The sequence below is a fragment of the Sarcophilus harrisii genome, chromosome 2, assembly GCF_902635505.1.
Source record: "Sarcophilus harrisii chromosome 2, mSarHar1.11, whole genome shotgun sequence".
Taxonomy (NCBI): Eukaryota; Metazoa; Chordata; class Mammalia; order Dasyuromorphia; family Dasyuridae; genus Sarcophilus; species Sarcophilus harrisii.
Window position 1 is genome coordinate 422,553,209 of NC_045427.1, and position 576,716 is coordinate 423,129,924.

The 576,716-nt window shown below is 37.8% G+C and overlaps 9 protein-coding genes, 1 long non-coding RNA gene and 2 pseudogenes across 47 annotated transcripts; 6 read left to right on the top strand and 6 right to left on the bottom strand.

The window, feature by feature from the left end:
* Window positions 1–3,028: 3,028 nt before the first annotated feature.
* LOC100930829 (RNA-binding protein 12) lies at window positions 3,029–35,163 on the bottom strand. 5 transcript variants are annotated; one of them, XM_031953918.1, is made up of 17 exons: window positions 35,011–35,098; window positions 29,135–29,187; window positions 7,419–7,547; window positions 6,714–6,893; window positions 6,288–6,362; window positions 6,092–6,163; window positions 5,831–5,911; window positions 5,582–5,671; window positions 5,212–5,298; window positions 4,906–4,992; window positions 4,770–4,829; window positions 4,548–4,681; window positions 4,340–4,394; window positions 4,101–4,152; window positions 3,889–4,022; window positions 3,548–3,784; window positions 3,029–3,446 (listed from the first exon to the last, which is right to left on the bottom strand). In XM_031953918.1, the coding sequence occupies exons 3-17, from the start codon at window positions 7,545–7,547 to the stop codon at window positions 3,300–3,302; spliced, it is 1,620 nt and encodes a 539-aa protein (XP_031809778.1). In that variant the 5' UTR covers window positions 29,135–29,187; window positions 35,011–35,098; the 3' UTR covers window positions 3,029–3,299. The 5 variants fall into 5 exon arrangements, with proteins under 5 accessions (XP_031809778.1, XP_031809776.1, XP_031809777.1 ...); XM_031953916.1 differs by having other exon boundaries at window positions 29,135–29,219; window positions 35,011–35,085; XM_031953917.1 differs by lacking the exon at window positions 29,135–29,187 and having other exon boundaries at window positions 35,011–35,163.
* Window positions 35,164–69,981: 34,818 nt separating this feature from the next.
* Window positions 69,982–86,132, bottom strand: NFS1 (NFS1 cysteine desulfurase). The gene is made up of 13 exons (XM_031953926.1): window positions 86,054–86,132; window positions 85,357–85,463; window positions 84,620–84,736; window positions 84,162–84,245; window positions 82,544–82,696; window positions 81,347–81,440; window positions 76,911–77,045; window positions 76,100–76,257; window positions 75,243–75,348; window positions 74,339–74,420; window positions 73,102–73,185; window positions 72,808–72,897; window positions 69,982–71,119 (listed from the first exon to the last, which is right to left on the bottom strand). The coding sequence occupies exons 1-13, from the start codon at window positions 86,130–86,132 to the stop codon at window positions 71,056–71,058; spliced, it is 1,353 nt and encodes a 450-aa protein (XP_031809786.1). The 3' UTR covers window positions 69,982–71,055.
* Window positions 86,133–86,181: 49 nt separating this feature from the next.
* ROMO1 (reactive oxygen species modulator 1) lies at window positions 86,182–87,680 on the top strand. The gene is made up of 3 exons (XM_031953928.1): window positions 86,182–86,274; window positions 86,482–86,612; window positions 86,903–87,680. The coding sequence occupies exons 2-3, from the start codon at window positions 86,482–86,484 to the stop codon at window positions 87,009–87,011; spliced, it is 240 nt and encodes a 79-aa protein (XP_031809788.1). The 5' UTR covers window positions 86,182–86,274; the 3' UTR covers window positions 87,012–87,680.
* Window positions 87,681–89,242: 1,562 nt separating this feature from the next.
* Window positions 89,243–114,694, bottom strand: RBM39 (RNA binding motif protein 39). 8 transcript variants are annotated; one of them, XM_023507084.2, is made up of 19 exons: window positions 114,607–114,643; window positions 113,709–113,772; window positions 113,411–113,483; window positions 111,837–111,886; window positions 108,403–108,474; window positions 106,944–107,138; window positions 104,336–104,401; window positions 104,174–104,227; window positions 102,016–102,133; window positions 100,994–101,146; window positions 99,937–100,074; window positions 99,408–99,473; window positions 96,313–96,517; window positions 95,792–95,869; window positions 93,676–93,708; window positions 91,797–91,878; window positions 91,279–91,384; window positions 90,351–90,429; window positions 89,243–90,264 (listed from the first exon to the last, which is right to left on the bottom strand). In XM_023507084.2, the coding sequence occupies exons 9-19, from the start codon at window positions 102,076–102,078 to the stop codon at window positions 90,164–90,166; spliced, it is 1,104 nt and encodes a 367-aa protein (XP_023362852.1). In that variant the 5' UTR covers window positions 102,079–102,133; window positions 104,174–104,227; window positions 104,336–104,401; window positions 106,944–107,138; window positions 108,403–108,474; window positions 111,837–111,886; window positions 113,411–113,483; window positions 113,709–113,772; window positions 114,607–114,643; the 3' UTR covers window positions 89,243–90,163. The 8 variants fall into 8 exon arrangements, 7 of the variants coding, with proteins under 7 accessions (XP_023362852.1, XP_023362848.1, XP_023362844.1 ...); XM_023507080.2 differs by having other exon boundaries at window positions 111,837–112,427; XM_023507076.2 differs by lacking the exon at window positions 108,403–108,474.
* Window positions 114,695–115,380: 686 nt separating this feature from the next.
* On the top strand, window positions 115,381–248,024 carry PHF20 (PHD finger protein 20). Of its 4 annotated transcripts, XM_031953920.1 has the most exons (19): window positions 115,381–115,466; window positions 116,083–117,096; window positions 143,175–143,289; window positions 153,330–153,501; window positions 154,913–154,997; window positions 169,013–169,092; window positions 172,378–172,762; window positions 175,120–175,227; window positions 175,894–176,073; window positions 176,703–176,882; window positions 194,363–194,638; window positions 212,304–212,402; window positions 213,064–213,228; window positions 220,790–220,965; window positions 226,046–226,145; window positions 238,068–238,263; window positions 239,296–239,692; window positions 241,145–241,328; window positions 245,558–248,024. In XM_031953920.1, the coding sequence occupies exons 3-19, from the start codon at window positions 143,207–143,209 to the stop codon at window positions 245,698–245,700; spliced, it is 3,009 nt and encodes a 1,002-aa protein (XP_031809780.1). In that variant the 5' UTR covers window positions 115,381–115,466; window positions 116,083–117,096; window positions 143,175–143,206; the 3' UTR covers window positions 245,701–248,024. The 4 variants fall into 4 exon arrangements, with proteins under 4 accessions (XP_031809780.1, XP_031809779.1, XP_031809782.1 ...); XM_031953919.1 differs by lacking the exons at window positions 115,381–115,466; window positions 116,083–117,096 and adding an exon at window positions 124,760–124,837; XM_031953921.1 differs by lacking the exons at window positions 115,381–115,466; window positions 116,083–117,096 and adding an exon at window positions 137,625–137,766.
* Window positions 248,025–248,477: 453 nt separating this feature from the next.
* SCAND1 (SCAN domain containing 1) lies at window positions 248,478–250,331 on the bottom strand. The gene has a single exon (XM_031953927.1). It carries the CDS (start codon window positions 250,309–250,311, stop codon window positions 249,850–249,852), a length of 462 nt encoding a protein of 153 aa, XP_031809787.1. The 5' UTR covers window positions 250,312–250,331; the 3' UTR covers window positions 248,478–249,849.
* A 5,199-nt stretch (window positions 250,332–255,530) lies between these two features.
* LOC100932052 lies at window positions 255,531–256,623 on the top strand (annotated as a pseudogene).
* Window positions 256,624–264,254: 7,631 nt separating this feature from the next.
* CNBD2 (cyclic nucleotide binding domain containing 2) lies at window positions 264,255–350,030 on the top strand. Of its 4 annotated transcripts, none has more exons than XM_031953930.1 (12): window positions 264,255–264,457; window positions 266,269–266,406; window positions 287,126–287,179; window positions 288,500–288,663; window positions 292,120–292,276; window positions 295,010–295,161; window positions 296,205–296,343; window positions 313,663–313,777; window positions 316,777–316,945; window positions 329,232–329,364; window positions 334,884–335,011; window positions 349,521–350,030. In XM_031953930.1, exons 1-12 carry the CDS (start codon window positions 264,392–264,394, stop codon window positions 349,858–349,860), a joined length of 1,755 nt encoding a protein of 584 aa, XP_031809790.1. In that variant the 5' UTR covers window positions 264,255–264,391; the 3' UTR covers window positions 349,861–350,030. The 4 variants fall into 4 exon arrangements, with proteins under 4 accessions (XP_031809790.1, XP_031809791.1, XP_031809792.1 ...); XM_031953931.1 differs by having other exon boundaries at window positions 329,232–329,316; window positions 334,848–335,011; XM_031953932.1 differs by having other exon boundaries at window positions 329,232–329,316.
* Window positions 276,824–287,840, bottom strand: LOC116421706. Its single transcript, XR_004232195.1, has 3 exons — window positions 287,769–287,840; window positions 281,869–281,950; window positions 276,824–279,306 (listed from the first exon to the last, which is right to left on the bottom strand). It is a non-coding gene; the product is annotated as an uncharacterized LOC116421706 (long non-coding RNA).
* LOC111718895 lies at window positions 323,141–324,324 on the bottom strand (annotated as a pseudogene).
* A 45,703-nt stretch (window positions 350,031–395,733) lies between the features above and the next one.
* EPB41L1 (erythrocyte membrane protein band 4.1 like 1) lies at window positions 395,734–501,312 on the top strand. 21 transcript variants are annotated; one of them, XM_031953936.1, is made up of 25 exons: window positions 395,734–395,965; window positions 443,187–443,395; window positions 445,476–445,640; window positions 446,395–446,499; window positions 448,565–448,607; window positions 452,962–453,037; window positions 455,518–455,736; window positions 459,747–459,834; window positions 461,144–461,296; window positions 461,875–461,972; window positions 462,824–462,999; window positions 464,991–465,142; window positions 466,491–466,526; window positions 468,499–468,702; window positions 471,964–472,056; window positions 476,519–478,564; window positions 479,096–479,200; window positions 480,301–480,711; window positions 483,586–483,690; window positions 483,905–483,982; window positions 485,342–485,425; window positions 486,204–486,287; window positions 489,445–489,525; window positions 490,845–490,961; window positions 498,053–501,312. In XM_031953936.1, exons 2-25 carry the CDS (start codon window positions 443,201–443,203, stop codon window positions 498,059–498,061), a joined length of 4,923 nt encoding a protein of 1,640 aa, XP_031809796.1. In that variant the 5' UTR covers window positions 395,734–395,965; window positions 443,187–443,200; the 3' UTR covers window positions 498,062–501,312. The 21 variants fall into 21 exon arrangements, with proteins under 21 accessions (XP_031809796.1, XP_031809794.1, XP_031809797.1 ...); XM_031953934.1 differs by lacking the exon at window positions 395,734–395,965 and adding an exon at window positions 396,209–396,357; XM_031953937.1 differs by lacking the exon at window positions 395,734–395,965 and adding an exon at window positions 396,209–396,357 and having other exon boundaries at window positions 464,994–465,142.
* Window positions 501,313–523,915: 22,603 nt separating this feature from the next.
* On the top strand, window positions 523,916–538,327 carry AAR2 (AAR2 splicing factor). Its single transcript, XM_023507125.2, has 3 exons — window positions 523,916–524,838; window positions 526,620–526,849; window positions 536,808–538,327. The coding sequence occupies exons 1-3, from the start codon at window positions 524,091–524,093 to the stop codon at window positions 536,982–536,984; spliced, it is 1,155 nt and encodes a 384-aa protein (XP_023362893.2). The 5' UTR covers window positions 523,916–524,090; the 3' UTR covers window positions 536,985–538,327.
* The last annotated feature ends 38,389 nt before the right edge of the window (window positions 538,328–576,716 follow it).

The following is a 576,716-nucleotide window of genomic DNA, read 5'->3' on the forward strand; positions in this document are numbered from 1 at the left end:
TAAGAGATTTCCCCACATTTTTTGCCTTGCGAATGCACTAACTACAGAATGTCTCAGGTTTGAGTCCTTTTGCTTCTCAGATCCAATTCAGTAGGTTTCCTATAGTCCCATTCCCCACAATACTAATGTGTTCCTATTACTATTTTCCCTAGTAATCCTCCCAGCTTTGATCTTTGTGGGGATGAGGAAAGTAATGTCTTAGCAGAAGCCAGGCATCTATTAAAGCAGTCACAACCCTCCTTTCTCTGCCCCCCCCCCCCCCCCCCCCCCCCCCCCCCCCCCCCCGGGGCTGAAAGCGGGTATGGAGCTGTGCTATGTAGTATTGGGAATGAATTATCCGGTCTGTGCTCCAAAGGAACTTGAAGGCAACTTGAGTTCACAGGATATAAGGCTGCAAAAGACTTAAGAGATTATATATGGATAATAGTAATGCAGCTGTATGAGGGACATACCAATTATAGTTCATGGCAGGGGGGTACAAATGGACAGTCATGGGACCAGTAGATAGTCTTTTTGTAAGAGCAAGGTTCATAAAACAGGATAATAGATTCAGAGCTAGGTTTTCTAATTCCTTGTCCCAGTTGACACAGCATGAGAAAATAAGCCTGAGATTTAACAATCAAAGGGCCTGGATGCAAATCCCGGGTTTGCTATTTTCTGTGCGAGTCTGAACTTTATTTTAATACCCTATATACAATCCTCTGTTTAATTTAGCACATTTTGACCTTAGCCAGGAATTCCCTAGGACTCACTTCATTGGCTGAGGCCCCATCACCAATTCACTCAGCTGAGGCTAATCCAATAGAATCTTCGAAATTTGTCAAGACCAATTGGAAAAGACCAAATGTTGCCAGAACTTCCAAGGTCTCACATCTTGGCTCTGCAGTGAAGCTTGAGTGATGTTTGGCCTTGGAAACTGACCAAAACTACTTCTAGACTTGGCATTTTGGGCTCCTAGGACTGAAAGGCTGGCTAGTTCACTCCTTTAGAACATCTTTCTATTTCTAGTCATGAAAAAATGCTCTAAATCATTGTTGATCAGAGAAATGCAAATTAAGACAACTCGGAGATACCACTAACATAGCTCTCGGATTAGCTAAAATGACAGGAAAAGATAATGTTGGAGGGGATGTGGGAAAACTTGGACACTGATACATAGTTGGTGGAGTTGTGAACGAATCCAACCATTCTGGAGAGCAATTAAACTATGCTCAAAAAAGTTATCAAACGGTGCATACTCTTTGATCCAGCAGTGTTACTACTGGGCTTATATCCCAAAGAGATACTAAAGAAGGGAAAGGGACCACCAGTATGTGCCAAAATGTTTGTGGCAGCCCTGTTTGTAGTGGCTAGAAACTGGAAATTGATTGGATTCCTATCAGTTGGAGAATGGATGGGTAAATTGTGGTATATGAATGTTATGGAATATTATTGTTCTGTAAGAAATGACCAGCAGGATGATTTCAGAGAGACTTGAACTGATGCTAAATGAAATGAGCAGAACCAGGAGATCATTGTACACTTCAACAATACTATATGAGGATATAGTCTGATGGACATGACTCTCTTCAACAATGAGATTGATGAGGTTTAGATTTGGAGTACCCAAATGAAATTAGGGTTTCTGGTGGTCAGGAAGTTAAATGAGGTCTAATGGCAGTGCAAGAGTCCCCTGTAAAGGAACTCACAGACCAGAAAACCTAGATTGATAAAAGAGCTTTATTATGGAGATTGGAAGTAAGGTTCAAGTCTAGTTAAGGAAATAGGTGAGGATAAAAAGAGGAGCACACTAGAAACATTCCAGTGGGCAGAGAGTCCTTGGGATGCCAGGCATGGTGCTGGCATGTTTAGAGCCTCTGCAAAGAGAATTTAGTCTGGCTCTTTTATAATAGGGGGTTTTGGCTACAAGTTGAAGGGGGCTCATGGGTGGAGTCCCAGTTTGGCTCCTCACTGGGTTTCAGCTAGGATTAGAATTTGAATTGAATTCAATGGGTTTCGGGTGACCCCACCCAGATAATAAAGATGAAACTGTGCTTGGGGTGAAGTCCCCTCACTGAGGCAGTCAAAGGAGGTTTTCTCCTTTACGGATTTTCAGTTTTGGGGTTCACTCTTCAAGATGAACCAAATCAATTTCAATTATTCAGTAATGAAGAAAATCAGCTACACCCAAGTGAAAGAACTATGGGAAAAGAGTGTGGACCACAAATACAGCATTTTCACTCCTGTTATTGTATGTTTGCATTTTTTGTTTTCCTTCTCAGGTTATTTTTACCTTATTTCTAAATCCGATTTCTCTTGTGCAGCAAGATAACTGTATAAATATGTATACATACATTATATTTAACATGTATTGGTCTATCTGCCATCTAAAGGAGGGGGTGGGGAAGAGGAGAAATGTTGGAACAGAAGGTTTTGCAAGGTTCAATGCTGAATAATTACCCATGCACATGTCTTATAAATAAGAAGCTAAAATAAAATTAAAAAAAAAAAAAAAAAAAAGCTTGTTTCTGCCTCTTGTAGTTATCTACCATTGCCTGAGAGCCCCAGTAAAACACAAAAATTTCTAGGCCTTGAATAAAAGATTAGGTTGCATTGCCCTGGCTTGCATTCTCAAGCAAGTCATTTGCTTTAATGAGACATGTTCTCCTAGTGTAAATTTGCATAAACACTTGCACTCTCTTACAGGATTGTCATAGGAAAAGTACTCTGTAAACTTCAAGTAACCAAAAAGTGTTAGTTTATCTTATGCCCCAACTAGACTCAGCTTCCACTGAACCTCCCAGTTCAAAGTATCCTTGAAGCCATCTAGTTCAACACCCAAAGAACCCTTTAACATACCCAGCATGATGGTCATTCATCACCCTATTTCCCTTCTGAAAAGAGCACACAAAGCTTTTGCATATACATACAAAGAGCTCTGCTATGCACAACAAATGAGCCCAAACAGCAGCATTCAACAAGCTCTCACATGGTCTTGACCAAGAATAATTCATTCCCCTGGGCCTTCACCAAAATAGGTAAACAGAAATTCAGTTTTCATTGATCTTTATTAAAAGCTTAGGGAATGTGTGTACATAAGAGGAATGCAAAATCAGCATAATGTATACAAATATAAAAGATAAAAAATGTGCTAGGGTCAGGCTAGCTTGAGAATGACTGGCATATGGTATACATATACATATAACCAAAAGCAGTAAGCACAAATGTCCACCACCTTGGACAGATGCTCTGTCCCTCCTCCCACAGAAACAAGAGGCAGAGACATACTTGTGTGCAGAAAGAGTCAGTGTTGTGGTCAATTAGTTCTTTGGGACTGGAGCTGGGGCTGGGTCCTTGGCAGGTTGCACTGGGGACTTGTGGGGGACCAAGCCCTTTGCCTTATAGTAAGACACGAGCTGCTGGGGTATCTCTGCAAGGACTGCTTGGGCCAGTGCCTCCCGAGGGGCCTGTGGGAGGGAGAGATGGCATGTAAGAGATTAGCTAATCCTTTTCTCAACCCAAGGTTGAAGTCTTCCCTCAAACTACAAAGCTCATCCCCTTGGCTCACATTCTGAAACTGGCGGAAAGGCACAAACTGGACAACGTCTCGGGCAACAGCCTCTCCACTTCGGGAACGCAAGGGACCCCCATCCCCATCCAGCTCCTCCATGGCCGTGAAGTCAGCACCCCCGACACCCACGATGATGACCGACATGGGCAGGCGTGAGGCCTGGACCACGGCCTCTTTCGTAGCTTCAACATCTGAGACGGCCCCATCAGTCAGCAAGAGCAGCACAAAGTATTGCTGAAGAGTCCAAACATGAGTGTCAAGATGAGGAGTCTTATCCTCAAAAGTCATCCCATCCTGCTCATTTACCACATACCCCACGAGCCAGGGGCCTTTCTCACCGAAGCAGTTCCCTGCTGTGCAGCCTGAGCGGCAAATCGGGCGACATGGTTGATAATTGGGGCAAAATTTGTGGGGCCATAGAGTCGGACTTGGGGCAGGGCCTGGCGATAGGCATCTACAATGCCCTGGATGCCTAGAGAATGGCAAGAGGTGAAGGAGGAACATGGATTTGGGAGGCAGAGAGAAGCTAAGAGTAAGGATAAAATGTTACCTGAGCAATAAGGGTTACTGGAATTGAAGTTCAAGGCAAATTCATGAGAAACCTGAGAGTGAAAATGAGAAAAGCTCTGTATCCCAGTAGTAATCTTCCCTATGACCAAAGGCAAGGTTGCTCCTTGTCCTCATGTTTTGTTTCCTAGACCATCTCCAACTTTGCCCAACCCCTCCTTCACCAGGACAGTGACCACTCCCCAACCCTGAGGTTAAAGGTGAGACTAGGGAAGGGCGCACCTGCCAATCAGGGGGCACCTGGGCCCCAAATCCAAAAGCCGGGAACAGTCTGTCCCTGTGGGAGGAAGATAAAGGAGTGGAGGGGAAGTAGTGGAGTTCTTATCCGCACTACCCCTTGCCCCAACCCCATGGGTTGAGATATGAAAGGGGACACCCAAGCAAGGAATCCAGGATGGGAATGAGATACAATCTCTGAGACTGGACTCACGTGTCATAGTCCTGTACCACACAGCCCACACTCCACAGAGCTGTCAAGTACTCATTGACACCAGAGGGGCTCAGGTAATGCAGGGAATCTGGAGAGGAAGGGTCTCCGTTGGACCCAGTGAAATCCATACCCACCTAGAAGGCAGAGTAAGAAGTGACTGCATTTGGGGCCAGTTCTTCCCTTCCCCCTACAAGCAGTTTGTCACTGTCCCAGGGTACTCACAGTGAAGTTGATCTGGCAGCCACCCATCACATAGTCCAAGAAGGAGAACTCTGCCTCAATCTGGGGATGGAGGAAGAAGTGGGGTCAAGCCTGGGAGCATAGCTCAGAGATTGTGGGAGGAGAGAAAGAGCCCTACCTGGCAGACCTTGACCCGGATGGTCCCTGAGTTCTTATAACTCTTTTTTTTCTGCTGCTTCTCAGGATGAATACATTCAAACTCCACCTGGCAGGGAGAAGGGAGACAGAAGGATGTGTTGTTGGGGGGGTGGGAGGGCAGAGAAGGTGAACAAATCTGAAAGATTAGAGTACTGTCTATTAGATAGAGAATTCCAGTCCCAGAACTCTAGACTAGAAAGAAACCTCTACCCCCAACACCTAACCACCACCTCCCCCAGCATACCATTCTAGGAATGCATAGAGTGGGCAGAGCCAGGCTACTTACTGGGGTGCCCTGTAATTGGGTCAGATTAGTCTGGAAGGAGCCAATGAGGTCATGAGAGCCATCACTGTCATAATCTGAGCAGCGCACCTGGATGGGAAGTAGAAAGTACATTGGATTGGGAACCATGAAAGAATTGAGTTTGTATTCCAAGTCTAACAAATAACAGCTATAACCTTGGGTGACTCACAAGGTCACTGAGCCATATCCATCCATAAAAAATGAACAATGTTTTATACACCTTAAGTGCAACACTAAGAGTAATCATAAAGGCTGGTTAGTCAGCCTGATCAAAGCCCCCATCCCAAAGCCAGGTACTTTGTCGTAGGGCTCAGTCCTAGTTTAGGCTACCCAAGATCCCTTTTCCCCTCACCTGGATGGGCAGGTTGAGGTCTCCCCCACAAAAGCGCTGCAAAGGAACACTGAAGCGGCTCCATGTAGGATTCAGATTGTTCTTAATCACCTGGGGAAAAGGTAGGCAAAACTATGGCTCTTTGAATCTCAGTTTTATCCACTCAGAGGACAGGACATCCTTCCCCAAAATGCCAGCTCTCCACCTATAATAGCAGTCAGCACATGGGACTAAAGCACTCGCTCTTCCCTTAATCTGTTCCTCACACACCTCAGATCTGTAGATCAGATGCCACTTTCCATCACCCTGTCGGTAAAACTCTAGGAAGGGATCAGATTTGCCCAGGAAGTCCTAATGGCATCAAGAAAACACTAATTAGGTCACTGATTAGGCACAACTGGGAAAAAAAAAAAAATTAGATTCACTGTCTAGAGTTAAATCTTTTGCCCAGAAATGGACATCAATTCCCTTTTCTGAGGCAAGCTAGGTTACCTACCCCCTCCCCATTTCTGCAAATTTTTCCCACCAAACCTTTTTGTCCAGGTTCCTGGCCTCTACTTCCATGGTCACCACTCGAGTATCCTTCACCTCTTGAGCTGAGATCTGAGTGTGAGGGAAAGCTAAGAATCACCCTGAAGCATTATCTCTTGCAGCCTCAGTTCAGTGACGTGGATACCACAAGCCAGACTGAGAAATTCCTCTACTCCCCAGCACCATAATTCCTCACCGTGATGGTTCCTTGCCCTGCTGGCTTCCCAGGCTTCAACATTAGTGGAAGGGTCACCGTCTGGCTGGACACAATCTGAGGGTAGTGATGGAGTCAAAGTCAATTCTGGGGTCCAGATAATACTACACACCATGCACTTGGGGACCTAGTGCTCTTAGGAATTAGAGGTAGCTCAAAGGGCCCTCAGATCCCATCTCCCTGGATAACATGTACAGATTGGAAGCTAAGACTTCCTACCCAGACTTTGCCAGAATACAACCTTTCTAGGTCCATTTTCATACCTAGCTAATTATTCCTCAAGAGCTGAACTCCCTTTCATCTTCAACAACCTTTTTATCCTGGTATTTGCCCTAGAGGAGCACCTCCCTCTTACCAATTCCTAAACCCCCTTCCTCCCTTCCCCGACCCTCAGCAATTTTACTGTACCTGTCCTAGAGTACACTCTGCTCCCCCTAGGAAGTCATCATCTCCCAAATCAGGAGTCTTGTTGTCAATGTCATAGACACCAAAACGCAACTTCTGGACTGTTTCAAAGTGATAGTTGATTGGCAGTGGTCTAGAAAACTCAGGGCTGGAGCAATTCCGGACACGCTCTGTCCGACAGAGCTAAAAGGTATAGAAGGTATAGCCAAGGGAAGGAGAAGTTCACGAAGTCCACGAGTGATCTCCTAAGAAGGAGCTTGTTGGTGATGTAGTTAGGCCCCACTTTAGTTAAGAACAAGGACCCCCTCACTTCTTCCCTGCCTTTGCTCCTTAAGGGATCCCAGATCTGACACAATCTTCCCAAGGGACCACAAAGCCCTGCTCTAATATGGATAATACTTCTTGCTTCTTCCCTCACTTTTCTAGAAATTCCCTACATGTAATGACAACTGCTTCTTCTCTGCTTGACTTCTCAGGCACTTTGGGCCCCATTTATGTAGATCAATGAAGTTACTCAAAAGCAGGGCTGATTAGCCTCTCTAGTTCTCAACAGAGAACCATATATAGGGTATAACTCTCCTGCCTGTTCCAGGGTAGCTGGTCCAAAACTATTGGGTACAGATATTTGACCCCTCAGCCCTTTCCACCCCCACTTACTCCACCATCCAGTCCCCTTTTCCCTCCTTCTATGTACCTCAGATTCCTCACCTCAGCCCAGCTGCCCCCACCCACATCCTGTAGCAGGACACAGAGTGGGTCGGACTTGGAGCCAACGTCCTTATCGATGAGGTGGTCACAGGAGATGGAGAGCTGTACCGAGGTCACACAGTGGGCCATCTGGGGATATGGGGCCAGGGATCAAGGGTCAGATAACCAGAACCAGTATTACTATAATGATCTCTTTCCCTCCCCCCATTGGATGACTCAATATATCCTTCTTCCCCCTTACCCCAAGGGTAAGACAATTTGAGGACAAGGAAATTTATCCCTTTCCCAGACAAGAGTAAAGAAAAAGGGTAAAAAGATCATGGAGGAATTGTTCTCTATGACCCCAAAACTATCTAGAAATAGGAACAATGATTCCCAAATCCAGCCCCCCACAATACTCTATTATACAAAGCCATAGACCCAACCTGGGCCCAGACCAATGAACTATTGCCCCAATCTGGACTCCAATAATTGAACCACTGCCCCAATCTTGGGGCCCAACAAACATAGAACTACTGCTCCCAACCTGGACCCCAAACAAAAATCAATTCTCCAACTTGGGCTCCGGCCACTGAACCAATGCCCCAATCTGCTTCCTGATCACTGAGCAAGTGCCCCAACTACTGAACCACTACCCAAACTGGTTTCCTAACCAACAGGCCATAGTTGCAGGAAGTAATACTGTGCAATTGCTCCTGTACCTATAATAAGCCTGCCACCCAATTAATTGAAGGTCTGTCCCTAGAGAAGGAAAGGAATTAGGAAATTAATCCCCTATCTCATCTGAGACAAGCTATGCAGGTACAAATTTTTAAAAAGAAATATTTCCTTGAACTAAAAGTTTCCTTGGGCAACCCTCCTTCAACTGTCTTCATTACTTACAGAGGAGATTTTACCAAGTCCTTATCTTAGGCCATGATTTCCCCCAAAAATTCTTATTTCCATTTCAATACTCAAACTAAATATGGTTAAGCCAAGAGTTTCTCACACAGTGTTCCAAAGTCCAAACTCCCAAATACGGGGGTATTTCAGATCTCCAAATTACTTGGTATTTTATTTTAACAATTCCATCCCAACATGCTACTCATTTTCAATGTACTACGCAGTCCCAGAATCATTGGAAATTGCTGAAATCTTCTTTCATAAAAACAAAACAAAAACAAAGAAATTCAGGCAAAATCAACCCTATCAATTAAGTGGTATCATGTACAAATTACTTTGCTGGACACTAAGGGAGATAGAAGACAAGATAAAATATTTACTTGTATTGTACTCAAAAGACGAAATACAGATAACTATAATATACACTGTTATGTAAAAGCAAGAGAGTTATCCAATGTTGTCAGATCCAAAGACGTAGGTCATCGTCAATAGAGAACAAAATCAGGGAAGGTTTCCTGAAAGACACTGGCATATAAGCTGGGGTTTAGGTATGAATTCAATAGAGGGGAAGAAAAAAAAGGAATTCCACAGAATTTGTTCCAGACAAAGACAGCAAGGCACAGAAAGAGGTTGAGTTGGGGGTTTTAATAAATACAGGATAATCCAATTGCCTCAGGCTTACTATGCACTAAGCGTAGGGAGCAAAAGAGCTTCACTTTTATTGAGAAAGTAAAAAGGGAGGTTAACTTCTTGACAAGATTCAGATACCCAGCTCTGCAACAGTTACTCTCAGAAAATCTTCAATTTTGAACCAGGCTGAATAATTATCAAGACATACAAAGGGAATCTAAATAAGTGACATCTTTCAACCCAGAATTGCATGTAAAAACAGCCAATAGCCCCTTAGACAATAAGAGATCACTCCTCAAGTAAAGGAAATGCCATTTAATGACTGAGATATATATGTAGCTGTTTGCAAAAGACTGTTTGCAGAGTCAACAAGAGTGGAGGACCCTTGAAAAAAGGTTAAGAATATGTCAGAGAAAAATTTGGAATTATGCCCAAAGAACTATAAAATTGTACAAGCCTTTTAATCTAGTGTTATCATTACTAGTAATATACTCCAAGGAGATTAAAAAAAAGAGAAAGAAAAAAAATGTGTGACCCTGGGCAAGTCACTTAACCCCCAATTGCCTCAGCAAAAAAAAAAAAGAAAGAAAAAGAAAAAGAAAAAAACATTACATACAAAAATCAAAGTGGTAACTCTTTGCCCAAGAAATGGAATCCCTGAAAACTAAAGAGATCAAACACAAAGACTCCATGAAACAGCAGGATATTAGGCCAAAATCAAAAACAAGTAAAGTAAATGATGTGAAAAGTCACTTAGAAAACAGGTCAAGAAATTTAATAATCCCTGAAAACTATGACTTAAAAAAAAAAAAAAAGCTTGGAACCCAGGAACCCAAATGAAAAATGAGAAAAAAAAATTAGAAACAAGAGATTAATGTAAAAATAAATTCACTAGATTTCCTGAAAGAAGCTCCAAAGGAAAAGTCCCTAGGAATGTCATAGCTCTAATACAGAGTTTCCAGGTCAAAGAAAAAAATATTGCCAACAGCCAAAAAGCATTGGAGTACTAAGAAACCATCTTGGAATACAGTATCACAAAATACAAAATAGATGGCTTTTAACCAAGAATAATACTCTGGCACAACAATATAATCCTACAGAGGAAAGCAAAAAAAGTCAACAGATTTTGAGTAACAAAAGATTTGATTAGATGTGTGCAAGGGTTTATTTTAGCAGTTGTTTGAAAAGTGAATAGAAAAGAAGACAGAAATGGGGGGAAAAAACTATCAAGAAATTATTGCAACAGTCTACAGCAGATGGTAATTAAGGTCTATCCTAAATAAAAGCATATGGAAATAGAAAGTTCATAGGAAAGATACATACATAATACACACACACACACACACACACACCTTCCCCAAACCAACAGGATGGGAAGGATCAAAAGATAAAAGCAAGAAAAGACAGGTGGTCCAAGTATAGGTAGGAAAAGTTTAAAAATTCTATAGTCATGTTGAATTTAAATTTCTGGTGGGACTTGCACAAAGAAATGTATTGGAAAGAGGGAGAGAAGAAGGGAAGGGGAGAGAGAGGAGAGAGAATGTGTGTAAAATTAACCTTACAGGAGAAAATATACATGTGAGAAAATGAAAATGAGATTAGCAAGGAAGATTAAAGGCCTAAAGATAGGGGCAATGAGAATATTCAATGATATGGGAATAGAATGAAAACCAGGAGACTAAAAGTCTAAAAGACAAAAGAGTGGGGTTGAGTCTTAAAGGCCATGGAGAATAGTACTGAAAACTACAACGTTGTGTTAAGGGAAAATGAGAATTGAAAAGAAACCATTCTGCACATTGTCAGAATGACATTTTCTAAACACAGTTCATATCATTGCTTGACTCAGAAGCCACAGTACTACTGTACTATCCCCCAACGTGATCAAGTGTGTCTTTTTCTCCTATGATTTTTTTTCCCCTTGAAAATTTCTCTTAGTAGTCAAGGACCTTTTAAATCCTTTTAAGTTGAACTTCCCTCCCGATATAGACTTTTGTACTCTGAACAAACCTCTTCCACATGAATATCTTGAGCTTTTATTCTAACAAATTACCCAGTACAACTACTGAATATTCTTTACAAAGTTCTTTGAACAATTTCTTTAAAAAAATTTCTTGTAAAACATATTTTGTCATTTCGTCATGAAGCCTTTGGATGACCCCTGGTTTCTCAGTGGAATTCTTAAAATGATACCAGGATCTGAACTTAATACTATACATGTAGCCTGACCAGGAGAGTGTGGTCTTCTTTCTTTCTCTCTGAAAATCTTAAGGCTAATTTGATCTGAGTGAATTTGTTATTTTGGTTTTTTAAGCTGCCAAGTCACACTACTGATTAATGCAGAACTCCCAAGGGTAGTTTTCAAATTAGATATATGTTAAGCCATGTCCCCCTCATCTTAATTGTTATGTAGATGAATTTTTAAAATAATTAAACATAGCATTTTATCATCCCTGTAAATTTGATCTTGTTGGTTTAGGACCATCTGAAATTTTTCTTAACATAAGGCCTTTTCATCCTTATCTTTTGTGTTTCATAAACCTAAATATATCCTATTCTCTGACTTTAGCCAACTAATACAAATATGCAACAGGACAGAAACATGGACAATATATTAGACCTCTCAGATTTACAACTCACTGATTATCAGTCATTAAGTGTTATCAGCTACTCATCCAACAATCTTTATCATCTAATTATATTACTTTGTCAACAATAAAGTTTCACCCTGTAGTTTTCTGAAATTCACCCTTCCCATCATTTTTGAGACTTTTCAAGATCACGGAAATCTGGAATTGTAATTTCTTTCTCTCCTGAAGAATAACTAAATTAATTTAAATGGCTAAGATATCCCAAACCATCTTCCTAAGATGGGCTTCAATCATACTTTTTCATGCGCAGAACAGAAACTAAATAGCATATAGCACATAGTGTGTTGTCACTAATCACTCCATCTGTAGAATGAGCTAGACTTGACAACTCTAAACTCTACGTCTTTGATCCTGAAATTGAGTAATTCCACTTGTCATCTATTATCATCTTCCCCATTACACTGGCTCTTTTCCTCTTCCTTTGTTAATCTTCTTGTATCAAATAGCTAAAAGAAAAGGATTTTAGTATTTGCCTGATAGCTCCTGTCCAAAGATCAGTCTAGCTAAATCCTAGATAGCTAATATTAGCAGGCTGGCTTCAGGATGAATTGTTTTCACCATACCAACTTTTCAAGACAATTTACCCCTACATTGATATGGATTAGTAAAAATTCATAAGAAAGGAAATCATAGATTCATTACATATCTAAGTATTTGATTTTTTAAAAAATATTTTCCCCATAATTTTTAGGTCTCCCTTAGCATTCCTGACAGTTCTTACATGTTTGAACCAGCAAGAATTCTCTTTCCTTGGTTATGTCTCGCTTTCATCTCTTTACATCTGTCTTAAAAGTCTTGGGATCTCTTTTCATCCTCATTGGAATTATCATCAGATAGTAAGAATTTTATTAAAGAGATTACCATCCTTCTTGATCTTCATTGCTTTTCTAGAGCCTTATGGACCCCTTCTCTACTAAGGTGCTTACACTCTTTTCAAAATGCAACACAAAACTCACATTGTCCAATAAATCCTACTTCATTCTGGTCCCTTCTCCACTCTGTAGCCTCTGACACTGCTAGAATACATTATATTTACTTTATTATCAAATTCCCATTACAAGAAATCAAATGGTTCTTTACAGATTCTGCTAAATTGGTATGCTGATTGAAATGTTCTACTGAAACTTGGGACAGAAAAAAGTGAGTCATTTAATGGCCTGAAAAATGTATCATTAAATAGTTTTACAATGTATTCCAGGATTTTTATTATTTTTGCCATGGCATATGGCATTTTGTTTGATTCTTCAGTTTCTGTATTGTCTTCCTCAGAGAAGCGATTACCAAAGGTGCTCTTCTCCAATATACTGCTCTTCCCACTCCTAGCCCAGCACACATATTGAAGTTCAATCACGATTTCTGATGAAAGTAAAATAAATAACTGGGAGTTCTGAAAAAATTACGGCTGATCTTCAGAAAAGTAGATCTAACCTAGGCAGCTAAAGCCATTGAGAAAGGGATTATCTTATTTAAATCTTTGCAACTCTCACCAATTTTCTTTAAAACTCCTGTAATCTACACCTGCAGTTCTTCACCAGGAGTTCATAAACATATACACATGCTACCACATTTTGATCACTATATTTAAATATAATTGATTTCCTTTGCAATTCTATGTATTTTCTTTCATGCATTTAAAAATATTCTGAGATTGGGTCCAGACTATCAAAGAAGTTCATGACATTAGCCAGTATATTGCTTACAGAGATTCCAACTAGTCATTGACCCAGAGTTCCCTAAAGTTTGGGCAGTTATTGATAATCTGCCATTGGATAGGCAGTTGCTATAGGTCAGAGACTTTCTTCATCATCAGAAGTGTCCCAGGGCCATGTGGGCTGGATGTTTCCTCTTTCTAGGAACATTCCTTAAAGTCCAGCACTGAGAAAGAGGATGACCCCACTCTTTTTCTTCTCAGGGTCCCAATTAGATTCGATTCAATAGACTCAATTCAATAAAAAGCTTTTTAAGGAAAGGTCATCATTGTATCTGTCCTTTGTACCAGTGGCCTTAAACAGTCCCCAAATGAAAAGTTAGGGCTTCCTTTTCTTCCCCTGGTCTCCAACCATATCCTATCCCTGTACCCTTACCACCATAATAGTATATAACCTACACAATAGCAAAGGATGACGTAGCAGCAGGGGAAGGCAACCCTCTGAAATGGGAAATAAAGCTTGAAGGATTTGACCACAGATACTAGGCCGTGCAGGGAGTTAGTATGGGAGTGGCAGCATCATTTTTCCGATTAAGTCAATAGGACATTTCTGGCACTTCTGAAGCCAACTCTCTCCAACAAGGAAATACAGTCAGTCCCTCCCTCCTTGTATGATGTCCCACCAACCCCCAGCTCACCACTTCCCAACAGCTCCAAATAGTGCCTTCCCCAATGGCAGATGGTGACAGCTCCATGATGGCAGGGGGCATGGTTTCTTCTGTGCATGTACCCTGATGCCCATTAGTACTAGGGACTTAACTGGTGTTTGAAACTGAAGGTGACTATAAAAATATTCAATTTAGGACCTTTTCCCTGACCTGCTCCTAAAATAACTACCAAGACTTTTATGGACTAAAAATGGTCAAACTCAGAGAAAAAGTCAGGGCCCATACTTCCATGCATAAAACCTTTCTGACGATGGACTGTCATAGGAGTACTTCGCATTGGGTCAGATCTGGGTGGATCAGAAATTATAATCACAGGCTCTTCTCTATTAACATACAGATTTTCTCTCTCTCCCTCAAATGTTTTCAGGTAAAGGTCTGGGCCAGGTTCTCCAAGATCGCTTCAGGACTATCCCTCCCCTCCAAAAGCCCATCACAGATTGTTTCCACAATTGGAGGAACAAAATGACCTAAATCTTATACGTGGAATTAGATTTCCAAGGGATATAATTTAGGGATGCAAATATTCTAAATATTTGGGAATTTATATTCTAATATATAATTTAAAAAGAAAATTGGCAAGCATACTTTATCTTTCCTGGACAGGTCTTCAAACTGAAATATAAGAAACCATTTCATAATACATATTGTGTAAATAGGAATGGCTAAGGCAAAAAGTCATATGCCAGGCATCTCATCTATCCATACCAATTAGTTTAGAATGGGTTAAAAATGGTCCAGGATTAAATATCTGGCCAGCACAGTCTATCTTAAGACTTCTGAGAACTAGATGATAACTTGAAAATGATTATTTTCAATAATCTAGTTTGAAAATGTTCATTTTATAGATGGAAAAATTAGGGAGTAATTTTTCACTTCATTAAAGGACTCCTTATAGGATTCCTCTAAAAGGAAAATTACTTTAAAAAAGGAATCCAATTTATATAAATTATTCCCTATTTCAGCAAATCTCCTGTAAGCTCCACCCACATATGTTGGATCACTCATGTTTTTTTCCTTTTAAATCCTTTTACATTCTCTCTGTACTGCCTTTCTGCCTCCCATCTCTATACCAATAGCACAGCCTGCTCTTGCCCTAGTTTACTAAACTGTACTAGTAAAGTAGCAGAGGGACATACAAAATTTTGGGCAATTAAAATGAAACTTCTGCTCAATGACTTTTAATGTAGGTATTAATTTTAATTTCAATCTTTTTAGAAATAAGGAGATTGGGCCAATTATTTACCTTTTGGGGCCTCAAATAACAGAGTTGGGGCATAAATCTGCATCTTTTGCCTAAAAATTCTGTGCTTTTTGACTATAACATGCTGCTTTCTAGTCACTTTAAGCATTCTCATGCATCAAATGAAGAAATCTTGAGTAGTTCTTAAAATTCATATATAAAACATGTGTAATTTCTTCAGAGAGAAACATGGAGTGAGGTGGGAGGATTGCTTTAGGAAAGTGCGGATTGTTATGAGAAACAGAACAAACTGCGCTCTGATCAGCCCAGAAGAGAATCAGTAAATGAGTGCTCATGATTAAAACATTTCTCAGGAGTGGCAGATACTACTGAGGACCAGCCAATAATCAGAGTAAGAAAAGAGGAAAAAGAAAAGTGAAGAAACCAACATCAAAAAGCAAGGAAGTTCTGTAAGCAGAGCACCTGAATTTTGTCTACAGCATATTAACAAACTACATGTAGATAAGTCTTTGTTAAAGACTGGTAGTAACTCCAGAAAGTAATTGGGGTACAACTTCCTTAACTATGGATAGTATTTTATAATTAGCAGATTATCTCAAGAGGCTGAAAGTTCAAAATTTCTTGTCTCTATCTTTAAAACTGCCTAAAATGTTAGGGCCCCCATATCTCTAACACTCAACCAAAAACTTGTTGAAATCAAACAGCAGACTTCATTTCTCTGTGAATATAACTAGGAAATTAGTCTCCAAAACCTTGTAATGTGGTTATGTTTCCAATCTCTTCAACTATACTTCAAGATTATAGTATGTATATTATACATTATTCTTAATCTCTCAGTGCCTAAGTCTGTTTTTCCAATGGGACATAGAAAAATTAGGTCCACCTAGGCACTCTGATCTTTTCCATATCTTGTTTCAGTGATTTAAGGAAGTTATTTTTCAACTCACAGCCAACTGTCACACAATAGAAAGACCAGCCTTTCCTTTTCGTATCTTTTTAACCTACAAATCTCATTAGCTTACATAGACTAAATGGACCTTCCAACTAGCAGAGATTTCTTCTACCATCTCCCCCCCCCTTCAGTATTCCTGAAAGGACCAGATGAACAAGTAGTCCCAGTCATTGCGTGCTGGAGACTGGTAATAATGGCTGGAGCCTGAAGAGCTTTAAAGCCATTTGGAAGGATCAAAAATGGAAAACTGGAAGGCTAAAACAAAATCTGTTTATAGTTCTTTCAAGTGTCTTGGAACACAAGGTGTTCACCCTGTTCATTCAATTAGATGTGGATTGAGCAAAACCCCCTTGATGTTAATCTTTAAATCACTTATGGAGACATACGTGAAGACCAATAAACTCATTTTAAACCTTTGTTTGGTTATGCAGCATCATCACAGACAAAATGGGTTAGTTCTTCATTATCACTGTAACACACAACTATTATGGATAATGGAGAAGAGGTTAGTAAGGGCATTAATTTAATTCCAAGAGTGGTGGTGGTGATTAAGAGGACAAGGAATGTGCTATTCTTTTCTTTTAAGAGAGTACTACTGCCCTTATATAATATACTGTCTGTTTCAGCATTCTAGAGTATTGTCACTTTCTGCAACTTGGGTTTCTCCTTCCATCCTCATTTGTATTAAGGCTTCACCAACTTGACTAAAATAATGATTCACTGGTGTAGAACATGAAAAAGTCACAGAAGCACCAACCAGTTGAGAGGTATGTCCTATATATTCCTCCTTAAGGATTTCAGGAACTGCCAAGAAGATACTTAACACCTTTTATTGTATATGATTCAAGCCCATCCCTTCCCCACCCTTAACACCTTTTATTGTATATGATTCAAGCCCACCCCCCTTCCCCACCCCTTGGACAAAGTGTATATGCTAAAAAAAAATTTACTTTTAAAAGTCCTCCCCCACCCTAAAATTTTTGTCAAAAATTAAGATGCAAAAGCACCAAAATGTGATGCTCTCATATTGCAACCAACAACCAAATGGGGCAATAGTGAAAGTTCTGAATCAGGTCTCAATCTTTTTCCAAGAGTCATAGAAGAATAACCTATTTTTTCCTTTAATTGTGAAGCAGGTTTGGCCCATGGATAATAACACTGTTCAAGTATAGGTTGACTAGTTCCCTTTCAACTTTGGTACTCCATTTTGTGACCTTACAGACTCCTAAAGAATGTGATGGAGAATTTGGGAGGAAAGGGCAATGGACAATAGGGGAAAAAATAAAATAACTTAGGCATGTGATAGAATAGCACCAAGGAATCATGACATGACATCGGAGCAGCAGAATGTCATGAATTGTGCTCACTTCTTACCATCACTTTAGATTCCTCCTCTCCTCCCTCCCAAAGGTCATTTCCTATCCTATATTATCCTCTCATTTTTTTCTCACCCTAGCCTAAAACTTCAACAATAATTAAGATGGGATAAAGATTTTGCCATCTACATCCAGAAAAAGAACTAAGAGACTGAATGTAAATCAACACATGCTATATTTACTTTTTTTTTTTTTAATCTCTCTGGTGGTTTTTCTCTTTTGCTGATTTTTCTCTCAAAATAATTCATAAAGCCGTGTTAAAAAAAAAAAACCTATTTTGCATATTTCTAACAATAAAAAGGTTGTTTTTCTTGTCTAACATGGAATGGTACCAGTTGTCCCACTCATGATCAGATTTAGAGCTGGAAAAGAATTCAGATATCAATCCAATCCCATCATCATTTTATGGCCAAGGAGACAAAAGTGACTTGCAAAATAATTAAGTTAATGGTGAAATCAGGACTAGATCCCACTCCCAGGCCCAGGGTCTTCCCATTATGCAAATTCTCCTTGGATATTTTCCCTTCATTGCCTTGAGTCTTGAGCCGAAGTTTTGTTTTCCTGGAGTAGTTGTTGCTCTAGCCCCCCCCTCAAAAAGAGGACTGTAGTTTCTTCATTTGCAAAAGTTTCAAAAAATTTCTAATGTAAGGATTCTACTTTCCTGAGTAATATTTGTTTCCTGTTCCCTGAGACTAAAATGCCTATATGGAGATCTCTTGATCCTTTCCAGATTCCACAGAATAGACCCAAACCCAGGAAGATATCTTGTGTTAAATGTTGTTTCTGGGCTTTTGGAGAAAAGCTACATTCCAAGCCATTTTATGAGGCTCCCTTGTAAAGCAATATCCAAGGGCCTGGTATAAACACAATAAGCACATGTTAAATAATTAAAATTTACCTGAGCAGTCACCAATCACCAGAAGATCAACTTATTCATATTGTAGTACAGGAGACTGGTCCATAACAGCATCAGAATAAGAAGTGTAAATTTACTAACCAGTGTACTTCAATTAGATCTTTACACTAAACTGTTCTCTCCCACACTTCATTCTTTCATGTCATCTTTTATTGATGAAAATAAAGATAGCCAAAAGTACAAGTTCTACTACATACTACAAGTTTTTTTTTTTAAAGGAAAAGGAAGAGAGAATCCTAACATTAGCTGATCATTTGTTGGGAATGAGGGACTGATAAGGAAGAATATTGCATCAACAGCTATATAAATAAGTTGACAAAAGCTCACTAAGGGACTGACATGCACAAGTGAAGTTCAGTTGCCTTCTGAATAATCTTCGGTTATATAGTTAGTTTGCTTCCTAAAAAGAAATGTTTTTAGGATGGTGATTCTATTTTAATGAAGATCTATGGAAGCTGTATTTATTGGTAATTTCATATTCTCAATCATACTTCAAGAATTTAAAATCAACCACTCAGCTGGACACTCTCTATACATTATATGTATGTATAAATACACATACACATATGTAGATCCATTACTTGAAACATACCATTTCACATAGGTTCAAAAAGAACCAAGTATTTGGAAAATGGAAAAAGGGTTAAACTACTCTGCAATTAAAGAAAAATTCACTAGGACAATTGTACTCCTACATAATTGTGTTTTGGATCTGATTGCAAGAAATAACCCAATACAAATATTTGCTGTATACTGTTGAAAAAATGCAATTGTGTGCTGTTTAAAAGAGCTTTTCACTTGCTAATACATCAAGTTATAGGAAGCTGAGAATAGTAAAGAAAAGAAAGCCCAACTTTTCCCAGAACTTTTGCCTTGCTTCCAAGTTTGAGAAAAGACATTACCCTTTTTAACTTTCTTCAAAAAACAAAAACAAAAACAAAAAAAGCTTACTGCCAGGAAATATTCCCAAAACCACCCACCAAGGCAACACACATGCTGAAATATTCAGCTTCAGAGATATGTAAGTGAAGGTGTGTTCATGAGTTTGCCTTTGAGTTTTCTTTTACTTTCCTCTACAATGGTCAAAACACTTTTGCATTTTATCAGCGCATTTATCAGCCAATTCCTTCACCTTCCAGGACTCCTTCCATGGAAAAAGAAGCTAGCTTAGCCTCTTACTTCTTTCTTCCCTAACCCTCCCAATCTTGACATTTAGAGTAGAAATACTACCAGATTCTACATTGAAAAGTGCAAAAGCCATGATGTTCTTTGTAATGGTATTTAACATGTAATCCTGTTTCTTCCCTGCAGTCCAGACATCCTCTTCTTTCCTTACTTCATCATAAGCAGAAACAGATAAACAACAAATGTCTGCCCCAGAGATCATTCTGCCTTCAACTCTCCAACCTCCATCCGTGGCATTGTCAGGACACTTCAAAAAAAATACCTGGTAGTAATGTTTAAGAACAAATGTGTCATATTTCCCCATAACAATGTTAATTTTTGAAGCTCAATAAAGAACTCTTGTCCAGTTGAAGCATTAAAAGCATCAGCCTGTTTTTATTTTATGACAATTTTATTGAACAGTATTTTAAGACTTCATCTTTATAAACAAAGCTCTGCTGAGCACTACTGAGGCAGCACCTGCAAATAATGCTGTGGCCATATCAAGAAGAAGCCATTTATTTTATCAAGCATTTGGTTTCTTACCAGTTTAAATTCTTGTAGACCAACCAACATGACAGCTTAAATATAGGAGAATTTTTCAAGGATTGGAAATAGCTTAGAGCAGAAAGCGGCTACTGTTGGAATGTTTTTCAAAAGAATCTCATAACCAATTTTATTTAGGAAAGCTACCCCTTTTAAGGATAACATCCTACTCCACTGGAGTCAATTTTAGGGTGTTTTTTTTCACTCCTTAATCAAGCACTTCTCTAATATAAATTAGTAGTGCTGGGATCCAATTAAAGAATGGAAGAAATCAGCAAGGGATTAGATGCATCCCTAGTTTGAAGTATAAAACTCCACAGGATAGGCTGGTATTTCTCAACACATGAATTTGAAGTCTTTTGTTTTAAATACAGACCTATATTTTCATGCAATGGGCTAAGTAAAGAATGGCACTACTACCTTGAATTTTCTCTGAATCTTGAAGAAAAAGTCTGCAAGTGGAATTTTTATTATAGATGTCCTGACAACTGGGAAAAAAAAAAAAAAGCTATCAACTATGTTTTACTTAATACTGTGTTATACTGAAAAAGAAAGGAAAAGGTCACCTAATGATTGTATGTACAACTACAATGTGTATACAAAACAAAAATCCAAGTTTTGCATGTGAGCAAAATGTTTCCCTAAGAGTTCTGTAAAATTTGTAGATTGGCGTATTCAGAAATACATTTTAAACAAATGTCACTAATCCCTTGAAAGCAAAAGAAAATAAACGCACCAACTAATTGACCAGATGCAGAAAAAAGTCAAACCTAATTAATATTCTCTTCAATTCACTAAATACAACACTAAAATAAAAGTTACACAGAAATTTGAAAATTATCATGATAGTGTTTACAAATGCACACAGCTTTGAGAAAAGCTTTACAAAGCCTTCATACTATACAAAACTTATGACAAAAATCAAAGGAAATAATGTAAATCCATTTCCAACACAAACCTACTTCATTAGAAAATCCAAAGGAAAAGGTGTATGAACAGTTTCACAGAACACATATTAGAGACGTTTTACTGAAACTCCAATGCCCAAAACAAGATAAAAATACTTAGCAGTTAGCACTATTATTAATTAAAAAAAAAAAAAAATCTCAGATACACAAAAATCAAATTCCAGAGTGCAGGCATTTAATTACATTTCACAACAAGAAAAGTAATGTTGTGATTCAACCAAAATTTATAGATTTCTCCAGTTTCCACTATTTATTTAATTTCATGAATAATGAAACCAAGTTTTCCTTTTTAGTATTTTTAATCTGAAGTGTAGAAACAAGTCAAAATAACCAAGTAGCTACAATAAGGTGAAAAACATTTAATCAAATAAATGTTAAGAACACAGAACCAAAATAAATTTGAAAAAATAAGCATAAAGACTCATTTTTCATCTCCTATTCAAATAACCTATATTTCTGGTATTGAAAATAGTCAACGTTCCGTTAGAAGGGGATTTGCTGTTGAAATAAGATTCCAAAAAAAAGTTTGTTGACGTTTTATACTTTGTCTTCAGAATGAAATACAATCACTTAACAGAGGTTTAAATTGAACAGTATATACAACCATCATATTGCTTTTTTAAGTTGAGGAGGCAACACCTAATGATCAGTCAAAGCAAATTTGTACTTGTGTGAATTACCAGAAGATCCACAAAGCAGTCACCTCTTGATTGGAATACAAGTCTGTACAACCCCCTTCCCTGAACAAAAATCCTGTGCTGTCAAATCTGCTAAGAATGTAGTGTTGAACAGGCTTTCAAAACTCTTAATGGTCACATGAATAAAACTGTTGCCACTTGTATCTAAATCACACCACACTTTATTTCAGTGCTACCACTGACATGCAACACCAAAAAGGCACTATTTTGTGTGGAAAACAATTCTTTTCAAGGCTGCTGTTTAAGCACACTGATTTGCAAGGAATGTTGGGGACTTTTCAAATCAAGACATAAGTGCCCTGTAAGAGACAAAAAAAATTTTGTTTCTCATGATCTCTCCAACCTCCCATTTTCCATTAAGGCTATCATTCTATATAGTAATACAACACCTCTGCCAGGGTTCTTAAATAAGTTGTGAAAGAAGGCAGGCAGGGGCAATGGTGACCAAGATGCTCCCAAACATTTCAGTGGCTACGACTCTTGTTAGCTGAGCTCCATTTAGTTTTTGGTTTTCTTGTTTGTTTTTGCCTCTGAGTGCCCTAGCTCCCAAAGAAAGACAAGGAATCCTAAAAGATCCTGTCCCCCTCTGGCAGCTGTAGTTTGTCTGTTTGAAGACACACTAATTGTTAGATTCCTGATCAAACAACTGCAAAAATAAAAGCTTCTAAAATAGAATTCAAGCAAAAACTACTACTTGTCAATCTACGGGACCAGCTTATCAAGTAATTCTTCTAATGAATTACTGCTGACATTGATTGACTTAATTTTGACTCTCTATATAATGCTTATTCTTTTTAAAAGGACCCCTCTATCTAGTCCCTTAAGTTCTCTTATGGGTCAAAATTTCTCATAAGTGAGTCAGAAGGAACATATCAGCACCATTAGTCCATCTCAGCAAGAACTTCAAAACAAATCAAGCATCTTAAACATTGATTATATGTTTTTGTTTTGGGTTTTTTTTTTTTCTTTTTCTGGTTGCTGATGATATAAAGAAAATGGACAATTTTAAACTGACTACTGAGATTTGGTGGTCAAACCAAAATTGCTCTAGGGGGCCGGAACACTTATTTCTGTGGCAAAAGTCTTATTCCACACAATTATAATTGTGACAATGGGAATCTGTGTTCAAGGTTATAAACATAAAACTCAGTTTGGATTTTTATAAAACAGTTCTGCTCATTACATAGGAGTCAATTAGGCAAATAAAGCAGCAACTTCTAAAACACACAACTGTCTATACATCAAGAACCTTTGAGAAGCAATAAAGGTACATACAATGAATCTGTATACACAGAGATTTTATTCAATTGCAAAAGAAAATTAGGACTTTAGACAAAGCTTTGACCCTATAACAAAGCAAATCTGTCCAGCTTTGAACCAAAAAAAATCTAAATAGCCAACTTCTATTTTACAATGGCTTGCAATAGCACCCATCAAGAGCTTTGCTGACTTAATCTTAATACATTTCTATTTTCTTCATCCCAAATGGTATAAAACCAATCTAGACTCCTTGATAAGCATTATATGGTCATTTGAGTTTTAATAAATGGTTTCTCTAAAAGTGAGCCAAAATTAATTTTCTGTTCTCCCATTACAGCTCTACTGGAACATACAGCAACATTTATCCTTGCAGCAATTCTGTAAACAGTCAACCAGTGCTCTCAGTCTTACTGAAACCAATCTATTTGCAATTTAAACAAATCCACAGGTTCTAACCTGGAAATACTAGGAAAACAATCTTGATGCATTAATCACAGCACTATGAAGATCTAGCCTACAAACAGTTTACATGAACAGCTACCCTAATACAAGTTTGACTTTTCTTGAACCTATAGGTCTGTCATTTAGATCAACAACAGCTGCCATGGCTTCATCACGAGACTCGAATGCAACCATTGCTTCACCTGTGGGCATGCCTTTTTCATTATATTTTAAACACACCGAGCCTGGGATCACTTGATAGCCATAAAAGAAATCTAAAATTTCATCAACAGAAACAGTGAAGGGCATATTTTGAACTTTAATAACTGTTGGGCCTGGTTTTCCAGAAGTTGTTCCAAATCCAGGGGGTCCCCCAATATGAAGTGCTCCAGGCCCAGGACCAAAGTTTGGTGGCCCACTCAAATGTCCAGCAGCACTACCAAGACCCGGTGGACCACCTCCAAAACTTGGAGGGCCACTCAAGGTACCAGGTCCATTTCCAAAATTCTGAGGGGCCCCTCCAAAAGCTGAAGGTCCACTTAAATTATTGGGACCACTTCCAAAACCCTGAACATCAATACCTAAACCAGGCAAACCACTATTTCCAACAGAAGGTATTCCAGGTCGGGCATCTCCAAAGGCCCCTCCTAATCCTGGTGGTGGAAGTGGTGGGCCAAAGGCATTTGACCCACTAAAGTTACTGGGAAAATTAAATGGAGGCCCATTGTTTGCTTCTTTTGAGCCTACAGTCAGGAAAGCATGCTCATCACCTCCAGCATTTGGCATTCCTGGCACTGTGGCATTACCTGGCAATGGAATTTTTAATCCTTTTTTCACTTGAGATGGAGGATTTTTTTCAATTTCCCTCATGTCCTCTAAGGTAATTACATGCAATAAAGCTTCTCTCCCATTAAGTTTTTTACGGTGTAAGCGTTCAGCTTTATGTGCATCATCTTCAGTTTTAAACTGAACCAATGCTTGTCCTAACCCTTGCCCAGTGTTATCAACAAGAATATGTACAGCATTTTCATCCACTGGAATTTCCTCTAAGAACTGTAGAATATCCATCTTGGTAATGTTGAATGGAATATTTGATATATGTGCACATAATTTTGGTGAACTATCTCCCTCAGTATTTAAAATAATCTCTCTCTGATCATAACTGAAGTTCTGTAACCTCTTCCGAATCATGTCTATCTTTTCTAACATTCCCTTTTTAGTTATTGGGTGAACCTGAATAAAGCGATTCCCCATGTATTGCTTATGACGACACAAAGCTGCCTTGTAATCAGACTCGCTCCTGAATTCTACAAAACCTTCACCTGTTGCTTTCCCATTGGGTCCATAAGCAATATAAATACTATCTTCCACAATATCTAGCTTTTTAAAGAAATCAATAACATGTTTGTTTTCTGCTTCAAAGGGTAGACCTTTCAAATACACACAAAAACCAGGCTCATGTGGAGATCTCGATCTTGACCTTTTCTGCCCACTAGGCGACTTTGACCTGACGAGTGTCTGAGGAGGGGGGTGTGTCTGTCCAGAAGGTCCCATGCTTTGCTTGAAAGTGATATGGCCTCCAGCAGCTACCCACTGTCTTTCTGTGGCCGGGCTGACTTCAACATAGCGTTGAATCATCAGCATTCTGTTTCTTTTCAGTGCTTCAAATGTATCTTGAGGGGAGAAAAACTTAACTAATCCATTCCCATTATTTCGGCCTACATGATCTTTCAACAAATGCACTGCATCTACACGAAGCCCATGGAAAAAGTCTTTGACATCAGTTTCCATTGCAGAAAAGGGCATCCCATGGACACTGACATACAGATCATCAGGGTTGATGGGAAGTGGCTTCAGACTACTTTGAGAGTTCATTTGAATAGGATTAACAGGATTCAAAGGACCCAAAAACATTGGGTTCAGGTTACTGTTCAGATTCAGTGCTGCTCCAGATCCATTCATCCCAGTAGGTATGGGTGCCACTGGTGGTGGATTCAAAGGAGGCATTCCTGACAGAGGTGGCATAGGGCTCATGGGTGGCACTGGAGGAACAGGAGGTATCGGGGGTACGGGAGGCACAGGAGGCAGTGTAGGTACAGGAGGAGGAACAGGTATCGGAGGAATAGATGGCATTGGAGGCAAGGAGGGCATTGCTGGTATTGGAGGAATTGGGGGAGGTGGGACTGTGCTCATGGAGGACGCTGTGCTAGGTAAAGTTGAACTAAATGTTGGGCTCCCAAAGGAAGCCCCGATATTTGGAGGAGCTGTTCCTATGTTGGCTGTGGAAAATGTAGGGATGTTTTTGTTACTTTCATGCACAGACGTGGCTGCAGTAACCACACTGGGAGAAGGATTATTAAAATTGGGAACTGTGGTGGGTAAATTTACCCTGCCACTCATGCCTGAACTAGGAGGCGGGCCTGACCGGCTAGCATTTGCTGGTGGCATATCTAAGTTGGCAGTTTCAAAACGTCTACGACTGAGTTCAATCATATTTTGCATTTCAGTTTTACTACTCAACAATAGTGTTACTTTTGACCCTTTAATAGTACCACCTGTGCGCATCATACCAAGCCTTGCATCTTCATCAGTGGCAAAAACGATGAAAGCCTCACCCAGTTCACCCCCTACAATATGCACGCCCCCATCAGGAATGGTCAATCCAGAGAAGAAGTGGCGAATGTCCATGGTCCCCGCCACAATTGGGAGACCTTGCAAACGGATGACCACAGCCATGCTGCGCTGAAATAACACACACCTGCAGATGAAAAAAGGCAACGGCTATGTCAGACTACTGTTTGTCATACCATTTATTTAGCTAGTAGAATCACCATCTACCATAATAGGCACTCAAGCATCTCCTCAAACTAACACAATTAAGTGTTAATATAGATTTTGTTTTAAGCTTTCTAGAAAGGGAAAGCTAAGTAATTAACAATTAAAACCACCACAATATCAACTTCCAAAATACATTGTAGAAACAGATTAAAAGTTCAGTCCAAAGACCCAAAACTATCAGAACAAAAACAATAAGAGACAGCAATTTTATCATACAGACTACCAGTTATTTAATGACATTTAAGGAAACATATAATTCACTTTGGGAATGACTCTTTAACAACCATGGGAGTCACCTTTAAATAATACACCACAGAAAATACAGCTTACTGCCGCCCTCCCTACAAACCTGGCAACTTCTTGGGACTATTAAAACATTTTACATAGCTGCAATTCCTGAACTCTAAATGTAACAGAACCGAGGAACTATATAGTACTGATTACAAATGGTTCTTAACAATATGAATTATTCAAACAAATTTTAAGTGAGAACTAGTTTTAAGTTAGTTCTCTGCTCAATCTATTCAGAACTATAGTCGATAAAACTATTATCTTACTCAATGTTGAAATAAATTAGAGAACCCCAAAGAGATGACAAGAAATGTGTTTACTCCCAGCACTCCTGATTTCTTCAGGTATTCAACAACTAAAACATTTTCCAGGAGAACCCTGCTACAATGCTAGTCACTGTAAAACGATTTTGATTAAACCACGGGTCCAATCACCCATCCCAATATCCCCTCCACAAAAAAATAATTCTCAATATTCTGGGTTCTTTGGGGAAGGGGGGGGGTTAATATTTTACTTGACAGGGATATGTTTCTACTATGTCCTCTCAGTATGACTCTTGAAGGAAAGAAAAAAAGAGGATCTGAATAAGCTATTATTGGGACAGCATGATTATAGAGAGCCTATAGAGCTCCCAGGTTGCTTTACATGGTAGCAGGGCTCTACTGTACTTTTTCTTTTTTTAAACTAAAGGTTAACAAGGCCAGAAAGGGGAAAGTTACATCTCCCTATATAAGAATTTTATATTCCAATTTCCAAACTTTGAAAACACTGGTTTTATAACACTAATTCTGGGGATAGCAATTTGCCAAAGTGATTAATAAATATTTTGTCCATGTGACAGGATATTATAATTTGCAATTAACTTTCATAGAGTCAATACCATCTTTATTCTAAAGACTAGAAATATAAAATGTTTGAAGCTTAGTAATGTAGTTCACTTTAGTACAGAAGGATAATTCAAATATAATTATGCCTCTTAAATGAGCTGTGACCCCAGGCCAAGTCACTTAACCTCTCTGGGTTCTTTCCCTTACTGGGCTAGATGCTTCTCCTCCCCCCCCCCCCCAAGATCCCTTCAGATTTAAAATTCCATAATTCTATCAACAGTACTCTTTATAATCAAATTTCCTGAATACTGACTAGATCTAACAAGATAACATACAAGCTTCTTTCATTATTATGATTACTACAGTATAAAAGGGAAACAGTACTGTTTTGGTTTTATATTTTGTAGACCCTGCACAAAAAAATAAATAAAAATAAAACAACCTAAATTTATTTGAAGAATAATGATGGGAAGGGCTTTTTGTATGTGCTCCAAAATGTTAACTTTAACTTCAGAGGATAGTTATTATTAAAAAACTTATTTTAGATATGAAGTCTACATATTTTAGCCTGAATGAGTCATAATGGAACCTTTAAAAAAGTCGATGTGCTTAATTGGCCTAAAGGTGCATGCTGAATCCCTATATAATACTGGACTTTATTTAAAGACGAATAACCAATATAGGACATAGTATGAATAATCCAAGTATCAAAAAACACAAGTGAAATAAGTTAGCTTATATGGGGTACATAAAAGTATCCTATTGTGGTCCCAAAACACGACACACAAACCAAACAAGGCCTTAGTGCCATACAAAGTAAATACTATACAAGTCTTTTCCTGCTAAAGGTGGGAACCTAGCCAAATTTATACAAGGCAAAAATATGCTGATGAACATATGCCATTGGAGATTTCTCTGCAAAAATCTTTGCGCTGAAATAGATTGTTTCTGAAAGACTGGGATTTCAACCAGAATAATTCTGGAAGTTAAGAGAACACAATTTCCCCACTAAGTCTTCAAAACAAGAAAAAACAATCATCTTTTAGGTTTGGAATGGGGGAGGAGAGAGCCAGAGCCCTGCCACTTAGTGTAAACTTCAATCAACTCTAACTTCTCCCAAAGTGTAGTTCCCTCATATACAAAAAGGATTTGGGCTTAAAAATACAGGAGGCAAGGGATTCTTTAAAAAAAAAAAAAAAAAAAAAAAAAAACTCGTTATCATGAACCTTTAGCCATCTAGTGAAGCCAAAAGATTCTTTCTTGGAATAAATGTTTTTATATGCATAAAAGAAAATACATAAAATTACAAAGGAAACCAATTATATTGCAAAGTACTCATCAAAACATTGAAAAGTAGGCTCACAGCTCTTCATCTAAAGAATCTGCAATTATACCAATTTCAAAAGCAACTACATTTCAATGGATCTAGAATACTACTGGGAGGGGTTGGGGGCGAGAAACCTATTTATTCTACAACATTTGGGAATGTAACATTTAGCCACATAGGACCGAAGGAGTGCAAAACTGATCCCAAAGTAATCTACACCAGCAGTACAAAGCACCTAGACATCCCTCCCCCACCCCCAAGAAAGAAAGAAGCTTAAGACACACCAATTTGTATTTTGCACAAAATCTTATGGTTATTTAAACTACCTTGTTTTAACTTAAAGATAAACAAACCTTCAATTCAAAAATCTCTTACCTGAAAAAACAACAGATGTATTTTCTTAACAAGTAGCAGAGGCCAAGTCAATCCTGTGGGCAACCAATTAAAACCAACTTTTAGACTGCAATAAAGAATAAATGGAGGCAAAAATCAATGTAGGAAACACACAAAATAGTATTTGCAGTTCACAATGAACTGTCTATTAAGAAGGCTCAAGTTTGAAACCACCACTGGGCACTTGAACTAGAAAGCATCCAAAAGATGAACTGTGCCAAAACCCACACACACTTACTACTTAATAGTGCTTTCAAGTTTTGGTGTCTGTATCCAATAAGAATGATATTTTTATATAGATTTGCCCTAAAAAAAGTGAATCAGAACTACAACATTTATTTTGCTTAGTTTCACACTTGACATTTGCTTTTCTAATTGAAGGATTTGGGGGTGAGGTAGTGTAAAGAAGAATATGATTCTTTTGTCCATAAACAATCCAGTACATCCTAACCATGAAATAGTTCAATTACTTAGACCAGTCCAGCTTCTGCAGTTTTTACCACTAAACTCTAGATAAAAGTCTGATACTAAAACTGTGAATAACATCACTTTAAGTAAGCAAATTATGTCAACTCCATGGAATTTTAGGAAATTAGTATAACCACTCTTCCAACAGTTGCCTTCATACATACAAAACCTCAACCAACACCATAAGCACTAAAGTCAATAGTCAAAATAAACAGTCAAAAAAGGTTTCAGTTCTGAGAATTTATAACCAAAAAAAAAAAAAAAAAGTAAAAAAAAAAATTTAAAGTTCTAAGGAAACTGAGTTTTCCCTAAAACATCTGAATCAAAGTATCTACAAGAAACTTCAGAACACTCCCCAAAACATTCATAAGTGAAGCATCTTTCACATTTCCTTAAAAATCAGTATTAAGACGATATTCAAGTAACCTACAGTAAGTGATTAAGACAAAGTCAATAGTCCTATGGGAAGAACGGTAAGCCATGTGATAACGCGCCTTACTAGAATCATGCTCATTTTTAAACCTAAAATCATTCAAAACCAAAAGCCAATAAAACTAACAATTGTTAATATTGATGTACAATAAGTTATTTAGAATATTTCAAAAGCTAATTACACTCTAATCCGAAAATAAATATTCTACCATCATCATTCCAAACAATCCCAAGATACAAACTAAAATAACTCACCACTTATACAAATAAATTATCAATTAATGAAAGTATTATGAAATAGTACAAAAAATTACTTAACTCAGAAAATACACAAAATGATTGGGAAAGATACATAAGTATGTTATTTAAAATGCAATTATAATATGTATTAATTCTATAGTGTGCTAATTGACTTTTTCTGATAGTCATTACACAGCAAATTAAACCCTTAAAAAGCTTAATAAATTGTAAAACCACATTTAACTAAGCTGTCCCAGCAAATACAGAGAGTAAAGGAAGGAACTTAGAATAGCACTTCTTAAATGTAGGCAATGTTTAATGAGAATGGGTCTACATTATATAAAATTTTCTTCTAATAATTTCTAATTTGGCTTCACTGTCCCACAGATAAGAATTATTAGCAACTGTGATCATTAAAAATTATTTCTTAAAAATATGAAAGATTGGGTCTATAATTGTCATTTTTCATTGCAGCAAAAATTGTGTTTTCTCTAGTATATAAAATTGGTTGAAATGACAAGTAGATACCATGCAGATGAGTATAACTTCAACACCATTTTATTAATACCATGTGGCAATTTTGCAAGTTGCTAAATCCACCAACATATTTATTGACATTTTTGTCAAAAATTCTGTTAGAGGAAAAGGGTTAGTTCTTGGCCCAAAATATTAAATAACAGCTAAAATCAAATCAAATGTGCCATGGCTGATGGAGTAGCAAGTGATAAGGTCAAAGGCAGATCAACTTTGGGGGAAGATTTTCTAGAGAACAGACCTTTTTTTCCAGGTCTTAAAAAGGCCTCTGATTATAAGATCCTCCACCCTTAGAAACTAATAAGCAACTTCAGCCAGGCAAGCAGGGATTGTCCCTTCAGACAACTCCATCCTCCCCAAAGAGATAAATCAGGTTTACCCTTAGGTTAAAACAAACTCCCCTCTCCACCCTGATCCCATTCCTCTTTTCCCACCAGGCCAATAATGATGCCTGTTTAGAAAACAGAAGATATGAGTTTGGGTGTCATCACTTGCAAATAATTCAAAGTTTGACTTTGGACAAGTCACTTAACATCTCTGGGTCTAAGTCTGGTTATGGGGTTTGACTCTTAGGATCTCTTTCAGAGATAGAATTCTAAATCTAATAAAACTTTTCATTAAAAAGATAAACTTAAAATACAAATGTAATTCAAGTAAAATGTTATACTTTGAAATATACTCAGATTAATCAGTCAAACCATAACCTAGCAAAAGTGATAGTGACATAAGACCCTTTCTGGTTCTTACAAGTGTTACATGTTTAGAAAAGAGAACTTGGAAGGGACACTAGAAGACACACGAACAAGATTACAAACAGCAGAGACTACAACTTTGTCTAGGTTGTCCTTGGTGATCTACTAGAGGTGCCAGACAAAAAGCTATTGACTTTGCATATTACAGCATTTCTGCTTCTGCTTTTAATTATGGACCACCTTCAGTCATAGAGATCCTCATCATCAGTCGGCTAAAGTATGTGGGTAGGTATAAAGAATTCCCACACCAAGGAAATCACAATTAAAAAAAGAAGTATCTTTGCAGCAGAAAATTTTTATCATTCTCAAAGGACAAGGAAAGCCAACTCATTTGCTTGGTGTCCTTTATAAATCTCAATAGCCAGATACATTCAGGCCTCTAAAAATGAGAAACTCAAGACTGGTGAAATTCTAAAGTATTATTTCATTTTTTTAGAGGAAGCAGTGTATAAAACTGGGTAAAAAAAATTATTAACTTCCAAATATAAATTACCTTAAAGAATGAAAGTAAAAGGACAAACAAATCTGACAATGGGTTTCAAATAATATTAAAACAAAAATTAATTAAAAATGCTTATGACTTGCTAATTCATAAACTTGAATTATATAGGTTATAATTTGTTCTACCCAAGTACCCTTTTGCTTCAACTACAATTTAATCAACATCTATTTCAGTTTTAAGACACCACTGTACTTTAATAAAACTTTAAAAAATAAATTGTATATTCTTGTAGAATTTTAAAAGCACAAAAAAAGACTTATCTTCACAATCACAAGCAGACTATATTGAGGTATATGGTTTGCAAGTCCATTACTTAACCTGACAATTCCATCCCCTCTCTAATACAAAAAGGCACAAAAGCAAAATTGAATTACTTTTAACACTACCATTTCCATCCACCAAAACCAATAGGCATCACAACTAAACAAAACCACTTCATTAGATCTTAAAAAAAAACCAAAATAAAACCAAACAGTAAAACAAACTCCAATAAGTGAGCCATAGAGAGAGACAAGGAGAATGAGCCAAGTGCTATAACCAGCAAACAGTAATGAACTTTTTTTATAATTACACAAAGATTTCAAAACAATTATAATTTAGTTAACTGCTCTTATTTTGTCCCCCTTAATGGATCACATTTTATGCTGGGATTTTAATAATTTCCAACATTAACAGGAACTTTTCACTTCTTCCATTAGCAACAGGTCAGTTGTCAAAAGCAGCATTTCTAAATGATCATACCAACTACACAAAAAAGCACTACATACTATCTTTTGTTTTTAATACTCAAAGACTAAAAAAAATAGTAAAAAAAAAGTCCAACTCATATTTATTTCTAAAACACTTTAATTCTCTGGTAAACCCACTCACTGTCACTGTAGGCTTTAAACTTGATGAACTCATACGTTGTGAATTGAATAAAAGTATATAAAGATTTGATAAGACCACGGAAAACTGAAGTGATTATTGTTTTCCTCCATAAAACTTAACGTTCTTTAACCACTGATACTTACCTTCTCCCTACATAAATATCCCTTAAAAAATTCAACTAAATTGGATCATACAGCAACATCCTGTCAAAAGCAAAGTGAACAGACTGGCATACTAGCTCTTATTCAGAAGCCTGAAACTCAACCCATTCCCCAATGCATAAAACTCAAAAAGCTTCAAACTCTTGCCTGTGCAAAGGTACTCTAAATTCTCTACATACTGGAATAAAAACATCAGGCTTAATTTAATATGCCAGAGAAAACTGGTTCCCTGCTCTCAGTATATTCCAATTAAAGCTTTGGAAAATTTTCTGCAGTTTCACTTTTACCGATTAAAAAAAAGGTGTTAGCAAAACCTAACCATCACAACAAATGTTGCATTTAAAGCACATTGACATTAGAGCATTCTTTGAAATTAATCTGCATCACATAGGTTAAAAAAAAAACCCTACATTCTTACCAAACACAAAAGTATTTCATTTTCTGAAAATGTTAAGTTATAATTACAATCCAAATATGTAAATCACCTAAAATACAACTTTTACACTCACTATTTAGCATTCTCAGAAAGTATTTCGCCAAGAAAAAAACACCTAGTCATGATTGCTTTCTGAGTCCGAAATTCCCCTTTCTTTCAGAGCTACCGTAAGGAAGAGCCAGCACAAACCAGAGCATACTATGTTTCCACAAAGATTTCTTTAAATTGTTAACAAGAAAAAATTGAGAAAGCATTTTGAAATATATTAAGATCCTTAACTACTCAATAAATTCAAACTATTTATTCGTTATGAATTTTTTTTTAACAAAGTTAACTTTTCAAACCATTTACTAAGAGCAAGGCAGAACTCTGAAACCAAAGCAAAAGCAGAAAAGGGAAATGCTCCATCTGATAATTTCCCATCAGGTATCAGTGCAACCAGACAAGACTTTGAATAGACATATTGTGAATAAGAAAAAATGGACACTGAACTATTCCTGAAAGCACAGGCCAAATCTATGATCAAGTGCTTGCAATCACGCACAGAGGGGACTCCCTATGCTATCTCCTGCCCTTCATCGCAAACCCCGATTTGTTTGGTGTTGCACAGTCTAAGAGTCCTCTTACTGCACACACCACCACCCAACGGATAAGTCGGTATCACCAACACACGACAACCTAGAATCTAATACTCGGTGCACAGGTGTTCGTACCTCGATACAGACACAACTCCACTGAGTATCATCATTCTCCCACTAAGCAATTCTTAATCTTGGTTTCCCCCCACAAGTCAAGGCAAGCTCACAGACACAAAAAACTCTAGGCCCTCATAGGTTAAGACTAGGAACTGGACCCTCCCTGGCTCCAGGGCATTTCCCACCCATTCCCGGGACTTCCAGGCGGCAGCACATCCCTTGTGAGCGGCTGCTCAGACCCCTCTCGTGCCCCGCGCCCCGCCCCCCCACCCCCCTCCCGCCCGCCTCAATGCATCAAGGCGCCTGAACAAGTCCTCCCTCTAAACTCCCGCAGCGGCTCCGGCCAGAGGGGGCGTCCTGCTACAACCCCCGCCCCGAGGGGGGGAAGTCCTCGTGGCCACCCCAGCGCAGCTTCTGCGGCCGGGCGCGGCCTCGCTAAAGCTGTTTCTTTCCCTCCCCGGATCCGGCCCAAAGGGGCGGCCTTCCTCCCGACTCCCTCCCCCGAGGCTCCGGCCGCGGCGGGCGTCGTCCCTGCGGGGCCCTCTCCTCAGCTCCGCGGCAGTATCCCGGCCCGGGCCCCGGCTCCAAAGCGGGGGCGCGGGCAGGGGCGGGGGCGGGCCGACTACTGGGCCCTTTGTGTGGGGGGCTGAGGCGGACTCCGCGGCCTCCGAAGGCCCCGCCCCGAGCCCCGCCGAGCCCCGGCCGCGGTGGGGCGGCCCGAGCCCCGCACAGCCCCGCCCGCCCGCGCCGGGGCTGCGGGAGTCTTACCGGGGAGAGCTGCGCGGTGCCCGAGCCCAGACCCGAGCTACCCCCCGCGCCAGTGTCTCCGCCCCGCGGCCGACAGCCCCAGCCCGAGCGGGGTCCCCGGATCCCGCAGCAGCCGCCGCCGCTGCCGCCGCCGCCGCCGCCGCTTCAATCGCCGTCGCCCCCGCCGCCGCTACCGCTGCTGCACAAAATGGCCGCCGCCGCGCTGCGCTGCTCCGCGCTCCAGTCAGGGGGCGGGGCGACGTCCTGAGGGGTGGGGCCGCAGGCTAGCTGGAGCAGGCGCACTGGAGGCCTGGCTGGGATGCTCTCCATCCTCTAGGCGCCTGTAGCAGAAGGGGAGAAGAGCTGAAAGATCTTGGAAGGGTCCAAGCTCCACTGAGAACTGATAGAAACATCCATCCATTCATTCAGTAAATATTAAGTACCTACTATGTGCCAAGCACCGTGCTAAGAATTGGAAGGAAAACCTAGGAGCATCATGGGATCATCACCTGTATCTGTCCATCTCCCGTGTCTATGCCTTTGCACTAACTGCTCCTCAGTGGCCGGAATACTAGTCACCTCGGCTTTCTAGTGTTTCCTTCAAATTGCTGCTCAAGCAACGCCTGCATGAAACCTCGCTGCATGAAACCCTTACTTCTCATGGTCTTCCACCCCAAAATTTTATTTTGTATGTATAAACCATGCATTTAATTTTGCACATGCTTATTTATGTACTTGTTCTCTCCCTTCCCCGGCCCCACTGTGGTTCTTGAAGGCAATTTTGGTTTTTTTTCTTTGTTATCACCGGGGCCCAGAATGGCATGTGGTAACCTGCTGGTATTTGTTGTTTTTGATTGATTGCTGAATGTAAAATTAGAGGGAAAGTGGTTTAGAACCAGAAAGTGGATAGCCTTGAATGCTAGGCACAAGACTCTATTTATTAGACAACGGGGAATCAAATGAAAATTTTGAATAAAGGCTCAAAATACTTTATTCGGAGTATTATTTGATGATTCCTGTGAAAGTTGGGTTGGAAAGGGTATATAGTCCAGAAGCAGAAAGAACAAAGAAGAGGTAGTGAACTACAGTACCTGATGACAGCAGGTATAGATAGGGAGGTTGTGAATTTAATAGAGATTTTGGAGGCAAAAGCAACAGGACTTATAGAGAAGAACATACACCATATCTTGATGTCTACTCTCAGTGTATTTCTAAAATTGTTCTTGGATACAGTTCATTGACCCAAGCCTTAAATAATTGGTATATCAGACTGTAGCTTTACAACTAAACTTCAGACTGAGATCCAAAGCCACTTTGCTATTTTAAGTTGAAATCTCTTAAATTTCATACCCACAATGCATGCTAACTGAGTTGATATTGGTGATAAATGGCAAGAACAAAAAGGTTTTTTTTTTTAACGGATGTTGGGAGCAAGAAGAAAATTTAAAAATAAGGATGATTGACATGTATATGGCTACTAACCATATGACATGCATTGTGCTAAGTGTTTTATAAGTATTATCATATTTTATCCACACAACCACCCTAGAAGGTTAATTGACTTGCCCAAAGTCAACAAGTTAGTATCTTATTAAGGAGATTTGAATTCAGGTCCTCCTAACTCCAGACCTGGCAGTGCTTCCCCAACCAAAAAAAAAAAAAAAAAAAAAAAAAAGGAGGAGGGAGAGGATTATTGATTAGGATGAATCTGACAGTAATAAGTTGGAAGAAAGGCAGAACTGCTCAACTCTTGTTTGCTTTTCTTATTTGCACTAAGAAGAATGGCTTCAGATTGAGAAGCTTAAAATAAAACTGGTCAACAGAAAGTTTAAACTGAAGATATATTAGGAAATGGTGAGGTAACAATAGTGCCCAATTGTTTAGTTAGTAGATTCAAGTGGCTAAATGTGGATGAATTGCATCCCCAGTACCAAAAGCATATATGGTTGGACAGTGCTTGTTGAACTGCTATCTGCTATTTTACAAACTGTGGTAAGTGACAGACATAGCCCAAGTGTCCTATTTAAAAAAGAAAAAGATGAAGGGAGTCTTCTAACTACAAACCCATGAAAAAAATTAGTGGTTGGGGTGGGGGGGGGGAGATAACATGTCATTTGAAGGATGGTTTGTGAGTATTTGGAAAGATATGTAATAATCATGGGACCATCAAAACTTCATGAAGAAAGGTCATAAAAGATTAATCTCATGGTAGGTAGATGAGATGAATGACAGATAAGTCTGGGATTTGGGGTTAAGAATTTAACAAAGACTATCATGTTCCTTCTGTTAATAAAAACTAGAAATTTGAAGTAGATGGAAGTTTTAGGTGGATTTTCAGTTACTCAAATGACTAGACCCAAAAGAACAGTCACTTTTAGAAATTAAACTCTATTGAAATATTTTTATATAACCTCCCTGTCCAAATATATTTTTGCTTTTCTCTATCCACAGTCATCTTTTCTAACAAGGAAAAAAAGAGGGGGGAAAATCAATTCAATAAAATTAATCCATGTATCAGAGAGCATATACAACATTCTACCAATAGACCCCTCCTAATAAAAAGAGAGAAGTCCATTTCTTTGCTTTTTTAAATTAAATTTTCTTCTTTATCAATGAAAATCTTTCCTCTCCTTTTGTATCATACAAGCAGGAAAAACAAAACCTTAGCATAAACGTGTAGAGTAAAATAAAATAAATTCTCTCATTGTTCATATCCAAAATTTATATCTCAGACTGAACCTTGAATTTATCACTGCTCAAGAGATAGATAGAATTTTTCATCACTCTTTTTGTACAGCAAAATAACGTTTTGGTCATGTATACTTATTGTGTATCTAATTTATATTTTAATATATTTAACATCTACTGGTCATCCTGCCATCTAGGGGAGGGGGTGGGGGGGTAAGAGGTGAAAAATTGGAACAAGAGGTTTGGCAATTGTTTTTTTTTTTTTTTTTTTTTTTTTTTTTTTTTTTTTATTTAATAGCCTTTTATTTACAGGATATATACATGGGTAACTTTACAGCATTAACAATTGCCAAACCTCTTGTTCCAATTTTTCACCTCTTACCCCCCCCCCCCCCCTAGATGGCAGGATGACCAGTAGATGTTAAATATATTAAAATATAACTTAGATACACAATAAGTATAAATGACCAAAACATTATTTTGCTGTAGAAAAGAATCAGACTCTGAATTATTGTACAATTAGCTTGTGAAGGAAATCAAAAATGCATGTGTGCATAAATATAGGGATTGGGAATTTAATGTAATGGTTTTTAGTCATCTCCCAGAGTTATTTTTCTGGGCATAGCTAGTTCAGTTCATTACTGCTCCATTAGAAATGATTTGGTTGATCTCGTTGCTGAGGATGGCCTGATCCATCAGAACTGGTCATCATCTAGTATTGTTGTTGAAGTATATAATGATCTCCTGGTCCTGCTCATTTCACTCAGCATCAGTTCGTGTAAGTCTCTCCAGGCCTTTCTGAAATCATCCTGTTGGTCATTTCTTACAGAACAGTAATATTCCATAATATTCATATACCACAATTTATTCAGCCATTCTCCAACTGATGGACATCCATTCAGTTTCCAGTTTCTAGCCACTACAAAAAGGGCTGCCACAAACATTCGTGCACATACAGGTCCCTTTCCCTTCTTTATAATCTCTTTGGGATATAAGCCCAGTAGTAACACTGCTGGATCAAAGGGTATGCACAGTTTGATAACTTTTTGAGCATAGTTCCAAACTACTCTCCAAAATGGTTGGATTCGTTCACAACTCCACCAACAATGCATCAATGTCCCAGTTTTCCCGCATCCCCTCCAACGGTTTGGCAATTGTTAATGCTGTAAAGTTACCCATGCATATATCCTGTAAATAAAAGGCTATTAAAAAAAAAAAAGAATTTTTCATCATGAGTCTTTTGGAATCATGATACTTTAACCATGTTGACCAGATTTCTAAGCATTTCAGAGTTGATTATCCTTGAAATATTGTTATTTGCATGTTCTTCTCCTAGTTCTCATTTCACTTTTCATCAGTTTATACACATTCAAACAAAATTTCTCTGAAGCTATCCCTTCATCATTTCTTATAATACAATAGTATTCTATAACATTTATGTACCATTACCTGGTTCAGCCATTTCCAAATTGATGGGCTGATATCATCCTAGTTCCCAATTGTTTGCTAGCCAAAAGAGCTGCTATACATATTTGCATACGTATTTGTATGTTGTGTACATTTCATTTTTCTTAAATTTCTTTGGGATATAGATAATATAATTGGATCAAAGGATATGCACTGATTAGTAGTTTTTGGGGGACATAGTACCAAATTGCTTTCAGAATGGTCTAGGGAAGTACATTTTCTTCTATCTTCTTTTGAGACCAAGTTTGATTATTATAATAACCCAGTTGTCAGGTTTTTTTCCCCCCAAAGAGTAATCGTGAATGGTTCAGTGTTAGACTGAAGAAAGTCTTGAACTAAGTGCCCCAGAGATCTAACTTTAGCTTTATCATTCAATATTTTTATCCATAACTTGGCTAAAAAAATGAAAAAGCAGTATAGTGTAGCAGGTAGTGTTAGTTTTGGACTTGAGAAGAACCTCAATTCAAATTCTGCTTCAGATATTCCCTACCTGTGTGATTCTCAAGCAAGTAAATTAATCTCTCTAAGCTTCAGTTTTGCCATCTGTATTATGGGGATGATAATAACAAGTGGACTTAACTCAAAGGTTTATTGTGAAAGTTTACAGAGAATAATATAAAAAATGTTTTTTTAAATTTTAAATTATATTAATTAATAAATTAAATTATATACCAAGAAAAGGTCAAAATGAATACATAATTTAAATATAGAAGATAATACCATAAACAAATTAGTAGCGCAAGGAATAGTTTACCTGTCAGTTCTGTGGAGAAGAGAATAATTTATGAGCAGAAAGGAAATAGAGAATATTAAGAGATGTAAAATGGACAATTTTGATTATATTAAAAAACTTTTTTCACAAACAAAACCAATTCAGCCAAGATTAAAAAGAAAGCAGGAAGCTGGAAATATAAGTCATTCCCCAACTGATAAATGATCAAAGGATATAAACAGGCAATTTTCAGATGAGAAAATCAAAGCTATCTATAGTCATATGAAAAAATACACTCAGTCACTATTGATTAGAAAAATGCAAATTAAAACAACTCTAATGTATCATCACCTCACAGCTATCAGATTGGTTCATATAACAGGAAAGGGGAATGTTGGAGGAGATGTGGAAAAAGTGGGAAAACACTAATGCACTATTGGTGGAATTATGAAATATTACATGTATACAATATTAGCAATATTGTATGATGTTCAACTATGAATGATTTGGCTATTCTCCCCAATATAATGATCCAAGATAATTAATTACAAAGGGATCATGATGAAAAATGCTAATCACATCCAGAGAAAGAACAGATAGGGTCTGAATATAGGTGAAAATACACTAATTTTCACTTTATTTTTTCATAACGGTTTTTCTGGTCTGTGTTGTTTTCTTTCACAGCATGAATAAAATGAAAATATGTTTTGCATGATTGCACACATATAATCTCTAAAAAATTGTTTACTGTCTCAGAGAGAGAGGATGGAGAAGAAGGAAGAAAGGAGAAAACCTTGGAACTCAAAATTTTAAAAAATAAACAAAATTTTAAAAAAAGAAATGTAAAAAAATTTACATGTAATTGGGAAAAAATAAAATATTATAAAAACTTTAAAGTATATGTGTATATATATATATGTATATATGTCAATTACTATGATTGTGACTCATGCTTTTCAAATCTGTAGATGGGTTAGGGGAGTATGAAAGACTAAGTAAGTAGACGCAACTATGCAGCACTGTAGATAAAGATAAGCTTGGAGTTCAAATCCTGCCTTAGATACTGTGTGACCCTGGAAAAATCACTTAGCCTGTATCTGCCTCAGTTTCTTCATCTATAAAACAAGAATGATAAGAGCACCTATTTCCCATTGTTGTTGGGAGGATAAAATGAAGTAACATTTGTAAAGTGCTTTGCAAACCACAGAACTACATAAATATTAGTTATGTTTACTATTAAGATGATTCTTGAGCTGGGGGAAATAATTTATTATCATTTTATTTGGCTTAAATCATATATGTCTTATTAAATTTTCCATAGAAAAACAAGATTATATATATGACCATGAATTCCTATTATATGCAATCTATTTTTTAAAAATATGTATGTTACATTTAACGTGGTAATACCCATATTGCCCTGCTTGTTTGTGTTCCCTTTTCTGAAATTCCTTTTGCTTGCTTCTGTGTATTTTTACTTTTTAAAAATATATTGCTGATATTACTTTTTAAAAATATTAAATTTAACCATTGTAAAGAACCTACAACATCCTCTTTCTCCTCCTAGAGAACATCCTCTATACTTTTGAAAGCATATTTTAAAAAAATCCTTTTTAGTTTCACTACCAATATGGCAAAAAAAAAAAAAAAAAAAAATTCCAGCCTAAAATTCTTTCCAAACATTTCTCTGTAAGAAAATGGAAAGGACAAAAGCTAAGGCCTCCCTCTGAAATGGAATCAGAATGATAGCCAATTTAACTTTTGTTTAGATGGAATCTTTGCCTTCTCTCCTGCTTTGAAGTGATTGGTGTTATGGATCCACCAAAGGATAGTGTCTTTATTTTTGAAATTCAAGATTGAGATGCTGCTCGAAGGAAGGAACTCTTAAAGATTAACTGATTCAGGAAGGAATTGAGTGGTGACTATTCTAGAATGTTAACCTAAACTGTATTTTAGCATATTAAGATCTTTTCCTTGTTCCAGTTTCCTATAAATATAACCTCAAAATGTATTGGGACAAAGTTATGTGAGAAGACTTGAGAGATTATAACAGTTTAGACATCTTCATATAAGCTAAAAATGACAGAATATAGGTTAGGTTAATGTTAGACTTAATAAAAATTTTCTGATAATAATAAATCGAAGAGTATATTATTAATACTAATAGGTTTTTTCCCCTTGAACATAATAAAGAACAAAAAAGAATTTTTAAAAAGTTTCCATAAAACAAACATATCAAATAAGTCTTACATTCTATACAATGTTCAACACTCACAGTATTCCACATCTTTTAAAAAAGCTTTATGAAGTTTTCTTTCTTATCTCTTCTTTGGGACCAAGTTTGGTCATTATAATATAAGAGAATTCAGTTTTAATTGTCTTTTATTGTTTGTGGTGGCCATTGTGTATATTGCTTTCCTGGTTCTGCCTTCTTTATTTGCAATGTAAATTATTGCATCTTTCTCTGTATTCATCATATCATTTCTTTATTTCATATACTTTTGTTATTTGCCTGCATAGCTTGGATATTAGACACATGTTAGAGATATTTGATAGAAAGACTTTTTATCAAGTCAACTGCTTGCTTTTTCATACTAATTGCATTAGTCTTTGTGCAAAAGCTTTTCAAGTTAATATAATTGAATTATCTAGTTTATCCTTTGTAATATTTGAATAAGAATTCACCCCCAAGCCATAGCTGTGTCTTGTATTATTTTTATAGTATTATCTTTAATAATCTGGTCAATCAGTTACAAAACATATATAAATAATAATAAATAAGTAATAATAAAAGTACTATATGCCAGACACTGCACTAAGTGCTGAGTATACAAAAAAAGGCAAAAGACAACCCCTTTGCTTAAGGATCTCACAATCTGGGAAATAAGAAAGAGAGAGAAGTTTCCAGAACTAAGGGATATTGGGAAAGGCTTCCCACCACAGATGTAATTAGACTCTAAGCCTGAATTTTGTTAGATTTCTGTGCATCTAAAATAGTTCATAAATATTTTTCCCATTGCTATCCCTATCTCCTAGTACTCCCATATACTTTTCCAAATTCGTTGGCATTTTGAGTGAAGAACTTTATTTTTTTATTGTTGTGGTAGTTTTTTTATTATAGTTTTATTATATATGAAAACCATCTTGAATACTTGGTCCAAAGATCAATACTTCCACCATCAATATCACTTCCTAGTGGTATAAAATCAAATTCAATTCTCAAATTAATTCACAAGGAACAAAAGACTCTTTCCTCAGACTAGAAATATACTTCATATGGATGTGTCAACAATGCAGCCATGGAGGCATAGGGAAGTTATGTCCAATTTAATCTTTTTTTTAAATTCTTTTTGATTAAAGCTTTTTATTTTCAAAACACATGCACAGATAATTTTCAACACTATCCTTTGGTAAAATCTTCGTATTCCAATTTTTTTCTTCCTCTTTTCTCCCCATCCCCTCCCCTAGATAGCAAGTAATCTAATATATGTTCAATATGCAATTCTTCTATACATATTTCCACAATTATCATGTGAGTGCAGCACTTTAACAGCATCAACTTTTAGGATTTTAAATAACTCAGCTGGAATTCCATTACCTCCACTTGTCTTATTGTTAGCAATGCTTCCCAAGACCCACTTTGACTTTATTCTCTAGGATGTCTGTCTTTAAAGCAATAACTACATAGTTGTGGTTATCAGTGATATTAAAATTTTTCTTGCTTAGTTTTTCTGTATATTCTTTCCATCTCTTCATAATTTCTTTTACTTTTGGTAAGTCTCTACCAGGTTTGTCTTTTATCATGCTCATTTTTGCATGAAACATTCCCTTGATATATAATTTTCTTGAAGAGATCTGTATTTCCCATTCTTTTATTTTTTTCAAATTTCACATCATAGCAGATATAGGAAATAAGAGATATACACACACAATAATAAGGTTCAGGAGTAGAACTTATTAGAAAAAATAAAGGTAGGGCCAGGAGTCATTAATCACAAAGTCAAACTTAACAATTCAATAAGAGATAAATCTACATTATATTGCAGCCATATTAAAATTGTTTTAGATACTTATTTTTGTATGTACAAATATATATATGTATATGAATGTATGTAGGTATGGGTGCAGGCATGTATGTGTGTGTGTGTATGTAAATATATTCACAATCTAATTATAGCCTGCTTGGGGGAAATGGTGGGGAAGAAAGGGGAGAAAAAAGAATAAAGTAAAAAGTGCACATCAGAGAACAAAAGAATAACTTACAAGAAAGCAAAGATGGACAGTCATGAATATAATGTCTTCTATTATTATATAGACTTTCTTGAAATTGAATTTATTATTACATATTTTGAATCCTCCCTGATGATCTTCTGGGTATATGACAATGTTTGGTTTTGTCTGTTTTTTTTTTTTCTTTTTCTTTTTCTGTCATTCTTTTTCTATTTGTTTTTTTTCCCTTATTTTTATTTAGTTTTAAATAATTTTTTAAAAAGCAATATCAACAATCTAAGATATGCAAAAGATACCACTCTGAGTGCAGAAAGTAAAGAATTAATAAGCCTTTGATGAGAGTGAAAGAGAAAAGTGAAAAAGCTGGCTTGAAGCTTTATAGCAAAAAAAAAAAAAAAAAACTATGACCTTAGCCATCACTACCCCAGAAGGCAAATAGATGGAGAAGAAATGGAAGTAGTGTCAGATTTTATATTCTTGGACTCAAAGTTCACTGCAGATGGCGACCATACCCATGAAATTAAAAGATTTGCTTTTTGGAAGGAAAACTATGGCAAATCTGAACAGCATACCAAAAAGCAGAGACATCACCTTGCCAACATAGATCCTTATGGTCAAAGGTATGTTTTTTGAAGTAGCAATGTATAGTTGTGAGAGTTGTACTCTAAGAAAAGCTGAGTGCAGAATTGAGAGTGTTGGAGAATTGTGGTTGGAGAAGATTTTTGAGAGAGTTCCTTGGACAGCAAGATCAAATAAATCAATACTTAGATAAATTAATTGAAATATTCACTGAAAAGTCAAATACTGAAACTGAAGCTTAAATACTTTGGCCATATAATAAGACATAATTCATTGGTTAAAAATCCTGGGATTGCAAAAGATTGAAGGCAAAAGGAAAAAGGGATGGCAGAAAATGAGTTGGATAGACAGGGTCATGGAAACAATGAATTTGAACTTGGACAGATTTTGGAGGAAAGGAGAGCATGATCCGTGGGTTCACAAACAATTGGACACAAGTGAATGAATGAACAACAATTGTAGGAATCTCTACAAGTGACTTGGAACCAAATGAGTAAATCAAGGAGAAGGCCTCCTCAGAGCTGCCCTGAGAACTAGATTTATATTCCAGAATGCCCAAAGGAAAATATTTCTAGGGACTAGATAACTGCTTGGAACAAATGAAATGTACAGATTAAATGAATAACAATGGGGTGGCCAGGTCCAGAGGAGACTTGATGTTATTTAATATTGATTATTATTGTTTTCTTCTATTTTTTGTTGTTGGAGCTAATAATAGTCATATTAATTCACTAGTTTGGTTTAACTATAAATTAATATGGCTATTCTGGAAAGGAATTTGGAATTTTGACCCCAAAGTCATTAAACTTTATACTATTTGACTTTGTGATAATCTTATCCCTTACCCCAGCTTTTTTTTTTAAAAACTTGAGTTTGGGTCTCCCTCTCACTTGTGCTAGAAGTACAGGGGTATTCAGGGGCCAGATCTCACTATGATTTGTACAGGAATATTGACTTACCCTTTTTCTGATCTGGGTTGACAAGATCTCTGCAAAGCAATCCTTGGCATCCAGAAAGCTAACCTTTTTTTTCTCTATTTTATTTTATTTTTAAATGTATTAATTTTTTTCTTCAATAGCATTTTATTTTTCCAAACACAGTTAATGATAGTTTCCAACATTTATTTCTGTAAGATGTTGTTACAAATTTTTCTCTCTCCTTTATTTCCCCGTTCCGCAAGTCAGCAAGCAATCTAATATAGATTAAACATGTACAATCCTTTTAAATATATTTCCATTTTGTCATGTTTTATAAGAAAAATCAGACAAAAGAGGAAAAAATGTGGAAAAGAAAAAACAAACTAATAAAAAAGGTGAAAATACTATACTTTGATTCACATTCAGTCTCCATAGTTTTCTCTCTGGATGCAAATGACATTTTCCATCCCAACTCTATTGGTAATGTGGTACAACTCTTAGGAAGATGCAGCAATAACCCTAAGGCTACTTGGAAATAATATAGTTAGAAATGATCTATTTTTTCCCTTAGGCCATTTACTCTATATGACCAGGATATTGAGCTTACAAGTATTGCTGATTGTTAGATAACAGCCTGTTAATCAGTGATAATGGATTTCTGATAATAACAAAGTACTTAAGTTTTTTTCCCCCACTGAGGAAATTGGGGTTAATAGACTTGCCCAGGGTCATATAGCTAGGAAGTCTTAAGTGTCTGATGTCAAATTTGAACTCAGGTCCTCCTGACTTCAGGGTCACCTAGCTGTCATGAAATACTTAAAATTAATACAGGCACAGAACAAAATTGAATGTCTGCCACCTGACCTAGTGATGTTTTAGGCCTAAAAACATACCTCTAGCAGGTTCCCTCTATGAGCTCTGCCCAGAGAATTATGGATACTATACTTGTCTACAAAGTCAGAATCAGACCATTCCTCTACTCCAACCTTTAAGCCACAAAATTAGCATATCAATAACATGAAGCACCCAGTTTCTCTAACTTTTCCCTATAAATTTACCTTTACAGGCAGTTTGTTAACTTCTTTCGGAATTTAGCCTGCTTTAATTGGCACAATTCTAATAAACTTTGCCCCTTGACTTGGAGATGGGTCTTTGCTTTTGAGACATCTCTGACATTTTTGGGGTTCCCATTAAACCCCAACATTAGAATTATTTTGAATCACTGCATTACTGAGAAGTAGTTTTAACAAATTAATGCTGAAACTTAATGTGGAGAACAAATTGGCTTAGCCTATTGCAGCTCCAGAATTCAGCCTCCCGAATTCCTAAGATTATAAACATGTTTCATCATCACCATGCTCTATTGTGATACCACTTCTGAGCCAATACCCTAAAGAAAGAGAGAAAAAAGGATTCATATGAACAAAAATATTCATAGCAGCATTTTTGTAGTGACAAAGAACTGGAACATAAGGGAGTATCCATCAGTTGGAGAATGAACAAACTTTGGTATTGTGAATGTAATGGAATATTGTTATGGTATAAGAAATAATGAAAGGGATAACTTCAGAGAACCTGAGAAGAATTGATATTGACTGAAATAAGAAATATAGAATCAATTTATATAAAATCAAAAATGTAATGACTAACATTACATTTTTCATTTTTGATGTATGTAATGTATGTCATTACATTGTACATTACATTGTATGTATGTATGTATGTATGCAAATTGAGAGCTTAAGTCTTTCAAAGACTTGTAATGACTAACTTTGAAAGACTTAAGCTCTCAATTTGCATTGCAATTGACTAACATGATTCCAGAAGAAATGATGAATTATGCTACTCAGGCAGTGATTCCTACAAAGAGGTGATACAGTCAAGTTGCAGAATCAAGCATACATTTTTGGTCATGGAGGATGTGAGAATTTATTTTGTTTGATTATGCATATTATAAGGATTTTCTTTTTCCTTTTTAATGAGAAGTAGAGGGAAAGAAGAAATGTATATTAGAAAAAATTTTAAATATATAAATTAAATGAAAGGTTGTTTATTTCCTCCTAATATCCTCCTTCCTTGTTCCTTATTTTCTGTATAGATGAATCTCAAAAAGGTTTTGCAGAGATAAGAAAATAGATATATATCCTATGCAACCATGGATAATTTTTGACTCTTCTTTGAAAAGACTTATGCCTTTAGTTTATTTCTCTTGTCTTATTGCTATTACTAGCAATACTATAACTATGTCAGATAGTAGTAGGAATCAATTTTTAAAAAGCATTTCATTTTATATGTGCATTGTGTGACACTTGGAGCAAATGTAAATGCCCTAACAATTCATGGGTTGCTTTCTGTAAGCCTAGAGAAAAGCAATGTGTTATTATATCAATTACTCAGCAAAGGAGTATAATATTCTAATGATTCTTTAGGTGATGGTTTATTCAAACCATCATCCCAGTAACCTTATCAGAGTTTCTCTGGCATGTTTGCAAGGGAGTCTTCCATATTCCATAGTGCTATCTGGCTCTAAATTCAACTTAAAACCCACATTGGCTGGCTTCTGAATTTATCTAGGGGATGATAACAAATATTGTTCAATAATATAAAAAATTTGATATCTACAATTCCACCTGCACTCTGTACCTGGAATATTCTCTCAAATGACCCATATTCACAGTTCTTAGATTAAAAAAAGTAACTGCACAAGTTTATTTAATGTAACAAACATTTTTTAAAATGCTAAATTCCTATGTTCTACTTGTTCCATGAAGCTCTTCCCAATTACCCTTCCTCATCCTTTCAGGAAAACCAGGAGATTCCTGAACCCCAGACACCTACAACTATGGACAGGGAATAAGTATGAAGAGGTAGATATCTGACATATCTGGGATGTCTTGGCCAGATTTTAAATAAGTATTTTGAGTTGGGAAGGAAATGTTTCCCCATTGTAGCTCACCAATTCACCATTATTTGTGATGGACAACAATTTCTAGTACTCAAGACCTCCTTGTTCTGGTCTGTGCTTTTCCTCTTGGATCTAGGTCACCTCCATGGAATTGGATTTAGCTTTTTCAACGTGGGTCCAGATCTTGGGCTGGAGCTGTGTGTTACCCTCAAACACCCAGCAGTCCTCAAATCCAAAATAGCAGCAGTGTTCTGATATTTAACAAGTAGCTCTCAGTGGGGGAAAGGGTTGAAATAAAAACAAATGTATACACATAGTAATGATGAGGTTAGTGGCAGTTAGAGAATTGTTAAAAATCCCCTTTTGGTTGGTGCAGAGGTTCAGTGTGAAAGAATTCTCAAACCTGAAGAGCTTTAGGTGGCAAAAAATGGAAGTTTATTGTTGCATAGGAAGCCAGTTTTGCTAAGAGAATGACTTCTTTAGTGGCAAAGTCCTATTAGGGAAATAAAGGCTGGCATTGAGAAGAGAATGCCTTCACAGTGGGCAGGGGCCTGGCAGCTATACCAAAGAGGCAGAGCAAGCTGCTTTGGACCTTCTGCAAAGAATAAGTTCAGAAACTGCCCTTTAAGAGGAATCTTGAGGCTTCAGGTTTCAGGTTGAGAAGAAAGCCAAAGTTCTCAGGCCTAGATGCTTATCAGCATCCCGCCCAGATTTCCAGGAATGCAGGGCTGGTTCAATATTAGGAAAACTATTGGCATAATTGACTATATCAATAACCAAATTAACAAAAACCATACGATCATCTCAATAGATGGAGGAAAAAGCATTTGATAAAATCCAACATCCATTCTTATTAAAAACACTTAAGATTATAGGAATAAAGGACTTTTCCTTAAAATAGTCAGTAGTATCTATTTAAAACCATTAGTAAGCATCATATGTAATGGGGATAAACTGGAACCATTCCAAATAAGATCAGGAATGAAACAAGGTTGCCCACTATCACCATTACTATTTAATATTGTATTAGAAATGCTAGCTTTGGCAATAAGAGTTGAGAGAGGAATTAGAGTAGGTAATGAGGAAACCAAATTATCATTCTTTGCAGATGATATGATAGTATAAGTATACCAAGTATAGAGAACCCCAGAGATTCTACTAAAAAGGTATTAGAAATAATTCATAACTTTAGCAAAGTTGCAGGATGCAAAATAAATTCACATAAATCCTCAGCATTTTTACACATCACTAACAAAATCCAACAGTAAGAGATACAAAGAGAAATTCCATTCAAAATAATTGGCGACAGCATAAAATATTTGGGAATCTATCTACCAAAGGAAATTCAGGAACTATATGAGCAAAATTACAAAAAACTTTCCACACAAATAAAGTCAGATTTAAATAATCAGAAAATATTAAGTACTCTTGGACAGGTTGAGTGAATATAATAAAGATGACGAACTTCCTAAACTAATCTATTTATTTAGTGCTATACCAATCAGACTCCCCCCAAAATATTTTAATGATCTAGAAAAAATAACAAAATTCATATGGAGGAACAAAAGGTCAAGAATCTCAAGGGAATTAATGAAAAAAAAAAATCAAATGAAGGTGGCCTAGCTGTACCTGATCTAAAACTATATTATAAAGCAGCAGTCACCAAAACTATTTGGTATTGGCTAAGAAATAGATTAGTTGATCAGTGGAATAGGTTAGATTCACAAGACAAAATAGTCAACTATAGCAATCTAGTATTTGACAATTTGATAAAAGATCTTAACTTTTGGGATAAGAATTCATTATTTGACAAAAACTGCTGAGAAAACTGGAAACTAATATGGCAGAAATTAGGCATGGACCCACACTTAACATCATATACCAAGATAAGATCAAAATGAGTCCATGATTTAGGCATAAAGAACGAGATTATAAATAAATTAGAGGAACATAGGATAGTTTACCTCTCAGACTTGTGGAGGAGGAAGAAATTTGTGACCGAAGATGAACTGGAGACCATAATTGATCACAAAATAGAAAATTTTTATTATATCAAATTAAAAAGTCTTTGTACAAACAAAACTAATGCAAACAAGATTAGAAGGGAAGCAACAAATTGGGAAAACATTTTCACAGTTAAAGGTTCTGATAAAGGCTTCATTTCCAAAATATATAGAGAATTGACTCTAATTTATAAGAAATCAAGCCATTTTCCAAATGATAAATGGTCAAAGGATATGAACAATTTTCAGATGATGAAATTGAAACTATTTCCACTCATATGAAAGAGTGTTCCAAATCACTATTGATCAGAGAAATGCAAATTAACACTACTCTGAGATACCACACACACCTTGATTGGCTAAGATTAAAGGAAAAAATAATGATAAATGCTGGAGGGGATGTGGGAAAACAGGAACACTGATGCATTGTTGGTGGAGTTGTGAATGAATCCAACCATTCTGGAGAGCAATCTGGAATTATGCCCCAAAAGTTATCAAACTGTGCATACCCTTTGACCCAGCAGTGTTTCTACTGAGCTTATATCCCAAAGAGATCTTAAAGAAGGGAAAGGGACCTCTATGTGCCAAAATGTTTATGGCAGCCCTGTTTGTAGTGGCTAGAAACTGGAAAATGAATGGATGTCATCAATTGGAGAATGGTTGGGTAAATTGTGGTATATGAAGGTTATGGAATATTATTGTTCTGTAAGAAATGACCAGGAGGGTCATCCTGCCATCTAGGGGAGGGAGTGGGGGGGTAAGAGGTGAAAAATTGGAACAAGAGGTTTGGCAATTGTTAATGCTGTAAAGTTACCCATGTATATATCCTGTAAATAAAAGGCTATTAAAAAAAAAAAAAAGAAATGACCAACAGGATGAATACAGAGAGGCTTTGGAGAGACTTAATGAACTGATGCTGAGTGAAATGAGCAGAACCAGGAGATCATTATATACTTCCAACAATGATACTTGTATGAGGATGTATTCTGATGGAAGTGGATTTCTTCAACAAAGAGAAGGATCTAACTCAGTTTCAATTGATCAATGATGGAAGAAGAGCTACACCAAAGAAAGAAAATAGGTGTAAACTGGTTGCATTTTGTTTTTTCTTTCTGGGTACCTTCTAACCCAATTCCTCCTATACAAAAGAGAACTGTTGTTCTGCACATATATTGTATCTAGGATATACTGTGACATATTTAACATATATAGGACTGCTTGCCATCTGGGGGAGGGGGTGGAGGGAGGGAGGGAAAAAGTCAGAACAGAAATGAGTGAAAAGGGTAAAGTTGTAAAGAAATATTTTTTCAAAATAAAAAAATTTAAAAAAAAAAGAAATAATCCACATCTTTAGCAGTTTCAAAATAAAACCACATAAATCATCAGCATTCTTATATATCACTAACAAAATCCAACAGAGATACAAAGAGAAATTCCATTTAAAGTAATTGCCAATAGTATAAAATATTTGGGAATCTATCTGCCAAGGAAAAGTCAGAAACTATATGAGCAAAACTACAAAACACTTCCCACATAAATAAAATCAGATCTAACTAGTTGGAAAAATATTAAGTGCTCTTGGATAGTTTGAGCAAATATAATAAAGATGACAATAGCAGCTAATCTATTTATTTAGTGTTATACCAATCAGACTCCTAAAAAACTATTTTAATGACCTAGAAAAAATAACAACAAAATTCATCTGTAAGAACAAAAGTTCAAGACTTTCAAGGGAACTAATGGGAAAAAAAATCAAATGAAAGTGGCTTAGCTGTACCAGATCTAAAACTATATTATAAAGCAGCGGTTACCAAAACCATTTAGTACTAGCTAAGAAATAGACTAGTGGATCAGTGGAATATGTTAGGTTCAAAGGATAAAACAGTCAATAACTTTAATAATCTAGTGTTTGGCAAACCCAGAGACCCCAGCTTTTGGGATGAGAACTCACTGTTTGACAAAAACTTCTGGGAAAATTGGAAACTAGAATGGCAGAAATTAGGCATTGACCCACACTTAACACCGTACACCAAGATAAATTCAAAATGGATTCCTGATTTAGGCATAAAGAATGAGATTATAAATAAATTAGAGGAACACAGGATAGTTTACCTCTTAGATCTGTGGAAGAGGAAGGAATTTATGACCAAAGAAAAACTAGAGATCATTATTGATCAAAGGATATGAACAGACAATTCTCAGACAAAGAAATTGAAACTATTTGTAGCCATATGAAAAGATGTTCCAAGTCATTATTAATCAGAGAAATGCAAATTAAGCTAACTCTGGGATACCACTACACACCTGTCAGATTGGCTAGAATGACAGGGAAAGATAATGCGGAATGCTGGAGGGAATATGGGAAAACTGGGATACTGACACATTGTTGGTGGAATTGTGACTACATCCAGCCATTCTGGAGAGCAATTTGGAACTATGCTCAAAAAGTTATCAAACTGTGCATACCCTTTGATGCAGCAGGGTTATATCCCAAAGAGACTTTAAAGAAGGGAAAGGGAACTGTACATGCAAGAATGTTTGTGGCAACCCTCTTTGTAGTACCCAGAATAAATTGTTGTGGGGAGCCGACACTAATCTACAGCCACATAAGGCCACATTCCAAAAGACTGATCTAACCTTGAATAGGAATCTCCTAATCACATCATGGAAAAATCTCCTAATCACATCCTACATGACCAAGGATTGCCCTAACCTTGAATAGGCAGATATCTAGGCATCCCCTAATCACATCATAGAGCTTCCTAAGACCAGAGACACCTGAGCAGCTGGCAGGAAACTAACCCTTTGTCTAGGACCCCCATCCTGTACTGTGTTTGCACAACCCTGCTTCCTTTCCTACTGCTATATATATCTGTACTATTCCACCCATTAAAATGAGGCTTGATCAGATTGTTTTGTCTTGCCTCCATTCTTCTGTGCATCCCCTCTCTCTTGCCCTTATATCTCTTTTCTTCCAGGGTCCACACACTCTGCCTCATGGGCTGAGGCAAATGGCGCTCAAATGTGGGGCCCCGGAAGATTTTGGAGAAAGGAGTAGCCATTGCTAGATCGATCCTCTCAATAAGAAGACTGTGCAGTCCCGGAGAATTTAGAGATAAGGTCGCCACAGGTCCACCTGCCCTGAGGAGCAGAGACCTGGGTGTGGTAAGAGGTTTCCATACCAAGAGAGAGTAGTAATTAGTGTATATGATAGATTTATTGAGGGTTTCAGAGATTTATTAAGAACGCGTAGAGTAAAGGTTAAGAAAAAAGAACTTGTAAAATTTTTAAGTTTTTAGAAGATGTCTGCCCATGGTTCCCACAGGAAGGAACCATTGATGAAAAAAGGTGAAAAAGAGTTGGAGATTGCCTTAATGATTTTTATATTAACAAGGTAATTCAGGACAATTCCTCTTTCTTAAAAGGTGGCCTTAAGCACACCAATTCTAGGCTCCAATTAGGCTCCCATAACAATGAAAAGGATTCTGTATGACCCTCCTCCCAAAGTTTCAATGGCTTTTCTTTAACTTCCCCAAATGAGAGCTTTTAGCTTCGCTGACTTGAAAAAAGAAGCGGTTCTTCAGCTTCAGTCAGGTCTACAGTGGACAATGATATTGATTAGGCATTTGGGAAAGTAAGTCTGTCTGGGTATCTTTTGGGGTACCATCTGTTTCTGGTTCTGGTTATTCTGGTTCTGGTCTGGTCTGTTGCTAGCAACCTGTGGTCTCAGAATAAACACCGACAGGTTTAAAAGTTCTGAGATGGGTATTTTCTGGGATGCTGGAAAATATCCTCTGGGTATGTGTTATATGTTTGTTTAATGTTGTAACTATGTGTTCTATGATCTGTGTGATTTGTCTGTTTTGTTGGTTGAAAAATTTTTTTAAGTACACTGTTGCAACTGTGCTTAGTAAATGGAGCTCCATGTGTGTCTGTTAAAAGTTAGCAAGTTTGTAAAAGATAAAAATTCAGCCTCTGTGTTACAGGTTTAGAAAATATCAAGAAGTTTGAGAAATCTCTCTCTCCCTGTGTGTCTCTGACTGACTGCAGCAGCCTGTGAGAAAAAGGGAGAGAAGGAAAGAAATAAAAACAAAAAATAGATTGAAAGGGATTGGAAAGTTTGGAAAGTTAAAAATATATCTAGAAGAGCAGTGTGCTAACATTTAAAGAAAAGAAGTTTAAATGGAATATGTAGGCATTCTCTGTGAAGGCAGAGAAAAGCACTAAATGGGCTTGAAAGTTCATAGAAGACCTTTTGGATTCTGGAAGGGAGAAAGGGAATTCAAGGTGAAACAAACTTCTCCCTTGAGGTGGAGGTCTTGGAAACAGCCCCTAGTCTGTTTGCCAATATAAAAGCTTTGTTAAGTTTTAAGAACAATGATTAAGGAATTTGGGAACTGGTTATTTGAAAATCTGCTTGTGATTTTAAAACTTTTAACCTGATGTACTAATTGTGTAAGTAAATGGAATTTAGATATTTTAAACGGACAGGAAAGTTTTTTTCCCTTGAAACAGAGCCTATTAAATATTACTGTTCTGTAAGAAATGACCAACAGGATGATTTCAGAAAGGCCTGGAGAGACTTACACAAACTGATGCTGAGTGAAATGAGCAGGACCAGGAGATCATTATATACTTCAACAACAATACTATATGATGATCAGTTCTGATGGACCAGGCCATCCTCAGCAACGAGATCAACCAAATCATTTCCAATGGAACAGTAATGAACTGAACCAGCTATGCCCAGAAAAAGAACTCTGGGAGATGACTAAAAACCATTACATTGAATTCCCAATCCCTATATTTATGCACACATACATTTTTGATTTCCTTCACAAGCTAATTGTACAATATTTCAGAGTCTGATTCTTTTTGTACAGCAAAATAACGTTTTGGTCATGTATACTTATTGTGTATCTAATTTATAAATTAGATTTATAAATTTTATATATAAATATATATTTTATATATATTATTATTTATATATTTATATATATTATTATATATTATATATTTATATATAAATTTTATATAAATTATAATTTATAAATTTTAATGTATTTAACATCTACTGGTCATCCTGTCATCTGGGGGAGGGGGTGGGGGAGTAAGAGGTAAAAAATTGGAACAAGAGGTTTGGCAATTGTTAATGCTGTAAAGTTACCCATGCATATATCCTGTAAATAAAAGGCTATTAAATAAAAAAAAAAGAAAAGAAAAGAAAAAAAAAAGAAACAGAGCCTATTAGAGTAAAAAGCAATAAAATTCAAAAGCTCTGGAGATAAGATGCTGTTAGAAGCTGTTAGAAGAAATGTGGTGGAAAAGGAAAAGGAAAGAATATTTCTAAAAGTTTAATTGCTATTTTTAACAAAACTTCTTGAATTCTTTTATGTGGAACTGGGTATTCTGTATAAGTTTAAATTGATTGTATTGGGTGATCCTGAGGTTATTTAAAAGGTCTCTGAAAATAATAGTTTTCTTTGTCCTTTTGGGAAATGTTTCTGTGGACAATATGCAATTTGGGATATTTTTCTATGTATTGGGTATTTTAAAAGCAAAATAACTTGTATGTATAATGTTCACTTATGTAACATCTACCTAGATATGATAATTGTTCTAAGTTGTGAACTTAACTGAGACAAAATTTCTTCCTGTTATTATCATAAGGTTATGATAAATCTTTGTTTAAGATTTATCAGAAATTTGATTAATGGAATTTGTTATTGGAGGCAAAATTTCTTGGGCTTATAGTTAATTAATGCTATTTGGGAGTTTTAAAGTGTCACTTTCTGACAGTTACTGGGACAATTGATTGGAATAAAACTGGGTTAAGGCAATTTTATCCTGTATGTGATGAAAGTTGAGTTTTAATTGCTTATGTTATGTTATACTTTTTCCTTCTGTAACTGATCTCCATGATCAGAGCAATGGTCAATAGAAACTGTTAATGCAATTCAATTATGTCATACTTTGCTATTTTCAGTCTGGTTATATGTAATCATTGTATCTTAAATGCTTGGGCAACTAAGTATTTGGCCTGGTCATCTCTCTGTTACTGGATATTTGTGTTTTGTTTCTTTAAGGTTTCTACATGATAAGAGGACAATTAACAGGGGTCTGTAAGACTGCAGCTGTTTGCCTGGCTTGTAAAGCAAACTCATCTCTTCACATAGGAAGCAATTTATTTTGGCCTCCTCATGTTTTGCATCAGTCTGGTGAACTGAGTCTTTCTATCTGAGACTGATCTAATTTGGCCAAATTACAGATATTGGCTTGCTTCTGGAACCTGGATCAGCTTTGATCAGCTTTGATTGTCAGCATGGCATATCTACCTCCTGCATGGAATGAGAGCCTCCTATCACTTCACAGCCTGAAGCAGCAGTTTTTAAATGAGACCATGGACTGGACCCTGCATCTACTGTACTTTGGACTGATATGAGGGACTTTGGGAATGGTTGATGACTGACTGTTGAACCTTGCTTGGATCATCTATTACTGTGTGTTTAAGATTTGGGATGGGATTTGTTAAAACTGTGTAATTATTGCTGTTAAGTTTGAGGGCTTTTTAGGAAATGCTATTGTACTAGTCTGTTATGTATAGGGATTTTGATTCACTCTTGGGATTTATGTGGGGAATGAGCATTTGATAATTCCTTTCTGTGAGAAAAAAAGGGGAGGAAGAGATAGAACATTTGGGGAAACTGAAAGAATGGGAACCCCTACCTCCTATTCACTTTGCCTTAGGCACTTTTGCCCCACCCCCTATCTCACTAGTTCAGATTCAAGTTGGATGCTTTAGCTTTGGAATCCCTTATTCTGTTGGAATTGCCCTGGCAGACTCAGTTTTGGGGATTATTTTTTAAGAAAAGCTTTAGAAGTCAGACACCTATCTTGGTACTGGGAGTCTCAATGATCCATGTTTCTCCATTCTTGTAACCCCAGTTCATTAAGTATTTGAGCATTTCAAAGGACCTTGTTTGATATCAGGCACCTAAAAAGTTTGGAGTTTGCCTGCATTGTTAGGGACAAGATTAGGAGACTCCAGGATGATTTGATTAAACAGTGCAAAGAACTGTTTGATAACCCTCTTTGGAGTGGGTTGCATGGGATCCTCCCTTACTTGGGCCCTTAATTGGTTTTCTCTTACTTTGGGTCTTTTGGACCCTGGGCCTTCCGGAAAATAACTTCCTTTGTAAAATCCCAAGTAGATAGTGCACTGCCCAAACCCATTCACATACACTATCACTGCCTTGAGACTGGTGATGACCCCCTTGATGCTCATATGAGCAACATAAATTTTCCACAAACATTGAGACCTGGTTAGCCAATGACAGGTAAGATTCCTCAAGCACTAGCCAACCTAAGCCAGGAAGAGACGTTTCTGTACATCCTTCCTATGACAGGTAAGGCTTCTCCCCATAGGAACAACCTAAGCCAGGCACAAGTCGGGAAATAAAAAATTCTATATTTAATTCTTTTTATATAAATACAAAAAGGGGGACCTGTGGGGAGCTGACACTAATCTACGGCCACATGAGGCCACATTCCAAAAGACTGCCCTAACCTTGAATGGGAATCTCCTAATCACATCCTACATGACCAAGGACTGCCCTAACTTTGAATAGGCAGATATCTAGGCATCCCCTAATCACATCATAGAGCTTCCTAAGACCAGACACACTTGAGCAGCTCATCCTTGGGCAGGAAACTAACCCTTTGTCTAGGACCCCCACCCTGTACTGTGTTTGCACAACCCTACTTCCTTTCCTACTGCTATATATATCTGCATTATTGCACCCATTAAAATGAGGCTTGATCAGATGGTTTTGTCTTGCTTCCATTCTTCTGCATCCCCTCTCTCTTGCCCTTATATCTCTTTTCTTCCAGGGTCCACACACTTTGCCTCGCGGGCTGAGGCAAATTGTTGTATATGAATAGTATGGAATATTATTGTTCTGTAAGAAATGACCAGCAGGACTTTTCCTTAAAATAATCAGCAGCATCTATTTAAAACCATCAGTAAGCATCATATGTAATGGAGACAAACTGCAACCATTCCCAATAAGATCTGGAGTGAAACAAGGTTGCCCACTATCACCGTTACTATTTAATATTGTATTAGAAACGCTAGCTATAGCAATAAGAGCTGAGAAAGAGATTAAAGGAATAAGAATAGGCAATGAGAAGCCAAATTATCACTCTTTGCCATGACATGATGGTATCTTGGAGAACCCCAGAGATTCTGCTAAAAGTTATTAGAAATAATCCACAACTTTAGCAAAATTGCTGGTTATAAAATAAACCCATAAGTCATCAGCATTCTTATATATCACTAACAAAATCCAACAGTCAGAGTTACAAGAGAAATTCCATTTAAAGTAACTACTGATAATATAAAATATTAGGAATCTATCTGCAAGGGAAAATCAGAAACTTTATGAGCAAAATTACAGACCACTTTTCACACAATTAAGTCTGATCTAACCAATTGGAAAAATATTAAATGCTCTTGGATAGGGCGAGCAAATATAATAAAGATGACAATATTACCTAAACTAATCTATTTATTTAGCGCTATACCAATCAGAGTCCCAAAAACTATTTTAATGACCTAGAAAAATAAGTTCATATGGAAAAAAAAGGTCAAAATTTCAAGGAATTAATGAAAAAATCAAATGATGGTGCTTAGCTGTACCAGATCTAAAATTATATTATAGAGCAGTTACAAAACTATTTAGTATTGGCTAAGGAATAGATTAGTTGATCAGTGGAATAGATTAGGTTCAAGGACAAAACAGTCAACAAATATAGCAACCTAGTCTTTGACAAACCCAAAGATCAGCTTTTGGGATAAGAACTACTTTTGATAAAAATTGCTGGAAAATTGGAAACTATATATGGCAGAAACTAGGCATTGATCCATACTTAACGGATACCAAGATAAGGTCAAAATGGGTTCATGACCTAGGCATAAAGAATAAATTATTAATAAATTAGAGGAACATAGGATAGTTTACCTCTCAGACCTGTGGAAGGGAAGGTCTTTATGACCAAAGCAGAACTAGAGATCATTACTGATCACAAAATAGAAAATTTCGATTATACCAAACTGAAAAGTTTTTGTACAAACAAAACTAATGCAGACAAGATTAGAAGGAACAATAAACTGGGAAAATATTTTTACAGTCAAAGGTTCTGATAAAGGCCTCATTTCCAAAATATATAGAAATTAACTCTAATTTATAAAAATCAAGCCATTCTCCAATTGAAAAATGGTCAAAGGATATGAACAGACAATTCTCAGATGAAGAAATTGAAACTATTTCTAGTCATATGAAAAGATGCTCCAAGTCATTATTAATCAGAGAAATGCAAATTAAGACAACTCTAAGATACCACTACACACCTGTCAGATTGGCTAAGATGACAGGAAAAATAATGATGATTGTTGGAGGATGCGGAAAACTGGGACATTGATGCATTGTTGGTGGAGTTGTGAACGATCCAACCATTTTGGAGAGTAGTTTGGAACTATGCTCAAAAAGTTATCAAACTGTGCATACCCTTTGATCCAGCAGTGTTACTACTGGGATTATATCCCAAGAGATTATAAAGAAGGGAAAGGGACCTGTATGTGCACGAATGTTTGTGGCAGCCCTTTTTGTAGTGGCTAGAAACTGGAAACTGAATGGATGTCCATCAGTTGGAGAATGGCTGAATAAATTGTGGTATATGAATATTATGGAATATTACTGTTCTGTAAGAAATGACCAACAGGATGATTTCAGAAAGGCCTGGAGAGACTTACACGAACTGATGCTAAGTGAAATGAGCAGGACCAGGAGATCATTATATACTTCAACAACAATACTAGATGATGACTAGTCCTGATGGATCAGGCCATCCTCAGCAATGAGATCAACCAAATCATTTCTAATGGAGCAGTAATGAACAGAACTAACTATACCCAGAAAAAGAACTCTGGGAGATGACTAAAAACCATTACATTGAATTCCCAGTCCCTATATTTATGCACACCTGCATCTTTGATTTCCTTCACAAGCTAATTGTACAATAATTCAGAGTCTGATTCTTTTTGTACAGCAAAATAATGTTTTGGTCATGTATACTTATTGTGTATCTAAGTTATATTTTAATATATTTAACATCTACTGTCATCCTGCCATTTAGGGAGGGGTGGGTAAGAGGTGAAAAATTGGAACAAGAGGTTTGGCAATTGTTAATGTAAAGTTACCCATGTATATATCCTGTAAATAAAAGGCTATTAAATAAAAAAAAAAAAAAAAAAGAAAGAAAAGATGCTCCAAGTCATTATTAATCAGAGAAATGCAAATTAAGACAACTCTAAGATACCACTACACACCTGTCAGATTGGCTAAGATGACAGGAAAAAATAATGATGATTGTTGGAGGGGATGCGGGAAAACTGGGACATTGATGCATTGTTGGTGGAGTTGTGAGCGAATCCAACCATTTTGGAGAAGTAGTTTGGAACTATGCTCAAAAAGTTATCAAACTGTGCATACCCTTTGATCCACAGTGTTACTACTGGATTATATCCCAAAGAGATTATAAAGAAGGAAAGGGACCTGTATGTGCACGAATGTTTGTGGCAGCCCTTTTGTAGTGGCTAAAAACTGAAACTGAATGGATGTCCATCAGTTGGAGAAATAGCTGAATAAATTGTGGTATATGAAAATTATGGAATATTACTGTTCTGTAAGAAATGACCAACAGGATAATTTCAGAAAGGCCTGGAGAGACTTACATGAACTGATGCTGAGTGAAATGAGCAGGACCAGGAGATCATTATATACTTCAACAACAATACTAGATGATGACCAGTTCTGATGAGATCATTATATACTTCAACAACAATACTAGATGATGACCAGTTCTGATGGATCAGGCCATCCTCAGCAACGAGATCAACCAAATCATTTCTAATGGAGCAGTAATGAACTGAACTAGCTATGCCCAGAAAAAGAACTCTGGGAGATGACTAAAAACCATTACATTGAACTCCCAATCCCTATATTTATGCACACATGCATTTTTGATTTCCTTCACAAGCTAATTGTACAATATTTCAGAGTCTGATTCTTTTTGTACAGCAAAATAACTTTGTCATGTATACTTATTGTGTATCTAAGTTATATTTAATATATTTAACATCTACTGGTCATCCTGCCATCTAGGGAGGGATGGGGGTAAGAGGTGAAAAATTGGAAGAAGAGGTTTGGCAATTGTTAATGCTGTAAAGTTACCCATGTATATATCCTGTAAATAAAAGGCTATTAAATAAAAATTTAAAAAATAAATAAATAAAAATTAAATTAAATTAAAAAAAAAAAAAAAAGAAAGAAATGACCAGCAGGATGATTTCAGAAAGGCCTGGAGAGACTTACATGAACTGATGCTGAGTGAAATGAGCAGGACCAGGAGATCATTATATATGTCAACAACAATACTATATGATGATCAATTCTGATGGACCCAGCTCTCTTCAACAACGAGATGAACCAAATTGGTTCCATTTGTTCAATAATAAATAGAACCATCTACACCCAGCAAAAGAACCACAACATAGCATTTCCACTCCCTCTGTTTTTGTCCACTTGCATTTTTTATTTCATTCTCAGGTTAATTTTACCTTACTTCTACGTCATATTTTTCTTGTGCAGCAAAATAACTGCATGGATATGTATACATATATTGTATTCAACATATATTTTAACATATTTAACATATATTGTTCTATCTCTGCCATTTGGGGGAGGGAGTGAGGGTAAGGAGGGGAAAAGTTGGAATAGAAGGTTTTGCAAATGTCAATGCTGAAAAATTACCCATGCATATATCTTGTAAATAAAAAGCTATAATAAAAAAAAATTAAAAAGATTAAGATTCTACAGAACAATTAAGTGATCAATAGAAGCCTTGAGCAAACAAGGTTTTGAAATAAACTATCTTTTGGAGGGCCAGAAACTGTACCTCCTAGGGGAATTCCCAGACCCTGGGAAAAGCCTGCAAACAAACCCCCCAGTTAAGTGATTTTATTCAATTGGAGGTCTTAGCCTGAGGGACAGTCAATAGTTCTCTACTGAGTGGCTCAAACGGTTCCCCAGCTCCAGATTTACCCAGATAATCAGGGTCTGTTAACCCACCTTTACCAAATTCCTAATCAGGAGTTTTGCCTGCTAAGAAAGCTTCCTTCTTAGTGAACAATAAAAATCCATTTTTACCACACAGATTTCAGTTTGCAAATTTTAAAATTCTTTTGCATAGGACCTGTGCTTTGACCAGAGGGGATCTCTCCCCCTATTCCCACACTTCATTAGTTTTGAAAAATCACAAACTTAAGATAATAGCTCAGCCAGCCCAAACTAGTTGGGGTTAATGACCTGACTTCATCAAATCACTCCTTAAGAAGAATTTCCCCCATTTTTGAATGTGGGATTTATGATCAGGAAGGGGAACATGTTTATACATACAGGGGAAGATGGATCTGAATCAGAAAGATTGTAACCTGGAAGGGAGTGGATCAATCTGGTCTCTGAAGGGAGGATCTGTGCCAAGTTAACATTTATAAAGCTTCTGCCCACTTCTGTGCTGGGGGGCTCCCTCTTCCCATGGTGTCCACTTCTGGCCAGAAATGTTAAGATGATTCCTTATGTTTCTTCTTTAATAAAATTTCCTCAATATCTGATTTTCAGTGTCAAGTATATTTCTAACAGTACAATAAGAGAAGGGCCTAATTAGGTCAAGGACTCCCTGTTAGTGAATAGCAACTATTGTGCCAGTTAGAAAATGAACAATGTATCAAAAATGTAGTAACAAAGGTTTAGCAAAGCTTGCCTTTGAAAAAAAGATAGTTGGCCAATAAGTGATCCCAGGTTTTTTTCTATAACCTTTTATGGAAGGTAATTAATCTAAAGTATAAGTGAGAAGTCTCTCTTGATGGTGTATGTATATTCTACCTGAGATAATGTTAGTAGGATTGGAACCCTGAGTAGTAGATGTATCTAAGAAGGATTCAACTGAATCCAGTAGTTCTCAGTTTTTGCTTGTTTCCCAATGCTTGTGAAGTGGGTTGAGGTCCCTTTAAGAAACTGATTTGTGATCCTTTCAGATTGGTGATTCATATTACTCCCACAGCCCCTCCTGGCTGATGCATTATCAATTCAGGAAGGTAGGACCTTTGATTCACAAATCCTCTACAAAAGCACCCCTTTGAATTCCAATAGGAGATCCGGGCTTGTCCCAGCTCCCATTGGGAACAGTCAAGTTGGGACTCTATTCATAGGCTTCCTTTAGCTAAATCTCTCATTATAAAAAGAGCCAAACTAAAATCCTCTCTTTGCAGAGGTTCCAAAAATGCCAGCCCTATGCGTGGCATGCCAAGTGTCTCTGCCCACTAGAATACTGTTTCCAGTGCCATCTTCTCTTTACCCTCATCTATTTCCTTAACCAGACTTTAACCTTACTTCCAATCCCCATAATAAACCTTTTTCTCAATCTAGGTTTTTGGGTCTGTAAATTCCTTTACAGAGGATCTCTGTGCTGCCAGAAAGGGAATCCTCAGAATTCCCTACCCTTGCACCATCACTAGACCTTATTTAACTCCCTGACCACCAGAAACCCTAATTTCATTTGGGTACCCCAAATCTAAACCTCATCACTTGAATGCTGATAAGGATAATGTGTCTGTTAGATAGTACAGAGCCTTTATTTGAAATGAAGAATTTTGAGCTCCTGACAGATAGCGATAGGAGAATGTTGGACTAGAGGATGCTGGGTGCAAAGGGAAGTTGTAAAGAGGCAGACTTGAGCTTTATGTGAGGAATATCTTCCTTTGAAGAAGTACTGTCTCCAATGGGAATGACTTAAATTATAAGTAGGGAGTACTTCATCATTAGAAACTTTTAAGTGAACATCTAATAGCTTCTTGTTGAGATTTTATATAGGAAATTTTTGTTCAGCACTGGGTCGGATTAAATTATTACTAAGGCCACTCTGAAATTCCATAAGTGGTTAATCAGCAAAGTTAAGGAAGAAGTTATTTTGATGTGGAAAAAGACTTTTTGTCCATAAAGAGGGGAAAATTAGGTACAAAATAGAAAATAAGTGGCAAAGACTCTAGAAACATTGTGCAAAGGACTCCAAGGCTACTAACAAGAAGAGGTTCACCAAAAAAAAAAAAAAAAAAAAAAAAAAAAATGCCAGCTAGTTAAATAACAGAAACTCTCAGATTATTGTCTTAGAAATAAAAGGAAATTGTAAGGAAACATGAATTTTTTGCCCTGATTTACTTGAGATAAATCAGGTTTCCTGCCCAAGTTTTTTCCTTTCTTTCCTCCATGCAATGAGGGATCATCTTACAAGATATCTCAGAGAAAGATACAAAATAATACAAAAAATATGGTCCCCAAAATGACCCTTTTCCAAAGGCAGTCTAGAAGACACTTATAAGAGTCAAATATACAAGACATATGTAGGCTATGAACCCAAATCTATAAGAATCAAAAGCCATTCCCCACTGGATAAGTAATCAAAGTACTTGAAGAGACAATTCTGAAAATAATTGCAAACTATTAATAATCATAGGAAAGATTTCTTTAAACTATTTATAATACGAGAAATGAGAAATGCAAATCACAATGATAGAAGTTTCACCTCAGTATTACAATTGGCAAACACTGTATGTATTAAAAATGTGACAAAGTTTATATTCCAAAGGTTTTTTAAGTACATTTGATGGACTTCTAACTGATTCAGTCATTCTGGAAAGCAATTTGGAATTACTATTTTCTAAAATAAAACTGCTTTAGCCAGAAATGCCACTGCTAGGCAAATACTATAAAGAGGTTAAAGAAAGAATGCTCCTTTGTATACCAAAACAGTAATGTAATTCCAGCATTTGTGTGTGTGTGTGTGATAATAAAGAACAGGAAACAAAAGTAGCTGGAGGAATGGTTAAACAAATTGTACATGAAAGTAATGGAATATTACTGGGCTAAACGAGTGAAAAATTTAAGAGATTTATAGGAAGACTTCTATGAACTGATATAAAATAACAGAACCAGGAAAACAATATATAAAACAATAATATAGGTGGACAAAAAACAGGAATTTTTTAAAAGAGGAACTAAATATTGTATACTTATAATGATAAAGCTTAGCAAAAGCAATAAGAAAAAAGAGGTTAAAGAAAGAATGCTCCTTTGTACACCAAAACAGTAATGTAATTCCAGCACTTGTATGTGTGTGTGATAATAAGGAAGAGGAAACAAAAGTAACTGGAGGAATGGTTAAACAAATTGTACATGAAAGTAATGGAATATTACTGGGCTAAACAAGTGAAAAATTTAAGAGATTTATAGGAAGACTTCTATGAACTGATATAAAATAACAGAACCAGGAAAACAATATATAAAACAATAATATAGGTGGACAAAAAACAGGAATTTTTTAAAAAAAGGAACTAAATATTGTATACTTATAATGATAAAGCTTAGCAAAAGCAATAAGAAAACATACTTCCTTTTCTTTTTTTGCAGATGTGATCTATGGGATACCATATATAGTCAGAGTTGGTTGATGAATTTTGATTAGTTTTGCTGAACTGCTTTTTTCCTTTTAAAATTTTGTTACAAAGGATGGCTCTTAGGGTTCATTTGGAAATGAAGGTTATATGATAACTAAAAATATCAATGGAAAGTTTTTTTTCTGCTTATAAATGTAAATTTTTTTACACATTTTCTTATGAATCATGTTGGGAGAGAAAAATCAAAACAGAAGGGAAAAACCACAAGAGAAAAAAAAAAAGAAGAAAAAAAGTGAATGTGTTGATTTATATTCAGTCTCCATATTTCTTTCTCTGAATGCAGATGGTGTTTTTCATCCAAAGTATGTTGGGATTGCCTTGGATCACTGAACTGCTGAGAAGAACCAAGTCTTTTTTTTACAGTTGATCATCATACAATCTTGTTACTGTGTACACTGTATTCCTGGTTCTGATTTTTTTACTCAGCATTAGTTCATGTAAATCTTGCCAGGTCTTTTTGCTATCAGCCTGCTCATCCTTTTTATAGAACAATAATATTCCATTACTTTCATATACCATTCAGTCATTCCCCAACTGATGAGCATCTATTCATTTTCCAATTCTCTGCCACCACACTGGACACTACTGGGTCAAAGGGTATGCATAGTTTTATAGATCTTTGTGCATAGTTCCAAATCACTTCCCAGAATGGTTGGATCATTTCACAACTTCATCAATAAATGCCTTAATGTCTCAGTTTTCTCCTCCCCAATATTTATCATCTTTTCCTGTCATTTTAGCTAATTTGAGAAGGATGAGGTGGTACCTCAAAGTTGTTTTAATTTTCATTTCTCTAATCAACAGTGATTTACAACATTTTTTCCTATGACTATAGATGACTTTAATTTCTTCATCTGAAAACTGTCTGTTCATATCCTTTGACCATTTATCAATAGGGGAATGACTTGTATTCTTATAAATTTGACCCAGTTCTTTATATGGTTTAGAAATGAGGCCTTTATCAGAAACACTGGCTGTCAAAATTTTTTCCCAGCTTTGTGCTTCCTTATATTTTATTTATTAATTTTAATAATAGCTTTTTATTTTCAAAATACAAGCAAGGTTAGCTTTCAACATTCATCCTTGCAATACCTTGTATTCCAAATTTGTTCTCCCTCCCTTCCCTTCACATATTCCCTCCCCTAGATAGAAAGTAATCCAATACACGTTATTAAACACATGCTATTCTTCTATACATTTTCCCATAATTATCATGCGGCATGAGAAAAATCAGATCTAAAAGGGAAAAAATGAGAAAGGAAAAAAAAAGCAAGCAAACAACAAAAAAGGTAAAAATACTGTGTTGTGATCCATATTCAGTCCCTATAGTTCTCTTTTTGAATGGAGATAACTCTCTTTATCAGAAGTTGGAATTGGCCTGAATCATCTCATTACTGAAAAGAGCCAAGACCATCAGAATTGATCATCATATATTCTTTGCTGTTGCTGTGTACAATGACCTCCTGATTATACTCATTTCACTTAGCATCACTTTATGTAAGTCTCTCCAGACCTTTCTGAAATCATCCTGCTGATCATTTCTTATAGAACAATAATAATCATGTCATAACTTAGTCTGCCATTTTCCAACTGATCCTATCATTTTCCAGTTCCTTGCCACTACAAAAAGGGCTGCTACAAATATTTTTGCACATGTAGGTCCTTTGCCCTGTTTTATGATCTCTTTGGATATAGACCAGGTAGAGACACTGCTAGATATACATAGTTTGATATGTGCTTCCCTTCTAATCTTGGCTATGTTGGTTTTGTTGGTGTAAAAACTTTTTAATTTAATGTAATCAAAGTTGTACATATTGCATTTCATAATGTTCTTTAGTCCTTCTTTGGCCATAGTCCTACTCCAAAGACTTGATAATTAGATTGTTCCCTTGTTCTCCTAATTTGCTTATAGTATCACCCTTTACACTCAAATTATGTATCCTCCATGGAAAGTTTTAAATCATCAAATGATGTGCTTACTTTCTCATTTCCAAAATCAAGAGAATGAACAATATTGTTTTTTGATTAAAATATAAAAACAAAAGAGAAGATTTTGTAGAGGTTTTTCTGTAGCAGACCACACTTTACAATCACACATCACTAAAAGGTGCTGATAATACAAGATGTTTCATTTGTTGATTAAAAACAAGCATTAAACTTGGTAGAGAAAAATGCATGTTTCATTCTCTTCCAATAAGGTGTGTAATGCATATATTTTGATCACAAAAGACTCCTTGATAAATGTAGCTATGATGGTAACTTTGTATCACAATCCTCTGATTACTAAGTGGAAAACAAAATGGGGAAATTGATATTTCTCCAAGATTGACCATTGTCTTCAAGCCTTTCACTGTGTCCACATGGAAAAGGTATTGATCGCCTATACACGGTACTCTAAATATTCATGTTTTTAGATGATGTTATTCCAATTTCATTAAACCCCAGAACATCATGAAGCCTTAAAATTAAATCCACAATTATTTTAAAAGATTGAGCTTTTAATAATTCAAACATGAATTGCCCATTCATGTATGAAAATATTCGAAATGTTATATATGTATGAATGGTGAATGTATGTATAAAATGTATGAAAATGCCCATTGTCAGGACTACTGCATGAATTTGGATACCTAGTCCACTGAATTAGAATACCAGTACATATATAAAAGCACTAAAGATGGATTATGAGCATAGTCTAAAATTGAGTAAGAAGAGAACTGGCTGGATTATATATGGAAAATTGTAGATTTCTGACAAGATGGTTAAGAAATTGGATCTTAGCCCAGCTGATATCTATCTTCTCAAAATACTATGAACAATGCCACATAAATCATACAGCAAACAACAAAAGAAAGAAATGCAACACTTTTTAGTGATCCCAAGTCGCCCCATAGTCTAAAACTCATTTTTCATATGTGCTCTTCTGGTGGTACTGAATAGTTGCGACTCCTGAAACACCAGTCTTCAAGAAATAAAAGTTGTAGATGACTCAACAGGCAGTATTGTCTATTGCATAACATATTGCATAGCTTGCAATATACTGAGAATGACAGTACACTTAAGAATTGATATAAAAAAGTGTAGATTATGGGATATTTCTCCAGTGAGAATGGGGAATAGCAAACAACCTATATATTATGAAGACCTAAGATAGCAAACCCAGAGCCAGCCTGCAATATCCCCCAGTATACTGGAACCAAATTAAAATGTAACTGGGAAATACTTAAAAATAGAGTAGAATATAGATATTTACAAATGGTTTCCTAGGTCAATATGCAGCCTACAGGGATTCTTATGTAGAGCTTTGTGGTCTCCATTTCTATGGTTGATATCACTGATATAGACTCTTTATGAAAGCCTTATGTGGGAGGGGGGAATGGACAAGAGTTATACAAGATGAGGGGAAATGTGAATGTGTTGTGATCTGTCCCAGTACAGGAATAGTCATATGCAGGTCATAGGTCTACTGAAGCACTTCAGAAACTATTTATCTTCCAGAATCACTGATTCTCTGGGATTAACAGAATCTCAGAGATTAATCCAACCCATATCTAAACAAGACTTCTAGGAATTCTACTCTTTTGCAAACCAGTCCATTCTACTTTGGGACAATCCTAATTATGAAGTTTTTCTATCAAGTTGAAATCTCTCTTTTTGCATCATTAAGCTACTGTCATTGCTCTGTCCTCTGGAGTCAAGCACAAGAATAATCTCATTTGCATGCGAGGGCCCTTTATATAATCGACCATCATCTCTTTCTTCAAGTCTAAAGATTTCTCATTGGCTTCAAACAATTCATGTGTAGTATGGTAATTAGCCCCATCACCACCCTCTTCATTGTTCTTCCCAAGAAGAGACTTACAGAAAATATCTTGGATGTAATCTGACCAAGGTACAAGACAGTAGGATTGTCATGGACTCAACATTAACAGTGCCTAGGTCAAGAAACAACGACCGAGCTTACATTCTGGCAAACTCATTTGAATCGTTTTTATGATGCAGAGTTTGGCTAGCTTTAAGATAACCTGGAGTATACATATATGTATAAATGAATGAAAAAAGCATTTAAGGGTTTGTATAAGCAAAACACATAAAGCAGAAGCATTTTTCCATAAAAGGGCATTTAAAGAAGCAGGCCTGATACAAACATATACAGGCACATATTTGTCTTTGGAATGATGGATAGCTGCTATGAATTACCCCATAGTTCACACTTGAAACCATTGCTTTATACTCTCATTTTTTCCTAAACTCTAACATTGAGAAATCAAATAGGAAGATTTATTTCTTTAATTTATAAATGAACAAGTTTCATATAAGGAAACACAAATTAAAATAATATTAAGAAATAAGATATATGTACAGCTATGTGATGAACAAAGGAAAAAAGGTAGAAAAAGGTATAAGAGTACTTCTAAGAAACTAGGTCCACAACTAGTATAGGGGGATTGCCTTTGGTTGCCACACACAGAAATCTAAATTGACCATATTAGCTTGTGAAGAAGTCAGAGCAACTGAACTAGCAGAATTGACATATGATGTAGCCAGTGCAGATCACAAGAGTCATGGAGATGGGAGCTATTCCTTCCTTTCTCCAGGGCTACCCCAACACAGATTATAAGCAGCATTATTACTCTTATTCAAATATTCTTGTTAATTTAAAATGTGGAAATCCACATTCTGAAGTCATGAGGAGAAAGATTTTCCAGACAGCACAAAGGAACTGAATCCAGGAGCAGAGAGTTCTGTTTTGTCTATATCCTAGAAATAGTGTGATACTAAGGTTCACTGGATTGTAGTGGACGTAGAAGAAAAGGTATCTCCTATCTCCACCTAGGCTGTGGTGATTTTGTAACAGAAGTGACCCAGCTGATTGATGGTTCTTGGGCCAGTGGGGTGGGAAGCAACAGGGAAAAGCCAGCAGTCAGATGCTCAGTCTAGTGCTGTGTCCACTTGATGGTTTTCAGGTCAATTCCATCTTGTACCATTTCCCACAGTGGGCTGCCAATGAGAGAGAGAAAAAAAGAGAGAGAGAAGAGAGAAGAGAGAGACAGAGACGGGGGGGGGGGGGGGGGGGGGGGGGGGGGGGGGGAGAGAGGGGGTAGAAAGAGGGAGAGAGAGAGCGCACTTTGATGAGTGAGGGTAATACTAGAGAATTTAACATATCTACCATGTATAATTGCAAAGCTACCCTAATCTCAACTCATTCATTTCCTGGCCTTATTCCCAACTTCCCATACTTTAAAACCAAGTCTTTACTGATGTACTTCTCATTCTGGAACTTCCCTCAATGCCATTAGTCTCCTTACCCTGGAACAACCAACCACTCTGGTGCCTGCTTGTCCTCAAGTCCTGGCCCCCTTATCCCACTGGAGAGACTTCAAAAAACTAGTGTTGACAGTTATGCTAGAGAGGACCAGAAAGGCAGTCCCAATACAGAAATATGCTTTGCATGACTGCACATATACAGCCTATATCATATTGCTTGCCTTCTCTTTGGGGATACATGCCTAGTGGTGGTGGTGTTGGGTATCAAAGGGTATGCTTGGTTTTTTGGGCATAATTCCAAATTGCTCTATAAAAGGGTTGAATTAATTCACAATTCCACCAACAATGAATGCATTAGTGTCTCATTTTTCCCATGTTCACTCCACCATTTGTCATTTTCCTTTTTTTGGTCTATTAGCCAATCTAATAGGTATGAAGCAGTACTGTCAGAATTGTTTTAATTTGCATTTTTGCTTGCCTTCTCAATGTCAGGGAGGAAGAGAGGTAAAGAATTTGGAAGTCAAAATATTTAAAAAATGTTAAAAATGTTTATATGTAATTGGAAAAATTTTAAATATTAAAAAGCAACAGCATCCAAAAAAAAAAAAAGAAAAAGAAAAAGAAAAAAAGGCAGCCCCAGAATACAAGTCTTTGAGACAGAACAGAGGCAGTTCTCAATTACTAGCTTTAATGCTAAATCCATGAAGCTTTGCAGCTTAGCTCTATGTCTTTACTCATCAGAAAGCTACAGCTGGAATCTTGGTCATCCCAAACACAAAAAAAGAAGAAAACTGCCTGCATGGCCCCAGAGGAATAGAAACTAGACATCTAGTGAGAGGATTCAAACTGCACTGTTTTTCCTACAGTGTCTACTTTTTCTGAAGCTCTAAGGGAAGCTATGATGTTACTAAGGGAAGCTCTATGGTTAGCAGTCAGTGGCCAGGGACTTTGAGCCTTTAATAACAGATACCAGAAGGCTCAAGTCAGGCCTGTGTACCCATGAGAAAGCCTACACTGAGTCATCAATGTTCTGCATGGTATTCTCACTCAAGGGTATCTATGTTTTCCCATCTCAAATCACAAGGATGGCTAAATAAAGGAACTCAGGAGTACTCAGAACATCAGTGTGACCATGTATCCAGGAGTGAGGACTTTAGGTATCCAGAGATGAGCTACCACTTTAATTTAGAGCATAGGACAAAATCATAAGATTTAGGATTGTAAATTTTAGAGATTTTCATCTAGTATCATTTCTTAATTTTACAAATGAAGAACCCTTCTGGAGGCCCAGGGAGACTAAGCTATTTGTCCAAAGTCACAGAGAGAGGAAGTAGCAGAGATGGAGTTCAGGCAGAGGTTATCTGAGTCTAAATTCAATGCTTTTTTTAACTATATCCCAGTATTTTAGAGAGGTTTCATACCTCATTTCCCGTAGCCTTTTAACATGAAAGATGCATTTTTCAGCTGTGTAGTCTACTTCTTCCTCTGTGGTGAAACGACCAATGCCAAACCTGAAATGCATTGTTTTAGGTCATAATGCTAAAGTAGACACTAAAAAGGAGAAGAAGAAAAGGTAGAAGAGGGGACAAAGAACAACAGAAAGAAAAGGAGAAAGAGACAGGGAGAAGAAAAAGGAAAAGAAAGAGAGGAAGGGAGGGAAGGGAGAGGAAGGAGAGAGAGGAAGGAAAGAAGAGTCACAGCTCCATTTCATTGACCTGATAGAGGAGTGGGCCAGGTCTTCATCTGTACCAATGGCTCTAAGCACATAGGAGGGTTCCAGGGATGCAGAGGTGCAGGCACTAGGAAGACAAAACATAAATACAAATCAAACTCCTTAGATTTCACTTCTTCACCACGTTCCCAGTAAACTCATTGTAAAATTTCATACTCTCATAAGATGCGGTCTACATTGGTCCTCATCCCTCCTTAGTATTCTCTGTAGTTTGGGGAGGGTAAAGCCATGAACTTCTTTATCTTCATTTCAGGAGGGGAGACCAAAGTAACATCTTCTCAAGCATTTCCTCATTTCTCACTGGCTGGACATCTTCTTAATTTCTTTTGACTTTTTCACCATACCACACCTTAGCACTTACCACAGTATCTAGCATTTTTTAGGGGCTTAATAAACATTTGCTGACTCCTGATGATAAAGCCCTTGACCCAGGGGCTTCACTACCCTGACCTCTGTGACCAGTGTTCTGCTTCTCAGCAGCTCTACAGCTTCACTGGAGCCAAGGAATTGTAATTTGTGGTCTGTAGATGCCAAAAGCTCAGAGCTAACTTCAAGTTATTTAGTGAGATCTTTAACCTCTTAGTTGTCTAAACAAGACCTCAAATAATGAAAATTGTTCAATTATGATGGGCTTAAATCAAGAAGACAGTGTCTAACAGGAAAGGCAGGTTTGAGGCAACTGGTGGTACAGAGGATAGAGCACTGGCCTTGGAGTCAGGAGGATCTGAGTTCAAATCTGAATATAGACATTTTGTACTCAAACTGTGTGACTTTGGGCAAGTTACTTAATCCTAATTGTCTGGCGCCTTCCCCTCCCAAAAAAAAAAAAAAATTAAGGAAAGGCAGGTTAGTAGATAAACTACTACTGAAGATCATATTTCTTCAATTCCAGATGTGCCTCTCCTAGAATTAATATCTCAGGGAACCTGGAATTATTTCCTTAAATTTGAAAGCTTCTAATTGTCTAAAAATCTTTAGCATTGTCTGTGGTCAATTATTAAGTCACATGATACCTGGTAAATGTTTCATGCAGCCCTCTTCAGTTCATGTCTCTTCAGTGTATTGAAATCAAACAGTTCCTATATATTATCTTTGTACTTTCATCATAGCACTTCTCATGTGTGCTTCATGTGTTAGAGTTTCATGAGCCCTAACAATACTTAGGTACCCATCTGATTAGAACTTGACTACATCCCTTAACCCCACTGTGGCCTACTCACCTGCCTGAAGACAAAGCCACATCTTTGAGTGCCATCAGCAGACTCTCTCCTTCTACATAGGCAAAGGACAAGTTGATGCAACCTGAGGGAAAGAGTTTCCTGTGAGGTTGATTTCAGAAAATCCTGGAAAGACTTACATGATTGCTGACTGAAATGAGCAGTCAAGAGATCATTGTGTGCAATAACAGTAATATTATGTAATAACAGACTTGGCTCTTCTCAGAAATGAAATGACTTGGGATTCCAATCTAATCTCAGGCAATGCATCATTTCTGCCCAGGAGCACTTATTTTGGATTTTACTTCTTCACCACGTCCCCAGTAAATTCATCATTGTGAAATCTTATCCTCCCATAAGATCCAGTCTACCTTGGTGCTCACCCCTCCTTAGTACTCTCTGCAGTCTAAGGAGGGTGGAGCCATGAACTCCTCAACCTCCATTTTAAGGAGGGGAGATCATAGAAATATCATCTCAGGCATTTCCTCATTTCCCATTAGCTAGACTGCAGCTAGAAAATGCCATCCACATCCAGAAAGAGAATTATGGAGACTGAATGAATATCAAAGCATAGTACTTTCACCTTTTTTTCTTTTACTTTCTTGTATTTTTTTTCCATTTTGGTATGATTTTTCTTGCACAACATGACAAATATAGAAATATGTTAAAAGATATTGGATATGTTTAACCTTTATCAGATTTCTTGCTGTTTTGGGAAAGGAGAGAGAAAAAATTTGGACCTCAAAACCTTACAAAAATGAATGCTGAAAATTATTTTTACATGCAATTGGAAAAATAAAATTTACTACTAATGAGGAAAAAAGAGCCTCCTGTGAGTATTCTCCTACTCTTCTTTCCTAGTCTAGAGAAGGAAGAGGATGTAGACAGCAAAGGGAAAGGGCCAGACCTGGATAGTGTTGCTGAGGGTCCCCATTCATCACCACATCAGGAAGATTGTTCATTATCTTTTCTATCAATCTTTCTGCTAGTAGGGAGATCCTCTTATGGTCATTCTGAAAAAAACATGAGAAGGTATGACAGGTTTAGAAAGGTATCAGGAATTCACATGACATGCAAAGGAAGTTAGTGGATTTACACTATTATCCTGCATTAAATAGGAATTATCAGACTCCTGCCCAGTCATTTGAAAAACAGTTCAAAAAGAAAACTGTTCAGAATTACAAAACACCAAAGCTGGGACCAACCTCAGAGATCAGACAATCCCAGATCCTTGCTCTGAAGGTCAGGAATCAGTGAGCTGTCCAAGGTCACATTTTAGTGACAAATACAGAACAGCACTTCACTTCTCCAGGAGCCCAAAGAAATTCCTTATTCAGAACAAGAATCCAGCACACACATTGAAGAGTCCTGGTGGGAAGCAGAGAAGTACAAAGGAGGGGCTGGCTGAGAGCCTGCCACATGCTCTAAAGGTGGGTGACTTAGGGAAAGCAACTTTCAGGGTGAAAGCATCAGGGGGTGGTGGTGCATGAGATAAGAGCGCTACACTTGTGGTCAGGCCTACTGAGTTCAAATCCAGTCTCTGACACTTCCTAGCTGTATCACCCCAGGCAAGGCACCTAACCCTGTTGGCCTCTGTTTCCTCATCTATAAAATTAATTGGAGAGGGACATGGCAAACCTCTACAGCATTTTTGCCAAGAAATCCCTAGATGGGCTCAGAAAGAGTTAGACATAACTCAAAAACGACCAAACCACAATCAAACATGAGAGTGAAAATGAGAGGAGAGAGTTTCTTTCATTATACCTCCATCTCTTCTTGTGCCACTTCGCAGGCAGTCCCCAACCCAACCACTAAAGGAGTGGGTACTGTTCCAGAGCGCATGCCCCGCTCCTGGCCTCCACCACTCTGCAAGGCCTCCACACGCACTCGGGGTCGACGGCGGATGTAGATTGCACCAACTCCTGAAGGACAAAAGGAAAAAGGGGAAATTGAGTGAGAAAAATGCTGCCTTAAAAAATAGCAAAAAGTATGCTACCCTGATTCTGCCCATAAAATTCTACTTTATGCTCGCTGTTTCAACATATAATCTATGCTGCTAATTAGACTGTGGGCATCCTAAGGTAGTGACCATTTATAATTTTACCCTTAGCTAGCTAACCTAGCACACAGTAGAGAGTGCTTTTTGTATATAGTCAATGTTCTTCCTATTTGGCTGGGGTATAAGACCAAACCAAAAGGCAAACCATTCCAGAATGCAAAATCTGTCAGGAATTTTTTATCTGTCTCATGCAGGTAGATCTATAAGATATCCATGCAGTACAATAGAACAGAAAGTCCTATCATAGGCATCAATCCCAGAGACATAGTGGTTTTGAAATGCTTTTGAAATAGAAACTAGGGGTATCCCGGAAAAGCTGAACCCCAACTGGGATCAAGAAAGGAAAGGCAGATTATCAAAAGTTCCAAGTCCCAGCTGGCAGATGACATAAAATATCACTTATTGTCACAGAAAGAGAATTTCTTCTAGAGACAAAAGTCAATAAAATGCCATGCTTGAAGTAGAACCCCACTGTGAGGATTTATATAAGGAGATACTTCACAGGATTTTCTGTACCTTTTGGACCATAAAGCTTATGGCCACTGATACTCATGAGATCAATTTTCATATCATTCACATTTAGTGGGATTTTTCCAACTGCTTGGGCTGCATCCGTATGGAAATACACTTTTCGAGAACTGCAAATCCTTCCTAAGGAAACAGCAATAGGATACAGAGTGGGTTATTTGCATGCTCTATTCAGTATCACTCTGGTGCTTTGGATCCCACAGAAAAGCAGGAAGCACAACACCAGTCTCTACACTTGTCTGTTTGCTGCTGCATGACAGACCACCAACATTCTTAGAATACTATATATTGAAGAGAGCAAAAGAATTAGGATTGCATCTGAAAATATCATAGCCTTAGCTTAGCTTTCTAGGCTTTAATTGTCTTGAACAGAAATGAGAAAGAATAAGGAAAAAATAAAAACCACAACCATTTAGCCAATAATTATCTCATTTTCTTATGGAAAACAGCCCTTGAAGAATATAGCATTTTTCTTTGCATTTTAAGATTCCTAGAAAATATAGGAAGCAATGATCAATGACGCCATATTGCAATTGTGCTTAAAGTCAAATGGTGTCTACAAGAGTGTTTCACAAAGACCTGGTCTGCCAGCCAATAAGTCTGCCTAATGGGGGGTAGGCAACCCAGTTCCCACATACCCACTTCACGAAAAATGATCAATAAATTCAACGAGAAAAAAAGAGTGACTTCTTTCACCCCAGAATTATACAAAACGTCAGTCATAAGCCTACAGAAAATAGCAAAATCAGTACTAGTCCAGCCTAGGCAAACAAGGCAGTAGGCAGGTAGCATAAAAAAGAGACATGTTTAGCTTGCAAGGTTCTGTATCCTGAAGCAGTAAGACTGAAGGCTCCCATGGGAAAGCCCCAAGGTGGTCTAAACCTTTGAAGTAATGAAGTACTTGGAAATAATGACCAGTATGGTCCTGGAAGTTCTGAGATCTGAAGCTCAGTGGTTCTGCAGTTTCTACTGCTGTCCTGAAACATTATAAAGAGATCTAAAAATTCAATGTTTTAAACTTCAAAAATCTAGAGGATTCATCTTCGGAGGTACAAGTTAGTGCAAGAATCCAGAGCAAGAACAAAGACCCAATTCAAAAACTTAGACTAAAGACATATGTAAACTAAAGAGGATTCTAACAATGATAAAGAATTATTATAGATCCAAGATACTCAAAAATAAGACCTCTAAGAACAAAATAACTCTAAAATAACTGCAAGCAGAAACTCAAAAGGAAAAAAATTGAATCTCTAGAAGAAATGAAACAAGTGATTTTACAAAATCAACTTATCAAATGATCAAATGTATGCACACATATATTAAGTGCCTACAATGCACACTAGTAAAAGCTGGTGATACAAAATGTGACAAAAAGTTCTTGTCCTCAAGGAACTCACAATATAGAAGAGATAACCGTTAAGCAATTATATACAGAATAAATAGGAAAACATTAACAGAGTGAAAACACTTAAATTAAGAGGGGTTAGGAAAGGCTTCTTGTAGAAGATGGGATTTAGTTGGGTCTTAAAGAAAAGCCAGGGAAGGCTGTAAGTAGGGATAAAGAAGGAGAACATTTCAGGCATGGGGAATAACTTGAAAAATATCTGGAGCTGAAAAACAGAGCATCTTATTTTTGGAATAGCCAGAAGTCCAGTGACAATGGACTGAAGAGTATGTGGCAAAAAGTAAGGCATAAAACCAGAATGACAAGTGAGGGTTATATCATGAAGGCCTTTGAACCCAAATAAAGAATTTTATATTTAATCTTAAGAGGTGATAGGAACCAATAGAAAAAGAAATAAAAGCTAAAAGAAGATTTGAAAAGAAGATTTAACAGCTTGGAACAAGACATACAAAACCTTAACCAAGGGGGAAAAAAACTTGGGGAAAAAAATAGAAGAAAATGTAATGTATCTCAGCAAAAAACAATTTACTATGAAAATAGATCTAGGACACATTTAGAATCATATAAGACCTAGTAGCATCTACATTAAGAGACCATTAGTCTTAGAATACTATATATTGAAGAGAGCAAAAGAATTAGGATTGCATCTGAAAATATCATACCCAGCAAAAGCAAGCATAATCTTGAATGAAAAAAATGTACATTCAATGAATTGTCAAACTTTCAAGATTTACTCTAAAATGACTTGAACTTAATAGAAAATTTGACATATAATATCCAAGAGAAATATCAGGTAAACAGCAAAGATCAATTTCAAGGGACTCAATACAAACTGTTCATGTTTTATACATGGAAATGTAAACCATATGTCTAAGATAATCTTTTAGTAAATGAGCAGTTTGAAAGAAAAATTGGGGTAGGGCTGAGCATGATGTAATTCAAAAAAGCAAAACTAGTTTAAGAAAAGGTAAAAAAGGAATAATTAGATTATACAAATGTGATGCAAGAGCAAGAACTGATAGAGGAATCAGATAGGTAAGAAGGCTAATAGTTATGGAATCTATCCTTAGGTTAAAGAGGGAACAATGCATATAGATATAAATATATAAATCTGCACACATATATACATATATATGGATATAAAAGTCTTCTAAATTTATAAAGAAACAAGATGGAGAGAGATTAGAATTAGGAGGGCTATAGGAAGCAGTGTAGAATAATGGGAGTAGGATAACAAGAGAGGGAAAGGTTAAGGAGAGAGAACAAGGGAGAAGACCCTTGGAGGGAAGGTAGATTAAGTAATAGTGCGGCAAGTGTAGCAGTGTAGAAGTAAAGTAGAATTCAGCAATTAAGAGATACATACAAACAATTATAATGATCAGGAGTAGAATTTATTAGGAAAAACTGAGTAGTAAACACTGATTTCAGACAAAGTTAAAGTTAAGAGATTCAATCAAAAGAGAAAAATAGAAAATAACACTGTATGTCAGCCATATTAATATTGTTTTCGACTATTTAAAACAACAGAGAGTAAAAGACTGGAATATTGCTGTGATGTTGGAAATGAGTTGAATATGGAAAGACTCAGACCTAAGAAGGATGATGTTATTTACCTTCAGAGAAACAGAGGTCAAATAAGCACAGTACAATTATAAATAGATGTATACGAATGTATATGTACATATATGTGTATGATTATAGATATTATGTATATGCATCTATATGCACATATATAAATATATCCACGCTTAGCAGTAGCCTACTTGGGAAAGATGGGGATGAGGAAAGAGGAAAAAAAAGAATAAAATATAAAAAATATACGGCAGAGAACAAAAAAAAACCTATAAGGAAAGCAAAGAGTTTTGTATACAATGTGCAATATTTATTGTATACTCTTTCTTGAAATGGAAATTTATTATTTCATATTTTGAATCCTCTCTTATCTTCTGCTATGCATGACAATTCTTTTCTGTTTTGTAACTGTTTTAAATAAATATTTAAAAAACCCAGATAATTTTATTATTATTGTACTACCTGAAAGCCATAACCACAAAGAGCCCATACATTGTCTTTCAAGAAATCTTAAAACAAGTTACCTGATCCAAAAAATAAATAAAAAGCATAGTAAAACACTGGAAAATAAAGAGGTGCTCATTAATCAAGGAAGAGTTGAATAAATTGTAGCATATGAATCTAATGGAATATAATTACATTGTAAGAAATGATGAAAAATGGTTTTAATGAATCCTAGTGACTGATCCAGAGTGAAGTGAGCAAAACTCAGAATAATTTGTATAAAGATAAAATTATGATGAAAAACAACTTTGAAAGACTTAACAACTGTGGATATCAAAGCAATCCTGGTAGAGCATGTTACCCAGATTCTAACAAAGATGTGATGGACCCATAGTAGATCAACAATACATATTTTTAGACTTAGCCATGGAGTGACAATGGAGACATTTAAAGATTACCTAGAAGTGAAGAGAAGGAAGCACAGGCAAGCAAGATAGTTTTGAAAGTACCAGGTTCAGTTTATTTTATCTTCTTTAACAAAGAAAACAGTATGAAATGGAAACTCATGGTTTTATATATAATCCTCTTCTTTTATTCTGCTATTTATGAGGGAAATGTTCATTTTGGGGGATATACTTAAGGTCAGAATAAAAAAGTTTTTAAAAAGAACTGACTTAAAGGTAAAAGGATTTGCAAATGCAGGGGAACAATGGGTATTTTTTTGAGCCAAATACAAAAGATGCCTGGTATCTTTCCACAGCTACTATCTAATCAATGCTAATCTACTCCTCAGTTCAATGGAATAGCTAAATTTCCCCAGGGTCCTGGGGAAAATAATTTTACTCCTCCTCTAGAAATTCATGCCAGTCCATATTAAGAAGTATCTGCACTCCATGACAGGACACTAAGTAGCTTAATTCATACTTTTTCCCTTTGTGCCAGAGCGTTGCCTACCACTCCAGAGCTGCTGGCTTTGGCAGGAAATAAAACCCGAAATACTCACCAATGTCTTCAATAGGTTGCTTCACTCCAATTTCATTGTTTATAGTCATGATAGAGACAAGGCTTGTGTCTGGCTGGATTGCTGCCTCCAGTTCCTAAGAGGATAAAAATGGGGTAGAGTGAAGAGGAGGAGGAAAGGGAACTTTGTATCTTTCTTTTCCTTTTTAGCACATGAGCATTCCCAGTCTTAAAAAATATAATCTCTCCTTTGATTCTGATGGGACACAGGCTGGCTAGTGAGCATTGATAGATGTTAGAACTATAAAATCCAGAGCTGAGCACTACAATTAAACCAAATGATATGAGTGATAGCATCTATCAATCCATCAGCAAAAAGTTAATTATCTGACATGTAAAAGGCACAAGGCTAGGTGTTAGAGGAGGTAAACCAAGCAGTCTTAAGATGTATTCTTTGCCTCCAAGAATCTGATAGAACAGTTGGATAAAGGGTCTACAGAAAATCTCAAAGATGGCTGTCTTGTCCAATCCATCTTTAGGTGGTTAGGAGCTAAGATTTACTACTATAATTTCAATGATATAGGTACCTCCTGGTGGGAAAGCTCCTTCTACAAAGTTGGATTAGCAACTGTTTTGCATTATTTTCTTGGAGTTGCTTGAGCCACTAAGAGGTTAAGTAATTTGCTTACACAGTCAGTATGACTATTTGTGGAATTCTGTGTAGATATCTGGCCATGTGCAAGAGGCAGAATGGAATAATGGCTAAATAGCAAGCAACATCATAAAGATCTATATTCAAATTCCACCTCAAATATATACTGACTGTGTAAGCAAATTACTTAACCTCCCTTTAAGAGTGATACTGAAAAGGAACCAACTGTCTGAGGAGGTGTTATATTTCAGTATTTAACATGTTCTTTATATGTAAAGGGAAAACAACGAAAATAGGCAAATAATTGCCATGTGAGCAGTTAGAAGTATATCATTACACAAATAGGTCACATTGGGCAGAGGTGTAAAGAGAAGGCTTCATAGGAAGAGCAGGACCTATACTGAACTCAAGTGAGTGAAAGAGGGGAAACTACAAACTCAGCTTCAAAGCATGAAGCAAGATTTGAATGGAATGTTGGCAAGACAGATGGCAAAAAGTCAAGTCTCAATGAATGGGTCCTGTTGTAGAGGAATATTGGGAGATTGTATTTCCTCTTTGATTCTGTTCCCTATTGAGATGTCTTCTTACCTTTAAATCAATGATTCCATTCTTCTGCACTGGGAGATAAGTGACCCGAAAGCCTTCAGCTTCCAGAGAACGACATGAGTCCAGCACACATTTGTGCTCTGTTTGTGTGGTGATCACATGCTTTTTCCGTAACTTATAGAACCTGGCTACCCCCTGCAAGTTAGTGGGGAAGGAAGAAGATACTTAGATAGAAAAAAAAGTCTTATTCCTTTCAGGACTGAGGAAGAGGACAAGAGGACAATAAGAATTTTCAAAGAAATTTCTTATAAATTGTGTGACATCACATAGGTCAGTTTTGTTTTTTTTTAACTTACCTCAACTAAGACAGTAGCATTTTGGATTGTTATTTTCACACTTCCCAGAATAAATCTTTCCTAAGTGCCAAAGGAATTTTTGTATTCCTTGCCCAAGTGAGAGGAAGAAATAGTTTTCATTTAGAGGAGAGGATAAGTTATTTTCAAATTCACACTTTGTCATTTTAAGGTATTAAGGAGAGAAGGATAAAGAGAGGATCCTAGCTACTTTAAAACCTATTCCAAACTTCCTGTCATGACCAAGGTCAAAGAAGACTGGCATTGGCAGCAAAGCAACAGTGTGTATGAGATAGGAGGATCTGATAGGAATCTGTAATTTACTTTTATTCCTTTGAAATGACAGAAGTCATTCAATCTATTATTTTGTGGAGCCAAAGGGAATTTACACAGCTGACTAGCAAAAGGAGAATTCTACTTGGATTAGAATGGCAGTCACAGATCCTTGCTCCTACATTAAAGAAGCCATAGAAAAGATTATACTAAAAATAATAAAGCTTGATTATTATTGAAAAGGAGAGGGGTAAACGGAATTGAAGAGAAAGTCTCAGAATTGTGCAACCAGCACCATAAGATAAAACCACTGAACCACTACCTGCACCTCAAAGGGAGACAGACACTTGAGAGAGGTGTAAAAATACTTGTAGGATTTCACCCTGGTTCAGAAGCATGGCAATGGGGAGAGGTAGTTAAGGAAGGAGCTCGGCATTCACATATACCAGAATGGAGTTGCAGGAACAAGTGGTAGACAAATGAACATTGAACTGGAAAAAGAAAACATACACACTTCCCTATTGTAGCATGCTGCACGCACAAACAAACCATTATAATGTAGTCCAGATGAGATTGGGGAGGGTTATAATCTAGGACCACATAGGAAGAGAGATGGCTCACTGAAGCCACTATAACAAAAAGGTGGTAACCTTTTTCAAATATCCATTGTATACTTCACTTCCTGTACTAAAAGTCAAAGGCCAGAGAGATTATCTTCTCTCTTCAGAGTGAAAAGTCTTCTATCTATACTAGTAATTTTCCCAAACACCTCATTGAACATGATGTTCCATCAGTGTGAAGTTCTAAAATGTTAAGTGGTTTAGGGAACTGTTACAGAAAGTTACAAAATGGAGGGGAAGGCCATATTTGGATATCAGCAGATGAAATTGTTGGGAAGGGAACTTTTAAAGGTTGAACTGTTATAGAGAAATCATCTCAGGTCAGAAAAATATTAGCGTGTTTTAATCCCTCACTCATTGGTCCAAGACTCACTTTTTTATTATTTTTTTCTTTCCTCCATTTCTCCATCTTACCTTAATTGCTAAATTGTTGGATTCAGTGGCTCCACTGGTGAAGATAATCTCACGGGGATCAGCCCCAATCAATGATGCTACTTGCTGTAATGGAAGGAGTAGTCACTTAATACCTGACCATCAATGAAAAAAGTGACTACATCAAACAGAATTGACAAAATTAAGCTCCTGGAAAGGAAAAGAATAGTACAGCAGAAAAGATCCCTCATTGTATTGTGACTGCTATTTCTACACTTCCTGGCATGGATGTAAATTTTGTCCTAAATAGAGTCAGGAAGAAGTATAGGATATGTTTTAGAATCTTTCTGGGCCCATAACCATTTTCAAAAAAACAGAAATACTCTTCCTCTAATCATTAAAAAAGCCCAAATTTACTTCCACTCCCTGGATCCAAATTGCTATAATCTAATCTACCCAGGTTCTCAGGCCTATCCCCCTTGAATTCTCTTTATGCTTGCCTGGCGTGCATGCTCCATGGCGGCCTCACTCTCCCAGCCATATGAATGAGTCCTTGAGTGCGGGTTCCCATAGTAGTTGACCAGATAGGGGAGCATGGCATCCAACACTCGAGGATCCTAGATACAACACAGTCCAAAATAAGAGTCACTTCCAGGGAACTTCTTTCTACTATCAACTTATTCTGGTAGTGTACCAAGGGGATTTAGCAGAGATCTGACTTAAGCATAAATCATGGGAAGTAGGAGCTGAGAAACATTCCTTCCCCTACCAGAACATCTTTTAACCAGATCTTGCTTTAAATCGTATCAACAATTAGATTTACATAACACATCTGGTCATTTTGTTCTTAAAACAATCCTCAGAAGTAGACACGACAAGTATTTCCCCTATTTTACAAATGACAAAAGATCTGGGTAGAGAAATGAGTCATCCAATTAGGGTACTGGCAGATGTTTCTACTATATCAATTATCTTTCATCTGTCCCTTACAGTTTGGGCATTACTTTTAGTCCTATTCCGTTTCACAAAAATTAGTATTTATTAAGATCTTACCAAGCACCTGACAATTTTAGGAGTTGAGCACTTAAAAACAACCCATCTTCCCTGAAAGAGCTTACACTCTAGGATGATCTCTTCCCACCCACTCCCAAGGCTAGGGGCTCCAAAGGAGCACTGCCCAGCACTTCTTCAAAAGCTACAACACTTCAAAAGTTGCTGTGCCCAAGCTGCTGCCCACCAGGGGAGTAGTGGCTTGCACATCCATGTAGAGAGGCCGAAGCACTGTTTCCTCCATGGGAGGGGCTACATCAGAGAAGCCAGATGGGGAAGGTGACTGGTCTAGACCTGAAAAAAATAGAGGGAGAAGAATGCCTTGTCTGAAAGCTGTTGGAAAGGGAAGTCATGTCTGTTGGATGGAAGAAGTCACAGGATATCTTCGGCATGGGGAACGGATAGGGGAAAATGAAGCTTCTGCCCCAGAAGCCTGCACGGGTTAGGAGGGCGGCTTGAGACCGAGTCCAAGGATTGATTGGCTTTAGAGTTAGAGGGCCATAGGTCAAAGGTGGGAGACTAGGATGGTTTTAGCAGTGGTTGGTCTGAGGCTGGAGGTGGGAAGGCCTACAGCTGGTCTCCGGGGATCTGACAGTGGGATGCCTAGTGAGAAGGGTGTGTGTGACGAGGGCGGGAGTGACGGTGCTGCGGAGAGAGGGGAGTCTGGAATCGGCCAGGGCGTGCGGGCTCGGGCCTATGTCGAAAGCTGGGGCAGGAGGGTCTGGCTGAGTAGGTCTTAGTCGAGGTTGGTTATTTAAAAACCGGAGAGGAACAATGTGCCAACCCCAGACTCGAATAGGGAATTGGGAAATGGATGGGAAGGTAAGGGAGGGAATGGGAAAAAATAGGGTGGGGGGTGGGGGGAGAAACCTAACAGCCAATACCGCGCAAGCGCAGTCCCCGCCGCGGAGGGGAGGGGCTCGGGACCCTGGTCGCAGCTCTCCACACAGCCCGCCACAGCATCTTGTCCTCTGCCTCTGGGGGCCGGATGTGGCCTCTTACTTCCGTTTCGTGACACCCGGAAATTATTCCTCACTACCCCGGAAACGACACTAACCTCCCGCCTCCTGAGACGTAAAGCGGAACGACTGAGGCCGAAAGCGAGGTGAGCAGCTGTTCGTGTTTGTTCGTGCTGGGTTGGGGGTGTCGTCAAGGGCTGGGTAGGGGGACCATGATACAAGACTCGGCGTCCGCGTTCGGGGACTAAGTTCTGTCTTCCTTGGATATGTGTGGACGGCGGACGTAATCCTGGCCTTGCCGAAGGCCCCGGCGCCTCCTCACGTCCAGTTGTTGCCCATCTCTCCCCGTACAGATGCCAGTAGCCGTGGGTCCCTACGGACAGTCCCAGCCCACCTGCTTCGACCGCGTGAAGATGGGCTTCGTGATGGGCTGCGCCGTGGGCATGGCGGCCGGGGCGCTGTTCGGCACCTTCTCGTGCCTCAGGTGAGGGCGGCCTTCGGGACCGGCCCAGGCGCCGTAGTCTCTGACCCTCGTCTTGCACTGGGCCGGCGGGCCGCATGTAGGGGTCTCCAGGCGCAGGAGGCGACAAGAGCTAGAGGAGGAAGCGAGAAGCCGGCCGGGGCGGGGAGGGTAATGTACTAGGCGTGGCGCGGCGGCAGCTTCGGGTCAAGGGGCAGGCTGAACTCCCTGGGGAGGAGACATTTGGGGACAGCGATAGGCCTTGCGCCCTTGAGCCTCTCCCCACTTAGCTCCATTAAGGCTTCTTCCTCCAGGATCGGGATGCGGGGCCGGGAGCTGATGGGCGGAATTGGCAAAACCATGATGCAGAGTGGGGGTACCTTCGGAACGTTTATGGCCATCGGAATGGGCATTCGCTGCTGACCGCGGCGTCTCCATCTCTCCCAACACCCCCGCACACCTCCTTGTGTATTATAATAAAAGGCTTTGAGTACGTGCGAGTCTTTACTTTGGGGCCAGACTAATATTTCAGGAACGGACTTTTATTGGTCTTAACTTTGGCTGATATGCCTATAATATGGAGCAATTCAAGATAATGCATTTTTGTCTCCATGTCCATTTCGTGATTCAAAGTGGAAGGTTAGACAAGAGGAGGAAAAATTTGTGATGCAGTAAAGCAGTGACTTTGTTATTAGAGGGACCTCCTGCTTGCTTAGCTATTATCTTAGAAGTCATTTCATTTACCTGGGCCTCAGTCAATTAATTCTAAGTATAGCCCAGAAGTGACACAATCTTAACCTTAAATTCATGCATTTGAAAGCACCTTTTTTCTGAAAAGTCTACTAGGTTATGGAGAGGGCATATCACCAAGTTCCCAACTTTTAATCACTGCACAAAACAGGGGAAAATTTGCTAGCATCTAAATAGCAAACAGTATGGACTTTTTTTTCCCCTTTTGGCATATGATAGCTTTAATATTTTATGTGCAAAATAAAAATCATACAAATTTACTCAGTGGTGTATGTCATACTAAGTATTGTTTTGACAACAATGAGCATGTTGATCAGCAGAATAGGTGAACCATGTAAAAAAGCAAAGGAAAAAATAAGCAGTATTGATACAATTTGACTTAATCATATTTGTTAAAAATGTATCACTTTGGTAAAGTTTCTGAATTTGTAAATGGAATAGGTATATGCTAATAACGTTTTTCTTGAGACTAAAATTTCAGAATTTGCTTGATTGCTTAACCAAGTTTTGTTTCTGATTATTTCATCATTAAGAATTCTTGTTACAAAGTTAGTCCATTTTTTGGTGAATGTATGAGAGCAGAGGGAGAGGGACAAGCTATAGATGATTCAAAGACTCAAGTTTTAGAATGTCAAGTGTAAGTTCCAAAGGAAAAACTAACTTTACAGAACTTGAGTTCAGGAGGAGAAATGGCAAGTGGTGTCAGGATAGGATATGTGGGGATAAAGATAATTGCTTAGGCACTTTGTATAGGTGTATATCAAGTGTCTTTTGCTTTGAAGGGATTTATTTGTGTGTGCATTTAAATTTTCCCGAGAATGTAATCAGAATTGATACCACAAGTCTTTAATTTTAATCTGCTTGTCTAGGAACCTTTTTAATTTTGAAACCAGCCTACTAGTTTACTCCGCCTAGACCAAACTTAGCTGGATAGATCATTTAATTAAGTGCTGGGAGAGAAACTACTATAGTTGATCTATGCTAGTTAAGGTTACCCCTTTTTTAAGGGCAAAAGGTGCCAAGTTCCCTTTCGTTTTTAACAAATGTGCCATAAAAAACATTGATTTCTTTTTTTAAAAAAATCTTTCAAACTTAAGAGGTTCAAAATTGTCGTCCCCCCCCCCCCCGCCTTGCTATAATAGTTTACATCTAAACTACTTACGAGAATGGCATTCATGAACATTTTGCTAAGGGGTAGGTTGTAGAATTCTTGGGTATAACATGAATCCCTTTCTGATCTACAATAGAGGAGGGGACTAAAAGGAAAGATTGCTGTGGTATTGTCCAATAAATAACAAAGAAGCGGGTGTCAACTCATATCAGAATGTTGATTATAAAAAGGACCCTGGAGAAGACAGACTGTAATGGTAGGGTGTAAGAACTCTTAAGAATTCTACTTTCAGTTGCCTAATCAAATAAAGTAAAAAAATCTATCACGTTTCTTCAGAAAAAATGGAACTATCTTCAGTACTTCATAAATCATGATATACCAAATGAGAATGATTGTTAGAATTTTTAGAACAGAAAATGAAATTCTCAGTCTTAATATATTACAAGCATGTTAGGTTTTATCCTACCAGAGTCAAATCTGTATAGCGGAAAATCCAATCCTGGGTTGGAAGAACTACCTTTAAAAGTGGACCATATAATTAAAAAAATACCCAATTGCTTTGTAAAACATTTCCAGAACTGAAATTTAAAGCACCATTTAACCTCTTACTCTACAAATCGGGAAACTGAAGCTCCTTAACTGTGATTTTTTTAAGGCAGGTCACTCCTCTGTCTCTTAAATCTTCTGATTTACCCCACTGTACGTACTATACACTCATTTGGTAAAAAGAAACTTGCTATTTACCATACCTGTTTGCATTTTTGATCATTTGGAAAAATTTAAATTGCTCATGGCCTTTTAAAGAGAATTTTATTTTGAGTGGTTCTTACAAAGATTGTTGCAATATGAAAGTCATTTGTTTGATAGAAATATCAAGCTGTCTTGTCAAACACACTGAAGTAACCCAAAAATATATTTCAGAGCTCACAGAGCTTAAAAAGAGCAAAGATTATATGCAACCAGACAAAACCTATTTCTGCATTTCCTGTTTCCTGCTCAGACTGTGTTGCTTATCACACTATATCTGTACATTTGAGGAAATGCAGGGATCATTTTGTTTGGAACCTTAGACACACCAGAACACACAGTATTTACAAAGAAACTTTTACAGATACATTAATTGAAAAGTTACCATCAAGAAATTGAATTTTTGAATCTCCCTTTCTTGCCAATTGTTTATCATAATGCAAGGTGAATTACTGACTTAAGTCAGAAATCATTTAGTTGTCTTTGAATTTCCCATATACAGAACACTAAATATGTATTTCAGAAACCATATTACTGTTAAACCATTAGCCAAGTGTCAAAATTCATTTAGTGAAATGTAAAATGTAACTGCTGCATAAAAAGTTAGGCTTCTGAAACATTAAAAACGTCATTACATCCTCGTCTGCCTTTTACAGAAAGTACATTTGTCTAAGCTATTTCTCAATTCCTACAGATCACCTTAGTCAATGTTCTAAATGTACATTTACAAGGCAGAACAAGAAAACAGCTTTGTATACAGTGGAAATTGCTAGTTAGGGAGAATGAACACACTGCATTCCTGCTATAACAGCTTTCTCTCCTTCTGGCAAGGTAACAGGAATCGCATACAAATGACAGTAGACCCTTTCCTTTGTTTTACCTAAATAAAAGATAACTCAGGTTTGAATCCTCTTTAAAAAAAAAAAAAAAAAAAAAAAGCTATGTACATAAGAGACTAAATCCTCCTTCATCGTCGAACAGGAACCAGTAGTTGTGTTGCTGTCATGGAATCAGGGAAGAGGTTGTGATAAGTTGGAAGAGGTACATATGCAGCTGTAATCATTTTACCTGTCAAAGAAAACAATTTTTAATGTTTCCATTTCCCTTAAACATTTTAATGTAACAAATGAAGAGAATTTTTGTATAGGACTTACCAGCAAACCATCTTCCATGCAATGCATTTACTGCAGCAATGGCTGCAGCAATCGAGGGGCACTTCACATAAACGTTGCCCTGAAATCCAAGAGAGCCAATTATTGAGTGAAGGCCCTCTACAGGCATACTTTTTTTGAAGCCAATTGTGTTTTATAAAAGCACATTTGCTCTTTACTGATTTCTTTAGGAATATAAGCTTGAGGAAAAGCAACTTTCTTTTCATTTAAATTCTTTTACTTTGTGATAGTAAAGTGGTGCTTGTCACTCTATTTAAGGGAAGGCACAACTTACCTATCTCCTAGAGGCATGGAAGTAAAGCACATTCTATTTATTTTTAAAGCCATTAAGCACTTTATTATGTACAAGATGGGATTCTATCCCACCATAGATAACTTGCTTTTCTACCACTCCCTTTCTCATTTGAGCATAATTTTCAAAAACTGCTTTCTCAATATTAATCAATTTTTTTGTTAGTTCTGTCAATGCTTTTACATTGCAAATGTAATTGAGTTTAAGAAAGCATTTTGCAAACTCCCTTTCTATTAAAGATGACATCATTGGAGACTTAAAGCATTCAGGATAAGCCAGAGATCTGATCACCAACAAGTGTGTTGTCAGTAAATAAATAAATAATCAGGCACCTAGTATGCTCTAGAAACTCTTAGAGTTTCAGGAAATTAAAAATGCAAAAAGAATCATTCTTGTTCTCTTGAGCTGACAGACCAAAGAGGGAAACAATACTCAAACATTATATGTCCTGGGGAGGATAAATTGGAATAATCTTAAAGGGAAGATACTAGAATGCAGGGGCAAAGATAAGAGAATAAAGGAGTAGGGGCCAGCCTTTGAAAATATCTCTTGGAATACTCTGATTAGAATGCAAACAAAGTTATTGCTATTGTTTACACTATTCAGAGAAGAACATACCTGAGCTGAATTTTTGTCAACATAAATATGGATTACTCCTCCATGTTTGTTACATTCTTCAATTACATCATCTTTAATCTCTGTATCCCAGCCAAGTTCATCTTCCCTGTAAAAGATAAAGGTCAAAATTATAAAGATAAGGATTCTGAAGATAAACCATTTTCTTCGAACAAATCCCTTTTCTTGACCCCCCCCATACATGAAAATATTTAAACAAGTATAATGTCCAAAATTCAGACTTTTCCTAACTTTCCCCCTAACAATTACAATAGTCAAAAGTTCTAACAAAAATTACATAATATATAAAGAAATCCCAGAAAAGGTTAAGTTAAAAATTCAGATTATTGGTTAAGTGCTAAAGATCTGTGACAAATTTCATGGAATACACACTATTTCATGCTTTGAAATTGGTAAAGCAAAACAAAACCCTAAACATTGAAACAAAAGGACTAACACAGAATATACAAAAGCAAGAATTTTTATATTTACATATATTTTTACAAAAATTCATTGCTTACGTTTGAGGATTAAACATATTGGAAAGCTGGAAACACTGTGTTGCAAGAGGCTGCACAGAAGCGGCTGCAGCTAGAGCTGTAACTATGGAGAAAAAAGAATATAAAAGATTGTTAAACAATTCAGTAAGCTACTCCCAATTATCCACCAATTTAAAAACCTACTTTGTGACTCATTTTAACCAGTTATATATATTTATTTTTGTGGGACTTGAGAAGGGTAAGTGTTCAATTTCTGAAAGACATTTGTAGTCTATATTACTTTTAATGAAACTCAGAAATATTTGAAAACAAAATTGTGGATAAACAACCTAGAAAAATTGACTGAAAATATGGAGACGAAATGGGGAAGCAATTCCTAAATATAAGATTCACTACTAAATGGCAAAGTTGTGTGGGATTCATTTAGATGAACTGTGTAACAAAGATATCAAATGTGATGGGTTAAGTAGGGAACTATACTGAAATGCTCCTAACCTAAGTCATATTATTTTTTAAAAAAAGTTTTCTACGAAGGATAACACATAGACATAGACAATCTTTATTTGTAGTTTATATGTGCCCTTTATAACCACTTGGCTGAAACAATTGATACAAGTCTGAATGTTTCTGATTTTGACTTAATTCATATCCCACACCACCACACCTCTATGCATGGCTTCATACTTCCAGCAAATAAAAAATAATGCCCTTTCAATATTTCTCATACTGCTGAACTTCCAACTCTGTTTTGACCTTTAACACCAGACTTAAGTTCTAGTACCACAGAACCTCTAGTTCTTTTTGTGTCAGGGACTCCTTGGTCAACCTTTTGAAATTTAGAATGTTGTTTTCAAATATATACAATTGAAAACACATAGAAAATACAATGGAAATTAATTATAATGAAAGCTAACAAAACACTGAATAAACAAAAAACAAGTTCACAGATAGTATGTTAAGAATCCCTGTTCTAGATGTTATCATACAGGACCCTTTATTCCAACTATTTCAAATTTCACCTTGAACTATCTTTATTATAAATTGGCTTTCCAGGTCCCATTCCTTAGCTCACTTTCCCTTATGCCTGGAACATAAAATGCCTCTAGCTTCTGAAATTCTTTCTTAACATCCCGGTATAAGACCCTATTTTACCCAATCCATATCCTGTTTTTCTCTTATGTCATTATATATTACAGAGCTTTATGTCAGTCAACCCAGCTAGTATAAATTGTTAATTAAGATCATGGATTGGATCTTAAGCTAACTGGCCTACTAAATATCATCATAGTGCCTATGATTTATATTTAGGCACTAAGAAACCTGATCAAAGAATTATTTCTAACTTAAGAGGATGAAGAGGTAATCAACAATTTTTTTTTTTTTACATGTCTTGAAAACACAGAATCATGAAAATTATGGCTTCTGTCAAAGAAACAAGTGAAACCCAGTCTATTTTGCTGATATCACAAATGAATATTCAGGAGCACAACTGAACTTCACAGTATTGGCAAAAAGCAGACTGAAGAAAAAGCTGACTGGGGTGCATCTTCTGTTAGACCCAGGAATTCCTATGCAATTCACTATGTTTAGCCTCAAAGATGAGGTATACCTCATCTCAGTTGTACACTACTTGGAGGCTCACTGGAGTCAGAGCAGAGCCTATCCTGAAGTCAAAGGGCCTTTCACCCACCAGGCCTTTAGACACTTGGAAAAAGGTTCCTGTAGGAGAGAGGGTAGAAGGACCACCATCAAAAAAAGGACCATTTATTCACCCAAAGCCATGGTACCCAGGTTGCCAGTAAAGATGATATTTAAAAATCCAAATTATTTAATTACAGTAAACATTTTGTGCCAAACTATTTTATATGGCAAATGGAAATCTAAAAAGTTGAAAACTTACCCTCACTCTGTTGGGAAAGTCTGGTTTGTAAATCTAAAAAGGAAAAAACATAGTATGGGTTCAATGCAAGAATAGTGAGAACCACATAAAATTATAGGCTGAATTGAAGAAAATATTAACAGATATCCAAAAGCAAAGTATTTAAAAATCCTTTAAGTGGAGCTAGTAGTTTTATCTATTCCAAATTAAACATTGATAACATTTTATAGTTAAGGTATATAAGACCATTTGCAATTAATGGTTTAGAATTACTACAATTTTGAATCTTTTACCTCATCTTTCTCCTTATTCTCAAGTTCTCAAACACCCATATACTAACCCACAAACACAACACACCTCAACAAGGAAAATCCCAGTTTTGGGGGGATAGATGGGGAGGGTTACAGGAGATATGGGGAAGAGTATCAATAGAATAAAAATAAAAGCTAGATGAGCAGAGAAAAATAATTTAACAGTGACTACTCCATCTTTAAACAAAATCCCCCCAACACACTCCCCCCCAAAACTTCCACACATAGATACTAGTATTTTTTGAATATTGGTGCCTTTTAAATACAATGTCTTTAAAGTAGCATTGGTGACGCTCAGAGGGACCTTTCTTTCTTTCTTTTACCTTTACCCAGCCTATCCCTAATTATGCTTGCCATGGCACTTACAGGTATTCTTAGCCCAGGTGGTGACAGTCACTAAAGAGATGGTTGCTGTATCCTGAGTAATCATAAATTAGTAGAAAGCAGAGATTATGACTAGGTACTTTGATCAGCATCTAGAAAGTGCCACAAAAAGTAGATATCTGAATGTTGTCGAATGAGAATAAGAATTTTCTCAATCTACTTTGTAGTTTTCTACTGGATAGAGTAAACGGTTGTCCCCAAACTACTCATTCTAGGGAGGGCAGAGGGATTCAGAGGCAGGAATATGTGTGTTGCTCTATGAAAAAGGTATGGATTTAGTTTAAAAAAAAAGAGAGACCCTAAAAACCAGTCACCAAAAAAAAAAAAAAAAAAAAAAGTTAAAACATTTTGAAAAATTCACCTAACCTAACCTAACAATAATTTGTCCTTTTCCATACAAAAGAAAATAGCCTTCAACTATCTTGGAGAGGTGTATTTTATCTTCACCCTCCCAAAGTTAAAAACATGTTTTTAAACAGAATGAAAAAACACTACAAGGTGCACATCCTCAAGGGAACTATTAGCAAGTTCTCCCCCAGTACAGCTTACAGCCCATTCATATTATGTGACTGGTGAATGATTCTTAATTCATGCCTTTACACAAATCCTCAAAACGTAAGCTGTTATTTCTTACTATACATAGTAAATGCATTCGATAAATTCTTGAATTAAAAAAACCTACATGAATTCTAGCTAAAGATGAGCAAGGAACAACTTTAAATGTATTCAGAGGAAGAAAGACAATGATTTTTAAAAATAAGGTGGTATATTCTACAAATGTTTCCAGTGCAGGGGAACTTATATGGTATAGCAGAAAAGAACATTAATGATATCTGGAATTAAAAGACCTGGTTGTTCAAATTGGGGGAAATTACTTAATGGCTAGGCCTCAGTTTCCTCAACTATAAAAAGAGGAAGAAAAGGATAAAAGCATGGCAGATATTTCTTCCAAGTTCCCTTTCTAGCTTTTACTATTCAACAGCTTGGCGAAATATGGGCTGATAGAAGCACTCAGTGTATTTGTAAGCTAGTAGAACTGAACTGGTTAAGAGAGGTCATCTATAATAACTTCTGTCTCTTTGGTACTAGGCTCTATCCTTTAGCTAATTCCTACATTCAAACTTTAATCAGTGAAAGATAAAGACAAAGATGGATTTAGTTAATTATCAAAAAGATCTTGCATTAATTACTACTGAATGCAAAAACTTTTTTATTTAAAGTTTGTGGCAACTAAGTGGGACAATGGGTAGAGCACTAGTCCTGGAGTCAGAAGAGACCAAAATTCAAATCTAGCCTGAGACACACTTACTAGCTGTGAGACCCCAGGCAAATCTTAATCCCAATTGCTTCAACCTCCCCCCCCCCCCCAAAAAAAAAATAATGCTACAATTGAATTAGAGGAAACTCAAGAATTGAAAAACTATAAGAGATTTAATTCCTACCTGCTACAGCTCCAAATGCTAAAGATCCACTCATTTGCAAAGCCTGTTGTGCTGCTGGAGGAATCTGTAAACCAGTACCTATAAAAGCAACAGAAGTAATGTTTACTTTCACATGGTCTTAAAAAATGCAGTGTAGCTGCTAATCTCTTATGAAGATACAAGTTTTTAAGTGACTTAAATAAGACCTCTACTACAATTGTAAAAATCTTTTAAATATTAAGGAACCATTTCTCAGCCAAAAGTCCAAAGATGTGTAACAAGGGCAGGTATAACAATAGAATTTATTGTGATATTCCATTAAAATACAGCTATAGTTATTTAATTACTGATTCATGGACTAGCTCCTTTATGAAATACGATAATTATCTGAAACAATTCCCTTTTCCCCTTACCATAGGAAAGAATCAATAATCTCTGCTAATCTTTAAAAGCCAGGTGTCCAGAACACAGCAAATGCCAGTAAATGCTTGCTCACTGATAAGTAAGGTCCCTATTACATTTGATTCTTGCAAGAAACTTACCTTCTGCAAGTCTTGCCATTAATTGAAGACGACCAGTTGTTCCCAAGTCAATTCCAGTTCGTTCCAGCTCATCACTATCCAAAAATGAACTGGCACTGGAAGCATCAGTACGTTCAGTAACATGACCAACTTTCATAGGCCTGCCTGCTAATTCAAATCCATTCAGTTGTTCCAATGCCTTTTTGGCACATTCTGAATCTGAAAACTACAGAATTAATTTTTTTTGGTAAATTAGTCTGTATTTAAGTACATAGGATGTTCAAAGCATATACAAGTAATACTAGAAATTACTAATTTTTTTTTTTGGAAAGCATTTAAATTTATGACGTATTTGTCTTGAGGGAATATCTTTTAAAAGATCTCTGATGCAAATTTTTACACTCTTTGAACTCCAAGAAGACTATGAGCACCATATCCTTTTGGAAAAGAGAAAGAAAACTCTGCAAAGGGATATAGCCCAATCCAGAATTCTCCACCACAGATGACAGCCTCTTCAGGATCAGGCCTCATATAAATAAACCAACTGAGCCCACTTTATCTCATAGGCATGCTTGGGGAAAAAAGAAGTATGCCAATCAACATTTCACAATTATCTTAACATTGTATTAAGCCAAGTTATTAAATGAAATCCTAACAATCTTTTGGTAAATTTCCCTCTTAATCTTGATTTTTTTTTTCAAAGGTAGTTTTCCACGCACTCAAATTCAATCTAACAAATATATATAAATGCTTACTATTTGCGAGGTACTGTACTGAGGCTGGAACATACAGATCATGAAGCAGAGTAATATGAAATCAGGCTTAAAAGGCTGGTTGGAAAAATTAGGAGGCTATTATGATAGTTCCAAGAGAGGTGATGAGGACCTGACTAGAGTGGCGGCGGCTATGGGAGTGGAAAGAAAGGGAAAGCTGTGAAATGCTACAGAAATAGAATCAATCGAACTTGGCAACTTATTAGATACTGTGTTAAGGGTCTGGGGGAGAAGAATGCGTTAAGGATGACACTGAGGTTAGGAATCCAAATGACTGGGAGTAGAATAAAACCATAAGGTGCTTGGGGGTAAGGGAGTGTACATGATGGTTAAGTGCTATTTTGGAGCATGTTGAATTTGAGATACTAATCACATGCCAGTAGAAATGTCTACCAGGCAGTTGGCAACATGAAACTAGGATTTTGATGAAATATTAGAACTGGATATATAGATTTGGGAGTCATCTACAGAAAAATAACTGAACCCATGGGACAGATGAGACCACCAAGGGAAACCGTGTAGAGATCACCATGAGAGTATACAAGTAAAATCTCCTTATATTCAACTCCACAAAACATCCAAATTCTTTTGTCGTATTGGAATTTTGTTAGAACTGAATCACATTTCTAGCCTGCAGGACCTAGAGAAAAAAAAAATGAGTTGACACCCAGCCTCAGTATATCTCAATGGTTTAAAGAAAAAAAAAAAAAAAAAAAAAAAAAAAAAAAAAAAAAAAAAAGCAAACTGCAATTGTAAAAATGGATTTAAGTAGGAAAGAGGAGTGTTGTCACATACACAAAACCACTCTTTCTGTCTACCAGATCTTTTCTCATCAGTGGATGAGTTAGGTTGATCTCTGTTTCCTATGTTTTAGGAACTTGAGATGATTTAGTTGTCACAAATAGAATCCCTATGAAACATATATGCTAATAATTACAATTAGCTTCAAGAATATTTCCTTTTCTAAAATAACCAGTACCCAAAACGTTATGAATAGACTAAACTTGTGGAATGATGCAGTATATATAAAATGCATTAAAAATTCAGAGAATATTGAGCATTGAAATCTAATTAAACAAAAATATTTATCTTATGTATTTAAAGCACACTTCTATATGAATATTCAAACACATTTAGGCAACAGACAAAAAGGCTTTAAGGCAAGCCAAATTATCTTTTTGAGCATAATTTTTTTTCACTTTTAAATCATATGCTATTATAGAATAGGTCTCTAAGCTAATTCTCAATGAAAACTGTGTAAGCCCCAAAATTACAAAAGGATAATCAAGTCCAAATTCACACATTTTATCTGAGGGACAGAAGAATGAAACAGATTAAATAAGTTTGAAAAATTCTCATCATCCCAGCTATTATTGAATTTCATGCATAATGTATGTACAACACCAAGATTTTCACTTGGGGCTCTTATGTATGACACTTCCTGTTTTGTACAATGATACTTTTTCATTTAGAGCTCTACATTCAGTTAATGGAGTAAATGTCTTCCCTGGTCATGGGACACATCTCCAAAAAAGAAAATGAGAATGAATAAAGCAAATAAAATGTTTATTCAAAATCAGATTTCAATCCAGGAAAACTGGATTGAACTTCATGATAGGGTTGATGAATATACAATTCCTAAGTAAATGAAAAAAATCAAAATTGTATGAATATTTAAAACCAGGAATCATGGATTTAGAGTAGGAAAGGGACGAGAGACAATTTGTATAACAAACCCATTTTACAGATGAAGAAAATGAAGACCAAGTAAGGTCACATTACTTGTTTAAGGCCACCCACTTAGTAAGTGGAAAAGCCATGATTCAAGTCCAGATCCTGTTTCCAAATCCACCATTTTTTTCACTGCACTAAAGATCTAAGAGCTTCTGAAAACCATCATACACTAAAAACTGGAATCCAAGAATTAAAATTTGTATCTATAAAAAGCCAAAATGAATTCTGCCCATATTAAAATTTGTAATTCTTTACAACCATTTCTATTCAATATAATGCACTCACATACTCCCAACTAGTAATTCAATTCAACAATTATAAGTTTACTATCAATAAATTTACAAGAATTTAAAAATGCTTATTATGTACACACAATGGGATAAATGCCAATAATAACAGAAAAAAAAGTTTATGGTCCTTTACATGTTCTTAGGAAGAAACAAAATTATTTTTCTAAAATTTAAACTTAAAACATTAGAAAGTATTAAAAAGTAGCAAATATTTAGATGGGATTTCCTCCTATTGCAAATCAATCAGTAATTTGCTTTTCTACAAAATAAGATATCTTAGATCTTGACATTAGCAAATACTAGAATAGTCCTAACTTACCGTAATAAATCCATATCCCTTAGATCGACCAGTTTCACTATCCATCATCAGCTGAATGCTTTCAATCTGAAATTGGATTAGACAATTAACTATAACCCACGTGATGAAAACGAGTGTTGAGAGCAATAGAAATTTGTATAATACAGAAAATGAAACATCCTTGTTTACACCAAATTTCAGAAATTCTAATACATAGCCAAGTCTTTTTTATCACACCTTATCAGATTTATCTTTTCCCTCCCCACTCTCACCTCCTAGCAATATAGCTACTAACATGGAAATATGCATGACTTTGCATGAATAATTTCTATTGTTTACCCTCTCCTTAAAAGGAAAGAATTTGGATGCAACTCAGAATAAAACAATGAAAGTTCATCCATGGCTAGTCAATTTTTTTTTCCTGTGATGTTCCTTTCAACCAAAATTATTAATCTTAAAAGTCAGGGAATACACATATCACATTCTTGAATAAGGACTCAAATGAAGTTACTCATTTTACTGAGGACTGAGAATTTGGAAAAGGACTTACCCTGCCAAAAGGCTCAAAGATTCCACGAAGCATATCTTCAGTTATGTTAAAATGTAATGATCCTACATAAAGCCTCATAGGTCCAGCACTTCCTTTCTGTAGGTTATTTGCCATTGCTGCTGCTCTATTCTTTTCTGCCTATACACAAAGAAAAGTAAACCATTAATGCTTATTACAAGGCAAACAGCAAAACTGAACATTTTCTGATGTATTTCTAATTAAGATTCCAAAGTGGAAAGTGTTTTCTCAAATCATATTCATGCCCATTTCTTTACATTTTATTTGGCTAAGAACCCACTATATAGGAAAGAATCAAAATTAATTATGTTAAATATTTAATATCTGACTTACTCATTGATAATTGATAATTAAACTTCTACTAACCCCCATTCTTATAATTCAGTAATCCAAAACTACAAAGTTACTAAGCAGAAAATGTTGGAAATACATCACATACCCACAACCTTAACAATAACTTAAAATATAAATCAAATTGCATTATTTGGAAAGCACTTAGTGCAGTGCTTTGCCCATAGAAGATACCATATAAATGTTTATTTTCCTTGCCTTTTGCTTAAATCATCAATCCAAAAAGGAACTTCTACGATAAAACCTTCAATTATTTTGTTATAGATTATCTCAAATAGAAGATAGTCAATAAATAATAAAGTACTTTAAAAAAAAACCAGGCTGTTCACTCAAAACAGAATTTTGGGCAAAATAGAATTTAGCAACTTGACCCAATTTTATTGACATTATTCTTCTTAAATAAAAAATGGAAAAAAACAAAACAAAACACAATTGTGTTATTATCTGTTAAGTAAACTGTATACAAAAGGGTACTCTACAAATTGGTAATACCCATAAGTATGATGTGATGATTTTAAAAACATAGTATATAATTTATTTCTGTGATGGTTGACTCTCTAATTAATTAAGCCAACATTAATCTTATAATGATGTTAACCTGAGGTAGTAGCCAAAACCCCCTGAATAAACGACATCAAGATAAAAGTATAATTAACTCTCTAGATAAAAATCCTCTAAAATAAGTTACCTGTGAGGCCTGTACAATGATAGGCACTCCTAAGACCCGCTGGCCAGTTAATCCTATTGCTAGAGGCACTGAGCTAACATCAACAAACTCTACATAAGCAATTCCTTTAGATCTTCTGGAATTTCTATCAGAAATCATTCTTACATCACGGACCTGCGACAAAAAACAAAGGTAGAAAAATTTTATGAAACCAGAATAGTGGAGTTAGTATTAGCAACCCATTTTCTATCTTAGAAAAATATTATATTTAACATGAAAATATTCCCAGAGTTTTATTTTAGCTGGAATGAAAAGAGAGTATTTAACTGGTGAGAATAAAGGGTGACAGAACAAGGGGGCTTAGGGGAGAAATAGTTCTGTATTCAGTGAATTTAAGATTGTCAGCCAAATACTTGCTGAATTATCACAAAGGGCTATTTTCATGTCCTATCAATGAGTTCCTATGAACAATGCCTTGAAAATTTGGTTCCAAAAATAAGTCTATAACAGTTCTTTTAAGTGGGGGTTTCCTTAGTCTATTTTTTGTCATGACAATCTGAGGAATTAAGAACCTAGTTTTAAAGAACTGTTTATATGAAAAAGTTAAGAAATCCAAAAGACCAAGTATATACCCCAATCTTGTTTACAACCTCAATTTTCTCAATCACCAACACACAATTCATTTATAATTTCAAAAATCTCCAATAAAAGCTTATTTCCAACCTTTTCCACATTTTTCAATTATTGAACATTTTGTGTGTTATATTGAGGACAAACTTCTCATTTACACAAGAAAACTAAAGCTCAGCAAGTGCCGAAAGTCACAAATAACAAATGGCAGTTAGGATGTGAACCTAAGCTCTGACTCCAAATCATGTGTTCCTCCTAGTATAGATTATATAGAAAAACAATCTTCAATTACAAAAATTATATGACTTAAAAGTTTACCTGAATTTTACAAAAATATACATTTTCCCCCTTATTTCACCACCACCAATTTCTTTTAGACGTATCCTTGCTACCTATTTGTAATAAATAATTACCTTTCCTACAGTAGAAAAAAACTCCTCCAAATCTCTTGGTCTAATTCTTGCTGCCAGTTGCATACAGAACACCGTCCTAGCATCTCTTTCCTCTGGAGTAAGGTTGTCGATAGGTTCCCTGAAGGGAGAAACCAAGTTAATACTTGCTTAAGTTCTAATAACAAGGTTAAAATTTTAGAATGTGAAGGAAAGGACCAAAAAGATAACTCTTAATACTCTAATTCACTCAATTTACAAGAGGCCAAAATGGTAAAAGAATTTGTTCAAATTAGGAGCAAAAAACAAGACTATGATTCAAATTCCAAATCCAGTGCTCTTTCCACTATACCACATTGCCTATTTTTAGAACTGGAAATTTTAAAATGTTTTATGCCTGCAAGTAACTTCACAAAGATATCAGCTGCATAAATCAAATTCCATAACAATAAAAAAATATATATTTTTCAGTTATCATTACTTTTACTCCTTTACCATTATCTAAGTTAGTCTTATTCCCAATATAACTTCAATTCAAATATCATCACTATGGGCTGCAAGCTTGTCAAAGCAGTTCAAATGTATTGGAGTTAGGTTTTACCTAACATGTACCTAACAAATTAATTACCACAAGTAATTAGGACTTCAAGGTTTCTTCTATACTTAATCAAATGAAATTACAACCACCCTTTGAAAATGGAAAAGCTCTTCAATTCTCATAACTTAAGTTCTTTCAAGAATAATAAACACAGGGTGGAGTAGGAGAACATTTAGGCTTTAAAGAACTATGTCAAGATCCTATTCCAAAACCTGCTTCCTATCCCTAAATAAACATTCAAAACAAATAATCTATCAAGATTAAGGGGAATATTCTTGTCATGGATTCACAAACTGCCATTTATATAAGGGAAGTGACATTTAGGAATAAATGGGCATTTCTCTATGCTAGCAAATGAGTCCTCTTCAAGGATAATGTATACAAGGATAATGTATAGCATTTAAGAGATATCAACCAAGTTTGGAAATTACACTAAACTCTAATTTTATACAACTATATATACTAAGAAAGACTTTGAGATATCAACAAATCAAAAAGCTCAAGTGTCATTGTAGGTATGTTTCTTTAAAGTTAGTAACCAATTATTTTCCAGGTATCATGAAATCATCCTAGAAACAAAGCAGAGAATGCCCGACCTTTAGTTAGTGTCCAACATCTACCTCAGAAATACTATTTTAAGTGCATAAATGTAATTCTGATAACTGCATCTTAAAACAAAGAACTGTCAGATGAGGAGAAGATTCAGAGAACAGGATACAAAGATTAGGGAAATTTAATGTAAAAATTTAGCTACAAAATATCTAGGACTATGAAAGGGCATAATAGGATAAAAGATTTTCTGGCAAATTCCAGAATTATATTATATACATTTAAATTTGAATCAAATTATATAAAATGGTTCAAAATAAAACACTACACAATGGGCAAAAACTTCTATAAGTTATAGTGTAAATATAAATCCCAATAAGGGTACAAATAAATTCATAAATGATAAATTCCTAATAGATTTTTCAATAAAGCAAAGAAAATGGTTTTTTTTCCCCCAGGGTGGTAGGGTATGGGGAAAGGGAATATAACCTTAACTTTCTGAGGATGTCATGGACGGACAGAATACTAGGTTGAATGGACAGTTGGTCTGATGAAGTCTGATACTTCTTATTTTACAGCAGCAAAGAGTCATTTAGGAAAATATCAAGTCTAGAAAAACAAATGAATGGTCTGACTCTTATCTCCTGTGTCACATTATGCTAGATGCAATAAAAAATTTGAACTTAAATCATTTTCATATTACTGAATTAACACACACCAATAGCAGTGCTTTTGTTACAGGGACTTAAAAATTCATTAAAAGAAACAGTTCTTTTTAAGATACACCATTAGCACAGTACAGTTTTGGCCCTTTTTAGTTGCATAATTATATTTATAAAGGGAAAATAAAAATTATCAACAGCTTGCTAGGATTTTGGATATCTTAGAAAATATGGGCTATAAACTTGCAAAAACAGCAAGATATTATATATACCAAATTACTAAACACAGTTAAGTTTTTCAGTAGCATTAAGTGACTAAGTTTTAGTAAAGCTGAAAGCTTGTGAGAAGATAAGAAATAGGGACAACAGCTACCTCACAGGGCTCTTGTCTTTTCTGAATGGACTTTTGCTTCTTGAGCGGCGTCTGCTGTAAAGTTAAAAGTTTCAGAAGTTACCCAAACAAGAACACCACACCAGTTACTTGAAAAACATTTTTTTTTTTTTTAAAAAACAATTCATAAGTATGTTTAAAAACCTTAATTTGATGCTATGAGGCAACCCAATCTTTCCACGGATGGCACTGTTAAATTTTGGTCCGGAGCTATAAAGAAAAACACAAAGTTACACTAGTTGCAGGTTGATGGTCTTTCTTTCCTTCCATTTACTACTGAACAGATTTAATAATGTGCAACATTTAATCCCAAATTTATACATCTTCACCCTCTTCATTCTAAAGAGGGGAAATGAGTATGGAATAGTTTTGGCAAAAACTGAAATTTCCTTCCAGGAAGGACACAGTCCAGTCATAGTTATAGGCAAGGAACAACTTGAAGTTAGCCTAGAAATTTTGGCATATTTATTTAGTATATATTTTGTTCCCTTTGGTAGTCATGAGACCTGTGGACCTCTGCTTAGAATGTTTTTAAATACATAAAACAGATTAAAAAGGAAATAATTTATCTTTAAACAGTTATGATCATCAATTTTTATTAAGAAAATGTTTAGTTAAGTTAGGTAGCACAATGGATAGAGCACCAGCCCTGAAGTCAGGAGGACCTGAGTTCAAATCTGGTCTCAGACACTTAACACTTCCTAGCTGTGTGACTCTGGGCAAGTTGCTTAAATCCAATTTCCTAAGCAAAAAAAAGTTCTGTATTGCTTCCCCAAATCCAAGTTTATTTGAGAAAATTTTCATTAATACCTGGTGAAGATGCTTTAATAGAATCTGCTTTGCACTTTCATTTTCAGTTGGGATTCATTGAATCAAAAAAAAAATTAGCTTTTATTTTGAGAGAACATTGAAATAGTGTTTCTGAAATGCTGCTAGCTTAAAAGTTACTTTTAAAATAAATGAATCTGGTCACTGTCAGAAGTAACTATGGTTTGGTTAAAAGACCCTTTAAATAAATCTTAGCATCTAATTCAGAGATGTTTAAGGTATAAATGTTATATATTTAAAAGACTAAAAATATCCTTTAAATTAATAAGGGATAATCTTTTGAGGGATAGGAGAGCCAATGGTAGGGAAACCAAATTCATAGTTTCATTATTTGTCATTTACAACTTCTTATGAAAAATAAATTATATAATCAAAATGACTAAACCTCAGATGGAATATTTGTTTTGTTGATTTTCAATTCCTCCAAAAAGTCCAATCATTAAAATATAAAACAAGATGAAGCAAATTAGCAGTATTTTTCATTTTAATAACTCTGTTCTATTACTTTAATGTGAATTTCTCCTAAGTAAATCCTATTTTATATGGATTTCTTATATTAGGAAGTAGAAAGATTTTTTGGAACATAATTAGTGCTCAATGTAAAAATATCTCTATACAAAAAATAAAAAGCATATAATGAGCATTATTTTAAACACAGCAGCAACACTATCTTTTCCTGAGACATTTTACGTACTAAAAATCATTACTTTTTAGTTTATATTATTTTTGTACAATTTATTGTAATTCTATAAATGAAAGAAAAGCCCAGAGAAGTTCTACATCTTGCAAAAAGATTTACAAAACTAATCAATATAAAGCCAGACCTAGATGTTACAGACTCTTATACTTTGGAGTCTTATATTAAGATCTAAATATATTGTTAAGTGGTGGGAATTCCTCAAGATCCAGCCATTTGGTTCGTACCTACTTTAAATTGCCTTAATACATCTTTTATCTTCTCACTGTGACCAGAACATTTCTGTTTTAGTAAACACTGAAAATTAATCAGCAAATCAGTTTTTATGTTGACCATTCTGTACTCACACAAATGCTTTAGGGCTTTAAAACTTTTGGTTCATATCCTCATTGTAACATCAAATGTGGCATTACATTCAAATTACCCTATCATTATCTGGTAACCTATACAATAAGAAACAGATTATTCCAGCCATGTGTAGAAAAAATGAGGGGGGAAGGAGAAGAAAACTCTAAAATTCTCAGATAAAGCAAAACAACTTTAGTAAAAGTAAATTTCGTTGTGTATTTTTCTTGTGTGACTTTTAAGATATCTGAAAATAAGAAAAATCAAACGCTGCTTGGAAAAAAATATTTTCATTTCCTACATTATTCCTGAAATTTTTCTTTACTTGGTTTGGCTGACAATGATGTCCATTCATTAAGTACTTTACTAAGTTTTTGAGTTCTTTTTGAAGGGGACAAGAAAGACTGGATTTATTTGATCAGGCTCAGGCTTTTAAAAAACATGGTGACTACTCATAGTCACTTTCCCAAATGGTACAGGAGCTTTGATCTGTTTGCTTTATATTTGATTCCAGCTGGTCTGGCCATTTTTAAGCAGGCTAGTTAGCAGGCTCTCCTACCTCCTGGACTTGAAGACACACAATTAGTTTAATTATACTACAAACCAGAACACCAAAGTTCAAGTATTATAATCACTAACCTCACTCAGCCTTCCTCAACTTTTAGGAATGAATCATCACAACTGGCTAAAGTTTCTGATTTTTCATTTCACTACTTATAGCTTTTGAATGTTATTAACCCTATTTTGCCTTTAAGAATTTATTAGGATCCCTTCTAACTCAAAGATGTATTTTTTATTTATCAACTTATTTTATTAACACAATTATCAAAGAATTATTTGCAAACATGATACTAAACTATAAAATTAATACGGATTACATACTAGGGACTTCGATAGCGGCCTCTGAATCGGCGTTCTCTACTTCTAGAACGACTTCGTCTTCGTTCTTTACTTCGGCTACGTTTCCGTTCACGGCTTTTGCTCTTTTTCCTCTCCCGGTCTCTGCTTCGTTTCCTTTCCTTACTTTTGCTCCTCTTCCGGTCATGACTTCGACTTCTACTCTTGCTTTTTTTTCTCCTGCAAAGAAAAAATTACATTTATTTTGCAAATTTAAAATAAGTTTTTATATCCCTTTCTTTGGTGTTATTTTAATCTTTTTCTTTGCTATCAATCACTACTAATACCAAGACATTTAAGAATAATAAACCTTAAAAAAAAAAAAAAATTCCCAAATGGCTTTAACATTTTCTCAAAACCTACTTTACAAAATAGTGGCATTAATAGTTGTTGGAAAGAGACCTTTTATATTCCTTCTACTTAAAGTAGCTGCTGATAGAAGAATTTCCTAGACCAACAGCAGAAGAATAGAGATAATTATGAGGTCCTCCACTGGCTGATACTTTAAGTAGCAGGGGAAATGCTTCAATGCTTGCTTCAAGTCTCTATTTGAACCCAACACAGATTCAAGAGAATTTATTTAATCAAATTTAGAGCAACTTATAAACAAGTGAAACTAGTGAACTTGACCTACTGTAAGAAATACATTATCAAAATTGGTAATTAAAATTAAGAATGCAGTTTAACATTGAATATGATATACAAAAATACTTCCACTAGATATTACCTATATTTACTCTCACTCAACCATAAGACTTAATTGTTTCTTTTTTAAGATATGAGGGGTCAGAAGAGTCCATAATTAAAAGGGTTTTCGTTTTGCTTTAAGAATAAGCAACTTACAAAGCATTCTGCCAATATCCTAATGCATAATAAAATTATTTTAACTATCTCCAAATTTCTGGACTTAGTTGTTACATATCAGAATACATATTGAAATTATATTTTCTCTTGTGTTCAGATCTTGGATGGTCAAGACAGGAAATGGTTAAATTCAGTTAATTGGCCTGATAGGCAATCAAATACTAGGCCCCAATCAAAGTAAATCTTCAGTGAAATACAGTAATACAAATCAACCATACATTGCCTTTCTATAAAGTCTTCTATAAAGTCCCCATATAACACAACTCAATTAATTTACAGAATGAAGCATTTGTATTCCTCCCTAACCCACCCAAGTTGAGTGCCTAAAGATTTTAAACATTTTTTTAAGGGAAAAAAAAAATCCCTCTAAAGAAAGTCAATTTGCAGTGGCTGAAAGTTCAGGCATTTACTATCAGTGATATGTTCTAGGTCCTTGTTATTTTGAAATGTAAACAATTTTTAGTCCAGATGAAGAATTTTAAATGCAATAGGTAGCACAGGAGCAATTACGATCTGCCTCAGAGATCCTGGAAGCAGGTCATCTGGGAATGCATTGAAAATAGAAAACGAAGACACCCACCTTCTGGAATCTTGAAACCCACACTCCAATCACAAGGAGATGTAGAGCTTTCCAAGGAGGCAGAAACTTTGTCTAAAATTTCAAGATAATCCACCTGACTGTCAGAAATTTATATGCCAGTAGCACATGTCAGAAAATTAGGCTACACTCATTATTTATATAGACGTCATCATAGTAATGCCCAATGGCAACAGATAACATTTCCAACTTTGTTGTCTGGAAAACCTGACACTGTATGTACCATATAGGTTTGCTGAAGGATTTTTATTTAGAATCAAAAACTTTTATTTTTATCCAACAGGTAGGGCAGTCAACTAAAAATAAGTAAAAAAGGAATGCCCTCAAAATACTATTTAGGTTTAGTTGAAGGCATCTGTTCACTGATGACCATTAAATAGCAAAATGGACTTCCTCATTTATCATTTGCCTGAAGACCAATTCAAACAAACGGTTGCTACACTTTCATCAGTTGTTTCAAAAGGTTGTCTTCAAATGCAGTTCCAGTCAGGTAAAAAGAGTGCATGATTACAATAGTAACATGCTATACCCAATTAGTCAATTATCTGAATAAATGCTTAAATATTTCTTTAGAAATTTAAAACAGATTGCAATTAAAACCTATATAACCAGGACAGATCTTATTTTGCTTAATTCCAAAACAATGCTCAATTCTTGTTTTAATTCTGTACAATTTTTAAAAGTGGGTCACTTAATTAGGTTTTTGTTGAATAATATCTATTCTAACATAATGTACTTTAGTTTGCCTTCCTCTCTATATAGAGAAATCTCAAATTTTAAATGTAATGAATGCATATAGGTATTTGAAGTGATTCTCTAATGAAGGAGGAGAATCATTTGTTCAAATTTTATGGAAAATACACAAAGTAGCCAAAATAAACCATTTTCATTATCTTCCTCTTTGCATCCAACCTTTAATATCTTATTAAATGTCTGTATAAGAACACGGTATCAAATTGGCTTCATTGGCTATCAATACACATGTAATTCCTTCTGATCAACTAAATATATTGAGGTATTTCTGGCTGTACACTTTACATGACCCTAAATATGAAGGATTATAAACCTTTTCTTAATAGTTTTACAAGTTGTACATATTTGAATGTAAGCTCCTTGAGAGTAGAGACTTTGTTGGTTTTTGCATAGCACAAATTAGGTACTTTATTTTTATTAGAAACTACTTCTGCTAAATTTAGAGCAGTTTTTCAGAGTTAACTAAAATGATACTCAAACCCCCAGACTTGCACACATTTTTGTCCCCATTGATATTACTGGCATCAACCTTGGTCAAAAAGGTCAAATTTAATTGTCTTGTAATCAATAATTCAATGTCTTAGATTATTCTAAATATATACTATGTGGTTCAAATGCTTTCCCAAAGAGAAGTAATGGTCAAAAAAGACCTAGTGTTAAGTTATCTGAACAAGACTGGAATATACCCAGAATATCTAGGAAGACAGGCAAGTTACTTTTATACAAACTACAACCTTAGGAAACAAATAACAGTAATATTTTTCTTCCTTTTTAAGTTAGAATTTAAGTGAGTTTCCATGGTTTCTTATTTACAAGATTTTATAGCAGGGGTAGCAATGTCAGAACAATGCATCTCTGAGATTAGTCATCTATAATAATAATCTGAATCAGAAACCTGCTACCACATAATTTTAGTAGAGAAACATTTTATACATCTTTAAAGAAACAATCCCACCCCCTCACCTCATTTCTCATAAAAATCACCTCTATTTAAAGGAAATTTTCGACTTGTCTTTTATATAAGCTTCCATGGCTCTTCTCTGGGATATATGAAGCCACTGCCACTTTAATACTAATAGTCTTATCACTTCTATTTATTCACCCAAGTCAGAATGCAAAATAGTTTATCCCAATGCTTGACTAAGTTTGGGATCAAGATGAAAACAAGTTTTGCATCTAAATCCAAAGAGATGCCAGTAATAAAGAATACTTGGTGTATGAAAACATTCACTCCTATAAAGAATTACTGCCTACAACTAGAGAAAGTGATTTATTCATATCCATTTAGGACATAGACCACTTTCCTCTAACCGAAACATGATATTCAAACACGAATTATTCCGAAATTTCCCATCCAATTACCTTTTTTTTTTTTTTTTTTGGGGGGGGGGGGGGGGGGGGGGGGGGGAGTTATAGAAATGCCACTATCAGAAGGCCCTGCTTTATAAAAACTCTTCAAGGCACATTGCAACCCTTTCAAATACCTGTTTGCTTCTGAGTAAATAAATTCAATAGTAAGTAAAGGTGGTAAAACTCCACAAATGGGAAATTTTCTATTCCTATTTCTTGTGACAATTGCTTCCTAATAGTCCCAACAGAAATTACCTAAATAAAGGCAGGATATTCTCTGTAAGTTACTCTCATCTCTCCAATTCAAAAGGGAACTAGAAGAGATTTGGAGCATTATTAAAAAAACAAAAAACAAAATTTTCTGGTGTAGCATATCCAGATAATAATCTATTTCATTAATCAATTAAAACATCTTATCTATTTTATGGAAATTATATCTACCTACCTAACAGAGTTGTTGTAAGGATGCATGAGGTAGTGTATAGTGAAGAACTTTGAGCTCTTAGGAGGAAAAGAGCCAAAAAAAGAGAACCAAATAAGTATTTATAATCATTTTCGCATTATGTACTATATGCGTCATGAATACAACAAAAATGTTTCAATATGACACATTTAAAATACTACTTGAAACATACATTTAATGATGACATAAAACTTCTGAATAAAATCACAGGCATTCGAACTGGAGGGAACGTTAAGAAATTATATTTGCTACAACCTCCTTTAAACAGGTCAGGCTACCTAGTTTCTAAATGGAATGGTCTGTATCCGAAACACATTATTTTGGACTCTTCACACACCCATAGTAAACAAGATGTTTCAGGTGAAGAGAGATAACTTGAAGAAAGGAGAATATACATTAAAATCTTATGCTGTGATTACAAAAGGGAGTTGAGCAGCTTTAAACTATTTTTGGCTTTGACACTAATATTATATGTATGATTTGGGGAAAGTTCTTTGAGTGCCCTAGTTTCTCCCTTAAGTTTCTAACACACATTTTGCTGTTTCATTAAGGCTCAGAAAGATGATATTATGAAGATATATAACAAGAGCAATAAAATATTTTTCCTGAGAGTAACTAGAAAGACCACCAAGGTAGTGAAATCTCAAAAAAGCTGCCTATTAAAACTTTGGTTAATACAAATTAAGTCAAGTTCTAAAATAGGCAGAAATAAAAAGCTCCAGAAGGAAAAATTTCCTTTCTAAGACTCCAAGCAGATTAAAACACACTATCAGTAAGTTCTTGACTGTATCTTTAGGTTCCATGCTTTAAATAACAAAATTTATCCCCCCGAATCCCTTCCAAAACTTACTTCTTGCTACGCTCTTCATGGCCGTTAGCACTGCTCAACTTGTTCTCATCCTAAGCAGGGTTGATAGAAGAACATCATGAGGACGAAGTGGAAACATTTCAAGTTGTCAAAGGGTAAAGGGAACAGGAATAAAAAAATACAGAACAATTTAAAAACTAATTATTTATTTATATTTAGTTTAATTTGGAAAGCTATAAAAAAAATTTAGATGGGTATGTTTAACCACTTTGCTGTTTACATTTTAGGCATACAATAAAATGCAAGAATTATGCTGTCCATATAAAACAATTTAAGCTTTAGGTATTTTTTTTTATAAACATAGTTTAGATAAGTTATCCTAGAGATTTATAGTGAAGTGGTTAAATGTAATTTCTATAAAACATAATAGACTCAAGTTTAAAGTTTATTCCATGTACTATGTCCCTTTCATCAGTACCACGGCTCTATTTCTGCCTAAGCCCCAAGTGGCCATGCTAGCAGCCAGCCACTATCGATTTCCTGTGACCGATGCCATTCCTGAGATCTTCGCCCATTTTCGTTGGAGGGTTGGGACTGTAAGAGCTTGATGCCACCTCTGTCACACATCTCGCCCTGAAGCAAACAGGGATTCACACTGCTTTAGTAATGTTGACTCCCAAGAACCCAAGAAAGTCATTAATAATCCACCAGTCCAGCCTAAATATTCCCTATTTCCATACCTGTTTTACATGGAAAAATATCCATGTCAAACTACCAGTAGCACAAAAATCTTAACATTACACATTAAGAAAGTAGCTCTTTCAAGATTCTATGTTATTACTTAAAACTAAGTAAACAAGTGTTTACAGCTAATAAGTACTCATCCACAATTGGTACCACATGGTCGAGCTACACACTCCAAAACAAATAGAAGGCTTAAAAAAAAAAAATCACACCAGTTTAATTTTAATTTTATTTACACCAGTTGTACTAAAAATATAACTGCTAACTTAGTCTAGTTTGTGAAACCAGTGATAATGCATGCATATAAGTTAACACTTTCACCACCATCTGGTGAAAGAATGAAAAGACAGTATACTTTTGCTGCCAGAGAAATGGGTCAAAAACTAACTACTCTACAATATCCAAAACATTTTTTTCCAAAAAAGATTTTGTGTGAAATATTATAGCAGGTCCTAATTAAAAGTTATTACAAAAGTGAGGACAGTACAAACTTTAAAATAACACTGCACTGTGATACTGCCTCTTTAATTTGCTAAAAAGATTTCTATTCAGGGATCCAAGAATTTATCATGTGCTTTTAACTTAGTAACTGATTGTAACCTGACCTGTTTTTAAGATTTTACTATCACCAGTCATCTACACCAAAAAATAAGATAAAAATACTAATCTCACTCATTACTTGAGTTGAGAAAACTTTCCTCATTAAAAGATTTACTTGCCACAGACTGGTGGTAAGATTATTCTTGGACCCCTGCTATTTTCCCAAACCACTGCATTCACCTTCTTGCTATACCAAACTGGAGCTGGTAATTCTTAGTCGAGTCATTTTACCTAGGGGACCACGGTACAGCGATAAGTCACTCAATTACTACCTTATGATTGACAGTTCACACTGGAATCAAAGGTGAATTCATGGGAGTAGAGGTGAGATATCGTTAGGCAAGTCTACAAAGAGAGATAGATGGGCATTTATTCATCACGCTGAAGTGAAACTACTGCACAATATTATTACATCAATAGCATATATTTACTTTGTAAGTTACATGTAATGCATCTCTGATAAGATAAATCATGAGGGCTCCGGGGATGTTAGTTTACATTTCAGCAGTAGTTTCATGAATAATGCTAAATTAAGGAATATGTAAAACCTCACCGATATGTTTTTCTCACCTTCTTGTAAGGAGCCTCAAGCATTGCTTCTATATCAATATCGTCTGCCATTCTTTCAGAACACCTATAAAAAAAGCAAGGGCGATTTCATTAAGCCTGCATTTCACTTGATTGAATTCGTTTCGTTATTAAACTCTGGAAACTCTTTCCCAACATCAGAAGTATCCTTAAGTTGTTTAGTAACCTAGTTACTTAATAACGCACTTTAAATGCCGGGCAACTGGGATGCCTCGGTCAAGCAAACTGCCTGGGACAAGAACACAGAGAGGACTGACTGCCTCGCATGTCATAGATGATTGGGGGTAGGGGTGGGGGTGGGGGTGGGGTGGGTGGCCTACCTCACACTAGCCGACCTACCTCACACAGGCCGCGAGCATTAGAGGGAACCATGGGCACCCACAAGTGGTTCACCAGCTTTAAGTGGGGCACCCGGGGTCAGCCCTTGTCGCCTGCCGTATTAGGGGCTGAGGAAAACTCCCGTAATAAGGGCGGGGGGCTCTGCCAGGGGAGCGCTCGCCCCGCGCCATGTTGAGAGGTCACGGCCACCCTAGGCGCCCGAGCCTAGGCCTAAGGTTCTCGGAAGCGACTGGTTGACGTCCGCGCCGGGGCTTTCCTGCCTCAAGGCTACCGTGCAGACCCCGAAACTCCTCGCCAACCTGCCCGAAGGCGGCAGAAAGCACGGCAACTTCCCCTTCGGCTCCCAGGCCTTCCCTTCAGCTCGACTGGCCCTTCAGAGCCACCCCTCCCCCCCTTCCCCTTCGGGGCCACCCAGACGGCTCGGCGCAGCCGGAGGGAATCCGAGTCCCCTTGGCCCCCGGGCGGGGTCGGATCCGTGCATGGAAAAAGAAAAGGAAAGAAACGGAGAGTTAAAGAAAGCTATCGCCGAGACACCTCTTACCTTTGCGGGCTCTCGAGCAAGTGTGGTGCTCGCGTCTCGGGCAGGCGCTGCCGCCGGGGCTACTGTTAAGCCGCTGCGGCCTGAGCCCAGGCCGCGGTCCGTCCCGCCCGCCCAGCCCGAGTTTCGGGCGCTGAGGGCGGCAGGGCCGGAGCGGATCTAAAAGAGAATAATGGGATTAGAAGAGCCCGCGCGGGTGAAGCAGGGCGGTGGCTGCGGCAAATCGGTAGCCAACCGTGCGACAGTGACTGCAACTCCCTGAAATGGCGGCCGCTGCTTTCCCAGTCACACACACTCACGAACACACATATACACACACGCAAACACACACACACAGACGGGGCCACACAGCGCTCCCAGCACGGGCTCTCGCGAGAAACTTCTCCGGCCACAGCGCTGACCCATTGAAATATCGCGAGAATCCACAGCGGCTAAGGAGCTCCAGCACAATCTCGCGCAAGAATTGCGCCAGAGACGTGCCCACCCTTCCCCCTCCGCGTTCCCCTGGAAAGACAGCCTCTAAATCTTCCCTCCCACCTACCCCCATCCTAGAGAGAGTGAAGATCTCGCGAGAATGGAAAGGCGCGACTAGTAGAAAGTCTGTTAGCTAGTCTACCTTTTTTTCGAGACTCCCACAGCGAAACGTGTATCACTGCTGCTGGGATCCTCCCAACTTGAGTCGGGGACGGGGTTTGAGGAGCGAGTCGTGGCTTTCCAGATCAGCTGTCCGAGTTACCATAGGGGCAGAGCTCCATGTATTCATAAGCTAAAATGTCCACTTTCCGGCATATAACTAAACAGGAAGACTACTGGCAAAGAAGAGTAACTGACCAGGGCGGCAATGGGGGAGTTGGGGAGAAGAGGTGGGCAGGAAGGTGGGAGAGGGAGAGAAGGGCACGCGGAAACTAGGACGGAAGAAGGGGGCGCGCGAGAGTCGAGAGTGGCACGAACAGCCTCTGCCCTGTTTAGCTTTGTCACTAATTTGTGGTGCCTGGCATCGGCCCAAGTTGGATCCCTGGGGCTGGCGAAGACTGTGGTTGCTATTGTTCCTTTAGAGGGGCCCCCTAGGGCTGGGCGGCGGCGCACCGTGGAGCCTCAGTCTTTCTGTTGCTCGTAAAGGAAGCTTTGCTAAGCTCTTTAAACATTAGAAGAAAGGCCTTGGCTGGTTGTGTTACACCTGTACTCCTCTTCCCGCCCCTCCCTGCCAAATCCAAAGATATTTCCACTGGTATTAAGTTAAATGCTAAGTTTTAGCGAAAACTTTAAAAAAAACAACTCACTTATATATTTTAGTTGCAAAGGAAATTTGGCTTCTCTCTTCAAAATAGAACACCTCCTCTCAACGGGTAGGGCTAAATGGTAGTTAATATTTTGTGTAAGTTAAGTGTTGGGAGAAGACTGATCAGTTTTTTTTAACGTAATGCGTTTTGTACTCATTTTTATTGCAAATCACTACCTTCCCTTATTTCTTTCCCTCAGGAATCCAGCTCATTATTGGAAATCTTTTACTAAGCATTCTGGAGGAAAAGATTGTTAAAGGAAAACAGCTTTTGCTAATTAGGTATTTCAAGGTGCATATCAGGGAGACATCATCTCAAACTCTACAATTCCAAAACAATCTTTCCATTAAACCCAGATCTTTCTTCCAAATGGACCTAATTCTATCCAAGGTAACCATTATCCTTCCAGTGCCCTTTAAGGTCAGCATTATCCTCACTCTTCATTCTTTACTCCAAATATCTAATTATTGTCAAATCTTGTACTTTCTATCCTAGCAACAGCTCTGTTCCCTACCTAACATAGCCACAATCAGTTTAAGCCCTCATCAATCACCTGTTTGATCATATCAGTGGCCTGTTAATATTGCCTCAAGTTTCACAATCCAATCCACACTGCTTAACAAAATGATTTTTCTTAAGGGCAAATCTACACATTGTGTCACTTCACCACGTCACTGACCTTAGGCTCCTGATTTGTTGTGTTGTTTTCAACCTCTGTAATATCTTGGGGTTTTAATACAACATTTCTATGAAAAAGCCAAATTGGCCTCCCTATCCCTCCCGTTCTTGGCAGTGGCTGTCTCAAGTCTGTATTGAACCTTGTAGAATCAACTCAAGCACTATAAAGCCTTTTCAGTCAATCTAATCAACAAACACTGAGTGCTAAGCACAGACATCAGAGATGCTAAATAAGACAAAAACAAAAGTCCCAGCTCTCAATTTTACACAAATTGCTGAGAGACAACATATAAATAGCTATATTCACGATACATACTTTGTATGAAGGATAAGAGGGAAGGTTGAAGTTAAAGAGAAGGGGATGAGGGATATGTGTCAAGAAGGCCTCCTGCAGAAGGTGGTTTTTAAATTGAATTTTGAAAAAAGCCAGTATATCAAGAGACAGAGATTTATTTCCAACTGGAGAGTCATTCAGTTCCAAGGCAAGAAATGAAATAACGGCAAGTTGATTGCATACTCCCATCTATTAGTGCAGGTAATTGCCCCTTCTACACTATCTTAATTTGTATTTATTTTTACTTGTGTATATTATACATCTGTAATATATATGTGTGTGTGTGTGTACACACATAGTGTTTTCTCCTTGATAGTTTCTTGAGAATTGGTATTGTTTCTTTGTACTTCCAATACCTATTTCAATATTATTATTTAATAAGCGCTATTTGCCAACTTTCTCGTTTTTATCCTCAAAATAGATGCATAAATACATTCTAAGCAAAGGCATCTATTAACGCCATTTATTTTACATATAATAAAGTTCCTTGCCCAAAGTCATACAATTAGTAGAAAGTAGTAGGACTTAGTTTTGAATCCATTTTTGTTGAGGTCTAGACCAAATGTTGAGGTCTAGATTTGGGGTACCTAAATGAAATTAGGGTTTAGTTAAGGTCTAGTGGCAGGTCTGGGGTACAGGGAGCCACACAGAACTCCTCTGCAACCCCCTTGGATTTGGCACAAGGATATGGCGGTAAATGAGGTCTAGTAGCAGCGCAAGTCCCCAATAAAAGCATTTATTAGCCCTAGAGCTAGATTGGTAAAAGAGGTTTATTACTGAGTTTAGAAGTAGGAGATAGGTGAAGATAGAGATAAGCAGGGCACTGGACAGAGGGTCCACTGGACAGAGGGTACTCACATGGCTGGCATGTTTGGAATCTCTGCAATGAGGGTTCCCGGTGTGGCCCTTTTATAGTAGGAGACTTAGCTCGAGGGCTTTTGGGTGTAGCCCCAAAGCTGGCTCAGATCCGGGTGGGGCTGGGACAGGTCCGAATCTTCTATTGGAATTCAAAGGGACCAGGATTTATGAGTCAAAGGGTAATTTACATTAACTAGGGGGAGTTGGGAATCAAAGATTGGAATCTTTCCCACATCATTTTCTCTTGCCATATCCTGTATTCTTAAAACCTTTTCTGAAATTGAGAACCAAGGTATCTCAGAATTGAGCCTTCTGATATTGGGTTAATGTTTTCTGGGGAAGGAAAGAAGTTTTCTGATTATAAAAGACCTTGGCAATTTGGCCTACTGTGGAAAAATACTAAATTGATGAATGAGCCCCAAATAGACACCCTCCCCCCCAAATCTTAGATACTTCTTGCTTAGTCTTTTAATCCTAAATTTCAAAGAAAGTAACATTCAAACTTTCACTTTGTAAATCATTACCTTTCATATTGCCTAGTGTCTTTGTCTTTAGTCTATGTTCCCTTAAAGAGGTATTTGATCATAGAGTTGGAAGGCTTTTGGGGTAAAGGGGAAGAATGTGAATGTCTGAATTATGTTTTCTGACTAACAAGTGATTCCTTAATGTACAAGAAAGGGAATATCCTACATTTTTAGAAATCTACACATGAGAGATTTTACAGAGTGAGCTGGGTGAAACAGTCAAGAAAAAAAAAATGACCTTTTGGGGAAAGCTGTTAAGACTGAATTGGTTCCCGGGTTATTTTTACCTTCTGAATCCAATTCTTCCTGTGCAACAAGAGAACTGTTCGGTTCTGCACACATATATTGTATCTAGGATATACTGTGGCATTTTTAACATGTATAGGACTGCTTGGCATCTGGGGGAGGGGATGGAGGGAGGGAGGGGAAAAATCAGAACAGAAGTGAGTGTAAGGGATAATGTTGTAAAAAATTACCCTGGCATGGGTTCTGTCAATAAAAAGTTATAATTATTAAAAAAAAAAAAAAAAAAAAAAAAGACTGAATTGGTTGCATTTTACCCCAGAGCATATTATAGGTAGGACCTTTGTCTACTGTTTACACTAATCAGAATAAGATCCTTCTGGTTTCTTCACCCTGGAAGTGGCATAACCCAGCTCTATATTTTCTATTACCCTGTCTCACCTGGAGCAGTGTCTTTGGCTCTCCGTGGGATGCTCCTTCTAAAACACAAACATTGATGTTTCTTAATGAATTTTCTTAATGCTTGCCCTGGTTGTTGAAATTGCTACCTAACCGTTCTGAAGGGAATAACAGGTGCTAGTATAGGGGAAAGTGATAGAAGAAAAGGACATTTTTATCCTGATTTTATTAGGATAAAATGGCTCATATTACAAGCCTTAATAAAAAGAAATATAATAACCATTATAGGAATTATTTTCGTCCACACAACATATGGTCAAAAAATTAGTTTTTTACAACTCTGAAGTATCACCTCACACCTCTCAGATTGGTTAAGATGACAGGAAAAGATAAAGGTTGGAGGGGGTGTGGGAAAACTGGAACATTAATGCATCACTGGTGAAGTTGTATAATGATCCAAACATTGTGAAGAGTAATTTGGAACTAAGCCAAAAGGGTTATCAAACTGTGCATACCCTTTGATCTAGCAGTGTTACTACTGGGTCTGTATCTAGAGAGATCATAAAAGAGGGAAAAGGACCCATGTGCAAAAATGCTGCTTTTTGTGTTGTCAAGTAATGGGAAATTGAAGGGGGATACTCATCAACTGGGGAATTGATAAATAAGCTATGAATGTAATGGATATACTATTATTCTATAAGAAATGATGAGCAGCCTGATATCAGAAAAGCCTGGAAAGATGAACTGATGCTGAGTGAAGAACCAGGAGAACATTGTACATAGTAACAGTAGGAATGTCTGATGATCAATTATGATGCATTTAGCTCTTCACCGCAATACAGTGATCCAATTCACTTGGGATGTAAAATGTCATACATCAAAGAGAAAACTATCGAGACTAAATTTGGATGGAAGCATTCTAATTTCACGCATTTGCTTTTTTTTTTTTTCTCATTTTTTCCCTTTATTTTTCTTTCACAATATGACTAATATGGAAATATGTTTAAAATTACATGTATAATCAGACTGCTTATTATTTTGGGGAAGAAAGAAGGAAGGGAAGAAAATTAGAACTCAAAATCTTAGATCAATGTTGAAAACTATCTTTACATGTAATTGGAAAAATTAAATACTATTGATATTTTTTAAATTAATTCCAAATTCAATTGGAAATTAATATATTCTTGTGACCCTCCAAAATTTTTTAAAATTTAATCTTAAGATCCTATTGATAATCTTGTCTTAGGGCAGAATTAGAATTTAGATTTTCCTTATTTTAAGTCCTTTATCCACTGTACTATCATGATGCCTATATAATTACTAAGCGTAGACAGACTTAGGTTCTCCTAATTCTTAGGTCCAGCACTTTTTTTTATAACACCATACATGAAATACTATAACATATTTCAGAGTGTAATCTCTCTAAAATATAATATTCTCTTGTTGGAGTTTTCTTGGGATCTCTGGAGGCAGCCTTCTTTTCAGTTCAATAATCACAAGTGCAGCTAGGGGTTAAAGTCCAAATCCTTTATTATCTCCTTCAAAATTTTATCTCCTTCAAAATCTTGTCTCCTTCACTTGGGGCTAGGCTACTTTTTCTGGAGGCCTATCTCTATCTTTGGTTCCAAGAGCTTGAGCTCCCACCTGCCTTCTCTGGCTTCTGAATCTCCCTGACTGAATCCTGGCTGAGGCTCCTAGCTTATATATCTTCTCTTAAAGGTGTGAATCTTATAGAACTATAGTAAGTACTAAGTACATGTATTGAATTAGAGAACTACTAAGCACTATGCTAAATTAGATAACTATTGTCTCTATCAATTCCACTGACTTAGCACTTTGTTTCAAGTTCTGGCCAATAACAGAAGAATCCTCTCAGAGCAAGAGGTATGAACTTCTCTGGTTGTGATTAAGATTACTCGTTTAACACAGTCTTATTTAGTAGGGTACAAGATCAATGTTAATGGAAGATTCAAGTACTTTATAGAATATCAATTGTAAATTACTAAGGGGAAAATATTACCAGGATGCTGCTCATACTGGGCCCTTTGAAACAAAATTTGATAACTTTAAAGAAGCAAAAGCAAATTAGAAAATAACTTTACATACCTTCTCACCTCTTGCTGTAGTAATTCCACTTTTAGATAGCTCTGAAGATTGAGATTTTTTTTCTTATATCTAGCACTTAACAGAGAAAATTATAGGAAAGAAATTCCTAACAAGAAACCAGAACTATCTAAGGATAGGTTGCTGGGAGAAGTAATGATTTCACTCAAGGTCTTTGAGCAATGACTGCTTGATCACTTATTGGATATATATGACATGGAGGGGATATTGTTTGGTTTGGGTTAGATAGTCTCTGGGGTTTCAACTTTTGAAATTCTGTAATTGAAAGATATCTATCTCTAAAAAGATGAGTCTCATTGATGCATAGTGAAGAGAGCTAAATTAGGAAAACAATGTACACAATGACTACAATCTAAACAAGAACAGGAAATACAAAAGTTCATGCTTTAATGCTTAAAAACTTAAAACATTTCCATATTTGTCATTTTGCACAAGGCTCAAAAGAAAAAAGAAACTGAAAGATGGCATGTTTCACTTTATTCAATATCAGTTCTTTCTCCAGAAGCAGACAGTATACTTCATCGTTAGGCTTTTGGGATTGTTTTGAACTGTGATTGCCTCAGCTATTGTTGAGAATACTTCAGTGGTTCTCAAACTTTTGTTCTCAGTATCTTCATGTTGTTAAAAAAAATCTATCAAGGATCTGTTCAGAGTTTTTGTTCACATGGGTTAGGTTTATAGCTATTTACTATATTAGAAATAAAAAATAATTATGAATTTGTAGACCCTCTGAAAGGGTTTCAGAGACCCCAACAATTCTTTGGACTACACTTTGAGGACCACTGACTTAAATCATTCACAATTCATCAAACAATATTGTTGTTGCTGTGTTCTCCATGTTCTACTCATTTTACCATGCATCAATTCATGCAAATCTTTCTAGGCTTTTCTGAAGTCATCCTGCTTGTTATTTCTTTTAGCACAATAATATTCCATTATGATCATATACCACAGTTTATTTAACTATTCCCCAATTGATGGGCATTCCTTTGATTTCCAGTTCTTAAACACCACAAAAAGAGCTGCTAAATATTTTTTTCCAAGTAGGTCATTTCTCCCCCCCCCCTTTTTTTTTTTGGTATGTCTAAGATACAGCTATATCAAAGATACATGGAGAGTTTTATAGCCCTTTGGGCATAGATATAAATTGGTCTTCCAGAATGGTTAGATCAATTCACACCACCACCAACTTGCTTTAGTATGCCAGTTTTCTAATATCCCCTCTAACATCCAAGATTTTCCTTTTTTTGTCATATTAATAAATCTGATGGTTGTGAAGCAGTACTTCAGAATTGTCTTAATTTGTATTTTTCTAATCAGTAATGATTTAGAGCGTTTTCCAATATGATTTTGGATAGCTTTGATTTCTTTGTAAACTATATCTTTTGACCATTTATCAAATGGGGAATGACATTTTTATAAATTTGACTCAGTTCTCTATATACTTGAGAAATGAGGCCTTTTATCAGAGATACTTATTGCAAACATTTCCTCCCAGTTTTGTTTTCCTCATAATTTTGGTTGCATTAGTTTTAGTTGTGCAAAAACTTTTAAATTTTATATAAGCAAAACAATATATTTTATGATGCCCTCTATATATTCTCTGATCCCAAATTCTTTACCTATCCATACATCTGATAAGGTATGCCATACTCTCATAATTTGCTTATCACCCTTTGTGGAACACTGTAATTATAATGATCAAGCTTGTCACTACAAGGAGATGAGAAAATGTACTTCCTTCCCTTTGCAGAGGTGGAGGATATGGAATTGCATATAGTGTCAGACCTGGTTAATGTATTGGTTAGTTTTGATGAAATGCTCCCTGCCCTCCTTTCTTTTCTAATTGTTATTTCAAGGAATGGCCATTTGGATAGGCATTATGATAGTAACATATTAAAAAAGATGGTGATACAAAAACAGATATAATTTTTAAAAATATGATCATATAGTATCAATAACATTTAAGGACTTGAAGAAAACTCAGAGAATATGTACTTCTTTTATTCTTTTATTGGGAACCCAAAATTCAGAGAGTTGAAAGAGTTGTCCAAGGGCATATTAGCTAATAGGTTCTACTTAAATATCTGGATAAAATATCACTTCAATTATAACATTTTACTATGCAGTAATTATAAGAACATTGTAAAATTAGGTTCTCTGAGCTAGATATTTCTGAAATTTTGTACATTTCATATTAAATTTTCTATATTCGTGTTCCTTCCCCAATAATCTGCAAATTCCCTCAGGGAAGAGACTACTTTGTCTTTTTATTCCTGGCCTTTAGTATATAGTTCCTGAAATATAGTCGTGCTAGCAAATGCTGGAGTTGAATTGGAAACAAGATAAAATGCTCTCAACCTAGGTCTAGGTTTAGTTCCAGTTTTGGAACTAAACTAAGGTTTAGCCTGTCCACTAGCTGGATGGATATGTATATATCAGATAATTTCTCTTAGCCTCAGTTTCCTCATACATAGAGTGGGCATGATAAAATATGAAACCATTCCATAGGGTGTGAGGAAAGTTTTGCTTTGTAAAATGTAAAGGACTATGGATTTTAAATTATTTTTTGAGCACTATTGGTTCTTTGTCTACTAATCCACATTCTCAGGCACTGAGAATCTTGGGGAAATCTAATTGACACATCCTAGCCTCTTTGTTGCCTTTGGGTGACATCTCAATTATTGAATCAGTGACACAGTCAAGCCAGAATAAACTGAAAACTTGGCAGTATCTTAACACTACCCCCTAACCATCTTCAGTTACACTTTCAGATACAAATTGGATCTTGTATATCCAGGCGGTCCTAGACCCTCATTTTACATCAGGAAGAAACCAGTTGGAGTACAAAATGTGTTGGTTTTACAGTCAGCAAGTAACGGCTTAAAACTTAATAGCTTGGTCAATCATAAGCGATCATAAACTGAAGATGAATTTTCTGATTTGTGATACGGATAGAATAATGCCAGAAATGCCTTCGTAACAGGGTTGTTGTGAGGTTCAAACGAAACAAAGTATGTAAATAGCATTTTGCAAAGCTTAAAGCATATAATTTGTAGTTTCAATTACCTTGAAGATTTGTTGTGGGGGTAGAACGAGATATTGGTGCACACACTTTAGAACTTGAAGAGCTGTGACTTAGTTGACCAAAACAGGAATAATAGTAATTTCATTTATCCACGATAGTGTTTTGAGGAAAGTACAATTTTATAAAGCGTTATTACATAAATGTTGATTTTAGTGTCATTTGGATTTCAGAGAGTCTGATCTTTCCGGTTCCACTTGTCCAAATTGTGTGGTCTCTGAATCACAGATACTTTTGCCAAACAAACTTCAGAGCGCTATACTAGTGCCAATTATTCGTTTTTGTTTCAGGGCTTGACTTTTTTTTTAAGGACATTCACTTTACAAATTCTGTGGCATCAAGTAGGATTTCGAAGTGAGCTGGAAAGGAGGGTCTGGAAACCGTGCCGTCTCCATGGTAACTCCGGGAGTCACAGATGCGGTTTTGGGAAAGGTGAAGGATCTTGAAGAGAAAAGTGAGGTGGGGAGAGGGGGCGGGGCTCCTCCAGGGGATCAGGCGCGTGGGCCGAAGGAGCTGCGTCACACTGTGGTGGCAGTACTGGGGGGGGGGGGGGGGGGGGGGGGGGGGGGGGGGGCGGGAAAGGGGGGGGGGGGGGGGGGGGGGGGGGGTGTAATGCTGGGCGCGCCCCTAGCAGATCACGTGGTGCATAGCACGCAGTCGCCTTCTGTCCGTTGGTCTTGGAGAGGCGCAGCCGGAGCGGGGCCGTGAGGTGAGCTCGCGGCGAGGCTGGGAGGCCCGGGCCGCTGGCGGGGTGGAGGCGTGAGGCGGGGGAGGGGATGAGCTCTGGAACTCTGGTCTCTAGGCTACTCTGGCTTCCCCCTTCATCTGATCCTGCTGCCCACCCACACCCCGGAGGCCAGGGTACTTCTGCCGAGAGCGTGGCGGGCGTGAGAGCTGCGCCCAATCTCCGGGGCGCCGGGGGGGGACTGACGGCGGGTTTGGCCAATCGGCGCCGCCCCAATGGGGGCTGGTACGCGGCGCCGCGGGGAGCGGAGCGCCTTGTGGGCCGCGCGGGGAGGGGGAAGAGACGACAGGCTGAGCGGGGCGGCTTCATTCCGCATCTGTTGTCTGCAGCCTTGCCCCTGAAAGACTCCCCCCTTTGCTGCGCTTTGCCCCTAGGCGGACAGTGCCCCCCTCTTTGCTACGCGAGGGAATGCACACCCCTTTACTCTTCTTACCCATGGGCGAATGCACTCCCTTTACTTCTTTACTTGTCTCGTGGGAGTAGTGTGCTCACCCCTTTTCCCGGCGGGGAAGTGCTTCCCCCTTTTTGCTTGACTTGTCTCGTGGGAAGAGTGTGCCCTCCCTTTTGCTCACCCCTTTTCCCGGCGGGGAAGTGCTTCCCCCCTTTTGCTTGCCCCTTTTCCTGTAGGAGTGCGGCTCTCCACCCTTCCCCCGCCCCTTCTCTCTCCTTCTCCCCCTCCCCCCCACTCTTATAGAGGAAGTGCTTCCCCTTCTTTCTAAGCTCTTTTCCGCACGGCGAAGTGCGCCTTCCCTTTTCCTTACCCTCTTTTCCCTAAAAAACTGCCCTCTCTTTACCCAACTCTTAACTTCAGGGGAAAAATGCACCTCTTAACATTTCTCATCTCTTTCTCACGAGGGGGAAGTGTGCCTTTTTCCCCTTCCCTTTTGGGAGTAAGACCCCCCTTTGTGATGGACTCTTCTCATTGAGGAAGCACACCCCTATTCCTTGTCTCCCGCTCCAAAAGATTATGGGGAAAAACAAACTCACTCTCTCCCCATGATTACCAAAGCTTTTTGTAGAGAAGGAATAGGGCTTTCAGGCACCCAGGGCCTTTTTTCTGGCTTCCCCGCCCTTGTGTTTTGCTTCGCAAATAGGCAGCTCAGATTGGACTCAGCTTTGCTGAGCACGGTGTTGCCTCCCCCATCTCTGCGGCTCTAGACCAGGGCCACCCACAGGATTTAGGTAACTGCCACTATATTGCCTGAGGCGGTCTGGAGTCAAGGACAGGCTGTTCTCTGGAGCTCGGAATCCTTCAGAATTCCAGCGATTGGAGTGGGAAGTAACCACTCGAAGTAATTTCTTTTAGTCCCTTCTCTTGGCTACTCACCCACGGCAGAAAATCACGTCTGCTTTCTTCGCGTGAAATCGTTTTTGTTTCGGGAATTCTTTTGGAACCACTGGTGGCAAGGAATCTCATTTTATAGTCCGGCTTTTTGCATATCAGTCTTCTCCACGTGTTCTCTGCCCCTTCGCACTAGAAAGAAATCCCAGAAGTGCCATTTGGCGTCTGTTTTTACACTTTCCCTCCTGGACAACTTCGGATTAACATTCCATATTCTACATTAGAGGAATATGAAGTATTGGCTATAAGGGGATTCTTTTGTCCTTTGGTGTAGTCCCTTTGCCTGCACCTCCCTTTCCTCAGATGGGCAGAGCTTCCTTTATTTTGTGTATTCCTCAAACTTTCTTAATTTGAAATTCTCCCTTTCCCTCTCCTGTTCCCCAGTTGCTGGAGTTATAACTGCCTTTAGATTTTAGGGAATAGAAGTAACTACGGAAAGGGAGATGTTGCCTTACTGCTGGTTGAAACTAGGCAAAATAACATTTTCATTCGGAGAATTCATGATAAAATTTTCCCTCAGTTTAGAGAGGGAAGAAACTCAGTATTAAAAACTTTTAAATTAAACCAATATTTTCAGAATTACAGAAATGACAATAAATATGGTTTGCATTCATGTATATTGGCCATATGACAGTAAATTAAAATAAACTTGGAATTTTAAATCAGATCATTTACATCATTAGGGAAGAGTGGTATGACAGTTATGTATGAGATAGTCCCTTAGGACAGAGGTCTGTTTGACATTAAAATATGGTTTGAGTCACTATTTTCTCTCTACTATGGGATTCTCTGGCCTTAAAGTACTTTATAGCTAAATGTCAATTTTTTTTGGGGGGGGGGAAGAGTGTAAGATACTCGGTTGTAGAGGGTAGGGTATGATGGGAGTTAACTGACATCCACTTTTACTTTTAAAAAAAATCAAGCAGAAATTCTACCTAGTTTACCATGAATCTTGTCAAAATTTAAAAAAAACTAAATATTTCTTTTTGAGTAATGAAGGCAATTCAACACAAAATGCAATACATTGACATGTATTTTAATACATTATGTTAATTCAATGTTAATAAAAAACTGTCATAAGTTACAAAAATTTTGTGTATTTTTATTTTTCTAATAATGGATTTTGTGGAGACTAACATCTTGGGAATAATGAGCTATTCGGTACTGTACTTGATTTCTCAGCATTCTTCTGTGGGTCATAGGACCATCATTCTTCCATGTTTGGCAGAGGCACAGGAAACATTTCCCAAGAGGGTCTTTGAATTTGTGAGAGATTGCCACAGAAACAAGGCCAATTGAAAAGAAAGGTAACTGGCAATATTGAAGGGCATTTGATATGTTAACTTTCTAATACAGGAAAGTGACATTTCTTAAAAGATATGGTGGTATCCTCCTTTGTTCATGAGAACATAAAGTTCAGAATGAGAAAGAAAAATTATAGGATCAGGGTCCAAAAGGGACCTTAAAGATTTTCTAATTTCTTAATTTTACTGTTGAAGGAACTGTGACACAGAGAAGGTAAAGGATAGTGTGGCAAATTATCCGTAAATCTGTTAGTTTTTTTCTATTGAAGAAATCTTAGTTCTTTTCCTATTTTCTGCTGCTTCCCACTGTCATGGTCCTTTGTTGAAGACAATCTTATTCTGTGGTCTAATCACTATAAGATTGAAGCCTGGAGCAGCCTCTCTTCTCTGGACTAGCAGTCTCATATGAAGCTGAGGTTAAAACTGTAAGAGTCATGGGAATGAACTTTGAGGATATGTTACAGTCTTTCTTCAAATAGTTAATGTGATCATAGGCTTTTTACTCATTTAGTAGTCTTACTACTCTTAGTGACTTCCATTTCTTTTTGGTCAACCTTTTCTTGGTCAATCCACATCCAATATACTTTTTCCTTTTTCCACGTTCACTCTTTCTTTTCTGAGCCAAAGCTCTGTTGTGGCCTACCCCCACCCCCATCAGTTCATCTACTCTATTAATTCAAAATTGCTTAAAATTTTTCAAGAAAACTTTTTTGACACTTAAATCAGTACTTATATTTGCTTAACTTTGCTATATCAGCTTCATATGATATAAATGGAGTCTTAGACACCATGACATTTTAAATTATTAATACTGTTAAAGCTTAAAACTTCATTATGATTTTTGGAATCCCTTGTATAACAGCATTACCTATCTTCATTTGAACATGGAACATATAAATATATTGATGAAATCTGAAATATATATATATTATTATTATAGCTTTTTATTTACAAGTTATATGCATGGGTAATTTTACAGCATTTTCAATTGCCAAATATTTTGTTCCAATTTTTTCTCCTCCTTCCCCCCATCCCCTTCCCCAGATGGCAGGTTGACCAATACATGTTAAATATGTTGAAGTATAAATTAAATACAATATAAGTATACATATCCAAACAGTTATTTTGCTGTACAAAAAGAATCAGACTTTGAAATAGTGTACTATTAGCCTATGAAGGAAATAAAAAATGCATGTAATGGTTTATAGTCATCTCCCAGAGTTCTTTCTCTGGGTGTAGCTGGTTCAATTCATTACTGCTCTATTGGAACTGATTTGGTTCATCTCATTGTTGAAGAGGGCCATGTCTATCAGAATTGATCATCATATAGTATTGTTGTTTAAGTATATATAATGATCTCCTGGTCCTGCTCATTTCACTCAGCATCAGTTCATGTAAGTCTCTCCAGGCCTTTCTGAAATCATTCTGCTGGTCATTTCTTACCGAACAATAATATTCCATAATATTCATATGCCACAATTTATTCAGCCATTCTCCAATTTATGGGCATCCAATCAAGTTTCCAGAAATCTGAAATATATTTTTGGAAAACAAAGACGCTAATCTGAAGGCCTTGGCTAATAAATACAAGGAGGATGGTGAAATTCTACAATAAAATAAAGACTATTAAGCTTATTTTAATGTTTATAACATTAAAAATTTTGGTTCTTTGAACAATTTAATATTTAGTATTTTGGAGAGAAAAAATATTGTTAATTTTAACTTAACTATGAAGCGTCATGGTTTTTTACATTATTTAGGGTACTCTAATAAACATTTTCAATACCTCTTTGAATATTTTAAAAAGTATTTTCTCTGAATTATTCTCCTTCCCTTCCACTTAATTTTTCAGTGTATGTTGGAGAAGCTTCCCTCAGGAAAATCTGTTTTGTCCTTGCCAGAGCAGATTAGTTATGGAGTTGCTTTTCTGTGGGAGACAGAGAAGGTGTTTAGATTGTCATAATGTCTTTCCAAACCTGTATAGGAAGTTGGAGCATAGAACAAGTTGATTGATGTTTAGATTGTCATAATGTCTTTCCAAACCTGTATAGGAAGTTGGAGCATAGAACAAGTTGATTGATTTTCCTTGTAATCAAAAAGGCTTTAACCCTTTTTTTCCGGAAATTAAAAAAGAAAACCCTAAATGTGAACAGCACTTTAAGAAAAACAATTAATCTGCTTTGCAAACAACTTTCCTGCCCTTTTGGCTAGAATGAACCCTCCAGCCTGCAAAAATTCTAGCAAAAGGGGGAACTAAAGGGAACAGGCTGTGCTGGGCATGATGTAGGTGGATCCTTGAGAGGTCTTTAACTGCTTGGCTACTAACTCAGAAATTTTGACTTGTCAATTTTCATTCATATTGGCTCAAATAATTGCATATTGGGCAGGTTCAATTATGTTTCCTTTCCTTTTACATGAATTATGGGAGTGATGTGTTTATGAAACTTCATAAAATCTTAGGAGCCAGCTATGACTCATACTGAGTATAAACAGGGTGCTTGTGTGAAAGTAGGTGGAGACTGGAAGCCTGGAAGCCCTGAAAGATGCAGCTTTGCATGATGATAAAATGCCCCATTTGAAGTCAGGAATATCTGGGTTGGAATCCTGATCCTGACACTTGTTATCTATGAACAAATCTTTAATTTCCCTAATGTTCAATTTCTTCATCTGTAAGTGGGATCGATAATGTTTGCATTACCTCCTCACAGAACTGTGAGAATCATAGGAGATAATGTATATAAAGTACTTGGGAAACCTTTGATTATATGGATATCAGCTTTATTATTAATAAAAAAGGAAAAGAGTTAGAACCAAGAGAGACAGAAGGATGATTTTACTTTTAAACTGAATTTATCAGAAATTCTACCCTGGGTCTTGAAGTCTCACTCCAACAATAAAGGTGAACATGTTCCTCCTCCACTTCATCCTCTTTGCATTTATCACTTTCTGTGACTTCCTCTAAGAATTGGTGGATTTGGTCTGTTTTTGGTAAATGAATGAATATTTCCCACCAATTATGGAATAGCTTACTTGTCTCTAAAGGATAAAATAAGTGGCTTCAGGGACCCAGAAATAAGTCATTGACATAGAGTAGGACTGGTTTTGCATCATTTATCCTCTATTTTTTCCCCTGCTTCTATGTGCTTCCCCTTAATGTTAGAAAAGAAATAAATTTCTGCCTTTGGTGAAACATGTTATTTGGGTAGGTTGCGGTAGTTAGGTATACTTTTCTAGATGCTGCTGGTGCCTGAGCCCCCAGATTTAACATTCCTCTGTACTAGGCTAGTGCATTTTTTGCAGAATTTTTTTTTTATTATAACTTTTTATTTACAAGATACATGGGTAATTTTTCAGCATTGATCCTTGCAAAACCATCTGTTCCAACTTTTCCCCTCCTTCCCCCCACCTCCTTCTCTTGATGGCAGGTAGACTTAACACATGTTAAAGTATATGCTAAATACAATACATGTATACATAGGATTTTTAAAAAAATATTTTTTGGCAAGTTACATTGATTCCTGTTTGTACTTTGGTGCATCATAATTGTAAATTTTTTTTTCCTATTTCTAAAATATTTTCTCATGGATATCATTTAATGCTGCTATCAGTTTTGTTACCTGCATAAGAATAATACAGAACTAAGGAAAGATTAAGCCCTGTTTTTTATGATTACATAGGTAAAAGGATATGATGAATGACTATCAATTAGTTAAATATCTTGTTTTTAAAAGGCACATGTTAAGAGTTGGTTCAAGAACAAATTTAATAGGAAAATAGACCAACTGTTTATTAAATATAGTTTTTGTATATCTTTAAAATTAGCTGAGTTTTTCTTTGGGGAGGCATTATAATTCAGTTAAAAATATGGTGGCCATAAGCATAATGGAAAGAAAACAACTAGAAGTAAAGAGACTAGGTTTCTAGATCCATCTCTCATTAACATGTGACCTTAGATATGCCATTTTTTCTTTCCTCATCTTTAAAATGTGGAAGCCGAATTAGATGATTCTGTTCAATTCAGGATGTATTTATTGAATGCTTACTACGGTGTCATTGGGAATAAAGACACAAAAATGAAACTGTCCTTACCCTTATACAGCATGAATTCTATTAAGAGGAAAGAATGGGGAAAACAACATATAATTTGTTATTTAATATTTCATATATAAAATATATACAGAATAAATACAAAGTAATTTTGGAGCAGAGAGTAAACATTAATCACTGGAAGTTCTGTTAAAAGATCTTCTGAGCTATAGGAACTGGCACTGGAGCCATGCTGTTTAGAAACCTAGGGATTCTGGGAGATACAGATGAAAAACAAAGGCCTTTGAGGCATGTGGGACACATAATGCAGGTGTAAGACAGGGGACCTCTGTCTGAAGAACTGCAAGAATGCCTGTTTGATAGGTAGGATATATGAAAGTGAATAAATATGAGATTATAGTCTTTAAAGATAGACTGAGGGGCTTTAAATGCCAAGCAAAAAAGTTTGTATTTTACCCCAGAGGCAATTGAGAGACAGTAAAGTTTCTCGAGCAAGGGAGTTATAGTATATAGCTAGATCTATGAATTAGGACTATCAATTTGGTGAATTGGAGATGAGGAGACCAATTAGTCAGCTACTCTTTACTGCCCACTCTCTGGCATATAGGACTGGGAGGACTAGCCCACTAGAAATTTCACCTTAAAAGATTTACTTTTTTCTGAAAATACTGTTCTAGGAGTCCTTTTGTTCTGATGCTTGCTTCAATTGCCTATCTCATCTAGGTCTGGTTCTAGCCAAGCTTCCCTTCATGTCTACTATTTCTTCTGAATGACTTCTTTACTCCCATGAACTCAAGTTCATTATACTACTTCCCTTCCATATCTTGGATTTCTAGAACCACAAAATCAAATTTGTCATTGTTTCTGAAAGGATGTGTCAAATTGCTCCACTTAGTATCACACTAGCTTTCTGAACCAAGATAACTCTCCCAGACATCTTTTCCTTATATAGCATGTGACATCATCATTAGAATGTTAGCTTCTTTTATTATATATTATTATTATAGCTTTATATTTACAAGACATATGCATGGCTAATTTTTCAGCATTGACCCTTGCAAAACTTGTTCCAATTTTTCCCCTCCTTCTCCCCACCCCTCTCCCAGATGTCAGGTAGACCAATACATGTTAAATATGTTAAAGTATATGTTGAATACAATATATGTATACATGTCCATACAGTTATTTTGCTGCACAAGAAAAATCGGACTTAGAAATAAGGTAAAATTAACCTGAGAAGGAAATCAAAAATGCAAGTGGACAAAAACAGAGGGAGTGGAAATGCTATGTTGTTGTTTACACTCATTTCCCAGAGTTCTTTTGCTGGGTATAGCTGGTTCTCTTCATTATTGAACAAATGGAACTGATTTGGTTCATCTCATTGTTGAAGAGAGCTACGACCATCAGAATTGATCATCATACAGTTGAAGAAGTTGTTGAAGTATATAATGATCTCTTGGTCCTGCCTATTTCACTCAGAATCGGTTCATTCATGTAAGTCTCTCCAGGCCTTTGATTTCTACAGGGGTCCTCAAACTTTTTAAATAGGGGGCCAGTTCACTGTCCCTTAGACTGTTGGAGGGCCAGACTATAGTAAAAACAAAAACTTTGTTTTGTGGGCCTTTAAATAAAGAAACTTCATAGCCCTGGGTGAGGGGGATAATCATCCTCAGTTGCCGCATCTGGCCCGCGGGCGGTAGTTTGAGGACCCCTGCTTAAAATGTTAGTTTCTTGAGGTCAGAGCTCACTTGTGCTTTTGTATTTGTATCTTCAGCGCTTGGCATATAGTTAATATTTAAGAATCCTTGGCTAAGATGACAGGAAAAAATAATAATAATTGTTGGAGGGGATGCGGGAAAACTGGGACATTGATGCATTGTTGGTGGAGTTGTGAACGAATCCAACCATTTTGGAGAGTAGTTTGGAACTATGCTCAAAAAGTTATCAAAACTGTGCATACCCTTTGATCCAGCAGTGTTACTACTGGGATTATATCCCAAAGAGATTATAAAGAAGGGAAAGGGACCTGTATGTGCACGAATGTTTGTGGCAGCCCTTTTTGTAGTGGCTAGAAACTGGAAACTGAATGGATGTCCATCAGTTGGAGAATGGCTGAATAAATTGTGGTATATGAATATTATGGAATATTACTGTTCTGTAAGAAATGACCAACAGGATAATTTCAGAAAGGCCTGGAGAGACTTACACGAACTGATGCTGAGTGAAATGAGCAGGACCAGGAGATCATTATATACTTCAACAACAATACTATATGATGACCAGTTCTGATGGACCAGGCCATCCTCAGCAACGAGATCAACCAAATCATTTCCAATGGAGCAGTAATGAACTGAACCAGCTACACCCAGAGAAAGAACTCTGGGAGATGACTAAAAACCATTACATTGAATTCCCAATCCCTATATTTATGCACACCTGCATTTTTGATTTCCTTCACAAGCTAATTGTACAATACTGGGGAGCTTAATTGGTATAGCAAAATAACGTTTTGGTCATGTATGTTTATTGTGTATCTAATTTATATTTTAATATTTAACATCTACTGGTCATCCTGCCATCTAGGGGAGGGGATGGGGGGGTAAGAGGTGAAAAATTGGAACAAGAGGTTTGGCAATTGTTAATGCTGTAAAGTTACACATGCATATATCCTGTAAATAAAAGGCTATTAAATAAAATAAAATTCTCAGGATTTCCCACATCCATACTTTGTGTCAAAACTTCAATTAAAACAATCACAAAAAGAAAAAAAAATATTTAAGAATCTTTATTCATTCTTTGTTATGCTAGATAATTTAGCAAAGGTAAAAGGCTTGAATAAAGATAGTTGCTGTTCATGGAGAATAGACATGGGGGGTGTTTGTGAGGTAGAATTGTTTGGACTTTGCAAATGATTTGGTGTGATGATGATGTTAACCTTTATAGAGATTACTATGAGCTAGGGATCATGACAAATTCTTTGAAATTATATCTTTTGTGATCTTCACAACAACACTGGAAGATTGATGCTATTATTAGTCCCATTTTAAAAATGAAGAAATTGAGGCAAACAGGTTAAATATATTGTTCAGGATCACAAAACTTGAAAGTGTTTTGAGGCTTGATTTGAACTCAGATCTTCATGTTTCTGGGCTTGGACTCTATTCATTGGCCCACCTAAGCGACTCTCGAAGGATAGTGCTGCCCTCAAAAGAAATAGAATATTATAATAAGGGGGTGGGTTTTAGGAAGAAGGTGATGACTTGTTTTTGGTCAAGGCAGTTTGATATTCATCTATGTAATCTGTGAGCAGAGAGGTCTTTAAGAAAGAGGGTGATGTGGAATTGCTCCTTAGATGACTGGGGGCTAATTTGGGAGATTTTGGTATGGAGACAACAATTGAATTTATTATAAGAGCTAGAAAAATGGGCCTAGGATAGTGTCCTGGGATCCACTCCTGTTGAGGAGATGGGACAAAGATGATAGTGCAGCAAAGCATGGAAAAAGCACAATTAAGCAGTAGTAACAACTAGCATTGATATTGCACTTTAAGGTTTGCAAAGCTTTATATATATTAATTATTTGATTCTTATGACAACTCTGGGACATAGGTGTTAGGATTCTTACAAGGTACTAAGTCAGTGGAATTGATAGAGACAACAATTATCTAATTTAGCATGGTTCAGTATGATTAATCTGATCCTACAAGGAGATGTTATGGGCCAGAACTTGAATCAAGGTACTAAGTGGAATTGAGGAGAATAGTTAAATCAGTTTAGCATTGATTTAATTCTCCAACAAATAATGGTTTCCTAGTGATATAATGATTGGTATATACTCAGTGTGGGGCATATAAGTAGAAGCTCTCAGGGCCAAAAGGACAAGCTCACTAGAAGCTCTCAGCCTCAGCCAGGATTCAGTGGAGGAAATTCAGAAGCCAGAGAAGATGGCTTAAGCTATTGAAACCAAGACTACAGAAGGACTCTTAAGAAAACTAGCTGAGCCCCAAGTGAAAGAGACAATAAAGGATTTGGACTTTTAACTCCTGGCTGCATTGGGGGTGATTATTGAACTGAAATGAAGGCTGCTTCCAGAAGCCCCCAAGAAACGTGCTCCCAGAAGCCCTCAAGAAACGTGCTCCCAGAGAACATTACATTTTAGAGAAAATATTACACTTAGGTACTACTGAAGGCACACAAGGTTAAGTGACTTGCCAGAGATCACCAGCTAGTAAATATCTAAAAGGTCTTCCTGACCCCAGACCTACCTTCTGGCCACTGTGATAGCAACTGCCTAGCTCTTTTCCAGCTCTTAACTATTTGATCCCAGACATTTGTGATACCTTTGTATTGTTTACTTAGTCTTCTTAAATAACCTGTTAAGGAAAAAAAAACAACTCTAAATTAAGTTCGATGTAAACTGCAAATATTACAAGCACTGGTAACATATGGGAATGACTTGAGGACATAGCTGCTTTTTGTTCCCACCCAAAATAGGATTGGGGGAGGGGGAGGGAAATTAACCAAGTCCTATGCAATATTGTCATTGCTGCTTCTTATCCTTCTTTCCTTTCTAGCCATCTTTACTCCTTCAAGTGCCTTTTCCTTTTAAAATTGGAAGAGGTTTTGAAGTCAAGCATTTAAAAAATTAATTTTCTTTTTGGGTAAATGAATTCACTTGTTCTTAACTGTGCCAACACTTGTGTTTTAAACCCCTGATTGTAAAATGACACATTTTAGCACTCTACCTCCCTCTACTCTCTGAAAAACCAAAAGGTTGTTGGGGGAAGTGAGGCTCTAAGACTTCACTAGACTAAAGTCAATTAGCTTTTTAGAGTGACTTGGCATGGTGAGTGACATTTATGGTAATAATAATAGCTAATATTTGTCCAGACATTGCACTAAGTGCTTTACAATTATCATCTTATTTGATCCTCACAACAACTCTGGAAGGTATTTTACAGATGATAAAATTTACAGATGATAAAACTTACTTGCCCAGAATTATACAACTAGTATGTATCTTGGGCTAGTCATCTTGACTCCTGGCCCAGTACACTATTGCGCCCCCTAGTGGTTTTTACCACAATCTTCTATTTCCTGAGGTGATTAAGACCCCCAAGTGCAGTTGTTGGGAATCTGTAAGTGGGAGATGATAGATGGAGGAACCCCTGTTTTATACTAGCTTTCTGTGCCCTACCGTGGATCTGCTAAACAAGACCCCATCCCTTCAGAACTTCCCTAGTCATCTCAGTTTTGCCTCAACAGACCTCCCCTAATCTTAGCTTAATCCTTTCTAAAACTCAGGTATATATGTATATTGCAGAAATAAATGATGTGTCCATAAAAAGAATGCTTGTCAAGAAATAAAGTATTGTTTGAATCTTGCTTTCAGATAGTAGTAATAATGGGAAAAAGCCATTAGTCTGGGTTAGAACAACTCCATGGTAGAAGTCTAAGAGTAGGAAAATTATTGGAGGTAACTATGGCTATTACACATCCAAGCTTGAGCCTTTCATTTTCAGGTGATAGAATAAGTTGGCATTAATATTTGCTTTTATTACTCATTGTCGCTTAACCAAAAAATGTTATTGATATTTTATATGACCTACCAGTCCCATTCTACTCTTTTCCTCATTCTCTCCTAAAAATGATATTAATTTCCTCCAATATAATAAGTAACCAATATATTGAGAATAAAATGCTGACAAAATCTGATGTTATATAAAGTGTTTCACAGCCATGTTCCCCCACTTCTGTACAAAAAGATAGACTCTGTAAGAGTCTCTCTATGATAGGTACCTTCTTGTTTTTCTTCTCTGAGGTCAAGCTTGATCATTATAATTTTATGATTGTTTTGTTGTTTCATTCATTTACATATTTATTTAAATTGTTTTGCTGGTTTTGTTTTACTGTATTACTTTTTATTAGACACTTTTCTTTGAATTTTTGTTTAGTGTTTCCACACCATCAAAAAAACTTGGGGCAGCTAGGTGGTGCAGTGGATAGAGCACCAGTCCTGAAGTCAGGAAGACCTGAATTCAAAGACACTTAACAACTGCCTAACTGTGTGATTCTGGGCAAACCACTTAACCCCAATTGCTTAACCCCCAAAAAAGAACTTGTTCTCACACTGCTCCACAAACCGAGGAAACCTTATGCTGGACAATGGCCTTACAGATTCATTTATTTATTTTTTTAGGGGTGAGTATGTAGTATTAATTTATTAATCCTGCTTTATTGAAGCCTGAAATTTCTTATTCTCTTTTTTTAATCCTTCTTTTTTATTTTTTATTTTTTTAATAATAGTTTTATAATTTTCAAAATACATGCAAAGATAGTTTTCGACAGTCATTCTTGTGAAACCTTATGTTCCAAATTTTTCTCCTCCTCTTCTCTCCACTCTCCTCCCCTAGAGAGCAAGTAATCTAATATATGTTAAATATGTAGTTTTCCTATACATATTTCCACATTTATCATGCTGCACAATAGTCCATAAAGACATTACTTTGAAACTTTGTTGTTCTCAAATACAGTGGGACCTTGTCTGTACCGCTGTCAGCCTTGGACCTAGTAACCCTCTATTCCTGGTTTTTCCTTCTACCTCCTTTGTTCTAAGCACTTATGGGTGAAATGGAGTGATTTTTAGAATTGGGTATTATCTATATTCGAGGAGTACTCCTTAAAAAGTATTATATACAGAATGCTACTTAAAGTAGTCTTTTTTATCTTGCTGCCAAAATAAATTTTTCTTTGCATGGACTTGATTCTTCCTCTGCCTCCAAATCTTGAATGCCTATTGTGTCCCAAAAAAATTTCAAATTCTTTTACTTGCAACCAAAGTCTTGGTATTCTACCATTCTTTCCAGTCTTATTTCATATTAATTTTCTGTGTATTCTTATTCAAACAAACAACTGCTCTCTTACTTTCCTCTAAAAACCACCCAAAACCCCTTAAACCTACATATCTATTCTCTAAGCCTCCAAATCAGTGCTTAGGCTATTTTCTATTTCCTTCTCTTCATCTATGAAACTTATAATTTATTTTATTTTCTATTTATTATAAACAACTGTCAACAAAGACAAAGAATTAAGTAAACCTACAAAAAATAGGAAAACATATTTCATATAAACCTTCCACTCAAATGGTTCCGTGATCTCATAAATTTAGGAAATTATCTCCAACAAAGTAGATCATAAACTATGTATACTTGCCCTTCCTGTGCTACTTCTGCTCATGTTTTCACAAAAGTTCAACTCAAGAATCCACTTAATCTTCTTAAGGCCCTCTTACTCTACTCCTGAAATAGGGAGGGTGACAGTAGAATAGCCTGGCTGTCCATTTGCCATTCCTCATTCTTACCATGCTATTAGTCCATTTCCTCTTCCTATCATAAAGTACCCTCAGTGATGTTTTTTATTACTTTTCTTTAGCTTTCTTTAATTATTTTTTATTCCAGACTTCATTTGTCTTTTTGTCACCCACTGGACTCATTTTTAATTCCTTGTAAACTGTTATATTCCATGTTTTGCATGTAGATTGATTTAGTTTTTGCTTTCATGAGAAGTTTGGGGATTAAATAAGTTGTATCTTGAAGGTAATCAGTCTCTCTTCCTTTTTCATTCTGGACTTGTCTATATAATAAAGGAATTCTTAACCTCTTTAGTCCTTGGCAATCTGGAAAGACTGCGGAAGCCTCAGAATAATGTTTTTAAATGTGTAAAATACATAGAATTACAAAGGGAACCAGTTATATTGAAATACAATTGTAAAAATATTAAAGAAGTTTATGTCTCATAGGTGAAGAACTTCTTGGTCTTTCCCATATGTATTATACTATAGGACAAATTCAGTAGTACTTCTGTATTATACCACTGTTAAATTGTGGGGGTTTGTGTGTGTGTGTGTATAGGCATATTTATACATACATACATAAATATACAAATACCTGTACTTTATTTTTTTTGTGTGTGTGTCTTCTGTCATATATATTTTTTTAATTTTATTTAATAGCCTTTTATTTACAGGTTATATGTATGGGTAACTTTACAGCATTAACAATTGCCAAACCTCTTGTTCCAATTTTTCACCTCTTATCCCCTCACCCCCTCCCCCAGATGGCAGGATGACCAGTAAACACCTGTACTTTAATTCAGATAGTTCATCTGAATGCTTGTTGAAATTGAGGTAGTAGATATTTTTCATCCATTTGATCTTTTCTGAATGAATGCAGAGGCCAAACATCTTTGGTTATAGTTTATATCTAGGAAGATCTGCAATATTTTGGGGTTTAATGAATCAGCACAATTTCATCTTCAAACAGCACCTGGAGAACTTTTACATATTTTACCATTGTAAAAGAATTCATTTTTGACCAAAAATGTGTGCTGTGTTGTAATGTTTGGGATTGCTCTCTGGTGGGTCTCGGGATTAGTGGGGGAGTGAAGTGAAGGAGACAGGAGAGCAGCCTGGCTGGTCAAAGATGGAGTCTGGAGTCTGGAGTCTGAAGTCTTCTCTGTGGCTGAGGTCTCTGTAGCTGTGAGATTCCTCTGTCTCTAGGACTCCCTTAAATACCCCACCACAACTACATTACGACACCACACTGGGCATGCGCAGCTGTAGAACATCACATTACCACATTACCCTAAATATAAGCCAACTAGATTGACCATATCATTACATTAAAATAAGTATGTGCTTAGAGAACCACCATCTCACATTCAGTAGGTACTTAATTACAAGCACCCTGCTTAGATTCAAGTATACCCTTTCAGAGTTCCCACCGCTACACTGTGTCTTCTATATTGCATTGACAAATACATTTGGAGAGCATGTCTTCCTGTTTTATACCTCATCTGATGTTTAATATAAAAGTGTCATTGCTTAGGGTTGTTTCTGTTATATCTTCCAAGAAATTTTGAATGAGTAATTTTGATGTATGGATAGTAGATGCCTTATTTTAAAAACCTATAAGACAGCTTTAAAAAATCAAGTGCTTTTTCATAACTAACTCAAAAATTACTCATAAAGATTTTGTATAAGTAGGCAAATAAACATAATATCAGCAGTTATTGTTTTCTTGGTTGCTTTAAGAAATTTTTTTTTTTACTGATATCTTTTGTTTTTATGTCACATTTCCCAGTCTTTTGTCTAGTTCTAAAATACCCCTTTCAAAGAGCTTTCCCTTTTAATACAGAGTAAAAAGGAAGGAAAAAAAGTTAAGTAAATTTAGTTCACATATTTAAAAAGTCTGACATATATGCAGTGTCTAACAGCCATAATCTGCGTATAAAAAAGATAGGTGATGTGCCTTCGCTTGGAGCTAATCTTGGTCATTATAATTTAATAGTGTCTAGATTTAATTTTTTGATATGGGGCTGCTAAGCTGAGGTCAAATCTGACCTCAGACACTCAATACTTCCTAGCTGTGTGCCCCTGGGCAAATCAGTTAACCCCAACTGCCTCAGCAAAAAGAAAAAAAAATTTTTTTTGATATTATTCTTCTCATTTACATTGTTGTAATTACTGTGTATATTGTTTTCCCAGTTATAATTAATTAACTTTCCTATCTTGGGAGTTCAGGCCCTCATTACTATCTACCTGGATTATTGCCATAGTCCTCTAACTTTCTTACATAACTTTAGAAATGCATCTTTCACATAGCTGTGTGAATATTTTTTCTTTTGCATAAATCTGGTCATATCCTTTCTCAAAATTCTTTAGTAAATGTCAAACAAATTTGAAATTGTCTGACATTAAAAGTCACTCACAATTTAATTACACCTTATTTTCCCATCTTCAATTTATATTTCTTCCTTCTATTCTCCATCCAAATCCTTTCTTTCTCCCCAAACTCAAAACAAATGAAAAACAACCAACTCTCTCACTGCTTTCTTGAATCTCTCAGCCTAAGTCTGCTTTTTAGAGTAAACACAATAGCTTAATAAGAACCTTCTTTTCTTGTCATGTTGAGGGTCTACTTTTTCTTCAGTTGACAGAAATTTTTAATCATACACTTAATAATCACTCGGGTCAAATGATCAAATATATGCAACAAGGAATAACATCTTTTAATATTTAATTGTATTGATATTTTTTGTTTCCAAGTTACCTTCTTTTTCCAGGATAATCCCACCTTTTTTCCTACACATTAATCTATCCTTTCTAATGTACATTTTTTAAAGAGGGGGAAAAAGATTCATTTTAATCCATATTAATCATCTTTTATAGCAATGCAATATGTAATAGATTTTAAAGGCATAGAGTTAAGGCATGCAGTTTTAGGATTTACCAAAATAGAAGCAAATAGTAACAGATGACCAAAAAAATATATTTTTTTTGTTGTGATTCTTTCCAAGTTCTCTTGAATTTATTCCATTTTATATTCTCTCATATATGTATGAGAACATATGGACTCAAACATATCTAGATGTCCAGCATTTTTTTCAGTCATGTTTGACTCTTTGTGACCTATTTGGGGTACTGGAGTAGTTTTTCATTTCCTTTTCCAGTTCATTTTAGAAATGAGGAAACTGAGGTAAACAGGGTAAAGTGACTTACCTAGGGTCACAGAGCCTGTAAGTATCTGAGACCAGATTTAAACTCAAGCCTGCACTTTATATACTGTGCCAGATAGTTGTCCCATTTATCTAGAGATATGTATCTATATTTAGGACCCTTCCCCAACTTTCCTTTGAAGCCCAAATTGAATATTATTTTCTCTAGAAAGTTTCACTGATTCCATGGGTTGGTAATGAATGAACTAGACTTTGTCTGGTATTTTGTTTTGTAACTCCTGACTGTGAGAAAGTAGTTGATTCTGATGTCCCACTTGAGAATTCTATTAAAGAGAACAGAAGTTGATATTTAATCGGGAGATGGTCATTAGTGATGACAACAGAGTGATGAAAAGTGATTTGGTAGTCTTAAAGAAGTAAAGAAGAGGTAAAGGAAGAGGAGCAGCTGATGAGCATTGAAAATAGAAGTTTGGGAGAACCACTTGGTTTGATAAGAGTAGGATTAGAGAAAGCTGAGCATTCAAAAATAAGATTGCTCATCTTTTGTTTCTCTGTTATTTTTATTTCTAAATGTCTCTTCCTCCCTTTCTCAATGAGAGAACTCTCTCTTGTAAAAAAGAACAAAAAAAGTTTGAGCAAAACTAACCAAAACATGAATGGAACATGACAGTCTGGCAGTGTAATAGAAATTATAGTGCCAGAATAGTGGGAAAAGTACTGCATTTGAATGCTGACTCTTGCCACTTACACCTGTTTGACATGTAAACAAGTAATCTTATTTTGTAAAATAAGGGAGTTGGACTAAATGATCTCTTCCTAAAGTCCTTTCCCACTCTAAAGCTAGGGGTGTATGTATTCTTCTATACCCATTTCTGCAAAGAAAGGAGAGGGAGATACATTTTGAGCTGAGCATTTTTGAAGGTAGAAGGGAAGAAAGTGATGGAAAAAGGAATAGTAACAAGTGAAGTTCCATATACTTTCTATATGTATTGTTTTCCTGAAGCTTGTGTTTTGAATGTTGCCAGTTTATGTTGCTATTGATATACTTTAAGTAGATTTTAAGATGTTTTCATAAATATTTAATTGGCTTTCAGGAGAAGAAAAGCAACCTTGTTGATGACTCAAAATGACAAAGCATCCACCAAACAGAAGAGGGATCAGCTTTGAGGTGGGAGCCCAGTTGGAGGCCCGGGACAGATTAAAAAACTGGTATTTTATCCTTTCCTCTTTTCTTTTTTTTTCCTCTAAAATAAAAGGGGATTTGTATGGAGTTTTTGGTCCTCAGAACCTTGAACCTTTTGGTTCAAGATCATTTCAGTAGGGCAAGGAAGGACCCACTAAATCATTATCATATCCATATCACTCCTATTTGTCAAGGCTAAGAATATCAACTTGTTGGTTTTATTTCAATATCCTATTGTTGACTTTACCTCATCTGTCTTAAATTGAGTTCATTATCTTTTTCTGTCACACTTTCCCAATTTGGTGTTCTTCATTTTTCTTCTTTCTTCAAATTGGGCAGAGGGCTGGAGTTGGATACATCATATATTTTTTAAAGCATTTAAGTAAGGTAGAGCACTATAATAGGTATTTGTCAGAGGGGAGGACAGAAATGAGTGATAATAATAAAGATAATAATAACAAACTCACATTTACATGCTACTTTAAGGCTTGCAAAATGCGTGTCCATGATGTAGAACAAGCATTATTCCTATTGTCTAAATATAAAGAATGCGGCTCTAATAAGCTTGATGACTCTGTATCCTGGATGACATAGCTTAGTTTAGAAATGTCTGACTCTAGTTAACTTGATGTCATATTTAGCATTCTGTCTATTGCAAAGTCAAAGCTTCATAATTGTTTGTTGTTTGATTGATTATCCATTATCCCACAACTCTTGCCCTTGTGGAGTTTATATACTTATCAGGAAATTTTTTTCAGGGAATATATAACATACACACAAATAACTGCCAATAATACAAACTAGAACATTATATGTGTAAGAGAGGATACAAACTAAATATTGAAAAGTATCATAATAAGTACTCAAGATAGTCACAACAAAATAAAGTTGTAGGACTTCAGAAGCAATGGAAGATCCTATCTCCCTTACTGTCCTGTCAGATTTCCCTAACATTGGTTTTTTCAAGCTTTAGTCATCAATACTTCTTTATTGTTGTTCCTTGATCTTCCTTTATCTTTATCCTAAGATCCAGAACTAGTTCAGAACATCTTATAGAAAGTTTTCCCTTATTTTAACCTTAATCTTCATTGATGATATATTTTCTTTTGCTTTTTCTTGCCTCTGTTCCTATAGGAAACCTTGATAGTAACTAACTAGTATCTAGAATTCTAGCATAGTAAGATATTCATAGGAGAATGTAGATAAGTAGAAATGATACTGGAATTTAAATCAGAGGGCCCAGACTTAATTTTAGCTTTTCTGTTAATTACTTAGGTGATGCTGAACATTTTTCCCCTCTGGGACTCAGTTATTTCCTCTCTAAAATCATGGACTTAGATTAGGTGACCTTTTCTATACCTTCCATAGAGTGGTAGCTCTATAATCCTAATAAGTAAATTAGCCCTTGGTAGACCTGATGTCACTGTCACCTTACTGTTCAGTGGTAATAATCTCTAGACCACCAGATGGCAGTGTTTCCATTAGAAAATTAGAAATTAGATTAAGCTAATGATCAGGAAAAGAAAATTTGAGTTGGGAGTAGGAATTTGAAGTGATTATGAATACCAAAATAATAAGCATATTTTAAGTTCCGATAAAAGTCAAAGAACACTGATTATTTTGTTGTTTAAAAAAATTTAGAAGACTGATTTAGCTTCTTAGTAATTAGTTTTTGCAATAAGGTAGCTTTGTTACACTGTACATTTTGTAGTGAACAATCTTTTGTTGAAAAAGATGGAATTAATTGAAAATCAACATAACACCAAGAATATATTCAGCTGAGCAGATTCTAGGGTAAGTCCTATAAATACAAATTTATATTTTTAAATGAAGAGTACAGAATTTTACTTCAGAAAGAAAAACAGGCACACAGTTCACCTTTGAAAGTACCATGCTGAATTTTTATGTAAATACACTATATGTAAATACACCAGTATATAAGAGCACAATTCAAAAGAAGAAAAAAAAAGAGAGAAAAGGACTCACATGTGCAGAAATATTTGTAGCACCTCTTTTTGTGGTGACTAAGAATTGGAAAATGAGTAGATACACATCAGTTGCGGGGAATGGGTGAATAAATTATGGGATATGAAAGTACTGGATTTATTGTTCGGTAAAAAAATAATGAACAAGCTGATTTTAGAAAAGCCTGGAAAGATTTAGCAAATTGAAACAAGCAGAACCAGGAATACATTGTACACAATAACAGCAAGATTATAGGATGATTCACTATGAAAGACTTGATTCTTCTCAGTGGTTCATTAATCCAAAGCAGTCCCAATAAACTTTGAATAAAAAATGCCATTTGTCTCCAGAAAGAGAATTATAGAAATTGAATGTTCTGTTTTGATTTTTCTCTCCCAACATGACTCATAAAGAAATGTAAATTTACAAAGTTAATGTACATGTAGAACTAGGAAAAAAGAAAACAAAAGTTAAAAAGAGAGGGAGAGAGAGAGAGATCGAGATCATTGGTAACTGGGGTGGGGTGGGGTGGAGGGGGAAAGACAAGAAAAAACAACTTCTGAGCAATTGGAAATGTCCAAAAATGGAATGGGCTGCTTTCATGAAAATTCCTTTGTAGTAGAAGTCTTACAAAAGTTTAATATGATCAGTTACTCTTGGTATAGTAGTTAGGATTTGTGATTGGAATAGGAGTTAGAATGGTGAGTTTATAGGTCCCTTCTAGTTCTTAGATTGTGATACCATTAACTGCGTAGTATAATAATTGATCATAGTGATGACTCTGAATCATCAAAAATTTAATTGATCACCAATATGTTATTTCCTTTGGTAGAAAAGTGACTTTATTTTACTTTACTTTTTAAAAGTTTTATTGATGCCTTATTTTTTATAGCATTTCTTAATAATAAACTTTCTAGGGGGAGCTAGTTGGTGCAGTGGATTGAGCATTGTCTCTGAAGTCAGGAGGATCTGAATTCAAATCTAGTGTTAGACACATAACACTTACTAGTTATATGACCCCGGGCAAGTCACCTAACCCTAATTTTCTCATGTACAAAAAAGAAGAAAACAATATATCTCCTATAAAGGAGACAGGAAATAAGCATTTATATGATGCCTGTTATCTGCTGGGTACTCTGCTAAGTGTTTTTATAAGTATTATCTCATTTAAATCTTACAACCCTGGCAAGTAGGTGCTATTATTATCCCCATTTTACACTTGAGGAAACTGAGGCAAATAGATTAAATGACTTCACTGATTACACAACTAGTACATGTCAGAAGCTGAATTTGAACTTCAATCTTCTTGACTTCAGACTCAGCACTCTTATCCACTGTATGGATGCTTCAAGAACTCTTATAACTAAGAAGAAATTTTGATAAAATTATGTCTCAGCAACCACATCTGATGTTATAAGCAACATTTTATATTTCTGGTCCGCCAGCTGTACTAAGAGGAAAGCATATTTCATTAATAGTGAAAGGGATGGTTTTAGAGAAATTTAGGAAGAGTTAGAATTGATTTAATGTGTAGTGAAAATGAGAACAATTTATATGCTATCAGCCATAATGTAAAGACAACTTTGGAAGACTTCAGAATTCTGATTGATGGACTGACTGACCGATCACCTTTCCTAAGTCTTTATTTATTTATTTTTTATTTAATAGCCTTTTATTTACAGGTTATATGCATGGGTAACTTTACAGCATTAACAATTGCCAAACCTCTTGTTCCAATTTTTCACCTCTTACCCTCCCCCCCCTCCCCCAGATGGCAGAATGACCAGTAGATGTTAAATATATTAAAATATAAATTAGATACACAATAAGTATACATGACCAAACCATTATTTTGCTGTACAAAAAGAATCAGACTCTGAAATATTGTACAATTAGCTTGTGAAGGAAATAAAAAATGCAGGTGTGCATAAATATAGGGATTGGGAATTCAATGTAATGGTTTTTAGTCATGTCCCAGAGTTCTTTCTCTGGGTGTAGCTGGTTCAGTTCATTACTGCTCCATTGGAAATGATTTGGTTGATCTTGTTGCTGAGGATGGCCAGGTCCATCAGAACTGGTCATCATATAGTATTGTTGTTGAAGTATATAATGATCTCCTGGTCCTGCTCATTTCACTCAGCATCAGTTCGTGTAAGTCTCTCCAGGCCTTCTCGGAAATCATCCTGTTGGTCATTTCTTACAGAATAATAATATTCCATAATATTCATATACCATAATTTATTCAGCCATTCTCCAACTGATGGACATCCACTCAGTTTCCAGTTTCTAGCCACTACAAAAAGGGCTGCCACAAACATTCGTGCACATACAGGTCCCTTTCCCTTCTTTATAATCTCTTTGGGATATAAGCCCAGTAGTAACACTGCTGGATCAAAGGTTTCCTAAGTCTTGGTAACAAAGTGTGCCGCTGTCTCTTGACTTTGCACATTGAGACATAAAATTTGTGGACATGGCCAGTGCTGGAATTTCTTTTGCTTTGCTGTTATCTATATCCATATGTATATATGAATTGATAGGTATATTTGTACAAGGATTTTTTGCTTTCTAGTACCTCTTTCCCTTAATGAGACTCATTCCATATAATTTTTTTTTTCCTGAGGCAATTGGGATTTTAAGAGACTTGCCCAAGCTCACACAGCTAGGAAGTGTTGTGTCTGAGATCATATTTGAACTCAGGTCTTCCAGACTTCAGGGTTAGTGCTCTAACCACTGTGCCATCTAGCTGCCCCAAGAATATTTTTTAAAGGGGAAAAAAATGAATGAAGAGGAAAAAAAAAACCTCTTTAGCAAAACTGATAAAACAACAAATTTTGGGGTTTTGTTTTCTTATTCAATTTGTAACTTACATTTTATTAAATTATTTGATCCATTCACATGTAAAGTTATAAAAGTTAGGTTTGCATTTTTGTACTTGTTTCTAATATAGCTTTCTTCTGAATTGTGATTTTAAAATAATCCATCCTCTATAAAGATATTATTGTTTCTTAAGTTATTATTATTTTTGCTTAAGCAATTGAGGTTAAGTGAGTTGCCCAGCATCACACAGCAAGGAAGTGTTAAGTGTCTGAGGCCAGATTTAAATTCAGGTCCTCCTGACTTCAGAAGTGGTGCTCAATCCACTGCACCATCTAGCTGCCCCTCTTAAGTATTTTTGCTTAATCTGTTTTAAGGAACTCTTATTTCCATAGGTTCTTTACTAAATGGTCAAAAGATAATGAGCAGGAAATTCTCAGAAGAAATGTTATCAAAAGTTAGGTGAAAAAAATGCTCTAAGTTGGTACTGATTAGAGAAATGCAAATTAAAACACTTCTGAGATATCATTTTTTTAATTATAGCTTTTTATTTACAAAACATATGCCTGGGTAATTTTTCAACATTGACTCTTGCAAAACCTTCTGTTCCTTCTGTTCCAACTTTTCTTCTCCTTGCCCCCACCTTCTCCCCTAGATGGCAGGTAGTCCAATATATGTTAAATATGTTAAAGTATATGTTAAATGCAATATATGTATACATATTTATGCAGTTATCTTGCAGCACAAGAAAAATCAGATCTAGAAAGAAAGAAAAAAAACCTGAGAAGGAAAACAAAAATACAAGCAAACAATAACAGAAAGAGTGGAAATGCTATGTTGTGGTCTACACTCATTTCCCATAATTCTGAGATATTTTATACTCATCAGATTGCCTAATATGACAGAAAAGAAAATGATAAATGCAGGAAGGGATGTGGAACTTACAGGGCACTAGCAAGGAAGCTGGGGTTAAATAACTTGTCCTGGGTCACATAGCTAGGAAGTGTAAAGTGTCTGAGGTCAAATTTAAAGTCAGGTCCTCCTAATTTGGGCCAGTGCTCTATCCACTGTGCCATCTAGCTGCTGCCCACTAATACATTTTTGATTGAGTCTTGAACTCAATTAGCCCTTCTGGGATAACTTAGAGCAGTGCCCATAGGGCAATCAAATTATGCATGCCGTTTGATCTAGCAATATCACTACTAACTCTATATTCCAAAGAGATCATTAAAAAAAAACAAAACAGGAAAAGGACCTAAATGTATAAAAATATTTTATTTATAGCTGCTCTTCTTGTAGTGGTAAAAAACTGGAAATTTAAGGGATGCCTATTAATTGTGGAATGGTTGAACAAGTTGTGTCACGTGATTGTGATGGAATATTATCGTTCTGTAAGAAATGATGAGCAGGATGATTTCAGAGAAACCCAAGAAAACCTGCAAACTAATAAAAAATGAAGTGAGCAGAACCAGTACAGTACAGCACTATACAAAGATACAGCAATACTGTAAACTAAATAGAGTCAATTATGAAAGAATTAACTACTCTGATCAGTACAATGATGCTGCATAATTTCAAAGGACTCATGATGAAAAATGTTACTTATTTCCAGAGAAAGAATTGAGTGCAGATTGATGAATACTCATTATTTTGTGCCTCCCTCTCCCCAACATGGCTAATACAGAAATGTTTTAAGTGACTTCACAATTTTAATGGACATTATATTGGTTGCCTTCTCAATGGATGGGGAGGGGAGAGAATCTGGAACTTAAAAAAAAAAATGCTATAAATGAATGAACATTTTTCCATTTTCCCTACTCCACATTCCCCTAGTTTTTGGAGTTTATTAATTTCTTTTTTCATTCTTCCTTTTACATAATTTAAGTCTTCTCCTTTTTCTTATTCCATTAGTTGATCGAAATCCTCCTTTTCTCTTTTCTCCTTAAACATATTTTGTTAGTTTTGAAATATTCTGTCTCTTTAAACAATTTTGTTACTTTATCTTCACTATTTTTCCTTTCTATCTACTCTAAACTTTTATTCTTTCATTCATGGTCTTTATCCATCTTTATTTATTCTTTAGCCTTTTCTTATTTCCTCATGGAATTAAAACCTTTTCTCTTTTGCTTCTTTGGAGAGATTTGCTAAGGCAGATTCAAGTTTTTCAATTCTGTCAATTATTTCTCCTGCATATGCTATATACATTTTGCTTTGAAGATTCTTATTTCTCTCTTGTGCCTTTCGGAAACATCTTACTATGATTCCATATTCTCTTGGGACTACAAAGTTTTTTCTGCCTCATCCTGTATTGCTTCATTTTTTTTTTTTTTTTTTGTCTTAATAGTTACTTAGAGATTTCTGGGCCATCTTCCCTTTTGTTATTAATAGCTAACCTGTTAATTTATCTGTGTGCACTCAAATTTTCTTCTGAGATCTTTGGTAACTTCAATCTTTTTTTTTTTTTTTTTTTTTTTAATTCCCCTATATCATCCAGTTTCCGATTCCTTTTCTTTTGATAGCCAGATCCTTTGAAGGTTGGAACTCAAAAGGTCTCTGCCTCTTCCCACACTCACTTGGGAATTCCCTTTTCACTAGCCTCAGTACTTAAACCAAATAACTTCAGTGAGTACAGAACTCACTGCTAGATTTTAGTCTCCTTTCCTTCTGGCCAGGTGAAGCACTCCACACAATGGCAGCCTCTCCAGTTCTCTCTGTTCTTTAGTCCAATGGCTGAGATGTCCCAGTTTGACCAAACTTCTGATTTTTTATATCTCCAGCTGCCTTTCTGGTCATTAATCACCAGTATCCCACAATGCTATATTGCCACAGGATATCTATTATGAAAGCAGTGCCACTTTGGAAGAGTCAATTTCATCCCTCCTGGAAGGTGGCATCAGTGGGGCCTGGCATTCTTTTCAGGGGGATGAGATGCCAGTAAATTCCCCTGAGGCGTGGACCTCCAAGAGAAGCTACTAGCTCTTACTTCTGGCTACCTAGACCTCTCTCTTTCTCTCTCTCTCTTTTTTTTTTTTGGTGAACTGAAATTCTGTTTATTTAAAAAATGCTTGTGTGACCAATCTTTTTAATATCAACTCCATTACTAGTGCTGAAATCCTTTCCTTTCAAAAAAAGAAAAACATAATCTTTGTAACAAGTATAGTGAAATAAGACAAATCTGTGTCATATCTAAAAGTAGGTCTAATTCTTCACCTGGACTTTTGATGACTGATCTGTCAGGAAATGGGTGGGTAGTCTCCTTTTTTTATTCTTTGGAATAGTGGTTATCATTGTAGAGATCAAACTTACAGTCTTTCAAAGTTGTTTTTCTCTGTAACATTATTGTTACTGTATAAAATTTTATTCTGAATTATTTCATGTAAGTCTTCCTAGGTTTTTCTGAAACTTGTCATTTCTTATAGTGCAATAATATTCCATTAATTCATATATAATGGCTGCTTTCCTGAAGCTCCTTATATATTTATCATTTTCCTGTTTTGATGTGAGAGAGAATGTCACATCTGTTTTAATTTGTATATCTCATTATTTAGGATTTGGAATTTTTTTATATGATTTAGGATTTTGAATTTTATTTTTATATGATTGTTGATAATTTAGATTTCTTGCTTTGAGAACTGCCTATTCATGGTTTTTGATTAATTTACTTATTGGGGAATTACATAATCAAATCAGGTCCTTTATTAGAATTTTATCAGAGAAACTTGTTTACAAATGTTTTCCCCCAGTTAATTTTTTTCTTCTAATTTTAAGCATATTGATTTTGGTTTTGTACACTATTTCAGCTTTATCAAAATTATCCATTTTATCATCTGTGATTCCTACTTTTTCTTCTTCACTCTCCTAATTTGTTTATGATGTGAGCTTTTACATTTAGATCTTTCTATTTGAAGTTCGACATGTTTCCAGTGTATTTTATTTTTCTAAATACATGCAAAGATAGTTTTCAACATTCATCTTTACAAAATCTTGTGTTCCAAAATTTTCTCCTTGCTTTCCTCCCTTCTTCCTTTCCTAGACAGAAAGCAATTCTTATATTTGTCATGCCACACCAAAAAAAAAAAAAAAATTAGATCAAAAGGGAAAAAAACGACCAAAAAATACAAACAAACAAACAATAACAAAGATGAAAATACTGTGCTTTGATGGACATTCACTCACCATGGTTATCTTTCTGGATACAGATAGTATTTTCTATCACAAGTCTATTAGAATTTCAGCTTTATCAAAATTATCCATTTTATCATCTATGATTCCTTATGTTTTTTCTTTACTTTAGTTTTTTTTTTTTTTTTTTTTTTTCCCTTCTCCATTCCTTGTTTTCCATCTCTTGCCTAAGGGAAGATGACATTGAGCATGGAGCCGCTGAGTGACTCTGGTTGCCAGCCTGTGGCCTGCCCATGTACTGGTCCCTGTAGATATTTTTATATTCTCTGAGCAACTCAACCCCATAGATTTGCTCTGACTTTGGTGGGATCTCCTGCAAAAGTCAAGTTAGCTCAGTAGCCCATTTCTCAACCAATGGGATTCTATATTTTGTATGGACCCTCATGCAGAGTTATGGGTAAATCTACCAATCACATTTTGTATTTTTGGCCTACTCCACCTATATTGTTAAAGCACTATAGAACCAAGACTCTGGAGGAAGGAAGCATTTTAAATTTTGAGAAAGTTTTGAAGTTTATTTCATTTAGGGGCCCAGAATCTTTTAATGAAGTGCCATTGGCTCAGTGGTTTTTCTTGTAGATTGGACAATTTTGAAAATTTTCACACATCTTACAATATTACTGTTATTATGTACAGCAGTTTTTTCTTATTCTTCTCATTTCACTTTGCATCAATTCATATATATATCTTGTATATATTTCATATATCTTTCCAGGTTTCTCTGAAAGCATCTTACTAATTTTTTCTTATAGCATAATAGTATTTCATCACAGCCCTCTACTACAATTTGTTCAAGTCATTTCCTGCTTGGTAGGTCTCCCCTCAGTTTTCAAAGCTTTGTATTTCAAAAAGAGCTGTTATAAATATTTTCATATATATAGATCCTTTTCCTTTTTCTTTGAATTCTTTGGGGGTATAGACTTAGTGGTGGTATTGCTGGGTTAAGGATATGCCTGATTTTATAGCTCTTCGGCAATAGTTCCAAGTCTCCAGAATGGTTGGATTAATTCAATAGTATATGTTTTGAATATTCTAACATTAAATGGTGTTCTGTAATTTTAATTTTAAAAGTAAAGGTTTTTTTTTTGTTTTTTTTTTTGATTAGGTATCCAGCTCATATACAGGAAATTGACTATGAAGAAGGGAAAGTACTCATCCATTTCAAACGTTGGAACCATCGTTATGATGAATGGTTCTGTTGGGACAGTCCTTATTTACGTCCATTAGAGAAAATACAGTTAAGGAAAGAAGGGTTACATGAGGAAGAAGGATCTTCTGTGAGTAGAAAATTACATATTTTGTGAACTTTCATTCTTGGAACTAGCTGATTACTAGGAATTTGGCAATATATGTTGACTCTTGGACAATAACTCACAAAAAATGGGTTCCTCTTGTTAAAACACAAGATGTTTGATCCTGAGGCTATTGAGATAGTTGATAAAGTATATCAGATGGCCATTTGAGGTTCATGATGTGGAATGTAGCTGAAAAAAAATTTTTTTTTAACAAACTCATCATTGGCTATATTGGTAGGGAGCCATTAGTAGGAAGTGTTTTACTTCTAAAGACAATTCAAAAAACTCATTTTAGTCAAAAGCTTCAGTCAAATTCCTGAACTTTTGTCAAGACTCCTACCTAGGAGTCACTTATCAATACTTATTGATGTTCACTTCTATTTGTTTACAGTTTTATATTATTTTTCATTTCCTAAAGAAATGACAGTGAGAAATGAAATGATCATAAGGGGAAAGATAGATATTTTGTTCTTAGCATGTATTTTTAAATCTCTAACATTTTTATAATATTTTGAATCTTCAAAGGTCTTTATTATTTCATTTGATAACACAATTTTGGGACGCATATATTATCTCCATATTACAGGTGGAGAAACAAGCACAGAAAAGTTATAATTTGCCTAACGATAATATAGTTAAAAACAGAGTAAGGACAAAAGTTTAAGTTTCTAAGTACTTGGACTAATGTTCTTTTGCTTCAAATACTATTTATACTATCATTTACTAATTTATTACTCATTTACTTGTACCTTTTATGTAAAAAGTTCCTTTTTCTAGATTCTTATTTAGGAACATCACTAGACCTTGAGTTATATTCATATTTCAAAATGCTAACTTAATGCATGAAGCTGTTTGGAATTATTATTGTGTAATTGGCAATAATATTGTAAAAATCCAGTGATGACAATTTTGGAGGTAGTAAATTGTTCATGGGAGTAGTGAAATTTAGGGAGTCAGTTTTGGGTTCTATTTCTTGTTTTATTTCTGACTATGGGCAAGGAATTCTTTTCCTTTTCTTCTATATTATCGCTTAATGCATTTGGAATTTCTGACCTTTGTCTAATTTATAAGGAGATTTTTAAGAATTGATAAGGCATGCATAGTTTTCATGTTGAATGGGATTGTCATCATTTTACAAATGAAGATGCTGGGACTATAGAGGTTAGGTGAGTTAGTCAGTCACATAGCTCCTTTGGAGAAAAAGTATTTAATAAATGGGGAATTCTTATATTAATGCTATTTCTCTCAAGATTTTTCGTCTTGAAGGTTTTAGCCATATTTTTACAAATTAAAAATTAGAAATGTATAGTGATTATTTAAAAACACTTAAACTATATTGTTAAAATATTACCTACTAATCAGTTGTGTTGGTAACAAACTTTTATTTTTATAGGAATTTCATATAAATGAGCAGGTACTTGCTTGCTGGTCTGATTGTCGGTTTTATCCAGCCAAAGTCACTGCTGTTAACAAGGATGGTAAGGCATTGTTATTTCATTTGTTGGTATGCTTGATTTGAAATTTCACTTTTTTGTTTGTTTGGTATAAGGGCGTTAGAAAGAATAGAAACGAATTATGAATTCTCAAAAGACATTTGCCTCCAAGGTATCTCCTTTCCTTTTCCCCATCTCTAGAATAGAGATGGGTAAAAGAACAAATTGTGAGGAATCTAAAGTCCTTTATGCCTAGGTTAAACTTAGGTATGATAGGTGGATGAAAAGATTTAGAATATTGCTGTATAAATGAGAAATTCATACATCTCCCTATGTAGCCAAAATAATTATAGAGCGCTGAAAACAGTTTGAATATAGGAGTCAGGAAACCTGGATTTTAGACCTTGATGTCTCATAAACTCATTTGTGCTCTTGGGCAAATGATTTTTTTGTTAAGTTTTCTTCATTTGCTGTTTTTTCCTTTAAAATGAGGGAATTGAATTAGATAATTTCCTCTATTATTTCAGTCAAACAGATATTTATTAATCCTATACTATGTGTTAGGCCCAACAGGCCCAAAATAAAGAGGTTTTCAACTCTTACGTTTCTTACATTGTTGAGACTAATAACATGTTCATAAATAGTATTTTGGGAGGAAAGACATGACTGGAGGGAATCAGAAAAGTTTTCATGTAAAATATGGTCCCTAACAATCTGAATAATCAGTGTTCTATTTGCTCCCTGGGCCAGGTCCTCCTTTGCTCAGAGGAGTGGGACTGCAACAGACAGCTTTTAGGGATAGCAATGAAGCATGTGAACCAACTCTTGCTTGAAGTAAACCATAGGATCACAGATTGAGAGTGGCAAGGGCCTTATAGGGCATTTAATCTAATTCCCTCATTTTTGTAGATGAGGAGAGTAAGGCACATAGAAGTTAAATGACTTATTAAGGCCACTGCCAATCACATCTTCCTGTTTCCAAGTTTAGTACCCCATGTCACATGTTTCTTCAGGTTTTGATGGGTAAATGCTTCAGAGCCATTTTTTGCTTTCTAATTTTACCTTAAAAAATTCCAAACTTGTTTTATAACTTTCTGTATGGGTTGCATTAATCTAAATCCTGCCTTCATTAACCTCAAAACCCCCCCACTTATCTAAGTTAGATATATTACACTTTCTTTAATCTAATCTCCATTATCAAACATCTTTTCCTTTTTCTTTTAATTATTGTGTCTAGAAACAATTTCACACTTTTCAGAGTGATGTTTTTATAGATAAAATTTGGATTCCAGTTTCATGTTGTATTAATTTTACATTAGATGACTTTTAATTCTAGTCCTCACCCAGTGATTCTCAGAGTGTGGTATGGGGACCTCTGGAGGACTCCTGAGGTCAAAACTATTTATATAATACTTTAAACATGTTTTAACTTCTAATCTGGTAAATATTGATAGATATAACCCATAGCAACAACAGCTCTTTAGGAGGTCATAAAGGAATCCTGAAACCATTTTGAGGACTATTGCTGTAACCGCATAGAGAAAATATTTCATCATGGTGATAATTCTCATTGTCCATAATGATTCATTTGAACCTATTGCAATATGTGATACTATAAAATGGGTTGTTTTGCTTTATTTTGTAAGTTCTGCTTTCTGCCAAATAGATTTCTTTAGATAACTGGTAAGATCCTATTAGTAATCTTTATTGGGAAGAGAAGACTTTGTAGTTGGGAAAATACTAGTGGGGGGTGTTTAGGTGGCTCATTGTATACATCACTAGCCCTGAAATCTGGAGGACTTGAGTTTAAAATCACTTACTAGCTGTGTGATCCTGAGCAAGTCACTTAGCCTCAATTGCCTCAAAATAAAATAGTAGCTGGGAAATAAGCAGAAATGTAATTTGAGAGAACACATCTGGAGATATTAGTGATAGTTTTTGGTTTTGATTGAAATAATATATATTTAGGCATTGTATTGAAAGTATTCTGTTAATGCCATTAATGAAATTGTATTTTATTAATTCAAAGCTGTGGTTCACTTAATACCATACCAAATTTTAACGTAGTTCAGTGACTAATTGGGGGTTGTATGTACTTCTCTCTTTTAGTAATTTAGTTATTGTGCCATTGTAACCTAGTTTCATTTGTTGTTTGGATATTACTTAACACTAGCCATGAAAATGGGATGAAAAAAATGGCCTTTAAGAGAAAATCATTATTTAAATAATAATCAGAAGTGATGAGTTCTCATAGTAGTATCTGGAAGGAAAAGGTAAGGTGTGATGCAGAGAATATCAGCATCACTCATTTGTCCTTGGAATGAATTATTTGCCCGCCTGAGTTTATGTGGGAAACATACAAATCCAATCTTAAGAGAAATGGATATTTCCTGAGATGTATCGCTCATTAGTTTGTGGGAGGAGCCTTCTTGAAAGGCCATCAGAAAACTAGACTTTGAAAGGATCATGTCAACCAAATCATTTCTAATGGAGCAGTAATGAACTGAACTAGCTATACCCAGAAAAAGAACTCTGGGAGATGACTAAAAACCATTACATTGAATTCCCAATCCCTATATTTATGCACACCTGCATTTTTGATTTCCTTCACAAGCTAATTGTACAATAATTCAGAGTCTGATTCTTTTTGTACAGCAAAATAATGTTTTGGTCATGTATACTTATTGTGTATCTAAGTTATATTTTAATATATTTAACATCTACTGGTCATCCTGCCATTTAGGGGAGGGGGTGGGGGGGGGTAAGAGGTGAAAAATTGGAACAAGAGGTTTGGCAATTGTTAATGCTGTAAAGTTACCCATGTATATATCCTGTAAATAAAAGGCTATTAAATTAAAAAAAAAAAAAAAAAAAGAAAGGATCATGCACTGAAAAGGATGTCCCACTTGGAAAATCTAAGGCTTCTCTATTTACACAAATATACACAAAATATGCAAAATATAGGGAAATAAACATTTCTGTTTTCTATGTAGCTATATAATTGCGTTTAAACCCCTTTCTTCCTTAGCAGTAGTGGGTTGATTTCATGGAGAGATGGGAGTATTACTGATCCAGGGATAAGAAAACAGAGGTTTCATTTCCATTACTGTAGTTACTAGTTAAAGGCTATAGCAGAGTTATTTATTTTCTCTGGATCTTTGTTTCCCTTTTTATAAAATAGGGGTAATAATATTAGACTTTAAAATTAAAACAATCTGAATCAGAGTAATAGATCCAGTGGTTCACTTTCCTACCCTCTAAAATTGGATAATAACATTTATACAAGTCCTTATAAGCTTGTTTGGAGAAAACCATCACATAAATGTGAGCTGCTATTATTGTTTCCCTTACAAGTAGGTTGTTGCAGAAATATGAATTGTGATTATTTTTAAAATTTCCATTCCCCTTGTTAATGTAGATGGGTAGTATATTTTGGATAACTAGACAGGTACTCTCTAGGGCCCTTAGATCAGGAAACCCTGACCCCTTCACTTCTATTGCTAGCCCCCCCTCCACAGGTGAAGGAAAGAAGTATGGTCGTCAGTTGCTGTGCCATCTGCACAGTTCAGGACTCTTCCATTCCCAGTTAAATAAGTATTAATAGGTGCCTGTTATGAGCAGTCCTAATGCTGGCACAGTGCCAGTTAGAAGTCTGGGAAATCTTAAATAGCTTCTTATCTTTTGTGATAGATCATCATTTGTGGCATTAGAGACAAACTGGGGACTCTTATAGTAGTTTGATAGTTCTGGTTTTTTACTAAGCAGTTTTTCCACTTTGTACTCATTGCATTTGATTGTATATTTAGATATGGAGTAGTTAGAACTGTGAATGCCATCTTGCAAATGAACAAAAGATTAACTCAAAATATTAAGGTGGGATGCTTCACTTTTAAATGGTTATTTTGTTGTTAGAACTAGTTCCTTATTTTATCTGAGAGCAAGAGGCATTACAAGGAGAAGAATAACTCACAAAGAAGGAAAAGCAAAGGCATCCTGTTTGAAAGGTACGATAAAGTATGCATTTGGAAAATCTGTAGTTACTTAGACTCAGTGAATAAAAGACGATGTGATTAGAGGATTTAATTTCTTTTTTTTCTCAGTGGCATTTTATTTTTCCAAATATATGTAAAGATAGTTTTTCAACATTAATTTTTCAAAACATATGCATGGACAATTCTTCAACATTAGCCCTTGCAAAATCTTGAGTTTCACTTCCTCCCCTCTTCCCCCATATTCTCCCCTAAATGGCAAGTAGTCTAATACATGTTAAACATGTACAAATATATGTTAAATCCAATATATGCATATTTATTTATACAATTATCATGACATACAGGAGAAATCAGTTTAAAAAAAAGAGAAGCAAAATAAAATGCAAGCAAACAACAACAAAAAAGAGTGAAAATGCCATGTTGTGAACCATACTCAGTTCCCACAGTTCTCTCTGTTGGTATAGATTGCTTTCTTAATCACTGAACAATTAGAACTTCAACATTCATTTTTGTAAGATTTTGTGTTCCAGATTTTTTCTCTTTCCTTCCCTTCCCCTCCCCAAGACAGCAAGCAATCTGATGTAGGTTATACATGCACATTAGGATTTAATTTCTTTGAAACGTGGATTCTTCTTTGCTATTGAACTGACTGTGACTTAGGCCTAATCTCTCTTGTTTCTAGTTGTCCTAGTTTCTTCCTTTCTAAAATGAAAGATTTGATCTGAGTTTCTTAACCTGGGGATCGTTGGATAAATTTCAAGGGGGTCTGAACTTGGAGGGGGAAAATTAATCCTATATATTTTATTTTGTATGTTTAAAGACTTTGTTCTGAAAAGAGATCCATACATTTTACAAGACTGACAAAGGGTTTTATAACAAAAAAAAATCTTAAGAACCCTTGGCTAGATGAGTTCCAAGGTCCTTTTCAGTTTTGTCATTCTATGATGGATGGGCCAGTCTGCTTTAGTGGAGAATACTGGCTGAGTCAGGAAGACTTGATGCAGAATCTTTTCCTTAGATACTTGTTACCTGTATAGTTTCTTAACTTCTTAGAGCCTCAGTTTCTTTGTCAGTAAAATAGAGAAAAAAGTAACATGTGTCACAGAATTATTGTATTACTATATATAAAATATGTTGCAGAGCTTAATGCATTACATAAATGTGAGCTATTTTTATGGTTCTATGAGTTTTGATGAAAATTGCTGCTCTAGTCAGTCTGATAGAATATTTGTTTCCATGTTGCTTATTTGTCCGTAGATTAGTTTGTAATTGTCCCTTCTGCCTATTCACTTTCTTGAATTTCTGCGTGCATTAAAATTGGGTCCATCCTTTGTCATTTTGGTCACTGGAAGTGTTTTAAGTCCTGGCTTCAGGTGTGTGCAAAAAGATTTGAATTAAAAAAGAATTCTGAGCACTTTAACCAGGAGTGCCAAGAGATTTGTTTTTTTTTTTTTTATGTGTTGGTGGTAATCTTTTTTATTTTGTCCTGTTACTCTAATTCCATGTACCCAATACCATGTATCCTTCCAAGTATGGAAGGATAAGTGAATTTTTTTTTTTTACCAATGTTTGAAATTTCAGTCCGTCTTGTTTCTTAATTCTTGAAAATCAGAGGGGGTGAACATTCAGTACCTTCGTCTTCATACTACATAGATGTTCAGTTGTTTGAATTATGTCAGATTTTTTGTGACTCTATTTGAGATTTTCATGATGAAGATTCTGGTGTGGTTTACTGTGTCTTTCTTCAGCTCATTTTACAGCTGAGGAAATTTTCTCCAGGGTTGTGACTTGCCTGGCTGGAAAGACGTACATGAACTGAAGCTAAGTGAAATGAACAGAACCAGGAGATCATTGTACACAGCAACAACAAGATTATACAATGATCAATTCTGATGGATGTGGTTCTTTTCAACAATGAGATGATTCAGGCCAGTTCCATTGATTTTGTGATAAAAAGAGCCATCTACATCCAGAGAGAGGACTTGGGGAACTGAGTGTGGATCACAATACAACATTCTCTTTTTGTTGTTGCTTGCTTGCATTTTATTTTCTTTCTCATTTTTTTTCTTGTTTGATTTGATTTTTCTTGTGCAGCAAGATAATTGTATAACTATGTATGCATATATTGGATTTGATATATATTTCTACCATGTTTAACATATATTGGACTACTTGCCATCTAGAGGAGGGAGTGGAGTGAGGGAAGGTGGGGGAGAATTGGAACACAAGGTTTTGTGAGGGTTAATGTCAAAGAATTATCCATGCATATGTTTTGAAAAATAAAAAGCTTTAATATAAAGATAACAAAAAGAAAAAAAAAAGTGACTTGCCCAGGATCACACAGCTAGTGAGTGTCTGAGGACAGCTTTGAACTCAGAATGATGAGACTTCCTGATTCCAGAGCTGGCCACCCTGACACCTAGCTGCCCATTACATAGATAGTGAGGAGCATTTTTCTTATTTTCCTTTCAGACTCAGACACTATCTCCTTAAAAAACAAACTCACAAATCCAAACTGCAAACCAGATTTCTGCAGAGCCAAAAGGTTCAGGCATAATAAAATTTTTTATGGCAAAATGATGGTGCTTGGGATTTAGGAAGCTTCCCCCCAGTGAGTGAGTTAAGTAATTTATTAAATTCAGTATGCTTAAGCAGAAGTTGAATTTTTCAAGTACAAATTTATTCTCTGATCTTGAGCAAGTTATTTTTCTGTTGGTTGCTTTTTGCCTTCTAGATAATGAGAGGATTGATCTTCTGTGAATGAGTTAAATAGCATATGATTTAATTACCTTTTGTAGGAGCAGTAAAAATAAAAGGCCGTTTTTATTCTTTAGGGAGTTTATCATCTTTTTAATTAAGAAATAGCTCAGTGCATGATAGAGTGCTTGCCCTGGAGTCAGGGACACTTGAGTTTACATTTGACCTCAAACACATACCAGCTTTGTGACCTTGTTTTACTTGTTTTAAAATGATAATAAACACCTGCCCTCCAGAATGACTGCAAAGATAAAATTAGATAGTATTTGTAAAATGCTTCACAAACCTTATAACTCTGTATAAATATGAAGATGATAATATAAAGGATTTTTTGGGAAAACCCTTCTATGAATATTGAAGGGAAATGAATATTAGCAGTATTAAGCTATGAAGTTTTCATGTATGTTTACATTAGGTCTGATTTCTCTGTGTCTTTTTATCTCCCCCACCTCACTTTGTCCCTTTTCTCCCTTTGACCTCTTGTAGTACTCTTTTTTCAAAGCTTTTTATTTTCAAAACATAATCGGATAATTTTTTCAACATTGACCCTTGCATAACCTTGTGTTTTAGATTTTCCCTTCCTTCCCCCTACCCCTCCCCAGATGGCAAGCTATCCAATATATGCTGTACTTGTTAAAATATATGTTAAATCCAATATGTGTAAACATATTTCTACAATTCTCTTGTTGTACAAGAAAAATCAGATCAAAAAGGAAAGAAAATGAGTAAGAAAACAAAATGCAAGTGAAAAACATCAAATATAGTGACAATGTTATGTTGTGATCCACACTCAGTTCCCACAGTCCTCTCTCTGGGTGTAGATCTTGTAGTACTTAAATGGGCTTAGGTCTGAGGTATATGGAGTTGTCTATTTGACATGGAAGAGATGATGGAAATTTATATGTAAAGGATCTGTCAGTGGGTGCCTTACCTAAGGAAGAGTGGGCAGGATTGTGATCAGGTTCTAATATTAGAAACTTCAAAAATTATAAAAATTTAGCTGCATATGTATTATTTTTCTATAAAGACATGTTTAGGTGAATTCCTCTTTAGACCACCTCACAAGTGATATTTTAATCTTGAAAGCCACTTTCAACTTTTCTTATATGGAGACTTGTTTGTTAAAGCAGGTAGGGGAATAGAAATCAATAGAGATTATTAATTTAACTATTTTTTCTCTGTAAAATTTTACCTTCTTATTCTTCAGTGATTTGTATTATGTGGTGATTGGGGATAAGGGGCTATTTGTTAAATATAGGTTAAAGTTAGGTTCCATGAAGCCCCATCCCATGAACAGCAGAGAAGGGAATGGCGTCTAGGATCATATAATTTTTAAGCTTATTGATAAACATTCATTTCACTATTGGTATGCTCATTGTGTGATGTATGTTCAGTGATCCAAGCAGATTCTTTACCTATGTTGATATTCTATTAAATATTGAAAGAATCAGGGGAAAGTTTTCATTATATTGGGTGGATCATCTGTAGAAGATTTACTCAAAGATATGGAAAGAATACTTCAGGATGGAAAAACATGGTGAACTTGTAATCTGTGTCTATAAAGGACACAAATAGATGAAATCATGGAACTTTTGAACAAGTATTTGCTAATCACAAGAGGTTTATTTTTTCCATAGTTGCTGGATGGTAAGTATGTATTAATTGTCTACCATATGCCAGGTAATATGCTAAGTCTGGAGATGTAAAAAATGATCAAAGACAGTCCCTGATTTCAAAGAGCTCACAATCTCAACATGCAAAGAACTATGTCTAAGAAAACTCAGATCATGAAATGAAATGGCAGAGAGGAAAAAGAATAGAGTCTAGCACAGAGCCCTATGCATGTGCCAGGTTAACAGTCATGACCTAGACAAAGATTATAGTAAAGAAGGCTGAGAAAGAGCAATCAGATAGGTAAGAGGAGAATTAGGATAGTGTCATAGAAAACTCAGGACGAGATCATCTAGGAGAAGAAGGTGATCAACAGTGTTAAAAGCTACAGAGAGGCAATGAGGATTGAGAGAAGATCCATTAGATACCATTAGAGGTAGCCATTAAGAGATCATATGTAATTTTAAAAAGTACAATTTTGGATGAATGATGATATCAGAAACTACATTGTAATGAATGAAGAGAGTGAATGGAAAGAAGTTATTGACTATAAACAGCCTTTTCAAGTGGTTTGATCCCAAAAGGGAGGAGAGATAAAACTGATAAGTGATGTATTTATCGAGTGAGAATTTTCTGAAGATAGAGAAGATATGGGCATGTTGTAGGCAGTAGATAGGGAGAAATTGAAGAAAAATAAGAGTGAGAGAAGGCAATCTGCTTGAGGAAACCAGATGGGATAGTATTTCTTGTGCATGTTAGAAGTGAAAGGAAAAGTGCCTCCTTTTCATGTGTTACAAGACTAGTGGCAGAAGCCATCAGAATGAAGGCAAAAGAAGGTGCCAATGAAATGGCCTGAATATATATATTTTTTGGTGAACTTTGAAACACAAGAAAGCAGGGGAGCCATGGCAGGTCTGAGGAGGATTGAAAAGGTTGTAAAAGCTGGTGAGTTAAGTGGGGATAGTGAGTTAATTAGGGAAGTATAAAAAGATTTCCATGCTGTAGTGATCCATTTGAGATTCTGTAACAAATTTATAGTAGATTTAGTGAGCATGGTTTTATGATTTCTTCAGCTTTTTTCAGTAGCACATAAATAGGATTAAGGACAACAGATGTTGGGAATAAATCCAAAGCCAAGTCAGGACAAGATCAACAGTAGCATAAGGAATCAAGCGATTTGAGAAAATCTCATTATTCAAGAGTTCAAGATGGGGAGCATGGGCAGTGCAGGGGGATGATGGTTTGGGGACAAAGTGAGGGTGCAAGAGATTGGAAGTGGTGTTAAATTCAAGAACAGGGTTCAAGATGACAAGGTAGAGGGAGAGGTGGAATGACAACAAATTGTGATTAGATAAGGGAATCTCAGAATTTATGAACACAGAAATAGTGTATTTGAGGATTCAAGATTAAGGAAATGATCACTTTTTTGTGTAGTGAAGATGGGGTGGAAGAGTAGGTCGTGAAATTTCACATGAAATGAGTAAGTTGATGAACCATAAAGTTAGGGTGTTTGGCAGTATCATTATGTATGTTGAAGGCTGCTAGTATGAGAGTGCAGGCAGCTAAGTGACTTGGGATAGAGAACTCTGGGCTTAGGGTCACCAAGAGCTGAGTTCAAATTTGGTCTCAGAAACTTAACTAGCTCTGTGTTCCTAGACAGGTCACTTAAACTCTTTTTGCTTTAATCCACTGGAGGAAGAAACGGAAAAACTATGCTATTATTATTCTTTTCCAAGCAAATCCCATAAGTAGTATTGGAGTGCTGTGGTCCATAAGTCAAAGAGTCAGACATAACCGAACAACAATAACAGCAACAATAACAACATTGTGAGAACAGGAATTGGAATGTAAAGAATTACCATGAGCACCACACTGAACTCATTGAGGATAGAAGGAGGAGTACCGTGGAGTTCCATAGATAAAAACTACCACAGTTTTGATGGATTGAACCTTAGAGGTGGAAATATTACTAAGGGCTGGTGGTTGAGGAAGAGTCTGTTGTGATAGTGGGGTCAAGGAGGATTCCAACCCCCTCTATCTTAATCATTGAATTAAGGGGAATGAGTGAAAGTTCAAGCAGTGCTGGAGAGAGTGGCCCCGGAGTCTGTTTTGGGGAGAGCCAAAAATGGAGGAAGTAGAAAAGGAAAAGAATTTAGTTGAAAGCAAGTTTGTTATTCATGTTAGCCCGGTATTTCAGAGAGCAGAAGATGTCATTCTATAGTGGGACATTGAGGGAAAGGGTAGGGTTGGGTTGAGGAAAATAGAAATAAGGGATTGGATACCAGGGAATAGAGATTATTCTTGTTCCACAAATTCTGAGGGAAATAACAGAAAAAGCTGTAACCCATTATTCAGTCTTGTTCTTTGCCTTGTTCCTTGCTCTGTTGACCTGAAGAAACTGAGAATTCCTCTTTGTCCTCTTATGGTTTAGCTCCTGTCTTCTCTTGCCTATTAACAGGTTTTCATTGTCTATTACTTTCTTATTCTATTTTATATTTTAAGGATGGTTTGCTAGTTGACATGTCATTATTTTTCCAGGCACCCACGGTGTACTGTCAGAAGCAGCAGATTTGAATCAGGGAGCTGAGTTCTAATTCTGACCCTAGTAGTGCCTATAGGATCTTGGACCACCAAGATCTTTACTTGGGTGAGCAGATCTATAGTTTGCTCACTTATAAATTGAGGATTCTAATCTAATCACAACTTGGATGGCCCTTACCTCTGTTAACTTTCCCATGCTTTCCTATGTCACTATGTGTCCAGAAGCTGCTGTCTGAGAACAGAAAAAAGAGAAGGGAAAGTTCAACAAAACTAGTCAATGTGTTAAAAAAAAAAGTTTTATGTGGAATATAAGTATTCTGTATTTCATTTTTTCAGAGAGGAAATATCTTCTCCTATGCCTATGGAGATTGTTCCTTTAAAAAAAGTTTCTAAAATTAATTTTGGCAAAGGGAATATAATGTTGTTGACAGACATTAAAATTTTAGAGATATATCCCCAAGGGTTAAATTTTTAGTTTGTCAGATAAACAAACTGTACATTATATGCTATATATATATATATATATATATATATATATATATGCAAAAGTTTAGGGCTGGGCATGCTATCTTCATTCTCAGATGTCATCCTAGTCAAGTGCTAACATGATGCCATTTTTTGATACATTATCACATCTATTTCATTCTACATGTTGCTAGGGAAACATTTTTTTCCCAGGTAAAAATGAGTTTCTTAGTGTCAGGAATTTTTTAATTGGAAAACAACCAACAGTAAGCAAAAATCACTCTATTCTGTTTGGTAAATTTGGATCAGCATAGAAAAGGTTGTTCTTACCTCCCAGGTAATGAGTTGGACAAAGCAACTGTGTGATCTTGAATGAGTCATTTAATGGTTTTTCTCTCGAAAAATGAGGAGATTCAACTACACATCATAGGTTTCTTCTACTTTTGACATTCTGTAATTTTTATGTAGGGGTAACAATGCACAAGACTTATTTCAGAGATGAATCTGTCTAGAAAGGAATGTTTTTATGCATAGAAGAAGGGGATAATGGATAGATCCTTGAGTGTTAGGTTGAGGTATTTGGACTTAGTCTTTAGATAAAAGGGAGACACTGAATGTATGAAAAGCATTTATAAAGCAGTCACTATGAACCAATCGCTGTGCATTCATTACTGGAGGTACAAATACAAAAATGAGGTAAATAATCTACTCTAAAGGAGTTTATATTCTAATGGAGAGTGTGTGTGTAGGGAATGGGACCACACATGTAGGGCAGTAGAAGCCACAGAAGGAAATTTTAGTCTGTAAAGTTATAAACATCATGAGTTAAGCCATGATAAAAGAGTTTCCTTTGCATACCATTTGTATAGCAGTGGCAGTACAATTTTTTTTTTTCTTAGAGCTAGAGGTGGAGAGTTGAGTGGCATCGGTGTGGCTGGTTTAGGGTTAGTTCAAAGTAAAAGAGGACTATTGAAGTCACTCACCAGTCAGAAGTTATAAAACTGAAGGGCTTTGAATAGGACTATGAAGTTTGAAGTAGCTCCCGAATTTAAGGTAAGAGGGGGTAGAAGTGGAGGGGGAAACATGGTGGCCAGTTATAAAATCTCATAATGGAAAGACAGATATGTAACTTTTGTTAAATAACAAAATATTTTTGTTAAATATAAACAAATATTTATTTATTAAATAAAAAAATATTTCTGCTTCATTGCTTAAAGAGGCTCCCAGGGCTCAAAATGAAATAGGGCCAAACTGTAAAGCTAACTACGGATATTTATTTTTATATGGAAGCAAGATGTAAGGCATGTTTTGGATTGTAGGATGTAGAAATGTAGAAAATCATTGGGCTCATACAATAAACTTTATTGAATTTGGCAATGTTAGAGTGAAATAATTTATAATTTTGCTTTTAGGTGAATATATATTCTCTACCTGAAACTAAAATATATTAGTACTTTTTCTAATGGACTAGAACTATTAATGTGAGTTAAGAGCAACTGAGTAGGAGTTTGACTTTTAGTTATAAATATCATTTTATCCTTGTAACATAATTCATAAATATATCTAGTAATGCAGCTGTATTATTATGAATGAGGCTTTCTTTTTTATAGATCTCTGTGGGGGTGAATAGATGAGATTCTTTCATGATTTTTAAGAATTATGGTTACTCAGGGCTACCTATACACTCAAAAGGGTTTATTTTCCAATTGCATGTGTTCACAGTTCATTACACAGCATTATAAACAAATGAAATTTGGCCCCTTTTCTTTAAAATAAATTTTTATAAATATTTTTCAATTTTCACATTGCTTACATTTTCCATTGTATTCTACTTCTCAGAGAACTAACCCTTATAATAATAAATTAAAGAGTAAAAATAAGTTCAGCATTTAAAGATAATTGTCAACATTCATTTCTATAAGATTCTGAGTTCCAAACTTTTTCTCCCTCCCTCCCTCCCTCCCTCCCCGAGGGTACTTTCCCCCTCAACAAGACAGCAAGCAATCTGATATTGGTTATATCTGTATAATACTTTCAAACATATTTCCATATTTCTCATGTTGTGCAAGAAAAATCAAACCAAAAAAAGGGAAAAACCACGAGAAAGAAAAAGCAAATAATAAAAACAAACAAACAAAAAAGGTGAAAATACTATGTTTTGATCCACATTCAGTATCCATAGTTCTCTCTCTGGATGCCGATGGCATTTTCCATCCCAAAGTCTTATTAGAATTGTTTTGGATCACTGGATTGCTGAGAAGATCTAAGTCTATCATAGTTGATCTTCACATAAGCTGCTGTTATTGTGTATGATATTCTCCTGGTTCTGTTCACTTCACTTGGCATCAGTTCGTGTAAGTCTTTCCAGACTTTTCTGAAATCAGTCTATTCATCATTTCGTATAAAACAATAATATTCCATTACATTGCATATGTATACATATTTGCAAGAGCTTTTTTTTTACATTCAGTAAAAGTACTAAGTATATTAGTACTTAGAATATTTGTCCTTGACAAATAATGAATGTAAATAACACTCTTTTCTGAACACAAGTAAGTATTGAATATATTTCCCAAGTAATTTTTAATTCCTATAAATGAGTGTATGATGACAGTTATGTGTTTTTGAAAATTGTAAAATTGTTTCTATAATGAAATGCAAATTTAAACTTATGGTGTATTTTTGAATTTTTAGGTACTTATACTGTGAAATTTTATGATGGAGTAATTCAGACTGTCAAACATATTCATGTCAAAGCTTTTTCCAAAGATCAGGTGAGAAATACGGTTTTGTGCTTTGCCTATAGTTTGAATAATTCTAACACTTTCTAGTAATTCTGACCATTTTAGTTGCTTTAAAAAAATAAAAACATTGACTTTGGACTTGTTGGCAGAAAATTTTATACTCTCAGTTTGACACAGATTTCATAGTAAGGAGAGTTTCTGAGTAAAATACTTGGTAATAGGATTGACTTAAAGTTTTCAGATACCTTAGGACACCAAAACATACTCAGCTGTCAACTTCTGCATTTCTTTGATTCTTTCCTTCTTTCTCTGCTTGTAGAGTCTTTATCTTTTTAAAGACTTGTAGTCTTTACCTGAAGAGCATTCCTTTTTAGGTTGCTTCAGTGCCCTAGAATGGTAGCTGTTATTTTCTGTTACCTCATTCTTGAACCTAACAGGATTAATTCCTCTTCAGGACTATGGTTTGCTATTCCATCAAGATTTTTTTTTCCTTTTAAGTAAATTTTACACCCAATACCTAATGATGCTTTTGGAGAGAAAAGAGAAGATTAAAAATATGGTTGTTGACTTTAATTTCTTTCTAGAATTATAATTTTTATTGTTTTAATAGTTTAAGGTTTTTAATGAACTTTTTTTTATCTTTTCTAAAAATTACTAAAAAGTATTTGTAATCATCCAGTGAAGTTACTCTTGTCTTTAGTTGGTGTAATAGTCCTCAATAGTAAGTGATTCACTTCACCTCATTAATTCAGGTTCTACTTATTTTGGATTTATAAAGCACATAATTTTGATGTGGGGCTTGAGATACACTCTTTGTTTTAAGAAGAATGTGATTTGCTAAATAACAAATCCCTTCATGTGGTAAATGTAATTAATGGAATGTTTATCTACACTTCAGAATAGGTTCATACCCCAGATCTATTTGAATGGTGGCCTTTATTTATTTATTTTTTGCTTCCTACATCTAAGATACTTGAATTCCTCTATTTCTGCTGGCTTGGATTAAAAAGCAAAACAAAAACAAAAGCCTCCTTGAGTATTTTAATCAACTAAGGAACAGTTTTACTAGTTAATCTAACTAGCTTGGGTAATTGAGGGTGGCAAAACAATTAATTTTAAAAGCTTGATTAAAATAGCAAATTATAGAAATAGTATTTTTTTAATCACCCCGATTAACTCACTTGGGTTTTCTCACCTGGAATCTCAACTAATGGTGCTGTTGCTTTTCTCATTTACCTCAGTCTTTAGGTAGATGTGCATCTGCCCAAGAATCATCTGAATACTGGGGAAACTCTAGTGAGTTATTCATGAGCAGTCTGAGATTTGAAAGCTAATTTCAAAATTTTGAGTTCCTTAATTGCTCCTTGTTTAATAGGAGTCACTTTATGTTTGAAGATAATAAAGGTTCACAGGCTGACCTTGAAGAATAGGATTCCTTGGTACTTCCACCCTGGATCTAGGGCCAGTTACCTGGATTGGAAATAGATGGATAGAAAGAAAGAAAGACAAAAAGGAAGAAAATTTATTATGCATTGACTCTGTGCCAAGCATGGTGCTAATGTGCACCTGTGGCAGGTTTCTTTTCAGACTACTCCATGTGGATGTTTGACTATTTTATCTATGTACACTTTTGGTCCATTTTAAATAGTTAAGTGATAATTCATTTTTTATTGTTATCTTGAACTTTTCATCTGGTATGTTAATTGATCCAAAAGTATATGTTTTGTTCTCTCTTTTCATTGCTCTTTAACATCTTTATATTGGTTGTAATGATTTTAAAAAGAATTAGCTAAAATGAGTAATATATTAGAAAAATATTTTTTTTAATTACCTTTGAAAAACTTTACTATGATGTCATTGTTTTACCTGAATCTTTATGACAGGAAATACTCTCTTTTTCTATCCCCTATGCCATTTCTGGTAAAATATTTTGATCCTTCCTTGCCAAGGGCGTACCATCCTGTAGCCTTTTTTTTGCTAAGAGGATAGTTGCATCTGCTTTGTCAGTCTTAGGGTTTTGTGATGCAAGTGCTTTGATGCTTGAGGATTTGTAGACTGAAGGTCTTACAGTATTTAGAATTCTTTTTTTGTTTTTTTGCTACAAGGCAATTGGGATTAAGTGACTTGTCTAGGGTCATACAACTAGTAAGTGTTAAGTGTTTGAGGCTGGATCAGAACTCAGGTCCTCCTGACTTTAGGGCTGCTTCTCTATCCACTCCGCTATCTAGCTGCTTCTAATATTTAGAATTCCTAGCTTGGGTCTTCTGAATCTACAGATTCAGTTGTTATTTGGAATGAGGACTGGCAATTGTTACCTTTGTTTTCTCTGTGTTCATCTTACTAAGGTAGACACTTTTAGAGAAAGTATTTTGTCACCTTGAAATTTCAGAGACTTTTTAAATTTCCCTTTAAATTTCGGGAGAAAATTCGGGAGGATTTATTGTTGTTTTTGTTGTTAGATAGCTAGACTTGAGAGATAATAACAGTCTGCCACTGAGAAGTAATGATGAAAATTATCTAGGACACATAGCACAGCCAAATATGAACATCACCATGCCCCATAGGCTCTTTCTTGGTAAAGGAGCTAGGTCTATTAGAGTAGTGATGACCAGTCAGAACATTCATCTTTGACTTGGTAAAGATCACTTTCAGGTGTTTCATATAAGACACATAGCAAAAGGACTGAGGAAAAGTTTGGACACTGCTTGCATATTTTTATTTTTTTCCTCTTTTTAATTTTAAAATTTTAATTGTATTTTATTTTTCTAAATACATACAAAGATAGTTTTTAACATTTACTTTTGTAAAACTTTGTTCCAAATTTTTCTTCCTTTCCTCCCTCCTCCCCAAGACAGCAAACAATTTGACATAGGTTAAATGTATGCAGTTCTTCTAAATGTATTTCCCTACTTGTCATGCTGCATACACAAATAAAAAAATCAGATTAAAAAGGGAAAAAAATATGAGAAAGAGAAAAAACAACAATGCGGGCATATTTTAAAAAAGTCTTTTTGATGATACTTCTAAAAACATAAATATGTTTTTAGTATAGATTTGCATATTACTTATAGTACTTGGCAATTTCTGCATAATAAATGCTTTACAGAATTGGAGAGCCAGATTTCAAACCTGTTACTTAATCAGAAATATAGGGGTATGGCAAATTTTTTTTTAAAGTGTGAAGTTTTTGAACAGAGCAGTGTTAGAGGTAGAACAAATGTTATAGTCAACTGTCTTTCACCCTTTGTAGAAGCCTTCCAGTTTAAAACTAAGTAATAACAAATATATTTCTCACTGCTATTTTGCCTATTTTAGAATATCGTGGGCAATGCGAAGCCTAAAGAAAAAGATAACGAAAGCCTTTCATCTCCTGATAACCGAGAGAAGTTTAAGGAGCAGAGAAAAGCACCTGCTCATGCTAAGAAAGACAAAGATGACAAGACTTTAAAAGCTGAAAAAAGACCCAGACAACCTGACAGAGAAGGAAAGTTAGTTAGTCCTGAGAAAGGGAAGGGATCTGAAAAAGGTTTGCCGAAGAATGAGAAAGAAGACAAGGAGAATATTTCAGAAAATGATAGGGAATATTCTAGTGAGACACAGGCAGACAAGAAATCTGACAATGACATTGTGAAGAATACACAGGAAAACCTAAGGGAGCCCAAAAGAAAGCGAGGCCGGCCCCCTTCCATACCTCCATCTGGTGAGTTCTGAAGAGCAAGCATGTGGTGTCAGAAACTCCAATGTGACTTTTTCTACAGGAATTGGTCTGTTTGTTGTGGGTGAAGTGCAGTCGTGGCAACTATGACACAATTATCACTGGCTTGGAAAGAGTTATTCTGTAACATCCAGATGCTCTCTGTGATTGTAAGTGGGCAAATAGAGTTGGATTGTGCTATTGTCTTTAAGCAGTGACATCAGCAAATCAACAGAATTTTTTTTTTTTTTTTGCATGCATGCACAATTGCTTTTGGAGATGCAGGCATAGTTATGCAGAAGAAACTGTCACAATAGAAAATATTTCAGCAAACCCTGAAGCTTTATTGCTTGTGCATATTTGAATATTTTCATGTAAAGTTACCTTATCAGCAACTGCTGAAAGGAAACTAAAACTAGATCAATTCCTCATCAAAGACAAGAGTTTCAAAACATTGTAAATACAATAGGAAAAGTTTTCTCTATGGTGTTAGGGTACTTTGAAAGAGGGGTATTTAAAAATGTACTAGAACTAAGAAAGGGAAAAAAATTTTGTAATCCAGGGGCAATTTTGAAAGATAGTTTAGAAGACTATAGCATAGTACAGTATTTAATAAATCCTTAATTTGTGTCTTTAGAACCACCTAGAAAGAAGGTAATGGGTTTTATAGTAGAAAAGGACATCAAAGTAGAAAAATGAGGAAACTTAGATTTGGGTTACAGCTCAAAACTTGCTTTGTGTCAACTTCCTAGATCTCAGTTTTTCTTATATAATATAATAGGACAAATTAGATGATTTCTAAGGTCCTTTCCAGCTCTATAATAGTCTATTCTATTTGTTAGAACCAAACTCCTAAATTCTATATGACTGTTTATTGATCCAGTGTACAGATGATATTAAATAAAATTCTGTTACAACAGACTTGAAGAGATTATTCAGATTATTTTCTTCTCTTTGAATTTGTTTTTAGTAAGAATTGCTTGAATGAGTTCTATTCAGTTGGATTTGGGAGATCCTTGGGTTATATTTTTGGTTGTAATGGATATAGGCTGTATTGGACTCTGGAATGTGTTTTTGCATATATCCTTTTGAATGATGATATGTTGGGTAGCCACATTTATGATCAAGATATTCACAGATTTAAAAAAAAAATTACATTGTGAAATGAAATCCCTGATAAAGAACCAGGATGTTATCTAATTCTTTCATTTTGTTTCTATGTATCTTGGCTTTATATGAGAAAAAGCATGAGAAGAGGAAAGGTGATGGATGAGGTTGAGAGAGAGAAACACAAGCTCTTATGGGTGAAAATCAGTTTTAGATGAGTCTTTCTCTTCTTACCCCCAACTAATTATTTTCTTGGCTTTTTAGCCTTTTTGATAGGTAGAAATAATTTAAGTATTTTTGCTTAGAAACAGTAATCAGTAACAGACGTTGCTAAATTATGCCATTAAGACTTAAAAGAGCAAAGAATAATGAAAAAGTAACTGGAAAGTGTACTGTAACAGTAAATTCATTTTAGATATATGGAATTGTTTATGGGACTCCTTATGAAAAAATACATTTACATTTCTTATATTCATACAGATTAAAAGTAACTAAGTTATCTGATTTTCTAGATAGGGCTTGAGGGCTATAATTGTGTAAAAGATTTTAGGAATTAGACTTTATTATAGTATCTATATAACATTCTTATTGTATACTTAGCAGTTAAGTCATTTCACTGAAAGTTCCTATGAGAGCCTAGACCTTGGGAAGTAACCTAGTAAAGTGGAAAGAGCCTTGATTTTGGAGTCAGAGGTTCAAATCCCAATTCTAATACATACTTCCGTGTTACCTTGAGCAAATTATAACTTTGCCTGGGTTTTCTTACCTGTAAAACGAAGAGGTTAGATTAGATAACTTCTGAATGAGGCCCTAGATCTTTGATACTAAAGAATAGGAGAAATGGCTTATTAAAAAATACATTGTCAGATATTAATTTAGTTGGTTAACATAGTACTTTTGACACTTTAAAGGAAGTTAATTATTTTGACATGTTTAAGTTCTAAGGCTTTGGGGAACATGAGTGTAAATTGGGGTAATGAAGATTGAGTTAAAAGATCTAAAATAGGAGAAAAACAAAAGAGAAGTAGAAAATATGTGCTTCATATTAGTTGTCTGCAGCTCCTACCTTTATAAGAGGCAATGTTGAAATAACTAGAAAAATTGATTTGCTTTTCTTAGAGAAAGCAAACGAATTAGCTACTTATAAGATCATTTTCATAAAAAGATATATGTCTTTGAATGTGTCAGTGAAGTTGACTCAGTAAGAAATTAATTGGTTTTCTTCTTATTTTTTAAAATTTGCATTGATTTTGTAGAACCAAATTCCCAAACTTTGCAACCAATAACATTGGAATTAAGATGCCGGAAAATATCAAAAGGAGTTGAAATCCCATTAAAGCGCTCCAGGCTTGAAAAAAATTCATGTGAGTATTTTGTGTGTGTACAAAAGAACAGATTTTAGCTTTATTGGTTAAAAAATTGGTTGATAAAGCTAAACTTAGAACTTTTATCTTACATTCCTCAGTTGTCTTTCACATTTGAAATTATTCCACAGTAAAACATGGGGCTAGGCAGGTGTAAACTCTGAACTGATGTTAGAAAAACAAATAGTTATATGCTTTTTTGATGGTGGGTTAATAGCACTGTGTTTGTACACAAAGGATAGTACATTTGATTTTGAACCTACTGTAAGTTTAATGACTTGACAATTATTTGTCTTTCATTCTGAGTAGAATGCTGTATAAACCACATTATTAATTTTGAAAATTGGAATTTGAGAAACTTGAGAAGCCTCTTAATAGACCTTAATAGCTAGGATTTGTGAATGACCTCTATTACATGTATTTTCATGTAGGTTTTTAATATCTTCATGTAAATAAAATTTTCCTTTGGTCATAAGACCACATCCTTTTAAAAAGTATAAGATAGGAAAATATTTCTTTCAGTATACTGGAGTAAGGTTCTACAAGTCTTTTTTTGAGATAACTGAATACAAGCAGTGAAATCAAGACTTGAAAGTCAATCTTAGCTTTGCTATTTCTGTTGTTAAATTAATCACAACTGACTGCAACTCTGTTAATGGATTTTAGCTCAGGAAAAGCCAAAACCCTACCTGGAAAATAATGACAAAGACTTGACCAGGAGACGATCATCAAGGCTTTCTAATAGTGGAAACCATGAGATCCTAGATGCAGATTTGGTCATTTCAAATGTGATTGACAGTGTTCCTTCAGAAGATACCCTGCTTCTTGCCAAGGAATCAGAAGAAGGTAAGTACCTGTTTTTACTGAACCAGTTTGCTGCTCCTCTGATGGATTATTTGTATATGTTAGGGAAATGGAGCTTATTAAACAATTGTATATACCTTTAACAAAAAAAGAAATCTTCTTAAAATCAGATTCTTCAATGTGTTGTAGTGACTTCCTATTCTTTACTAAATTGGTTGAGAGGTTTTCCAAATGTTATAGTTGGTTTCAGTGTCCTTATGGTAAGAGTTTCTTTCAGAAGGTTGGTTTAGATATATATATATAGATATAGATATATAGCTAGATACAGTGTATACACTATTGATGTGATTTTGCCATTCTCTCCAATGAATTTAGATTTTATTTCATATTCTGTATTCTGCAATATTTTCACTCTCAATGACCTAATTTCTTGCTTTAGCTAGCTCCTCCTTTATTTCCAACTAGGAATTATGTCAATGCTAAATGTGTATTTACTTAATTTCAGCTTTGGTTTTTAACTACTTAATGCACATTGTGAAAGTTAATCTTTGTTAGAAAGTAACTGTCTGTCTTCATTGTGTGTTATTGCTCAACTGTCTATTCCATGATTTTTTTGTAGTTTTTTGACTGGCAAATGTATAGTTGCCAAGCTTCCCTTTTTTTTCTTTTAGGACAGTTAGAATCTTCTGTCCAATCTGATAAAAGCTCATCTGAACTAACACACCAGTCCTTTGTGGATGGATTGGAGACTGCAGCATTTGATTTGAATTGCAATTCAATGGAAGACAAAGCTGTAGACACTGAACTGTGCTCTCCACTTGCTGATTTGAAAGAAATTTCTGCTGTAACAGGTTCAGATTTAGCCCTAACAAATATAAAACTTGAATATCTTTTGTGATGAATTATTAAGAGCTTTCTCATGATTATCTTCTAATAGTACATATTTCTTTGCTCTTGCTTTGATTGCTTCACTAAACAAATTCTGCTTACCTTCTAATAATGATTTTTCTTTTTTCATTTAATATATTTAAAAGTTGCATACAGTTTGCATGTGGTGGGATTTGCTTTCAAACTGTGATTGCAATTCAGCAGCTAATGCACTTAGAAAATTTTAATTGGGTATGAAACCAAAATATTTCTTTTCTGTCTTTGACTTTTTTCCTCCTAAATATTGAAATATTCGAGATAATTTGAAAAAGCATTTGTGTGTTATGTGAAAGTTAAATAATTGAAATAGAAAGGAAAATGTTTATAACATAAATATGAATATATATTATAAAATCCCAGATTCTATAAGACAACTTAATTTTCCTGCAGAATCCAACAGGAATATAGTTTGTAGGAGTGATATTATTACTCAAATGGAAAAATTCAAAGGAAAATATGTGGTAGTGGGACCATCCCTCCTTTAGAGTTTATTCCATTTAGTTGAGTTCGTGTGATACTTTTGATTATATCTATTGGGGCCAGTGAAAAGGATTTTCATTTGGATTTTTGCACTCTCCCTCTTTCCCTCTTTTTCCCATTCCCCGTTCTCTTCCTTCCATTCTTTTTTCCTTTTTCTCTCTCTCCCTCTCCCTATCCTGTCTCATCTATCCCTTTCTCTCTCTCCACTTCTTGTTTTCCCTGGCTTTCATTAAGTCTTCTAAAAATCCTACTTCTGCAGGAAGCCTTTCTTAATTCTTAATTTTGGTGCCTTCCTTCTATTGCTTTCCAGTTTATTCTGTATATAGCTTATTTTTACATAGTTGTTTGCATCTTGTTTTCCCCATTAGATTAGTAAAAAAGATAGAAGCTCACGAGCTTCTCTAGTACAGGGGCTATCTTTTTTACCTTTCTTTGTAACCTTAATTTATTACTTGACATGGTACCTGGCACATTTTTGTTGTGTTGTGTCCAACTTTTTGTGATCCCCATTTAGGGTTTTCTTGACAAAGATAATGACTTTGCCATTTCCTTTCCTTCTTTACTTATTTTACCGATGAGGAACTGAAGCAGACAGTTAAGTGACTTGCCAATGGTCATATAGCTAGTTAAGTGTCAGGGGCTGGATTTAAAATCAGGTCTTTCTTCCAGGCCAGTGTTCTATCCACTGTACCAAAACAACAGATTTTGAAAGATATTTTGTTTGGTGGTGGTGGTTGTTGTTTTTTGAGACACAACTGGGAGTTGTGTCCTGACTCCAGGGCTGTATTCACTATACCATTTAGCTGCCCCAGATATTTTGTTATAATGATAAGGTTTAGATTTAGGGAACCAAAATGAGATTAGGGTTTCTGGTGGTCAGGGAGGTAAATGATAAGGTCTAGTGGCAGGTTCGGGGTTCAGGAAACCCAATGGAGAGGTTTGGCTGCCCTGCAATCCCTTGTGATTTGGTGCAAGGATAGGGAGTTTGGGGGACTCCCTTCTGGTTGCTCTGAGGTTCTCTGTAAAAGAATTTACAGACCCCAAAACCTAGATTGATAAAAGGTTTATTATGGAGTTTGGAAGTAAGGTTAGACATCTACTGGTCATCCTGCTATCTGGGGGAGGGGGTGGAGAGTAGGGGGAAAATTGGAACAAGAGGTTTAGCAATTGTCAATGCTGTAAAGTTACCCATACATATAACCTGTAAATAAAAGGCTATTAAATTAAAAAAAAAAAAAAAAAAAAAAAAAAGGAAGTAAGGTTAGAAATCCTGACAGAGAGGCATAAAGTCTGGTTAGGGAAATAGGTGAGGGTAAAGAGAGGTTGGCACTGGAAAAGAATATTCCAGTGGACAGAGGCTCCTTGGCATCCCAAGCATGGCATAGCTAGCATGTTTAGAACCTCTGCCAAGAGAGGGTTTTAGTTTGGCTCTTTTATATTGAATGTCTTAGTGGAGGCTGGGACAGCTCAAATTGTCTATGAGCTGGGGGTTGCTCTTGATGGGGCTGTGGACAGCTTGAGTTGAATTGAATGGAAGATCTACATTTGAATAGGATTGGAATTCTCTAGCTCAAGACTCAATCTGCCCAGTCTAGATAAACCACTTTATCTGATTCCCTGGGGTGGTCTCTCACTGAGGCAGGGTTGAAGGAGATTTTCTCCTTCAAGGATTTTTTAGTTTTGGGGGTCCCCTCTTCATCTCCCCCTTCAAGCAATCACTTCCAAATGCATTTGGGATAAAGGGGGAAAGATCTCTTCATGTAACTGCTTTGAACCGGCAATGGTCGTAGAGATTTTGGGGGTTCATGCTCCTGGCATGTGTGGGTATGGGGTGTGAAAATGGCAGGAGGGCACCTAAGGAGTGTTGGTCCCAGTCAGTCGTCCCCAGTCAGTTGTCCCATGTTCTCCCGCCTGAAGGGTAGTTGAGAATCCAAAGTTTGAAGCCTAGAGAAAACAGATCTCAGGAGCAGATTAAAAGTGGGGTGTTATGCTGGGTTGAGATAGCGACATTCGGGAATGGGGCCTTTAGCAGGAAGTGCATCAGGTCCCTTCTGTGGGCTGCCTGTAAGAATGCTGATGGCCCATCTAACAATAATGAATGCCAAAGAAAAGTATAAGAGAAAATGCTAGGATTTTATTTTATTTTATTTTATTTTAAATGTTTAGTCCTTTCACTCCAATTTCCAGGAAAGTTAATTTCTCCTGGGGTTGGGTCAAGGTGGCAGGGATTAAGGGTATGGACTCAGAGAGTCAGGCTAGGCAGGAGGCCTTGATACCTATTAGGTTTAATAAGCCATTGATGTCCATAGACTTAAAAAAAAAGATACTCTGAATCCCTGGGGTTAATATTTAGACCTCTTCGATTATAAGGCTTTTGATTAAAAACAGCCACTGATTTTTTTGTGAGGCAAGGTCTAGGGATAGGCATGTCCCCGCTTGTCAGGGCTGCAGATCAAGATAAGAATGCAATTTAAGCTTTTAGAAATGTATGGGACAAGCATGCTTCCTATGAGGGCTGGAAGCTGAGGCTCCTTTAAGAGCCAGGCAGAGTTTCTGGGAGGGGCGTGGCGCACTTGTCCATATTGCAGGTAAACTTCTATTAATTTAAAAGTTGGTGAAAAACTTTTCTGGAGATTTGAGAAGGGTTAAGATTGAGTCCCCAATCTCCCCACTGTATAGTACCCCAGTAAGGGGACAGGATAGAATCATTTAAATGACAGGTTGCCAAGGTATATGGGAGAAGTCTTAAATAGGCCTTGAGGTCCTTTTTGATCTCCTCTATATGGTGGAGGGAAAGGAAAGACCAGAGGTGTTGAGTGAGGGTGGGGGAGAAAGAAATACAATCTTACCTGTCGCTTCCCGAATAGCGAGGGCTTCTCTGGTGATTCTATGTTGGGACTTGAGGGAGGGGGAGCTTGGCTAAACTCCCAAATCTTGCTGGGGGAGCAAGACCTGAAGGAGATGCCCCACCTCTGTCCAGGTTGTAGCAGCCTAGGGTAGAAAGATGTTCTCCAAGCTTGCCCCAATCCAGTGACCTTTCTTCTTGTGGCTACAGCCTGGTCATTAGAAACCTCAAGAGCTGGATGTAACAGTGGAGTGGGAGAAGGACTCAAGCATGGTTTCTTTTAAGTTTCTCTGGTCATCTCCCCAAGACAAAACAGAGTGCTGGTCTTAGACCCCTGAGAGGGGTCCCCAAAATGGCCATGTGTCTTTTTGGTCTGGGGAGGGGTGTTAAAGAGATACTTCCTCTCGTGTTTCAGGAAATACTGAAGTTATCTTTTTGAGATAACACTAGAAAATAGGGGAAGGCTGTTTGTAGCTATGATCCCACAAGTGAGGAATAATAGGTAAAAAAGATGAGTATATATTGAGAGGTTCTCATAACAACATAGCTGTCTCTTATTCTGTATATTCATCAAGCCAATTAAAAAGTAAAAAAAAAAAGCACCGACAGTGCTTACATTTATAAAACTGTAAGACCTTGGATTATGAAATTAGGTTTTTTAACTTTAATGTACTTGTCATTTTAAACACAAAACAGTGTTTTGTGCTAAATGTAAAAGCATTTTCATAATGTTGAATAAACTTATATGGGTCAATTCATTTTTCCCCAGAAACGTTTAATTTCAGCTATTGAAAAGAATGTTAACTCTTCAGTGTTATATCAACAGTGAAGGCAAAATCTATTTAAAAAACAACAAATTTTGGAAGTTGTCTTGGTGTAACAGATTTTAAAGGCTTTACACTTCTTGTATTTTACAATTTTTTAGGCCTTTATAGCTGCTGTGTACTTGTATAAATATGGTTTCATAATAACTGCTTGAAAAGATTGACTTTTCTCCATTGTTTATGATTTCAGCTCATTGTGTTTCAGTGAATTTGGAATCAAATGAGAAATTTGAAATTTGTCCCTGTTGCTTACCTCCATTGTAACATTGTAATAAGCACCTACTGTGTTCCAGGCACTAAATGAGACTGGAAATGCAAATATAAAAATGAGACAGCTCTTGTTCTTTTGGGGCTTTTCTTCTCCTGGAGGATATAAAATGTTCACAGAATATAAAGATAGGATAGTTACAAAATAAAGGTTGGGTGAATAAATGAGGGTAGTATTAACTAATGTGTCTAACAACTGGGGTAGTCAGAAAAATACTCTTAAGAGGTAGCAATTGAGCTAAGCTTTGAAGGGAGCTTCTCAGAGACAGAGTATAGAAGTGGGGTGCTAGAAGTGGGGAACAGCTTGTGCAAATCATAGAGACTGGATAGAGATTGTTTGATATGAGGAACAACAGTTAGTTATTGGCCTAGTTAAGGCCATTCTATCCTGGAGCATAGCGTACATAAGGAAGTAATGTATAATCAGTCTGGAATGACAAACTGGAGCCAGATTATGTAGGAATTTAAGAGCCCAAGAGACTTTACCTTTCATCTTACAGTCCATGGGAAGCTTTTTGAGTAGAGGGGTGACATGGTTTTAACCTCTGCTTTAGTTTCAGTTTGATAGGGATGTGAAGGATGGAGTAAAAGAAATTGGATGTAAGGAGGCCAGAGTTATAATAGACTGTTGAGCAGTCTGGGTGAGAAAAGCTTGAACTAGGTTGATTGTACTGCTGATGGGGAGGAGGGAGACATGAGAGATGTGTTGGTAGAATTCTATAAAACTTGGTAACTGGTAAGAAGGAAAAGTTGATCATGTGCCTTAAGTTGGGCATCCATAACACAAAGGCCTAAGTAAGAATAGGGAGACCATGAGTTGAGGTAGGAAAATAAAGAATTCTGTTTTGAATATGGTACGTTTTACCTCTGGGAGATCCAGGCAAAAATGTCTAATAGGTGTTAGGTTTCTTTCAGAAAAGAGAAAAGAGGTAGTTCTCTATATCCTGGTTTCCTTTTAGCTCTGAATATTTCAGAGCTATCTGGGGCAGAAATAGATCCTATTGTGAAGTGTAGGCCTCTTAACTACTTCAGGATTTTATTCTATCCAGCTAGATGGATGATTTCAGCTTTGCTATTGTTTGCATCAGACTTTTCTGCTTATCATGTCCAAATAATTAATAATTTACAACTTAATGATATTTGGGGGGGGGGGAGTAAATCTTAAAAGCGGGTCGACCAAGTAATTAGTTTCAGTTTTGAATAAACTGGAACATGTTTTCCTTTTTTGACTCACAAGCTTGTTCTTCTATTTAGATATTGTGCTTTGCTTAAGCACTTTTTAAATATAAAGAATTTAAAGTCTGGTTCCAGACAATATAATTTGAGAGAGATTAAAAAAATGAAAAAAAAAAGTCAAAAGACACAGATAGAACAGATGTGTTATTTTAAAAGTTTATTGATTTTTATACCATATGGTCTATTCTTACCATTCCTTATGTCTATTACTTGAATCTGTGAAGATGACATCTTCTATATCTAATCCAATGATAGCTTTGGCTTAGAAATTAAGACAATAATATTTTATTTACATTGGTATATTGATGTTTTCTGTTTTCGAGTCTTTTAGAGGTTTCTGACTCCTTTGTCTTAATTAAAATATTTGTGTTACTGGAGTATGCAGTGTCCTCCTGCCCATTTATATGTAGGATAGATGGGGTGGGCCCAAGTTTTGTAAAATAATTTAAAGCCATTCAAAATCAACTAATGTAATTTCAGATAATTTGAAAGAGATTTTAGGATAATGGAAATATCAAGTTACTTGTGGCTTGAATTAAGAGGAATAAACAAAAATCATAAAAACATTAGACTTTTCTTGTGAGCCAGTCTGGTTTGTAGAACTACTGAAAATTAGGTGAATTTGTTCCATTTTGGGTCAGGGTTTCTGTTGTTTTGTTAAGTTCATGTTGATTGGAATTAGTGTACCATCTATTCCAGTATCAGAGAAGAGGTATAAGTATAAATTAAACTTAACTATAAATACTTACATATTAATGTTATAATTATAATGTTCAGCATTGGTGTTGCTGCCACAAAGCCCCTTCCAAAACCTTCCCCCTTAAAAAAAAAACAAAAAAACACCAAAAAAAAAAAACTTCAATCCTGATTAGTTTCTTGGATCCTGTTCTATCCTTGAGCAATTTCAAAATTTTCCAGTAACTTCCTTATTGTTGCCCTAGGTAGGCAGCTAGTTCCAAGTGGCTTTGTATACCTTTATTAACAATTTAGTAATTGTGAGGAGCAGCTTAACATCTTAAAGAATGAGAGAGAATATTTGGAATCTTGACATCCTCATTGATGTGACAAAGCAAGCTACCCCTAGCCCCCTTACTGAATTTCCTTTATATGGAGTCATCTAAAAGTCATAATGCAATTTTAAGCATTATCAGCCCTGCATTTTTATATTTCAGTTTTTTCATTTACATTGATTAATAGGATTATTTTCCTATATGAATTTATCTTTGAGAAAGACATAAACTTGTCTGCTTCAGTCTAAAAGGCTGTGTCCTGAGGTAGCAGTGGCATAGAAATGGTATTTTCTGATGGGTTTAACAGGTTATGTCATTCAATACTCAGTCTTAGCAGGTCTTCATTTCCTGTTTGTCCAAGAATGCTATTAATAGTTATTTTGATGTTTACAGTACAGACTAACCTGAAGACTGAATTATCTTGTCTTTGCTATGTTAATTTTGAGTTGAAGATGAGTAAGTTCAACAAACATAAGTGACTAATATATTCAGAATTCTGTGGAACATGGCAGAGATAAACAAAACATTTTCTTTGACTCATTTAGCTTTTCATGGGAGGGAAGATACATCCCCAAGAAATATAAGGCATATTATGGTAAAAACATAAGAAATGTACAATTTTATGAGAGTTGAGAGAATGAATATTTTTTTTTTTTGGATTGATGGAAGAAACAGCTTTTGAAAGTTGAATATATAAAAGAAATACTTCAGTGTGCCTTATTTTTAAGTCATATCTTATTTTGTGACAATTTGACATCCCAAACGAAGGAATAATGATAAATATAAAACAGTTACTTAAAAGAAAGACTTAATAATCTTATTAAATATTTTAACATAATTTTATTGCAATGACATCTGCAATGTATCTTTGTGAACCCAGCAATTCTGCATTTCGTAAAATCTTTTTTTTAAGCTAGTAACCATCAGATTTCTCCAGTTTTATGAAAAAAACAGATTGGAGAGGCAGTATGGTATTTTAGAATAGAACACTGAACTCTGTGAGTTGGGGAAGTGAGGCTCAATTTCTCATTGTGCCCCTAATTGTCTGTGATGTTTCATTCTTATGTGTTAAAAACATGGAACATATCCTCTAATTTTTAAACACCATGTGGTTTCTACAAGGAGCACATTCGTTAATTATATATCAGTTGATCTCTGAAATCTTTTAGTTTTCAAATGCTTGATTTCTATTGATTATTATCATTCTCCACTCTAGCTCCATCTAGGCCAATCTTATATTATTACTTTTCTTAGCTATAGTTTTAGCCTTATTATTTCTTTTCTTTATCTCACTTCTGATCTCTTTTTTTCCCCCTCAATAATATTTTATTTTTTCAAATACATATAAGAATAGTTTTCGACATTCATTTTTATAAAACTTTATGTTCCAAATATTTCTCCTTCTTTCCCTTATTTCCCCCTTTCCCAAGACACATAATATGCATAAACATGTACAGTTCTTTTAAACATATTTGCATATTTTTTATATTGTGCAAGAAAAATCAGATTAAAAGTGAAAAAACCATGAGGAAAAAAAAAAACCATCAACAACAAAAATAGGTGAAAACAGTATGCTTCAATCCACGTTCAATCTCCATAGTTCTTTCTCAGGATGAGATCAGCACTTAATATCCCAAATCTTTTGGAATTGTCTTGAATCACCACATTGCTGAGAAGATCAAGTCCATTACAGTTGATCATCATATAATCTTCTTGTTAGTGTGTAATGTTCTTTTGGGTCTACTCATTTTATTTAGCATCAGTTCATGTAAGTCCATGTTTTTTTAAAATCAGCATGCTCATATTTCTTATAGAACAATAATATTCCATTACATTTATATACCATAACTTATACAGCCACTTATAGTTGAAGGGCATTTACTCAAATTTCTAATTCCTTGTGCACTACGTACGAAAAAGGCTGGTACAAACATTGTTTCACATTGAGGGTACTTTTCCCTCCTTTAAGATCTCTTTGGGATATAGATCCAGTAGAAATACTGCTGGGTCAAAGGGTTATGCACAGTTTGATAACTTTTTGAGCACAGTTTCAATTGGTTCTCTAAAACTCCCCAGCAATGCAATCTTGTTCCAGTTTTCCCACATTCCTTCCAACATTTATCATTATTACTATCTTTTATCATCTTGGCCAATTTGAGAGGTGTGAAGTAGTATCTCATAATAGTCTTAATTTGCATTTCTCTAATCAATAGTGATTTAAACTATTTTTTCATATGACTCAAAATGGCTTTTATTTCTTCATTTGAAAATTGTCTGTTCATATCCTTTGACCAGTTATCAGTTGGGGAATGACTTGTATTCTTATACATTTGAGTCAGTTCTCTCTATATTTTAGAAATGAGACCTTTATCAGGAATATTAGCTGTACAATTTCCCCCTCCTCCCAGCTTTCTGCTTTCTTTTTAATCTTGGCTGCATTGGTTTTGTTTGTGTAAACCCTTTTTTAATTTAATGTAATAAAAAAACATCCATTTTGTATTTCATGATGTTCTCTAGTTCTTCTTTGGTCATAAATTCCTCTCTTCTCCAAAGATCTAAGAGAGAGACTATCCCTTGCTCTCCTAATTTGCTTATAGTATCATAATACCTTTACTTCTAAATCATGAACCCATTTTGGCCTATGTTAGATGTTGATCAATGCCTAGTTATCTAGTTTCTGCTATACTAGTTTCCAGTTTTCCAATTCTTATCCCAGAAGCTGGAGTCTTTGGGTTTATCAAACACTAGATTACTATAGTCATTGACTATTGTATCTTGTATACTTAACCTAGTCCATTCTTATTTCTTAACCAGTAACAAATGTACTTCTGTTTTATAACACAGTTTTTGGACTGGTGTGGCTATCACCTTTGGTCTCTAAGAACCCCACTTGGATTCTGTTCCTTCTTTTTCCTTGCACTATGCATTCCATAATACAATTTTTTAAAAAGTTAATATTTTTTCAAATGAAGATCTTTTCTCTCCCATTTCCTTCTTACTCACAGTTTGAAAAATAAGAAAAGCAAAATTCCTCATTACAAATATGTATAGTAAAGCAAAACAAATTTCTGCGTTGGCTATGTCTAAATATGTCTAAGTATGCATTCTTTTTTTTTTTAAGAATAAAAAGTTTTTTATTTTATTTTATTATAATAACTTTTTATTGACAGAACCCATGCCAGGGTAATTTTTTACAACATTATCCCTTGCACTCACTTCTGTTCCGATTTTTCCTCTCCTTCCCTCCACCCCTTCCCCTAGATGGCAAGTAATCCTCTATATGTTAAATATGTCACAGTATATCCTAGATACAATATATGTGTGCAGAACCGAACAGTTCTCTTGTTGCACAGGGAGAATTAGATTCAGAAGGTAGAAATAACCCATGAAGAAAAACAAAAATGCAAATAGTTTACATTAATTTCCCAGTGTCTTTTCTTTGGGTGTAGCTGCTTCTGTCCATCATTGATCAGTTGAAACTGAGTTAGGTCTCTTTATCAAAGAAATCTACTTCCATCAGAATACATCCCCATACAGTATTGTTGTTGAAGTATATAATGATCTCCTGGTTCTGCTCATTTCACTTAGCATCAGTTCATGTAAGTCTCTCCAAGCCTCTCTGTACTCATCCTGCTGGTCATTTCTTACAGAACAATAATATTCCATAACATTCATATACCACAATTTACCCAACCATTCTCCAATTGATGGGCATCCATTCATTTTCCATTTTCTAGCCACTACAAACAGGGCTGCCACAAACATTTTGGCACATATGTGTCCCTTTCCCTTCTTTATAATCTCTTTGGGATATAATCCCAGTAGTAACACTGCTGGATCAAAGGGTATGCACAGTTTGATAACTTTTTGAGCATAGTTCCAAACTACTCTCCAAAATGGTTGGATTCATTCACAACTCCACCAACAATGCATCAGTGTCCCAGTTTTCCCACATCCCCTCCAACATTCATCATTATTTTTTCCTGTCATCTTAGCCAATCTGACAGGTGTGTAATGGTTGTAATGGTATCTGAAAGTTGTCTTAATTTGCATTTCTCTGATCAATAGTGATTTGGAACACTCTTTCATATGAGTGGTAATAGTTTGAATTTCATCATCTGAAAATTGTCTGTTCATATCTTTTGACCATTTATCAATTGGAGAATGGCTTGATTTCTTATAGAGTCAATTCTCTATATATTTTGGAAATGAGGCCTTTATCAGAACCTTTAACTGTGAAGATGTTTTCCCAGTTTGTTGCTTCTCTTCTAATCTTGTTTGCATTAGTTTTGTTTGTACAAAGGCTTTTTGATTTGATATAATCAAAATTTTCTATTTTGTGATCAGTAATGGTCTCTGGTTCATCTTTGGTCACAAATTTCTTCCTCCTCCACAAGTCTGAGAGATAAACTATCCTATGTTTCTCTAATTTATTTATAATCTCATTCTTTATGCCTAAATCATGGACCCATTTTGATCTTATCTTGGTATACAGTGTTAAGTGTGGGTCCATGCCTAATTTCTGCCATTAAGTATGCATTCTTTAAGTCCATCACCTCTTTATCAGGAGGAAGATAGCTTGTTTCATCATAAGTACTCTGGAATTGTGATTGGTGGTTGCACTGATCAGAATTCCCAATTTTTTCATGATTGTTTATTTTTACCATGTTGTTATTGCATAAATTATTCTCCTGTTCACTTCCCTCCACATCAATTTATATTAGTCTTCCTAGGTTTCTCTGAAACCATCCCCTTCATTATTTCCTTATTGCATTATAATGTTTTATTCCATTTGTACATTATTACTTGTTCAGTTATTTTTCTGTTGATAGATAATTCCTTAGTTTCCAATTTTCTTGACACTGCAAACAGAGCTGATTTACATACATATATATTTTTATATACAGAAATATATGCATATGTAAGTTTTTAATATATATTTATACATGAGTATTTTTTCCTTTCATTTTTTTTTCTGGGTATAGATCTCATGATGGTATTGTTGAATCAAAGGATATGCATAGTTTAATAGCATTTTTGGAATAGTTTCAAATTGCTTTCCAAATGTTTAGATTAGTTCATTGCTCCAAGAAGAGTGTCCCTTCTTCCCATATTTCCCTTTGAGGAATCCACTCGGAAGTTTGGTCTTTATCAACTCTGTGGCTTTAATGAAGGATCTGATGTAAAATGACTTCTGTCATCTTATGATAGGAAACCAAAATCTTAGTGAGTAATACCACAACTTAGGGGATACAGGTGATAGGTATTAAGATTATAAGTCTTAAAGTCCTCATATCAGTCATATGTAAATTAGACATTGGGAAATAAGACATTTTGGCCATCTTTTCTTGGAGTAAGTATTTCTTCTCTGTGACCTGCTTTCTTAGTGCTTTTTTCATACCATCACTTCCCCCCCTTTCTATTAATAAAATTCTCCAAATTAGAATTGAATGCCACTTTACAGTAAATATTCCTGTCATCACAATGTTAAAAAGGTTAAAAAAAAAAAGTCTAGAAGAAATGACAGATATATGAAAATAACTTAGGAGAAAAATACTTAAGGTTACAATTGAGTCATTAATTCGTGGATATTATATAGTTCAAGAAATGTTAATTATTGCTGTTATAATTGTTTCCTGTTTGTTTTTTTTTTTTTTAACTTTATTTCCTTTTAGTTCTTCTCACTAGATGGTGCCTTTTTAGTTTTTACTGGCTTATCTATATAACATTCCCCTAAATGCTGTTCCCTACCTTTTCTTTTCTTCCTTGTAGCTTTAGACAATTAACTTGGTGAACTCATGAGCTTTCATGGATTTATGGTTGGAAAGTATGTTTTTAATTATTCTGCATAGTTTTCAAGTTTTTAATGCACTACTACTATATAGTCAGGTTTTGTAAAAGTGCTATGCACAGTTAAAATATATATCTATACACACATATATTCCTCTATTCTCATTTAGTAATTAGAAACCTATTATAACTAACTTTTCCAAAATTCTGTTCAGGTCCTTAATTGCTTTCTTGTTCTCTTCTTTTTCTTAAATTTGTCTATATCTGAAATGGGTAAATTGATGTGCTCTACTATTATAGTTTCATAGACTTTCCTCTTTATAATTAGATTAACTTTTTCTAGAAATATTTAATATTCTGATATATTTATGTAAAATATTAATATTAATTTTGATGATTCCTTTAAGTATGATGTATTTTTCTCCTTTTTATTTTTACAATTATGTTTATTTTTATTATTGCAATGTTTAAGATCATGATTTCTGCCCTTGTTCTTTTGAGTTTACCTGAAGTATTTTTATATTTTACATATAAATATCTATATGTGTATGTATGTATTTTTTTTTACACAAATCCCTTATTTTGAGGTAAGCACTTTGCAAACTTTTTTTGGTGCTTCAAAAATAATTTTATTATTTATTATTATTAATTTTTGTATTTTCAATTAGCCTTCTATATTTATCTGCCCCTTCTAATACTTGAGACTCTCACAACCCCAGTCGAACAAATTACTGGAAAAACTCCAAAAAACTGAGTCTCTCAAAGTTGAATATTGAGGACAAACAAATACCATAATAGCTATTTCTGAAAATTATGGCTCTCTTTGCATGTTATGTTCAACAACGCTCATTTAGGACATGTTCCCTTTTCATTACTTTGGATTTAGTTTATCATTTTACTGGTCAGAATTTTAAAGTCCTTCAAAGACGTTTTTCTGTACAGTGTTATTATTGTATAGAGATTTTTCTAATTCTGTTTCACTCTGCATCAGTTACCGAAGTCTTCTTAGTTTCTTCATTTTTTTATGACAGTTTTTCATTATATTCATATCACAATTTGTTCAACCATTCTCCAAGAGAAGGACACCCCTTTAATTTACAATTTTTGATCATCACAAAAATTAATGCTATAAATATTTTTGTACATCAAGGTCCTTTTTCTTATTCTTTTACTTTGGGGGAGGGAAGCCCAGAGTGGTATAGCTAAAACAAAGGGTATAGACAGTTAACACATTGATTTTTGGTTATCTTTCCAAGTGTTGACAATTATATTTTATTTTCAGTTCTTTGTTTTTCTATAAGTGTTGCTATGAATATTTTCATAGTTTTATCTATCTTTATCTTCTTGAAACATATACCCAAAAGTGAGATCTTGGGATTGAAGAGTTTTTACATTTTGGTTAAGTGGTACAGTCTTTAAAAAATCTTGTTTGTAGATGAGAGATGGGTACTTTTGGCAGAAGAGCCCAACAAAGCATTTCCCCAAATCTTTGGGTCATTATGTACTTTCTCCATTGGCAGTGTCTTTTTGTTTTGCTCTTAGCTCTCCCAATTTAAAGTATGTTATTTTCAGAGTCTGTGTCATACTCAATTTCTGATTAGTTTTGCTTTTTTTAATCCACAATTTTTGCTTTTTTTTTGGTGGGAAATATTGAATCAACAAATATTTATTAAGTGTGTTCTGTGTGCCCAGCACTGCTCCTAGGAAGTGATACAAAGACAAAAATAGCAGTCCTGCCATGAAAGACCACTCTTTTGCTTGGAAACAATGTATGTTCATTTAAGTTAAATACAAAAGAAATGTAAATATAATGTTTGGGGAGGGCTCTAACAACTGAAATAACAGGAAGTGTCTCCTGAAGGACAATGTTTCTTGAAATTCACAGGCTCCTGTAATCAGAGATGATGAGGCAGGATCGCCTAAGGCCTTGGAGGCAGGAGACTGAATGTGATGAAGGAAGAGTAGTACATGGGCCATGTGGCTGCAGTCAAGAGCGTGTGGAGGAGATTAATGAGGATTCAGTCTGGCAGAATAGCCTGGACTTCAGATATCAATCATGTGACACCTCCTTACCCATGGAATTGGGAACTAGACTTTACTGCTACTTATTTAATAATGAAGTTGAGTAACATTAAACCCTTAATTTAAGAATTCCCATGACTCAAGTAATTAGTCATAATACAGTGCCTACTGTCCATGTAATGTTCTGCCCTTACATAGCATAGGATACTGTTTCCAGAACCAAAAAGAGAGAAAGTCTTTGTTCTTTCCATATAACACCCTCTTGAGGCATTCTGGTAGTATGATTTTTATAAAATGTTTATTTTAGTTTCTTTATATGTTTTTTTCTGTTTAATTTTAGTTAGATCTTTTCCCAAGGGTAATGTATTTAAACACTTGAATTTTTGCTGGAAGGTAATAGTGTAAAAAACTAATTTTCCCAATGATTTTACTTTCTCCTTTTTTCTTAAAACTTGCTTTTTCAGGGAGCTTTAATCCCAGGTTTTCCTTGTTTTGGTTACTGTTGTTTGCTCAGACCAGATCATAAACTCTCCAGAGTTTATTTATTTTAGTAATTAGTTACTGCTAGCAGTTCAGAATGTTAGTAAAAGGTTTGTTATGCCTTAAGGAAAATGAAATTATTCTTTTATTCCCTTTCCTTTCTTCTTGAATTGTTTTCTTTATACTAATTTGTGCATTCTTTTAGCATTTTATAGATTGGTCCTATTGTTTGGCTAACATTGAACATTTTTGAAGTCTCCCCATTCTCTCTAGTGACATGAACTAAAATGTGAACATTACAAGATCATTTTCTGCTTTTTAATGTATTGTTGTAGTGTGGTTTTTTTTTTTTTTTTTATGATATTGACAGCAGTTGCTAGGTGATTTTGTGTGTCATTCCCAGTTTGAACATTACAAGATTGTTCTTTGCCTTTAATGTATTTATTGTTACATGTGTTGGGACTGCTTATAATTGCCTTGTTCAAGTCATTAACAAATAATGCTAAGTCAGAGCCCTGAGTTCTGAGAGCCCTGTGGCTCGACTATAATTTCTGTTATATGTAGTTTTGCTCTTCTTCCTAGAACTAATAAGTTTGCTAGATGAACATTTTTTCTTTGAAATTTTATGAGTTTTTTCTTTGAAAAAGCACTTCCACCTTTCCCCTCTTATCTTGGTATTTGATTTGGAATAAACTGCTTTTTAATCATTAATTTTGTTCTGAGGAGAAAGATGAAAAGCAATTTCTAGGCATTCTTTTATGAGATTTTGTCTTTTAAAAATATCTGCTGTGTTGTCATAACTATTTAAAGAAACGCTTTCATCTTTAAATGATAGACTGTTCACATGTGATCTAGTATTAGCTTTGAACCACTTAAAAGTAAACTTATTGAAAAGAAAGATTTAATTGGAGAACTTTTAATTGTAGCAAATTTGTTATTAGAAAAGGAAATACAATAATTGGCAGAAACTTAAGTGATCACATTGTTAAATGCAATCTTAACATAAGTTTGGTGACAAAGGGAAAGAGAGAGAGAGACAAAGAGACACACAGAGAGACGGGGCGGGGGAGAGGACAGAGAGAGAAAGGGAGAGGGAAGAGAAGGAAAGAAGAAAGAGAAAGGAGGAAAGGAGAGAAGGGTAGGAGAAGAAAAGAGCAAGACAGAGTGACAGACACAGATAGAGGGAGGGAGGGAAGGGGGGGAGAGAGAGACAGAGAGACACAGAAAGAGAGAGAGAGAGAAAGTGTGTGTAAAGGGAAGAAGGGTACTTTGGTGGCACTATGGATAGAGCACTAGTCCTAAAGTCAGGAAGATCTGAATTCAAATTTAGCCTCTGATGCTTACTAGTTATATGATCCCATAGCAAGTCATTTAACCTCTATTTGCCTCAATTTCCTCAGTTGTAAAAGGGGGATAATAATAGCACTTACATCTCAGAGTTGTTGTGAGGCTCAAAAAATATTTGTAAAAGGTGCCTAGCATAGTGCCTTGCATCTAATAGGTGCTATATAAATGTTTTTCCTTTCCTGCCTCTCAGATTGTTAGTTAAAAAAAAAAAGTTTTGTCTATTCTTTGCCAAGATAGTCTGCCAAATACATTTAATGTGTATAAGATACTTCCTCTTCTTTTAGAAAAATCTTTTATATGAAATGAAGTTCTCACATTTTATAAATTGCGAATTATTCCCAATATTTTGTATTTCTTAACATAAATTCATGATCTTAAATTTTACATTCTTGGAAACTTGAGTCATTTTATTCATGTATATTTATTTAAACATTTTTGCTGTTTATTAATATTAACTTAGTAATGCCAGATCATTTCGCTTCAGTTTTACTTTAATACAGAAACAGTAGCTCCCAATATTTTGCTTCCAGAGAAGTGTTCATTATCTATATACTATCATGTTTACTAATTCAAATGAATCAAATTGTTTTTCCTATTTTACTGATAGTTCTACAACCATAAAACTCAGTGCCAAAACTTAAATTTTACTTAATTCTACTTTAGTAAGGATCTTTTTGAAATTCTTAGTTTGCAAACATTTTCTTTTAATCATTCTGTAAAAGTCCTGCTGAGTCCATTCATTCTACTCCAGAGTTGGAGTGATAGTTAACTCCTGGCCTAGAATATCAAGAAATAAATGGAGGTTCAGCTTCTCCTTAATTTTTCCATTTTCATAGCCCATTTTCTTTATACTCTGGCCTCTATTCCTTCATTGCCTGGCCAACTCTTCCTCCACTCCTTTCCCCCCATGATTACATCTGTCTTAAGGGCTCCCTTGAATTAGTGCAGTCAGAGTGCAGGCTAATCTATTGTTTCACAGGTATGCATGCCTGATATACATCAAATGATGTTTTTTGCATGCATGTTTCTTTGTGTTTTGACTGTCAGATGCCAGCTAATAAATAAAGAATAAGCAACAGGCATCTTTGTTTTTGTTCTTACAGTAACAAATACTTTTAAGAGAGATGAATTTGTTACTTCAAAAGCTCCTACTGTCGACCTAGACCACAAGTTTAGATGCACCTTCGTGGACTGTTTAAAATTCTTCCGCAAAGCTAAACTCCTGCACTATCACATGAAATATTTCCATGGAGTTGAGAAGACACCAGAACCTGAGGAGAGTTCAGTGAAGAGGCACGTTCAAACAAGAAGTTCTTTAGCCTCTGAAAAACCCAGTCAAGATGGGCTACCCAGAAAGCGGATCACCTCTAGTTCTTTGTGTAAGTATTTGGTTGTGGTATTGGTTTATGGAGGGTTCCTTATACCCGATTCTTATTGACCACTTTTTTATTTATGCTGAGAGAAGTAGAAAGTATACATTGAAGTCTTCTGTGTGTTTCCACACTATTAGAATTGCCAGCCAGTACACTGTGGGCTAGTGAAAACCAGAGTTCTGTTCTGTTTTCCTCTACTTCCTGTTTGGATCTTTCTCAGTTAATTCATCTGTAAAATGGACATGCTGTCTGACCTTGTTGAATGAAAGAATGAAATCCTGGATAATCTCCCATTCTGGGGATCTATGATTTAGATAATTAGTCAACTAAATTATTTGAATAAATAATTTTAAAAGCCCTGAAACTTTCTGTGACCTGTGCTTTGATTTTCCCACAAATATTAAATTTTCATTGAGAAATCCCCTGTCAACCTTAGTTTAAACCTTTTGGCAGGCTATATGCTTCCCAGCCTAGCACAGTGCCTAACATACAAATTAGGCAATTAGATGCATTTCTGTTTGTTGTAAATCCTTCTTGAAGCTTTTCCTACACAATGCTATGAGCCTCTTTGCTGAAAAGAGTGTCTTCTCTGCTTCCATCATCTTTCAACTGCTACAGGAACTATTAGGATGAGGAAGAAGCAACTCTGAGACTGTTGCTCAGATTTCATTGATAATTTTACTGAGATGTCCTAAAATGCCTTTATTTCACTGGAATTGCTGTAAACAAAATTCTCTGACAATATTGTTGTATCTGAAATAAGCTACCAACTATTTTAGAGTTCTCTAGTCAACACTCTCTCTCTCTCTCTCTCTCTCTCTCTCTCTCTCAATCTCTCTCTCTCTCTCTCTCTAGTATAGAGGACTCAATTGCGGTTCCCTGACAGCCTGTATAAGTTCCTTAACACTTTAGAAATAGCAGGGGCAGTGCCTCCTTGGGGTGTAGTATGGTGGTGGTGGAAGGGATTTTCTAAGCCTGGTGGGGCTGCTCTGTCTTGGTTGCTTTTTCTTTTGTCTTACTTTCATCTTCTTCCCACTACTTTTTTCTTGTTTACTTTCCCTACCCTGATCTCTATGCTTTGAGTCAGATCAAATCAGCTTCAGCTTCTTTAACTGTTGCTTGGGTCTTGGGGTCCTAATAGAATTTCTAAATACCTTATCTCCTGGATATGTAAGCATTTGGATTAGTTTTCAGTTTGTTAGCATTATCTGACTTTTTGGTTTAAACTTTTTTAAATTTGTTTAAAGATAGCTTCAGATTTATTTCTGGCTTTTATCATTATTGTAAGCTGAAAAATTCACTTACATATAAGTATATATCAGTTTAAAAAGATCATTTGCTGAATTATGTTAATTGCATTTTTGAAAGGAAGGGTAACAACTCATTCTCATTTTATTTGTAGTACCATCAGTTTTATACTGTTTTCAGCATAGGTAGCATTGCATGATGATGAGGCCTTGTGTCTGGACATAACTTAGTCCCAGAATTTGGCCCCTAAAATTTCAGCATTGATTGGTTAGATCCCCTTCTGTTTAGGGACCCCAACTCACTTTTCAAAAGATTTCTTTAACAAATTAAATAAGCGGGAAATGATGAGATCCTGAATGGTGGGTGTATTAGAGAGAAACTGAAGTTTAGATCCCTAGGGCAGACAGGGAGAAGGTACTGATTGAAATCAGTTTTGCTTTGTGGTCCCACATTCTGGAGAGTTCATACAGTCAGAAATCCAAGTTATGTCAAACCCTTGAGGCCCATCTCATGTAGGGGTCTTGGGCAGCCTCATCTTGCCATGTTCTGTCAAAAATCTCAGTCATGTCCCTGAGGTTAAATTTTCCCTATAAAATTTACTTATGGTTACTTATGGCTTACATCATTAATTATTTTTCTATGTTCTCCCAACTTTATTTCATATTTATCATTCCTGTAACCTGTTTTCTGAAACATATCTATCTTTGCCAAAAAGAATGGTTATTGTGAATTTTTCACATGACTGAACTCCAACTTTTAGTGCCTGCCGTCATCTGGTATCTACCATCACCCACATCAATAGTGGTTGGAAAGCTGACTTTGGAATCAGAAAGAAGTGAGTTCAGATTCTTCTGACACATAATAGTTGTAAAATTATGTGCAAGTTACTTAAACTTACTCTCTTCATGATGATTCTCTAAGACTGTGAGTGACTAACAAAATGCTAATTTTTACTAGTATACTGGGAAGGAGTTTTTTTCCTTAATGAAATTGTCCATCTGGAGGCTTCTCCCCAAACTTTTCAAAACAGACATATACTACAAGGAAATGCATTCTAAATGACACAATTGTAGAAGCCTCCCGACTCCTCATGTCTCCCCACTCTCTCTTCCTCCTTGGTCTTCATTTCCCCTGTGTAAAATGAGGTATGCTCTTTATTTTTAAAGTTTTGGGTTTGTTTGTTTGTTTGTTTGTTTTTTGCTCAGTTCTCTTCCTCCTACTTCAGTCCATGCTAGATGTAAATGTAGATCAGCAGTGAATGCATATCTCATTGGTGAAAAGGTTGTTTGTGAAAAAGAAGATACCTTAGATTTTTGGGAAAAACTCCTTGGTTTGCTGACTTTTCCTACAGACTTTCCCACCTTAGACAATGAAATAAGGTGAATATGGCAACTTAGAGGTTAAAGAGGGTAAGAGGCAACATGTTTTCAGTCAAAGGAGAGCACTAAAAGCTCTAGCCTTGTGAATAGGTAATTTTTTTGAAAGATAATTTTACTTTTATCAGAAAGATTCAGAAATGAGTAACAAAAGTAACTTTTTTTTTTTTGGGGGGGTGTGCATCTGGAAGGAAGGAGGGAAGTTATTCTGGATCAAAACTGCTTTGCTCCTGTACTGAAGAATCTGGTTCTAGACTTCATTTATAAGAAGCAATGACAATTAAATCTTTCTTAGACTAGGTTAGCAAATTGGAGGGGCAGGGAAGACCACCTGTAGTGGCTTTTAAACTCAAGAATGCCATGGATCTGCCCCAGACGGGATCTTAGAAGTCATCAAAGTTAACTCCTTCCTTTGAAAAATGAGGAAACTAAGGACCAAAGAGATTGGCAATTGCCTAATGTCACAAAAGTTGTTAATGTCAGAGATGGGGATGCAAGCTTAAGCTTTCTGATATCAAAGCCAATGCTTTTTCTACTGTTAACAGATACTTAAGGGAGCCCACCCAAATGACAATAGTATAAAGCCAGCAGCATATTGAGTAAGCTATAAAGGACGATGATACTAAATCTCACCAGACTATTTGGCATCCTAACAGATAAGCAACAAGGACTATTCTTTTGGGTAGGGTGGGCTGTGGGAAGGCAATAGTATTGTGCTCAGAACGTTCTAAATCTTGGAAAATCACAACCCAAGAGTAGACTATCCTTCTTTCTTTGTCCCTGTATTAGAAAACTTTTCATTGGAAGAATGAGAGATGATATGTTCCCTCCTAGAAGAGAGTTAATGCTCAGATTTCTCTGGGCCTGTTAGCATTCTCTGGTCCTAATGGGGCCTATTGGGAAATGTCTCACTGCCCTACCCCTTTAGGTCAATGGGGATAACTTGTAGTGCCTTTAGGGTGAAAACAGTTAAATTATTCTTTTCTTGTGGATTGGAGAAGGTTAGATATCTCTTTACCCTTGCAAGTTTGCTTCCTCCCCTTGGAAAATATTACATATTCAAGTATAATTTACATATTATAGAACTTCCTCTACCTTTGAAAGAGAGATGACAAATTAACTTCTAGTTAATATTTGAAAGTAGTGATCATGTAGTTAGTCTTCTTGAAAAGAAGATTGTGGAGTAGGGCATGGTAGATGTCTTCAAGAAGTAATTGAAGAGCTCTCCTTGGGAAGAGGGAACACATTTGTTTTGTGTAATCCTAGAGGTTATAGGAAGGTAAAAGTTATGATAGAATTTTAGCTCAAAATGAGGAAGACTTTCTAAGTGTGGAGAGGGATTGCTTTGTGGTCCAGCATTTTTTCTGTCACTTGAGGTAACCAGGCCTCTTATGGCAGAGGTAGTGCTGTCTGTCATTGTAGATACTTTTTGTTAAATTGAACTATTATAAAAAGAACTGATTCATTCATTAATAAACTGTAAGATTCTATGATTCTACAGCAGTAAAAGTACATATTTATTAACTCTGATCTTATACGTTGGTCTTGTAACCCAAATTACAGTGACTGTAGAAAAACAGGTCTTATTATCCACTATGCAGTTAGGGAATTCTCATCTTGGAGAAAATAGCATATATCCTCCTTGACTTTAGAATGGAATTGTACTTTTTCCCCCTTAATTCAATATGAAAAATCCAGTCTGGTCTATAATCTGTGTCGTTTTTTATTGTGTACATAAATAAATATATTTCTTTTCCTTTTCAAAGAGATTTCATTTTAGAGATATGGGCTATATTCAGACCAATGAGGTGTATGTATATTTGTAAAATGATTACTCAGTTTGTTTTGTATCTATCTAATATGTGACAGCTATCCCAGGAAAGTTAAGCCTTGTCTTCTATACTATCTTGTGTTATTTTGTTCAAACAAAGGAGAATTATTTGATTTTCATTATTAAAACATTGCATAAAGTTTACATCTCATTCCAAGGAAATATAAAGATCATAAAGTTTCTTTCATTATGAAGGAATATAAAATATTAAATGATACTTGAAATAAGTAGACCAGGAGCTGAGACTGAGATGCCTCTTTCACTACATTGAGCTATATTGTATTATCAAACACTTTCAGAAAAAAAATGTTTTAAAACCAAGATGTATTTTATTTTGTTTCCTTGGACAAAGGGGTCAGTGCTAAGTAGGCCACACTAGGCCTCTGGACTTCCCCCTGGTTAGGGTACAGCCTGATCTCTCCCATTCCCACTCAGGTGGAGAACAGGGATCTTTGCAGCCTGGAAGGAAAGGAGAGATCAGCAGCCAAGTGGAAGCAACACCTTCATTCATGTAAGTTCACACCTCATTGGTAGGATAATCACAAATTGGAAGAATCATAGAATCTCAGAGTTGGAAGGGGAGGGAAGGGACCTTAGAAGTCATATAGTTTAGTGTACTCATTTTGCAGATGAGGTCCAATAAGGGGAAATCACTTACCCAATGAAGGTCACCTGGAAAGCTCATGTCAGAGATTAGAGTAGGATTCAGATTTCCTGGCTGCCAACCTGGTGTTCTTTTTGCTGCAACATAGTGACATCTCCAAGTTTTTTTTTCTTTCTTTTTTTTTTTTTTTTTTTTTCCCTCCCTACTGAAGTTCTGGTGCTCTTCTGGACATAGGAATTAAAGTTCCACATTGATCAGCCAAGAAGATGGCTTATCCCTGAAGAAACCTGGATGGTTGTGTACTTTTAACTGACACACTTCGTTATCTTTTCCTGTCTCTCTCTTCTCCTCTCCCCTTCATTCTTTGCCTTCCTTCTCTTTTTTTTTTTTTTTTTTTATTTAATAGCCTTTTATTTACAGGATATATACATGGGTAACTTTACAGCATTAACAATTGCCAAACCTCTTGTTCCAATTTTTCACCTCTTACCCCCCCACCCCACCCCCTCCCCTAGATGGCAGGATGACCAGTAGATGTTAAATATATTAAAATATAACTTAGATACACAATAAGTATACATGACCAAAACATTATTTTGCTGTACAAAAAGAATCACTTTGCCTTCCTTCTCAATCCCTCTTCTTGCCTCCTAGGCATCCCCCTGTGCTGTCAATTAATGCCTTAAATTATCTTTCTTCCCAGTTCAAAATTTCTGTTTACTTTGCTCAAGGGAATGACTAATCTGATAAATCAAATTAACTCTATATCAATTACTCAAAATAGCTTAAAGTATATTTTGTTTTGGTTACTTCAAGGAATGCATTTTAATGATAGAATTTCCACCACTGGGGCAGGGTGCAGGGACCTGAGCTCAGCTGGTCTGTTTCTTTCCTATTTTTTTTTTTTTTTTTTTTTGGTAAATGTATGCAAATTCTTATTAAGCCTTACAAATAAGATCAGGCTTAGGCTATTCTAACCATAGTAGGGCCTTTTATCATAGCTCCTGGTTCATGGAAAGTTGGTTTCTTATTTGCAGGTTGAAAATTGAATCTATGGTAAAATGACTCTTTCTTTTTGACATTATATTCTGTAGCCCTTTCCTTTTTTGATTATTGTGTGATCCTGTTACATGATCATTATACCTACTTGGTTACAGTGTTCTCACTGCTCTTCCCCCAATAGTCATTCATTTTAAAAAATTTAAGTTTCAAATTCTCTCTTTCCCTCCAGCCCTCTGCAGTTCATTGAGAGGTCAAATAATATGTTACCTATTATACATGTGAAGTCATCCAAAATCTATTTCCATATAAGCTATAAGACATCTAACAGGGAGCCCAACATATATATTGTTTTCATTCCAAAATTTATTTTTAAAAGTTAATCTATTTCTCCATTATAACCTGATGATCCAAGTTAATGACAACCAAAAGGTTCTTGTACCTCTGAACAAAATTTTAGAACTGAACAAAATGATGAACTAAGGAACCATGTACTAACTCATATTCCCTTAGAGTTTATCAGTCTTTTCTCTGGAAATAGATAGCATTTTTCACCACAAGTCCTTTAGCATAGTAAAGATTTTGTTTTTTCTTTAGTATTGTTTTTGGTTAGCTTAAAGGACTGAAACTCTTGAGTTCATGCCCTGAGGTCAGACAACAAGCACTTAAGGCTAACTACCGATTGGATAATCCTCTATGAGCACATGCTTGGAAAATGGCCCTTCCCACTATTCTGTGCTGGCTCCATAATTGGTGTATACAGAGAATTGTAGGAGGGACTAGGGAGTTGAGTAAGACTAGCCAGAGTCACTTCTGGGCAGGAGAGGAAGGAGGAAGGTAGAGGAGGTTCTGTGTCCACCCAATTCTCTCCTACCTCTAAAGACCAAGAATAAAGACCAAGGACTTTTGCTTATCCTGACGCCGGCTGATTCTGAGGTATCCAGGGTGCTAAAGCGGTCATCACAGGTTACTTATGTTAACTTATGCTTATTTCTATAATATTGATTAAATCAAGGCTTTAAAGGTTCACTTTAGCAGTTTACCATATACTTATTAATTGTATACTATATTCTGGGCCTGTATTTAATGCTAGTAAAGATAGAAAGATAATTGACACATTTCCATAGCCATAGGGTTGTACAACACATGATTGTAGTGGAAAATAGAATTTAATTGTATTAGAAAAGTATAAACCATATGCTATTTTACCACATGCTGTTTGTATGATGTGAGCAAAGATCATTTATTAAGGGGCTGAGGTCAGGGAAGGATTCATGGCGATGTTAACATTTGAGCTTGACTATGTAGGTTGGGTAGGATTTCATTTTCTTCCAATGGTAGGAATTGGGATCGAGTATTTGTGACTTCACAGATGATTCCACTGTTCCCGGGATGTTAAATAGCAAAGTTAAAGCAATACATATTTTAATTACAGCTTCTCTATTTACAAAATAAATATTAATAATTCATTTCTGCTGTAAAGTACTTTATATGAATTCTTATATATGAGGAGTTATTTATTCTGGCAGATGTCCTATTACCAAGAATGGGCTCTTACTCTAATTGAGCCACTTTGGAAGGAAGGTTCTCTCTTTCAGGCCATAAAAGTGGTGTTGTAACATTTTATTTTTCAGCTGGACTCAATAGAGCATATTATACATGGGAACCTCATCATTTCTTGTTAGAATTTAGATATTTTTATTTCTCAGGGGACTTTATAATGTGAAAGAGCATATTGTTTGATACTAAGTTCATTGAGTTAGTACATGGTTCCTTAGTTCATCATTTTGTTCAATTCTAAAATTTTGTTCAGAGGTACTGAAACCTTTTGGCTGTCATTAACTTGGATAATCAGGTTATAATGGAGAAATAGATTAGCTTTTAAAAATAAATTTTAGAATGAAAACAATATATAGGTTGGGCTCCCTGATAGATGTCTTATTTCTCTTCTTCTTTGAGACTTTGTTTCTAGCATATTAATGACATAGATTGTATTGTGTTTCCTGGTTTTAAGGAGGTTATACTTGAAACACAGCTTATATTTTTTCCAGGTTGCTAAGTGAATTCTATGGCTCACATTTGGCATTGCTGATTCATTTTAACTAACTTAATTAAAAAACATTATGATTCTCAACCTTATGAACACAGATAACAAGTTATGAAATACTATCTTCATATGATAGTATTGGTTACCATTTGGTAAAGATTGCAGATCTTTCCAAGTGGTGTTTAGATTTACAAAGATTATAAACTCTCATGGAATGATTGTGTTGGGAGTAACAGCAGTTCTTTTCAGGCCAATATTTGTCTTTCTGGTATCTCTCTTCTGACTCTGTTTTAACTTAGAAGATTTTGCTTCATGATCTAGCAACTCTGATCTGTATTTGTTGGTGTAGAGCAAGATAAAATTTATAGATTAAAGTAGGAAACTGAAATAGCTTTATTTATTTATTTTTAGTGACAGATGTAGTCATGAAAAAGGACTACAGTCTTTTTTGGACATTGAGGCTTTCATCAGGAGAAAGTGACTTGTCAATAAAATTCATATCTGTGACTCATACTTTCTGGCTTTGTAGCTGGAGGTAGGAAGACCTTTATAGAAATGAGTTTTTCAGTAAATCCACTTATATATAGTGGGACATATTTGCAAGTTACTGAGTAGAAATTATGAGCACCCATTACCATGAAGAATGAATGACCATTGAAAGCAGGTGGCTCAGGATGGTGTAGTGGAAAGAGCTTTGGAGTCAGGAGGTCAGGTTTGAATCCAGGTTCTCCTTCAAGGTACATATGGGATTTTGAATACATAATTAACTTCTCTGGGTCTTATTTCTTTATCTATAAAATGAACTCTAGATTCCCTGCCAGCTCAAAATCGGATTCATTTTATTTTTTTTAATGTTCAAATATTTGATTTGTATATCAAAATCCAACTCTTTAAAAATATGTAGTTAATCAAAACAAATTTCCACATTAACCATTTCCACGATATTTGTTTTATTCTGCATTCTAAGACCTTCATATCCCTTATCAGTAAGTAATTAGATAGCGTATTTTATCATTAATCTTCTGGAATCCTGATTGATCATTATGCTGATAAGAATAGTACATTATTATTCCATCACATTTATATACTAGATTTTGTTTATCCATTCCCTAATTTATGGGCAGCCCCTCAGATTCTCAGTCTTTTACAACCTAGAAAGAGCTATAAATATTTTTGTATATCTGCTTAGAATTTATACTTCCCTTAATCTGTCCTATAAATCTCTCTTTACCTCTTTCTCTCCTATTTTCTTACTTAGTAAGATGTATTTTTTCATTTTTTTAAAAAAAAATCATGTTTATTAAAGAAAGATAGAAAAGGAAGATAAAACTTAACATTGTCATGTGCCCAGCAAAACATCAGGGAGGATTTAAAATATATAACAATAAATTTCCAGGTCAAGAAAGGATATGTAATGGTAAAAGAAATTATATTTATAAGTGTCCATCTTTTCTTTGCTTCCTTGTAGGTTGTTCTTTTGTTCTCTACTGCACTTTTTAAAAAAAATTTTAATCTTTTTTCCCTCCTTTCATTCCTTTCTCCCCCCTCTCCATAGCAGGCTATACTTAAGCACAGATATATCTATATATCCAAATATGGATACACATACACACACATACTTACACCCACCCATTGACCTACACACATATACATATATCTATTTATACTCATCCCTAAAGCAACATGAATACATATCTACATATACTCAGACACACATATATATATATATATATTATATATATATATATATATATACACACACCACATTTATCCATGTGTAAACATGCATCCAAAACAATATTGGTATGGCTGACATAATGTAGATTTCTCTTTTGATTGAATCTTTAAATTTGACTTAGTCTAAGGTCAATGGTTATCAGCTGAAATTTTTTTTTTCTAATAAATTCTACTCCTGATCCTTGTTGTAGTATTTGTGTATATATATATTTTTTCCTATCTCTGCTAACTCTTCTACTTTAATTCTGTTCCTTAACTTGCCTTGCTATTATTTAATCTCGCCTCCCCCATGGATCCTTCCCTTCTCTTATTCCTTCATCCTTTGCTTCCTACTCTGCTCATCCATCACTTTTTTATTTCTTTATAGATTTTGGAGGGTGCTATGTCCTTCATGATATATATGTAGTGTTTCTTACTTAACCCATTCTTGATATGTGTAGGTTTTTCAATTTTCAGTTTCTAATGCCTCCAGGTTTATTCTTCCTCTGCATCTCATTTATATAATTATAATATTACTATAAATATTGCTATTTTTACATTTTCCTGGACAGTTTTGATTTTTAGAGTCAGATTATACTCATTGCTGCCCCAGTCTTTCTTTCGAGCTACCTAGTTGCTGATGTCAGCCTTCTATGTAAAAACAAACAATTTGTGCATGCTAAGTTCCGTGAAATTAATCTTTGATATAGGGCTATATGTAAATGAGTTTGGGTTTGGTTTAAAGAAAGTCTTGGAAATCTGCAAGTCTGCTGAATATCCGTTTTTTCCCCCATTCAATATTATAGATTATTTTGTTGATTATGATATTTTTGGCCAAAGGCATAGTTATTTTGATTGCTTGTATATATTATTCTAGGACCTGTGGTCTTTTATTGTGGCTGCTGATAAGTCTTGGGCAATTCTAAATGTAGCTGTATTTGAATTGTTTTTTCTCCCTCACCTTCCCTCCTTCTTTCCCCTCTTCCCTTTCCCCCCTATTTTTCTCGCATCTCAAAATCATCATTTAATAATTTAATTGTTTTCCCCATTATTTATTTAATAACTTCCCATTGGGTTCTATTCATTCTTTATATTCTGTTTGTTATTTTTTTTTAATCTCAGCTTCACTGGCTTTACCTTGCCTAATTCTAATTTTTAAAGAGTTATTTTCTTCTTTAAGATTCTGTATTTATTTTCTTTTCTAATAGTTTAACCTTTTTTCCCCCATAATCTTGATTTTCTTGGATGGTTTTTATTTATTTTTTTCTTAGTTTATTCTCAGTGTGTCTTATTTTTAATTATTTTTTTTTTTTTTTGAGTTTTTCTATAAATTCCCTCTGGGCAGATAGCCATTTAACATTAGTCTTCGGGTGGAAGAAGCTTTTTTTACTCCAGTGTTCATCTCTGAAGATGAACCCTAGTCTTCTTTATTACCATAATAAGTTTCTATGGTTGGGTTTTCTTTACTTTGCCTGTTAAGTTTTTTTTTTTTTTTAAATGAGAAGTATTAGTGCAAGCACCTCTAATCATATGGGGGTGGTGGTGCTTTTAGCTTCACTTCAGCTCTCCTCTCTGACCTTGGACCTCAAAACAAGAGTTTGCCCCTGCAAGTGCCTGCAGCCAGCAGTATCCCTGCCCCACTGCCTCTGTACTTCACTGGATGTGCTGGGTTCCATAGCTGAGTCTCTGCAGCACAGGAGGCCTGGCATTCCTAATCAGCCAAGGTTGAGACTCAAAACTTTCCTGCTCCCAGGCTGTTCTGAAGGTGAACTTCTCGGTGGTTCCTGCTGAGGTCCAGCCAAACCCAGTTAGCTCCAGGGTGCCCCACTTGGTGTTGAAGGGGAGCTAACCTGGAGGTGTTTGCCCTTCACAGTGGTTAATCCCAACCTGAAGTTTTTCTTCCTATCTTCTTGCATTCTAAGAGGAGGACTCCTGTTCTGCCCCAACTCTTCTTGATTTTTCACCAGTCTATATTTTCCCTGAAGTACAAATTTTTTTCTGTTTGTGGGGGAAATCTGGAGGCTTTAAATTCATTGATCTACTCTGCCATCTTCTCAGAATTCTCCCCTTGAAAGATGTATTATATTTTCTTCTTTAATCAATTCAGATGAGGATAGGTAAAGTTCAAGTAAAAGGTATTCCCTTCTCCTCCTTGTTTGTATAGTTGTCTACTTGTGCACTCTGATGATTTGAGATAATTTTCCTAATCTTCCCTTTCCTTTTTCTGTCCCTCCCCTGTTTCTCTTCCTCTCCCTTTCCACTCTTGTCTTAAGATCATCCAGACTTAACAGAACCACTTCCAGGCCTTCTGTCCAATTAGACATGCCTATGTTCCTGATGACTAGGTTCTTAGCACATGTACCATCTCCCCATGTTAGAATGTAAGCAGTTTATTTTTGTTTAACTTATTAATTTTTACCTTTTTATGTTCTTTTAAACTGCTGAGTTTTAACATTAAAATTTCTACAAAACTGAACTTTTCATCAGGAATGCTTCAAAGTGTTCTATTTCATTAAAGGTCAGGTGTTTTTTTTTCCCCTCCATGTGGTATTGTACTCAGTTTTTCTGGGAAAGTTATCTGTAGCTACAAATCTGTATCTTTTGCCTTCTAGATTTCTGTATTCTGTTGTTGTGGTGGATGCCAAATCATGTATAATCTGGTGTATTGTTCCATGAATTCATTCTTTTTGGCTGCTATTTGGTATTTTTCTTTATCCTGTAAGCTTTGGCTGTGATGTTTTTTAATTTGATGAGTTTTAATTTGATGAGTGAGTTTTAATTTGGAGATTTTTTTTTTTCCAGGAGATGGCTAGTAGATTATTTCAGTTTCTACTGTCTCCTTTTGGTAAAGATCTGGGCAGTTTTAAGATTTCTTGGAATATGATACCTAGGTTCTTTTTTTAGGTCATGATAATGGATTTTTTTTTTCTTTAGCTTTGACAAATACATGTTTACTTCAAAGAAACTAAATCAAATATATAAATAGCTTGCCTTGGTTTTTTTTTTTTTTTTTTTTTTTATTATAAAGCACAATCCCAGTTCCAAGTTTAAAAACCTATTTCGATTCTAATCCCAGGCACCCTGGCTTATCAGGGCTTTCTTGTCAGACTACAGCTTCACACCTAGAATCCTGGCTGTAAAGGTAATCATTGCTCCAACCCTGGAATCATCTACTTGGTTAAAAGACATAATAGGGGATTCAGGGAAGTAGGGCATCTCCATGTTAGGTCTTTTTTTTAGCATGCTTGTAAGATCCCATTATATATTTAGCTTTGTTTGAAAGTTGATGTCCTCAGAAAATAAGAATGAGTTCATTTTGATTAACAACAAGTCCTTGTCCCAAATTCAAAATGGTTCTCTAGTGGTCTCTGGAGAGACAGAAATAATTTCCATTCACTTGCTTCTCTAGTGTGAGATACTCAAGTCTCAGAACAGCCAATGTTTTATGATTATATATACAATTCCACATGTACAAACTAAAGTTTTGTTTATTCCCAAATAACAAGTTTTACATATTCACAGATCTGTGCTTCTTCCCGAGTAAACCAAATGGAATTTCACACTTATCAGGACAAAAAAGTTAGAGCAGTTAGAGAAGTACCAAGGCAGCTACTTGTGGATTTTAAGTATAGGCATTTTTATCTTAAGATGTTGGATATTTTGTTTTCACAAAATGCAAATAGTCTAGGCCAATTTAAATGCTAAAAGAACAATGTAAATATTTCTACAAGATAGTACCAATTGTCATACTAGACTTCTCTTGTTCATTCTTTTCATTTGTACCCATCTTTGTGACCCCATTTGCAGTTTTCTTGGCAAAGATACTAGAGTGGTTTGTTAATTTCTTCTCTAGGGCATTTTACAGATGTGGAAGTTCAATAAATTAAGACCCAATTTGAACTCGGGAAGATGAATCTTCTGACTTCAGGTCCAACGATTTATGTACTTTACCACTTAGCTCCCCTTGCCAGATTTCTTACATTAAACTTAATATACAGAATTCAGTCATGTAGACTATATCACTATATCGGCACTTAAATAGTTGTGCCAGTCCTTACATGAAAATGAAAAGTTAGCAAAATTATACCAAGGCAAATGACTTGTAGTGTTTGTGTGTGTGTGGGGAGGGGGGGGGAGGAAGGTGCTACTTCCCTGTACCCTAGCTCCCTTTAACCACTGGCAGTCACTTTAGCCTTAGCAAAGAAATATTTATTGCCAAGGTATAAAACAAATGTACAATCAGTTTAGTTCAGTTCCTATAAATTTCAGGCTCAATTCCAAGGGTCAAAACCCCTCTTGGGCTTCAATCTCTGATTACCTTAGCTTTTTGGGACTTCTCTTCTGGGCTGACCACAACATCTCACCTAGAATCCTGACTTCAAAGTTGCCATGGCCGCAGCTTCTGAGTTCAGTGGGGATCACCATCACCATTGGCAGCTAAAACTGAAAAGGACAGAATGAAACAGAATAATGTAAATAATATTCCTAGTCATATCAAGGGAGTCTAAAATAGGAGGACAGAAAGGTATTCCTCCTTTTCTACCCCCGCTTTAACTTGCTGCTGTGCTTGCTGTGACTGAGCTGGGATTTCCATTCTTTGGAATGAGGCAGGAAAGTGGAATCCAGTAATTATTAAATTTTTTCTCCTTGATCTGTTTTCCAGGTTAGTTGTTTTTGCTGTGAGGTATCTTGCTTTTTTTCTTATATATTCAGACTTCTGATTTTGTAAATCTTCCTTATTATTTCATAAACTCTTTTGCTTCTTTTTGAGCCATTCTTAATTTTTACAGAATGTTATTCTTATGCCACACTATTAATTAAATCCTTTTTTTTCTTCCATAGCTCTCATTTCTTTTCCAAAATTTTCCTCAAGTGCTGCTTTCTTTCATTTGTAAAGACATTTTAAACTATTAAAAAAAAAAATACTTGGCTCATTTCTTCCAGTAATTCTAATTAAATTTTTGCCCAACCTAGGTTTTTCTATGAAGTTTTGCTTGTAAATATTTAGAGACATTCTCTAATTTTGGATTCATGTTTTGAGCTTTTCTGCCACTATAATAGTTCTATAAAGTGGGATTGTTTTTTTTTTTTTTTTTTTTGGTGGTTGTTAGCTCATTCTTCTGGTCTATCCCCTCATTTAGGATTTGATGTTAGGTCTAGGTTAGGCAGTACTTCTGGAGGGAAGATTTAGGCTGGTCCTGTTATTGTTTTCTTCAGGTATTAAGAGTTGTGAAATGTAAACTAGATTTTTTCCTAAGCTAGCTTCCTGTTGTAGAGAATGACCTAGGCATAGATAGTAGACAAAATACTGTAAATGACTTTGTGCTTAAATTAATTGAAATATATTTATGACACAAGAAAATTGGCAATTGTCTGGCAATTTTAAGTCCCCTCAATCAGTAAAATGTACTAAGCATCTACAGAATGTCAAATATTGTGCTAAGTGTTGAGGATACGAAAAAAATGCAAAAACAGTTTCCATCCTTGAGGAGCTCATAGGCCAATTAGAAGAGATAATATGCAAACAATTATGTACAAAACAGCTATATGCAGGATAAATGGGAAATAATCAATAGAAGGAAAGCACTAAATTTCAGAGTTTAGGAACCTACCCATAAAAGGTAGGATTTAAGCTGTGAGATTTTGAAAGAAGCCAGAAGGTGGCAATGAGGAGAAAGAGCATTCCAGATATGACAGAGAAAATGCCTGGAGTTGAGAGAGAAGAGTTCTCTAGTCTTGGGATCTCTTGTTTTGTTTAAGGAACAGCAAGCAAACGAGAATCACTAGATGGAAAAGATAAAAGATTGAAGAATAGTGGGGTATGAGGCATGAGAAGTCTGGAAAGGTAGCTGGGAAGGGATTGGTCATGAATGGCATTGTTGTTGTTCAGTTGATGACGATGTTGCCTTTTCTTGATTTTTAGGACACAGTGTTTGGGATGAAGAACAAAGATCTCAGTTTGGTTCATGGCTGTAGCACACACTCACCTTATAGCATTAAATGAATGAGTCTTGAGATCTTTAGTCTTCTAGACCTGAAGATGGCAGAGGCTGAGCATGGGGGCATATGAAAGGGAGGGAAAGGGGCAGCTCTTAGAAGACATGAAGATTAAGACTTTAGAACTCAGAACTAATGGGGGGTGGACTAAATGGTCTCCTGAAGTACCTTCTAATCTGAAATCTTTGGATATGTGACCTGAATCAGTGGTGCAGATGGAACAATTATTTACTAATTTTGCAATCTCAAACAAATCACTTGCCTTCTCTCATTGGTTGTCAGTATATTCTTTAGAGAACAGAGAGGGTGATATTTGTACTGTTTGCCTCATGAGATTATTGTAAGGAAAGCTCATTAAAATTTTTATTCTTTTTTTAGAGGAGAAATAGATATGAAAAAAGATTTATAAAATCAAAGAAAAAGGAGTTTTTTTTTAAAGAAAAAAGAAGCTAACAACCCCCCAAAAAACCTAACAAAATTAGCTAAACTTTTATAAAAAGTCAGATTACCAAAATTAAAAATGAACAAGATGTATAGTTATCGCAGAAAAGAAATAGAATTATCAGAAATATGATACAGAATTCTGTGCAAGGAAAATCTGAATAGTCAGAGGCATTGGATGGGCAAAATACTCAAATGAACAAAATAAAAAATAAAGAAAAAAAAGAAAATATTTTAAAAAAAGAAACCTAACAAGCCAGGAGTCATTGTAACACTTTGAAATGTATAGAAAACATTTATTATTATGATTAGAAGAGATGTTCTAGTGCAGGACTGTGGCATATCATTCTTCTAAATCATTAAAAAAAATTTAAAAATTTAGCTCAAGAATAAGCTAGGACTACTGATTAGAAATATAAGGTTTTTATTAATACAACAGGAAGGCCTGATTTTCATTGCTGTTATTTAGGTTTGCATATTAATTAAAAATATAACATTTTATTATAACAAAATAACATTTATTAAATGCTTACTATGTGTCAGGTATTGTGCTAAAAATAAACACCAAGTACATTAAAAAAAGTAAAAAATGATTTCTGTCCTCAGGAAATTTACATTTTAATCAAGTAGTCATGATGTACATAAATCAGTATATATACACAATATATTCCACAGTAATTGGAAGATAGTTTTCTAGGGGAAGTCACTATGAGGTGAAAGTAGGTATTGGGATTGGAAGGGAGCAGGAATGGGAGGGGAGAGGCACATCTGAGAAAGATGCATATCTCCTGCCAGAGATGGTGCTTGAGCTGAGTTTTAAAAGGAAGCCAGTGATTCTGAGAGGCAGAATTTAAGAGAAAGAAGTTTTTGGACTTGGGGGCAGTAAGTGCAAAGATATGGATATAAAAGAAGCTTTAGGTATGAGGAAGAGCAGGTAGGCCAGTCTATCGGGGCTTTAAGAGTGTGTATAGTAGAAAAATATCTAAGGGGCCTGGAAAGATAGAAGGAGGCCAAATTATAAAGACCATTAAATTAAAAAGTTTATATTTAATTGTTGAGGTAATGGGGAGCCACTGAAATTTATGGGAATAGGAGCTAGTTTGAAGACAGCTATTTCAATCGTGTGTTTGAGAGGTAATAGTGTCTGAACTTGCTTGTGTGAGTGGAGAAAGGGGGAAAGTAATGTTGTGGGAAAAGAAATTTCAAGATTTGGCAGAGGAGTATATATATATATATGGGGTGAATGAGTAATTTGAGAGTTGATAGCAAGGCTGCAAATTCAGGTGATAAGAAAGGATGCTGCTGCTCTTAACAGCATTAGGGAAAAAGAATAAGAACCAGAAATCAGAGAAGAAAAAACTGAAAGACTTGTCAGATTTAAAATAATGCTAAAAAACTTTTTTCTCTCCTAGCTGTAAAAGACAAGGAAAAGAACAAAGAAAAGAAGTTCAGAGAATTTGTAAGATTAAAGTCGAAGAAAAAAAAGAAAAAGAAAAAGAAATCTAAGCCTGGTAATATTTTTCCTTTGTGGAAAACTTGTTTGTAATTAAACATGGGTGCGGAATAAGGGAGTGGATTTGCTGCCTAATTTGTGCGGGGGTGAAGAGGCATTCTGTCTTTGCCCCAATTTTGGATTGCTGTGATCTGATAAAAAATGAGTTTAGAAGAAGTGAATTTCACCCCTTCCCTAAACACTGTCCAAACACAGCTGAATGTTGAAGTAGTCTTTAATTCTGGTTATAGAGTCCAGACTGAATGAGATTTGTCTCCATTAGTTCTGAGACTTGGATAATAATTGTGAATTATTATCAGTTGATCTAGATTTATGTTGACATAAAAATGGTAACCAAAATGTCTACATATTGCACCTTTTGTTTACTAATTAGGTTTGTGCATAAAGAAAGGGCTGGCTTTTGAGGGATCTCATATTATTAAAGCTATGGGGAGTCATTCTCAGGCAGGTTTAGCTACTTAAAGAGGACTGATCTTTTATTATGTGCAAAAAGGCTAATAGAAATATTTTGAAAAAAAAATCTTTCTAGGTAGCTGAGGTTTGTACCATAAAATTCTGTAGTTCACAAATTGTGCAGTGTACCTGGTGCTTATTTAAATTCAGTAGAATGCTATATGTCCATGTAGCATCATTCATTCCTGATCTTGTCTTGCTTACAGAATACTCTTGCAGTGAAGATGCTAGTGATGTTTCCCAAGAGTGTTCACCTCCCAAGCCATTTGCTGTTACCAGGTGTAGTTCCTCAAGTAAATCTGGTACTCCCCTGAGTACATCAGTTCATAGCTCTGATTCTGGAAATCACCGAGAAAGAGGAACAATTCCTGGTAAGAATGAGTATGTGTGTCCTATTCATTTGGCTTAGAAATATGAAATAAAGGGGTATTCTTACCCCAATAGAGAACTCAAACACTCTGAGCCAAAGTTAGAGCTTATTTTTATTTACTTTTTTTGATACTGTTTTTTCTAGTTAGATGTAAAACCATTCTTTTATATTTGTTTTTAAAACTTCGAGTTCCAGATTCTCTCCCTTCCTTTCCTCTCCCATTCCGTTGAGAAGGCACATGTAAAGTTATGCAAACATTTTCATAAGTCATGTTGCAAAAAATCCTATAAATCTCTACCCCCGAAAAATCTTCAAGAGAAATCAAGGAAAAAAGCATGCTTCAATTTGTATTCAGATGTAATTATTTCTTATTTCACTATAAGTTCTTCAGAGTAGTTTTGGATCATTATATAGCTGAGAATAGAAAAGTTATTCACAACTGATCATCCCACAACATTGCTATTATTCTGTACATAGTACAGTTCCCTTTGCATGAGCTCATAGAGGACTTTCTAGGTTTTTCTCAGAGAAACTTGCTCATCATTTCTTACAGAACAATAGTATTTCATCATAATTACATAATACAGTTTATTTAGCTATGCCTCAATTGATAGGCATCCCCTCAATTTCTGGTTCTTTGTCCTGAGAAAAGAACTGCTAAAAAACCATTTTTGTACTTAGATATACTTTTAAGTAAAATTTCTTTTGAGATATATGTCTAGTAGTGATATTGTTAGGTCAAAAGAAATGCATGATTTTATAGCATAATTTGGGCATAATTCATATCTTTTGATCATTTATCAATTGGGAATGGGTCTTTTTTTTTTTTTAAATCAATTTGACTCAGTTCCCTATACATTTGAGAAATGAGGCCATCATCAGAGAAGTTTGCTTCAAAATTCTTTTCACAATTACTATTGCTAATTGTACCCTTCTCCCCACCATTTGTTCTATTCTATTCTCTCTCCCTTTCTCTCCCTTTCCCCCCTCTCCTTTTACCCTGTCCCTCCTTAGAAGTGTTTTGCTTTTGACTATCTTTTCCCTCAAGATGTCCTCTCTTCTCTCCACCTTCTCCTATTCCCTTCTCCTCCTACTTTCCTGCAAGATTAGAATAGGATTCACTCACTCTCTTTCCACTCCCCCTTTCCTCTCTATTGTAAAAGTTTTTTCTTGTCCCTTTTAGGGCAGATAATTTATGCTATCTTCAGTTCACACCTATGCCCTCTGTCTATTATGTATTCCTTCTAACTGCCCTAATAATGAGAAAGCTTTTATGAGTTACAAATATCATCCTTCCATATAGGAATATAGGGCTATTAACCTTATTTAGTTCCTTATGATTTCCCTTTCCTGAGTCCGGTTTTTGAAAATCACATTTTTTATTTAGTTCTGCTCTTTTCATCATGAATATTTGAAAGTCCTTTGTTTCAATGAATGGCCACCTTTTCTCCTGAATGATTACCCTCGATTTTGCTGGGTAGCTGATTCTTGGTTGTAACCCTAAGTCTACTGCTATCCAAACTATTATATTCAAAAGCCTCCAATCTTTTAATGTAGAAGCTTCTAAATCTTGTGTTCTCCTGACTGTGGCTCCACTATACTTGAATTGTTTCTTCCTGGCTGCTTGCAATGTTTTCTCCTTGATCTGGGCATTCTGGAATTTGCCTGTAATATTCCTGGAAGTTTTATCTTGGGACCTCTTTCAGGAGGTAATTAATGGATTCTTTCAATTTCCACCTTATTCTCTGGTTCTAGAATATCAGGATAGTTCTCCTTGATAATTTCTTGAAAGGTAATATGTGGGCTCTCTCTCTCTCTCTCTCTTTCTCTCTCTCTCTTTTTTAAATCATGGCTTTCAGATAGACCAATAATTTTAAAATTAAGTTTCCTGGATCTGTTTTCCAGACCAGTTGTTTTTCCAGTGAAATGTTTCACATTGTTTTTTATTGTTTCGTATGGTTTTGTTTTATTCTTTCTTGATTTCTCATAAAGTCATTAGCTTCCACTTGCTCAATTCTAATTTTTAAGGAATTATTTTCCTCAGTGAGCTTTTTGTAAATCCTTTCCCATTTGGCCAATTTTGATTTTTAAGGTATTTATCTCCTCCTTAACTTTTTGTATTTCCTTTTGTATTACTCTCGTTTCTCTTCCCAATTTTTCCTCTGTCTTTCTTACTTGATTTGCAGAGTCTGTTTTGAGCTCTTCCATGGCCTGAAAAAAAATCTTATTTTTCTTGGAGGCTTTGGATCTAGAAGCTTTGACTTTGTTATCTTCTTCTGAGTTTGTGTTTTGAACTCCCTGTCACCATAGTAACTTTCTATTATCAGAATTTTTTCCCTGTGGTTTACTCACTTTCCCAGGCTATTAATTTTTTGTTAAAGTAGGCTCTGCTTCCAGGGTGGAGAGTACATTGTCCCAAGCTTTCAGGTTCCAAGCAACAATTTTCTTTTCTTTGTTTTGAGTTTCTGTCTTTTTTTCCCTTAATAGTATTTTGTTTTTCTGAATACACGTAAAGATAGTTTTCCACATTCATTTTTGTAAAACTTCTGTGTTCCAAAGTTTTTTCTCTCCCTCCCTTCCCTTCCCCTTCCCTTAGATAGCAAGTAATCTGATATAGATTAAATATGTGCAATCCTTTTAAACATTTCAACATTTGCCATTTTGTGAAAGAAAAATCAGATCAAAAGGGGAAAACCATGAGAAAACAGACAGACAAGAAAAAAGGTGAAAATATTATGCTTTGATCTACATTCAATCTCTAGTTCTCCTTCTGCATGCGAATGACATTTTCTATCCCAAATCCATTGCCTTGAAATAGTGCATTGTTGAGAAGAGCCAAGTCCATCACAGTTGATCATCACATAATCCTGTTGTTACTACGTTCATGTTCTCTTGGTTCTACTCACTTTATTCAGCATCAATTCATCTAAGCCTTTCCAGGTGTCTTAAATATCAGCCTACTCATCATTTCTTATAGATCATTACATTCATATATATTATTCATCTATTACATTCATCTATAACCATTCCCCAGTGGCTGCTGGGCATCCACTCAGTTACCAGTCTCTTGCCAATACACAAAGGGCTGCTACAAACTTTGTTGCACAAGTAGATCTTTTTTCCTTCCTTTAGGATCTCTTTGGGATGTAAGCCTAATGGAAACACTGCTGGATCAAAGGGTATGCACAGTTTGATAGTCCTTTGGGCTATCCCCAAGAGAGTTCCAAATTGTTCTCCAGAATGATTGGATCAGTTCACAAATGCATTAATAATTTGTGCTACTATTTTCAAAGTTCTAGGGATCTGTACATTTTCAGTTCTTCCAAGGTGTTATGATCCAAGGCAGGGGTCCTCAAACTTTTTAAATAGGGGGCCAGTTCACTGTCCCTCAGATTGTTGGAGGGCCGGACTATAGTAAAAACAAAAACTTTGTTTTGTGGGTCTTTAAATAAAGAAACTTCATAGCCCTGGGTAAGGGGGAGAAACGTCCTCAGTTGCTGCATTTGGCCTGTGGGCTATAGTTTGAGGACCTTTGATCCAGGGAGAAATGTATTTACTACTCTTCTGCCCTATGTTTTGTGAGTGACCACAAACACTTTTTTTTGCCCTGGAACTATGGCTGTAAGTTCTAGTATGCTAATGTTCATATTCACCTTAGGACTATGAGCCAGCACCACAATTTTGATTGTCTGTGGCTGATACCTCTGGAAGCCACCATTACTGCTGTCATTGCAATTGCTGCTAATTAGGCCCCATGCCTGACCCTGGTTTGCTGGGGCTGGGATATGTTGGCCATGGCCATGCTGCAACTGCATTCCGGTCCCACCCTGATACAACAGACTTTTCATATTGACCTTCTAAATTCTTTGGCTGGAAAATTGTTCCACTCCATCTTTTTAATGTAAAATTTATTTAGATCCATTATTTAAAGGTATTTGGAGGACTTTGGGAGAGAACTTTGCTGACTTCCTGTCATATCTCGGCCTTTGCCCGAGAGAGCTTATTTCTTTAAAAGAAGTAAGAAGCTTTATTGGGAGTTGGTTGAACCCTCTGTAGTAGATAATTCTAGAACAGTTTTGTCCATTTTTTAGCAAGGTGAATCCTTTTAATTCTGAGATCATGTGATTTTATAATGTAACAAGACTAAAATTGGTGACTGTGTGCTTAATTTAGTTGGTTTGGTTATACCCCAATAACAAATTAATGTCATGGCTTTATTTTAGAAAATGGAAGGAAATTTTTGATAGGGATTCCTTTAAAATAGGTCAATCCTATGAAATTATTTTCTTTCCCTCTCCATTCTGCTTCTGGTAATTATTCCACCCCTGGTTAACTGAATTTATCCTTACTTTATTTGCATTGAAACTTTTTGCCAAAGGCGATAGAGGCCATATGATATTGTTTGTTTACGTACCAAATTTGGGCAGTAGAACAACAAGTGGTTAAATTTTTCTCTTCTATCCAAGCAAGCTTACATAAGATGAGATCTAGAAAATGCCAGGAAGATTTCCTGAGGAAGCCACAGCTTGAGATTGATAAATTCATGTAGGTTCTGTGACTTGAACAAAGAATATAAATTCTTTATAATTATATGGACTTCTAAACCATTTATCAGCTGAAAATACAACTCTTTAGGGTTGTTCATACAAGTCCTTTCAGGGATAACAAAAGAGAAAATGAAAGCCTCTTAGGAATAAAAGCAAAGGAGACTACACCTGATGGCTGTCTTATCCTTCTGCATATTTATAAAAATATCTAAGCTTCCCTTTGCCTTATGGGAAATATAGAACATAAGCAGGTGTCTGTCACCTTTTAAAAAAATGTATTAAGGGAATGATTCTTTGGTGGGAGATATGGGGAACTGTGAGTTTAGAACATTGCATACTCGGAGGTGGCAGAAATTTGTTTTGTTTAATATGGGTTTAAGATTTTTTTTTCTTTGTCATATTGGGAAGACTGGAGGTTTGGAGGAAATGGTATATTCTAGAAATAACTTTGGTATAAAAATGATATACATCAACAAAACTTTTTTTAAAAGGAAGAAGAGGCAGCTAGATGGCACCGTGAATAGAACACTGACCTTAGAGTTAGAAAGACCTGAGTTCAAATCCAGCCTTAGACACTTAACACCTTCTAACTGTGTGATCCTGGGCAGGTCACTTAACTGCAACTGCCTCACAAAAGAAAAAAGAAAGAAGGAAAATCTCTTTGCACTGTGAAAGTGGAAAGTCTGCGATATTTAGGGAAATTTACTGGCAAACATGGAATAAAAACCGATTAAAGATAAAGCAAAAAAAAAATACAGTCACTCTTTGATTGTCTATGTTCTTGGCAGGAAGTATGGTCACTAAAAATCAGTGGGCATTTCTTCATCTGTAGCTCTTTTATAGTGTTCAGTTATATAATGACTTTCATCTCATATCTGTATTTAAAACCATGATTTTAAAATTTTTTCATAATTCAGATTTTCAAAACTTCAGTGTGAACAGAATCCAATAGGATGGTAGTGAGGTAGGCAGAAAAAATTGGAGTCAAGAGAAAAAGATTATTTTTTTGTGGTACTATGGACGTGTGTGCTTGTAGTTAGAGACCAGCTCACTAGCTGTGTGATCATTCTGAATCTTAGTTTTCTTCATTTATAAAATGGGGATATTTTGTGTGATCATGAGTATTTTGTTTTACCTTTCTGAATCTTAGTTTTCTTCATCTATAAAATGGGGATATTTTTTCCAATAGTTTTTCCAATTTTGCTGTCAACTTTTTCCTGTAACTGGCTTAAAATCTTCTCTAGGAATTTGACTGCTCTATCACTTAGTGCATACACATTTAGTGTTGTTACTACTTCATTGTTTATGGTACAGATGGGGAGATATCTCAACAGTAGATACTTTTATTTTATAGTCAGTTAGTTGATGCAGTGGAATGCTGACCTAAGACCCGAGTTCAAATTTGTCCTCAGAAATTAGACTAGCTTTGTAACTCTGGGCAAGTTGCTTAACTTCTATCTACCTCACTTTCTTTTTTTAAAATCTAGTTTTTATTTATTCCAATTACATGTAAAGATAGTTTTCAACATTCATTTTTGTAAAATTTTGAGTTCCAAATTTTTTCTCTCTCCCCTCTACCCTTCCCTCTTCCCAAGACAGCAGTCAATCTGATACAGGTTATATATATGTCCAATTATTTTAAACATATTTCCATATTTGTCATGTTGTGAAAGAAAAATCAGAACAAACGAGATAAAACCAGAAGAAAAAAAAGTAATCTCCCCCCAAATAGTTGAGATATGCTTCCTTCTGCATTCATTCTCCATAGTTGCCTCTCTGGATATGGACAGCATTTTCCATCCCAAGTCTATTGTAATTTGTCTGGATCACTGTTTTGCTGAGAAGAGCTAAATCTAGCATAGTTGGTCATCACATAATTTTGTTGTTACTGTGTATAGTGTTCACTTGGTACTTCACTTGACATCAGTTCCTGTAAGACTTTCTAGGCTTTTCTGAAATCAGCCACCTTGTCATTATTTATATAGCAATGGGACAATATTCTGTTACTTTCATATGCTATAATTTATTTAGCCCTTCCCCAACTGAAGGGCATCCACTCAATTTCCAATTTTTTGCTACCACAAAAGAGGCTGCTACAAATACTTTTGCACATGTGGGTCCTTTTCTCTTCTTTATGATTTCCTTGGGATATAGACCCAGTAGAGATACTGCTGGACCAAAGGGTATGCAGAGTTTGAGAACCCTTTGGACACAGTTCTAAATTGCTCTCCAGAGTGATTAGATCGTTTCACAACTTCATCAACAATGTATCAGTATTCCACTTTTCCCACATCCCTCCAACATTTATTGTCATCTTGTAACCTTGGCCAATCTGATACATGTGAGGTAGTACACAGAGTTGTTTTAATTTTCATTTCTTTAATCAGTAATGATTTTGAGTATTTTTCATATGACTTCAATTTCCTCATCTGAAATGAGGATGGCTTTAAATTCCTCGTCTGAAAATTGTTCATATCCTTTGCCTATTTATCAATTGGGGAATGACTTGTATTTTTATAAATTTGCCTTCAATTGGGGAATGACTTGTATTTTTATAAATTTGCCTTAGTTCTCTACATATTTTAGAATTGCCTTTTCCTTTTCTTTTGGGATCATAATAGCACCTGCTTTACAAGATTGTTGTGAGAATCAAAGTAAGTACATATAAAGTGCTTTGTGCATAATAGATGCTTTTATAGAGCTGGTTTGTAGATAATATGTGAGAAAATGTACATAAAGTTCTTTCTTTCTTTCTTTTTTTCTTTCTCTCTCTCTCTCTCTCTCTCTCTCTCTCTCTCTCTCTCTCTCTCTCTCTTTTTGCTGAGGCAATTGGGATTAAGTGACTTGCCCAAAGTCACACAGCCAGGACATGAATAAAGAACTTTTTTAATTGCAAAGTGATACAGAATTTTAAAGTTTTATTATATTAATAGAGTTGTAGTATAACAAATATTCACTTCTTCATCTAAAGAACATTTACTAAGCAATTGTCATTTTTTTATACATATGCCACAGAAGATAATGTGAGTGAATCTTCCTCAGAGAGTTTTCTCTGGAGTGATGAAGACTGTAGCCATGATATTGATGTGACCACTAATCCAGATGATGATCCTGATGGAGAAGATAACTTTGACTTTGAAATAGTTCGGTGTATTTGTGAGGTCCAAGAAGAAAATGATTTTATGATTCAGGTATGTGATACAATTTTTTTCTTTCTTTTTTTAAATAAGGTTTTACTGATAGAGAGCTTCTATTTCTTTTTTCATTGCACTTATTCCACAAATCTTTTCCCCTCCATTTCACATAACAAATAGCATTTTAGAGAGGGAAAAGAAATCAGTATAACTGATCCATACATTGAAAAAGTCTGAAAATGTGCCACGTGGGACACTAATGAACTTCCCATCTCTCTTCATTCAAGTCTTGTAGTGAGTGTTGGGGAATTGAAGACAGTGCTGAACCCAACTCTACTGTAGAGGGTCATCTATTTCAGTGTAAATTGGGAGTCATTAGTATAAATGGCTCTCTCATGTTGAGTGTGGTAGAGCATGCCTGTGATCCTTGCTACTGAGCAGGTAGATTTTTTAAGCTTTGGAGTTCTCAATTGCAGAGGACCAAAGCCAATCAGGATTTGAATTAAGATCAGCATTAACATGGTGAGCCCCAGGAACAGGAAGCAAAGAGGGGTTTTGCTTTGTGATTATTCCCTTTCTACTAGCATCCTCTTTTTATATTCTCTATCCCTGCCAGTTTCTATGTTGAATTTGAAATAATTCTGTTGAAATCTATATGTTTATGTTTGTCTCTGTGTGTAATTTTTTGTATGTGTATGTTTGTATAGTCATTTAACCCTCCTTTGTTCAGTTCAGGTAAGAATGAGAGTCATCTAGTAACGATTTTTCTCATGTTTTTTGTTTAGATATTATTTTCACTCATCCCATTTATGAGAAATAGCAACTTTCACCCCTTTCTTCTTCCTTTTCCTCTTCTTTATCTTTCCCTTCCTCAAACCCTCAAAATAGAATCATTTCTAATTAATTCACTCAATACTCTTTGAAGACTTTTAAGGTTGTGGAGGGTTTGTTTCTTCTCCTTTTATTAGAATGTTAGTTCATTATTATTATACAAACATTTCCAATTGTTGAAATAAATTTAACTTTTTAGGTTTCTTTGTATTTCTGTATTTGTGTTTCAGATTCTTATTCAGCTGTCTTCTTTTTATGAGCAATGCTTGTTCCTTTAACTTTGCAAGATGAGTTATACTTGGTTGCAAGCTCATACTTTTTGACTTTGAAAGGAAAGTAAAAGTTGCCATTCTTGTGGACTCCTGACTTTGGTTACATAATATTAAACTCTTTCTGTCTCTTTGTAGTATTTTTTCCTTTGCTGTGGAAATTCTGGATTTTCTAGTGACTTTCCTGAGATTTCTCATTTTGATTTTTTTTTCAAATGGTGATTTGTGAATTGTATTTTCATATTGTTCCTCTGACTCTTTAATAGATATAGGGAGTTTTTTCTTTTCTTTTCTTTTCTTTTTTTGGCTAGGACAATTGGGGTTAAGTGACTTGCCCTGGGTCACATAGCTAGGAAGTGTTAAGTGTCTGAGACCAGATTTTTAGTCAGGTCCTCTTGACTTCAGGGCTGGTGTTCTATCAACTGCACCAACTAGTTACCTCTTTCATATATCATTTACTGAAGCTAGGAACTGGGCCTTTTTTTTTTTTTTTTCTTAAGTCATGGTTTTAAGGAAACCATTGTTTCTGTTCTTGACCATTTTCTAGATTTTGCTTGCATGTACCTTGCACTTTTTCTGTTTTTCAATCTTGATTTTATTCTAATATCTTTTGCTATTTCATAATCATTGATTTATTTGGTCTATTCTAATTTTTAGGGAATCTGTTACTTGGGTATGGTTTACTACTCTTTGTTCTAAGTTATTCACTCATTAAAATTCTTAGGTCTTTTTAAAAAAATTCTTCTAAGTATGCATCTTATTCTTTTTAAAAATATAATTTTAATTTCAGAATTTCCTTTCTTCCACTTTTCCTTTCTTGCTCATTGAGAAAGAAAGAAGAAAAATTGTTACAAATAACTTAGTTAAGAAAACAAATTCTGTCATTAACTATCTTCCCTAACTTCCCAACTCCTCCTCTTCCCCTTTTCTCCCCCACACACAAAAGAAAAGAAAGGAAATATGCCTTGATTTGCACTCTCAGTCTATCAGCTCTCTAATTGGAGGTAGATAGTATGTTTCATTGAAAATACTTTAGAGTTATAATTGCTTGATCATTATGTTGATTAAATCTTTTAAAGTTGTTTATCTTTATTTGTTTTTCTAAAATAGGATTACTTAAGTTGTCTATTTCCTGTCCTGTTAATCTAGGTAATTTTTATTTTTGTAAATATTCATTTCTTATATATCATTAGCTTTATTGGCATACAATAGATCTCATAATTGATTTCATTTCTTCATTGGTGGTTAATTCACTTTTTAAAATTTTCATAATGATAATTCAATTTTCTTTCCTTTTTTAAAATAACTCGGTAGTAGTGGTTTATATATTATATTATTATTTTGTTTTCAATAAACTACTTCCTAGTTTTATTTATTCCTTTTTTTTGCTTTCAATTTTTCTTAATCTCTCTTATAACTTTCAAACTTTCTATTTTTGTATTTAATTTTTCTGTTAAAAATTTTCTAATTGAGTTTGATTAGAATAGTAGTCTATCTTCAATTGATGATTATGTATAGAAATATAAAAATTTCCTTACATACTACTTTGGCTCCCACAAATTGTATTATGTTGTTTCATTGTTGTCATTAAGGAAATAATTGATTCTATTTTTCTTTAACGTGCCCATTCTTTAGGATTATATAGTTTCCAATTAATTTTTAATCTTTAATTTAAAAGTCCTTTACTAAATATCATTTCTTAGTGCTTTGTTGTTCTTGTTCACTCACTTGAATAATTTCTGAGTCTTTTTGACCCTATTTGGGTTTTTTTGGGCAAAGATATTAGAGTGGTTTCACATTTTCTGCTCCAGCTCATTTTTTACAGATGAGGATCTGAGTCAAATATGGGTTAAGTGACTGGTTCAGAGTCACATAGCTTGTAAGTGTTTGAGGCTGATTTGAACTCAGGAAGATGAGTCTTTCTGACTCCAGGTTCAGCACTCTCTGTCTACTATGTATCTAGCTGCCTTATATTATGGTCAGTAAAAGATGCACTTAACATTTTTGCTTTTCTCCATATATTTGTGAGTTTTTTATGCCCATTTTAAAATGTTAAACTTTTTTGTACAGAACTCATGCTCAGCTGAGAAATTATACATTCTTTCTATTCTCATTCAATATTTTTCAGAGATCTGTCTATCATATCTGATTTTTCTAAACTTCTATTCAGGTGCTGAATTTATTTTTTATGGTTTTATTAGATTTATGTAGGTCTGAGAGGAGTAAATTGCAAGCTCCCACAATGTTTCTTTGCTTTATGTATATGCCCCAGTAAGTTAGCCTCCACTCAGCTCCAAAATGATTTTCTTAAGTCAAGTCTTACTATATCACTTTTCTATTTCCTGTTTCCTCTAAGGATAATGTTAAATCACTCTGGTATTCACAACTCTTCATGACTTCATACCAATTTACTTTTCCAGCTTTATTATACATAATTTCTCTTCTGATACTCTATGATCTAATCATATGGACTTTATTATTGTTCTTCATACATGACACTCCATTTCCTATCTCCAGAATTTTGTACTGACTATATAGTCCATGCTTGAAATACACTTCTGCCTCCTTTCTGCCTATTAGTAAACCCATTTTCCATCAAAACTCAGGTTGAACACAACCTTCTACATGAGGCTTTTTCTGACCCCTTAACTACTACTGCATTCCCCCTTAAAAGTTGCCATGTGTATCTTTTATATATCCTTGAATATATATGTTTTGTGTTCCCCCATCATCCCCTGCTCTGGAATTTAAGTATCTTTAGAACAGGCATTGTTACCTTTTTTTTGTATCCTCAGTGCCTAGCATGGTACCTAGCACATTTTAGCATCTTAAATGTTTGTTGATTGGTTCTATACCTTCAGAAACATCTTTTATTTATTTATTTTACCTACTCATGCTTGAAAGTGTTTTCTTTTTTGTTTTTTTTTTTAAATCATCTTTTTAGCAGTTCAGGTGCATTACTTGAATGCATTTGTATTCTTAAATACCTTCTGTACATCCCCTGATATATCTTTCCTAGGATTTCAGACTTGGAAGAGAACCTAGGGACCAACTAGTTCACTTCTGAAGTAGTACATGAACTACTTCTATGGTACATTTGGGCTATTATTCAACCTCTTGAACACCTCCACTGAGAGGAAGCCCCTTATAAAATGATCAGTTACTGCTTATGAGAGCTTTCTTGAACACCTCCACTGAGAGGAAGCCCCTTATAAAATGATCAGTTACTGCTTATGAGAGCTTTCTTTGCTAGAAAATTCCCCTTTTATTGAGCTAAAATTACCCTCTTCTGACTTTTCACCCACTAGTTCTAGTCCCGGTCTATCTAAGCACAGGTATTTTGAATGAATTTACTTAAAGCTGTAATGGAAGGATAAGAGTTAGAGACTAATGAAATAAATAGCTTTCAGTAGCATAAAACTCACTGGGTATGTTGCATTTTGATAGTATTAGAAGAAAACTAAGATACATTATCCTGTGTGTTCTATATATGAAATTGTTTGACTTGAATTACGATTTCAGGTTTGTGATTAACATATCAATTAATATTGCTATTAAACATGTACTTATCCACTTACCTCATTCTTTGAGGCACACCAAAAGTCTCATCTCTTCTATAGAGCTTTTCTCTTCTCCAGCTTACTGTTGCTCCCATTTCTCAACTCTCTTAGCACTAAGTTGTACTTTATTTGTTTCAGGTATGTTTCTCTTGCTCTCTCTAATGAGATCATGAGTTTCTTAATATAGTCACTATATTGTGTATTTTGATGTTCATAATTAATATTGAAAGAGTTGAAAATATTTTATTGGTTGATTTCTCTTCCTCTTCCCCTTCCCTTTGCTTGGTTCCCTGATAATTTGTCCTTAAAACATAAACAGAAATAAGAATCTTTGTCAATGCTGTCAGACTAGCTGGGAAAGTCTTACTTGTTAATAAATAAGCTATAGATGGTGTGAAGGGAAGGCTTTCCAGGGTGGTTGTCATAAGAATATATTTGACATCTCTGCAATCTGATTTTGTTGCTTAATTTCTGCAGTGTGAAGAATGTCAATGCTGGCAGCATGGCGTGTGCATGGGTTTGCTAGAAGACAACGTGCCTGAGAAATACACCTGCTATATTTGCCAAGATCCTCCAGGTATAGATTCCTAGTGTTACAATTCAGGATGATTTCTCAATATTTGCTTGTACACTCAGAATCAGTTTTTGAGGAAGGAATTTCCATGACTGCTTGTAGTAAACTAAACTTTATTGGCATGAACCATACTAATGAGTAAATTTGTGATTAAGTTGGAATTTACTGGAATTTATATTAGCTTGGAAATCATTTTCACAGAGAGTGAAAATTGTAATGTGATCTAGATTCAGACAAGGAAGGAGAGTTGCTACAAAACTTAGTCTGTGGGATACCATGAATAAACACCACACAGCGACATGTTTTTTGCATATTTGGAAAGTGACATTTTGTTATTCATTTAAGGGAGCCATTGTGAATCATTATATCTACCTAGGCAAATCATACTTGGATCTTTGGCTCTTAATTTCCTTTTGTATAATGAGGGAGTTGGACAGTATAATCTATCAAGTTAATTCTAGTTTCAGTGGCACATGGTAAGCAATTATTTAATTCTTTTTGAATTGAGGTCCTCCAAGGCGCTTATGGCAATATTGTAGAATTTCTTATTTTTGAAAGTAATAAAGAGTATTTCTTTGAAAGTATTTTAAGTGCTTTCAGTAATCCAGTCATTCCTTCTACTTAGATTAGTGATCCTTTACTTTGGAACCAAAAACTTATAGTAAATAAATATAGATTATTTACTGATAATTCATATTTTTACCTTTTAACAAATTATTTAGCACTTTATGATGCAAAATCTTATGTTTCCTCACATTCTTAGAATCTTCTTTCATGTTTCTCAAACCCCTGAATCTTGTTTTCTTAATGAAATAGATGTGAACAAAACCTTTCTTCCACATACTGTCTTGTAGTAGTATAAATTAATAGTTATGAGTATAAGCACGTAAAATTAAGAGAAATTGTTCTTAAAAATCTAAATATAGTTCCTCAGAATTCTTTAAAATGTATGAGGGTCTGTTTTTGTCGCTTGCATTTTTGATTTCCTTCTCAGGCTAATTCTACATTATTTCACAGTCTGATTCTTTTTGTGCAGCAAAACAACTATGGATATGTACACATATATTGTATCTAACATATACTTTAACATTTTTAACATGTATTGATCTACCTGCCATCTAGGGGAGGGGGTGAGGGAAAGGAGGGGAAAAGTTGGAACAGAAGGTTTTGAAAGGGGCAATGCTGAAAATACCCATGCATATATCTTGTAAATAACAAGCTATTAAAAAAAAAATGTATGAGGGTAAACATTATGAACATAATGAACAAGAAAGGCACAATAGCCTCAAAAAATTTTTTCAATCATCAGCAAAAATTCATATTTTCACCCTCCCAATACAAATACTCCTTACTCCTTAAGAACTAAACAGAACAAAATTCAGTAAAATATGTATAGTTAACTGAATCAAATTTCTCACATTGGCCATGTTAAAAAAAATTACTTTGAATCTGTACTCTAGTCTTTCACCTAACTGTAGATAGTGAATAACACATTTCATCATTAGAGCGAGGAGTCTCATGTTCTTAAGAATATCTAGTTTTGGAGGCAGCTAGATGGCGCAGTAGATAAGAGCATCAGCCCTGAAGTCAGGACTACCCGAGTTCAAATCTGCCCTCAGATACTTAATACTTCCTAGCTGTGTGATCCTGCACTTAACCTCAATTGCCTTAGCAAAAAAAAAAAAAAGAATACCTAGTTCTTCCAAAGTTGGTGTCTTTACCATTGTATAATTTGTTTCTCTGGTTCTGTTCACCTCTCTGCCTCAGTTTATAGAAGTTATCTCAGGTTTCTCTAAAACCATCTCATCACTTCTTTTTTTTATAAATATAAAGTTTTTAATAGATTTAAAAATTGATAAAGTATTAGCATAATTTCATCAAAAAGGACAGGAAAATCAAATTTCCAAAATGAGAAATGAAGAATGAATCAACATCAAATAGAATTGACATAAAAAAAACTTACTAAGTTGAATGAATTAAGCAATGAATTAAAGGAATATGTAAATTAATTTTTAAAATAGAGGTAATCAAAAAACATATGTTGGGCATATATTATGTGACCATCATTAAACTAGGTATTGAGGATAGAAATGCAAACATGAAATAGCTCTTATCCTCAAGAAGTTTATATTCTAATAATAAAGATAAATTAAGCAATTCATATCTTATACAAGAGGGGCAAAAATTCAGATCTCTCTCATTTCTCATATCTAATCTGTGGCCTATTCCCATACACTGGCACCAACCTGGTACAAACCCTCATCATCTCATGCCTGCATGACTTCAAAAGTTTTTGGATTGGTTTCTTTCCATTCTTATGGACCTCTGACAAACTGAAATTCCAAAAGCACCAAAGCACAAGTCTGATCATGTTTCTCCCTTCTTCTCCCTTAATAAACTGTTATTACAGCCATTTCATCATATCTTATATAATATTTAGATACCATAACTTTTTTATTCATTCTTTAATTTATAGGTATACTTTCAGATTTACATTCTTTGCCATCCCAAAAGAGTTACAAATATTTTTCTACATCTTTAGAGTTTGTTTTGCTTTAGAATAATCCTTTCCTTAATCAGCCTTCCTAATTCTCCCTCCCCTTATGTCTTTTCCCTCTTATTTCTCTGTTGAGTGAAATTATTTTTGTACCCACCAGTCTGTGTTTGTGCGTCTCTATTTATTCTTCCCTCCTTTGACCAGTTCAGATGAGAATGAATCATCTGTTTTGAATTATCAGCTATTTCCTCTACCTCTTCCTCTTAGTTTGTATCGATGTCTATTTGTATGTTCATATTATGTAAAATAATATTTTTTTTTTGCCTTCTTTTCCATCCACCTCCTCTCAAGGCTTTTCTTCTTCTCTTTCAATTCTTAAGACAACAGAATCTCTCTGAAACTTCTTGTTCCTATCAGACATTATCCTCTCTGTATCCTCTGGAATGCTTGTTCCATAGGCAACAACTTGCCTTCATCTTAATTCTTTTTCTTTTCTCTTTTCATCTTCTATTTATTACTGAAACCTGGCTCTCCCGTAATTCTTCTTTTCTTCAACTTCTTTGCAGCCTTTGACACTGTTAAGCATCTTCTCCTTGATATTCTTTTCTCTCTTTTTGGGATACCACTCTATCCTGGTTCTTACACCTGATTGTCCCTTCACTGTTTCCTTTGCTGGATCTTTATCCAGATCACATCCTTTACACAAGAGTGTCCCTCAAGACATTGTCTTTTTTTCTTCCTCTCTACTTAGTCACTTGGTGATCTCATTAGCTTCATTGGATCTACTTATCATCTTTATGCTCACGAAGACCTTCTGCTTGCCTTTCAGACATTTCAAAATCGATGTCCAATATATATCTTAAATTCAGTATGTCCAAAAGTAAAATGATTTTCCTCCCTTAAACCTTCACTACCTCCTACCCTCTTTGTTAGTATATAGGGCAATACCATCCTCCCATTCTCTCCCCCTCCCAATCCTAGGTATTAGACCCAACTCCTCAATGAGTCATTCTCCCTCCATCCTCCCGTATCCAACCTGTTGCTAAGACCTGTTAATTTTGCCAGCATCTTTCAAACGTAGACCCTTTTCTTCTCTGATAGTGCCACCATTAGGTACTTTTGCTTTTTTAATTAAAGGTCCATTTTTCCCCTCCAATATTACACCCAATTTTACTAAATAAATTATTCTTGGCTATAAACATGTATGCTTTGCCTTTTGGAATATCACATTCCAAATTCTCTACCTCTTTGTAAAATGGCTGTTAATACAAAAGTGATCCTGATTATCCTCACTATTTGAATTCTTTCTAGCTATTCGCAGCATTTTTCCTTTTTCCTGAAAGCTTTGTACTTTAGCTATGATGTACTTAGAGTTTTCATAAGCATTTCTTTTATTTATTTATTTATTTAATAGCCTTTTATTTACAGGATATATGCATGGGTAACTTTACAGCATTAACAATTGCCAAACCTCTTGTTCCAATTTTTTACCTCTTACCCCCCCAACCCCTCCCCCAGATGACAGGATGACCAGTAGATGTTAAATACATTAAAATATAAATTAGATACATAATAAGTATACATGACCAAAACGTTATTTTGCTGTACAAAAAGAATCAGACTCTGAAATATTGTACAATTAGCTTGTGAAGGAAATCAAAAATGCATGTGTGCATAAATATAGGGATTGGGATAAGCATTTCTTTTAGAAGATGATCTATTTTGCCCTTTTATTTTATGTTAAAAATGTTCTTTTTATGGATGGATAGAGGTCAGAAGAGTCTGAGAAGGCTATGTTGAATGCAGAAATTTCATGACATATTTGAAATTTCACAGTATACATGGAATTGAACATACAATTTGGGAACTCCATCCAGCATTGTAAGCCATTCTGTACATCTCGTCTTTATCTTGTGCAAGAGCTGTATACTCACAAATTTCCCATGGTCTAGTGTACTGTGAACATTTTCTAGATCTGTTGAAATTGTCTGAATTATAGTGGAATACACAGGCTATTTATTGATTTTTCAAGTGACAATAACTACATAATCATTTCAGTCATACATCTGTCAGATAATTTTTATTTAACTGCTTCTGTGTTTTGGCACACTTGCTGTGAGCCCCTCCATTGCATTTAGGATTAACTATAATTTGAATCCTTTGAAAATTATAGTATTTAGCAGCTCATGCTTTAAAGCATCAGTGAAAGAATATTGTTGCTAATAAAAAAGATGCACATTTGTTTCAGGAAGATGCTTAGGATCATTAATTGAATTGTGGTATTTCCTAAAAGCAATTTGATTCACTTGTTCTATTCCTTTGAATTTTGGGGACCTCACCCATTGCCTATTTACTATACCTTTCTTTTAAATTTACTTACTGATAGATCATTTCTGTGGATTTTCCATCTGCATATTACATTCTGTATAATAAATGTTCTTCATCTTTATTTTTAAAAATGTGAATAGTTAAAAGTTGAACTCTTACCATGAATCATGAATTTCATTTGATACAGGGTTTTTAATATTCTGAGGTTGGATGCAACTTTTGTCATTTATAAATAGGAACATTTGGAAGACTTCGTTATACATAATCTCTCTTCCATTTGGACTTTGTATAACAGTGAAAAACAGCTTTGACAAGTGCTTATTTTCCTGCTTTATGCTTTAAAACTAATAATCAGAAGGCTGTTAAATAAAGTTAAATACCTATTTTGTCTTTTGAAGAATCGTATGATTTTTACATATTCATAGAAAACAACTACACCTTGGTAAATGAGAATCTGTAAGGTGGTATTATGTTCTATGTTTTATTATTATTTTCTTATTAAAGCTTTTTATTTTTCAAAACATATACTTGGACAACTTTTCAACATTAGTCCTTGCAAAACCCTGTGTTCCAATTTTCTCCCCTTTCTCCCATGCCCTCCCCTAGATGGCAAGTAGTTCAGTATATGTTAAACATGGTAGAAATATATGGTAAATCCAATATATGCATACATATTTATACAATTATAGTACTGCACAAGAGAAAAAGTGAAGCAAAATAAAACGCAAGCAAACAACAACAAAAAGAATGAAAATGCTATGTTGTGAACCACACTCAGCTCCCATGGGTCTCTCTTTGGATGTAGATGGCTCTCTTCATCACTGAACAATTGGAACTGATTTGAATCATCTCACTGTTGAAGAGAGCCACATCCATCAGAATTGATCATCATATAGTCTTGCTGTTGCCATGTACAATGATCTACTGGTTCTGCTCACTTTACTTAGCATCAGTTCATGTAAGTCTCTCCAGGACTCTCTGAAATCATCTTGCTGGTAGTTTCTTTTTTTTTTTTTTTTTAGTTTTTTTATTTTATTTTATTTTATTTTTTTATTTAATAGCCTTTTATTTACAGGTTATATGCATGGGTAACTTTACAGCATTAATAATTGCCGAACCTCTTGTTCCAATTTTTCACCTCTTACCCCCCACCCCTTCCCCTAGATGGCAGGATGACCAGTAGATGTTAAATACATTAAAATATAAATTAGATACACAATAAGTATACATGACCAAAATGTTATTTTGCTATGCAAAAAGAATCAGACTCTGAAATATTGTACAGTTAGCTTGTGAAGGAATTCAAAAATGCAGGTGGGCGTAAATATAGGGATTGGGAATTCAATGTAATGGTTTTTAGTCATCTCCCAGAGTTCTTTCTCTGGGCGTTGCTGGTAGTTTCTTACAGAAAAATAATATGCTGTAACATTCTTATACCATAACTTATTCAGCCTTTCTCTGACTGATGGGCATCCATTCAGTTTCCAGTTTCTTGCCACTATAAATGGCTGCTACAAACATTTTTGCACATATGTGCCCCTTTCCCTCCTTTAAGATCGCTTTGGGATATAAGCCCAGTAGAAACACGGCTGGGTTAAAGGATATGCACAGTTTGATAACTTTGGGTATAGTTTCAAATTGCTCTCCAGAATGGTTGGATCTGTTCATAGTTCCACTAACAATGTTATCAGTGTCCCAGTTTTCCATATCCCTTCCAACATTTGTCATTATCTTTTCCTGTCATTTTAGCCAATCTGAGAGATGTGTTGTGTGTAGTCTGAATTTACATTTCTCTGATATAGTGATTTGGAGCACCTTTTCATATGACTAGAAATAGTTTCTTGAAAATTGTTCATATCTTTTGACCATTTATCAATTGGAGAATGAATTGAATTCTTATAAATTTGAGTCAATTCTCTATATATTTTAGAAATGAGGCCTTTATCAGAACCTTTGAATGTAAAAAAGTTTTCCCAATTTATTGCTTTCCTTCTAATCTTGTCTGCATTAGTTTTGTTTGTACAAAAACATTTTAACTTAATATATTATCAAAATTATCTATTTTGTGATCATTAATGATCGATCTCCAGTTCTTCTTTGTTCACAAATTCCTTCCTCTTCCACAGATCTATGTTTTTCTAATTTTTACTGTTTCTAATTTTATTCTTTATGTCTAGATCATGAACCCCTTTTAACCTTATCTTGATATATAGTGTTAGGTGTGGGTCAATGCCTAGTTTTTGCCATACTAATTTCCAATTTTCCCAGAAATTTTTGTCAAATAGTGTATGTTCTATATTTTAAAAAATAACAGACAGATATGGTAGGACTTTGTAATCCCTGCAAGGATTTAAATATATGGTGAATCAGGCAATAAGCATTTGTTCAGTTGTATTCCAGGCACAATGAAAGAGTAGAAGTAGGAGAACAGCCAGCATACTATTGGCTGTAGTTGAGGTTTGAGATGATCTTGGTCTTTTAACACAGTAGTGGGAATGATGGAAGAGAGAAGGGAATATATAATAAAGATTTTAGGTAAACAGGCTTTGGTAATCGATTGGATATGGAACAAGAGGGAGGGCAGGGAGTTAAGGATGACATCTAGGTGATGTGACAGGGAGGAAAGTGATACCTTCAGTAATGATAGGAAATTAGGAAGAAGGGAATTTTGGGGACAAATGATAAAGAGTTATGTTTTCCACATGTAGAAATGTTTACAGGATATCCAGCTCAGAATAGCTTAATAGAGAGTTGGAAATTAAAAATTGAAGGTCACACCAAGGTTAAGTTCTATGATTAGATCTGAGAATCATCAACATAAAGATGAGAGTTAAATCCCTGAGAGTTAATGACATCACCTGCAATATAAAGGAAGAAAAGACGACTTAGTTCAGAGACCTGGGGTTGGCACTCAAGTTCAACTGGTGTGATCTGGACAAAGATCCTGCAAAACTCTTGGTGGAGTTGTGAAAAAATGTCTAACCGTTTTGGAAAGTAGTTTGGAAGTATGCTTCATAAGCTATTAAACCATGCATACCTTTTGATCTAGTAATACTTTTAATGGGTTTGTACTCCAAAAAGGTCAAAGAAAAGGGAAAAGGACTTATGGACCCCCAAAAATATTTATAGCAGATTTTTTGGTTGTTTTGAGTTTTAACAGGTTTTTTTGGGGGGTGTGGCTAAGAATTGGAAACAAAGAAGTTGCCTATCAGTTGGGGCGCACAGCTGAACAAATTATGGTTGAATGTGTTGGAATAATGTTGTGTTACAAGAAATGATGAAATGGATAGTTTCAGAGAAATCTGGAAAGACTTGTGTGAACTCATGTAAAGTGAAGTGAGCAGAACCAGTAGAACAGTTTATACAAGAGCAATAAGGAACTTTGATCAACCCAGTGATCAACTACAATTCCAAAATACTAATGATGAAACATGCTATTCATTTTCAGAGAGAGAACAGGTCAACTTGAGTACAAATTAAAACTCCTCCCTTCCTTTCTTGTTCCCTTTCACTTTGTAATTATCTTCTTTCTCTTGCCTTCTCAGTTGGATAGAAAAAGAGGGAGATTATTCATGATTGAAAATAAAATTTGAATTTCAGAAAAATCAAAGATCCAGCTAACTTGCCTTCTCAGTTGGATAGAAAAAGAGGGAGATTATTCATGATTGAAAATAAAATTTGAATTTCAGAAAAATCAAAGATCCAGCTAATTCAAAGATACTAAAAAGGAGGAGTCAGAGAGGTTGGAGGAGAACCAGGAGGAAAACCAGGACTGAGTCATGTCTTAAAAATTTGGAGAGAGGAGAGTATCCAAAAGATAGTCATAGATAGTCTCGTATACAAAGGGAGATCAAGAAGACTTGAGGATTGAGGAAAAGTTTGACAGTTTAAGAGATCATTAGTCACTTTGGAGAAAGACACTTGAGTTGAATGATACCAGCTTCACTTAGAATTAAGAAGAGAGTGAGAACTGAGGAAGTAGAGGTACTGAGATTAGATAGCTTTCTCAAGGAGTTCAGCCACAAAAAGCATAAGGAATATGGGTAGTAGTGGAGATAAAAGGATTAAGTGAGGAGTTTTTGAGGATTAGGAAGTAAACTGCGATGGAAGGGGATTATTTGTATATATAGAAATGTTATCCTTAGGAAAAGAGCTTCTCTTCCTGTGATACTAAGAGAAAAGCAGAACTAGTTGCAGAAGGCATTTGTACATGAGGAGGAAGAAGCCTTCAGTGAATGGCCTTAATGTTTCCAGTGAAATAAAGGGCAAGGAGACAGAACCTTGGGAGAATTGAAGAGAGATGAAAAGGTATGGAAAAGCTGATGTGGTATAGTGAGAGAGGTTTAGGAAGAGGTAAAAAAGAATTTGCGACTGGGATGATGGCTCTTTTGAGATCATGTAACCTAAGTCTGTAATGGATTCATGTGACAAGATTTTCTTCAGCACATGAGCAGAAGAGAAAGCAGCTGCTGATGGGACTGATTCTAGGTAGAAGTTTAACATGGTAAAATCAATGAAAGGATAAGGTGTTTAAGGACTCTCAAAAACCAAAGGGACAACGTAGGAGAACTCCAGTTCAGGGTTGATGGCCTAGAAAGAAACTGAGGTCACTCAAGTATTGGAAATCACAGTGAGGATGAGGAGTAGGTTTTGGGTTTGCAAGGCAGTAGATGAGATGGAATGACACCAGTTAAAAATTCATGTAGTTGCAAATTTTGTGTTTGGGCAGTAGTAGCAGAATCAAGGGGGTAATGACCAACTCTGTAGCTGAGGTGGTAGAGAGAAGAAGGGCATAGGAATTGTGAAGGGTGAGATATTTTCTCTACTTAGCCTTCATCAAGGGTGCTTTCAATTTTTGTATGTAAAGGTACATGTTGAATAGAGGCAGTAAAGTATGAGTAGTATCCAGTACTTGGAATCACAAAAACTTTAGGTTCAGATTCCTCATATCTAAAATAAGAAGTTTGATTCTGACTTTCAAGGTCCTTTTCATCTCTGAATCTTGATTTTATATTTCTTGGAGTATTTGCATAAAGATTTTATAGAGATGAGAACAAAGACAAAGGGAATTTGGTTGTTATCGATATTTTGGTTGCCTTTTTAAGCATTGAAGTCCATGATCTTTCCCTTAAGTATTTATGATATTCTTACCTCATTTGACACCTTAAGAATTGTTCCCTTAATTCTCCCCAAAATTTGTTAACTCCAGCAAAGACATGCTCTATATATAGAATTCAACTTTTTTTCTTTTCCTTACCTTAGTGCCATTTCTATTTCCTTATGTAGCACATGAGTGCCTGTGATGCTAGAGTTCAAATGTAGTAGCTTCTCCATCATTAATGTATAAAAATGTATGTATCACTGATATTAAAAAATTTGTTTTTAAAAAAGAAATCATTAAAGATCTTTCCATTTTTGACTGTGCTTTTCCTTCAAGTATGGATTTTAAAATGCCTTCTGGATGATCTCAGACAGATCATCCAAAAGGTATTTTAAAACTGTTTAAAAACAATTATTTGGAAATCTTCTCAAGTTTTCATTAAATTTGTTCTCCTCTTTTTCTCCTCCTTCTCACTGCTGATAAGTTTCTACCATCCTTCTCTGGAAGGTTTTATTAACAAGTTTATTTCCTAAACTGCTATTGCCTTTGGCTGCTACACAAAGTAGCTTTACAAAGATAAAAATTTTATTTTCTTTTGATCTTGGTTTGCCACTTAATTTTACCTGTGGATAAATTTAGGGAAAGGTAATTGTATTGGTTTCTAATTTTTATCTTTTTCCTATTTTAATAGTTTATCTAACAGTGTCAAGATGGATTTCCTGAGTTGCATGCTGTATCTTATTATTATTTATTTTTTACTTTGCTCTAATAAATTTTGTAGTCTGATTTGATATATCATTGATTTGGAAATTATTCCCACATATTGAATGTTCCTCATGTTCAGGACCACTAACCTGATTGAAATATAGTATTCACAATATGTACATTTGAAATTTTTTTGGTAGTCTACAGGATTTTAGATCCTTTCATTTCTTATTTCTGTACAATGTTTTCCAACATATTTTGCCTTCCTCGCTGTACACTGAAGTCACTAAATATTCAAAAAGAGTTTGATTAAATTTGTAGAATCTTCTTAAATTCTTGTAGAATTTACCTTCTCATCTTCCTGTTGATATTGACACATAAGCTACAATTATTTTCTTATCAATTATATGCAAATTGTGGCATATGCTCAATATAACAGTGAGGTGATCAAGTATCCCACGAGCTAAAAGTTTCTTCTTATTTTTGGACATTTTATTTGCTTTTCTAAACAAAATCTGTGATCCTTCTTTTAGCCTCAACTTCTTATTGCCTCCTCCTTCCTTTCATAACAACAGTATAAAGATAGATGTATGTTTAAGTTTCTTCAATAGTATGTCATTGAAAAGGTTTTTGTATTTAAGATATCAATAACTAAATTTATATATTTAGAAATTATGTGATTCTTAGCACACCTTGCTCCCTTTTATAACCCCATTGTCTTTATTAAAGAAGTGGAATGGGCTATTTCAACAAGAGCCTCTGTAATTGGAAAGAAGAGAAATGTATGTTTATAAAAAGTGGGTTCTAGTTACATGCTGTCGGCAAGAAATATACATGTTTGTGTGTAAAAGGTAGAGGAACGGAGAAGGCTCCTCTTTGGAAAACTTGCTTAAAGAACCTGAACAAGTATCAGATAGGATAAAGGGACCCTTAGGTACATTGTGATGTTTAATTGGAAGGGGTACTTATAATAACAGATCCATTGAAGTAGAAAAGAATGTTTCCTAAGTGATTTGAGTCAGAAAGTAGTCATGATTGATGTTCTTCAATTGAATAAAGGAATCCTATTTAGGAATTTTGATTTAAAACTTCTACTCTGCACAGCTTCCTTAGCTTTTCTTACCATCCCTAGCCCCAGAGGTACTGGGAAATATTTCTTCCCAAATCCAGCACTGGAAGATTTGTTTGTGAATTATGCATAAACTATATTGTCTCTATCCCAGTCTATGTCTCAATACATATCTCTAGTATTGAACATGTTGCATTTTTTAATCACTCTTCATTCTTTCTTCAGGTCAGAGACCTGGCATAAAATACTGGTATGAGAAGGAATGGTTAAGTCATGGCCATATGCATGGTTTGGCATTTTTAGAAGATAATTACTCCCATCAGAATGCCAAGAAAATAGTTGCTACTCACCAGCTTCTTGGTGATGTGCAGAAGGTGATAGAAGTTCTACATGGACTACAGCTAAAGATGAGAATTTTACAGTAAGTGTAAAGTGACTTTTTGAAAACATTTGAGTGGGCATGTGCTGGAAGTGAACAATATTACAGAAAAAGAAGAAATGGCTATAGGAAGAAGAACATTTTCCCTCCTAATCTCTGATTTTAGAAATGGAATGGTCAAAGAGGGGTAAATTGTGACTCTGGACTATAGTTGCAGTTGTTGGGTTGTTGTAGTTATAGGATAGGTAAAATTGTCAACTAAGCACAGTTAGATGTTTCCTACGACAGTGATCCCTTCTGACTGGGAAGGTTTCATATTCAGTGAAATTAACCCCCCATCCCAATTTGTAATATAAAACCCAATTCTAAATAATAATTTAAGTGAGATATTGCTTATTGATATATTATGATTAATATTTTTTAAAAGTTTTACTTAATTTTAGACTCTAGAAGCTAGCATACTTTTTCCCAACCATCTGTGCTTGAAGTCAGGAAGATTTAAAATAAATCTGGTCTCAGAATCTTAGTAGCTATGTGATCTTGGGAAAGTTGCTCAACCTCAGTCTGTCTCAGTTTCCTCCTTTGTATAATGGGGATAATAATAGTACCTATCTCCTAGGTAGTTGAGAGGTTAAAATGAGATATTTTATAAAGTGTTTTGCAAACCTTAGAATGGTCATATAAAATTTTTTTTTCTGTGAAATGGCAGAATACTTGTAATTTGAATATTTGGATGATAATGAGTTATTTGCTTGATACTGATGTTTCTATTTTGTTATTACTCTTTAGAGCTTTAGATGTGAGGAAATATATAGAAGTGTGACATGTAATCACATCTTGCTGATTAACTTGTCTTTTCTTGGACAGCTCACAAGTGTCATATGTAATGAAATAACAGAAAATTTTGTTAGGTGAATTTGTTTCAAAAGTTTCTCTTTTTGGACTGATTCCCCTGTACTTTACCGATCAAGTCACATGTAGGCTCTTCTCCCAAGCGTGTATGTGTGTAGTCTTCAAGATAAGGGATCCTCTTGAGTTACTCTAGAAAACTTTTCTGGGTTATTTTCCTCTCAGGAGCAAAGAGCACCCTGATTTACAGCTGTGGTGTCAGCCCTGGAAGCAGCACTCCAGGGATGAGAAGTCTCACCCCAAACACATCCTTCACATTGAAGATAAGACAAAGGAGGAGATACCGAGTTATAGAACTTTCAGTGGAACAGTAGAAAAAACACTGCCCTTTCCTTCCATGGAAGAATCTTATATCACCAGTGAACACTGCTATCAGAAACCCCGGGCCTATTATCCTGCTGTAGAACAGAAGCTGGTAGTAGAGACCAGAGGATCAACTATGGATGATGATGTTAACCCCATCCGGGAAAATGGGGATGATGTGTTATCAGAAAGATTTGGGTGGGAATTAGATCAAGAAAAAATCAAAATTCAGAATGAATTGAGACATACTTACTCAAAGGTATGTTGGTATCTCTTGACTCTCCTCAGCATATATAATGTTTGTGACATATGAAATAACCTACTTTGTTACCAAATTTTCTCAGACCTAAATATATTGTTGAATTTGCTTGATTTTTGTGTTTGCTGGTGTTTCGGTTGTGTGCAGGGCCAGTACATGTGAGTAACATATAGTCATATAGAATATGAGAACCAGAAGAGACTTTTGAGTATCTAGTTGAGCTCCTTTCATTGTACAGATGAACATCCTGAATTTTAGGGATGGGAAGGGCATGTCTAGGACCACACAACTAGTTTGTAACTAGATTTTACATCTCCTATCTTGAGGCCAGGGGAAATTCCGCTGTAGCTCTCTACCCTGTTTCCTTCTTCCATATGGAAGCTATACATAGGCACAACCATCCCCAAGTGAGGAGTGAGGAGAGTAATGGTGCTGGTGATTCTACCTTGGGATAAATATGGGGTGTGGCAGTGAGTTCACATGATTGTGGTAGCATCCCATTAATAACTATCTAATCATTTACTAGGATAGATAATCACTAAGCCCTTCACCCCATTTGCCTTTGGGTCCTTAATCCTGACCAAGCTTGTTACTTTGAATTTCAACTTTTAGAGTGTGAAAATGTCCACAACAAGACACTGCTATACATATAAAGAGTGGGTTCCTAACAAAGAACCAAGAATTTCATATTAGCATTATTAAAGTCCAACTTTTGGACTTTACATACCCATACAGCTTCATGCTTTCTATATGGTATAAACCCTGATGGTAGGTACCAAGTTATATTAATTTTTCTTTCCCCTTACCATCAAGCATATTCAATAAATGTTGATTCAAAAAAATAGTATTTATTAAACCAAATACAGGACAACATCCATGGTAGATTTAAGGTTGTTCATTATGTAAGGTGCACATTTTTCAAGGATTCCTTCAAGTAATTGTCTTATCCAAGATTCATTAAGAGTCCTGTTAAAAGAAAGTTTATACTTTGGGCATTGGATTAGACAAACTCAGAAGACACTTGGAGTTCTAGAAATCTGTGATTGCAAAAAGATCTTTTGTTGACTTTAAGCAACAACAAAAGCAATCTCTCCTTTTCTTTTCCTAAAAAGCTTCAAGGATCACAGAGGGAATAAAAAGCATCTCTCTAAGGCCCAGAGTTAAGACAGATCACTTTTGTATACTCTCTCCACCTCCTTAGCCCTGGGCTAAAGTCACAGTGGCCAGTTTGAGGTGACTGAACTGTCACAAAAGAGAACCAGGTTTTCTTTTTGCCTTAGGAAGGAGAGCTTTTACAAGAGAACCAATAACTGTGCCAGTATTTATTCATAGAATTCAAACCATGAGTACTTTTCCTAGTTTTGGAACAAGTATTTGGGGAGGGAGAGAAGGGGAAAGATCAGGTTTAAGAATGAGCCATGCAGTAAGTAACACAGTGTTGTCACTCTTTAGGTGAGGGAGTGTTCTTCTAAAAAGGCTCTCTCAGAAGAAGCCCCCACACTGAAGCTGTTGGAAAAAGACAGGGAGGGAGTGGTGAATGCTCAACTCCAGTGGCAGTTTAATCTGCTCACACATGTGGAATCTCTGCAGGATGAAGTCACACACAGGATGGATTCCATCGAGAAGGAACTGGATGGTAAATTTCTCTTGTTTATAGAGATCCTTGGAACATAGGGAGGGCTTTGATCTTGTTTTCAGATCTTTGTGCTTTGGGGCCTTCTTTTCTTAAACAAACAATGTAGGCGCCATAGGTTTTTCTCTCTTCATTTCATGCTGGGGAATTCAAGTTTTGTTTTCAGTTCATGGTGCCTCCTTCCCCTGTCTAAAAAACTCACTCAACATGTTTTAAGTGTTTTCTCTGTGTCTAACAACCCACAAAAGAAACATCAATACCTGAAGTACTAAATGAATGAAAAGACTTCCTGAGAATATGGCATGGTTCCTATAAATCTGAGGAATTGGAAATAGAACTCAAAATTCCCCAGTGTGGAAGAAACAGATAAGAGAGCCTGTGGCTCCTACATATGTATATTTGTTTAGAGGAAAGAACAGGAACATAGTAGATACTTTATCTATCATGCTGAGTTGGGAACATGGAATTTTTAAGGTTTTAAATTATGTTCTAGCAAATCAGTTCTGTAAATAGTGAGGTAGTGCCAATGTTCATTCATTCATTCATTAGGTGGTTAACTAATTTGGAGTTAAAGAAAGTCTTTTGGAGATTATTCTTGAGCTGGATTTTAAATTAAATGGTGGCTTTCAGTTAATGGATATGGGGCAGTGTGTGGGATGTAGAAGACCCTTACCCAAAATGACTACTCAGAGATCATTCAGTAGAAAGCAGAAAGGTTGCTTATTAAACCTCCGGAGGATGAGCCATCCCCTCATGAGATAAGGGAAAGAGAAAGCTCATGGTAGGAGGGCTAAAAAAGTAGTAAAGATACATAGCTTTTATACAAGAGATTACTGTGGTGTTTTTCTTCTTTAAAATATAATGGTTCTCTCTGGGAGAGGAGGTTTCTTGGGGAGGTTTTCTGGAGGCAGCCTTAGTTTCAGTTAAAAGTAATAATCACCCAAATGCAGCCAAGTGCTAAAAGTTCTGATCTTTTATTGTCTCCAGTATACCCCGGTTAGTTTTTCTTAGAGATCTTTCTGCTTGGTTCCAAGAGCTCTTGCAGTTGTCCTTTGCCTCTGCTTTCTTCAGCCTCCAGCTAGCACAAAGGTGGAAGATGGAATGAATCTCTCTTGCCTCCGAGAGAGGGCTTCTCTCTGAACTGACTTGATGCTCCCCTCTCAATCTTTTCAGCTGATTGAGCCTCTGTCAGCTTCTTATATATGATCTCCCAAAGGTTGATGCCTCCCCTCTGAGAGAGGGATTAAGGGAGGTGTGAATTTGGATAACTCATACTAAACCTTGAAATCTCCCAAATGCGTGAACTCCAATGAGTACTTAAATATATTAGTGAGCTAGAGGATTTGCTAAGTATCATGTTAAATTAGCACTTTGTAAGGATTCCAACAAGATTACATCACAAGTAAGAGAGCATTGAGAAGGGGAGGGAGAGGCATCTAATTGGTATCCAGAGAGATTAGAATGGAAGTTTTCTGTTTCCCCGAAATCACGCCTTCAGGCTTCAGATAATTAAGCAGACAGTGGGCCAGCTAAGAGACTAGGACTAAATAGCTATAAATGTCAAATACTGATAAATGTCATCAGCTCAGATTAAGTAAATATGTTTATAGCTGGCCAGGGCTCAATAAATATGGGCCTGCACATATTATACAGGTCATAGGGGAAACACAGAAATAATGAAAAAAATACAGAAAAAGAATTCACATATTCCTGTAAGTTCTTCACATTATCTTCACCTTAAGCAGGAATGACCTTGATAGAAAATCTCAACAGACAGGAATGGAGAGAGACAAATAAATTGGGAATCATTGAGAAAAGTGGACATGACCACTGCTCAAGCAGCATTGTGGTGTGTAGAAAGAAAGGAGTAAAATGAAGTTATGATTGTGCAGTATTTTGCTTGAGAACTCAGAAAATTACTTCATGAAAGCTTAGCTCAAGAGATGTTTTTATGTTTTATGAAGTACCTTGAAAGCTAAACTGGGGACCAGCTACTGAAAGACAATGTAGGATTTTAAGCAAGGCAGTAACATAATGAAAGTAGTAGTTAGGAAGACTAATGGGATCCCATTTAGGAGATTGAAAAATAGAAGGCTGTTTTTGATTTAAGAGTTAAGATAAGGAGGGTCAGGACTGGGATTATGTATTAGAATTGGAAAGTGATGAATGAGTTGGATTTTCTTTTGGGAGCTGTAGGAGAGAGTCAAAGAAAAAGATTCCAAAGGCTTGTTTTTTAAGGTACAGTATTTTTTGGTGTTTGAAGCTCCTTGATAATGCATATTTTTTAAAAGGATTTGAAATTGATGTATAGCTATATCCTGGGATATGATCTGAATGTTCTAAGTCAGTACTGTTATTTGGCATTCCAGATCAAAAGTATAATTAGAGGCCAATTATATGCTCTCTGAAGATCACTTTTATTGATCAGTTTGATGCACTTGAATAATCACAGAAAAAAGAAGTTAGACCCCGGAACCCAGCAAGGAAATGGAAAAGAAATGAGTAGAAAGATGAACACATTATGAAGCATAAACTTACAGTCCACAGATGACATTCCCATTTCCCTGCAAAAGCTGTAGTAGGTACACATCAGACCCTGTGCAGGTTGTAGCCCTCCAAAGAGAGGAACATTTTTTGCTGGTTTCCTGTATCCTAATTTGTTTCATGCTGAGAAAGTTTTGTGTTGACCCCACCAAAATAACCTTTCTTTTGAGCTATGTGAGAGGAAGTAGATTATGTGATTTTCTTCCCTAGGTCTCATTTTTATCACTCTGTACTATTTTATTATTCTTGTATGTATTTGTGTTTTTAATTTTTGTGTTATTCCCCTACCAGACTAAGAGCTCACAAGGGCAATGACTGCTGACTCCATTTTTTTGGTCTCTTTGAGCATCTGGTATGCTTTTATGTGTGCCCAATAATACCTATTTGATTGAATATGATGTTCTTCAGTCCTCCTTTGCCTTCAAGCTTTGATTTACTTTTTAAGTGCAGCCAATTCTGGGGAATAGCAGAGGAGGTATGAAATGAATCTTCCTTCCCTGGCCTGCAGGATATAAGGCAGATTTGCTCATTTTAAAGTATTAATGAGGCTTATTCATCAGTTCAAATCATACAACTGAACTGAGTCAACTCTCTGGAACATCTGGGAAAAACTAAAAGTATAATTCCCTACTCTCAAGGAGCTTTACAGTCCAGTATAGCCACACAAAAGACAGTAACAAAAGGCTCCATAAGTCAAAGGATACAAATGGGAGCAGTATGACACTGTAATAGGAATGACATTGGAAAGGTACTGGATTTAAAGCAGTAGCAGTACTTGCTAATTTGAAATGAAAAGTTCTAGGTTTGAATCTGGATCTTCCCCTTGTTAAGTTACTTAACCTCTTATGCCTATTTTGGTGCTTTAAAATAAGGAATGGACTATAATCAGTCATGGGTTTTCTACCTTTTTTGTGTTGTGGATCCCTTTGGGAGGTTCTCTTTTTCCACATACACAATACATTCTCTCTCTGCATATGTGATAGTCCACCTTCATTTGAGAAAGGGGATTGATATGTTCATTGGTTACATACTCCTCAAAATAATGTTTTAAAATTCATATAATAAAAAATAAAGGATTACAAAGGAAACTTGGGAATTTGGTAGTGACTATGGATCTTGGGTCAAAAAAACCCTTTTGAATGAATGATTAGACCCTATCTTTATGTTAGGATCTTTGTGAGTTATAATTAGAGTGTGCTAAGAGGAGTTCAGTGGGTTGATTGCTCTGTTTTTGATAGCTGGAGGTCTTCATTGAATGGTAGAACTTGAGCCAGATAAGTAGAAATTGAATTGATTGGGCAAAGAGAATTCCAAACAAGAACATCAAGATCAAATAAAAGTGGGAATGAGCACAGTTCAGTGAAAGTTTAAATGTCTTTGTACAATGAATATACTATGGGGGGAGATAGGCGTGGTTGAATTAGCTTATTAATGGAGCATAAAACCAAAAGTTGTAGGTGGCATTGTTCGAATTGGGGTTCTTGCTTGAATGCTTTCAAGGGACCTAGACAGCCAATTAAGAATTTGGTGACCCATACTGCCAGGTGTTTAATAAATGCTTGATTTCAGTAATTCCCTTCTTATTCCTGATAGGAATGTGCCAAGTTGTACAAAGTTCTAAGAAACATTTTAATATTCTTAAATGCTGATGGTTGACTTGGGTGTATCTCTTTGTCTTTTGGGCACAGTTCTGGAGAGTTGGTTGGATTACACAGGAGAACTGGAGCCACCAGAACCATTAGCCAGACTCCCTCAGCTCAAGCACTGCATAAAGCAACTCCTGACAGACTTGGGAAAGGTGCAACAGATTGCGCTTTGTTGTTCCACATGAAACTGACCCTGAGGACTGCTCATTCACCATCACCAGGAAGTCTGTAGGAGGCTTTTTGTATATTTAAACAAAACTTGCATATTGAATACACAGAACATAGATTGACTTCTGGGATCCAGGCAAACTGTGATGGACACAGGGTAGGCACCGTATTCACATCAAGGCTGCAGAGAATAGGGTGCTCCAGGTCTACACAGGCTTCAAGAGCAGGAAGGCAAAGAAGAAATGTTAGGATTCCCTCCTTACACATAAATTGTTGAATGAAAATAATTTTTCTTTTTCTTTTTTTTTTTTTTTTTGCACAAACTTCACTTTAAATCGTGCCACTGATAAAGGAATTAAGAGCCAAAATGTTTATTTGAAAATGGTGTGAATCCCATTCTGCAATTTATTTAATTGATTTGTATTTCAGATTGGATCATAATAGCCTTCCTGGTTTGGTTTCTCTCACATATTTTAATTAGTGAGAGTTGTAATTTTGAACTTTGTGAGAATGTCCTTTTTATGACTTAACAATTATATGGAGGTTAAATAGTATAGGCCCAAAGCCTGTACCAAGTACTCTATATTGTTACAATAAATGACCATTTGGGCTATATTTACCCCCTAGTAAATGATTATTTTAGTTCATCATGTCTCTAGCATGAATGACTTAATATATGGTACTCGGGAAAATCAACTTAGTATGAGATTGTTTTGTTCCCAATCCCAGGATGTACCTGGGTTTTTGCTTGCATTATAGCTAACAGGCTCCTTGGGGGGAGCTGGGGGGTCTCACTGCATGTGACCTATGTTAGGTATTTCAAACTGTAGCGCGGTGTATAACCCAGGGCAGTATTTTCTACCCACCTTGTTAATATTTGATAGCTCCTGAATTTTGAAATGTAGAATTTTTTTCAAAGTTATAAACTTACTGTAAAGATTCGTTACAAAAATAGAATGTCCTTTGGGGAGTCAAGTTTATTTTATAAACTATAAGGACTTGGACCCTATGTATCACTATAAGCCTCCCCGGAGATTCACTTTTACTGTTTTCAGACACCCCACAACTCTCCCCCACCTTTACATACACACACACGTATGTGTGTGTATGTATGTATGTATGCTGCAACATTTTAATTTCCAGGTATGTCTTATTTTGTGAGATCAAAAATTATGATGCCTAAATTTCAGGTACAATGTCATTTAGTACCTTTAAGAATAATGTGTTTGTGTTACCTTTACAACCATTAATAACAGTCCTTGTATAATCTCATTGTGTTCCCTATGGTGCAGTGCAGGGGAATCTTCCTTGTGCTTTTAGATTTTTTTTCCACCATTAGTTTTGCTCATGATTATGCCACTTAAACATCAAAGCACACTTGTCCATTAGCATTTGAGAGTTAATTAATGGTTTATGAAACTGTAATATTATATGCTGCAAATATTTACTATGTAAACTTGAAATAGCCAACATCTTAATAGGAATGGTAAAATTGACAATGAATCTTTGAATTTAAGTTTTTGGGAAAGGTCCAAATTGCTTTAACATTGGAAAGGAGGGCCTTAGAGGAAGGATATTTCCTAATTCACAGTATGATAAGTATGGTAGCTGTACAGCAGAGAATATCACTAGCTGTGATAATTGGGATAAAGCTCATATGACTCTGCTTTTAAAAAGTTTTTCCCATCACTAATGCTGCTGTATGAAGAAATGCTTAATATAGTAATATTTAAATTAGAAAATTACTGGAAAGCTGTTTTACAACCAAGACAACTGAAAGGAAATAATGAACAACTGTTTTCAGATTCCTTTTGCAAAGTTCCATCTGAATACCAAATGTGAGTAACATGTAGGCCTCATTAGTAAGTTAACATTTAAAATGGTAGTTAATTGGGTTGAAACGGGTTAAATTTTTTTACAGAGCTGAGAACAGAAATGAAAAATTCTTGTTGAATTCTGCCAAGTGGCCATTTTTGTTTCATTATGCTGAGTAATTTTAAGAGGAAATAAAATTATATTTCATTTAATTTGATTTGTCAAATAGAAAGGTCTTCCTGAGAAAAGGCAGCAAAGTCAAGGTCTGAGGAATTTACTCAATTAAAGATTCAGTATGCTCCTTTTCAAGTTTCCTTTGGAAGAGTTTCTGTTCTAATATGTGATACAGAAGATGGTACAGGGATAAAAAGGGCCTCTATCCCTGAATGCTGGACCAAGTTTAGTTATCTAAAGTTGAAGTATTGGAAACAATTACTGCTGTTACCCTTAAAAAATGTCTAATTATCTAAATTTGAATTTTGTCTCTCTGGATGAAAACTATCCTACTAAAATTGTCTTGGCAGAAGCAGTTCTGGTTTGACTAAATTTTGTTTCTTTACATCAGTGATGGGTGAATGCAAGGTTGAACCTTGATGAGATGAGCCAACATTGCACTGTGGAGATGTAACTGTTTGTTTACGCACTATTAGAATGGAGGGCATTGTAAATAGAAGTTTTGCTTTGGAGCAATATTTACAAAACATGCAAACCTCTTTATTCTGTGTTTGGAAAAAATAAATAGGTTTTTGTTGTTTTATTTATTGGTACTTATTTGTTTACATCCCACCACATAAATCCCTCAATAAAACTATAGCTAACTGCTGACATTTTCTGTAAAACAAGTTTTGCATAAAACCAATGAAATCATGGATCTTCCAAAATATGTCATACCAAAGTAGGAGATGGGCTGCTGTGAAGACAAGTTACCTTACAACTTAAGAATGCAGTTCAGTTTGAATCACAAAGAAGGACAAGAATCCTTTTGTAATTAATAATTTAATGCTTTTTTAAAAGGGTTAAAATGCCAGGACCACCTGATGAGGAAATACAATGTCTGCAGAAGCACCAAACTGGCTATGGTTACATTCACCAGATCCAGATATTTTCAGCTGTGACATTTGCCAAACATTATAGCCTCTTTCTCAAAACTAAAACAAAAAAATAGCTATTAGCTCTAAACTAGTTGTGTGTGAATGATTCAGACATTACAGAATAACTAGGAAAAAAAAGGCACCAGCTAGACACAACAAACAGCCTCAGGAGGGCCCACTACTGATCCCTGTCACTGAAATAAATGTCATAAAAAGTTCACTAAAGTTGCCAATCCTAGGGAGTGGGACAGGGGATCCACCAGCTCTGGGACACAACTCCCTAGGAATTCTACTCTAGGTACGTTGGTCTGGGGCATAAGTACATGCACATTTGTTGTTGATTGTACTGAAGATTGTTGGCAATGTGAAGGACAGAACTAAAAAGTGGTTTTGACACTTGCTAATAGGGAGTTGTAATGAACAGAAAATCCACAACATTTGGCTCAGTAAGTAGTACCAACAACCGCTTCAGTTATCAAACTCATTTCGGCAAAAATTTCTTGCTAAACAACTTAATGGATTTGGAAATTACCACACAGTCAATACAAAAACATTCTCAAACTGCACAAAAGCCCCGATTCTAATACCAATTGTGTACCTTATGCCAACTCTCCCCGAGCCTGGTTACATAAAAAGATATGATGCATGTAAAAGGCACTACTGAAAATAACATGAAAGGGTCCTCCACAACAATTTGTTACAACAAAAAGCTTTTAACTATGAAATAAGGGAGCTAGACAGAATCTGTAATGGTCCTTTGCAGGTCCTCTGACCTTTCACGGAAAAAAAACAACACTAACAGACATAGGACACTGATCAGGTCTCTGTACACTAGGTGCTTCAGCATAGCAATAGATAACTACTTTCACAAGACAGGAACCGAGCAGTTAATTACAATGACCCGCTCAAGAATGGAGTACACGGTGGTCTCCACCTTGGACACCCTCCCCCCAGTTAGAAAAGGGTATGGAGGCTACCCAGGGTAGAAAACCAAGAGGCGAAGCAAGGAGTCACAACAGGTCACGACTGCCAACATCAGGTTTCATTAATACGATGGCCGGTGCGGACAGACAAGACAACGAGAGCTCGGCGGCCCCCTGGATGAGGGGAAATGCTTCAAGGACGCAGGTCGGTACAAGGAGACCCAAGGCGGCCCCGGGGACACCATCACCGCCTTCTCCTCTTCCTCCTCCTCTCGGCGGGATCGGCGGGCCGAGGCCACTCCAAGCTCGCAAGCCGGCGGGGCCTCGGCTCCCTCGCTCAACCCGTAATGCGGACATCGCCACGGCGTCCTCGCCGACGGGCCCGGGCCTCCTCGGGCAGGATGGCCATGAGCTGCTCCTGCACCAGCATCTCCACGATCTGCTCCTTGGTACGGACCTCGGGCCGCAGCCACTGGCGGGAGAGTTCGCGGAGTTGGCGAAAGGCCTCTCGCGGCCCCGCCGCCTCGTGGTAGCGGAACTGCCGGAAGCGCTGGCGGAACGTCTCCGGACAGGGCCGGGACCCCAGAGCGCCGGGAGCTGGGGGCGAGGCCTCGAGGGCGGCAGGAAACTGGATCGGGGACGGGGGAGAGGCGGCGGGGGCTGCAGGGCCAGGAAGTGAGGCCATAGATTCTGCGGAGTCCCGGCTAGAGCCAGGCTCCTCCGGTTTCACCAGCGAAGTCACTTCTTTCTCCGGGGGAGCTGGGCTAGACGGACCCGCACTGCCCGGCTCAGCCGCCATCTCGACGGCTCCTGGCGTCACCCTTTTGTCTCGCGAATTGGGGCCTCTCTGCGCCTGCGTCAGAGCCTGGAACCCACCCAACCTAGAAAAAAAGGAGAGGAACCGCTTTGCGCCTGCGCCTGGGTCAGGGTTAAGCTGATGGAGCCGAGAGGGGGCAATGTTCTCGTCACAAAAACTAAGCTGAAACGGCGGTTGGGAAGAAGCTCCCGAGGGCGCTTTACCTCCTCACGTTGGGATCCAGCAGCCGCAGGAACAAGCTTTAAACACGGGGTCTACGAAGCGTTAAACGGGAAAGGTGAAGGAAGCGGAAAACTTCGAAGCGGAAGCAGAAGCTGCCTTTCTATGGTCCACCGCTCAATCGAACCTCCAGTCTGCACATCGCCCCCTGGTGGCGGAGGGACGCTATTAGGCGCAGGATTGGGTGTGGGGATTTCAGTTCAGCAAACCGCACACACGTCTGGGCTATGATCAGGATATGGAGGGGCTGTATAAAGATAGACACACGTGTGCGTGTTTGAGCTGGGAAGCGATACAACCGTTTAAGAAAAAAATTTGTAATTATGAAGAAAAAATGATGTTTGACCCTGAGATCTCCTGCTAGACATTTCTATATATTTCTTTTCCTCATTGTCTTTATAAAAATATATATACATATGTTTTCTTTATATATGCTTCCAAATACATGCAAACTTAGTTTTCTTTTTTCCTCCTAAGTATCCCTAATACCTTTTTCTCGAGTCTAGAAGTCATCCAAAAATACTGAGAACAAATAAGGCAGCTACATATTATAGATAACAAAAGGGCACAAAAGCCCCGATTCTAATACCACTTGTGCACCCTATGCCAACAACTCTTGATCTCTGTGAAAGTTCCTTGTAACTTAAAAAGATGTGATGTATGTAAAAGGCACTGCAAGAAATAACAGGAAAGGGTCGTCCTCTACAACAATTTAAATTGACTAAAATGCACAGAAATTACCAAATTATATACATAGAAAAAACATCTCAGCACTCACTAGGCGCTTAGGTTAGGATGAGCTGGAAATAGCATGAAAAGATGGATTTTCTTTTTCTTGCAGGAAAGATGGATTTTACATTCTTGCAAGAATGGGTATCGACCTTAGTAACCACATCTTTGAAACTCTAAAGGCTGTAGTTTATTTCTTATTGGGAAGCACTAGGCACTCCCCTGATTCTCCATTAATTGGATGTTACAGAAGTCACACAATATGAATCTTCCCCCCCCATCATTACATAGCCAGTCCCACTACCCCTGTGTGGGGAAAAAAAGTGAAGAACTTACAGATCAAGCACGTAGTGATCAGAGAAATTAATCAAACCCTTACAGGCCTTGGTTTTTAGATAAGGCCTGGACTACATTGATTCCATTGTCCAAAGAAGGAAGCTACCTATTCTACTGCATTCCACTGACCAAATTGGGGAATAGAGCTTAAGTGACCAATCCCACCCTATACAGGGTCTGAAATGTATAAACACTTTTCAAGAGTGGCCCTATTCTGCTGTGAAATTTGGCTCACAGACCAGGATGGGGTCCGCTTCTCAAGATTCTAATAAATAATTCTGCTTTCTATGAGTAGTAATCTCTGAGTAGTCAATTTGGGTAGGTCTCTCTTTGTCCCGAACCCCCAAGGATCTTACATTCTTACATTAAAAGATGGGTTTTCTAAAAGATAGAACTTAATTTTTTAAAAGACTTTGTGTTCCAGATTTTTCTCCTTCCCTTCCTTTCCTTCCCCCTTCCCAAGACTTGATACAGGTTCTGGTGGCAGGATGAAGTCTTGTGTAGTAAGTGAACAGGAAATAAGATGGCTGTTCAGAGTGCCTTCCTTAAATGTCCACTCTCCATTTAAAGGTGCCCTCGGGGCTGGGGCTTCTGAGGTGTGAATTTCAGAGTTGATGTAATCTTGTATGGAAACCATGATAAAGTTCTAGGAAGCAGCCGGGTGGGAAATGATAAGGTGACTGCTCTGGGCATCCTCCTTAAATGGAGGAGGTCTACCCTCTCCAATGTCTGGTGAAGCCTAAGACCTCTTAGAATGGGGGGAGTGTGTGTATGTGTATGAAAAATGTATATAAATATGTAAAATAAAATATCCTAGTGATTCTGGGTCTCAAACTCTCCCCAGGGAAAAGCATACCTTTCCCAGACAACACCCTTAGGTAACCTCATTCAGTCGGAGCTCTTGGCCAGGGTCATAATCACCACCCTCTATTGAATTGGAGATTAGTCCTTCCAGCCTCTCCCAGTGGCTCAAACTCTCAGTTAAGAAATCTCATTCAAATTTAAATTGAAGCCCTATGCCTCAGAGGGCTAATAAAAAACAAATCTGAACCCTGAATCTTTGCAGAAGTCCTAACAGGATTTTGCACACTGCTGAAGATATTTTCTTCTCGGTGTAACCCATCTTTGCAATAGGCTTGACAGGATTCTTTGCCCACTAAGAAGGCTGACTTCCTAGTGTGTGGTTCAGAAATGGTGAGGGAATCACCATTTTAATAAAAAAAAAAGCTGGAGAGATGTCTAGAAGCAAAGCAAAGTTTATTATACCTTCTAGTTTATAGAAGGGCATCCCACCCATCTAGCAGACAATGGAAGGGAGGAAGCCCTGTTGGGGGCAGGGTCAACACTTTTAATCCCTAACACAAATACCCCCTCCCACCACTGACCCTCATCCTTATTGGCTGAGGATCTTACATTACAAACTCAGGAACTACCCAAAAAACTGAACTTGACCAATAAGTACATAGTTGCCCATATTTGACTGAAATAGGGAGAAAATGATGTCATGGGAGGATAGTAGGAAGGGGATTTAAGTTTGCCCTTGACTCAATGCTCAAAGTCCTTCAGGCCTACTCAAACTCTGAAATAGATGAAGCCTTACTTGGACCTTCACAACCGTTCTGAAAGATCTCACCTCATCTCGTTCACTAGCAAGCTGGCTTCTTAGTGCAAATAAATCCATTCTTTGCCACAAACCTCCTGCAATCTGGTTTCTAGAAGAACATGGGCTGTACAAGCTTCCTTCTAGAAAACTGGAGTCTGTTTCCTCATCTTTCTGAGCCTCTCAAATTTATTTTTTTGTATCTACTCCAGATAGGTGAGATTATTCCTTTTAAAAGCTGGATCTAAGGATGTGATTGAGGTGTACACTAATCATGATGCAATTAGTCATTCCTAAATGCCATGGCTCAATCCATCACCTTAATGTATACCAGTCAACGGGCCAAGGAGTATTCAGGAATTCTCAGAACTGGTTCACTCCCCCTTAGTGAATATGGAGATTAAGATGATCCTACCTACAATAAATGAGATTGAGGCAGAGCTCTAAGCCAATGGTACTTTATTAAAGGATCCATATTTCCCTCTAATGATGTGGACCTCAGATCTTCACAATTTGAGATTCCTGCTCCTTCCAGGACCCTATTTTTATAGGGCTAAATTCCAAAAATTCAAGAACAATTATTTTAAATGCAGAATGATTCCATATGCCTCATAAATTAAAATAAGCAAAATAATTAGGGTCACAAGTTGGCTGAAGCAATGAATATCTCCACATAAAATGGACAGGTTTCTCTTTAGCTTAGGCAGGAAGAAATGATATGAGCTAGCACAGTCAACAAGTGTTTGATTCAGGGGTACAAAAATATTTGGGAGACTTTTCATGTAGTTGAGTCATCTCTGGACTTGGTCACAATGACAAGGAAAAATAAGCGTGGAGGGACTTTAGTCAACTTCCTGTAATTAAGCAAGTGAATTTAGAATCTACCCCTCACAGCTCTGGGGCCTTATATTCAGAACTTTGATATGATTGTCACAATGATTAATATTGATTGGAATAGAGTAGAGATTCAAATGAATTATTATATCTTCCCACTCTTTCCACCCATAGATGCTTGTCTTTTTTGGCTCATTAAATAATCTAAATGTATTTAGGATGGCAGTCCTCCATGGGCAACACAAAACCAGAAAGAGGCAATACCCTTACTGAGATGCAAAGGTGACATTAGAGAAGAGGGAAGTAGGCATAACATAACACACTAATTATGTTCCATTTGATTAAACATTAACTCATAATATATTCAATAGACAATAAATATCTGAGGTGACACTCACTAACCAAGGATCATGACAGAGAGGTACCTCCTAGTAAAACATTCAGATTCGCATTTGATCAATCACTGTAATATAAGCATTGTTTGCCCAACATATGACACTTGAGAATCTTGTGTTTATGAAAAAGATTCAAGCCATTTTGACAAACAGCTGTCCCATTATGGTGATGCAAGGCCACTGAAAAAAATCTCCTCTTTGGGTACACTGGAATGAGAGGGGCTTCAGAGTAGCTTCTTGCGTATCATCTGCTCTTCCAGTTTAGATCTCTTGCAGAGATTCCTTTCTCTGTTAAAAATCTCTGACAAAATAGATCTTAATAATACAATATAATACTTGATATAATTAAAATAATACTAGAGTACAATTCTAGTTTGCTATTACAATAACCAGAATAGGTAGTGATAGCCAGCTCTTACCTTAATAGTACTAATATGAACATCAATCACTAGACCAGAGAATTTATATTTTAGGTTGACAATTCAAGTATGTGAAAAATTAAAAACAACATCTCAACCCAAATTTTATATTTGGCATATATAAATACCTAATCTTTTTATAATTTTATTAAAACCAACTAAAAATTATCACTCTAGCTGTTTTCTTTTTTAGCTATTTCCTTTTAACTATCATCCCTCTCCCAGGAAGATGAGATTTTGCTAGGGAATTACTAATAGAATGATTTTTTTTTTTTTACAATGATGACTCCTAATATATAATTGAATTCATTTAAAAATTGTCAAAATAATGGCAACTGTCAAAAAAACCTGAAATGGGATGTATAAATACATTGAATAGTCAATTTCAAGATAGTGCAGATCAAATAAGTTACAATAAAATATTTTCTTTTCAAGACATGCTAAAGATGGTTGTCAAGTTGTCATCACTCATAGGTCATGCTGCTCAATGTATTGGTCAGGATCATCATCATGATCATCATCGGAAGATCATGCTGATCTTCCTGAATTTGGGATAGTCAAAGATATAGACATTGTTTTCTTCATCCTTGAGAAGTCCTTTAAACTGAAGAACTTATAGTCTCTGGCTTCCAGGAAGTTGTTTATGAAAGCCAAGCTACTCCAGAACAAAAGATGAGCAAGAACAAAGAAGATTCTCCCCATGACCTTAAAGAGCTAATTTATATTGTGTCTACCTCTGGAATAAGGCAATACAGTCTGCAAATGTCATCTTGAAAGACAAATTAACCATCAAATTACATGCTAATGGATGTCATGGAACTGAGCGTGTGGATTGTATCCCATTCTAAGCTGGTTGACCTGTCCTGTATTATTGGAAGTTTAAAAACTATTGATAAGAAAATCTTTTACAAGACTGCAGATATTTGCTAGATGCTTATGAGTATTTTGGATGGTGATCTTTATCTACCTTTGGAAGAACTAGTTGCCAGTAATGATCCAAAACTAAATAAAAAAAAAAATAAAGACAAAGAGAAGAAATTTATCTGGAACCATGACATCAACTCTGAACATCCAACACTGAAGAATGTCAGAAAGAGAAGGGTCTGGAAAACAGCCAAGAAGAAAGCCCAGTACATTGAATTTCCAGATGTGGAAAAGGAAATCAAGAGAGTTCTGATGCTGAGTACAGATACTGAAGCAGTCAGTACTAGACGGGAGGTCATTGCTCAAGATGAAACAAAGGACAGTGATATCCATGGTTCCCTGACCGACCTGGACATTTCTTCAAGAATGAACAGCCATAAGCAGGGACATAGCTCATCAGAATATGATGAGCATCGAGAGAGATTTAAATACATCAGCAGCAGTAATGATGATGATGTATTTAAATCTCTCTCAAAACTCATCTTATTCTGATGATCACCATGATGATGAAGATATAAATATCACTGATACCAAGGAAGACCTGGAGAGACCATCAAAAAGCACACTTGATGAATTTGATGAACAGCACCAAGAAGATGAGAAAAAAAAATCACCTTGTTATAGGACTCCAGAAGGCAGATTGATGTGATGAAGGGAAAGTACCAGGAGACTTTGAAGAGAGCAAAATGCCAGGAGGACCATATCTTCAAAGGGGAACATCTGATCCTCAAGAACAATCTTCAGGCTGTGTGGGATAAACTCAAACAGCAGAACAATAACAAAAAAAGAACAACTCAGCTTCTTGGAGGAACAGCTGGACTTGCTCCTGGAGAAGTAAGGTCAAGTTGGCTGCTAGTTCACTGTAATCTTCACACTGGCAAGCATCATGCATGCAAACTTTGCATGCATCCTCTGGGCTAAGGATAACATGAAGATGGAAATGTGATTATATTCACTGTGTTTCTGTTGCCTGTTGAATTCATCTTATTTCTGTCTTTATATCACCCTTTTGTTTTCCTAGAAATATCTGTATTGATAAGTAGAAAATGCTGGGGGCCGGGGGCCAGCTTGCAATGAAGTCCGATGATTAGTGGGCTAGCCCCATTAGCTTGGTCACTGAGGCCTACCTCTGCCACTAGCTTTGACCTGTTTCTTTTAGAACAACTCGGCTTTCTGTTTCTCTGTGGGGTCATCAGAGGACTCAGCTCCGTTGTCCAAAGAGACTTGAGCCTGGAGGCTCTGCAGATGTTCCACAGTTATTTTAAACCTTCCCTACACAGAAGAGGGCAAGCCTTGTACACTGGGCTAGGTGCCTGCTGAGTTCTGGGACCTGGCTGAGAGGGAGTACCGAGGCCACCTCAACCTTTGGTGCACAGTAAATTTTCTGCCATGTTGTAGAAATGCCCTTGTTGAGCAGAGAGCAGTGATTTGTGATTGTGGGAATAAGTGTTGAGCTGGAGGTTCACTGTAATGTTCTGGTTGATTTTCTGAAGGTCTTGGACCAGTCTTCATTTCTGCAAAGTAATCATCACAAGAATAGCCAGGTGTTAAAGTCCAAATTCTTTATCTCCTTCAAAGTCTTATCTCCTTGCCTGGGGCCCCGGATAGCTTTCTTGGAGGCCTTCCGAGTCTTGGATTCAGTGGAGAAGTGAAGGAGGAGAGCCTGCCACTAAGGCAGTGTGAGATGGACTGAATCTGTCTGGCTGAGTTTGTCTGAGCTTATATGCGCTCTTATAATTACATTATCATAGGTGTGAATCTTGTGGAACTACATTAAGTACTAAGTACATGTACTGAACTAGAGAACTATTAAGCACCATGCTAAACTAGATAACCAGTGTCTTATCAATTCTACTGATTTAGCACCTTGTAAAACTCCTTGTTTCAAGTACAGTTTTGGCTCATAACAGGTCACAGCCAGTGGCTATATGAACAGGGATGCCTGAACAGGGCCTCTCATCAAGTTGCTACATCAAGTTGCTGAATTGCTGCATAAGGATCCACCTCTTGTTGGTGGATACCATGCATACCCAATGCCCACAAGCTGCTTTTCTGAATGGTGATTGGGGATTGTCTACTGTCCAGGTGCTGATCATGCTTGCAAAAATGTATATCAACAAGGATGGCCAGCATAATAACCTAGAGCTCTTTTCACACCCTATGAGTGCCCTGCCTCATTCATCTGCCACTGAGATCAAAAGATGGCCACAACAGGTACTGGCTCAGGAGAGTGCGGATGGATTTGTAGTAATATATGCCTGCAGACACCACTTACCTCCTGGGCTTAGAAAGCCTATAACTTGGTATCATTGAAGTATGTAAAAAACAGTGAGTTTTTCTTGACTTTTGGGGGTCAGAAGGCCAATAAGAAGCTGTTGTCTTTAGGTTGAACCTAGAGAATAAAACTACCTCTATCAGAGGAAAATTGTGACTTCTGTGATCCTTCCTCATCCCTATCTGGGTTTGTCTTATATTGTATCTGTTGTGCTTTATTGAAAATTTCTCAACTAGTGCTTTTTCAAATGGTTTTGGAAATCTAATCCTGAAAAACAGATCCTCACTCTTTGTGGGGACTGTCCAAGGATAAGAAAGAATATTTTCTAATGGGAGCTTTTGAAACAAAAAAATAGCAAACCTTCCAATTAGATGAGAACCTCAGTAGAAAAAGGAAAGAGCTCTTTTGATTAATTCCTAATGGACTAGGCAGTTTTCAATTAATCAGACAAGACTGGGGATTTGTTGAACAGGGGAGGGGAACAGATAAAAAAGGGATTTTAAAAGGCAGTTCTAGTTCTGCTACTACCCTGTCTTGAGAGGGATTGAGCCTGAATCTTAAATAAGCCCAGAAAAAGAGAATGAAAGAGAAGTATTTTTCAGGCTTCCCTATGTAAAGGGCTACAGGGAAGCTGGTCCTTGGACCCTGAACATGCAGACCACAACCGACGATTACCAGAAGCTTTTCCAGCGTGGCTGGAACTTTTCTATCACAGCTGTCAGGAATCTGGGAATTCTCTACATCACATTATAGCATTGGAGAACAGCCTTCATGGGACTTCCTGGATGAATGAAACACTGCTGCTTGCCATTGGAAGAAGCAGATTTTACAGGGAGGCCATCCATCATTCTTGTCAACCAAACTCACCTCCCCAGGGATGGTTCCTCATTCACTCTGCTCTCACAGGGTGTACCAGCCCACCAGCCCTCCTTGCTAGTACAGCTCTATACTTGTCACAGGCCCTGCCTTGTCTTGTCTTGGCCAAAAGTAGAAACCCCACAAAGATTAAGAAGGGGAGGAATTCATTTGTACATAAGTGGTACGTGTGTTTCTTTGTAACTTTAGATTATATACTTCTTATAAACAAGGTTACATTTTTTTTTTTTAGCTTTCACACAGAACCCAATATTATATGGCTGAGGTGCAATAAGACTAATCCCTGAAAATTTATGGGCTTGCATTTGCTTTCTACTGGTCCTGAAGAGCTCCTCTATGAAGAACAGTCTCCAATTTTCTGTAGTGGAGGAATTTAGGTGCAATACATACTTAAGTAGCTTAGCCTTTTGTTCCTTAAAATAGAACTTGAATACTTTTGCACCTGTTTTAACCATAAACTTGACCAGTATCTTATTTTGGTTACTGAGAATTGCCATTTCTTCAAAGCCAAGAAAAATCTGGAAAGTCCTGACTAAATTCTTCTTCCTCATTTACTTTTGGGGTATGGCCACTCTGAGATCCTCTTTAGAGAGGTAAAAGGGTCTTAGTGCTGATCAGAGTTCAGGTTCCAGGCTCTGCTCTGCTGCCCCTTGGGATATCTGTTTCAATTTGTAGACCCTCATGGCAGGTTTGGAGCAAATACTGACTGATGCCAACTGCTGAGGATACCAAAAGACTAGTATCTCCTTAGAGAGATCATCATAGGGAAACTCCTTAAGGTCATAGTGTGCTGTGACCCAGTCACTGCCTTACTGTCTTAGTGCACACTATCCCTTTTCAGGGTTTAGCTAAGGTTGGACCCAGTCTTCTTTAATAGAAGTGAAGGTGTGACATTGAAGTCACTGTATGCAAGGTCTAAAGTCCTTTCTTCAGATGATAAACTTTTCTGGCAGAATTGAACCCTAAACTATTCCACTGATTGAAAAATGCTAATCAAAGGATATGCCCAAATAGCTTTCAAAAAAGAATTGCAAATTATTGACAATTGTATGAATCAAAATTATTAACAATAAAAGAAATTCTGAGGTTTCACTTCATATTTATCAAAGCGGCAAAGATGTTAAAAGTAGGAAATAGTCAATATTGGAAGGGCTACTAGAAGCCATATACATTACACTATTGGTGAGGTTGTAAATTGGTTCAGCAATTCAGAAAATAATTTGGAATTCTGTGTGAAAAATGCTCTTACCCTAAAATCCCACTGTTGGGCAAATACCTTAAGGAAGTCAGTAACAAAGTCCCCCAAATATACCAAAATATTAATAGAATCTATAATAGCAGAAAAGCAGTCCAAAAGCCATGCAAATAAAGTGAGTCCCCAGAGATCAGGAAGCAACTGATCAAATGGTATAGGAACAGAATGCTATTGCCTGAGAAATTCAAAGAATGTGGGAAGACTCATGAACAGAACAATAATAATCCAATTTAAAAAAAAAAAAACCCTCTAAGCTTGTCCCCAAGCACAGATTATGAAACATTATTATCCATAAAAAAGCTGAAGACTATTGGTGCGGCATTGCTGTAGATAGTCTCAGATGTGGATGGTTGTGTTGGGCTTCCTTGAATTGTTCTTTTGTATCATTGTTGGGGGGTGGGATGGAGGGAGAAATGGCATCTTGTAAAATGACTTGTTTAAAAACAAAAGGCATCTATAAAACATAAAGAAAAAGCTAAAACAAAAATCTCATCTAAATTTAAAAAAAAAACAACTATTCACAAATTTCATCTATTAGCAGTCATCATTCCAACTCTTGTTCCCCACCTTGATCTTCAAATAAAGACAAAAAGACAACATGAGACCATTTCTAGAATACAATGGGGTAAGAACGAAATGAAGTTCCCTCTGCAGAGTCCATGTAGATAAACAGGTTATAACTGGTTACAATTTTCTTGGTGAAAGCTGTGGTATCAGAAGGAGCTATGGTTGAATAGTTCAATTTTGGTCAAGGACTAACTTGTGCGCAAGTTATATATATAACTTATATATATAAGTTATAAAAGTAACTTATACTTTTTTTCTATAAGTGTTCCAAGAAGAGTGCAAGCTGAATAATTGATTCAATAATGGCATTAAATGATATATGAGTTTCCAAATGATCTCAAATGACATTTTTCCACTTTGGGTGGGAGAGGTCCTCAAATGGCAGTGCTGCAGAATTTCATAATATCCTGTTATAGGTCTCATCCCAAGAAACTTCACAGACAAAGATCTCTTAAGAGGATTCTACTATGCTTTTCTCCTAACAATAAATCATTTTCTATTATTATTATTATTATTGTTTTCTAGTTTTTTTAAAAAAATATGTGCTCTAATAATCCTAATATATATTTTTATAATATAATAATATTCAATTGCAAAGAGGAAGAAATTTACTTTAACAACTCCTCTTAGCCCTCATATCTAAAATATCACTAATCAAGACAGGTGCAGTAAAGGCAGGATAAAGGACAAAACCCCTCCAGAAGGAGAGAACTAAAGTGATGACAAAAGCTGTATTCATTTCCCTTGGGAACCACTAGATTATGAACATAGATGGGTCTGCACAAGCATTGTCCCAGCTTGGTATAGCCTGCCTGGTGCCTGTTTCATCTCCCAAGGACATATGGGAAATTCAGCTTTGGGGGCTAACAAATTACGTTAGCTAGAGAGGTTTGTCCTTGATACATTCAGGTCCTCTTATGTACTGTGGAAATATGGCAATTCAAAAACAACAAGTTTAGGAGACCCCTTTATAACCCTTAACAACACACACACACACACACACACACACACACACACACACACATAAATGTGTATGTGTATGTGTATGTATATATATATACATATATATATATACACACACAAATATATGTATACATACATCTATCTATCTACACATTTGTGATGGTTTGTGTAGATCTAGACAGTGGTAGGTAAAAGCCCTTCAAGAAGGATAGGTTTTTGGTTTATAAAGGTAATAGAATATTATTATTCTATAAAAATGATGAATAAGCTGACTTTAGAAAGGCCTGAAAAGATTTACCTAAACTGATGCTGAATGAAACAAGCAGAACTCGGAATACATTGTACACAATAACAGCATGAATGTGTGATGATCAACAATGAAAGACTTGGTTCTCAGTGGTTCACTGGTCTAAAGCAATTCCAATAGACTTTGGACAGAAAATGCCATCTGCACCTAGAAAAAGAACTAAGGAGACTGAATATAATTCAACACGTTATGTTCCCTTTTTTTTTTTTTCTCTCTCTCTCATGGTTTTTCCCTTTTGCTCTGATTTTTCTCTCCCAATATTGATTCATAAACATTGATATGTGTGTTAAAAATAAATAAATTAATTAATTTAAAAAGGATAGGTTTTCAGGACAGCTTAGTACACTACTAAGACCTAATACATGTATATGTATGAACATGTATATAATATACATATATAATTTGTGAATGTGTTGTGACATGGGAGCCACCTGCCAGTGGCTGCTGGAGGTCTAACTCAGATTTGTAGAATGGATCTCTTCATGTGAGAAGATGATGATGATACAAGGAGACTGAGAGTCAGTTGCATTGTCTGACCTCTCTCCTCTTCTCGCTGCCTCCAATTTATTTCATTCCCAAGCCAGGAGGAACATCTGCGAAGGCTGCTTTGCAATTCCTTCAAGTGTTATGATTCACAGCTGTGGAGGCTCTTAGAGAATTGACCTGCCCCTTCACCTAGGTATGGTTCTTAACATGTTTGTGTATGTGTGTATGTACATAATTTTATAATGTCAAGAGGATGTGAGGAAGATCCTTAACATATCGGGTGCTTACAGAATGATATGGACACAAATCACAGACTTGGATGTTTATAATGTACATTGTTGAAGGGAATCCTCACAATGCTGATATAAGAGATCCATAGGCATATTGGGGTTTCTGTCTACTTTAGTGGATGGAGGAAGAATTGACCTCAGAACCAGGAAGCCCTCTGGTTCAAGGTCTTCCTTGGATACATACTGGTGGGGGAAGGCTGTAGCCAGCTTGAACTCAGCTAATGCTACAAATTAAAGATTGATTTATAGGCTTATGAAAGTGATGGAGAAAATGTTAATAAAGTTGATTAAAATCCAGTGTGTTATGCATCTTTGGAAATATTTACCAGTACCTCCTTGCACTGATTATTTGACCTCAGTCAAGTCACTTAATTTCAGTGCCCTAAAACAAGAGTTGTCAGTCTGTACTGTTTGAGGAAGACAGAGATCTCTGTGCCAATGAAATCACATGTGTAGACCAAAAATGATTGTTATTCATTTTGTTCTTTTGGTTATTTTGTTCTGCATTGTTTCATAAAATCATATTTGGCTCTAATCTGGTTTTTTTCAGGCTTTTTACTTGTCTTAAATTCTAGGATTCAAACAAATGGACCTTCTGTTGGTTTTCCATATTTGATGTGCCTGGTAAAACTCAGCTGAGCAACTAAACTAAGTCTACCCCAAGCTTCGTCAGACATTGAAGACTGCCAAGATCATCCAGCACATCCTTGATGTACAAGTTGTCTTGACTTTTGTCTTGTCACTGGACTTCAGCAACTCTGGAAGAGTGAGGCTAATGACTTTGCACCTCTGCCTCACTTAAATTCAATTCACACATGCAAGATAAAACAATCTTGTTAGAGATGTTTTAATTAATTTTAATTAATTAATTTTGTTTTCTTAATATTTTCTTAAGATGTTTTCTTAATTGTTTGCATTACTTACACCTTAATAGTATAGCCAATGAGAATAGAGAAAGCTTTTCTTTGATCGTCATCTTCTGTATAAAAGAATCCTTAGTGGAAACTCTAATTTGAGTTTGTCCTTAGGGCTGTCTCATTATGCATTTGTGTGGTGTTGCATTGCAAGCAAAAACATCCTACAACTCTGTCTCTTAAAGAGTTTTTCTTTCAGATATCAAAATACCTTACAGAGTTGATTTAAGTACTATGTAGAGAATTATGAATCTCTGATCTGGAGAGTCGACAAACTTGGGTTGTGATCCCAGGTTTGCAATTAATCTAATGAGTAAAAGCTGGACAAATCCCTTCTCTCTACTTTGGATCCCATATTCTTCTTCCATAAGTCGAACAAGCTAATTGATGTCTAAGGATGAGCCAAACTAAGATACCACTAGATTGTCTCTAAACTCTCCAGGTGTAAATGACCTGTCACTAAATAGCTGCTTTTGTGACCTCATCACATGGCATCCCTGGTGACCTTTTTGATGAGTTGATTGGAGATGTGGAGCCAGAGATAAGCTCTGCCCTCAGGCTTTTTGGGAGCTATTTGTTGTAGATTTAATGGGAAATGGAAAAGCATAGATTGGGTTCCATCTCTTATGGAAATGAATTTTTTTAGTTTTTGTATTCCAGCATAAAAGTAGACATGGAGAAAAAAAACCACCGTGTATCTTGGAAGACTTTGAAAGAGGAAAGGGGTAACACATCAAAGGTATTAGAAAAGCAAAGAAAAAGAGGTGCTAGATGGGCTTTAAATTTTAAAAAAACATGTATATAAATATATATTGCTTTTATATCACCTTAATTTCCCAATCAGAAATATGCCTTCCAGATTTGCTTAATATACTGAGGCACATCCTCCAAAAAAAAAAAAAAAAAAAAGCTTTTACATTTTAATTATATAACAAGCCCTTTCAATTTTAAAGCATGGATTGTTGTATTATGCATAAGGGTTATGGCTAAGTTTAATTAAAATTTAGTTTCTTTAGTTTGATTAAAAAAAGTAATATCTTTTATGGTTAAGTAGTCAATAGTTTACTTTAAAAAAAATAATAAAATTGCCTGGGTGCACACTGATGGATTGTGCTGCACTCAACCTATGTTCCTAATATATCTTTCCTCCTCCTAGAGAATCATCCTTTTCTAACAATAATCTTTTGCCACTGACCTCCTCCCCATCTGGATCTGAGACCTGAATTTTCTAAGCCAGGGTTTTCCAGAATCTAGGACTGGAGTCCTTTAGGTACTCGATCCACTCATCTTTGAAGCTCCCACTCTAGGGCCCAAAGAAGTTGATCCATCCATCTGTCCTGTCCATCTCTCTCTCTCTCTCTCTCTCTCTCTCTCTCTCTCTCTCTCTCTCTCTCTCTCTTTCTCTCTCTCTCTCTTTCTCATTCTCTCTCTCACTCTCACTCTCTCTCACTCTCTCTCTTTCTCTCTTTCTCTCATCCCCCCCATCTAATGGATTATCATGTGGATTCTGAAATGGACTATGGTTTCAGAGGGCAAAACTAGGACCCATTTGGATAGAAGTTATTCAATTCATATAAATTCTATTCAGTAAATAGAATTTTCTAATATAGCTGTCTAACAATGAGATTGACTATCTTGAGAAGTTAAGAGAGCCCCTTTACTTGAAGTATCTAAGGAAAAGACTCAGATATACTACAGAGGGTTTTTGTGCATGGAATCTCCATATACACAAGATGATCTCTGAAGTCATTTGTTTGTCGAAGTGCCTCCTCTGTGCAGACTCTGTACTGGGTATCGAAGTGCCTCCTCTGTGCAGACTCTGTGCTGGGTATTGTAGAAAATAGAAAGTTTAAAAAAGACTTGGTGTTCACTGTTTAGTGGGGGACATAACTTTCAGAGATATGGCCATATAATGAATAATATGAGATCCTTTATTAGAGAGATTCAAATAAAATGCTTTGTGAGGTTAGTATCTTTATGGAGTTAAAAATTCATGGGAGAGGTAGGATTTGAATTTGTGTGAAAGAATGAGAAGAAGAAAGGCTTGGCTTCCAGGCATATAAAAGAAATGTGACTCTTTTGGTGTATCTTTTGCTCCTGGGATTCTGTAACTTCTGCTTTTAGTAAAAAGAGTAATTTGATAAATTCATTCTTATTACAGTATTACTGACTTAACATGTTAGCTCTGACAAGAACATTTGCATTTTGAAAGAGGTTGCAAAGAGAGTGCCAAGTTTAATCCAAAAGATTGAAATTTACTCCAAATGGTGGAATTTCTGATACTGTAACAGAGGGCATGTTCCAATTAGTGTTCCCCAAAGGGAGGAAACCATACCTTGATCATGTCTCACATAGCATCTCAGTGAGATTTGGTAGCCATAATGATGGATTTGTTCATCATCATTACCCAGTCCTAACAGTTAATAAAAGTGTTTTTTATAATCATTTCATAAAAGAGTTTAATAAACATTTAATAAAAGCTGATTGATTTGAAATGAATTAAGTGCTGATAAGACTGTTTTTTATTGTATTTCCTGTGGATCCTTACAGAAATTTAGTCGTGTTGTTAAAAAGATCATCATCATGCTTCGAGTGTGCAAGATATTTCGTCAGGGCCTCCATGGATTCCGGGAGTGTCAGATCATGCAGGTCGCAGAGAAGGAGAAGCCTATCTTCACTGCATGGGATGTAAGGGAAGGGCCCCTGGGATTTGTTCAGACCTTTCTGCTCCCCTCTAATGTTATTCTTTCAAATAGAGGATAAAAATCCTCAACAGAGGCTGTCTCCCAATGGTTCTATAAGAATGGATTCCTTTCCCAAAGACGCTTTACCTTTAACAACATGGTACAGTGCAAGGATCATTGAATTTAGAATTAAAGGGCATTGCTTCAAATCCTAGCATTGCCATTTGTTGTTATCTATGTGGTCTTGTATAAGTCATTTGGAAACTCTTCATTATCAAATGAGGGTATTGGACTAGATGGCATCTAAAGTCCCTTACAGCTATAAATCTATGGTCTTATGATAATCCAGGTAATAACTGTAGCCTGGGAGGTTCATAAGCAGTTGATTCATTCCTGAGAAATTCTGATCCATGTCATCTTTAAAAATCTATATTCCAAAAAAGATTGTTTGTTTTTGGAAGAAAAGGTGAAAGTTACACAGAGGCATATTTTCAGTTTGATGTAAAAAAAAACAAAACCACACAATTTTAGAGCTATCCCAACAAATATGTTATGCATGTGGAAAAAAGGTCTACAAGACTAATAAAAAGAATGCTGTGTTTTGATCAGGCTACAGTTAGTATCTTTTAGGATGGGAGCTAACAGTTGGTAAATAAAGTATTAGAACACATGTGTGTTTATATTCTGTTGGGTTAAATTTCATTTTGTATGTTCATTAAAAAAATTCTCTTGAATACCTGTACTTGTCAATGGAAGTTAAAATAAAAATTGCATTTAAAAAATCAATCTGAACTGTTGAAAAGTGAAATAGATGACCATGGACTTCCCAGTTATTGGAGGCTTTAGGGAAGGTTCAGAATTCTGTAAATGGGGCAATAGAGAGAGTCAGAGAAAAGGAGACACAATAATGAATCTAACCTTATTTCATAAGTGAACAAATGTACTATCCAGAGAAATGCCTCACCCTAGTTCATATATTTAGTTAGCAGAGCCTATACTTAAACTGAAATTCTCTGGTTCTCAGTCTAATGCTGTACTATATTAGTCTACAGCCACATATAGCTTGTTTCCTCTTGGCATGGTCTTAATAACTAAAATAGGATTGGTTGAAATTATAATCTGAGACATTAAAATTCTATTTCAGGTTAGCCAATACTTCAGCTATCCCCTCCCCAATAATGGATCCAGATATGTTTTTAAAGTATTAAGTACAATTTTAGATATCTTTTTTTCTCACAAATTATTTATGTCTCCACATAAGGAAAATGGGAATGTCAGCATCTGGCTTCTTTTGTTCCATACCAAAAGGTCTTTAACTGCCTTGCAAGCACTCAGGCTAAAAGTCATCAAATATAGGGATAAGGACAAAGTTGTTTTTATTTTTGATAGACAATTCCACCCCTTACCTCCAGAATTGTACAATTGAAACCATCAGGTCAACTTCCCTCCCATTTTTGGAAGGTGTCATGCAACCTTTACTTGAAAGTAGGAATCTATATTCCTTTGGGATCTATACAATACATATGATTCACAATGCTGAAAAAGGATTATAGATTATTCCTCAGTACAAGGGTCTGCCTGCTCTGCTAATATTTCTAGTACGAGCAAGGACTAAGTCTGAAAATTTGTTTTTCTCCCTTTTATTGGCTTTGTGCCTCATCTTCCATGATGAAATGGTTCCCTTCTGTCTTTTTTCTCTAATAATAAGAGCAAAGTCTGTGAGTTTGTGCTTCTCTTTCCTAGTTGATATGGTGAAATGAAAAAGAATTTAGAAGAATTTTCTCAGTCCAGAGCAGAATAAATTCAAAAAGTGAAAATCTGAAGCAGAAATAAGCAATTCAAAAAAAAAAAAAAAAGATTTAGTGCCTCAAGGATTTTCTTATTGACTAGACTAGACTGAGGGTCTGAATCTCAAAAGAATTGAGAGCACTTGGGAGTATAGACCTCTCTACCAAGGAGAAGGCCACAAAGAGCTACAGATGGCAGCATATGCAGAATGAAACAATTTGTTCAGAAGAAGAAAGTTAGGTGCTACAGAGAGAATTTAGCAGAATATCCTAATAGTTTGTGGGAAATGAATTTGGGGTTCAAATTGCTGAGAGGGGAATAATAGAGTACAACTTCTAGGGGAAATTTAGCAATAATTCTAAGCAATAATTCTGTAGCAATAATAATAATTCTAAGCAATAATAATATCATTTTCCTGTAAGAATCCTGTGATCCCCTGACCTTAGAGTACTATTGTTCTAACAATTTGTCAATGATTCTAAAGTCTTCTGGCCTTAGAATAGTTCTACAGTAGTCCTACAAACATTGATGACTGTCTGCTGGTCAATGATAACCAAATCCCTGAGTCCACTCCTCAGTTCTATCTCTGGGCCATAAAATTAGCAAATCAGTGACATGAAAAACTGGATAAATTTGTCTCCTTGCTCTTGGTTCTTTCCTAAATCCTTTTGGAACTTAGCCTGCTTCAATTGGTATTACAATTACAGTAAACTTTGCTCCTTGACTTGGGAAAAAAAGTTTGTGGGAGTGGAGTTCCAACTTCACATCACCAAACCAGTAAAGATAATCAATACCTCCAAGTGGCGAAGCAGCAACATGAGAAATAAAATGGCATTACAGAGGGTATGACTTTAGTAGCATGAATTGCTTTGATAATGCTTGTTTACTATGTTTTTTTTTTTCTGTGTGCTCTCTCTTGCACAATTGTGATAATTTGTGTATATAGTAGATGGGAAAGGGAATATATTCATTATTGTTGCTGTTATCAGTATTTTGTTATACTATTAAATACTTCTTTGACCTAGTATGTTCTGGTTGGTCTAGTAAAAGAAAATATGTGATGGCTTGTGAACTACGGTTAAATAGTGGGTGTTGATTCAAATAGTGGAAAACTAGAAGTAGCTTTCAGGGGGGGTCATAAGTAAGGACAGCTTGGGCTACATTGGTGGTTTACTTGGTTTTACTTTTTTAGGGATACTCATCTAGCATTTTAAGAATACCCCTTTTCCTTTTCTTTTTAACATTTTTAAAAATTTTGAGTTCCAAATTATGTTCTTCCCTCCTTTGAGAAGACAAGCAATATAGTGATCATACATGTGGATTCATATGAAACATATTCCTACATTGGCCATGTTGGGGAAAAGAAGCAAAAAAAGCAAAAACAATAAAGTAAAAAAAGTATGCTTTGATCTCTCTGGAGGTAGATAGCATTTTTTTATATCATGGCTCCTTTGGTGTTCTCTTAATCAGAGTAGCTAAATCTTTCAGAATTGATCATCATATTATTTTTGCTAAGGCAATTGGGGTTAAGTGACTTGCCCAGGGTCACACAGCTAAGAAGTATTAATTGCCTGAGGCCAGATCACATTTGAACTCAGGTCTTCCTGACTTCAGGGCTGGTGCTCTATCTACTGCCCCACCTAGCTGCCCCGATCATCCTTATATTATTGCTGTGAACAATATTCTCCTGGTTTTACTAACTTCATTTTGCATCAGTTCCTATGTCTTCCAGGGTTTTTCTGAAATCATGTTTGTCATTTCTTATAGTACAATAGTATTTTATCACAATCATTATTACAAATTTGTTCAATCATTCCTCAATTGATGAGCATTCTTTTAGTTTCTAATTCTTTGTCACCAAAAAAGTTGCTATATTTTTGTAGAAATAGATTCTTCCCTCCCCCTTTTTTTTGATCTCTTTGGATATAGATCTAGTGGTAGTCTTGTTGAGACAAAGGATATACAGAGTTTTTATCACCCTTTGCACGTAATTCAAATTGTTCTCTACAATGGTTAGAATGATTCACAACTCCATCAACAATGCATATTAATGTTTCTATTTTTCCACATTCTCTCCAATATTTATCATTTTTCTGTAAGAATGATTTTAAGATTTTTTTCTCTTTTTCTAAGTTGTGATTGGACAATCTGATTTTCTAATGTGATTTTTACAAAATCAGGCTAATTGTTTTGGTCTAATAACATTATACCATTGTGTGCAAAGTGCATGGAAGTAGTTTTTGGCTACACATTATGATCAGTGCTTTTTCATAGGAATTAACCAGCACTGAGCCGCCTTTTGGCAAAAGAAACATCTTTTGACTATTCTGATATATATGGCCTTTCCACTATGTGTAGGACTGTAATGGGCTGAAACTTGAGTTGATGCACTGAGGTCCCAAGCATGTGAGGCTAAATAGTAATTGGACAATACTCTATTAATATATGCTTGGAGAAAGAATGGCCCCTGCCCACTCTTTGTGCAAATTCTGATGTATTGTATAGGAAATGATGTAGGGACGATTTTGGTGGGTGGAGAAAGAGGGCGGAGAGAGAGGCAGAGAGAACTGCTGGCCAGGTTTTGTTGTGGCCACTCACATTCCGATCGCCATCCCCCTTCAACTCCACAAAGAATAAAGATCGAAGATTTTCTCTTAACCTGAATTCCTGATTCCAGCTGATTTTAAAATATGCGGTCATCACATAGGACCCTTTGGAAGATGAATGAAAGAACTATGAAGTGCTTACTATGTGTGAATATTGTGTCAACTATAGGGTTTACAAATAGAGAAAAAAAGACAGAACATGAAATTCATGTTCTAATTGGGGAGATAAGCATAAAAGCTTTATATATATATATATATATATATATATATATATATATATATATATATATATATGTGTGTGTATATATGAAATTAGAAGGCAGAAAGATGCCATGATCTTTAGGGGCATTGGCAAACTAGAGGATAGTGTTATCTTCACCATTTCTACTGAGATGATCCAATCCATTTCTGATATTGAACCGTTTGGTAGTGGCAAGGATTTTGGTAATGAGAACTTTTCTGTTCCATGGCTATGTTTGCTGAGGAAGTAGAGGCTATAGTATTCCTGAAAGCATTTATTAGGTCACATCTTTATAAGACTGATTCTTAGACTGATGGCTCAAGGATGATGGATCTACACATGCTGCTGAATTGCCAGCTGATAGTATTGTAAATACTGATGATAGCTTGTCAATCTTTTTTTTTTTCCCCTCCATTTCAAGATGGCTGCAACATCATATTGCTTGTTTAAAAAAAAAAAAAAAAAACAACAAAAACTAGCTTGCTTATCACTGCCCTCTTATAAGCTTTCTTCTATATATTTTAAAAATATTTCAATGGCACTTTTTTTTTTAGCATCCTTGATGATAATCTCCTTTCCCCTTCAATTAGAAATTGAGAGGAAAGGGCAGCTAGGTGGTACAGCAAATGGAGCACTGGAGTCAGGAGGATCTGAATTCAAATCTGATCTCAGACACTTGGAAGGTATTAGTTGTGTAACCCTGAGCAAGTCACTTAACCCCAATTTCTGAAAAGAAAAAAAAGATTTTTTAAAAAAGTACTGGTAATGAACAAGTTAATGAATTAGAAAAATAAATCCACAAAGTGGCCATCCAAAAGTATATAATGTTTTCTGCATTGTTTCTCTCACCTATGAAGTAATAAATAACTCTGGACCTCTGAAACCATGGACAACTGGTCAGATCTGACATTGATCATGGCTCTTAGGTCTTTCAAAATTTGTGTTTCTGTTCCTTTTATAAATTATGAAATAGTATATTTTGTGGTATCTTATGTCACAATATTATTCTATTGCATTTATATGCCCTAATTTGATCATCTATTTCTCTTATCATATAAAAGGCAAACTAAATAAAGCATCCTCTTAGATTCTACTTTAAAAAAATCCTTCAGGAACAGAAAGTTATGCTTATGACTCTTCCTTGGTATCATCCGCTCTCTTAACATTGCCGCTCCCCATCCTTGCTCATTTTTAACTTCTTATTTATTTTGTGGTTTAATTTATCTAGTTCTGAAAGAGCAAGGTTGAGATCTCCCACTATTATAATTTTGCTGTCTGTTTCTTCTTGCAGCTCTCAACTTCTCCTTTAGGAATTTAGATGCTATACTACTTGGTGCATATATATTTAATATTGATATTGCTTCATTATCTATGGTACCCTTTAGCAAGATATAATTTCCTTCCTTATCTCTTTTAATTAGATCCATTTTTGCTTTTGCTTGATCTGAGATCAGGGTGGCTAACCCTGCTTTTTTTTACTTCACCTGAAGCGTAAAAGATTCTGCTCCAGCCTTTTACCTTTACTTTGTATGTATCACTCTGCTTTAAATGTGTTTCTTGTAAACAATATGTTGTGGGATTCTGGCTTTTAATTTACTCTGCTGTCTGCTTCTACTTTATGGGAGAGTTCAGCCCATTCACATTTACAGTTAAAATTACTAATTCTGTATTTCCTGCCATCTTATTATCCCCAGATTATACTTTTCTTGTTCCTTTTCCCCTTTCCCTCCTCCCCAGTATTTAACTCATAAGGCACCACTTGTCTCAAGCATTTAGAATTGCTCCCTCTTTTAGAGTCTCTCCCCCTTATACCTTTCCCCTACTATTTCTGTTTTCTCTTCTATTTAGCCTACCTCTTCGCTTTTTGCCTTTCCCCTCCCTCTTTTCAATAAGGTGAGAGAAGTTTCTCTGTAAACCAAATATGTCTAATATTTTCTTTTTGAGCCAAATCTGATGAGAGTAAGATTCACACAATGTTCATTCCCCTCCTTTCTTTCCCTTAATGTAATAGGTTTCCTTTGCTTCTTTGTGAGATGTAATTTCCCTCATTTTACCTCCACTTTTCCCTTTTTCTGGTACAATCCCCTTCCCACCTCTAGTTCCTTTTTTATATTATAATAGTAAAATCAAATTATACATGCACAAATTATACATGTATATCCATAAGAGAAATATAATTCTCAAGAGTTCTTTTTACCTTTTTATGCTTGAGTCCTATATTTGGAGGTCAATTTTTTTGTTTAGCTCTGGTCTTTTCATCAGAAATAAATGGAATTCACCTGTTTCATCTAATGCCCATCTTCTTCCCTGGAAGAAAATGCTCAGTTTAGCAAGGTAGTTTATTCTTGGCTGCATTCCAAGTTTCTTTGCCTTTCAGAATATCAGATTCCAGGCCCTTCAATCCTTTAAGGTGGAAGTTGCTAAATCCTGGGTGATAATTATTGTGTGTCCTCAGTGTTTGAAATGTTTTTTTCTGGCTGCTTGTAATATTTTTTCTTTGGTGTGATAGTTCTGAAATTTAGCCATGATATTCCTTGGAGTTTTAATTTTGGGGTTTCTTTCAGGAGGTGTTCTGTGAATTCTTTCAATGGATATTTTACCTTCTGATTCTATGACATCAGGTCAGTTCTCTTTGATGATTTCCTGAAAAATAGTGTCTAGGCTCTTTTTTTTATCATGATTTTTAGGGAGTCCAATAATCCTTAGATTGTTTCTTCTAGATTTATTTTCCAGGTCAGTTGTTTTCCCAAGTAGATATTTTACATTTTTTCTAATTTTTCATTTTTTTTTTTTGTTTTGCTTGACTGATTCTTGATGACTCAAGTCATTCTATTTCTTCAATTCTGATTTTTAGTGAATTATTTTCTTTATTTACTTTTTTTACTTCTTTTTGTATTTGTCCAATTGAGTTTTTAAATGAGTTGTTTTGTTCTATGGAATTTTTTCCATTTCAAAAATTCTAGTTTTTTAAGGAATTTTCTTTTTCCACTTCATAAATTCTGTTTTCCTGGGAGTTATTTATCTTTTCCAATTCACAAATTCTGTTTTCCTAGGAGTTATTTACCTTTTCCATTTCACAAATTCTATTTTTCAGGGAGTTTTCTTTTTCCACTTTATCAAATCTTTTAATGAGTTATATGCCTTTTCCAAACTCTCTTTCAGAGTTTTCCTTTCCTTTCCCCATTTTTCTTCTCTCTTTTGAGATCCTTTTAAATTTTTTTTAGGAGAGCCTTGTGTGATGGGGAGCAGATTATATCATTCTTTGGAGCTTCATCTGGAGACAATCTGCTGTTAATCTCTTCAGGGTTTGAAATCTGTTCTCTTTCACCACAGAAACTATTTATAGTTAGAATTCTCTTTGCCTTTTTACTCATTTTAAAAAAAAAGTTGGGATCTGCTTTTAGGGAAAGGGAGGTTTTCCAAGCTTCCTCTACAGGCACAGCAAAGTGGCAGCAGCTGCGCTGGAATCATGCTGACTCACTCCGGGTGCTGGGTGGGAGTGGCAAGGTCCTGTGAAACTCCATTTGGGTTCACTATTTACCTTTTGTGTTTGTGTTGGATGTGTTATAACTTCTCTGCTTATCTACTGGCTTGCAACCAGGGCAGAGTAGCTAACACTGTAGTAGAATTCTCCCTATAGATTCTCCACCACACTGAGTCTTCACCATCCTGGGGGAGACCACACCCTACCCCATTCTGCACAGTGTGTGCTGGCATCCTGTGCCTGGCCTCCCTCCCTGCCCAACCAAAACAGACCTTTTCTGGCAATCTTTGAAATTATCTTTTGTTAATTGGCTACACTCCCAATATTTGTGAATTCTGTGAGTCTAGAACTAATTCAGAGGCTAAATTTGGTAATTAGTTGAGGGTCCAAGGACATCAGAAAGCATGTGTCCTCTCCATCATCTTGGCGGCGCCCTTTCCTCCCCCCCCCCCAAATATTTTTTGACTCAGAATCATTGATGCCTATTTTAGTTTTCAAGAAGTCTGCTACTTAGGATTTATCATTTTCCCTTCTAAGTTATTTATTTTCCTTCCCTTCCCTCAATAGCTTAAAAAAATTCTCTTGTTTTATGGTAGGTATTTTATATAGTCCTTGTGTTAAGTCCATTTTTCTTTGGGTCTCTCTGCTTGTAGTTGTATAGTATTACTCTCACCTTCTTTGGGGCAATTTCTAGATATGCAATTATTTTTTTGTTTTCTTTGCTTTATTCATTTCTTAAATTTTCTTGAATTTGTGTTTTGTGCCACAACTAAGCTATGCTTTGGGGTAGGATGATCAGTTCTTTTTGGTTTTATTCTGGTATTCTTGGGGACCTGCACTGATTTCAATCTCCTGGAGTTAGATTTGCCCACCTCTCTGCCTCCTCTCCCCCCTCCCCCCCAATCTTTGAGATATGGAGCATCAAATCTTTGAGGTCCTCTACTGGAGTGTTAGAAAATCTCATAGTCCCTGGGTCTGGGAGGATCCTGGTCTGAGAACTGATTCACTGTGTTAAGTCATTCCCCATTACTATTTCACTCTTGTATAGGCCACTAAGATAAGAGAGATCAATTTATTTCAATCAGACTATCTTGAAGAACATAAGGGAGAGAAAAAGGAACCATGTATAGATCCTCTCCTTCACATATAGTTTAAACGAATTTAGATATAATTATTTAAAAAAAGAATTTAGGAACAGTGGAAAAGGCAGAATGCTTTTGCATCCCTTAAAAAGGACTTTTCCAGAGACACCAAGGTCTCTGCTACAGATATGGATTAGATGGCCACATTTGTGTTAGGCATGCTAGAAAGGAAAATCTAGAATTTGCCAGAAGTTGAATGGTTTCCTTATTCATAAAATTAAAAGGATAGATGCAATAGTTTATAAGGTCCTTTTCAGCTCTAAATATATAATCCTATGAATCTAGTAGACCAACATCGAAAGATGGACATGGAAGATTCAAGCTATTGCAGGTTCTGAAGACCCTAAAATCTGTCCCAACCAATTCCTGGGTCTTTTCTGTCTAAAAACACAATACTCTGTATAGAAATGACAGCAAAGATAGAAGATGCAGAGTATTCTACAGTGTTGGATCATGGGTTCAAGTGAAAATGCTTTTCTATTTATGAAAAATAATTCTATTTTTTTCACTTTTTATAATCATAATTTTTTCTGGATTTAAAATTTTTTTTAAATTTTAATAACCTTTTATTTACAGGTTATATGAGTAACTTTACAGCATTGACAACTGCCAAACCTCTTGTTCCAATTTTTCCCCTCCTTCCCCCCAACCCCCTCCCCCAAATGGCAGGATGACCAGTAGATGTTAAATATATTAAAATATAAATTAGATACAAATAAGTATACATGACCAAACCGTTATTTTGTTGTACAAAAAGAATCGGACTCTGAAATATTGTACAATTAGCCTGTGAAGGAAATCAAAAATGCAGGTGGGCAAAAATATAGGGATTGGGAATTCATTGTAATGGTTTTTAGTCATCTTCCAGAGTTCTTTTGCTGGGCATAGCTGCTTGAGTTCATTACTGCTCCATTGGAACTGATTTGGTTCATCTCATTGCTGAGGATGGCCAGGTCCATCAGAATTGGTCATCATATAGTATTGTTGTTGAAGTATATAATGATCTGCTGGCCCTGCTTGTTTCACTCAGCATCAGTTCGTGTAAGTCTCTTCAGGCCTTTCTGAAATCATCCTGTTGGGCATTTCTTACCGAACAATAATATTCCATAATATTCATATACCACAATTTATTCAGCCATTCTCCAATTGATGGGCATCCACTCACTTTCCAGTTTCTGGCCACTACAAAGAGAGCTGCCACAAACATTCATGCACATATGGGTCCCATGAAAGATAATTCTAATATGTACCTTTACAGCTTGTTCAGAAACTAAAGCCACCATTCATATCTGGATTATATGAGTGTGTGCTTAAAATTCATTAGTGTCAGAAAGAAGTCAGAACGTATGGCTTAGAGAAGAGGCCATGGGTGGAAGTAAGTATCAAAAAAGCCACCAAGGGCTAATTCAAGATTGAATGGGGATAGAAAGGAATATATACTTTTTTGTAGTGGTATATTGCACAAAATTTATATTTGCACAAAAATTGACTATATATTAGGGCATACAACCTTACAATCAAATGCAGAAATGTAGATATATTAGATATGCACATTTCATATCATAATACAATAAAAATTATGTGTAATAAAGGGCCATGGAAAAATAGGACAAAAATTAATTGGAGACTAAAAAATTTAATCCTATAGAACGGATAGATCAAACAACAAATCATTGAATCATTTAATCCGAGAGAATAACAATGAGACAAAATACCAAAACTTATGGGATATAGCTAAAGCAGTTCTTAGGGGAAATTTTGTATTTCTAGATGTTTACATGAATAAAATAGAGATAGGGGAGATCAATGAATTGGGTATACAACTAAAATTAGAAAAAGAACAAATTAAAAGTCCCCAATTAAACATCAAATTAGAAATTTTAAAAATCAAAGAAGAGATAGATAAAAAAACTGAAAGAAAACTATTGAACTAATAAAACTAGGATCTGGTTTAATGACAAAGCCAACAAAATATATAAACCTTTGGTTAATTTGATCAAGGTTGCATCCAGGGAAGTTTGTCTTTGTCTAAGACTCTTCAATATCTTAAGGAAAGGGAGGATCATTGGGGGCAATAACTTAACATCAGAACTATTGTATTCTTTAAAAGAATAAATTGGATATAGGTTAGATTCAAAAGAAAAGGAAAAAACTCCATCACAATAATCCCTAACTCTTTTGAAAGCAGTCACAGGAAAGATACTATTACCCTTTCTGAGATGGAAGGTCCATGGTCCAAGGAACCATCATCAAAAGATCAGTTGATCAATAGTGTTGTGATGGAGTCTTTTAATCTGGGTGACTTTTTGATGGTGGTTTGAAAAGAAACTGGAGAATTCCAGATGGGCATGCATTATTAGGTTTTGAACAAGAGCATTATGGTCCATAAGTGCACCATACTACAAGTTGGGATGCTCATATTAATTTCTAGGTAGCCAATGGTTTTGAGTATTGGATTTATGCAGTGGGAACTATCACATCTTCATACCAGAGGAAAAGAAAAAAAAGATAGTTGAATTTGGCCAGTTTGGACTGTGTGCTCCAAAAGATATCTAGAGTTCCTGACATTTTCCAATTATTTGTGGGTAAGGGGTGGATTGGGTGAATTCTTTAATTAAATTGACAAGCTTATATAGTGGTGAGCCTGGACTTTTTGAAAGTATCCCTGCCTATGGGGTACAGATATGTTTACTAACACCTTAAAATGACAAAAACTGAATAAAACTCAGTGACTAGGGCTTCCACAAGATGGTTTGGGTCTGTCCTGTCTTTCTCTTGCTCTTTAGGAGATGTGTTTCAGTGATTGGGTTGTAATCTTGAGATCATTTGACTGGTTTGTATTCTTGAGAGAATGGACTTTCTGATAGGAACTATCCCTTTGAGCTGTTACTTGTTTATAAAAGAGAACTGGCAACTCTAATTAGCCCCCTTGTCTTCTCGCTGTGTTTTTTTTTTCCTGGAGAAATCATGAGAGATCTTTGAGATCTTGAGAGACATGTCTGGGATAAAGATTGGGAAATGTTGCTGTGTAGAGGCAGACTACAACATATGTAAACTGCATGTGTTCACCTACAGCTTTCTCAGTGTAGAGAATGGCATAGGTATCACAGAGACCTGTGAGTGTTGACTTTCTCTACTCTAGATGTCTACAGTTAAGACAATGGTAGATTATATTGGAAAAGCACATGGCAGTTGTATATGCTCATCATTTGGATGAAGGAATTTTGTAGATAATATTCCTGACCTTCAAACACCTGTGTACAAGAAAAGGACTGTGATTATTTTGACAGAGCATAATCTCATAATTTAGCATCCTAAATAGCAAAAGGAGGTTTCTTGGGCATTACCAAGCTTTAGGATTGCGACAGAATTTAGAGATTGAACATTCTGGATAGAGAAAAGCAATTTGTGAGTAGTGTGCCTGCTTTTTACAGAAAGAGGAAGATTACTCACATGGCTTTTTGGAGGTAGATGATTAGTGCATGATATTGAAGAAATGAAGAGCTACTCTTTTATCCCTGCTATTACCTTCAGTTATTCAGATTAAGTAGGTACACAGAAGAGGTTTACATGTCTAGCTACCCCCCAGAGTGTGCTTGTCTTCTGGGAGATGTTCAAACCACATGATAGTTCTTTTCAAAGCCTGTAGGAGAGGAAACCCAAGAATGTCACATAATGTCTACTGGCAATCCTGGTCCAATTCCCTTCAGAGGGAAGTGAAAACCATGGGTAGCATTGAGTTGAAAGTAGTCTAAGACCTTGTGGAAAATGGAATGTATAGTAGATAAAAAAAGAGAGAATTGATAAATTCAGTATGTAATTAAAAAAAATAGAAAACGTTAAATTACCAAACTCTCCATATAAGCACAAAAGATGAAAATTAGAAGAGAAAATTAGGGGAGAAATAAAGTTAAATATGATAATATGGAAAAACAATATTAATAGCTATTTTTAAAAAGACTAACAAAACCAATAAAACTTTAGCCAGTCTGATTTTTTTTAAAAGAGAGGAAAATCATATTACCAACATCAAAACTCAGCATGACAAATTCAGAGTAAACAAAGGAAATAAAAAGTATTATCAGGGACTACTATACTCAATCATCTGCTAGCAAATGTGAAGTTAAAGGATATTAATTACTTACAAAAATATAAAATACAAAAATTAGCAAAACAAACAAAATATAGAAATCTTAGACAATCAAACAATGAAACTGAACAAGATATAAAGGAATTACCAAAGGAAAAAAATTCCTGATCCAAATGAATTTATGGGTAAATTGTATCAACTATTATTATCTGTTCTATAAAAATTATTATTTTTTAAAGAAATTTTGAATTTCAACAAACATTTACTTTCATTTTAAATCTGGTATACAATAACGCTTTCTTGTTGATTGATTTGCTGAGCATACACATCTTCCTATTTTCCACTTTGATTGACAGGAATGTAATCCCTATGGGGGGAAAGTTGCTCTTCTGTTTTGCAATATTTTCTTTGTATTTTAGGCAACAAAAAGAGACAGAAGTACAAAAATTGAATGGGGCTCTATAATAAAGGGCAGAGGCCAGAGGAGGTCACACATGATAGTGAGTGGGTATAATTTTAAAGGGCCAAAAAAAGTGTTTTGTTCTCTCTAGCTGACAGTATAGATCTGCTGCTTCTTTTATTAAAAAAGAGACAAAAAAAATGGAGATAATCCTAGTTTGGGGAACATGGGCTTTTCTAGTTTCAACCCACTGAAGTATCTTATCATCAAAGGTTCTTAACTTTATGTCATGGATCCCTTTAGTGGCCTGGTGAACCCTATGAATCTCTTCCTGGAACTTTATAATAATAAGGTTTTTAAATAAAAATAAAAAGATAAAATTTGTAGGTTACAAAGGAAACCAATTATATTGAAATAAAAATAGATCTTTTCCCTTTCCTTATGATGATATAATGCAAAACATCAGTATCATTCCCAATAAAAACAGGTGTTGATCCAATAGATCTTGCATTTATGGACTCCTGAAAATATATTCATGGAGGTTTGTGGACTTCAGGTTAAGAATCCTTGTGTCCACAGGAATAAAAAGATGAAATTAGGCAAGGATGGTGCTCCAAAGTTTTCTAAACTGTTTGACTTTGCAACTGAAAATTCTTAGTAGTCTTCTACTAAATAATTTTTGGGTGTGTCTGTCCTTGTAGTTGGTATAAGATCAAAGAAGCAGCATTTGGAAGAACTAGTAGAAGGACTTGAAAATTCAGACTTTCAAAAGGGGATAGCTGTGGCTTCCTCAATTTGGTTTGGTTGTTAACACAATAATTTTTTTTTTTTAACTTTTGATTTCACCTTGGTAAATGCATTTAGCCCATAGGTTAAATAAGTGAATTCTTTATGGCTATATTGAGAAAAGAACCATAATTAGAATTTCAGGTATGTGGGCTGAATCAATATGAGAAATAATGATTTTTTTTTATCAATCAATCACCATATTTTATATACTTACTTTGTACCATGTATTGTGCTAAGCAATTTATTGTGCCTAGAATGTCTTTGTAACTCTTAAGTGATGCATGGAATCTCATGGATCAGAGAAAGACTCAATTTGGAGAAAGCTTGGGTGTAACCACCTTTGAAGGCAACCTTCTTGAGACAACTCCAGATTTGTTACTTTGCAGCAGTTATTTCAGACAGTATATACACTTATAGGTGTATGTGACAAGTATTTCTAAGGACTATAGATTTAAAGTTGTAAGGGACCACAAATAGAAAGTAGTACACAAGAGTCCTTGAACCTTATAATAACTAAAATAATCTTGTTTGATGACTCTGATTATTCACATCAAATCCAGTTAAATCAGACTGGACATTAAGAACTGCTTTCCAAATTGACAATGGATTCACCAGATTCAACTGGATTGGTAAGTGAATTCTGCCTTTTAAAAATAAGTAACTCATTATGTAGAGTATTTGAAAAGATATGGAGATTTTATAATATAGAAATAAAAAGATATTTTCATAACCCAACAATAAATCCATGTTCAAAACCATGAGTTCACTTTAACAGCTCTACATTTATGATGATATAATGCAAAACATCAGAATCATTCCCAATAAAGACAGGTGTTGAACAGGAAGACAACAGCTATTGTTTCTATTTAACATTGGAATAAATATTGGCAATGAAAACTGTTTTGTAGTCATGATATTATACTTACCTAGAAAGCTCAGGTGAACTACCCTCAGTAGTTTTTCTCATCTCATATCCATGATATTAACAAATGAAAGGAGAAAAAAAATCTGAAGGGGACAGAAATAAAAAATCATTTAAATGTTGTTATCATCCATTGCTGTTTGAGAATAGTAGAATCTGTTTGATGTTAGATCCAGAATTTTCTTTTCAGTGGTGCCTCAAATCATTGTGGATGGATTTCACAGATAAGGATCAATAATTTTGGACACTGATAATTTTTTTCTCTTACTTCTTATAGTATTATGGAATCACGATTTAGAGTTGGAAGGGATATAGAAGCAGTTGTGTGTGAATAAATGTTTAACAGCTGAATTTTGGGAACAGGAGTAGTAACACTTTTAACTTTAATCTGCATTATTAACATTTTCAGCATCTCTTTGTTAGGTCTTAGGTAATCAACAAAACAATAAATCAAGCCCCTGTCTGTAGCACTTGCAAATTTCCAGAGGATAAAGAATCATACTGAAAATTTAATTGGTTCTGAAACTAGCTCCAGCACATCCTCTTGCAGAGGCCCTTGAGTCCTACTTGCTCATTTTACAGATTTAAGAAACTGAGGCACAGAGGAGTTAAATGATTTGCTCAGAACCACATTGCTATTAAATGTGTGGAGCTTCATTCTAGGTCTTCCAGACTCTAATAATTCAGTGCTCTCTCCATTACTCTATGCTGCCTTCTCATTTAAGTTCCAATATAGCATTCCATGCCAGAGTTCTAATGTCTGCCAGTCCTGAAAACAGAAACTTTAAGCAAATAAAGTCTGCTTCCCCTTTACACACACACACACACACACCACACACACACATTTATATCCTTGAATGATGCTTTGAGAAAAACTTATAGCTGTGTGTGTGTATATGTGTACATATATATCCTTTTAATGATGTTTTAAAAAAAACTTAAAGCTACTTCCCAGTGTGGGCCCCCCGCCCATTTTGAACATAATTTTGTCACAAAGTGCAATTAAATAAATCAAATTAGTCTATTGGCCATGCCTGATAATATATGCTTCCTTCTGCCCTACCCTCACCTCTCTGATGAAAGACGTTTCATTTTTGGTTTTCTGATGTCATTGTTCTTTTTCTTCATATTGTTGTATACATTGTCCTCCTAGTTCCGCCTACTTTGCATCAACACACACAAGTCTTCTTAGAGTTTCTATGAGTTCCTCATATTCATCCCTTCTTAAAAATAATATTTCATTATATTCATGTATCATAATTCCCCAAATAAGCATCCTTGTATTCTAATTCTTTGCCACTAAAAAAGTACTTACATCTATATGTCTATATCTACATCTACATGTGTTTATTTTTATAATCTGACCAGAAAGGTTTCATTCTTTCTGCCTTTGATCTTTGAAAATTCTTGTTTTCCTTCAAGACTCAGTTTAAGCATAACTTCCACATAGGAAGCCTTTCCTTATTTCCTAAAGAATAAATGTTAGCTATGTGATATAGTGGGCAGAGCACTAGCCTTCAAGTTAGAAATATCTGAATTCAGATCTGGCCTCAGACACATAGTAGCTGTGTAGCTTTGAGCAAATTACATAACTCCTGTCTGCCTCAGTTTCCTCAACTATAAAATGGGGACAAGAACATCTACCTCAGTGCCTAGTGCTTAAAAAATGTGTAACCTTTGCCCATACATCCTGTTGATTTTCCCCACACAAAATTACTTTGGCTTTATTTTTGTATAGGTTTTGTATATTCCTACATAAGGCAAAAATTCTTTTATTTTTGTCTTTTCATCTCCATTCATATTTATTTAAATGTCTCTTAATTGATTGGAAGGGTATCTATCTGGAAGCAATATCGTGGAGTCAAAGGTAAGCAGTATGCGAATTTTTGCTGGTACAATTCCAAATTGTTTTCCAAATTATTTGGGTCAATTCTCAAGTGGTAACCAATGAAAGACTAGAGTGCCTTTATTATCACCTTCCTTTGTCCTTTGTTCAGTCATTTTTTAATCATGGCTGACTCTGTGACCCCTTTCAGGGGTTTTCTTGGCAAAGACACTGGAGAGGGTCATCATTTCCTTCTCCAGTTCATTTTACAGATGAGGAAACTGAGGCAAATAGGGTGAAGCCACTTGTACAGGATCCCACAGTTAGTATCTGAGACTAGATTTAAACTTAGGAAGATGAGTCTTCCTGACTCCAGGCCCAGAGCACCACCAAACTGTCTATGTTTCCACAATCCCACCAATAGTCCCCATTTTCACCTGTTGTCTGTTTTGCCAATTTGTTAAGTATGAAGTAAAATCTCGGATTTATTTCAATTTGCACCATATCTTACTCTTAGTAACCTGAAGCATTGTTTCATATGGCTGTTAATAGCATGTATTTCTTCTTTATCAAAACCCTTTCCCTTGGTGGGTATTCCTGCTCAGAGATCTTCCTCCTAAGGCTGGCTGTTTAGCCCCAGCTATGATCTATCTAGACCTAAAATCATTATCTGTTAATATCCATAATTTCAATGCTTTTAAGTAATCTTGATTTCAAGATAAAAACTTCAACTTGTAATTGGTATAGCAGGCCTTGTTCTCAATGAGAACTCCCTATGTGTAAAGTCATTGAGCTTCTGGAAATCAGTATCCTCTTGTGACAAAACTGCTCCCAGGCTATCTAAATTAATGTCAGTGTATAATACAAAAAGCCTGTTTGCACCTGCAAAAGACAAAGGGCAGTGACTGTGAAGGAGCTATCCAAGTTCTTAAAGCCAAGCTTACCTGTCTCAAACCAGCAATTTTCAAAACTTGCCAGAGGATTCAGTTCACATTGGACCTCTGAGAAAACTTTTTTGCTTGTAATTCTTCCCATAATGTAGGTAGTAGATAGAGCACTGGATTTGTAGCTAGAAAGATCAAATCCTTCCTCAGAAACTAATTAGTTATGTGACCTTTTATAAGATTTATGTATCTTATTTGTTGGGGAAATCCCTACCTTTGTGAGAGATTGCCTCTGATGTTAGCTGATATGTGGGTGTTGGCTTGAGTCATTGAAGGCCTTCCCCTTACTTCCTGCCCTGTCTGACCTGACATCCCAAGAATGTATCCCTCTTATTTCCTTTCCCTAATTTTCTTCTCTTCTCTCACTTTCTTTTTTACATTCTACATCTGTAAGATTGTAGACTCTAAGTCCTCTTAAGATGTTGCCACATTTTGACAGATGCCCTCTCCTTTAAAAAAAAATTCTACTTTCATCTTCTCCCTCTCTGTTCTCCATTCTGTTCTTTCTATTTGATCTATTTCCTAACTGCCTATTGAACTGGATGTTCTATAGACATCTTGAACTCAATAAGTCCAAAATTAAATTCAATATCTTTCCCCAAAACCTTCCCCCAACCAAACTTCCCTATTACTGTTGAGGGCAACAGCATTTTTCAGGTCTCTCAGGCTCACAATCAAGATATCTATCTTGACCTCTCATTATCTCTCACCCCCTCTATCTAGAATGTTGCTAAGATGTATTAATTTTGGTTTGGAAACATCTTGCCAATAGCTTTTTTTCTTTGGCACTGCTATCACTGGCATAAGCCCTCATTTCCTCTTATCTGGCCTATTCCTGCTCCTTGGTCTGCCTGCCTCCTCTCTCCCTATTCTAATCTACTCTCTATCCAGATACCGAAGTTATTTTCCTAAAGTGCAGACCTGACCATGTCATCTCCGTACTCGATAAATTCCATTGATTCCCTATGATCTTCAGGATTAAATTATAAAGTCCTTTGTTTTGGGAGTCAAAGCTCTTCATACAGCTGCTCCTATCTTTTTAGTCTTTTTTATACATTATACTCACCTCAACACACCCCACAAATGTACTCTTCAATCCACTGATGCCAGCCTTCTTGTTCTTTCTCCAACACTATGCTCTATTTCAGCTCTGAATATTTTCTCTGCCTGGAATACTTTTCCTCCTCATCTCTGCTTCCTGATTTTCTTAACTTACTTGAAGTCCTAGTTAAAATCCTTCCAACTACAAGAAGTTTTTCTCAATCCTTCTTAATTCTAATGCTTATCACCTGGAAAGACCTACATGAATTGATGCTGACTGAAGTGAGCAGAACCAGGAGAACTTTGTATGTGTCATAACAAGATTATGAGATGGCCAATTGTGATGGAGCAATTCAAAACAATTCTAAAAGACTTGGGACAGAAAATGCCAAAAACATCCAAAGAAAGAACTATGGGGACTGAATGTAGATTGAAGCATAATATTTTTGCTTTTTTGTTTGTTTGTTTCTTTCTTTCTCATGTTTATTTCCCTTTTTGGTTTGATTTTTCTTGTATAACATGAAAAATGTGGAAACATTTTTTAAAGGATTGCACATGTTTAACTTATATCAAATTTCTTGCTGTGTTGGGGAGAAGAGGGAAGGGAGGGAAGAAGAAAAAAATTTAGAACATAAAATTTTACAAAAATGAATGTTGAAAACTATCTTTACATGTATTTAGAAAAATAAAATAGTATTAAAAATTCTAATGCTTTCCTTCTATGGGCTATTCATATTTGTGTATTTTTTGTGTGTGATTATTCCTATACATATGCATATATCTATATCTATGTATCTTGTTTGTACATACTTTTTTGCTTATTGTCTCCTTCTTATAATACTTATTTGCTTATTGTCTCCTTCTTATATTTTAACTTCCCTGAGGGAAGGGGCTATCTTTTGCTTTTTTTGTATCCCCAGAGTTACAAGAGTTACACAGAGTTGTCTGGAACTTAGTGAAGACACTTAAGTGCTTATTCACTGTTTTCCTTCACTTTTTCCTTCTTTTTCTTACTTATCCTTATTTTCTCCTCTCAGTTCTCTCATCCTCTATAGTTTTCTTCTCCCTGTTGTTTATTCTTGTCTCTGCTCTTTCCACTGTTTTCTGTCTTTTCTCTTCCATTTTTCCCTTATTGAAACTCTCCCCTGTGTTCTCTGATTTCTCCTTTCTGTTCTGTCGTGTTTCCTCCTCCCTCTTTTCCTCTTCACTTTCTTCTTCTACTACTCTCTGTTCTGTTTTTTTCCTTTTCCTCTCTTTCCTTTTACCTCCTTTTTTCTTCCTCTGTTAGCACAGCAGCATCTCACCAATGTCTATGCCAGTGAATGATGGTAAAATGTAGAGATTAGGCCAAAGAGGTTAGCCCTAGGCTCTTCTGCTAACTAACAGTGATTCAGGGACTGGAGACTGGGCTGAGAACGGGAACTTAGCTCTCCTCCCCTCCTCTTTTCCAGAAAAGGAAACAGGCCAAAATGACCTTCAATTACACTGACTTCTTCTTCGAGCAGGTAAGGATAGTCTGGCCTTTCATAGCTGGAAATAAATTTCTTATTATCATGGTGGACTACTGGGTAGAATCCTGAAATGTAAGTTAGAAACTCACTGGGTTGCAGTCCTAGCTCTGCCACTAACTTGCTGGAAATCTCCTTTCTTTCCCTGAGCCTCAATTTCCTCATCTGTATGATGGCTCTCAGATGTTCTATAATTCTCGGTTTTACCAACATGACCCAGTTTCTGCTATCACTTAATTGATGTTGGGGAGGGAGAAATAGGCAGTTCTCTTTCCAGTTTCTTTCTTCTTCCCCTTTTTCTTATTCCTTCCTCTTCTCCTTTGCTTTCCATAACAAGCCCTGAGCTACTCATTGAGGGAAAGAAGAAAGGAGGAAAATCATTTCTGTTCTTTCCTCCTATCCCCCACTATAAGCCTGACAATTGCTGATTACTAATTTTGTTTGGGGTGAGTGAGGACCATGATAGACTGTGAATGATAGACTCTTCTCCCTCATGAGACCCTACACCCTGAGGTTTGAAGTCTAATAGAGAGCTAAGATACACACACACACACACACACACACACACACACACACACACACTTACTGAAGCAGTGGATGAGGGTCCAAACAGTAAATGTTATAGCAGGAACCCACAGGAGAGAATGCCAGAATGAACTGGCAAGCTTAGGAGAGATCTAGAATATAAGATGTCATATTGTAAGAACCAAATAGAACTCTGGAGAGTATGCTCATTGAAACAAGTAGGTGACCAAGACCCCATGAGGGGACAGGTCTATGAATTATTAGAAATTATTTATAAATAAAATAGGGAATGAAGGAGTCCTACCAAATTCCTTCTATGACACAGACATGGTACTGATACCTAAACCAGGTAGGTTGAAAAAGAAAGAAAGATTTATTATAGACCAATCTCCCTAATGAATATTGATGCTAAAATCTTAAATAAGATATTAGCAAGAAATTATTTATAAAGATGAGGAAACAGGCTGAGATAGAAGAGACTTGGTCAAGCTCACAGAGCAAGTTAGCGGCAGATAAATGAGTGTTTGAGCTGGGTACTTAATGGGATGGAAAGGATTTAGTTAGGGGTAGAGGAAGGGTGTTACAGGCATTAAAAAAGAGTGGTATGAGCAAAGGCATGACGATAAGAATATGCATGGAAGATAGTGGGGAGATTTCCTGCTTCTCCCTACTGGAGGAGACTGGGATACAAGAAATTGCCAATATCAAGGGATGGGAAGAGAAATCAGTCCAGGGAAGAAAAGATGCTCTCTCAGGCCTGGATTTGGATCATACCACCTCTTTTCTTTCCAGGAACATTTCCCTAGAAGAGGTATTGAAATTACTCAGAAGAGGCCAGAGTGGAGAGCTGAAAGCGAAATCTACAGTCTCTGTAATTTTCTGCGGGGATTGAAAAGCTTTTGGAATTATAGCCTGCGGGTCCAGCTGCTGCTGGCCAAAGTCGTCCGCTATGAACGGTCAGTGCCAACTCCCAGGCTAGTCATCTTTTGCTTCTGGGGAGGAACAAAACTCCCAAGAAAGGGACAAAGAATTTTATTAAGAATATTTCTACTTGGGGAAAAACCAGTTGGGAATGGGGAGAACAGAGGAAGATGACACTTGGGACAGGTCAGCCACAGGTAAAATGTTGAGCCATCCTTTCATTCCTCAAAGGAATTGGGATGTATGATAGTCTGGGTCAGCAAAGACCTAAAAGCCATGGTGATTCAGGCTATGGGAAGGAAGTGTGCAGCACTTCTTCTATGTCAGGGGCTGGGCTAAAGCCCTATTTGCCTAGGTTTATCATGGTTCTGAAAGAAAAAAAATTTCCTTAATTTTTACCCACCTGCATATTTGATTTCCTTCACAAGCTAATTGTACAATATTTCAGAGTCTGATTCTTTTTGTACAGCAAAATAACGGTTTGGTCATGTATACTTATTGTGTATCTAATTTATATTTTAATATATTTAACATCTACTGGTCATCCTGCCATCTGGGGGTGGGGGTGGGGGGTAAGAGGTGAAAAATTGGAACAAGAGGTTTGGCAATTGTTAATGCTGTAAAGTTACCCATGCATATAACCTGTAAATAAAAGGCTATTAAATAAAAAAAAAGAAAAAGAAAAAAAAGAAAAAAATTTCCTTAAAGTCAGAGCTGAAAATGCAAAGGACTGCTTCAGTAAGGGCAATATTCACAAGAAAGGACTAAGCAATCATTTCACCATAGGTCTAGGGACCTCAGAGGCCATCTATGAAGTCCAATCTCCTCATTTCACAAAATGGAGCCCTATGAAGGTTAAAATATCTTGCTTAAGCTTATACAGGTAGAAAAGATCAGAAGTTGAATCGGAATCCAGGTCCTCTGCACCAAAATCAAATTTCTTTCCCATTTCTCAGCATATGGTATACTGGTATCAAACTCAAATAGAAACAGATCCTGACTTATAAAATCACAAAGGGAACATTATGTTGTACTGTATTTTAATTTTGTTAAACATTTCTCACTGATATTTTGATCTGATTCAGGTTGCCCTTGAGAGTTTTGCAGTAGCTGGAAAGGGAATTCATCATTGGACTAGGAGATTTTCTGGAGAAAACCCAGACAATGGTTGGACCCAGAGGTCCCTGGGATCATTTGTTTCATGAGATTGAGAGAATGAGATGCCAGATTTCATTGCTCATTTATTTCAGAGTCTCACAGACTAGAACTTTTTTGGCCAGGTGACTTCATCTCCTTGAATTTTAATTTTCTCACCTATAAATGGTTATAATACTTATACTATCCATTTTAAAGGGTTGTTCTGAAGAAAATGTTTTTATTATTATTGTTGTTCAGTCATTTTAGTAATGTCTGACTCTTTGTGATCCCATGTAGGATTTTCTTGGCAATAATACTGAAGTGGTTTGCCATTGCCTTCTCCAGGTCATTGTGCAGATGAGGAAACTGAGGCAAACAGGGTAAAGTGACTTGCTCAAGGTCACATAGCTAGTAAGTGTCTGGGACCAGATTTGAACTCAGGAAGAGGAGCCTTCCTGACTTTAGGCTTGATGGCCTTATCCACTGTTTAACCTAGCTGCCCTAAAGTAGTATGAAAATGTGTTATTGTTAATAGCATTTTTATTAATAGATCTAACCTTAATCTCTTAATTCATCCAACAAACATTTTATTCCCATGTCTACTATATGCAAGGTTATATATAGAACATCTTTGGGGAGGCAGAGATGAATAACAAGTCAGAGGATCCTGCTCCTGATTCTGGATTTCTCTGTGTGATCTTAGGCTGTTTAATCATCTGTAAAAGGAGACTCAACTGGATGGCCTCAAAGGCTTTCCAGCTAGAATGCTATGACTCTATGCTCATAAGAGTTTTTTATTTTACCTTGCAAGAATTCCCAGTCAAGTAGGAGGAATGAGACATAGACTAATCACTACATTGCAAGACTGACTGTGAACAAGCTTGTTGAGTGGTAAAGGCAGTTAGTGTTTGAGTAATGCAGAATAAAGAAGACTAATTTCCAGCCTAGGGTGCTCAGGAAAGATGCTGGAAAGAAGATAAAATTTGAATTAGGCCTCTGAATCATGGAAAATTTCTTTTGATTCATTAAGAAAAATATTAAGAACCAACTATGTTAAGCAAACCATGGCTAAGCAGGAAAGATCCAGGTTCAAGTCCAGTCTCTTGACACATTCTGGTTGTGTTACCTGAGGCAAAGACATTTGACCTCTCAATGCTCTAGCATTGACCTCTCAATAGACCTCTCAAATATCTGGCCAGAGTCTACATACCCAAATGTAGCTCAAACCAGATTAAAATGTAATTGGGAAACAGTTAACAAAAATACTGATATTGATAATGTTAATATCTGGCTTTGTAAATTAAAATGCATTTAGCAAAGATCCTTATGTTTGGTATAGAAGTCCCATTTTTATTTGAGTGTAATACCACTAATCTAGACAATTCTCTAAGACTAAATTGCAGAGAAGGTACTGATCTGCATTGGGAGAGGTATTTTCCTCTGCTGAGAGTTTTCTCTGCCCGGGAAATCCTCAGATCCTGTTTCCATCTCTATGTTAGGACATAGATTTAGAACTGGAAGGAACCTTAGAGTTTATTTAGTCCAACTCCCTCATTTGACAGGTGAGGAAAACGAAGCCCATGCATTAGTTTCAGAGGCAAAACTTGAACCCAGGTCTTTTAGTCTCCAAATCCAGCTTTTTTCCAATGGTATCACAGAGCCTCTTATTGTTCAAGGTATTGTATTCAGAAGCAGTCACCTGAACTAAGTCTTGTGACCCCATTTAGAAGCAGCATTTTTAGATCTAGCTGAAAAATCCACTAAACAGTAGGTTTCAGGCCCCCCAAACCAAGCTTAGAAGTAGTGAAGTTTGTGAGAGTCATGGTTCACAGTCTGAAAGAATTCAAAGAGATTCTCTTATAGTCACAAAAGAGTTTATTTACATCATAGCTGACAGACTAGTCTCTAAGAGAATCAAATAATTAGAGGAAATTTGGGAGAGTTTTTTATACTGAAAATTTGGGACTTTAATCTACAAGCTAATAATAGCCTATGAGATCATAAATTATAAACGAGAGATAAGTAAGGAGCCAGGATATTTTTAGGTTTTATTGATCCACATTACTTAACTGGATCCTTAGCAGATTCCTTCCCTAACTGACCCATCATTTCTCTCTTTCCCATCTTTTTGGGGAGAGGAAGTTCTAAGGACAAGGACTGGTACAAGGGACAGCCCTAGGAGCTGTCCAGAGCTGAAGTAGCCTCTTTAGGCTAGGCTAGGATAATGCCAGAAAGAAGAAAGAAGAGTGTGGAGACTACTCAACTCTTTCCAAGAGAAGACCTGAGTCCAGATCTTACTACCAAGTTCAGTTTTCCATTGCTCTCCAAATGGTAGTCTATATGCTGCTTCTTAGGTTTGGCCGCAGGCGTGTGATCTTTAAGAAGGGGCATAAGGGCAACAGTTTCTACTTCATCTACTTGGGGACAGTTGCTATGACTTCAGATGAAGATGGGAGCAGTGCCTTCCTCGATGCACACCCAGACTTGCTCAGCAAGGGTTCATCTTTTGGAGTAAGTTGGTATCTGGTGGGGTTCGTGAGAATGGCATTCCTGATTCCCTGAAAGGATAATATTCTCAAGGTACAAGCCCAGCTAGAGAGAAGCAAAGCAGGATTGTGCTAGAAAAATTCCTAAGGCAGGAGTTTTGGGCCAGGATTATAAGGTTATGGTCCTGTATAAATTTATACCAACCAACTTCAACTGGGCCCAGTCTACAGTAAGGCAATCCTCTTCCTCCTATTTTAGTCCCAACCCTACTGACTAAAAACTTGTTCCAAATCTTTTCTTCTCTCCTTAACCTTCCCAATCCATTTGATTTCTCTGATGAGGATCCCATCTCTCATTTCATTGAAAAACATGATGGCATTTTCTTTCCCTCATCTTGTATTCCTCTATTGTTGTTCCCTACTATCTTTTCATTCACTCCAGACTCTGAGGAAGAGGTGACTTTCTGTCTCCTTACCTAGTCCTTTGATTCTATCCTTTCTCATCTTCTGAAGATTTCCTCTTCTATCATCCCCATTCTCTAAACTTTAATTTTTCTCTGTTATCTCTTAGCCTCCTGTCTGCAAATGCACCCAAACTTTCTCCATTATTAAAAAACTTTCGCTGCATCATACTACCATGATCATCAGGTATTTTCCCAGATCTTTTCTCCCTTTATGGCAAAATTCCTTCTATACTTGATACCTACTTTTCCTTTCTTCTCACTTTCTTCTAAAATCTCTCTAATCTGACTTTTGATTTCACTATTCAGCTGAAATTGCTCTCTTCAAAGTTACCAATGATCTTTTAATTGCCAAATCTAATGATCCATTTCCCCAAATCCTCATTCTCCAAGGCCTCTGGAGTTTCTCATACTATTGCTCTCCTCCTTCTCCTCCTGAATACTCTCTTTCTTAGTTTCTGTGGTTGCTTTCTTGCATCTGTCTCTCTGATGATTCCCTGTGGTCTTTTATTGGATCTTTATCTTTATCATGTTCATTAACTGTAGGTGTTCCCCATAGTTCTGTGATAGGCCTATTTCTAATTTTTCTCCACACTATCTCATTTGTTGATCTCATCAATTATCATCTCTTTGTAAACTGTTCCCATATCTATTTATCTCATCTTATTTTTTATCCTGAATAAATTTTTTTCCTGAATAGAAAGTCCTGGGGCTTGGAGTCTAAAAGGCCTGAAATCAAATCTGCCCTCAGACACTTCCTAGCTGTGTAACTTTAGTTGTGTCACAATCTCTCTCTGCCTCAGATTCCTCATCTATAAAATGGTGATGACAATAACATGTTGTGAGGATCAAATTAGATAATAATTGTAAAGTGCTCAGCATAGTGTCTGACACATAATAAGAGTTATATAAATGTTCATTATTATTAGTATTCTAAATTTAGCATGACTAAAATGGAGCTTGTCATCTTTTCCCTAAAATGCTCATTTCAACTGAACTTCCCTATCATAGCATTGTCCTTCTAAGTATACAATCTTATTGTCACTTTCTACTCTTGATCCTTTTGTCTTTGTCTCTGTCCTTCCTTTTCTCTGTTGCCTCTCTGTGTCTCTCTATCTTTCTGCCTCTGTTTGTCTCTCTGTCTGACTCTGTCTCTTTCTCTGTTTCTCTGTCTGTCTGTCTATCTCTCTCATCTCTGTCTCTCTGTCTCTGTCCCTGTCTTTCTGTCTCTCTCACACACACATACATACACTAATATCATTCCCAAATCTTGTCATATTTTTTCTTTGCAATGTCTCTTGAATATGTTGGTTTCTCTACTTACAACATACTACACTAGTTTAGTCCCTTATCACTTGATGCTTGGACTCTTAATTGTCCTCCTGATCTGAAATCATCCTCTATTCGGTCATCTTTTTTTTTTGGGGGGGGAATGACTTCCCCTCACCTTTTTTTGTATTTCGAGGAGAGGCAATCAGGGTTGAGACTTGCCTAGGATCACACAGCTAGTTAACTAGTCTGAGGTCAAATTTGAACTCAGGGAGTCCTTATGTCAGGGCTAGTGTTCTATCCATTGTGCCACAAAGCTGCCCCAACAGTGACTTTCCTAAAGGGTAAATAACTCTCTTACTCTCTTGCTCTGGAAATTTCAGTGGCTCCCTATTACTTTCAGGGTCAAATGTAAATTAACTGTTTGTTTGTATTTATAGCATTTCACAACTTGTTTCTCCCTTTCCAGACTTTGACTTTTTGCTTCTACAACATCTATAATCTGCCTGTGCTCTTCCTCTCATATAACATGCTGTTTCTTGTCTCCAGATTTCCATGCTATGGCTGTGTTCTGTGCCTGGAATGATCTCCTTTCTGATCTTTGACTTTTAGAATCCCTGATTTCCTTTAAATCATTTCAAACATTCCATATTCCAGGAGGTTTTTGGTAGTTCTTTCCACCCCCATAACTGCTAGTGCCATAGTTTCTGAGGTTATCTCCCATCTGTTCTGTATTCATTTTACCTATTTATTTATTAATATCATTTATATGTGTTCTGTATTCACCTGATTTTGCTAGGTTGTCTCATCCATTAGAACCATTAAGTTCCTTGAGGACAAGAACTATTTTTGTTTTTGCTTTTGCTTTGCTTTGAATCCCCAGTGCTCAGCACAGTGCCTGGCATATAAAATGTACTAAATAAACACCTGTTGATTGATTGGTTAATGTGGCAGTGGTATAGAATGAATTGGAGTGTGGAGACTGGGAGGCATGAAGAGAGAGCTCCTTTTTTATCCTCCACCTACAGGAGATGGCTTTATTGACCGGCTGTGACAGGATTGCCACTGTAGTCTGTATGGAGGACACAGAATTACTCGTTGTGGACAAGGAGGATTTCTTTGGCTGTGGCATAGATGAAGAGGTGAAGGAAGAATTTCAAGTTCGGTTTAATTTCTTCAGGTAAATCGACCATTAACTCATCAAATAGTTATTGAATATTGACTTCATGGAAAGTCATAGCTACACCTAGGAAGGAGAAGGGAGAGCAGGGTGGGGAATGAAGGGGAGGAGAGTGGGAATACGTTTGCTAATAAAAAGGAGAGTGCTGGAAGAAACACATTTTGGGATAGCAGAAAGCAATTACATTTCAATATTGCCATTAAGAGATTAAAAAAAACAAACAAACAAATTCATGGATCCTAGAGTATGAACTTCTAAGTTCTTAAAAAATCCCTTCTAGCTCTAAATCTCTGATCCTATTACAACATGGACCCTGCCCTCAAGGCACAGTTAACATCTCTAATAGAAGAGGCAAGACAATCAAATATTTCTAGACAGCATGGATTCAAATATATGTGCCAGATTCAAATATGATTGCATTGACTGCATGTTGCAAAGAAAAATGCTCTAGGATGTAGGGAGTTGGAAAGGTCAAGGACGTATCTATGGAAGAAATGGATCACCCAGGTAAGAAAAATGAAGGTGCAATTGTGCCAGGTGTATTTTAGTTGGGGGACAGTGAGGAGATCATGCTGGTTGGAACAATTGATTTCAGGGAAAAGGTTAAAATAACTTCCTAAAGTTACAGAGGGTGATTAAATGCTAGGTGAGGGAATCGAGGGACAGAAACATGACTAGGTTTTTTTTTTTTTTTTCACTTGGAGTGAATGAAGAGGTAAGGTATAGCTGGTCTGAAGTTGGGAGGGAGAGTTTAGCTAAAGTGCATTTGGTTGCCAGAAAGTTTTTATGCTGTAGAATGACCAGCTAAAGTGGATGAGGATTGGGGGGTGGGGTGGGGTAGTGAAGTATGATTTGGGTACAAAGCCATGGGAAGGATAATTCTGCTTTTTAGATATTAACAACCTAGGGAAAGCCCTTATTGCCTTGCCTTAGTTGTGTCTTTAGCAAGGAAAAGGGTAGAGGGTGGTAGGTAGGGAATATACAATATTCCCCAAATCCTTGGCTCAGAAAAAAAAATGGCCTTTAATATTCTTTTTCTTCAGGGATCACAATCTCTTTAAGACATGGTCTTATAAGGCTCTCTCGACAGTGGCAAGTCATTGCAAAGTGGAGAAGTTCCCATTTGGGCAGGTGATATCTCGGAACGTGACGGATTCTGGCTTTATCATGTTTGTCACAGAGGTGAGAGTTGGATACAGAAAGGTTGAGGGGCTGGGGGAGAAGGAGAGTGTGGAGAATGACAGGCCACTTTGAAAGAGGGTGTGTGTTTTAGCATGAAAGGAATGTATATGAAATACACACACATATATATGCATATTTATGTATGTATTTTTAGCTTGCAAATTACAAACAAAGGATGTAAAGATGACTGAAAAACATCATTCTTGCCATAATCAGTTCTCTAGCCTACTCTAAATCTCTTCATCTTTCCTCAAGCCTTCTTAGGCTATTTCTACTTTCCATCTGCTGGGGACCTTAACTCAAGCATTTTGCCACCCTTCCCAAATAAAGCCATTAGATGAGAACTTCCTTTTCTCCCCTTCTCCTAATGACCCACACCCACCTGGTCTTCTCCACTCCAGCTTCTCACAAGGAAGAGCCCCTTTTCCTTGCCAAGGTCATTGATCCTATCCCCAAGTCTTCTCCAGAAGACTTGATTTACTATTATTCCTACTCTCTAATCTTTAATCTTTCCCTATATGCTGCCTCCTTTCCTGCTGCCTACAAACACTCTCATCTCTTTCTCGTCCTTAAGAAAAGCCTCTCATTTGATCCTACCACCTCTGCTAGGTATCATTCTAGATTTTTTTCCCCAGATAAACCATGAAAAATCTATACTCAATGCCTCTATTGTCTCCCAAACCTTCTGCAATCTGGTATTCAACCTCATTATTCTGCTGAAACTGTTTTCTCTGAAGTTAACAATTGCCTCATCTAATGGCATTTTTTTTCAGCTTTCATCCTTATTGACCTCTCTGCAGCATTCGATAATTCATCACTTTCTCCTACTAGATACTGTTTATTCTCTGGTTTTCTCTTCCACCTGTCTGACCACTCTCTATCTCCGTTGCCAGTTCTTTATTCATGTCACTCCTGCTAGTAATGGCTGTCTTATGCTGGGCCAAGCACTGTCTATCCTCTCTTCTTCCATGATCTTACCTAGTCCCAGGGGTTCAATGATATCATTTCTATGTAGATGATTACCAAATCCTGCACTCCAAACCACTCTATCAACCTACAATCCTATATTGCCAACTACCTGTTGGAAACTTTGAACCAGATGTCACTTACGGGCATCTCAAATTCAATATATCCAAAACCAGAATCTGTTATTTTCTCCTCCAAATCCTTTCCTCAGCTGAAATAAATAAATGTTAAACATAAAAATGGAAGTTGTGGCTTATTGCTGAAACATTAAATGTTCAATGGCTATTGATATTTATATGTTTTTATATTCACAACTTAATATTCATAGATTCATTCTCAGATTTCAAATCCAGAAGACATGTAATTTCACATTTGCCACTAGATGGTGGTCTTGTTCACATATGTCAGCACTTAACACTTGCTTCAATCAAAAAAAATTCCCTCTTTTCGCCCATTCCAAATTTACCCCTAGATCATCAGAATTTGGCTTGTGGCCAGATCTTTACAACGGAAAAAAAAAAAAATATTTTGCTCCTATACACTTAATCTAAGGAATTCAAGATTATAGGACACTTAACATTTCACTTAATAGAAAATAAATATTCTTTCTGATTAGTAAATCAAGGAAACTCTTCTTGCCTTTTGAATGAATCTTCCCTCTTTAGAGATATAGACTGCCTGTCTAGACTCAGGGACAACTCTTGTATAACTAGTAGATGGAACTTCTAAGAACTGTTAGAGAATCAAGCAAATCTTTTATCTGATGATTTCTCTTTTCCCAGTTCTCTAGGTTTATAGTACCAGCCTGGTTTGGCCCTTCCTTATATGGAAGAGAACACTTTTCGCCAGACATGCACAGTCTACATAATTCATAATAACACTAAAGGGTGAGGTGGAAACTTTCCCTCTAGTTTATTTCTTGGTTTCCCCATCATCATCATCATTAAAATTTATATAGTATTTACTATGTGCCAGGCACTGTGCTAAACGCAATAATTTACAATTATTATTTCATTCTTTCCTTACAAAAACCCTATCAGACAGGTATTATTATTATTCCCATTTTATAGATGAGAAAATGGAGGTAAACAGAAGTGAAATACCTTGCCCAAGATCACACAGAAAATATCTGAAACCCCATTAGAACACAGATGTTCCTGACTCTAGCCCTAGAAGACTACCCACTGTGGTAACCAAGCTGCCCATGTTTCTTGGCTCTTGTTTTCAGATGTAAGTGGGGAGAGACTTGAGACAGTATGACAGTTAGGCTGTTGCCATAAATCAAGCTAGAGGAGGTCATAAAAACCTGAACTAAGTAAGGTTGGCAGTTGTTTCAGTAGAGCGAAGAGGGAAAGTATGTAGGAGATATGGGGATAGAAATGCCTGAGATTTGTCAATTTATCGAATATTTGGGGTGAGGGAGATTGTTCAGAGGGAATGGATTAAGCATTTATTAAGCACTTACTATATATCAAGCACTCTGCTTAGTATTTTACAAACATCTCATTTGAGATAGGTGGGGGAGAGAGAGAGAGGGAAGAGGGAAGAGGGAAGAGGAAGAGAGAGGAAGGAGAAAGAGAAAGAGAGGGACAGAGAGAGGGAAAGAAGTGAGAAGGGGAGAGAGAAGGGAGAAGAGAAAAAGAGAGAAGAGAGAGAGTGAGAAAGTGATATACGTGTGTGTGTATATATATATATATATATATATATATATATATATATTTAGAGGGAGAGAAAGAGAGAGAGAAGGGGGCAAAGAAGAGAGAACACTTAGGACAGAATCTTGGGACATCTTGGTTAGAGGGCATGATGAAACAGCAAAGAAGATAGAGAAAATGTTTTCAGACAGCTAGTAGGAGAATCAGGGAAAGAACAATATTATGAAAACTCAGAGGAAGAGAGAATACCCAGGAGGAAAGGGTGGTCAAGAATGTCAAATGCATCAAAGAGGTCAAGAAGGATGAGGACTTTGAGAATACTGGTCTGCATCCCAATTCTGCACATTCCTGGGGAAGACTCCATAGTTTGCACATTCCTGGGGAAGACTCCATAGTTTGCACATTCCTGGGGAAGACTCCATAGTTCCAGAGAGCTCACAGAGGTCAACGTTTGTATTGTCCTCTTTTCAGAATACTTTCCTTACTAACTTAAAGCTCTTCAAATATTTTCTGCTCAGGATAACATCCTTTCAATGGTGTGCTTATGGTCCATATGCTCCCCTCCAAATCAATGATTCTTTGTGAAGATCCAATCAGACTGCCAATCAATGATTGAGTAACTTTGGGCTTAAACTCATGTCTAAAATACAATTGCTCAATGTTCATTTAGACTTATATTTGCCTTAAAACTTAAGAGAACATTTTCTATGCTCAGTTATTGCTAGTGTTTAAACATAGACCCTAAAATACTAAGCAATAATATATAATAACAGAGGACAACAAAAAATAACTAATAAAAATAGTTAAAATGTAAAAAAAAATAAAACCACAGCAATGATGAAACAAAAAAAGTTTAAAAATTCTCTGCTATTGAAAATTTCTTAGAAATGCTAGAAAGTATAGAGCCTTCTTCATTTGAAACTATAATTAATGCAGTTTCCAGTATCCCTAAGGAAATCCCAGCTTGTGACCTGTGACCCAGAGCTGCAGTTCTAGATTCAATGAATTTGGCAATCCAGATCTTTTTTTACAAATCACTTTCTCTGTTCTTCAATGGCTCTGAGTGCCTCTAGGTTAAAGATTCTTTTCTTAACCTGGAATCAGTGAACTTAAAAAATATTTTAATAACTATTTTAATATAATTCTTTTCCTTCGTAATCCTAAAAAATCTAAATATTAAAACAAAGTAAGTTTTATTTTATGCAATTAAAAACATAGACTTCATCAGACTGTCAAAGTTGTCCAGGATATACAATAAGTTAAGAACCTTTGCTTAATGCTAAAATAGGACATGCTTAATACTAAAATATAAAATATTAAAATAAATTAAGATAAAAAATTAAAACTTTATTTCATGCTTTTAAAAACATTATCCTGAGAAGGTATTCATAGATTTAACCAGATTGTCAAGGGGGTCCAGGACACAGGAAAGGTTAAGACCCCCTTTTGTAAGATATAAGCAAATTTTTCAGTATGGAATTTAAAGCTCTCTGCCATCTGATTACTATTTCTCTTTCTAGATTGATTTCATTTTATCCCCTTCTGTCTCTCTCCATTTTAATCAAACTGCCCTCTTAATTTAGTGGCTCCCTATATATAGCATTTCTTTGCTTTCCCTTTGCACAGGAAGGTCTGGGAGGCACTCCTTCCTGACACCCTCCTCTCCCCCTCTCTCTTTCTTGTTCCTAACCTTCCTTCAAAGCACAGCTTATTTTCTACCTTTCTCAAGAAGACTCGCCTGTTTCTGGTTGAAAGGCAAAGACTCAGAGTAGTCAATGCCAGGTTGGCAGGAGGTTTCTGCTGGAGAGTACCAGGAATCAATCTCCTGTTGACACTTGGAGTAATCAGCATTTTTGTCAATGACTTTCATAAAGGCATAAATGGCACACTCATTATATCTGCAGATGCCATAGAATTGGGAAGGAACCCAGTGGTTGGCTTTACCAGAATCCAAAAAGTTATTGATAGGCTAGAACTTTGAGCTTGAGTCTAATAATATATAATTTAATTAGGACAGAGATAGTCTTTCCCTTAAAGGTCATGTTGACATATCTTAATATTGACTTATAACATCTTCGTGGTCTCCTCACCACTCACACAGCACTCAGTCCAGGTTAGGCCTTTATCACCTTTTGTCTGTACTATTACAACAACCTCTGATTTTGGTCTCCTGTGTCAAGAATGTTTCCCCATTCCAAGCTATCCTCTGCACAGCTAACATAATGATTTTACTCAAGTGCTCTGATCTTGTCAACTCCCTATCCAATAAAATCCATCTACTTATTTCTTCCAGGAGCAAATATAAACAATGGTGGCATTTAAATCTTTTCACACCCTGAGCTCTTCCTTTTTAGTTTTCTTAAAGTTGCTTCCTTCATATACTCTGTGATTCGCTGTCACTCAAAAACAGCACCTTACTCCATATCTTTGCACTGACTGTCCCTCTGCCTGGAATTCATAATCTTCTCCTCTTTGTCTCTCAGAATTGATGATTTCATTCAAAACTCAGCTCAAATGCATCCTTCCACATGAAGGAATCCTTTCCTTCCCTGCCCCCCCCCCCCAATAGTATTTTATTTTTACAATGACATGTAAAGATAGTTTTCAATATTCTTTACTGAAAGATTTTGTTTCAAATTTTTTCTCCCTCTCTCTCTTAGCTTCTCCCTCTCCAAGATAGTAAGCATTCTAGTATAGGTTATAAATGTACAATCATTTAAAATATATTTCCATATTAGTTATGCTGTGGGAGAAAAAAATCACAACAAAAGGGAAAAAAAACAAGAGAAAGAAAAAACAAAAAAGCAGCCTTTCCTATTCCTTCTAGCTGCTAACACCTTGCCCTTCCCTAACTTCCTTGTATTTACATACTTATCAATAAATATGCATGATGTCTCCCTCTTTCCTTCCTCTTATCTTCCCACCCCTCCACTTTGTCCCCCTTAGAAAGTAAGCTCTGAAGAGCAGAAACTCTGCCTGGTATGTACTAGGCACCTAAATACTTGTTGATTGGTTGACTATCTTCTTAGTGAGATTACTGGATGACTGAAATTTTGCCCTCATTCTCAGAATATCAGAATTTGGTTTGTGTCTAGTCTTCCCTTAAAAGGAAGAGAATCCCCAACTCCCCAAAAGCACAGAGATAATACACATATACACATAGAGCCCTAAAATGTAGAATAGATTTCTATTTAATCTGATAGACAATGCACAATGTATAACACAAAAGACTTGTATCAGAGTCCAATAGACAAATAAAGTAAGTTTTCCTTGGCAATAAAGGGAGATATCATTACCATCATCATAATGATTATGATGATAATAATAATAACTAGCATTTATATAACACATTAAGGCTTACAATTTACAAGTATTATCTCATTTGATCCTTGCCAAAATTCTGGGAGGTAGCTGCTATTAATTTCCCCATTTTGCAGATGAAAACTTAGAATGGGTTTATAAATCAACCTAGATGATGGCCTCCTGATAAAAGACATACCAATGGGTCCTAACTCTTTTTTTTTGGGGGGGGGGTGTGTGTGAGGCAATTAGGGTTAAGTGACTTGCCCAGGTTCATACAACTAGGAAGTGTTAAGCTTCTGAGGTCAGATTTGAACTTAGGTCTTCCTGACTCTATGGCTGGTGCTCTATCTACTGCACCATCTAGCTGCTCCTTTTTTTTTTTTTTCCCCTGAATAGTACTTTATTTTTCCAAATAATGCGAAGATAATTTTTAACCTTCACATTTGCAAAACCTTGTATTCTAAATTTTTCTCCTTCTTCCCCCTACTCCCTCCTGAAAATAGTAAGCAATCTGATATAGGTTAAACTTGTGCAGTTCCTCTCTATATATTTCCATATTTGTCATACTATGCAAAAAGTGTATATATATATATAATATATATATATATATATATAAACATATATATATATATAAAACAGGAGAAAAGAAAAAAACCCAAGCAAATAAGTAATAACAACAAAAAGATGAAAATACTATGTTTTGATCTACATTCAGTCTCCACAAATCTTTCTCTGGTGGCAGATAGTTCTCTCCATTCCAAGTCTTTTAGAAATACTTTGAATCACCTCATTGCTGAGAAGAGGCAAGTTCATTACAGTTGATCATCCCATAATCTTGCTGTTAATCTGTACTGTTTACTTTACTCAGCATCAATTCATGTAAGTCTTTTCAGGTTTTTCTGAAATCATCCTGCTCGTCATTTCTTACAGAACAATAATATTCCATTACATTCATATATCATAACTTATTTAGACATTCCCCAGTGAGGGGCATCCATCCAAATTTCTAGTTGCCACTATAAAAAGAGCTACTACAAACATTTTTTCACATGTGGGTCCTTTCTCCTCTTTTATGATCTCTTTGGGATACAGACCTAGTAATGGCACAGTTTGATAGTCCTTTGGACATAGTTCCAAATTGCTCTCCAGAAGGGTTGGATCAGTTCACAACTCCACCAATAATGCCCTAGTGTCCTGGTTTTCCCATATCCCCTCCAACATTCCTTATATTCTTTTCCTGTCATTTTAGCCAATCTGGAAGGTGTGAAGTGGCAGGTCAGTTGTTTCAGTTTGTATTTCTCTAATCAATAGTGATTTAGAGCTTTTTTTCATATGACTACAAATGACTTTAGTTTCTTTGTCTGAAAGTTGCCTGTTCATGTCCTTTGACCATTTGCCAATTGGCCAATAGCTTGTATTCTTATAAATTTGAGTCAATTTTCTATGTATTTTAGAAATGAGGCTTTTATCAAAAACACTGGCTATATGCATACCCTTTGACCCAGCAATGCTACTACTGGGCTTATACCCCAAGGAGATACTAAAGAAGGGAAAGGGACCTGTATGTGCCAAAATGTTTGTGGCAGCCCTTTTTGTAGTGGCTAGAAACTGGAAACTGAATGGATGCCCATCAATTGGAGAATGGTTGGGTAAACTGTGGTATATTAATGTTATGGAATATTATTGTTCTGTAAGAAATGACCAGCAGGATGAATACAGAGAGGCTTGGAGAGACTTACATGAACTGATGCTAAGTGAAATGAGCAGAACCAGGAGATCATCATATACTTCAACAACGATACTATATGAAGATGTACTCTGATGGAAGTGGATTTCTTTGACAAAGAGAACTAATTCAGTTTTAATTGATCAAGGATGGACAGAAGCAGCTACACCCAGAGAAAGAACACTGGGAAATGAATGTAAACTCTTTGCATTTTTGTTTTTCTTCCCAGGTTATTTTTACCTTCTGAACCCAATTCTCCCTATGCAATAAGAGAACTGTTTGGTTCTGCGCACATATATTGTATTTAGGATATACTGCGACATATTCAACATATATAGGACTGCTTGCCATCTGGGGGAGGGGGTGGAGGGAGAGAGGGGAAAAATCGGAACAGAAATAAGTGCAAAGGATAATGTTGTAAAAAATTATCCTGGCATGGGTTCTGTCAATAAAAAGTTATTATTATATATAAAAAAAGAGAGTATTATTTTATGATGATGGTATGGAATCTATAACCTCTTTGCTTTGATGCATTATATTTACTATGTATAATACCTGGAATGGGAAAGGGATTACTATTCCTGTATTCTAAATAGCTGGAATTATTTTTGTGACTTTGGACAAATCACTTGATTCTTTTGGGCCTCAGCTCATCTGTAAAGTGAAAAATTGGACTTCTAAGTTTCCTTCCAGCTTTGAATCTATGATACTAAAGTAATGGGCTGTTATTCAGTAATTACAATTAAGTATATATAATTACAATTAAGTATATATTTATATAATCTTGACAGTATACTGTAATTTAGAAATATGAAGTAATAAACTGTATGTAACTTTATTAGGAAAAAAAACACTGGCTATAAAATTTTTCTCTTTCTGCTTCCCTTCTAATCTTGGCTGCATCGGTTTTGTTTGTGCAAAGACTTTTTAATTTAATGTAATTAAAATTATCCATTTTGCATTTCATAATGTTCTCTAGTCCTTCTTTGACCATAAATAAATTATTCCTTTCTCCACAGATCTGAGAGACAACTATCCCTTGTTCTCCTAATTTGCTTATAGTATTACCTTTTTTGTCTAAACTATGAACCCGTTTTGACTTTATCTTGATATGGAATGTTAGATGTTGATGGCTCCTACTCTTTGCAAGGGCAGGACCTGCTTTATAGATCTTAAAGACTTTGAGTAATTATTGACATTTTGTATCTTCCTCAACTCAGAACACAGTGAATTGTAACCAGTAAGTTTTAAAAGGTTTTTTTTTTGGAAGTTTTTTAAAATGCCTTCTGTTTTTATACCAGTCGTTTCCTTAAGCCACTGAACCTTTCCATACACAAAAGAAAACATTTAAATAAAACTAACAACTATCCACCTCCAGATAGAGAATTTATGGTCTCAGAGTGCAGAATGAAGCATATTTTTCCCTTATTTATTTTTCTTGTTTCTTCCCCACCCCCTGAACATGGTCAATTCCAAAATATATTTTGCATGACTGTATATGTATAATGGGTATCATATTTCTTGCCTTCTCAGTGGGTGGGGAAAAGTTGGAGGGAAGAACATTTGGAACTGAAAATAAAAATGAAAAAAAAAAAAAAAACAAACAAACCAAGAGACATAGCAACCATAATCCAACAGAATTTACCACACTGGGCACCCTCCTACCTTTACACCTAGAACAGCAGGGAGATTAGTCATTGTAATTAATCAGTGTGTTATTATTACTTTTATTTATAATATTGTAGCCATTGTGTACATAATTTTCCTGGCTCCACTTGCTTCATTTTCTACTAGTTCATAAAAGCCTCCCTATGATTCTCTGAATTCTTTATATTTGGTGTTTTTATGATATAACATTGAATCACACCCATAGATCACAGTTTATTCAATAATTCCCCAATAAACAGGCAAGTATTTTGATTCCTTTTTTTTTTCACTGCCACAAAAATGTTGCTATGGAGATTTTGGTACCCTTGAGGCCCTCTTTCTGCCTTATCAATCTTTTTTTTTTTTTTCCTGAGGCAATTGGGATTAAGTGACTTGCCCAGGATCACACAGCCAGGAAGTGTTAAGTGTCTGAGACCAGATTTGAACTCAGGCCCTCCTGACTTCAGGGCTGGTGCTCTATCCACTGTGCCACTTAGCTGCCCCATCAGTCATTTTTAATGATCTGTTATGTCCTAGCCACTCTTGGGGATACATAGAAAGGCAAAATACAATCCCAGCTCTCAAGTGGTTCACAGTTTAATAGGAAAGACAACATTATTTGCAATAATTACATATAAACAAGATATATATATATATATATATATATATATATATATATTAGTAAGAAATAACAGAGGGAAGGCACAGAATTAAGGGAGAATCAGGAAAGACTTCCTACAAAAGATGGGATTTAGTTGGAACTTAAAGGAAGCCAGGGAAGCCAAGAGACAAGATGGGAAGGGAGAACATTCTAGGCATAGAGGACAACCAGGGGAAATGTCTGAAGTAGAGAGAGAGCATTTTTTTCTGGGGAGAAAAGAGTCAATAAATCCCAGAATACATGCAGGAAGATGAGAAGAGATAAGATGTAGGGGAGAGCCAGGTTGTGAAGGGCTTTGGACATTACACAGAGCATTTTGGATTTGATCCTAGAAGAAAGGCAGGGAGTGACATGGTCAGACTTGAGGTATATGAAGATTATTTGCTAGCTGAGATAGACTGGTAGGGAGAGGAGGCAGGCAGACCCACTACAGACTATTATTTCAATAATCCAGGTATGAAGTGATGAGGGCCTGCACTAGAATGGTGGCAGTGTGAAGGAGGGAGCATATTTGAGAGGCATTTTGAAAATGAAATTGACAGGCTTTCGTGACAGATATGGAAGGGTGACAGATGGTGAGGCGAAAATATTACCATGGGCGACTGGAAGATAATAGTATCCTCAATAATAATAGGAAAATTAGGAGGACAGGAGTGTTTGGGTGAGGGAGGATGATAATGAGTTCAGTTTTAAATATGTTGAGTTTGAGATGTCTCTGGGACATCTAATTTGAGATATCTAGTATACAGTTGAATACTGGAGATCCACACAAAGATTAGGGCTAGATAAGTAGATCTGTGAATCATCAGCATAAAGATTATTTAATTTATGAGAACTGTTGGATCATTAAGAGAAATAGTATAGTCCAGGACAGAGCTTTGGGACATCCACAGTTAGTAGACATAGCTTGGATGAAGCAAAAGAGACTAAGAAGGATCAATCAGATAAGTAGGAGAGCCAGAAAAAGAATAATGTCCTAAAAATATAGAAGAAAATGTGGAGGAAAAGAACAATTGGCAGTGTCAAAAGCTTCAGAGAGATCAAGAAGAATGAGGATTGAGAAAAGGCCATTAGAGATCACTGGCAATTAGATCACTAGTATCTTTGAAGAGAATAGTTTTCGTTGAATGATGAGGTCTCAACTCAGGTTGCAGAGACTTAAGAAAAGAAGTAGAGACTCCTTTTCTAAAAGATCTTCTCAAAGACTTAACCACAAAAGGCAATATAATGAGCAGAAATAGACATATCTATCAAATTAGAAGAGTTGAAGATGAGGGGAGACAAGGGCATGTTTTATAAGACAATAGGAATGAGCTGTAGACAAAGAGACTGAAGACAGGATGAGGAGGAGGACAATCTACTGGAGATGATAGGATGGAATGGGTTCACCTGTGCATGTAGAGGAGTTTGCCTTGGCAAGAAGAAAGGACCACCTCAATATGTGAGATGGGAAGAAGAAGATATTGTAGCAGAAAGCATCTGAGTGATGTTGTGGGATAAGTAAGAGAGGAAGAGGGAGCTCTAGGAGAGCTCAATTTTTGCCTCTTAATTTTTTCAGTGAAATACAAAGTAAGATTCTTGGCCTTACCCAAGAGCCAAGGGGTAGAGTCTTGGTCCTGTGTGTGTGTGTGTGTGTGTGTGTGTGTGTGTGAGAGAGAGAGAGAGAGAGACAGACAGACAGACAGACAGACAGAGATAATTCCCAAATCTTCCTTGGCTTGGGTGGGGTAAAGGGAAGCTAGGAGACTTTTGAGGAGGGAAGAAAGGTTTGGAAGAAGAGCTGCTCCACAGTAGTACATTAATTAGGGAGGCATGAAAGGATTGCCTTCATTGAATGACTGAACTTTTGCCCTTGTTCTCCAACATCAGAATTTGGTTTGTGTCTAGTCTCTAAGGAAGAGACCCCCAAGGCTCATCCAAGTGCACACACACACACACACACACACACAGTCCTAAAATGTAGAACAGACTTTATTTAATTTGATAAAAAATCCAAAACACAAAAGCTGGCATCAGTGGAGGATATATAACATAAATTTATATGGATCCAATTTCTTTTCTTCAGCTTCATTCATTAATACATGTAGGAACAAAGGCATCAGATAGGAGAGTTCATCCCAGACTGAGGCTTGGCAGGACTTGATCACTGTTAAGATAAGGGGGTCAAGGAACTTGAGAGATCTGAACAGTGTAGAGTTGAACTTGTTTATTACCAAGAGGTCAAGATAAAGAAGAGAGGAGCCTGACTATTTCAGGTGATAGCCTGGAAAAGAAATGAGATGCTGAGAGATTGGTGATCATAATGTGGATGAAAAACAGGGTTTGGAGTTACAAGGCAGAATAAAGTAGAACACAGATTTTGAGCAAATAAGGCAACTTCAGAATTCATAAACATGGAAGGTGGGACGTTTGTGTGGATAATGGCAAAATCAAGAGTCTGATCAACTTTGGATGTGGCTGAGGTAGGATGAAGAAATAAATTATGTGAAATGAACAAATTAAGGAAGTGATAAGTAAGAATGTTAAGGGAATATCGGTATGTATGATGAAGTTCCCTAGCATGAGGTCAGAAGTTATTAGAGGTGAGAAAGAGGGAGTTCACTGAAGAAAGAAAAGAAGTGTTGTGGATGGCTGTAGAAGATAATTCCCAGAATTTTTATTGGGAGTAGGTACGGATTAAGTGAATCTCGAGGACAGATTCCTGAATGAAAGTTGAAGAGGGAGAATCCAGGAATAGCAATAGGGAACAAAGAGTACTGTAAAAAAAAATGAATGAAAATTCAGCCAGTACTAGAAAGAGAGGCCTTTTTTTTTTTTTGAAAGATCTGCCCAGTAAAGGTATTAACAGGTCAAAAGTGTATGAACAATTTTTTAGTGATCTTTTTTTGTTATAATTCTGAACTATTTTTCAGAATGATTGGACCATATCACAGCTCTATCAACTGCATATTGGTATTCCTGAATTCCTATAATTCTTTTAACATTTCAATTTTTTATAATCCTTACAATTTTGAAAAAATATGAGTACAAGCTCAAAGTTTTAAAATGACCTTTTTATATTATTTGTGGCTTGGAGCAATAATTCATATGTTGTTAGTAATTCTTTTGAAAACTCTTCATTTCCTTAGACCATTTATCTATTTATCTCTTATGGTAGGGCTCTTGGGTCGTGTGTGTGTGTGTGTGTGTGTGTGTGTGTGTGTATGTGTGTGTGTCTATGTGTGTAAGAGAGAGGAGAGAGACAGACAGATACAGAGATAATTCCCAAATTATTATTCTTAAAGCACATTTGATAATGTTTCTCTCCAGTTCATGAAGCTCTCAGTTGCCTCAGGGATAAAATACAGTCTCCTCTGTCTGGCATTTAAAGCCCTTTACAATCTGGCTCCAACTATTTTCCTAGATTAATTCCACATTATTTCCTCTTAGGCATTGCATGTTCCAGTCTGACCTCTTTGCTGTTTTTTATGCATGCCATTCCATCTCCCATCTCCAGGGCATTAGACAGGGCATACCCATCTCAGGAATGCTCTTCCTCCTCACCTGAACCTCCCTCCGGGGATCTAAGGGTCATGGTTTACTCAAGACCTTTCTTGATCCTTCCTTACTATGCCCCACTCAGTAGTTATTTTTCTCTCCAGCTTCAGATTACTTTGTCTTTACTTTGCAAGAATTTGATATTTATTTAATCTGTGTACTTAATATTTTCCCACTAGTAGAACATAAGTTCCTTGACAGCAGAACTTGTTTTGTTTTTGTCTTTGTATCTGTAGCACCTAATTCAGTGTCTGGCATATTTCTAATCAATATTTATTGAATTGAAATTTAAGTTGCCTGTTCATAGTCACAACTTTATATTACTTTATATTAATAACATCTACTCATTCATCCCAGAAAAATACAAACTCTTTGAGGGTAAGCATTCTCAGTACCTACATCATGCCTCAGTCATAACAGACATTTAATAAATATTCTTTGAATTGAGTTGATTCCTCCAAACCAGTGACTTCCAAACTTTTTTTTTAAAAATTCACAAAATCCTATAAGTAAAAAGATTTTAAGCTCTCACTTCCAATATGTGTTCATTGACTTATTTACAAATGATATGCAGGTGATGAATATGGAAATACATTTAGAAGAATTGCACATGTTTAACTTATATGGGATTGCTTACTGTCTTAGGGATGGGGAAGTGGGGAAAAGAGGAAGAAAATTTTAGAACACAAAGTTTGCAAAAGTGAATATTGAAAGCTACCTTTTTTTAAAAATACTATTAAAATAGTATAAAAAAATAAAGGACCAGACTATTTTATTTATTTATTTTTATTAAAGCTTTTTCTTTTTTCTTTTTTGCTGAAGAAATTGAGGTTAAGTGAAGCTTTTTATTTTTCAAAACATATGCATAGATAATTCTGCAGCATTAGCTCTTGTAAAACCTTGTATTCTAGTTTTCTACCCCTTCTTCCACCCCCTTCCTCTAGTCAGCAAGTAGTCCAATATATGTTAAATATGGTAGAAATATATGTTAAATCCAATATATACATACATATTTATACAATTATCTTGCTGTACTAGAAAAAATAAATCAAATTAGAAAAGAAAATGATGAAGAAAATAAAATGCAAGCAACAACAACAATGTTGGGAGCCACACTCTGTTCCCACAGTCCTCTCCTTGGGTGTAGAAGGCTCTTTTGATCACAATACCAAAGGAACTGGTCTGAATCATTTCATTGTTGAAGAGAGCCATGTGCATCAGAACCGATCATCCTATACTATTGCTGTTGCTGTGTACAATGATCTTCTGATTCTGCTCATTTCACTTGCCATCAGTTCATGTAAGTCTCTCCAGGTCTCTCTGAAATCATCCTGCTGATTTTTTTTTTAGAACAATAATATTCCATAACATTCAAATACCACAATTTATTCAGCCATTCTCCAACTGATGGGCATCCACTCAGTTTCCAGTTTCTTGCCACTACTAAAAGGGCTGCCACTAACATTTTTGTACATGTGGAGGATCATAGACTTTAAAAAATTGTATGCCGGTACCACTATACTAATAATTACTTGCAGGTACCACTGTGGAATAATTATGTATATCATTAAGCACACAAAAGCAGAAATTTAAAAAGGATGAGATAGAGAATAATATCTGACTCTAGAATCAATAAGGAGCCACTGAAGTTTATCGATAAGAACAATAACATGATCATACCTAGGCTTTAGGAAAATTACTCTGTTAGTTGTGTATGGAAAATGGATTCTAGTGGAGAGGTAATTGAAGCAGGAAGGCCAATTAGGAAGCTATTGTAAAAGGCCAGAAAGAGATGATGACATCCCACAGAATGGATATGGAGGAAGAAGCAGTAAGATTTAGCCACTAATTGGCTATCAAGGATGAGGAAGAATGACTCATCAAGAATATCACCACATTCTGAATCTGGGTGACTGGAAGGATGGTGGTGTCTAACAATAGTTGTTTTCTGCTGAGGAGTCGTTTTGAGGGCGATGATAATAAAATGAGATAGTTAACAGATCCATGGCCCATCCACGCCGGTGCCTCTCACTCCGTCCTAACTAAAACACAGAGGGGAGAAAGAAGGCTCTCATTCATAGATCACTACTCGGGAGGGGAGGAGGATGCGGGGGTGGGAACGGAGCAAGGGCTGGAGAATTTTCCCAGTGGCCACAGCTGCAGTAAGTGGATACTGAAGACGGGCTTCAGAAGGGAAGAAGTTGGGGAGCTTGCTTTAGGCGGAGGAAAAGAGCGATCTGCTGCTGGTATCAAACGATTGGCTTTTGCGGGTTCCGCTCTCAGCTAACTGGGAGCCCCCGAGACCCCAAACCCCGACTTTCGGGGAGGGGGGAGACAGTATTGTAAGTCTTAGTCTTTGCCTCTAGATGGTGGTGTCCTTATGGTTCCGAGCCTTGTAGATTTCGTTACATAGTGATGATTCCTTTCGAGTCCCAGAAAGAAATGACAAAGCACTTCCTATGTTATGACTCTGTGAGGGAGACAACTATTATGTCTATTTTACAGAAGAGGAAACTGAGGTTCAGAGAAATGAATTGATTTCCCTGTGGATCCACAATGGTAGTCGGAACTGGAACCCAATTCTTTTTTCTTTAAGGTCAGACTCCTCTTCCCCCCTCTTCCCCCCCCATACTATGCTGCATCTCCAGTAATATAAAAATGTTTCCTATTTTGCATCTTTAAAAAAAACTCCCCCCAATAACATGTATAAAAAAATTTGCATTTATTGCTTTAAAAAATCTAAATTCCAAATTTTATCTCTCTCCTCCCCCATCCTTGAGACAGTAAGCAATCCAGTATAGGTGATATGATAGAGTTTATATGTGCAGTCATGAAAAACATATTCCCATATTAGTCATTTTGTGGGGAAAAACTCGAACGACAAGTGAAAATTAATATGTTATGATCTGTATTCAGATGTCATCAGTTCTTTCTCTGGCGGTAAATAGCATTTTTCATCATGAGTCCTTTGGGATTGACTTGGATTCTTGTGTTACTGAGAATAGTGAAGTCTTTTTTAAATGTATTTATTTGAAACTTAAATGCAAAATAAGAAAAAAACAAAATAGAAAAAGAAAGACAGAAAAACAAAACAAAACATTGTCATGTGTCCATCAAAACATCAGCGAGAATTCAAAATATGTAGCAAAAAATGTCCATTTCAAGAAAGCATATATAATAATAGAAGATTTTGTATTCATGTAAAATCCTTGTAGGTTTTCTTTTGTTCTGTGATGTGTACTTTATTCTTCCCCTACGCAGTTAAGCACAAATATATTTATGTATATATTATGTATAATAACAATGTGTATATTTATATAAAATATGTGTATATATATGTACACACATATGTACATGCACACAGCCCTATATACACATATGTATATATCTACATACATACACATATACATTTGTGTATACATATACCTATATCTAAAATAATATTAATATGGCTGACATAATATAGAATTCTCTCTTAATTAAATTATTTTTAAGTTTTATGAATAGCTAAGTCTTTCCCTGTTGCTCATCAACCAATGTGTATGTGTTCTCCTCCTCCTGTGTGGTTTAGTTCACTTCATTCTATATCAGTTTATGTCAATCTTTTTAGGTGTTCCTAAAATAATACTGCTTGTCATTTCTTGTAGCAATTTCTTAATATTTTCCATTACAATTATGTACCTCCTATTTTGAATCTGAAAATTTGCCCTTTGCAAGTTCAGTCCCTGGGTCGCTTCTACAGTGACTTGATACTAAATTCATCTCCAGAACTACACTGACCCAAGTCTCTGGGATTCACCTTACCATTTTCCTCAACAATTTAGGGCCTGTGTGATGTCATTCGGCTGGTGGATCTTTCGACTTGTATCTCCTACTACAAGTGGATATGGAAGCATCTGACACCGGTGGATCAGAGCCTTCTGGACACTAAGAACTTTGGTAGAGTTATAGAATTGCTAGCCCCTAGGCTTCCAAAATCTGATAATAATAGACCTAGCAGAAATAAATTCCAGGTTCCTGTTTCAGGTATAATAGAGCCAGAAAATATTAACAATGAAAGAGCCCTTAGACACCAAACCTCTTACGAACCAAAGCTCATTCAGCTTTTCCTTGAAGACTTTCAGGGAGAGGGTAATCCATGCCTCCTGGGTCATCCCTTTCCACTTTATGAAATTCTCTCTTTTACAAATGGGGGAACTGAAGTCCAGAGAGAGGTTGGGACTTCTCCCAAGGTAACAGTGAATTAGGACAAAACCAGAACTTGAACCCATCACCCAGCTCCTATTTATACTTCCTTTCCAACTGTTGCTCTTTAAAGAGGTACACAGGAAGTATAATCAATGAAATCCTTGTTTTTCATTTAAAGTCCTTTACAATCTTTTTCTTGGCTTACATTTTTAGACTTCTTTCATATTACTCTTTCATGTACTTGACATTCCAGTCAAACTGCCCACCTTGCTGTTCCTTTGCATGCCATCCATGCTTTTGAACAAACTGTCCCTCAAGCTTGGTATGTACTCTTTCCTCCTCACCTCCATTCCTTCAAGGAGGTGCCAAGAGGCACTTCCCATAAGAAGCCTTTTCTGACGCCCCCTCAGTTGTTAGTTCCCTTCTCCTCAAATTACTTTGTATATGGTTTGTACTTTGTATACAGATCATCTCTCCCCCCCTCCAATAGAATGTCTTCAAACTTATATAGTTCCTGACACATAACAAATTCTCCCTCGATTGGGTTTCATTCACCATATCTGGTTCTCATTCCCTGGTTAGTTTTTCTGATCCTTTCATGACCTCTTGCTTCCTTTCTGGTGACTGAGAAGTAAGTATATTGGTAAGTATAGTGGCAATAACATTTGGTCCTCTGTTTCCCTTATTGCAAAATGATGGGATTGTGCTACACTCATCAGCTCCTTTTAGCTTGATCCAGCTGTGCTCTTGTTTTGTTTCATAATTTATACAGTATTTATGAGGACACTGTATCTTCTCTTAGACCAGAGTTCCTTTTAGGATTTCAGGGCCGTATTCTCAGAAGGGCTCTCTCAGGATTAGTCTAGGGCCAGTAGCAACTCCTAAAAATCTGACCAGCTTAGACTATCCTCTCTGCCTTGTAACTTTCCCCTTGACACATGGACATGCACAGACAAACAGAATTCTAGCTGGAAATTCAAGAAATGAGAACCTTTGGACTGGAGTTCCCTCATAAAGTTTTTTTGTGGCTGAGGCTCTGATCCAAAGGGAGTCACATACACTCACACATAAGAGCAGGGTGGAGAGAGAGTTCTTTAGGATAGCAGGTCTTGCACAATCTCCTTTGCCATATGTGCAGAGAATCAGTAATCAACAATAACTCCACAGTAGGGCTGTGGAGGGGCCCATTAGAAAATCTCTGGGGCTGATTTAATATCAGCCTCATTGCTTCTGGGTAAAGGCAGGGAGTGATCTGCTATCTCTCTCCTTCTGTATGCACAGGCAGCTGTTTATAGCTTGTCACATCTGTGACTAAACTCCCTGAGGTTCCTTTCCTGAACTATACTTGTCTTCAACTTTAAAAGCCCCCAGCCTATGGGTAAATTGGGCTGAATCTCAGAATCCCTAAGGGCTTTTGATATGAAGAAAGAGTTGTATTTTCCTCCTGAGGTCAGTCTTCCGGTGAATAGGGCCAAGCTTTGAAAGAATGAGATGGGAGGCAGTTATTAAGTATTTCCCATGATTTCAACAGTTGGGGACTCTTTTTCTTTGTTTTTTCCTCAAAATGATTTTTTTCCAAATTATAAACTAAATGTCAACAAAACACAAATAACTCAAATACCCCTATTCTAACCCTACAGCCATATTTATAGCAAAATATTAACGAATAAAAACAACAATGTCATCTGAGAGATCTATTTCTATACAGACTTACTGACACATTCTAAAAACACAGAGAAGAACAGAAGGAAGATTAAAGGAGACATAGATAAGCAGGTCAGCTTTGAAAGTAATATCATCATCATCAATGCTAATATTTATATAGCACTGATTATGTACCAGGTGTTGTGCTAAGCACTTTACAATTATTATCTCATTTGATTTTTTGGGAGGTGAGTGCTATTATACCCATTTTATAGATGAAGAAACTGAGGCAAAAAGAGGTTGGGGACTCAGAGGGATATCTAATAAATGTTTCAGACTAGATTTGAACTGAGGTCTCTCTTACTCCAGATCCAGTATGTTATTTACCATGCCACCTAGCTGTCCCTCACCCCCATACTCTTATGTTAAAAGGAAGAACAAGTTATATATAATGGAAATTCAGGGTTTCGTGCACAATCTCTCTCTTTTTTTTGCCTTACTTTGCATTTGGAAATTTTAATTTTATTTGGTGTTAAGATCAGAATAAAAAAATTAAAGAAAATAAAAAGAGAGACGGTTTTGTATCAAGAATTAAAAAATGGAGACTTCTTCTGAATGGGGAGGGGGGAGGAAGAGAGAGAAAGAAAGAGAGGGGGGAGGGAGGGAGGAAAAGACAGAGGGAGGGAATGAGGGGAGAGGGAGGGAAGAGGGGAAGGGAGGAGAGGGAGAAGGAGAGAAAGAAAGAGGAAGAAGGAGACAGATACAGAGATGCCTCTAGAAAGTTGGGTGAACAAACCACACGGAGGATGCCCAGAATGACATTGACAAGAGCTGCACAGGATTAGAAGAAAGAATGGGTTGCAATCAATACCAGGGGAGGGAAGTATGTCTTTTGATGAAAATGTCAATCTGTCAAAGCATCAATGTATTTATACCAGCTTATTTTCTGCATGCCTTATTTCCATTTTTGTGCTTGTCTTTTTTACATAAAAAGATTTTTTAAAAGCACTTAAAAATTTTTAAACTTAACAATCTTAATGGAAACCCACTCACCAATCAAAGATGACTGCATGCTTTGCTTAGAGAAATCTGTTTTTCTCTCACAGAAAAATCATCCCGGAAAAGGTTTAGAGATTTTCAGATCGAATCCTACCCAATAATGGACTTCAGTAATCTGAAAATGGCATATATGGAGAAGATTAGGCAGAAAGAAAAAGCTGACAGTCTCAAAGATGATAAAGACAATCCAACTGAAGAATTAAATTCACAGAACAAGTGAGTAGGGTTTGGGGAACATGGAAGCTCCAGGCTCAGAGTGGGGAAGGACATGAGATTGCTAGGTTTTTCTTGGAGGAGACAGGAAAAGGTGGGAAGCACTACTTCATCAAAGAAGCATCCAGCCCTAAAGTCTCATAATTAGAAGGGACCTACCTGAAATCCCCCTCAGTTGCTCAGCTGCCCACTAGTCCCCTCATTACAACAGCTTTTCTGCACTTGGATTTAGCATGTACTTATTTAAGTATTGTTTTTGAAACACCATCAGGAGATAATGAATTGGGAAAATAGGTACTTACTGATTCAATTGAATAAATATTTATTAAATGCCTTCTATGTGCAAAGCATTATGTTTGGTGCTAGGGATATAAAAACAAAACTAGAAACAATCCAATTCTCAAAGAGGATGCATTCTATTGATAGATACATTGTGCCAAGTTGGGATAGGATTATATTTGTATAGATAAGTAAATACAATACAATCTAAGGAGGAAGAGAGAACTGACATTAATGGTAATCGTGACACCTCACCAGAGTGTGGAAGGAAATCAAAAATTCAAAGGGTGAGAGCAGGTGCTTTCCAAGTACAGGGAAAGCCTTTAAAAACACATAGAACTATAATAAGATGAACACCAAGTTCAGGGTCAAATGACCATTTTGAATATTGAGTGAATGAAAAAGAAGGATTTTCTTAACCCCCCCCCCAATTTAATTGCCTTGTTATTCTAGCTACACTGATTTTGTTCATGTAAAAGTTTTTACATTTTATGTAATCAGAATTGTCTCTTTTTATCTTTTATGATCATCTCTCTCTCATGCTTATTTGAGAATTCTTTCCTTAGTCATAGTTACCTCCTTCCATTCTCCTCTATTTAAAAAAAATGATGTGACCTTTTATACTTAAATCAAAAATCCATCTAGAGTTTATTATGGTGTGGGCTGAAAGATACTGATATAAACTTAATTCCTCTCAAACTGCTTTCCAGTTTTCCAAGCAATTTTTGTCATTTTAAGAGTCTTTTCCTAAATAGGGAAAAGTGGTCTTGGGTTTATTGAACACTAGACATCTATGTTAAATTGCTTCTGGGTTTTGCTTAGTTTGTTTCACTGATTAACTTTTTTATTTTTTGAAACAGGATCAGATAGTTTTGTTAATTACTTCTTAATAGTATAGTTATAGTAGGCCACCTTCATTTTTACTTTTTTTTCTCTTTGAGACATATAATCTTTTGTTTCTTCTGATGAATTTTGTCATTATTTTATCTAGTTCTAAATGTAAACCTTTAATAATTTAATTGGTTTGGCACTAAATCTGTAAATGAGTTTTGCTAGTATCATTTTTTTCTTATATAAGTATGACTAAATCATGAAATAGAATAATCTCCCCAGTCATTTGCCTTCCTTTATTTTGATAAAAAATATTTTGTAGTAGTAACATTAGAAGTCTCAAGTATGTCTTGGTAAGTTAATCTTCAGATATACCTAGTAGCCATTTTTATTTTGTCATTTCCAGTTTAAAGATAAATGTTTTTGGCAAAGAAAACAAGCAAAAAAAAAAAGGATTGAGTAGGCCACCCTTCTCTCTAGTATCTATTATCAGTGCCTCAGGCAGCAGGATCCAATCTTTTTTTCTTTTTCATTTTTTTTTTTTGATCTTCTTTCCCTCAGGATAGCTTAAAAATTATCCCTTTGGGAGAACAGTGATTATATATACTGCCAAATAAGGTTGATGTGTTGGCTAGTTTTATTGAACTACACTTTTTAATCTTCCTTTTTGACCTTTGTTCCAAGGAACAACTTGCTAAATAGGAGAGAAGGGTGAGATATATTTCAAAATTAATGTGATACATGTAGAAAAATGTTTGTAGCAGCTTTTTTTTTTTTTTGTGGTAGCAAAGAATTGGAAAAAGAGTGGATACCCATCAAGTGGGGAATGGCTGAACAAGTTGTTGTACATGAAGGTCATGGAATACTATTGTTCTATAAAAAACGATGAACAAGCTGATTATAGAAAGGCCTAGAAAGATTTACATGAATGATGCTGAGCGAAACAAGCAGAAACAGGAATACACTGTATACAATAACATTAGACATAACATACTGAACCATGCTAAATTAGATAACTATGTCTCTATCAATTCCACTGATTTTAGTACCTTGTAAGAATCCTTTGTTTCAAGTTCAGAGTTCTGGCCCATAACATTTTTGTACTTCTTATCATTTTTCATCAACCTTTTAGCTCATTCTTGATGTCTCTAAGAATTTACAAATGAAAACTTTGTAAGACTTACCTGGCTTGTGTATTCATTCTCTATTACCAGTTCTTGCTTCAGTCTTTTACATTTTCTGGACATATTTTAACTTTTATATATAATTTTTTCATATTCTACTTTTTATTATAATTATTTGTGTTTATTTGTATATTATTTGCATGTATTTCTTTTTAATAGTATTTTATTTTTCCAAATACATGCAGATAGTTTTCAACATTCACCTTTGAAAAACCCTGTTCCAAATTTTTCTCCCTCCCTCCCCTTTCCCTCCTTCCCAAGATAGCAAGCAGCCTGATATAAGTTAAATATGTGGTATTCTTCTAAACATATTTTCATGTTCATCTGGTGCAAAAAAAAAAATCAGATCAAAAGAGGAAAAAAAAGCATGAGAAAGGAAAAAAACAAACAGCAACAACAAAAAAGGTGAAAATATTGTGCTTTGATTCATATTTAGTCTTATAATTCTCTTTCTGCATGTGATTGGCATTTTCCAATCATAAATCTATTGGAATTGCCTTCAATCATCTCATTGTTGAAAAGATCCAAGTCCACTGCAGTTGTTCTTTATGTAATCTTGTTGTTACTGTGTACAGTGTTCTCCTGGTTCTGCTCACTCCACTCAATATCAGTTCATGTAAGTCTTTTCAAGCTTTTCTGAAATCAGAGTGCTTATCATTTCTTATAGAACAATAATATTCCATTACCTTCCTATATCTTAACTTATTCAGCCATTCCCCAACTGATGAGCATCCACTGAATTTCTAGTACAAATATTTTTTCACATGTGTCCTTTTCCTTCTTTTATGATCTCTTTAGGTTATAGACCCAATTTACATGTCTTTTTAAAGTATAAGTTGGAATCAGAGTGCAGATTGATGAATTCACACACATATGTGTGTGTATTGAGAGACATGACTAATCTATTTCTCCATTTCTGGGATCTGAAATTTTCTCTGGCTGGCCCCCATGCCTGGAAGGCATTCCCTTCTCTTTTCCAATTAGTGACCTCGCTGACTTCCTTAAAAATCTCATCTTCTAGAGGAAGCTTCCCCTAACCCCTCTTAATTCCATTGCTTCCCCTCTTTTAATTATTTCCTACTTATCCTACACATAATTTGCTTTATATACTATATAACATTTGCTTATATGTTGTCTCTTCCATTAGATTGTAATGTAATTCCTTCTTGAGGGCTGGAACTTTTGCCTCTTTTTGTATCCCTAGCACCTAGAACAGTTGGCATGTAATCAATATTAAATGAATTGAATAGAAATGAAATATGGGAATTTGTTTTGCTTGATTATTTATGTTTACATAGAAGATTTTGTCTTTTTTTCATTTTCAGAAAGGACTGAGAAAAAGGTGGATTTTTGTTAGAAAAAAATTAATAAAAATAATAAAGTAGAAGTTAGTGAGTTCCTTGTGTTATTCACATTGATCCTTTTTTTTTTTTGTTAACTTGCCCTTTTTCTCACCATTAAAATCATTTATGTTATGTCTTTAGTTTCTTCTTCTATTTTTCCTCATCTCTCTAGAGCTGACATTTTCTGTGAAATTTTAAGACATGATATCTGAACTATCACTTCTCTGAACCCTTTAAAATCTCATCTTCCAAAAGCCAAAATACATTTCAGACCACTTCTAATTTTCCTGGCTTCTATCACAGATGCCAGAATAGATTGGGTCATTTTCCTTCAAGGATCCCCTCATTGTCAGAGTTAGGTTCAGAACAATGGCTTCTCCAGTTTCTTTCCCTAGCTTCTTAAGAATGAATTTATCATCAAGAAACCTAAGATATTATTATCTTTTCTCCTATTCGGGGGAGAGAGACAAACAGAGAGACAGGGAGGGAGGGAAAGTGAGGGAAAGAGGAAGGAAAAGGAAAGGAGGGAAGGAAAAGAAGGGGAAAAGAGGGGGAGACAGAGGAGAGAGAGGGAAAGAAAGAGAGAAAGAAGGAGGGAGAGAGGAAGAAATCCAACAGATAATCAGATAATTGGAGTCTTCTATCACTACTCTGTTAGTGATCTGTTTCCTAAACTCATTCCTTTCCTCCTCTCTCAGAATTTGCTAACTATATTTTTATGACAAAATCACTAATCAAGAGCAATTGCTCCCTCCTTCCATTAATCTGAAATTTTGACAGACAACAAGCTATCTGAGAGCAAAGTTGTTTCATTTTTGTTGTTTTTTAGGAAGTTACAAAAGCAGAAGCAATTTGGTGGCCAAGCCAATAAAAGTGCTGGTCCTAGAGCCAGGACAACCTCAGTTCAAATATGACCTCAGACACCTACTAATTAAATTAGCCTGGGCAAGTCACTTAATCCTTATTTTCTTCAGTTTTCATATCTGTAAAATGTGGAAAATAATAGTATTTACCTTTTAGGATTGTTTTAAGGATCAAATGATATTTGTAAAGTACATAGCATATAGTAGATACTCGATAAATGCTTGTTTTCATCATTTCCTTGTCACTTGTGGCATTTAACTGCCTAATAAAGACTTGTTGATTGTTATACTTAATATACTTAATATTATTCTTTCTTCTACTGGTTTCTGGATTCCTTACATGAGTATATTTTCTTCATATAAAATGCTATGCTATCCCCTTCTTTTCTCCATTCTGTTCATTTTGAATAAGGAGGGACAAGCTGGACACCCTTCCAAGAAGCCTATTCCAGTTAGGGTTCCTCTTCTACCATGTATCAGCGATACCCATGAGGTCAAATTTGCCTCCTTATGTTATGATTACTGGTTTGCTTTGCTTGTCCCCCATAATTTGTGCATTTGAAAATACACATCTGAGATGTCATAGGTTTTATTTCTGGCTCTTCTTTTGAATTCTGTTTCCTGAGAATTTCTGGGCATCTCTATTATTATTCTTCCTACCTTGTAGTTATCTTCAACTGTATTTAACTTCCTAGACAATTTTATTCCTTTTTTTTGTTGTTGTTGTTTAAAGCACTTTTCATTAGATTTGCAAAAACCTCTCTTTTTTGTCTGAGGTAATTGGGGTTAAGTGACTTGCCCAGGGTCACACAGCTAGGAAGTGTTAAGTGTCTGAGGCCAGATTTGAACTCAGGTCCTCTTGACCTCAGGGCTGGGGCTCTATCCACTGAGCCAACTAGCTGTCCCTGATTTGCAAAAACTCTTAAGCAAACACACACACACACACACACATACACAGAATCCTCATGAAGTATTCCATTTCTGGACATCTCATTCTTCCTACATTTTAAATTGTGATCCAGAAGCCCATTGTTTTTAGAAGATGGTATGTGAGAATAGGTAATGAATTTCTGGAACTAGCATCAGCTGTTCACCTCCTAAATCTATCTTGTCTTATACCCTTGTCTTCTTTGGTAACAGGTTTTAAAACACCCCCTGTGCCCATAAAGACTTCATTTTCTTGACCAGAACTGCTCCTTTTTTTAATATTTCTTCCTGCATTGCTTCTGGTAGTATCATGGCACCATGTGAATCATCAAAAGCTGGTAGTAATTTTTATGTTTTTAAAAGCCTTGGACTATTTTCCTTTCAGTTCTGTTACAATTGTTCATGAAAAAAAATTCCTATCACATCATGGTTGCCTTATCTATTTTTTTCCTTTTTGATGAGCTCCAGCTACAATAGCTTTAATAATATCACTCTGTTCTTTCTATAACTTTCAATGGACCACAGTAGGGCTTTCTAAGTTTTTCAATGGAATGACTTGAAACAGTTTGGAATAATATTGTATAGCATTTATACTAGAGGAACATAAGTAAGTTTTGGTGTATAAATATTCAGAATATACTGTAGTTTAACACTGCATTAAAATATTTCACAGTATACCAGTTTTTAATGTGAATAGGATTTTTTGGCCAAGTTAATTTTAAGCGAACAAAAAAATTCCTTCCCAACTTCCTCTTCGTGGGTTTCTGAGGTTTAGGGATAGCATTTATTTTTACCTTCTTCAAAATGTTTTTTCCCCTCTTGTCTCCTTGAGCAGCTGAAGTACAGGGAGTATTTTTCACTCTTTGTCCAGGGACAGGTAGGTGACAAAGGCACTGACAGTGAGATATTTCTCTTGGGAATGCAACTCAACGGGACAGCATCCACTAAGATTACCATCCATGGACTTCTTGCTTATAAAGGTCATGGGTTCAGAGGTGATCATGGCACAACTTTTCTTGATTTTGTCATGAAAAGTTTTTTTTTTTTTTTTCTGGTTTACCTCTTAATTTATTTTTTTTTATTTTATCTTTTTTTTTATTATAGTAACTTTTTATTGACAGAATCCATGCCAGGGTAATTTTTTTTTTTTACAACATTATCCCTTGCACTCACTTCTGTTCCGATTTTTCCCTCCCATCCTCCACCCCCTCCCCTAGATGGCAAGTAGTCCTATATATGTTGAATATTGTCATGAAAAGTTAATGGCATCCATCAAAGCCATAACAGTATTGGTTTTGCAATGGTGGGCAGCCACAATCTCAGCTACTTTATCCATTAGTTTCATGGTAACATCTCCATGTACAAAACTATGTAGAGTACAATCAGGTGGTCCCACCAGATCAAGGTATCCAGGTGGACTGGCTGTAGCTGACAGGGTTAATAGAAAACTGCATCATATCCCCTTTCTTCTACTTGGTTTTCATAGGTTCTGGCTTTTGAGCTTCCTATGTCTTGCTGCCCTCTTTTTATTTTCCCTTTCTGGTATTCTCAAGCATTTAATCCATATTCTTTGGTGAGAGGGGCCACATACTAGGTCAACACCTTATTGGTCACTCTTCTAGCACTGGTGAGGACAAGGTGAGTTTAGACTTCTACTGAGTGCTTTGAACTGTAAGAGACTTCGACACATGGGGGACAAGGAATGCAGCCATTTTATCTTGGCCAAGGCAGCCACATAGGGGTCTCCTTTCTGACTATTATAGGCCAGGTACTTATGATAGCCCCAGCCTCTTCAATCTTTTTCAAGATTATCTATCCATGGACATTGCCTGAGATGTTGGCGTCTTTTAGGCTAATTATCTTTTGATCTGGATAGTGGATGGGGCAGTTTCTTCTCTCAACAAGGTGGTGGGGCTCTCAAGATGCAGCTGGGACTCCCTGGATTCCAAGCACATGGCTGTCTTTTCTTTATCTGAGGAAGCTAAAGGAGAAAAGGAGAACAATTCAGAATTTTCTTTTTTCTTCTTCTCAATAGTATTTTATTTTCCCAAATACATGTGAAAATAATTTTCAACATTCTTTTTTTGTAAGAGTTTTTGAGTTCCAATTTCTTCCCTTCCCTTTCCCCCCAAAACAGCAGTTAATCTAATATAGGTTAAATATATTCAATCCTCAGAATTTTCTTTTTTTTTCTTTTTTAAAAAAATAATTTCTTTGTTTCAACAGATTTTTTTTATCATAGTTTTTTTATTTTTCAAGAATTTTCTAGTACATTGTTAACAAATATTATTCTCCTCATTTACAGACTAGGAAAATGAAATACACAAAGGAGAAGTGACTCCATGACTTCCAGATCTTTATTCTTGGGGAACTAGTAGAGTTAAAGGCAATGAGCTCTAGTGGGAAAAGGTATGTGGAAGGGACAGAACTTGGAGTCAGCAGAGCCTTTGGTTTAAATTGTGGCTCCAATACTTTACTAGTTGTATAACCTTGGGAAAACCACTTCTTTTCTGGAACTTCAGTTTCCTATTTTATAAAATGGGAATAAAAATACTTATAATGGCCACCACACAGGATAGTTGTGAGAAAAGCATTTTGTTAACCTTAAAGCAATTGATCAATCAACAAGCTCTTATTAAATAACTACTACATTTCAGGCACGGACTAGGAATTAGAAAATGGGAGTTGTTATGATTACAACAATGATTTCACTTTGGTCTTCTGTTGACTCATCCTTGTGTACACATGACCCCGGGTTCTTGAAAACTGTAACAGCTGGCTACCATTTATATAGAGCTTTAAGATTTGCAAAAGAATGTACATATATTATCTCATTTGATTCCAACAACACCATAAGGCAGGTCTTACTATTTTTTTCTACTTTACAGATGAGGAAACTGAGTCTGAGTGAGCAAATCATTTAGCCCAGAATCATGCAGCTAGTAAATGTCTGAGGCAGAATTTGAACTTGGCTTTTTCTGACTCCAGGGCAGATAGGTGGCCAAGTGGATGGACTCACTGGACTTAGAATCAGCCTCAGACAATTACTAACTGTATAATCCTGAAAAAAGTCATTTAATCCTATTTGCTGCCTCAATTTGGTAAAATATAAATGTAAACATTGTAAAATGAGCTGGAGAAGGAAATGGCAAACCTCTCCAGTATCTTTGCCAAGAAAACCCCTGATGGGGGGGGGGGGTCATAAAGTATTGGACATGATTAAAATGAATGAACAACTACTTCCTGACTATAGGTCCAGTGTGTTACCTTAATTATACCAATGGGGCATGAGCTCCTATCAGTCCCAACAATGTAGAAAGGCTTTAAATTTCCAGCTGACAAACTCACAAAGATTATGTATTTTAAGCTGTAGATCTGTAATGCAATGTGATTTACACTGGTGAAATCAGTGCCTACACAAGTAAAATTGGATCCTTGAACTATTTTTCCACTACACTGGGATGAAAGGAACTTAGATTGATCATTTTTGGCCAACATCCCTCACTTTTTAAATGAGGAAACTGATGTCCAGGGAAGGGAGGGGCCTACCAAAGTAACAAAAAAAAGTCTACATTTGAACCCAAGCCCTCTGACCGTGCTCTTCATCCTCCTGCCTTGAAATAGATGCTACTAGCCTTGGAATTTCCAAGAAAGGAAGTCATTAGATTATCAGTTAGAGTATCCATCTAGTATAATATATGTTCCTTGAGGATACAGAAGGTTTTTAATTTTTATTTTCAATCCCCAGAATTTAGCGCAATGCCTTGCACATAGTAGGTACTTAATGAGTGCTTATTGATTGGTTGGTTGGTCAATTTCCTTAAGGTCTCAAAGTGCTTTCTTCACATCCCTATGAGAAGAGTGCATGGTTTTACAAGTTTTTCTATTCCCATTTTGCAGATTAGGAAATTGAGCCTTAGAGAGGTGAAATGTTTTGCCTCAGTATGAAGTGCTTAGTTAATCCTTGTTTAATTGAATTGTGAACTGTTTCACTTTCCTTCTGGTCTAACCTCTATCTCTCCTGTTGTGATAAGAGCATGTCTCTCCCTGTGGGGGAAGAGATTATCCTTATACTTTGTCCACATCTACCTGAAGATTTCTTTGAGGTGGGAACTTGAAGATTTTCAACTTAATTCACCAAGCATTTAAAATGCCTACTCTATAGTAGGATGGAGGAAAAACCAAACAAGCCTCCTCCCCCCCAAAATAAAAAAGATAAGAAAGAAATCCTTGCCCAAGAACCTTGTATTTGTATTGAATATAAACCATGTGGACTTAGCTTTGTTCTCCTTTGTTGACAAAATGGACTGGCAAAGTCTATTATCACTTTTTATCACTATATCACTTTTATCTTTGTAACCCAGATCCTCAATAAGTGATTATTGATGTTTGGATGATTAACAATTTGTTGTTGCTGTTATTCATTCCTTTTAATTATGTCTGACCCCCTCCATGACCCATTTGGGATATTCTTTGCAAAAATAATGGAATGATTTGACATTTCCTTCTCTAGCTCATTTTGACAGATGAGGAAACTGAGATAAACAGGGTCTAGGGTCAATATAGTAAATGTGTGCCAGATTTGAACTCAAGAAGATGAGTCATCCTGATTCTAATTGTATCCATCGCTCCACCTAACTATCCTGATGATTAATAATAATTACCATTCCAATTAATTTTTTATCTTTAAAATTTTTTTAATATAGCTTTTTATTTACACATATATGCATAGGTAATTTTTCAGCATTGACAGTTGCAAATACTTTTATTCCAACTTTTTCCATCCTTCCCCCCACCCCTTCTCCCAGATGACAGGTTGACCAATACATGTTAAATATGTTAAAGTATAAGTTAAATAAATATATGTATACATGTCCAAACAGTTATTTTGCTGTACAAAAAGAATTGGACTTTGAAATAGTATATAATTACCCTGTGAAGGAAATAAAAAGTTCAGGCGGACAAAAGTAGAGGGATTGGGAATTCTATGTAATGGTTCATAGTCGTTCTATGAGTTCTTTTCCTGGATGTAGCTGGTTTAGTTCATTACTGCTCTATTGGAACTGATTTGGTTCATCTCCTTGTTGAAGTGGGCCACATCCATCAGAATTGATCATCATATAGTATTGTTGTGAAGTAAATAATGATCTTCTGGTCCTGCTCATTTCATTCAGTTCATGTAAGTCTCTCCAGGCCTTTCTGAAATCAGCCTGTTGGTCATTTCTTAGAGAATAATAATCTTCCATAATATTCATATACCACAATTTATTCAGCCATTCTCCAACTGATGGGCATCTACTCAGTTTCCAGTTTCTGATCACTACAAAGAGGATTGCCACAAACATTCTTACACATACAGGTCCCTTTCCCTTTTTAAAAATCTCTTTGGAATATAAGCCCAGTAGTAACACTGTTCAAAGGATATGCACAGTTTGATAACTTTTTGAGCATAGTTCCAAATTGCTCTCCAGAATGGCTGGATGTATTCACAATTCTACCAACAATGTATTAGTGTCCCAGTTTTCCCACATCTCCTCCAACATTCCGCATTATCTTTCCCTGTCATTTTAGCCAATCTGACAGGTGTGTAGTGGTATCTCAGAGTTGTCTTAATTTGCATTTCTCTGATTAATAATGACTTGGAGCATCTTTTCATATGGCTAGAAATAGTTTCAATTTCTTCATCTGAGAATTGTCTGTTTATAACCTTTGACCATTTATCAATTGGAGAATGGCTTGATTTCTTATAAATTAGAGATAATTCTCTATATATTTTGGAAATGAGGCCTTTATCAGAACCTTTGACTGTAAAAATGTTTTCCCAGTTTATTGCTTCCCTTCTAATCTTGTCTGCATTAGTTTTGTTTGTACAAAAACTTTTCAATTTGATATAATCAAAATTTTCTTTTTTTTTTTATTTAATAGCCTTTTATTTACAGGATATATGCATGGGTAACTTTACAGCATTAACAATTGCCAAACCTCTTGTTCCAATTTTTTACCTCTTACCCCCCCCCACCCCCTCCCCTAGATGGCAGGATGACCAGTAGATGTTAAATATATTAAAATATAAATTAGATACACAATAAGTATACATGACCAAAACATTATTTTGCTGTACAAAAAGAATCAGACACTGAAATATTGTACAATTAGCTTGTGAAGGAAATCAAAAATGCAGGTGTGCATAAATATAGGGATTGGGAATTCAATGTAATGGTTTTTAGTTATCTCCCAGAGTTCTTTTTCTGGGCATAGCTGGTTCAGTTCATTACTGCTCCATTGGAAATGATTTGGTTATAATCAAAATTTTCTATTTTGTGATCAGTAATGATCTCTATTCTTCTTTGGTCATAAATTCCTATCTCTTCCACAGGTCTGAGAGGTAAACTATCCTATGCTCTTCCAATTTATTTATAATCTCTTTCTTTATGCGTGGGTCATGAACCCATTTTGACCTTATCTTGGTGTATGGTGTTAAGCGTGGGTCAGTGCCTAGTTTCTGCCATACTAATTTCCAATTAATTTTTTAAAATACCCTTAAGGAAAAACATTCTGCAATAGGAGACAAAATTTCCATAATTAAATACAAAGTAATTCGAGTAGATACTACCAACTCTACATACTATGAACAGAGCTGTTTCCTTGGGTTATTCATGGAAATGGGTTCTTCATGGTAAACTCAGTTTGCTAACTCTGGTTAAGTGGGAATTCTCCTGGAAGGGGGAAGGGTTAATGATCAATAAAGATTGCTTAATAAATGTTTGTTGACTGAGTCACCTAATATTCTCAACTCCTCCTGAGCATCACAAGTGGACATTCAATCTCCTACAAGAGATTCCCTGAATCCTTCTATTTTTAGATACTTCTGGATTGGGTCCAATTCCTCCCCTGTCTCCTGTGCCATGGTGATGACGGAGTTTGGACCACTTCCTCAGGAGGCTGTGGTGGGTGTCTATGTGAAGATTCACACCCTGGAGCCAGGTGGTATTCTGGTAATGTATTTACCTGGATCCTAGGTCTAGCTACTAGTAACACTGCACTGTTTGTAATTGCAAATTTTGGAACCCATAGTGTGAAAAGAATACTGGATTTAGTCCGTGAGCTAAATTTTGTAATGCTGGAGAAACTGAGGCAAGATAGAGATTAGAGAGTTTTTAATATTTTATTTGGATTTCTGAAAGGGAGAGATTGTGCTGTTGCCATATTGCCCCCAGGGCTGCTGTCCAAAGCATTCAGCATCAAAAGTCCCTTTACCATGAAATATATACCCTTGCCTCCAAGCTTGGGTAGCTAAAGAAAGGCAAGGGGTGGAGTCCAAACTCTGGTACCATCAATCCAATTCTTGCAGGTTGTGGGGTAGGATTATAAATTCTTACTAACTGGGAGTGAAGGAGGTGTCCATCTAGAGCCAGGAAATCTGAAACTTAGAGATATAAACATGCCAATTAGGTATCTGAGATAGGACATCTGGAGTCTTACCTTCTGGAATGTCAGATCTCCACAGCCCTAATTATCTCAGTTCTAATGAGCAGAAAGGGGGTTGCAACCAGGGAAACCAAGACAGAACAATTTAGGGAAACTGAGGCAGGACCATTAGGGAAACTGAGTCAGAACAATAAAAGGGAACTATGGCACAACAGTTTCAAGATTTGGCCTCAGAAGTCACTTCAAGCCTCAGTTTTTTCATCTATAAAATGTAAATAATAACAACACTGTTCACATTACTCATTTCCTAGTATTTTTATAAGAAAGACTGCTTTGCAAATTTTATGAATTGTTCTGTAAATGTAAATTATTATTATACATCTGAGTGAATTATGTCCCCTTTAAAGGTCCCCACTCTGCCTGCTGGGAAGCCACACCCTGATTCCAATCACATTATTATTCTGTTTCATGCATTTTTGGATTTCAGTTAGGAGAAATTCTGTTTTATATCTTTATAATTTAAAATTTTTTAAAGATGAAGGCACTGAGACGCAGAGAAGTTGAGTAATTTGCCCAAGTTCATACAGGCAGAAGTTTCAGAAGTGATACTTGAACTCTTGTCTTCCTGACTTCAAGGTCAGCTACTGCTTAATCTATACAATACCTTGTTGTTGTTCAGTCATTTCAGTTATATCTGTTATTTGGAATGTTCTTAGCAGAGAAACTGGAGGGTATCTCTACTGGAGAGTTACATTTCCTTCTTCAATTCACTTTACAGATGAGGAAACTAAGGCAAACAGGATTAAGGGATTTGCTCAGGGTCACCCAATCCAAACTATGTGCAAAATACATATCTAGTGAATACTAGGGGGTGGGTTGGGGAGTATCTTGTCTGGAGAGCTTGGGGAAAGGTTTCTTGGGGATTGGGAAGTGATCAAGTGATCAAATGAAGTAATTATTTCAAAAATTGGAAGTGAAGGTAAAAGAAGTGAAGGAGACTATTTCAGATATAGAGAACATATTAGAAAGATATGGAGATGAAATACTCACATATAGGCAAGAGCAAATATATTATCTCGATTGGTACATTATGTGTTTGAAGGGAATTATGTGAAGTGTCTGCAAAGATAGGCTGGAGTCAGATAATGACAGACTTTAAATCCAAAGCACTGGTATTTTATTTTAGAGGTGATAGGGAGCGGTTGGTGCTTCTGGACCAAGAGTGATTTAGTTGGACTTTTGTTTTAGAAATATCAAGCTATTGATATAGATTGGAATGGAGAATGGATTGGAAAGGAGAGATTCTAAAGGTAGGGAGACCATTTGGGAGCTATGGGAGGGGATGTTGTAGGCAGAAAGTGACAAAAGCTTGAATCAGGGTGGATGTGAATGGAAGAAAGGGGATGGATATCAGAGATGTTATAGAGGTAGAATTAATAATACTTGACCACCATCTAGAGATAATGAATGAAAGGAGAGAGAGAGAGAGAAAAAAAAAGGATGATTCCAAAGTATTGAACTTAGGGGACAAAAGGGAATTCTGGTCTAAATAGAAATAGGAAAATGAGGAGCGATGGGTTTAGTAGGAAAGACATTAATCAAATAGTATTTATGTTGTTGGTGTACAGTCATTTTTCGGGCATGTTTGACTTTTGTGACCCCATTCTTGGCAAGAATACTGGAATGGCTTGCCATTTTCCTCTCTGGCTTATTTTACAGTTGAGGAAAGTGAGGCAATGACTTGCCTAGGCTCACACAATTAATAAGTGTCTGAGGCAGATTTGAACCCAGAAAGATGGGTTTTCCTAACTCCAGGATCAGTACTCTTATGTTACCTAGTAAGCAGTGTCATTGAGAAACCAGGAGAAAAGGGGGTGGACAACATCATCAAAAGCTATAAAGATGTCTTCTTAATGAAATGACATCATGAAAAGCATAAAGATTAAGAGCAAGCCACCAGATATATCAGTTATAAGATCAAGTAACATTACTTTGAGAAAAGTGTTTCAGTTGAGTGGTGGGGTCTTGGAAGATCACTGGGTCATTGGGGGGTCATAGATAATTTTTTAGATTTTTCTTTCTAGAAAGTGGAGGAAAATTACGGGAAAATCACTTGAGAAGATGGCAGGATCAAATGACTATTTGTTAAAGATGAGGGAGACCTGTCATATTTATTGGCAATTGGTGATGCTCCAATTGATAAGGAGAAATTAAGGACAAGGAGAGAAAGAAATGATCAAAGGGACAGGTTCCCAGAAAAGCTGAGAAGGGATAAAATGAAGTGCACAAGGAAAAGAATCAATGTAAGAAGGGTCACTTCTTCAGAGACATCAAAGGAAGAGAGAAATAGGAGGTAATGTAGAACAGAGCTGTTAAACAGGTCGCTTATAACACTTCGAAACCAGTTAAAATGTAATCAGAGATATTTAACAAAATAAATGATAATACAAGAAAACATACATAATATTAATATGTGGTTTTCTAAATCAGTATGTGGCCCGAAGGGATCCTTATTTTGTTTTAGTGGCCCTGTTTCTATTTGAATTTAATAACATTGGGTTAAATGTAGATTAGATAAGATGATGGTGGGCAGAAGAAGTTCATGATAGCTGGACCTAATTTTCTTAGTAAAATAGAGAACAATGTCCTTTCCTGAAGAGGAGAGAAAGATAGGGCTTGAAGAGGAAAAAAAAAGTTTGGAAGAGCTTCAGCAAAGACAGATATTCAACCCGAGGAAAATAGAAAGATTGCCATGCCCTTTCCAGGGCCAATGTGAGTCTAGATAACATAGGATAAACTTGGAAAAGTCAGAGGGGGGATGTAACCAAGGTGGGGCTTGGCAAGGGGTGTATGGAAAATTAATAAGGAGAAAGACATTCAAGGATAAAGGATCACACTATGGTGTTAAGGGTGAGAAGGGAGAGCAGAGGGGATGATAGAACAGTTCAGAGAGGTGGATATTAGAGATTACATATTTTTTTAAAAGAGCAGATTTACAAAGGTTAAGAACAACATCAAAATGTATAAGAGGTTATTATCAAAGAGGAGGAATTCAAGTTATAGAATAATGGAGCAATACAGTGATGATAAAATCTAAAGTAGGACCATAACTATGAGTAGCTAAGATAGAGCTAAGGTATAGATCAAAGGAGCTGATATATAAACCAGGATAATTAAGAGCATATATGTAATGAACATATGTAATGAAGTCCTCAGGTATGAAGGTAAGTCTTGGGATGGAGAGGAAGACTGTGAGTCTTTTAGACTTTTAGAGGAAGGAAATAAAATAGATATCGATGCATTATTGGTGGATTTGAGAATTGTTACTGCTATTCTGGAAAGTGATTTGAAATTGTGCCCTTAAAGGTACACAACTGTGTGTTCCTTTGACCCATTGACAACTTTACTAGACCTATATCTCAAAAATATAAAAGAAAGAAAAGATCTTAGATGCAAATATATGCATATATGTATGTATATATGTATATACATACATGCACACATATCTATCTATATCTCAAGTCTTTTTATAGTCACAAAGAATAGAAACTAAGAAGATGCCTACTAATTGAGGAATGGCTGAACAAAATATAGGAAAGTAATAGAATATTACTCTGGTTAAGAAATAATTAAGTGCCATTTCACATCCATCAGATTATCTAAAATAACAAACAAAAAAAAAGAAAATTATATTTGTTGGAGGAAATGTGAGAAAAAAATGTGAGAAAATAGGTTTGCTAGTGTACTCTTGATGGAATTGTGAATTGGTCCAATCATTCTGGAGAACAGTTTGTAATTATGCCAAAAAAAGCTATTAGATTGTACATACCCTTTGTCCCAACTATACTGCTAAAAGGTTGATAACTTCAAAGAGATCAAGGAGGAAAAGAATTCATATGTATAAAAATATTTATAGCAACTTTTTTTATGGTGACAAAGAATTGGAAACAAAGAGTGCCCATCAAATGGGGAATGGCTAAAGAAATTATGTTATATGATAAAGATAGAATACTATTATACAACACAAATGATGAAATGGAATTATTTCAGAAAACTGTTAGATGACTTATATGAACTGATGCAAAGTGAAGGGAGCAGAACACAGAACAATTTATACAACAATATAGTAAAGATACTCTTAAAGACAGTAACTGATCCACTCAGTAACCATCACAAAGGACTCATGATGAAGCATGCTATCCACCTCCAGAAAGAGAGTGCAGATTAAAGAATATTTCCTTCTTTTTATTTTTCTTTCTTGGAACATAGTTAAGGTAGGATGTATAGCTATAAATATTTGTAATGGTGTTGTTTTTCTTGATTTCTCAATGGGTCAAGAAAGGACAGAGAATTTGTAACTGGAAAGATAATAAAATTGAATTAAAATTAACTAAATTAATAAGAGGTTTCAGAGAAAACTGGGAAGAGTTGTATGAACTGGTATAGAATGAAATGAGAAGAATCAGGAGAACAATATACAATAACAACATTATAAAAGCAACAATTTTGAAACACTTAAGAACTTTGATCAATACACTGATCAAACATTATTACAAAAGACCAATAATGCAGGATACCTACCTCCTGACATAGAGGTGATAGGCTAAGTAAGAATGCATATAAGAATACATTTTTGGACATAGTCCAAATGGGGCTTTCTTTTGATTTCATATTTGTTTTAAGGGTTTTGTTTTTCTTTTTCAGTGGGAGGAAGAAATATAAAATAATAAAAGTTCAATAATTTAAAAAAAGTTTTTTTGTAAAAAGGAAAGCAGTAGAAGGATTGTTGGGATGAATTTTAGATAGAGGTATATATTGATGAGTAATTGACTGAGGGTAATTCTGCACTTTTTGGGTCTCACTACATAGATTTAATTGCCCAGTTACCATTTTATAAATACCTACTTTGTACATGATACAGTACTAGGCTCTGGAATGAGAAGAAGACTAATGTCCAGAAAGTTAGAAGGATAAAGTGACCTTGGGAGGACTCTGGCAGCCAGAGAATTCTGTTGTTTGTGATTTGAAGTGATTGTTTTTCTTTCTCTAGGGCTTGCACCAACACCTTATTCCCGACAATTTGCAGGATAAGAGAAGTATGATCTTGGTGAGCAGAGGAACCACGATTATTCGCTTGAGAAAGGACATCTTTGATGAATTCATAGATTCTGAGACTAAAGGAAAACTGAAAGACCTGCAAATTACCTATCCCAGGTGAGTGTTAGGAATGGATTGTGACCACTCAAAAGTCATCCTGGAAACCAAGATATATTGTTGTGTTGAGTCATTTTCAGTCACGTTTGATTCTTTGCAAGGCCTTTTTGGGGTTTTGGCAGAGATACTGCAGGGGTTTGCCATTTCCTTGTCCAGCTCATTTTATAGATGAGAAAACTGAGGCAAACAGAATTAAGTGACTTGCCCAGGGTCACATAGCTAGAAAGTACCAGAAGCTGGCTTTGAATTGGAGACATCTGACTGCAAGCCTTTTGCTCTATCTAATGCATCACTTAGTTGTCCCAGCAAGCTATGGAAAAGTCTTTAAAAATACCCTCCTTCCTCATTAGAAGGGTAAAAAGAATAAGTGACTATTAATGCAGTCACCAGTCTTCATTTACCCAAACCATCTCAATTTAACATTTAACCTTTAGTCTACAACTGTGTGTGTGTGTGTGTGTGTGTGTGTGTGTGTGTGTGTGTGTGTAAGTTGACTGGGCTTAGAGTAATGAAACTCAGGTTTTATGCCTTGATTCCTGGTTCTATTCCTTCCTAGCTGTGTGACACTGAACAGCTTGCTTGACTTTCAATTTCTCATCTATTGCCTTGTCTGGGGATATTAATACTTGTATTTAGTGCCAGGCAACCTGATGAATTTTCTTGCTACAGAAGCTTTAAAAGACTCTTTACTAAATCATAAAATGTTATTATTTGTGTGGGTGGAGGGTATCCACACTGAAAAAAATAGCATTTTTTTGAGGTTCTAAAGAAGTACTTTCACTACCTTCCTCACAGAGTTGTTCTGAGCTGTTTTGTAAACTATAAAATGCTGTTGTTGCTGTTGTTTAGCCATTTCTCATTAGTCCTGCATGGCCCATTTTCTTGGCAAAGTTACTGAAATAGTTCCCTATTTCCTTCTCTAGCTCGTTTTATAGGTGAGGAAATTGAGGGAAACAGCGTTAAGGGACTTTACCAGGATCACACAGTGAGAGTCATCTTTGACTAAGGTCAGATTTGAACTAAGGAAAGTTACAAGAATTGCTAATTCTTTTTTTTTTTTTTTTTTTTTATTTAATAGCCTTTAATTTACAGGATATATACATGGGTAACTTTACAGCATTAACAATTGCCAAACCTCTTGTTCCAATTTTTCACCTCTTACCACCCCCCCCACTCCCTCCCCTAAATGGCAGGATGACCAGTAGATGTTAAATATATTAAAATATAACTTAGATACACAATAAGTATACATGACCAAAACATTATTTTGCTGTACAAAAAAGAATCAGACTCTGAATTATTGTACAATTAGCTTGTGAAGGAAATCAAAAATGCAGGTGTGCATAAATATAGGGATTGGGAATTCAATGTAATGGTTTTTAGTCATCTCCCAGAGTTCTTTTTCTGGGCATAGCTAGTTCAGTTCATTACTGCTCCATTAGAAATGATTTGGTTGATCTCGTTGCTGAGGATGGCCTGATCCATCAGAACTGGTCATCATCTAGTATTGTTGTTGAAGTATATAATGATCTCCTGGTCCTGCTCATTTCACTCAGCATCAGTTCGTGTAAGTCTCTCCAGGCCTTTCTGAAATCATCCTGTTGGTCATTTCTTACAGAACAGTAATATTCCATAATTTTCATATACCACAATTTATTCAGCCATTCTCCAACTGATGGACATCCATTCAGTTTCCAGTTTCTAGCCACTACAAAAAGGGCTGCCACAAACATTCGTGCACATACAGGTCCCTTTCCCTTCTTTATAATCTCTTTGGGATATAATCCCAGTAGTAACACTGCTGGATCAAAGGGTATGCACAGTTTGATAACTTTTTGAGCATAGTTCCAAACTACTCTCCAAAATGGTTGGATTCGTTCACAACTCCACCAACAATGAATCAATGTCCCAGTTTTCCCGCATCCCCTCCAACAATCATCATTATTTTTTCCTGTCATCTTAGCCAATCTGACAGGTGTGTAGTGGTATCTTAGAGTTGTCTTAATTTGCATTTCTCTGATTAATAATGACTTGGAGCATCTTTTCATATGACTAGAAATAGTTTCAATTTCTTCATCTGAGAATTGTCTGTTCATATCCTTTGACCATTTTTCAATTGGAGAATGGCTTGATTTTTTATAAATGAGTTAATTCTCTATATATTTTGGAAATGAGGCCTTTATCAGAACCTTTGACTGTAAAAATATTTTCCCAGTTTATTGCTTCCCTTCTAATCTTGTCTGCATAAGAATTGCTAATTCTTGATACCATGCCTAATAAGCATGGCTTTCTTACTTTTAAAGGATAATAGCCATCCAGGTCTTCCTGACCCCAGGCCCAGTGCTCTATTCACTTTACCACTCTGATGTTCTGTAAAATGATCTGTGTGTATGTGTGTATATACACATATATATAGAATTATGTGAGTAATTAACTATACATATATATATATATATATATATATAATTATCTGAGTTACTAACTTGATGAAAATGTCGTGACCCAGAATAGGTACAATATTTTAATAGAAGCATAACTCTTAAATCATTTGCTTGTTCTCTCTCCTAGCCTGTTTCTTTGTCTATAAGAAAAGGAGTTTGGACAAAATAAATTAATCAAGTACTCGTTAAGTGCCCACATTTTGTGTAGACCTTGGGGATACAAAGATAAAAATGAACCAGTTCTCACTCTCAAGAAATTTGCAGTCTGTTGAAGGAAATATATATTTATTTAAGTATTAGTATATAAGTATACAAGTGTTAATATACTTATATATATTAGTATACAAGTAATTGCAATATACATTCACAATAAATACAAGGCAATTTAGTGGAAGGAGAATAAAGGAAACATTTATTAAATGTCTATTACTCTATGCCAGGCACTGTGCCTTAACAAGGCTTATTTTATTTGATCCTCACAACCTTGGGAGGTATGTGCTATTATTACTCCCATTTTACAGTCGCAGATACTGAGGCAGACAGAAGTTACATGACTTGTCCAGGGTCACATAATCTTTAAGGCTGAATTTGAACTTAGGTGTTCTTGACTCTAAGGGGCAACTAGGTAAATAGATTGCTGTATACGGATTCAAGAAGACTCCATTTCCTGAGTTCAAATCTGGCCTCAGATACATCCTAATTGTATGATCCTGGGCAAGTCACTTTACTCTGCTTGCCTCAGTTTCCTTGTTTGTAAAGTGGGCTGAAGAAGGAAATGGCAAATCATTCTAGTATCTTTGCCGAGAAAATCCCAAATAGGATCACAAAGAGTCGGATATGACTGAGACATATACACATATATTTTCAAATCTAGGCACTTTAATACTTAGCTGCATCGGGCACTAGTAAGTTGGGGTGGGCTAGAAATCAGAAAAAACTTCATGTAAGAGATGGTGTTTGAATTGCTTTTTGAAGAAAATTGAATCTGAAGAGGTAGAAATCAAGAGGGAATACATTCCAGCCACCAGGGACTGCTAGTACAAGGGCACAAAATTAAGAGAGGGAGTGTTATGCATTAGAACTAGCAAAAAGAGCAGTTTGGTTGGAATTTAGAATGTCTTAAAGGGAATAATTTATAAGAAAACTGGAAAGGTGAGTTGGAATCAGGTTGTAAATAACTTTGAAAATAGAACAATTTGGGGCAGCTAGATGGTGCAATGGATAGAGCACCAGCCCTGAAGTCAGCAGGACTTCAAATCTGATCTCAGACACTTAACACTTCTAGCTGTGTGACCCTTGGCAAGTCACTTAACTCCAATTGCCTCGGAGGGAAAAAAAAGAAAGAACAATTTGTGTTTCATCTTGTAGGTAATAGGGAGCCACTGGAGTTTATTGAATAGGGTAATCACTTGATCATAGATCTGCTTTAGGAAAATCACTTGGGTAGTTGGGTGGAAGATAGATTGGGAAAGACAGATGAAAGAGACAGAGATATGATGAACTCTAGGGTAATGGCTATGTAAGTAGATAGGAAACAAATAAGGAATGGGATGATATAATTATGGAATATAGAACATATATAATACAGAATGTATAAGTTATGGGATATAGAATCATCAAGACTTGACAAATGATTTGATCTATGAGTTAAGGAAGAGTAAGGAATGTGGGATAAGACTGAAGTTGTGAATTTGGGTGACTAGAAAGATGCTGGTATTCTAGAAAGAGTGGAGTTTGAAAATTTTGAGGGGAAGAAATAATGAATACTGTTTTGGACTTAGTGGAATTTGAGATGTTTAGGGGCCATCCAGTTGATTGGAGCTTAGGAGAAAGGCTAGATCTGGATATATATCTGAATCATCTGCTAAAGCTGGAGATTTTATGTATACACACACACACACACACACACACACACACACACACACAGATATATGAATCTACAAAGAAATGAACATTAAACCCCATAGGAGCTGATGAGGTGAGGTGAAGGAGGGGCGAGAGAGGGAGGAAGAAAGAGAGAGAGAGAGAAAGAGAGAGAGAGAGAGAGAGAGAGAGAGAGAGAGAGAGAGAATATAGAGCCTTCATATCCAGTATGGGGAGAATGTGATAGTGATAGTGATCTAGCCAAAAAGACTGAGGACACAGGTCATCGAGTAGGAGGAGAGAACTAAGAGAGAATATTTTAAAGTAAAAACCAACCCAGAGAGTATCCTGGAGAAGAGGGTGGTAATCAGAATTTAATGCTGTATTCTGGAGGATAGAGATGGATAAAAAAACCATTAGGTTTTTTAATGAAGAGATCATTGGTAACTTTGGAAAGAGTATTTTCAGTTGAATTAAGAGTTTGGAAGCCAGATTGCAAAAGATAGGGAATTGAGTGAGTGGGTGGAAAGGGAATGGAGGTACTGAGGATAGAGGTAGCTTTTCCTAGTTTGGCTGTGAAAAGATTGAGAACACAGGATGAGCTCAGAGGAGATGGTATGTTCAAAAGAGAAGCTGACCTTCTAATTCTAAAATTCCACATGATGATGAGGACCTAAATGTTCCATAAATTCAGACCCTAGACCCTCTCCTAAACTCCAAGCCCAATCAATCAGTATATTTATTAGGTACTACTACATGACTAATACTGTGTTTATTGCTGAGGTTAGAAGACAAAAGTTAAAACAGTCTTTGCCCCTCCAGGAGCTTACATTCTAAAGTAGGAGTCCAGAATCCCCCCCCCCCAAAAAAAAAAACAAACTTCCTTTTTGATCAAAATGTTCTTTTTCAGCAATTCAAGACTTGTATTGTTGTTGGTCATCTGTTTTTCCATCATGTCAACACTTTATGATCATATTTGGGGTTTTCTTGGCAAAGACATTAAAGGAGTTTGCCATTTCCTTCTTCAGTTCAGGTTTTTTTTTTTTTCTTTTTTTTTGTAAATGAGGAAACTGAGGTAAATAGGATTAAGATGCCCAAAGCTAGCTTTGTCTGAAGCCAGATTTGAACTCCAAGAATTAAATCTTCCTAACTCAAGTTAGTGACTAGAGTCACTATGTCATTTAGCTGTCCCCAAACTCTTTGATTATCTTAAAAAGATCCCAAAGAACTTTAATTTATATGGGTTACATCTATTTATATTTATATTTATTCAATTGGAAATTAAAACTGATAAAATATTTATTAATTTATTAAAAGTAATAATAAAACCATTACTTGTTAACATCAACATTTTATGAACAAAATATTTTCCAAAACAATAAAATTTAGTGAGAAGAATGATATTATGCACATATATATATATATATATTTTTTTTTTTTTTTTTTGCAAATCTTTGTAATGTCTGGCTTTATAGCAGACAGTTAGATTGGCCTATCTGCTTCTGGATTCAATCTGTTGCAATATGTTGTCTGAAAGTATATAAAGAAAATTTAACCTCACATGAATATGCACTGGAAAAGGGAGAAGTATTTTAATAGAAAAATAACATCTTTGTATTGCTAAAAAATAGTTTTGCCCTCACAGGCCCACACTGTAAGAATGTGGCCTACCTACTATATTTTCTGAAGTTGGAATACATAGACTCACAAAGTTAGGGAGCTGGAAAGGATCTCAGAAACTACCTAGTCCAATCCATACCCCAACTATTACAAATCTGATAAGTTGTCATTTAGTCTCTGCTTGAAGGCCTCCAACAAGGGAAATCCACCTTCTCAAGAGAGTCCAAACTCTCTAATAACTGATAAGTTCAAATTTATAAAATGATAGTATTCAGATCAAAGAACAGCCAATCCTCTTCATGTTAAAAAGAAATCACACTACTGGTATTATTCCAAAATCTAAATCACTTCTAAATGATATTTTTCTGAAATTACAACAAGTCTTAAAAACATGACACTAATTTAAAAAAATCTCATGGACATTAATTTTTTAAAAATCTCATGGATTTAAAATATAAGCACTAAACAAAACTTATGACTAGTGTAGTAACATTCATCTAGTGAAATGCATCTCCAAATTAAACAGAAAAACCATTCCATTTACCTATGAACTTTGAGATTCTATGTTATTTCCAATTTATTCTATATAGAGCTTGTTTGAATCTTTTAAAAAAATATTTTATTTTTTCACATACATGCAAAGATAATTTTTTTTTTTTTTTTTTTTTTTATTTAATAGCCTTTAATTTACAGGATATATACGTGGGTAACTTTACAGCATTAACAATTGCCAAACCTCTTGTTCCAATTTTTCACCTCTTACCCCCCCCACCCCCTCCCCTAGATGGCAGGATAACCAGTAGATGTTAAATATATTAAAATATAACTTAGATACACAATAAGTATACATGACCAAAACATTATTTTGCTGTACAAAAAGAATCAGACTCTGAATTATTGTACAATTAGCTTGTGAAGGAAATCAAAGATGCAGGTGTGCATAAATATAGGGACTGGGAATTCAATGTAATGGTTTTTAGTCATCTCCCAGAGTTCTTTTTCTGGGTATAGTTAGTTCAGTTCATTACTGCTCCATTAGAAATGATTTGGTTGATCTTGTTGCTGAGGATGGCCTGATCCATCAGAACTGGTCATCATCTAGTATTGTTGTTGAAGTATATAATGATCTCCTGGTCCTGCTCATTTCACTCAGCATCAGTTCGTGTAAGTCTCTCCAGGCCTTTCTGAAATCATCCTGTTGGTCATTTCTTACAGAACAGTAATATTCCATAATTTTCATATACCACAATTTATTCAGCCATTCTCCAACTGATGGACATCCATTCAGTTTCCAGTTTCTAGCCACTACAAAAAGGGCTGCCACAAACATTCGTGCACATACAGGTCCCTTTCCCTTCTTTATAATCTCTTTGGGATATAATCCCAGTAGTAACACTGCTGTGCAAAGATAATTTTCAACATTTTTGCAAAATCCTGTGTTCCAAATTTTTCTCCCTCCCTCCTTCACCCCCTCCCTAAGATAGCAAATGCAATTCTTCTAAATATAATTTCATATTCATCATATTGTGCAAAAAAAATCAGTTCAAACGGGAAAAAATACTAGAAAAGAAAAAAAAACAAACAACAGCAAGGTAAAAAATACTGTGCTTTGATCCGTATTCAGTCTCTATTGTCCTGAATTCCCATCTCTGAATTCAAATAGCATTTTCCATCCCAAGTCTATTTGAATTGCTTTGAATCACCTCTTGTTGACAAGAGCCAAGTTCATGACACTTGATCATCACATAATCATGTTGTTGTGTACAATGTTCTCTTCATTCTACTCACTTTACTTAGCATCAATTCAAGTAAATCTTTCTAGGCTTTTCTAAAATCAGTCTGTTCATCTTTTTTAATATTAATATTTATTATCTTTTCCTTGTTACATTCAAAACAAAAAATTGTTTTACATTTGTTTTTAAAAATTTTAAGTTTTAATGACCAACAGAATGATTTCAGAAAGGCCTGGAGAGACTTACGTGAACTGATGCTGAGTGAAATGAGCAGGACCAGGAGATCATTATGTACTTCAACAACAATACTATATGATGATCAATTCTGATGGACATGGCCATCTTCAGCAATGAGGTGAACCAAATCAATTCCAATAGAGCAGTAATGAATTGAATCAGCTACACCCAGCGAAAGAACTCTGGGAAATGACTATGAACCATTACATAGAATTCTCAATCCCTCTATTTTTGTCCACCTGCATTTTTGATTTCCTTCACAGGCTAATTGTATACTATTTCAAAGTCCGATTATTTTTGTACAGCAAAATGATTGTTTGGACATGTATACTTATATTGTATTTAATTTATACTTTAACATATTTAACATGTATCGGTCAACCTGCCATCTGGGGGAGGAGGATGGGAGGAAGGAGGGGAAAAAGTGGAACAAAAAGTTTGGCGATTGTCAATGCTGTAAAATTACCCATGCATAAAACTTGTAAATAAAAAGCTATAATTAAAAAAAATTAAGTTCTAGATTCTCTCCTGTATCTCCACCCACAATTAAGGAACCACATGTGAAGTAATGCAAAACATTTCCATAAAAGTTAAGTTGTTGTGAAAGAAAATATAGCTCTCCCACCCTAATGAAAATAAAAACCCTCAAGAAAAGTTAAGTTTAAAAAGAGAGGGGGGGAGGGGAGAGAGATTGCTTCAATCTGTACCCCAATACAATCAGTTCCTTCTCTGAGTATGAATAGGATTTTTCATCATGAGTCCTTCAAAATAGCTTATGGATCAATGTGCTGCTCACAGCTGATCATAAAATTGCTATTACTTTGTATACAATATACATTTTACTTTGCTTGAGTTCATGGAGGACTTTCCAGATTTTTTTTTTTAATTTCTGAGAGCATCCTGTTCATCATCTCCCATAGAACAATAATATTCTATCACAAACACATATCATACTTTATCGAGCTATTACCCAATTGAGGGGCATTCTCTCAATTTCCAACTTTTTTGCCCTGAGAAGAGAGATGCTATGAATATTTTTTGCACATATAGATCATTTTCCCTTTTTTTTTTCCTTTTCTGAATCTCTTTTGGTATTCATGTCTAGTATTGGTGTTGTGACTACTCATCATTTCTATTATAACAATAATATTACATTACTGAATGTTGGGTTTTTAAAGTTAGATTGTGAGTTCCTTAAGGGCAGGGCACTGTCTTTGGTCTTTTTGTATTCCCCCCGACCCCAGTACTTAGTACAATACCTGTCACCTAATAGGCACCTTAAATAATAATAATTCACCTTTAGTGAATTTAGTGCATGCAACTAATTAGTTGTATTCTGAGAATAGAGTAGTTATTATGTCTTGTCTCTCAGCTACAAAGAATGTGTGGCACCAGCAGCTGACATTCAGAACCCAAATTGACTCTGTTGTGAATAATAATTGTCCCTAATTAATTTATTAAACCCGATATAAATCCAAATTTTAAATTGTTCCATTTTGAAGGTTGCTATGTGATTCTTGTAACTTTTCTACATCCACAAGAATACCAGAACTTGTGAAATTAAGCTTGGAAATCATTAGCAAAAACTATCTCCAAATCCCCAAGGAAGAAATATGCATTTCTTCAAGTGGAGTTCACAGTTCTGCAGGCATGCCAATTTCATTCTTCTGCTCTTATTTCAATGGGATCTTGAAAGATTTCCTAAAACTTGCACTGCCGATTTCTGCAGTCTTGAGTTTTTCTTTTTTTCCTCTGATGTTTTCCTAACTTGGCCCTTGCTGAAAATTCTGATACTGGCAAAAATGTTTTGTTGTTTGTTCTTCATTCTTGAAGATCATGACATCAGGGAGGAGATGCCATGACACTCAAATGAACTGGATTTCAGTGAGGGAGGGCTGCCTCACTTTCCCCTCCAGAGTCTCTGGGTCCCCTGACCAGATAGAGATCAAGACGATTGGAGATGACTTTGAGGACTTTGTCAGAGTTCCTGTTGAAATGAAAACTCCCTACCTCTATTTCCTACCTTTAGGGAATCAGAAATTGGTATAATTCATCTGACTTCTAGATGAATTTATACCACCACTCTATTGAAATGTCAGATTTTTTTCTTTTCAGCATCTTTACATACGGCCTTTTAAATAAACCTCGAGCCAACACCATGTCCATGCAAAAACTCTCTAATTTCTTTTTTATTTTAATTATGGAGCCCGATTAATCCAGACTGATCTTTGCAAATTTCAGAACTGCAATTTCTTTATATTGATTCAGTGTTTCATTTACTATTGGTATTTAATTTCTTAGCCTCATTTTTTTTTTTTTTTGGCAAAGTAATTGAGGTTAAATGACTTGCCCGGGGTCACATGAGCTAATAAGTGTTAAGTGCCTGAGATCACATTTGAATTCAGGTCCTCCTGACTTCAGGGCTGGTGCTCTGTCCACTACACTACTTAGCTGCCCCATTAGCCTTCTACTTTTATGTGTTCAAGTAATTTTTCAAATGGTTTTGAGATTGTTTCCTTTTTCTCTAAGCACAGTTTTCTCATGGTTCTCAAATTCATGGTGAATTTATCTTTTGATTAGAGCTGAAATTTCCAGGTTTACAGACATTTTCTCATTTTGCCCAGTAAAACACTTCCAATTTAGTTTCTTATTTAAGAACTTGCAAATATATAATCTATCCTAATTCCTTTTAAGTGATTTTGTTTCTAATTTACTTTAAGGAATTATGTTTTTCTCAAATTATTGAGATCTCATAGTGGTCAAGCAAATTCCTGATCGACTCCTAAAATGAAATTTTGTCTTTTTTGTTCAAGTTATTTCACTCACCTTTTCTGAGGCAAACAAAAGAAAATTTAAGCAAACAATTCCTGCACCAGATAAGACTTAGTTTCAAAACTGTGAGAAGGCTTTTTTCTTTCTCTATTATTGGAGTCGTGGGAAACAAAATTTTTCAATTGGTTTCAGCTTTGTTTATACTCTGACCACTTTTTTACTGAATGGATATAAACATACACTCACAGAAAAAACAAACATTTCCATTCCTACTAACATTCATTCACGCAACCAAAAATCTACTGACTCAATTTAATTTAAAGAAGGATCCTTTTAAAAACTTTAGCCAAATCATTTTGATCAAGAATTTTCTTTATTTTTCTAGTAGAAGAGATAAAAATATCAGCTTTTCTAGGGATAGAAGCATTCATATATTCTTTGTTTCACTGTCTGAAATTCTTCCAATTTTTTTCCAAGTATTTATTATGTACCAGATATTGTGTTAAATACTGGGGATATTAAAAAAATACAAAAGCCAGTCCTTCCTCTCAAGGAGCTCATATACTAATGAGGAGAAAACACAAAAGATTGTACAAATAAGATATATAAAGAATAAATTGGTGATAAGAAGTGGAACGTATTAGCATTAAGGAGGACCAAGAAAGACTTGTTGTAGGAGATGGGATTTTAGCTTGGATTTGGAAGCCACAGATGCCAGGAGGTAGAGATGAGGAGGGAAATCATTCCAGCCAGGAGATGAATTGTTTTGTGCAAGGACACGTAGTACTGACTTTACCTGCTTGGTGGAAGACTTCTTCCTCAAACTTACTGACCAATAAAAGACCAACCTGGTCTCCTTCTTTTGGGCACAGGGATTCTCTGGCCATATTTCCCATGGCAGAGGATCTTATGACTTTGAGTCCAGATGTTCACAGACGGGAAGATCCCCTGACCAAACACTACAAAATGATAGAATTTCTTGAGCAAGAGATCAAGTACTTTTGGAAGAACTTTTGTGATCTTGTGGTAAAAACATCCCTTCATCGTGTTACTGATGTTAAGATCACTCACTCCTTATAACTTTATAGTTTTAAATAAAAACAATTTGATTGAAAATAAAATAAGCCACAAAACAAATAGCAGATTTATCACTTTTAGCCAATTGAAAATCCTTAGACAGAGGCTAATGGACTTAATGGATTTCCTAGAATGGAGAGGAGTTATTAAGCAGCTGGTCATGAACTGGGCCCACAATTCTGTGTGATCTGTTATTTAGATTTGCTGCCTACCCAGCACTCTGAAAAGAGACTCAGAAAAACTTACTCATCAGCCATACTCTATGACTAGGCACAATTTTTCCTTTGTTTTCTGAGAACTTGGTCTTTTCCTTTGTTGGATGACAGGTGGGGTCTGGTACAACTTAAATTGGCTTAGATCCCAGAGTAGTAGGTGATTTAAAGTTTCATAAGATATGGGTCTATCCTGGTATAATAAGGTTTATCAAAAGCAACAATACAAGAGGACCACCAATACAGACAGGAACATAAATGAAAAAGTACCTCTTAGGGTGTCTAACAAAATTGGCCTTTCTCATAAATGGTCAGATCATGTGAGCTTAATCATTAATCAGCAAGACTGGGACAGTGCTTCAAAAAGCTTTCTTTAAGAATGTAAAAGGTCCCTTACTCTATTTAGTTAGCTATACAAATAGTATTTAAAGAAGAAGTAGTCCTGGGCCCCATGCTGCCTTCTATTAGGCATTAGAATATGAATAAACAGCACCATTAAAACTGTTGAAGAAAAAAAAATTATACTAACATTCTATTCTGCACTTTTAGGCAAAAATTTAATTTGATTTGTACTTAATATCCAAGCATTTATAACACAGAGGGAATGTGTGTGTGTGTGTGTGTGTGTGTGTGTGTGTGTGTGTGTGTGAGAGAGAGAGAGAGAGAGAGAGAGAGAGAGAGAGAGAGAGAGAGAGAAAGGGAGGGTGAGAGGAAGAAAGAAAGTGAGAGATGTTTTAATTGGCATAGTCCCTATGCCCTTTGACATGGTTTTCTACCCCAAGAAGATTTGAAGTAATATTTGTGGAAATCATGAATATGAAAAAACTACAGTATATAAAAATAGTTCGGGTTAACATTGTTGAGTAACCAAGACATGTTCCCATGTCTTCTTGGATCACCCACTCACCCACTCCTGGAGCAAAACAAAGGAACCTGCTCCCTGCAATAGATATTGATATTCTTTTTCATTAGAGAAGGAGTCACAGCACCAATCACTTCGGGTAGCTGGGGAATGCATAATTACACAAGACCAGAGTTACTCTTTGTTTAAAAAAAAAAAATTAGCTACCACATAATCCATTTCCCAATTTATCTTTGATCTACCATCCACTTTTCCAAGGTTTTTCCCAGGAATATAGAAAGAGCATTTCAGAAAAATATTATTTCTTAATATTAAAGAGAAAGTTTTTTTAAAAAAATATGACAGCCTTATTGCCTCGAATAAAGCATGTATGTTGTGTCCCCTTGTGATCTCCTTATGGGAAAAGGCTGGGATTTGACATGAAGCAATCTAGCCATAAAGAATTTAAAATGGGGCAACTAGATGGCACAGTGGATAGAGCACCAGCCCTTAAAGTCAGAAGGACCTGAATTCAAATCTGGTCTCAGACACTAAACACTTCCTAGCTGTGTGACCCTGGGCAAGTCACTTAACCCCAATTGCCTCAGCAAAAAAAAGAATTTTAGAATGGAGCTGAAATTCTTTTAGGATCATTGATTAGAATGAGAAAGAACCTTAGAGATAATCTAGTTCCACCTCCTCTTTTTATAGTTGAAGAAAATGAAGATCAGAAGACTAAAGTCACTCAAGGTAGTAAATGGCCAACTCAACAATGGTTGAATCAAAGTAGTAAATGGTTAATCCAACTATGGTTGGGTTAGATTCAAGCTCCAGCACACTGCACTAACTGCTTATGGGAACCCTTTGGGGTCTTAGGTTCCAAATTGGTGGCTCTAGGCCTATTATTCCTGTAATTTTAAAGAGCCACAGAAAGACTTTGTTCTGTTTCCCACTTCCCACCCCTTTTTATGAACCTAGTACACATCCCTTGCAACTGGCCAATCTTTCTTCACTAGGATCATCAAGGTTCAAGGACTGTCCAGTGCCCTAGAATAGATGACAAAATGGAATCAGTTCCAATTCCAAGAATGTGATAATGGGAAAGCTCATTTTGCCATCTCTAAGGCATCTGCCTGTCAAAACCAAATGCTCTTGTTGACTGACTCATTTGCTTTAGTCAAATAGGGCATTCCAGTACTATGTTCATCTTTTAAAATTTCTTAGACCCTATTATTAAATGAGATAATATTTCCAAAGTACTTAAAAGTGTCTGGCACATAGTAGGCAATTTGATAACTGGTTATTCTCTCCTTCCCTACTGTCATGTGCATCTGCTTGTGCTTCTCTATGACCTGCAGATTTCTTTCCTTTTTCCCAAGTTGGGCTCATACATAAGCTACAATTATACACATGTATCTTTTGGAAAATTGCTGGTGGAAGGAAAGTCTTCCTAGGTAAATCCTGATGCTTATTTTCTGTTACTTTAAAATGGGACATTATCTTTTCAGCTGCAAGTCCAAATTTTTCTCCTCTTCACTCCTGAACATTGTTAGCTTTTTCACTAGACTTCTATCTCCCAGCATCTTCTTCCCCATGAGGTGGTGATGAATTAAAGTGGAACCCTAAATTGTGTCCTATCTAGCTCCTCTGACTGCTGTACATCGCAGTGTGTCTTCCAACTGTCTTCACAAAGGGTTTTTGTCTCCTTTTTAGAGACAATATTATATGCCAGAAGATCTTGAGTGAGAATTCATGGAACGTCTTCCGGAAGGACCTACTAAAACTCTTGACAAAATTTCCTCCCTATGAGATGTTCACTGCATTCCGGGTCCGAAAAAAGTGCTTCTATTCACCTCTGTCTGGAATTCTAGATCTGAAGAACTTAGGGAAGGAGCCACGGGGCTCTTATCCCATCTTCAATGCAACAGCAGATTCTCCTCCAAAAACGATCCTTCCCCCCTTGAGACTGATAGAGGGCATCTCTGCTCCCAGGTACCAGCTCAAGGAACTCATGCCTACTTATAAGATTCCTGGCATTTTCTTTGAAAGCTAAGGAGAAGAGATCAAGATAGGAGCAGCATCAGTGACAGCGAGGGGCTTGGCCCCTTGCTCAGGCTTCCACAAGCAGGGCAGAGGTCTGGAAAAGCCATGGACACTTGGGCTGTTGAACCAAACAAGTATTGAATATTGGCCAGCACAAGCATTATAACTGTTGTCATGTCTCTTTCTTCAATTTTAAGAGCAAGGAGTACACAGAAAGGGCCTTGCCTCTAGCTGACCCTTAGCTAGAAATTCTCCACTGCCTTCACGCAGCTCTCATACCTGGTTTAGTTTCAGACAGAGATTGAGGAAGGAAGGAAAAGACATGGCCTTGGCTTTGGAAGAGGCCTTAGAGGTCCAATGCTGAGAGACTAGAACCAGGGTTGGAAATCAGGTATTCTAATTCCAAAACCAGACCTCTTCCCACTATACCTGGCTACTTCCTTGTGGTAGCTCTCCTCCGTACTCTGACATGAGAAAAAAAAGAGAGGAAAGATAATAGAGGTAAGAGAGAGTGTTTTTAGGAATTGTTTCTCACCCAAAAGCCTCTTGACTTTTTCTCTTAATTAGGAAATATGATTATGCCCAAGCCAGGCCCCATTGGAAGCATGTCAAATTCAGTTCTGGCACCACATTGTAGGAAAAAGCACTGATATAAAAGGAAGAAAAATGATGAAACTGACCTCTGAAGATGGGATGAAGATCATAGATGATCGATTTAGAAGTCAATCCTTTAAGCTCTTAAATCCAAACCTCTCATATTATAGTTGAGGAAAATGAGACACAGTAATTTAGTCCAGAACTGCATAATTAATAAGGTGAGATAAGATCTGAATCCAAGTAATCTTAATTCCAAGATTAGCACTCTTATATACTGTTCCAGCTCAATGCCAATGGTTAGGTGAGAGATGTTTATATATATTAAGCTTTTTATTTTCAAAAAACATGCATAGTTTTTAATATCCATCCTTGCAAAACTTTGTGTTCCTAATTTTTTTCTCCCTCCTTCCCCCATCCCCTTCCTAGATGGCAAGTAAATCCAATATATATTAAACACGTGCAATTCTTCTATACATATTTTCACAATTATGCTGTACAAAAAAAATCAAATCAAAAAGGAGAAAAAAGAAAAATGCAAGCAAACAACAACAAAAAAATAAAAACACTATATTGTGATCCACACTCAATCCCCATAGGCCTCCTCCTGGGTACAGATGGCTCTCTCCATCACATGACCATTGGAAGTGTCCTGAATCACTTCACTGTTGAAAAGAGCCACGTCCATCAGAATTGATCATCGTATAGTCTTGTTGTTGCCGTGTATAATGATCTCCTGGTTCTGCTCATTTCACTCAACATCAGTTTATGTAAGTCTCCCCAGGCCTTTCTATATTCATCCTGTTGGTCATTTCTTACAGAATAATAATATTCCATAACATTCCTATACCACAATTTATTCAGCCATTCTCCAACTGATGGGCATCCACTCAGTTTCCAGTTTCTTGACACTACAAACAGAGCTGCCACAGACATTTTTGCACATGTAGGTCCCTTTCCCTCCTTTAACTTCTCTTTGGGATATAAGCCCGGGAGAAACACTGCTGGGTCAAAGAGTATGAACAGTTTGATAACTCTTAGGGCATATTTCCATATTGCTCTAGTAGGGGGATAGTTAACTTACAAAAGAGAGGGCTTAGGAGAAGAGGAAGATATGATGGCTGTCTCCACGTATGTGAAGGCTTGTCCCATAGATCAGAGGGCAAAGTTAGGAACAGTGAGAAAAATTGTAGTAAGGTAGATTTCAATTCAATGTAAGAACTAACTTGTCTCATAGAATGTCAACTCCCCATAGATGGGAATGTTCAATCAGAAATTGAATGACTCTTCCAAGAATTCCCACGAAGGAGATTACTTCAGTTAATGGGAGTTGGACTGTGGAAGAAGCACTAACTTGAGGATTCAGAGGATCTCTCATCTCATGTGTCCTTGGACAAATTTTTCTTAAACACCTCTGCATCTGAATTTCCTCATCTAAAAAATGAGGGGATTGGACTAGGTGGACTTTAAAAGCCCTTTGAAATCTAGATAGATTTTACCATGATTCTGCTGATATTCTTTGCAGCTGTGAGAGTCTAGGCCATTGTTTATTCCCATCCTTTCTCTTTTCACTCCCTCTGCTGGGAGCTGACTGGGAAAAAAAATCTGAGAGGAAAAGATCCTGTAGTGAAGAAAAACAAAACTATATTTCAGTTATGATCAAAGATCTGGAAAATAACTCTAAACTCAATGTGGGGGATGGGGGAGGGGAATTGACAGGTGCCTACATCTAATTGTTGGACCCTGATGATGGTAATTCACTCTCGAGTTGGAAAGCAATGGAGCTTAGGAAAAGACCCAGGATGGGGGGCCTTTGTGTAGCCCTTTGGTATACAAATGGGGAGATAAATATTTCTCTTTCTGCTCCAAAAATCACAGGATTTGAGAGTTGGGAGGGACCTCAATGGCAATCTAGGCCAAGCCATCTATTAAAGGAATCCTGACTCTAATGTCCCCAATAATGGATCACCCATCTTCCACTTGAAGACTCACCAAGGAAGTGATGACCTTTCAGAGCAGCCCATTCCATTTTTGTACAGTTCTAATTGTTAAAAATGTTCTTCTTCCAGTCTGAAATTGCCTCTTTATAGCTTCCACCCATTGCATCTAGTTGTCCTTTGTGACCAAGAAGAATAAGTTTAATCCTTCCATCCCTAGGATGGCCCCTCAAGTACTTTGAAATCAGCTCTCCTATCCCTCATAGCAGTCTTAACCAATGTAAATACCTTTTATTGCTTCTACTTATTCTACAGTAAGTTTTTTTCTTTAAATCGTAATATTTTGTTTTCCCCCAATTTCATATAAGAACAATCTTAAATTCTTTCTTCCTCAATTTTGAGTCCCAAATTTTCTCCATCCCTTCTTCCCCTGTGTTGGGAAGACAAGCAATTTGACATGTTATATATGTATAGTCATGCAAAACACATTTATTTCCATGTAAGTCATTCTGTGAAAGAAAACAGACAAAAACCCCCAAGAAAATTAAAGAAAAAAGTATCTTTGATCTACATCAGGCTCTACCAGTTTTTTCTCTGGAGATAGACAGCATCTTTCATCATAAGTCTTACAGAATTATCCTGGATCATTGTATTGCTGAGAATAAGTTATTCATACTAGATCATTATATAATATTGCTGTTACTATGTACAATGTTCTCCTGTTTCTGCTTATTTCACTATGTACAAGTTCATGTAAGCCTTTCCATGTTTTTCTGAGAGTATCCTGCTCATCATTTCTTAGAATAAAATAGTAATCCATTACAATCATATGTTATAATTTGTTCAGCCATTCTCCAGTTGAAGGACATTCCCCAGTTTTCAATTCCTTGATACCACTAAAAGTTGCTGTAAATGTTTTTGTACAAATATATCCTTTTCCTTTATTTTTTATTTCTTTGAGATACAGACCTAATAGATATTTCTTGATCAAAGATTATGTATAGTTTATAGCTCTTTGGACTTAGAGCAACATGGATTCTTAGGACAGACAAAGAGGGAACTGGAGGTAGGAGGAAATGGAACAATTGCATGCCTACTATGTCTGAAGCACTGTGCTAAGTGCTTTATAAATGTCTCATTTGATTGTGAGCTAGTACAGCTAGTATGATGTTAAGGAAAATCTTGACCTGGGAGTCAGATGATCTGGCTTAAAAGAAGGATAAGGAACTTGAATTTTGGTAGTATTTGAAGGTTCCAGGAGGTGCTCATACCCATTGCTTTACTTCGTCCACCCAGGAATTCCACAAAGTAGGATTGTCTGATAGTGAATACATTTCCATGGTATATGAAGTTTTATAAAATATTTATCTCACAAACAATCCCAAGATGTAGAAAATTACCAAGCTCATTTTGCAAGTTAAGAAATGGAGGTTCATCAGGATGAAGTTTCTTTACCCAAATTATTTCCCAATAATTGTCCTAGTGGGGAGAGTAAGGGTTGGATGGGAGAGGGAAAACTGAAATCTAGATCTTTTCGTTCTTAAGAATCAAGGCCAATTGTACGACATTGCTTACATCCAGCTTTCTCATGGTGATGTCTGACCTGACATTTGCCATCCCTCCAATGAGTAAATACCACAGATAAATTCCACAGACCTTTTTTTCACACCTGCTGTAGGAAATCTTGATCATTCTGTAACCATATAGTTGATTTTTTTAAACCCAGGGCTAGGTCTAGGCAATTATCTCTATGAAATTTTTGTATTAGATTATCAAAGAAAATATTAATATTAAGTTCTTCATTTTAGTTACAAATCTGCCAGAAACATTATTTATTGTTATTCTAATCCAAATACTGTTCTTAAAATACCCATAGTTCTAAGAGTCTGATGATGCTACAAGGATGTGACCAAATATTATTACTGTTAGGCATCATGGGAGGGGTATACAGGGCACTGGGATTGGAGGCAGGAAGACTTGGGGTTCAAAATCTACTGCAGATGTTGTACAATCATGGGTACATCATTTAGTCCCTCTAAATCTGTTTCCTCATCAATAAAATAAAAAATAATAGTGGCTCCCTCACTGGGCTTTGTGAAGAGCAAATGAGATAATTTATAGTAAGCACATTTTGCAAACTTTGAAGAATTATATTTCAGTTCTTCCATGACTCCAATTTGAGGTTTTCTTGGCAAAGATTTTGGAGCGGTTTGCTCTTGCTTTCACCAATTCATTTTTATAGACAAAGAAATTAAGGCAAACAGGATTAAGTGACTTGCCCAGAGTCACACAGTTAATAAGTGCCTGAGGTCAGATCTGAACTCAAGTTTTCCTGATTCCAAGTCCGTACTTTATCCACTGCACCACATAATTGACTCTTAGAATACCTCTGATAAAAATCTGATATCCAAGATATAGAGGGAATTGATACATCCATAAACATACACACACCACACTGCACATGTGTATATATTATATAATATTCAATATATTATATACACATTATGTCATACATGCATATATCATATACACTTGTATTATAGCATATATAGTATATTATATATAACATACATATATATGCATACTATATAATGATATAAATGTATGTTATATATGTGCGTCCAAAACATATATACTTGTATGTCATACACATATATTCCCCAATTGATGAAGTGGTCAAAGAATCTGAATAGGTAATTTACTTTTTTAGTTTATAATCTTATTTATTAATATTTCCCCATGTTTAATATTTAATTGTTGATTATATTATAATTATTAATATAATTATATTTTTACATTACAATTTTTTACTTTTTTAACTTCTGAGTTCCAGCTTCTCTTTCTTATTCCCACCCCCAGCTCCCATTAAGAAACCACAAGTGATTTTATGCAAAACATTTCCATAAAAGTCATGTTGTGAAAGAAACCATAGATCTACCCCCCAATAAAAAAAAAACCCTCAAGAAAAATGAAGTTAAAAAATAAAAGAGAGTATGATTCAATCTGTATTCAGACACAATTAGTTTCTTCTCTGAGTATGGAAAGGATTTTTCATCATAAGTCTTTCAGAGTAGTCATGGATCATTATACTGCTGAGAATAGCAAAATCACTTACAGCTGATCATCCCAGAACATTGCTATTACTTTGTATACAGAACACTTCACTTTTCTTGAGTTCTTGGAAGACTTTCCAGGGTTTTTTTTTTTCAAGAGCATCCTGCTCATCACTTCCTGTAGAACAATAATATTCCATGACAACCATATACCACAGTTTTGAAGGGCAATTTTCAAAAGAAAAACTCTCAACTACATTCCTAGACCATCTTTTTACCAGCCACCTTTCTCCCCAGACCAGAGACTACTCTCAATCCTTTCATTTCCAGAACTTTTGCCCCCAAAGCATCAATGCCTTGCTTAGTGAGCGTTTCACTCTTCAGGCCAGGCTGACACTTGCCATTCCCCCTTCTACTCACTGACCATCTTCTTTTTGGGCTGCCTTACTTTCAACCACAAACCTACAACTCTTACTTTCCCCAATTCCTTTTTTCCAGTTCTAGAACCATATTTGAATCAAAATTGATAGCGCTACTGGGAAGGATTTGGCAATTTATTTCCTTCTGACCTGGCCTACCAATTTTTCTCTGGAGATGGACAGCACCTTTCATCATAAATCTGTTACACATAAGGTGTAACTTTCCAACCAAACCATGATACATTTGTTACCTTTTCATCTTAAGTATCATTTTCCTTCTCCAATGAGAATGTCATTTTTTTAAGGGCTGGGACTATCTTCACTTTGCTCATTATTTCTCCAGCAGTTTTTAGCATATTAAAAAGCACTTTATTAAGTATTTTTTTCATTCATTCACTCATACAATAATGCACTAAATAACCACTAAGAAGAGATATTAAAATTAAAACAGCTTTGAGGCCAAAATCCATGAGATAACAAATTGTAAAAGTTTCTGGAACACTGAAAAGACAAGCATACCAAAAAACTTTAAGTAATCATGAATTGCTCTGGAAAAAAATTTGGAACAATACTAGAAAAGATAGTGAATTGTATGTCCCTTTGATGCAGCCACTACTAACCTAATAATAACCCAAGGAGGTCAAATACAGAGGAAAAGGTCCTATATATACAAAAATATTTACAGCAACAGTTTTTGTGCAAAGTGAATGCCTGTCAACCAAGGAAAGAATGAACAAATTGTGATAGATATTTTGCCCGGTAACAAAAACAAATATGAAAAATTCAGAGAAAAATGGAAAGATTTGTATAAATTGATGTAGAGTTTTTATAAGACCCACGGGAACAAGTTGCATTTGGTGACAATAATGTAAGGAAAACAAAAGAATCAGAATCATCCATTCAAGTATTCAATACCTTCAAAAAACAGTGGATAGAGCATGGATCCTGGAGTCAGGAGGACTTAAGTCCAAATCCAGCCTCAGATACTTAACACTTAATAGCTGTGTGATCCTGGGCAAGTCACTTAACGCCAATTGTTTAGCCAGAAAAAAAAAATTTACAATCCAGTTAAGTACAACCTTATAGGCAACTAGGATAGTGCATAGTGGATAGAGGGCTGAGCCTGGAGTCAGGAAGACTTAATTTTCTGAGTTCCAATCTGGCCTCAGCCCCAAATAGCTGTGAGATCCTAAGTGACTTAATCCTGTTTGCCTCAATTTCATTGTCTGTAAAGGAGCTGGATAAGGAAATGTCAAACAACTCTAGTCTCTGCTGAAAAAAACCCAAGTAGGGTCATAAAGAGTCAGACATGACTGAACAGCAACTAATACCACAATCCTGTTAATTGTTAATAAATAGTTCTCCAACCCTCTTGAAAAACAAAGATATAGGTGGTCTGTTTTAATTTGTTTGTAGATAACAAAAAATTGGGAATAGGGGTGAAAAGCAAGGCAATAGCTGACATACTGGACTATAGATAAAAAAAAAAAATCTCAATAGTTAAAATCATGTGGTAGCAGACAAAACTCTCTCCCCTGGCCACTCTTTTGGAAATATATATATATATATATAAAAGTCAAACAATAAGAAGATTTTAGGTTAATCTGAAAAAAAAACCATCACTGTAGAATTATGTGAAATTTGTTGGTGTAAAATTAATTTTCAACTTTTGAGTAATTCTTGTTGAATAGAGAAACTTTCTCCTTGTAGTTTACATTCTTAGATTTATTCAACAAAAAGCTATTTTGTCTGATCACTTCTGGGTCTTACCTATTACCTCACTCACTGTACATGGGTTTTATATATATATATATATTTATATATGTGTTTATATGTCTATGTATAAACATGCATATAACCATATAATTTTGATGATTGCTGCTTATAATACATCTTTGAGATCTGTTAATTTCAGACCACTTTTATTCCTTCCCCCTTTTCATTATTTTATTTAGGATTTTTGGCCTTTTGTTTTTACAGTTGAGTTGGATTATTATTTTTTCCTAGTTCCATGAATTAATTCCTTGGTAATTTAATTTGTATGGTACTGAATCTATAAATGAATTTGTATAGTATAATCACTTTTTGCCACATTGGTATGGATCTACCACAGACATTGAAATCTCTTTAAGTTTTGTTTTTCTTCATTTCTGAAAAGGTGACTTATAATTGTATTCATACAGGTTTTTTTTTTAATCAGATCTTGGTAGATTAACTTTCATTTATTTAATGGATTTTATAGTTATTTCTATTATAATTTTTCCTCTCTTTTCTTGTTGGATTTTGCTAGCATTGTATGGAAAGGTTAATGATCTTTATGAGTTTATTTTTATATCCTGCTACTATGGATATATTTTATGTCCAGCTCCTTTGTACAAGTTATTGCTTTGATTAATTTTTTCACTGACTCTCTGAAATTATCTAAATAAACCATCATACAATATGCAAATAGAGATAATTTTGCTCCCTGTTAGCCAATACTATTTCTTTTAATCTCCTTTTACATTATTACTATAACTGACATTTTTAGAATTTTAATAAAAAATAGCAAGAAATATCTACTTTACTCTTGATCTTATTGAAAAGGCTTCTTCTCTGTTACAAAAAATGGTAATTCTTGATTTTAAATAGGCTATATTTATTATATGACAGAAAGGATCATTTGTTTTTAGTCTAGGAAAGCACTTTGCAAACTGTGAACAGTTGTGGAATATAAACAAAAAAAGACAATGTGACACAAGCAGGCAAAAAAAAGTTAACGTGATGTTAAACTGCATGGATAGAAGTCTAATGTCCAATACTTACTATCCTTTGTCTGGGTCAGAGCCCACCTGGAATACTGGGTCCAGCTCTGGGTGCTGCCTTTTGGAAGGGACATTGACTTACTGGGATGTGTCCAGTGGAAAGAAACCAAAATAAGGGATTTGAAGAAACCATATCTTGATTGGGTGAGAAAAATCTTAGGAGAGACACTATCATGGGACATTGGACTTGTGTATAGATTTACATATGTGTCTGTGTGTTTTTGTATATACATGCATGTAACCATATAGTTTTGATGATTGCTGCTTATAAAACATCTTTGAGATTTGTTAAAGTCAGACCTCTTATATTATTTCTCTTTTTTTGTTATTGTACTTTGGAATTTTTGGCCTTTTGTTTCTTCAAGTGAATTGGATTATCATTTTTGTTTTGTTTTGGACTTGAAAGGGAGAACTAAGGCCATTGGATAGAAATTGTTCAATCATTTTTTCAATTGTATCTGACTCTTTGTGACCTCATTTGGGGTTTTCTTGGCAGAGATATTGAAGTGGTTTGTCATTTCCTTTTCCAACTCACTTTACAGATGAATAAACTGAGACAAAGAGGGACACATAACTAGTAAGTGTCTGAAGCTGGATTTGAACTCATAAAGATGAATCTTCTGGACTCCAAGCCCAGTGCTTTATGAATTATGATGCTGCTATCCAGCTGCCCAAATTGTGGAAACAGATTTTTGATTCAGTATAAGAACTTTCTAACAATTAGAACTATACAACAATGGAATCAGTTCCCATGAGAAATAGTAAATAGTGAATTTTCCATTGCTGAAAATGATTAATCAAAGGCCCAAAGACTGCTGAGAAATACAGCATGATTAGATTTGGAGGTGGGAGGTCTATATATAAATCCTGACTATACTACTTATTTAGAGGGAAATTAGGTGGTGTAGGGAATAGAATGCTGGGCTTGATGTCAAATCCGACCTTAGACCTTACTAGCTGTGTGAACCTGGGCAAATAATTTACTCTGTCTGCCTCAGTTTCCTCATCTATAAAATAGACTATCTAGTATTGTTGTAAGGATCAAATGAGTTAATAATAAAACATTATAAAATATATGTAATTATTTAAAAATTATAATTATAAAACACAGATGCTATAGAAATGTTAGTAATAATAATAATAATTACCCATGTGATCGTGGTCAGTCATTCTGGGTTTTAATTTCCTCATTTATAAAATGTGGAGTTTAGATAAAATGTCCTGCAAGGTCCCTTCTAGCTCTAATCTAAAAGATTATTGGGATATTTTAGAACGGATTCCTGCAAAGGAATAGGGATGGCCTCTGAGGTCTAGAATTATAGCTCTGAAATGTTAGAAGTCTTATTCCCATGTTGTTCCTGCTTTTGGAGAAGTATGCCCCAGTAGGTCACAGAGGATACCAAGTTATGATGCTGAGGAACTGGGGGAAGGGGATGATTCATCAATGCCAGCTAGGTAGTTGAATATTTTAGGGGAAGGTGTAAGTTGAATAAAAACAAATTCCATCTCAGCTTTCCTCCTCCCTGCTTCCCACCATTTGTAAAACTCAAGTTTGTTGTCCAGGTAGGTATTTAACAAAATTTTGATCACTTCAGCAACCTCAACACAATACAGTTATTTTGCAGGGCCCAGGATAGTGATTCCTTGTTGAATGAAAAGTTTCCTTCACTAGGAATTACTGAGTATTTCCTACTTAGATAACTGATTTCCCCCACAAAATCTCCAGGAAAAAAAAAACCCCAAAAACCCAAACTGTGAAATGCAATTTTCTTCCCAGGATGAGTCAGAGATCCTGGGCCTGACTATATATGTAAATAAGAATCATCACACCCTGAGAAAAGCTGCTCACTCACCAAAAGCCTCTCCCAGCCAGCCTTCAGGCCTGTAGCTTTGGGAAAATAAAAATCACTTTTAAAAAATAAACATGGCTAAGCTGTTGCCAGGACTGGCTATATAGATTGTCAGAGGGGGAAGGGCCCTGACAAGTCAGATCATCTCAGAACCATAACTAGAAAAGGGTGCCCAGCTTAATCAAAAGATACCAGTCTTGGAGGACTGTGGGCAGTTAGGTAGCTGCTGCTTCCTCTCCACATCTTAGTGTTTCCTGATTTTCATTAGGCCCTATACCAAGAGGGACCAAGAGGCACAAAGAAGGAAGCCCCACTGCTAATCCCAATTTCCCTTCCTCCCTAGAAGATATGCTCTCCCCCCCAATCTCCTCTTCATCTCCTGCTTTTGTCTTAGACAACAGACGTCTTAAGATCAGTATCACTAACCTTAGAGGTCATTTAGTTCAACATCCTCATTTTACAAATGGAGAAACTGCGCCCTCAGAGAGTTTATTTTCCTAAAATCCCATTGATCATTGGATTATAAAATCACAGATTTAAAGCTGGAAGAGACTTCAGAGGTCACTTATAATCTAACTCCATTTGGTTCATGATTTAGACATAGTGATATTATAAGCAAATTAGAAGAACATAGGATGGTTTACCTCTCAGATCTGTGGAGAAGGAAGGAATTTGTGTCCACAGAAGAAATGCAACTCATAATTGAACACCAAATAGATAATTTTGATTATATTAAGTTTAAAAGTTTTGGTAGAAAACAAAACTAATGTAGACAAGATCAGAAGGGAAGCAATGAATTGAGAAAACATTTTTACATTTAAGGGTTCTGATAAAGGCTTCATTTCTAAAATATATAGAGAATTGACTCAAATGTATAAGAATTCAAGCCATTCTCCAAATGATAAATGCTCAAAAGAATATGAAGACAATTTTCAGATGAAGAAATCAAAGCTATTTCTAGCCTTATAAAAAGGGTGCTCTAAATCACTACTGATCAGAGAAATGCAAATTAAGACAACTCTGAGATATCACTACACACCTGTCAGATTGGCTAAGATGACAGGAAAAGATAATGACGAATGTTGGAGAGGATGTAGGAAAACTGGGACACTGAGACAGTGTTGGTGGAATTGTGAATACATCCAGCCATTCCAGAGAGTGATTTGCAACTATGCTCAAAAAGTTATCAAACTGTGCACACAATTTGACCCAGCAGTGTTTCTACTTGGGCTTATATCCCAAAGAGATCTTAAAGAAGGGAAAGGGACCTGTATTTGCAAGAGTGTTTGTGGCAGCCCTCTTTATAGTGGCAAGAAATTGGAAACTGAATGGATGCCCATCAGTTGGAGAATGACTGAATAAGGTATGGTATATGAATGTTATAGAATATTATTGTTCTATGAGAAAGAATCAGCAAGATGAGTTTAGAGAGACCTGGAGAGACTTATATGAACGGATGCTAAGTGAAATGAGCAGAACCAGGAGATCATTGTACATGACAATACCAATATTATACAACAATCAATTCTGATGAACATGATTCTTTCCAACAATGAGATGATTGATACCAGTTCCAATGATCTTGTGATGAAGAGAGCCATCTACACCCAGAGAGGGGACTGTGAGAACTGAATGTAGATTACAATATATCATTCTCACTCTTTTTGTTCACTTGCATTTTGTTTTCTTATTCATTTACTTTTCTGATTTTTCTTGTGCAGCAAGAGAATTGTATACATATGTTTAGACATATTGGATTAAACATATATTTTAACATGTATAACATATACTGGATTGCTTGCCATCTAGGAGAGGGGGTGGGGGGAAGGAGGGGGAAATCTGAAATACAAGACTATGCAAGTCTTGTCATATTGCCTTATTCAATGTCAATGTTGAAAAATTATCCGTGCATATGATTTGAAAATAAAAAGCTTTAAAAATAAAAAAAATAATCTAACTCCATTTAAGAGATGTGAAATATGAAACCTAGGATAATTAAACATACTAAGTGGCAAAGCCTGAATTTGAATCCAGTCTCTAACTCCAAATCTAGTATTTCAATTGTATCCCATGTTTCAGTCCAAAACAACTCTTCCATTCTACAGATGGAAAAGCTGAGGCCCTGACAGGAGAAGTGACTTGGCCTAGATTATGCCATGAAGCAGTGGCAGAGCTAGGACTCAATTCAGATCTCCTGATTTCTAGGCCAACTCTCTCTCTTCCACACTATCCTATCCTGCCAACAATGATGACATTGCAAGACATCCAAGGACGCTTCCAAGGATTGCCTCGGTAAGTAAATAGAAGGTGGATTTGACAGCAGTAGTCTATTGGGTAACCTTGAGAATCCTATTTCTTTCCCAGAGGCCACGTGAAGCAAGAGCAACTTGGCCTTCCCAGGGCTTAGCTGTGAGAGTTTTGGATGAGTTTTTCATTCTCTGGTGGCCTGATAGCATTTTTTAGAATTAGTGACATAGTGAAACATATGGTTGCCTTCTTCTTACCTCTGGGGAAACATCCCAGGATTACTTCTGCTAGCAGTCCCAGAGCACCAGTCTAAGCTGTGGGGAAGCCAAATCTGTGTATGATTCAGTCTGTTTAGAGTCTAAAACAAGTTTTACACCCTAGCATCCCAGGAGGATGGATTTCAATTTCCAGGTCTCCTTTATAGAGAAATCTTCAAAATTTCCCCCTTCTCTATGAGACCCTTATCTTCCTTAAGCTCCCACATTCCCTTTTAATGGTGTTTTCCCCTTTAAAATTCCTTCTACATGGAGAGATTCACACTATAGATTATGGGAACACCCCATGGCTGTCACCAAATGTTTGAAGAATTGCTACGGGAAGGAAAGATTGGGCTTTTTTGTTTGTTTGTTTGATTCCCAGAGGGCAGAATTATTGGAAGAGCAATGATAAGAATTTTGGGAGTCAAATTTCAGTCTGATATAATAGTACTAATAACTCACATTTATATAGCACTTTTATGATTACTTCATTATGAGTCTGTGGTCTCATTAATGCGAGCTCTCCATTGGAACCTATTATAATTCAACCAAACTTTCTTATCCTCTTTTTTGCCCACGTCCTTAGTGAATCTACCTGAAGTACTGTATGCATTCCTTCCTCTACTTTTTTTTTTTTTTTTTTTTTTTTTTGCTGAGGGAATTGGGGTTAAGTGACTTGCCCAGGGTTAGAAATCTAGGAAGTGTTGCGTGTCTGAGGTCAGATTTGAACTCAAGTCCTCCTGACTTCAGGGCTGGTGCTCTATTCACTGCACCATCTAGCTGCTCCACATTCCTCTACTTTTTAAAAAAAATCATTCATTAATATTTCTCTAATATAGATGTGAACACCATATTGCTCCACTGAATAAGAAGCTTCAGTGACTCCTTGTTGCTTATGGGAGAAAATACAGTCAGATTCGTGCTTGGAATGCCTTTCCTCCCAACCTTTGCCCTTTGAGATCTAAGGATCACTTCTTAGAAGAGACCTTTCCTTCTTCCTAAATACTAGGTTCTCTCCACCTAAATCCTTTGTATTTATTTCCTATATTTTTTGTATTTAGAGGGATGAATGATATTCTTTAAGAAGCAGACAGTCTGAATTCAATTAAACATTTTAGCAAGCATTTACTCCATGACAGGTTCCATGCTAAGCACCAGGACAATGTATCATAGTAGGCAGAGAGCTGACTTCATAATCAAGAGATCCAAGTTCTAGTTTTCACCTCTGGTATTTTATAGCTATATGACCTTGGATGTATAACTTCTCAGAATTCCAAGATTCTTTAAGATTAAAAATCTCTTCAACAAAGAGAAGATCTAATGCAATTCCAGTTGATCAATGATGGACAGAAGCAGCTACACCCAAAGAAAGAACACTGGGAAATGAATGCAAACTGTTTGCATTTTTGTTTTTCTTCCCAGGTTATTTTTACCTTCTGAATCCAATTCTTCCTGTGCAACAAGAGAACTGTTCGGCTCTGCACACATATATTGTATCTAGGATACACTGTGACATATTTAACATGTATAGGACTGCTTGCCATCTGGGGGAGGGGTGGAGGGAGGGAGGGGAAAAGTCGGAACAGAAGTGAGTACAAGGGATAATGTAAAAAATTACCCAGGCATGGATTCTGTCAATAAAAAGTTATGATTATTAAAAAAAGATTAAAAATTGGTGGAATGTATTAGAACAAAATAGTCAATGAGTATAGCAGTCTAGTGTTTGACAAACCTACAGACTCCAGCTTTTGCGATAAGAATTCACTATTTGTCAAAAACTGCTGGAAAAATTGGAAATTAATATGGCAGAAACATTGACCCACACATAACACTATATACCAACATAAGGTCGAAATGGGTTCATTATCTAGACATAAAGAATGATATTATAAACAAATTACAAGAACATAAGATAGTTTACCTCTCAGATCTGTGGAAGAAGAAGGAATTTGTAACCAAAGAAAAACTGGAGATCATTATTGATCACAAAATCATTTTGATTATATTAAGTTTAAAAGTTTTTGTAGAAACAAAACTAATGCAGACAAGATCAGAAGGGAAGCAATAAACTGGGAAAATATTTTTACATTCAAAGGCTCTGATAAAGGCCTCATTTCTAAAATAAAGAATTGACTCAAATTTATAAGAATTCAAGCCATTCTCCAATTGATAAATGGTCAAAGGATATGAACAGACAATTTTCAGATAAAGAAATTAAAACCATTTCTAGTCATATGAAAAGGTGCTCCAAATCACTATTGATCAGAGAAATGCAAATTAAGACAACTCTGAGACACATACCTCTCAGAATGGCTAAGATGATAGGAAAAGATAATGATTAATTGTGGAGGGGATGTGGGAAAACTGGCACACTGATACATTGTTGGTGGAACTGTGAACGGATCCAATCCATTCTGGAGAGCAGTCTGGAACTATGCTCAAAAAGTTATCAAACTGTGCATACCCTTTGACCCAGTAGTGTTTCTACTGGGCTTATATCCCAAAGAGATTTTTAAAGGAAGAAAAGGGACCCACATGTGCAAAAATGTTTATGGCAGCCCTTGTTGTAGTGGCAAGAAACTGGAAACTAAATGGATGTCTATCAGTTGGAGAATGGCTGAATAAGTTATGGCATATGAATGTTATGCCCTGGAGAGACTTACATGAACTGATGCTAAGTAAAATGAGAAGAACCAGGAGATCATTATACACGGCAACAACAAGACTATATGATGATCAATTCTAATGGACATGGCTTTGTACAACGAGATGATTCAAACCAGTTCCAGTCTACATCCAAAGAGAGGACCATGGGAGCTGAGTATGAACCACAACATAGAATTCTCACTCTTTCTGTTGTTGTTTGCTTGCATTTTGTTTTCTTTCCCAGTTTTTTTTCCTTCTTGATTCAATTTTTCTTGTGCAGCAAGATAACTGTATAACTCTGTATACATATATTGGATTTAACATACACTTTAACATATTTAACATGTATTGGACTACCTGCCATCTAGAGGAGGAGGTAGGGGGAAGGAGGGGAAAATTTGAAACAGAAGACTTTTCAAGGATCAATGTTGAAAAATTACCCATGGGGACCTGTATGTGCACGAATGTTTGTGGCAGCCCTTTTTGTAGTGGCTAGAAACTGGAAACTGAATGGATGTCCATCAGTTGGAGAATGGCTGAATAAATTGTGGTATATGAAAATTATGGAATATTACTGTTCTGTAAGAAATGACCAACAGGATGATTTCAGAAAGGCCTGGAGAGACTTACACGAACTGATGCTGAGTGAAATGAGCAGGACCAGGAGATCATTATATACTTCAACAACAATACTAGATGATGACCAGTTCTGATGGATCAGGCCATCCTCAGCAACGAGATCAACCAAATCATTTCTAATGGAGCAGTAATGAACTGAACTAGCTATACCCAGAAAAAGAACTCTGGGAGATGACTAAAAACCATTACATTGAATTCCCAATCCCTATATTTATGCACACCTGCATTTTTGATTTCCTTCACAAGCTAATTGTACAATAATTCAGAGTCTGATTCTTTTTGTACAGCAAAATAATGTTTTGGTCATGTATACTTATTGTGTATCTAAGTTATATTTTAATATATTTAACATCTACTGGTCATCCTGCCATCTAGGGGAGGGGGGGGGGGGGTAAGAGGTGAAAAATTGGAACAAGAGGTTTGGCAATTGTTAATGCTGTAAAGTTACCCATGTATATATCCTGTAAATAAAAGGCTATTAAATAAAAAAAATAAAAAATAAATAAAAAAGAAAAAAAAAGAAAAAAAAGAAAAATTACCCATGCATATGTTTTGTAAATAAAAAGCTTTAATAAAATAAAATAAAAAATAAATTAAATTTTTAAAAAAGATTAAAAATTCCAAAGAAGGCATTGATCTCTATTGATAGAGGGAGTTTCCTCAAATGAGAATTCCTTATACCTATGAAATAAAAGAGCCAATCACTATTTCTGTATTTTGTATTTATTTACCTATATATCAATTCCCTTCCACCCTCACTAGAATGTAAATTCCTTGAAGGCAAGGACATCATAATTTTTGTCATCCTATTTGCAGCACCTAACAGAGTGCCTAGTATATAATAGATGCTTAATAAATGCTTCTTGATGTAACTTGAATTCATGGAAACTAGCAAAAAAAATCAGGTCACACATGAACTTGACGCTGCTTTCTATACCATTTATAGGACTTAGAACTATAATGGATCTGAGAAATCATGTAGACCAACATCCTAATTTTATAATTAAAAAAACTGAGGCATAGGGAGGCAGAGTGACTTAAAACTTAATGTCACACAGGCAACAAGTGACAGAGATGGAATTTAAACCCAGATTCTCTGCATTTTTATTTCTTTTCTCACAGAAATTCAGTAATCTGTTTTCTCCTTGAGCTATTTAAAGCAGAACAATGTTTTTCACATGACAGTCCTTTTGAAGAGAGATATAATAATAACTAACATTTATATGTTCTCATTTGATCCTCATAGCAACCCTGGGAGATTGGTGGTATTATTATCCCCATTTTACAGAAGAGGAAACTGAGGCAAATAGAAATTAAATGACCTGTCCAGGATCACATAGCTAGTTAATATCTGAAGCTAGATTTGACTGTATTCTTCTTGATTTCTTGACTGTATTCATTGTGCTACTAGTTGCCTATCATGTCCTTTCTACTCCAGGTGAAATACCTTCTATAAAGGGAGATATAGGAAGCATAATTATTAAATTAATGGATGACATAAACCTAAAATGATAGCTAACATGTTAGATGACAAAGTTAGGATGTACAAAGATTTTACCAGCTTAAATGATGAACTGTATATGTCAGGAATAAATCTGAAAACCTGCACTAGACTTCAAATTAATATACTATATGATTCTACTGGATGGATGAAGGAGGGATGACCTGACAATAATGTGAAAAAAGAGACAGCATTCGCTTTTGGCCACAAGCACAATATGGGGTAGCAATGAGATTTGAATTTTGCATTCATGGAAATAAAGCATTCATTTTGCATGACTAATTTTTAATTTGTTAATTGAAAAAAAATTTAAAAAGGAAAAAGTTAAAGAAGCCAACATACTTCCCTCCCTTGGTGGATAGGGGAAAGGCAATGGTTAGGGAATTCTGCATATTCTATTAGATTCATTTGGTGTGATGGTTAGTTTTAACTTCACTATTTTTTTCCCTTCTCTTTATTTATTTTTTTTGTTAAAAGGGTTGGTTTGGTGGGTAGGAAAAGAGAAAGAGAGATATTCAGAAATTAAAGTAATATAAAAACAAAAAAATATCAATACATTTTTTGGGGAAAATGCAACCTTATTTCTATTACATCTTAAACATGTCATCTTTGGTGATATACTTAGTACTACTTAAATTTATCATTTATCTTTCAATTTATTTAGATTTTTTTGGGGGGGAGGACTAAGTGAAAGAGGAGATTCTTTTACCTCAATTGCTATGTAGCTTTAATTACTGAAGGAGTGTTGCCTCAATCAAACAGAAACCTGTTGAAGACCTTATCTCAAAAAGGCCAAAGTCTCCCATTTCATCCAGGGCCATCTCCAATCGTCCTGATTTATATCTTTTCACTGGACCCAGTTGGCTCTGAGAGAAAAGTGAGACAAGTGATCTTGTACATCCTCCCCACTTAAATTCAATTCACTTGTCTGTCATGGCAACCCCTCCCTGATGTCATGGTCCTCCTCAAGAAGGAAGGACAAACACAATAACAACAACCTCCCTTGGGTCATAAACACTTATGGTTATAAAGTGCTTTCATATAGATGGATGGAGGAGGTGTGACCAGAAATAATTAATGTGATCCTTCTTCCTAGAAATCCTATGGCAGGTCAGAGTTTATGGTTCTCATTTTATAATGGAGAAACTGAGGCTCAGTGAGAGGACCAAAGAGTGGAGTGGTTATCCATTTTGGTCTTACAATTTCAAAGTGGCCTTACAAAAATGAATATTGAAAACTATCTTTATGTGTATTTGAAAAAATAAAATAGTATTGAGAAAACAAAAAAAAAAAATGGCAGAGCACTGAACAGAGTCTAGGCTTCTTGACTTCCAATTCAGGGCCCTAGCCACTCCACCATCTTCCAGTTATTCAGTATGTTGGAAATGCCCCAGGGCCCTAAAGGTGAAGGTTATTTAAGTTCCCAAGAAAAAACCTAGGAAGAGCTCCTTTTTAAGCAGCTCAGAAGGTTAGTTCTAATTCTCCAAATGCAGCCATAGAGACCATGTAATGAACACAGAAACTCTAACATGATTACCACCACCAAAACTTCAGTTAAGTCAATCATTTATTAAACGCATTATTATTAGCATTTATTATATGCCAAGTTCTGGGAATATAAATACAAGTAGGGAAAAAAATCCTTCCCCTCAAGAAGCTTATATCCCAATGAGGAAAGACAACACATAAGAGGAAACTGTAAGGGATAGGTTCCTGCAGGAGATGGGGGAAACTGGGTGGGGAAATCAGCACAGCCTAGAGAGGAATAATATGTGGGGTATCTTTCTTCAGTGTTCTACAAGGTGACTATTTCACATGGGGTTCTTACATGAGGAGTCTGATCTGAGCCCTTCATGAATAGGCCTAAATTTAAATCAACCAATCAATCGATTAACAAACATTTATTAAGCACAGACTAAGTGAGAAGCAGTGGATAGAGAACCAGCTTGGATACAAAGTTCTCAGTGTTCCATCACTGGTGTTAAGTAGAAACAGTATCCCAGAGGGCCACATGTTAACTTAGAAACCACAAATTAAATTATGTTGTATTTTTAAAATTTATTTTTAAGTATTTCCCAGTTACATTTTAATCTGATTTGGCCTCACTTGGGAGTTCATAGGCAGCTTTTAGGGGCAGAAGAGTTTAACCTCTCCCTAGGTAACTAAGACTTTCTACATTGCCAAGAACCTGATGATCTGCCCTGGGAGAGAGAGTTTTCTCACCCAGAAGTTTCCTATATTATGAAATCATAGGTCCAATCTTTATCCCTCTATCCATCCTCTAGTTAGGTCTAGGTGCTAGGGGTATAAAGACAAACATAAGGCATTCCTTGCCCTCAAGAAGTTTCAAAATAGACCTAACAATATAGGACCAAATCTTCTTTATGACTTTTCCTTCAATTAAAATGTGAGCTCTTCAGAGCAGAGACTTGATTCAATTTTCTATTTGTATCCCTAGTACTTAGTGCAGTACTTGACACTTAGTAATATGAATTAATTAATTATATTAATTAGCTAACATAAATTAACAAATCACTAAATAAGTCCTTTTCTAGTCCATTCCAATACAAACTTATACAATACTGAATCCTTCCTTCCTCCTTTCCCTCCCTCCTATGTTTCTTCCCTCCCTCTTTCCCATTGTTCCTTCCTTCCTCCCTCCCTCCCTTCCATCCTTCCATCATTCTTTCTTCCCTCCCTCTTTCCCTTCCATCCTTCCTTCTCCCTCCCTCCCTCCCTACTATTCTTTCTTCCTCCCTCCCTCCTTTCTATCTTTTCTCCCTCTCTTCTATCCTTCCTTTCTTTCCTTCAATCCTTCTGTCCTCCCTCTTTCATCCTCCCTCCCTCGTTCCCTCCCAGCCATCATTCCTCTTCCCTCCCTCCCTCCCTTCCACCTTCTTTTCTCCCTCCATCCTTCTTTCCCTTCCACCCTTCCTTCCTTCTCTCCATCCCTCCTTCCTTTCTACTCTCCCTTCATCCTTCCCTCCCATCCTTTTTTACTCTCTCCCTCTTTCCCTTCCATTCATCCTTCCTTCCTCCCTCCTTCCCATCCTTCCCCCCTCTCTTCTTTCCCCTTTCTCTCCCATTTCCCTTTCTTCTTCCCTCCCTCCCATCCTCCCTCCCTCTCTTCCATCTTTCCTTCCTTTCTTCCTCCTTTCATCCCTCCCCCTTCCTCCCTCCTTCCATCTCTTCCAATCTTCCTCCTTCCTTCCCTTCCATCTCTTCCATCCTTCCACCCTCCTTCCCTCCCTTCTTCTCTTCCATCTTCTTTTCCTCCCTTCTAACCCCTCTTCCACCCTTTTTCTCTTCCTTCCTTCGTTTCATCCATCCTTCCTCCTTCCCTTCCATCCTTCCTTTTTATGTCCCTTTCCCTGCCCTCCTTCCCCCCACCCCAGCCTCCTTCCTTCTCTAAATTATCTATGATCCTATGTTTAGAAATAGATTTTGCCAGAAAGTTTTCTTAGGTTAAGCCAAACCATTCATGCTGCAGTTGACACTTTTTCCTTTTCTTTTACTTTTTTTAATTGCTTGGACACAGAGATTGGTTAATCATCAATCGTCCAATAATATTACCTCCCCTTTTTTAACCTAAAGATTTCCCCAGACTATCCCAAGCCTACAGTTCTGCCTAATATTATCCTAAGAAGGAGGGCTGATGAAGATTGGAGAGGCAAGGTGGTATGCTGGATAAAGAATTAGACCTTTAATCAGAAAGACCTGGAAGAATTTTTTGCTTCTGAAACTTGCTAGTTAGCTATGTGACCAGAAAGAAGCTACTCTTTCTCTAGTTTGCTCATCTATAAACCAGGGATAATACTACCAGCAATACCTACTTAACAGCCAGTTAGCCAAATAACATTTTTTAAAGTGCCTATTATGTGCCAGGCAATGTGCTTGGTGCTAGGGATACAAAGTAAGGCAAAAACCAGTCTGCCTGAGAATCTAACAGAAGAAGAAAGGAAAGAAGAAAACATGTAAACGAGTATGTACAAACAAGATGTATGTCGAATAAACTGGAGGCAGTTTTAGAGGAAAGGTATTAAGATTGCAGAAAACTAGAAAAGGCTTCTTGGAGAAAGTGGAATTTTAGCTGAATCTTAGAGGGATTCAGGGAAGAGAACAGGTAGAGAAGAGGAAAATAAAAATGTCTGAAGTCAGTAGATGGAGTGTTGTGTAGTAGGAGCAGCAAGCCAGCCAATGTCACTGTATTGCAGAGTATGAGGAGGAAAGCATGTACAAGGAAAGTAGAAAGGGGTCTGGTTATTAAAAGCTTTAAATTCCCAAAAGAGAACTTTATATCTGATCTTAGAGATGATAGGGAGTTACTTGAGGTTATCAAATAGATGGGTGGTAGGGAGGATGACATGGTTAGATATATGCTTTAGGAAAATCAATTTGACTGCTGAGTGAAAGATGGATTGGAATGGGGAAAGATTTAAGGGAGACAGATCAACCAATAGGCTACTGCAATAGTCTAGATGTGAGGTGATAAAAGCCTGCAAATGCATGGTAAACTACAGCACTTGGCAACTGATTGGATATGGGAATGGGGTGTCAGATAGAAGAATTTAATATGACCTCTAGGTTTTGAGTCTAGATAACTGGTACTCTGGACAGTAATGGGAAAGTAAGTTAGAGTTAGGAAGATTTTGGATATGTTGAACATAAAGTATCTACAGAATATCCAGTTGGAGGTGCAAGAGTGAAGGTTGAGAGACAGGGTGGACAAGTAGACCTGAAAGCCTACAAACATAACCTTATCTCCCCTCCCCATCCTTAAAAACCCTTCACTTGGTGAGCAGAACCAGGAGAACATAGTATACAGCAACATTAAGATTATGTGATGATCAACTGTGTTGGACTTGGCTCTTCTCAACAATATGGTGATTCAAGGCAATCCAATAGACTTGGGATGGAAAATGCCCTCCACATCCAGAGAGAGAACTAAGGAGACTGAATATTGTTTGAAGCATAGTATTTTCACCTTTTTTGTTTGTTTTTTTCTTCCTCGGGTTTTTTTCCTCTTTTTTCTGATTTTTCTTGCACAACATAACAAATATGGAAATGTTTAAAAGAATTGCACATATTTAACCTATGTCAGATTGCTTGTTATTTTGTAGAGGGAGGTAGGAGATAAGGGAGAGAGGGAGAAAAATTTGGAACACAAATTCTTACAAAAATATATGTTGAAAACTATATTTACATGTATTTGGAAAAAGATAAAATATATATATTTTTAATTAAAAGCCAAACCAAACCAAACCATTCACTGGATTGGTCCTTTACCCACTATCATCCTATATCTCTCCTTTCAATTGTAGCTAAACTTCTGTTTGCAACAGAAACCTCCACTTCCTTCCCTCTTACCATCTTCATAACTCTGGAGTCACTAAAGATCTCTTAATTCCCCATATCTAATGGCTTTTTCTTAGTCTTTATCCTTCTTGATCCTCCTGTAGTCTTTGATACTATCAATCATTCTCTTCTCCCTGACTGTCTTCTTTTTAGGTTTTCTAAAGAGGAAACCTTTGTCCAGGGCAAGCTGGATAACCATGGGTGTTCCCCAAGGTTCTGCTCTGGGTCCCTTTTTTCATCTGTACTATTTTACTTGATGATCTCATCAGCTTTCATGGTTTAAAATAGGATTTCAATGCAGATGACTCTCAGATCTACTTGTCCAGCAGTCATAGGATTCTTATGAATGTCAAATGAAATAATATGTGTAAATTACTTTGCCAACTTTGAAATGCTATGTAGATGTCTGTTGTTATTATTATGATTATTCCCCAGGCTCAGCAGAGGGGAAAATATCTCCCTGGTTTCCGTCCATGCTCTATTCTCAGTCTGGAATCAGACCCAGAGAATTCCTGGGAGAAATGTTTGGTCCCCTGCTCCCTCCCATCTTCCCCAACATCCTGTGTGGATCGTGGGATTAGAGATATAGCAGAAGGTTCCAGACAAGGCTAATCTAAATGTGAAGTTTTTCCTAGGCCTGCAAGGATCAAATAAGCAGCAGTACCCATCTAAACCAATTTATGCTCCACAAAATATTGATAGCAAGTCCTAAATGGAATGGCCAGTCTGACAATGCTAAAAACAAAACAAAACAAAAAACAACCTGGAATGGCAAAAAGAACACTGGCAAGAAGAATCAGACAGAATAAAAAGCTGGGAAACAGGATGTAAACTTAAGTTAAGTAATGCAATGATTATAGCACTGCACCTGGAGTGAAGATGACTTCTAGCTTCAAACTTCCTACTTGTATGATCCTGGGCAAGTAACTTAACCTCTGTGCCTCAATTTCCTCAACTATAAAATAAGACTAATAAGAGCACCTATTTCCCAAAGTTGTTGGGAAGAGCAAATGATAACATTTTTCTTTTTTTTTTTTTTTTAGCTTTTTATTTTCAAAATATATGCATAGATAGTTTTCAACATTCACCCTTGGCAAAACCTTGTGTTCCATTTTTTTTCTCCCTCCCTTTTCCCTAAGCCCTCTCTTAGATAGCAAGTAATCCAATATATGTTAAACTTGTGCAATTCTTCTATACACATTTCCACAATTATTATGTTGTACAAGAAAAAAATGATACAGTTCTAAAGCAATTAGCTGTGTGCCTAGAAAATAGTAGGTACCTAATAAATGCTTCTTCATTTTTCTTCATGAGCCAATCACTGGATTAGATATCCTGGGATCCTAGTTCTCTAGCATCTGTTTCCTTAGGCAATTTCCAAAGCTTAGAACATTCTCCTGGAAGAATATCATTTGGACCACTGGTTTTTCTTTGGGAGTTTCAGTTTACTTAGCATAAGGATTGACGAAAAAGAAAAATAATAATGTGATCTAGACTCCACCTTCTTAAATGTTGTTTGTGGTCCCATATGGGGTTGTAACTGAATGTGGAGATCGTGAAATTATAAGTTATTATCAGTAGATGTTATATTTGTATATCTATTTTATATACCTATATACCTGGATCATAAAAAAAATTTCTCAGGCCAAAAGGGGTCACAAGTGGGAAAAGTTTAAGAAGCTCTGGAATAGAACAGTGATTATTAATCTTTTTTTATGTCATGGACCCATTTGGCAAAGTGGTAAAACCTCTTTCTCAGAATGTCTGTTGTTGTGGTTATTTAGTTGTTTCAGTCATATCTAACTCTTTGTGTAACTCTTTAGGGTTATCTTGGCAAAGATACCAGAGTGCTTTGCCATTTTCTTTTCCAGCTCATTTCATAGATGAGGAAACTGAGGCAAATCAGTCCCCCACAACTATCTAGGGTTTGTAGTCATCTCTGAATTCAGGTCTTCCTGATCCAGGCTCAGCGCTCTATCTACTGCTCTACCTACCTGTCCAATAATGTCTTTATAAATGCATAAAATAAATATGTAGACTTGCAAAGAAAACCAATTATGTTAAAATAGTTATCAAAATATTTTTAAAAACCAAGTTCTTGGACTCCAAGTCAAGAACCTCTGGTTTAGACCATTTCCTCAAAACATATTACCTTTCTGTCCTGTTATCCAAAAAAAGGATGTTCTTTAGTCTCATAGAAATTACTTACCAGCTCATTAAATGTGCTGGGATGTGAAACACCCATGTGACCATTTTTGGAAGCAAATTAAATGTAGTGCAATACTTCATCTACATCCATGGTCTGGCCTTTATTCGGTTTATTACCATCATCACCAACATTACTATCATCATCGCCCCCAGTATTACCCCCATCATCACAACCATTACCACCATCACTCCCCCATCATCACCATCACTGTCATCGAAATCATTCTCATCACCCCCTTCACAGTCATAATCTCCATCATCATTCTCATTACAAACATGACTGCTGCCACCATCAACAATATGCAAATAAAATGATATACCTAGATTTATACAATGTAGATTCAAGTGATCTGAACAAGGTAGGCACTAGTACCATTGAGGGCAGGGTTAGGGCGGAGACTGGGAAAAGCTTTTTGCAGAGGCAGCAGGTACCTCAGCAGTTAAACTGAGAATAGAAGAAAGCGAATCAATTAGGTGGTAAAGTGGATAGAGTGCTAGGTCTGAGTCAGGGAGATTCATATTTATAATGCATGAGTTCAAATCTAACCTCAGACATCTACCCTTTGTATGACCTGGAGCAAATCACTTTACCTGTTAGCTTCAGTTTTTTCATCATAAAATGGGCTGGAGAAGAAAATGACAAACCACTCCAGGACTTTGACCAAGAAAACCCCAAATGGAGTCATGAAGAGTCAGACATGACTCAAAAAACAACAAAAATAGGAAACTAGGGGAAAAATGATAGAGTTGAGGGGGCAGAGCCTTCCAGACATTATTGTCATTATCATCATATGTAATTTTTATATAACACTTTATGGTTTGCAGAGCACTTTATAACTAGGATCTCATTTTATCCCTACCTTAGGAGGTGGGTGCTATTATTATCCCTATTTTATAGCTGAAAAAATTGATCTACACAGAGATTAAATGATCATACCCTTAGGAAGTATCTGAAACTAGATTTAAAACTAGGTCTTCTTAACTCTAGGTCTAGCTTTCTATCCCCTATTCCACTTAGCTGCAAGAAGATGGGAACAGGCCAATGGAGCTGTATCACAGAGAGTGCAGAGAGGAGTAAGGAGGAAACAGGAAAGTCAGGAAGGAGCCAGACTATGAAGAGCTTTAAACATAAACAAGGAATTTGATAGATTATCCTGGAGGTTTTAGGGAGGTAGGTGCAGGTCAATAAATGGAGGGTGGGGTGTTACATGGTCAAACCTATACTTTAGAATAACTATCTTGGCAGCCAAGTGGCAGCAAGAAAGGACTTGAGGAAAGGAGACTCTTTAGATGGTTATTACTGTGGTTTAGCAAAAAGTGATAAAAGCCTGAAAGAGAATTGTAGCTGCATGAATAGAAAGAAGGGGGAGGTCTATGAGTAGAGAGAAGGGGATAGAAACTCTAAAAGTTGTCAATGGATTTGGATATAATGGAGTGAGAGAGAATTAGGAGCCAAGAATGTCACTGAGGTTATAGGCCAATCATGCCCTGGATAGTAAGAGGGAAGTTCTTAAGTGGGGTAAGCAAGGTTTGGGATTAAAAATAATGAGTATTCTTTTGGACATGTTGAGTTTGAGATGCTTATGAAATATTCAGTTCAAGATGTTTAGGAGGCAATTAGAGATATGGGACTGTGATTCAGAGGAGAGAGCTAGATTCGTAGATCTGAGAGTCATCTCAGATATCATTCTCATGCACAGAAATGATCATCAAACTCATGGGAGCAGATGTGATGGCCAAATAAGACAGCTTAGAGTTGAAAGAAAAGGGGGCCTAGGACATCCACAGATAATGGACATGCTATGGATGAAGAACCAGTGTGAAATTGAATGTGGAAAAGTTAGTAGGAGAACATGCAGGGGCATGAAAATCTACAGAAGAAGGGAAAGGGACCCACATGTGCAAAAATGTTTGTGGCAGCCCTTTTTATAGTGGCAAGAAACTGGAAATTGAAAGGATGCCCATCAGTTGGAGAATGACTGAATAAATTATGGTATATGAATGTTATGGAACATTATTATTCTGTAAAAAATGATCAGCAGGATAATTTCAGAGAGGTCTGGAGACACTTACATGAACTGATGCTGAGTGAACTGAGCACAACCAGGAGATCATTAAACACGGCAAAAAGACCATATGATGATCAGTTCTAATGGACGTGGCTCTCTTCAACAATGAGATGATTCAAACCAGTTCCTCTTGTTCAGTAATGAAGAGAGAGCCATCTACACATCTATTGATGTGTACAACATCTATTGAACTACCTGCCAGCTAGGGGAGGAAGTAGGGGGAAGGAGGGGAAGATTTGGAACAAAAGGTTTTTACAAGGGTCGATGTTGGAAAAATTACCCATTGCATATGCTTTGTAAGTAAAAAGCTTTAATTAAACAAACAAACAAAAAGTAACAAATCAAAAACCTTCAACTAAACACAAATATAGAAGTCATTAAAAATTTTAAAAGAGGTTAATAAAGCTGAAGATGAAAAAGCAAAAAAGAAAAGACAAGAAAAGAAAAGACAAGAAAAGAAAGAAAACCTATCGAAGAGAGAATATCCAGCAAAAGCTGATTGATAGTGGCAAAGGCTGCATAGAGGTCCAGAAGGATCAAGATAGAAAAAAGGCCATTAGATTTGATAATGAAGAGATCACTGGTAACTTTGGAGGGAAAGCAGTTTCACTTAAATAATATATGAAACCAGATTGCAGAGGGGTTTAGAAAAGACTTAGTGGAAAAGAAATGATCATTGTTATTCATTTTTCAGTTGTATCTGAATCTTCATGATTTCATGATAAATTTCTCTATTTTACATCAGCTATACACAGATGACATCTTTGGCTCACACCTTTTCTTGGCAAAGTTGTTTGCTATTTCATTCTCTAACTCATTTTACAAATGAGGAAATGGAAACAAACAGATTTAAGGGACTTACCCAGGGTCACACAGTGCAGGCTGGATTTGAACCTATGAACATGAGTCTTGCTGATTTCAGGCCCAATGAAGGGCTGCTGATAATAGACAACTTCCTTAAGATATTTAGCCATAGAAAGGAGGAAAGATATAGAACAATAATTGGTGGACAGAGGTAATGTTTAGTGAGGGATTTTAAAGCATTAAGCCAAGAAGAAGCCAATAAATACAGACTGAGAATTAGAAGAAAAGGGAGAAGGGAGGTAACTTATTGAAAAGAGGAAAACATCAAGAACTTATGGGGTGGGAGGGAAGGAGAAGGATCATCTCTTCATCTGAGATAGGGAGGAAGATAACCCAATATTGTGAAATGAGGAAGGGAGAAGAGAGTTCTCTTGGTGAAAGAACTTTAAAATTTTTAGTGAATTATGTATGAAGTGAGATCCTCAGCTGAAGAGGAAAGAGAATCTGGTGTGGTGGATGACTTGAGGAGAGATGAGAATACTTGGAACAGCTACTATGGAAGATGGGTGATAGAATCAGTTATGAAAGAATGGAACGTTTACCTTGCTGCAGAGTGGACCAGTTTAAGATTAGATAACAAATATGTAGTGGATCCAAATCAATATGGTATTGTAATATCCTTCAGCTCTATTCAGTGGAAAATAAGTAAGAGCAAAAGAGGGATGATGATGATAGTAATCCAGTGTTGGACTTGATGAGACAGGATTAGCAATCAGATGAGGGCAAGAGAATCAAGAATGGACAATAGAATAGAGTTGAATTGGTTCACTTAGAAGATGATATAAGGAGGAGAGTATAGCTAGTGCAAGGGTGAAAAATGTGGGAAAGAATAGAACAGAAGTCACAATGATAAAGGATAGAGTTAGGAATCAAAAGGCATAGGAGAAAATGAAGACAAATTATAGCATAGATTTTAGAGTTCATGAATATGGATAAAAAACATTTGTGAGTTATGGCAAAGTCAAGAGTATGGGTCAAAGGTGTCATCTATGTATAGTTGTGGTAAAATGGAGAAACACATCATGGGAAATATGGAAATGGAAAGTGAGGTCATACATAGCAATATGTATGTTAAAAATCTTTTAGTGCAAGTGTAAGAGTTGGAGAGAAGAAAAAGACACTGAATTTATTGACAAAGGAAAGAGTTTGTCCTAGAAGGTTGAGATGGGGCATAGGTGGAGGAATCTCCCCATAAGTCCTTGGGATCTGGATAATGTATATCTACATATTGTGGAGGTGAAGTTGGGGAAAGGTATAACCTTTGGGACCCCTATGGCCTCCTTTATCCTTCATCTGATAGTGAATGGAGGGCCCTAAGCTTCCATTTCTACAGGAGACATCCTGGGTCTGTTTGCTAGGACCTTCCCTTACTCTGCCCTCTCCTCATAAGGCAGCTGAAGGGAGGGCAGGGAAGAAGAAGCTATAATTGGTATTAGTTGCCGGGAAGAGCAGAGTCTTCCCCAGGCACTGAGATATACTCTCCCAATCCCCCACAACAATTTCAATCTTCTTCCTCTCCCTGGTACAGAGGGTTAGATGAGCCCCATCCTGGGTCAGTCTTGGCTCCCCTCCCCCTGCTGCCTCCCCAATCCTCAGCTTGTCACTCCCACTAGCTTGCCTTCTTACTGCTGCCATGGAGACCACCCTGTGCTGTGGCTGCTCTGAGATGAGGAGGGGGATGGGACTAGGGTGATAATCCTCTGACCAGGGACCTCTCAGCCTTGCCCTTTGTTGCTTTTAGCAACAAAGTCTGACACTGAGGGGACAAACAGGGGAACCTTTCAGGCATGCTGATAGATGAATGAGTGAGCTTCGGCCTCAATAGGACTACTGGGCTCTTCTCCCAGTTGCTAGAAACCCTGCGCCTGTCACATGCTCCAGACACGCAGTACCTGGCCCAATCTGCAGTTTAGCCAACAATTCTGTTGCTGCCCAACTGAGCTGATAGTGTGTCTATCAGAAGATCTGGCTGACTGTCCAGTGGATAGGACACTTTCTGACTCTTGATGATATTGTTGTTCATCTGACCAACTGTTATTCTAATCCATGGTCTGACTAAGTATTGAGCCATATGTCTGATCCATCTGATTAAGGATCTGACCTCTCACTGTCCAGCTCTCTAATCACCTGAGACTATCCATCTTTCTACCTGATGATCCAGCTGACTGTCTGACCTTCTGTTCAACTCTGTCTAACCAGTGTGGGACAGAAGGCTTGTCTAACCAACTGTCCAGGTTCCTAGCTGACTGTCAGATTAGTGGATGCTCTGACTGACCAAATCAGATGGGCCATCAAATAGTTAAGGATCCACTTAGTCGTCACCCCATAGCTAAGATGCAAGGGATTTGAATAGCTTCAGCAAAGCATTTGGGTTTTACGGATCCCTAAGGACAGCTTCAGTTGTTAGATCTGCCAGGATTCTGGATGAAAGTATGTGAGGTGAGCTCTTGGGATAGAGATCTATGAGGCAGGAGAGTTAAAATTTTCTCAGGATATGGGGCCTGAGACTGAGGTCAGAACTCAGAAATAGATATGAAATGGGCAGCTAATAGTCACAATCACATGTAGGAGTGTTTTCTTGAGACCATGAGACAAAGGGTAGAAACTAAAGTGCATTCATGTGTATTTGTGGGTAAATGGGATGAATTCTTAAAGACCTTTCTAGATCTAAAAGCTAGACTCACAAAATGTCTCAATTGGAAGAGATCTTAGGACAGAAAGGACCAAAAGGTAGCAGCTGGGACAGAGAATGTCAGCACTGGGAGGACCCTTCCATTTTAAATCAACAAACATTCAAATGAAGAATACAAATAAGGGATTCTGCTAGACAATGGGAATATAAAGAGAAAAACAAAGCAGTCCTGCCCTCAAGTCCTGCCTACTGGGAGAATACAACATGTACAAAAGCAAATAAATATAGATCATATAGAAAGCAATTTCAAAAGGGAAAGAGTGATAAGAACTGTGGAATTGGGAATAGCTTCAAGAAGCTAAGCTGTGCTTTCAAGGAAATGGGGGATTTTTTGAAGAAGACATAGAAGATGGAATGTAATAAATGGGTAATAGCTAGCTAGCCAGTGGGACTAGGTTAGAGGCTGTATGAGGAAAATAGTATCAAAAAGAATTGGAAAGCTTGGTGGGAATTGGATTATGTATTAAATATTGGGCAAAGGAGTTTATGTTTTTTTTCTAGAAGCAACAGGGAGCCACTGAAAATTTTTGGAGTAAGGAAGTGACATGTACAATTCTGTGCTTTAGAAATATCAATCTGACAGTTGTGGATGGATTGGAGAAAGAAGAGACTAGAAGCAAAGAATCAGTAGGTTCTTACAATAATCCTAATGAGAGTTAGGTTAGAAGTACAGAGATGTGGAAAGGTATGGGAGGTAGACTTAACAAGAGGATAACTGATCAGGTAAGGAGTTTAAGCAAAAGGAAAGGATTATGGTTAACTTAAAGAATGTCAGAGTAGGAAAGATTAACAAAGTATGTCAGAAGTGAAAGACCTTAGTCCTATAAAGTCCAAATATTTTATAGTTACAAAGGAGTAAGGGATTTGCTGGAGGCTAGAAGATGAGTTAGTGACAGCTAAAATTCCATAATTAGGAATTAGCCTGGGTGGGGAAGGGAACAAAGATGTTTGCTGTAGTTAGATTGTAGATAGACTAGAGAAGGAGAGACTAGACTGGGAGATTGGTTAGAGATACTCAGGTAGTTGGTGTACCTGGGTTCACAGTGAATGACATTTTCTGAACAAATGAATGGTAACTACAAACCTCTTTTGTTCTTTCTTGGGTGGAAGGCATTTTCTTGCCAGTCCATAGAGAATCCACTAGGTGAAAAGTGATCCAAATCTATGAGTTGGCGTTTTAAAAAATCTTGATCTTTGCCCATTTTTTTCTCATCTGCCTCTTTCCCTTAAAAACTGAAGACAGGAAGGATTCCTAGTAATTAAGGAGTTAGTTGGGTTCTGGGCAACTGAGGTCATGATGAATAGAATTCTGGATAATCAAGGAAGCAGAGGTCAAAGTGAGTAACTACTGGATCAGGGGTCATTTTTTCTTAGATCCCTACTTTATTTGTTTGTTTATATATCTATTTGTTTGTTTGTTGTTTCCTTTTTTATTATTATTTAGCTTTTTATTTATAAAACGTATGCATGGGTAATTTTTCAACATTGACCCTTGCAAAACCTTCTGTTCCAAATTTTCCTCTCCTTCCCCCCTCCTCACCCCAGATGGCAGGTATTCCAATACATATAAAAACATATGCTAAACTATGAATACATATCCATACAATTATCTTGCTGCACAAGAAAAATTGGATCTAGAAAGAAAAAAAATTTGAGAAGGAAAACAAAAATGCAAGCAAACAACAACAGAAAGAGTGAGAATGTTATATTATAATCCGCATTCAGTTTCCACAGCACTCTCTCTGGGTGTAGATGGCTCTCTTTATCATAAGATCATTGGAAATGGTATCAATCATCTCATTGTTGGAAAGGGTTAGAATTGATTGTCTTATAATATTGGTGTTGTCGTGTACAATGATATCCTGGTTCTGCTCGCTTCATTTAGCATCAGTTCATGTAAGTCTTTCCAGGCCTCTCTAAAATCATCCTGCTAATTGTTTCTTATAGGATAATAATATTCTATAACATTCATTTACCATAACTTTTTCAGTCATTCTCCAATTGATGGGTATCCACTCAGTTTCCAATTTCTTACCACTACAAAAAGGGCTGCCACAAACATTTTTACATATATGGGTCCCTTTCCCTCCTTTAAGATCTCTTTGGGGGCAGCTAGGTGACATAGTGGTTAGAGCATCAGCCCTGAAGACGGGAGAACCTGAGTTCAAATCTGGCCTCAGACACTTACTTCCTAGCTGGTGACCTTGAGCAAGTCACTTAACCCCAATTGCCTCAGCAAAAAAAAGAAAAGAAAAGAAAAGAAAGATCTCTTTGGTATATAAGCCCAGTAGTAATTGCTGGGTTAAAGGGTATGCACAGTTTGATAGCTTTTTGAGCATAGTTCCAAATTGCTCTCCAGAATGGTTGGATCCATCCACAGTTCCATCAACTATGTATCAGTGTCCCAGTTTTCCCACATCCCCTCCAACATTTATCATTATCTTTTCCTGTTATCTTAGCCAATCTGAGAGGTGTGTAGTGGTTAGGTTCCTACTTTAAGTCCTACTCCAGTGATATTTCCTCTATGAAGCTTTCCCTGATCTTCTTGGTTATTAATGGTTTTTCCCTTTGGGCCTGTTACGGTACTTTTTTGCATCTCTCTTAGAATATTATATATTATGATAATCTGTTTTCATCTAATGTTCCTTAATAGACCATAACTCTTCACAAAGGTAGGAATCGAGTCTTTTTTAGACTATATGTTTCCCCCAGCATCTAGCAGTGTTTTGTTTTTGATAAATTTGTCAAACAAATAAACTAATGAGTGAATGAATACATAGGTTAATAAATAAACAAATGAAAAATAAATAATAAAAAACTTGGAAGATATCCAAGAATCCAAGACAAAATCAGTAAGGTCTTACTCAGATGACTCATCAATCAAGCAAATTTTTTTTTCTTTTTTTGAGATCAGTAGACCTTATTTTCTTTATGTAGAAAAAATATTTATGTTTTTATTTTAATTTTCAGTTTTGAGAGCTGTTTTCTGCTATTACCTCATCTCAGCTTCCTGTTAATTTAACATCTGGCTTTGACCCAAACATACTGTGAAGAGACGTATGGGATTCAGGGAGGACAAGCAACTCTGGCTGAAGGCTTGTTAAGTTCTTTTCAGGGCTGTGCATTCACTTTTAGTGTGTACCTGCCACCCAGCTCTCATCTGAAGCTTCAAGAAGCTACAGAGCTAAACCCAATCGAGGAGAACTGATATGTCTCAAACCTGTGGTAAGTTAGAGGGATACCTACCTCAAGCACATGAATGGATGAAATGGATGAATGAGAACAATCTGTTCCAAAGGCCATGAAGGCAGCTGAAGCAGGTTCTGTAGAATGATTAGAGTTTGGTCAGACATAGAAGTAAAGATCATCTACTACAACAGACCATGACCAGTCATCTTGACTTTTGTCCTGACACAGGATTTTGATGATTCTGGAAGAGAGAACGAAGCTGATGCTTTGTGTACCTGCCTCACTTAAATCTAATTCACATACAGGTCAAGATATTGCCCTATGATATCATTGGTCCTCTTCAAAAATAAAGCATGAATAATAATCATCAAAAAATGAAGGCTTTCTTGAAGGAAGTTTAAAAGAAGGTGAGAGCATAAAACACATTTTTGGAGCTTTTCCTTTCATTGACCCCACTTTTGATGCCTGATGGATTAATGTAGGGAAACCCTATTGCTCACATTAATTGGTATCATAACTCTTAACTATATGGAATATCAAAAAAGTCTTAGTGTAGCTTTCAGCTGTTAAATATTAAAGTTTAAAATTCTTTTTTATGAGAAAAACTTTTAAGACATCTATATAGTCTCAACCGATATCCATCAAAAAGTCACTCCACCCAGAATCAAGACACAATTTGGGTCAACATCTATTCAAAACATAGTTCAAAGCCTCCACTATTTTTTGTTATAAGATCAAATAGGAGAATCCATTATTAATTCAAAATAAAAGGCATTTAGTTAAATAGAACAGCAAGTTAATATGGAGTGAATTATCCCTCCCTGGCCTCCCCCTGCAAAAGGGGTTACTTTCTTACATATTCCAAAGCTACCATTGGGAAAATGAATACTTACAGAATACAAATATAGCCAAGGCAACTCACATTCTTGGTACAGAGATGTTCTAGACCTAACTTGTACCTTTTCAGAATTATATTTTCAGTGTGAATGTTCACACTTTGGAAATTGGCAAATGACTAAAAGTCAGGTAGTGACAATGGTTTTTTATTGTCAGGACAAGAAAGGGATGGAGAAAATATTAATAAAGTGTTGAACATAATAGTATGCTGCTGTTAAACATTTATCAATATACTGCTGTTCTTGGGGTAGCCTTTGAAACTAGCTTAGCTTCTCTGTTGAATTGCTGATGTCATTTGTTGGGCTGCTTACTCAGATGACTGAGCTGCCAGCTTCATTTTGTTTGAGCTACTATCTCTGCTGTTCTGCCATCTACTGGTTCTCTAGTGAGCTATTATTGCCAGCTTTTGAGTCAGTTGAATTTCAACAGCTGTGTAATCCATTTCCCCCCAAGGGAATTGGTACAGTTTTAAAAATCCTAACCTATAGGCTCTGTTTTACTCTTTTGTGAGTCAGACTTACACCCACATCCAGTCAACCAACAAAATAAATCCAGCCTATCTTTTGAGCAGCTTATATTTGCCTTAGGCAAATATAGGTATATAGTGGATTGGGCCTGCCATAAGAAGGAATCATTTTCTGAGTTTAAATTTAGCCTCAGAAACTAACTGTGACCCTGAGCAAAGCATTTAACTCTGTCTCAGTTTCTTCATACATAAAATGAGCTGGACAAGGAAATGATACACCACTCCAGTGTCTGCCAAGAAAATTCCAAATGGGGTCACAAAGAGTCAGACACAACTGGATGATAATAACAAACATGTTTGTTTTAGTGACCACTTCCCCAGGCCTCTCTACTATTTGGATTGGAGTGAGAAAATTCCTTTCAACTCCTATCATTCTCCTGACTACTAGCATAGAGCCATTCAGGTTACTATAAAGCTCTATTACACAAGACTGGAGAACTTGGGTAGAACTGGAATCTTTGTCTTATGTTTTCCTACAGAACTATGATACCCCAATGATTGGGGGAATACTTAGAAGGTCCAGGCAAGGAATTTTTAACTTTTTTGTATCATGGACCCTTTTGGTAGTCTGGTCACGTCTATGGGGTAGTTCTCAAAATAATGTTTTTAATGCATAAAATGCAAAGGAAAGAAATTGCTTAGAAATAGTTATCAAATAGTTATTTAATAAGTTCACAGATTTCAGGTTAAAAACCATTTTGCATATAGGGAAACTGAGATTCAACTTAAAGCCACTATAAGTAACTTTCTCAAACACACAGTGAGAAGTTCAGTCAATACTGGTATCTAACTGTATTCTGGAGTAGAATTTTTCCTCTTCTCTCAATCCTCCTGGGGCTCACATAATGAAGTCAGTAATTCTGCTTAGTATTAGGAGAAAGGGAGGAGAAACAAAAGCCCTGGGAGGATTCCTAAATGCCATAGTTTGGGGGAAGAATCTCCTCTCTCTCCTTTTAGAACATTTTCCCCTCTTCCCTTCTTTCCACCCTTGCTCAGTGAGGTCTTCTCTTAGCAAAGGTTTTAGGATCCTTCAGTGTCACCTAAGTATGTGATTCAGTTCCCTTCTTCCTCTCCCAAAGTTTAGTCAAATCACTTAGGGTCCTAGGATTTAGAACTGAAAGACCCTAGAGATCATTTCAACTAAACTTTAATTATATAATTGAGGGAACTGAAATGCAGAGAAGGGAAGAATTCTCTAAAAATGAAATGGGTCTTCTTAGTAGGCAATGATTTTTCTGTAACTAGAGTTCTTCAAGCAGAGATTAATAACCATCTATCAAATAAATATGTTGTAGAGCAGATTCTTGTTCAAGTATGAGTTAGTCTGGATGACTTCTGAGGTACCTTCTCAGACTTTATGATATTCTGACCTGCTTTAGGTGATATAGCAGGTCAAAAAAAGACAGGACTAAGGTATCATAGAATTTAGAGCCAGAAGATTATTAAAAATTATTTAGAAAACTTATCTAATTTGACAAGTGGGAAACTGAGGCCTAGAGAGGGTAAGTGAGTTACTTAAGGTTATACAGGTGGCAAGTGGCAGACCTGAGGTTTAAATCCAATCTCCTGGCTCCCATTTTGGGACTTTTCCTACTATACAACCTATAAAGGCTGATGTAAAAAGAAATCTGGATGAGTCAAGGATTAAAATCATAGATAGAATCAGAGAATATCAGAGCTAGAAGAGACCTTAGACTTGTGGAAATTGAGTTCAAGAGAGAAAAGAGAACTTGTCAGTCATATAACTTGTAAATGTGAGGGCCGGGATTCAAATTCAGGTCAGTTTGGGGCAGGGGGTGGCATGAATAAGAAAGGAGTAGTTTCAAGCTATCTTCTCTAACCACTGGGCCTCATTCCCAGCCTTGGACTGTGGCCCTAGGAGTGTGGTGAAACCCAGTCCTGTTGCTGTTCACCTTGGGAGGCCTCCTAGGAATGTCTGTCTGAGCTCCAGACAGTGGCCCTTTGTGAAGTGAGGGAGGAGTAGGTCTGGAAGGGGCTACAGTGTGAGACACACCCCTGCTCAGTACAGGTCACTCTCCATATGAGATGATTTGAATGTGAAGTGGGAGCCCTAGACTGTCCAGAGGGAAGACACAGGAGGCCTTTACTATAATATCAAGGAATAGGCAAGACAATATATTTGAAAACAGCTCTCCCCTTCTTCTGCCCCAAATAAAGGTGAAATGAGGGCTATTTTTATTCAAGATACCCCAGAGATGTCGCCTGAGTGCCGGCATAGAGGGAAGGCATATTGAGACAGACTGGCCCTCTTCCACAGTACCCTTTCCAACCCAGACAGCAGCAATCCCCTGGCTTTAAGTCAGGATCTTTCCTGTCCCACTTACTGTCCCACACCCAAGGGAAGGTGCTCCCTCAAAACCTTTTATAGAAAGCCTTGGTCTTGGAAAATCCAAGCTCTTGGAAGATATTAGGACTAGGTTTCCATCTCTGCAAGGATAGAGGTGGTATGATATTTTGGAAAGAGTACTGGCTTTGGAGTTAATGATAACACAAGCAGTGATGGGCTAGTTGACCTCTGATCCCTTCTAGTTCTAAATATATGTTCCTGTGATATGGTTTTGCATCTCAACTGTGCCACTTACTGGTTAATCTCACGTGAGGGTCTTCAATTAGTCCATACTGGTAATCGAAGATTCCATGCTGATAATGGAACAGGTAAGATCTGTTCACAGGAGTCAGTGAGCTCTCACAGAAGGCCTTTGAAGACCAAAAGGGTATTGTTGAGTCAGCCTGCACCCACTACAGGAAAGACTTGGTTCCAGTCCTAAAACCATGATAATGTCAATGCTTTTCTGAAGCATCTCCAGAGGAGATTCTGAAGATATTTTTAAAAAGAAAGAAAGGTTCCTTCCAGCCCCAGAGATCTGTCTCTCAAAACATTTGCTTCTTAAAGAGAAAGAGTAATTATAGAAAATTATCAACATTAATAACAGAGATAGCATATATAATGTTTTGTGTAATGTTCGGCCTACTTTTCTGGAGGTCCTCCAGAAGAGCCTTGGTCTCAGTAGGTTAGTCACCACGAGGATGGACAAGATTAGAGTCCAAAGTCTTTATTGTCTCCTTCACAGTCTGTGTCTGTCATAGTCTGACCCAGTCTCTTCCAGCAGTCTGACAATCTTCCAGTCTCAACCAGTCTCATTCTGAGTCTGACTTTGTCCCCAGTTCTCTCAGACCTTAATACCCTATTGCAATTACATCATTACAGTATACTGGGTATAAGCCAAACTAGAGTGATTATATCATTATATCATACTAGGTATATGTGAAGTAGAGAACCACTATCTCATCAATTCCACTGAGTTAATACCTTGTTTCAAGTATATGTCTCCAAAGTTCTGGCTCTCTACAGTTTTGTACCATAGATTCTCACCTCTTCAAAGAAGAAAGAGACACATTTTCCTCTTTGGGGGTGCAAAACTTGCTTAACATAATCACATAGGATTCACTCAGATTTGCTTCCCCCCCCCCCCTTGTTCTTTCCATTTACATGGTTGAAGTCATTGTTCTGATTTGCTTACTTCACTTTGCACCCATTGATATAAATTCTCCAACACTTCTCTATATTCTTAATAATCATTGTTTCTCATAGTACAGAAATATTCCTTTATGCTCATGTAACAAAATTTCCTTAGTTCCCAACTAATGGTCAAATACATTGTTTCCAGTTCTTTACTGCTTGAGAAAGTCTGCAGCCTTCTTTGGAAACAGATAAAGGTTCTCTTAGAATTTAAGCAGTCAGGAAATTCTCTCTGCTGTCAATTCTAAATTCCCCTCTCTGCTGTTTAATTCTCCCCCTTGGTACAGTTATCTGATGTCTATCAAGAACTGCTACTCACATAATCATTTAGTATTCCCACTCAAATTTCTCCCCACCATCCAACTCCCCCATATTGCATCTGTAAAATACTTGTAAAGTCATCTAAGCCCTTTCATATGAGTCCCATGCAGTTCTATTATTGAGTCTTATCAAAGCCTTTCCTACTATCCCTTTCAGTTCTGACACTGACTTCCTACCTATGTAATTTTAGATAATCTCTCTGAGTCTCAGTTTTTCCACCTGACAGCCTAGATTCTACAGTGAGAAAAATCCTGGATTGAAAGCCAATAGGTTCAAACCTTGGTTCTGTCATTTGCTACCTCTGTGACTTTAGACAACTCAATTCACCTCTCTGGATCTCATTCCCCACTAAAAAAAAAAAAAAAAAAAAAAAAAAAAAAACCTGGGGGGAAGGAAGGAGGAAACTGTTTGGAATAATTGATCTTTAAGAACTTCTTCTAGGTGGCCTAGCTGTACCAAATCTAAAATTATATTATAAAGCAGCTATTATCAAAACCATTTGTTACTGGCTAAGAAATAGAGTAGCTGATGAGTGGAATAGGTTAGGTTCACAAGACACAATAGACAATAACTATAGTAATCTAGGGTTTGATAAACTCAGCTTATGGGATAATAATTCGCTATTTCATAAAAATTTCTGAGAAAACTGGAAAATAGCATGGCAGAAACCAGGTATTGACCAACACCTGACATGCTATACCTAAATAAGGTTAAAATGGCTTCATGTTTTAGACATAAAGGGTGATACTATAAGCAAATTAGGAGAACAAGGGATAATCTACCTCCCAAATCTTTGGAGAAGAACTAGAGAACATTATGAAATGCAAAATGGATAAATTTTGATTATATCAAATTGAAAAGTTTTTGTATAAACAAAATCAATGTAGCCAAGATTAGAAGGGAAGCAAAAAAAGGGAAATTTTTTTTTACATCTAAAGGTTCTGTTAAAGGCCTCATTTCTAAAATATATAGAGAATTGACTAAATTTATAAGAATACAAGCCATTCTACAATCGATATTCATATCAAAAGATATGAACAGACAATTTTCAGATGAAAAAATTAAAACCATTTCTAGTCATATGAAAAGGTGCTCTAAATCACTATCAGAGAAATGCAAATTAAGATGACTCTGAGATACCATTACTAGATTGACTACAATGACAGGAAAAGATAATGACAAATGTTGGAGGGGATGGGGGGAAATGAGGACACTAATAGATTGTTAGTGGAATTGTGAACGAATCTAGCCATTCTGGAGAACAGTTTGGAACCATGTTCAAAAAGTTATCAAACTGTGCATACCCTTTGATCCAGCAGTGTTTCTACTGGGCTTATATCCCAAAGAGATCTTAAAGGAGGGAAAGGGACCCACATGTGCAAAAATGTTTATAGCAACCCTTTTTGTAACATTAGAAACTGGAAACTGAGTGGATGCCCATCAGTTAGAGAATGGCTGAATAAGTTATGGTTTATGAATGTAATGGAATATTATTTTTCTATAAGGAATAATCAGCAGGATGATTTTAGAGAGGCCTGGAGAGTCTTATATAAACGGATGCTAAATGAAACGAATAGAACCAGGAGATCATTGTACACGGCAACAACAAGATCATATGATGATCAATTCTGATGGATGTGATTCTTTCCAACAATGAGATGATTGAGGCCAGTTCCAATGATCTTGTGATGAAGAGAACCATCTACACCCAGAGAAAGGACTGTGGGAATTGAGCATGGATCATAACATAGCATTTTCACTTTTTGTTGTTGTTGTTTGCTTGCATTTTGTTTTCTTTTTCATTTTTTCCTTTTTGATGTGATTTTTCTTGTTCAATAAGATAATTGTATAAATATGTATACATATATTGGCTTTAATATATATTTCTACCATGTCTAACATATATTGGATTACCTGCCATCTAGGGGAGAGAGTGAGGGGAAGAAGGGGAAAATTTGGAACACAAGTTTTTACAAGGGTCAATGTTGAAAAATTATCCATGCATATGTTTTAAAAATAAAAAGGTTTAATAAAAAATAAAAATTCATAGACAAAAACAAAAAAGAGAAGAACTAGAGAACATTATAAAATGCAAAATGGACAAATTTTGATTATATTAAATTGAAAAGTTTTTGTACAAACAAAATCAATGCAGGCAAGATTAGAAGGGAAGCAGAAAATTGGGAAACAACTTTTACATCTAAAGGTTCTGATAAAGGTCTCATTTCTAAAATATATAGAGAATTGACTCAAATTTATAAGAATGCAAGCCATTCTCCAATTGATAAATGGTCAAAAGATATGAATAGACAATTTTCAAAGAAATTAAAGCCATTAAATATGCTTAAAAAGTTATCAAACTGTGCATACCTTTTGATTTGGCAATGTAACTACTGGGCTTATATCCCAAAGAGATCTTAAAGAAGGGAAAGTGACCCACATGTGACTAGAAACTGGAAATTGAAGTGATGCCCATCAATTGGAGAATGGCTCAATAAATTGTGGCATATGAATGTTATGGAATATTATTGTTCTATAAGAAATAACTATCAAGATGATTTCAGAGAGGCTTGGAGAGACTTACATGGAGATGCTAACTGTAATAAGTAATCATTATACATAGCAACAACAAGATTATACAATGATCAACTCTGATGGATGACTCTCTTCAACAGTGAGATTATTCAAACCAGTTCCAATTGTTCAGTAATGAAGAGAATCAGTTATACCCAGAGAGAGAACTATGGGAAATGAGTGTGAACCACAACATAGCTTTTCCACTTTTTCTGTTATTGTTTGCTTACATTCTTGTTTTCATTCTCAGATTTTTTTCCTTCTTTCTAGATCTGATTTGTCTTGTATAGCAAGATAACTGTATAAATATGTATACATATATTGGATTTAACATACACTTTAACATATTTAACATATATTAGACTACCTGCCATCTAGGGGAAGAGGTGGGGGGGAAGGAGGGGAAAAGTTAGAACAAAAGGTTTTGCAAGGTTCAATATTGAAAAATTACCCATGCATATGTTTTGTAAATAAAAAGGTATAATTTAAAAAGAGAAATTAAAGCCATTCCTAGTTATATGAAAAAATGCTTTAGATCACTATTGATCAGAGAAGTGCAAATTAGGACAACTCTGAGGTACCACCATACACCTCTCAGATTGGCTAAAATGACAGAAAAAGAGAATAATAAATGTTGGAGAGGATGTGGGAAAACTGGGATACTAAGATATTATTGGTGGAGTTGTGAACTGATCCAGCCATTCTGAAGAGCAATTTGGAACTATGATCAAAGAGCTATCAAATTCCGTAGCCTTTAATTCAACACTGTCTCTAATGGTTCTGTATTCCAAAGACATCATAAAAAAAAAAAAGGAAAAGGACTCACATATGCAAAAGTATTTGTAGCAACCCTTTTTTAGTGGCAAGGAGCTAAAACTGAGTGGACGTCCATCAGTTGGGGAATATCTTGTTGAGATATGGGAGCCACCTGCCTGTGGCTACTGAAGGTCTAACTCAAACCTATAGAATGGATCTCTTCATATGAGAGGATGATGATGATATAAGGAGACTGAGAGGCAGTTGCATTCTCTGAACTCTCTCCTCTTCCCTCTTGTCTCTGCAAAGGCTGCTTTGCAACTCCTTCAAGTGTTATGACTCACAGCTGTGGAGGCTCTCAGAGAATTGACCTGCTCCTTTACTTAGGCATGGTCCTTTACAATGGCTGAATAAGTTATGGTATGTGAATGTTATGGAATATTACTGTTCTGTAAGAAATGACCAGCAGGATGATTTCAGAAAGGCCTGGAAAGACTCAACATGAACTGATGCTGAGTGAAGTGAGTAGAACCAAGAGAACATTGTACACAGTAATAACAAAAGTATGTGATGATCAACTCTGATAGACATGGTTCTTTTCAACAATGAGGTGATTCAGGCTAGTTCTAATAGACTCCTGATGGAGAAAGCCATCTGCATACAGAAAGAAGACTATGGGGACTAAATGTGGATCACAATATAGTGTTTTCACCTTTTGTTGTTGTTGTTTGCTTGCTTTTTTCTTTCCTTCCTTCTTTCTTATTTTTTTTTTCCATTTCTGATCTAATTTTTCTTGTGCAGCATGATTTGGGGGGGGAAGGAAGGGAGTAACATTTGGAAAACAAGGTTTTGCAAAGATGAATGTTGAGAACTATCTTTGCATGCATTTCAAAAATAAAAAGATATTATTAAAAAAAAGAAAAAAAGAACTTCTAGTTTTAAATTATGTTAGTCCTCTTATTTTATAAATGGGGAAACTAAGGCCCAGAGAAGGAAAGTGGGTTCTGGGTTCTCAAAAGTCTGGGTTCACAAAGTTCCACCCTAGACTACAAATGTCTGTTCAACTTTTTGTCACTTTGAGGGAAGAAGGAAGCTCTGTGGTCCAATCTCTTTCTCTCTTTTTGCCCCTCTCAGTCAGTTCTGATTCTGAATCTTTTTTTCTCACTGCTTTGGGCTGAGTTTAGTAAGACCTGGGAGGTAACTATGTCATTAACCCAAGCTTGTGCCTTCTATTGTGCCTTAAGAACCAGGACTAGGGCAAAGAGTAGAAACAAATAATGGGTGGCAGGGCTAAGGATTAATTTGGGTGAGGTTTCCTAGGAACCAGTTCCCCTTGCCTTATTCCTTGTTAAGGGACATTGAATACTATTTCTTTTTGTCTCCTGGACAGCTTTGTCCTATCCCTACCAGTCTCCAAAGTGAGATACTATTATTTTGAGCAGAGGGAAGAGAAGGCAATATGTCTCTTTCCTTTTCCCAGGTGTGACTGGAAGTATGGATGATTTTCAGAGCAGGAATACATACATAGATAGAATGATGCTTCTCACCTCAAGTAGTTTTTAACCTAACCTAATAGGGGAAAGATAGATCCAAATAACTGTTAATTGATATAGCTCTAGAGCTGAAAAGGTCCTTAAAAAGCTCTCATAGTCCAGTCCTCTTACTAAAGAGTTACTGATTGAAGAAACCAAGGCCAACATTGGTTGTTAGGTAACTTGTCCAAGGTGATATAGGTAGTTTCAGAGGCAACATTTGAACCCAGATCTTCCAGAATACTTTTGCTAATAATAGGATGCTGTACATAGGAGAGAGAGGTAGGTGCAAAGGAGAAGTGCTGTAGAGAGTCTGAGCTGGGGGAAATCTTGGTACCTGTTCGTTCAAGACAGGCTTCATGGAAGAGATGGCATCTATATATTCACTTGACCTTGAAGTAAAGAAAGGCTTTCAGTAATGTCAGATGAAGAGGGAGCATATAAATCAATAAGCCTTTACTAAACATCTACTATGTGCCAAGTCCTGAACTGGGGATATAATGATAAAACAAATAGTTCCTGCCCTCAAAGAATTTACATTCTATTGGTTCCAGGCATGGAAGACAGATGGAAAGGCATGACAAGGTGGGATAAGCCAGAATCGCTAAGAAACTCAGCGTTGGAAGAAATCTCAGAGGTTAGTCCAACTTGTACTTGACTGAGAATTTAATACAACATCCCAGTGAGTGTCCATCATCCAGGTAAGGCTTCCTGTAAGAAGGAGTACAATATCTTCTAAAGCAGCTCCATACTACTTTGGGCTAGTTTGGGTCACTTGAAAACTTCCTTTAAATCAAGCTGAAATTTGCCTACCTCCAGCTTCTATTCATTTTTCCTGTTTCTAACCTTCCCTCCCCTTCTTCTCTCCAACAAGCAGAACAAGTCCAATCCCTCTTTCACCTAAAGATCCATCAAACTATCAAATATTTGAAGACATTTATGCTGTCTTCCTTTTTAAAGGATAAATAGCTCTAGTTCCTTCAGCCAAACCTTGCTAAGCACGATCTGTAGACACAGGGAGATTACACAGATAATAAGATGCAGGGGAAAGAGTCTTGGGCTGAGAGTGGGGAGATCTGCTTTCAAATTCTGGCTCTAATATCACTTTGCTCCAAGATCATGACAAAATCCCTTTTCCTTTCTACACCTCAGTTTGTCCGATTGTAAAAAGAGAGACTTGGATTCAGTGGTCTCTGGAATGCTACGCATCTTTGGGGAATTCCTAGGACTGTGACAGATAAGAAGGGTATGATGGGGGGAGGGAAAAGGAGGGGAAAGGCGTCTTCGTGGAGATGGTGGGGGAACGTGGGGAGGAGTCCAGAGAAGAAAGACCGGAGAACTCATAGACAGGTCCACAGCCTGGAGCCAGGCCACTAACCAGTGTAGACTCCAGTGGGTTTGTGGAAGGCCTGGTCCGGGATTGTGAACTCGTGGGGGCAAGGAGCTACCTAGTACCGGCCAAAAGCCAGAGCTGGGGATCCCCCGGGTTTTACCCGAGAAGGGGCGGGGCATTTCTAGCAGGATTCCCCCCCTCCCCGAGAAAGGGGGGCGCGGCAGAGGAGGGAGGGGCCCACTGGGGCCGAATCTTTGGCTCTCTTTATCTCGCAGCCGGAAGCCTAGAACGGCCTTGCGCTTGCAGCCCAGGTAAGCTAGGAGGAGCGCCTAGGGATCGGGCTTAAGACTCTCAGGTCTCTGGGGACACAGGCAGCTCCCGCGCTGGTCCTCGGGCCGCATCCCCCTGCTCTGACTCACGGCCAGAGCCCGGCCCGCCGCCGCCGCAGTTCCTCGGCGCCTGCGCTCGCCTACCCGGCTCTCGGGGGGAGGGTCCGGGGCGGGGCCCTGGGGGAGGGGGACGGGGGTGTGCGCGGCGGGCGGGGCAGAGGGAGGGGGGGCCCGCTGCGCACCGACGGGGCGGGCCATTTCTGCGCAGCGCAGGCGAGGCTAGGAGCCCCGGAGCCTGGGTCCCTCCGGCCGGAGTCGCTGCGGGAACGTCGCTGTCCCGGACGCTGGACAGTCGGAGGCTGGACCGCGGACAGGTCAGCTTCCCCACCCCCACCCTTCGCCTCCCCCGGGGCGTCTCCCCGCACCCTCCTTCAGACACCGCGAGGGGCGGCCCAGGTTCCACTTGGGGGGGGGAGGGGACGGTGCGCGCCGCAGAGATGGGGGTGACAGGCCTGGACCCAAAGCCTGGGATTGGGGGCTCTCCTCCGTTCTTTCGGAACCAGCGGGGTGTGTGTGTGTGTGACAGCTTGTGTCTGTGTTTCCGTGTGATTCTCTGTGTCTGTGGCTTTGTCTCCTCACCGATGGGCGGTGTATGTGTTGCGAGGGGGGCTCGGTGAGAGGTTGGGGGGCTCGGAGGTTATGGAGCTGTGGATTTGAGGGACATTATAGGGGAGGGGGAGTCTGGAAGGTTTCAGGAGCGCAATGGTTGTCTGAGGTGGTTGGGGTTTGGTAGAAGATTTGAGAGATTGGGGGGCTTTGGGGAAAGCATTGGGAGGGCGGTGGCTGTGGGTAGAGATTGAGAATTGTGTGTGCCCGGAGGTTTGGGGAGGCTTTAGGGAAGACAGCCGCAGGGCCCCTTTGAGAGACCCAGCCGACGGTTCCCGTGTGTTTGGTAGGGGTGGGCGTTGGAGGTTTGGGGTGGGCTGTGTGTATGGGAAAGCTTAGCGGGCTTGGCTGCTTGAGAATTGGGGGGTTGTGTGGGAGGGGCTGATGGAGGTGGTTGCAGAGCCCTCTCGGGGAGACCCTGCAGACGCCCGGGGGCGGGGATTAGAGGCACAACCTTTGGGTCGGGTGCTCCCTGGCCTGGGGGAAATCATTTATGTGGGTGGGGTAGGGTGGGGTGGGAGAAGAGGGGGGCCTTTCCTACTCTACACCTGCGGGGGCTCCGCCCACGGAGGGGGCCCGCCTCTCGGCCAGAGCGGGTGACTACTGGTCACCCGGTCCCCTCGGAAGGGGCTAGAACTGGGATTTTGGGTTGGGGGACTCCTCTAGCTCTTGGCCTCAGGCCGGGTTCTAGCTTTGGGGCTGCGGTCACCTTTCCTGGTCCTAGTAAGACTCGCCCTCTTAAAGGGCCAGTGTTCCCATTCCTTTCATCTCCAAAATCCCACCCCCACCTTTTCCTGCCTGTTTTTTTCACGTTGAAAAGGTTGAGAGTAGTGTATCTTTGTATGCATATGTGTCTTTGTGCATGAGGAGTGTGTATGTAATGCCAGTATCTGTAAAGAGAGGGGTGACATCTCTGTGGGTATCTATGTGAGGAGAGGTATTTTTCCCCTTGTTGGCCACAGTTGTACTGAGTTGGCCTCTGGAAGGTACCTGGGATGGATTCAGGATTCAAGCTTCTTTTCCCCTACATTATTGGGGTCCTGGAGGCTTTTAGAATAGAATTCTCTTCTCTATACGAGGGCCATCTCTCTGTGTGTGTGTGTGTGTGTGTGTGTGTGTGTGTGTGCTTCTCAAACCATTTAAATGTTGGTTTAGGAAGGAAAGAGCAAACTTCATGAATGGCATTAAGTATAAATGAATATTAAGCGGGGCCTGGTGACCTTTCCTATATGTTAGGTTTTCCTAGGATGGCAAGTTCCTAGATTTAGAGCAAGAAGAGACCTTAGTCCATCTTGTCCAGCTTCTCTCTTTTATAGTTGAAGAAAATGAGGCATGAAAAGGTTAAGGGGATAATGACTTGGATGCTAGTCCTCTCTTTGCTACTAAGTCTTTGACCTTGAAAAAAATGTTTTTCCCTCCTGATCTTACTTTCCCCATCTGTAAGATGAAAGAGTTGGACTTGGTGGACTCTAAAGATTGGCTTAGTTCCAACACTGAAATGCTTTGTTTCCCAAAGGAGTATATGTTGTAGGGTTCTAGTTGGGGTCTTTGTCTGACCAGGTTGTGATCAGGGCATGTATCTGTCAGAATAGCTCAGTCACCTCAACCTAATAGAGTTACTGAAATCATTTAGGGGCCCTTTTCACTTTCCCTGGACCCCGGAAATTTATTGTAGACTAAGGGTCTGGAGTGGCTTGACTTAGGCCAATACCTCTTTATAGGGCTCTAAATAGAACTGGTTTTTCTTCTGAGTCTCAAGCAAACTTTCTATTGCTCAAATTCTATCTGCTTCATGAAATCTTGACCATCCCACATAGAAGTAAGCACTGTTATCTAAACTACATTTGCTAACTAGCACTTAAGTGACATGTTGTGTGATGAGAAATTCCTGGAGGCTCTTCATTCCTTGGACTCCTTACTAGCCCCAAGCATAGAGCTGAGCACCTTGGAGCAAAGATAACACTTTAGAGATTAGCCGGTGGTTAGAAGCTGGGATGGAGAGCTAACATAATAGAGTCAATCTTAAAAAGATTGACAAATTAGACCAGGAGTTCTTTATCCAGGATCTGTGAACTTTTTTTTTTTTTTTGATTCATAACCCTATTTCAATATAATTGGTTTCTTTTACAATCCTGTGTTTTACTTTATGTATCTAAAAGCATTCTGAGAATGGCACCCATAGACATTCTAGATTGCTGAAAGGGCCCATGCAAAATAAATACATGAATACATAAGAACCTCTGGATTAGAATAATTTAATAAAATGGAATTAAATAGGGATAAATGTAAAATTCTAAATTGGGTTCAAAAAATCAAGTATACAGAATGAAGGTAATCTGATTAGACAAAAATCCCTGTTTGAAGAGATCGGGGGAGTTTTCTAGGAGCTCAAAGAGCTTGGTCTGCATAATAGAAAAAGTTTCCTGAATTAAGTGGTTGTGGTCTTTTTGTCCTCTACTTTGGTCAGATTTCATCTGAAGTGTAGCATCCAGTTCTGGAACTTGCCCAGAGGAAGGCAAACAGTATAGTGAATGGGGCTTAAACTTATGTCATTATGGAGAACTTTAAAGAAACTGAGGCCATTTAGCTTGAAGAAGAGACTTAGAAGGGACATAGGTGTCTTCAAGTATCTAGAGGGATGTCTTGGGGAGGAAGGGCAAAATTAGATTCGTTGGGTAAAAATTACAGGAAGACAGCAGCTTATAAGAAGGCAATGCTGTCCAAGAAATATGGAGCTTAGGAGGCAAGGAATGCCTTATTACTAGGTGTCTTTAAATGGAGGCTAGATGACCACTTATTGGGGATATTGTAGAGAGGATTCATGCTTAGGAACTGGTTGGACTAGTGTGACTGAGAATGGAGTCTCTGTTTCTATGACATTTCTATTGATTTTATTGGAAGAAGCATGTAGTGTAGTGACATTGGACTAGAATCAAAGAAATTGATTCTAGATTTAAAGTAGGAAGGGATCTAGTCCAATTTTATGAATGAAGCAACCAAGGCCCAAGAGATAAGATCATAGGATCATACTTCTAAAGTCTGAAGGAACTTTAAACTACTAGTCACCTTCTTCCCCACTCCTTGCAAAGTGCAAGAACTAGGATTTTGGGTTGGAGGATGCCTCTAGTTCTTGGCTCCAGACTGAATTCTAGCTGTGGGGCTTCAGTCACCTTTCCTGGTCTTAGTGGGACTTGCCCTCTTAAAGGGTCAGTGTCCCCATTCCTGGTATCCCTAGAATCCCCTCCCTGCCTTTTTTCATGTTGAAAGACATGAGTGAGTGATGAATCTTTGTAACCATGTGTCTTTGTGCATGAGGAGTATCTGTCTGTATGTGGTATACAAATGAAAATGAGATCTAAAGGCTGTGAGGTCACATGGGAACCAGGATTCAAACCTGGACCCTTTGGCCTCAGATTAAGTATGCTTTCCATTGCATCAGGCCCTTTAAAATGAGCGTTATATTAACTAATCAAACATTCTGATTTTAGGATTCTTTCCTTAGTAACTTTTGTTTGCTAAGGATGAAGCCATCCCTCTTTCTTCTTAGTGACTGCCTTCAGCCAATATCCAGGTTATGCTGTTCTCCTCCCTCTCATACACCTAAGATTCCCTTCTCACTCATGTGATTGGCCCTGGATCCCAAAGCTTGAGAGCCAGAACCTAAGGCTAGGTTTCTGGTCCCTGAAATATCATTTCCCCTCTTTCAAAACGTGCCTGCTTACCATCCTCCCCATTAATACCCAGGAAAGGGGGTAGTACAGAAATCCTTGTAATATAATCTGTCCACTCCCATCTAGAGCCATTTTGTCCCTTGTGGAAAGAGGAGGGAGGAGCAGTGCTGAGTAAGAGGTTCCCATCAAGTAGGCAGTATGGGCTAATGAACAGAGCACTAGACTTGGGGGTCCGAAAAACCTAATTTGAAATCCCACTTTTAATATTCTAGCTTGAAACTTTAGGTAAATCAATAACATCTAAGCCTTCCTCATCTATAAACTGAAGCAGTTGGACTATATGGCTCTATGGTTTGTTCCAGCACTAAATCTATAATTTTATGTTTCTGAATGTCTGGGAGACCAGTGGTCTCTTCCCATGGAGGATGAGAGTGTAGGGGGGGCTCAGTCCAGATCTCTTCTGTAATGGGAAACTCCAACAAAGGTGAAAATAGTTTCCTTCTACCTCATTTCTATCCTTCCTTCAAAGACTATTTAAGCTTTGCCTTTTTTTCTGGAAGTCTTCAGAAACTGTTCCCCCAGACATTGAACTTGAAGTTAGAAGATGTGTATATTCCTGTCTTGGTTTCAGCACACTTGTTAGCTATCTGACTGGGTGGGGCCAGTCACTTTTCCTTTTTGAAATGAGGAAAATTTACTGTCTTCCTCCTAAGGCCATGGGAAGGAAAGTCCTTTGTACACCTCAAAGTGATATGGAAATAGGACCTAGCTAGCATTTAATCCTTCTCTGAACTTCTTTGATGTTTCACTTTTTAGATCGTACAGTCGTTGCTTTTTTATGACTGTCTACTCTGTGTATTTTCCTTGTTCCCTCTGGGGGAATCATTCCCCTCTACTGAGTTCACACTCTCATCATCTCTCTCTTGGACTACTGAAATATCCTCCCAACTGAGCTGGATTCCCTACCTCCCCACCTTCTTCAGTTTATCTCTTACACACACTGCCAAACTGATTTTCCTAAAGTACAGGTCTGACCATATCACTCTACTATTCCATGAACTTGTGCTCCCTATAAACGCCTCTTTTTGGCATATAAAACAGTTTACAACCTGGCCCCTTCCTGTCTTTCTAGTATTCTTTTATTTTACTATTCTTCCTTCCAGCTATACTAGAATTCTTGGTGCTCTTCATGCCTGATCCTCCCTCTCCCATGTCTTTGCATTTGCACTGGCTGTTTGCATGACTGGAATGTCCTCCTTCCTCATCTCTTAGCTTCTTAGGTTTTAAGGCTCAACTCTAGGTTGGAGACCTTTCCCAGTCCCCTCACCCCCTGGCCTGATTCCCCACTTTGAACACATAATTGGAATGAAGGTATGTATATTCTTTGTATGTATCTTGTTTATATCTATTTATGTATCTTTTGTCCTGCCCATTAACATGTAAACTTCTTGAGGGCAGGGACTGTTTTTGCTTTTTCTTAGTATCTCTGGGGCTTTACACAGGGAGTAGTGTGTGGTAAAAGCCTCATTAAGCACTTATTGATAGATTGATTATTCAAAATTGAGCCTCCCCAGGGCTTGGCTCTCCTGGGGTTTTCTCTGTCTGCCTAGCCTTTGAACTGAGCCCAAAGCTTGGAAGGGATGTCAGTCATGTGGAATCAAACTGAGCTGTCCTTGGTGCCTTCTGTCAAAGATGAGTTCCAACCTTTGTGAAGGATAGACGGCCCTAATCAAGTTTTCTCCTGGAAGGCATCCCTGAATACTCTCTTTCTGAGCTTTCATTTCTCTGCACGCCTTCTCACTATGCTCAGAGGTTGTGCATCAAAGAATTATAGAACTTTAGGTCTGGAAGAAACCTCAAAGAATGGAGCCCCTCTCATGTAGCAGCAGAGGGAACCAAGGTTTCACAGACAGGGAGGTACTGGTCCCCTATCACAGCTAGTTTTTTTGGCCCACTCTCTTTACAGCCAGTGTCTGGTGTTACTTTCAGAAGGTGTTAGCGGATGCCTATGAATAGTTGTGGTGCCTTGTGGGGGTGCTGGGTGTGCGAGTACCTGGCCTTTGTCCTTTAGGTCCCCTGGCCAGGAGAGGGGACTGGGCCTCTGGTGAAAGGGAACCCTCTGTCCTTTCCCTCTCTCACCCAGGCTGGTGAATGGGGAGGTTGTTCTGTTATCAATCTTGCAGTTACTTCCTCTGCCAGGCTTATGGAGGAGGGGTGAGGGGGAGGAGATTGGAGCTGAGGTAACTCTCTTCATGAATGTCTTCATTTAAAACAGGAGAGCATCTCGTTAAGGTTGTTTCCAGCCTCCCTTCTTTCCCTGGCCTCAGGAATATTCAAGGCCTCAGGAAGGAATTAGAAAGAAGAGACATTTTGTCCTGTCTGTGTTTGGGCCAAGTCATCTTGTTCTATTACGCAAATGAAAACAGTCCTCTTTTCCTTCTCTGTTCCCTCCCCTTTGCCTAGAACCATAGAATCTCAGGGCTAGAAGGGACCTCCGTGGTAACCACATGGTTGTAGACTCAGAGCTTAAAGGGACATTAGAAGTCATCAAGTCCAGTCTACTCTTCTTACAGATGAAAAAACTAAGACTTAAAGAAGCTTGTCCAAGGTCACACACAGAGCATCAGATAAGGGAAATAAGCCCAGCTTCTTTGACTAGTAATTCTTTCCACAATGCCCCAAAGTGAATCCAGAATTCTGTCTGATGCAGGTAGCCCCTAGGTAACATTCCTGACAAAATGGTTGGGGAATCTCTTAGTTGGAGACCTCTAGTGACAGGGACTTCATTATCTATTGGGGTAGCTCATTCTGGGTTTTTTTGGGGGGAGGGGAGGGAGTTGGGGACAAATTTTATTATTATTCTTTTTCTTCGTTGAATTAAGGGAAGGAGAATACTGGGTGGTGATGGAGAGGAACCTTTGATTTGGCCTCAAAGGTACTGAGTTTGAATTTTACTTCTGCTACCTGGGCAACTAAACAAGTCTTTTCCCTCATCGCCTCCATTTCTTTAGTCAAATGAGAGAGCTGGACTAGATCTTTTTAAAGATCCTTTGCAGTTCTAAATCCAAATCCCCTTAACTGAGGTTCCAAACCTTTCTCAAACTTATAGGGTAATTATCACATGACTTAAGGCTTCCAGGCTCTGTTTTCCTTTTCATATAGTGTGGAGAAGTGATGTCTGTGCAATTTACCTTTGCTATAGTGGATTTTGGAGGCTTTATAGAATTTATAGCTAGGAGCAAAGTTAGCTCTCTTTTGCTAAAGTCTCAGCATCTAATTCTGAAGCCTGAATTCAAATGGCAGGTGTTTTTGTCGTTGTTTTGTTTTGCTTTTTTACTCCAAATTCTATGTTCTTTCTAATACACCAACCTATGGGGAGGAAAGCTACAGAAATGTGTTAGTAAATTCACTTCCCTGTAATTATCAATACCTTCTTGTCTCCCCCCCCCCCTTTTTTTTTTTTAAACAAACTGGCCTAATTTTTCCTCTGGTGTCATCCAGAATGTACCTAATCCTTCCCCCTCATGACAGAAAACTGCTTGTGACTGCCCACTCTCCTACTCTTTCTTTGGGATTAGAAATCAGGAGGGGTAGTGAGTAGCCTGGGCTGAAGGCCTGAGCTGGTTGTGGGGTCGATTAAGGTTGGGCTGCTCAAGGCAGGAATTGGAAGTCCTTTGGTATTACTGTAAGAAGCTCTTAGAGGAGTTGGGGATGAGAAGTATTTCTTTCCTAAATACATCCTGGTTGCTTTTGTTTTTTTTTTTTTTTAATTAAATTTTAAAGTAATAGACCAAAAGGATGTAATAGATAGAGCTGAATGATATCATCCAGTTATCAAGTCATAGTTTTAGAGGTGGAAGGGACCTTATGGATCACCTAGTCCAATCCCTTCATTTTACAGAGGAGGAAACTAAGGCCCAGGGAGTTTAGTAACTTATTCATGTAATAAAGACAGCAGCAGGATTCAAATCCAGGTCTTGTGACTAGATTCAGTACTCATTCTAATTTCTAATGTAACATCCTACCTCTTAGTCTAATCCTCTCACTTTAATGATGAGAAAATGGACACCCAACCAGGGAAGGGAGTTGTTCAAAGTCACTTAGGAAGTCAGCAGCAGATTCCAGGTGAGAGTTTGGGTTTCTGGCTCTAGCCTAGGATTCTCCCCAATATTTGGGCATTTAGCTCTAACACTAGTGGCTTCCCTCCCCTCATAGTCCTGAGCAAATGATCTCCACCTCCAATAAAAAAGTCCCATTGCTGGGGGAGGGGAGGAGTCTGCCAAGTGCTTTGAGATCTTCTAGCAGGCTGAGAAGTGCTCAGATAAGTTTTCTTCATCATGGAGTATGAGGCAAGAAGAGGACACTGACTTACCTGAATTGGCTCTCTTCTCCCTCACAAAGTGGTGGCTACTCTCTGGGTAGGAGGACCCTTAAGAAGGCTATGTTGAGTTCTGTGATCATGTCATTTCCATTGCTCAAAAACCTCAGTTTTTGAAATGAGAAAACCCAGCATAGTGAAAAGCTCAAGAGATTTAACATCAAAAAAGCTAACTAGGTTTGGGCTGTTGAGATGCATTCTCCTCATCTTTAAAATGGGGAGAATGCCACTCATTCTATTTGTCGCATAAAAGTTGTTGTAGGCTTTGTATTGATTTAAAGGCCTTATGGGAATGTGAGCTGTTATTCATTCCTCCCTTTGACCTGTGCAATCAGGTTCACATTCATTAGACTGGTGTCCAATGCCCTCTACAATTTGACCCAACTTCCCTTTCTGACCTAGATTAATGGGGAGGAGTAGAGACTATCTGAATGAAAACAGATGATAACATACAGAATTCAGACAAAATAAGTACCTGGGAAAGAAGCATTAGCAAAGAATTGGGAGTAGAGAGAGATTGGGATAAGCTGATCCACACCTTCTGAGTTATCCCATCCTCTCAATATTTGTCCATTGACATTCTGCCCATCCTTTAAATTCCAATTTAGATGCTACTTTCACCTTCTCAGTTGGATTAGGCAAATTACTTTGCCTCTCTGGGACTCAGTTTTTCCAATTATAATATGAGGAGTTTGGATTAGATAGTTGCTTTCTAACTCCACATCTTTTGAGTTTTGATCTGTAAACTACTAAATGTTTAAGTACCTTTTATGTCCCAAGTCCTATGCTGTGCATAGGGGATAAAAGATGAAGACTTCATATGTCTTGCTCCCTTGCTTTCACATCAAACCTTGTTTGGCTTCACTGTAGTACACTTAAAATGCATGGTTATGGATGTCCTTCTTCTGTGCTTATGTCTTGTTGGCTTTGCTAGCCAGAGTTCAGTGAGGGTCCTGTTAAAACGTGGTAACTCTCATGGTGGGGGAACACATCACTATGCAGTTGGGAAGAATCTGGGCTAATTTAGTGTCCAGGAAGCTGAGAGCCTGGGTAGAAGGAAGGAAGGAGCCCAGCAGAACCAGGCATGGGGAATATCCTTTCCTTCAGCAGCTGTTTTTCTAGGCTGATCCATTTGTTTATACTTTGAGCTCTTTGCTATTCCAAAAAAATATGCTTACAAATTATAAATTGAGTGGATGCCCATCAGTTGAGGAATGGCCAAATAAATAAGTTATGGTATATGAATGTAATGGAATATTATTGTTTTATAAGAAATGATGAGCAGGCTGATTTCAGAAAAGTCTGGGAAAACTTACATGAATTAATGCTGATGAAGTGAGCAGAATCAGAACATTGTATACAGTAACAGCAAGATTATGTGATGACCAACTATGATAGACTTAGCTCTTTCAGAAATACATTATTCCAAAATAATTCCAATAGATTTGCGATGGAAAATGCCACCTGCATTCAGAGAGAGAACTATGGAGACTGAATGTGGATCTAAGCATACAATTTTCACCTTTTTTTTGGTTTGCTTTTTCTTTCTCGTGGTTTTTCCCTTTTGTTCTGATTTTTCTTTCACAACATAACTAACATGAAAATGTTTAAAATGATTTTACATATAAAAAACAAAAATTATGTTTGCTTCTACCTTCTTTCATATAGCTCAATCTAGCCCAAAGGACCAGAAAATTACAAGGGAGAGGGGAGGGACCAAGCAGAAGAAAATATGGCATTTGAGAATATTATGGAAGGGACCTTAGGGACCACCAGAGATTAGCAGACTTGTGTTTTTTAAAATAATATTTTGATAAATGTATTTCATTTTAATTGGGTTCCTTTGTAATTCTATTTATTTTATTTTTTGTACCTAAAACCATTATTCTGAAAAGGACTCCAAAGGAATCACTAGTCTGTCAAAGGGTAGGAGTTGGAAGTGCAGAAATGGGTAGAAATGGGACTTTTCCAAGAGTCTCATAATTCTTTAGGTTTCTTGATTTCCGTGCCATGGTTTCATACTGTGTGTTGTCCTTGAGAGGCTGGGATTTTCAAAGACCTAATACAGACTAAGGGCTGGAATTGTACTGAGAAGTCCAAAATGGATTTCTTCTGTCTTCCTAGAAGAGGTATAGAGGAAAATGATTAAGACAAAGTGAGGAACAGGGAGATAGACTAGGAACATCCAAAAATGCTGGAAGAGAGGGAGGGGTGTGTGTGTGTGTGTGTGTGTGTGTGTGTGTGTGTGTGTGTAGGAAATGGTAGTGGTGGTGGTGGGACAATTTGGATGGGGCTGGTTGATGGAGATTTCAGATACCAATCTGAGAAGGGTCTCTAGGCTATTATCTGTTGGAGGGTTTGAGCAACCAAAGGATAGCCTAGTGGGGCTCAGATCCATAAGACCACCTCAGGAGAAAAGGGGTTGGGAACAGCTTGGCTTCTTCTTTCCCTATCCCCCAGACTAAAATTCCGCAGGAGCAGGGATGGGCCATGCCTGGAACAGAAACTACTCTTGAGTTAACAAGGTTAATTGTTAATCCAAAGCTAGGGCAGAGTTTCTCTCAAACAAAAGCTTGACTAAGAGAGTGAAGGACAGACTGGGGAGAAGGAAGTTCTATGGTCCAGGATAAGTCATTTAACATCCCTGTGCCTCAGTTTTCCTCATTTGTAAAATGAGGATAATAGCACCTGTCCTTCAAGAGATTTATGAGAATAAAAGATATTTGTTGTGTTAATTTTTTTTTTTTTTTTACCAGCATTAGAAAGGCTATATAAATACTGGCTATTTTTCTTATTATCATTATCATAGTCATTGAGTCCAAGTTCCTTATTTGATAGTTGAACAAACTGAAACCTAAAGACTAAGAGTAGGATTCAAATTAAGGTCCTCCGACTCCCTTGATTGCAAATCTATCATTTTCCTCACTGTACAACATTGAAGAAAAGAAGCTGACATTGAAGACTGCTCTGGAGGTGGGGAAGAGTGAGCCTCCCAGTATTGTCTGGTCGGGACTCGCTGCCTTCCTGTAGGGTTGATTCCTCTCTGGTTGACTCTCATTCTTCTTTCCCTTGAGCCAGTCCCATCAGATTGCAGGCCAGCTCCTGGAACTGTGGCTGATAAGGGGCTTTTGGTGAAGAGAATAGGAAAAGAGAGAAATGAAGTTATCAGGGGAAAAAAAAAAAGGATTTTCTTGGTTGCCTGGGTCTCTTTCTGTGGGATTTTAGCTGTAAGAGGTTAACTTTACATGGCCTATCTTCCTCTAGATAGCTGGCCTGTTTGATACAATTCCTGGAAGAGGAGTCACTTTTTTGAACCAAAGAACTGTCTCTAGAAGGCCATTCTTAAACTGGGCCATGTTACCTGGGAAGGTTGAACTAATCCAGCAGGATAGATTAGTGTCATTACTGTTATAGTTCATGTTTCCATAGACACAGTGTGTCCAAGCCAGGTGAGGGAAACAGGGCAGGGATTATTTTTTTCACATTTTTTAAAGAACCTCAGCAAGGCAACTCTAACACAGTAGTTGGCTCTTTCAGAAGTGACCAGGTCAGGGAAATGGTTAGAGGATAAAGAGTGACTCCCAGGCATTCTGTCTTTCAGGATCCAAAGATTGTTGAGTATGGAGTAGCTATCTTTTGATGATCCAGAATTGTGCTTTCACTGAATATCATCAGAATTTGATGACTGGTCCTAGAGGGATTAAATCATAGCCTTATGGCATGTTAGAAGTGAAAAGGCCCTGAGATAATCTTGACAATTCCCCTTATATTTGCTCAGAGGCAACCTAAAGTCCAGAGACAGATAGTCAACTAGTAGCAGGACCCAGATTTCAGAGTGCTGACATACTAAAATTCCATTCTTTTTTTTTTTTTTTTTTTTTTTTTTAAAGAAATGGGACAGAATTTGCCCCTGGGAAGGAACAGGGAAAGGATCAAGATAGTTTCAGGAAGTCTGTAGAATTGTGTGAGCACTTGCAGAGCTCTAGGAAAGACTGGAGATGTATACTGATTGACTTTAGGTCCTTAGTTACTTCTTATTCTAAAATTTTAATTTATTCATTAAGCACTTAGTCTTAATTGTACTTTGGATCCTGGAGAATAGGAAGGAGACTGTCCTGTTTGATTGCTGGGAAAATAAGGTGAGCCAGACCTATAGAGATACTATCTGATACCTTCTTAATACTGTGGAAAGGAGAACTGGGAAGGTTGGATATTAAGCTGGATCTTGGAGGAAGGGGAGGATTTGGGCTAGCAGAGGGAGGGAAGAAGAGAGAAGGGAAGGAGAAGGAAATTCAGCTCATCCATTTTTTTTTTAATCTGCAGAAAAGGCAGTTAGATGGTACAGTAGTTTAGAATACTAGATCTAGAATCAAGAAAACTTGACCTCAAATCCAATCTCAAATCCTTATTAGCTATCTGATCCTGGGTAAGTCACTTAATTGTTCTCTGCTTCAGTTTCCCTAAAATATCCCTTATCTAAAATAAGGACAATATCACCTACCATATAAGGTTGTTGTGAGGATCAGGTAAAATTAAAGTCCTCCCTTTGGCACATTATAGGTATTTGATAAATGCTTATTTCATCCCATTAGCCCTTGGAGAAAAGCAGTGGCTTGAGTATTATTCTAGAAGTCATGTGAAAAGGCTGCTTCTCAAGCTAATGTGTGCTTCCCTTAAGTGGAAACTGAGCAGCTCTTTGTGAGGAATGTGATGGAGGAGATTTCTCCACCAGGTCGAGTTGAGTTAAATGTGTTCTGAGAGTTCTCCCAGCTATGAAATTATAAGAATTATTCCGTCTATGAGATCCATCCAGGAGCCTGGGTGTATTCCACTCCACTCCCTGTCTTCAGATTCATAAAATAAGCCTCTGGAGATGGGGAGAACCTCAGACTTCTCTTCAGGACACCTGGGTCCTAGGACTGACTGCTCCTAATTTGCTAACTGGCTTCTGGGACAAATTGCTCACTGGAACTTGGTTTCCTCTTATATAAAATATTCTAGGACACACCTCTGGTGAATTCCCAGACCAAAATTTCAGGTGTTTGCATCTTGGCTTTTGCCACTAACTGGTTTTGTGACCTTAGATCAGTCCTTTCTCTCTGAGCCTCAATTTCTTCATCTGTTAAATCAGAACATTGGACTCACTCAATAGTCTCTGGGGTCATTTCTAGGTCTTACTTAATAGCTACTTAACTGGTATTATCTTTCTATCCTGGAAATGGTAGGATGAATATAATCATAATCATAATAATTAATCATTTGATATATTATGTTTTGCAAGGTGCTTTGTAAGCATGTGTTTTCTTGTTTGATCTTCACATCAACTCTCCATTGTCTCCATTTTATAAGTAAGGAGAGGTTAGGTGACTTGTTCAGGGTCATCCAGCTAGAGAGCATTTGGGGCAGTATTACAACTCTTTCTGACTCCTGTATAAGGGAGATGGTTCTACTGTGCTAGAATAAGGAGCGGTGGGCATTTAGATCTCGGGCTGAAGAAACTTTTATCTTAGTACTGGTGTTAACCTGTTATGTAACCTTGATTAGGGCCCTACCTTTCTCTGAATCTTGGTCTCTGCATTTGTAAAATAAAGGGTCTTGACTGATTGACCCAGAAGGGAACATTGTTCAGGGACCTCTTGAGGTCATTGGACTTGGTACAAGAACATTGTCTCCCTCTGGTCTAGAGAAACCTGTTGGGTGAACAGGAGAGTGTAGGGGCACCAGGGCATTGGCAGGATATGTAGAGGAGGGGTGATTAATGGGCATATCACAGGATTCTGAGAGTGGACATTGCCTTGGGACACCATGGCAAGAGTATCAATTATCAATAGATACCCACCTGAGCCTTGGTTCTGCAACTTAGAACTCCCCTGGTACTTGGGTAAATCTTAGCTATCCAAGATTTCCTGAGAAAAGAAGATATGGGGATATTGAATGAAGCCTGTCCTGCCTTCTTGGTAGGTTTATTGTAAAAAATCAAATAGAGAACTTGATTGTCTAAGACTTTCAGATATGAAATATCATCTCAGACCTTGACCTGCAATGCAACTTTGCATATAATAATAATAAAGTTAATGGAATTATGCAGACTAGTTGCTCCAGGCTTCCTCAACAGTAAAGACTCTTGTGTCTTGGAACAGATTACATACAAGGGACAGATTATCCCCAATTCACAGAATGGGAAACTAAGGCAAGGGAGGCAAAATGATTTCATGCTTATGTACTTAGACTAATGTACTTCATGCTTATAAAGTACATTAGTCTGTCTAAGCATGAAATAGATAATAATAACACCTACTCCTAGGATTGTTGCAGCAATAAAATGAGCTATCTGTAAAGTGCTTGGCAATCCTTGAAGCTCAATATAAATGCTAGTTAGAATGGTGACAATAGTGGTGATGATGAGGTCAGGGCAGGAGAACTGACCCTATGTTCTGCTTCTTCAGGGACTTGAGCAATGTTCCCATTCCTTAGGGAGCTGGAGGTGGAGATAAATGTTCCTTTGACCCCAGACAAATCAGCATTTTTCTGTTTTCTCCTGGGGCTCTGAATTGAACCCAAGTCCCAGACAGAGATATAGCTTTAGAAAGTTACCTTGACTCATGCTACCTTGCTCTGAAGTTCCAAATAGGGACACATGAGACCTGGTCCCTGGGAACAGACATCTAGGGGCATTACTATGATTGTAAGAAACCAGGACTGGAAATCAAGAGATTCCAGTTTGAGATCTGGCATTGACCTTGCTAATATACTTTCCTTAGCAGAGCTTGTGAGATGAATAGTGTTAAGTGATACTAGCTCCACTTTACAGATGAAGAAACTAAGGCTCAGGGAAGAGAAATAATTAAGTAATTCAGTAAGGAAGTGATAGAACGAAGGCTCAGACTCAAACGAGAAATAGACACAGAAAGATTTAGCTGTTTGCTCAGGGCCACACAGAATAAGTGGATAGAGCTAGTACCCAATCAAAGTTTCTTTCCTCTGAATTTAGCTCTTTAAAAAAAAAGATTTTTAGTGATTTCTTTTGTTTTTACATTACCTGCCTTAATTCCCTGATCCAGCCACCCCTTATTTTAATAAAGAGAAAGGGGGAAAGTTAAGCAAAATTGATCAACACATCTTGGTTTTTCTTTTCTTTTTTCTCTTTTTTCTTTTTTTCTTTCTTTTCTTTCTTTTCTTTTTTTCTTCCTTTGTTTTTTAGGCAATTGGGATTAAGTGACATGTCCAGGATTACATACATAGCTGAGGCCCAATTTTAATTTTTTTTTTTGGCTGAGGCAGTTGGGGTTAAATGACTTGCCTAAGGTCACACAGCTAGGAAGTGTTAAATATTTGAGGTTAGATTTGAACTCAGGTCCTCCAGAGTCACCAAGTGCCCTAGCCCAATTTGAATTTTGAAGCACATACTTCAGATCTAATGCTCTATCCAATACTTCAGATCTAATGCTCTATCTAACTGCCCCAATCAATACATCTTAAAAAATTGAACAAGGTCGTGTGGTTTCATGCTTTCTTTGAAGTAAAGATTGTTCTTTATAATCTAGGTTAATTTATAATTTATTTAGTTATTTTTTTGTTTTGGTTGTTTTGTGGTTGTTCTATCTGCATGATGGTCTTTGTGTCCATTGTATCCCTGACTCTGTTTCCTTTTCTTTGCATCAGTCCATATAAGTCTTTCCATGCTTCTCTGTGCTCATCCTGTTCTTCATTTCTTACAGCACAATAATATGTCACCGCATTCATAGGTGACATGTCAGTTTGTTCAGTTGTTCCTGAGTCAGTGGTCATCTACTTCTGTTTCTAGTTCTCCAACACTTTTCACTATGACACTGACTCCCTATGTGATCCTGGGAAATTCTTTCCCTGATGGGGGCTTCCTTCTCTTCTTCCATCAAAGCATTGGGTTAGGTGATTTCCAGGAGCCTCTAACCTCTGTAATCTGTGATTTTAAGGACTTGAGGCCAGGGGAGCATTTAACTAGAATCTAGATCTCATGCTGCTTTGGAAGTTGTCAGGCCTGTGTGAGAGAGAACTCTGAAGCTGAGAACAGCCTTGTTATCCAGGGGCAAGCCCATGTCTAACAGCTCTGCATGTGTGGTAGACATAAAACTAGATCTCTTTGAGGTCTCTCAGTCTTGCATCGTTGAGAAGCTGGCAAAACTGGGCTTTGACGTTGCCCTTTTCCTGTGAGATTTCATCTCTCTTCCCTTTTATCATAAGTACCACCTGGTTACCCAGGTTCAAAACCCCAGTGTCCTCTCAATTCCTCTCTTTTTTATCTATGTATCCAATCAGTTGTCTAATCTGCTTCTAGTCCACAACACCCCTTGAATACATCTTCTTATCTGTAGCCATATAGTGGCCTCCCTAATTCTGGCTGTCAGGCTATTGTAATAGTCTCTATTGATCTCCTTGCCTCCGCTTTCTAATCCATCCTTTTGTGTTGCCAAAATGATTTTCCCTGAGGGAAGGTCTGTATTATACCCCTTCCCAGTAAACTCCAGTCTTCCTCTGAGATTGCTTTCCTCCTTATCTCAATGATCACCAAAGATCAGCTTGGTGGGAGCCAAGAGACCTCAGCTTCTTGTATTGTCTGTCTCTGACTTGGTAGATCCCAAGACAATTATTTCCCCTCTCAGCCTGTTTCTTCATTTGTCAAATGAGCGGGATAGCTATGGTACCCCCTATACCCTTTTAACTCTCACTTGATTCTTCTGATTCTACTTTTTTGTTTATGTGTGTGTGTGTGTGTGTGTGTGTGTGTGTGTGTGTGTGTTTACAAGCCCTGACCTCCCTGATCCTAAAGGATTTTTCTAACATTCCAAATTGATTCTTTCTTGGTGGTACTGTTTAGTCATTTTTTTCAGTCATGTCCAACTCTTTATGACCCCATGTGTGTTTTTCTTGGCAAAGATACATATGAGAATGGTTTGCCATTTCTTTCTCTAGCTCATTGATGAGGAAACTAGGCAGACAGGGATTGATGACTTGCCTAGGGTGACACAGCTTGAAAGTATCTGAGGCTAAATGTAACTCCAGAACTGCTGCTCTATTCACTAAGCCACCTGGCTGCCCCCTTTTTCTTGGTAATAGAATAATTTTTCTGATCTAGGCCTTAGTTTCTCCTCCTTCAGATGGGGAGGATGCTTTTCACTATAGTCAGGCAGATGATCTCTCCTGTGGGCATGAGTACCACTGACAAGGGCTTTGGACCTTCTTCCTTCCCTCCCAGTAAAGTGTGGTAGATAGCTGCCCAGGTCTCATGGAAACAACTTAGAGATAAGGTCTTTTGAAAACAAGGTGTGGAAATGTTCTAAGGGAAGACAAAGGTGTATATGAGCCAATGCCCCACTTTGAGATGTCCATACTGTTGAGAGTGGACATCTCTTTTCTGGGTTTTTCTGGTCTGACCCAGTGCCCCCTAACCTCCGGGGTCTTTTCCAGCTCACAGAGATCTTAGGCAGCCTTTCCTGAGCTCCTTACTATACAGGGTTTTCTTTCTCCTCTAAATCTGTCACCAAAGCTGTCTTTGAGTAGGCTTTTTTTTTAATGTCCCCAAAGTCCAATTATGGTTTACATAATTGTCCCCATTTTACAGATAAGAAAGCTGAGGCAATAAGGATTATGTGATCATGTGATACAATGACAAGGGCTTATTCCTGAAATGATGAAGCTTAGGTTTAAGTCAGAGCTTTAATTTGATATTAGTTGTATGAGATTGAGCTAATTTCTTTTATTGTGTCCAATATCATCATCCACAACATGAAGATGGGCATGTTTGTAATAGAACACTGGACTAGGAATCAGAAAGTTCTGGGTTCAAGTTTAATCTTATACACTTACAAGTTGTATGACCCTGAGCAATTTAGCAACTTTTCTAGAAAAACTTCAGTTTTCTCATCTATAAAATGGGAATGATAGAATTTCCCTTACAGGGTGTTAAATGAAAATATATGCAATATATTTTGCAAATCTCAAAGTAGCATGTAAATATTTTCATTATTGTAGTTACTATTACTATTTACTGTATGAGATGGTTGAGAGAAAAGTGTTTTAAAGTTACAAGAGAAATGTGAGCTATTATTAGTAGGGAAACTAAAACTGAGTTGATTTCATAGATAGATTGTAGTAAATCTGTTGTTGTTTCCTGATCCTAACTAAACACAAAATTGCCCTGGGAAAGTTGTCCAGTTACTGGGCAGGATGTGTAGCATGTAACAGAATGATGGCCACTGTGTTCTTCCTAGGGGATACAAAGTTTCCCTTTGGGAAAGGCCCTGATCATCAGAAGAGATCAGGACAGTCTGAGGAGGCTTGGGAACATTCCTACTCCTGCTGTTTGAAATGAAGACCTGTTTCCCATAATTGATTAACTCCCAGAGGTACCTAGCTAGAAGACCCGAGTTCAAATTCACCTGCAAACAATAGCTGTTTGATCCTAAGCAAATTACTTAATTTCTTCCAACCTCTATTTCCTTGAATAATATCATCTACTTTGTACAGTTTTTGCAGGCTCAAGTCAGAGTAAAAGTGTAAAAAGTGTGTAGCTCATAATGGGCACTAAGTAAAGATTTATTTCTTCCCTTTTTCCCATCCCTATCTGTTTGATCTCTTCCAGTGACAGCAGCAAATTGCCCTTGCAACCCCAAAGCGGGAAGGGATCTGCTCTTTCTAGAAGGTTTTAGTATTGCTATCTGTTACTTGGAATCCCAGGGTTAGATTTTTGCTTCCTGGGAAGTCACTGAAAGTTTTTGAACAAGTTAAATAGATTCAGAGCATTGCTTGTGGAAGATGAATCTGATAGCTTGTATGGGGTAGGAGAGAGGCTTGGTGATGCAGTAGCATAATACCAGATAAAGGTATTAGGAGGTGGCTCCTGGAGTCTTGTCTCTGCTTCTGTTTCACTGTATGATGGTGAATAAATCTCTTGATTTTTCTGGGCCTTAGTTTGTTCCTCTACACTGATGGGTTGACTTTGATCTCCTGTTTTTTTCCACTCTATGGCTCTAGGATTCAGAGACCAAAGTAGGGGTAAATTGAGGGAGCTTAGATTTGAGAACAAGTGGAGTCAAATAATTCAGTCTTTCAGACCTCAGATCCTGGGATTTTTCCTGGGCAGCAATACATTTTCTGATCTGAAGGGACTGACTGAAGAAACGGTGCTACCTGTGTTTGGCCAGGCTTTATCTTTTCTTCCTGCGTCTGACTTGTTTGGGCTGGACTATGGGTGGCCAAGGAGAGTTTTTCATTAGGTCCCCTGCCCTCTCCCCTCCCATTTTCTCCCCTCTGTCTCCTCCCTACTGCTCAATGGGCAGGCAACCCCTCAGGTCTGTTGGCTGCTGTCCTATTTTGTCAAGACTGGTTTGACAACCTTATAGCTAGGCTCCCTTCCTCTGTCCTGCCTTGGGGCAGTTCCAGGACTCAGTGAATTCACACATGCCCACAGGGTTCCATGGCTCTCTGCAAGTATTAGAGAGACTGAGGCAAGACCTAACAGGCTCAATTACTTTCCCTATCTCATTTCTTATTAGTTTTCCGGATCAATGATTTTGAATCTTTGGCAATGTGGTATAAGGTAAAGAGCCCTGCACTTGCAGTTATAAGATCTGTTATTGATTAACTGTGACAATGGGAATGCCATTTTTCATCTCTAAGGCTCTTTTCTTCATCTGTCAAATGAGGATAGAATCACAACCTGTTATCTGAAGGGATGTTAGAATAATGAACAGCTAATTCAAAAGGCTCATTTACTTCAACTCTTATTTTTTTTTAAAAATGGAGAAACTGAGGGCCTTGGGTGGTAGACCCCAATTTTTCTCACAAAGGTGTTTGCAAGGATTAAATGAAGTGGATAGGACATTTAACAAAATTAGATGTGTGCATTTTAATTTGAGTTGTTTGGCACTGTCAGGCTAGAAAGGCTAGGTGATTTTGAGCTCAGAACACATTTTTCGCAGGACCAATTTATTCTCTTCTTCCAGGGACCCCTGAATACAGTCAATATTAGTCACTTCTCCCAAACAATTGAAAGGTCACAGATTAAAATCATGGGATTACAAAAGAGCAAAGCTATATGAGAGTAGACTGACTACTCCAACTTTTCATTTTATAAAGAGGTGGAAACTGAGGTCCAGAGAGGGGCTTATTATCAAAGATCACAAGCAAAGTGGTATATAGCAGAGCCATAATTCAAATCCAGATCTTCAGACTATAATACTTAAGCATTTTTTCTGAGTGATAATGACATAGTATTCCAGATCTTGGACATTATGCCAGATCTCAGCAAGGATAAGGAAAAAGAAGAAAATTAATTCTGGCTTAGGAGAACCTGATACCCTGTGGCTAGAAAGGGAAGCCCTTTTTCTCTTTGGAGAAACTAGTTTTGAACCTCTGTGGTGGTGGTGGTAGTGGATCTTGTCTTTTCAGTCACCCCAGAACACCTACATAGCAGGTTGAGACATGTCTGTCCCTCTGTCTCTGGGCACTTCCTCCTGGGAGGACTGTGGTAGCTGGTGGTGGTGACAGGCCCGCCCTCTGTTAAGGGTGGGGCTGGGAGGGGGTGGGAACAGAGCAGAAAATTCCAGAGGAAAAAATGATGGGTCATCTAGTTCTAGTTCTTGGTTTCCTCTTTGACTGGAGGGATAAATTGCAGACATGGGACCAATTAGGGAAATAAGTAGGAATTAACTAGCAAAGCCAGGTCAAACCAGAGTTCAAAGGGACAATCATGTCTGTGGCATTCCAAGGGAACTTTTAGGGGGGGATATCTGAATCGTTCTTCAGGACAAGTTGGAACTGTGGGGATCTTAGACTTTAGAGACTCATACATCATTGGAGAGGAGCTTATACTACTTCCTGATTCAGAATCAGGTTTATACTGATTGGGAGAACCCTGATTTTGGGGGGCAAAATAGGATGGAAAGTCAGATCAGCTCAAATACTTGTTGGGAAAAGATTCTGGGAGATTAAACGTTCTGAGAAATTGAGAGTTAGGATAAAACCGTTGGATTCCCCACTCAAATGGATAATAATCCTTGTCAAATATCTGAAATTTTCCTACTTCCTCCAACTGGTAAAGTTACTGGGGCAAATCCTTAATTTAGGGCAGGATAATTGAGTCACCAGATTTCTAGGACATCGATTGATAATACTTGAAATCCTTCATTAGGTTGAAACAACGAAGCTTAGTATTTATTTATTGAGAATCCTTAGTTAAAATAGGAAGTCACCAGTTGGCTAGCTGAGATGGTAGCTGAGATGATCCTCCCTCTCTTGTCTCTGACCCTTCCCTTCATGGACCCATTGTAAACTGGAGGCAATTTGTGGTTCTTGTCCCAGGTATAAAAACTAGTAATGGCTCTCCCTGGAAAAGGCTTTTGGTTGATAGAGTATCCTAGACATGTTCATGGTAAGAACCCTCCCTCCCCGTCCAGCTAGAGTTAGAACTGATGTAGTCTGAGCTCATCTGGGCTCTGAAGATCTAAGGGAGACAGCTTTTTGAGTTTTGTCTGTGATTGAAGGTATAAGATAGGAGCAAGGGCCTTTCAGAAGTTTTTTTTTTTTTTTAACTACTATGAAGTATTCCCAAATGACTAGCCCTGGCAGGGCTGAAACATTGTATCAGAAACCCTCAGAAACCATTATTTTAAGACATCTTGTTTTGGCAAAATGGAGAGTTCTGAAATCAGGAATACATTACCTGAGTTAAAATTTGGCCTCAGACACTAGCTGAGTGACCTTGGGCAAGTCACTTAACTCGGTTTGCCTCAGTTTCCTTATCTGTAAAAATGAACTGGAGAAGGAAATGGCAAACCTCTCCAGTGTCTCTGCCGAAAAAAACTCTTATGAACCGTATGGTCCATGAGTTTACAAAAAGTTGGACATGACAAAACAATAGTATTTTATAAGAGGATAGGGAAAACAGGCCCAGGGAAAGAAGGCTAGTAATTCATTCAACTAGTAATTATTAGAGCTGAGACTGGAATATACATCTCCCCATTACTATACTAGGTCTCTGATGTTTAAGGTGCCATCTCTGAGGAGGAGACGTGGCTACCGTGTCCAGGAAGAATGACTGCATCTCCCCATTTTTCTTTTCCTTTGGGGAAGTTGAAGAGTCAAGAAGGGCTGTTTTCTCCATCTTTATAAGGCTTCATCCCTATCTCATCCCAACTCTCTCCTCCTCCTTCCAAGAAAACCCATCTTCTCAGTATGGGTCTGGAAGCTGCAATGCCATTCTGTGATGAGCCGGGGGAAGGGCCCCTAGAGCAGAGAGAAGGCAACCCAGGCTCTAATGCCTCCTCTAATGCTTTTAGCAGGAGCCTGTACTGAGAAGGTGCCATTGTCTGCGTTGCTAGGGGAACCGGGGTTCCTGCCTGTTCCTGTAACTCTGATTGGCTTCTGGTAGGGAATTGGCTTTAATGAGTGGAAGGCCCTTTCTATTGCCTGAATTTTCCTGAGGCTGAGAAGATGCCTGATGGTGGGGTGGGGGTGGGAGGTAAGGGGATATGAGAGGAGGGAGGGAAGGATTAAATTTGGTTTCCCAAATATACACGTCAAAATTTACCCTCCCTTCAAAGAATTCATTCATACACTCATTCAATAAATACTCATCAGGCTTAAATTAAGGTACTTAAAATTTTTCCAACTTTTAAAGCCATATTCATGACCTCCTCCTCTTCGAGGAAGCCTTCCTAGACTCCTCTAGTAGAATTGTCTTCCTCTTCTCTTCCTCAATAGAATTTCAGGTTAGTGTGGATTATCTATTCCAACCCCCTCAAGAGGTCAAGGTAGTGGTTCTTAAGCTTTCTTCACCCAGGTTTAATTTCCTGCACAGCTGTATTAGGTAGCTTTCTCACATCAAAAGTATTATTTATGAAGTCCATTTTTCAGAATCCTGTACAGTTTGCTTCTATATCTGCAAAGCTATCCTTTATTTACTTGGAAGTTGAGGGGTGGGGAAGCATGAAGAAGAGGATGAATTTTACCCACAAAATAGATTGGGGGGGAGAAGAGGAAAAAAGATAATTTGGATCCATGACAGAAATTTAGCCACCAACTATTCCTTAAATTAAGAGACAATTATACAATGGCAAACTTTCAAATGGTACTTATTATTAGAAAAGTAAAAATAAAAAACCTACTTAGCTAGAACAATGCTATGATAATATTTAACAAAGGGTTCTATTGATACCCTTTTTTAAAAACCTGTCATTTCTAGCCTTCCCTTGTAACTATAAGAAAGTTAAGCAAAACTGATGGACTTAGCATGTGTCTATAACAGTGTATGCAGCACCTAAACTCCTAGATCTCCACTTCTCTATGGAAAGGAGAGAGTTCATTCCCTCACTTCTGTTCTTTGGCCAAGATTGGTCATTATAATTATGCAGCACGTGGTTTCTTTGAAAATGTTCTTTCCATTTCTGTTTCTGTTTCTTTTTTTGGTTTTCCTATTTTAACTTTGTCAGTTCATAGAAGTCTTCCCATCTTTCTCCAGATTCCCTTTATTAATCATTTAACAGAGTAATAAATATTCTCTTACATTTATAAACTAAAAATTTTTAGCCCTTTCCCAATCTACAGTCGCACAGTATTTTCCAGTTTTTTGTTACAACAAAAACTGCTACTTTAAATATTTTGGAAATATATGGTCCTTTCTTTTTTTGGTACAGTGCATAGAATGCTAGACCTGAAGTATCAGGAAGGCCTGAATTCAAGTCCAGACACTTACTAGGTGTGTGACTCTATGAAAGGCTCTTTATCTCTGTCTACCTTGATTTTCTTATCTAGAAAATGAGATAATTGAACTTCCTTGCTCCGGTTGTTGTAAGATTCAAGTAATATTTATAAAGTGCTTTGCAGATCTTAAAGTAATATATAAATGTTTACTATTATTATTTGACTTTTTTTGGTGACCTTATTTTAACACATGAGAAAACTGAGGTCTGAATAAATGTGACTTATCCAAGACTATGCAAGATATCAAAGATGAGCAGAATTCAAATCCAGGACTTCTGACTCTAGATGGCTTTCCAAATGAAAATATCTTCTCCCATTCACAGTAGAATTATGCCATCACATTCCTGAATTTAGTAAGGAAAGATTTAGGTTAAGCTCCCAATTCTCATACTCACTTTGTTGTGGGACCCTGGGTAAATCCTCTAACCAATGTGAGCCTCAGTTTCCCTGTCTGTAAAATGGGGATGATAATAATAATTATAATTAACATTTAACTCATTAGAGATTATAGTCATAGAGCTGGAGGGAACATTAAAGATCTAGTCCAGTTGCCTCATTTTAGATAAGACTTTAGGGGTCAAATAACTTGACCAAATTCATACAGATAGGATTGCAAAATGTTTCTTTCTTTCTTTCTTTCTTTCTTTTCTCTTTCCCAGGATCACACACTAGTAAGTCTCAAAAGCTAGATTTGAATTCAGGTCTTCCTTACTCTAGGGCTGGTACTCTACTTACTGCACCATCAAAATCTTTTTACAAACTATTTCATTTGAGCCTCACAACCATCCTGTAATGGAGAGTACTACAGGTTCCATCCCCTTGTTCCAGATGAGAACATTGAGGCTCTAAGAGTTAGATGATTTGCCCAGTGACTAATAAGAATCCAAACAGAGTTTGGATTTGAATTCAGGAGGCCTTCCTCTCTCTATTACTGATTATACTGATTATTATAATACTTAACAATGATGCCTTTCTTACAGGATTGTTGTGAGGAAAACACTTTTGCAAATCTTTAAGTTCGTGTGAAATGTTCATTCTACAAAGGAGGAAGCTGAGGCTCAGACAAAAGGATGGGGCTAACAACAGAACAAAAACTTGAATTCTCATTCTGCCAAGCCTAGGACTCTCTCTGCTCTGACCCCTCCCTTTTCCACATGATTTCCCCATCTGGACAACAAGAACTGGACCAGTGCTGTATGTCTTCCCTTTCTGCTCAGCCCAGGGGCTTGTGTCCCCATACTGGATGAGGCAGTATTGGATTAGTCTTTTTCTTGCGGGGAAAGTCTCCTCCTAAGTTGGTCCTTCGAATAACTTCCAACCTTCATTCCCTCTCTTGCCCTATTTGGACCTCAGGGTGAGCGAAGTCAGGCACTGAGAGCTGGATTGAACTGGAGAAGGTGAGGGTGGGGAGAGACCCGGGCTTTTTCAATATGAACTTAGTTTCTCACCCTTTTTTGGGCCTCTGTAAAACCTGGATGATTAATTCCTGCTGTATAATTTTAAAGCTAATATAAATATGCATCAGTTTTATTATTGTTTTGGAGAAGCTGGTGAGAGTTCTCATTGACCCTTTCCCCATGAGAATTTTAAAGCCCATATAAATTTGCATCAATACTATTATTGTTTGGGGAAGCTTATTGACCCATTTTAATAATTCTAAGAATTATTGCCTTTGGATCCTCTTTCCCATCTCTTCTCCCCCAACTTGGCAAAGAGGGAAATATTTTGTAGTTTTTGACTTGGTTGGGGAGGGGGGGGGGGAGCATTTGTGTGCCCACCTAAGAAAGATGCTTTGGGATTCTTTTGGAACCAGAAACAAAAATCACATTTTCCCCCCTATATAATGGGAAAATGATTCAGAGAGGGGTATATGAAATATGTTGAGACAGGCTTATCTCAGAAGTAATGGAGAGAACCAGAGTTATATAAAGACCAGTTAAAGGAACTAGGGATGTCTGGCCCGAGGAAGAGAAGGCTCAGAGCTGACATGACAGCTCTTATTGACTATTTGAAGGGCTGTCTTGTAGAAGAGAGAATAGCTTTGTTTGCTTTGGCTCCTGGGGGCAGAACTAGACAAAGAGAGAAGGTACAAGGAAGCTGGTTTCAGTTCTAAGTCAGGAAGAACAGATTTTAACTGTAATGAGCTGTAATATAATCACAGTGGAAGGGGACCTCAGGAGATGGTGAGCTTACTTTCACCTTAGAGGTCTTCTTTAAGAGGAGACTGACCTGACCTTGTCTGGGGTGTAGTAGAAGAGATGCATATTCTGGGGCAGGGGGTAGAAGTAAGGATACATTCCTCTTTGAGGGCTCTTTCAGCCCTGGAGTCATCTTTTCTTTTTGTGGATGCTCCCACATGTATGTGTATCCAGGGGCTTTGTGGAATTCAGCAGCAAGGGCACAGGATTCAGGGCCTGCCTCTGATATGGTGGGATGGTACCTGGGGGGAAGGGGCATGAGTCTTATTCTGAAATACCGAAGGGGGCAGAACCAGGAAGGGGAGAGAGGAAATTGTTTAGGCTCCTGTATCTGGAAGAATTTCCTAGCAATTAGAGTATCTAAAGTAGAACAGCATCCCCCCCCCCCCCCCCAACCCCCTCCCCCCCCCCAAAAAAAGTAGAAGCTATATGAGTGTTTTTTTTTTTTAAATCAACTTATTTATTTATTTTTAAATAATTAGACATTCATTTTTTTACATTTTTGGATTCCAAATTCTCTCTCCCTCTCTCAGCGCTTCCTCTACCCACTGAAAAGGCAAACAATACAATCTCCATTATATATGACATTTCTATATTACCCATTCACTAAACATTTATTAAGCACCTACTGTATTCCAAGCAGTTTGCTCTGTACAAGAGATACATTTGTTTAGCTATATTCTTTTTTTTTTCTTCTAGTTTGAGTTGGATTAAATGGCCAGTGAAATCTCTTCCAACTCTAAAATTCTGTGATTTTCTCTTAGTTTCCCCAGTTGTAAAATGTACGGAGTAATCCCCGTATTACCTACCTTACTGGATTATGATTCTGGAAATGCTTAAAAGTATCTAGAATCATAAACAGTTCTGATAGTGATACCTGTTGTATTCATGCATGTATATATAATAATCTGAATTTTATATTTACCTGGCTGTGTATTGTACAAGTCAATTGTGCTTGGATACATACATACATATGAAGGCGTGTTGTTTGGTATAGTGTGTGAAGGGCAGATGGAAGTTCTGCCCTGTAATATCCCTTGCTTCCGGCTCCTTCCTAACTTCTGGACCAGGGCTTCTGCTCCCTGTTGTCTCCTGACAGCCTGACCAGGTTTGCAAGGCAAATGACTTGTGCCTTGCCAGGTGGGGCTGAGCCAGGGCCTCCTGTGAACCCTAGCTAGCCCCTCCCTGGCTAAAGGAGTAATGTGGAGGGAGTTTGAAGGAGAGAGAGTGTCATGGGGAGACTATCAAATGAGATAATGTGGAAATCGCATTACAAAGCACTAGATTAATGTTAGTTCTGATGATGGTCTCTCCCCCTTGAGCCACCATTATCTACCTGCCCTGTACTGACCAGGAGGCTGAAACCTGGCCTTGGGCCTTTCATTACACTGTGCCCACCTCCCCAGTATAAAAGTGCTCACTGGCTCACACCACACCTCAGCCTTCTTCACAGGAAGAATAATGGGCTAGGATCAGGGGATCTAGTTCTTGTGGTGTGCTAACTCACTTTAACAAGTCACTGCCCTCCTCTGAAGCTGAGTTTCTCTCTGTAAGGTAAGGGGGTGGGCAGTTTTTAGGGTCACTCCATGTATGACTGAGGTTCTCTAGCTGGATCCCTGTTGAGAAGTCTAGACACAAGGTGACACTGTCTAGGGTCTCTTCCCCCTTTTCTGTGCCTGTGATCTGAAGACTTCCAGGACTGAGAAGGGGTTTCCATTCCATAAGTTCAGGGTGAGGGGAGATGGCCTAGCTAAACCAGAACAATTTCTTTCCTTCTTCAGACTGACTGGTCAGTCTGGTTCTGCGGCTTCCCCTGAGAAACAGCATTTATTCTGAAATCGGTCTGTTCTTCTGTCCCTTTAATTCATTGGGGTGGTCTTCCTCACTGCTGCTTCTCAATACCTTTCTCCTAGAGTTGCTTGTTTCTTTGTCTGTGTTTTTATCTCTTTCTCATGGCTGTCTTTTTCTCTCGTTTTCTCCTTATCTTTCCATTCATTTTTGTCTTTGCACTTTTATCCCTTTCTTTCCTCCTATCCCTTCCCCTTAGTCTCTTCCCCCCTCCTCCCATTTTATCCCCTCAATACCTCTCCCCGTTCCCATCTCTGCCCATCTTTCCCTCCCCTTCCATTTCTTCCTCTCAGTGTCTGTGTCTGTCTGTCTGTCTGTCTGTCTGTCTCTCTCTCTCTCTCTCTCTCTCTCCCTCCTCCTCCTCAGTTTCTATCCCTCTGTTGAGGAATTTCAATCACACTGAGCATAGGGCCCAAGACCAACTTGAAATTTTATGAGCTGGGCATCATAAGGGAGGGAGGGAGGCCTATAATTTCTCCCTAATCACAGTACTCTGAGTTTGTAGTCCATCTTTCTCAGAGTCTCCATGGACTCAGACATGATCTCATTCATCTGTGAGTGGTACCCATTGTGGGACCAACCTCATGCAGATCCTTCTCCTCCTACCAGACAGACCATGAGCTTCCCAAGGGTAACCACAGCTTAGTCAGCCTGTGCCCACAGGGTGTCAGTAAATGCTTGGTAATTCAACTCACCAGTTCCGTTCCATTCAGTCTGATTCAATTTGAACTGCACCTACTATGTGCCATATATTCAGCTAGTTTTGAGAAGCTCTCTGTTTAGTGAGATTTAGGAGATGGGACATATGTGCCCAATATAAGGCAAGTTAGAACATAATTAAGTGAAGAAAGGGGACCAGACATAGATGACCTGAGAAATCCAAGGTGGATGGGGAGAAGGAGAGGTAGGAAAAGATGACTTCTGGCTGAGGACATCAGGGAAGAGGTAATACTTGAGCCAAGTCGTAAGGAGAAAACATGATAACAAGCAGAGGTGGAAAAAGGTGACTGAGTTCAGGTAAAGGGTCAAGATTGGATGTAGGGATTGGTGATCCAGTTTCTTGAAATCAGAGTACATGAAGGGGAGTGATAGGGTCATAAGGGTTGAAAGGAAGATGGTCAGATGAATGGACAGGGAACCTCTCTACAAAGGGCTCTTTGGGCCTTGCTTACATGATGTTTACTAAGAGGAGCCATAGATGCCATGATATATGAGCTCTGACCTGAGCCAAATAAAATAAACAGGCAGGGCAGTGGGAAAATGATTGGTTTTGGAGCTGGTACCTGGGTGCAAGTCAGAGTTCTGATTTATAAGCTGGGAGAACCTGAGCAAGTTATTTAACCTCTGGGTCTCCTCAGTTTTCTTATCTGTAAAATAGAGATAATATTTGCAGCTACCTCACAGGATTGTTGTGAAGAGCAAATGAGATAATATATGTTAATGTCTTTTTAAAACCTTAATATCTATTAAGCTGTGTAACCTTCAGCAAATCACAACTTCTCTGAGCCTAAATAGTTTCCTTGTATAGATACTGATGGGGCTGGATCTTCCCACTCAAGATCTCTGAGCTTCTGGATAAGCTGTCTTTTCTTGCTTTACAGCCCCATAGTTTTCTTTCTCGTGGGTTCTTTGCACTAAATTACATGTATTTTTAACTTTGTTTGAATCATGGTCTTCTTTAATAAATCCCATGGACTGCGTCTCAGAGTAATTTATTAAGTGCATGTAAAACATACAGAATTCTAGAAGAAACCAGTTATATTGAAATGGAGTTATTAAAATACTAAAAAACTAAATTCATAGGACCCCCCCCCCCCTTTTGAAATGCATCTATTCTTGGACCTCAGTCTAAGACTCCCTAATACAATTTAAACTAAAAGCATCTGGTCATTTCCATTACAACAGGCAAGTTTCCCCTTTTTTAAATGAAAGGCTGGATTAAAGCATCTCTAAGGTTCCTTCCAACTCAAGGTCCTATAGTTCTATGGTCTCTGTCTTCCTTACAAGTCCCAGTGCATTGCAGGTGCTTGGTGTTTGTTGATAGGATAATTGATTGCAAGGACAGATGGGAATTATACTGAGTTTTCCCCCATGATTCAATTACTTGTCTCTTTTTGTCCAGTTAGCTGAGGATCAGGTCACTGGTAACAAGTCAGGAGAGAGCAGGGCAAGGTGGTCCCTTCCAAGAACTCCCCTCCCCAGATGGAAGCTATGAGGGAGGGTGGGGAAAAGGAGGAGGACACATCCCCAAGCAAGCACTCCCCCAAAACCCCTAGGGGATGCCCTGTTGCTAGGAGACAGGAAGGCTGGTTGGAAGCTGCAATTCTGCCTCTGGCCTCAGAATGACTGAGATGTTTTTTCTCCCAGAATCTAGTGGGTGTGGCAAAGGAGTGGACCAAGAGAAAAGAAAGGTGGGGGAGGAGGAAGAGAAGATGCAGGACCTAATTTTGTGACTCATACTATCAACCCATGTTCTCTGAGTATTTACTATGTTTGAAGCCTTGTACTGGTTCTGTGCTAGGCACTGAGGTGATTTGGACCAGCCTATTTGGGGCGGGCCAAATTCTGGATTGCTTTGTTTTAGGATGGACTATATGACTCTGGGTCTGGCTGGTTTCTAGGCTAGGCTGGGTTCAGCTCTTTGAGGCCTAGCTAAAATTTTAATCTGTCCAGTAATAAGCAAAGCCATCTCCAGTCCAAACCACAGGTTCTCAGGTGTCTGTGCCCAGGCCACAGTCAGCTCCTGGGACAGGTCCCCGGCCCTGCCATCTAATTCGAATAACCCTGGACTTGTGCTGTATCAGCTCAGAGCTTAGGCTGTGACTCATCAAAGATGGAGGAGCAGAGAGTAGGAGGTACTCAGGCCATTGGTCCCACTAATTATTTGCTAAAAATAGTTCCTGTCTGAACCCAATGGGTCTTTGATTTTAGACAAAACTTCTTTTGAATGTGTTAGGATTTATGGGGGATTCATGGTTGGTTAGCAACCCTCAAAGTAGAAAAATCTCTAGCCAACTATCCGGTCCAATCTCCCCGTTTCATAGAGGAGGAAACAGAGATCCAGAGAAGATATTTCCTCGAGATCACATAATGAGTTAGTAGCTAAGGCAGGAGTAAAACCCCATTCCTGGGTCTCCCCCCCCCCTTTTTTTTTTTTTGGTAGTAATTTTTAAAAAATTAATATACATTGCTTTATGAATCATGTTGGAAGAGAAAAATCGGAGCAAAAGGGAAAAATCATGGGAGAGATAAAAAAGAAGTGAACATAGGATGTTTTGATTTACATTGTCTCCTTAGTTCTTTTTTCTGGATGCAAATGGCATTTTCTGTCCAAAATCTATTGGGATTGCTTTGGCTCACTGAAACACTGAGAAGAACCAAGCCTTTCATAGTTGATCATTGAACATTCTTGCTACTATTGCATACAATGTATTCCTGGTTCTGCTTGTTTTACTCGGCATCAGTTCATGTAAATCCTTCCAGATTTCTAAAATCACCTTGTTCATCATTTTTTATAGAACAATAATATTCCATTACCTAACAATCCACTCCTTCTCCAATTCTTTGCTACCACAAAAAGGGCTGCTACAAACATTTTTGCACATGTGGGTCCTTTTCCCTTTTTTATGATTTCCTTGGGATACAGACTCCTGGGTCCCTTTTTGCTAACTTCCCCCTTCCCTCTCTTGTCTTCTTCCCCCTCTGACTACCACCACCATCATTAGAGAGATGAAACTATCCTTTAAGGATCTGGATAGCATTATGGAAAAAACCCTGGGCCCGGCATTGAGACCTTTATTTCAAACCCTTGTTCTCTCATTGAGAATCACAACATTCAGAGCAAAAAGACTTTTGAGATCCTCTAGCTTCGTCCATACTACCCCGTTCTAACAGTCTCATTTTACACAGGAGGAAACTGAAGCCCAGAGAGAAGAAGATCAATTTCCCAAAAAATTTCTTTCCCCCAATCTTCTTTTGTAACAAAGAAATTTAAAAATGCAAAGAAACAAAACAAGTCAACACACAAGAAGTCATGGTGGTATAGTAGAAAGACTACTGGCTCTGAAGTCAGGGGTCTTGAATCAGATCATAGCTTTTGATGCTTGGACAAGCCTGAGGGCTTGTGAAGTTGAGTTTGTATTATCTTGAATAGGTCCCTTAGTTTCAGTGGACTTCAGTTTCTTCATCTGTAAAATGAGTTGATCTTAGACTAGATAAACTGAATCACTTCTGATTAGACCTTGGATCCCCTTTGACAGTCTGGTGAAGCATATGGACCCTTTCTCAGGATAACATTTTTATATGCATAAAATAAAATAATTGGGATTGCAAAGGAAAGCAATTGTATTGAAGTAAAAAATGTAATTCACCTGCTTTAGATAGAGGATTCTGTGATCTTTTGAAATTACCAGTATCTCATAAGTGATAGCTCATCCAGCACCTGTGGTCTACTTCCTCTCTCCACATAAACACAGAAAAGACAGAACACTTCCAGTGCAGATTTAAATGAAAAAAATATATTGAAGGCCATGCACATCCCACGTGGAAAGCATCTGGAAATCGATACATTGCTTAGTCAGACAGGGCTGGGGCAGCAGCTTAAAGATGGATGCATCCATCAAGTAGGGAAAAGGAAAGATCAGTTCTGGTAGGAGCCACAGCCTCCATTTGTATACAGGGTCTGCCTTGGTTTGGAAATTAGCCTTCACTTGTGGAGTGGGTTTCAAAACTGTCTAGTGATTTTCACCTTTTGTTGTTGTTGTTGTTTGCTAGCTTGTTTGTTTGTTTGTTTGTTTTCTTTTTTTTTTTTTCATTTTTTGATCTGATTTTTCTTGGGCAACATGATAACTGTGGAGATAGGTTTAAAAGAATTGCACATGTTTAACTATATTGAATTACTTGCTGTCTAGGGGAGGAAGGTAGAAAAATATGGAACACAAGGTTTTGCAAGAGTGAATGTTGAAAACTCTTTGCAGGTATCTCGGGAAAAAAAAAGCTACTATAAGAAAAAATAAAATAAAAAGATTAAAAAAAAAACATTCTTCAAAACTGTCTAGTACATAGGGAATCTGTATAAATTATCATGGTCAGGTGAGCAATAGGTAGAAAGAAAAAATACTAAGGTTCCTAAAGTGAAACACTAGGCTGTAACTGGCTCAGTAATTTGGTTAGGACAAAGAGGGGACTTGAGAGTATTGAGTCCCAATCCCAGTTCTTAGCTGTGTGATTGTAGGCAATTTTTTTTTTTTTTTTTTGCTCTAAGGCTAAGATGCCTTCAGTGCTTCCTTAAAAATAAGGATCATGCCAGGAGATCATTATATACTTCAACAACAATACTATATGATGACCAGTTCTGATGGACCTGGCCATCCTCAGCAAGGAGATCAACCAAATCATTTCCAATGGAGCAGTAATGAACTGAACCAGCTATGCCCAGTGAAAGAACTCTGGGAGATGACTAAAAACCATTACATTGAATTCCCAATCTCTATATTCATGCCCACCTGCATTTTTGATTTCCCTTCACAAGCTAATTGTACAATATTTCAGAGTCTGTTTCTTTTTGTACAGCAAAATAACAGTTTGGTCATGTATACTTATTGTGTATCTAATTTATATATTAATATATTTAACATCTACTGGTCATCCTGCCATCTGGGGGAGGGAGTGGGGGTAAGAGGTGAAAAATTGGAACAAGAGGTTTGACAATTGTTAATGCTGTAAAGTTACCCATACATATAACCTGTAAATAAAAAGCTATTAAATTAAAAAAAAAAAAAAAAACACACACAAGGATCATGGTTTCTGCTTTCCTTCCCAATACTACTGTGAGATATTACTTTGTAATATCAAGCAAGGTAGTAATGTGAGGTGACCCTGGGTTCCTGAGTGTAATATCTGTAGAATACAAACCTTAGAACATTATGTCCAGCTGGGATGCTTCTAGTCTAAAACAGAGCAGCATACCAGCAGAAGACTGGCCACTTTGTTGTTGTTTTTCTAGTTGTGTCAAGCCTTTGTGACCCCATTTGGAGTTTTCTTGGCAAAGGTTCTGGTGTGGTTTGCCATTTCCTTCTCCAAATCGTTTTACAAATGAGGAAGCTGAGATGAACACGCTTAAGTGACTTGTCCAGGATCACATAGCTAGAGTCTGAGGCTAGATTTGAATTCAAGAAGATGAATCTTACTGACTCCAGGTCCAATACTCTGTTCTCTGGGCCACCTAGCTGTCCCAGGTTGAGCATAAGATTGTGAATTTTTCTACCAAAACAGTGCGTGAAACTGTTTTACTAAGGTCAATCAGTTAAATTCAATAATTATTTACTAAGTGCTTCCAGTGTGCCAGTCAATGGGCTGAGCTAAGGGGTGTAGAAGTGATCTACCTTGAATAAATAGTGTTTTCTCCAGAGTAATCACAAATCTTTCATGTATTATTATTATCATTTCATTTTTATCTTATTTGATGGGATTCAGAGAGAAATTATCATGGGATACGTTACTATCCTATTACTTTTTTATATTTAATGTTCTGTGGACCATAGAGCAGGTGAATAAAGTAATTGCTTCTTGTAATCAAATGAAACAGTTGTGTTGTAAATTCCTGTTCTCTAAGCTCAGAACATGTCAGTAGGGACAGCTCCACTACCAGATGGGACGATGGAGATGATATGTACTTCATCTTCTTCCCACATGGCCTTTGTGTCTACCACTAGGTCTCTATATTTTGAAATTTATTCATTCCACTGAGTTTGGAGATTAGAGTATTCAATATGGTGACATCTGTTAAAAATTATTGTCATCATTCATCCAACAAGCATTTTTTAAGTGGTTAGGTGCAGGGCATACAAAGACCAAATAAAATTGTTCCTGTCATCAAGTAGCTTACATCTATTGAGTGGGAGAGAGGGAGAACAACATGTACGCTTATAAGCAAATGCAGAACACTTAGAAAGTAAACATTAGGTAATTTTCCAGAGCCGAGGGAGAATGCTGGATAAAAGCATGGATACCATGTTCAATTTGCTTGGAGAGTTAGCTAACATTGGTTAATAAAGATCCAAAAGGATCTTGAGATACTAGAGCATTGAATTGAATTGAATGAGATGAACTTCAATGGAGATAAATATAAAGTTTATATTTGAATTAAAAAACTCAACTTCACAAATATAATCTAAGGGAAGATTGGTTAGACAGCACTTTGTGGCTTTTCTGAAAGAGATCTGGAATTCTTAATAGACTGCTATCTCAATGAGTCAGCAATGTAACATAAGAGCCAAAAAAGTCACTGCATTCTTGGGCTGGGTTGAGAAAGATATAGCTTCCAGCTATCAGGAGATAATAATCATTCTTTACTCTAGTCTAACCACATTTGGGATATTGTGTTTAGGTCTCAGAAGGCCCAGAGAAGTTAAGAAGTAACCAGAATGTAAAAGGACCGTCAGTCTTTTATCATGTGAGGATCTTTTGCAAGAAATGGGGATATTTATCCTATAGAAAAGAAGATTCAGGGGAACAGGAAGTCATCTTCAAGTATTTGAAGGGCTGTGCGAGAGGGATTCTCCTTGCTGTGTATAATCTCCGAGGGCAGAGTAAGAAGCAAAAATTGAAAAGAGGGGAAATTTTGGCTTGCTGTCAGGGGAAAAAAAGACAACTTCCTTCCAATTAGAACTATTCAAAATTGGACTGGCTTGTTTGGGAGGTAATGAGTTCCCACTTTGGGGAGCTAGATGGCTCCCCAAACACTAGACTTAGAATCAGGAAGATTCACCTTCCTGATTTCAAATCTAGTTAAATGTATTTGCCTCAGTTTCCTCCTCTGTAAAATGAACTGGAGAAGAAAATGGCAAATCACCCCAGTCTCTTTGCCAAGCAAACCCCAAATGGGATCATAAAGCATCGGATACAATTGAACGACAAAGACAAATTCCCCCTTGTTGGAGGTTTTCAAGGACAGGTTGGATGACATTTGTTGGTGGTATTTTTTTAGGGAATGGGTAGGGTTGGAGGAATGCTTGGGGACCCTTCCTATTCATAAATCTGTGAAAGTATTTTAACTATCATTTAGGTCAAAACCTTTAATTTACAGGTTTCCAGAGAAACAAAGGGATTTACCTAAGTCCACTTCAACAGCATTCTCCAAACATTTTCTTAGGGTCTGCTCCATATTAGACAAAGGAGTAGTGTAGAATATTGGATGGTGACAAGAAGACCTGGGCTCTGGTCTCAGAGGAAGGCCAACCTTTACTAGTAAAGGAGATTTCCTCAAAGGGGAATTCACATGCCAATGAAATGACAGATCCAGTTCCTCTTTTCTCTTAGTCTCCCTGTTTGCAAAAGGACTGTGGATTCAAGGATTAAAACAAATCATCCCCTGACACCAGGAGTTTCTATTATGCTGTGACATTACAACATGTCCAGAAATAAGTATTTTGGTTATTCAGCCATTTCAGTTGTGTATGACTCGGTGACCCCATTTGGGTTTTTTTTGGCAGAGATACCAGAGTGATTTGCCATTTCCTTCTCCAGCTCATTTTACATGAGGAAACTGAGGCAAAGAGTGATTTGTCCAAGGTCACACAGTTAGTGTCTGAGACTGGATTTTAAATCTGGTATTCCTGACTCCAGGCCAGGAACTCTAGCTGTCCATTGTGCCACCTAGCTGAGCTGTCCATAAACATATGCAAATAACTATAATATAAAAAAAATTGAGGGTAAAGAGGAGAATGCTTTATAGAGGAGGGATCTCATAAGTTGAGAGCAACTGTGGTTTGATGTCAAAAACAAAAACCCCCAACTTAACTAAAGATTAGAACTCTTAAGAAGGGATATAGATTGCTTCAGGGAGTAATGCATCCTTGGAGATCTTCAAACAAAGTCTAAATAATGACCACTTGTTGGGTGTGTGGTAGCGAGGGCAGTTAGGTGACACCATGGTGTACAAACTCCGACTTTGGAGTCAGGAAGACTCATCTTTCTGAGTTAAAATCTGGCCTCAGACGTTCACTGGCTCTGTAATCCTGGGCAAGTCACTTAACCCTATTTGCCTCTGTTTCCTTATCTGTCAAATGAGCTGGAGAAGAAATGGCAAACCTCTCCTGTATCTTTGCCAAGAAAATCCCAGATGGGATCACAAAAAGTCAGTCATGACTAAACAGTGACAATAGTGGGGATTTTTCTTGAGTGTGTGTCAGATTAGATGGCCACTGAGGCCTTTTCCAACTCTGAAAAATTCTGTGAGTGCACAAAAGTGACAGGCAGAGATGGAATTTGAAGACTTGCTAGTGGTTCATCTTGGCTGAAATAGGAATCTGTGAAGGAGGGACTCTTGGATAAGGCAGTGAGTGAGAGCCATATTGTGAAAGGGCTTAAACTCTAGACCAAGGAGTTTATATTCTATCCTGTCAGAATGGGAAGTCTTTGAGGGATTATTTAGTAAGAAAGCAACCTGGTCAAATTTGTGCCTTAGGAAGATAGACTTTTTAGGGGCAGATGTACTGGCAAAAATACTGGATTTGAATTAATTCACATGAGCTGGGTTCAGCTTCCACCTTATACAGGCACTTGATTTTTCTAAGCTTTGTTAATTAAAAAGGAAGGGCTTGGACTAACCAACCTCCAAGATTCCTTGCTAGGTTGAATCAATCTGTGGTTCTCTGGTCTTTGTGAAAGATTGGAGAGGGTAGAGAATGGAGGCTATGATAGAAGTTTCATTGATGAGGGCCTGAACAAAGATGGAGATAACTAACTGGATATGGTGAAGTGAGGGAAAGGGAGGAGACATGGGTGGCTCTGAGGACGTGAAACATGGGTGATCAGGGACAATCATATGGATTCATCAGGAAGATGAATCAGAGATTCAGTCTCTGAATCTGTGTTTCTGCACCTTATTTCCCTTCAAGAAATGAGACAGACCAATTGAGTGCTCATTCACGATTCTGAGAGTGAATGAGAAAAAGAAGGAAGTGGGGCTCTGGGTCATGAAAGGAGCTGGAGAGACACAGAAGATGAAAGAAAGGGAATAAAACGAGCAAAAGCTTGAAAGCATATTGGGAGGGGGTAGGGAGAAGCCCAACCCAGCCTTGTTTCTCTGTTTATTCATGAAAACACTTCTGTCTTCATTGTAAACACACCTTGAACACCCACCTGGCTTGTATACCACACATCCTCATCCTCCCCTCCCTTCATTCAGTGCCTTCTGTTAGGCTCGTTGTTGAACCCAGAAAAGGAACCCAAGACATTTTTGAGGATGAGGAAGGTGGTTCTCCTGCCCTTATTACTCTCAGTCTAGTATAATGGATTGGGAGTCAAGAGACCATTATTACTACCTTGCTGTATGACCTTAGTCAAGTCACTTGTCTCTGAGTCCCAGTGTAAATAAAATAGAATTAATAAAGTAAATTTTTTAAAATGTCTGTAAAATAGAGAGAATGATGCTTACCTAGTCAGCCTCACAAGGCTGTTGTGAGACTCAAATGCCTTTCAGCAATACCTTGGTGGTGTAATTAGAGCTCAGGAAGGAGAATTAGTTGGGAAAGGCTTCCTAGAACTTGGACAAAACTTTGAAAGAGGGGTTGGTTGAAGGAAGGAGGGCAGTGATCTTTCAGAGAAGCCCCCAGAGGCGAGAGGGGGCTTGTAAGGGCTTGGGCCCAGCTTTACCCAGCTGCTGTGTCCCTTCCTAGATGTCTGGGGGATTTGTAGGCTCCAAGTGCAGCTTGCTTAGGTTGGAAGGAGTTGGAGGGAGTGGGATGAGTGCTTGGGGACCCGGGGCCTCGCGTCCCAGGTGGGATTGTAGTAGCAATGAGGGTGAGTCATAAAGAGTGATTCAAAGCTTCTCCCACCCCTTCCTGCAGGGCTCCTGCAGAACTCAGTGGGACAGAACTTCAGAAAGGAAGAAGAGAGATAAAAGAAAAGGAGACCAGCAGAGAAAGGCAGTAGGGGCGTGAAGTACTAGGTGACTTTTATTCTTACTGTGGGATTTTCTGGGTGGGAGGCAGAGAGACGGAGGAGAGAGACAGGGAGCCGTTTAAGGAGACGGCGCACTGCTGAAGTCCGTTCCAAATGATTCTGAGAGATCTTCAGATCCTGAGATGGGAGAGGCAGAATGAGATTAAAGGAGCTGTGGAGGAAGATAGAGAGTCAGAGCTCTGAAGGAGGGTAGAAAGTCAGATCACAGAGCTGATGCAGCCTGCACGTGGCCAGCTTCCCTTTGGGCTGGGCTGGGTTGGGCCATCAAGTGCCTGCGGAGCCGGGGATGGGGGGAGGTGGGAGGGAGGGGAAAGGTTGGCAGCGTGTCCAGCACCAGGCCCCCAGGGCTGTGGGCTGCGGGCACATCGCCCAGCTCCCTGAGCAGGCTGAGCTGCTGCGACTGCAGTCAGCATCAATCACCCTCCCCGCCAGTGGGGGAACAGTGATCGGGGAGCAAGCGGGGGTGTCTGAGCGCCGAGCCTCTCTGCAGAGGGAGCTCCCCTCCTCTCCCACCCTCAAGCAGGGGCAGCCCCCAGCCCTGGAGGAGAACTGAGCCAAGAGGTCTTTCCCCTCCCCTCCCAGGATGGGGAGGGCCCAGCCCCAGGTAGGAATGATGGCCCAGCTGGGGAGGTGACTTGCTGTGAGTAAGCAAATGGGATCCCCAGTGGGCCTGCAGGCTCTGGAGGGAGCGTGAGGGGAGGCTGGAGTTTGCTGGCTGTGGGGGAGGGGGTAGAATTTTCTGCCCTTTACTTTCTGTTTCCCAGTCCCCTTGTCCATCTCTTGCGTGCGCTGGGTTAGAGTTCCTGCAAGTGGGGAAGATTGGAGGGGGTCCTTACTCTCCTGATGGAGCCCGGGTCTGGAACCAAGCCTGGCTAGGGCTGTGCTCCCTAGGTCTTGTCCTTCATATTAAAGGTTCAGAAACTCAAGAGTAATCTGGCTCCTGCGTCCTAAGAATTTCATTTTATGTTGACCCCAGTGGGTCTGCAGGCCTAAGCCCTCCCAGGATCCCTTCCCCCTTTATCTTTCCCTTCTTTCTCGGGGTGAGTCCTTTTCAATCCTCTTCCTTCCTTCTCTTTTACTTTCTATTTCACACTGGGTCTTCCTGTGCTCCTCCTTGGCTGGACCTTGGTCCCAGTACTTGGTGGGGGAGGTGGTTGGTTAGGGACCCCACATGGGTTATCAAGGGGCACAGAATAAGGAGGACTGATGGAGTTGGTAGGGGCTATTGATATGGTTGTGGAAAGAATACTGGAGCTGGAATTGGTAGCCTGGCATTTCAGTGCTAGTTCTGATGGGATTAGATGAAATAATCATTAAGCTCTGGCATGCTCTAATTTTGCCATTCAGGCTTTGCCAGTCAGTCAGGCTTCTCTTAACCAGTCTGTTTTTCCTGCAAGGACCTCAGACTCTGCCCTTAGCACTCCCCCACCATATGGCATCTTTGGGTTCAATCTCAGGTTTGCTTGATTGAGTGCTCTCTGTCTCTCTCTTTCTCTCTCTGTCTTCTCTCCCTCTTTTCTGTCTTCTCTCTCCGTCTCTTCTCTCTTCTCTCTCCGTCTCTTCTCTCTTCTCTCTTCTTCTGTCTCTTCTCTATCTCCTATCTCCCTCTCTCTCACTCTCTGTGTCTTTCTTCCTCCCTCTTTCTCTCTCCCCCCTCTTTCTTTCTCTCTTCTCTCCCTCTTTTCTGTCTTCTCTCTGTGTCTCTTCTCTCTTCTCTTTTTCTGTCTTTTCTCTGTCTCCCTGTCTCTCTCTCTTCTCCCCTCTCTCTCTTCCTCTCCTCTTCTTCCTCCCACTCTTTCTCTCTTTCTCCCCCTCCTCTCCCTCCTCCTTCCTCCCCCCCAATCTTCTCTCTGTCTCTCCTTTCTCTCAAAGATGAAGACCTCTGGGAAAGGCAGATTCTCCTATAGTCTCCTGCATGTTGGGTGGAGCCAGCTTTGCCCCTCCCAGAAATGATCCCCCTCCCCCCAAAAAAGGGTCAGTGGTAGGGCCCTTAAAAGGCCAAGGGTAGTCCCCCAGAGCAGTCCAGCGGGAGAGTTCAGTGTCCTTAGCCCTGAACCAAAGATAACAGAGGAGGCTGTGTGCCCATGGCCAGATGGAGCCTGCACTAGAGCCAGTATGTGCCAACCTCCTCCCCATGGGGACTTTTGGCCTGGGAATAGATGGGTGCTGCCCAGTATCCGGGCCCAGCCCTGAGCCCCTTTGCCTGGCAGACTTGAGCTTACCAGCTGCTGAAGTGTCATTCCTGGTATTGGTAGAACTTGTTATATTTTTTCCAAGTTTCCCATTCAGCATCCCAGACATCCCTGTGAGGCAAGCAGTGTGAGAATGATTGTCCCCATTTCACAGAAAAAGAAATCAAGGCCCAAAGAAGTGCTCCACGTACAGAGTTAACAGATAAGCGTTGGGTTTAGACTCTAGGTCTCCAGACTCCCAGCCTAGTGTTCTTTCCATGTAACAAAACTCAAATAATATTAAGCCCCATTTCTGTAGAGCTCTAAGGTTTACAAAGCTTTGTCTTCTCAGATGAAGAAAAAGGTCTTGAGGGTTATGTGCATGGTCATCTAAGCAATGTTGTGTATAGAGTCTGAATTCTCTCTCAGACACTAACCAGGTGACCCTGAGTAATTCGCCTAACTTGATTTCCTCATTTATGAATTAAAGATAATAATAACAGTATCTCACAGGATTATCATAAGGCTCAAATAAGGTAATATGTGTAATTTATGTCTTAAATGTGATTTATTGTGTTATTAATCGTTTGATGGAGATATACAAATGTGAGGTTGGCAATGTAACAATATAGTATTAATTACAGTCCTTATGATGGTCACTGTTGAGACACACGTAAGATAAAACAGCAGCAGATAGGTGTTTGACCCTCAGCTCTGCTTATTTCTATTCCCCATGTGACCTTGAACAGCTCACCTCCGTCTGGATCTCTGAAAATGTATGAAATGAGAGAAGTAGATGGTAATTTCTAAGGTTTTTTTCCAGCTCAAAATTATATGATCAAATGTAGAAGCATATTGTCCAGACCCCTCTATGTTATTTGGTGCTTAACCAAACCCTAATATGTGCTGTGTGTCTGGGGGGCTTCTCTGTATTGAGCCAGCACGTGGGGGTAACATCTCATGTGGTTTAAGATGATGACTAGCATAAGATACTATCTATCATCCTTGTCCCCTCCTAGGTAATAATGGGGAACATTTGCCCGAAAGTAGGGAGAGTGCATTCCTTTTCAATCAATAAGCATTTATAAATGTGCTCTGAGAAGTTAGGAGATTGTACATCTATACACTTGGGTAGAAAGCTCTTTACAACCCTTCAAGTGCTATCTATGTAAATGTTAGCTATAATTAGCTAGCATTTCAGGGTACAAAGACAAAGATGAAATCATCCCTGTGCTCCTGACACATTCTATCAGGGATGACAACATGTCTTCTTGTGTGTATACAAGCATTTACACAATAAACACATATGAATAATTTAATTTAATTTAATTTAAAAAACAAAACAAAATAAATTAGGGAAGGAGGGGGATCGAGGGAGACTTTCCATCGAAGATAAAACTTGAGTCAGGACCTGAAGGAAGAAAGAAGAGGATTCTGTGAGGGGGAGGCGGAGGGAGTACATTTTAGGGATGGGAAACAGTCGGTACAAAGACATAGAAAGAAGAGGTGGGGTGCTGTGGAGGAAGAAGAGCAAGAAAGCCTATTTGACCTGGTTAGAGGTAGATTGTGAAGGATTTAAGGAAATACAGAGAAGATAATTTTATCCTGGAGGCAATAGAGAGACAGAGCAGTTTATTGAGTAGGGGAGTGACATGGTCTGACACATAAACCATTTTGTCCACTCTGTGTGATGTGGAGTGTAGTAGAGAAAGACTTAAGGCAGGGAAGAACAGTAGAGGGGCTTTGTAATGGCCCGGGTGAGGCTGGAAGATGGAGACTTGGGAGGCCTGTGGGATTTCGGAAGGGGCAGGGGTCTGGGGGAGAGAGGTACTAAGCTCTGGCTTGCGTTCTGTCTCAGCAGAAGAGGCAGCCCTTATCGCGTGTAACAGCTGCTTCTTTTGATTATGGACCTAGAGAAAAGAACACTGTATTTAGAATGAGAGGAATGACTTGACCAGATTGACCCCGGGAGTTCTTGGAGGAGGCAGGCTTGAACTCTGGTGGACCGGCTTCAAGTCCAGAGCTCCTCCATCAGCCTCTGCTGCTTCTCTGTGCCATACCACATGGCCAATGCAGCACCTTGTCATGAGAGCAGTGACCTTGGAGTTAGCAGATCCGAGTTTCTGTCTCAGTTTGGCTCTTCCACCCTAAGCAAATCTTTTCTTTTACCTGGGTTACATTTTCCTCAAATTAAAAAAGGAATAATGATTTTGCCACCTAACATCACAAAGTTGTCAAGAGAAGCAAAGAAGATTTACATATGTGAAACACAATATAAATAGGAACCGTTATTTTTTAAATAAACGTTGGTTTTGGTATCTCTCTCTCTCTTTCTCTCTCTCTCTTTTTTTGCATTACCCTCATTTCTCAGGATACACCACCTCTCTTTCCCAGACAGCTATTCCTTAAAATAAAGAATACAAATGAGGAAAAAAAAACAACCCAACAGTTCAGCACAATTAACCAGTACATTGAAAGAGACTGATGTTATCTACTGTGTTCCACATTATAGTTCTCTGTTGCCCCATCCCCCTACCAGGCAGAGAGGAAAGGACCTTTTTAATCTCTTTTTTGGAGGCAAGCATGGTCATAATTTCACAGCTTTGAGTTTCAACTGTGGCTTTGTTGTGCTTTCCATTTATCTTATAGTCATTGTGTACATTGTTGTCCCGGCTCTGCTTGCTTCACTCTGCATCAGTTCTTACAAGTCTTCCTGTGCTCCTCAATGGTTGCCATTTCTCAGTAATATTCCATTACATTCATATACCACAATTGGTTTACCTAGTAATTGGACATATTCTTTCCTCCTAATTCTTTGCTACTATAGGTATTTTGGTGACTATGAGACCTTTATGTTTTACCTTTTACTTCCTTGAGGAAGTAAAAAAGAAATTACTGCCTTGAGGCATATGTCCAATAGTAGAATATCTGGGTTAAAGGGTATGGGCATATTAATCATTTTCTGAGAATATCTCCAAATTGCTTTTCTAATAGTTAGACCAATTCACAGCTTTACTAAGCGCATATAGCTGGTCTTCCTAGGCTGGTTCAACATTGATTATTCTCTTGTCCTGTTGGACAATTTTCTGGGTTCTAGGGGAAATTTTAGATTTGTTTTTATTAGAAATGTGGTCTCATCATTTATACTAATCACTTACTTTCTCCAGAGGCAGCTAAACGAAGTAGTGGGTAGAATTCTGACCCTGGAGTCAGGAGTTATCTTCCTGATTTCAAATCAGGCCTCAGACAAGTACTAGCTGTGTGACCTTGGGCAAGTCATTAACTATGTCTGCTTCGGTTTCCTCATCTGTAAAATGAGCTGAAGAATGACATGGCAAACTGCTCCAGTATCTTTGCCAAGAAAAGCTCAAATGGAGTCACAAAAAAATCAGACACAACTGAAAAGCAACTGAATAAAAGCAATTCTGCAAGACTAAGTGGAAGAGGCAAAGGTGAAGAACAGTTGAACCCTGTCTTCAGGGAGCTTACAGTCTAGAACATATTTCTTTAGTGACTGAGGCTACTTTCTCATCCTAAGTTGTGGAGTAGAGAGACTTTATGTTATTTAGGACATCAAGGTTATTTTTGTGAAATGTAGAATGCAAACTGTTTGAGGGAAAGGATGGATGTTTTTTGTATTTTTAGTGCCTAGAAAGTGGTAGCTTAATAAAAGTCTATTGAATAAATGTATATTAATTTTTCCCATCCTGTCTAGAGTGGAAATTGGACAGGATTGGGTAGCCTGAGTCTCAGTTATTCATTTATTGATATATTGCTACATCTTTACAAAATAAATTTGGCGGTTTCCCCAGTTATCTGCTAATTTGGTTCTCTCTGTCACATTGAAGTACAAAGAAATGTTTATGGGTTAACCATGAGTTCTAGGTTCAAACTTATCTTTCACTGAAGAGTCTAGGTCTTGGGGTTGTTGTTGACAAGAGTTCCCGGTTATGAGGTTGTATGAAAGTTTGACTTCTATCCAGTTGAACCAACATTTCATATTCACTTATATGGTAGTCTAAAGGCTGGACAGTTGTAATTAATGTGCCATTTAAGGCGTGTATGGATGGGGATGTAAGGAGGGACGGTTGTTTCAAAGAACTTATCCTTCTTTCACTGAGGGCACCCATAGCAAGATGGTGGAAAATGCTGTTGGATTGATATATGTGCCCAGCCACAGGCCTTAGGAAAAGTGAGGGTCAAAGAGAAGCGAGAGTGTTAGTTCTGTCCCTGTGGAAAAAACAGACTGGCCACAGAATGAGAATGAACCTGAAACCAGACTTTAGTCTGAAATGTGAAGTGTGAAGGCTATTTTTGGATGAGACTGAGAGATGGACCTTTTATTTTGGCTGGTGGGTACAAACTTAGAAATTAGAGAGTCCAGCCATGAATAGAAAGAGCCAAACTTGGTAGTAAAGAGCTATATCCCTTCCTTTCTAAGTTGCCATGGAGAGCACCACGTAGGGTCAGTAGATGGGACCAAATAGGGCTGTTGGGAAAATCTGTCACTTTACTTAATATTACCATATCCTTTTTCTGATTCCCTCTCCCCACCCTTAACCACCAGGCCCAGAGCCGTAACTAGCCGCTGTGGCCATATTAAGTTGAATGGGGATGGGGAGAAGGACTTGTCTGTGTAATAAGACCAGCACTTGTGGGTACAGTCACTCTCAGAGAGTTTAGACTCTAGTGCCCCAGTTGCACGGCTGGGAAAGGAAGTGTGAAAATGAGCCCTGGGAGAAGGGTGCTGTGGCTCTGGACTGGTGAAGAAGGAAGGGTGCTTGTGCTATGGATGTTGAGGCTCTAATGGGAGGGCTGTGAGGTACAAGACAAGCTGCTATGAATGGTGACTTACCAGTTGTAAATAACAAGACTCAGCTCAAATCCTACCTTTAGCTAGAAGTCTTTCCTAGTCCCTGGTGCTACTCTCTGTGTGTCTTGTATCTGAGTATTTACATGGTATTTCTCCCATCAGAATGTAAGCTCCTTGAGGGCAGGGACATTACAGCATTTGTCTGTCACTGTGTCCTCAGTGCTTGACCAAGTTATAAGGGCTCAATAAATACTTGTCAACTGAGTGCTGTCAAGCCCTCTAAATTTTGGTCCTCTCAGGCCAGGGAATAGTAATTGCTGACCTTTTACACAGCTAGTTCATAAGGAAATCTTTATTCTCCAGTTAGAGAGAGAATTCTGAGGCCCTGAGGAGAAAAATAACTTGGCCAAGGTCACTCAGTAAGTCAGTGACTGGACTGGGATTGATAGAACCCAAGGCCTCTGATTGTCAGGATGAGGTTCCTTATCCTTCCTCTGGGAGAACTTGTCACCATGAACTAGAAAAGCATTCATTCTGTCCCAGAGGCCTTAGGCTAGGAGTCCTGCCTGTCGGCTTAAGGGTCTGTCCTTTGCTAACCTGTTTCTGTGTCTTTTCTGTCCCTCCCTGTGACTCTCCATCTGCCTCCATCTGTCTCTTTCCCTCCTTCCATCTGTGGCTCCTGCCCCTCCTGTCCCTCTTGCCATCATTCCCATGCCTCTTGCTCCCATCTTGTGCCCTCACTTATGCCTGCCCAGGCTTGCTGGTCACCATGACAATGGAGACAGGCCCTGATGCTGAGGTGAAGAAAGCACAGGAAGACCCTCCACCCCAGCCCCCACAGCAGCTTGAAGCCTCAGCCTCTCAGGCCCCCACCACTGCAGCCCCCACGGGCCCTGCTGGCCATCCTGAGGCTAACTCCAACGAGAAGCAGGGCACCCAGCCTGATCCCAGGCACTCGGAGCAGGTGAGTGTCCTGAGTTGCCAAAGGGGCCTTACTGTGTGCTGGACTGGCCACAGGTCCTTCTTCCAAACCCCATGGCCAGCAGAGATGCTGAAAATACACATTTCCTGCTCTGTGTATCAGTTCTCCTCAAGCCTGCCTACCTTGGCTTCCTGAACTAGTCACTGGAAACAATTCAAATCAGCTTAATTCAATGAAAATAAACTAAATTCCTAGAAGATCAGAGGTGGGAGGGGCTCTAGAGGTCACTATTTTCCCAAATAAGGCAACTGAGACCTGGAGAGTAGAAGTCCAAGGTCACAGAGTGTCATTGGTGAGGACTAGTGATAATATCTGATTTATAGAAAAGTTTAAGGTTTTCTAAAGCACTTTACATGCATCACCATTTATACCCCACTACAAAAGAATCAGATGTCAGAATCTGAAGGAACCTTAGAGCTCTAATTTAGTTTAAGTCCAACTATTTCATTTTACAGAAAATGAAACTGAGGTTCAGAAGAGGAAAGGCCATGGAGACTGAGAGACTGAGTTTCCTTTCTCCAGGGCCATTGTCCCTCCCTGCATGTAGAAGAGATTCTGCCCAGTTCAGTTCTTCAGGCCCTGTATTGTCCAGTTTAATGTCAACAAGGGTGAGAAAGGAGAACACAAGGGTCTCTGCCATTTCAGTGCTCATATTTGCTTAAGAACAGGGTTCTGAGTCTGAGATCCAAAAGCTTTTAGAAAGATAGTTTGATATCTAGGTCTCAGTCTAATTGGTTTCCTTTGTAATCCTAGGTGTTTTATTTTATAATTTATAAACATTAGTCTGATAAGTCCATAGGCCTCAGCAGAATGCCAAAGGATCTATGTCAGCAAAGAAGTTTGAGAATCCCTGGGCTAAAGAGGCAAAATGGTATCAGGGTACATTTAAAGTCAAATTAATAAGACAGTTGAGGTCTTAGCCCCCACTCTGTGTATCTTCTGCCGGGTTTTGACCAAAATGATCCCAAAGGCAGGGTTTCCCCCCCAAGGTGTAAACAACTGAGAGAATGTAGCATTAGCACATGTTTTGGTTCTGCATGTTTTCCTTTACAAAAACTATAACTCAGAAGAATCCTTAAACTTGAGGCTGAAACCTCTGAGGGGGAAAGGACGCCCAAGAGCAGAAAGCCCTTTTGCATCACTCCTAAGTAGTCACCAGGCTGGACTTGAGGATGTTCTGGGATGGGAAATTCACCATCTCCTGAGATCACTTAGTCCTATCATTAGACTGTTTAGGTTTGAAACATTCTTCCTTATGGTGAGCTGAAACCCAGGTTCTTTGGACCGGCCCTAATTCCTCCCCATTCTGGTTCTGCCTTCTGAGGCTAAGCAGGATAAGTCTGGAGAAGAGATATCATGGGGGAAGGCGGGGCATGCTAATTGTCTTTTAGCCCAAGGAATGTGGACTAGGAGGAATCAGGGGAATTCAGTTTAACTATAGAGGGCAGAGTAAGGAGCAAAGTGGGAATGCTCAGGCCCACATTTTTTGCCTCATACCAGAAAGATGTCCAGCCATGGGGCGGGCTGCCTCCAGAAATGCTGGGAACCTGAGTTTCAGAAGGTGGCTGAAGACCACTGGTAGAAGGGAGCTGTACAAGGCTTGCTTTGGATCTGAGAGATTACTTATTTATTGCCCAGGACCAACCTGCTCTTCCTACTCCAAGACTTGCCTGCTGGGTTGGTTCTGTGTTGTGAGTGGAGAAAGCTCTCCCCAGCTAGGGCTCTACTTGCCAAGCACTTTACTGGTCCTGGGAGGCGGGAGAATGAGCCGCAATCATTATCCCCACTTAACAAAGATAGTGATAGAAGCATGGGAGGGTGATAGATTTACTCAGGATCTTTTAGTGGATCATGAGTAAGGTCAGGAATGGACATCTGACCCCCAGTCTATGGCTTATCTCCCCATCCATCAGTTAATCCAAGGACATTTATTAAGCATTCCTGGTGCTAAGAGTTCCTGCCCTTCAGTAAAGTACTTTCTCTCTGGTAGAAGGTGAAGCCTCTTTCCCCAGGGCCTTGGGAGACTGTGTTAACAGCCCTTTGTGTTGCTGCTGATATGCAGGGCCCAGACATGGAGGAAAAGGATTATGTGGAGACTGACGGCCTCTCCGACCGGACCACGCCCAGCAAGACCCAGAAATCTCCCCAGAAGATCGCCAAGAAGTTCAAGAGTGCCATTTGCCGGGTGACCCTGCTGGATGCCTCGGAATATGAGTGCGAGGTGGAGGTAGGGCCAGGAGATAGTAGGCTGGGCCTGGACCCCGCAGAAAGGGGAATCGTGCTGCAGATTCAGTACCCCCTCTGGAAGGGACCCAGCCTCCCCACTGTACAGATGGGGAAGCTGGGACTAGAGAGGGGGAAAAGAGGGAATTCACATTTCCTGAGCTCCCCAGGCACTGTGCTAAGCACTTTGCAAATTTCGTCTTGAGAACTGATCCTCATAACCCAGGTGTTATTATTGATCCTAATTTTATAGTTTGAAGAAACTGAGAGAAGGCTTAAGTGATTCACGTTGCTAGTGTTTCAGGCTGGATTTGAACTCTGGTCTTTTCCTGATTCCAGACCTAGCACTTTATCCTAGAGAAGGAGACTGAGTCAGTCCATTTTCCTCTTTTCCTATCTGTCCCTATCTGCCCTTTCTAGAACCATGTCCGCTGCCAACTGGATGAGCCCCGAGGGACTTTGTGGGTGCTAGGGGACGGGACCAAGGGCTGGGCGACGATCATGAGAAGGAGGAAGTCCCTCTGGCACTACCGGGTGTCCTTGGAGCCCCCCAGGACTTGGGCTGAAGTGGAGGGGGGCGATCGCTCTCTGGTACAGTGGACGGGGCCTTCAGGGTCATCTCGCTGCTGGCTCCATGGAGCTGGCTGGAGCTGGCTGGAAGCAGCCCACACCCAGGGAACTCTGGAAATAGCTGCCCCCACCCACCACCTGGGTGGCCTACTTCGTGACTCCCTGACGCCGTATGTCTCTGTCCACAGAAACATGGCCGAGGACAGGTCCTTTTCGACTTGGTCTGTGAACACCTCAATCTCCTGGAGAAGGACTACTTTGGGCTGACCTTCTGTGACCCAGACAGCCAGAAGGTACTGGAATTAAGGCCCAGATTTAGGAGCTTCCTGACTCCTCAGGGTCTCCCCAGCAGGCCCCTCCTCCCTTTTCCCTTTCCCCTTCATTTCCATTCCCCCAATTCCTTGCTCATTCACTCCCTCAGCAAACATATCTGGGGAGCCCACCGAATGCATGGTGCAGTGTTGTGTTCTTGTTGGGCCTGGGATGGAGCTCACCGAAACTCTTGGGAAGGGGCTGGGGGCAGGGTAGCAACCAGAGGCAGATAAGACAAACAAAGAGATCTATTATACACAATAGAATTGATAAAGGAGGCCTAAGGAACTCTGGAGCTAAAAAAGGAGGGAGATTACTTTGGGGGGAGGGGGCGATCTCAATAGTCTGGAGAAGGGGTAGTCATTTGATAGTAGGGAGGAGCAGAGCTCTAAGCCACTGAGAGGAGAAAGTGAGGGATGCTTTCAGGCACTGGAATGTTGTTCATTGCTGTAGGGTGGGGTACGGAAAGTGGAGCTGAAGGAGATAAGTTTCCTCCTTCAGGTTCCTGCCCAGCTCAGTTAATAAAAAAGTTTTTCTAGGCTTATCACACATGATTTTCTTTCACGGGCTCTATTTCTAGCCAAATTGGACTTCATGCTGTTCCTTATACACATAATGTATATTGTCACAACATCACATATATCAGTCATTCCTTAATGATTTTGTCTGTCATGTGGAGAAAAAAAAGTCACAGTCTGTATGTCCAATGATTGGGGAATGGTCAAAAAAATTGTGGTGCACCATGTGCTGTAAAATTATTATTCCATTAAAAAGTAACAGATATTAAGAATATAAAGAGATATGGAAAGATGTATAATGTACATTGAAGGAGAACTGGAAAATACACAGTGACTATATATATATATATTTTAAAATCTGCGTTTGCTCAGATTCTTTCTTACCCACCCTTTAAAGTCTAACTCAAATGCTATCTTTTCCAAGAATCAATCAATAAACATTTATTAAGTGCTTACTATGTGCTAGGCACTACGCCAAGTGCTTAGGAAATAGAGACAAAAATGAAATGATCCTTGCCTTGAGGGGTATACATTTTATACAGGAGAACAACATGAGTATTTATAAGATGTATACATAATGAATACAATGGGAGAGGGTGGGAAGGTACCAGAAACTGGGGAAATTGAGAAAGGCCTCCAATGGTAGCACTTGAGAACAAGGGATTCCAAATGACAAAGTGGAAGAGGAAGTGAATTCCAGGCAGAGAGGGGAGATGGATGATAACTTGAGGGGATGATAGTGTCTAATAAAATGGGAGAAGTTAGGATTTATTGGCTTTGTAAGAAGGACCATCTTTTCATTAGAGCCTAGAGTAAAGGTGGATGGAATGAGATATTTCAAAGATATTTTGAAATGTAGAAAGGAAAAAAAGGGCAATTAACAGCAAATGGTCTCTATTTTCTCATTAGAGACAAAGTAAGATCCTCAGTTGCAAAGGAAGGAGTACTATGGGAAGCTTGAAAGATGAGATGGTTTGGAACAGCTACTGGCGGTTGAGAAAGAGAATCAGTTGGGACACGATGCGTGGAATAAAGGCCCATGAACTCAATCTGCAAGCAACAGTCAGCTCTGTTCAGGATCATATGAGTAGGGAGGAAGGAAGTGGAAGGTAGAAGTAATCCAGGGGTGAATTTTGGCTCACTGGTAACAGGGCAGCAGGACCAAGGATCTAAAAGTAGAGAACAGGATAGAGTTGAACTGGTTAATTACAAGGTTGAGATTGGGAAGGGAGGTAAGTGAAAGTCAAAATGGGAATATTGGCCTGAGGAATGAAAAAATGAGGTTATAATGAAAATGAACTGATTCAGGAAGAATAAGACAAAAGGAAAGAATGACTGGTAGGAGGCTATGATCGGTTAAAAAACTTTATAGCACCTTAAGAAAAAAGTCTCACAGTGCCAACAGGTCCAGTTTTGTGATCTACAAGTGATAGCTGCCTTTCTTTTTCTTGATCTGGCCCCTTCTTAGTCCTACTTTTTCCTTTCCTTTCCAGCTCTTTCATTCAGCATCTCTCTTTTCTTCTCTTAGAACTGGCTGGACCCTTCCAAGGAAATCAAGAAGCAGATACGCAGTGAGTAGAACAAAGACCAAAGATTGTGGTGGGGTAGGTGGAGTGTTGGTGATGGTGAGAGTGGTGATGATGATGATAAATGACACTGACATAGCCCTTTAAAATTTGCAAAGCTTGGTAATTTGTCATGTCATATACTTTTGATTCTAACAACCATCTTCTAAGATAAGTACAAGTATCAATATCCCCATTTTAAAGATTAGGAAAATGAGGCTCAAAGAGATTATAAGTATTTGCCTATAATCATACAATTGGTACATTTCAGATCTGAAACTTCAGAATCTGAACTCAAGTTCTCTTGATTCTCTATCCACTAAATTCTAGTGGTGAATATATGAGGAGGCTCAAAGATAGGGAAGAGTTTGTCTTTGGCTACTCCCTGCCAACTTAGGTATTTAAAGGATCTTCACATCCATTATCTCAATTGGTTATTGCACCATTCCCCCAAAGGAACAGGTGGGGATCAGGGAAAGGGACTTAATGTCACACAGCCCATTTAATGGCAGAGCTAGACTTTCAGTAGAAATTGTAGAAAGATGGGATTAGACTCATTATAATGAAAAACTTTGTGAAAATGAAAGCTGCCCAGAATAATGTCATTTCAGGATATTATGAACTTAAACAACCTTTACCAAGTGCCTAAATTATCTTAGGTGCTGAGGATAATAAATACAATAGTCTCTGACTTGTAAAGGAGCCTACCTTCCATTTGAGAGATAAGATATAGACCCAGATTAATAAATGAAAGATAATTCTAGGTGAGATGGGAGAGAGAAGAGCAAGAATGAACAACCGGAGGGTATCGGGGAAGGCTTTTTAGAGAAATAGCACCCAAACTGAACTTTGGAGGGCAATAACAATTTTCAAAGGTAGAGATGAGGAAGGAGTGCTAAGGTCCAGGGGCAGGATATGACAGAATGCGGTTAAGACTGGGGTGCAACTAGTTATTCAGTTGGACTGGAATCTGCCTTAAAGAAAATAATGTGAAGTGGAATGGTGGGTAGAGCCAGATTATAGGGAGCCATTGGAAGATTTTTAAGCAGGGGAATGGTATGGTCATACCTTGGCCTTATGGCAGTTGTGTAGAAAATGGAGGACAAAGGAGACCAACTGAAAATAGAGAAGCTAATGAGCAAATCGTTAAAATATTTTATATACTATAATAATAATTTGCACTGTACATTTCCATTATATTGGAATTTTAGCTTCAGATAGTGTGTTGATCATTTGTACTAATTACTAATGGTACTGTGATACCAAGGAGAGGCAATGAGGACTTAAGAGAGTAGTAGTATAAGTAGAAAGATACTATGAAAGAAAATGGCTGTGAAGGTAGAATTGATAATTTACTTGGTGATCAATCAATTGGACATGGGTAGTAGTATGGGTAAGGTTAGGAAGAGGGAACTGTGAAGAATGATTCCAAGGTTCTTCCATCCATGTGACTAAGAGGATCTTGGAACCTTTCACAGAAATTGGAAAATTTGGGAGAGGAGCAGATTTTTTGGAGGAGGTTGTTGGGGGGAAATGAGGAGTTTTGTTTTGAATATGTTGAATTTAAGATGCCAGTGGGATATCTTGGAATCCAAGTTGTGGAAGCCAAAGGAGCAGAGAATTCAGGAAAGAAGAGATATGTCCCTCCTGCTGATCTTTGGGGTCAACTGGGTGCTAGAGGGGCCCAGACTGGTCTCTGGAACTAGAGAATCTAGCAAGGGTTTGGGATCATTCTGAGTGGGAATTCTCCTTGTCTGACCCTGTGTAGAAGAAGGGGCTAATAGTTGTCATAGCTAGGACCCCTTCCCCTCATTCATTTTCCTCCCTACCTTCCCCCACTTAGAAATCTTGATGGAATCTTGACCCTGAAGCTAGAGGATTGAATATTCAACTTCTGACCATCCCACTGACTGTGAGACTCTAGACAAGTCTTTTCTTTCTACTTTAGCTTCCTCCTCTGTAAAATAGGACACTCAGACTTGACCAGCCTCTAAGCTTCTTTCCAGCTAGAAAGAACATTGATTTTGAAATCAGGACTTGGATTCAAATTATGGCTCTGGGCACTTACTGCCTGGGTCACCTTGGTGACTCTTTTGGCCTCAGTTTCCTTTGTCATAAAATGAGAAGGTTTAACCTCTACGGTCACTTCCAGCTCCAGAACTGTGTTCCTAGCTTTGTTATTCTATGACTCATAGTTTACTTCAAAGGTCACTCTTTCATGCCTGTTTTCATGTTATCTCCCTCAATTCCACATAAAGGAATGCAGGGAAACATTCCTGGTTAATTGAAAGGGCTTTAAAACCTGGATTCTGGTTAATCAAGCTGATGATTCAGCTTCAGAGGCCACATGGAAGAAAAGCATTGGGGAGTCAGTCCTGAGTTCAGATCCTAGTCACAGCATTTCTCCTAAAGTGAATGATCTTGGACAAATCAGTTACCTTTCCAGAGGCTCTGCTCCCTCACCTATAAAATTCAGATAACCGTATTTGCTTGCTGCCTCACTGGATAATGGTGAGGAAAGTGCTTTGCAGATTTTAAAACACTACAGAAGTGGGAGCTCTCGTTATTATCTTTATTATGCATGGAGACAGGAAAGATATTGGTTCCACCAGGGAGAAATCAAAGTCATCCTTAAAGCACAGACTGTCAGGGCCTTAGACATCATCATCATCATCTAGCCTCGCTTCTTATTTTAGAGAAGAAGAAAGCCCAAAGACAGTATGACATTTGCTCAAGGTTGCATGGTAAGGGGAGAAATTGTGATTAAAGCTCAGGTCTCCTTGTTCTCAGTCTAGAGCTATGCCATTATGTGGCATAAGATAAAAGCTGATAGGGAAAAGAGCCCCAAATTTAAGTCAGATGATATGTATTTCATTCCCATCTCAGCTATTTATCTGTGTGATCCTGGACAAATAATTTCTTCTCTCTGGGCATTGATTTCTCTGTAATTATTGGGCTAGATGATCTCTATGGGCACTTTTGACTTTAATATTCTATGAATCTATAGTCTCAGAAAATACCGGGAGCCAGACCCCCCTCAGCCCAGGGGGAGTTGCTATGTTGTGGGGGCTAGACCAGGCTGTCTTGGAACAGATGAAGCGAGGGAGGCCCTTCTGGGTGAGAGGGGATGGGTGGGCTTGGTGGCAAAACGCCTGTGCCCTCTGTTCTCCCCACCTCCTGCTTCTTAGTCTATGGAGAAATAAGCCCCCTAGCTTCCCCACTCCTTTGGCTGGGAGGCTATAGCTGAGCCTGTTTCCATGACAACTGACAGACAGGCAGGAGATGTTAGCTATCACTTATGGATGGGGGTTGGGGAAGTTTAGAAGGATTGCTCTTTTTGGTTTCTATGATCTGAAGAGATTTATTAGGACCTGTAGACCCCACCTGGGGCTACTAGCTACTTTGGAGATACTCCCATTCTATCTAAGAAAACACAGCAGTTCAGAAATGCCTAGGCTAGAGTACAAGTCACACAACAGCAGAGGATCAGCTTCTGAAACTAAGTTGAAGGAGGGAATTACCAATGTGAGATGTAGCTATCAGAGATGCTTTCTTGGAAAAGGCAGGATTCAATTCTTAAAAATGAAAGACATCTTAAAAATTATCTACTCCACCCTCAAAATGCTTTCTACCACGATTCCTAACAATGATAATCATTCATATTTCTATAGTACTTTAAGATTTACAAAGCATTTTCACTATAAATAACCTAATGAGGTATATAATGCAAGGGGTATTTTTACAGGTGAGGAAACTGGGGCCAGGAGGGGAACTGATTTGCCCAGTGTCATATAGCAAATCTGGGATTCAAATCCAGATCTCTTAACTGCAAGTATAAGACTATTCTAGAACACTGTACCATATTAATAGGTACTCAGATCACTCTGATTATACATGTCTAGTGATGTGAAACTCTCTAGCTCTAGTCATTAGAATGACCTTCCTTACATTGGACTAAAATTGCCTCCATGTACCTTCCTCATGCTGTTTCTCAGCTCATCATACAGTCTGACAGCAATTCCATCTCACTTTAGGCTTGTGATTTCCAGGGAGGAAATCCTTGGTTCCTTCAGCTGGTCCTCCTATAATTTGATTTTTAATCCCTTCCCCATCCTGGTCTCCCTTCTGTTGATACACTCTAGCTTATCCCTGTGTGATGTTGAGCAAATAATCTTGGTCTCAGTTCTCACATCTATAAAATGGGAATAACAAAATCCTGCCCTGCTTTCCTAATCGTTTTGTTGTGACGTATATGAGAAGGCAAATTGAAGCAGGTGTTGCCCATGAGGTGACCCAAGTGTGACTGAGCCATCTACCATAATGGGGACACTTCTGATCCCTGCCTGTCTCCTCTCTTCAGGTGGCCCCTGGAATTTTGCCTTTACAGTCAAATTCTATCCTCCAGATCCAGCGCAGCTTACAGAAGACATCACCAGGTGAGAGGTCAAGTAGTCTTTCTTGGGCAGTCCCAGAGACAACTGGGTGTGAACGAATCTTTGTTGTGAGTAAGTAGGGAAGGGCACATGGCCCAGTGATCTTGTAACCATGAAGAATGGGGATGGGAGGAGGAAGGAAGGGGGAAAGAGACACAGAGAGAGAAAGGGAGGGAGGAAAGGAAGCAGGAGAGAGGGAAGGAGGAGAGAGGGAGGGAAAGAGAGAAGGAAGGAGGGAAAGAGAGAGAGAGAGAGAGAGTGAGTGTGAGTGAGTGTGTGAGTGTGTGTGTGTGTGTGTGTGTGTGTGTGAACATAGGGAGCAATGTGGATACTTTCAGAACCAGAGGAAAATGGCTGGATGAGAACAAGGTGGGCAGAGGGCAGACTGTTTATATGGGGCATACTCATCACAGCACGGTCACGGTCTCAGAATGGCAAAGCTAGAAAGGACGTTAGAGAACATTTTGTTTAACTGCCTGATTTTATTGGGGAGACAACATATTTTTCAGGGAGAGAAATGGACTTGTCCAAAGTTACCTAGCTAGTAAGCATCCAAGTCAGGACCCAGTTCTAACTCCCAGCCTGGTGCTATCATATGTCTCTACATGACAACGCATTTACTTTGGTTGGAGATGGGGTGAGAGGGACACCAGGGAAATCGAAATAAGAGGAGTACTGACAAATAAAATCATCTGACCGCAGCCCATTTACTCCTTGATTCCTCATTTAAAAGTAAGAATTGTACAGGATTATCTCTAAAGCTCCAGACTGACTCCATCTCCTGTGAGCTCCAAACCCATAGCCAGACTTGCCTAAGCTTGTCCTTAGCCCCTCCGGGCCTCAGAGGACCACTTAGACCCGCAGAATCATCCATTTAGAACTAGAAGGGACATCAGCAGTCCTTGAGTCCAAATTCTCCTCATGGAGAAGGATAAGACTCAGAGGCTAATTGATTTGCCAGAGTCACACAGCTAAGTAAGCATCTGACCCTGAACTTTATGTTTTAGAGATACGGATCCAGCCTCCAGTACCCATCCAATGTTCCAGCCATGCTGCTGGCTATCCCTCAGGTTCATTTACTGATTCTATAATAGAGTCAGGAAGCTATTTCAGTGAGATGTCAGCTCTGAGTCATTTGGAGCAGAGGGGCTATGCGGAGCCATCCACATTCCCATCTGGGTCCTTGGCACCCACAGGGCCACCTGTTGGCCTGACAGCAGTCACTAATGAGATTGGAGTCATTCTGTGTCAGCTCATTATCCCCAATGAAGGTATCCGACCTTGCGCACAATGCTCAGTCACTTGCCGCAAGCTGAGGTTCCCAGCAGTGGAGCTTGGGCACTGAGACTCTGAAGCCTGTGTCCTGGGGACAGCTAGTTGACATGGTGGAGAAATAGAAGACCTGAGTTTGAATACAGATACTTGCCAGCTGAATGGTTCAGGCCAAATCTATAACCCTTCTCAACCTCACATTCTTCATCTGGAAAATGGGAATAATGATAGCACTGACCTCCCGGGATTGCTGGGATGATCAAATGAAATAAATTATGTGAAGCATTTTGCAAGTCTTAAAGGACTATGTAAATGCTAGTTATTTTTACTATTATTATTATCACATATAGAGCTTGGATAGATGACATTGATAGAACACTAAGTTTTGCTGAGCAATTTAGATACATTATCTTATTTGACCCTCAAAACAACTCTGTGAGAGGCAGGTGCTATTATCCTCAATTTGCAAATGAAGAAAGAAATCAAGGTTAAGTGATTTGTTTCAATACAAAGGTAGAATTTGAATTCATACCACCCTAGTCCACTGCTTTAGAGGCTGTGATGTTAACATCTATATAGTACTTGAAGGTTTGCACATCATTTGGCATCCATTTTCCCATTTAATCCACTTAAGAATTTTGATTGATTGCCATCTTCCTGGGTCTAAGCCCTTCTGGGGAAGAAACCCTCAGAGACCAGAAGAAATTAGTAAAAGTCTCATATAAACTGAGCCAATGTGATGAATAGGAGACGGAGTGATTGGAGGTGACTGAGAGAGCCTAAAAATGTGCTGTGGTGGGAAGTGTCCTGAACGGGTATCAAGAGTGGTGTTGCAGTCTCAGTTCTGTCACTAATCTGCTCTCAGACCTGGAGTAAATAAATCTTGTTTCTTCTTTGAGTCTCACCTATAAATGAAAGATTCAAAGAAGATATTCTCTCTCTAGAATGTTCTTCTGGGTCCCTGAGATAGTTAGGAGGCCCTGTATGGTAAGGGAAGCCATGTCCTTCTGGCTGCACTTAAATAGACTTGACCTTCCTTGGCCCTGATGGTCCATCTGGCTATGCCCAGGATTATTCTAGGAGCCTCCCAGAAGGTTCCCCTCACCCCAGAAGACCCCTGGCCATGGACCTGGTCCTTAGAGCTCTCCCCATTGTGAATCTCTGTGCAAGGATGCCGCCCCTGTATAGCTCATTCTCCCTGCTGCCCACAGATACTACCTGTGCCTACAGCTGAGGGCCGACATCATCACGGGACGGCTACCCTGCTCCTTTGTCACACATGCGCTGCTGGGCTCCTACGCGGTTCAGGCTGAGCTGGGAGACTTTGATGCTGAGGAGCATGTGGGGAACTATGTTAGCGAGCTCCGCTTTGCCCCCAACCAGACCAAAGAGCTGGAAGAGAGAATCATGGAACTGCACAAGACTTACAGGTAAGTACCTGCTCCCGGTCGGGAGCCTGGGGACCCGGGCTCCCTGCTTTGGCCCCGTCACTTACCTGCTCTGTGACCCAGCAAGTCTTGTCTCAGCAGTGAGACCTGGGGAGGACAAAGGACAGGCCCCTGGTATTCAAATCAAGGCCCTCAGACTCCCAAGTTCAATGCTCTCTGCACTTTACTATGCTGTTTTTCTCTAATTAGTTCTCTCTAATTACTTACCTCCTTTATTTCCCTTACTTCCTTTCCCATTTCTCCTCTCTTCTCGTAGGACTAGGAAGATACTGACATCATCCTCTGAGTCTGTGCCAATCTAATTTCTTTTTTTTTTTTTTAATTTTTAAAGCTTTTTATTTTTAAAATATATGCATGAATAATTTGACAACATTGACCCTTGCATAGCTTTGTGTTTCAGATTTTCCCCTCCTTCCCCTACCCACTCCCCTAGATGGGAAACAATCTAATATATTATAACATGTTAAATCCAATATACATAAACGTATTTATCCTACTTTCTTGCTGCACAAGAAAAATCAGATAAAAAAAAAGGAAATAAATGAGTAAGAAAACAAAATGCAAGCAAACAACAACAAAAAGTAAGAATGTTAGGTTGTGGTCCACATTCGGTTCCCACAGTCCTCTCTCTAGGTGTAGATGGCTCTCTTTGTCACAAGATCATTGGAACTGTGCCAATCTTAATTTCTTACCTTGTGCAGAAATTCTCTTTAGTTATAGATTCTTTTTTAACTTTCTTTGTGTTATAGATCCCTTTGGTAATGTTATAAAGAGTGGAGGAATCCCTGATTATTTTTTTAATGTTAAAGAAAAAGATCAGACTCCTCCTCTTTTAACCATTCTCTTTTTTGGGGGGAGAGGGTAATGTCCAGTCTCCAGTTTTCTATATAATATAAAATCTTGGTTAAGCAAGTCCCAATGAAGAGGTTACTAAAAAATACCATCACCGTGAACAAGAGGACATTGGATTCTTTCATTTGATTGACTTATAAACCTCTTCACAGGTTCCTACATCAGTTCCTGTAGTTGTTAATGTCTCTTTTACATTTGCCAAAAACATCTTTAAGGGGAAACTAGGTGGCTCAGTAAATAGAATGCTGAGCCTGATCAGAAGGATCTGAGTTCAAATTCAGCCCCAGATACTATGTGACTGGGCAAGTCTCTTAAGCCTGATTGCCTCAAAAAAAATAAAAATAAAAAAGATGTGTATTAAGAACAATTTAGAAAACTAATCCCTATTGTTTACCATGTTTCAAACATGTCTTCTTTTCTTGCCTCTCCCACTGAATTCTTTATACTCATCACTTCTTATGGTATAGAATATTCCATTACATTCATATATCATAATTTATTCAGTCTTTTTTCAATCACTAGGCATGCACAAAAACTTATATGTATGAAATTATAGAGAAATTTTTACATAAGTAAAAGAGACCAAAATAATTAGGGAATGATTCTAGATCTGTGGGTAGGTCCTACCCATACAGTAAAAATGATGAGATGTCTCAAATTAAATGTTTAGTGATATACCAAACAAAATACAAAAAAGATACTTGATGGAAACAAAATACTAAAATTCATTTGGATGAATATAAGGTCAAGAATTTCAAGGAATATAATGACAAGAGAAGAGAGACTTTGTGATGTTAGTGGACAGAGAAATAATTTAAAAAACAGGAAGACTTGGATTCGACTTATCTTTGACACATTGGTTATATGATATTGGGCAGGTCATTGAACTGTTTTCCCCCCTATTTTTAAAAAAAAGTTTTTATTTTTAATATATGAAATAAAATAACATTTCTATTATGTAGTATAATAAAAATGATAAATGCTCATGAAGCTAAAAAAAAATCTATTATGTACAATTTGCTATTCCCTTTTAAATGTATAATAAGGGATCATGTAAATTTCTTTTTTTCTCTATTTTTCTTCCCCCTTCCCCAGCCCTAGAGATGCCTATCATTAGACACAAAGAGGCATATATATGTAAAATTAGTATATACATACTTTCTCTGGATGAAAATAGTGTCCTTCTTCATTTGTCCTTTATCTTTAATTTGGGTATTTATAGCAGTCAAATTGATTAAGTGCTCTAGGCAACTAACAAAGTGATCTAGGCAACTAACTTTTAAGTATGTAAATTACAAAGTCCCTAATCTGGAATTTCCTATACCAATGAAGTCCTAGTCTCTTATCATAGATTTACAAAAAGGAATGAATAAGGGAAGTTTAGTGCTATTAGTTCTTATGAGAAAGCAGTAATTATAATAGCTCTTTCATGCTAGATTTCAAAAGCAGAAAATTTAATAGATGGAGCAGACTAAAACAGTAAGATCTAGAAGCAAATGTAATAAGTAATGTAGTATCTGATAAACATTGGTGAAGGTACTCAATGCAAAGAGAACCAACTCCTGGAAAAAAGAGAAAGCAGTCTGGTTAAAAAAAAAGACAAAAACCCTACACCATTTTGATCAGCACCTTATATCTGTACCACCAAGAATTCAAATGGATAAAGTAAATTTAAAAAGTCAAACCATTCAAAAATTAGGGGAGAATGGAAAGATAAATCTTTCACAGTTGTGGATAGAAACAAAATTAGTAACTACATATGGAATAGAAGAGATTCTAAAAAATAAAAAGCCACAAAAATTTAAACAAATAGTCTATAGCCACAGGCAGAGGAGGAAAAACAGATTGATTAAAAGAAATCTTTCACTTATTCATTCATTAGATTCATTAAAAGAAATCATAATTGATGAAAATCTGATACCTAAATTCAAAAACAACATTCCTCAGTAGACAAATAAATATTCCAAGGATAGGAGCAGATTTTAAAAGAAACTACCAATTACCCTCTCAAAATTTTTTTTCAAAATTCCAAATAAACTTGAAAATGAAATCCTAAAATGCCCCCTCATAATTACCAAGCTTATAATTATGCTAAAAACAAATATGAAAATTCATTTTTGGAGAAGATACAGGAATGCAAATATGCAGGTATGCAAGTACATTGCTGAAGCATCTGTAAATTAGTTCTAAAAAACAGTTTGGAATAATTCAAGAACATTACTAAATTGTTCTTACCCTCTGACCCAGAGCCTCCATTTCTGGGACTTTATTATTATTGATAACAAGAAAAGGCCTATATGTACCAAGACATTCATAGTAATGTTATTTGTGATAACAAAAATAATGAAAGAAAAATAGGCAGCATATCACTTTTTTTCTTTGAAAAAAATTATTATTTATGGAAATATATTTAAAAGAATATTTAAGCTATATCAGATTACTTGCTGTCTTGGGGAGGGGGAGGTAAGTAAGGGAGAGAGAGGAACTCAAAGTCTTACAGAAAAGGAACTATTTTTACATGTATTCGAAAAATAAAATACCATTGAAAATTTTTTTATAAAGAAAAAATAATTATCAATATCTTTTATTTTCCTATTACCCTTATTTCCCAACATATTCCTCTTCTTTAGGGCTCAGCCTGATTGTTATAATTACACATCATTCAGCTTGGGTTTTTGTTGTTGTTATCATTCTTCCCACTTAGATTATTGCAGTGGTTGTATAAGCAGTTCTAATTGTTACAGGCTTAATTCCATCTGCTTGGGTAAGTTGTATTCCTTTTAAGGTATACACATTGTTCTTAGTCCTGTCCCCTGTGGCCAGGAAGTACAAATGTGATGTTTCTTATGTATGATAGCTCTTCAAATATGTGAAGACAGCTCTCCTGGGTCCCTGAGGATTTTTCTTTTCCAAAATAAACTTCCTTTAGTTCCTTCAACCATTCCTCATCTGACATGGGCTCCAGACTACTGCTCTTCTTGGTTACCTTCTTCTGGAAATGCTTCGGACTGTCAGTGTACTCGGAGAACTGTGGCCCCAGAGCTGAGCACGGCAGTCCAGACGTGGACTGACATGGCAGATTGTCACTCCTTTCAGGCTCTGGACCTTCCCTGCTCACTGAACGCCCTCTTCCCCCACAGGGGCATGACTCCTGGAGAAGCCGAGATCCACTTCCTTGAGAATGCTAAGAAGCTGTCCATGTATGGCGTGGACCTTCATCATGCTAAGGTACTCACTGAAGGCTGGCACTTGGGCTTGGGCAGTGGCCCCCCAGAACTCACTTGACCAATCCAGATATCAGAAAGGAGTTACTCTTGCCCTGCGATGGGTGCTATTCACATCAGAGAAAACTCAAATTTAATGTCTGCCCTCTGTGATAAATAGGAGTGGTTCAGCCAGTCAAGGCTGCAGAATTTCAGGAAGACCAAAGAGCTTCATGGGACCAGAGGAGGTTTTCTGGAAGGGATGACCTTTGAGTTGAGCCTGAATATGTGAGTAGGATTTAGATAAGCATAGAGGGAGAGGATGAGGAGAATAGCTTGAGCAAAGGCACTGAGGCTGAAACATGGAGAATTTGCTTCAGAGGGAACACACCTGGAATTTGGATACTATGAAAGGAATTTAGTGGGAGATGTGACTGAAACTCTAGATTGCAGCTAGAATACCAAGCCAAGGAATTTAGACTCGATTCTGTAGGCAGTTGGAAACAATTGGAAGATTTTGAGCAGGGATGATGTGACAAGAGCTTCAGAAAGCTCACTCAGGCGGCATGAGCAGGATGGGTAAGCAGCAGAATCAGGAAGACCGTTGAGGAGGTTGGTATATAGACTAGATGAGAAGGAAATAGGACTGGACTAGATTTAGCTACCTGACCCAGGGAGGATTAGACTAGACCTCTTACTGAGCTGGTCTCAGCTATCTTCTGCTGTAATTGGCTTATGGTTTCTTCTTGCTTGACCTTTATTCCCTGAGTGGATGATAAACCTTCGTATTCTGAAGTACAGTGGTTCCTCTGCAGAGAAACACCTTTTCAGGCACTCCTTACCAGGGGTCCTCAAACTTTTTAAATAGGGGGCCAGTTCACTGTCCCTCAGATTGTTGGAGGGCTGAACTATAGTAAAAACAAAAACTTTGTTTTGTGGGCCTTTAAATAAAGAAACTTCATAGCCCTGGGTGAGGGGGATAATCATCCTCAGCTACCGTATCTGCCCGGGCGTAGTTTGAGGACCCCTGATTAATAGACCATATTCCTGCCACATGAAGTGACCTGTGAACTTTGGCCTTGTTCCTTTAGAGCCAGAGGCACCTTCTGCCTTGGGCCTCCCCCAATAGGATTTAGGCTAAGAGAGTCCCCAGCAAGCTGGCTCTACTTCTGTCACTATCTCTGGAGATGATGGATGGGTAGTACCTCTCTTGCCTCCCTTATTTGTCTTCTCTTCTCTTTTCGTTTTGTCTCTTCTCTTCTCTTCTCTTCTCTTCTCTTCTCTTCTCTTCTCTTCTCTTCTCTTCTCTTCTCTTCTCTTCTCTTCTCTTCTAGGACTCAGAAGGTATTGACATCATGCTCGGAGTCTGTGCTAATGGCCTGCTGATCTACAGAGACCGTCTTCGGATCAACCGATTTGCATGGCCCAAGATCCTTAAGATTTCCTATAAAAGGAGTAATTTCTACATTAAGATACGTCCAGGGGAGGTGAGCCCTCTCTACCCTTGACTATACTTCATGAAATATGACTTGGGAGGGGCCTCAAAAGGCAGATATTTCTTATCTGAGCTAGAATCTCTTTCACAGCCTCCCATTTAACTAGGTGGCCACCTGGCCTCCTCTTGAAGATCTCTGTTGCTTGGAAACTCCCTATTCCTGAGCCCTTTTCACTTTTGACCCCGCTCTAATTGTTAAGAGTTTTTACTTAAGTCCATCTGAAATCTCCCTTTCTGCACCTTATGCATTTTGTGCTGAATTTTTCCCTTTGGGACCAAGCAGAAGTATAACTCCATCTTGCCAAAATGACCCTTCAGACACTTGAAGATAATGATTGGGTTCCCCATCCTTTCTCCCCTTTTCTTCTCCAGGTAAACTTCCCCAGTTCTTTTCCCTGAAAGAAATAATAGAGAAGATTCCCTAGAGAAAGTAGGTCTAGAAGCATGGGGCCAGAATTTGGCTAAGTGGAGAGAGGAAACTTGGGAGAAGGAAGGTCTAAGAAGGGGAAAAAAGGGTGGGGAGAGTGAGTCAGGGCCATGTCACTCATCCTCCCTTCCCCGGTGTTTTAGTATGAGCAGTTTGAGAGTACCATCGGCTTTAAGCTCCCCAATCACCGGTCAGCTAAGAGACTTTGGAAGGTCTGCATTGAGCATCACACATTTTTCAGGTGAGCAGGACATAAGGGGTAGGGGCAGGGGCCGGGTCAAAGTGAGGACAGATGAAACCAGGATTTTGATGGATCCAGAAAATAGTCTTTTGTTGCCCAGACATCCCTGTTCACCTAGAATGCTTAAAAGTCCTTCTCTTTGCCTTGAGAAGAATCTAGAGGCCAAATGCAAGTGTCCCTTATATACATAAAACACAGCCAGCTGAACCTGGAAATTGGGAGATCTGGTTCATTTCCATTGACCTTGGGTTCATTCCTTTTCCATATTTGGACCCTCAGTTTCCTTCCTTCTAAATGAAAAGGCAAGATTGGATCCATGTTTTAACAGACTCATTTGTCTGTAGAACACTGGGTAAAGATGTATATTCATACACCTTTACAAGTTGGTTCATAGGGGCTAAGGAGTATAGTGACCTTGGAAAGAGTTGGAAGAATCAGAAAAATTTGGGGGTAAAACAAAAAATTTCACCTAGTTTCATTCTTTCAAGTTATATTTTTGGGTATTCACATAATTTCGTATTTAACATTCGACAGAGGAAATTGTTGTTAGCATTAAAATCATTTTCTGGGAGCACCATTTTCCTCAAATGGGTTTAGGAAAAGCTGAGCTAAAGAATTTCACTAAAGTTCCCTGTAGCTAAGAGGACTTAGAATTAATGTCTGTTGGGTGCATGGAAGGCAAAATTTAGATAAGCTATGAGCCTTCTTTTCCTCAGTTTTTTAGGATCTTGTAGATACAAGCACAGATAACTAGAACATAAGAAGATAACAAATACTTTGCCTCCTTGTAACTCTGGGCTTTTCTTGTGACCCTTGTACCCTCCCAACCTTAACCCATGCCCCAAATGCAGGCTAGTGTCTCCTGAGCCCCCACCCAAGGGCTTCCTGGTGATGGGCTCCAAGTTCCGCTACAGTGGAAGGACACAAGCACAGACCCGGCAGGCCAGTGCCCTCATTGACAGGCCTGCACCCTTCTTTGAGCGTTCCTCCAGCAAACGGTACACCATGTCCCGAAGCCTCGATGGAGGTATGCCCCAAATTTGGTAGGCCCTTGGGCATCTGAATGAGGGGTGGGTGGTTAGTCAGTGGTACCAGTCTAGCCCAAGAATGATCCCATTGAGCCTCATTTTTGCATGAAACCCTTTCTTGTTTATATCATATTGCGCTTTAGGGATGGAAAGTTCTTTGGTCATCTGGGGGCCTCTGTTAAAAAGTAAATGTCCCTGGGATAGGTTGTCACATGACTGACACCTAAGGTCAGGACCCACCAAAAGTCTGATACTGATTTTTGAAGGGATCTAGTGGTTCTAAGAGGCAAAAGTAAGAAAAGAGTGTGTTTCTGGTATGGAGGACAGCCTGAACAGAAGCATGAAAGTAGAAGATGGAAATCTTTTCTATAATAAATAGGCTAATTTGGCTAGAACATAAAGAACAGGGAGTAAGTATGATCAACTTGAAAAGATATAGGCTGGTACAATAGGGAGGGTAGACTTGGACAGGAATGATGTGGGTGGATATGAGGGAGATGGGTGTAGTGGCCAAAGTAAGGAACTTTGGTATAGGCTAGGGCTTCTTGGGGCAGCTAGGTGATACAGTGGATAGCTCTGGAGTTGGAGAACCTGAGTTCTGACTCAGCCTCAAACACTTACCAGCTGTGTGACTCTGGGCAAATTGTTTAACAGTTTGCCTCAGTTTCCTCATCTGTAAAATGAGCTGGAAAAGGAATGGCAAACCAGTCCAGTGTCTTTACCAAGAAAATCCCAAATGGGTCACAAAGAGTTGGATGGGACTGAAGCAACTGAACAACTACAGCAACAATAACAAAGGGGTTCTTAATTCACCTTGGGTCATGGGTCATGGCAATCTGGTGAAACCTATGACCCTTTCCCTTTTTCTTTTCTTTTCTCTTCCTTCCTTCCTTCCTTCCTTCCTTCCTTCCTTCCTTCCTTCCTTCCTTCCTTCCTTCCTTCTTTCCTTCCTTCCTTCCTTCCTTCCTTCTTTCCTTCCTTCCTTCCTTCCTTCTTTCCTTCCTTCTTTCCTTCCTTCCTTCCTTCTTTCCTTCCTTCTTTCCTTCCTTCCCTCCCTTCTCTCCCTCCCTCCCTTCCTTTCCTTCCCTTTCCCTTTCCCTTTTCCTTTTCCTTTCCCTTTTCTTTTCCTTCCTTTTCCTTCCTTCTTCCCTCCCTCTTTCTCCCTCTTCCTCCTCTCTCCCCCCCCCCCCCCCCCCCTTCTTTCTTGTTACTTGTTACTATTTTGTCTACCTGGAGATTCAGCAGCTATTCTGATTGGCCTGGAAGCTTTGACCTGCTCCTTTTCTAAACTGGGCTGGTTCACTCCTCAGGAACTTGATCCCCTCCCCCGGCACCTTCATGCTGGGGGCTCACTATACTGGTGCCCACAGGAGAGCACCCAAATGAATTTAGCTCTAATGCAATTAGTCCTCCTGAGCTTAACTAACTCCGGCCTCAGCCCATCTACTCAGTGGCAGAGATTAAAGATGTATGCTACCACACTTGCACCCCTTCTTAAAATAATGTTTAAAATACATGGAATAAAAAATATGGGAAAAAATGGGATTTCAGAGGAGACTGATTTTATTGAAATACAATTATAAATTTAAAAAATATTCAGAAAATTCATGGATCTCAAGTAAAGATTGCTGAGTCTAGAAAGTCTACAACTCAAAAATCATGTGCATTCTGAATGGAGCCATGAGGCAATTAGTTATCATGTCCTTCCCAAAAGCAGTGTTAAGGTTGAATTGATTACTATTCCTTGAGAAATAGGCAGGAAGGGATGGCAGAGCAAATGACAAGATATCTATTCTGCCTAGGTTAAGGTTTTTACTCTTCAGTTCAATACTAGAGCAAGGTTGAGTTCCAGAGTTGAGTGGATTAATTGGGTGGGCAGTGGGGAAGGTCTCTTTAGGATGTGTTTACTTCCCTTGTCCAGGAGCTTTAAGAGTACTTAGCTTTTGCCCTTTTGTACTTCCTTCTTTATCTCCCTGCCATCATCTTCCAGCAGAATTTTCCCGACCAGCCTCTGTCAGTGAGAATCATGATGTGGGGTCAGAAGCTGAGAAGTCTGAAGAAGACAGAGACTATGGTGGAAGGAGAAAGTCAGAGACAGAGGAAGGAGAGCTCCGGACCCCGACCAAAATTAAAGAGTTGAAGGTATGAGACTTTCGAGACTTTTTCTATCCCTGAGTGCAATAGAACCTTGGGCTTCCCTGTCCCTACAGACACAAGTACCTGAAATACATACTGGGTGTCTGGATGTCTCAGCTTTGGTTTGTGGAGGCTGAGAGTATTAGCTGCATATCTGGGATGTGATATATATGCACCCCAAGCCCTGTCCTTTCTATTTTCTCATGAAAAGCAAATGAACTGGTTCCCTCTCCTCCCCCAAAGTATATCTCTGCCTGTGGGTGAGCTCTGTATGTGATTGTAATATGTGATTGTACCTGCTCAAGGCTAAGCCACTGAGATGGGAGAAGGGCTCTGGTAAAGCTCACGAAACACATAAGCCCTCATTTTCTTGGGCATATTCTGTGCATGTCTGCACTTGCAGATATTAACATCCATGGTCCTAATACATTGACATTTCTGCCAAGAAAACGCTATTGGCTAAACCATCATATGTATGTGCTTACGAGAACTCATACCTGTGATATGTTTTGAACAAGTTGCTATTTTTTATTCTGAACTTTAATTTCAAATTTAATAAATATATACTAATAGGAACTAAAACTTGAAATAAGCCCATGTAATTAGCATGATTTACATATTTCAGACTATAAAGATTAAATTAATAATGGCAGCTTATCATGCAACCCTGAGCTGCCATCGCAGATTATATCACTATTGCCTGATGCTCATAGCTGGAAAAGGAGGCCAAATGCATGGGTTTCTCAGTCCTGAGGAGGCTTTGCCTGGCACTGAGAGAGACTTTCTTACCCCACATGGGCACAGCCTTTCAGGAAAGATCTGCCTGCTCCAAATAAGGGCACTTTCCCAAAGCCCCACAAGCTTAGCTGGTTGCTAAGAAGAACACCCTTTTTGGGGCGCTGTGAAGCCAGACTGTCCGGGCAGGAGATCTGCATTCTTCTGTTACTTGTAAGAAAGCCCTTCCTCGGTGGCTTAAGGATGTGGGCTCTCCATGGCTGACTCAGGGAGGGACTTGTGAGTGCCCAAAGCCACTCTGTGACTTTATAGAGAGACTTCACCAGCATACACATATACCTGTTTTAGAACAGTGTGTCCACAATATGTGCTCACATGTGAAACGACCTACCCCTTCAAGCCCCCCTGCATGTCTATATAGACATAGCATTCATAAGTAAGCTAACACGCTTCCCACTCCTTCCACCCAATTAGAGTGTTGGTAGCTCCAACTAATGTTCTTTCTCGATCGAGTTCCCTCCCCTCCCTACCTCACCACCCTGCCTGACTCGAATCTCGATGTGTCTAATGTAATCCCACTACTGACCCTGCTGGTTCCTCCCTCACCATGTACTGCTAGCCGGAGCAGGAAACCACGCCGAGGCACAAGCAGGAGGTACTGACTGCATCATTTCCCCCTGCTCCTTCTGGTTCATTATTTGCCACCCACCATCTGTCATGTGCCATTCTGCCTTCATCTCAGGTCCATGCCCTCTCATTTCAGGACATCTCCTATGCCATCCCTGGTCTTCATCTTCTTTGTCCTTAAGTTGGGGAAGTCATTCATATTCCTGGGAAATGGGTCCATTGCTGTGCTGTCTGCCTGCTTTCTGTCCTCATAAGTTTATTACTTATAAAATTCTCCCCCTCTTCCTTTTTCCTTTTTCTTATCCATTTCTTCCTCTTCCTTATTTCCTTTTTTCCTCTTCATTTCTCTTATTTTTGTCTTCTCTTTTCATCTTCCTTTTTCTTTCTTGTCTTCTTTTTTCTTCCTTCATTTTCTCCTCTTCCTCTTACTGTTGATTCTTTTTCTCCAACCCAAACTAGCTCCTTTCTTGCTTGTCATCCAAATCCAGTCCCTTCATAATATGTTCATTGTCAAAATAGGTTTGTTTTTTTGGCTATCTTGGAAAAGGTTAAATTTGAGGATACTAGTTGGGGAGGGAATATAATCCTCACTCTCCTGCAGAGACCTCAGATACTCTAAAGCCTGGGTTCAGCTGGCTACCATAACCCTAGTGGACATTACCCTACCTGCTATAGGAGTCCTGTCCCATGGTAGAAGGAGGAGATAGGAGATATTCAGATAAGTATGACCAAACATTTGATTTTCCAAGTCTTCCCAAGGATTTATCATCATTGGGGTATGCTAACTCTGGGATTGAGGCAGTAGGCTCACCACAAAAAGACAAGCAATGAGGCAGGCCATATTTACTTTTGGGGAGCCCACTTTTTCCCTTCTAGTACTTGAAGAATCAATGTTAATAGATTGTGGTGTGAACTTGGAGTCAGAATATCTATGTTTGACTTTCATTTCTATCACTTAACTAACCATGTGACTGGTCAAGTCACTTTATTTTTCTGATTCTGTTCTTCTGTAAATTGGAAATGATGATAATAATAGTAATAACTACTCTCACACAGATGTTTTTTGGATAAAATTCAGTAATGTATATAAAACACTTTTTAAAAAAATTATGAAGTGCCACCTAAATGTAGACTAATTATTGTTATCATTCTTGGTAGGATATTTCCATGACTCTAGAGAATAACTCTAGAGACTTCTATCTGTATTTTCAGGCCAGCTCCCTAGGTCTGTGATCTTGTGATTGCTTCTCAAAGGAATCTGCTGACTTTTCTTTTTTCTTTTTTGGATAAGTGGAATGGGATTGTGATGAACTGAGCATTTTTAAATAGCCTCATAGATGAGACCTCCTGAGGATATGAAAAATAAATGTAAATTGCTGCTCTTCCCTATGCTCCACTCCATAGCAGACAGGTGACTCCTAGCTTCATTGAAGTCAGCTTGTGGTCAGAAGCCTTGGCATTTTGTTCCCCTAACTAGTGGTCTCATGCCATGATGCTAGAACTAATGTCCCCTACTTCTGACATCTCAGTTTAAAAGACCCACTTGTTATGGACAAGGCACAGAGGATGCATATTTGAAAAATGGCATAGAGCATTTCTTCAAGGAGCTTACAATCTAATTGAGGGAATAAAATGACTATACAAGTCTCTGTTATAAAGTAAAATGTGATCAAGGGAAGCATAATTACAGAAAATTCCTTTTTGGTTCATAGAGGAAATAGCATCTGAGCTGAGACTTGATGGAAAGGAAGATCAGTTCACTATGTAGGGATGGAAATAGATAATATTCCAAGCATGAGGGACAGCTTACATGAATCCTTCCCTGTTTCTTCCCCACGGATACCCAGAAAGCACACATACCTAAGGGGATAGGAACAGAAACTTGCAGCTTCTGACTTTTCTAGTCCTTCAGTCCCTTATTCCTTGCTTTTGGAATGAAAAAACTATTATAATTCAGAGATGCTTTCCTTTTTTAACTCACTTGCTTTCTCCATCTCAAGTTCTTAGATAAACCAGAGGATGTACTACTGAAACATCAGGCCAGCATCAATGAACTCAAGAGGACACTGAAGGAGCCCAATAGCAAATTGATCCATAGGGATCGTGACTGGGAACGTGAACGGAGGCTTCCTTCCTCACCAGCCTCATCCTCTCCCAAGCATGAAGAAGGAACCCCTAAAGGGACTCCTGAGAAAGCTAATGAGGTGGGTCCTGTGGCCTTGGGCTCCATAAAGAAAGATGGGCTGTGGGAATTGGGATTATACTTAGGTTTTATCGCGTTTATTTTCAGCCCCATAATAACCATTTTTGGTGGGAGAAAAAGATGGAACCAGGGACCATAGATTCATTTACTCGATGTTGGAACATAAGATGTTGGAGTTGGGGTGAGGGAGAGTTGTTGAAGCCTGAAAAAAGAAATTTTAGGGCCAAGAAAAAGAAGAATATATTCTCTACTATTTTGCATTCTACTGGCAAGGAAACTCTTATTAACTAACATATCCAATAAATTCTAATGCTTATTGTTTTTTTAAAAATTAATGACAAAAATAATTCTTCAGAGCACAGGTGTAAATTTCTCTATTGAAAAGGTGAAAAAGATAGAATTTTATATTCGATTTTTATAATTTTAAAGTAGTGTTCTAAGTACTTTCTATAATAAATTGTAAAAAATATTTACCTATATTTGTTATGCAAAAGACATTTTCTCCCTAAAATCTAGCAGGATTATTAAGTACCATTGTTTAACTGTTGTTGACATTCAGTAATCATAAATAACAGCTTACATTTGTACAGCTTTTTCTAGCCATCGTCACAACAGTTCTTGGAAGTAGATAGTACAAATATTTTTATACTCATTTTAAAATTAAGGTTCAGATGAAGGGACTTGCCCAAAGTCAACTAATTAAGTCTTATAGCCTTGAATCTTAGTTTTCCAGCACCATGTCCAAAGAACATGATATTTTAAATTCTTTTGTGATATTTCAAAGCTCATGAATTTCTTTTACACATGAAGATTTCTAAATAACTAAAAGAAGATTAAATTATGCTGTATCTAGATATAATGTGAAGTTAATATATCTGTTTTAATTCCTTAAAGATTATTGATCGGCATATGAGATATGTGGTATTTCTATATTAATCAGAATTTTAAATTAACTCAGCATTCCCCATCCTTAAAGAATACTGGACTAGAAATTAGAATACCTGAAATTGCGTTCCACCTCTAACACTTATTATCAACCTGACCTTGGGAAAGACCCTTCTTTTCTCTGGGACCTGATTTCCCCATTTGTAATGTGGTAGCAATTTGAACAACCTACTTTACAGGGTGGTTGTGAGAAAATTTGTAAAACTGTAAAGAACTAGAGAAATGTGAGTTAGTATTAATATATCAAATTACAGAGTTTGCTGTCTTTATTTGAACATCAGGAAGTAAGATTTCTTCTATAAGGAGTAATATAAGCTGAAGGTAATGTCAAAACTCTTAAGACAAATTACTTGAAATGTCCTAGGTATCCCCAACCCTAGAGGTAAAACCTAATGTTTCAATCCAGCATTGCCCGAGGTAGGTAGCACCGAGCCCTTCTAAGCCATGCTTAGTATCTCTGTCAGAGACAGGCTTTTTGAACAAAGGGACTGACTGGGTGATGGTATGGGAGTTAATTCTGTGAAAGCACTCATGATTTGGAAGTCTGTTCCTAAAGGTGTGAATGGCAAACTGGCAGCTGGACTGGTTGTCACATCTGTGTTTACCCTGCTTTCAGTGACAGTTGTTTCAGTCAGCTGTGAGGCTGGTTCTTGGTGCTGGAGCAGGGCTTGGTTCTGGCTCCACCCCTGAGATAACCTGTCAACAGGCCCTGTCCCTTCTGGGATTGTGAGAGTGGGGCTGAGGCTGTGATGGTACCAGCCAGACTCCTGGAGCAGCTTGGATATGTATGATAATCCTGGAGCAAGGAATGAAGGATGACCTCAGCCTTGGCCATCCCCTGAGAGCATCCTTTCAGAAGAAGGGAGGAAATCTGCTTCCTTACCCTCACTGAGGGGTGGAGGGGAGTACCTGAGAGGTGTGTAAGCTGCTAAAGGTGATGTTTGGGGGAAGGAAAGGTACTATAGCTGAGTCATAGGGAGGAAGCATCTCAAATGGCAGAGGGCAGAGTCTGCAGAGAGGATCCAGGAGCACTGCTGGAGTGGATCCAGGGGCACTGCAAAGTGGATCCAGGGGCACTGCTAATGTGGATCCAGGGGCACTGCTAATGTGGATCCAGGGGCACTGCTAGAGTGGATCTAGGGGCACTGCTGAAGTGGATCCAGGGGCACTGCTAGAGTGGATCCAGGGGCACTGCTAGCATTTGAATTGAGGAATTCAGAGGGTGAGTTTAGAAAGAGTGTGTCCTGGGACTTTTAGGAGCCTGAATTCTACCCACAATTATGATCTTATGGTTCCCAACTCCTGTGATCCATGAAGGAAGGATAGATAGCAAATCAAAAAGGAAGGAGCTGAGTTCATTCCCTGAACTCAAATAATGGCATTTTCACTGAACTATGCAATGAATCCAGTTTTGTTCCCACCAAGGAAAGCTATTTGAAAGAGGCCTGAAAATCCTTTTTCTAATACTTAAACAAGAATAAAGCTGGCTGGAATATCCATGTAACACTTTTGAACCTAATAGGTATCAGATACAGACCTTGGGATCTTCATAAGGGTTTCCATTCCAATTAACCTAATCCTATGGATCACTTCTAGAAATAAACTAGGAGCTCTGACTTCCTCCCTCCAAAGCTCCATACTGCTCAGAGTCTTTTCCTGCTACATCTAAAGCAATTGTATGATAAAGAATGATAGAGAATAGTATGATAGAATGCTGGACTTGGAGTCAGCAAAGATTTGGTTTCAGTGTCAACACTAGCTGTTGTGACAGTGAACAAGTCATGTAACTCCAGTTCCTTATCTATAAAATGGGTATAATAGTAGTATCTACCTCCCAGGAATGATGTGAGAATAAACTATAATATATGGATAGCATGTTTGTAAACCTAAAGCCTTAGATATGTGTGTGTGTAGATATGTATTATATATGTATATGTATTATGTGTGTATGTATATATAGATATTATTCTACCTCTCTGAACCTAAGTTTTTTCATTTGTAAAATGAATATAATAATACCTACATGGTTCCTACTTCACAAGGTGTTAAATGAGATAAAGATTCAAAATATTTTGCTTGTGAACCTTAAAGTGTTATATAAATGTTAGCTATGAATATGCTTCCCTGGCACTTCCAAACCAGATGCTTTATACTGCTGGGTTTGAACCAGGGTCATGTGAGGAAGGGCTGAGTGTTCATGGAACATATGTCCGTCTTTCTTTCTCTCTATCTCTCCCTCTCATCTCTCCTTCCCCCTTCCCTTTCCCTATGCCCCTGCTCTCCCTCTGCCTGGGCCCTGCACCTTCCTCCCCTGCAGAGCCAGAGAACAGAGGACGCCTCCCAGCTGGAGCCGGGAATTGCCTTAGCCCTGGAGTCATTCATCCAGAAAAGTCTTGCGTCGTCTCCTGAGGTTACTGTCCATCCTCTGTCACCTGGGGGACTTTCCATTTCCCCTGGGGACTCATCTGTCCCCTTCTCAGGCGTGGTGGGTGGGGAAAGGGTGCCTTAGTCGTAGTCCAGAGGGGAAGTAGAAGACCTTCCAGCCTCCAGAAAGGGCAGCCTAAATGTCCCCTTCCTTAGAGAGCAGATTGTCTCCTGGGGAAGGGCTGAGGAAATAGTCTTTCTTTCCCAGTGTCTGGTCAAACAGGCAGAATTTGCTCAAAGCTGAATTCTGTGTTGACTGAGGGCATCAGGGTCTCCCCAGAGACTTGTCTTTAGATGGTTCCAGGAAGCTCCTCGTGTAGCCCCCTCCTTCCTCCTCTGGCTCCTTTAGGGCCTGTCAGATTCTCTGCTAGAATCGAGACCTCCCCCAGTACCTAGTCAGATAGGGCACCTGCTGGGCTCTGTGCCTGAGGTTTAGGGTGGCTAGAAGGCCTGGCTGTCCCTTTCCTCCTTCTTTGCTCTCTAAGACTCATCCCTGGGCTTGGTACAGGGCTCCCCAGAGGAACACATTCTCCCAATGGAATAAAGAGCAGCAAGCTGTTTCCTTACAGGATTTGTAAGCAACCTGTGCCCAAAGCCTGCACCAGGGAGGGGTGGGGGGCAGCTTGGAGAGCCCTGGCCATTGTCAGGAACAGGCAAGCAGTGCCCTCCTCCCCCACCCCCAGCAGACAAAAGGAGGGGCTCTTCCCCAAAAAGGAGCAGGGAGTCAGGCGCAGACTACTCTGGCACAGATCATCCGTTCTTCCTTGCGTCCCAGGGACCTCTTGGGGTGTCTTCCCTTTGTTGCCTTCAGGATTTTGTTTGATCCTAATCCATTTTCTAGTTAGCTCATTCTTCCTCTTGACTGGTCTATTTAGCGTAGAGAAGAGATGACTGAGGGGAGATAAGTTCCTTCCTTCAAGCGCTGTATGTCATGTGGAGAAGGAATTAGACTTTTGTTTTACTTGGCCCTGCAGGAAGAATTAGGAGTAATGGATGAGAGTTGTGCTTTTAAGCTCCATTTAAGAAAAATGTTTCTAACAGTAAAAATCAATGTTGAGGCAGCTCAGTGTTGTGGTGCATAGAGCACCGTACTTGGAGTCAGGAGGACTGAGTTTAAATTTGACTCCAGACACTTAATTAGGTGTGTGACTGAGCAGGTCACTTAACCCTGATCTTCCCCCCCAAAAAAAAAAACAAAAAAAAAAAAAACTGATGGTGTCAGTAGTTAAAATGGGGAAGTAGTGAATTCTCTTTCAGTAGAGGTCTTCATGTACAAGTAGGAAGGCCACTTTTGAGAATTTTATGGAGAGTATTCCTTCTTAGATAAGGGTTAAACTAGACATTTTTGAGCTAGAAGGAACCTTGGAATCCATCAAGTCCAACAATTGAAACAAGTTAAACGAGAAATTAAATGGCTCATCCATATAGCTAATAAGGACATAAGTCAGAACTTGAACTCAGATTTTCTTGACTCCAAGTCCAGGGCTCTTTCTCCTTTGCATTTGCTTCCATTGATCTCTGGATCAAAGATCTCCATCTTTTCTCTGAATCTGTTTCCAATCAAGTCTGCACTGGGAAGAGCCCAGGAGGACCTTAGTGAATCTTCTGTTTAAAGGGGTTATTTCCTTAGCAGGTTATGGATGAGCTTAGGGGCTCAACCTATTTTGATTGGGTGATTCCTATAAACCACCCTTGGATTCGATTCTTCATGATAAAGGGCAGCATGTTCCACATGTCTATGCTGACTCCTACTGCTTGAGTCCTGACTGGGGTTCACCTATCCCCAGTGCAATTCCCTTCTCTCATCAGCATTCCTCCCCTATAGGATTTGCTGTTAAAACCCAGTCCCTAGCCACCGTCACAGTTTTGATGCTATAGGACAAGGACAGGCTTACAGCAGAGTGAGAAGGGGTTGGAGAATGGGGCCATCTCTTGGGCCCTCATGAAGCTGACTGAGATGTAAGCATTTCTGGCTAAATTCTCCCGGATACACCTTGCTACCTCACAGCAGAACCCTTTCTTCTTCTTTACCAGAGTAGATTTGTGAGTCTGCACTGTTTCTCCCCAAGGATGGGGAGCCCAGTAGCACCTTGTCCAGAACAAAACTGCTCAGTTCATCATGGTTTCCATCTATGCCCCTTTGGGTAACTTTCTAATCCCCTTGTTCAAGGGGTCTTATGAAAATGATTATAGAGTAGGATGCATGGCAGCTAGGTGGTACAGAAATAGCGTACTAGGCTGAGAGTCAGAATGACTCATCTTGAGTTCAAGTCTGGCCTCAGACACTCACTAGCTGTGTGACCCTAGGCAAGTCACGTAACCTTTTTTGTCTCAGTTTCCTCATCTGTAAAATGAGCTGGACAAGGAAATGGCAAACTACTTCAGAATCTCTGCCAAGAAAACCCCAAATGGGTCTCACAGAATTGGACATGATTAAAAAATCATTTAACAACAGGCCTAGGAGTCCTTTCTCCCAACTTGACTTTTAACTTTAAAGCTGATCTTCCAGCTATTTCACTAACTTATTCTACCATTTTTTCTAGGGTTTATCTTACCAGGATATGTGTGTTATCATAAGGAATCCAAGTCCTTACTAAATTCACCCCCTTCTTGTTCCTGTCTTTGTCCTTTCCATGCTGTGTGGCCCAAGGGAAAAGCCCTCCAAACCAAAGAGGATCAATTCTCCTTGGAGCATGGAGACCATTCTCCACTAGGTTAGGGCTTCTTGTTTGTCTGTGGCTAGGTAATTACTTGGCTTGGGGTATGACCTTGTCATTAACTCCGACATATTCATGCTGTTTGTAGGTAGCTTTCCTCAAGGGTACAATTAGCTGGTGGGCCCGTTGGGCCTGATCAGAGATATCAGCTGATAAGGCTGAAGAGGGACCCAGCCAATGACTTTGTGTAAAAAAAAGACTTCTTTTCTGGCTTCAGCAGATACTGGCATTCCTCTAGAAAAATGTTCTCCCTTGATCCTAGGGAGTGGCTGATCTTGGATTCTGACAACTTAGAGCATATGGGCTACTCAGGCTGAGTAGTATCATCTCAGGGAGTAAGGAGTACACAGAATCTAGAACTTAATTTCAATTTTTTACCCTTTCTGCAGGACTATGTTTAAGCTCTTTTGAAAATCAGGCTTTTCAATAAGGATGATATGGTTTTAAAAATACTATTCCCTCTTCTGTACTGTATTTTTGACAGCTTGAAGATTCAAACCAAGAGCCACTGAGTGTGAAGAGAGTCATTTTGGTCTGCTGTAGGAGGGCATGATTATTCTCCCTCCTGTTAGAGAGAACACATTGGAGGCTCTGCCACATCCTTCCCTCTGCCTCACACACACAGGATCCAATAGGTCTCCTCTTTCCTCCTAATTGAGCAGGTGTGGCTTAGGTGCTTTGGGACAGGTAGGAGATTATAGGCAAGAGCAACCCAGCAACCCAAGTTTTCCCAAGGAAAAAGGTAAAGAGAGAAGGTAAACCAAGACCAAAACCAAGTGAGAGTTAAGGTTTTAGATTAAGGAGGGGAACAGTCTGATTCATCAAAAAGCTGCCATCTTTGAGCTAGTTTTCCTCAAAATCTAGTTGTCTCTGGACAGCTAGCTTATCAGTCCACAAAGGTGTATTCTGGTGACAATTAGAACTATCTCTCATTATAATTTTTATGCTAACTTTCTTTGGGACCGGGACATCTCAATACTCATCCTCAATACTAATCAGAGTAACAAAGACAGGGGCAGCCAGATGAGGAGGTGAGGAAAGCGGTGGTCCTAGAGTCAGAAAGACCTGACTTCAAATCTAGAACTTACTAGCTGTGAGATCTTGCTTGGGCAAATCACTTCTCCTCAGTTTCCTCATCTGTAAAACTGGAATAATAATAGCATCTACTTTCCAGGGTTATGGTGAGCAGAAAATGAGATTATATTTGTAAAGCATCATGCCTGGAACTAATTAAGTGTTATGTAAATATTAGCTATTAATATCATCATTATTATTATTTAAGAACCCCTTAACCCAAGAATCAGGAGATAAGGGATTCTAGTCCTAATTCTGCCCTAAAAAACTATACCACTTTAAGAAAATTACTTGTCCTTTCTGAGCCATGGTATTTTTTTCATCTTCTAAAATCAAGGGGTTCAACTAAAATCCTTTCCAACAATCTATTAATCGGTTTCCCTACTTATAAAAACTATTTATAGTGTTTATACTAATACCCTGTGCCATTTCATAGAATTGGGGGGGTTGTAGTAATGAGAGAAAGCCCTCAGTAGAAGACATAAGAAGGCCACTGGTATTTTTCTTCCTTTCCAATGCCCTCCCTCTTGGTATCATGAGGGCAGTGCCATGATATCTACCCTTTGGTATTTGCATTTTTTCTTTCACTGATGATGGAAGAAACAGCCTTCTGATTTCAGCCTCATGCTAACTGTTCTTGCTCCAATTGAAATGCAGGGTTCGGAGCACTGGGTGTTTATAGAAAGAGAGTGCTCTCAGCCTGAAGAACTTGTTCTCAGAAACCTGAGCACCCCACAACCAGAGGAGCCCCCAGCCTCAGTCACACCAGGTGATCTCGCCAGCCCGGGGATCTCCAAGGTGGATGTTTGTGTGGATAAGTTCAGAGTGGAGGTGGCCACTGAAGAGTTAGTCAGAACGAAGGGGCAAGAAGAGACCTGCCAAAGAGGAAAGATGATTGCAAGTCCCGAGGACTTTGAGTCTGTGTGGGAAGATAACGTGTGGACTCAGGAAGGCTCAGAAAGGACTTCACTTGTGGCTAGTCAGGCATTAGTGGAGAAAATTCCAGATACCTCCCAGCCCAGGCTTAACAGCAGGGAAGCAAGCCTTGCAGAAAGCAGAGCCTCGGCCAACCAATTTGAGGGGCAAATGGAGCTCAAAAGGGAGCTTGAACAATTCCATGCCTGCAGACAGCCTTCAGCCACAGGGTCGGGGGCTCAACAGGAAGTATGTGGGATGAAACCTTGGGACTCCTGCTCTGAAAATCCTGCCTTGGAGAAGGAAGATACGAAAGTGTCTCCAGAGGAGTCAACCAGAGCAGATTCCAGTGATGAGACAGAGTCCTCTCCAGCAGAAAGGAGCTTCTACTTAAGTTTTGCAGACAAAGAACAAGAGGAACTGGCATCCTTTGTCCCTGAAGATGAGAAGGTAGCAAAACTGGGCGCCATCCAGGAAGACCAGAAAAGCCAAGTAGCATTGGAAGATGGGTCAACAGTAGCTCCTGAGCTTAATTCCAGAGACCAAGTGGTCTCGAGTCTTGGCAGTAATATGGGTGTGTCCTCAGAAGGAGATGAGCCCCCAGCTATAGATGTAGGGTTAGATGAACTCAAAGTGCTTTTAGAACAACTGAGTAAAAAAACATCTCTAAGTTATAAACCAACTGACAACGAGAAGAGCCCCTATGAGAGGAGAGAAGGAGAGTTACTTGACCGAATAGGTGGCAAATTCACAGAGGAAGAAATGCCCAAGACGGGAAGTTCCATAGAAAAGGCTCAGAAAAACCTCCCAGATGGATTTGAGAACCACTTACCAAGCCAGGGAGGAAGTGAGTCCCCAAACACGGATGCAGATCGAGGTGCTGCTAACCATCCAAGGGTTCCACAAGGAGATGTGGAAGGGCCGGACAGACTTAAGGAGGACCATTTTCTGTTCCAAGAGAGGTCATTCCACACTGTAGAAGGAGATGCTGAGCTGAATGAAAATAAAGCCTCTATAGGATTTCTTCAGATGGAAGGAATCATGATGAAAGACTCTGCCCTGGCTTCCCCAGGAAATTCTGAGGCCCTGGCAGCTTGGGAAGGTTGTACAGAGTCTCCCCCTCCAGGAGAACAGTGGCCCAGCAATGGGCTCTCTCACACCCAACATCCCACTGTCTTTCCAAAGACTGTCCATTTTCCAAAGGAAAGTCTGGGGACCAACGACGCGGAAGTCCCTGATATAGCTAAGACAAAGGATTTGCCTGCTACCAATGGGAAACCAAAAGATGGAGCCAAGCAGACCAAAGCAGGAGGCCTAGTGCTCACTGCCTTGGAAAGGGAACCCAAGCAGGGGATAGCTTTCCAAGCTAGTGGTCACGAGGGCTCCCAGGAAGACATTAGCAAGACCTCGGTGGCCAATAAAATCAAGATATTTGAGCGAGGTGACACTCATGGTGCAGATAACTTCTGGGCAAATGTAGGTGATTCCAAGACCCAGCCAGGTGAGCAAGCATCCGAACCCTTCCCGGGGCAGGTGGAGCAGCAGCGTAACAAACTTGTGGAGCTGGGCTTTGTCCAGCTTCACCCCCCCAGCCATGTCTCTAGCCCCAAAGCCACAGAGCCTCCTGGGTCAGCACCAGATACTGGTCACTTCATAACTAAACCCGGAACAGCCGCAGATCCTTTCAGAACTGTGTTCATTGCCCCCGAATTGCCCCAGGAGATGGATGAAGTGCTGAAACACGCATCCGTGGATTCTGGCTCCAAGGCCATCTTGGCAGAAGCCAGGGTAACCAGCCACATGAATCCCTCTCTCCTCCAACTCCCTGCTCTCCTCCCTACCTCCCTATGGAACTGACTGCATGTTTTTGTGCTTCTTCCTGGAGCATGTTCCTACAGCTTCACCTCCATCACCAAGAGCAGAGGGGGCTTGGCCATCTCCGTTTTTTTTCGTTTCTTGGTTTTTCATAAGTAACCTAAGCTTATACCTGACTCCAGACAGTTGCTCCAGTGACATTCTCCCTTTGGTTGGGTCAGAAATACCACCAGTGACTGACGTAGCATAATCTTCCCAGCCTGGAGCAGAAGCAGGGTGGTCTCGCTGCCAGCCATGATGCATTGTCCTCCCGGGGCCCCTTGCCTTATCATGTCCCCCCCATCCTGCCTGGCTTCTTTAAAGATTGTCCCCTCCTCTCCTGCTCCCCACGCCTACCTGGGACAATCTTTCTGTCCTGCAGCCTCTACCCATTCAGTTGCTGCTCCAGCTCAGCGTCACCTTCCCTTTCTACCTCTTTAAGACTAACCCTTTTCTCTGATCCAGAGTAAGACTCAGGAGCCCGCTTGGGAAGAGAAGGCCTTGTCGGGCTCAGCAGCTAAGGGTGCTCCAGAGGAGGAGAGTCAAGCGGCTGGGCCCCGAGCTGCCCAGGTCTCTGCACTTCACCCACCCCCTTTCTGGGCCACGACCGTACATGCTTTAGCCTAGGCTCCTCCACTCCTGCTGCCTGTCTCTGGCCTGGAGCCAGGTCCCTCATACCTCTCAACCTCACAGAAGCTTCATAGGTGGGGGCTTGGGTGCTCCTTCCAGCCCAATTAGGGTGGTCTTGACAACCTTAATCTCTGCAGAGACGGTTTCTTTGAATTCATTTTGAAACTTCCAAATGTCTGAGACCAAATCAACCAGAAAAGCTTTGTGGCTAATATTTATTCTTTAAACGCAGACTCAGAATGGAAGGAAATGAACCAAGCAGGTAGCTCTCTCTATGGGCATTAGTCTCTGGTGGGTGGGCCAATTGAGAGGTATGCATGATAGGTAGGAGGGGCCTATATCCCACTGTGCTTGTCAATCACACTGATGGCCCCTGGCCTCTGGCCCCCCCGGGGCTGAGGGTCCAGCCTGGCCATGCCCTTCATCCTCCTCGGGGCCCCCAATAAAGGTGCCCAGCTTCATTTTGCTTCATGCCTAGAGTAGAAAACAAGGATCCCTGTCCCGAGGAGGAGGAGGAGGAGGAGGTTAAAGAAGTTGTGTCCTGGGGCCTGGGGGTGCCGGCACCCCTGCTCCCCAACGGGCCCGGTGGAATTGACAAGCCGAATCCGCTTCCTCTCCGAAATTCAGAGCTGGCTCCAGCCTCCCTGCCTCCTCCCTCCCGCGGACTCCTTTGCCGTTTTGCAACGCCGGACTCACTTCATGTCAGGGCCGGGGTCTGAGCTGCCATCCGTGCCCCTTGCACAAAGCTGCTTCTGACAAGCTCCAAGAACCACACCTTGGGGGCCTCGTGTCCTGGGCGGGCATCCAGGCCGGGCTGTGTGCTTTTTATTCGCTTCTGCCTTCGGTGCCTGAGCTGCAGCCCCCCGCAGCTCTCGGGAAGGTTTGGGTTTTCTGACCTGCATTGTGGTTTCGGTGACGCTCTTGGGGGACTCACTCCCTACTGCCGACCTCCCTCTTTTGGACGTTGACCTGTGCCTGACATTCACCCTCTTGATTTTTGTCTCTCTCCTCTGTGTTCCTTGACTTTCACTGGTGTTTAGAGAGCGGGGCTGAGGGAGGGCTCAGAAGAGAAGGTCAAACCCCCCCGTGCCAGGGCCCCGGAGAGCGACCTGGGAGACGAGGACCAGGACCAGGAGCGGGACTCGGTCTTCCTGAAGGACAACCACCTGGCCATCGAGCGCAAGTGCTCCAGCATCACGGTCAGCTCCACGTCCAGCCTAGAGGCAGAGGTGGATTTCACCGTGATCGGGGACTATCACGGCACTGCTTTTGAGGACTTCTCCCGCAGTCTGCCCGAGCTTGACCGAGATCGGAGCGACTCGGAGGCCGAGGGGCCGGTGTTCCCTCGGGATCTCGACAAGGCGGCCCCCGGCCGGGAGGAGGAGTCCAAGGCAGCAAGTGAAGGCCCAGAACGAGGGGCCTATCCCGCCCCTGACATGCCCCACTTTGAGGTAGGGTGGGAGCCGCGAGCGCCCGTGTGCCTCCCAAGTCTCCGTTGTGTCAGCGTGATCCCTGTCTGGTATTGCATGTTCCCCGGGCCAGGGGCCGCCCCCTGGGGGCCTTGCCTTGGGCTGCATGGCTGCCCCCAGCCCCCTTCGCTGCCTGGGTCTGTCTTAGCATGTTTGTTGTGTCAAAGACTTGTCGAGAATGCCGCACTAACTCCTGATTGTTCCGCCCTGCTGCTCCTGGCCCCACAGCATGGCTGGGTGGGGGGTGGTTGGCTAGAGATTTCCCCTGCGAGACTCCGCTCGGTGCCGGCCTGGGGGCTGCTTCCTAGGCAGTGTCCGAGAGCCCTGTATTCCCCGGGCTGGAGAGAGCGGGCTTCAGGGGGGCCGCTGAGGATAAACGTCTGGGGAAAAGAACGGGATGTGCAGAGTAGTGAGGAAAAGCCCTGCGCCCAATCGGAGGGTCTGGGTCCGCCAGCTCCGTCCTGGCCCTCAGAAGCAACGTGACGTTGGGCAGAGCAGTTAGCTCTTCTCTGTAAACGAGAGGAAGCTGGCGTCATGGGGACAAGGCCGGCTTGGCTGTCGAGAAGGCTCGGATCAGAATCCCTCCCCCTGGCAGGGTCGCCATGAGGCCGTGGGAGAGCCACAAGCTCGAGGTGCCCCAGGCTGCCCTCTGAGAGTGTGTGTCCGGCCAAACGGCCGTGCGGTCGGGGATAATTCTCTATGCTGTGAAATCAGAGGTCGTGGTTCTGAGGGTACGGGACAGCTTTTATAAAGGTGATTTGTGACTGTCAAGCAGAGTCAAGGGATTAGGGACCATTATTTTTAAGACAAGAGAAGGAGAGTAGGTGAGGGGCTGGGGGTGGGGAAAAGTGCTGGGGAGGGTCTGTGTGGGCTGGTCTTTGATTTCTCTCCTGGGTCGCACCATCTGTGATTGTTTCTCTGCCACTAGTGCAGAGGGGTAGCCACCGTAGGCTCATTATTGAACTGGGTCCTGAAGGGCAATAGAGGGAAGAACATGGAGATGAGCCAGCAAACAGCCTGGAAGGATTTCAAGATAACTGAACATGACTTGAAGTATCAGAAGGCCAAGTATAGGTTTGTGGAGGCAGGATTAGTCAGGGTAGGCTTCCTGGAAGAGGTGGCAGTGGAACAGGGGGAAAAGCACTGGACAGGGAGATATTGGACAAATCCTTTTCCTTCGAGGGGGTCCTGGTTTTCCCCATTGTAAAATGAATAACTTGATTAGACAAGTTGGCCTATAATGGATAGAGCACTAAACCTGAAGTCAAGTAGATTTGATTTTTGATCTTGCTTCAGATGCTTACTAACTGTATGATCCTGGGCACTTAACCTCTGTCTCAGTTTCATCTATAAAATGGGAATAAAACAGTGCCTACCTCCCAGGGTTATTATGAGAATAAAATGAGGTAATATTTGCAAAACACTTTGAAAAACTCAGGGCATTCTGTAAATGTTAGGTGTCATTATTATTAAGATTATTATGCTCATTATTATCTAAGGTCCCTTGCAGCATTAAATCTGTGCTCTCATGATCTGTCCAAAGGGGAGAGCTGGAATAATCGCTCTCAAGCTCCTTCTGAGCTCCAGTAGTTTAAAACTGATCTTAGACAAAAAGTAGATTATACAGTACAGACAGAACCCCAAATGTGGAGTGGGGGTAAGAGGCATCAAGAAGTTTTGGCTTCCCGCCCTGGCCTTGCTATTGGTTCACTTGGGCATCATCGTAGATTGTAGAAGAGGAAATCTAGTCCAAACTCTTCATTTTATGGAGAAAATTGGGTCCCAGAGAGGATCACACCAATAGTAGGAAGCAGAGCTGAGGGTCCGGTCTAAGACCTTTGACGCCCTTGTGTTTTTCACAAGCTGCCCTCACTGCTGTGGGCCTCAGTGAGAATGGCACCGCTGGGCCAAAGAGCTTCTCAGGACTCTTAGCTCTGAGGTTCTGAGACTTTCCGACCCACAGTCTACATTCCCAGGACATCTTTGTCTCTGAGCCCTGTTTTTATTGTCTCCCACCAAACTCTTTGGGAAGCTGTGGTGTTAGGAGATTTGGTTTCAAGTTCTGACTTGAGCACTTCTTAGCAATGTGACCGAGATAACTTTTTTGAACCTCAGTTTGCACATCTATTAAATTGAAACATTGCCTACTCTTCATTCATGGAGTTGTTGTAAAGGAAACACCTAGTAAACAAACTTAAAAAACCCCAACAAACTTAATTGCTCTTATTTTTATTACCCACATTTCCTACGGTGTCCCTCCTTGAGTCTTCCCTTCCCCCTTTTTTAAGGACATAAGGAATACCTGAAAATGAACATGAAGCAAGTTAGCCCCTCACTTCTGCAAAGAAGGGGGGAGTCCCATTCTCCTCTGCAGGGCCAGGCTGGGTCTTGATGATTTCATAGCATTCTGTTTTGATTGTATTGTTGTGTGCTTTCCATTTATGTCATTGTATGCATCATTTTCTGGTTCACTCTGCACCCTTTCATGTGCATTCCCGTGCATGACATAATACCGGATGCGAATGTGATGTTTTTATTTGCTGTTCCTGCCATGTCAGCCTCCTTTCACCCCCTTTGTGTATGACCCGTTCTGATTCCCAGTGTTATGACAAGCATGACTCCATGCACCCAAGCACGCCCTGGATGCTTCCCTCCTCCCCAGACTCATGCCCTGTCCAGGGTGAGGAAGTTCCCTCTGTGGAGCACTAAGTTGTCTCCAGACTGGCTTTCCAGACCGCATCCGAGCTGTGGTCCCATCCCGGAAGCCAGCAAGGCTCAGACATGTCCCAGAGCCACCGACTGGCTGGGGATCCCCATGCTGGGCCAGCTGCTAAAGACCGCCTTTTTCTCCCCCAGACTGTGAAGACCGAGACTGTGACCGTGAGCAGCATGGCCATCAGGAAGAAGATTGAGCCTGAGGCCGCCTTGCAGGCTAGGATCAGTACAATGGACACCGCCCAGGTGACTGCCCTTCCCCTGCTCCCCATCCTGGGCCTGCTCTTGGGAAGTCTCTCAAGGGGCATCTCGAGTAATGCCAGTAAAACTGGACAGCCCAAGTGCCAGTAACACCCAGGGAGCGGGGGAGTCCCTTCCAGCTCCTGACCCTCGGTGATTTCACCATGAGTTTGTGACTAGTCGGCTCACAGCAGTCCCTCAACTTTCCTCTTGTCACCAGGTGGATGGGGCTACAACTGGGGGGAAAGAGATCACAGCTTCACACTCTGTCACCACGGAAACCACCTGCACTTCCGTGGTAAGCCCCGCCTCCCGATGCCCCTGGCCAGGGAGGGAGGTGACGAGCGGTGCCGGATGGGTGCCTCTCAATCTCCTCTCACAGCACCAAGTACGGACATTATTCAGACCTTGAGCCTCTGAAGTGGGTTGAACTTTAGCAGATGTATGACTCTGGGTCTCAGGTATCCCAAGAGCCTGTGTCCTGAGTGCAGGGAGGAGGTGGACTCTGAGCCAAGCTGGAGGAAGGTTGGGCACTTCTGATAGAACGATTTTTCTGTTCAACTAAAGCTTAATCTGAAACACCTGTTGGAGTCTTATCCTGTACACAGTCAGGCAGTCAGTAAACAGCCTACTATGTGCTAGGCTTTGTGCTTAATCTTGGGGATCCACAGAAGAAGCCCTCGAACTAATGGGGGAAAAACATGCAAACCACTATGGACGAACAAACTAGATTACAGGCTAACTTGAAATAATCAACAAAGGGAAGGCGTTAGAATTAAAGGATATTAGAAAAAGCTCCCTGTGGAAAGTGGGATTTTAGCTGGGATTTGAAAGGAAGCACAAAGCAGAACTGAAGAAGGTGAGAATTCCAAGCTTGGGGAACAATTGGTGAAAATTCCTGGAGCTGGGAGTTGGGATGTTTTGTTTAAGAAATAGCAAGGAGGCCAGTGTCACCAGTTTGCAAAATAGGTAGCATGTCTAGGATAGGAAGGTGTAAGGTATAAAAAGACTGGAAAGGTCAGAGGAGGGCCAGGATATAACGGACTTTAAATGCCAAACAGAGGATTTTGTATTTAGTCTTAACTTTTTTTTTTTTCCCTGAGGCAATTGTGTTTAAGTGACTTGCCCAGGGTCACACAGCCAGGAAGTGTCTGAGGCCAGATTTGAACTCAGGTCCTCCTGACTTCAGGGCTGGTGCTCTATCCACTGTGCCATCTAGCTTCTTCCTAGTCCTTTCTTTTAACAGACTGGGAAGATTCAGAAGGGAGAAGTAATCTGCCATATAGGCTCACTTCATGAGTCAGTAACATAGTCAGGATCTTAAACCTCAGAGCCCTATTCTGAATTATTTTCCATTTAGTTCTTCCAGTAGAACATACTGGATATTCTCCATCCTTTTAAATGTTTCTCCTTTTATCCCCAGCATTTAGCACAGTGCCTGGCATACCATCAGTGATTAATAAATGCTTTTTGGATAATGAGATTCAATACTACCACTACCACTGATTATTGGTTAGTTAGAAATTAATAAGGAACTGTGGCTGTGGGAGTGTTTCTACACTAAAGTACACTGGTGCCCCAGGGGGAGTGCTCTGGGTGCCTGCCCACTCTTCCTTGGGCCTGGCAAGCCCTTGAGAGCCAAGTGTTGTTTTTGCAGGAGAATAGTCTGAAGTCTGGGAAGGGTGCAGCCATGATTCCAGGCCCGCAGACAATGGCGACAGAGATCCGTTCCCTTTCTCCGGTGAGTGATCCATCCTCCATTTAGTTCCATGGTCACCCAAAGCCCCCAGGCCTGGGGAATGGGATGGACCAGGTGGTTCCAGTTGCATTCCTAGAGTCGGGAGTATTCCAAGTTCCCTATGCATCCTTCATTAGGAATTTGTTCTTTATATTAAGGAGACATTTCTACCTCTGTATAGTTTCCTTCCATTGCCTAGTTCTGGCCTCTGAGACCAAGTGAATCAATTCAGTTTCTCCTCCAGTTGGCTTTCACATACTTGAAGACCATGGTTCTTCTCACCCTTTGTTCCTCATTCCCACCCCTGGTCTTCCCTGTTCCAGGCTAAATATTCCCAGTGCCTCCAACCATTCATCCTGTGGCATAGTCTCAGATACTTTGACTATTCCAACTGTCTTCCTGTCGACAGGATCCTTCCTGAAATCGGGCCCCAGATCTAAGCCCAACTGTCCAGACCAGGGCTGCCACTGCCTTTGTGGCTCTAGGGAAGTGTCCAGGGCCTGTTCCTACGAGCGGACCCGTGGCCAACCCCAACGGGGAGAAGCCATCATCTACCTCATTCTTCTCTCTCTGTCCTTCCTCCTGCTTGAGTTTGGGGGAAGGAGAGAGACATCAATGGCTCTCAAAGCAAGTGCCATAGTACCAACCTCGACTTACAAAGATCACTTGCCCCAGAGGATGTCCCCCAGCCTTGACCCCCATACTCTTTCCCAACATCCTTTTGAGGAGCCATGTCTCTCCTTAATACCAGGGGATGGGGTGGGGCTTGTGTCTCCTGCAGATCATTGGGAAAGATGTCCTGGCCGGTGCCTATGGGGCCACTGCAGAAACCCTGTCTACTTCCACTACTACCCATGTTACCAAAGTGAGTATTATTGGGGAGCTGGGGTCCATGGCATGCAGAGGCCTTCTACAGGTCTTAAGGCAGTGTGGGGCAGTGGAGAGAATGCTTGGTTAGAAACTGGAGACCCAAGTTTGAATCCTGGCTCTGCTACCTACTACCTATATAAACTTGAGTAGTTGCTTCATCTCCTCAGTCTCATTTTTCTCAGCTGCAAAATGTGGAGATTAATCTAGACTTTCTCTAAGAAACCTCCCAGCTCCAGATCTGTCATCCTGGGGCCCCTGGGGAAAGCCACGAAAGAGCTCAACTTAATCCAAGATTTGCTCCAAGCTCTCCTTATGACCTGGGAGAATTCCTTCTACTCAATGGCAAATTGGGCAAAATTAGAAATGGGAGGTTCTACCAGGAGATCATTGTACATGGCAAGAGCAAGATTATACGATGATCAATTCTGATGGACGTGGCTCCTTTCAACAATGAGATGATTTAGACCAGTTCCAATGATCTTGTGATGAAGAGAGCCATCTACACCCAAAGAGAGAACTGTGGGAACTCAGTGTGGATCACAACATAGAATTTTCACTTCTTTTGTTGTTGTTCGCTTGCATTTTTATTTTCTTTCTCAGTTTTCTTCCTTTTTGATGAGATTTTTCTTGTGCAGCAAGATAATTATATAAATATGTATGCCTATGTTGGATTTAACATGTTTTTTAACCATGTTTAACATATATTGGATAACTTGTCATTTAGGGGAGGAGGTAGGGTTAAGGGAGGGGAAAATTGGAACACAAGGTTTTTCAAGGGTCAGTGGTGAAAAATGATCCTTGCATATGTTTTGAAAATTAAAAAGCTTCAATTAAAAAAAAAAAGAAATGGGAGGTTCTAGACCAGATTGAGCTGAAGAGGACAAGAGGCCAAATGAGAAGTTCTAGACTAGATTGAGCTAGAGGGGACAAGATTCAGTTTCTTTAGCTCTACAGTAGAGAAAATAATTGTAGACTTGCTTTTTTCTCAGGGTTATTACCAATGAAAAAGAAATATTTTTTTGAGCTCCTGCTATGAGCTCAGCTCTTTGCTAACTGTGTTAGGGAAGACTAAAGAAATAAAGACAAGCAGCAATATTGTTCGAAGAATAACTGTGAATGACTAAATCACTCTGAGTATTATAAATACTCAGATCAACTATAAAGGACTTAGGAAGGAAGATGCTATTTATCTCCAGAAAAAGGATTAATAAATAGAAGACTGAATAGTATGGTCTTATATATATAAGGTAAATATCTTAGAGAGAAGGACCATGCATGTGTTATATTTCTTTTATTTTTAAATTTAATTTTGTAATATTTTGTGTGTCTATATCAAGTGGGAGCCTTCTCTAATTTGGGGTGCTGTAGGGACAGAAGGAAGGAGACAATTCGGAAAATAAAATAAAAAGAATTGTAATACGCATGATCCTTCTTTCTAAAGTATTCACATTTTAGCAAAGAAGGTTAAGAATCATCTGAAATGAGAACAAACTGCAAAATTTTGTGTATGTAGAAGTATAATTGAATACGGACTCTGAGGAGGGCTAGAAAGATTTGATGAGAGGCAGTTTGGGGTAATGGAAAGAGGTAACTAAGAGTCAGGAAACCTGGATTCAAATCCTGTTCCCTATACTAATTTTTTGACCACAGGAAGGCCACAACTATTAAGTCCCCAAATAAAAAGACAGGGTGATCTTTTCTGGCAGCAAATTCTTTGGTAATGATCCTTGTACACTTAATCTATTCATTAGGTCTGGGAGGAAAGCTACAAACTCTAATTGCTGTGGATGTGTTTGTTCTTGTTCCCTTTGCTGGGAGTTTAGAAGACAAGGTGATCAGTGGGAGGTTTTGAGCAGGAGGTTGGACTTCAACTGGTCTTGAAATATGAGTAGTATTTACATAGATGGTAGGCACAGGACTGAGAAAACATTCTGGGAGGCGGAGAGGAGAACCAGCTTGAGTTGAGTCAGGTTATAGAAGCAGGAATAAATGTACATATTGTAGAGTAACAAAGGCCCCAGCCAGACTGGAACAAAAGGGTTATGCTGGGGTGCTTTGGGAAAGAAGGTTGGCTAAGAAGGCTAAGGCCAGATGAGAGGGCCTCATCTCATTATGAGTTTCATGATAGAAGCACCACGACAGGCTATGAGCCTGGCATTAAGAAGAGTTCAAATGTAGCCTTAGGCACTTTTTGGCTGTGTGAGCTGAGCAAATCACTTACCCTTGTTTTCCTTACTTTATCTGTAAAATGAGCTTGAGAAGGAAATGCTAAGAAATGGGTACTCCAGCATCTTAGCCATGAGAAGGAAAAGCTAAGGAAATGGGTACTCCAGCATCTTTGCCATGAGAAGGAAATGCTAAGGAATGGGTACTACAGCATCTTTGCCATGAGAAGGAAATGCTAAGGAATGGGTACTACAGCATCTTTGCCATGAAGAGGAAAAGCTAAGGAAATGGGTACTCCAGCATCTTTGCCATGAGGAGGAAATGCTAAGGAATGGGTACTCCAGCATCTTTGCCATGAGGAGGAACTGCTAAGGAATGGGTATTCCAGCATCTTTGCCATGAGAAGGAAAAGCTAAGGAAATGGGTACTCCAGCATCTTTGCCATGAGAAGGAAAAGCTAAGGAAATGGGTACTCCAGCACCTTTGCCAAGAAAACCCCAAATGGGGTCACAGATAGGCAGGATTCAAATGACTGAACAAAGAGAGGGGGACCAGTCTGATTGATATATTGAAGGATATTAGACATGGCAGAGCATTTTGCCAGGGGATGAAGAAGGGAAGAAAGAATTGTCAGGATTCAGTATCCGATCAGATTTAATGAATGAGAAAAAAGAAAACTCAAATGTGTTTTCACGTTTTGAGTTTTCAAGTTAGGAGAATACACCTCTGCCTGCCACAGGAGCATGAAAGGGGAGAGTGCTGGGGGCCATAGATAGTTTTGAGGTAGTTATGGACAGACTTTCCATGGTGATGTTAGTAAATTAAAATTTAGAAATATCCCTGGATTCAAATCTCATCTTTTCCACTTGTTCCTTTTGTTACTTTAGCTAAATACCTTCACCAGTGTGGGGCTTACCGTTCTGACCTGTGAATGAAGATATTAATTGGACAAGCCTATTTCTAATTTTTTCTATGTCTTCCTTCAGACTGTGAAAGGAGGATTTTCTGAGACTAGGATAGAGAAACGCATCATCATCACAGGAGATGAAGATGTAGATCAAGACCAGGTATTTTGTCTGTTTTGACTAGAACCCTGCCCCTTGATCATAGGGCATCTGGCCATACAGGGTGTGGGCTGGGGAATGAGCCCATTTTCTACTGTTCTAAGCTCTGATTTGGGAGTAGGGAGTCAGAATGGTGAATGTCAATACATAATGAGGTCTGCCTTTCACCTGCCATGGATTGTTACCACTATGACTAATAGTATTAGTGGAATTCATCACTCATTTTCTTCCCTGCTCATCTCTCATACCTGCCCTTTATGCACTGACCTGCCCTCAAAAACAATGACCAGGAATTGGCCTAAGAGGTCAGCAAACTGGATTCAGAACTTAACTTTTGTCCCGACTTTATATGTGACCTAAAATATTTTCCCTCTCTCAGCTAATTTCCTTCTCAATAAAAAGAGGGGTCTTTTGTCCTTTCTAGTTCCAAATTTGAGGTTCCTAAGATCCCCTTCCAGTTTCAGGAACTAACTTATCTGGAATGTGAACAAAAATACTAAGCTATTTTCCCCATTAAAAGAACTGACAATGTACTCTAAACTTCCTTTAAAGCAAATCTCAGATCATGAAGAGAAAACTCACCAAGCAGTTTCCACTTCATTCAGTCTTTGTATATGGAATTCATTAGGTGATTAAAAATGGGTCAGAGTCCTTTAGGCAAAACTAAAAAGTATTACCAATCCTTGGCCTTTTCTAAAGGTGTGCTGGTAAATGTTTAACAACCACTTCTTGTAGGGAAGAAAGAAAGAAAATATTCACAATATGCTTTTAAAGTTTAATCTGCATTATTAATATTTTTCTACCTCTTTTGGACGTCTAGACAATCACCAAAATAATACATCACTCCCTGTTTTGTATAGCATTTGTCAATTTCTGATGTGTAAACACACTGAAAATTTAAGTCAACTTTCCAAAGCCAGGTCAAGGTAGCTCCAGCATCTTTCTTTTTTCTCCCAAAGTTCTTTGATCCCCTGGGGAAAAAAGATATTCATTCAGTAAGATACAGAACTGTCATTTGATAGTACTTACAGGGCAGAGTCCTGTGTTGAGCTTTGGCTTGGTTGAGGGAAAAGGATGTGGTGCTCTCTGTCCTTAGATAGATTCCAATCTGATTAACATAGAAAGGTTCCTGGGGGCCCTGAAGTCTTTGGGTTTGGTTGATAATCTGGTTTCTACCTCAGAGACATGAGCCCCAATTCCTAAATCTCAGCCCTAGCTTCAGTGATGGGGTTCATTACCTTTTCTCCACCCCCTTTCCTGGCGCATCCTGGAGTCTGAGTCTCTGTGTTCAGATAAGGAGCTGTCCTATCCTTGTGTTACAGGCATTGGCTTTGGCCATCAAGGAGGCCAAACTGCAACACCCTGACATGCTGGTAACCAAAGCCGTTGTATACAGAGAAACAGACCCATCTCCCGAAGAAAGGGACAAGAAGCCACAGGTAATGAATACCCTCTAGAGGCCCTAGAAGAGGCCCTTCCTTTGACTCCTGGTCACTCATGCTTAGCTTTGTTGTTGTTAGGCATCTCACTCTCTGTAACCCCATTTTAAGATTTTCTTGGCAGAGAAAGTGGAGTGGTTTGCCATTTCCTCCTCCATCTCATTTTGTAGATGAGGAAGTTGAGGCAAAGTGACTGGTCCAAGTGTCTGAGGCCAGAAGATGAGTCTTCCTGTTTTTTGGCCCTATAGTCTGTTGTATCACTTGGCTGCCCCATGTACAGTTAGTATTCCTCAATTCAGAGAAAATCACAAGTATCCTATATCCAGGGATGCATGGATGATCTCAGCCCTAGGAGAATTGCCTACTGTTAATCCTTTCAACCTTTACAACCTCACTCAAGGTTTTTTTCCCCTGGATAGACTTCCCGAACTGGGGAGCAACATGTAGGATGTCTACATGGTTTTATAGTTTTTATAGGTATAGAATTAAAGATATATTTTCAGACACAAAAAGGAAAGGGAAAGGGAAGAGGAAAAAAAAAGAAAACAGAGAAAGAAAAGGAAAGGCTAGAAGTAGGTCTCCTAGGTTCTACTCCTAGTTCTGCTGCTAACTCATCTAGACAAGTTCTATGCCTCATTTTCTTCATCTGTAAAATGAAAGAACTGATCTTGATAGCCTCAAAGATCCCTTCCAGCTTTAAATCCTGATACTGAGGTTACTCTTTCACCTCTATGAAATATCTTTTTTGCTCTGTCTTCTTCATCTAACATCCCCCCCCACTGTTGTTGCTTTCCTTTTTCTGTTCCATTCACAGCATGTCTTAGGTTCCACCCATCTCCCATTTATTCCCCCCTCTCCCCCAACAAACACGTGTACAAGTTCTTTCCAACAAGACTTCCCATTCTGGCATCCTCCCACTGATGCTGCTTCCACCTGTAGATCTGTGACAAGTTGATTTTACTTCTAGCTGCCTCTGTTCTTCTTTGGCAACCAAACCTGTCTTCTTTCCCTCCTCCTTAGGCTGTCATCTACCTTCTTTAATTCTTTTATGCTGTATCCCCACGCAGTGCCACCTTTCTCTTTTAGATCCCATTTTCTAGCGGTGTTGCCCTTTAGGATTAGCTTTCTTCCCTTTACTCCTTATTACAGCCTCTGACACTTCTCTCTCCATCTCCCAAGAATCATTTCCCAGCCTAAAGAGGGGTGGTTGTTGTTTTTTGTTCATAGCACTCCATGACTGGACAAAACAAATTGGGGAAAGTCAGAATCATGAGTTAATTTTCTTCTTCTTCTTCTTCTTCTTTTTTTTTTTTTTTTTTGAGAAATTTTTTTAAAATAACTTTTTATTTTCAAAATATATGTAAAGGTATTTTTCAACATTCACCGTTGCAAAATCTTATGTTCCAAATTTTTTCTCCTCTTTCCCCTACCCTAGACAGCATGCAATCCAATATATGTTAAACGTTGCAGTTCTTTTATATATATTTCCATATCATGTTATGCAAGAAAAGTCAGATCAAAAAGGAAAAAAAATGAGAAAGAAAAGAAAAAGTAAGCAAACAACAACAAAAAAAAGTGCAAAGATTATGTTTTGATACACATTTAATCCTTACAGTTCTCTTTCTGGATGTAGATGGCTTTCTCCATTGAAAGCCTATTAGAATTGGCCTTAATCATCTCAAAAATTGATGAGATGATGATGAGAGATGAGAGAAGAGTCACGTCCATCAGAATTGATCATCACATAATCTTGTTGTTGCTGTGTAGACTATTTTCTTGGTTTTATTCATTTCACTTAGCGTTAATTCATGCAAGTCTCTCCAGGCCTTTCTAAAATCATCCTGCTGATCATTTCTTATAGAACAATGATATTTCATAGCATTTATATATCATACTTATTTAACCATTGTCTAGCTGATGAGCAACCATTCAGTTTCCAGTTCCTTGCCTACAAAAAGGACTGCTACAAATAGTTTTGCACATGTGGGTCCTTTTCTCTTTTTTATGATCTCTCATAAGTCATCATTAGAGAAAGACCAAAGAACAGTAGAAAGAACATTGGGTCAGTTGTCATCAGAAAAGCTGGGACTCACTACTTAATACCTATGGGATTTCATTTTCCCCCTTTATAAAATGGGGGAAGAATGTGAATCGGGTGATCTACTGGTCATCTAACAAATGATACTTAGTAGTATTAAATAGAAACACATTCCATTGAGCTGCAAATTAGCGTAGAAGCCACAAGTTAGTATTATGATATATATTTTTTTTATTTATTTCATCAGATGGGAATATGGAAATTAAATGGGAAATCAGGAATATGGATTTGATGCCATGCCTCTGGTAAATTAGATAGAGCCCTGGACTTGGAGTAAGGAACATCTGCCTTCAAATTCTGCCTCTGGCATTTATTTGATGTATGATTCTGGAAGGGCCAGTTGATCCCTCTTGTTCTTTACCTGTCAAATGATGGGATTCAACTAAATGACTTCGACTTTCCCCTTCCATCTTTAAATCTATGATCTTTAAGAAGATCTCTAAGAACAGCCTTCTTAGCTCTAAATCCTATGCATTGTCCTAATTGGTTCTGTTAGTGCTGGGAGAAAGTGTGGCTTTCTCTTCTCTTCCTTGCCTAAAAAAAACTTTTTTTTAGTTTATTTTATTCGAAAAAACAGACTAAGAAACAAAAAAAAAAAACAGAAAAGAAATACAAAACAAAAGAGAACATTGTCATGTGGCCAACAGGATATCAGGGATGATTCAAAACATATGACAATGAATTACCAGATCAAGAAAGTACATATATTAATAGAGGAAATTATATTCATGAATGTCTATTTTTTCTTTACTTTCTTGTAAATTGCTCTTTGGTTCTCTGCTATGGACCTTATTGCTTTATTCTTTTTTTCCTTTTCATTTCCCCCCCCCCCCCCCCCCCCCATCCCCAAGCAAGCTACAGTTAAGAAAAGATATATCTATGTGTACATACATAGATATATACATATATACACACACACTCTCACACACACACGCACACGCACACACATACATACACACACATCTTAACTATCCCTGCTAAGTCTTTAATTAAATTCTACTCTATAACTTGCCTTGTTATTAGTTAATCTCCCCCCTTCCAAGGATTCCTCCCTTGTCTTCATCCCTTCTCCTTTGCTTCCCCATACTCCCATCCCTACCCCCTTTTATTTCTTTATTGACTTTGGAGGTCATCGTGTCTTTGAATGAGCATTCAGATTCTACCCTACTCCAAACACTACTGGAAGGATTGGGATTAAGTTCCTGCAAATAGTTCCTGTTTCTCAGGTTTTGAAGTCTTTCAAAAGTACCCCTGATGCTTCTACCCCTTTTTTCTTTGGGCATATTAAGGTAGAGGGAATGGTCGCCAGACAACTCTTCCATTGGAGGTATCTGTTACTATGGACACACCCCTGGTTAGCAGCAGGCCACGGGCAGTGATCAGATTATCTAGAATCAGAATACCATGTTCTCCTGAGCATTCCACAAGAGGTGAACCTTTGCTCACAATAGGAAATTAGACATTAAGAGGAGGGTGAGGCAGTGGAGAAAGATTTGACCTAGAAGTCACCTTTTTTTTTTTTTAGTCTCACCTCTGCCCACACACTTTGTATGTGACCTTAAGCAAAGTTGACATGATGGGGGCCTCAGGTGTCCACTGTGAGAAGGAAGGATCAGGCTCCAAATCCTATGGCTAATTGATTATAATTGATCTTTGAGGTCTCTTCTGGTGCAGACATTTTTGGGATTATGACATCGATGATAATAATGATGACATGATTTATATTGATAATATAATTCACATCTCTGTGATGCCTGAAAGTTAGCAAATCATCTTCCTCAATCAAGAGCATTGCCTCTGTAGTTTGAGAACCTGACTTCAAATCCTGCCCACTGCTCATGAGTTCTTCCTAATGTGTAGAGTGAGGAGGCTGTTCTGTATTTCCCTTCTAGGTCTTTTCCATAGGATCTATAATCCTTTATGGAGGTAGCAAAAGTATAATTATCCCAGTTTTACAAATGAGGCTCTTTCTGAAGCATCTCAAGTAAAATGATTTGTGCAGGAACATAAAGTGGCTTGAGTTCTTTATGTTTTAATATTTTCCCTAGTTACATGTAAAATAATTTTTTATATTTGTTTTTGCTTGATCTGAGATCAAAATTCTACCCCTGCTTTTTTCACTTTAGGTGAAGCATAATAGATTCTCCTCCAGCCTTTTACCTTTACTATATCTCTGCTTTAAATGTGTTTCTTACAAACAACATATTGTAGGATTCTGGCTTTTAATATCTGCTTCTGTTTTATTGGAGAGTTTATCCCATTCACATTCACAGTGAAAATTACTAACTCTGTATTTCCTGCCATCTTATTTTTCCCAAATATAATTTTCTCTTTCCTTTCCTCCTTTCCCACCTCCCTCAATCAGCATTCCCCTTTTATAACCTCTCTCCCTTTCTTATCCTTTTCCCCTTCTACTAATGTTCTTCCTCTCCCTTTTCTTTTCTTTTCTCCTTCTCTATAGGGTGAGAAAAGTTTCTCTATCAAACTAAACATGTCTGATTTTTGGCTCTCTTTGAGCCAAATCAAATTCTGTATTTGAGGATCAGATTTTCTATTCAGCTCTGGTCTTTTCATCAAAAATAAATGAAGTTCCCCAATTTCATTGAATGGCCATCTTTCCCCCTACAAGATAATACCTAATTTTGCTGGATAATTGATTCTTGGCTACAATCCAAGCTCCTTATCCTCCAAAATAACATATTCCAGGCCCTTCAATCCTTTAAACTTGAAGCTACTAGATCCTGGGTAGTCCTGATTGTAGCTCCTCAATATTCTAATTGTTTCTTTCTGCCTGCTTGCAGTACTTTCTCCTTGATTTGATAATTCTGGAATTTAGCTACAATATGCCTTGGACTTTTGATTTTAGGGTCTCTTTCAGGAGGTGATCAGTGAATTCTTTCAATGGCTATTTTATTCTTTGGTTGTAGGACATCAGGGCAGATGATTTCTTGAAAGATGATGTCTAAGCTGTTTATTCATAATGGTTTTCAGATTGTCCAATAATTTTTAGAGTGTTTTTCCTGGATCTGTTTTCCAGGTCAGTTGTTATTCTGTTGAGGTATTTTACATTTTCTTCTATTTCTTTCTTTCTTTCTTTCTTTCTCTTTTCTTTCTTTTCTTTTTATGGTGGTTTTGTTTGACTGGTAGTTGATGCCTCTTTGAATTATTTATTTCATTCGTTCAATTCTAATTTTTAATGAATTATTTTCCTCAGTTAGCTTTTTTTATCTCCTTTTGTATTTGGCCAATTGAACTTTTAAATGAGTTGTTTTGTTCATTGGATTTTTTTCAGAAATTCTGTTTTTCAAGGAGTTGTTTTCTTTTTCCATTTCACCAAAACTGTTCTTTAAGGAGTGATATTCTTCAGACAGTTTCTGTGTTTCCTTTTCTAGAGCTTTCATTGCCTTTCCCCATTTTTCTTCTAATTCTTTTTTAAAATTCTTTTTGAATTCTTGTAAGAGAATCCAAGAGATGGAGACCAACTTATATCACCCTTTGAGGCTTCATCTGGAGGCCCTTTAGTGTCCTCAAGGTTTGAAGTCTGTTCTTTCCTGTCTCCATAAAACCTGTTTATGGTCAGAGCTCTTTTTGCTTTTTTGCTCATTTTCTAAAGGTTGAGGTCTGCTCTTAGGGCAAAGGGGATAGTGTTCCAAGCTTCCTCACAGGTGACAGTGGCTTCACACTGCCTTGGGGCTGGTACTTCCATCTTCCTTCCCATGCTGGGTGGCATGGCCAGGTCCTGATTATTATTCTGGGGGGTCAGCATCTCACTATTTGCCTTCTGTACTTGTGTTGGTGGTCTCACAGCTAGCCTCCTGATACACTGGTTTCTGAATCAGGGCAGAGTAGCCAATACTGCTGTTATTTTAGCTAAGAGCCTCCCAGTAGATTCCTCTGTCATGTGGAGGCCTCTCTGCCCTGGATCTCTGGGCTGTACTGAGCCATCTCCCCCACTGCCCAATTGAGACAGATCTTTCCTGAAGTTTTTTCAAAATATCTTCTGCTGGAAATTTGTTTCGCTCATTCATAGAACAATAGTGTTCCATCATAATCACATCCCACAGTTAATCCAGCCATTCCACAATTGATGGATATCCCCTCAATTTCCAATTCTTTGCTCTATGACTGAATTCTATAACTATTTTTGTACATATAAGTCCTTTTCCTTTTTTAAAAATCTCTTTTGGGATTCATGCCTAGTTGTGGAGTTGTTAAATCAAATGATTTGTGTGATTTTATGGTGGCTTAGGTTCTTGACCAGAGGATTTAGAAGAGGAGGGACATTAAAGTCCAAGGCCCCCATTTTACAGATCAGCATACAGAGGCTGAGAGGGATGAAATGATTTGTATGAAGTCACATAGCACTAGTGCTGGGATTCAATCAAGGCTGGACCTATTAATTCCTTAGCTCATCTCTTTACCCCTACAGCAGAAGTTCTTCACGTGACATCCATATACTTTAGAAAAAAAATTTTTTTGATTATTGTATATCAATTCACAATCCTATGTAATTTATTCTATGCATCTAAAAGTAACTGATATCTCATTGGATAGAGCACTATGTCTGGAAATCAGGAAGACCCGATTTTCAATCTGACCCAGATGTTAATAACATCCATCTCTCAGGGAGATTGTGAGAATCAAATGAGAAGATTTGTAAAACTAAATAGTAGAAATGCCTGGCACATAGTAGGTGGTATGCAAATGTTTATTCTCTGAGAAAGGGTCCACCAGCTTCACCTGCCAACCAAAGGGGTCATGACATAAAAAAGAATAGGCCGCAGCAGGATGCTTCCCTGTGATCCTGGGGGAACATGAGCCACCTGAACCTTTTTACTCAACCAAGAAGTAGAAGGCCTCAGTTGGGAATTTGGCAAGAAAATAACCAGAGATGGTTAACTAACTTTGCCCTTTTGTTCCTTTCATTTTTTTTTTAAAACTTCTTTTCCCTTCTGATCTCTGTTTTCTCTTTCCCCTTACACTGAACTTTCAGGAATCTTGACCCCTGTGCAAAGAAGTTGGCATCTCTATTCAAACCAACTTGGAGAGCAGTTGAGGAGAGGGCCTTCACACTGGATTCCGCGACTAGACACAGACAACCCAGCTGCAATGTTCCGTCCCTGCTGAGAGACTACAAAGGAAGAGCATATATATGTATAGATATATATAGGCATATATATATATATATACACACACACACACACACACAGCAAACAGAACACAGCCTTGCACTGCTACAGAAGTTGGGGGGAAAGAAATCAAACCAACGGCTAAAGCAAACCAACCAACCTCCTACGTTCGCCTTTGCAGACAAAAAAAAAATTGATGGGATTTTTAAGAAAAAAAATAAAAAGAAGAAAAAAATACTACCACGATTAACAGAAATAAAAGCCAGGCCCCTCGTGACATCGCAGCTGCACAGCAAGCCACAGGCTCTGCATATCCTGTCTCGCGAAGATTCATGTGTGATCCACTCCTTCTTTTCCAACATTTGTCACCCATATGTATGAGGGGAAATGCTTTGCAGCTAAGAAGCTCCCGCAAGAAAAATATCTGAAAGAAGGAAAGAAGTTCCCCACTGACCAAAGGAAGGAGTTCTTTCTTTCTGAGCCTGACCCTGGGCTCCGTGGCTAGTATCCAGACCCCTCTCTCCGCTCTCCCCCAAACTCATGCTAGTCTTGACGTACTCTCTCACTACCATTGCTCCACAAGTTCCTCTCTCCTCTCCTTGTCGCCCCCTCACCTCCTGTGTTCCACCCAGGGCTGCCCAGGGAATTGTGGGCGACTCGTCATTGGAAATAAAAGAATACTGGAGAGACGAACCCGAAGAGAGGAAAAGTGGATGCTGCGTGTCTGTGGCTTCTCACTACAATGGTGCAGCCCATCGGGGGGGATTCATACGGATGTGCTTTTAAGTTATGTATATTATATATAACAGGGAAAAATATTAAAATAAACAGTGCTGGTAAGTATGATGCCGAAGTTTTTAAATTATAATTCTTTGGTTGATGTATTCTGAGGTTCTTAGATCACACTGAAATCCCCCTCCCCAAGAGGCCTAGAGTCTGTGTGCAGGTTCTGTCTTGGTGGCTGAAGGGATCAGTGTCGTGAAACAATGTATGGTGTTTGTCTTTGGTGAGTTGGGGGGTAGTGAGGGACAGATCCTGGGGTGGAGGGCAGGGGTTTGGCAAGAAGGCAGCAGAGCCATTGTCTAGAATGTGCCAGTTAAAGGGGCCTCACTATTCTGTGTCCCCATCCCCACCCCACCCTCACTATTGGTGTAGCTGAATTCTAGAGAGGCCTGTTTTTTTGCTTTGGGAATGAAAGAAGTGGACTTGGGGCTAACTCACCTACCCTGGGACCTCAGACTCCTTCCCTAGGGTATAGTTTGGGATCTGGATCCTCTTTTTATGGCCACCTGCCTTTTCCTCCCTGGCCATATTTGTGGCAGGCCATTAGTCCTGATTCTGAGAGCTCAGTAGGGCTTGCTCTGGCCCTACCTCCAAGTCTTCCTAAAATTCACAATCTCCCTTCTCTTCATGTGCCAAAGGATGAGCCAGAGTGGCAGCAAGGTCTGGGGGGGCCCAGACCCAGGACAAGAATTGTCATGGATCACAGAGGACTTTAAAGCTCAATCTCATATTCTTGTTCCCAAAGCCCAAGTATGACCCAGTGACCTTGGACAATTTATTTAACCTTTCTCTGGGTTTTCTGATCTGTAAAATGAGGCAGTTGGACTAAATCTTTAACTACCCTCCAACCTCTAAATCCAAGCTGAAAATCAAGAGTCCTTGATCATTGGCTTCCTGCAAAATATTCTGGTTCCCCTACCCTCTTCTCTCTGCATCTGAACTCCCAAGCCCAAGAACAATGGAGGCTCTTCCTGGGCTGTAGCCATCACATCTGGTGTCTAGGTTTTCCATTGGCTGCTGGCTAGGGCTCAGTGGAGTCAGGGTTAGGGTTATGGGACCCCCTCCAAGTGGGCTGCCACAGGGTAGGGCATTAGGGGAGAAATGCCCCCACTGCACTTTAAACATCTCCTCTCACTCCACTCCCCAAACATATTTAAGTTCTACTGATCCACCTTCACAGAATCTCCAAGCTGGACAAGATCTCAGGCGATCCAGTTGTAATCCTAATCTGAACAGGAATCCCTTCTTCATCATCCCTGACAAACAGGGGTAGTGTGATACATAGGGCAGTTCCATGGCAACTTCCTTGTGGGATTATCCAAGTGTGAGTAGATTCCCTCCAATCCCAATGCTAGCCAGGAGGTGATAGACATGCTTCCTTTCTTAGCTCACTTTAGATAATCAGGTCTTTACTTCAGTGCCCTATCCCCAATACTCTAGATATGGCAAGAGGTCAGAGTACTACAGGGATCCTTTGGGTCCCACAGAGAGGAGGTGTAAAAGAGCCCTTTGTCTGGGTTTCCTGCCCAAGAAACTACCCCTGCCCAAGCTACCTATCTCATGTGCTAATGATTGCTGTAGGCTCTATGCCCCCTGTGTTCTGTGATTACTCTTTCTGGAGGGACTCGGGGTGCATGTGATCACTGGCTGAGTCCATTCATTGGCGAAATCCAGACAGTCCCATCTTTTTCTTCCCCAAACAGATGGGAACCAAGGGATCAGGACTTTTTGAGGCAGTGAAGCTGCAAAATAAAGCCATCGGCTCTTAGCCCCACATGCCCCCCATGGAAATGTTAGACACAGACTTTGCCTCTATTTCCTCCCTCCTCCATCCACATTTTTTTTTTTTTTTTTGCTCCTCTCAGAGGCAGGGGAAGAGAATAGGATCCCAGTCTTGTCCATCACCAACTCACTCTGTCACATTGGGCAAACGACTTCTTCCTCTTTGAGCCATGAAAATTGGCCAGGGTGGGGGGGTAGATCTGGTAACCCCCAACACTCCTCCAGTTCTAAGATTCTGTGAAGCCTTCTCTTTTATTTCTCTGGATCCCTTCAGGTTGAGGGTGCGGGAAGTGTCAGTGCCTGTTAAAAATACCGAATCCTGCAAGCACATTCCAAGACTGGCCTGCAATTGCATGAACAACGACACTATAAATAAATTATTTTTTTCAGAAGCACCTTTGACCAACCAACTGCGACAGCCTCCTTGTTCCCTCACTAACCCCCACTCCCTTGTGCTCCTCTCTACCCCCTTCCCCCAGTGCTCCGTGCTGTATGCGTGTGTGCTCTCTGTTCTTGTACTCAATAAAAGTGAAATAAATGTGTTTGATTCTGAACCAGATGTGGCCCCACCGCCTCTGTCTGTGACTCCAAGGATGTGAGCAGAGCAGGCATCTAAACTAGTAAGCAGTCGTATTTCTAGCAGCCTGGCAAGAGATCAGAAACCCTTTGTGGTGAGGTATAACTAACTCCCCAAACATTGGCAGACAGTGTGAGATTATCAGCAGGATTTAAAGGACAGGCTCACTTCTCTGGAGGCACCCTTCCCCATTCAGAACACTGGAGCAGGAGGGGAAAGGCCCCTAAACTTTCCAGCTCTATGTCCTAAAATCCATGAACTAAGTAAGGCTTATTCTCACTGGAGGCATTTGAGTTAAGAGAAGGGAGGGGATAAACAAGACACATCCACCTCCCTTGATCCCTATTTATTCTTATTTTCACATGATTCTATAAAGCCTAATTTTTTACAGGCACTGCCATAAGTAATAGGTGAGCTGCTGCCAAGAGATAAGCAAAAACTCTGGAAGGGAACCATAAACCCCATTCTGAGCCCCACATTTGAAGCCAATAAATATGGGTGCAAACAGCTTCAGTCATAGATCATGATGAATCTGAATCAAAAAGTGAAAGCCTAAATTGTGATTGTGGTCTTCTGTACAGAAAGGCATGTGATTCATTTTATTTTTTTCCTTTTAAAGATGAAACTATTCAATCTCAACTAAGAAGTTCTCTTAGTCCTTTCTATATCTTATATACTTTATTTTAACTGTCAGTTGCCTGTCAAGATTGTCTCTCTTTTTTTAATTAAAGCTTTTTATTTACAAAACATATGCATGGGTAATTTTTCAATTTTGACCCTTGCAAAACTTTCTGTTTCAAATTTTTCCCTCCTTCCCCCCAACCCCTACCCTAGATGGCAGGTCATGTGATGCATTTTTAAAAGATTTCCATCAAAAATGGCAAAAACAAGACAATATTTTGGTGTCCAAATAGGTCTTTCAAAGTAGTATAGCACAGGGGGAAGAGTGCTGAATTTAGAAGCAAAAGATCTTATTTAAATTATGGCTATCATATGCTACTCATATGAGTCAGCAAATCATATAATCTCTCATCCGTTAAGTGAGGGAATTGGACTAAATGACCTTGAAGGTCCTTCTAACTAAATCTAAGATATTATTATGCTTCTTCCTGGCAAAGAGAGGATCCTGGGTCCCTGAAATCTTATGCTGTGGCAGTTCTTAGTGGGTATAATCCAGCTTCACTGTTTTAATATTCATTTTTGTAAGATTTTGCGTTCCAAATGTAAGAAACAAAAGATCTTAACAAGAACTCTATTGACTCACCGATGAATTTGGGAAAGATTTATTTTACATTCTTGCAAGAATGGATATACCCCAGTTCCAAAGAATGAGAACACACCTACAGAAGCCAGGTCAAGCTTTGGTTATGGGGTTTAGTTAGCCCTACTTCTCCTGATTGGTCTTTCCAAGTTACCATTCTCACTTATATAGTATATAATATACTCAATTTTGAGCAAAATGTGACCAGAGCAGTTCTTTCTTTGGCACTGAAAAAAGGATAAGAAGTTGGGTTTCCGCAAATATTGTTAGAACCGGATAAGGGGAGAGAAGGGTGAAATATCTTGTTGGGATATCTCCAATCACCTGTGAGTTGAGGAACTGGTTAGATAACTAAATTCCTAACAAAGGGGATTTACAGTTAAACTGACCCAAACCAATTATGATCAGTGCCAAAACATAAGACTTTTTGAGGGGATTGTAATCCAACCTAATTGTTATTCAGGTGGTAAATCCGACCAATTGCAACTTTGATTGTATACAATCTAACTACTATTTGGATAATAAATCCGATCAATTGTATCCAACTGGCTTTTAAGTCTGACCAATATAAACCTTAAAGGGAGGGGTAAAGAACCGAGCTACTAGTATAAAGTTTGCTCCCTCTAAATACTATGTGTCTCATCTATGGGTACACCCTCCCTTCACTCTCCCCCGCCCATTTTCTTATTTAAGAAAATAAGTGAATAAAGGATTTTTCTTTCACTCTAAAGAGCACTGGTTGTAACACTATTCCTGGACCAGCTTGCAACTGGGGAAGCAGAGGACAGTGGCAGCTCGTCGAGTTTATTTCCCAATCCTGCTGAGCTTCATGTAGTCCTTTGATAATAGCACTTTGAGTTTGTACTGTTGTTCATGTCTACACTCTCCCAATCCTTCCTGGTCCAAGAGGGAAATTCCCCCTCCTTATCACCTACCTAGTCCCTGCTCCCAAGAAGCTCACATTCTTCATTCTTTTAGAGGAAATTACCTGAGGAGGTTAAGGGCAAAATCCAAGGGACTCCCATTCAAATCTAAACCTCCATCCCAGGTTATTCTTTGATATCCTTATAATTTTCAATTTTCTAATTTGTTTCATTTCTCCAATTTAATTTTCATAACTGGAAACCACATAAATAGTGATGTGGGTGATGTAGACATCAGATGATGGTAAGCCCCAAAAGTTGGGGTTCGGTCATATGAGGAATTCGCAGTGGTCATTCTTTTTGGCAAAAGGCACATGTATTTAGGGAAGAGTTATAGACAAAATGAAGGGATACAATAGATACCAGGAATGGTAAATATGAAATAGAGTGGGAGAGCATGTGAAAGACAAGTTCCTCAGTGGAACTCACAATTACCCAAGAGAAAGGAAACACCCCATGAGGTTGGGGCATGTCCTTAGCTAGCAGGCTAAATCCTAAAAGGGACTTAGCACCTAAAAGAGTTAACTATAAAGAGGAGAAGTGGGGTTGGGAAGCATAGTGAAGTTAGGAGAGATACTATATGGTATGGGGGAAGGTTAAGTGGAGAGACACCACAAGACAGAATGCCATGGCAAACAGCCCAAGGAAAACAGCAGCCATGAGATGGCCCATAAGTAGATTTTATAGGGAAAATTTAACCTCAGGGATATAGCTTGGCTTTCTGACAAGGCATGGCAAGGTGAAAGGTCTTGAGATCCCTACAGAGGAAAGTCTCAGGGGTTTGACATAACTTGGATTTCATTCTGGACCATATCCCCAGAAGGTAGGTCCATGGAGCTAAATTCTCAATTCCTTCATCCTGCTTGCCTCAGGGATTAATTTTTATCAGTTCCTCTGCTAATTACACTGAATGTTGAAGACCTCATCAAATACCCATCCATTTCTCATACAAATTTTTCCCCTCCCTCCTTTGCTTCCCCCTTCCCCAAGACAGCAAGCAATCTGATTATTACAGGTTATACATTTAAAACCTATTTCCATATTAGTCATGTAGTTAAAGAAATATCAGAACAAAAGGGAAAAACCATAAAAAAAAGGCAAAAAAAAAAAAAAAAAGGTAAAAATAATATGTTTCAATCTGCATTCAGTCTCCATAGTTCCCTTTCTGGACGCAAATGCCATTTTCTAACTCATCTATTGGAATTGTTTTAGAATACTGTATTCCTGAGAAAAGCTAATGCTATTATAGTTGATCATCACATAATCTTCTTGTTACTGTGTACAATATTCTCCTGGTTCTACTCACTTCACTCGGCATCAGTTTATGTAAATTTTCCCAGGCTTCAGAAACAATTTTTTAAAGAATTTAACATTATTCTAAATCTAAGCATGTTCCATCTCAGAGAGAGAAATGTTCAAAATGGCATAGTCCCATTATGCCTTCAGATATCTCTATGCCCCAAGACAATTTGAGGTAGCATTTATAAGACTCTTGATCAAAGAAAATGTCATAATATGTTAAAATACAATTTGTGTTAACATTCTATTTCAAGCCTCAAAAAGGACTAACTTAATAATCACTAAGTTCCTTTCTTGACTGAATTCCCCTCAAATATTGAAAGGATCTCTTTCCTTGCAATCAATATAGTAATATTCATTCTGAATGAGAAAAAATAGAGTTTCCTTTGGGGTGGATGGTGGGTGGGAAAAGGAATGATTTTAAGAAGACTAGAAGTACTTTGTTCAAAGCCTGTCTTGCCACAGTTAATTCATATCCCTAAAAAAGGCTTTTGTTCTTCTACATATTTTCCAATAGAGATCTGAAATCTGAAAAGGGTTTTTAGATTAGAGAAATCTTTTTAGAGAAACCAAAAATGCTTTTAATATGCTTCCATGAAGGAAAAGCAAACTGTATACAATACAGATCTGTGGGTTTCAGATATGATCCTGTTTTTCTGTTCTTGTGTGTTCACTTTGATGTGTGTTCAGTTCAGATTTTTTTAATGAAATTGAAAAAAGAGAGAAATGATAGAAGAAGTGGGAATAGGAATAAAGAGTACATGACTCCAATGTTTTTGGCACTTATAGATGAAGAGTCCATGAGACTTTACCCCTGACTAGATATTAGAGCAATTCCTAGTTCTAAATAAACATATGACAAATTCACAATGGCCATTCTCTTTGGCAAAAGACAACTTTATTTAGGAGAATAGTTATAGACAAAATGAAGGAATACAATAGACACCAGCAGTGGCAAATATGAAATAGAATTTGGAGAGCATATAGTTATGATGAGGTATAAGAATGTTAGTAATTCCTGAGAAACGCTAAGGCTAGGGGGCCTTGGGAGTGTCATTGTTTATGACACAATACTGGCTGAAAGAGAACAATCTGTTGGTCAGTAAGCCATAGAATCCAATGATGGGAACTACCCCACGCCCTACCACTCTTCAACTGTACCTCTAACCATCTTAACTTGGAGACTGAGTATGTGATTCTTTCACCAAACCTGCGACACTGACCAGGGGATCCTAATCTTGTTGGGGTGTTTTTTGCCTTAACAGACTAACCAGAGTTAGCAGAGTAAGAAGAAAGATGCCATTAAAAGGAAGACATTATGAGGAGGGGGAGAGAGAAACCTCTTAGTGGGTTTAGTCCTGAAAAGAACTCGGCAAAGATCTTCATTATCATATTCAGATATTTTATCAGGGAAATATAAGCTTTGGGGTTTCTCAGATATAAAGGCAAGATCTCAACTAGGAGGGTCAAAGAGCCAGATGGAATTCACTTGGCAGACCAGGTCCCAGACCTGTCTAAAATATGCCAATCAAGATAATCTGGGAAAGCTCACTTTTTTGTATGCAATCATGGTTGATCTAGTTTACATTATGACTGTCTAAACTTATGGTAATAAAACAGTCTGAGAAAGCTAAATTCCCATGTAGGTTGTCTCAAAGGTTGTTATGACTGACTAAAGATGCTAACTAGATTAGAGACAGAATGGATTGAACAATAGACTCTTAACTTCACATTATTCTATAGGAACAAGATAATTTGGGAATTGGTTATATCTGATAACACTCACTCAACTTACTATGAAAGATAGTTCACATCAAAAGGATGAAGGAGACTGGAGTCAAAAATCACTTGGAAGTTTTAAATCTAAGTAACTGAGAGAATCCATAAACTATAAATGTAAGAAAAAAGAAGTTGGAGAGGGGTGGGGCAGAAGGGGGTAACATGTTCTAATGGAAAGAATATAGGACTTGGAATCAGAAGACCTGGGTCCACCCCCCTATCTTTAACACTCATCACCTGTATATAACCATTAGCAAATTACTTCACCCCTCTGAACCTCGGTTTCCTCATATGTAAAATGTGGATAAAATCATAATCAATTTTGGAAGAGGTTTGGGAAAATGTATAAAAATACACTTATACATTATTAGTGGAGCTGTGTTCCACCTACTCTGAAAAAAAAAAGATTCAGAATTATGCTTAGAAAGAGATTAACCATCCATTTCCTTTGCCCCAAATATTCCACAGTTAGGCAAGTGCTCCAAGGAGTAAATTATAAAAAAGAAAATTTCTATATCCACCAAAATACTCATGGAAGCACTTTTCATAAGAGCAAAGAACTAGAAACAAATACTCAGAGACTAGGGAGCAGCCAAGCAAAGTTGTGGTTCATTAATATAATGGAATATTACCATTGCTTTGTGCAACATGATAAATATGAAAACAGACAAAGTGCAGAAAGTACACAGTGATAACAATGTGAAGGCAAAGAACAACATGAACAAAACAATCAAAATTAATATTGTGAAGTTATAGGGACCAAGCAGGGCTTCAAAGATGGGATGAGAATGATGGGATACAGCTTTTAGGGGAAATACAGCAGGGATCCTGAGGTTCCTTGATCTTAGAGGACTATTGTTCTAACAATCTGTCAATGATTCTAAAGTCTTCTGGCCTTAGGACAGCCCTACAAACAGTGCTGATAGTCAGATCAATAATCTGTTGGTCAGTGATGGCTCAGTATTCCTGAGAATACTGAATAGACCATCTCTCAAAGCTCCTATAAGCCACAAAATTAGCAAATAAGTAATATGAAGCTTTGGTCTCTCTAACTTTGCTTTATAAAGTTATCTTTTTTTCTCCTGGTTCTTTGCTAAATCCTTTTGGAATTTAGCCTGCTTCAACTGGCATTATAATAACAATAAACTTTGTCTCTGGACTAGGAGATGGGTTCAAGCCTGCAAATTCTTTTGAGATACCTCATAATACCGGTCTGTGACCCTAAACTTTTGGGGTCTCCTTTGAACCTCAACAAGAAGATACCTTCCCAACTTCTTAGAATAGATGAGGTATTCTGGGGTGGAACACTGGATGTGATTGATTCATTTGGCTGGACTTTTTATTCATCAGCACCCCTTTCTTATCTTTTGTCATAAGGAATGGCTCTCTTAGAGATAAATGGGGAAATATAGGTGATGTGAAAACAAAAGAGAGCCCACATTCATCTAGCATTTTGAGGTTTGCAAAGCAATTTACTAAGAGGTCCCTCACCAGCTAGCAAGACATCATCCATATATGGTATCTTCAATTACAGCAAATGGAGAAGTTTTGAATGCTGTGGATAAGTTCACTTACCTTGGCAGTATACAGACGAATTGATAACGAGGTTGATGCGAACATTGCCAGAACTAACTCTGTTTGAGACTCTGAAGGAAAGTGTAGAAAGAGGAGATGTTAGAGTGACTTCCAAACTAAAGGTCTACAGGGCCATTGTGCTGATCTCATTGTTGTATTCTTGTGAAATCGGAACAGTCTACCACCATACCAGGAAACTGAATTGCTTCCATATAAATTGTCTTGGGGAGATTCCAAAGATCCCTGAGCAACTTAAGAGACACTAAGGTCCTTTCTTGAGCTGAACTGTCAAGCATTCAAACTTTACTGCAAAGAGTATAACTCCAAAGGACTAGCCACATACTCTGAATGACAAAGGTACATTTGCCTTTTCTGTGTGTGTGTGTGGAGAGTTCGAACAAGGCAAGTACTCCCATGATGGTCAGAAGAAGCAGTACAAGGACACTCTTGAGGTCTCTCTGAAGAAATTTCATGGGAGACATGGGAGACATTGGCACAGGATGACCCAGCATGACATGTCTACATTAAACAAGGTGCTCTATGAGCAAAGCAGACTTGAAGTAGCACAAAGGAAATGTGAGTTGTGCAGATGCAGAGACACTTCCATCCCAAGTGTTCTAATAGGTTAGCCTTCCAAATACATATTGGACTGAACAGCCACAGCCAAACTGTACCCTGGCCCCAACATCATGATGGCATTGGTCCTCTTCAAAAACAAAGGACAAACAACAACAAAGTGTATTCTCTCATTTGTTCCTCATACTATCCCCAATTTCCATTGGAGAAAACTGAAACTGAGAGTTTATACAACAGGTTTATACAACTAATGAGCACTTGAGGCAGTATTTAAACTCAGGTCTTCCTCACTCTAAATCCAGTGTTTTGTTTGCTGAACACACACACATTTATATATATTCATACAAATAGATACACATACATATATGTGGATATATATAATTTAATATATACATATATGTGGATATATATAATTTAATATATATGTAATAAGGAGGTCTCAGAGGTAGATCAAACCCACATGGAGCCAAATGCTCACTGTGGCAAGGGGCTGTCCACCACCACTTCTGCCAGTAGCAGGGTGATGGGGTTCAAAGGAGAACCCCAAAAGGTTGAGTTCCAATGTCATGAGGTGTCTCAAAAGAATTTGCAGGCTCAGACCCATCTCCAAGTCAAGGAGCAAAGTTTATTATAATTGTAATGCCAATTAAAGTGGGATAAGTTCCAAAAGAATTTAGCAAAGAACCAGGAACAAGAAGATAAACGTTAGGAAAAAAGTTAGAGAGACCAGGTGTTTCATATCACTGATATGTTCATTTTATGGCGTACAGCTGGATTTGAGGAGTGGGCTGGTATGCACCTCATTATTATCTCAGAAACTTCGTTATCACTGACCAACAGATTGTTATCTGACAGCCAATAAAATTGTGGAACTACAGGACTCCCAAGGCCAGGGGACCTCGAGGTTATCACTACATCTACCCTAAAAGCTAGGGGAAGAAATACATAATTTTTAACTACATCACTCCCAAAGTCAGATGGCCTTAGGGCTATTGCTACATTTTCCTTAGAAGCTGCACCCCATCAAGGGGACTGTCCTTGTGTGGTTCAAAGGGACACGGAATAGCCATCTCCATCTAACCTTCTTCTCCCTGTCCCCCCCACACTCCCCTATACACTTTCTCCAAGGGAGACTTTCATTCTTGTCATCAAAAAGAAGGGGAAGTTGGGACTGAAGGCCATTCTGCTCTCCTCATAGAGAGGAAAAATCAAACCAGAATTATATCCAACTGTTCATTTAGATATTATTAAGAAACAAAATATCTTACCAAGAACTCCACTGACTCACTGATGAATGCAGGAAAGATTTTACGTTCTTGCCAGAATGGGTGCCTGGATGAGTAGAAGTACTTTTGAAACTCCAAAGACAGGATTTTATTCCTATCCTGAAGGGCAAGTTCCTCCCCTGATTCCCCATTAATTGGATGTTACAGAAGTTACATGAAGTGAATCTCCATCCCTCATTACGTAGCTAGTCCCCGCTCCCAGGGAGTTTATACTCTTGAAGGAGGACGATAACAGAGGAGTGCTAAAGGCAGAGAACAAAAGATTCTTTACAACTCTCAGGCTACGGCCCCTGATTACAAAAGTCAGTCCCTGCTCCCAAGGAGCTTACATTCTTTTGGGGGAAGATAGCTAACCTCTACCCTTGATTATTCCTTGATGTCCTTGTGCTACTGAAACTGTGTTTCAATTTTCTAATTTAGGTTTCACTTCTCCGATTTAATTTTCCTGACTGTGGAAACCAAACCAAGCCCATCTATTTCTCACATTAGTTTAGGGGAAATGTTTGGGTTCAAGCCAATTTCTGATTGCTGCCATTATTGGAAGAAGGTGGACGCCAAGTTTTATATCTAAGACTTGATCACTTTCCCATTGAATGCCAATTCCACAATGTACAATACAAATAGCAGAGACCCATTTCTCCCAAAGAATAGCAAAACAGAAATCAGAGAAAGCAATAACCCCTTCCACCACTACAACATAGGAGAATATATACCAGACAATATAGAGCTCTCAGAATGAGATCTCACCCAAGGGGAAATTCCCTGAAGCCTCTAGTGTAGCAAGCAAGACATAGAGACGTAACAGTGACTGTTAACTCTTCTCTTGTCTTCCTATGTCTTTTTCTTCAGCAACTTGAAGTGAGGTGAGCCTCTTCCTCTCTTCGCTTAAAGCTGGAAGCCAGAAGCATCCGAAGTCATTAGAAGCTTGAAGAAAATTCAAAGAAGACTTGCATAAGAACCAAAACATTCTCTCTCTCTCTCTCTCTCTCTCTCTCTCTCTCTCTCTCTCTCTCTCTCCCTCCCTCTCTCTCTCTCTCTCTCTCTCTCTTTCTCTCTCTCTCTCCTGTTTCTCTCTCTCTCTCTGTCTCTCTGTCTCTGTGTCTCTGTCTCTCTCTCTGTCTCTGTCTCTCTGTCTCTCTCTCTCTGTCTGTCTGTCTCTCTCCCTCTCCCTTCTTCCCTCTCTCTTTCCCTGTTCCTATCCCTTCCTTCCTCTCCCTTCCTTCTTCCCTCTCTCCCTCCCTTCCTTCCTCTCTCCCATTCTCTGTCTGTCTCTCTTTCCTTCCCTCCCTCCCTCCCTCTTTCTCTCTCTCCTTCTATCTCTGTCTCTTTTTCTATCTCTGTCTGTCTTTCTGTCTCTTAATAGATTAGACAGATCTAGATTTCCCCCCTTTCTTTTTCTCTCTCTATTGTTATTATTTGTCTTTCCTTTTTTTGTCTTTATTTCTTGAAAAGGATCAATGACATTAGGAGGGGGATGTCTGGAGTTGCAAGTGAATCGGATTTAAGTGAGGCAGGATTGTGCAAAGTCATCAATCTCAGTTTCTCCTCCAGGATGGCAGTGGCCCTGAAGCAGTAGAAGACCTTGATTTTTTTTAAGTTAGTCTTTTCAATATCTCAGTTAGTCTGAGGCAACACTCATTCAGTGATCAAAGAATAGGTAAGAATTCAGACATAGATATAGATGTAGCTAGATTCTTCTTTTCTCTTTCTCTCTTTTTCTGTCTCTCCCCTCAACGTCACTCAGGACAGGGTCTTTATTTTTCACAAATAGGGAAAAGAGTCCCACATCAAAGGGATTTGGGACAGGGATTACACATATACTACTTTTCTCTCATAGCATTATCAAAAGAGATGTATTTAAAACTCCATAGAAATTTGAGCTTTGTTGATAAATGTATTTTTAACACGGAAACATCTTTCCCTCTTGGAATTCCTCAGGCCATTCTGTTAGAGTACACACTTAATCATGTTCTAAATAAGTTTATGTGTGAATTAGTGTGGGAAGGGCAAGCCGTTCTATGGAGCATGCATGAGGATGAGTTTGGCTCCTAGCTCCCTTCTAATGAATCACCTCTTCTCTGGTCCTTTGCTAAAGGACATCTGCAATAAATGGTTCCTTGTTGAATCAGGTATTCTGTGTCCCCTTAAAAGATGACCTCTCTGCTACACTGTCTGATACTTATTTATGTCTGTAAGTTTCTTAAGTGCAGGAATTACTGCATTTTTCATTTTTATTATCCCAAAGATTAACAAAGTAGGTTGCTACTTGACCAAAGTTTGTTGAATTTAGCTAAAGTTCAGGAGAGTGACAGTAATCTTCTGTTCTGTGGCTTTGGGCCAAGACTTTGCTACACCAGGATGGAACCTTTTATAAGCTAAGTTCATTAGCAGGAATTTCAGAGAGGATCATTTAGATTTTCTTTTAAATATGAGATCCCTTTTTAAATGGCTTCATTGGAGTTAATACTAAATTTATAAAAGGGGAAAAACATATTTCCATACCAAAGGAAATGTAAGTGATAAAATGCACGAGCCAGGAAAGGAATATTCCTATTAGTGAAATATATAAGGTCCTCTGTGCTTCACCACTGACTGGACAACTACTTTCTGCTTCAGAGATTAGTCAGCTTTAACATTTCATCCCTCCTCATTATTTCTTTTTATAATGGCTTTTCAGGAAGGACAGGACAGTTACAAGGCATTTTGATAAAGAGGATGGATTTTATAGATTTAGGAATATGGAGGTTTTTCTTTATTAACAGCTCCCTTTCTTTTTCTGATCTTCAGTTTCCCCATCTGCAAAAATGATAGTTTTGGATTCAATTTCTCTAAGGAATTTTTCAGTTCTGGCAATTTCAAATCAATGTCTTTCTTTGATTCCAGAAGATGCAAGTATGTAGAAGTAAAAGGACCTTCCAATGGATTCATTTTAGGAAAATTTGATCTTGATTTTACCTGGAAGAATGAAGCAAAATGTCTCTTACTTTTGGGATTTTTTGTAAAAACCAGTTTGACACACTTTTCTGGACTGGGGTATTTTGGTTTCATACTTCTCTTCAGTACCTTTTGCTTATTTCTGCAATCAGTCTTCATGAGTTGCCCTTTTAAAAAAATTATTGTTCAGTTTTTTTAGTCCTGTCCAACTCTTCTTGGCTCTTTGCTGGGTTTTCTTGGCAAAGGCCCTGGAGTGATTTGCCATTTCATTCTCCAACTCATTTGAAAGATGAAAAAATTAAGGCAAACAAGGTTAAGTGACTTGCTCATAGTCACACAGCTACTAAGTATCTGAGGCCAGATTTGAATTCAAAGAAGATGAGTTTTCTAGACTCCCAGCTCACCACTCTGTCTATTCTGCTACCTACATGCTCCTGTGAATTGTCAAAAGGGACTGAAAATCACTTTTAGGGCTTGTCCTATACCTTTGTGGGCCTGTCCGGTACCTCCTCTGAATCCTAGTCTTTAAAATTCTAAAGTGGGAAAGGATCCTTCTATTTATAATTGCCATTTAACTTGTGGCATATCACTTAACCTTACAGAATTACAGAATTGGAAGAGTCCTCAACCTGTACCCAAATAGGAAGCTCCTTTTATCACCAAATGACTATCTGCCAATGCATGAAGACCTCCAGTGAAAATCAGTGAAGATCTCTTAAGGCAGCCCATTCCACTTAACTATTCTCAGCTTCAGTTTCCTCATTTGTAAAATGAGAACCTTACAATGTATAAAGGCTATCTCATGAACTTGTGAGAGTAATATGAGATAATACATGTCTGAATGGCAGTATTGTATAGTGAATAAGGTACTCAACTTGAAATCGGGAGGACCTAGGTTCAAACCCTACTTTAGTCACATACTACCTGAGTGACCCTAGGTAAATCACTTAAGTTTCTTTTTTTTTTATTAAAATGAAATTTATTAGGAATAAGAGTAAAGACCTGACATGTTAAAAATGAATAAATTATTGATCAGATATGAATTGCACTGGATTATCTCTGAGACCCCTTCTAATTCAGAAATTCTTTTTTAAAAAATAACTTTTTATTGACAGAACATATGCATGGGTTATTTTTTACAACATTATCCCTTGCACTCACTTCTGCTCTGACTTTTCCCCTCCCTCTCTCCACCCCCTCCCCCAGATGGCAAGCAGTCCTATACATGTTAAATATGTCCCAGTATATCCGAGATACAATATATGTGTGCAGAACCGAACAGTTCTCTTGTTGCACAGGGAGAATTGGATTCAGAAGGTAAAAATAACCCGGGAAGAAAAACAAAAATGCAAACAGTTCACACTCATTCCCCAGTGTTCCTTCTCTGGATGTAGCTGATTCTGTCCATCATTGATCAGTTGGAACTGAGTTAGATCTTCTCTTTGTTGAAGAAATCCACTACTATCAGAATACATCCTCATACGGTATCATTGTTGAAGTGTATAATGAGCTCCTGGTTCTGCTCATTTCATTCAGCATCAGTTCATGTAAGTCTCTCCAAGCCTTTCTGTATTCATCCTACTGGTCATTTGTTACAGAATAATAATATTCTATAACATTCAGATAACACAATTTACCCAACCATTCTCCAATTGTTGGGCTCATTTTCCAGTTTCTAGACCCTATGAAAAGGGCCTCCACAAACATTTTTTCACATGTGGGTCCCTTTCCCTTCTTTAAAATCTCTTTGGGATATAAGCCCAGTAGAAACACTGCTGGATCAAAGGGTATACACAGATTGATAGCTTTTTGGGCATAGTTCCAAACTGTTCTCCAGAATGGTTGGATTAGTTCACAATTCTACCAATTGTATTAGTGTCCTAGTTTTCCCACATCCCCTCCAACATTCGTCATTATCTTTCCCTGTCATTCTAGCCAATCTGACAGGTGTGTAGTGGTATCTCAGAATTGTCTTAATTTGCATTTCTCTGATCAATAGTGTAAATCACTTGATTTTCAAACATTCACTAAGCGTCTACTGTGCATAGCACATTGTGTTAAGTATTAGAAAGTGATGCAAAATTTAAACAAAGCATTGTACCTGCTTATGGACTCATGGTCTAAGGGGAGCAAGAGACAAAAGGATACCTAGAATATATAGGTCATGGGATAATTGCAGAAATCAATAACACACAGAGAAAGGTTGGCTTTGGCAAGGAGAAGGGACATCCTGAGATGAAGATGAGAGTATATACTTATCCTGAGAGTGGAGCAAGAGAGAAAACTTATAAAAATGTCATAGGATCACAAATTTGAAGCAATGGAGGCCTTTAAAGGTCAATCAAGGTCAAACTCTCCTTTTAACGATAAAGAAATTAAGGTATAGAAAGAATGATTAAATAACTTGTCTATGATAGTCACACAGCTAATAAGTAACAGAGGCAAGATTTAAAGGCAGGTCTTCTTAATTCTGATTCCAGAGCCCTCTTACTTCCAAGAACAAATATAAAATCCTGTTTTGACCTTTAAAGTCCTACATAACCTGGGGGATAAATATGGACAAGGGAAGTGGTGTAGGTAACTCAACTGGACAAAGGAACAAACATAGAGGACAGTGCTTAATTAAACTGGGGGACTACAGGGTCAAGTCAGTGAGGGGAAGAAAAGGAAGCCAGAGCAAGAGTAATATTCTGGGAGACCAACAAAGGGTAGAGGGACTTGGGACAGGAAATCATGGCAAGGGTAAAGAATAAATTTAGGAGGAGATCGATAGGCAGAGGGGAAAGAGATTTTAAATTCTTAAATTCTCTTCTCTGATCATAATCTTAAAGGTGCATGGGACAAATTGGGTTGAATAAAAAATTTAAGATGTAACTACTCCTATGGTTGACTGAAGTAGAGAGATAACAGGCATCAAAGTGATTGATGAACTGAAAGGCAATAGTGATAGGTCTTTAAGTATGAATATTAACATCCTGAATATGAAGGCAGTGGCTAGAGTGGAAAGGAAGACTATGAACAGTCTATTCTCTCTCTCTCTCTCTCTCTCTCTCTCTCTCTTTTTTTAACAGATGAGAAAACCAAGGCACAGTAAGGTTAATGATTTGCTTAGTGCTCTACAAATCATATCTGAGATAGAATTCGAACTGAGGCCTTCCTGACTCTAAATCCAGTGCTGTAACTACCATGCCACCTAGAGGCTACCCACATGACTCCGCGTTCTTTAAGTGAGCAGTCTATTCTTGAAAGGGCTACATCAATACTTCTAGTAACCTCAAAGGGGCCAGGGTTGTCAAGTGATAGCAGCAGTATACAAGTCGAGAAGCAGTAAGGAGGAACGAGGAATAAGCCGACTCATCCCATTCCAGAGTTCCTAAGGTCATGAAGATTGCTGGCCAGACCTACAGAAGGCTGGCCAGAGCTGATATCTTTTGGGAAAAGTCAGGATTCAGAAAATGGAAGGAGTATACCAGAGATAGGTATAGGATAAAGATTTTGTTAATAGATGTTTCATTTTGCAGGTGAAGAAACTGAGGGCCAGAGTGATGAAACCCAAAGTGCCACAAGTAGTAAGTGGGTAGATGAGTTTTTTTTTTTTTAATAACTTTTTATTGACAGAGCCCATGCCTGGGTAATTTTTTACAACATTATCCCTTGCACTCACTTCTGTTCCAATTTTTCCCCTCCCTCCCTTTACCCTCTCCCCCAGATGGCAAGCAGTCCTATACATGTTAAATATGTCACAGTATATCCTAGATACAATATATGTGTGTAGAACCGAACAGTTCTCTTGTTGCATAGGAAGAATTGGATTCAGAAGGTAAAAGTAACCTGGGAAGAAAAACAATAATGCAAACAGTTCACATTCATTTCCCAGTGTTCTTTCTCTGGGTATAGCTGCTTCTGTCCATCATTGATTAACTGAAACTGAGTTAGATCTTCTCTTTGTTGATGAAATCCACTTCCATCAGCATACATCCTCATACAGTATCATTGTTGAAGTATATAATGATCCCCTGGTTCTGCTCATTTCACTTAGCATCAGTTCATGTAAGTCACAAATGAGGTTTAAACCTGGGTCCTGTGACTCCAACTCCACTGCTTTTCTCATTTAATCATGCTGCCTCTGAGTTACTTGGTAATGACAGAGAGGATTTTTTGCCTAGTCAGAGAGTAGTTCCAGTTTAATTTTCTGTTTAGTTCTGTTTGTTTTTTTAATAGAAATGATTTAAAGTCTTATTTCACTGAAGCTCCATCACTTCCCCTGAAAGATGTTCTGAATTTTGCTGGGTAGTTAATTCTTAATTGTAACCCCAGGTCCTTTGCCTTCCAGAATATGGCATTCCAGGCCCTCCAATTCTTTATTGTAGAATTTGCCAGATCCTGAGTGTTGCTTCTTGATATTTGAATTGTTTTGGTCTGGCAGTTTGCAATATTTTTTTCCTTGAGATTATAGTTTGGAGTTTTGCAACAATGTTCCTTGGGTTTTCCTTGTGGGATCTCTTTCTGAGAGTGATCGATAGATTCTTTCAGTCAGCATTTCCCTCTCTGTTTCTAGAATATTGGGGCTCTTTTTTTGGTCATGACCTTCAGATAGGCCATTAATTTTTTTTATTATAGCTTTTTATTTACAAGATATATGCATGGGTAATTTTTCAGCATTGATAGTGGCAAAACCTTTTGTTCTCCCCACCCCCTCCCCTAGATGGCTGGTGGACCAATACATGTTAAATATGTTAAAGTATAAGTTAAATACAATATATGTATACATGTCCATACAGTTATTTTGCTGTACAAGAAGAATCGGACTTTGAAATAGTGTACAATTAGCCTGTGAAGGAAATAAAAATTGCAGGCGAGCAAAAATAGAGGGATTGGGAATTCTATGTAGTGGTTCATAGTCATCTCCTAGAGTTCTTTCCCTGGGTGTAGCTGGTTCAATTCATTACTGTTCTATTGGAACTGATTTGTTTTATCTCATTGGTGAAGAGAGCTGCATCCATCAGAATTGATCATCATATAGAATTATTACTGAAGTATATAATGATCTCCTGGTCTTGCTCATTTCACTTAGCATCAGTTCATGTAAGTCTCTCCAACCCTCTCTGAAAATATCCTGCTGGTCATTTCTTATAGAACAGTAATAGTCCATAACATTCATATACCATAACTTATTCGACTATTCTCCAATTGATGGGCATCCATTCAATTTCCAGTTTCTGGCCACTACAAAAAAAGGGCTGCCTCAAACATTTTTGCACATATGCTAGACCCGTACTTTAGAAAAAGCAGTCTTATAGGGGAATGTAAGGTGAGATCAACCTGAATGTCCAAGTGAGAGGTGATAAGCAACTGAATTAGTGGTGACTATGTGAGTGAAAGGGATGTCTATGAGTGACACTATAAAGGTAAAGATGGCAAGATCTGGCAACTGATTGGATGTGTAATGTGAAAAAATATTGAGAAGGAGGCCAAGGTTGTGAGCTTGGTTGACTAGGAAGATAGAGGAGCCCTTAGTGGTGACAGAAATATAGCTGAGGGAAGGGTTGTGGGGAGGGGAGATAATAAGTTTGGATATGTTAAGTTTGAAATGCCTATATTACATCCAGTTAAAGATATCCAAAAAGTAGTTAGAATATGAGCTCCTTGAAGGAAGGGACTGGAGTTTAGGGGGTTTGGGGAAGGTTTTGTTGTTGTTGTTTTGCCTTTCTTTGTACCTGTGCCTGTACTCAGGGACTGTTACATACTAAGCTAGTAATAAATGTTTGTTCTTGTGACCAAGAAAGACTAGGGATATATATATATAGATTTAGGATTATAGAAATAATTGAACCTAAAGGAAATGAGATCACCAAGTGAAATAGTATAGAGTGAAAAGGGAAGACAGTCCAGGACAGAGTCCCAGAGGACACCCATGGTGAGTGGGCATGATATGAGTGAAGAATTCGTAAAGGTTAATTAGAAGGAGCAGTCAGGCAGGAAAACTAAAAGAGAACAGTGTCACAAAACCCATAGAGCAGAGTTTCCAGGAAGAGGAGAAGATCAACAGTGTTAAATCCTGTAGAGGGGTTACAAAGTTTCAAAACTGAGAAAAATTGCCATCAGCTTTTGCAATTAAAGGCCACTGAGATAATTGGTAACTCTAGAGAAAATTGTTTCCATTGAATAATTAGTATGGCTGAATGATTAGAGTTTAGATTGTTATTAGAGATTGGTTGGTTGGTTGATTACTGTCCTTTGTTCTTGAAGAGGACCAAAATGACATCACATTACAGTTGAGTTACAGTGTGTCCCACTGTGGCTGATCAAACCAATATCATCTTGGAATGCTCTGTCATAGGTCGGACACAAATACTCCATATGAACTTTTGGGGTAGCTTCTCTTAATTTTGCATATCCCATGTTTCTTTTGAGCTTATTCAATTCTGCTTTGCTCATAGAGCACAATACCTTCTCTGATGAAGGCACAACATGCTGGGCAGTCCTGTGCCAGGCTCTTCTATGTCATACAATTGATTCTAAAGTTCTTGAGACATCTTGAGAATGTCCTTTTCTGATGCTTTTACAACCACCTTATGTGCTCTTCTCTATGTGGATCTCCATGAAATATTTTTTTGGCAAGTTTACATTTGGCATTTGAACAATGTGGCCAGCCCAAGAGAGTTGTATTCTCTACAGTAGAGTTGGAATGCTTGACAGTTTAATTCCAGAAAGAACCTAAGTGTCTGGGATCTTATCTCATCAGGTGATCTTCAGAATCTTCCTAATTTAATTCAAAAGGAAGCAATTCAGTTTCCTGGCATGATGCTGGTTTACTGTCCAGGTTTCACAGGCATACTGGTATTGAATGACTAGAAGTCAGAAGCCAGATTATAGAAAGTTTAAAAGAGAATAAGACAGGAAGTGGAGTATAGATATTTCCTTAAGAAGTTTAATTTGAGAAGACCAGAGAAGAGATATAGGACTGTAACTAGAGGGAATAGTAGGATAAGTAAAAGGTTTTGTTTTGTTTTAGGATGGATACTTGGATATGTTTGTAAGCAGCAGTAAAAGAGCTAATAGATATGAAGAGATTCAAGATAAAAGAAAAAGTAAAGGTGAAAGAAGTAGTCTGCTAGAGAAGATGGGAGGGAATGAACAGTATCAAGAACGTATATGAAAGTTTGCCTTTGGAAAAGAGGACCATCTCTTTATCTAAGGCCAGCATGAAGGAGGAGGAGATAAGCAGGGAAGATATTAGATCATAGATGAAGATGAGGGGCTGGCAGGAAGGGAGCACTCAAATAGCCTGATTTTTACTCAGTGAAACATGAAAGGAACTCAGCTGAGATGGTCAGGATTAAGGTGTCATGGGAGATTTAAGGAAAATTGAAAATGTTCAAATAGGTATTGTGGGCAGTGAATCAATTAGGAAGGAATAGAATGTCTTGCTGCAGTGAGGGCCCAGTTGAGTTTACATAACCCAAATCTATATTATAGTCAGCACAGTTTTGTGATTTCCTGTAGGAACAAAGGAAATTTGGATTTGACAAATCATAATTGTGAGTAGGACAAGAAAGCAAGGGAATTATTTATTTTTTGTCTTCTGTTCTCAAAGACATTTTGGCTCTGCCATGAATTGGATTTAAGTAAAGAAAAACTATACAAAGTTATCAGTGGTACTCTGTCTTCCAGAGTCATCAAAGTCCAGTAGCAGGACAAAATCCAAGGTAATTGGGAATGGCCTGGAGCACTCCACAACTTCTGCTTCAGTCGCCTTTAGGGCTTTTGGAACAAATTGTTCTCACCTGCTCATTCTGCCAGGAAAAGTCTTTATATGGTTGGGGTATATATACACCCCCACCAACTCACCAAGTTACCTTCACCCTGATTTAGTCCATCTGCCACACAGGGCTGTGGCCACTGCACAATGTTCCAGCTTCTTGGAGCCCCAGGTGAGAGGTATACACCAAAGTGGATGAGCAGTCCTGAAAAGAGCTCAGCAAACTCAAGGCAAAGATGCTAGTCCTCCCTGAACTTGTTTTCATCAAAAGTTCAAAAACGAAAAGGGAGGAAAGTATAACCATTGATGGCCTGGAAAAGAATTAAGGAGTGGAGGGAATGGAGACCATAACGAAGATGAAGATAAGCTTAGGGGTTATGAGAAATGGGGAAAGATGAAAGGAAAATAGAGTTTTTAAAAGGAATTTTAGAGATCATGAACATAGAAATAAAGACTTATGGGTTACAGACAAGGTTAAACGTCTGTGTAGCCACACAGGAGGAGGAGTGGATCATGTGAATTAAATAAACTGGGAAATTAGAGTATGGAGAGGGTATCAACACATATGTTGAAATTCCCTAATATAAGGAGAGGAATTAGGAAAGAGAGAAAGATTGCAAGCCCTGCTTTTAATGTTACTGCTTGTTCCCTAATATCGTGCTCCTGATTCTTTGCTGAGTTATGATTTGTTTTCTCTGCAATGCTGCTCTCTGCTGGCCTTTAGCTTTTGTGCAACTTCTTTCCCAGTGGCAGGAAACCTCTTTTGTGATTTCAGATGAGCTTGGATATTTAAATTTGTCTTTTGAACTTAACTCTTTAGATATACTTCAGACTTTCTGTGTAAATTCTAATTTGAATTATGGTCAGATAATTATCTTTCATTCTTATCGTACCTATGAATCTCTGCAGTTCTATTTAGCAAAATTGCAAAGGATCTCAGTGGAGCTATGATGAGATTACTTTTAAGCTTTATCAAGTCTCCCTGGTCCAGACAATAACTCAATAGCAAGACTTAGAGAAGGGCTGTTGGATGGAGATGAGGACCTTTCCCTTTTTCTCACCCCATTTCTCACTCCCACCCATTAGAGCCAGAATTAAGGAAATGAATAATTACATCCAGGCAACAGTGTATTGACAATATTTGTGATTGCAAAACTGAATGCAATTCTCAGTAGTTAAGGACCCAGAAGCTCGATTTCTCACAATTAATATGTAATTTGGAGGGAGTAAAAAAAAAAGGCAGGAAAAATACAGGATTCTAGAATTGAGACATCTGATTTCTCTTGAGTGGAAGGGGAAGGGAGGGTTGGGAGGGAAAAAGCAAGATGGAGTCACTAATGCTAATTATTTTAATGCAACATACTCTAGCAATTAGTTGCTGTATTCTTTTTTGGGATTAAAGGATAAGCAATAGAGAGGCATATGATCAGCATGAGTAGGCTGTGACACACTAATAATAATTGCTGACATTAATAGACTACTTGATGGTTTGCAAGATGCTTTACATATCTATAAGATTTACAACTAACCAAGTAAGCAAAGAAAAAAAAAAAAGAATGTCATTAGATATATTACGGTCTACTGAATAAGAAGATGGACAGGTCATATGGAAGGAGGTATAATCAAAAGGTAATGGTTTTGCTGGCACAAATGTGAGGTTAAGAGAACTAGAGAAAAACTCTTCCCCCATCCACCTCACAGAACTGCTGTGAGGATTAAATGAGATAGCTGTAAAATGCTTACCACAGTGCCTGGAACAAAAGAGATACTTTAAAAGTGCTTATTTCATTCCATTCCATTCCACCATTGTCTAAGCACATTGAGTGATCCAATTGAGACCCTGTGAGGGATTTATGGAAGGATATGGACAAGAATCATAGAGAATAATAGGGTGTATATGGGTCATGATCTGTATTCCTGGAAATTCCCACATGAATGAGATCAATCAAGTATGGAAGAAAAGGAGCAAATGACAGAAAGATTCTCTCCATGGGACAAGGGTGAGTACTAATTAGCCTAAATCAGTCCAAATTTCTAGTTAAGGGTGTTAGTACAAGGTACCTCTCCTAGATGGGATCTCTCATGTGGAGGTTCCTCTCATGCACCTCTCAGGAGTGAGAAAGATCCAAACTTATGACAGCAAGGGGAGTCCTCCTGGAAGGGATAGAAATCTTGTTGTTGACCTTAGAGAAAAGCAAAATTAAGAGCATTTTGTGGGAGTTTGGAGAGGTAAATTGTGGATTTACCCAAAGGAAAATCTTTCTAAAAATCAAAGTTTTTCTAAAATATATTGAGATGCCTTGTGAGGGCATCTCACAGGCATTCCCTGTCCATAAAAGTTTTCAAGTGGAAGTCAGAGAGCCACTGGTTGTCACCATTGTAAAGGGGATTGCTGATCAGATCCCGGTAGCCCTTTACAGTTTTCCAGGCCCCTTCCAGCTCTGAGATTTGTGATTCTGAGATTTGGTGACTAGCCGGCTATCTTTCTGGAGCAGAAGCTGGAGCAAATCCCTAAATGAAGGGCTTTCTCTTCTTTTAAAAATATTTTATTTATTTGTAACATTCATTTTTTAAAATGATTTTTTATTAATTTTAAAATTAAAGTTCCTTTTTGAAATTTAAAAATTGAGTTCCTCCAACGAGAAGACACGCGATACCAATTATATATGTAAAATCATGCAAAACACTTCCATATTAGTCATGTAGGGGAGAGGGAGAGAGAGAGAGAGCCAGAGAGACAGAGAGAAAAAGAGAGAGACAGAGAGAAAAAGAGAGACAGAGAGACAGAGAGAGACAGAGAGAAAAAGAGAGACAGAGAAAGAGAGAGAGAGAGACAGAGACAGAGAGAGAGACAGAGAGAGACAGAGAGAAAAAGACAGTGTTTTTCATCACACGTCCTCCTGGAGGATCTTGGATCACTGGACTTGAGCAGAACAGCTAAATCAATCTCTTCCTTTCCTTTCAATAAACAGTTGTCAGCCGGTAGATATTTATTAAGCACCACTGTATGCCAGGCCCTGTGCTCGGCCCAGGACCCTCAGCATCCGCTCTGAGCTTTACTGGCAAGCGCACCAGTGAGTTGGGGAGTGGGGATGGAACAGCCTCGCCGGGCGGAGGGCGGAACCTGAGAACGTAGGAACCCCTCTCGCGCTAGCCCCTGGACGGGGGGGAGCACTTTTCCTTGCGCCCGCGCCCGCATCCCGGGAGGAACCGACCGCACTTCCGGCGCGCCGCGATAACGGCCGCTGAGGAGAATTTGTCAGCCTGAAGTAAGAAGCCGTCTCCCGGAGCGCCGCGGCTACCGCTTCTCAGCTCTGGGGGGCTCCGCGGCCGGGGCGGCCTCCGAGGGCGAGCTGGCGTCTCCGATGGACCCCGAGCTGGCCCGGAGCCTCTTCTTCGAGGGCGCCACGGTGGTGGCGCTGGACGTGCCCGAGGGCACCGAGTTCGGCATCGACTGCGGCTCGTGGCAGGTGGGCCCGCGCTTCCGCGGCGTCAAGATGATCCCCCCGGGGGTGCACCTGGTGCACTACAGCGCGGCGGGCCGCGGCCCCGCGGGCGCCCGCGAGACGGGCCCGCGCACCGGCTTCTTCGTGACCCTGCGGCCGCGGGCGCTGCGCCTGCTGCGCTGGGACGCGGCCCGCGAGGAGCTGGACCTGAGCCCGCCGCCCGAGGAGCAGCTGGCGGCGGCCCGAGCGCGCTTGCAGGAGCTGGACCGCTTCCTGGGCCCCTACCCCTACGACCTGCTGAAGAAGTGGGTGTCCCTGAGCAGCTGCCTGAGCGAGGAGGCGGTGCGGCGGCTGCAGCCCGAGAGCGGGCAGATCTGCGCCTTGGCCGAGGTGCTGCCCGTGCTGGCCCTGAGGCACACCAAGGACCGCGCCGAGCGCGGGCCGCCGCCCTGCGCCGCCGAGTGCAGCAGCTACCGGGAGGGCTTGGCCCGGCTGCCGCAGATGGAGCCCAGGGCCGGCACCGAGATCCGCTTCACCAGGCTGCCCAAGCAGACCTTCCCCGACGGCGCCAGCCCGGCCGAGATCACCAAGCACAGCCTGGACCTGAGCTACGCCCTGGAGACGGTGCTGCGCAGCCAGCCCTCCGCCGACCCGCAGCACGTCCTGGGTACGTACGGGCTCTTCCTCCTTGTCCCGGGGGCCAAGCGGGGCCGCAAGGCCGGGCGCTGCCCGTCCGGCGTCTCCGTGGCGGCCCTCCCCGAGCCCTGAGCGAAGTGTAGGCGGTCAGGCCGACCCGGGCCAGACCCCAGACAGATCCCGTGTCTTCTCCTGGGTGTTGCAGGTGACTGCCTGGGAGAGGAAGGTATCTGCCTAAAGTTATTTTTGAACGTAGTCTCCTGCATCCCTAGAGCGTATCCAACTTTCCTCTTCTATATTTAACAAACATTAAACATTATTTTATTCTATTATTCTGTTTTATTCTGTATTAAACAAACATTAACAAACATATCCTAGGTACGGAATACGGTAGGAAATAAATAGTAAAGACAATCTCTTCTCTTAAGGGTGGCAATATAATACTGTAGTTAAAATATATACAGATAATTATACTGCAAATGGAATACAAAGGAGTACAAGGAACTATGAGACCAGGTTTCTGAATAAATTTTTTATTTTATTTTTTATTTTTAAAAATGACTAACTAAAAGTCAATAAAAATTTATTTTGTTTTTTATTTATTAAAAATTTTTAAATAAATAAAAACCTAAATAAAGGATTGGCGTATGTAATCTCTTGCCCCTTAGAGACACGCCACGTCACTGGTCAATGAACTTGTACTTTTCCAAGTTTGGAAAGGCTTCACAGAGGAACTAGCATTTGAACTGGCCCTAAAATGACCATAGGATGTGGAGAGATGTTGATTAATGAAGAGATATTCCTCTTGAACTATGGACTCCTTTTTACAATTTTATTCCTTTAACTTGCTTAGAAGAGAAAAATTTTGCATGAAAAACTCTGAGCCTTATCACAGGATTATAACACTCTCTTGAGTGCTAGGATAGTTGTATAGTCAGTGAACCAAGAACTAGTTCTCAGTTTTATGAGAACTTATGAATTTATCAAGTGGAATATCGTATGCATAAAACATTTAAATGCTAATTACGTCAGACACTGTGCTAAGAGCTGGGGATACAGATTCAAGTACTTGCCTTCATGGAGCTTACATTATAATGGGGGAAGACAAAGAAAAAAGAGAGCTAAAAATGAAGCAGAAGAGGATATAAGGGATGGTGGCTCTCGTGGAAAATAAATGGTACAACCAAGATTTGAACCGAGGTCCTCTCACTTTCAGTCTAGTGATTTTTTTTGGAACATGCAATGCTGTCTTCCTTAGTATTTCCTTGCTTACTTGTGATTTCATGTCTCCCTCAAGTTCTTCCACATAGAGGATCTAAAAATTAATAGTTCTAAGTCAGTTAAGGTCATGTATTCAGTGTGAAAGATACTTTAGGGGACTAACAAACTGGGATGAAGCTGTAGGGACTATAGGCATTGCTTTCCTGGCTCTGGTTAAAGGGGTTAGCTGGAACTATTTGAGAGTAAACAGGGTGTCCTCTACTATGGCTCATGTTATCTCTTTTTCATTCTCTAAGATCACTGTTGGTCTTAATGAAGGAAGATTGTAGAGTTTTGCAAAGTCAGAAGACCCAGGTTTTAGCCCTGACTCTGTCAGTGACTGGTTGGGACATCTTGCACAAGTTACTTTGTCTCTACAGTCCTTGGTTTCCTACTCCATCAAACAAGAGGAGTGGATTAAAGTTCTTTCCAGCTCTGGCACTGAGTGATTTTATATCTTGAATAATTTCATTATTATAGAAATTTTATATTAGGTATTAGTGATCAAACTTTCTCCTGAGATTTGTATTTCCTTTCTCTGGGACTCATCAGCTGAGCTGCAGTTTGCCTTTATCTGCTTCCTAATTGGGCACGTATATGATGCTTTTGAACATTGGAAGCAGCTGTTGAACCTCCTGTGCAGAGCAGAAGAAGCCATTGGAAAGTACAGCGCCCTCTACAGCCGCCTTATTTCCATCTTGTATCATCAGCTTGCAGAGATCCCTGCTGACTTCTTTGTGGACATCATCTCTCAAGACAACTTCTTAACCAGCACCTTACAGGTAAACTATCCTTCCAGGTGGGTCAGCAATTAATAGGCATCTTTCTCTAATTGGGTGAGAGAATAAAGGGACTCAAATAAAGTCTTCCAAAATAGTTGTTGTAATCCTATGATTTAAGTGCTTTCTATTTTCAAACACTCTGTTAAAGACAAAAAATTTTTTGTGTTTCCACTTCTCAAGGACTGGGATAGTATCCTAAAACTCAGACTCATGCCCACCCACTCTCCTCTTCTACTCCTCCCACCCCCCCCCCCCCCAACACATTTTAGGTATTCAACCCAAAACAGTAATTTTGCTTTAACCTTATACTTCAGGCTTGGGTTTTGAGATTATTCTCAGTGAAATGCCTGTATCATTTGAACATTAAAGTAACTTTGATTTCCTTTTCAAATAAAATGCCAGCTTCTTTTTGTGGTTCTCATCCAGAAGAAAGAAAATTTCCTTTTAACTTAGCAATTAAATTTTCATTATGAACTGTAATTAGGAGAGATACTTCAAGTGATGTATAGTTTTCATCTTGTGCTGCTTCTTCCTTTTTCAAACAGATCAGTCTTCTTAATGTACTTGTAACCAGTTTCTGCCATTATGTGGTTCACTTATTTTCTCAGGCCTAGAAACTGCACAGACTTGCAAATTGTTAGTTTCCATTATCTTTTCCCTAGTGAACTACTTCTTCCTGTGTTTAAAGGTGCTTTAGAAATCCCTATACTTGGTTGGTGTTTATCACTAATACTATTGCTTTATCCTTTTTGCTTCTTAAATTGTAGTTCTGAATGTGGGGATTACAAAATTATGATTTATTATCAATAAATAGTTTTTATATACCTGTTTCCTATATATCCAGGATCACATAAAAATTTATCTGATGAAAAGGGGTTTGGGATGGGAAAAGTTTTTAAAAGTTCTGCTCTATAATCCCTGGCATGTTGAATACCTGGTAAGATTTGTAAATTTATATTAATTAGTGATAGTGACAGCCTTCTCAACCTATGCCTAAACTTACTATTATAAAGAGAGCCTGTTTTTATACTATATTTTATTTTTATACTATTTTATTCTATACCCTTTTTTTAAAAAATTGTTTTATCTATAACTAGAAAGTGACATGAGTGGTATTTGTTCATGAATTGACCTAGGTTTAACTAAACACTTTGAGAAGTTTTTAGAATCAGTATAACATTGCTCTTCAACAAATACGTATCGAATCCTGGTGTGTACAAAGATTCCCCCTCACACAATCTATGTTCTAGTCAAATAGTTTAATAACTGTTGTTCTCCATTCATGACATTCCATCTCTTGCCTCCATGCTTTTTCACTGTTTCTTCACCCCCTTCCTCATATATTTAGAATGTTCTCCATCCTCATTTCCATCTCTTGGAAACTCATCTGCCTTGGAGTTTTAATTTCACTGTCAACTTCTTTATGAAACTTTTGCTGGTTTCTACAATTGTGGCTCCCTTCCCCCATCCCCTTATATGTATTCTGCTTCTGTCCTTTATTTCTCTGTGAACATGTTGTATCTCACAAGTTAAGGGGGAAAGAACTATCTTGATTTTATGTTGTATCCCCAGTGCCTTGAATAGTAGCATGTAGTAGGTGTTTAATAAACGTATAGGTAACATATAGTCCCTGTCCTCAAAGAGCTCATAATCTGATAGGGGAAAAAAGATAAATGACTGAGAATAATAATAAGTAGAATATAGAGGAGCAAGAGAGATAGAAGGTGCTAAGAGTGTTTTGGGGGATAAAGGAAGCTATTATGGCAGAAATTACATTTAAACCTGGAATGATGGCTAGGATTTAAGCTAACAGAAATTAAAATAGGAGATAGAAAAGGGACATTCTAGGTGTAGAGGGCAGTGTATGTGAAAGTAGTACTGAAGTGTTCAAGCTATGTTCGGGGGAACATTTAAGTAGGCCTATTTGGCTAGATTTTAGTATTTATGAAAACAAGTTTTAAACTAAGCATGGAAAAGTAGATCAGAGCCAATTTTTATAGGGCCTTGAATTCTTGGCTAAGAGTTTGGATTTTATTTGATAAGTAGTGGGGAGCTTTTGAAATATTTTGAGTAAGGAAATAAAATGACCAAAGAGTAGCATTAGGAAGGTTACTGTAGCAGCATGTGCAAAGGTGACTTGAGAGGGAGGGACTAAAAGAGGGGTAACTAATTAAGAAGCTAAGCCAGAAAAAAACAGAGGTTCTTAAAATTGCTGCTTGAATAAATCTCACTGAAATGAAGGGGGAAAGTCCTCAGGAAGAAAAAGAATATGCAGCTATTTGAGAAAAGATTCCTTTTAAAGTTACTTGTCTCCATGAGGAAGCCCCCTTGAACTTTGAGCATCCTTATAGATACCAGAACATCCTGGATGGAGGTAGTTTTAGCTTCAGTCTCTTTGAGACCTTCTTCCCATCCCTAATTATAATGAAAAACATTATAGAGTTAGTTTAACCATGCTAAAGCCAGCCTGTCATTGGCTCTCTAGGGCATTGTCAGCACAACAGACAGCTGAGTTCTAATTGTAGGATCTTTTTTGCCAGCAATGATTTATGAAGCAGAAAGAGCCCAGCTGGATTTCTAGATTCCCAGGTGGGGTGTATAAAGCTGATGGTTGGAAAAATTCCTTTCTTTGACTTTTAACTGAGGAAACTTGGTATATTTACTTAGAAAACAATAAATTACTCCTTCCCCCTACTTTCCCTCCCCATTTTTTAGTCTTTATAGAAAAATTATATTTTTCAATGATATTACTATATCTAAGAAAAAACTGACATTTATTGGCCTTATGATTCAGTAGTTCTAGCACAGAGGTTTGCATATGGTTTGTTGTTGTTCAGTCATGCTTGACTTTTCATGAGTTCTTGGAAGGTTTTCTTGGCAAAGATACTGTTATTCCCTTCTTTGGCTCATTTTACAGATGAAGAAACTGTAGTAAACAGGGTTAAGTGAGTTGACCAGAATCTCTCAGCTAGTAAGTGTCTGAGGCTGGATTTGAACTCAGATCTTCCTGACTCTGGGCACAGAACTCTATCCACTGAACTACCTGCTTGCCCTTTGCATATAGTAGATACTTAGTAAAAATTTGTTGATGACTGAATGTGAAAGAAATAGTTTAAAGAGAAACTTCTGTTGTATTGATGTGAAAACAGCAACAAAACAGTGTTATTTGCATAATGTTATAAATAGAATACTACCTTGTTAATTTGGAGCCTAAATTCAGAACTAGGTTTTATCACTGACTTGCTGTTGTGACCTTAGAACAGTCCTTTAACACAAGCACATTACCTCATCTTCATAAATTGAGACATTTAGGCTAGAACTGTCAATCTTTGGTCATTCTGCCACTTTTGTCAATACCTTTAGCACCCTTCATTCTCTCTACTCTATCTCTTGCCCTCATCATCAGGAACCTAAATATTGTTGTCATTGATTCCTCTGAACACACAGTTCTTTAATCTTAAAACTTCTTTTCCACTTCAGCCACATCCCAGCATGGTCAAGTTTTAGATATTACCATCTCTTGGAGTTGTGTCATCTCCATTTGGGATTTTTAGAGAAAGTAGAGGAGAGTCTACAAATTTTGTTCACTTCAAGCTGATGATTTATAATCTCGCTCTGGGTCTTTTTCTCTTCTAGTTCATTTAGTCTCATCCCATCCATCTCACTTTCTCTGCTGTTAAACTGACTGCTCAGTGTCCTCATGACCCACTCTTCTTTCATCCTCTTGTAGTCATGATATTGTTGACTCTTCCTTCCCTCTGCATACTTTCTCTTCCCTCTATGTGACTACTCATTCCTGGTTCTTATCCTACCTAGATGACTGCACCCTTGTGCATTCACATCTAGATTCCTAATTGTGGGTGTCTCCTAAGGATCTGTTCAGGGCTTTTTTCTCTATATATAATCTTCTCCATTGTTGAACTGATAGGTTTCCATGAGTTTGGTTATGTTTTTTCTTCAGATGATTTCTAAAAGTCTATATATCCAACCCTAATGTCTCTTCTGAGCTCTAATCCCCCCATCTCTAATTGTTTGTTGGACATCTCTGCTTGGAAATCTTGTAGAGATTTCTAGTTCAATATTCTGAAGAGGAACTTAATAACTTCCCTCTCTTAAATTTCTCTTGTTTCCTTTGAGAACACCTACCATCTTCCTTATTGATCAGTTGCATAACCTGGGCATTCCTGACTTTTAACCTTTCCCTCACCCCATGTTGTCACTTGAAAATCTTATCCTTCCAACTCCCATAGCATCTCTTATATCTCTGCTTTCAGACTCTTTCCATACTCCACCTCACTACCAAAATAAATTTCCTAAAACAAGTCTTATCCTCTGATTTGCCTCTTCAGGAGTCTTCATATGGCTCCTTATAGCCTTTGTGACAACTACAGATTCCTCAGTTTGACATTTGGACCCTAGCTTTCACCTACTTTTCCAGACTTAATTCACATGATTTTCCTTTACACACTTAGCATTCTACCCAGAACAATCAACTTGCTGTTTGCCAAACTCGGCAGTTTATATACCTCTATACCTTTTTATATATGCCATTCATATCTTTTATATGCCTGACTAGAGAATTAGAATCCAGAAAGGTCTTCACTTACCAAATTGTTTGCTGAAATAGGTTGAATGTGGAACAATGTGTTCAATCTAAAGAGAAGAAACTTCATAAGGATAATAAAAAAGCTTACTGGATAAGATTAGATAGGAGACAAGAAATGTCATCTTTATCTTCAAAATATGAAGTGATAACAGGCAAAAGAAGTTAGGTTGTCCATTAGACTCATAGGACAGAACTAGTAACAGTAATAGTTGTAGAAAATAGTAAGGGAGAAATTTCTTCCTTTAATGTTATGGGCCAGAACTCTGAACTTGAAACAAAAGATTCTTATACAGTACTAACTAGCCCTGGTGCTTAATAGTTCTCTAAATTCAGTATGATTGATTTAACCTTACAACAAATAATGGTTTCCTAGTGATATAATGATTGGTTTATACTCAATGTAGAGCATATAAGCTGGGAGCCTCAGCTAGCTTTCTGGAGGTCCTTCAGATGGGCCTTGGTCTCAGTGGAGGAAATACAGGAGTCCAGCCAGTGGTGTGAGATGAAGTGAATCTGTCTCTGAATCCCAGGGCTTGTGCTTCAGCCTCCAGTCCGCTTGTCTTCTGTAGCTCTCTCCCCTTCCCTCTGAGAGCTTAAGCTCATGCCTCCAGTTCTCTTGTCTTCTCTGCCTCTAATCTGACTGAGTTTGTCCGAGATTATATGCTCTCTTATCATAGGTATGAATCTTGTAGAACTGTATTAAGTATTAAGTACATGTACTGAACTAGAGAACTATTAAGCGTCATGCTAAACTAGGTAACCATTGTCTCATCAATTCCACTTAGTACCTTGTAAGAATCCTTTGTTTCAAGTTCAGAGTTCTGGCCCATAACACTTAAAACAAAACAAAACAAAAACTTCTCACTTAAACGTATTTTTCCCCAATTACATGTAAAAATAGTTTTCAGCATTCATTTTTGTATGATTTTGAGATCAAATTTTTCTCCCTTTTCCCTTTCTAAGACAACAAGCTATCTGATATATGTTGTATGTGTATAATCATGTTAAACATGATTTCACATTAGTTATGTTATAAAAGAAGATTCAGGGGCAGCTAGGTGGCACAGTGGATAGAGCGCCAGCTCTGAAGTCAGGAGGACCCGAGTTCAAACGTGGTCTCAGACACTTAACACTTCCTAGCTATGTGACTCGACAAAAGAAGAAGAAGAAAAGGGGGAAAACCCATGAAACAAACAAACAAAAAAAAAAAAAAGTGAAAATAGTATGCTTTGATTTGCAATCTGCTTCAACCTCTTTTTCTGGATGTGGTCAGCATTTCCCATCACGAGTAAGGGAAAACTTTCTTAACACTTGGTACAGGCCAATAGTAGAATGAACTGCCTCCTGAGGGTGTGAGTGCCCCATCACTCAAGGTTTTCCATTAGAAAATGACCTATTCAACAAGCATTTATTAATTGTCTATGATGTTCTAGGCAACGTCCTAGGTATTGGGAATAGAAGACAAAAAAGAGCCAGCTCCAGTCTTCAAGACTTTTTATATTCTTTCTGGATATTCTTTACATTCTTAAGGATAACCACTAGGGGATGTTGTAGAGGGGATTCTTGTTTAGGTAAGGGTTGGATTAAATGACCTCTGTAGATCCACTTCAAATACAGGATTCGTTCAGTTTTCAGACATAGTGACAAACTTAATCTGCAGAAAGTTTAGGATAAATTATTGTTTTAAACATTCACATCTTTATCTGAATAGTAAAAACAAAAATACTAAGGGCCTTTCAGAGTTATATCTTAAGAATACATTAAAACATTAATAAATTTAGTCTTTGTGATTTAGGATTAAAATCAGAATTTAAATTGAACTCATACATTCTTATCAAATTTAATCTTGTCTGTAAGTTGTTACCTCCTGGAGCACTAAATTCACATTTAATGCTCCCAGTGGAATTTAGCTAGGAACTCTTAACAATCAAAGCTGGGTTATCTAGCAGTAGGGAGAATGGAGCTTAGTCAAAAGTCAGCTGAAGAATTACTTTGTATTGCCTTAGTCACTTGGCTTTTCTATTGCTTAATCAAGCAGCAAGCATTTATTAAAAGCCTGCTTGTGTACAAACACTGTGATAGGTATTAGGAATATAAAGACAAATAGGAAAAAAATTCTACCCTGAAGGAACTTTTATTCTGTCAGACAGTACAATATGTGTACATATAAATACTTACAAAATAGATGAAAAAATCGTTGGTGGAATATTAAAAATGATTTTTCCAGAAGGTTATTATTGTTCTTGTTTGCAGAAAAAGATTCATTTACTAAGAATTTCACAACCAAGTCAGGCTTAAACCACTAAACTTTGATTTATAATCATTATATTCAAAGCGAAATCCAAATGGTGCCTCCTCCAAGAGGCCTTTCCTGATCTCATTCCACAGCTTTGTTTTGCTTGTGCCTAATAACCAGACATTGAACCTAAAGTTTGTATTGGTATAATAATGACAAAAGATTGAAGTAGTCATTGTCAGAGAGGCTGTAGAAAGACTGCCACACTAATGCATCATGTTTATGTACAATATTCAAACCATTTTGGGAAAATAACTTGAAATTATGCCACATAAGAAAGTGGCCACATCCTTTGACTCAAAAATGCTACTGATAGCATATGCTCCTGGGAGGTCAGTCACAACAACAAAACAAATATACACCGATTTGGAGCAAAACTCTTTTTGCTATGCTATGCCCTTTTAGGCAATTGGGGTTAAGTGATTTATCAAGGGTCACACAGCTAGGAAGTGTCAAGTGTTTGAGGTCAAATTTGAACTCAGGTCCACCTGACTTCAGGGCTGGTGCTCTATCCACTACACCACCTAGCTGCCCCACATAGCAAAACTCTTTATAGTCGTAAAGTTGATGTCTCTCATTTGGGGAATGGCTAAACAAATTATGATACACAGTAATATTACACTGTGCTTAAGAAACAATGAATATAATTAATGCAGAGAAGCATGGAAAGATGTGAATTAAAGCAAAGCAAAGTAAACAGAAGCAGGAAAAACAGTGTGTACAGTACTACAATTATGTAAATAGAGAAACAATAACAAAATAGTTGAAGCTGAATGCTCTGGCATGAAATTATAACTAAGCTTGGCCCCTAAGAAGAAATTTGAGAAGCCATTTTCCTTACCCCCTTATTTGCCAAGTTAGGGAACTATGAGTATGGAGATTTGTGTGGGTCAATGACCAAAGAGAATATTATGATAATAGTGAAGAGTTCTGGGCTAGGAGTAAGATTGACTGAATTTCTGTTCCATCTCTGACTCAAGCTTTGTAACAAACCTGCAAGTCTTTTACCTCTTATAGGCCTCAGGTAACTATCGAAAGGCTATAAATTATGCTTTGATCTATTGGTAGAGGAAGTTCCCATACCAAGGAAATCAAGTTCTAATAAGGAACTCTCTGTTCTAATCACTGTATTCTGCTCAGAGGCCCCTCCTTTTCTGTTCACATCCCTAAATATGCCAAACTTTGACAATAAATCAAATTACATCGAATATATATTTATGTTTCTAAATTTAAAAAGTGATTTTAGATCTGCAAAAGACATTTGAAAATGTTGCATATATTTATGTTTCCCATTTTCGATTACTTTCCTGGCAAAAGGTGGGGGGCACATTGTTTTTCAACATATTATCTTCAAAATTTTCAAAAAATTTGTAATAGTATTATATATTGTTTTCTTTAGTAGCTTAAGTAAAACTCATTAGTCTCAGTACTGTTTCTTAACTGGTTGTATGACCTTCCTAAATTGCTTAACCTACTACTCTGAGCTTCAGTTTTCTCATCTGTTAAATGAATATGGTAACTCTTCTCTTGCCTGGCCTTAAGGATTTGTTTTGAGGATCAAATGAGAAGAGGGAAGATGAAATGATTTTTAATTTTTAATTTTAGGATTGATGGCATTAGAACAGAAGGATGTGGTTGGCTTGTGGACAGGGATCCAGTTTGTTCCACTCCCTTGTTACTAATTGCTACCAGATTCAGGCTCATGATTTTACTCTGTAGGGTAGTTTAGGCCCCTCCCCCCACTCCCCATTTTGCCCAACATTGCTGTCCTCAGAACTATTATTGTCTCAATCTCTCCAGCATTACCAATGAATTTTCATTTGCTATGTAAGAGTGAGCTATTGTCCCTCTGGGAGCTCAGGAGGAACCCGAAGTGAGCTAGAAGTGGATCAAGTCCCTGTAAACAGAGATGCTTGTAAAAGGAGACTCGAGTATGGCACTCAATTCCATTAGGTGCCTTCAGATTAGCAGCTCAGTCTCCCTATTGCCCTATGGCTCTGAGAACCATACTCCCCCTTCCCTCTCAACACCCCCATTCATTATCGATCTGGCATTTGTTGTGGCTGTTCTTTATGCTCTTGCCTTTAATTCTCTATGATTCTCCCTCTCTCTGTAACCTTTGGCCTAGCTTCCTCAGAATGAAATCATTTAAAGCAAAGACCAGTCGACCTTTACTTTGATTCTATTGTTATGTCTGCTGCTAAAGGAGAAAGGGACTCAGGAATGGGATGTAAAGAGGATTTGTTGATTAGGAGTAATGGTTGGGGGAATGTTTACTCAGGCCTACATAGGTACCTGGTACATAGGACAGTTAATAGAAAGAAGGCTAAGGAGCTAGGAAAATTCATAAAACATTTTTTTCTCATTTTCTGAAACAAACAAGCAAAAAACAAAACAAAACAAAACTGTATATATTGAAATAAAGAGGGAAAAGAAAGATTATCACTAGTTGCATAAATAATTGGGAAAGGAAGTTGATAATTTTCAAGTTGCAAGGTACCTAGTTTATCTAGTTCAAGTCTTATCCTGAAAACAAGAATCCTCTCTGTAACATCCCTAAGTGAGATGTCCCAGCTTCTGCTTGACTCACTTACTTCATAGGGCAGTTCCGTTGTTAGGGAATTCTTCCTTATATTGATCTAAAATCTGCTTCTTTATAACTGCACTACTGATTGGGTTTGGGGTATATGTATGTGTGTCTGTCTGTCTGTCTGTCTCCAGGCCTTTGCCACATGCTTTTCCTTCAAAGACATTGTCCCTTTAGTAGCAAGTATCTATAATTTGGATATGCCACTAAAAAGCACAAAGGTGAGACTTTCTCACTTTAGTGTGGGACAGCTCTGTCTTGGACATTTATTTTCTATCCAAATTATGGTCCTTTTTCTCCTCCTCTTCTTTCTCATTGGATAGAACACAGCAGGTATTCTGGACAACAGCCAGTAGCAGCTAATCCACCAGTTAAGAGAGAGATCAGCCCAGCAGGGAAAATTCCACATCCCCATTTCTGCTTGATCTCATTTCTAAGGAATGACTTTTTTTTCTTTTATTCCCTTCAGGTTTTCTTTTCCTACATCTGCAGCACCACTGTTGATGAGACACTGAGGCGGAAGGCAGAGAAGTTCAAGGCTCATCTGACTAAGAAATTCAAATGGGACTTTGAGACTGAGCCAGATGACTGTGCCCCAGTAGTGGTGGAACTTCCAGAAGGTGTTAACTTGGAAATGACAGGCTAGCTCTGAGACTAAGCAAATGATCACCCTCTTCCCAAGAAACCAGTTATCTTGCATTTGAAGCTCCTTTCTGCTGGGTGTCCTTTTGAACTCTGAGGGGGAGCCAAAGGTCTGTTGTCTCTTGATTCCATTTCATAAGTTTGGAATAAGGTGCCCATGTCTAATAACCTGGGTCCCTGGGGTTTCTGCTGTGGCCCCTTCCCACCTCTGCCAAAGTCTGGTATTTTATTGCCTGATTGACGTTCACCCAAACTAAATCTTATGTAAGATCTTCAAAGCTGCCTGAGCGACAGCTTAACTTTTTCTAAAGGAACAACGAAATTGAACTGGCAGGTTTTCCTTGGAGTCATTTGTTTTGAGGTGTTTATTTGTTTTCTAAAAAGAAAACAAACTAAAAAATCTAAAACTAAAAAACTAATAAACTTAAAAAATCAGAAACTGCAAACACTACTTTTGTTAGTATTTGATATTGTTATTTTCTCTAGAAGTTGTTCAAAGTGGGGCAGGTAGAAGGGGGGTAGTAGTGACAGGTGAGAAGATTACTAGGCCTATTAAATTTTAATTTTGTTGTTTAACGTTCAGAAATGAGATGTCTCTTAAGTAAACTCAGGTGTATGTGAGGTATGGAAGACAATTCAGCAGTGTTTGAGGTCTAGAGTAGTTTTTACACTCTACTTATATTACATTCCATTAGTTCTGGGGTCAGATTATCTCATTTCACTGGGCCTGGTGGGACCGTTACCATGGGAGGATTGACCTGAAACGGCCACCTGCATTTCCTGATGCAGTCCTTGGAAATATCCTTTTCTGATCTTCCTGGAATAAGAACTTAAGCCACATGAACTCATGAGCTTCGCTGGAACTACCTGGTGAAGGAAGACTTCTCATGATGGTTTTTGGTGTTTCTGTAATTCAACAGCAAAAAAGAAGCAAACTTCCCTTCCCCCCAATAATTGTTTCCATATGTTATGGGAGCTTTGTGGCCCATGTTGGGACCTTTGAACAGTTTGAACTTTCCTAGACCTTAGTGCTGTTTTTTCTTGCCTCTTCCCCTTCCTCTTGCTTCTTTCTAATTAATTGAAACATCCACATAAAGTGGAACTCAAAGGTTGTGCCAGTAACCTGGAAGCAAAACGTTGTACTTAAAGGGAAACTGTCCTGAACTGCTCACCTTGTCATGTTGTGCAACAGAAAAGCCCCCACTACCATTTCCTTTAACATACATTCTGGTGCTTCAGCTTTTGAATGAGAATCCTGACTGGATAGAACTTTTAGTTCCACTTGTTTCCTTGGAGATTGCTATATAAGAAGGTTGGATGTATTAAATCTCTTCCTTGAGAATAAAATTGTTTCGTGTGAGTCTTTACATAGGTAACGTCATTGCTTCAGACTAGATCATTGTCTAGTTTGGCATTTCTATTATTGCAGCACTTAAAGACAGTCCCTTATTCCTGGCCCTACCCGGCCCAAGATAGCAACCAAAATTTCCTTTTCTTCTCATTACCAATGGGAAAACTGAGGCAGAGCACAGATAAGTGACATGAAGTTTTTAGAACTGCCTGCAATCTTACAGGTGATCTATTCCAGAGTTTCTTCAAAACCTCAGGTATATAAGTATATAAAAAGGTATACAAATCAAACATTTACTGATAACAAATCATTATTTCATGACCCCCACATTCAGTTACGAGATCTCATATGGGGTCTTAAAAAAATAGTTTAAAAAGCTAAGATCTATTATTCCAACTCATTTTATGGATGGCAAAGAGCACATACATCAGGAGCCAAGTTAGAAATATATCCAATAGAATTATATTCCCTGCCTTGCATTTCTAAATAATACTTTAACTTATGAGCATTTGCTTTTTTCCCTTTTGTATTACTCCTATATTATTACAGGAGTGAAACTAGTGAGTAAATAATGCCTTGAAAAGAGAAATTCACAAACTAACATCCTGTGGATGTATTTGTAAAGCTGGCTTGTTTATGTTTTTAGCACAATCAACAGAAGAACTGTTTTTCTGACCCACTCAGCTGCCTTGTGACAAATGATGACTTGTTCCCAAGCCTTATTAAAGTGAATTTCGTAACACTTGGCCAACAGAATGGCTCTCCTGCAACTGATTTCTCCTACCTATGAGCAATGATTTTCCCAACATCTTTCTGTTGTAAACATTATTTAATGTTCCTCAAGCTCAGCAGTCTGCTGTGCACTCTTTAGTTTATCAGATTTTGGTCAAATAGATTCTGGCCCCTACTGCATCATGGGGAGAAAATGCAGAGTAGATGTAGTGGGTACACTGAAAACAAATCACATCAGGTAGTGTAGGCTTTAAAGGAAAGAAGGATGGTTAGGATTGCCTGCCTTGGTAGATGGTGGTTCTGGCTGGAAAGATGACATGAAAATCTTCTCCTAAGTATCCAGAGAGTCTCAGAAGCTTTTCCTTTAGATTATATCTGCTTTGAGAGATCCTATCTTTGGAGTGATTCATCTTTTGAATACTTCCTTCCCATTGAACTCTTATTTAGCTTGATAAATCCAAGTTGTAGCCTTTTTCACTCTCCACTGTGTGCTTGCTTCTATGTTGGGTGCTGGTTGGAATAGTCCAAAATAAGGAATAATTGCTCAGTGACATCCTAGAGCAGGGGTCCTCAAACTTTTTAAATAGGGGGCCAGTTCACTGTTCCTCAGACTGTTGGAGGGCTGGACTATAGTAAAAACAAAAATTTTGTTTTGTGCTCCTTTAAATAAAGAAACTTCATAGCCCTGGGTGAGGGGGATAAATGTCCTCAGCTGCCGCATCTGGCCCACAGGCCATAGTTTGAGGACCCCTGTAGAGGGTCTCACTAAAGGGAGAAGAGTGTGTGGAGGTTCCCAAGAGTCCCAATCTCACATCACAGAACCAAATTCACCTTTATTTCATGGATCCAGGGCTTACAAGTTCGAGATCCTTTTATTTGTACCACTTTTTAACTCTGAAAATTGGAAATAATAGTCTGTCAAGTAGGTAGTGAGAGTTTTGGTACCTCATTATAAACTGCTTATTGGGCTGAAGATAATGTGAATTTTAACAGTGACTATTCTTTTTTTTGGTGTGTACGTGGTGGGCCAAGCATAAAATGAATCATAGCTGTTCAGAGTTGGAAAGGATCTCAGAAGGTTGAGGACTTGATATATAGAGTAGATTCATCCATCAAACAAGCTCTTGAATGAACACTAAAACCTCTCTGTTTTCTCCCAAAGGTGGAATTCTGTAAGTCTCTGATAGTTAAAGATCATAAGGTTTAGAGCTGAAAAAAATTTTAGTGGCGGTTGAACCTATGTCCTTCATTTTGCGGGTGAGGAGACTGAAGTCCAGAGGGCAAAAGGCTTGTGCCAAGTAACACATCTAGCAGAGCTGGGATTTGAACCTATATCCTTTGATTTCAAAGCCAGGATTCTTCACTATAGCACAGCTGGTTTCTTGGACTGTGGAATGAACTCTTGAAGTATTCTATGGTGTCAATACCCTTCATACCTTGACTAATGGCTCTCCCCACTAGACGAAACATCTTCAATTCTTGTATTTTTTTTAAAATTATTCAATTTATTTTTTTGTCAAGTCTTTGTTGAGTAGGTAGGAAAGAGAGGTAGGGTGGAATGTTAATCCTTTGCAACAGCCTTTCTCATGGTAGGCAAGACGTTGCTGAGGTCCAAAGTTGCTGAGCTCTTGGAATTCCCATCCTTTTTCTTTTTTAAACAAACTTGAGACTTCTTTTATCCTTAAAGACCCTTAACAATCTTGTTAGGGGCAAACTCATACACATCCTAAATAATTTTTTCCCCACAAACTTTGTGCTTCATCAAGCACATCCACTGGCAGTTTTGAAGCTTCAAAACATTCTTGGTGACTTTGGAGCCGATTTTGAGGCTATAGCCATGGGGTAATAATAAATAGTTGTCACTATGGTGCCTCTGTGGTTTCAGTAGCAACTATAGAAAAAGATCCCTGGTTCTTTTTAAATTAAGCTTCCTGATAGCCTTTCTTTGCACGTGACCCAACTTGATAATGTTCCTTCTAAAATTTGGTATCAGAACTGAATACAATTCCAGGTATAATCTGACCACTGCAGAGTACATTGCCAATGAATGGTTATTGAATATAATCAGACTTGCATGGTGGCAGCTCTGGTTGGGCCCTAGACCATTCTACCAGACAGGCAAGAGTTGTATTTCCTACCACTGTGAACCAAAATTCATATGTGTGAGGCTGATGATAGTTGTCTTAGGCTTTTAAAAATAGCCTTCAATGTATAGTCCCACAGAGACATCTTGAAAGATTTGCCCAGTCATGGGTGTGTTGTCACTGTGGGGCTTTAAGAGGCTTATTTCATTATCAGGCTCCCAGTGGGGCAAGCTTTGCCTGGTATATCATCTCCATAGTCAATGGTGCCAAATTGTTGTGTTCATTTATTTATTCTGTTCTCCTTAGCAGGCCTAATCAGGAGTATGATGCAACCTCCCTTTTGGGCTTTCTGTCTGCTTAGTTATGGAGGGAGCCAGAGTTGGAAGTTGCTGCATTAGCACAACATTGTTAGGTTTTAAAAGGCCCAAACTGCAAAGCGTCTTGAAATGATGAAGGCTGAAATTAATTTTGATACAGATTGTGTCCTTTCAGTTTTTAATTTGACTTAATATCGATTTGTTTTTCCTCTTGTTTCATGTCTTTTGGATGGAGAAAATAATCATCTTATTTAATTTATCTCTCAGCATCCCTGTTGATGAGGCAGAGAAAGTACTTATACATGTTATAAATAAGTACCTGAGGTTAAGTGTCTCTCTCAAGGATGTACAAGGCATTCTGGGAAAGTGCCCGTACCCAATCCTAGGTTTAGGTCTTTTGGCTCCTCAAGGGATGTGTTGGTTGTCTGCCTTTTCCAACCTCTTCATTGTTTTATTTTCACTAGCTAGTGAATTAAATCCTGTCTCTAACCTGTACAATAAATCTAGACCTTCAGACTTAATGACCTTAATGATTTATACAAGAGGATATAATGGTGCCCGGTTTCTTCCTTGATGGGAAAGCATAGATTCTGCCACTGAATCCCTTTAAGCATCCATCAAATGAAAGTCCTTGGGTATGTTAGAGGAGTAAGCTATTGAGAAACCAGGCTTACAAGGTCTCCCCATATCGATCTCTGATCTCTCAGGCAATGGGGAGCGCTTGTTAGTTCCAGAGCAGGGGAGTAATCTAAGAATAAGCTACACTGCTTGAAACTGATTCCATTTTTCTATGTCAGCTGAGGATCCCCAAAAAGGCCAAAACAAGAGGTCCCCACAAAATGGAAAGCAGGGAGACTAGAGTCAGCCTATCTCACAACCAGATGCTACTATGTTTGGTTGTTATGGGCAATAGGTGAATTGTCCAACTAACAGACCGGATCCCCACAAACCAGAAAAGGGATGAATCAATAGTCTGGCTGTCAGAATAGTTACTGTGTTTGAATGTGAGCACAGACCATGTGGAGCAATGCCCAGTCTGAATGAATGGGAAGGACAGTGATTGGTTACCACATGTCTGCTAGTGAGTCATCATTAAATCTGTCCCTGTGATAGAAACAAGTCCAACCTTGACATATTCGTTAAAGTCAGAAGGGTAGCAAATGTGTCTAGTTTTCTTTTCTTTCTTTCTCTATTTTTTTTTTTTGAGGGGAACAGAGGCAAGCAATGAGTTTAGGTTTAGGGGGGGCAATTTTCAGGATAACACCCAAAGGGATCTGAGTTCTGTCCAGTGGACTTCCTCTCACAGACTGCTTGGAGATTTTAATTTGAACTTTGTATGCTAATTTGTTTTGTGGCACTGGCCAAGTCTTTTCCTCCTCAGGGGTTCAACTTCAGCTGAGGTGTCTTTAAGGTCTATTCCAGCTCTGACATTCTGAGAATCCATAATATTCTAATACATTTAAATAGTTTGTATGTGCATATGTTAATTGTCTGTATGTGTCCATGCATGTTATCTGACTATTCAGGGCAATGGTGTGAAGAGAATATATCTGTCCTTTCCCTGCTCATCTTGGATGAGCTCACAGTGATCATTTAAAGCTGTCTGTCTCCCAGGCCACCTGCCCCATCCATCTAAGTTATTTTAGTTTATATCAGTGGTTTAGGATGCAAATTTATGCAGCACCACGTGTGCATTTAAGGCTGCCTTTTGTAATTCCATACTTGAGCTGGGAGCCCAGCTGTGACTTTGACCTTCAGTGCCTTTCTAACCTCCAGACCAGCTTGATTTTGCTGTTCTCTTCCCACCTTTCCTACCATACAAGGTGAAGGCCAGAAACTTCCTTTCAGGTCAGGTTGAAGGCCACTTTGGCCTCTGGATGTGTAGTCTCTCCTTAAGTCTACTTGAGATCTTGGAAGGGAAGAATGGTCAGGCTGGTTTCATGGAAGGAGTCCATGAAATTCTGTCATTCACTTTTTTGGGTAACCTTAAAAAAGTCTCTTGACCTTTCTATGTCTCAGTTTTCTTAACTGAAAAAACAAACAAACAAAAAACAAAATTAATTACGTCAGTACTTGCCTTACAGGGTAATTGTTAGAGAAGTTGTGTAAGAACGTAACAATACATGGGTTAAAATCTATCAGAATATATACGAAAAAGTCCAAGGAAATAGAGGGCTGGTTACCTTGGAAAAGAGAAAAATTAAGTGATGCAGTTGTGGAGAGATCCTATCATTTGAAAATGCTTATTAAGAGAACTGATTAGCTATTCTTTAAGGTGTAATAGTAAGTCTGACCTTGGGAATTGGAAATCTTGGGTTCTTTGTCCAACATTGCCACTAACTGTGATTTTGAACAAGTCACCTTTTCTGAACCTTAGTTTTCACAGCTATAGAATGAAAGTTGGACCTGCTGAGCTTGGAGTGAAAAGAATGATTTATTGGACCCTTGTTCCAATTAGTATTAATTAGTTAAAGTGTGATGCCATAGGGGTAATGATTCTTAGCAAATATTAATGATATATTCATCTAGTAATATACATTTAGTCAGTCTAGTTAACTAATATCACATAGAAATATAATAATATATATTTTACATATATTTTGGAATAATTAGATAAGATATATTCTTTCTTATAGTAGACCACAAACTTTAAACAAGCTTTGAGTTTACTGTCCACTAACTTGTTTTAAAGTTCACTTAGCTAAACTACAAGAATGCAGACCAGAGGACTCACCCTTTTGGGTAAGAAGGGCATGATCAAGCCCAGTGTGGGTGGGTTGTACTAAAGCTACAGAAAGTCCTCCAAATTAATTTTGTATCTCTGGACCGCCCTCTTGCCCATTCTGTGACTGCCTATGCTGAGGCATCATTTCTGACCCCCCTGTTCACGTAGACCTTATTATTCTATCAACTAATGAGACTGCATTTCACTTTTCCTCTTCTGAGTGGCTGGGTATCAAGCCCTATAAAAGTCAACCCCTGGAGAAAGGCGGCATCTCAGATAGTGAGAAAGATCTGAGGGCACACTCTTTAATAAAATATTATTGACACTTGATTTATTTTTTTGTTAGGTAAAAGAGACTATACGTTGCTTCAATTTTTACCTAGGTTTAATTACTGAATAGGCTTTGCCCCAATCAAACTGAGACTTGCTAAAAACCTGAACTGAAAAGGCCAAGTTTTCCCATTGCATCCAAGACTCTCTCCAGTCATCCTGATCGGTATCTACTCACTGGACCCAGAGGCTCCAGAGGGGAAAGTGAGGCAGGTGATCTTGCACAGCCCTCCCTGCCTTAAATCCAATCCACTTGCAAGTCCTGACCTCACCTCCTTGAAGTCATGGTCTTCAAGAAGGAAGGACAAACAACATTGGCAACAGCACAAAGACTTTTGACAGGAACAGACATACCTGTTAATGAGGCTTTCTGCAGTTCAGTCCTCACGTCATCCATGAGAGTAAACATTTCACTGGACTTGGCTTCAGAGCCCTTGGTAGAGATAACTTGATAACAGGACTAACAGAACTCCTAGAAGGACAGAAATGCTCAGGGGCTTTGAGGAATGGGACAAGACTGGCCCAGGATTTTAGTTAGCATTACTACACACTTGGATTTAGAGCTGAAGGCACCTTCCAGATCCAAGTTCCATGAAGGGGACTTGACTTGGCCAAAAAAGCAAAGAGCAGAAGCTGAGACTCGAACCCTGCCTCTCCAACTACACATTCAACATTCTTTTTCCTCTACTTCTCTGTCTTTGAACTGCAGCAGCTAGGTGGAGCAATGGAGAGAACTGGACCTGGAGTCAGGAAGACCCAAGTTCAAATCCAACCTTACTAGTTGTATGAACCTGGGTATTCATTTAACTTCCCTTAGCCTCAGTTTTCTTAATTTCAAAATGGGAATAATAACACCACCCACTTCACAGGATTGGTGTTCACCAGGTTATTGTGATGATCAAATGTTATTTGACAAGCTCTTAGCATAGTACCTGGCTCATGGTAGGTGCTATATAAACGCTTATTCTTTCCCTTCCTATTTTACATAATTTATAACTAATTCCAAGAAGATGAGATTCTCCCTTCCTATTGTTTCCTCTGTTTCTCCCTTCTCCAACCATCCTTTTCTCTATTCTCTTTCTTCCTCCATCCCCATCTTTCCTTTTCTCCTATCCCTTCCTTTTCCATATTTTTTCTCATCTATACTTTCTCTCTTCATCTTCCCCTTTATTTTCCTTTAACCACTTTCCTCCCTTTCTATTCCTACTTTCTATCTCTGAATCCTTCCCCCCTACCTTCCCCCATATGGATTTTCCCAACACTTCCTATACTCATCACGGCAGCCGACATTCCCATGTTGTGGTTGCAGCTCACCCACACAGCCCAGATGTCACATCCTCAATAACTACTTAGACTTCAAATTGCATTTCCTCCATCTCCCCACCATGCTGGAGGTAGGCGAGTTGATGTTCCTTAGACAACTCAACCTTACCATTTCCCCGATTTATCTTATTTTTAATTCTTTACCTGGGCATAAATTCACAAATTGTGTTTCTGTTTACCATTCTGTTTTCAAGTCTAATTGATTAAGGCTCTTTGTCTTTAATTCTGTTTAAGAATTCTAATCAGAAAAGTATGTTTTGCTTTTCTGTAGCTATTTCACATCAGGGACCCAAGTTCTGCAAATCCTTATATATATTAGCTAATCTTTACTAGGGGCAGCTAGGTGACACATTGGGTAAAGTACCCAGTCTGAAGTCAAGAATATGAGTCTTCCTGAGTTCAAATCTGGCCTCAGGCACTTGCTAGCTTTGTGACTCTGGGCAAATCACTTAACCTTTTTGCTTTAGTTCTTTATGTACAAAATGAGCTGGAAAAGGAAATGGTAAACCACTCCAGTATCTATGCCAAGAAAACCACACTTGGGATCAGGAGACTTTAAAATGGCCCAAACGACTGAACACCAAATTTTTACTCACTCTCTCAAATACTTTCTCCCACTACTGACTCAGTTGTGTGATCTTGGACAAGATACCTGCTGTGTTCCCAATTCTTTACTTGTGAAACTAAATAAAATGATCCCAGAACCTGAATCTTTCCATTGGCAGTTAGGAGAATAAGTCAGAATGTATCACTAAGGCAGCTTGAGTCTTCCTAGAAAAGGAGGCTAAGAATTCAGGGTATTGTCTATTGCAACTGTCTCAGAGAAATCCAAGAATCAAACTATAAAAGGAAAAATCAATACCTTCCCTTCTTGTCTCACAAAGCTCTCTCTAGAGAGAATGGGGTGTGATGAGAGGTGGAGATTCATAAGGGACTGGGAACAATAAAACCTGAGATTTGGAATAGTTACAGTGATTTAGGATGGAAAGACATAGTATTAGCTCTGGAAGGACTTGAGGAACATAGGATATGTATGTAGCCTGTCAGTGCTGAGAGGGACCTTAGAACACAGAATGACAGAGTAGTAGGGGATTATCCATTCTAGCAGCCACATTTTATTGAAAGATCAGTAACTGACAAAACATGAAGATGGGAGGAGAGGATTTGCTCACAGTTCCCACAGTGACTTAGGGACAGAGCTGAGATTAGAACCCAGACCTTCTGTCTCCTAAACTAGTTTTCCATTACTCAGCTATCTCCAAAGCAGTCAAATCCACAAGTATTATTAAGGATTTATGTGTTGTGCCCTGTGGTAAGTAAGCACTGTGTGTGAAATAAAATAATTAAGATAACCGATTTCTGCCCTGAAGGGCTTGCTACAGAGAGTGGCATAGGAGGAAGAAGGCTAGTAGTTGTCTCTGAACTTTATTTTATTCTGACTGGAGAGGGAAAACAGAGAAATAATGAAAAGACAAAATGAGATTTTGTTAGGAATTAGTTATTTAGTAAGAAAGGAACAGTGATTGAACACAAGATTCTACCCTTGGGGATCCAAAGGCCAGAATTAGGCAGTCAGGTGATACAAATCATTGATATATGGCGCAGTTACATAAATGAAAGCAAAGGAGCTATGTGGTCTCTTCAAGGAAGAGTCTTGACAGTCAATAACTATTTATTAGGTTTATACTATCTGCCAGGCACTGTGTTAAGGAATGGAGATACCAAAAGAGGGAAAAGACAACCCTTCCCTCAGAGGGCTCACAGTCTAATGGAGACAACAAGCAAAATACAAAAACCCCAACAAACTATAAGTAAGAAATAATTAACAAGGGAAGGCACTGGAATTAAATGGGGTTGGGAAGGGTTTCCTATAGAAGATGACTAGAAGGAAGCCAGTAGAGATGAGGAAGGAGAAAATTCTTGGCAGGGGGGACAGCTAGACAAAACAATAGAGCTAAGAGATCTAGTGTCTTGTTTGTGGAACAACCAGGAGGCAAGGGGCACTGGATGGAAGCATGTGTGGTAAGGTATAAGATAACTGGAAAAATTGGGGGGGATGATACAGATTGGAGAGAAGTTAGGTTATAAAGGGCTTTGAGGATTTTGTATTTGATACTGGAGATGATAGGGAGTCCCTAGTATTGACTAAGTAGGAAGGTCACATTATCAGGCTTGCACTTTAGGAAAAAATCTATGATGCCTGTGACACAGTGTTTTATGGTGATCAATACAATGTCCCATCTATCATCATGTATGCACTTCACAAAGTCCTAATGAGGAAAACATAGTGAGATTATTATGCCCATTTTATAGAAGAAGGAACTGAGGCTTAGGGGAAGCAACATACAGTCACAACAATAAGGCAGTGGTAGATGGAGCCAAGATTCAGTCAAGCCTTCTAACTCAAGTCCAATTCTATTTCTACTATAGCACATTTGTTCCTCTACTTGTAAAAGAACCATTTAAACAGCAAGCATATATTAAACACCTACTATGTGCAAAACATAGTTCTAAGTGCTAGAGATACAATAACAAAAGTAAAACAATCCCTTCCCTCAAGGAGCTTGCGGGGATGGAATGGAAGCATAGAAGAAAGAGACAGAAGACACAGAGAGAAACAGAGAGAGAGGAAAGACAGGAGGAAGGAAGGTCTCTTGGGGAGGAAGAACACAAGTAGCGGGGGTGGGGACAGGGAAAAACTTCATATAGAAGGTGTCAAGTAAGCTGAATCTTGAAGGCAAGCAAGGATTCCAAAAGGTAGAGATGAAGAGGTAAGAGAATTCCATCATAGGAGATAGCCAGAGCAAAGGCAGAAGGTCCAGAGATATTGAATACAAGCAGGTCAATAGGCCAGGATCACTGAGTGCTTGGGAGAGAAGGGGAGTGGGGTATAAGGAAACTGAAAGAGAAACTGGTCCAAACTTTGAGGAGCTTTAAATACCAATGGCTTGGATTTAAAATTTGTTGTTGTTCTTTCATCATTTCAATCATGTCCCACTCTTTGTGATCCCGGGTGGGGTTTTCTTAGTGAAGATACTGGAGTCCTTTGCCATGTCTATCCAGTTCCTTTCGCAGATGAGGAAACTGAGGCAAACAGGGGTAAATGACTTGCCCAGGATCACATGACTAGTTAGTTCTGAAGCTGGATTTGAACTAAAGAAGATGAATCTTTCTGACTCGAGGCCTGGCACATTGCATCAAGTTTGTAATATGGAGGATGGTTTGGAATAAGGAGAGACTTGAGTAAGGGAGGTCAAATAGGAGGCTATTGAATTAGTCCAGGTGAGAGATGATGTAGTAGTAGCTCTAGGAGTGGGGAGGAGGAGACAGAGACAAGGAATATTGTGAAGACAAGACCTAGCAGCCGATAGGACATAACAGGAGAGTTCAGAAGTTAAAGAATGACGCCAAGGTTGGGAACTGGAGGGACTGGGAGGATGGTAGTTTCCTTAACAGTAAGAGAGATAGAGGGAGTGGGTTTTGATTGGAGGAGAGAGGGACATAATGAGTTCTCTTTTGGACATATTAAGTTTGAGCTGCCTATATAAAATCTAGTTCAAAGTGTCGAATAAGACTTAGCTCTTCTCAGCATATAATGATCCAAGACAGTTCCAAAAGACATGATAGAAAATGCTGTCTACAGCCAGAAAAAGAACTATGGAGTCTGAATACAAATCGATGCATACTATTTTCACTTTACTGTTTTGGTAGTTTTTCCTTTCATTTGGTTACTTACAAGATGATTGATATGGAAATATGTTTTATATCATTAAACATATATATAATATCAAATTGCTTAATGTCTTAAGGATGAGGGAGAAGGGAGAAAAATTTGGAACTCAAAATCTTATAAAATTAATATTAAAAATTGTCTTTATATGTTATTGAAAAAATACTATCAACAGACAATTTTCAAATGATGAAATTGAAACTATTTCTAGCCATATGAAAAGATGCTCCAAGTCATTATTAATCAGAGAAATGCAAATTAAGACAACTCTGAGATAACACTACACATCTGTCAGATTGACTAAGATAACAGGAAAAAATAATGATGAATGTTGGAGGGCATGCAGGAAAACTGGGACACTGATGCATTGTTGGTGGAGTTGTGAATGAATCCAACCATTTTGGAGAGCAATCTGGAACTATGCCCCAAAAGTTATCAAACTGTGCATACCCTTTGATCCAGCAGTGTTTCTACTGGGCTTATACCCCAAGGAGATACTAAAGAAGGGAAAGGGACCTGTATGTGCCAAAATGTTTGTGGCAGCCCTCTTTGTAGTGGCTAGAAACTGGAAATTGACTGTTTGCCCATCAATTGGAGAATGGTTGGGCAAATTGTGTTATATGATGTTATGGAATATTATTGTTCTGTAAGAAATGACCAGCAGGATGAATACAGAGAGGATTGGGGAGACTTACATGAACTGAAGCTAGACGAAATGAGCAGAACCAGGAGATCATTATATACATCAACAACAATACTGTATGAGGATGTATTCTGATGGAAGTGGATTTCTTTGACAAAGAGAAGATCTAACTCAGTTTCAATTGATCAATGATGAACAAAAGCAGCTACACCCAAAGAAAGAACACTGGGAAATTAATGTAAACTGTTTGCATTTTTGTTTTTCTTCCCAAGTTATTTTTACCTTCTGAATCCAATTCTTCCTGTGCAACAAGAGAACTGTTCAGTTCTGCATACATATATTGTGTCTAGAATATACTGTGATCTATTTAACATGTATAGGACTGCTTGTCATCTGGGGGAGGGGGTGGAGGGAGGGAAGGGAAAAGTAGGGACAGAAGTGAGTGCAAGGGATAACGTAAAAAATTATCCTGGCATGAGCTCTGTCAATAAAAAGTTATAATTATTAAAAAGAAAAGAAAAAATACTATCAAAATGTCCAATAAGTATTGATGATAAGAAGCTCAAATGAGAATATAAGTGTGGACATATAGACTGGGAATCATTTGCATAGGGATGATCATTGAATCTATGGAATCTGATGAGGTTAATATGTGAGAGAAAACTTAGCACAGTGTCTGGCAGATACTTAATAAATGTTAATTGACTGTTTGACAATGAAGAAAAGAGAAGAAAGCCCAAGACAACTTTAGAGTTAACTTGGTGAGTGTAATGATGAATGATGAATGAGTGATGGACATAGAGAAGGAAGCAGGAGAACCAAGAATGAGCAGTATCATGAAAACCCTGAGGAGAGAGTACTCGAGAGTGGGTGGTCAGCAGTGTCCAAGACTGCAGAGAGAGAAGAATAAAGTTTAAGAAGAAGCCATTGGATTTGGCAATGAAAATGTCCTTGGTGATTTCTCAAAAAGGTCAGAAACCTTATTGCAAAGACTTTAAACAATGGAGAGAGTAGAGGAAGAGAAAGTACCAAAGAGAAATGGCTTTTTCAAGAAGTTAGGCTAAGAAAGGAAGCAGAGATAGAAAGTATCCAAGAAGCTAAGATCTAGGGAGAGGAATGGGGGAGACATAGGGGTATTTGTAGGTAGCCTAGAAGAAGAGACCAGTAGCAAAAAGAAACAAGATTTTTGTCCCACACCTGCTCAGTAGCTTCAAAGAAGGAAGCATTGAGTCAACAGAGTGAGTTTACACATCTATGTAATTTTAAGGTACAAAGTTACATTTTTGTAAAGGACATTTAGTTGTGGAAGCATGTCGTATGTTTTAAGATTTCTCTGGGTAAAGACCCTCTTGTGATGACCTACCAATCGGCATTCACCTGATTTGGAGACACTGTTCATTCAATGTACACATTTTATCTCGACATTAACACAAGTTCAGATTTGCTGGATACCAGAACCCAAGATAAGGGATTCTCTTTTATCTGAACAATTGGCTTATCCCACCAAGTTTTGAGGTTTTTAGTTGACTGTTGGTGGACCTATAGTATCCATCTGGTAAATGAGATAGTTCATCTATCATCCTTCAAGTTTTTTTTGCCTATTATCTGATTGATTGAATGACAAATGCACATAATTATGCTATTCCTAAATAGCAGAGTAACTTGTCTGCTTAAGAAACGCTAGTGATGGGGTTTTTCTTTGTTTTGTTTGTTTTTCTAGCATAAGCTACAAACTCCTTTGAATTTTAAAGTCCTTAATAATGCCTTGGCTTACTTTTCCAAATTTCTTGCACGTTATATTCTTTCATGTACTCTGGATTCAAGTCAAACTGGTCCATTTGATTCGTCCCACACGGAACAACTCACCTCCTGCCTCCTTACCTTTTCACAGGCAGTCTCCTAGGCTTGGAGTGCACTCTCTCCTCTTTCCCTCTTTTCTCCAAATCTCATTTTGAGTGCTCTCTCCTACATGAAGCCCATCCTGATTCCCTCATTAGCTAATGCCTCCCTAAATTACTTTTTATGTGTTTGTATACATTTCATATTTGCAGACAGCTCTTGCTTTACATAAATTCGCATTATGCAAATTTAATTCCCAGAGCACTGGCTGTAAAGGCGGCTGCTGGCAGCCCCAGAAGCACCCGGAGCTCGAGGTCCCCAGCTTCTCCAGCTGTTGGCCCCAGAGTCCCAGAGGGGGCGGGGCCCGGCGGGAGGGGATGGGAGGGGCAGGTCTGGGGACTGTGTGAGGGGAACCGTATTGATCTGTTTACGTCGTTTCTCCCAAAAAAAGAAAGGGGAAGGGGCAAAGACTTTCTCGTTTTATCTTTGTTCCCTAGCACCTAGCACAGTATCTGGCACACAGTAGGTACTTACTCCATGTTTGTGCATTGATAACGAATGCTTGTTGAATGAATGAGTAAGTCAATGAATGTGCTGCCTTAACCTCTGTGGTACTCTGCATTTGCCTCACAGTCCAGAAGGGAGAACATACACAATGGTCTTTTTATTGGGCACCAGGGCAGCTGTGGGCTTCTGCTTTTCAGTCTCCGGGGTGGACCAAGGTTCTGACACATAAGACACATCTACTCTGCTCTTCATGGTTTTCCTTACCTGTCAACATTGCCCCGCTATATACAGATCTGATCCTGGAGGTTATGTATTACTTGGCCCTTACCGGATTCCTCTCTGCAGCTGGAGGAGACACAGTGAGGTGGTTGGTCCCATCTTTATTTCAGTATCGGAAAAGGTCATAACAATAACAAAGTAAGTATTTATGAGAAGAATATTTCCTACAAACAAATAGTTAAAAATGAGTCTAAAAATTGAAGCAACAATAACAACCAAATCCAAATCCCTTTTCACTAAAGGCTGAGGCAGCTTGGAAAGTAGCTGCAGGGCCAGTTCTGTATGCTAATGGTCTATTCATTAGAAAGAAATGGTGATGGCGACAAAAGTATACATTGTAATTAGGAGACAACATTGAAGATGAGCAGTTTTATTAAACTAGTGAGAGTAAATGAAGAAGGAGCATTGGATCCCAAGACCTGGGTTCTCTTCCTGGGTCTGGCATTGATAAACTGTGCCCTGTTAGACAAGTTACATCTCATCTGAGTTTGAATTATTTCCTACCTCCAAAAAAATAAGTGCCTGGTCTGTATAGTCTCCAGTATCCCTTCTAACACTGAGAGTCTGTGAGCCTTATAGCTCCTTAATACATGTTATCTAATATTATATGTTTTCACTATTTTTTGTGTCTTATCCCCCAGCAAACTGGAAGGTCTACAGTGGTAGGGTGTTTAATGTTGCCTAAACATTTTTTCTTTGAGCCCAACACAGAGTTCTGCCTAATATATGCATGCCAAATGAATGTAGTAATTGGTTAAGAACCATGGTCCCAGCGAATGGTGGGTGGCATTCATTCAGCAAGTATTTAAGTGGGTTTTAGGTGGGCAGTGAGAATGAAGTAGAACAGTTTTTTTTTTTCCTATTATAAACTAGAAGGATAAAGATAATGGAAAGGGAGCAATAAGGAAATAGGTTCTTCTTCCCCTAAGAGATCCAGGGGAGGACCAGTGAATTGCTTTTTTCTTGCATTTTCAAATGGCCTTCTGGGAGGACTCAACCCCTCAGAGTCCAGGCTAGGGAACCATGGAGAAAGGAGAGCAAGGAATCTAGATTCACTTTACTCTCAGAGTAGGTCCCCCAGTTGGATGGATGGATAGACTAAAGGCCTGGAGAGGGAAAGAAAAGGTTTGTCCCTCAATCAGAACCTAGTAAATAAAGACAGTTGTCCTGGAAAAAAAGCATTGTGGGCTGTGTAATCATAAGATCACAAATTTAATGCTGCAAAGGACTTCAGCAGTCAGCCAGTCCAACTTTCTCATTTCATAGAAAAGGAAATTTGAGACCTAAAGAGAGAAAAGGTCCTGTCCAGGACCTTAAGCATCAGAAAGGAGATTTGAAACTTTCCCCCTCAGTCAGCAGGACTTTCAGTCGGTAGGATTTGTTCTCCCAAGTCCTGAAGGGAACCAAGTCACACTCCCCCTCCTCTCCATCCCCATCCTTGCTCATCAATGTCCCAGAGAGGCCGAGCTAGGAACAAATGGGATAGAAACAGTCCCTGTGCTCTCACACACTCCCCTTGATTTAACACTCGACAACAGAAAAAAAAGTAGAAGAGGTCGGCGGAGAGAGAGAGAGGAAAGGATGTTGCTGGTCCAGAGTTCAGAACCTGGTCTGAGAGATAGGAATCTTGGGTTCTTTTCTCAGCATAGTCAGTAAGTCCTATCCTCTCTCTAGACCTGTTTCCCCTAAAATGAAGGAGATTCCAAAGAGCCTACGAGCTTGATCATTCCGGGATCTCCGAAAGGTTCTCGAGGGGCCCTGGTGGACAGCCTCTGGGGGCGCAGGTGGGTGGGTGGGGGGAAGGAGAGCGGAGTGCCACAGCCCAGGGTGGGGAATGGGTGCACTTGGAGGAAGCGCTGGGTAGTGACGCGGGATAGTGATGGCAAACTCCGCCCCAGCAACAGCTCAGCCCTGGGCTCCTCTTTCCACAAGCTCCGCCTCCTGCTCCCCTTGGTCCCTTCGGGCTTCAAGTTTGACGGGTCTCATTAAACAGAGCCAGCCCCGCCCTGCTCATCCCTGTCCTCTGCCTCTATTCTTAGACCCTACGCAGCTCTTATCTCTCCCAGGCCTTCTCCTCCTCCGACACCGCGGTGCCGTTGCTATAGGAACCCTCGGGTGGGATCCACGTCCCCTCATTATTTCCCCAGTGAAAGGAACTTTATTTGGGGCTGTGCGTGTGTGCGGTGTCAGCTTCTGGAGGAGCCCCCGTTTCCAGCGCCGCACATCGCGTTCCTCGGTGCATTCTTTTTAGTGAGTCTCTCCCTCCCTCCCAGCCAGCCTCCTGATGGGATTTCGCTGAAAGGGATCTGCCCTGCCAAGTCTGAATATTCATGAGCTCTTTCATTCATCCCTGCGAGGAGGCTCCATGGAAAGCCAGGCGGGGGAGCGACCATTGGAGATGCAAGCTGGTCAGCAGGGCAGTGAGCAACCCCAGCCTGAAGCACTGAGGAGAGCTCACAGCCGAGGCCTCGGAGCCTCAGGGCCGAGCTTCAGTATAAAGTATTGATTTTCAGCAGCTTCCAGATTGCTTGGGTCTATGGGGAGGGCGGTGGGGGAAAGGGAAGGCTAGAAAGGAGGGCAGCGGTTTGGTTAATGGAAAACACAACCGCTCTGACAAATATCCCTCTAGTCTCTCCTCCTACGGGCACTCAGACTTACCTTCCTCATCCACAGCTCTGAGAACATCACTCTCGTGTTCAAGAACCTGCCGTGGTTTCTCACTGCCTGGCAGCAGAAAGACTTAATTACTTAGCTTGGCATTCAAGGTCCTCCTACATGTAAATCCATTTGCTCACTCACCCATAATCTCCCAGCGGGCCAAGCAAATTTGGAAAACTCACCATTTCCTGCACATGTAGAAAGCTTTCCTGCCTCTATAACTTTATTCTAATACCCTTCCTCCCCTCCGATCCCGACTATCAAAATTCTGCCAGGCGATATCCTTCCGAATTTCGTTCAAAGGTCACCTCCTCTCTTTTTATTTCACTAATTTTCTCTGTATTTCTTTGTCTCACTTTCCATATATGGATCTCTGTTTCTCTATTTTTGTCTTAACTTTTTGTAAGTCTCTTTCTCTGCGCCTCTATCTCTGTTTCACAGAACACAAACCCTAGAAGACACAGTTAATTTATTCCAAATTGCTGGAAGAAAGGAAGAAAGTCACAGTCCCGTGTTTCCTAATTAACCTGTAATTAAGCCCAAACAGATGCCAGGAGATGCCATTATAATGAGGCCTCCAAGGGCAAAACAGTGATTTCCCAGTGAGTGGAGAGCCCAGCTGAGGGCCAAGTTTCAGACCTAACTTGGGCAATCAGCTTCTGGGGAGAATCCTTCTGAGTATCATGGACCCCTTTGGCAATAAAATCTTTCCTTACCATGGCACCCACTTAAGGTATCCTGACTCTATTAGAGCTAGTAACTGAGTATCCTTCCAAAAGTAGGATAATAAGACACCTTGGTGGGAATTAGATTTACTGTTATGTATAGCCTTTGTGTGAATTTCTGTATTTGCTTTATATATACTTGCCTATATGTGTATATAATTGCATGTGTATACATGGAATTATTCAATTTGATTCCAGATGGCAGAATTAGAAGTGGTGGAGAGAAAGAGGCAGAATTAGGCTAGATATAAGGAAAAACTTCCTAATGATTTTAGTTATTACAATGGATGGGGAGGAGGGAAGTAAAAGGGGTCAAGTAATTAATTTTCTATCAGTGGAGTTTTGGAAAGGTTCCCATTAACTACACTCAATTCAACAAATGTTTATTAAGTGCCTGCTAGTTACAATGAACTGGACACTGTGCTTCCTGTTAGGGCTCTTGGGTTTTGGAACTGCGGAACCTCAGAGCTGAAAGGGACCTCAGAGGTTACTTTGTCTAGACTATCCCTATACAAGAATCTTCTCTACTATCTCTATGACAAGTAAATGGTGGTTCAGCTTCTTGAAGATCTTTAGAACTCTTTGTCTCCTGAGGTAGCTCATAAATCTTGCTTTTCCTAAATTTGATTACTAGGAGACTCCTCTTATTGAGCAGAAATACACCTCTCCTTAATTGTCCCTTTCCACACCACATCTCCTAGAGCCGCCTAGGACCAAGAGGACCAAAGCACATCTCTCCTTCCATGTGACAACTCTTCAGATATTCATGAGACCAGTTATGTGCCCTGTGGGCCTTCTCTTTTCTAGGCTAAGCATCATTTCTTTCAACTAATCTTCATTTGACATAGATTCATAGGACTATAGCTGCAAATGAACTCTGAGGCACAGTCATTTTATAGATGAGGAAACCGAGATACAAGGAAGATAAATGATCCACCCAACACCGCACAGGTAGCAAACATCAGAGGAGAGATTCGAACCCAAATTATTCGACTCAAGAGCCAGTGCTTTTTTTTTTTTTTTTTTTTTTTGAGAGGCAATTAAGTGCTCAGGACTTAAGCTAGTAAGTGTTAAGTGTCTAGGGTCAAATTTGAACTCAGGTCCTCCGGGGCCTGTATTTTATCCACTTTGCCATCTAGCTGCCCCCAGCCAGCACTCTATAATACATACTCTCCAGTTCTCATCACACAGTGTGTATGGGGTGAGATGGGGGAGGGTGGGTTTCCTCAAAAATTACATAAAAATACATCCATTCTAATGACCTGGGAGCAGAGGAGAGGGGAGGCTGGAAAGTGAAAGGAAGTACAGCAAAAGCCAAGTGCCAGAGGGCTTCAGTGAGGCTTGTTTTACTCTCTATTCCTTGCCCCCCTGCAGACCTTTCTCATTCCAAATATCACAAAATATTTCAATAAAAACAGGATCTCAAGCCATTGTCGTGTTTCCTAAGTGGTGTAGAAGTCTTTACAAGGATGGTGATCTTAGATCAGAACATAAGAAAGGAGCAAATGGAGTCGATTGAGAAGCATCATATCAATTAATATTTGTTAACCATTAAGATATTTATCAAGTATCCATTAGACAAGATAGTGAGAGAATTATAAAGTAGAATAAGATCTAGGCCAAAGCTTCAGGAAGTTCCTAGTTTAGCAGGGGAGGCAAAGCAGAGATGTTAATAGCTGTGATAGAAGAGAGAATTCTGCAAAATGTAGACATCACTTTGGAGTGGGGAATAAAAATCAGGATAAGGAGACAAGAGGAGGTTTCCTGGAGGAAATAGCCTCTGAATCGAACTTTGAAGAAAAATAAATAAAACTGTTTTTGATATATTTTGTTGACATTTTCTTTTCCAAATATGTTCTTCTTCCTCCCTTCTCTGAAAACCCATCCCTTGTAACAAAGATTTAAAAAGAAAGAAAGGAAAGAGAGGGGAAGTCCATCAAATTTAAGCAACACATAAATTAAGTTTCAAGACATGTACAGTGTTTCACACCCATGGTAGTTTCCCATTCCCTGAAAAGAAGGGAGAGAAGCATATTTTCCCCTTTCTTTAGGGATGGGCTTGATGATCATAAGTACATGGCCTTTCACTTAAACTAATTCACTTTTTCAATGTCATACCAACTAAACTACTAAGGGATTACTTATAGACCAAGGAAAAAATAACAAAATGCATTTGGAGGAAGAAAAGGTCAAACTATTTGAAAATAGTTCAAAGACTATTTGTCTTGAGAAATAGTGAAAAAAAAGTGGTGAGAAAGGAGTCACAGCAATGCCAGGTCTCAAACTATTCTACAAAGCAGTAATCATCAAAACAATTTGGTAGTGGGTAAAAAAAATAGAAAGGTTGATCAGTGGAAGAGTTTAAGTACACAATACACAAAAAATAAATAAACATAGTAACCTAATGTTGGGTAAACCAAAAGCTATTTAGGCAAGAACTCACTGTTTGATTTAAAAAACAAAACAAAACTTAAGGAAACTGGAAAGCAGGTGGGCAGATCTATAGGTATAGATCAACATCTCACCATCTAGAACAAGGTGGATTTAAGCTCCAAATGAGTACATAATTTAGCCATAAAAAATGATATTATAAACAGAAAGAAATTACCTGTTAGGTTTATGGATAGGGAAGGAGTGCATGATCAAACAAGAAATAAAGAGGATCACAAAAGATATAATGGACAATTTTGATTATATACAATTAAAAAGATTTTGCACAAATGAAACCAATACAGATAAAATAAGAAGAGAAACAGGTGAATGTGGGGAAATTTTTGTTTCAAGTTTCTCTGATAAAAGTGAAATTTCTAAAAATTTCTAAAAATTTCTAAAATTTCTAAAAATGTGGGGAACTGATTCAAATGTATAAGAATAAGAGCAATTCTCCAACTGATTAGTGGTCACAGAATATAACAAGTAGTCTTCAAAGCAAGAAATTCAAGTTATCAAACATCATTTGAAAAAGTATTCTGAATTAATAATAATTGAACAAATGAAAATTAAAACAGTTCTGAATTTCTACCTCATGTCCATCAGATTGGCACAGATGACAAAAATAGAAAATGGCATGCTGGAGGAGAATTGGGAAAGCAGGTTCACTAATGCATAATTAATGGAATTGTGAACTAGTCCAAACATTCTGGGAAACAATTTGGATCTATGCCTCCAAAGTTCTCAAACTGTCAGCATACCCTTTGACTCAGTGATACCATTACAAGATTTATATCCTAAAGAGATCAAAAAAGGAAGAAAGGAACCCAAATGTACAAAAATATTTATAGCAGGAATTTTTGCGGTGCCCATCAATTAAGGAATGACTTGAAAAATTATGGTATATGAATATGATAGAATAGGCCTGTACTGAAAAAAAAATGGTAAAGGGGACAGTTGCAGAGTGAAGTAAGCAGTACCAGAAGAACAATTTATAGAACAATAATATATATATTAAGACAATAATATATATATTAAAACTAAATGAACAACTTTGAAAGATATAAGAAATATGATCAGTGAAATGACAACCTCAATTCCAGAGGATTTCTGATGACACATGCTGCTTACATTCTAACAGAGAGGTGATGTAATTCAAATGGTAGCTCTGTCTATCTATCTATCCATCTATTTATTATCTATTGATACACATACAAATATAGTTGTACATGTATACATATATGTATGCATTTATTTCAGTGTATACCTATATATGACCAATGCTGGATTAGTTTTGTTTGCATATGCATACTGGTTAAAAGGGCTTTTTTTCTTTTTCTTTTGGGGTGGGGAAAATTAGAGGAAAAGAAGATGAATTTTGATTAATTGGAAAAAATAAAATATGATTAAAATAAGTACATAACATTTGGTTGCAATTTTTCTTCTACTGTTTTAACCACTGTGCTTATTGTTTTTCTGGTTCTTCTTATCTTACTTTGTATCAATTCACACAAGACTTTCTATACTTCTTTGTGTTCTACATATTCATCATTTCAGTCACAATAACATTTCAAGATATTTGCCTTTCACAATTTTCTAGCCATTCCCTAATCAATGGGCAGAAAGAGGCATTTCAATAGGTTGAGATAAAGAGGGAGAATAATTCAGGCACCTAGGGAACACTATGAGTGATAGGAGAAGGCAGGAAGAAAAGGGGTGACAATGAGTTCTAATTTGTCTAAACATAGAATATTTGAAAAGAAGCTATGAAAAGGGAAACTAGGCTGGCAAATTGCAGCAAATCACAGTGGGTGTTTATCACTATACCAAGGAATTTCTATTTTGCTCTCTGGGCAATCTGGAGCAACTAAACAAAGAAGTAACAGGTCAGACCTGTACATTAAGAAGCTTCCTAGAAGTTTCAAGCATTAGAAGGAGAAAATAGTGTGAGAAGTAGCCTTTGGGCCACTAGGATTAGATTTATACCACGCTCAGTAAGGCCAGCTAAAACTTCATTCCTTAAAGGGAAGTCTTTCCTTATCTCCTTGGTTCCGTGCGGAATCAAGGCCAATCCTCTACTTCCTATAATCCAGCACTGGGTTTCAGGGTGGCCACTGGAGCTGGGGGATGGAGCCTGGGCTTTGGGAGGGGCAAAAGAATCAGCTGGTGACTGATTCAAGTCAGATTCAAGGCTGATCTGAGGATGCTGAGATCCTGGAGCTGGATGATGAGATCCTCGCTTCTCCCTGGTCAGGGCAAGCAACCGCATCCAAGAATTGAAGCGTCTCTGACCCTATAGTCTTCTAGTCTCCTGTCCTGTCTATCTGTCTGTCTGGAGATGATGTCTGGTCCCTACTATGTCTCCTGATCTCCATCCAAGGGATGGACATCCTGATGGAAACACCCCCCCCCCAAAAAAAATGGCTAATGCAAGCTTGTGGATCAAAGGAGCAAACTGCTAGACAGAAGTCCATAAATATGAGACATATAGGCAGACTGGTGTTTATTAAACAGATCATGGACAATGAGACAAACCTCTGGCTGCCTGGCCTTCAGAGGGAAAAGAGAGGTGACAGGTACCATTCAAGTCCCTCAAGGAATGAGAGCCTGAGGGGCCAAACAGACAAGAACAGCTTCGGTCACTCGGAGATCAAACCTGGTGGAGATTAAAGTTAAGAGGGCTGATGAGAAGACCCATGCTTTGGAAAGAAAATATCGCTAGGCCTGGCAATAAAGGGAACACATTGAAGGGACATGGTGAAACCACTGTGGTGCTTTGCACATTACAGGCATTCAGAAACTGCCATAATTGAATTTGTTTATTGAATATGCCTGTCTGTCCCAGTTGTACCTCTCTCACTATGTGACATCATTTTCTACTTTCACAGATTCTTCTCTGAAATCATGGCACTGGACAGGATAATGTTTAAGTTCCCTTCCAGCTTTGACATTTGTAGTCTAGTCATAGACTCCCTGGAATTTAATTTCCTCATCTATAAAACTGGGATGATAATACTTGCCTTGACTTTAAAAAATGTTATTGATACTTTTGTCTTATACATCATAGTAGTTTCTGCTTGTTACTCTACCCATCTACCCCAGTCATTTATTTCTCTTTGTCATTGAAACTTCTCTTGTATAAAAATAAAATAATAAGCAAAATAAATGAAAACAATGTAGGTGCCAGTTTTATGCAACATTCTGTCTTTGCCACCTTTTATCTCTTAGAGGAGAAAGTTATGTCTCATGATCTGTTTTCAGGACTAAAATCAGTCTTTACAATTACTCAGAAATTAGCTTCCTTTTAGTGTTCTTTGAATTTGCATTACCATAGTAATTATACATATATAGAGAAGGGGAGGAAGAGAGAGTAAGAGCGTATCTGTATGTATATATGTGTGTATGTTTATATATGCATATATGTATGTGTGTTCATATTTGTGTATATACATTTATAGATACATACGTATATATGTATGTATATCCTATTTCTGCTTACTTTTCTTGACATAAGCTCACAGAAACCTTACTGAGATTCTCAAGATATTTGTCATCTGTTATGGCACAATATTATTTCATTATATTCATATACTAATTTGTTGAACCATTCCCCCGTTGATGAGCACCCACTTTATTCCCCTTTTTGGCTATTACAAAAAGTAGTTATGAATATTTTGGTTGATATGAGGTCTTTTATTTCTACCTTTAATTTTTTTGGAATTCATGTTTAATAGAGTGAGTCAAAGGGTATGAAGAATTCTGTGATTTTTCTCACATAATTCCAAATGTTTTCTAGAATGGTTAGAAAAATTCATATCACTATCAACAATGTATTTATGGGCTTATCTTCCCAGAGCTCTATTGACTATTCCCATCTTTTATTATCTTTGCCAATTTTATAGGCATTATGTACTGCTATTGTTAGTAGTTAATTAAAGCAATATTTCATATGATTGTTGGTAATTTGCAATTCTTCCTTTGAAATTTTCTTCCTATAATTTTATCACTTATATGTTGGGTTATTATTCTTGGATCTTATATATTTATTTCAATTTCTTATATATTTTGGTTACCAAACTTTTATCAAAATCATTTGATGCAAAGATTTTTTTCCTGTTTAACAGCTTTTTGTTTTAGCTGCATTTATTTTGTTTGTATAAGAGCTTTTAAATTTTATGTAACTTAAATTGTCCTTTTTGTATTTTATTATCTCTATCTTTTGTTTGGTTATCAATCTCCCCCACTCTCCCTTCTTCACAGAAGATCAGATGTTGTTGTGAAGGATCAAATGAAATAATGGATGGAAAAAAATACTTTATTCATTCACTCACTTTTTTCATCAACATTGATTAATCACTTTCTAAGAACCTGATCTGGACACTAAATACAGAAATAGATATGGCATAGACCCTACTTTCAAACAATCTATAATCTAAGGGGGAGGGAGTGGTGCAAGAGAAAAAGGGCATTGAGGAAAAGATCACTTTCATGGGGGGAGGGAGAGGAGGATCAATGAAGGTTCATAAAAGAAGTGACATTTGAGCTGGACCTCAAAGGAAAAAATTGACTTTAAAAATGGGTGACAAAAGTGGCAGGATTTGTGATGAAACATGCTATTCACCTCCAGATAGAGAGCTAATGGTCTAGAGTGCAGATTGGAGCATCTTTCCTTTCTTTTCCTTTTCTCTTTGATTGGCTAATGAGGGAATTCACTTTGTATAATTATGCATATTTACAATGAGCTTTGTTTTTCTTGCTTTCTGGAGGAGAGAGAGAACTTGAAACTAAGAAATTTTTAAAATGAAAAAGTGACAATGAATGGGAGGAACAAGATGGCACTGGGGGCTCACTTTCAGTAATTCCATATGGTCTCTTGCAAAGTCTCTTAACCTTTGTTGAATCATGGGCTTCCTCATTCCCCTTCGCAGTCTGATAAAGCCTATGGACCCCTTCTCCAAATAAAGATTTTGAATAAAACAAAATACATATTATTACAAAGGAAACAAATTATATTGAAATATAATTCTCAGAAAGTTCACAGAGGCTTGGTTAGGATTTTCTGCTCTCAGATAAACTGTTGACATTTCAAGCCTTTTCTAATCAAGCCTGGTTCCAACCTAATTTTGGAGGTTTATTTCAAATTATTGTCCTCCACAAACTCTGCCTTCCATCCTAATTGTCCTATCTACTATTCCTGACCTCAGCATTTCATCTTCTGTTTGCACCTTTGCACCTGGATGCACTTTCTCCTCCTCTCTGCCTCCTTCAAGGTTCACCTCATGCTAATTCCTCGGAGAATCCTGCCCTAATCCCCTTAAATTGTTAGTGTTTTCCCATCCTCCTCAAATAATCAGGTAAATATATTTTAACATTTGAGAACCTCCTTAGTAGAATGTCAGCTCTTTGACTGGTTTTCATCTTGTCTTCATATTTCCAATGCACATAGTAAATGCTTAATAAAAAATTGCAGATTGTGTTCTATGCATGGTGGTGGGGAAAGGCAATGTGCTCAGAAACACAGAAATGGGGAAGGGTAGAACAGGAAACTGGAACAGAAAACAATTCAGTTTGATTGAACATGGTGTGTGTGAAGGGGAAAGGGAATAATAGATAAAACTGGAAAGGTATCTTGGAGCCACATTGTGAAGGGCCTTGAATGCCAGGTTTATAATAATCAGTTATTGGGTTAGGAAGCTATTTCATAAATTGCACAGTGTCTCTGTGTGGATGTGAAGGATTAACAATGATGTGTTACAAGGAGAGATTGAAGGTCAGACCATCTTTGATCCTTTAGTCTCAATTGGTGGGAATGCAATTGAAATATAAAACAGGAAGGGATGAGGCACGGTGGGCCAGTTCACCCAGTATGGGATTCCAGGAATTGAAGCCCATTTTCAGTTTGTCAGATATGAGTGAATGAATGGATTAATTTTCAGAAAGATTTCCTTTCCAGACTTTTCTCAGTCTATGTGATCTTCTATTGGAGTGAATATTCACATTTCCTTGTATGTCCCTTGTTTATGCGACCATGAGTTCCACTCAATAATAGCTTTTTATTTTCAAAATAATGTAAAGATAATTTTCAACATTCATCCTTGCAAAACCTTGTGTTCTAAATTTTTCTCCCTCCATTCTCCTCATTCCCCTTTCCCTAGATCGCAAGTAATTCAATATACGTTAAACATGTGCAATTTTTCTAAACACCTTTCCACATTTATCATGCTGTACAAGAAAAATCAGCTCAAAAAGGGGAAAAAATGAGAAAGAAAGAAAAAAATGAGCAAACAACAACAAAAAGAGTGAAAATACTATGTTGTGATCCATACTCAGTTCCCACAGTCCTCTCTCTGAGCACAGATGGCTTTTTTCATCACAAGACTATTGGAAATGGCCTGAAACACCTCATTGTTGAAAAGAGCCATGTCCATCAGAATTGACCATCACATAATCTTGTTGTTGCAGTGTACAGTGTTCTCACTTCACTTAGCATCAGTTCATGTAAGTCTCCATGAGTTCCATTCAAAACTAAGGCCAACTATTACTGACACAAAAGTTTTGACTTGTATCTAATCTAGGTCATTTCATCACTTCCTTCCATGACCAAGTTAGTGGTCTTTTGGTCCAAACAGCTCCTCATGTTGGTGCTGGACTTATAGATGCCTAGCACTGCAGTTCAGAACTTGGAGCTCAAGGAACCCACCAGCCTCAGTCTCCAGGGCAGTGGAGCAAGATCACAGAAGTAAGTCACTATGCTCACTGTTTAAAAGCTGTATTTAATTTTTAAAATGTACCAAACTTTTTTTTTTTACACTTATGGTACTCTTCCAAACTTAATCCTTCAAAAAAAGCACCCTTTGTGATAAAGAAAGGTAGCTAAGTTGTCTCACCAATTAGCAAGCACTTATTAATCACCAGCTAGGTACTTTGCTAAGCACTAGTGATACAAAGGGAACAGTGAAATAGTCCCTGTCCTTGAGGAGTTTATATTCTAAAAGGAAACAAAGCATGTATGTGTGTGTGTGTGTGTGTGTGTGTGTGTGTGTGTATGCATCAAACAAACACATACAAAGGAAAGGGTACCCTGAACTGAGAGGGCAGTGAGGTAGCAGAGTGAATAGAGTGGTAGTGCTGGAGTCAAGGAGACCTGAGTACAAGTTTGACCTTAGATGCTCACTAGTGTGTGACACTGGGCAGTTTCTTGAGCTGTAAAATGAGCTGTATTAAAAAATGGCAAACCAGTCTAATGTCTTTAACTAGAAAACTTTAAATGGGGTTCCAAAACAAGGGACATGACTGAAATGACTGAACTGCAAAACAAGCAGCTGAAGGACTTTTTTCATGAGGTGTTTGAACTGAGACTTTAAGAAAGTCCAAGATTTCTATGAATGGAGAAAAGAAAGGAGAGCATCCCAACTATAGGAGACACAGAACACAGAGCTAAGCAAAAGTCTTTACAACTGTATCTGACAACATTCTACATCCATTGTCTATACTACAGAAATATGCATCATTTCATCAGTTCCTGGAATCAATTGGTCATTGCATTTAATCTGAATTTGGATGGGTTTTCATGTTGTTTTCATTTATATCATTGTGGTCATGGTATGTACTTCTCTATTTGGTTCATCTTTCTTCACTCTACATCAATTCTTGCATATCTGATGTTTCTCAGCTGAGTATTTCACCTCATCCTTTATTAAGAAAAGAAGTCATTCATCTTTAAACTGTTTTCTTCCTTTCTCTACATCTTAAAAACCTGATATGATTCTTTATATTTTACTTTTTTTTACTATAGAATCTGACAGTGAGATGGCTGTTCTTCCTTGCCCAGGTCAATTCCTTTATGTGTAACTTTGATCCCATTCCTTCCTGCCTTCTCTAGCATATTGATGACCTCATTACTGTCCACAAACTTAATTATCCTCCTTTTGCAATGACTCCTAGACCTGCATATTCAGACCCAGTCTCTCTCCTGAGCTCCAATCCTGCATTATCTATTGGATATTTTGAGTTAGAAATCTCATAGGTGTTTTCATCCCAACATGTCCCCAAAAGGGTTTATCTCATCCTCTAAACCCACCCCTCTTCTGAACTTCCCTATTCCCCAGTAGCCAAGGTCTTCACTGCATCCTGAGTCAGTGCCTTTTATATTGCTTCAATGACTCAGGAAGAAAGACTGAGGCTTAATGACTTTATACTACACTGCCTCACTTAAATCCAATTCATGTGCCAGCCAAGACATCATCTTTGATGTCACCTATCTTCTTCAAAAAGAAAAACAGCTAGTGTCCTCCCACCTAAATTACATTGTAATTAACTACTTTGTTGTATCTACATTTATTCACTTGATATTTATATTGTACATATGTACTCGACTATTAGAATGTAATTCTATTAGAAATATACACTAGCAATACAATTGGTGATTAACACGTTGTCCCATCTATCATTGTAGCCTTATGGGAGATGCAGGGTGGGATTATTATCTATTATCTATTAGAAAATATTGACTATTAGAATGTAATCTCCTCCCAAGTGGAGATTGTTAGATTCTTTGTGCTCCTATTATCTAGCACAATGCCAGGCACACAGTAGGTGCCTAATAAATGCTTGTGTACCAATATCACTGTTAAAATCATCTCCATCCCTTCAAATTGGATTCACAACTTTAGTGTCATCTTCAATTTCTCAATTTTCTCTAACCCCGAATCCCATCAATTGTCAAATCTCACCATCCCTTTCACTTCATCCCTCTCTACATTACCTTCTCTTCACTCACAAAAGAAAACTCATTATGTTCCCTTTCCCCACTCCCAACCAAAGTTTATTCCTCAACCAAGCTTCCCTATTACTGTTGAGGGCACCACCATCCTCCCAGTCCTCCAGGTTCATAAACTCAGTATCATTCATATCTTCTCAACTCTTCTCTCTCATGTCCCATAGCTGTCAGGTCTTCTCTTCCCATATCTTTTGTCTCTGTCTTCTCCCCGACTTGCATCAGGTCTTCTCTTCCCATATCTTTTGTCTCTGTCTTCTCCCCGACTTGCACAGCTACCACCCTAATACAGATCCTCATCATCTCTCACTTGGACTAGTTCAGTAGCCTCCCAATTGTCCTGCCTTCCTCAAGCCTCTCCTCATTCCAATCCCTCCTCCATAAACTGCAACAGGGATTTTTCTGAAAGTCCATGACTGTGATCCTTTCCCTAGTCAATCATTTCCTTATTTCTCCAGGATTAATTATAAACACCGGTTCCTTATAACCTGGACCTTTGTTTCCCCTTTCAGTCTCCTTATACTAGTCTCCTTCTTCTCCCCCATGCACTGATAATGGCTTGCTTGTGTTGTGACAGTTCCTCTGGGTTTGCTTTGACTATCTCCCATGATGGAATCTTGTACCTTTTTGAATCCCTGCTTTTTCTTAAGGCTCAGCTTAATTGGCACCTATATGAAGCCTTCCCCAGTGCCTCCTTCCCAAAGGACCTCCCCTCTCTGTCTCTGTCTCTCTTTCTCTGACTCTGTCTCTATCTCTCTCCCCTTCTCTCCTTCTCTCTCTCACTCTCCCTTCTCTATCTCCCCCCTCTTTTTTCCCTCTCCCTCCTTCCCCCATCCCATCTCACTGTCTCTCCTATGTGTCTCTCTCTGTCTCTGTTTCTGTCTTTCCCTCATAAGATCCTTGAGGAGGGACTGTTCACTTTTGTCTTTGTATTTCTAGGACTTAGCACAGGGCTTGGTGCATAGTAGTATTTAATAAATTCTTGTTGGTTAATTGATTCTTTCATGAGTAGAGGAGGCAAGTGTGATGCAATAGAAAACAGGCCTGGACTTACAATCAGAAGCCTTGGTTTTGAGTCCTGTTTTTCTACCACTGCCTCATCATTGGTCATCATGACCTTGCGCATATTATTTCCCCAGAACTCAGTTCTTTCATTATAAGAGATAATAATCCCATCCTGCATCTCCCATTAGGCTACAATGATAGATGGGATGTGTTAATCACTAATTGTATTGCTAGTGTATATGGTACATGCCTCATAGATAACAATCTTCCTTGGAGAATCCCAATAACTACTTTGGTTTCATTTATGTAACTTAGAAAAACAACTAAGTCAATCTATTGATCCATTCAAATCTGATTATTTCTTTATGCTCCAGAAGGACTACCACCTCCAGCATGAGGGCCTTTTCAGAGCTCCTTGTTCACCTTTGTGTCCACCTTTACCCAACTCTCACCTGTGGCCTCAAGAAGCTGTAACAAGTGCAGCAGCCATACCCTAGTAAGACTGTTTCAGTGGATAAGCTAAACAAGGTTGGGGGCAACCAATAGGCCTCAAACCTAGAAGTGAGTTAGAGGGGGGAGTCTATCCCAAGCATTCCTCAGCAGAATAAAGCAGATGAGAACAATTTGTTCTAGTGATGGCTGAAATAGATGCTGTGGAGCATTTAGAGCTTGGTCAGACATTGAAGACACCAAGGCCTCCTGGGCCATTGCCAGCTATCTTGAACTATAGTATTTTCACATTTTTAGTTTGGGTGTTGTTTGTTTTTTCTTGCGTTTTTTCCCCTTTGATCTAATTTTTCTTATACAACTTGACAAATATGGAAATATATTTAAAGAATTGCACATATTTAACCTATATCAGATTGCTTGCTGTCTTGGGGAGGGCTTAGGGAGGGAGAAATTTTGGAACCCAAAGTTTTACAGAATGAATGTTGAAAACTATTTAAACATGTAGTTGGAAAAATAAAATGCCATTAAAAATAAAATTATATTTCTTTTTTTTAATCAGCAAAAATCCACTTTCTCTTCTTATCCCAACCCTCTCCTTGCCCAATTGAGAATGAAAGAAAAAATAAAATTACCATTACAAACACATATGATCAAGTAATACAAATAATTGCATTGTCATGTAAAAAATGTTTCATTTTGCATTCTGGAATCTTTCTATCAAGAAGTGGGTAGAATGTTTTATCATGAGTCTTCTCAAGTCATGGTTGATCATAATGTTGGTCATAATTTCTAATTCTTTCAAAGTTGTTTGTCTCTACTATATTGTTGTCATTGTATAAATTGTTCTTCTTTTATCATTTCAATACAATAATATTCTATTATGTATATAGCATAATTTTCCATCTGTTTCCTAATCGATAGGCACTCCTCCAGGTTCCTATGTATTCTTAAACAAAGTTTGTTTTACTCAGATAGAAGACTGTGGGAACTGAATGTTGATTACAACATAATGTTCTCACTCTTTTTGTTGTTGTTCACTTACATTTTGTTTTTTTACTCATTTTCTTTCCTTTTTGATCTGATTTTTCTTGTGCAGCAAGAGAATTGTATAAATAAAACAATAAATAAATTATATAAAAATTGTAAAAATTATACAAATTGTATAAATGTTTACACACCTTGGATTTAACATATATTTTAACATGTGTAACATATATTGGATTGTTTGCCATCTAGGGAAGATGGGGAGGGGAAGGAGGAGGAAATCTGAAATACAAGGCTATGCAAGAAAAATTATCTTTGCATATGTTTTGAAAGTAAAAAGCTTAAAAAAAAGTTTGTTTTGCTTAAGAGTATTCCTTTATGAGTGGAGCCAGGAGACTATTGTACCCAGCAACAACAAGATTGTGCAGTGAACAATTCTGATGGACATGGCTCTTTTCAGCAAGGAGGTGATTCAGGCCAATTCTAATAGACTTATGATAGAGAGAGCTATCTGCATCTAGAAGGAGGATATAACTATGGTGATTGAATGTGGATTATAACATAGTACTTTCACTTTTTTTGATTGTTGTTTGCTTGTTTTCTGTTTTCTTTTATCTTTTTTTTCCTTTTTGATCTGATTTTTCTTCTGCAGTATGATAAATGTGGAAATATGTATAGAAGAATTGCACATATTTAACATATATTGAATTACTTATTGTCAGGGGAGCAGGGAGAAGGGAGGGAGAAAAATTTGTAAAAAAAGGTTTTGCAGAAGTGAATGTTGAAAACTATCTTTGCATATACTTTGAAAATAAAAAGCTATTTTTTTTAAAAAGAGTTTTCTTCACTTAGTCTACCTTCCTTCTAATTCTCTCATCTCCCCTTTCTCGTTAATTCTTGAATGAAATGCATTTCTATACCATATTGTATGCATAGCTTTCCCTCCTTTGACTAGTTTAAATGAGAGTGAAGTTCAAATACCTTGAACTTCTCCTTTTCCCCCTTCTCCTCACCACCTCCTTGTTTGTATGGATGCCTACTTTTATACTCACTTTATATGAGATGATTTTCCCTAAATTTTTCCCTTCACCTCCTAATTTATTCCTCTTCCTCTTTCTTTTCATTCTTTTCTTAAGATCATCAAGAGACAATGAAACTATTCCCAAGTCTTGTCTCTTTATGATCCCCAGGTTCATAAGGTTTAGAGTGGCTACATATATCATTTCCCTATATTTGAACAAAAACAGTTTATTCTTGTTTACTCTTCTATGATTGTTCATTCATGTTTGACTTTTTTTGTTTTTCTTGACACCTGTTTTTTTAATTCCAAATGTATCTTGCTTTCTTCTTTTCATAATGAATACTTAGAAATCCTCTATTTAATTACAAATTCAATTTTTCCTCAGCAGGATTATATTCAGTTTGTTGGGAAACTTATTCTTCACTATAAACCTATTTCCTTTGCCTTCTGGACTATCATATTCCAAGCTCTTCTTTTTCTTCATAGTGGAGACAGTTAAATAATGTTCAGTCCTTATTATTGGCTTCTCAGGGCTTGAATTCTCCACCAGATTTTTTGAAATATTTTTTCTTTGACTTAAAGGCTCAAATTTTGGTTTGGGTTATGATGTTCCTAGAAGTCTTCATTTTGGTTTTAAAAGGTCTGGTTTTCTTTTATGATTCTTAAAATATGATATCTGTGGTCTCCCTTCTCTTTTTTGTGATAATATACAGGTAGTCCAGTGATTCTAAAATTTTTTCTTCTCAATTTGTTTACCAGATCAGTTGTTTTTGCTATAAGATACCTTAGAATTTCTTCTATTTTCAGTCATTTTATATTAATATTTCTTGTTGTCTCATGGATTTGCTGATTTCTATTTGATCAATTCTAATTTTCATGGAATTTCATCACCTGGGTTTTATACCTCTTGTGCCAAGCTTTTTATTGCCTTTCCAATTCTTTCTTCATAGCTCTTATGACTTTTCCAAAATTTTTGTAAAGTACTGTCATTTTATGTATAGAAACATATTTTAAACTCTTTTTAACTTTTGTTTCATCTCTCCCAGAAATTCTAATTGAATTTTTGTCTAAGCTGTGTTTTGTTTGTATTCTCTTCTCTTCTAAGTTTGGTTCTTTATCATCCCTGTCACCATCATAACATTTTAGCTGGAGTTCCTTTTTTTGTTTGCTTTATCATTCTTCCTGTCAACTTCCTGACTTTGGATTTGATGTTAGGGCCAAACTCTATGCACTTTGCTAAAGAAGATTCAGATTGTTTTTTGATTTTGTTTGTTTGGCTAGTTTTTTTGGAGGGGGGTTGTTTTTGTTTTGGGGTTTTTTTTTTGCTGATTTCTTGGAGGTGTTGTGTGTTTTGTTATTCCAAGATCTCAGAAACAGCTCAAGCTGGGGACCTATATATTTTCAGTATTCTGAAAGTGGTCCATCCAGTGCAAGGTCAGATTGTTTCCCCTTTAGGCTGAGCTCTAAAAGTTTTTGGCTTGGGTTTGAGTCTAAGCAAAAACAGACCTTTGCTGGACTGAACTACTACTGTCAAGCAGCTAGGAAGGAAGCTCTGCCAGTTCTGAGTGAAAAAACTGAAAACTTCGTTTTAGTTTGGGATTCCCACCTAAGTTATTCCTTTGCAGGATTCAGACTGGGCTAGCAGCTGGAAATGAAACCTTGTTCTGTTCTTGGGGTCCTAGTCACAATATTGCTGCTTGCTCTGAACTTGTTGCTCTCAGTATACAACCCAGGGACTGTTACCACTCCTTACCCCAGAATTTTACCTAAAGTAAAGATCCCATCCTGGGTCTGTGGCTTGGAACTAGGAAGTGGGTGACAAAACTGTCAGATGCCATCTGTTCCTGTGGCCTGAATAGCTTGATTTTTGTTATTTATTGATGTTAAGAGGCAATTGGGTTAAGTGACTTTTCTAGGGTCACACAGGTAGTATATGTTAAATATCTTAAGTTGGATTTGAACTCAGGTTCTCCTGATTCCAGAGTCAGTGCTCTATCTACTGCACCATCTAGCTGTCCTGATTTTTTTTAGTTTTAATTTGTTTATTCCCATGTATAAGATATAATCAAAGATTTTACACAATTGATAAGGAGTTTTCCAGAGGGTTTTTTCTATTTTAATTCTATTTTTTAAAAATTGGATTTGAATGGAAATTTATGTGTCCACAGACCTCTTTATTTTTCTCCCTGTGCTGACCTGAACTGGAAAAAAATGGCTCACTGATTTTTACCATCAGAATTCATACTGCTGCATTTTCTAGATCTTTTCAAAGCAGTTCAGCTGTACTTTATTTATTTATTTTAAAAAATAATTATAACTTTTTATTGACAATACATATACATGGGTAATTTTTTTAAACTACATTATCCCTTGCACTCACTTCTGTTCTGACTTTTTCCTTCCCTCCTCCACCCCCCTCCCCTAGATGGCAAGCAATCTTATACATGTTGAATATGTTATAGTATATCCTAGATACAATATATGTGTGCAGAACCGTACAGTTCTCTTATTGCCCAGGAAGAATTGGATTCAGAAGGTAAAAATAATCTGGGGAAAAAAAACAAAAATGCAAACAGTTTACACTCATTTCTCAGTGTTCCTTCTCTGGATGTAGCTGATTCTGTCCATCATTGATCAATTGGAACTGAATTACATCTTCTCTTTGTTGAAAATATCCATTTCCATCAGAGTACATCCTCATACAGTATCGTTGTTGAAGTGTATAATGATTTCCTGGTTCTGCTCATTTCACTCAGCATCAGTTCATGTAAGTCTCTCCAAGCCTCTCTGTATTCATCCTGCTGGTCATTTCTTACAGAACAATAATATTCCATAGCATTCATATATCACAGTTTACCCAATCATTCTTCAATTGATGGGCATCCATCCACTCAGTTTACAGTGTCTGGCCACTACAAAGAGGGCTGCCACAAACATTCTTGCACATACAGGTCTCTTTCCCTTCTTTAGTATTTCTTTGGGATATAAGCCCAGTAGTAGCACTGCTGGATCAAAGGGTATACCCAATTTGATAACTTTTTGGGCAGATTGCTCTCCAGAATGGTTGGATTCATTCACAACTCCACCAAACAATTCAGCTGTACTTTTAAGTGTTATTTTGCCATCTTGTCTCCTTTTTCTCTTGTTCCTGATCTGCCACTAATTCACTGATATAGTCTTGATATACATCTTGATATAAGTCACTTTCCCTGTCTGAGCCTCAGTTTCTTCAGATTTAAGTAAAAGATTATAGAAACAATCTGCTTATTTGATAGTGCTATTGTAGTGATAAAGTGAGATGTGCTCTATAAACTTTGACCTTAGGCAATTATTGTTGATAATTAAAGACTAAAAAAAAACAGATTGCAGAGTAGGACTTGGAGCTCAGTTTTACTCATTAACACCAGGGAAAGAAAATAGATATCATCATCATTATCATTTTTGTTATTTTTATTATTCATAAATTATTAATGAAAATAGTAATAACAATACCCCCCTTTCCATAACCCTCCAAAGTTTGCCACGTGCTTTAGGAGCTAGGAAATATGAATATTATCATGCTTCTCTTAGAGAAGAAGAAACTAAAGCACCCAGGCAAATTCACTTGTTCACAATATAGAATAAACAGCAAAGTTGCACCAACTCTGATCGGATGTTTACAGAGGGGGAAGATGACAACTTCTGATTCAGATCAAGTTCTACTCCTCCCCAGTTCCAGATCATGCTTTCTTTACTCTACTTTAGTCAAGTTTTTTTTAAACCTCTATGGACTTCAGTTTTCCTAACTATAAAGTGAGGAAATTTGAACTATGTAATCTTTAAGGTCACTTTCAGCTCTACATCTTATGAAAGCTTTATTCCATGACTTTCCAATGCTGGCCAATGCTTTTGGATCAATGTGATGGCTATAGTCCTATGATTGGGAACCATAAAATCAGAGCCTGCTATTAGCAAGAATTGTAGTTTACTTCATCTAACTTCAAGATCTTTATGGGAAAGAGAGATCAACATTGTTCTGTCTGGACCTTAGAGGGTGAAAGTAGGACCTAGGATAGTGGATAGGGAAAGGCAAGGAGTCTTTCTGGAGACATATTTCAGTTTGTTATAAGGTATTTCCTGACAATCAAACCTATCCAATAGTGAGTTGCCTTGAGCACATTTGAGCAGAGATTGGATGACCATTGTAGAGAAGATTCCTGGGAAATCAAACCAGGTGACCTCTATAATTTTTCCATTTATGAGCTTTATCTCTTTCTGTTTTTTTCCCAATTTCCTTTGAGGAAAAGAAGTAATCAAAAGATATCAGTCAAAAGAAATCAGGGGTTTAGTAAAAGGAGAAAAAACTACCAAGGAACTTCTGGGATTTAGTCCTCCATTCCAATTCCTAAGCCTTTTCTTGTTTCATTTCCCAGGCCTAGATGAATAATTAGACACCTGAATCTTTGAGCTGGACGGGATAATCATAGGATTGTGGATTTAGATGTAGAAGAGATTCAGAGTCTATCTAGTTTAAGGGTTCTTAACATGGGGCCCATAAAAAATTTAAATACACATTTTTGATCCCTGTTTTCAGCACTATTGCTTTCCTTTGTAATTCCATATATTCTCTGCATTTTAAAACATTCTGAATAGAAGTCCATTGGCTTAACCAAGTTGCCAGAGTTTCACAATATCACAAATGATTAACAACTCATTGAGTCCAACACCTTTATTTTACAAATGAAGAAAGTGAAGCCCAAGGAGATCAAATGACTTGGTTCACCAAGGTTGTAACATCAGAGTAGGGAATTTAAACCCAACTCCTCTGATTCCAGATCTATAACTCTTTCCAGTTCACCAATGAAACAACAATTAATAAAGCATTTACTGAGAACCTGCTATCTGCCAAGCATTGTTCTAGGCTTTGAAGACACAAACTCAAACATTCCTTGTCCTAAACTAGATTGAATTCAGTATTTCCTGAGCACCTTTCATTCATGTCAAGAGCCCTGATATAAGTCTAGAGATTTGGTGACAAGTAATCCCTAGCTCCTGATCTTGCATCCTACATCAAATAAAAAAAGGTCCACATACAAGATTAAGAACATCATACTGAGGCTACTCAAGGCCAGGTGAATGGTGTTGTCATACTTACTATCTCTTATAGTTCAGATCACCTTGGTCTGGGAAAACTCCAAGAAGGTGGTGAGATTGGATGTGGGTTTTTTTAAAACAATGCTTAGTTTCAGTAAGTACATTCTGTGGAGAATGAGAGTATTGGTCTCAGAAGACTTGGCTAAATTACTAACTTATTGTATGACCCTCTCCAAGCAAGTCTCTTCCTTTCTTTTGTCCTCAATTTCTCACTATATAAAAGAGACTAATAGTCCTTCAGGTTCCTTCTGGCTCTAAATATATAAGTCTATGGGAGATTTCCAGGTTGTGGAGAGATCAGGGAGAGAAGGTAATGAATGGGAAGAACAGACTTAGCATATGCTGGGGAGCAGGAATACAGAAAACAATATTTTATGTTGAAAAGCAGGCTTGTGCTGTGGGTCAGCAGGATAAGCAGAAACTTCAGAAAAGCGGGAGTATTTTTTGTTCAGGGGGAGGGGAGGTGAAGGAACCTGACATTATTGCACTGGAGTGCAAAATTGAGAAAATGGGCAGGTTGATTCTAGTCTCAAAGAGTCAAAGCAAAAGGTGATGCTACTGAGGACTGGTCAGGACCATGGAGAGCTCCCAGTAAACCTGTTTTTACAGACTTGGTTGTTCACTGGTGTCTATCTATACGTTTATGTAACCTCAGAATACGAATTTGACTGAGTCGATCCCTTTATCCTAAAGA

What these genes read in the sequence shown, in the direction of transcription:
- NFS1 (XM_031953926.1), bottom strand. Translation starts at nt 86,132, where the DNA reads ATGCTGTGGCGGGCTGTGTGGAGAGCTGCGACCAGGGTCCCGAGCCCC. An exon ending in GTGGCTTTGTCTTCAGGCAG is followed by an intron (nt 73,186 to 74,338) that starts GTGAGTAGGCCA and finishes TTGTCTTCCTAG; the next exon opens with TGCCTGCACCTCTGCATCCC. An exon ending in AAAAGGCTACGGGAAATGAG is followed by an intron (nt 71,120 to 72,807) that starts GTATGAAACCTC and finishes TCTCATTGGCAG; the next exon opens with CCCACTGTGGGAAATGGTAC.
- SCAND1 (XM_031953927.1), bottom strand. Translation starts at nt 250,311, where the DNA reads ATGGCGGCTGAGCCGGGCAGTGCGGGTCCGTCTAGCCCAGCTCCCCCG.
- CNBD2 (XM_031953929.1), top strand. Translation starts at nt 264,392, where the DNA reads ATGGAGAAAAAAAACCACCGTGTATCTTGGAAGACTTTGAAAGAGGAA. An exon ending in AAAGGGGTAACACATCAAAG is followed by an intron (nt 264,458 to 266,268) that starts GTATTAGAAAAG and finishes GGATCCTTACAG; the next exon opens with AAATTTAGTCGTGTTGTTAA. An exon ending in CTATCTTCACTGCATGGGAT is followed by an intron (nt 266,407 to 287,125) that starts GTAAGGGAAGGG and finishes CCTCTTTTCCAG; the next exon opens with AAAAGGAAACAGGCCAAAAT.
- LOC100930829 (XM_031953914.1), bottom strand. Translation starts at nt 26,212, where the DNA reads ATGGCTGTGGTCATCCGTTTGCAAGGTCTCCCAATTGTGGCGGGGACC.
- ROMO1 (XM_031953928.1), top strand. Translation starts at nt 86,482, where the DNA reads ATGCCAGTAGCCGTGGGTCCCTACGGACAGTCCCAGCCCACCTGCTTC. An exon ending in GGCACCTTCTCGTGCCTCAG is followed by an intron (nt 86,613 to 86,902) that starts GTGAGGGCGGCC and finishes TTCTTCCTCCAG; the next exon opens with GATCGGGATGCGGGGCCGGG.
- PHF20 (XM_031953920.1), top strand. Translation starts at nt 143,207, where the DNA reads ATGACAAAGCATCCACCAAACAGAAGAGGGATCAGCTTTGAGGTGGGA. An exon ending in AGAAATTTCTGCTGTAACAG is followed by an intron (nt 176,883 to 194,362) that starts GTTCAGATTTAG and finishes TTGTTCTTACAG; the next exon opens with TAACAAATACTTTTAAGAGA. An exon ending in TGAGACATACTTACTCAAAG is followed by an intron (nt 239,693 to 241,144) that starts GTATGTTGGTAT and finishes GTCACTCTTTAG; the next exon opens with GTGAGGGAGTGTTCTTCTAA.
- RBM39 (XM_031953923.1), bottom strand. Translation starts at nt 113,998, where the DNA reads ATGACATGCGAGGCAGTCAGTCCTCTCTGTGTTCTTGTCCCAGGCAGT. An exon ending in ACTTTCCCAACAGAGTGAGG is followed by an intron (nt 91,879 to 93,675) that starts GTAAGTTTTCAA and finishes TTTTCTCCATAG; the next exon opens with TTACAGCTCTAGCTGCAGCC. An exon ending in AATATGTTTAATCCTCAAAC is followed by an intron (nt 91,385 to 91,796) that starts GTAAGCAATGAA and finishes TATCTTTTACAG; the next exon opens with GGAAGATGAACTTGGCTGGG.
- AAR2 (XM_023507125.2), top strand. Translation starts at nt 524,091, where the DNA reads ATGGACCCCGAGCTGGCCCGGAGCCTCTTCTTCGAGGGCGCCACGGTG. An exon ending in CGACCCGCAGCACGTCCTGG is followed by an intron (nt 524,839 to 526,619) that starts GTACGTACGGGC and finishes GGGACTCATCAG; the next exon opens with CTGAGCTGCAGTTTGCCTTT. An exon ending in TCTTAACCAGCACCTTACAG is followed by an intron (nt 526,850 to 536,807) that starts GTAAACTATCCT and finishes TATTCCCTTCAG; the next exon opens with GTTTTCTTTTCCTACATCTG.
- EPB41L1 (XM_031953936.1), top strand. Translation starts at nt 443,201, where the DNA reads ATGACAATGGAGACAGGCCCTGATGCTGAGGTGAAGAAAGCACAGGAA. An exon ending in TGGACCTTCATCATGCTAAG is followed by an intron (nt 459,835 to 461,143) that starts GTACTCACTGAA and finishes CTTCTCTTCTAG; the next exon opens with GACTCAGAAGGTATTGACAT. An exon ending in CTGGGCCCCGAGCTGCCCAG is followed by an intron (nt 479,201 to 480,300) that starts GTCTCTGCACTT and finishes ACTGGTGTTTAG; the next exon opens with AGAGCGGGGCTGAGGGAGGG.